Source organism: Sturnus vulgaris, chromosome 3 (genome assembly GCF_052056855.1).
Source record: "Sturnus vulgaris isolate bStuVul1 chromosome 3, bStuVul1.hap1, whole genome shotgun sequence".
Classification (NCBI taxonomy): domain Eukaryota; kingdom Metazoa; phylum Chordata; class Aves; order Passeriformes; family Sturnidae; genus Sturnus; species Sturnus vulgaris.
Genome location: NC_142245.1, coordinates 109,173,971 through 109,734,149, shown reverse-complemented (window position 1 = coordinate 109,734,149; position 560,179 = coordinate 109,173,971). Strand labels below are relative to the sequence as shown.

At 42.8% G+C, this 560,179-nt stretch overlaps 21 protein-coding genes and 4 long non-coding RNA genes across 40 annotated transcripts; 9 read left to right on the top strand and 16 right to left on the bottom strand.

The window, feature by feature from the left end:
• Window positions 1-8,728: 8,728 nt before the first annotated feature.
• On the top strand, window positions 8,729-38,427 carry LOC148224534 (uncharacterized). Of its 3 annotated transcripts, XR_015802759.1 has the most exons (6): window positions 8,729-12,317; window positions 12,816-12,887; window positions 13,016-16,488; window positions 19,270-19,403; window positions 33,992-34,232; window positions 37,355-38,427. It is a non-coding gene; the product is annotated as an uncharacterized LOC148224534 (long non-coding RNA). The 3 variants fall into 3 exon arrangements; XR_015802758.1 differs by having other exon boundaries at window positions 8,729-12,887; window positions 16,388-16,488; XR_015802757.1 differs by having other exon boundaries at window positions 8,729-12,887.
• A 66,869-nt stretch (window positions 38,428-105,296) lies between these two features.
• On the bottom strand, window positions 105,297-187,626 carry CLIC5 (CLIC family member 5). Of its 2 annotated transcripts, none has more exons than XM_088162512.1 (6): window positions 187,487-187,626; window positions 137,879-137,988; window positions 137,403-137,528; window positions 135,987-136,093; window positions 116,899-117,080; window positions 105,297-114,662 (listed from the first exon to the last, which is right to left on the bottom strand). In XM_088162512.1, the coding sequence occupies exons 2-6, from the start codon at window positions 137,932-137,934 to the stop codon at window positions 114,495-114,497; spliced, it is 639 nt and encodes a 212-aa protein (XP_088018638.1). In that variant the 5' UTR covers window positions 137,935-137,988; window positions 187,487-187,626; the 3' UTR covers window positions 105,297-114,494. The 2 variants fall into 2 exon arrangements, with proteins under 2 accessions (XP_088018638.1, XP_014728415.1); XM_014872929.2 differs by lacking the exon at window positions 187,487-187,626 and adding an exon at window positions 164,089-164,463.
• Window positions 187,627-191,429: 3,803 nt separating this feature from the next.
• ENPP4 (ectonucleotide pyrophosphatase/phosphodiesterase 4) lies at window positions 191,430-199,470 on the top strand. 2 transcript variants are annotated; one of them, XM_014872934.2, is made up of 4 exons: window positions 191,430-191,644; window positions 193,308-194,163; window positions 195,103-195,273; window positions 197,647-199,470. In XM_014872934.2, the coding sequence occupies exons 2-4, from the start codon at window positions 193,350-193,352 to the stop codon at window positions 198,009-198,011; spliced, it is 1,350 nt and encodes a 449-aa protein (XP_014728420.2). In that variant the 5' UTR covers window positions 191,430-191,644; window positions 193,308-193,349; the 3' UTR covers window positions 198,012-199,470. The 2 variants fall into 2 exon arrangements, with proteins under 2 accessions (XP_014728420.2, XP_088018636.1); XM_088162510.1 differs by having other exon boundaries at window positions 191,465-191,594.
• Window positions 199,471-202,047: 2,577 nt separating this feature from the next.
• ENPP5 (ectonucleotide pyrophosphatase/phosphodiesterase family member 5) lies at window positions 202,048-212,833 on the bottom strand. Its single transcript, XM_014872931.2, has 4 exons — window positions 212,705-212,833; window positions 209,988-210,857; window positions 206,815-206,991; window positions 202,048-205,491 (listed from the first exon to the last, which is right to left on the bottom strand). The coding sequence occupies exons 2-4, from the start codon at window positions 210,850-210,852 to the stop codon at window positions 205,121-205,123; spliced, it is 1,413 nt and encodes a 470-aa protein (XP_014728417.1). The 5' UTR covers window positions 210,853-210,857; window positions 212,705-212,833; the 3' UTR covers window positions 202,048-205,120.
• Window positions 212,834-214,856: 2,023 nt separating this feature from the next.
• On the bottom strand, window positions 214,857-298,306 carry RCAN2 (regulator of calcineurin 2). 3 transcript variants are annotated; one of them, XM_014872939.2, is made up of 5 exons: window positions 298,224-298,306; window positions 290,390-290,616; window positions 231,459-231,632; window positions 228,658-228,829; window positions 214,857-221,259 (listed from the first exon to the last, which is right to left on the bottom strand). In XM_014872939.2, the coding sequence occupies exons 2-5, from the start codon at window positions 290,612-290,614 to the stop codon at window positions 221,099-221,101; spliced, it is 732 nt and encodes a 243-aa protein (XP_014728425.2). In that variant the 5' UTR covers window positions 290,615-290,616; window positions 298,224-298,306; the 3' UTR covers window positions 214,857-221,098. The 3 variants fall into 3 exon arrangements, with proteins under 3 accessions (XP_014728425.2, XP_014728423.2, XP_014728427.1); XM_014872937.2 differs by lacking the exon at window positions 298,224-298,306 and having other exon boundaries at window positions 290,390-290,626; XM_014872941.2 differs by lacking the exons at window positions 290,390-290,616; window positions 298,224-298,306 and adding an exon at window positions 256,966-257,344.
• Window positions 231,510-233,967, top strand: LOC148224533 (uncharacterized). The gene is made up of 2 exons (XR_015802756.1): window positions 231,510-232,684; window positions 233,505-233,967. It is a non-coding gene; the product is annotated as an uncharacterized LOC148224533 (long non-coding RNA).
• Window positions 298,307-302,109: 3,803 nt separating the features above from the next.
• Window positions 302,110-305,460, top strand: LOC148224532 (uncharacterized). Its single transcript, XR_015802755.1, has 3 exons — window positions 302,110-302,231; window positions 304,296-304,362; window positions 305,342-305,460. It is a non-coding gene; the product is annotated as an uncharacterized LOC148224532 (long non-coding RNA).
• A 4,030-nt stretch (window positions 305,461-309,490) lies between these two features.
• On the bottom strand, window positions 309,491-333,014 carry CYP39A1 (cytochrome P450 family 39 subfamily A member 1). 3 transcript variants are annotated; one of them, XM_088162508.1, is made up of 12 exons: window positions 332,533-333,014; window positions 325,813-325,948; window positions 324,877-325,051; window positions 322,499-322,648; window positions 321,568-321,661; window positions 320,000-320,098; window positions 318,043-318,133; window positions 316,886-317,019; window positions 315,966-316,061; window positions 314,016-314,117; window positions 311,038-311,125; window positions 309,491-310,355 (listed from the first exon to the last, which is right to left on the bottom strand). In XM_088162508.1, the coding sequence occupies exons 1-11, from the start codon at window positions 332,707-332,709 to the stop codon at window positions 311,069-311,071; spliced, it is 1,311 nt and encodes a 436-aa protein (XP_088018634.1). In that variant the 5' UTR covers window positions 332,710-333,014; the 3' UTR covers window positions 309,491-310,355; window positions 311,038-311,068. The 3 variants fall into 3 exon arrangements, with proteins under 3 accessions (XP_088018634.1, XP_088018633.1, XP_088018635.1); XM_088162507.1 differs by having other exon boundaries at window positions 314,016-314,104; XM_088162509.1 differs by lacking the exon at window positions 314,016-314,117.
• A 542-nt stretch (window positions 333,015-333,556) lies between these two features.
• On the bottom strand, window positions 333,557-337,253 carry LOC148224531 (uncharacterized). Its single transcript, XR_015802754.1, has 4 exons — window positions 337,028-337,253; window positions 336,612-336,884; window positions 334,339-334,426; window positions 333,557-333,658 (listed from the first exon to the last, which is right to left on the bottom strand). It is a non-coding gene; the product is annotated as an uncharacterized LOC148224531 (long non-coding RNA).
• On the top strand, window positions 336,722-344,920 carry SLC25A27 (solute carrier family 25 member 27). Its single transcript, XM_014872936.2, has 9 exons — window positions 336,722-336,980; window positions 338,271-338,462; window positions 339,276-339,360; window positions 339,977-340,099; window positions 340,800-340,912; window positions 341,568-341,652; window positions 342,249-342,341; window positions 342,671-342,773; window positions 343,181-344,920. Exons 1-9 carry the CDS (start codon window positions 336,878-336,880, stop codon window positions 343,250-343,252), a joined length of 969 nt encoding a protein of 322 aa, XP_014728422.1. The 5' UTR covers window positions 336,722-336,877; the 3' UTR covers window positions 343,253-344,920.
• Window positions 344,921-347,512: 2,592 nt separating this feature from the next.
• On the top strand, window positions 347,513-360,041 carry TDRD6 (tudor domain containing 6). The gene is made up of 5 exons (XM_088162500.1): window positions 347,513-354,113; window positions 354,537-354,655; window positions 355,703-355,792; window positions 356,211-356,268; window positions 357,690-360,041. Exons 1-5 carry the CDS (start codon window positions 347,513-347,515, stop codon window positions 357,749-357,751), a joined length of 6,930 nt encoding a protein of 2,309 aa, XP_088018626.1. The 3' UTR covers window positions 357,752-360,041.
• On the bottom strand, window positions 358,834-375,405 carry PLA2G7 (phospholipase A2 group VII). 2 transcript variants are annotated; one of them, XM_088162505.1, is made up of 11 exons: window positions 374,936-375,405; window positions 368,331-368,458; window positions 366,194-366,344; window positions 365,494-365,587; window positions 364,792-364,860; window positions 364,197-364,344; window positions 362,671-362,784; window positions 362,299-362,390; window positions 361,704-361,877; window positions 360,569-360,717; window positions 358,834-360,216 (listed from the first exon to the last, which is right to left on the bottom strand). In XM_088162505.1, the coding sequence occupies exons 1-11, from the start codon at window positions 375,279-375,281 to the stop codon at window positions 360,113-360,115; spliced, it is 1,569 nt and encodes a 522-aa protein (XP_088018631.1). In that variant the 5' UTR covers window positions 375,282-375,405; the 3' UTR covers window positions 358,834-360,112. The 2 variants fall into 2 exon arrangements, with proteins under 2 accessions (XP_088018631.1, XP_014728428.2); XM_014872942.2 differs by lacking the exon at window positions 374,936-375,405 and adding an exon at window positions 368,629-369,160.
• Window positions 369,199-370,822, top strand: IMP3 (IMP U3 small nucleolar ribonucleoprotein 3). Its single transcript, XM_014872944.2, has one exon. The coding sequence runs from the start codon at window positions 369,265-369,267 to the stop codon at window positions 369,820-369,822; it is 558 nt and encodes a 185-aa protein (XP_014728430.1). The 5' UTR covers window positions 369,199-369,264; the 3' UTR covers window positions 369,823-370,822.
• ANKRD66 (ankyrin repeat domain 66) lies at window positions 375,073-425,750 on the top strand. The gene is made up of 5 exons (XM_088162506.1): window positions 375,073-375,442; window positions 376,794-376,954; window positions 378,274-378,502; window positions 382,758-383,583; window positions 416,979-425,750. Exons 1-4 carry the CDS (start codon window positions 375,366-375,368, stop codon window positions 382,936-382,938), a joined length of 648 nt encoding a protein of 215 aa, XP_088018632.1. The 5' UTR covers window positions 375,073-375,365; the 3' UTR covers window positions 382,939-383,583; window positions 416,979-425,750.
• Window positions 385,457-386,419, bottom strand: LOC106851132 (taste receptor type 2 member 2-like). The gene has a single exon (XM_014872887.2). It carries the CDS (start codon window positions 386,417-386,419, stop codon window positions 385,457-385,459), a length of 963 nt encoding a protein of 320 aa, XP_014728373.2.
• LOC106851133 (taste receptor type 2 member 7-like) lies at window positions 391,547-392,500 on the bottom strand. Its single transcript, XM_014872888.2, has one exon. The coding sequence runs from the start codon at window positions 392,498-392,500 to the stop codon at window positions 391,547-391,549; it is 954 nt and encodes a 317-aa protein (XP_014728374.2).
• Window positions 396,955-397,908, bottom strand: LOC148224530 (taste receptor type 2 member 2-like). Its single transcript, XM_088162848.1, has one exon. The coding sequence runs from the start codon at window positions 397,906-397,908 to the stop codon at window positions 396,955-396,957; it is 954 nt and encodes a 317-aa protein (XP_088018974.1).
• Window positions 401,875-402,828, bottom strand: LOC148224529 (taste receptor type 2 member 7-like). The gene has a single exon (XM_088162498.1). It carries the CDS (start codon window positions 402,826-402,828, stop codon window positions 401,875-401,877), a length of 954 nt encoding a protein of 317 aa, XP_088018624.1.
• Window positions 407,854-408,807, bottom strand: LOC148224528 (taste receptor type 2 member 2-like). Its single transcript, XM_088162499.1, has one exon. The coding sequence runs from the start codon at window positions 408,805-408,807 to the stop codon at window positions 407,854-407,856; it is 954 nt and encodes a 317-aa protein (XP_088018625.1).
• LOC148224527 (taste receptor type 2 member 116-like) lies at window positions 412,774-413,727 on the bottom strand. The gene has a single exon (XM_088162847.1). It carries the CDS (start codon window positions 413,725-413,727, stop codon window positions 412,774-412,776), a length of 954 nt encoding a protein of 317 aa, XP_088018973.1.
• On the bottom strand, window positions 418,675-419,628 carry LOC106851134 (taste receptor type 2 member 116-like). Its single transcript, XM_014872889.2, has one exon. It carries the CDS (start codon window positions 419,626-419,628, stop codon window positions 418,675-418,677), a length of 954 nt encoding a protein of 317 aa, XP_014728375.2.
• On the bottom strand, window positions 424,061-425,058 carry LOC106851138 (taste receptor type 2 member 7-like). The gene has a single exon (XM_014872894.2). The coding sequence runs from the start codon at window positions 425,056-425,058 to the stop codon at window positions 424,105-424,107; it is 954 nt and encodes a 317-aa protein (XP_014728380.2). The 3' UTR covers window positions 424,061-424,104.
• Window positions 425,230-441,713, top strand: MEP1A (meprin A subunit alpha). 3 transcript variants are annotated; one of them, XM_088162503.1, is made up of 14 exons: window positions 425,232-428,275; window positions 428,359-428,383; window positions 428,475-428,522; window positions 429,159-429,199; window positions 429,306-429,384; window positions 429,720-429,837; window positions 430,988-431,167; window positions 432,791-433,008; window positions 433,922-434,071; window positions 436,655-436,870; window positions 437,763-438,218; window positions 439,516-439,686; window positions 440,208-440,415; window positions 440,751-441,713. In XM_088162503.1, exons 1-14 carry the CDS (start codon window positions 428,207-428,209, stop codon window positions 440,896-440,898), a joined length of 2,127 nt encoding a protein of 708 aa, XP_088018629.1. In that variant the 5' UTR covers window positions 425,232-428,206; the 3' UTR covers window positions 440,899-441,713. The 3 variants fall into 3 exon arrangements, with proteins under 3 accessions (XP_088018630.1, XP_088018629.1, XP_014728434.2); XM_014872948.2 differs by having other exon boundaries at window positions 425,240-428,275; window positions 430,988-431,163; window positions 432,787-433,008; XM_088162504.1 differs by lacking the exon at window positions 432,791-433,008 and having other exon boundaries at window positions 425,230-428,275; window positions 430,988-431,163.
• ADGRF5 (adhesion G protein-coupled receptor F5) lies at window positions 441,712-483,206 on the bottom strand. Of its 2 annotated transcripts, none has more exons than XM_014872945.2 (22): window positions 482,768-483,206; window positions 466,366-466,506; window positions 464,924-465,051; window positions 462,754-462,814; window positions 462,023-462,184; window positions 460,475-460,654; window positions 459,970-460,097; window positions 459,467-459,525; window positions 458,650-458,792; window positions 457,610-457,816; window positions 455,739-455,972; window positions 454,209-454,373; window positions 453,862-454,077; window positions 453,393-453,611; window positions 451,486-451,638; window positions 450,151-450,347; window positions 449,390-449,569; window positions 446,603-447,976; window positions 445,612-445,653; window positions 445,454-445,513; window positions 443,513-443,597; window positions 441,712-442,686 (listed from the first exon to the last, which is right to left on the bottom strand). In XM_014872945.2, the coding sequence occupies exons 3-22, from the start codon at window positions 465,023-465,025 to the stop codon at window positions 442,607-442,609; spliced, it is 4,047 nt and encodes a 1,348-aa protein (XP_014728431.2). In that variant the 5' UTR covers window positions 465,026-465,051; window positions 466,366-466,506; window positions 482,768-483,206; the 3' UTR covers window positions 441,712-442,606. The 2 variants fall into 2 exon arrangements, with proteins under 2 accessions (XP_014728431.2, XP_088018627.1); XM_088162501.1 differs by having other exon boundaries at window positions 466,403-466,506.
• Window positions 483,207-515,363: 32,157 nt separating this feature from the next.
• Window positions 515,364-550,261, bottom strand: TNFRSF21 (TNF receptor superfamily member 21). 4 transcript variants are annotated; one of them, XM_088162495.1, is made up of 7 exons: window positions 549,976-550,261; window positions 543,648-544,302; window positions 541,470-541,967; window positions 526,881-527,146; window positions 520,447-520,500; window positions 517,690-517,909; window positions 515,364-516,811 (listed from the first exon to the last, which is right to left on the bottom strand). In XM_088162495.1, the coding sequence occupies exons 1-7, from the start codon at window positions 550,027-550,029 to the stop codon at window positions 516,582-516,584; spliced, it is 1,977 nt and encodes a 658-aa protein (XP_088018621.1). In that variant the 5' UTR covers window positions 550,030-550,261; the 3' UTR covers window positions 515,364-516,581. The 4 variants fall into 4 exon arrangements, with proteins under 4 accessions (XP_088018621.1, XP_014728435.2, XP_088018622.1 ...); XM_014872949.2 differs by lacking the exon at window positions 549,976-550,261 and adding an exon at window positions 548,957-549,341; XM_088162496.1 differs by lacking the exon at window positions 549,976-550,261 and adding an exon at window positions 548,971-549,033.
• Window positions 550,262-560,179: the final 9,918 nt, after the last annotated feature.

Sequence of the window (560,179 nt, the reverse complement as noted above, 5' to 3'; positions counted from 1 at the left end):
AGTGGTGCCCAGGGTTCTTCAAGGGCATACAACAATTAGCCAGGCACACGTGGATAAATCCTGACTTTTCACAATCTTTCCCTATTGCCAAGGTGCAGCAGCTTGCCTAAAGGTGGCATTGAAGGTGTGAAACCTTAAACAATCCTCTTTTTCTTGGGAGAAAAACCTCTTGGACATCAATCCAGGATTTGCTCCTCCCTGATGTGTGACCTGTAGAGCAGCTGGTGAGGCACCAGAACTGGGAGATGAAGACTGGGATGTGCTTGGAGCTCTGGAAGAGCCCCTGCAAAGAGAACTAACAGCTCTTGCAGAGCTGTTTTGTGCATCTCAGCCACGGTCTGCCCATAGTGCAAACAACCAGACCAGGCTGTCCAGGTCCACCGTGTCTCTGATCTTTAAGGTCCCTTCCAACCCAAATCATTCTGTGATTTTATGAACCATCAGTCAAAATATCTTTTCCCAAAGGTGGGCCAAGCACAGTCCTGGTGGCAGCTGAGCCAGGCTGTGCTGCTGCTCTGCCTTTCATCCCAGTGGATTAAAACAAAATACATGCTCATGGCAAACAGAAGAAAATAAAGGTCTCTGTGTAGCCATGTATGATCTTGCTGTAATTTAGCTACAGAGCCCTCAGATATCAGGATCTGAGACCATCTCTAGGAAAATCCCAGACAAACAGGCAGATCACTAGATAAGATTAAAGAGGAAGTATTCTGTCTATTTGCAAATATTTCTGTTACAGATGAGCCTAAGCCACAGAGATTGAATCAATATACAAACTTCCCCAAAGCTCAGGTGTATTTGAACTTGAGGTTTTGGTTACTGCATATGTATTTATATATAAACCTATCCATATTTTTTGAGTCTGTGCCTGAAAGACAAAGGAATTTTCCTGCTCAATCATGTTTTTTTTCTAGTCTGATCAGAGTTTTTTCCTCCACTGTGTTTAGCAAAAAAAACCCCCAGCCATTTCATAGATGTCCTACACTACTTTTTAAGTCTGTGTTTAAATATGTGTTTTAACTAAAGGAGATAAAAGGAGTATCTTTAAAACATTCTGTCTTTTTATTTGTCCGTTGCAGTTTCCTTAGACTAAAAAAGCAAAAATAAAGGAAGTTTATCACTTTCCCTCCTTTCATTATGAAATATAGAAAGAAAGGGGGTCTATGATTAAAAAAATTAAAATAAATAATTGTCATTTTTACCATCTTTCCCTCTTTCATCTTAGCATAAGTAGTAAATAAATAGCATATTCTCTCACTGTTGATAGTTTTGCTTGATTGATCCTGCTGTTTTCCAGTAGTAGCATTTCATGGCCTAATGTTGATGAAAATATCACTGGAGTTTTCTAGATCTGTGCAAGGCATGCAGCCAAAAGTTCAGAAAGTCTTTCTGTGCATCTACTGATGCTTTACCAACTAAGGTTAGACCTGACTTCATTTAGGTGTCTAAAGGAGTTGGGAACAGTTTCCATGGCACACAAATCCAGAAAAAGCAAAAAATAGTTGCTTATATTCAGCTATGAAGGCAGTGTTCTTCATTCTCAAAGATGTTATGAGTATAGGAAGGGAAAAGTGCTATTCCTGAGCCTCTTCCTAATGGAACAAGATTTCTGTGATGTCACAGCCAAGGATATTAGATGCTGAACACCTTTCCAGTCTGGATTCTGAGCTGTCTGCAGCATCATGACAACAAAGCAGGACCAGAGCCTGTAGCCAGAAGCAGCAGTTTTGGATTGGCTTGGTAGCCACTGCTGGCCCTCACAGGGCACAGCAACTGGCTATGGGGCCAGTGGGGCAGACAGAGGCTGTGTGTGGGCAGGGGCAGTCACTGCACTCTGAGCCAGCATGAGCCTGGCCAGGACTCTTCCAATGCCACAAGCCTCATCTGCAGAGTCTTCTGCAGGGTTTGTGCCTGGCCTGTGAGAGTTAAAACCTAGCTCATGTGCATCTGGGCAGCCCCATCATGGCACAAAAGGGCCATGCTGGGGGGGGTCCTGCCCTCAGGCTCCTCATTCAGTAAAGTGCATTATTCTCTAGTCAGTGTGTTCAACACTCATGTCCCTTGGGAATTACTCCCTCAACTTCATTAAACCACTTAAACACTGCAAGAAACAAGTGCTTGTTCTGACTGTGTTGCTTTGCTGGCAAAAGTCTGACTCTGTCTCAGGTTTTGTTTGCTCTTCTTGGCTTTCACCTGTCCCCATCCCCATCCAGCTTGGTGCTCCCAGCCCTGCTGCTGCTCTGTGTGCTCATCAGTTTTACTGGCACTGCTGAGCTGCTGCTCCACATGTGCTGTGCTGCCAGGCAAAAGCTGGAATGCAGCGTGCAACAAAAAAGTCTCCTAAAGCCCCTGAAAATGGCAGCAGAATGGCTGAAGAAAGACAGAAACCCCAGTAGAGCTGGCACTGTGTCCCCACAGTTCCCCAGCACCTGTGGAAATGACAAGTCCAGGTTCCTCCAACGTGACAGAGCCACACAACCCATGGCAAAGAGTTCAAGAGACTTTCTTCTTTAAATTATTCATTTCAATTCAGCTCAAAGCGTGAGGGGCTGAAAGTTACAGTGCCTTGGTGAGTGTTCAAAGTCTTGTGTAGAAATAACCTCATCATCTCACACTCCAGGGGCTGTTAAAATATTAAAAATCCCCTGCTGGCTTTCTCTCTCTTGTGACATCTTCTGTTGCTCCTTCTTCCTCTTCCCCAGCCTTGTTATTTTCCAAGGCAGGAATTTATAGGGAAAGATTTATTTTAAAATTGACAGATGCTGCTTTTCTTTTCTACTAAAAAGCCCTGAAATACTCTGCATGAGAAAATGTAAAGGCTGGAGGCCAGGTTGTTAAAGTCAGCATTGTGATCAACACAATCCCTTGTGGCCTCCCTATCAAAATCCCAAACACACCGATCTCATCTTTCACAGTTTCTTTCTGAACAAATATTGAAGGTGGGCTTCAAGTCACTACACCTGAATTATCTAAACTTTGGGTTTGTAATTCCTCTATAGCCATGGGCTTTCAGTGTGCTGTTCATCTCTACCTAAAAAAAGGTATTTAAAATACGTAGGAAGTCATTTGACTTCTGGCAATGCCCATGGCTCTCCCCAGACTACAGATGACTCGTGTAAGCCAGATGCTTGCCTTCTAGGTGGCTGCAAGTAAATGAAATAAATCCTCTGTTGGTAATTGCAGTTCATTTTAAACCAGTGAAACATTAATATATCACTTTTATTTGAATCACAATAGAAGTGTGAGGAACAGGAAGAAGGGAAATGGGAGCTCAGGAGAATAGGACTGACAGTAAAATTGGAAGCCCCTCCAAAATATCCAGCTCCATGCCAGGAGTTATCCTGTGCCAGGAGAGCACCCAGAGGAACATCCAGGTCATTCCATTCTCCCAGAGAATTAACTCCTCAGGATGTGGAACTGAAAGCTAAACAACTTCATGGGGTTTGAGTGACGTACTCAGTGTCTGCTACTCCAGCAGGAATTATTTAAGGAGGCAGCAGGCTGTACAATATTGTATTAGACTGCAACTCAAGAAGGTGGGAGAAATCACAGGTTTACCCAGGAGAAATAGGAAGCCGGGTGGTTTTTCACTTTGTTTTCTCTAGCACACATTGTTCTTCCAATATTTGTACACACATTGACTGTAACAACACTCAAATCTCCCAGTAAAAATAATTTATAAAGAAGCATTGCTGGGGAGTGCATTCCTTCCCATTAGCCCAGCTGTGAGCTGGCAGCTCAGAGCCTGGGAGTGAGCTCTCTCCTCCAGACAAGAGGGTTTTCCATCACAGCTCTGTCTGGGAAGCACAAAGCAGGTACCCTCTGCCAGATGCCCCTGTGGACACCCATCTCTGCCCATAAAGCCATAGGGTCTGTGCCTCCAGCTTCCTCCTAGACTTTTCATTACAGCATTTTGAAGATTTCTTTGGGTTTCTGTTCAATTTGATTCAGTCTGTGAGCAACAAACCAGGACACGTGTGCCAGGGACTGGCAGCACCCATAACCACAGGGCTTTATCCTGAGCCCACAGCTGCCAGCCTGGTGAGAGATCCTCTTTGGATGCCACGGGCAGAAGGTGCTGCACCACCAGTGTGGGCAAGGATGTCGTGGGGCCCTGACTGGCCCTGTCCTGGGCTGTGTGTGCAGTGGTTGTGCTGGTGCATGGCTGTGCTTGGGAGGGGACAGCTAAGTCACCCAGCCAGGGACCAAGGCTATGTATTCCATACTCATCCCATGGGCTGGGGAGCCTCTGCTCACATCACCCAAGGATGCAAAAGAAATGCAGGGCCTGCCCAGCCCCAGCTGGCTGTGGAGCCTCCTGTGCCAGAGGAACACTGAGGCAGGCAGCACTGCTCCCAAAGTGCACAGGACCTGAGTAAACCTGGACAAAGGTCTTTCCAAACCATGGCTGAGCTGGGAGACTGATTTTGAAAGTTGAAAAGCACCATATTTTGTGCTTGTTCGTGTGTTTCTGGTCATCTCCCACATGGAATTTTTCGTCCTCTTGATAGGCACTGAAATCCTGCTCTTGGCTAAGCCATAAAGAGTTAGGCTGTAGGACACGAGGAAATTAGTACTGGTCTTACAGGAAAGAAAGGTGACATACTGTGGGCTTTCAGTTGTCATAGAATCACAGACTGGTTTGTCTTGGAAGGGACCTTAAAGATCCAGTTCCAGTTCTCTGTTGTGGGCAGGGACACCTTCCATGAGATCAGGTTGCTCAGAGCCCCATCCAGCCTGGCATGAAAGGATGAGGTTTTGTCCTTTCTTCTGGGTGTGCCAGGACTGCAGCACTGGGCAAAGGTGTCCATCTGCTCCTCTGTAACACTGATGGCTCTCTGTCCTTCCCCCCCTATTTTACACCTATCCTGTACATTTTCAGAGCAAGGACTAGGTTTTTGTTCTGCGATCATGCAAATCTTAGCATGGAAAGGGATTTTAAACACTGTAACAGAACAAGGTAATTATTAATAACAAGCAATATCATGGAACTGAAATCTTCCTCTCAACAAAGAGGAATTCAGTTATGTAGAAGTTGAAGACAGAAGTGCACCACAACCCCTTGCCAGGTTCTGCTGCAGCCTCTCTAAAATAAGCCAGGCTGAAACAGTAACTTCTCACTACTGCTTTTTCTTGTGGAAGTGGTTCCCAGACAATTGCTGTACATCGTGTAATGTCAACATCTGATTTGATCCACATCATTCCCATCTACTACTCAGCCTGGCTTCCCATTTATCTTGAACTTTGGCTGAAATCTCATTTTATTCAGAGACAGGTCTTACTGGAACAGCCCTCTTGAAGAGCTTACTACTTATAACTGTAATTCAAAACATATTTTGAACAGAAAATTGTGGATTTCTACAAGCTGAAACACTTGGTGATTCATGGTAATGGCAACAAATTGTTTTTGTCACAAAACAAAAATAAGAGGCTCCTGAAAATGCATGAAAAATGCCAAAGACTCTTTCTATTTCTAAATATTTATTAAAGATATCAAGCCACAGCAGTAGTTCAAGAAAAAATTGAAGCATTTTGCTTCCTCTGCATTGCTACTTTACCCATTTCCTCAAAATTTTGTGACAATATTTATTTTGGGTGGATAGAAAATGACATTTCGTCTCCCTGTCAGCAGAATCAAAACATCAGATACTCATATGGCTCTGCTAGAAGAGTACAGTGGATTCTTAGCTTAACTTGGCTATCTGTGAGTGGAAATCCAAACCCCATAGTTTTTCCCAAATTCTTCAAAGTAGTGGAAGTGTTGGTGACACCAGTCTGGTGTCCCATGGTCCATGACATATGCCACCAATGAGGTAGTAAAGGGCTCTATTCCCAGCCTTGATTGGGAAGGGAGCTCACAGGCCTTTGGGTGATATAAATTTCCATGGGATTTGAGCTTGGATTGACCAGCCAGGGCAGTTTGATCTGTTCCAGGTGGGACCTGGCTCCATGTGTTTTAGTAAATGGAGGTAGACATTGGACTTTTCAAGCCATGCCAACGGACACCTGATTAAAGCTTCCAGGGGTTTATTCATTTCTTCCGTATAAAATAAGGCAATTTGCACATTTAATGTTAATTCTGTGTTGACTATCACTCTTGGGAGGTAAGGATGTCATTATTTTTTAAGCACACAGGGCTTTACTCAATCAGACTCATTTGTTTCCTCTGATGGAAGAAAAGGGCCTGAGGTGGAGAGAAGTTAAGAGCTGACTAGGAGGTTTTAACTGAAGTAGTGGGATGAACGTGAGCCAAGGAAAATTTAGGCTGCACATCAGGAAAATTTTCCTAACAACGAGGTCTATTACTACGTGGAATGGTACCCCCAGGGAAAAGGGGGAAGCTGACTAGACAAAGCAATGAAGAACACATTGCAGGGGGCAACCTTTAAGCAGCTGGGGAATGGACCAAGTGACCTAAGTGTATTTTCCATCCCTAGTTTCTCTGACTCAATCATTGCACGGGTACAGTGTAGAGTATATGACTCCTGTTCTCTGCCACATCAGGGCTGCTTGGGAACACTCCCCACACAGCCAGTCCTCAGGATGCAAAGACAGCAGAGCTCTGACCTCCAGGCCACTTCACTGAGGTCTGCCAGGCACAGGCTGCTCTTCCTTTGGCTACCCAGGGACCACAGGGTGCAGGGACTCAGGTCATTTTTAACTGGACTTCTTCATTCTTCAGTTTTCTCTGCCTTTTTTCCCCCCGATTTCCTCTTCTTATATGACAAAGCTTTTCATGCTCAGAAATCACCAAGTTGCTTCAGAGACAAGCTCAAGCCACACAGGAACTTGACACAGGGGTGGGTTTTCTGAGCACCTGGTGATGCCCATGTGACAGCTGTCACAGTAGCAGACACCCAGGACCAAACCAGGAGACTTCAGAGCAAAAAGCTGAACTTCAGATGACAAACCAGCTTATGATGCAACTCTCAGGTCCTCATTTTCCCAACTGATTTGGATTGGATGAGCCAAGGAATACCTGAATGCTATGAAAGGGTTTACTTTGGCCAAAGCAAATGTGACTCCTAGTAATGAGGAATAATTATTTTTCTTATCCTAGAATCCTGTATGTTTAAATATCAATGGTCTTCTGGTAGAGTTCTTCAAAGTTTTTGTATAAATCTTCTTTAAAAAAAAAGTTGATTCACAGACAACCATAAATTTCTGCTGGAAGGGCCAGTTTCATTACAAGTTCACCCAAAGCTCCAAATGGCATCTCTTGTCATTTTTTAAAATGAAGTGTCATAAGCAGGTTGTCTTTTTCAAATTCTAACTAATTAGAGTAAATTGAAAAGAGCTCTTGCTCTAATTCAGGGAGTTGATGTTTATTTCTTCTTAGAAGAATGGTTTAATATGCCCAAACTGCAGTGACCTTTGTGTCTGAGTATTTTTATCTCCTGAAAAAGTTCAAAATATCAACATTTCCATAGAAGAGAAAAATACCTCCCTCTTTGGCTTATTGTTTGAGCAGGAATTTGTTGAAAGTATAGGAAAGGTAATGAAAGGCCTTTTTTTTCTGTGCCTTTGCTGGAAAAACCTGTACTTATTCTTAGTTTAAATATGGCCCTGAAAACACATGTTTTGAAAAAATAATAGTCCTGTTACAAGACAATTTCAGTGTACCATGAATGAAGCCGGAGGAGCTGTGTAACTTTCTGACACAGACTTCATTTGTGCAAACTGGATTTAGTTTTTCTTTGCATCAGCATTAGCAGTTTTTATCTCTGCAGTCTCAGTTCACATCTATTTCCTCTCTGTGCGAGGTGTGTGCATGAATGCAGGGACATCTAACAATGAAAGAGCAGCTTCAGGCAAGAGAGGAGCAAACCAGCTCTGTATTCACTGTGAGATGGCTGCAGAGCATAAAAATAGATATGAAAATGCAAAGAAGAAAGGGCTGAAAAAAGCTTCTAGACAAAGTGATTACTTCTACATATTAAAAAAAAAGCAGAGCCAGAATTAATGAGTTTAGAAAATGCACTGGGACAAGACAGGACAAATATCATTTACAGGAGAAAAAACCTGTCCATGTCAGTAACACCTCTATCAACATCACTTTCGTTTTACCAGTTCCTGTCTAGCCAGGAACTAATTTCTTTACAGTTACTGAAGCAGAGTAACCACAAATCAAACAGTAGGAAAATGATAACCTGCTGAACTCTGTAGAGGCCTCTTGGCTGGGTTTGGTGACATCTGAACTATGCTTAGACAGTTGTGAAATGTCTAATGTGGGGCAGTCAATCAGGCTTTGCCCCTGAACTTGTCATTTTGTCAGGCAAAGTGGGAATAAAAAAAAAATAAAACCCACAAATATTTAGAAAAGTCAAAACTGCTAAAAATTATTTATGAGCAAAAGTTGGATATTTCTTGGAAGGTGACACTAGAATCCTTTAATATATTATGAGAATATAAAGCATCAGAGGGAGTATAAAATACAGGGAGAGACCATGTTTGCAGGAGTTTTTCAAAGTTATGTTCTGTTGGCTCAGGCTGCACCTCACTGAAATGAAACTTAACAGGCCAATAAATACAGCACTGCTGAGCAAAAAGAAGAAATCGTACTAAACTCTGATTATGCTGACATCAGCTGGCCTATAAATTATCTCCCAATAAAAACTATCAAGATGTGAACAAAAATATCCCAGATATGCATTCTGGAAAGAAAAAACAGTTTGGATATATTCCAGCATAATAATTCATACACACACACATATACATATATATATATATAGTATTGTGTTCATGTAAAAATCTATTTCATCAGCTTCATCTTTAGCTTTTTATACACTCACTCTTCTGCAATGAACAGGGAGATCTTAACCCAGACCAGGTTGCTCAGAGCCCTGTCCAACCTGACCTTCAGTGTTTCCAGGAACAGGGCCTCCACCACCTCTCTGGGCAACCTGTTCAGTGTTTCACCACCTTCCTCATAAAAATAGTTTCTTTCTTATATCTAATTTGGATCTGCCCTCTTTTATTTTAAAGCCATTACCCCTTGTATTGCTACTGCCCCCATCTTTCTTTAAAGCCTCCTTTAAGTATTGAAAGGCCCTTAATGGAATAAAAGGGCAGGAGAAAAGACAAGTTTCAATTTGATCTCCTTCTTGTAAGAGATCTCAACAAGGCTCTGAAGGGTATATCTTTAGTTTTCCATTATTGTGTGTATATATATGCAAATAATCATGATACAGAGTAGGGGCCTCCTGAATAGAAAGGAATATCTGGATATCTGTGAACAGCTTTCCCAGAGCGATGGTAGATGTCTTGTGCCTGGAAACCTTCAAGATCAGAGTGAAAAGGACTCTGAGCAACCTGATCTAGTTGCAGATATTTACAAGGGCATGTCGTGAGAGTACAAGGGGAAATGGCTTTAAACTTAGAGAGTTTTTAGAATAGATTTAGGGAGAAATTCTTTACTGTGATAGAAGACACTGGAATATATTTCCCAGAGAAGCTGTGGTTGCTCCATCCCTGGAAGTGCCGAAGGCCAGGTTGGACAGGGATAGTGGAAGGTGTCCCTGCCCAGCACGGGGGACATGGCAGGGTTGTGGAAAGAGGTGATCTTTAAGGACCTGTCTCACAGGACCCTTCCAACCCAAACCATCCTGTGATTCTGGGATGTTCACAGTGTAGCCTGGTAGACTCCTGTAGCTAAACTTGATTTTGTTAGTGATCTGCTAAGTCTAGAAAGCCTCAGTTCCCAAAATTAACAGTAAAATAAGATGAAAAATCATAATGAGAGGAAAACAGACCATGAGAACTCAGGTTACTATCTGTCTCCCGTGTCTGAAAGATGCTATCTTTACCTCTCAACCTCTCCTATTGTCAGTTGAGGTGATGACTGGAAGTGGCACCAGCTCAGATGGAGAGTGTGCCACCCACTGAGTCACTGGTACTGCTTCCTGTTGGCACAGCCCTCCTGGCAGGAGCTGTTCTTCTGCTGAACCTCCCTCCTTCTTCTTACAAACAGAAAGCAGAAGTGATGGGAGTACCCTCAAAGACCACCTGCTAAATTCTTCTCCTGTGGTCTTGAGCCAGATGCCACCTGCTAATAATGAATGTAGATAGAGGTCTTCAGGACATTTCTCAGAATCAGACACTCTTCAGGATTAATTTCCTAAGGAAAAGAAATAAGTAGCAAAAATATGAGTGCCCACTTCTCAGGAGTCCCAATATTCTGAAATTTATTCCCTTCACAGATGCCTAACCACTGCTGTTACTCACCTCTAGTGAAATAAAATCTATTTTAAGGAAAAACCATATATTAATTTTTTTTTTGTTCAAACGAGTTAAATAACTTTCAAATTCATCTTTAATAATGTGTATTCAGGTACATTTTCTGTCTTATATAAGACCCTCCCAAACTCAGCAGTCTAAGTACATCCAGTGGAAGACTGGCTTCCATCTCCAGTGTCACTCTTACTCCTTTATTTATATCCTGAATTATTTGATGAAGCAATGACTGAAACCATGAAATTGTGACAGCCTGCACACTTGGAAAAGACAGCTGCCATAGCATCAGCAGTTGGTAATTTGCATTTGTCCAATATTCTTATAGTTGTAACTTCTAACTAAAGATTCACAAAGAAAATACTCATCTCTTCTCCACTGCCACAGCCCCTGCAACGTGGGTCTGTTGAGCTGAAGTGCCCCCACATCTCTGGGACTTATGAGTGAACCTGGAATTTTTGTAGAAATAGTAATCTGAGAGAAAGCAAGAAGAAAAGTCGCTTTCATCTTTTATACTCATCAAGTCTGGGACAGCTTCCAAATCAATGAGTACATGCACTCAGTTTTGTCTTGCTTTTTGAGTTACAACCATGAAATAACCAACTGAGACCCATAGATTTTAACAAACCAGTGCAAAAAACAATGTGGTCTTTGAAATTGCTTTCAAATCTGTCTATGGGTTAAACACTCAGAGGTTTTTTGCCTTTGAAAATCCTTAAGCAAAGACTCCTTAGCCTCTGAGGAATGACATTTTATTGATGTGCATGCTTGTGTATGTTAGTGTGTGCATGAATATATGAATAAAAGTATAGACAACTATTATACAAATGCTTCTTATAAAGACATAAGTTTATGGAATCAAAAACAGTAGCCTCAGTGTTCTATCTCTGAACATATGTCAGTATTTAGTTGATGTGTACCATTCAAGAGCATATTTATCACCCAAAAGCATTCCTTGTTTTACACTCTTACTTCCTGTACATTATTTCAGGCAGTCATAATTCCACAGGCATTTATTTTTGACGTGTTTTTTAAGTGGTAGAAGAAAGAAAAGAATCAGGATATAATGGCAGGCCAAACCCTGATGTCTTTACTTAGATCTTACTCAGATAAAACTGCTCAGGACTTCTACCTGCAGAAAGACCACAGGAATTAGCCCTACAAATGGCTTCCCCCCTTCCAAGAAGTAAATATATATCTCTGTCCTTTTATCTGTTTGTTGCCAGGGTGACAGGCTTATGCAGTTTGAGAATACAACAGTAGGGCCTTAGGGTGTCACTTTAAGATAACCACACACTCAGATTTCTGTTTAGCTTCATTATTTTATTTTTAGTTTTATTCATAACAATGTGCTGCTGAAAAATGCCTATTGTCAGCTCCAGGTGTGTTTGCCAACATTAAAAAGTATAATCACAATAAAAGAAAAGCCAGGAGCTATTCCACCTCCCACATGCCAAAATTAACAAACCATAGCAAAAATTAAAATCAACAATATTTTACTTCCCTCCCTCCCTTTCTTCTTCTCTCTATTCTCTACTCCCTCCTTCCCACAAACTACCAGGATTTCTTTCCAAATGCTTGGATAAATGTATAACATGCAGTATGGATGTTCAGTTGATGCTGCAAATCCATAATTTTGGACCTGTTTTCATACCTTGTGTCCAAGGCAGATTCCCTTTTTCATATTAATAATTCTCTTTTTCATGCTATTGAAGTGCATAACTATACAGAAGACTTCTACATAACTTCTGTATAGTCATCTGACAGCCCAAAACCCAAGATTTCCCTTTTCCATAGACTTTGGAGACATGTAATCTGTAATTATCTCTACATGCCATAATGACCCTCGAGTTTTTAGTCATCCTTTTAATTCAGACATGTATTTGAGGTAAGGATTTTCTTTGAAAATAATAATACTCAAATCTTGATTTCCCAGTGAAGAAGTTTCATCACAGGTCCTAAAAGCTAATCACATGTCATGTATGATTCTTTCTTGAAATTCTATTTCACTGTGGAAGGCTGGAGACCAAATTCAGACATAAAAAGCCAAAGCAACCTGCAAGGTTTCTACCATGTTTTGAATCACAGTGAGTACACTTTCCATTATTACACACAATTTTCTCATTTAAATCCAAGCTCTGAGTCTGTTCTTTGTGTTGCATCATGGTTAGCTCATGTTCAGATGTTTCTCTGATTTCCAGACCTTATGTGGAAGCAATGCCTGCTAAGACAGATCTATCCATGTTTTATGATGTTTATATTCTTTGGGTAGGATTGGGTTGGTTTAAATCCCAGCCACAGTAAGACTTAGATATCTAAATTCCAATTTCAGACCAAGCTAGCATCCTATCTGCTTGGTTTTTTTACTCCTTCTACTGTCCACACCTTTTTAGCCCAAAATTTCCTTGGATTTTAAATGCAGCTACTCAGATATTCATGTTCTCAAGACCTGTCTCTGGCTGGGTGTCAGTGAAAACTCAGTTATGTGCACAGGCCTCTAGCCTTCATGTAATCCCCCAGAGAATCTTTGAAAGCTGTTTTTATTTAAATAAATAAAAGGTAATCTTTCACCCTTTTGTTTGCAGAAAATGATGGCCCATCCTTCACTCTTTGTCCCACCAACTGATGGTGTGTGAGCTACATGAGCAGTGACTTGGGTAAGTGAGTTGAACTTTCAGTGGTGAATTTGGTCCCACAATTATTGCAGTTGCCTTGGCATCTCAAAACAACTCTACAGATTCATCACATACCTAAAGGTTTCAACTTGTCTTCCTCTTTTCTGCAGAGAACTGCTGTAAGGCTGGTGGATGAAGCCAGGGAAAGCCACAGGACCAAGCAGCAGGGTCCTGTGGCTAACTGTAAATGGAAAAGGAAACTAAGAAAGCCTACATTTAAATCTATGCTGGGCTGCACAGGGTTCTTGTCCTATGGAAATTGTTCCTGTTCAGCATTGCTTGGCTAAACCCACAGCAGGGTCCACACATTGACAGAAAGAGATGGATTTGCATTACCAGAGAAGGTGGGACAGCAGTTGTAATTCCAACAGCTTTTCAAGCGTATTTAAGTCACCTGAATTATGAGCCCATGTGGTAAAAGGCAGTTTGGCCTGGGCAGTGTTAGGATGAGTGGATTCAGTGAGTTTTCTCAGTAACCTATTATCATTATGGACCGCCTGGAGCGCTGGGACACCAACCCTGGCTGCTGCACATCCAAAGGAAGAACTTTCCAAACTGATTCCCCTCTGCCTAGCAAACTGTTGAGCTGAAGCACGAAGGTATGAAGAGAATTCAGTAGAGATGGACAAATCCCATGAGGCCCCAAAAATGTCTTTATCTGAGGAAGCTGAGATTTTCCCCATGTCCTGCTGGCGCCCAGCCACCTGTGGTGAGCCAAGACAGGTGGTCTGCTGGGCTGGGAGACACACTGAGACAGTCTGGTCAGCCTGGCATGAGGGGTTCAGTGAATGGGACTCTTCTCCTTGCACATGAACCAGTCCAGTGCAGTACAATGGGGTACTGTGCTGCTGAAGAAGTTGTTCTTCGGGTGAGACATTACACTCATAAAACTCAGTGGAGGTCCTGACCACTTTGTGGGCATTAGTGATCCCATGACTTCTAGCAATGACTTTGGTGTCCTGGCCATGCTCCAACTTGGAACGCTTTGTCTCGTTGGACTCCCTATACAGCTCCTATTCAGAAATGTTGTCTTCACAGTCTACATTTAGATGAGCTCATGTTAAGCTGCCGTTTCAAAGTTGATGCCAAAATGGAAAAAGAATTGCAAAAACAATTAGCGATGATTACTGATAATTACCTACACATGGTTGGTGTACCAGACTCAGAGAAATACCTCAGAATGAAAAATGTCATGTAAATATAGGGTGTTACTAAGTCTCTGGCTGGGGTTTTCAAAGACTCAGAACTGTACGCAAGGAGTTACATATATTTTTTATCAGAACAAGAAGTGCTGTCTTGGTGCTTAAGATCTTTAATTCAGATTGTGTGCTGGGTAAATTACCAGTAATGCTTGAAAAGATATGAGATCCTTAGAGAAAAGTCCATCCACAAATTCAAAAGTGGGACTTGAAGCAGCTTCCTTTGACAAATGGAGCTTTGAATGACATTAATCACTGTAAGAGGAGGTGCCCACCAAACTTCCCCTCACCATTTAGAAGAGCAGGCCAGACACTGACAAAACCAGGCCACTAAGTCTGCTAGAGGCAATTTCAATACAACGCATCAAGATAACATTTGCTTTAAGCTTTTCGTTTTCACAGTCTTACTCAGTGAGACTGGCTTATGAAGTCTCCCATTTAAAGCCTGATTTGTGATTTATAGCGATTTATAACAACACTAAAACCTCCCACAAAAGACAAATTAATACTCAGATGCTTTTTCAGCACCTCCTTTGAGAAAAGGAGTTTTGAGCCAGTGCCAAGGAGTGGGAGGCAAGTACTTCTACTGAAACACAAATGGGTGGCAAACTCTGGAATAACATTTTGGCATGAAATACATGTTAAATTTTTGGAGTCTTTTCTCTTTAAAATGTCTCAGCATTTCAATTTAACAAATTAAACTTTCCCTAATAAAATGAGTTGGTCAAGGAGAAAAGAAGGAATTCAAGTTAAGTCTACTTAAATGTTTTTTGCACATTTGTGTTTAAAGCCTGCTGCCTGGTCTGCCTCTCAGTTCATGGCAGCCCCAAAATACTGAGTACTTGTTTTGGCTCTAGGCTTACTATTATATTGCCATTAAAATTCCAACTAAATCCTCCAGGTTTGTAATTAGAACTATGGAGAGACCCAGGAGTTAAACACAAAGGATGCTGAACTTCAGCAGAGGAAATTACAGCACAATTTGATGCGAGACGTGTTGGATGAAATTGAACGGAACAAATCAGTGAAGCAGATAGGGAAGGAGAGCATATCCAAAGATCAATTAATGCATGTCTGAGTGTTACGAGCACTGCTAAGCAGCAGTGCATTAAGGCTAAGCTGGGACTCTTAAAAAATGCAAAAGAAAGTGCAAAAAATCTTAGGAAGGACAAAGCAAGGCTGATGGATTCATTCTGTAGACGAGGAGTTAAAAAACAGTAGGATTATTTCATGACCAGTTAGAGGGGAAAGGTAATAAAATGTCATGCTTCAAGGTATAAGCTGGTAACCACAGGAGTCTGTAAGTAACTTTTTCCTTCTCTGGAACATTGCAAAATTGGTTGACAGGGTCTTTACGATTGCTCTTTATCTCCCTCTCCTTTAGTCTTCTGGCTTTGATTGAAACATTGGGTGTGTGCCAGTCTCAGACCTAAACAAAGGCTTTAGCTGAAATGGTCAACTACAGTGAATTTTATTTTCTGTCAAAAGGAGTGAAAATCAAAACACAATAAGAGATGAACCTGAACAAAATAAGATTCCAGTTCAGTCTTCCTTATTCCTGAGGGTTATATAATGCCTTTGGTGGGAATTCTGCCCCAGCATGGACTGTAGGATTGACTTTTTACTGATGACAGATGAGATTTGCTGTATGTGTTACCAGCCTGCCAGGTGTTGTTGGCAGCAATGACGGCCAGGGTAAGTATCTAATTTTTTTTCTTAAAATTACGACATCAAATTGCTCAGAAAAAACAGCCAGAAAAAAATCACCCCAAGACACCCAGAAACCTTAAGAAACCAAACACTTTCCACAGATCCCTAGCCAGTATTTGCCATTCATAAACATCAAATCTAATAATTAAATGGCATTCATTCAGGAAAAAAAACAACCTACTAGTCATGAGTTGATAAAGAAAACACCAGATTTCCCACTATCTTGGCCAGGAGACCTCAGAATGGATCCAAAGATCTCCAGAGGACAAATGTCTCCACAGAATGCTACTTGCCCTTTTTCTTTACTCCTCCCCATCTTGGCTTATTGTTGTTATCACACATTTTGCTGCTTTCACTCTACCTGTAAGCCAGGCACAAAAGGCAGCATGATCCATATGGCTCCATCTGAGTTAACTGCCTATACTAACCATCAATGGACAATAAAACAGATCTTTCTAGATCGTGGTTGATTTAAAGTAAATAGAAAGGTTCAGGGAATGGGCATAAGCCTTGCCATGTGACTTTTCAGACTGATAAATTGTTAGTGTATAACACAGAATTACTTCTGTCCAGGCCATCTAGCATCATGCCAAGGAGCATTCAGGTCTGGTTCTTGGTGGGGATCAAGGATGTGTCCCAACAGACTGTATGGATGTGTCCACCCTGCTCTGGAGGTGAGTTGAACTGTGTCATTGTGCCATCTTCCACTGGACTTGAGTCCTGCCCTGTTTTATTTATTCATACAGCAGCTGTGGAGACTTCACTCAATAATTTTAGATCTTCTTCTGCATTTTTTTCATCACAGAACATGGACAATAACATCTTGGTAATGCTCGTGAAGTTAATATCAGCTACAAGCTAAAGCATTCCTGTGAACACACATCTTATCACAAGTGATAATGAAGCTTGCTCATTTTGTTTTAAATTTTATCAAAAAATGATGGAATGGAATGGAATGGAATGGAATGGAATGGAATGGAATGGAATGGAATGGAATGGAATGGAATAGAATAGAATAGAATAGAATAGAATAGAATAGAATAGAATAGAATAGAATAGAATAGAATAGAATAGAATAGAATAGAATAGAATACTCACTTAGAAGGGCTCTACAGCAATCCTCTAATCCAACTGCCTGACAGAGGCATGTTCTTACTAGATCCCCAGACTGCAGATTTATCCAAGAAAAGGTCAGCTAAAGTAAGATAAAGTGGATAATGAAACAAAGCCACTCGTGATAGTGTCATATTTTTGATCATCTCCAAGCAAGATCAGTAGAAATAATGTTGTTGGCATGCTGTATAGTTCATTCAGCTTGATGCAGAGCTGATTAAAGGATCTACAACTGGTCCTAAATCAGGTCTGTGTCATTATGAATCTAGTCCTATTTTAACAAGAGGAAAGTGGTGCCAATGGCAAATAAACCATTCAAAGCTCTTCCCTTGATACTCACAAAGGAGAAGGATAAATATGGAACCATGGAATAAGGGGACTTGCCATAAGAGAAAACAAAATCTGAAGACCCCTCACCTGAAAATCCAGGACCAAGTGACATTTATTTCCAAATTCAATCAGAAATGGCATGAAGGACCATTTTAATGATATTCACAGGCTATTTTAATGATGTTCAAATTCCTTGGTAAAACCATTTAAGGTGCTTAACTGGTGGTAGGAAGAAAGAACCATACTTCACACTTCAGGTGGTAGCACAGATGGTCTAGGAAACCTCAGCTAATCCACTTATCCCAGGAGATTTTACCATCACTGCTTTACACTCATCAGTAGCATAAAATTGGTGTGCATTGAAAGCAGAGTTCAGCTTCACATTTAAGAAGGGACTTGGGAAAGATTAGCAAATTCTACACTTGTGAACATGGTTTCAGGAGCTGGTAAAATAACTGGAAGACAGCCATACACATGGCAGGGAAATAACCACAATACCATCATTGATGAAAGGATGGCTTGATAAGAGGAAGCTGCAGACATCATCATCATTAATTAAACACTGAAACTGGAAAGAGGAGGGTTTTGTGGTTAAAATATTGGACTCAAACTCAAGAGATCTGGGTTGCACTGCTGGCAGAATAAACGTGGACAAGTGCTTTAACATCTTCTTTTACTAGGTCTCCATCTGTAAAATGGGAGCAAACCATGCTCCTTTCCTTTGCTGATTTAGAGAGGGATTTTTGCCCCTGGATTAGCCTGCAGCAGGCAGCAATACACAATCCTCAGCATAGATGAAGGCTCCAGGTGCTAAAGCCATTCAAACCAATAATAAGAAATTACAGTACTGCTGATAGAAAGCTTTGCTTCCTTGAAAATTAGTTTTCAATTCATTTCTCCTAAGGAAGAAATTCTATATTTTTACAGGCCAGAAGCCTTTTTTTTTTTCCCCCCTATTTTAGTGCTCACAATGTGGGAGGTGAAAATAGAGTTCATAATGAGAACTTGATTCTGCGGGCTCCCAATGGGAGCATGCAAGTTGCAGGGTAAGTGTCCTGCCTTATAACAACTTTTCCTGCTACCACAGCTGTAACTAAACTGGTAGAACAGAAATAAGAACATACAAAATAGGTAACAAGGCTATGGCTTTTTTTTTTTAAGGCCTCTGCTGAATGGATGAGAGAATAACATGTTTGCATGAATTGCATCTCATACAATACATGTGTCAAATGAAGATGAGACACTGTGGATTTCATGCATGGATTTCATGGAAAAGCTTTATTCCACATATTTTCTGGAACATCTTAATCAAAGATTATTTTTCCCCTAGTGCCCTCCCTTCAGGGCAATTTCATCTCTTTCTCAAACACCTCAAGCATTGAGAGATTAATTTTTGCCATCCCAGGAAGCATGTTTCCCCTTCCTTTACAAACCTCCTCTCTTTTCCACATTTTCACACCTGGCCACTAAAGCAGAGCTTTGGTTGTTTGTGACCTTGATTCATTTTATTGACCCCAAATATCTGGAGATAGTTCCTCAGCTGTAGAACCACATCTGTGTAATGCCTCCCTCTACTGGATTTATGGAGATGGCTAAGGCAGCTAATAAATGGTTGTGGGTCACTGATGGATTTGGGAGAAGATGCATTTCTGTGTACATTCAGAACTGATAGCTTTCTTTGCCTTGATTTTACAAGGATTAAAAGAATGTCGTGTATGCAGCTTGGCTAAACAAGAGCTGAGGGAGATGTGATAACTATCTACAGAAATCTGTGAGCATTCTGGAGTTTGCAGTTTACCAGAGTTTAAGTGATTAAATTAGGAAGGGCTGAACTTTGCAGAGTCTAAGGCAAGGGAAAAAAACATTTTTTTGAGCGAGTGGGGGATTTGGGAGAGTGGTTCACAGCACTGGCCTCACTTTGAAAACTCTTCTTTTTCCACTTGTAATTTAAACCTTTGCTGGTTCCTTCCCCACTTTGAACTCAATTAGAGGAACATGTGTTTTTGCTGCAGACAAATCCGTGATGTACAGTGAGGAGGGAAGAAAGACCCATTTAAAATCTGTGCAGTCTCTTCACTGTGATATCGACTGTCCTGTTTGCCACAAGTGGTAAAAACTCTGGCATAAGACATGGATCACTGCAGCTGTGAGTCAGAACTGATGGCATGCTTCTGGTCCACCTGTATGCAACAGCATGAATCTGATTCCTACTGAAACTCCATGCCATACCATGATATTAACACTTCCTAATCTTTCCACTTCCCCTCTCCCAATGTTTTATTTTTAATCATACAATTATGACAACTCCATTTCACTTTTTAAAAATTCCTCTTTATTTAGACCATCTGTCAATGTATCAGCAAAGCTTTGAACACCCTGAACAGTCAGTGGGACTGAGTTCCTCAAACCATGCATGTGCCAGGGAGGATTTTCCAGCCAGGTTTGGCCAGCATCTCTAGGGCATGCCTGAAGGGAACTGGGAATGCCATCAAAATCAGAGCAGGATATCTACTGAGTACAATGGAGGCATTCTTGTACATGATGACTCTTCATAGCAGAATTGTCCTTCTCAAATGCAGAGGTGTTATTTAGTCCTGGTTTAATCACTAGATAATGTTGAACTTAGCAACAGCTATATCAACAGAGAGATCACAGGGAAATTACACTTTGTGTGGAGCCAAATTATCCAGGATGCATCTGGTTGCATTAGTAATCTAAAGTGAGATCATAGCGAAAAAGAAATGTGGGGAAGAAGAAGGAATATCATTTAGTGAGAGAGCTTAATAAAACTTACACTTAATCAAGAAAATACCTCTGTATGTGATGATGCCCACAAAATACAAAATGACTCCCATGTGAAAGGCCTTTGTTAAAATCCTTTAAAAAAACTTTTCAGGAGTTTGAGCAGATAGGATTGCAACAAACAGAAAAACAAACTGGCGAGGGCTGCTGGTTACTGTGTTGGATTGGTAAAACAGAGCATTGGCTCCCGGCAGCCACAATTCCCCCATGTCTTACAACTTGCAGAGAGCAAAGGGCTGCAGAAGTCAAAACCGTGGCAGGTCTGGGATCTTGCTCTTGTTTTTCTCATTTGTGGGTGTGAACCATGTGCCCAAACAAAACAAACTCAACACTTCAGAAAGTCTGGCCAGTCCAGCCTGTGTAATTTTTCAGGTCACTTTGAGACACTGGTTGATCATTTATCATAACACATAAATAGTTTGAACTACAAGGAAGAAAAAAACCTTAAATGAGTAAATGAAGTATTATAAAATATTCCCAAACCATCTACTAAGATGTCTTCCTTTGATTGCAGTCTGGCAATTTCAGGGAAGAGCCAGGGAGCCTGTGGGGGTATCCTTTTCCCTGCCTTACATAACTTCCTTGCTTCAATCCCTTCAAAACACGTTCACACCCTCATTGGATCTATCCTTCGTGCTGCAGGAGGAAGTGTCTCTGAAGGACTACTGTCTTTGAAATACCTTTAGGGCCCATCTTCCCTTTTATAAACTAAGAGGATCTAGGAAGTTAAAATAATGTTAACAAAAGCAGCCTTGTTTACAGGGGCCTGCTTTGCCAAGAGAAGTCATTGCTATCTGTGTCCCACTGTCAGAAAGATGCTGTGATTTGAGCACCATCCAGTGAGATCCGCTGGGGTGGAGCTGGAGCAGACAGTGAGGTGAGGATGTGGATGAGAAGCAAAAAGAGAACACACTGAGAGTTTATTTCTGTGTTTATGAGAGGCAACTTCCTTAGATCAAATTTATAAAATGCTTGCTTTGTCTAAATTTGTGAGCAAAAGTTATCCTAATAAAAATCACAGCTGAAGAAATCATCTTCAACTTCTACAGGAAGGTCTTTGGCTTTCTCTCTGACGTAACCTCCTCATCTTACCAAAGCAGCTGCAGATGACAGCAACATCCAGGCTTCCACTGACACTGTTTCCCAGGCTGCCTCTTTGCTTTGACCTTATTCCCAGCCCTGGTATATCAAAATACCCTACTCTGCAGAGCTGAAGGCCTCCTAAAATCTCAGAAAATGCTGCCTGCCCTTACCTCGGTCATGCAAAAATAGCGTTAATTCCAGTTTCTTCACAAATTAAGAGTAAAACACACATTCAGGGTGTCAAAAGTTATTACCCACTGTCCTTTTTCCCTGTACACTTCCCATAATGTACATTCATGGTAGACACCCTATTTTGGACCATGACTTGTCAGGGGAAAGAACTGCATTTTTAGTGATTTCGATGAAGTACATGCTACATAGTAGCAACAGAAATCTTTTATCATGGGCCTGGCTCTCAATGACAAATTCCTTCACTGACACCTGAAACCAGATGTGCTCTGCGCATCTGAACCGTTCATATCTCCATTTCAGCTGCCTTTTACATGAACCAACTGAGAATACAGATGGTTCAGATGAACTGAGATATTAAAACAGGCTTCAGGAAGCCTAGATAGAGCAGAGACATGTGCTTCCATGGACGTTGCATACTGATTATTGGCATCATGGTTCCATGTAAAGAACTCTAGAATAAGACAGCTAGGCACAGAGACAAGACTGGTTTTAGCACTGAGAACTGAGGCAAGAACTTGCAAATTGTGTTTAAATTGTTAAATGTTAATGAATAACCCTGTGACTCCCATAATTAAAAAAATTCATTCTGTCTGAAAAGAAAGGTAGATGGAAAATGTCTTTTTGCATTATAAACCTTCTTCAAAAGCATGTAAATGTGATAACAAGACAGATATTGATGTGCTTTTGGGGTGTGTGTATTTGTTTTTGTCTAACTCCCTGCCATCTAGAGCTGAGCAAACAGTGGAGTTGGTACAGTGCATTGCAGGGTTTTTCCTTGTGCAAATAACAATCATTTACTGGCAATGTCTGATGCATTATCTCATGTTTGCTGAAGTGGGCGAAACCAAGAGGAAACTAAGATGAATTGCTGGGAGAGCTCAGTGCTCCCTCATGACGCCAGGTACTGGCATCCTGGCTGTATCCAGATAACTCTGCTGCTTTCTCTGGAAGTGTCCAAGCCCAGGTTGGATAGGGGCCTGAGCAACCTGCTCTAGTGGAAGCTGTCCCTGCCCATGGCAGAGGGTTGGAACAAGATGGTCTTTAAGGTCCCTTTCAACTCAAACCATTCTATGACTCTCCTACACAAAGGGCATCAACTTCATGGCTCTGATTTAGGAACTTAAATTCTCATTGGGCAATGCACAAGGCAGAGTTTGCCTCAGTTTACATTCCCAGGATCATGTTCATTCTGTAATAAATGCAACAATAAAGGTTTCTTTATCATCAATACAATTTAAACATTCAAAAGAGGCCACAAGGATGGTGAAGACTCTGGAGGGGAAGCTGGATGAGGAGCAGCTGAGGTCAGCTGGTGTGTTCTCAGCCTGGAGAAGAGAACACTGGTGGGACACCTCACTGGGATCTTCAGCATCCTCAGACGGGGCAGTGGAGGGACAGGCACCGATCCCTTCGCTCTGATGACTTGAGGAAATGCCTGGTGCTGAGTCAGGAGAGGTTTAGGTTGGGTATTAGGAGGAGGTTCTTCACCTTGAGGGTGGCTGGGCACTGGAACAGGCTCCCCAGGGAAGTGGTCATAGCTCCAACCCTGAAAGAGTTCAAGAGATGTTTGGACTATTCTCTCAGGTACATGGTGTGACTCTTGAGGTGTCCTGTGTGGGACAAGGAGTTGGACTCAATGATCTTGATGGATCCCTTCCAACTCAGCATACTCTGTGATTCTGTTAATTTAACAGCTAGATAGGGATCACTGTGCTGGCACAATGGCAGGGATGCAGATACATTGACCTTAAAGGTATCACCTTTCCATAAAAACTATTAAAAATTGAATTTGGATAGTACCTTCCCATTGACTCTGGGACTTCAGGAACCCACTCTGCAATCCCTTTTTTGATTGCAGACATCCTTTAGTCTGCGTTTGCTCTGCTTGGCAGTGATTGGTAATGTGATTATAATGTATATTTACACACACACCCTCTCAGCACTAACTGCCTGGCCACACTAGAAAACAATGATGAAATAATAAAAGCAGTCAATCCCCTTCCTTCTTGAAGTTCAATGTTGTGTGGTGAGTGAAAGACTCTTAAAAATTGTTTTATTAAGGGAGTAAATGGGAACCAGGGGGTGTCTAAATGTCAGTCACTTCACACAAACAAACAAACAAAACCCAAACAAACCAAAAACCTAGTTATTGCCTTATTTTCTTTTTTTCTCCTTTAGAAAAAAATCCCTGTTAAGAACAGTCTTCCTCCTAGGAAAACAGATAAATGAATCTTCTCTTATCACTGCTCAGGCAATAACTTTTTGGTAATCAAGAACTAAGATGTCAGATGGAGGTCGGGAAAGATGAAGATATAATGAGGAGAGGAGAGGAGAGGAGAGGAGAGGAGAGGAGAGGAGAGGAGAGGAGAGGAGAGGAGAGGAGAGGAGAGGAGAGGAGAGGAGAGGAGAGGAGAGGAGAGGAGAGGAGAGGAGAGGAGAGGAGAGGAGAGGAGAGGAGAGGAGAGGAGAGGAGAGGAGAGGAGAGGAGAGGAGAGGAGAGGAGAGGAGAGGAGAGGAGAGGAGAGGAGAGGAGAGGAGAGGAGAGGAGAGGAGAGGATTAAATGAAGCAGGCAGATGCTATGTGGGCGTGGATGTGTATTTCTGGGATATATGGGGCTCACAAAGTCTTTGGTCCATGGTTTGCAGAACTTTATCTTTTCCTTTGGTGATGTCATTTGTATTAGTGAGGAAACGAACACCCAGAACTTTTCCAATATTACTGCTCCTTGGCTCAGCAGGCAGAAGCTCAAATCCATGTCAGGGCAGTTTCGAAGTAAGACCTGGAGTGGAAAGGTCATCAAAGACAGAGAGGTGCTAGACTGACTCAGGCTCGGGAAACAGAGCTTTTGTACCATGGGGTTAATTCTGGGCCCAGCAGTAGTGGAAGCCACTGTTTGTCTTTTGTGATTATGCAAGGACAGGTCGCTGGTAAGGGTGACATCCAGTGAGCTCTGTTCAGTCTCTCAGTATGCCACAGGTACCTCCACAGCAGAGCCAGATTATAGGCAGGCAGCTCTGCAAAAGTGAGGAAATGATCACTGGGCTTTGAAACATCACCCAAATGGTCTTGACTCATCATTTCCTCAGTTTTCAGCAGGAATTAGTACTTAAATCTTCCTCACGAAATGTTTCACTACCCCTAAAATATGCCCAGTGTGTTTCTGGGCTAGAGCCAGGCCATCTAAATTAAGGGATATAAATTAGCATAGTAGCTCTAGGTCAGCTTTAGAAGGCAGTGAGGTCTTGGTGGCCTCCTAGGTGCTGACTGCAGGCCATGTCTGGTTCATTTAGACTCATCTGCCACCTAAGCTGCACATGCCAAGCGAGGCAGGAAGAGCCTGGACCTCCTTTTCTTTGGAATAACATCACTCCACCTTCTAAAGGCACAATTATCTACAAGATGAAGTCCTGGAGGGGTGGAGAGAGAACAAGCACACGAGCTGAAATCACTGTTTAGGACTGAGTTGGCTGAGCTCATTTTTCATCATCTCCTAAGATGCCTGGTATGTCCCTGAATCAGCACCCTCAGGGCTCTTTGGCATGGATGGGGCCCTTGGTGCTTGGTGACACTGCAGGGCTCTCTGTGGCTCTTTGCACGACCCAGCTGCTGAGTTCTGGCTGCGGTGGGGACGAGGATTACGGATTTAATACACCCTCATGTTTATCCCCGTGTAAATCAGAAGCAACTCCACTGATTTCTTTGGCATCCAGCCCACCCAGCTCCTAATGGAGCCATTCATAAGAATCCCACTAAGTTTCCATGGGGGAGTGTGGATATGGCCCTTGCCTTGGGAGGTCGCAGTCAGCCCAGTGGGGTTATCCTGTGAACGGGAGGGAAGAATCAGCCCTCAGGCTTTTCCTTTCTAATTCTGAGCATGCTGCCAGGCTTAACTGTGTTAATAATTAACCCACAAGCCTGGAATTCCCTTCTCCTTCTAGTCTGTGTGGCAGCCACCACTAAGAAAAAAAAAAAGCAGCAAAAATGTAGGAGACCTGAGCTGGCTGCCCAGGAGTACACCTCACAATCTGTGGGATCTAAACAAAGGGGGAGGCTAATTTCCTGTAGAAAACTGCAGGAAATCTTCTCCTCAGCACAAATCTTTTGTTGCAGGTGAGAAAAATGGGAAGTTTGCAAAACAACTGCATATTTGGATTTTATACCCTGCACACAAATTAACCTCTTTGAATAGGGTCACTCCGTTATTATTATTATTTTTAGATACGTAGTTAAAGTTATGGTTAGCTTTATCCCCTCCTGTGTTATTGTTGTTATACCACATATTAATGTAGTGCTTCTGTAGCTGGGAGAACTATGGTTGAATTACAGTAACACGCTACAAGCAGGAGGAAAGAGCTGTGGTTTGGCTGGTCCACTACTAGATATACACCAGCACATCTGGACAGGAGATCATGTGACAAGTAGGAAAGCCAGAAACATATCCTGGATACTATAAAAAATGGGTTCTGTTAAATTAAAAAGGCTTTAAATATTGGCTCAGCTGGTTTCTGTATAGCGTTTTTAGTAGTTTTGGAATGTGTTGCAAGATTTGTGATCATCAAGAATTTGATTAAATATTACAAATCCATTGTGCTGCTAGTTTGTTCTCATGGGCTCCATGTTTCTTGCCAGTTCTCCTGTACTTTTGTAACACAAGCCATGACTTCTGATTCTGGATGAGAACTTTGTGTCCTCAGAACAACTTCTGTGCAAAAAAAAGAAAAAGAGAAGAAATCAAACACACAGAGCACCACCAAAAAAGTCACTGCTTTTGCATAACATTTTGGATACTTACAAGGCTACAGTAGGTTTTCAACTCCTGCAGGATGCTAGACATGACTGCCTCTGGTTAAAAGCCAGCCTGTTGACTCATAGAAATTTTAATCCTCAGCCAGACCAGTTGCTAAATTTCACTCATGTCGATTCATGACCTGCTATGAAGTGCTGTTCTGCAAACACAGCTTTGTGGCTGAATGTGCCATCCTACCTTCTTCCTAAATGACCTGAAAATCCTGGATAGTCTTCGGTTTCAGGTCTGGACAAAGGTCATGTTCTTCTTCCTTTCTTACGCATAGAAGCAACAGTCTCACTGGAACAGATTGTGGCTCTCCAAGGAGAAATGTTCCAGCAATATTAATAAATTATTGCTATGGCATCACAAAGAAAAACGCCATATAATCATGTAAATAAAGGGCTGGAAGGGATCACAGAACCATGAATCACAGAATGGTTTGGATTGGAAGGGATCTTTAAAGGTCATTTACCCCAATACCCCTGCCACAAGGGGGTCACCTTCCACTAGACCAGGTTGCTCTGACCCCTTCCTAACCTGACCTTTAATATTTCCAGGGATGGGGCATCCACCAACTCCAACACCGTGCCAATGTTTCCTGAATCTCTTTGAAAAAAAATTCTTCCTTATACCTAATCTAAATCAACTTTCCTTCAGGGTAAAATCATTACCCTTTGTCCCGTCACAACAGGCCCTGGTACAAAGTTTGTCCCCAGCTTTCTAAAAAGCCCACTTTAAGTACTGCAAGGTCACAAAAAGTCTCCCTGCTCCAGGCTGATCAACCCTAGCTCTCTCAACCTGTCCTCTCAGGAGATCTTAAGGTGTCATTGTGTCCAAGCTTATGTTCTGATATTATCTCTTAACCTCTGCAAGGCAAAAACAGGAAGAGCAGGAGGCTGCTTGGCTAAAGCATGAGCCCTTGGAATCTCAAGCACAAGAAGTGGGAGTAGACACAGGGGGCAGATTACCAGGATGAGTGTATGGGAAGAGCAGAAATGTGTGAGGGAATAAACTCAGAGAAGCCAAAACACAAAATAGGATTAAAGTTTCAATAAACATACAGTGTATGAAGAAATCATTCTACAGATTCATCAGCAGTAAGAAGAGAAGCAAGGAGAGCTGGCCTATTTCCAGCAGAGGAAGAACTATTGTCAGATGAAGCTGACACAAGGATGCATTTAACACCTTTTTCAATAAGTTTCCATTTAAAGGCCTGAAATGATCAACATCATGAACAATGAATAGTTCCATGATTTATTTGCTCTCAGATTGGTTGAGACTGATGAACTCTGGTCTAGGGTGCTGAGAGTGCAGCTCCACATCCCTTGAGTTTGGTTGGGGAATGCACTTTTATAGAAGATCTCCTAATTGTGTCTGTTTAATGTGCTCTGGTTTTCTTTCCAGACAGGCTTAGACTTCAGAATAAAACTAAACAGGAAGACACACTTTGGGAGTGTTAATTGGTAGCTGCTAACAGGCATGAAGTCTCTGGGACCAAACTAGAGCCAGTCTGAGGAAAAAAACAAACAAGCAGAGTGTGGTCACTGAGAGTAAAGGTTTCTTACGACTGATCCACTGCTTTTGCAGCACAATGCTTGCACAAACAGACAGCCTGGAAGAACAGGGCAAAGCAGACTTACAAGTGTTAGCAATTATCTTTGACAAGCCTTTGGCGGAAAGGTGAAAAACTGGAACTGGAAACAGTGTCCATTATAAAAAGAGGCAGGAAAAGAAGCCAAGGAACCATAGGCCAGTAAGTTTATATTTTAGCCCCAGAAAAACTCTGGAATGAACGAGTGAACAAATTATTACACCTGGAAAATACTAAGGACAGGAGTAGCAGCCAGTAAGAATTTGCCAAGAATAAACCAATCTAGTATTCTTTCAAAAGAGGAAAACAGGTCTTTATGTTTGGGGAAAGTTGAAGGGTTTCACAAGTGATGCTTTTTCACTCACCGTTCTCATAAGCAAACTAAAGACACAGTTCAGGTGGAATTAGCTTAGGTGAAAAACTGACCAAATTATTATATACATTGAGTAGGTAGGAATCTGCCAAAATCAGATGATATAACTTGTCAAGAAGTTTTCACAGAGGTCAGTCCATGAAGCAGAGAGTAGATATATTAAATTTGCAGAGGGCACGAGGCTGGAAGAGACCACATAAACTTCTTGAACTAATTATCATTCAGCACTACCATGGCATTGTCCTTCTAGTCCTCTACTGTGAATGACCACCCCAGGAAATACTGGGGGACCAATTTTCTATTTTATCCCACTACGCTTATTTAGCACAGTGTAGAGAATCAAGGAGCCTTGTTTTTCTCCAGCCTCAGGATGGTGCATACAGAAGACCTCAGATCCCACAGGTGACTGCCAAGAGAGTAATGATTTAATCATCCTGAAATCTCAACTCCATCCACACGAGCACTTATGTCACTCAGTCAATAAACTTACATGGTTGGTATTTTTTCTGATTCAGCCCTGCTCTCACTTAATCATTGACAGAACTCCTGAGGGCTGTGAACGTCCAAGGTGCCAGCTGAACAAAACAAGGACTGGTGATGCTCTGCTTTATTTCTAGATGGTCTTGTTTGAAAAGCAATGAGTAGGGCAGGGAAGGACACGTTGCACAGCACATCCATCAAGAGATTGCTACACGCCATGTCTGAGATATTATGCTTACATGCTCCTTTGGAGAACCATCTCACACAGTGTGTACGTTATGGTTTCTTTTAGGGGAGCTTATGGGAATCATTGAGCTCCATGTATTAGTCACAAAATGATTAATAAGGACCCAAAGGTTCACATGCACATACTTCCATGTTAATGAAGCCCTCATGCTTTATGCATGAAGCAGAACACAAAGCTCCGGAAATAGTTCTCTTCAACGTTCTTTCCAATGTTCCCATTTTTTATGCTATAATAGACATTGATTTATTTGAAATCAGCATAAAATATGTACCAGCTCAATAAACCCCAAAGAGGTTCTCAGACTTTCTTGAGTGTCCTCATCAGGCAATAAATCACAGAAGCAATAAAGTAAGTTAAATAGCTTAACCAATCATGAAGTGCAGAGCCATCAAATGACTCATTTAAATACTTGTAGGACATTAACCAAGTAAGAGATACTGGAGCCTTTAAACACATATTTCTTTCTCACACTTTCACAAAAAGTATGGAGATAGGGCAGTGGAATTCTGGGCCATACATAAAAAAATTAAAACAAAAAAATCTTTTTCTTATCTTTGTAAATGAGAACTGCTATAGATTCTATTTACTTAGCATACATCTAGTTAAATTATTTTGTGGTGAACTACAGTATGTGAAAGCTTAAAAATCTTTGCTATATTTATCTTTGCCATATCCTTTAGAAAAAAGGAAGTAACCTTGTCACCTTCTTAAAATAGGGGAATTTCAGAGAGACAGAAAGGACAGAAAGCATTAGATATATAAATGAGCCACCACTGGCATTTTTTTGAGTCTCCAAAACAAAATCTAGATTCTTGAGTGTCTTACTGTAAATCTAATGTTAGAAAGATATATATTCCCTTCAGAAATGTAGATTCTCACTGTCACAGGAAGCCAGGATGGGAGGCAGTTTGCAGGTTAAGACACCCAAATCTGGTCAGCTTAATCAGTGTAAAGATCTCGCTAACTGCCAGCTAGAACTTCATGAACTACACCTGGAGCTTAGAAAGCAGCTTGCAGGTATTCATCTTCATTTACATGTCATATTCTGAACCTTTACCACACCCTGGCAGACATCTTACCTTCTAGAATCTTCTAGAACACCTAAAAGTCTTTGGGCAATGAACTGCATTCATGTGGCAGCCTAAAACTTGACTCTCACCAGCTGAGTGATTCCCTCCCTCTGGCTTTATGGAGACCTTTGAAGTTTGAGTCAGGTCAGTGTGGGAGAAGGAAGTAAGGCTGAAATTCTGCCTCACAGTGTGGCTGTTTAGGGTCTATTTCAGTTTTAGTTACATTTTACATAGCCTCTAATGAGAATCCAAAGCTGACCCACCTCCTTTTGATGCAGGAAAGGTCTCTAAGATATTCAGACAGAATTTCCCACTCTTGCCCTCCCTCAGGTTTATTACTATTCTCATTAGACATATACTTAAGAAATAATATATAACACAAATATTTCTCATGTTTATGTTATATGAGTGTGTATTACAGGAAAATAAAACTATATCTATTCCTGTCTATACATGGGGCAGAACTGGCAGTAGGTGTTTCAAATGCATGTGCTAACAACTAGACAAGATCATCTCCCACCTACTTTCCTGCTCCTGGATTCCTGAATTTGCTCTGCCTGGTGAGCCAGTTAGCTCAGTGAAGATGAGAGAAAATGATTTTAACATGGGCACTGATGATCAGAGAGTTCAGGGTTCTGCACAGGCTTGAGACATGAGCCAACACGATGGTGCAGAGCACTCAGGGAGGAGGATGGGTCAGCAGATATGTAGCACTCATCAGGAAGAAAAAATAAAGGTCTGGGTTGAAAGCCAAGGAGAGGATTCAAATGTGGGGCTTTCCATATGAACCCTGAATGCACCAACCCAGGCATAATTATATTTAAGGAGATCCTCCCTTGAAATTTCTGTGATAGAGTAATGGCAAAGCTCATGATAAGCAGGTGAATAGGGGCAGTTTTCATAGTGTGCCCACTCATTGTCCCACAGACTGTTCAGCAAAGGGTTTTTTTGAGGCTAGAAGATACAGTCTATTCACTAGTACACCTATTATTAATCCTGGATTTTTGAATCTCACCTTAAGCTTATTCACGCTTCTGGCTTCTGTACAAGTCTGCAACAATGAGTTCCTCTGCATAATGACATTTTTTATTTTAAAAATACTTATTTTTGATCTAAACCTGCAGACTGATGCTGGTGTTCTCCACTTCCTATCTTCTACAAAATGGAAAGCAAATGTTTCTGTTAACTTTATCCATAACCTTCTATTTCTACAAGCCTCTGCCAGCTGTCCCTTTTTCAACTTCCCTTTTTGCAGATACCATATCGTACATACATCTGATCATCACTGAGCACTGTTCTCTTCACCATTTCTGATCCCATGCTGTGTGCAGATCTGCACAATTTTCAAGAAATGAGCTCAAGAGAGATGCGTATAATTAAAATGTGATTTTTCTGATTTATAGTTTAGTCTTTGCTAACTAATTGTCTATCTCTATTTACATTTTAGACTGCTGACCTATGCTCGTGTTTTCAAAGAGTGACTCCAGGAGCTTTATCCTGAATTGACAATAGCCTGTTTAGAGCCTCTTATTGTTTATGAACACTAAGAACTGCTTTATTTTTCACCAGATGCATGTGTGAAAATAATATATTCAGATATAAAACTTAACCCTCTTTCTTAAAAACTAATTTATTTTCTTGTTGCAGAATCAAGGTGCTTGGTTGGAAGCATACCTGAGCAGAGGTGTCCACTTGTCCATTTTGTATCCTATGAGCATTGGTAGGAGTTCTGTGTTGGCAATAAGAGATCTGTGACACCAACCTGGAACTAACCTGTGTTAGAAAGCTGCATAATGAGTACAAAGTGTGCTCATCTGACTCGAGGATATGCTGGCACATGGGATGGGAGGGGTAGTAATGTGTGAGAGAATGGAGACATGTTGGGGTAGAGTCAGGGATCACAAAATATCTCGAGTTGGAACAGTCCCATATGGATTAATTGCAGGAATAGCAGCAGCATATCTTGAGCACAAATTCAAGTTTGATTAAAAATGCTCAGGAAGAAAGATGAAGGGAGGAAATGTGGTGAATCTCTGGTCTCTTCTTTATCTTGTACTCATCCCTGTTGCCTTGTGAAACTGTGCTTCTTGTGTTTCTTTCCCCACAAACAAACCCCCTGCCCTTTCAGAGCCTCCCACAGGCAGCTGCATTGTTACTCCCTGCCAACCCTCACCATAAACGACCCTCATCTAAATCCCTCACCTTCCCTTCCCCTTTAAACTTGAAGAGGTGTTTTACTATAGGATCTGATCAAAATTAAGTACACCCATGCTTCGTTTGTGTGGGGTTGGTTGCCACATCCACTCCAATCCTCTTGCCCATCAACACTTTTCCACAGACCCTCTGGCCTCAGTCAGTTCCTTCCCAGCCTGCTGCTGATTCAGAACTGCTGCTGCACTTCTTGCTGGGCTTGAATTCATGTCCTCTATCCCAAACTCTCAATGTCCCTTTCTCCTCATCCCAGGCCCTAAGGCACCATGACTGATGAAGCCATATCTCTTGCCCTGGCTCTCTCCATAGAAATAAATCCCTCTTCTGCTCATTGTGATGGCTTGGAAAGCTTGGGCATGACTGCTTTTATGAATAATCCTTCTGGAAAAGATAGAGGTGGGGGGGGGGGGGGAAGGAAAGTGCCTGAAATTAAGTCTACAGGAGCATCAGGATCAATCCCTTGGTTCCCTTTGCATCATCTGATGAGACCAATGATGAAGTCTCACAGTTCAACACAAAAAAATCTTGGGCCTGAGACTCTGCTCATGACTACTCCCCAAATCACAGTAGACCTTAGGCCAAACTCCCTGGGCTGTAGGTGGGCTGACCTAAACTTAGGAGTAGGTACCTACTAAAGGTCTTGACTGTTGGACTAAATAATCATTGTAGACCCCTTCCAACTGAATTATTCTATTCTATTCTATTCTATTCTATTCTATTCTATTCTATTCTATTCTATTCTATTCTATTCTATTCCATTCCATTCCATTCCATTCCATTCCATTCCATTCTAAATGTTCCATTGAAAGCTTGATTCAAATCAGTCATCACTTCACCCTCAATTCTTGTCATGTTAGCAAACTTTAACAGGCAAGGCAATATTACTAATTCTTAGCTTGGGGAACATTTTCTTGGCACTTGGCATTCTCCTGTCCTTCCAAATGTCTCTGAAATTTTGGCTGAAGAATTATTTTCTTCCAGACATGGTTTTCTCTTTGAGTGTGTGAGCATCCATGCTTGTGTGTGTAGGAAACAAGATGAGTTGTTGTGGTTTGATTTCTTAGCCAGATCACCAGCTCCATTTGCACAATCACTGTACATGTTTCCACAAGATTATACAATACAGTGGCCATTCCAACTCGGCTGCAATATTTGGCATGTTGATGGTTGACTCCTCCTTTTCCCCAAACATCCCAGAGCCTGGCTTCACTCCACTGAAGCCAGTGGAATCACAAGAAAATAAAAAACAGTGTTGTGGAGCAGAAGAATCAAGCCCATCTGATGATATTTCTTTAACAATCCACTCACTTGGTAGAGTTCAGGTTCTGGCAAGTGACAACTCGTAGGTGGCTCATTACTACCACAACATGACAAGTCAATACCCACTTCTCAGTAGCAGCAATGGGACTTGGCATGTACCTGTGGAATTTTTTTATTTGCTTTATCTAGTTTTGTGTGATAACAAGCTCAGAAGAGGAAAAAAAAAACTAAACAAACCTAGTTAACCTAAATATTATGTTAGAGATAAAATACAGCTTTACATGCACTCTAAATGTAAAAGCCAAAGCCTGTTCAAACCACCATGTTGCAGAGTAGATTTACCACCTACTGAAACCTCTGGGCATGAAAAAGAGCACAGAAGAACCCATTCCAAGCTGGGGGAGTGTTGGGCTCCTGCCTCGTCTCCACACAGCCCTCATCTGATGATGAGGAAGAAAATGAGTGTAATAGTACAGAAGGGGTTTAGCTGAGCAAACAAGCAGCACTTTAGCATGGCTTTGTTGTGTTTACCCGTGCCAGGGCAATTTTCAAAAGCACTTCAAAACAGTAGGATGAGCCTCGGGTCAATGCAGCTGATTTCTGATAGATAACTTTTATGTCTCTCCCCTTTCCAGGGGCGGAGCTGCAGAGGGAGCCAGTGACAAGGAGCCAAAGTCTGCAAGGTTTTTCCAAGAGCATGTAACAAATGTAGGAAAACATGAAGGAGAAGACTATAAATCTGGATCCAAAAGGATGCACTGTCCACGGCAGCAGCTCTGAACCTTCAACAAGACATTTTTCGAGCAAGGTTTTGGAATTTTGGTGGGCTCTGACCTGCAGTTTTCACTTCCAAAATAACTTGACTTTTCTAAAGTGGTAATTTCATTTTCATGATAATGCTAAACTCAAGCCACATGTGCTTTAATTTAAAGCAGGACTCAGGCAGTGGACCCTGCCAAGAAACAGTAGAGAAACATGCTTATTCTACTAGTTTGCTTGAGGCATTCAGCATTTTTGAATGCCTAGGCAGAAATATAGTTTTTAAACAAGCCAATCCCAGAGAGAGAGAGAGAGAGAGAGAAAGAGAGAGGAAGAGTGAGAGCAGAAGAGGGAGGGAGGAAGGGATAGGAGATTGCAGTACATGTTTGAATTAAACTTTCATTGCATTGGCTAGTTAAATAAGAACTGATGAGCTGGCAACAGAGGAAATATTATTACCTTCACTGGCTTTTTTTTTTTTTTTTTTGACAGCAAAGGTGTTGTCCAAGCCCTTTCTCTTTTTCAGTCAAAAACTGGCTTGTTAAACTTCATCATGGCACTGGCTATTAGATTGCTTTAAATACACTTTTGGTGGTTGCACAGCTCTTTCTACTAGTTAAATCCTAGGGAGAGATATGTTTACAGCCCTTCTGGTGACATTTTTGGATTATTTTAAAGTCTCCTGTGAGGTTCAGGAAAGCAACCTTGTCTTTTATTTAGTAAGAGGAAAAGAAAGAAAGAAAAAAGAAAAAAAGAGACAAGAATGAGTGGACAGGGAGGGTGAGAATTTCCACACTCCCCTCCTCCTCCAGAAAGCCAGATGACTGAGCTCTTGGATTTGGGGGCACTATGTGTGGGTTAGAAGCCAGCTTCTTCCCCTCATTAAAGTGCCTCCTGACTCTTTTATTTGTCAGTAGAAAAAAAATTCCCCAGATCTCCAACTGCATCACCAAGGCAAGAAAGTGTTAATTTCCTGGTAGAGAAAATTATACAGACCTGGGTGGATAAAGTCAAAGGTTGTCAGGTCAGATCGTGAATGTTAGTGACTTCTGCTGGATCCTTTTCTTTGTCAGGCTGCCCTAATTTTAGGTGTTCACAAAAAAGATGTAGGTGCTTGACATGAGGCACCAATGGTTGCAAAAAACCACCAATCCTCCCCCCAAACAAATTGATTGACTACTGGAAAAACGTTTCATTTTTCACACTTACACTAGAGATGCTCTTGACTTGTGCCTCTTGGAGATTTTCTTCATCAAAATGTGCACAGTTAATAATTGCAGGAGTTGGGAATGGCAATGAGCACTGCTGTGCTACTGCCCCAGCTGTCTGTGTCTACCCCATAGTGGTTTGGAACTGTGCAGACAACACAGAGCACACCATACAGGGATGGCAATTGGACACCTGTGCTAGCAGATATTGCCCATACATGCTCATTTTAAGCAGTTTCATTCTGGTGGCCTTGACCTGACCCTTCCCTTCTGTGACACAAGTAGGGCTTTAATCCTTCAGTCAGGGTTTCCTCCTCTGCTTCCCCCAGCCCTGTCCCCACATGTCCTCAGTGGTTAAATCCTGAGCTTTCTGATCCATGTTACAGTCCCTGTAGGTGTCCCTAAACTGGCACCCAGCTATTTCCAGCCAAGGAATCTCCCCAGCAGGCCAGCTTCACAGTGTAGCATCAATTTTCTGTTCCCATAGAGTCCAACCACGTCTGAAGTGGAAGTGGGGTCATGACAGATGTAGCTGGGTTCAGGTAAAAGCCCTGACAGACTCCAGGTGCCTGCTGTAATTATTAAAATAAACCCCACCCTCACAGGTAAAACCCCAGTGATCCACACTTGTCTATTCAGGACAAGTTTTTTAAATCCCTTGAAATAATAACCAATGTTCTCAAACAAAGTGCAGTTTTGATCTTAAAGAAAATAAAAGGTGTCCTAACAAAGAATTTCTAATTTTGAAAGGCTGAAAGTTGCTTTTCAAACAATTCTTCCCTGGCCCTGGAACGGGTAGCCCTAAGACTCCTTGTTTTATGGTGAAATATCCTCAGTAAGAAGTATTTAGAAAAGGAACCACAATGCCTCAAGACAGACATGATTCAATGATTTCCCAAAACAGGGATTTTAAATAAATATTGCATTACATCTTTCTGGTTTTGTTTTGTTTTTATAAGCCATCAGTAACATACATGTAGCAGCTTCCAGGAAGGATGTGCAGGTAGTGAATTATCCATAAGAAATGACCAGGGGCTGAAAGCTCAAAGCTTCCCTCTTTCCTTGAATTACCTGGCTGGCAGGCTATAACAAACATACATGCCACCCACACACCGTTTTAAAAGAGCATTATTAAGGTTGCAAATCAATTCTTAACTCAAAAATGAACCTTAAATCATTTTTCTTGTGTGTATGAATTATATAATTCTTTAATTAAATGAACAGCTTGTATGTTTTCCACCACCTCATTCAGAGTGGATGGTGCTCTCCTAATTCAATATTTTGTTCTCTGCTTATTATCTGAGGTGTGACCCCAGGCCTTATTTACAGTAAAAATCTCATTCTGAAGACAGAATTATTAATTTCCTTGTGGCTTCTCCTGTGGGGCTCATCACCACAGGATCCAAGGGACTCACAAACATTTACTCATCTCTTCCCAAAACAGAGGAGGGGATGCAGTTGTCCTTGCTGGCCTGTCAAAGAAGAAAAGCATAGGGGGGTAGAAATTGGGATTTAGGGGGACACAGTATGAGACATATGCCCTGATCTTGGCTGCAGCTGGGAATGACAGCTACTGCTGCAAGTCAGAATCCATGATCTTATCAGATACCTGGAAGATGAGAAATGCAAAGTTAATGACTTGTAAGAAGAGTTTGGCTTCAGTGACCAAAGATGGGTTAAACAAACACCAGGATAAAAGTGAATCCAACTCAACCGATTTAACCAAGAGACCATCCATACTTGTCTTGCAGCCTTTGTTTTCTAGTCTTCTTTCCCCCTTTTGGTGCTTTGAAAGCACTGAGAGCAGGACTGAAAATGTCTCTTTCATTCAGGATGTCAGGTCCCAGAGCAGACCTTCCTTGCACTGAGTGAGGCAGAGGGCAGTGAGAAATGCAGGGACGAGCCAATAAAACTGCATGAACACCACTTAGAACCAAGAAACCAAACTGAAGTTGCACAAACCTATTAAAATTCAGTGATTCCTAATCTTTGCATCATCCTGCAGTTAACATTTATTGCTTTATTTCCTAGGTTTTTAAGAATCCAGTCTGAAAAAATTGACTTGGCCAAAGGAATTATGATCCTGGCACCCACAAGGGCCATCAGCAAGGCTGGAGCCTCTCTAGCACCCTCTTGGACTTCTTCACTTGAGATAACAGAAGAATTGGGCAGATGAAGACTTTGGGGAGGTTGCTTAATGTCTTTAAAACTGTGTGAATTGTGGTTTTTCAAAAGCCTGAAACTTTGCCAATTCTGGGCAGATTCTCACAGGGAATGCAAAAGACTCATCTCAACCATAGCAGGCAGCCAGCTGTAAAAGTTGAGATTCCCATTAGAAATCAAAGGCAATTGTGTCCAGAATTTAATGCCAGAAAATAATTTAGTCTTCTTGCAAATGGCTATTTCACCCTAAATTTCTCCAAAAGAGGAAAAAAAAATAAAATATAACAACCAAAATGGAAATTTTTTGGTCTCAACACAGAATCTTGGGCAAGACACAAATAATTGGAAATTAGAGTGCTTTAATAGTATTTGTTATGCAATTCCAAAAGTTGTTGTGACAGAGAATGTTTATAAGTTTTTCTTTCATCTGGAACGAGTACATAACCTGAGAGATTATATATCACATATTTTACCTGTGGATGATATATCACATATTTTGCCTGTGCTTTGTTTACTTGAAGCAATGCAGATGAATCAGAAAATGTGATCCACTTATCAGGTGGTTCAGTATCTCTGCTTGACTTTGTAGTGCTTTGACTTCTCTGGTTAAAATGTTGAGAGGAGTATGTATATGCAAGAAAAACCTCAGATTGTTACTATATCTATTCCCACTCCCACTCCTGGATAAGACCTCCAGTCAGCCAATTTCTTTATGGTTTTCTAGTAATTGGTTTAATTTTCAGAGGTGTGAAAAGATTACAATTCCCTCACATTTGACTAGCACGACTAGAGAATTATTCATCTTTGCTGCTCAAATAGGAGCTGAGTTGCTGAACTGGAAACTCTGTGACTGAAAATGCTCAACCTTGTTTTTGAGATGTTCAAGGCATTATCTCGTCTACACTGTGCACAAGCCAATAAAAAATTTAGGTACTGTTTGATGCCTGGCCAGGTAGCTCTATGGTAGGTCAGGGGCTCATTTGTTGTGGGTTGTTGCCACTTCTAAAGAGCAAATGTCACCTGCTGTAGGACACGGAGCGAGGATCAGTCCTCGCACGCCCAGGTGTGGCACCTCCCTTATCCCGCCAGCCCCTGCCAAAATCACCATAAAAATGAGACCTGCCCTGCTCCCAGCAGACAGAGCAGGGAGCAGAGGAGTGCCAGGAGGTTTCTGCAGGTGGAAAAGGTTAACATCTCCCTGTGGGGTCCTGTTGCTTGTTTCTGAACACGCTGCTCAATCCCAGGCCAGGCTGGGGTGCCTCTGCTGGGTTTCCCTGCAGCCAGAGGGGTGGCTTTCCCAAACCTGTGTGCAGTGCTTCCATGGAAGTCACCTGGGAATGGCATTGGAGTGAGTGGCTGGAGAGCTCCAGGTTGACAACTTGGGTATTATTTTCACTTACATTCTTCTCATATGCCAGCTGATTATTATTGGATGTGTAAAGCATGTTGTTGGCTGCAGCTGGCTGGTAATTGGGTGGGGTTAGAGAGCATTTTTTAAAGAAATCGTTTTGGTGTTTTCTGACAGAAATTAAAATTTGTTACAAAATCCCTTTTTTTTTATCTTGGTGAAAATAAAACACTCCCAAATTCAGATTAAACACATAAAGCATTCTGAATATTTTCCCCATGATGCAGTTTGTCAAAGCATTTGAATTTTGAGCAGTAATGGGTTTTTTTCCCCTCACATTTTCAACTTGAAGCCAAGTAAAAAAAAATTGATTTTGCCCAGTACTAGCTGGGAGATCATTTAGATAGATGCTCTGTCAACAACATCCATAGAATTTATCCCCTATGGTGTTATGCCTGTGTTTCTCAAGCTCTACTATATCATAGCTTGCAATATCCTTTGGAAAAACCATAGGTAGACCACTGAATTAATCAGGTTTACTTGATTTTTGCTCACTGGAACTGGAATAAACAAAACAAATACTAATGTCTAAACCAGAACAACTGCATGTCTCTCTGATGAATTAAGAAATCCAAGAAGTATGGTTTTTTAAAGCACGAACAATGGAGAGCTGACATTGCAAAAGGCCTGATAAATGATACTATATTGTTTTCTTTTCATTGCTTTCCACCATTGCCCACTTGCTTCAAGCCCTAAAGACCAGCTCCAGAAAAGGAAATCTTGATGTTAGTGAATGCAACATCTCCAGTGGAGCTCCATGATTTATTTAGTTGCTCTGTAATTAAAACCCCTCAATCTGGATGCCACGTTCTGTGAAGAGCCTTACTAGACTGCTAGATTATTTGTGAAGAGAATCATTCATGGTATTAAAGAGCAAACTTGTGCTAACAGTGGAATATGTAAGTCATCTAGACACCCAACAATTTGTTTCCCAGTCATCCAAATTGAATCTGCCAGGATGTGCTCCTGAAAAGTAATGGAATAAAAAAAAGACCCCACTGTTTTAATACATGGTCATAAGCAACCAATAAAATAGTCAATTTTCCCTGCCTCTGAAACACTTGCAAGTTTAGCTCTGTAAAGGTTAAATAATTGGTTTAACCTGATCCCTCTATGACTCTCCTCTACCTTGTGGGAAAACTCCTGTAAGCTTATTGTAAACATAATTATGCTGTGTGGGCTTTTCATTAATCTACCAAAAACCACAAGATGACATGCATCAGACTGGTTTTTTTTCTCTTTCTGGAACTTGCCTCTACTTGCAGTTGCAGCAAGATGCTTATTTGTATAGTCTGAGATTTTTTGCAAATGTACCATGAACTAAATCTTTGGTTTTTTACATTCTGAGAATTAAACAGGAGTCATCCCAGGGTTACTAATAATAAGTTTAATGCAGACCCACCTCTGTAGCTGTTACACGATGGGCAGAAACCTCTCACTTGGGCTTTGTTGGCAAGTCAAGCAGCAATATATGAGGTGAGAATATGAAATACAAAGAGTGGAAGTTACTTTCAGCAATAATGCTGAGTGAGGAGACACACTGCACAGTGTCTTGGTGGCAGGGTAGCCTCCTGATTTACATACAGTTTGCAAGCTCCCAAGTGAGGATCCTCTACCTTGCATGTGGCAGGCAGCTGCCTTCCTACCCTGATGCCAAGAGACCCAAAATTACTACCCATGAGCTATCGGAGCACCCAGTCATGGTAATTCTGCAGGGAAGCAACTGGGACATTTGGGAGCCATTGGCTTCTCCACCTCCTAAGGACTTTTGGAAAGCACTTTCTGCTTTCTAAAGTATGTGATAAATATCTGGTGGCTCTTTGGGGATTTTGGGTAAAGATATTTGGAAAGGAATGGCTTATTGTACTGGGTTTGTGGTGGGTAACATGGACTTCTAGAGCGTGTTCCTTAAATATAGGTTAAATCCAAGAATATTCCAGTTTGCACATATCTACAGGCTAGTTGGGCTTTCTCTGCTTTCTCCTTTTCCTTTAAACTATGCAGGGTTATTCCAATAGCTCTGTCTCTCCCACATTCCAATAGTTGCCTGTTGTAGAGTAACTGACAAAAGATCAGAGCTGGAAATCACCCTGCAACTTAAGACCTATTTCCCTTCACTGTCTTCATTTATTAGGGAAAAAAACATAAAGATTGTAGCACTTGTTTGGTTGTCTAAAAGGATGTTTGGAATACAAAAGGATAACAGTGGAAAAAGAGCTTTAAATAGACCTGTTACATATGGCTTTAAACTGAAAGATTGTAAATTTAGATGGGCTCTTAGGAAAAAATTCTTTTTTGTCAGAGTTGTGAGCTACTGGCACAAGTTGGGCAGAGAAGCTGTGGATGGCCCATCCCTGGGAGTGTTCAAGACCAGGTTGGATGGAGCTTTGAGTGGAAGGTGTCTCTGCCCAGGACAAGTGGTTGGAACGAGATGAGCTTTAAGGTCCCTTCCATGTCAAACCGTTCTAGAATTCTATGGTTCTATAATGTACAGAAACAATGGGTACAAATCCTTTTTCGTCCCAAAGAGAAGGTGCAGTCAGTGCTAGAATATGCATTACAAAGTGAGTTTGTCAGCATGGCCTTTCACAGACAGCAGGACTCCAGAGTGGTTGTGCCTGAAGCAGCTCTGATCCCAAAGCAGCAAGGGGCTCTCTGAGGGCAGCCCAGTGCTCTCAGAACACTTAGGGACCTAAAAAAGGCACTTGGCTTTCAAATCTGAGCTGGCTCCTCTCCAGCTGAGCCACTGCAGCTCTGCCTGCAGAGGCCAGGGCAGAAACCCCCACAGCTGGTGCTCCTGGGGTGGGAGCCACCTTGTACACAGCATCCAACAAGATGCACAATCCAGGTCAGCTGCTGGGGCTACAATAGCACAGATGCTGCTTCCAACCCTAGATTACTGAGTTCTAGCTGAAAAGCAGAAAATAAACTCTAAAAATACTCTATTTTTAATCCCACATTTGGGATTCAGACACTGGGCTGCAGTTGATATTGAAACAACATCATATCATCATCAGAAAACAAATAAGAATACAAAGGTTTCCAGTTTGCCAACACTGCTATAGCCTAGGTGGATAAGGTGGGGACAGGGAACTGTGCACTTCACGATCTTCCTCTGCAAATCAAGGTATTTAGGTCTCCCATCACATCCTAAAATCACGTAACTCTGTGGGCCAGAGTTGTTAAGTGGGAATTACAGTGCTTGTGAAACAGCATGAGAGGAAAAATTGCTGTTGTGGATTTTTTTTAGAAGAAATCCTGCCAAACCAAACTAAACATTTTCTGGCACAGCAACAGACCTTTTGGATAAGGGAGAAGCATAGATGTTTTATCTTGCCTCTAATAAGCTTTTGATATTGTTTTAAACACTATTCTTTGGATCAAGTCAAAGGGATAATAAATGGGAGAGGAGAAATTGCTGAGAAACTAAAGGCTGCCAATACTACACTCTCTACCAAGAAATATGTCAAGAGCAGTAGTCTCCTGTGGTAATATTCAATCCTCTCATGAATTAATTGGTGATAGAAGAGAGAGAAAACTCATTAAGTACAAGGCTGATAAATTATGCAGGCATTCAAAAGTGAATTCTGAAAGTATATTCAAGGACCAGAGTAGAATTAAAATTTTCACAAAATAAAGAAATGACTGGTAAAAAATAGAATGGTATTTGACAAGGACAGTAGGGAATATTATTAATAAAATATTATATACTCCTGCTCTACTTGGTTTGGCTAAATTGAAATTGAATTACTCTGTTCAATTTAAGAGAGATGTAGTCCAGTGGCAGAAGACACACAAAAGTCCAACAAGAACAATAAAATGCTAGGAGACGTGACATATAAGTGGAAGGAATTAGGATTATGTAGACTTTTCTTTAGAGAATATTGCAGATATTGTTCTTCACATATATGAAATTACGAGTAAAGAGGAAGGGAACAAAATATCCTCACATCCTAGTGCAGGTAGAACAAGAAGTAATTGCAACAAGAAAGATTTAGGATAGCCTGTGGGAAAAAATGTAAACATAAATGTAATTAAGTACTGAGATGGATTGTTTTGCAAGGCTGTGGAATCTCCAGCACAGGAGGTGTTTGAGAACAGGTAAAACAAGCATTTGTTGGGAGTAATAGAGCTATCACTTACCTAAGGATGGATTCCCACAACAGACTAGATGGCTTTCCAAAGCTCCTTCCATCCTTTTACCATTTTGAGAGGGGAATAAGCTGTAATGTGTTAACTACAGCACTGTAAATATGGAGCAGAGCTCTAAGAATATCCTTATCTCTACTCCTAACGTGTGACTTGATTAAAATATTCCTTTTTCCACAATAGTCTTCCTTAACTTTTAATTGCTTATCCTCTAAGTTATGGTATTGTACTTCTAAGTATCTTTGATTCAAAAATTTCTTCTGTGCAGGTTTTCATAACGCCAATTATATGGGTCAGTAAGATATCAACTAAAATAACATGAGGGGGTTAGGAGAAGATGATCACCATTTGTTAAAATTCCCACTATCCTGAATAACAATTTTATACAAAGACTATGGACTTCTGCTTTTCCTTCCCCTTTAATACAGCTTTTCCATTAAAATATTCCAGCTGAGAAGAATAGCTTTAGCTCCTGGACAATACTGTTCATGTCTTAAATTGCATTTCTTAGTCCTTCATTCTCTTTTCTTGAAAATTCAACTTATTACATAGGGAACACTTGAAAATTTCATTGTGCTGAAGCAGCAAAGTGAATATGGTAAGTACAAAGAAGATTCCACAAGCCAGGACAAAACTATGACAGAGTACCCCAGGATTTTTGCAGACCTTGGCAGAAGTATAGAATGAAAAAGACAATGCATTTTTATAATATTAAACGAGATGTGACTTTAGTACAGTACATATATATATATATATCTGCAGATATGCCTTGGTTGAACGTTGGTATCTGACAATGTTCCTTGGATAAACTGAATATGGTTCTTCTCTGTGTGACCTGGAGCTCGTGCCATAAATGAAATTCCTCTCCTCTTGAGGACTGCTTGCATATTTGAGGGAGTGATTCCTGTGCAAACAGAAAGAGATGTCCTGCCCTGAGCAGTTATGAGGAGTGACTCTGAGGAGCAGGGTGGATGCCAAACACGTTGCTCTGAAGATCTTCTTGCTGCTTTCTTTTCATTTTGGATGCAGTACTGGTACATTATACTTAGAATATATTTTGAAACTAATTAAGTTTGACTGTTTATTATGTATCTAAAAAGGCAAATGTCTAATTTCCACATTTTAATATTTCGATTTCATATTTTCCTTAGCAGATTGCTAGTGAAAGCACTTTAATTGGAAAGACTATGACACATCATCTCAAGAAATAAAGATAAGGGTGATTTTTTTCCCCTACATTTGCAGAAATTTTTTCCAATACTTCTTTGGATTGAAAAGCCTCATCTTTGGGACGCATACCACAAAGCAGAAGGATAAACCAAAATCTTCCTTGGCTTTTATTGCAGCATGTTGCAGGAATCCCCTATATCCTTCGGGACAGAGCAGAAAGCATTGAAACAACATTGCAAAGGAAATAAATCGTGCAGAATGTACTACCCCAAAATGAGCCTCACCTAGAGTGGCTCCCTAGACCTTAGAGGTGTTCAGTTGCTGATTTTCATAAGCACCACTTTGATGCCCCCTGTTTTGCCTTAGGTATTGGCTGTAGATCCTGCTGGCTTTGGGATTGTACTTTTAAGTCAGTGCAGGCATTTTCCACTGACTTCATTGGTCATGGGATCAGGCCCTATAAGAACATATCCAGCTTTGTGAGAGTTTCATTAGACCAATGCACAGGGTCCAGACCATCTCACCTGACTCTCAAGCCTGCAAAGGTGAGGTACGTGGGTAGTTAGATCAGGCTCCCTGATGCTGTCAGTTTTATGTCTCTTTTATAGATGGTTTAGGAAACATTGAAGGAGAAAACCTACATTCAACACATCACAGAGGTAGGATGAACATACCCATAATTCCTATGCAACTGAAAACCCAACTAGGAGCTGAGAGACATGGAATCACAGAATGGTTTGGGTTGGAAGGACCGTGTCCCAACCCTTACCATGGGCAGGGACACCTTCCACTAGACCAGGCTGCTCAAAGGTCCATCCGTGGCCTGGAACTCTTCCAGGGATGGGGCAGCAATCACTGCAGATGCTACTGTCTCTCTGAAGTAGACCTAGAGGAATTCTCTGGAGGAACTTGTAATGCTTTTGCTAGTCATGCAGTATTTTATCATAGAAGGAAATTTTTCCCTAGTGCTGAATGCCTTTAAGATATGACAGCCCCTGTGATTTGTTAATATTTATTATTTTGATTAGTTTAATACTTTAACAGATACAAGGAAGACCAAGGGGGAAAATTACATCCAACCGTGGCCAGAGATGAAAGATGCTGTAATTTAAAATAAGAAATAGCATCTCAGACCCATTGCCTTTAGCTTCTGTATTGCCTCTAAAGGCTTATCCTTTTGCAAAACGCTTGTCATAAATTAAATGCCTTCTCCGCAAACTGTAAGAAGGAAAGGATGATTTTGAAAGCTGTTCTCCACCAGAAGTCATAGAGAAAATGTGTATTCAAGCTGGACACAAGGTTGTGTAGGATGGGGACCAGAAGCCAGGTGCTTTGGGGCTGCAATATCTTGATGCTGGTCTTGTCATCTCTGTAATACATTGAACATTTTGAGCTAGAGAAAGGCAGCCTCTCTTTTTTAAAATGCATATGCTATAAAAATTAATTCTCATTTATAATACTGACCCAGCACAGTTTTCTGATTAATAAAAAAGTCCTGTCTTCCTCCAACATATTGATTGCTCTCAAGAGTAAAACAATTTAATACTCCCTTATCATCAGGAGTGAAGTCATCTAAATTTTGCTTAAGGATGCTCATACTATTTGCATCTAGATCCTTTGAACCAAAATCCTTCCTGCCTATTTATTCTTTGTCTAAAACAATGCCTCCTTCAATTCTTATGCTGATGTCATCTGAGGCATTCAGGATGTGCTTACAAACTGATGGTTTAAACCTCACAATGACCCTGGAAAACAGAGAATTATTATATTTCTGACTTGGTAGAGTGGGGAATTGAGATGGAGCAAAAAAAATCTCTTTACCCAAAAGACAGCTACACATAGTCTTAGCAGTGGAAGGGCTTAGCAAACAGAGTCATTATTTGTTCTCTGGACTTCATGTCCATTTTCTAGCAGTAATACAACACTTTCCCTCCCCTATGTAATACTTTCCCCTCTTCTTCAGACATCTGTCCTTGAACCTCCTGCCTCGTGTAAATGCACTATAATCCTTAGTTTCAATATTTCATTCAAGTCATCCCATAAACAGACACTTTCAAAAGTAAATAATTCCATTTTGAATCACCCCCTTTTGTATGTGAGTCATTCTTCCCATGGATCATATTTGCAGTCAGATGCTTTGTGCTTTCCAGCTGAAAAGTACCTCTTGTCTCTGTAATTATTTAGGAATCAGTATCTGATTTCTATATATTAGTGAGGGAAAGCTTCCAAATATTCTCAGAAGCTTTCTTGCATTTTCATCACAGCCAATTCAATGGCAAATCTGATTTTTATTCATATAGAATAAGCATGTCAAGTTTTGAATCCCAGTACAGTCTTTACTGCAACTCTATATTATGTATTCAGTTTACCCCATGTTTCCATTGTCTTCAAAAAGCACTGGATCAGGGAGGGATGGAGCTGAGATTTTGGAACAGGTTTTCATTGGCATAGATAGAGTGAGGTGCCTAACCTGAGGCAGTTTGCATGCACAAGTATCACAGCTGTTCAAAGCCTTTGGGGATTTAAAAGTCTTTTCCCAATGCCCAGTGCAGTAAAACAATCAGATCCACACCTACTTTATGGGAAGTGTGTCTGGATGGGATGGCAGTGCAAAAGGGAGTGTATGCTGTAAACTCACACCTGAATTTGCTTCAGAGCAGCTGTCCTGTGTAGAGAAGCCTCTGAATTTATAGCAAGGGCAAATAAATTTTGTTCACCACTCTGCTGTCTGCTATGATCATATTAGATTGGACATTGGAATTCAAAATTAAGGTCTTGCCATGCTGTTGGCAACATCTGGGTATAAATATATTTCCAGTGTCTATGTGAAACATCTTGGTCCATGCAATATTCTGTGAAATTTTTGTCCCATGTCACATCTCTGTCCTGAAGCTTGAAGTTTTGGAAAAAGAATAAGGAATGATAAAATTCAGCAAGTAACAGGACGCCTTTCCTGTAACCTGAAAGTTTATGTGGAATTTTGACAGCTAGAGGGAAAATAATTTCTCTTTTCTTTTAAACCTCTTTCTGATCTCTGGGATTGAAGTTTGAAGGCTTTGGGCAGGCAAATGATGTCAGAGTCTATTCCAGGAGTATCCTGCAGTGACTGAAAGGACACTTGGCACACTCATATCTCCTTCCCCATCCAAGTAATGGAGGATCCCCAGCTCAGCTTGGCCTTGGTCACTCAGCCCAGAAAACCCCCATCATTATAGTCACATGTATAGGGAAGGCTGACTGATTAAATCATTCTTCTACACCATTTTCCAGGTCCTTTTCGAAAAATGAAACAAAAAGAAGCTCCAAGTATGCCTGAATTAAGAAGAACAGGGTTCAGTACTTGGTACCCATTTGGAGGGAAGGGAAAGTGAAACAAGGTAGCAGAGGCAGATATGCAAAAAATTGCCTTTGGCATCAGGGATAATAAAATGTAGCTTGGAAGAAATGTGGGCAGAGGGAATTTGCTTTAACTTATAACTGGGATTAATTTTTGTTGTGGTGGCGTTCACACATCTGAGCCCACCTGATAGAAGTCTACATCTCTCCATGCCTCAGTAGAAACTACACAGTGTCCTGTAAATGTAGATGTCTAAGAAAGGTTATAATGGTCCAGCTGGTGTTTCCAGAGCCTGTTGTTATTTTGTTATGTGTTTAGTAACTGGAGTTGGTACCACCTTAGTTCAGGTGAGACAAGCACAGTGTAGGCTGGATCAGGAAGTCAGTCCTTTCCCCACTGCCAAGCAGAGATTATATCAAGGATTTGACTGATCAGCTGCAATTTTTGGTTGATCCCTTTTCAGCAAGTATCTTTTCCATCAGCAAAAATGCCCCAAAATTCAAGTGCTTTGCAGAAGTGTATCCCTTTTGATCACAACTAGGTGAAAGCAACTGATATCTGTCCAATGCTCACAGCTAGGCCTGAGCTGTGCAAAACTGTGCTGAAATCCATGCTCTTCCCACTTCACAATTAAGATTTGGACCAGCACTTTACTATTTCTCTGGAAAGTTTAGCTGTTTAATTGCTTTTTTTTTTTTTTTTACTGTATCTGCCTAGCTCGAGTTAGTGCCCTGCTGTTTAAGTACCTGTGTACATGTTAGTCCTCCTACAACAAGAGCTGCTCACATGGCCGGTAGGAAACAAAAAAAAAAAACCTTAAGCACAAAAAAATAAAAGCTTGAAGGATTTCATAAAAGTGACCCAATGAACTGTATGAATAAAGGCAGGTTCTAGTCACTTCTTTAAGGTCTGGAGGAGAATTGAAATCTGCAGAAGAAACTCTCATGACAGCTGGGATCTCCCTGCAGATGGAGCGAAGGTGCAGGGTATGGATCTCATCAAAGACAGGCACGGGAGCCTCTTTGGTTTGAGTTCATTCATGCCTTGCCAGTTCTGCTCACTTTGATGATAAAATTCCTTCTTGCTGCAATTTCAAGGAAATGGGGAGAAAACACACAAAATACTTTGGAAAATGTCATTAAGGCTTTTAGAACAATTTTCTGTTAAGGAGGCAATGTTTTGTCTCTAAGGGGGATTTGCAATGTTTCAACCAATACTAAATAGGAAACTAAACCGACCTGTCACTAAAAGTAAAACGTTGACTCATGTTGACATCTGAGCCAAAACTAGTAACAGGCCTTGGGAAGAACAGCTATGATCTCCTGCATCTGCTTCCTATCTGGAGGTAGAGGTTATTAACTTTGCTTTACTTTTGTCTATGATAAAAAAAAAGATGAATTAGCACCAAAAATATGAACTTGAGTTAAAAAAACAAGTCTCCTCATATTTATAGTACCTCTCACAGAGAAGTAAACTGTTGATAAAACTGTCAATATTTCCATACAATCACAATGCTCATTCTTTAAAACTTTATTAATCCCATTCAGAGAAACAAAGAATTCAAAGTATTCTTAGTGTTAAGTCTGGTGAAGTGAGGGAATGCTAAGAATTCTGCTCCAGTAATATTCATTGTTTGCAACAGTTAAAATAAGAACACCCAAACTCATGGACAAATCTGACATGGAGACAATTTTCCTGGCCCTGTAACTGATGATGCAGGGGACTGCAAGATCTGAGAGCTGCAGACGATGCACATCAGCTGTGTTGAGGAGACAATCTAGGAATATTAAAACCTGAACAACACATAACAAGTGAGAAGCTAATCAGTCTTCTATAAAAGTTAATACAGCTCCCTAAGGAAGAGTTCCAGTTTTTAGGAAAACATCTCTCTAAGATATGTCAGGGAAAAAAATGAAGAACATTTCCACCAGATTTTTGAAGGTTAGAAAATACAGGACATCTACTAAATCCTGGAATACGTGACCACACAATGGTAACAAACTGTCAGTCTCAGAGACTTAGTTTCCCAAACTCTGTTGGAGGTGACTGAGACTCATTTCCAAAGCTTTCAGCTGGGATGTTTTATTTAATGGGTTTTGTTGTGTGGGAACTGATTAAGACCAGCGATATGATAAGGTCTGCCCCTTAATTGGGAAATGGTTTGACTTAATGAATTTGAGCTCAGCCACTGCCAAGTGCTATCAGAGGGTGAAATCAATGTACCAAAAAGCCCCACCAAAAGCTGTATTATGGAAATAGGTGGCTGGATCAGATTCTGATGGACCTAATGTGAGAATCACATGGTGAGATTTTGTGGTTGGCATTATGCAGAGAGTCAATCCAGGTGATCTGAATGGAGCCTCCTGGCCCCAGCAGATATTAAACTAAGGGATGTTTTGATCTCTGTGTTGCTTAAAACTTACTTCTTGTGTCTGTTTTCATGCTATAAGTGCAAGACATCTACTTGCACTCATATTTGTGAGCTCTTAGCTGCTCTAATCAAGATCCTGCAAATGTCTTTGGGAATGGGGCTAAATATATTCAAAAATGTTTGCAGGAGCAGGCATTAATCAGAGCAACTCTTTCTGAAAGGACTGCATTTAATTAAATTAATTATGTTTCTTTGTGTTTAATTAATTCCATGCTTCAGGGTTTCTACTGGAGCCCTAGAGAGGCCAGGAAGATTTTTTTTCCCACCTTTGATGAACAACTTGGCTGCTGATTTTTGGTGTTTATTTTTTCCCTATTTTAATCAGATTCATCACAGATTGGTGGCACTCTGACATGGGACATCAGGTCAGGGGCACTGCCGCTTCCCTCTTGATTTCTTTTTGCTCCTGTGCTCAGGTTTAAGCAACTCATCAATTATAGGGCCAGGAAAATCTTCTCCATATCAGATTTGCAACAATTTTGTGCATTGGGTGGATTCCTTGGGCATTTTCACCTAGCCATTGTCCTGCAATTCAAAGTGCCAAAATCAATGGTGATGACTTGAGTCTGTTCTGTTCTCATCATGTGCAGTACTATAGTTTTAAGGTTGTTTTGCCTTCTTCCGCTATAGATCTAATTTTAAACTTTTTTTATTTTCTGAGTGTTGGGCAATGTAGCCAATGATGTTTGGATTTGTGCAGAGAAAAGACTCCTGGGGGAGCTCCCAGGCTTAAGCATCTGCTCCATCTTTGCTCACAGAAGAGTAAATTCTGTTACACAGGTGATGCTCTCCAGTCTGGCATCCCTGAGATAGCTGAGCCTGAAATCAGAGCTTTAAAATTGCTTTATGCTTATAATTCTTGGGGAAAATGCATTTAACAAAAGGCAAACTGCACAAGTGACAGCTAGCCACAAATTTAAAGAGATTCTAATGCTGAGCTCAATAAAGATATGTGATACATTTAAGAAATTGCAGGCTCCCATTACAGCTTATAGCAGCCAGCATCTTGTTAAGGGCTTTAACACTGATCCATGGGTCAGAGCTGTCCCTGGCTGCAGAGGGAGAATTCAGAGCAGAGCTGAGGCTGGAGGGTGGGATCTCCTCATGGCTGGCATGAAAACCAGCAGGAGACCATTTCTTGTCCTCCTTCCATGTGACAGGGCTGCATCTGAGTGCTCAGCTTGGAAGAAAACCATGTGATGAAAGGTGGGACGACAAGATCTCCAGGTATGGATAGGGATTTGTGTGACTATAATTAATTAGGACTATGACAAACTACTTTGTTCAGAAGGCACCCAAAAGCCTGTTTGGCTGTGGAACTAATATACAGGTAACAAAACATGGCTTTATTTTTTTTTTTTAATGAATAAAGCATGTTATTGATCAAAGGGTTTAAATGTGGGTTTTCTACTTTGCCTTCAATTTGGATTTTTGTTTTGTTTTTTTATTTGATGTGCATCAGCACAGAGACACATCCTTCAGAAAGTCCCAGAGGAAAGGTCAACATCCAAGACTACCTTGGATGTGAATAACACAGGGATGGAATTGCAAAAATGCCTTAAAATCATTCAGTGTCTGTACAGAACAAAGTTTGGTGCCCACTGGGACAACTGAGACTAAACCAGTGCCCTTAGGCTGAGGAGCAGGGAGTACTGGAGCCTCGGGGCCCTGGTTGTCCATGTAAAAGATGTAAGGAGAGAGCAGCAAAGCTCCTCAACAGTCCATCTTGCTGGGTTCTACCCTGTGAAAAACTTAATTTATCAGGCAGGTCTTGCTTTGAGTTAAGCCTGGGACCAATGCCACTAATTCTTCCTTCTCAAAATCCTCCTGCCTTCAGGTAGAGAGGATGACAGAAATGTTCTGACACACGTGCTCTGTGGTTCAGCTCACAAACTGGGTTGGGATTGTAAAAGCTGTGATGAGGCTCAATGTAGAGTGTTCCAGGGCTTGCTTGAGATCAAAGGCTGTGTCATTTTTCTGCCAGAAATACTGGTCTATGAGGGAAGGAAAATTATTGGTGTTAGTGCATCCTGTCAGGTGTGACTTGCAGACTCTTTGTGTTCTTAGGGTTTCCCTACCCAAAAAAACAACTTTCCTGGCTCAAGTGAATTTTCTGCAATGAGGGTAAAGAGAAAGATTTCTTACTTCCTGGGCTGAATTGTGGAATGAATTTCCCCAGGAATCAATGAATATCACAAGACTCACTGTCCTCTGGTGAAACACAAGACATCTACCTCTGTGGTACCTCCGCTGATGTGGCACCTGAAAATATTCCTTGGGAAAGCAAAATCCGCTATTGCACACCCATGTCTGCTGGGGAAGGAGTGACACAGAGCAGATGACAAATGCCAGTCACATCTCTTGGTAGGCTCCTGGAAGGTGGTCATGCATTGTGGTGAGGAGCCCAACACAAAAACATTCAAATATACCACCCCAGCCTCATACCAAAGCCACAAGGGGATTCTGCCTCAGTACCAGGATGCCTCTTACTCACAGCCTCAGCATTTGTTGCTCTAAGTCTCTTGAAGTTTTTGTTTGGTTGTTGCATTTTACTTTTTCCAATAAGTTTTATAGGAAAAAAAATATACAAGAAATTCCTTCCCTTTAACAAAGCTGTCTCCTTTTTTTAGATTTGCAGCTGAGGAAGGGTGTGTTCGAGGAGGAGGATTCCAGTTTATTAGGAAACTTTCATTTAACAACAAAACCAATCAAACACCAACCAAAACAAAAGTCAACAAACTCACAGATAAACAGTCCAACACAACAAATCAGAAACTAAATAGTTTGTCAGTCAAACCAAGAGATTATCATTCTTAAGTAAATGCTACAGATAGAGCAAGCCAGATGCCAAACTGATTTTATTATTCCTCTACTTTAGCATAAATAGGCAAATGTCAAAATACAGCATCTTGTCATTCGCCAAAGTGAAATTCTACTAAATTGAATCAAGTGGAACAGAGAGACGACTGTAGCTCAGACAGGCACTCCCTCCCCTCCTGACACTGTGGGCCTGCTTGGCAGAATGCTCAGGTTTCAAATGAAAGAAATGTGTTGGAATAGAGCAAGTGATGAAAAAAATGTCCTTAACAGAAACTTCATTAATTAAAACCCAAGAGGTTGACAAGCTTTGAGCTAATATCGTGCAGTGTTGGGGTAAAGGGTATATATGACTCAGATATACAAGCCAGGTTTATCCCCTGCCCCTATTATCAGGTCTGGTGGAGGTTTCTACTGTAATTTAAACAGTATTCACTGTTGGAAAAGAAAAGAAAAGGAACACAACATCAATAAAACTGAGCATGTTGTACTTCTGCTAACCTTAGGGCAGTGTGCAGCTCTCATCATTTATAAAAGTCTGGCTATCAGTGTGAGGGTGTTATGCTGGGGCACATCACCAGGGTATCTCTCCAAGTACCTAAAGTAGATTAGCCCCTAAAGCAGATTAGCCCCAGACTGGCTTCATAGCTGTTGTCATGGACTTGGACAGGATTGTGTCTCAGTTTGTCAGTGAGTTCTGAGTTTCTCTTAGTTTTCTACAGCTTGATTGGACTTTAGGCTGGCCAAGAAGGTAGCTGGAGGGGATCACCCTGGGGCTTTTCAAGCATGTTTCTGGCAATAGCAGAAGAGATGTTAAGGAAGAAGGAATACAGCATTTCCTGAAGATCACAGAATCAACTAGGTTGGAAAAGACCTTTGAGATCATCAAGTCCAATCTTTGACTGAACACCCCCTTGTCAACTACTGTCAGATGTACCTCATCTTCCATAAGACCTATAAAGCAGATTTTAACCTCTGGTTTGTAGAGTTGTTCTGCCTGCCATAATGCTGCAAAGTATTATTCATCATAAGATCCTGTGTAAATATTCCGTTTGTTCCTGAATATTTATCAGAACTTTTTCCAGGACACTCATTGCCCTTCTAACTGGATTTCTCTGGAAGTGTAATAAAAATATTTGAACCCCTTGCCAGTACAGAGCACAGAAAAAATATTTACTCCTGTCAAGCAAGACAAGGAGAGAGTGACTGGAGGGGAGTTTAGACCAGACAAGAACCTTGACAAGTCTGATGAAAAATAAAACCAAGGACAATTAAAATAAGAACTCTGGGGTGAAATGTTTCAGGCTGTGTCCTGATGGAACCTGAAAAAGAAAGATAGACTGATGGAAAAATCACATTCCTGGGCATTATGGACTTGCATGAACCAGGCTTCCTCATGTCTCCTTCTGCAAACTTTGTCATTTTTAGTAAAATTTCAGCATGTGGTGATAAGGAATTTTTGTCATAATGAAGCAGGAACAGCCGTATTTTCAATCAGGGATTAAAAAAAATTCATTTAATGGAGTTCCTGTCCTGTTCCCTGACAGAAACTGATCCAAAAGCAGGGAAATACCATTGGGAAACATGAAATGGACATTTTTCACTGAAGACAATGGAAAGGAAAGAGCTGGAATTAGGCACCTCACTCACTGTGCACTTCTTTGCAGCAAGGCAAATGAAAGGATCAGTAGACCTTATGAGTCTCCCATTGCACAGAGCATCTGTGGGATTAGAGTGAGGCGGAGAAAGATGAAAAAATTAAAATTGTGATATTGCAAAGGAGATCATAAAAGAAACTGGTTTCTATATTTCCTTTCTGACTTTTGTTTTAAATTTAATGTAAATTTGACACATAGGAGGGAGCATATTTTTAAACTACACCTACATCACTTCAAAATTTCGTTTTTTCATCATGAAATAACAGACCTTCTTTCCTTTCCTTCTGCTGGTCAGTCCCAGCACAAAACCCAGAGTCCAAAACCCATGCTCAGTAAAGTATATGGAATAAAACAATGCATGTTAGAGTACCAAACAACTGGTAACAATCAGGCTATTGAAATCAGGGGAGTAAAAGAAAAAGAGTTGGGCCCATTTGTCAAAGAAAAAGGAAAACATACCCAAAGCTATTGTAAAAAGAAGAAAAAATGGCAATGAGAAAAAATTTATTTCTCTAAACAGAAATTGCTTACTAATATAAAGGTCTCCTCAGGGCAGAGGAAATAGGCAGATGCCTCACTCAGGCTGGCAGCAGTTAGACATATTTATCTCATTGACTTTCACCTCCAGCTCTGTGGCAGCTCCAGAAACCTCAGAGGAGGTGGACCAGCCATCAGATCATTCCAAGTAAGTTCTCCATCCATTATTTTAGGCCATACGAATATTTTTATCCAAATCTAAACATAGCTTATAGCCTATGCCTATTTCTATTTAAAACTTCCCTTGACAGTAGAGAGCAAAACAGATTTATTTTTCTATTACTATTATTAGAAACAAGATAAGATTCCAGCTTCGTCTGACAGGTGAAGTTAAAGATTTTAGCATGGGATTAGATCACAAGATTCTGGAATATTTCCTACATGAGTTCCTAGTGACTTCATATTTAATGAAGTTTTGAAAAATTGGAAGGCAACTCTAAAATTATTAGAAATGGCTTTCAGTGAGAAATTCAATCTCAGTGAAAATTCTTCAGTCCATGCAGTTTATCAGAAGGATAATTGAGCAGTGATGCAACTAGATTCTGTGAGAATGCTCTTCCTGTGGAAGGCCTCAGCATGCAATTGATCTTTAATCAATCAGAGAAAGGGATAATGGAAATGGAAGCCCTAAAAATTACAAATAGAAATATGACAATGGAGGTCATTATTCATAATTATACACTACAAGGAAAGCAATGATATATTAATCTGAGGAACTTTCCAACAGGCTATAAAATTGCCAAAGATATATTTTAACTAATGCAATATTATGGCTTTGTCGAACAAAAATTATTGGAGTATTTAGCCAGGCTAGTTTGGACAATCTGATAGAAGCACTTCTATATTAAATGTCTTTTCATCACCTTTCTGGTCTTAAATCTGTTGGCTAAATTAGTGGTGTCCCCAGTTCCAGCCTTGAACATCTATGGAGCCACAGACCTAATCTAATGTGCAGAACAAGCACATTGGCAGAGCTAAGGGCAGTGAGGCACTGGAATAAGTTTGTCAGAGAAGTTTTGGAGATGCCCCATCCCTGGAAGTGCTGAAGGCCAGGCTGAACAGGGCTTGGAGCAACCTGGTCTAGTGGAAGGTCCCTGCCTGTGACAAGGGGCTGGAAATAAATGGTCTTTAACATTCCTCTTGATCCAAAACATTCTCTGATTCTATGATTATGGTCTTAAAATTTGAAGTAAGCTGCATGGTTCTAGTTTAAAAGTTGATGCAGGATTCATACAGCTCTTGTATGTGATACCCCAAATGAGGTGAAAGGGGTTTCAGCTGCTGGAGAAGGCTGTCAGCCTGTGCAGATCTTCCCTCTGAACAGAAACATGCAGAGCAAACTGCCATTTATCAGCATAAAAGAACTGCCAAGGGAGAAATTAAGATCTTCCCAGTCTCTCACATGGAGCCTTTGAATTCAGTCTGTCTTCATAGTAGGAATATTAAGCGATCCAAGGAGACTGCCTTACAGTCATTCCCAGGCTTCTTTGTGGAGTAGCTGGCAGAAAAGATGGGAGTGAAACAGCAGAGAAAGGTGAAAGATAAAAGGAAAAGCTTGAAGTGAAGTGTTCCACTTATTTAACTGACTAAAGTTCACCATCTGTGTAGAGCTGTGTTGAGAGCCAAGGAATTTGCATGTTACAGTGAACCATTTATGAAATACACAAATACGCATATAAATATAGTAAATTTTTTGTAGATGGGCTTTTTTACCATTAAAAGACCCTATTTACACTAATGTCCATTACTTTACATTAATCACTTGCTATAAGGAATCAACAAGTTTCTAAAAATTCTGAGGATTTCATAGAAAGTTTCTCAGGATTACATCTAACATAGTCTTAAGCACTTACTTAAGTTTTCATTTCACTTCCAAAATAGAGTGCTTTTTTCTCCTCTACTCCCACTATCACTTTTAGGAGCCTGGTTCTAATTTTTTTTTTTTAATTGGATGATAGAGTGTGTATTAGGATCAAACCAGGAAGAATAATGCAGGTGAAAATTTTCCACTTTATTACACAAAGTGACCCCCCCCAGATCCTTTCTGACATATAAATAAGAAAAATCCTCACTAGGACCAGGTCACACGTGGCATCTCTGTGAGTTTGCATGAAGAAATTCAGTTTCCAGCTTAACTTTGTCTATGTGAAAGGCTGCAGATTTGCAACACTGAAGAATCTGGAGGCTCAGCTGCTATAATCTAGTAGATCTCGGCACAAAATGAAGTTCTGAACCCATCTGGTCATGTAATGGCAATGTGTGTGGGTAGAGAGAGAAACAAGAGAAGATTCCCAGAGCTATCTTGCTCTTGTGTATTCTCTTGCAGTACTTGTCAGTCCAGCAGCATGTACAATTATTCTAAATTATTCTGCACCTTCAACATCCTCTCAGTCTTCAGCTAAGTTCTCTGCACTTCTTTAAGGAAATCATGATGGTTGTTCAGTGCTGTTGGACTCAGCAATTCTTCTACCTTTGCCATCAAAATCGAGGTTTAGGTAGATAAAACTTACAGAGGGGTCTGCCCTGGTCTTGCACTTTCAGTATGGAATGGATTTGGATCAGGATGAACTGAATAAACTGGAGAAATGAAAGAACAAATAGCAGCACATGCAAAATTCCAGATTGAAGGACGAATATTCAGCTGTACAAATACAAGATGAGGACTGAAAGTTTTATTGAAAAGTGTCAAAGTGTTACAGTGCATCAGAGGCTGAGTGAAGGTGCATTAATGCTGTCATGCTATGGAGGAAAAAAAAAGACAAACACAAGACCATGAAGCCCCTCCTGCTCTCTTCAGCATCAGTATGTCCCCAGCGGATTACAGCACCCAGTTCTGACACATCTGTCAGGGAAGAGCATACCCTGGCCAGGACAGCAGAGAAACTCACCTGAGGATGGGAGAATGACTAGAATACCTGGTCTGGGAGCAAAAATGAAAGGATTTTTAAGAAGACAATAAACCTGCAGCAGGTCCTGAAGGTAACTTCCACATATTCCTGTTTACATGCCATGTCCATGGAACATATTTACTTTCCTATTTAGCCACCACATATGAACACATTTCCCTCTGCTCCCATAAGTAAAAACTCACAGGGATCCATAGAGTCCTGTGCCTCCTCACTCAGCCTCCTCCAAATTTGGCTTTGTCCTCCTCATCTCAAGCCTTTAGACAGCTCCAAACCTGTCAGCCAGCAGGTCAGGGCTTTCCCCAGCCTTGCAGCTTCTGGATGAGGAGTTGGCTGGGCCCTGCCTGCTGTGTACAAAATAATCTGGGTTTAGGCATCAACATGTATGTGATTTCTTCCCCCAGTAGAGCAGTGTCTTCCCAGCTAAATTACAAGAGCTCTTATTTGGTAAGATAGTAGGAAAGCAGTCAGCTACGAGCTATAAATGAAGATCCATTGCCTATTCAGCTCCACAAAATAGCAACTGCTCATCTTTAGGGCCATAAAATTAACTATAATAAAACATATACTTTCCTAAAAGGGCTGTGATTCAGTGAAGCTGAAAAAGCTTCTGCCTCAATAGAAAATAGAACAGATATTAGGATCCAGCCTCTTCCATAGGTGTAGCATTTGAGCTACACCAGATTTGATGCTCCCTGGCCATGGAAAAATCTGTGATTTATTGAATTTCTTCTGCACTGGGCAGGGTAAAACTAGTCAAGGTTGCAGGAGCATGTGCACTGCCATTACAACACTTACTGTTGTGCTAAGAAAAGGCATTAATCATAGCAGAAAAAAAACCCCAAACCCTAAACTGCTCAAAAATCCCTACAGATACATTTTCAAAGCAGAATATTTGATGTCGGAAAAGGTGTACAAATATATGCAAACGGATGTAGTGGACTGGGTAAATTGTGGACACACCCATTGAAAAACCTGGCCATGACTGACCTGTGAGTTCAGAATAATTTGCAAAAATTGTTTAATAAGTAATCATTAATATGGAATAATTCCAAGGGAATCATGGAAGCTAAAAAAAAATTAGATAGGACTTATTGGTTACATATTTTTGTGAATTATTAGCCTGCAGTCTGCACATAGTACATATATCTTATTAAAGAAACTAATTTTCCTAGAAAAGAAGTCTTAGGATAGACCTGAACTGTTGTGAATATTCCAGCTGTTCAAACTGATTTTATCTCTGTGAAAACAATTCAAGCCTCTATTTATTTCTTCAGCTATGCTGTTGCTACTGAATAAGAGAGCTGTGACTCCACGTGTTACTTATGTGCACCCATTCAACAATCAGATTATTGACATTCCAGTCCCCTTAGTCCTTAGGCAGTATCTCCAATGGAAAACTTCCCTGTGAGGTGATGGAATGTTAGATCAGACCTTGTGGTCATGATCAATCCATGAAACGAAGCCAAACAGAAAGGAATTGTTTTTAAACATATATTGAATAAATCATGGGAGGATATTGAAAACACTGAACAAAGGTGCAATTTGGAGAAGAAAATAAACTGTTCTGCCTCAAATGTATCAAGCAGATCCACGAGCCCACCTTATGGGTACATGTGTGCACCTACACACAATCTGTGCATGGATTCACAGAGCCAGGTACATGCACACACATATCCATGTGCATATAAATAATTTTATGGCAGGTGCCTCCAAATGGCAGTGTTCCCACAGAATCCCCAGTTCTGTTTCTTGGCATGGAAACAGACTTCCCTGCCATGTAAAGACATGCTGTTACGCTCTTATGAGTTTTAATTTTCTGGCTAATTGTTGACAGAAGATCATGAAATCTCAGGGCACTCAGTCAACCCTGAGACTGCAAGGGAAAGTGAGGAGCCCAGACACACTTAGCAGCTCTTAATAACTTGTTGAATCTGAACTTCTGTCAACTCTGGCCTTTATTCTTTCCCTAAATCTGCGCTTGGAGCTGTTTTCTGTGTTGAGACATCTTGGGAGCCAACAACCAGCATGAAAGGAAGGATTGCTCTGCCCATCCTTGTAATCCCCTCTCTACGGGAGAGGTGCAGACATCTAAATAAAGAAAATTGCACTTTGTATGTCACCAGGCTCCTCATCCATCATGCTGCTCAGCCAAAATGTGTGCATATATGCCTCCAGTGAGCTATCTATGGGGGAACAGAAGAGAGAGCAGGAAGGTTTGCTATGTCTGCCTGGTTTCTAAGAAGCAATGGACTCCCAGCCCAGGGAAAAAAAAGTGTTCTGATTAGAACACCACAGCCCTTTCTGATTCATTGTCTTGGAGAAGTGAGAGCAGCTTTGGCATATACCCCTGCTATTGTGTGCCAGCTTTGAGAGAAGCCACACTGAGAAGCCTGGGGCCATACACCATAAGCAAAAAAATAATCCACCGCAGTAATTGCTTCTTGTTAGTGCAGCTCAAACCCACAGACTGCAAAAGGTTAAGCTTTTTGTATAAAACCTAAATAGAGTCTGTCATGTTGTTCCCTCATAAATACAGTACTGTTCTGTTTAGTTTGTTGCTTAAATCCTAATCTTGCCAATGCCTGGACCTTCTGCAGAAGTCTGAACATGAGAGAATATTTCTGGTGTCAAATTCATTTTGAGAGTAGACATTTATTTTGTTTTGTTGAGAGTTTTTTGGTGGTGGGGTTGTTCTGTTTTATTATTGATTTTTTAATTAATATTCTTACTCTCTTCATTGGCATCAGCCTTCTACATGTGACATGCAGAAACACACAGGCATGCATATGATCACGAAACAATATTGTGGCCACGTGCCAAGGAGAAGGTCAGGTCCTCAGGCCATGAGCCTGTGGGTCTACATGTGAACCCCTTCACTGTGTTGAAGGTTCCAACACCTCAAAGGGTTGGAACAGGGCTCCAGGCTCTCTCTAGGCAAGCCGTGGAGGAGCCACAAGCCCCTTGCCGGGGCGTGGAAGAGAAAGCAGATTTCTCACCCATGGCTAGCACTGTCCCAAAAGCCTCCACACAAAATTATTGGGGAACTCACCACCACTAGACAGAATTGAAACCAAGGTGGCAGTGCTATTCAAAATATGGCTGCTGAAGCACACCACAGAAACATCCAGAAGTACCTTAGCCTGCATAAAAATATGTGCATAGGGAAAGCAGCAGTGAATTTACATTCCTAACAGGCAAATTTCTGCGGTCTTCACTCATTAACAAATTGCCTTAAAAGGCAGTGAAATAGTTAACCAAAGCGACATCTCCCTGCAGAAACTGTGCATAAAAATGTACAAATGTTGTTTTCCTTCTCTGTATCAGCTTGTGTCCCAATGAACTGCTATAAATTATTCTGCAATACAGATTCCGAGTAGTACAGTTAAGCTCATCCCAGATAAGAAAGGTTTGTTGTTTGCAAAGATGTCATGGTTTTACCCACAGTAATAATGTATCCCTAGACACAGGAATCTCAGCCTGCTCGTGTGAATCCTCATGACTTGCTACAGTGGGAAAATATCAGAGTTAAAGATGGGTCAGAAGATGTCGAGTGAGTGATCAGCAATTCAGTCTCCTGAACTAACCTCTGGAAGCCTTTGTACCAAGTTCAGTGGTGAAGTAAATGTTCATCTTGAGCCATTTCAGCACGACCTAAACTGTGCTGTTCAAGCTGTACAGACAGCAGGAAAGCATTTCATAGCAATTTCTCTAATTAAAAAAGTATTTTTATTTAACAGACTTCAAACAGATTCCATTTTCCAATGACAATTTTTGTGAAGCAACTCATTTAAGCACTTATCAGTATGACAAACAGGATATAAAACCAACTTGAGAATGAATGCGATTTTTAAAAGCAATTATTTTGCTAATGGTTAAGACAAGAATTTTCATAATACTTTTAATTAAATGTATGTTGTAAATAGTCAAATAAAACTAATAATATTGGCAATAGTGCACACACAAAAATTTATCAGACAATTTGCCCTTCTTTAAAGAAAGCAATTTAAAGACATTTGTTCACCTGCTCCATTCTTTTGCTTGAAGCTATTAAACATTCAGTTACACTGATCTGAGATTGCAATCGTGTCTGGTGTGATGAAATGTGTTAAATTAGATTTACTGACTGGGGAGCCTGGATCACAACTGCTTCCTATTCACTTCAGAATGAATCTGAAATTATTCTTTTAAAAATCATTTTATGAACCTCAAACCTAATTCAAGTCTCATTTCTGGGGCGTTTTACAAAAACATATCTCAATGTCTAACCTCTGTCCTGACATCCTTTGTCAGATTCCTGCTCCACCAGAGCTGTCCATTAGATTGTGCTCCTCAAGCATGGTCCATGCTCTCCTGATCATCTCTGTTGCTGGTCTCTGATTTGGTGTTGATTGGTTCTGCCCCAATTTCCTCACTTTTACCCTTCCTTTTGGTGTCTCCTCAGCTGCTTCTCTATCAGCCCTGTTAGGTACAGAGACTCCTAGGGAGCTCAGAATTTGGCTGATTTCCCTCTTACCCAGTATATCTGCCTGTAATTTTGCTAGTCTTCTAACTAAATTTTTTAGCTGTTTCCAGACAACTCTACATCATAATATTACCAAACCCTTCAGTGCAGATTTCCTCTGCCTCACTTTTGCCTCATCATCTCCACTTTGGAACTCCTTTCTTTCTGAACTTTCACTAAGTCAGGTCTCACCAGTGCTTTCAAAGTTGCAGCATCACCTTCCTCTGGTTTTTGGTGCCATTTCTTTTTCTCTCTTTCTGTCTCAGAGCACTCTGCTTCCCTCTTTCTGATACAAACAGGGACATGTGTGCTCTTTCTTTAGCACTGGTAGTCCTACCTCACATGTCCTTCTTACATCCAAATTTTTCACTTTTCATTTTTACTGCATTTCATACCCTTCCTTAAATCATTGTTCTCCCACTGCACGTCCAGAGACACTGGTCAGGATTTAGGGTGCCAGCACATTTTGACTGCTGATTGTCACACTGACCAGCAGTTGTCACCTTACCCCACAATTGCTGTTCACAGCCACCTCTTGTTCCTTGCCCCACACCTACAAGACCTTGTTCCCAACACTTGGAGAGCCACCAGGACCCACTGAGTTGCCAGGAGGGCCAGTGTGTGAGCCATTAGCCCTTGGCAAACATGGTGTAAGGCATCTTAAGTGGGAATTTTATTAACACAGGGGCTGTATTTATGCAGCTCCTAGTTGGGGACCTGACCTCAGAGTTCAGGTTCCCCAGGGGCTGAGGCACAATGACTAATAATAACACTAATCCCACAAATATCAGCAAGGGAATGTTTTTGATTACAATACAGATGCTGATGTTTGAACACAGGGTTTCAAAATCTGCTTGCATTGTAATTTAAAAGAAATGGTTATGCTGTGGAAGGCCCTTTGACCTGTCTATACCTGCTCCCAAAGTGATGTGAAATTCATCCCCTGCAGAAAGGCAGAACAATGAGCCAATTAGACCCCCAAGACCCACAAAGGGTGAGTTATGTCCATAGAGCACCTTCATGTTATGAAAGCATATTGCTGAAGAAAGTACCCTAACTCTGTAACAGTCTCTTTGAACACAATATAAATGCTACTGTGGACCACAGGGGTTAATCCATTACAACAAGGCAATTAGATTTAGTGACTGTTTGGAAGATAAAAGCAGCGAGTCATAATCAATCCTGAGAACCAAGACATGATAAATTTCCATAATTTCCTCTTACTTCATAGATCTGAGCATGACAAAGCGAGTTAGGGTGGAGTGGTTACAGTCCCATGTCAGAAACGCAAGAGGAATTTTATTTTTATTAAACAAGTTACATGTGAAAAGGAGTCTTTCTCTCACTCTCTTTCAGGCAGTCCCATTCCAGATGGTGATACGTTTAGCCCTCAAATATTTTTACAATGCTTCTTGCTTAGCTTTGAATGTCAGTTTCTGGAGGAAGACAAGAACAAAAGGGGCTTCTTTCCTGGTTCTGCTACAGCCAGGGCACTTAAAATTGAAGGTCCTATTCACCATCTTCTGGTTAAATCCTGAGCAGGATAGCTATGCTCTGCTTGCAGCTTTTTTCAGCCACCATGGCACGTGGGAAAGCGTATTTCCAGTCTTGTTTAGAGGTGGGGCATAGTGTTATGCACACCCAGGTTCTTCCCAAGCCACACTTGGACCACATAATTCCTGCAGCTGAGAGTGGCAAATCCCCCAGTCCTTAAGTAGTGGGCTGTCCACAGAGCCAAAACCTCAGGCCACTGTGAAAGAATGGCTCAAAGGAAAACCACCCTGGCACTTTGAGTTCTGCAGCCATCAGTCCACTCTGCAGCACAGGTCAGCTAACCCAGCTGCAGGAGATCCTGCCTCCCTGACCATGTCCTCCAGCACTCTCTGTGTTGGCCCAAATTTGGTAGCCAAGGCTGGATGCCTGCTTGGTGTAACCCCACTGACCTCACTGCACTGTGATATGCCTGCAAAGGAAAAGATTTTGTTTTCACTGGATAAGGTATCAGCCCTTGGAATGCTGATGTGCAGTCACTGCTCAGACTTTCTCTGGAGACTTGGGCTAGAGGAACAGGACTGCAAGTGCAAGGCTCTGCCACACTGCAGGGCACAGCTCCTCCCAGCAATACTGCCTGGGGCTGGGGAGCAGCTGGGGAGCTGGGATTTGATCACAGGCTGTGGGATTCATCTGAGTTTTGGCTCTGAAAAAAATCAGTGACCTTACCTAGGGAAGCCATTGAGACTCCTCCTGAATTCAGGAGGAAAAATCAGAGGAGGATTAGAATCATAGAGGCATCAGGTTGGGAAAGACCTTTAAGATCAGGAGTAGGCAAAGGTTACTGAGGGATAAAATCCCTAAATAGGGGGAATTCATGAATTATGAAGGTGCCAACCATACAATACAATAAACTTGTTTAGAAAAGAAATCTAACGTTTAAAGAGCTAAACTGAGATAAATGCAACTCTTTTAATCTCTAGCAAGCTAAAAGAAAGAAATTAGATAAGATACTTGAAATTGTTTGATACCTCCAACAGCTAGATAGCATCCTACTCACCTTTTTCCTTTTTCCTAAAAGAAAGCCCCAAACTAAGCAGGTTGGGCAGAACCCGGGCATTGTCCTGGCCCTTTGTAGAGATGTAACTTCAGAAATACTGCACAGGAATTCTCAGGGAGAAAAGCTGTCCCTAGTGGGACAACTCTATTTTTTCCTAGAATATCAGAGTTGTCTTTTTCAGTGACCCCCCAGCTCAGCATCACAGGAGCTGCCAACCAAAAAGGTGGCAGAGCTCTGAGAGTAAATAAGCAGCCTCCCCCTCCTCTCCCCACTAACCCATCATTGTGTATCTGCTGGCAGTGTTTGGTTTAGGAGAACTGGGATGAGCTGCCTCACTGTCTGTGCTGTTACCCAGTGCTTTCAGTGACACAAAATCCCCTGTTTGACAACTGGCCTGCATGTCTGTGGTGATGTGACCAGCTAATAACAGTTCAAGCATTCCTCTACTGTGTGTAGCTTATTAGGAGGCCTTTCAACATTTTTTCTTATTAATATAAAAATATGTGAGGAGGAAGAACATGGTAGCAATTAAGTACAGCCATTAATTTTATGAACATCATGCTGGAAACCACATTAATGACTTCATCAAGACTAAGTGCACACATCAGCCCGGTGAAATTTACTTCTTAAAATAAATGTAGAGCTCAGGAAAGACTCCCAGCTGACAGCCTTGAGGACCAAAGCACCCTCCCAGACACAGAAAAGACACAGTGAAAGCAGCAATGGGATGTATCTCACTGCATTGCCATGCACATGTGGGCCCCAAGCTTGTTGCAGAAGGGTCACGTCTAGACTAGCAGAATAATTCAATTTTACATCCTTTGCTGCTTATCCACACTTGGAAGAGGTTCCTGTTTATGCCAGCAGTAAGAGGATCTTTAGTGCTACAGTGACCAGAGCCTGGATTCTCCTCTGAACTGCAGCAAAACAAATCAAATTGCAGTCCTCCAAGAGTCAGCATCATTTCAATGCTGCTCTTTGCCTGGTAGAATGTAGAGGCTCTGAGCTGCCTATGAATTTAATCTTTGTTGTCTATTTGCTATTTTTTCCTAATATATTCACACCTCTTTTCCCCTTGAGTTTGGAAGAAATTTACCAAAAATACCCTAAACGTTGCTTATTTTCATTACTGTGGTTCCCTTCTTAAACATCTCCTTTGCCACACTGTCTAAAGATAACCAACTTGAAAAAAAAATCTTATCCCAGTCCTTATCATACTGACCCTCAATGTCTCAGTGACTTTTACTGCAGGGCTACCTGTTGGGTTATTCTCATCCAGTGGGTGGCCAATGGTCAGCTCTATCCCCCTGGCTGAGTTATTCCAGCTCCAGACACCAGACACTCCCACTGCACTGGTACACCTCAGGAGTGAACAGTCTCAGACTATGCTGATGAATGGTTGGCTTTTGAATCCAGAAAAGTGGAGGGTTTTTAAAAGACTTTTGGCTTTTTAATAGAAGAAACCACTTTTAAGCCAGTTTGTGCAGAGAGAACAGTGAGGTCCAGGTCTCCTGCAACAACAACAACAAATATTTCAGTCAGCCCCAACCACAAAATTCATATCCAGGTCAGGATTTAAACATCCATAAACTTTGTTCTTGGTTGTGAAATTCAGCTCAGATTCTCATGGCAAATCATTTCTAAGGCCAGCGTCATAACTGGACCCAGGCCATTCTCTGCTAGGAACTGAATCACTGTGCACAAAAAAACTGGAAAATTGTCAAGTGAAGAGAAATATACTGAAAACAATGCTAATGGACAACCCCTTCAGCAAAGGCTGTTACCTGGATACTCCATGCATAACTCTTTAGGCTCCTTCACCCTATTTTCTTCCACTTTTATTCCAGTGGTAGTGAAATTTATCACATCTTGGTTTTGCACAGGTACTGTTTCATGAGAGGATATTTGAGATAGAAAAAAAACTAGGTTTTGCTATGTATTCTTCCTCATAGTGAATGAACTAAAAGAATAAAGGAAATGGAAACAAAGTTTTTCTAAACACATGAGAGGAAAGAACTCTTTAACAAACTGAATGATGAACCTGTGAAATTCACTACTTTTAAGTAAAATTACTAAATACACCTGAGGACCTAAAACAAATAATTGATTTTAAAGTCATCTTATGTAAGAGAAGAGCAGATTTATTCTGGAACAAAAGCCATCATTTAATTTCTCTATAAACTTTTATGGGTTTTAATGAAGTTAAGCAAATGAGGAAATCATTCTTCAGATAAATCCAAGTAATTGTGTCCTCTTCAACAGAATTGCAAAATCACAGAACTGCTGGGTCTGGAAGGCACCTCTGAAGATTGCCCAATCCAAGCCCTGGCTCAGAGCAGGGTCACCTGCAGTGGTTTGCCCCAGACTCTTTCCAGGTGGATTTTGGATATGTCCTGGGATGAAGACTCCACAACCTCCCTGGAAAACTTATTCCTGTGCATGGCCACTCACCCAGCAGAAAAGGCTTCTCTTATGTTTAAGTGGAATTTGCTGTGTTTCAGTTTGTGCTCACTGTCTTTTCTTCATTTACTGAGCTCCATGAGATGAGACTTGCTCTGCTTTCTTTCCCCCTATCCCCTTCAACCAAGCGTTTATACACATTGGTACTTTTATTTTTCTGACCTAAATTTTGTACCACACAATCCTGCAAACAGATATGTATATATATATATACATAGAAAGAGAGATATAAGAATATAAATATTAACAGTTATATGGCTGGCTTTAAAACTGCACATAGTCCTGATCATTTTGTAGTTGCTCTTGTGTGCAAGTCTGCACAGGATCAGAACATTTAAAATAACCAATCTGGATCCCAACATGAAATATGCATCTGACCTTAAGATGCCAGGCATCTCACAAACATAGCTAAGAATTATGTATGTCAGGAAACTTATGTGGAGAAAGATTAGAAATGGAAACTATGAATATTTAAGTGTCTTCTTGGGTTTTTTAATGTAAATTTCACGGAGGCCAATCTCTTCAGTCCATGTTTTTTTAAAACATTTCCATACCTCTCAAAGTATCTAAGGTATGTTAATAGCCATCTTTTATGCAACACAAGCAAAACGACACCATTTCAACTTATCAGAGTTCCTGCTTAGTAAAAATGTCACCTTTACACGGTTTTCACTTATTTTTGTTGAGAAGTAAGGTCTCTTCCTGCACCTTTTCTGAATTAAAAAAGGAAGGGCAAAGGTGGGTGATGAAACGTGCTGTGAAACACAGTTATATATGAGGAACCAGGCATGTAATGTGTATTTTCATAACGTTCCCAGCAGCAGCCAAACTTCCACTTCAGAAGAGCTAGCCTTTCACATTTCTTTTTTTCTATGGGAGGGAAGATTTCCAGCCCTGTGTTTAGTTTCCATATCACGCTTTTGCTGGAAATGTCCTCTTTCCATACAGTACCTCTGAGTCACGGCTCAACGGGAACGCTGACTATAATCTCCTCTTCACATTAAGATGTTGCTGAGCGACCAGAGGATATTTCAAGCAGTGGAATTCATGTTCAGCCACATGTTTGGGCTGACGACCAGTTAAACCTTGCTAGAGCAATATTTTTCTATGCCGTTAGTTTTTATACCAAACAAGGTCTGTAGTAACTGGATGCCCCAATTGAGCAAAGCTGTTTACAAGAAATAAATCACTCCTGGCATTAAGAAAACACAAGGCTCATGACTCTCAAGCACAGCATCATTCAGATCTTTATTTCTCATAAACCCAACCATGCACCCAACCATGTCCATTCTCCTACACAGTGACTTAGAGCTGTGGTCAGTGCATTTCCATAATCCTTTATTACCATGCTTACCTAATCTTACTTAGCTGCAACTGCATACGCCACAGCTTTGCTTCTCAAAAAAGGTAAAAAAATGCAGGTGAAGACCTGACATGAGGTAGAAATTTTATTTGCTTAGTAAACCAAACCTTAATTCCCATGCAAAACCCCTAGCGATGCATGAGGACCAAAATTTGGTGCTGAGAACCGTGTGTGGCTGGTGCAAGCCCCCGAGTTTCAGGTCCTCTTTCCACCAACCCGCAGAGGATATGAGTTATTACAACTCCTGCCGTGGCTTTCCGCTCTGGAGGCTCCGGAGTCGCGCCCTGACGTGTCAGGTGAGCAGGACCCATCTGACACTTGTGAGCCTCAGGCCTCTGCTGCAGACAAGCTTCCTCCGAGTGCAATCCCTGGTGAAGTGAAGCTCAGCTCTCAGACAGATCTCAGACCAGAAGGTGGTTGTTCCGTTCCATTTCTGGAGCAGCACTCTCGGTTTTACAAGCCCCAGGGAGCAGCTGCTGCCAGCAGGGAGCACTGAGCAAACGCTTGGAAGGAGAAAAGGAAACAGATCCCAGCACGCTGCTTGCTCCCCTCTCCATCACAGGAAGGTGAAAGCAGAGTGCTGGACCAGAACTGGAAGTCAACCTCAAACCCACAAGATGTCAACTCTGCTTGTGGCCTTTGATTTTTGCATCAAAGTGTCAGTGACTGGGCACAACCACAAGGTCACCTCCATCCCTCTGCCTTCCAGGGCACGATCAGATCATACCCAAGAGGCTACAGAGGCTGATGCTCCTTGGAATAGATTTATTTTCAAGCTGGAAGTTTCTCATCTGAGATAAAATTGATATTCAACCTCTGCGTGATAGATGTAGCTGTTAGTTCCCCTTTTACAATGTCAGGAAAACAGTACTTGTATTTTAGTGCCCGTAATCTCATCTCTCCAGGCAGTTATCTTTCAGCATCAGAACCTGATTCTTCCTCTCTTTCTGTACAACACGTACCATGAGAAGACCTTGATTTTTGACTCAGATCTCTCATTTCCTCACCATGGAAAAGGAAAAAAAATATTTTGAGACCTAAAAGAAGTTCCCACGCAACAGAATCTCACTTATATTGGTAGTAAAATGGTACCAAATGCAAATAGCTACTGCTCAAACATAAAGTATTTTACCTAAATTATATATATTTTATGATTAATTATTTTATGTGCACTGCCTTTGTCTTGAAACATTTTGTCATATGTCCTGGGGGATCTCAGACTGTTTTACTCACCCTTTAAGATCAAGTCCAACCATTAACCCAACAAAATCAAGTGCACCCCTAAATAATGTCCCTAAGCACCACATCTATAATAAAAATTATAAAAGCTCTCATTATTTAATGAGAGAAATTAACAAAAATATTTGTCACTCAATCTCAAGAGCATGTGTGCAGAAATTTTGGTTACTGTAGGAAAGATGATTGACTAGATATTAATGATGATACTTCTAGTTCTAAATGCATGTCTTGCATCCATGTGAGAGACAATTCTCTGTATTGTTTTCAGGTAGTCTGGTAATTTTAAACCATTTGCTAATTTTCCCATCCTGGAAATGGCTTTTTTAAGATGTACATTACAAGAGAGGTCAAAGGATCCTGCTCAGAACAGCTACATTTATTAAATTCTAATAATAAAGGTCAAGCCCCTTTCTCTGGTTCTAAGAGCAGATGGCACAGCATAGATCATATCCATAGGTTCTCCTTCATTCCCAAAAGTTCCAGTGTGTCATTTCCTAGTGCTTCTCAGGAGCACTATGAAGCAGCCAGCATAGACCAGGTGAGTGACCAGGTGAGTACCTGGCACAGGCTGAGTTTCAGTGCAGAAGTTTAGCAAAGGTCAGTTTTTCAGCTTCTTGGGGATTTGCTTTTTTACATTATTGAATAAAATATAATCTTAGACTGATAATCCAGAGAGCCTCCTTTTTCACACTTCAGCTATGGACAATCCCCTGTCCATCTCTGCACAGATGCAGAAAATTGCATTTTTGAGCCAATTGATGGGAGCAGAGGTGAAAGTTCCTGTCCCAGGCTCACTCCCATAAATGCAGGAGCTGGGCTCCCTGTGTGGGCACAGGTTAAAGCTCAGTGGGCAGATTTCCAGGCTCGGTGGCAAGTGCAGCAGGTAGGTCTCCTGAGACCTATGACAGGAAACTCTATGGCTGTGAAGTGCTTTAAGATGCCTTTGAAGTCTCAGCTGTGAATAATCATAACATTTCCACAAAATTGACATAAATTCTATGGTGATTATACTGAGTTCACGTTAACTGTGGAGCCAGAGGTATAAAGCTGTGGCACCAAGTGGCAAGCGTGCTCATGAAATTGGATAGCCCACACTGTAATTTGTAAAACTGGAGTGTGTGTTTGGCCGTTGAATAAAATTGGAACAGCTTAACTTTGTGTCATCAGTCCTAATAATATTAATAACACTTTTTTCCTAGATGGTAATTTTGGCCAATATTCCTCCAAATATTTTACAAAGTGACAAGTAAAATTAACTCCAGTTTATAGGATAATAATTCGAGGCACAGAGAGGTGAAATTCCTGGCATTAGGACTCACAGTCAAAGATCTGAACCCTGCACACCAGACTGCCTTCATGGTGGTGCTAAATCCACAGTTTGGATCAGCAGAGTCTAAATTCATGTCTTTAAATACCCCAATGCCCTTTCAATGCTCTATGTATGGTACTTGTAGGCATTTATCTTATATGTGTGATATAAAGGATTCAAGTTAGTTGTGCTAAGGAGGAAACAATTAGTTGTTATTGGAATATTGTTTTGTGCCCAAAGCTGTGTGAGAGAAAAAAAGCAGGTAAAAAGAAAGCAGGCTAGGTTTTTAAATGGAGCAGTATCATTTATGAGGGCAATTTGCCTTTTCTAAACTGCTTAACCATCCCAAGAACAGTTGTTCTTCAGAGATAGTGAAATAGAGCAGCACAACGCCTTGGCACAAACAATTTAGACAGATAAATTAATAAAAGCAATTAGCAGGTAGGAAACATTCAACCATCTCTACTTGTCTTCTAAGCCCAAGTGTTGCCTTCACTCTCTCACACAGCAGTAAATAGGAAAAGAGCCAGACACTCTGGGTTTAAAGGTTCAAACACTTCCTCCTCCCTTGCCCAACAAAGAGGAGAGATGTCCAAAATATTTCCAAAGCAAATTATGATGGAGCCAGCCACAAGAATGTCCTGCCACTTCACAGTGGCTTGTGCCAAGCCAGTCTTGCTGTTTTCCCGGTGGAGAGGGGTAGAAGAGTCGACCTCAGCCCTGTCAGCCTTTTCCAGCCTCAGGAATCTCTGCATAATTGATGCCCAGCTGGCCTCTGTGGCTATCTAGGTGATTAGCAGTGTACTTGCTGAAGGGTGAGAGCTGTGCACTCTGGATCACCCTCCATCACACATCCCCTGTCGTGCTCAGTGCCAAGATTGAGGATGGACTTGTCATCTGCATGGTACTGCTCCACCATGAAACACACCACTGGAAATCCGGGAGGACAACACCATTCTTTCTTGCTTTCTGACAGCTTGCATTCTCTAGAGTTTTTCTAGACCTTTATCTTGGCTTTCTTAAGAGTGGTTTCCAGTTCAAATATCCCATTTCTAAAGGGGTCTTATTAAAAAGAGGGAAAGAAGCTTTTTACAGAAGCAGATAGTGACAGGAAATGGGGAGATAGTTTTGAACTAAAGGAGGAGAGATTTCGATTAGATATAAGGACAAAATTCTTCCCTGTGAGAGTGGTGACATCCTGGCTCAGGTAGCCCAGAAGAGCTCTGGATTCCCCATCCCTGGCAGTGCTCAAGGCTAGGTTGGAGAGGGCTTGGAGCAACGTGGTCTAATGGAAGTATCTACGACCATGGCAGGGAGATGGGAACTGGAGAGTGGGATGATTTTTAGGGTCAATTCCAAACCCAAACCATTCTGTGATTCTGTGATCTTTTACAATATTCTTCACTGCACAGTTGTTGGGGCCAAGAGCCACAAAAAATCTTGTGTGCTTAACTTGTCCTAATTATCCTTCTAAGATCCAGATCCCTGAATTACCTCCCACCTAACTTTGGAGGTGCCTCCAAGGCAGCATCAGCTGTATTCCCTACATTTGCCACAAATCCTCCCTCCTGGCACTGCTAAAAAGCAAACAGTTTAACGTGTGTCATTTCTAAATGCTGCCAATCTCCTTTTAAGGGTACAGCTCTATCTATGCAGGAATCTACTTAACAGTGGGGAGGACAGGTGAACAAGGAAACTCCAGCCCTCCTTTAACACCACTTGGCGTGGGATATGCCCTCCTTGACAGCGCTGGGAAGAAGCTGGCAGGAGCACAGCCCTCTGCAGAACTGCATGAGACCTTAACTCCATACCATGTTTCAGACAAGGCTGTCCTGTATGTGGCTTTTATGCCATTATGACACTCCTTTTATACATCTTCATAACTTTGTGAACTTAACCATTCGGGCTGAAATTTTACAAATGCGGTTCACCTGTTTCCAAAACAGAGCACAAGGAAAAAAAGTTCCATTGTCTCGTAGTATAGAACTCAACAGAAACCATATAGGTGTTTCATTAAAAAATTCTCCTATCCCTCTTCTCCGGAGCAGGGATTTGGAATTCAGCAAGGGGCTTACCCTACTGTCAGAGACATGCCTTTTCCTGCGAAAACCTTCTCCAGTGAAATTACCCGGTGAAATTATCCTATGAAATGAGCCTTTGGGAACTCTGAGGTCGCACACACTCCACAGAGACTTTTTTTTTCAAGTTTAACAGCTTTGGAGTTTCCTCCAGCCCTGAGCCAAATACGAGTTTCTAGATAATTTGCTGCTCTTGGCCGTGGAAGGGGTGCTGGTAATGCTGGGGGAGCACGGAGACGGGGGATGCTTCTCGTGTGCTCCCATTGCTCCTCCTGCTGGAGTTGAGCAGCATGAGGGAGGCTGCTGGGGAGACAGATGGGTGAAGCACCAGCTGAGTGAGTATAAGTAGGGCAAGGGAAAAGGGTTGTCCATTAAGGCTTTTCCCACAGCTACTGAGGCTGGCAATTTATATGGTTTTTAAAGGAAAAAATGTACTTTCTGTGCAAGCTTTTTTATGCTGTCAGCTGAACGAAGAGAAGTAATTCTAATTGCATGGGGAGATGTAAGCACAAGTGTTCCCAGCACCAAGAGCAGGGATCCCAGCAAGAAAGCAGATTACACCTCTCTTTTCAGTCCCTGTAGTCCCTTACTCCATTTCCCCACATCCTCACAAGGGTTATTGTACTGCCACATGGCATCGCCTGGATCTTGGGACTTCCAAGATGGTTTGGAAGAGATATAATGTGATAATTTCATTATTGAGTCACAGAATAGGTTGTAAAAAACCTCAAAGAACCTTGAATTCAACGACTAACCCAGCACTGCCAAGCCCACCGCTAAACCGTGTCACCAAGTCTACACAGCTTTTAAATGTTTTAAATCTGAAATACCTCCATAGATCTTCTGCACATGGAAACAAAACTGAGACTGCAAAAGCCACCTAAACTGTGGCTTTTCCTAATTTCTTGCTGGCCTTTGTGACCTAAAGCTCTTGAAGAATAGAAGGGGGTATGCATGTGCTTGAATGTAATATCCATTTTTCCTTGCTAATTTGTGTCTGGAATAGCACAGACACCAGACCATCCAGTGTGAAAATACACAATATCCTAGGTAAAAATGCTGTTAAAATTGGCATTTGGCTATGGGCTGCAAAGCTGAGAGACACCACAAATAGGAAAACAAGAAGAGTTTCATGAATCCAGTTGCTCAATAACCTAATGCAGTTTTTCAAAGCCTCAGTGCTGGATTCCTGTCTCCAGGCTCTCTTGTGGTCAAGGAAGTGTGAGGAGCCACAAATGACAGCATGTTCTTGGCAGCAGCATGCCAGCCTTGCAAGTCTTGCAGGACTCTGGTTCTTCAAGTCTTCAGGTTTTCATTCACCACAGAAATAAAAAGGGCATGCACATGATTTTCTAAATTTTCTTTCCATCTCCTGTACTTCATGCACATCCTCTGGTTCATATGTGAGTCTGAGAATGAAAGAGGAAACTGACGGATTTATCTATTTCACATCACTTTTCAGTAATGTTATTAGATGGAAAATGAAAAAAAAAAGAAAACCCATCAAGCAGTGAAAAAGCATTTTTAGAAATGGAGACAGTAAACAGAAATGAAAAAAACTGCTTGAAATGTCATAAAATTTTATATGGACATAATTGAGATGTCTCAACAAATCTGGAAGGAAACACATTTATTATATGTAGTTGTGACACAGGGTGGCAGACAGTTGGATTCTCTTTGAATTTCACTATAGTGGTTTCCTAGGTAAGTACCTCTTACCACTAGAAGGCACAATGTCTGAAGTCCTTTCCAGTTGTAAAGGTAAAAGGTTTTTATGTTGGACACCATGTGAGATAGACTTGCCTATTGAGATCCCCAGTGAAAGGAGGTGTTCAAAAATCACTCCTGGTAATTGGGAGAGGAATAAAGCACCATTCCCTCACTTCAAGAGCAACTCCTCACCAGGCTGTGCAGGGCTGCCCTTTGAGTTACTGAGTAAGACAAGTTCTTCCACAGCTGGAGAATACCAAAACTTCCTCTAGAGCTTCAATGAATAAAACCAGGTTGAAACGAAATAATATTCAAAGTGAAAATCCCATTCCTTTAAACCATGTCTTCCTAGACAGGGATATGTGACTGAAGTGAAAACTTTCTTTGGGAGACAGAGAAATTCAAAACTTTGCTTTGGACAGTTCAGAATTTTTATGAGCTTGGACATACAAGGTGCAGACAAGGTGCCAGGAAGGATAAACAAGAAGCAATAAGCTTGAAAATCAACATGAAAAATTTAGATTTGACTAGAGAATAAGCTTTTTAAAGCTAAGTATATCACTTAGGAATTTGAGTTTGTCATTACAGGCTGTTTTTTAGAGCATGCAAAAATGTCAAGAACAACATAGATGATGTTCATGTCTTCAACATCTTCATGAAGACTTTTCCAGACTTCCTGACTTAATATTCCTCTAATTCTGATATGTCACATGCACAGATGTAAAACTACATTAAAACACACCAATAAGGTTACAAAGCAGGCTTCAAAATGTTCACAGAAATTAGACTTCATGCTTTTCCTATTTTTGCCCCTGCACAGATGTGTGATGAGACAGCCAGCAGCATAATCATTGCCTGACTGCCATTTTCATTAGGAGCAGTGGCACTGGGGTTGGATTGTACAGGCATGGGGACTAAATACCAGGTCTCTTTCTACTCCAGACCTAAGTGATAATCAAAGGGTAAACTGACCTTTTCAGTGCATTACCAACAACTGTTCTGGGTGTGCTGCCAAATCAGCCTTGTTCTGATGGATGTTACAGTGGGATGGACTGAAGACCAGTTTTGGAGTTGGTACGAGTGAAATTGTGCTGCACCTCCTTGCTGATAATGGTAAGACCAGAGGTGTTTAATGTTGTAAAGATATCCAAGAGATGATGTAGTCTTTTTGCTTAGGTAATCTTTGATTTGGGTCTCCTTCAGCAGAGCTTAGGCAGAGATCACCAGTTCTACCATGGGTGTGCTTGCTTTGGGACAGGTCAAGAAGACCACAATGTCCATAACTTGTATGTGTAAGAACACAGATTTGCTCCACTGCCTGTAATAAAATTACTCCAAAAGTAGAACTTCTAATTTATTCTTTTTTTCTACTAGCAAGAGAGGAATGAATGAGATTTACAGAAACTTGAAGTACTTACCAGTTTACTAGGCAAAATCTTTGAAAGGTTTAATCATATATTAGTATTGTTTTGGTCAAAACAGTAAAGGTACAATAGCAATTCTGGTACATCTCTATAAATCTTCTAAATTTGAATGTCTGTGAAGATTGCATTTATGGTTTCACAACCAGCTAGAATCTGTAATGCCTCAGAGGAACCACTTTGTCAAAGTGATGACTACTCAGATGGTTGGTTATAATCTGAGTCAACACTTCCCCAGATACAGAGATTAAGAATACATCATAATAATTGTCAATAATTTATGATCTCAGAATTAGTGGTTTAACTCCCCTTCTGCAACTATTAGCTCCTTTTTTTTGCAACTCCACTTCTGCACTCTGCTTCATTTGATGCAAACTTAATAAGCAAAGCCTCAATTTCTTTTTCTGCTCCTTAATGTTACATGTGCATTACTAGAAACAGGAGCCTTGAGGAAAAGAATGCATATGATTAGATAACTGAAGACTATCATAATTTACAGTGCCAGAAGGCAACATTTGGAACTTGATTGACACCCTTAATTCTGGCATTTATCAGCTTTTAAGTGCTTGATTCTACAACTATAAAATTTTCTTTCAGGTTGGTTGGATTATTTATTTATTTATTTATTTATTTAGAAAATTAATATCTTAGGTATAAAAAAAAAAAAAAAAAAAAAAAAAAAAAAAAACATTTTCCCTTTCCCTGCATCAGATGCCACCATGCCAACATTCACGTGGGAAGGACTGGGCAATATTGACACAGACTGTGGACCAAACTCTATTAAAGATAAAAGAGAAAGCAGCAGTGAGAGTAAACTGTCTTCTTCTACCAGAGTCTTGTGGAGGTGAGAAAACTTCACCAGCAATTTTCACAGACATTTACTGACTTCAAAGGAATAATGAGCAACAGAAATGCTGGGAGTCATCCAGACTGCAGCGAGCACAAAACCAGGGCTCATTCCTTCTTCCCCTTCCTCTCTTACTTTTCCCAGTCTCCTTCCTACTTATGAGTACACCTAATCCCGTCCTTCTAAGTTAGGCAGACTTAAATACAGCTGCTCAACTCACAGCAGAAAAATATCAGGAGTCAAATTAAGCATGTGGGCATTTAATGATTCCCTGGATGGACAGACTGATGAACAGAAAGACAGACAAACAAATAGATAAAAACTCGTAAATATGTAGACTAGCACAAGCAGAGGTATGATATCTGATCTCAGGTTTTATATTCTCCCTGCATCCAAAAACTGCATTAAAAGTATTTAGGGACACATTATACAATATTTACAAAATCTGGAGTCAGCACTTGTTCACACACATGAAAGCCCTGTATAAACACGGGCACATCTGACTCCATTGTACAGATGCTAATGATTTTTTTTCTGTAGAGGTTTACTTTTTGGTCACTCATGTGGTGGGGAAGATAATTTTCAAGAAGCCCAGTAAGTAAATTCAGTAAGGCCCAAGGAAGTGGATATTGTCATCTGTTAACTACCATGTTGAGCTTTGAAGTCAGGAGAAGCCACAGTGTTCACCACATGGCCATGGTTAATTTTGAGTGGTAATGTCTTCCTCCAGATGACATTATGTCAACCACTGTAATAATGTGCTCTCTCTAGCTTTGAAGGGTTTTTTTCTGATCAGTGCCTAGGATTTTATCGGAAGAGTCATGGACCTTAGGGGAACAATTGCCAAAAACTCATTGTGAAATTTTGCAGGATCAGATTACTGTGGTGGAGAGAGGGTGAGACTCCAAGACAACTTTAAACAAATCTGCCTAACTCCATTTATTTAATACAGGTTGTACAATTGCACAAAACCTTATTTCCCTGTCAATAAGAAAATAATGTTGCTTAATAAGAAAATTATATGGCATTATTCCAGCTCAACAGAATGAATCTTGTAGCAAAATCTTTTTTTGCCTTAAGATAGTATATTTCTATTAATATGAAAGAATAGTGTAAAAAATGTTTGTAAGAAAGATGTTTTATAAATGACTAAACATTCATCAACTCTTTATTACTCAGGTATCATGTACTGACAAGACTTGTGCTCTAATACTTTCTATTCTTTACCTCTTTATCCTTTGAGTAACTCTTTTTCAGTGCAAAGAAATTCTCTTTCAGGTCTGTAATGGTTGTGAAATTAAATTAGCTGACTTAGATCCTCATTATCTCAATTAAAATATGATCCAGAGCTAGTCAAACCCCCTGTGTAGCATACATTACTGTATTACTCTTACAGTGCTACTTACCCATGATCAAACAGCAAAACCATGAGATGACCAGAAACTGAATTTATGCCTCCAATATCCAAGTCCAATGCCTTGACCACAACATCATCATTCTCTTAAATCAGTCACATTTGGTTTTGGTTATCCCAAATCTCATCAATGAGGTTTTGCATAAGCAGAAAAGCATCAGCACTGGGCTAAAAGTAGCAGCCAGTGGGAGTGTTCCAATCCTAATGGCTTCTGTGGGCTTGGATTGCTATAAATGAGGGCAGGACTTGCCCTTCTGCTACTTGGCCCACAAAAGGATTTCAGAATGCAGTATTTGAGAGGTAGGGATAACAGGAAAAAGATGGTCAGGATATGGATTTGTGCACCAGTTACTTGGTCTTTTTGTGCAGTTCTTTTTCTGGGAGTTTGATCTCATGGTCAGTCATTCCTCAAACATTCTGATCTCACAGCACCCTCACTGCTGTAAGAAGTGTTGCATATTGTTAAGAGTGACTCGTGTCTCCTGTTAAGACTCACATGTTTCAGCCAAGGCCTGTGTGAGTCCAGCATACAGAGATTCTCCTGGAGCTCAGGTGCCTGTGGTTTGTGGGTGGGGAGAGTGTTTGGATTCCAGCCTAACTCCCTTCGAGACACATGCTCTGGCAATCTGAGGAATTAATGATTTTTAATTCAACAGATCTTGGTAACTTGCACCTTAAAACTTCCTAAGAGAGATTTTGGTGTGTTCATACTTATTTTTAATAACCACAGAAACTCAGAATTCCTGAAGTTCAAAATCCATGTGCAAGTTTTTCGAGGCAGAAAAGTGAGATGATGCAGATAGCTGACTGAGGTGGCTTAATTCATGGCAAAATTAAAGGAATGTAGTAAAGTGATTCAATAAGCAAAGAATTTAGAAATAACATGTAATTGAGGCGACTCAGTAATTTCAAATTAACCTGATTCGCTTTTGAACCAACACATTTGGTCTATAAAAATATCTTCTGAGATATATGAGGTACATAGGTTCTTGCAAGGTCAGTTGGGTGTGTCATCATTCTCCTGCAACCATGAACTTTGCACAGTCTCAACAGCACAGAAATAAAATGAATTAAGAAATTATTAGCTAAGAGATGTCAGAAATAGGAATGTCAACAGGAAATTAGTTTTTAGTATGGTACACCCCCCAGGCTCCTACAGGGATTGGTATTGTGTCATGTCATCCAGTGCTTTGATCATTGTTCTGAGAACAAGTATAAATATTGCTCTTCATAAAGTTTTCAAATTGCACAAAGTTTTCCAGGTGGCTAAATAACAAATGAAGACTAAGCCTCAATACCAAATGAATTGGATCAGTCAGTAACCTCATCCCAATTAAACAAGAGATGTTTTGGCAGGTACAAATGGAAGTATAGCTCGAAAAATAAGTGGTTCAAACAGTGTAAAATATCTCCAGACCAGCAGTGGATACTTTTCCAGAAAATACAGATTTTTACATTAAAGTTATGATTTGTCCAGGCAAAATGTGAGTCAGATCACATTATTTCCAAATTTTCTTGTTTAGATTGCAAGAACTAAGTTAATTTGACCACAGGTATACACTTCTGCATAGAAGTAGTCACTCTGGACTCTATAATCACAGAGTCATAGAACCATGTTGTGGTTTGGGTTGGAAAAGGCCTTCAAAGATCATCCAGACCAGCATCCTTTCCCTGGGCTGGGATGTCTTCCACTAGAATAGATTGCTCAAAGCCCCATCCAGCCTGGCCATGAATACCTCCAGTGATGGAACATCCACAGATTCTCTGGGCAAGTCATTTCAGATTGTGACCACCTTCATCACAAAAAAGTTCTTCCTTATGTCCAGTCTAAATCTCCCTTCTTCCAATTTAAAACCATTGACCCTTGTGGACACACTGCAGGCACTGGTAATAAGTCTTTCTCCACTATTCTTATTAGCCCTCTTTAGATACTAAAAAGTGACAGTAAGTTGGAGCCTTCTCTTTTCCCAGCTGAACCACCTCAGCTCTCTCAGGGGGAGATGCATTTTAAACCCATGATGTATCTCTTCCAAATACAGATAATAAAAACAGACTAGATTAAGCAATCCCCAAGGGATCCTATTTCTTTCCTTTGCTTATAGTAGATGCCTGGGTTAGCATCCTCAATGCAGCTTTCTAAAGTTATACAAGATAAATCTCACCTCAAGTGAGAACAAAGGAAACAATTCCCTCCAAGTCATGAGACATTAACATATCTTTTACTAAATTATACCTTCAGAACAGCATAAATCAGGAATAGCTCAATTCACTGTTAAAAAAATGACAACTTATATTGGAAGATAGTCTGAGAAATGATGAAAGGGTCCAGTTTTCAAAAACAGTTTCCCAGAATCACAGACTGTGTACCCCTCATATTTCATTTGTATCATGATATTGCAGATTGAGTGAAATGGTGTTTTTGTGGTAGTAATGCCATTAGTTTTCTCTTAGAATCCATTCGTCAAAGTAAATTTCAACAGTAACATCATTGTTTTCTGATTGGTGGAGAGTTCAGTGTGTCTTTATCACAAACTCAACCACATTTGTCCTTCAAGCCAGTCTACTGACATTTCCAATGACGAGGAAGGGAGAATGGCAGGCCTGCTCACCCCTACGTGTCTGGCTTGCCTCCCTGACGTGACATCATTGCTCATGCCCTACTCCAGCATAATCGAGCAGGTCAGTGGTTATTCCAAGCTTCACCCATTCCAGATTCCACCCTTAACCCTCCAAAATGAGTCTTTTATAGTTAAATGATTCACTTATTAGGTAAAATAAACACGAAAATAATGTCAAATTAAAATAAAGCGAAGTAGCATGAAGTTAAATTCAGACTGACACTGAGCAAACAGTCTGGCTGGAATCATTATACCCTTTGGAAACAGGCACGGATATCGGAGCATGGATCCAATTAGTTTCAATTGGGAGGACCCTTCCTGTTCCTGGCTCCCTGAGCTTAAATCTCACCATTTCAATGTTATTTTAGAGCCAGGGACAACTGTCCTGCAGTTGCCATCTACAGGAACTCATGAAACCAGAAAACTCTGTTCTGGGCTCAAGACAACAAAGTACTGAAACAAAGCACGTCATTTATCATTTGCAAAGATCTTTAAGACCTTCAAGAGGCCTTGGCTTCTATGAAAACTTGGAGAGAGAACAAACCCAGGCCAGGTTCAGCAAGTGCAAGCACCGGTCTTCGTGTCTGGAGCCAAGAGAGGGGCCAACACACACAGATGAAGAACGATGGGAAAGAGATGTGCAAGGGATGCTCTGCAACTGCCTCAGAGAAACGCTGTACCACTCTTTCAGTATGGCTTTTATTAATTGTGATCCACAAGTGATTTATGTAGATGCACTACCAGACCACCTGCAGCTGCTTGTTGGCTTTTCTGGTACTGCCCCTTACCTCAGCCCAGCAGAGGCAAAATGACACAAAGTGATATGAAAGAGCAAGTCAGCAGCACTGGAGCAAGGCCCTGGCTGTAGGCAGCTGTCTGTCTTTCAGACTTAGCTCCCTTGTTGAAGTTGTGGTATCACATAGGGAAAACACAAAACCACAAAATTAACTTGGTGGTGCCAAGTGAAAGTCAGAGAGGAACTTTTTACAAGGATAGGTAGTGATAGGGCAAGGGGGAATGGCTTTAAACAGAAAGAGGGAAGGGTTAGATTGGATATTAAGAAGAAATTCTTTACATGAGGGTGGTGAGGCCCTGGCACAGGTTGCCCAGAGAAGCTGTGGCTGCACCATTCCTGGAAATGTTCAAGGCTGGGTTGGATGTAGCTTGGAGCAACCTGGTCTAGTGGAAGGTATCCCTGCCCATGGCAGGAGGGTTGGATGGTATGACAGGATCTTTAAGTTCTCTTTTGACCCAAACCATTCTGTGATTCTGATTCCAGGCCAGCTCAGGATATGTTGGACACAGGATTCTTTACTGAGTATGGCTGCTGTTGGTACCACTCAAATACAAACCCCAGAAAAGGAAGGAAGTGCATTTCCCAGGTGAGCTAAGCTTGCTTGGACTCAGTGGAAAGACATTTTTCAGTCCCATATGGGAGAAAAATTCCCAGCAGCACCTGAAGATTTTACACCACTATGGAAACCATGCCCAGGGTGTGTATGGTGCAAGGTTCATCCCCACTTGTTTGCAAACATTCCACCACCCTGAGAACTGGCAGCTCTCCCCAGCCATGTCACAAGAGGTGACATTTTAATATCCTCACCCAGCAGAACCCAGGAACACCTCAGCAGCTACCTGTCACAAGGCAGCTGTGAGCACCACAGATTTGTACAGTTCCTGATTTTGCATGCAGTAGGAATAAAAAAGAGTGTCAGGATGTAGTTTGAAATACCTAGATCTGTATTTATATTAGGAGGAAAATTGATTTATTTAAATTTAGGAGAAAATATGGACATTGAACACCCTTTATTTTATTCCATTTCTTTGTAAAATTTGAAAGCAAATGCAGCCCACAGTATTTCTGCTGGTACACCCATACTTTTCTTCTGATTTCTGTGTATTTTGTGGCAAGCAGTTCTCATCTCTCTCTATCTGCTACACCTGGAATTACCAATGCATATAAGTGTATTATCTACACACCGAAATTCCCTTTCAACCCAATAGAAAACATACGTGTATTTTTAATTAATACAGTGTTGAATTTGAAAGTTGGGAAACAGGGATTTAAAAATAAAAATCAAAGCTGATATTACCATCTCTGCCAAGTCAGAATGATCCAAACAAAACTTGGCATAATCAAGTGGTATGGATGCTTCCAAACATTCAGTACAATCTTTAAAACAATCATTCCTTCAAAAAGCTGATACAGCATCAGTCATCACTCCCAGGAAGCATTAACAAAAGAGGTATAAGAAAAGGCAAAAGCAAGAAGTCCTTATTAAAAATCATGCAAAAGGGGCAAGAAAAATCTTAACTTTGTTTTTGCACTACTTGCCTTTCAAATATGGCAGCTGATCTTGTTTACCTAGGCTTGTGTAGGTTCAGTATTCTCTGGATGGGGACATCAGCTTTTCAGCAGGACACTTTACATCCTGGCAGTGTGTCACAGGGCTCTGGCCACACAAATAAAAGCTGTGTCTAGACAATTCTTGAGAAATAAAACCAGTAAGATGGCATTGCTGTAGAATTTCTCCCTCTCTGTCCCTGGAGAAGCTGATGATGTCTCTCAGCATTTGGCAGCTTCAGGTCACAACTACAAGCACAAATGAAAGAAGCTAGGAGATAAGTTTGGCTGGGGAAAGAAAAAAGGCATGAAGATATTACTATTTGTAGATGTCACCAGTTACTATTTCATGTAATACAGCATTTCATCTCTTATTACTAAGAATGTCTTAGAAACAAATATTTGAGACTTATTTTCAGTGTCATCACACCGTGAGCAAGCTGAGCAGACACTATGGCAGTAAATGTGTTCCTGTTGACCTCACAGATATCAGAGACTAAAAATAAATTCTTCTGGAAGAACCATCTTGAAAACATCCATAAAAAAAAATTGCTCATCTTGTTCCCAGTAATGCATTTTTTACATTTGTTGCCCAGAGAAGCTGTGGCTGCCCCATCCACGGAAGTGTCCAAGGCCAGGTTGGATGGGGCTTGGAGCAACCTGGGATAGTGGGAGGTGTCCCTGCCACGGCAGGAGATTGGGACAAGACGATCTTTAAAGTCTTCTCCAACCCAAACCATCCTGTGATTCCATGATTCTAAGATTTCCACAGTCTTCCCTGGCACAAGGTGAAGTGCAGAAATGGGAATCCCTCCTGATATCTGCTTTGCAGCAAGAGATTGTGCCCATTCTGGCCTTTTGAATTTTATAAACTGTGTAGTCTCAGTACACTGGCTACTGTTTTGTATATTAAATTGTTGGGGGGGTGGTATCAATAAACAGCTGCATGGTCAAATTAGTACTGTTTACTGTCAAATTAACAAGGAAAGTGATACTTTCTGCTCTTTGTTTATAACCCTGCACAGTTGGCCCTGGCATCAGAAAGACTAAATGAAAATGGACAGCTCCCGATGGTAGATGGTCTCTGAGATCAAGCAGAAGGGAAATTTTGTTTGTCTTATAAGCTAAACAGTATCTTTTCAGGTTCATGTGCTCAGAATAGCAGCTATTCAGCTGCACCAGCTGTTTTGTATTTCACTGCTAATTGTGTGTCTCATTCCTTGCAGGTCATTGTTTGATTGTTGATGTTCACTCAGGGAAAGGGAACAGGAGTCCAGAGCACATGTGTGTGCATGAGGTAGAGGAGTGGGGAGATGTTTAAATTCCTGGATGAAAGTTGTGTACAGCTGTAGGTTTTTGTTGCACTGAGCTTTAGAAGATAGGCCCTGGGCTTTCAGCACACTCTCTGAGCTCTGCTTTTGGAAAGACGGTGTAAAAGCAATGTCAAACACTTCCAACAGCTACGTGATACTGCACCCACACTCAGGGTGTTTTACCCCAAAAAAAGCCTCAAAAAATCTACAAACAGACTTTGAGTCTAAAGAAATCTGAGCTCTTCAGTCAAAATATCAATTTTGAACAGAACTGAATCATTGCTTTTATTAAAATATCTACTTTAATAGGGGAAACTAATTTATTCCAGCTGACCCTCTCTTTAGGTGTGGTCTAGACTATTTGAGACATGAAGATGTTACCTCTGCACACTGCTTCTTGCCATTCACTCACTCTTCTGCCTTTTCTTCCTTCACCTCGCCAGTTACTAAAATTTCTCTTATAATAGTTTATTTTCTAAACTCTCTCCACTCAGACAGAAATATAGAAAGGCTGTCATAGCAAAGTAAAAATAATTGGCCATGAAAAACAGGCGAAAACTTTGTTTATAATAGATTCCCCCTAATTTTACACGATTTGCCTTATTGTCACTTCAAGACAGATTTTTGCAAGATACTTGGTCTTGGTGTACTCTTCTCTTTAATCCAATAATAATTCTACCATGTATTTACAAGAGTATAGTTATGAGAGCTGTGTGGACAGATATCTAGAGCAGCATTTCTTGTCAGAGGAGACAAAACTTGGAGACAATAAATATCCAGACTGTTTGCATCCTTCTGTTAAATACTCAGGAACTATTTGAATGAGGGTGGCATAAAATGCTTGGATGCATTAAACCCAAAATGCAGCTCTTCTCTGTCTCCAGTTAAAAGGTTTTTGCGGTTATATCATGTTGATAAGAACTTTGAAATGCTATAAATAGGTAGATAGGATCTCTAAAGAATGTGTTTGAGGTCATTCTAACTCATCCATCTCAAGAAAAAAATTCACTGCAGGCAACTTTTGCAGATCACATAACATTTGGCAAACAGCTAAAACAGTAAGAGGGTCATTGCTTCAGAGTGACACAGATCAGTACCACAGTTAGGCATGAAGGGCAAGATGAATCACATCCAAAGTACTTTCAGAGCACAGTTAGACCTGTGCTGGGCATCTGACCTGTGATTTAATCATTGGAGGTTTCATCCCAACAGTCAGTGAGGTTCATCTGGCTGTAGACACCCACATCTGATCAAAAGTTCGTTGCCCTAAGTTCCACTAACCAGAGCAATAAGGCTTTGACTGTAGTGGGAGTCAAGACAAATAGTTCACTGGTGATATTGACACCTGAAATTATGAGTGAAGGTGGCATCTAAGTAACATCCCTATGTTCCTTGTGTAGGAGATGGAGAGGAGTGTCCCTCTTTCCACCCTAAGAGGAAAATAACAGGTAGGATGTCATACTCCACTAAATTCTAAGGAAATCTACTTGAGTGATTTAAACTATCCACAGAGCTTTAGAGGACACAGATTCAATGAGATGAGAGAGAGAGAATGGGTGGAGAGAGGAAAAAAGGGAAGGAAGGAAGGAAGGAAGGAAGGAAGGAAGGAAGGAAGGAAGGAAGGAAGGAAGGAAGGAAGGAAGGAAGGAAGGAAGGAAGGAAGGAAGGAAGGAAGGAAGGAAGGAAGGAAGGAAGGAAGGAAGGAAGGAAGGAAGGAAGGAAGGAAGGAAGGAAGGAAGGAAGGAAGGAAGGAAGGAAGGAAGGAAGGAAGGAAGGAAGGAAGGAAGATCTCTTTTTTATTAGAAAACAGCATCATATATTAATAAACTATATGGTGATCTTTGCTGGAATTTTTAGAGAATAAATCATAATGTGCTATAAAGCAAGACATCAAATCAGGATCCTATAAGTTGAATTTTTTCCTGTGCTTTCATCTGGATGTTTAATATACTTCTGAACCCAAAGCCTTTGTAATATTATTCCTTCAGTATAACACTTCACAAATGACTAAATTTCAGAGATAAATGAAGCTATTTCTGAACATTTCTGGACATTTTTAGCCTGACGAAAATGTGGAAACACAACAGCAAGAGGTGCCCAAATAATATACAACATACCTCTGTTCAACCTTGAACATGGTGTCTACTTTATTTAACTCTAACAGCATTTCTGTTATGTGATGCCAACTAATGCAGGGCAACTGTAAAGTCAAAGAGGATAAAGGAAATCATTTTTTCAAATCTGTGCCAGACTCTTTCAAAAGACAACTAGGAATGTAGCAAAAGTGATCAAAGGCAAAAGAGCCTGCCAGGCTTTATTTACTCTCTACTCTCTGTCTGTTGGGGATTGACATTTTTTATATTTTTGTTTCTTTTTTAAAAACAATAGTTTAGACAAATGTGTCTAGACTGATGGTAGAGCAAATGTGACATTAATTATGGATTCTTACACAGTGGCTCAGCTTATGTGGGCAGTAGCCAGTTCCCAGGGAAACAAGAATTGCCAGGCTGCCAAACTGGAAATAGCTGCTCATCTTACCATGGCCCAGTCTCAGAGTGTGCCTGGTATCAGATGTTTCAGAAGGGGCTGCTGGCACATGGACCTGGGCAGCTGCAGGGCAGCAGAACCAGAAATGTGCTGCCATATCTCCAGGTGTTAATGCAGAGGAGCCTACAAGGAGATTTGTTTTCACAGCTCTGCAGGAGGTACTTCAGATCCTATCATGTGCCAGGTGAAAGCCAATTTGGCTTGGAGAAGATTTTTTGTGCAACAATGTCGTGAGGCTTTGTTTGCACCCCAACCAGGTCCATTTAGTGAAATCCCTGATCTCACAAGGTTGGCTTGCTCAGGCTTGACCACACAACAACAGGGACCCAGGCATTAGGCAACATTGCAGATATTTTGCAACAGTGGAAAACATCTTCCTTGCTGGGAACATCTTCCACTTTGGGAAGACTTTTATGGTATTCTGATTCCATTCCATTGGTGGCTCTGAATAATTGGGCTGTCAGCTAATAAACTAATACCTCTCACGTTACAGTTGGTTCCATGCGATGGCTCTGATATTAAAGCAAAAATTCTCATTAATAACTCTGAAGTGAAATCCTTGTATTTTGCTCTGCTGAAAATCATACTATTTCTGCTTTTCTCACCCTCAGGACATCAGATCTCCCTGCACGATAACCCTTCTCTTGGCAACATCAGTAAAATATAGAATCATGGAATCCTAAAAGGGTTTGGGCTGAAAGGAACTTCGAGACCATTCAGCTCTGAGCCCCTGCCATGGGCCAGCCTTCCACTAGGTCAGATTGCTCCAAGCCTCACCCAACCAGGCCTTGAACAGCTCCAGGGATGGGACATTTAGAGCCTTTCTAAGAACCTCTTCCAGAGCCTCACCACACTCTGAATTTCTTCCTGATATCTAATCCAAACATACTCTTCTTCAGCTTAAAGTAATTTCCCCTTTTCCTCTCTTTCTATGCCCTTGTGCAAAGTCCCTCTCCAGATCCCTTGCAGGCTCCTTTAGGTATTGGAGGAGGCTTTAATGTCTCTGTGGAGCTTTCCCTTCTCCAGGCTGGACAGCCTCAAGCTCTCTCAGCTTGTCTTCATGGAAGAGGTGCTCCAGCCCTGTGATCAGATTAATGGCTTCATCTGAACTCATTCCAAGATGTTCCAGCTCCTCTTGTGTTGAGGGCTCCAGAACTGGATGCAGCACTTCGGGTAGAGTCTCACAAGAGCAGACTGGGAGATCAACAGGATTTTATGCTAAAATGTGCTCGTTCATATGAAATGGTTAGTGACAAGCATAATTCTTGAAAAAAAATCTGATCCAGCAGCCTTCTTCCATCCAAAATCACAACTTTTCTCATGGCATTCAATATTTCTTTCTATTGAGCTGATTCCTCACAGATCTTCCAGCTAATTCATATTTGATCACTGGTGAGCCACCACATATATTCTGATTTCTCGTGGAGTTTTTGGAGCACACAGCAAGATATAAATACATTTTAATAGCAGGACAATGTCATTTAGTGTGGAACATATTGCTGACAATACTCAGTTTATGCATAAAAGTCTGCGTTGTAATAGTGTCCCAGACAAGGTTGTCAGCTTCTATACAAGTTTATAGGTAATGTGTCATCAAGAAAAGTATTTTTTAATATTTGAACCCATGAATTAATCTTAAAAACAAATATAATATTAAAAAAAAAGAAAGAAAACTATAAGCAAATTGTTCTGCCTTTTAACAAAGATTCAGCATAATAATTTTTAGAACTTGCCAGTGATACAACCCCTTATTGGTTTGCCCATATTAAAAACTTCCTGGCTTTATATTTAATCAAAAATAGCTCCGACTGGCAGAAGTGCTGAAGACTGTAACCTTCTGGTTATCCACAGAACTAGAATAACAAGGGCAGCAGGGCAACCTCTCCTCACCCTGCCTCTTCACGCTGTCTCTGCTCTCCCAGAGGGTCCAACTCTTCCCACTCAGTCTAGGGCTGTTTTGCTGAGTCTGACACCAAAACTGTGCAACTGAGTTTCCTGTAGGGATGCCAGGGATGAAACCAGAGTCAATGTGTAGCCACAAAGAATCCCTTAAAACTTAAGACTCAGAAAAATGACTCAGACTGGCTGAGGAAGCCAATTCATACAGATAAGTACTCTGTGCAGCACTCAGGCTAGGGTGAAAGAGGTGGGTGAAAACTCCTGCCCTGTTATTAAAAAAGCAATTTCCCTGAATTCTCCCTGAATTGAATTCTCCATTGCCTTAAGTGATCTGCTGGTGAAAGTGCAGCAGTCAGCTCCTCTGGTGCCAGAACCACAGGCGCTGGGCATCGCAGAGCGCCGCGCGCTCTCTGCAGGCAACGCGCTTCCCAAAACTCTTCATTCCATGCTTTTGTGAGAGGTGTCAATAGGAGGCCGCTGAAAATAGACTGGGTGGGGATGGACCATGCTGCTCCCTCCTGTGTGTGTTCAACATGGAGAAGCAAAGGCTATGGGGAGATCCCGTTGGAGTTTTCTGTCCTTAAAGGGAGCTGAAAAAAAGAGGGAGACTGGCTTTTTAATTGGAGAGGTAGCAAGAGGACAAGGGGGAATGGCTTTAAACTAAAATAAAAGAGATTTAGATTAGATGTTAGGAAGATGATCTTTACTGTGAGGGTGGTGAGGCCCTGGCACAGGTTGCCCAGAGAAGCTGTGGATGCCCCATCCCTGGAAGTGTCCAAGGCCAGGTTGGACAGGGCATGGAACAACCTGGGATAGTGGAAGGTGTCTCTGCTACCTCATCTTTAATATCTGTTGATGCTCTTGCTGAACATCGACTCATAGTTCTTTTTTCCCTAACACACACATAAAATTAGGATGCACAAAAGGAGGATGGAGGATCCATAGTGCAAAGGCACTAAGCCCATTAAAAGCATTTATTTCATAAAAATAACAGGCTAGTGCCTGGTGTGGAAGGAACTATCAAGAAGGATAGGAAGAAAGAAGGACCCCCTGGTTAGAGCAAGACATACCAAATGACAGTAAAAGACTCTGAAGGACATTTTGAACTTCCTAAGTAACCAAATTCCCCTAAGTCCATATTTGGACTGACATTGTTCCACCTTTCAATTTATTTTTTATTTTTTTTTTATTTCTAGGAGAATATTAATTTTTCATTAAATCTTGGACAAAGAAAAATACCTTTTTCAGCTGAATGCATAAGTAACAACATCACATGGATTATGGAAATGAAATAACTGCCATGATGTTCCCACTGTGCACAGTTGTATTCATTTATTTGAACTTGTTCAGCTTCTGCCAGGAGTCAAATACTCACCTTGAGTGCACTAGAGGAGAATTGTGACTTTCCATCTACATCCATTAACAAGATATTTCCTTAAACATGTAAATTGAAGTAGGTGGTGTTGTCCTATGGATATTTCATCAGTGAAGAAACTGGAGATATATTCTAGATATTCTGTATTTAAGTGCTTGTTTTGTTGTTTCTCTGTGCTTTAGGTCCTTTATTCTAAGCACTAATATATCCTGAAGTGTTATCAACACAAGGTAGTACATTAAAATTAACTAGCTCTGTTTATTTAGCAAATTCTAAAACAGAAATTATATTCAACATTAGTAAATATGCGTGTAAGTCTAATTTGAATTTTCAAGAATGCCCTAAGGGACTAAAACACTGCAAAATTGTGAACTGGCTGTTGTTTGAAAGGCAATTAAGAAAATAATTTTTCTCTTTTCCCTTTGATTTCAGACCATCTTTTTACAGGCTTTTGGAAGTTTCTAGTAATTTCCCTGGTTTTGTTCATTCCTACTTTTTTGTGTTGAATAAGGCCTATGCGTGGGTTGACTTATTTGGTTTTTCCCCTTCCAGTATTTTTTCATCAAATTGGTCACTTGTCATGGAAAGTGTTTATCTTTCCCTATCCTCACTGTGATAAGAAATGACTATGAGACAGCAGACAATAGGTATTTTTCCTACCTTTTTTTTTATATAATTGGACTTTTGGAATAGAAAATCCCTTAAAATACATAGAATGCCACCTCAGAATAGGGTTTTTTTTTTTTACTTTATGAAAACTTGTTTTTTTCATGAGGGTGAATCTGAGGCTGTTGCTACGAATTATACACTCCCAGCACCCAAAGATTTGGAACACTCACTGCCAACTGCCAGAATTCACCGTTAATATCTTTTGACTACTCCCTGCCCCATAAATGACTGTTCATGACACAGAATAGCTCATACTTGGCATGAGCAATACACGTGCAAGACTGAACACTCATGTAAAAGACTGAACACTCATGGAATACACAAGTTCCCTGTGAAAACATGGGCAAAGACACAACAGGGAACAGAAGGGGGATGGGAATATTACATTATGTGAGTTGTGAGAGGGAAGAGAGGAGCCAAAACACAACAAAAGGAACCTCTTGGATGGCGAGTCCCAGGTGAGGAAGGTGTGTAAGCCTGAGTGTGGGACCTCACCAGCATCAATGGGATGATGACCCACACTCAAGCCCCACTGAGACCCTTGGAAATCCCTCCTGTACTGGATCCCTGCCCTCTCTCCTTGATCCCCAGCCTTGTAGCTCTTGCCTCAGGACTTCTTTGCTGACTTTTTGTTCTGCTCATTAAAGTAACAAAAGATATCTCCAAAAAAGAAAGTGTGGAAATTTGCCATTTCCTGCCATTTTACAGCAGTAGCTCAGCTCACACAGACGTTGGATATGCAGTGGAGCCACCCAAGGAAAGGTGCAGGACTGCAGGACCCTGGTGCTTAGTTGTCCCATGGATTCCCACCCCACTACCTACAAAAATCTGACAATAATTGTTTGTGATGGATATATGGTTAAATATTTTACTTTATTTCGAACACAAGCACACCGATGGCACCTATACTAAATACAGGTTATATATAAACATGGGAGCAATGCTTCCCTGGATGTCCATGTCCACACTGCTAAATTCTCCCCAACAGTGGGAAGCTACATCTGAACAGCTACTGGGAACAGTCTGAACTCTCTGTTAACTCCCAGCTCACATGTGAGCCCTGCTGGGATCAGGCCAGAAGCATATTGGGGAAAATTCAGGCAATTCAACAAAGGCACTGCACATGGAATGCTCCTTGGCACTGTTTAATTTGTCAAAATAGGTGAAAACACTGTCTGTCTTAAAAATAAAATAAAATAAAATAAAATAAACAAACCAAAAAAACAAACCAAAGCAATAGGATCAGCAGCATTAAAATATGGATCAACCAAACCCACTACTGCTTCCCAAGACATTGTGGTCTCCATCCACATTCTGCTTTCAGAACCCCTCCTAACAGGATGCCTTGAGTCCACAAGGTATTTACTCATTAATTTGTTCTATATTTATCCCACGGTTGAGTGACCAATCTTGTATTGATTTCCTGCCCCTCATGAGAGTTTTGTTCCATCTCTCCATCTCCTCTTTGTATCAGACTACCCTGCCATATAAACATTTCCCAAACACTCCCAGCATGTGCACCATAAGTTGTCATTTCTTGAGTGCAGAGCTCAGGACTTATTTTTAATGCATATTCAAGGTGTGGGGGAAGGAGAGAAAAGGGAAAATGTACAGAGTGAATTTATTTCTTTCTTTGCACTATAACTAGTCCATATTAATTCCAGTTGTGCTGATGAAAGAAAAACTTGCCTTGGTGCTGCCCAGGAGGCTCTTGTAGACTACAGAGTATTTCCCTTCTTGGTTGTAGACCAACACAACCTACAGAACACAGAGCTCTCTCTTCACAGCTTTCATCTGGCTCAGCCCTGATTTTCAGAAACGTCAATAAGAGCTTTTCTCCAGGCTCCAATGAGGGATGTCTAGAGGTCTGCTTCCTACTCTCCACATTTTGCTGGCAGCTGCCTCTGCCATTGGAAGGACAAATGTGTTCTCAGTTATCTCCTAATCCCCAGCCTATGGCACTGCAATGAGAGGGGCTCCTGGGGGGCTGGAGCAGAATTTGTGACTTTCAGAGGGGTTTTTCAGTCAGTGGAAGCACAGATATTCCTGGGGGTTGGCTGTAGCAGCTGCTGGCTGCCCAATTCAGCAAAGTGTGCAAGCCCAGTACTTCAGGTCAACCCTACCCCCATTTGTGTGCACATGGGAAAACTCTCACTTGACTTCATCCATCATAAAGCTAAGTGTGCAGTCTGAGATGATCTTCTGGAAAAAAGCAGTGTCCCTTCCATCCTAGGGGGATGTGTCTACAGCAACAAAGGCAAACAGCTTTGTGGAGCTGCTCATCTCACATCACTGATGGCAGATACCCCTTGGTCTGAGGTAGCCAACTTGAGATGAGGACAAGGCCACTCCAGGGTTTTGGTGTGAGCCCTCATCTCACAGGGTCACAACAAGGTGCACTGGGCTTTGCAGAGACCACACACAGCCCTTGCTGATATGGTATTTCCTAAAGATAAATACAAATCTCAGTTCCTCTCCTGCTTCACATGTCCCTTAACTAAGTCATTCTTATGATTCATAGAATCATGGAATCATTCCATTTGGAAAAGACCTCTAAGATCATTAAATCCAACTATTAACCCAGCACTGCCAAACCACGTCTATCAGCACCACACCTACATGCCTTTTAAACCCCTCCAGGGCTGGTGACTCCACCACTTCCCTAGCCAGGCTGTTCCAGGGCTTGATAACAAAGTAATACAAATAAATTAGCAGACTGGTGACTCACAGGTGCCAAGTTTCTAAGAGAAATTAACGTCTTTCTGATTGAAGTTTTTTGCAGACTGGGTTACTGTCCTGGTGAGAGACATTCAGCACTGCTGGCTGAATTAATTGGAAAATCTGTCCCAGTCTGTAGATACCAAATGGCAAGAAATTTAGCTCCTGGATATTTAGAAACCCAGGCCCTTGCATTTCAGCTTCTTGTTTACCTCCTCCATAGCTGTCACATCTTGAAGTGATGCTACAGGGAGCAGAAGCAATTCAGTGCTAGAAAGTAGTAAATAAAGAAATACAGAGAATTGCAAAGAAAGGGTGAGCAGAGAAGTGCAAACACAGGACCAGCAGGCCTTATTTTCAGAGCTCATCTTCACTGGTACTGCAGGCATGGCATGAATTTGCATGAGACCCAACACTTGCTTATTCACAAAGTTGGGTAACCACCTGTTCTTCTCAACCACTGCATGTGTGTAACCTACACAGCCAAGAGGTTTTTACTACAAGAAGCAGCAGCTCCTGGTTTGTACCACTCCAGGCTGCCCTTCTGGGAGAAGCCACACAGCTCCTCAGGATGCCCCTGATGGCAAACACCAGGAAGGGGCTGACCACCCAGCTTCACCCAGGTGGGGCTGTGGGGTCAGTCCAGTCTGAACCAGGACCTGGGTTTCTCCCTGCCTAGAGAGCATGTGGGCATGCACCACATTATTTAAACAAGAGGAGAATGCATTGAAACTGGCATCTCCACCACTGCCTTCGGTGCCCACAACTATGTTTGCACAAATATATGAGGGGTATCAAGAATTTTATAATGATACTCCCTCACCCATGGTTCCAGTTAAACCACTGTAATAAACAAAACATACAGAGTACATCACTGGCACCAGAGGCTATAATTTTCTCTGAGCAGAAATATTACCAAAAAGAAAAAGAAAAAAAGAAAAAAGGCAGGATTTCATCCAATTTAGGAAGAAATCTATGAAGACCTTTCATTAAACTTCTCAACCATTATTAAAGGAAAGTCAGTAGCCAAAAATTCTTTGATGATGACATTGAATGATTTGATGACAGAGTATTTTTGGGAAAGGCTACAAATGCAGATCAATGGTAAAAACCTTAAGTCCCAGGAATTATAATCTTTCAAATGTCACAATACTTTCTCTTTTGTGGGGGAAAACTTTTAAGCCTCTTTTACAAGTGAGCTCTACATTTTTCTCTGAAATCCTTTGGTTTTGCAGCTATGAGAAAAAGAATATGCGACATATTTACTTCTGAAGCTGCAGAAGATCTTTACTGATAGCAAAGAGAAAGCAAGTACCAAACAAGAACTCTTGGTACTGCAGGATATGAAACATGTAACTCTCAAGCATACTGGGAGCAGAGGTGTTTACTTTCTTATTTTCCTGCTTAAGACATTTCATAAAACCACAAGGAAAACATGGGCTACATAGTGAAAAATTGATCACCACGTGACTCCTCATTATTCAAAATTCTGTTATCTACATATCTTTATGTTTCAAAAGATTTATTTTTCACTAATTTTTAGCACCCAACTGTGGGCACTATAAAGAAACTACTTGTGAAGGTGCTGGTCAGTGCTGTTCAGAAGATGAAGTTATCTGAAGGTGCTTCTCTTGCTGTGTCACTCCTGTCCAGTGACATTGACCTTTTATGTGATCTTGTCTTGTTTTTTTTTTCCATTTGTATGAACCTCTCTCTCTAAATTCTGTGGAAATGCTCCTATTAGGTAAACCAAATTAGCACCTCTTCAAGCACATGTTAAACTCTATCCCAGCTCGAGAGACCATGTAACCCCTTGACTTCAATAATGGATTTAAGGATAAGTATGTGCTCACGCATTTTTTCAGGTGGGAGTCAAAGAAACAAAGGAAGTGATCCAAGCTGCATCAGGCCAGCTTTGATCACCTGCAAAACAAAGCTTTGGGCTACCTGTGCCCTCTGAGACCAAAACACTGATCATTTACTACAAGGTCACAGAATAAGTGTTTGTGTTGGAAAAGACCTCCTAGGTCATCGAGTCCAACCATTAACCCAACACTGCCAAGGCCACCACTAAACCCGTTCCCAAGTGCCACACCTACACGACTTCTAAATACCTCCAGGAATGGTTATTCCATCACTGTCCTGGGAAGCCTGTTTCAATGTTTCACAACCCTTTTCATGAAGAAAATTTTCCTAATATCCAATCTAAACTGCCCCTGAAACAACTTTCCTTATCTTCTTGCTTGTTATTTGGGTGAAGAGACCAACACCCACCTCTCCACACTCTCTTTTCACATGACTATAGAGAGTAAGAAGGTTCTCCTCAAGCCTCCTTTTCTCCAGGCTGAGCCCCTCCAGTTCCCTCAGCTGCTCCCTTGTGTTCCAGACCCTTCCCCAGCTGCTTTCCCTTCCCTGGACATGCTCCAGCCCCTCAATGCCTTTCTTGCCATGGGGAGCCCAGAACTGAGCCCAGGATCTGAGGTGTGGTCTCACCACTGCCCAGCACAGAGGGACAGTCACTTTCCTGGTCCTGCTGGACAAACACTTGCTGAGACACAAATGAAGATGTTCACCCAGTCCACATGCCAGAGAACAGCAAATGACTAAAGCAAGCAGGTGACAATGATTATCAACCAAACATAGCCCGTTTTGGTACCCTGGAAGGAACAATTCCTTTTGAGTGCTATTTCATTTAAAAATGCAATTTAATTTCCAAATGCTGAATTTCAACGAGATATTTAACTTTGGTATTCTGGTTAGTAAATGAAGATTAACTGTTTTGGTGAGGTTTTGAGTGTGCATCCAAACCAGAAATTTTATTTGGAAAATTTTGACAGGATTACATTTTTTCATGAGAATTTCCTTTGGGCTGAAAAATAGTTTTTGTCTGGGATGCACATAGCTCAGAATATCCCTTAACTGAGAGCCATACACAGAAGATCTATGAGCTGTGCATTCAAATTTTTGGAAAGTCATGATAGCATTTAACTGTTCCCTGGGAGCTCAAGTAATAGATGTAGCAAGAGGTTCCGGACTAGGTCTCTGCAGGTGAGGAACCACACTTAGGGAAGACATCAGGAGTTCCCTGGAGTGGATAAAAGCAGGAGAGGAGCAGACCTGTGATGTCCATCCCTTTGGCTGTGTGTTGGTTTGGGATGGGATAGAGTTAGTTTTCTTCACAGTAGCTGGGATGGGGCTGTGTTTTGGGTTTGGCCTGGAAACAGTGCTGACAACATGGGGTTGTTTTTGTTATTGCTGGGCAGGATCTACACAAAACCAAGGCCTTTTCTGCTCTTCATCCCATCCCACCAGTGAGGAGACTGGGGATGCATAAAGACTTGTGAGGGGATACAACTGGTACAGCTGACCCAAGGGATATCCCAGATCATAAGGCACCCTGTTTCAGAAGAAAGAAGGAAGGGGGGATGTTGGGAATGATGGCATTTGTCCTCTCAAGTCACTGTTACATGTGATGGAGTTGCTTTCCTGGGATGTCTGAACACCTGCCTGCCCATGGGAAGTGGTTAATGAAATCCTTGGTTTGTTTTGTTTCTGTGCAGGGGTTTTGCTATATCAATTAAACTGTTTTTTTCTTAACCCACAAGTTTTCTCACTTTTACCCTTCTGATTCTCCCCCCTACTCCACTAGGGGATTGAGCAAATGCCTGCTGCAGTGGTGGTGACACTGAGGGGATAAGGGCTTCTTGGTCAGTATTATTTATCAATTGCATTAATTATCCCCAATGCATGATGAACCTCAGCCCTCTGCACGAGATGGGATGCCAAGAGCTAAAAGGGAACATGGCACAAGGAACATGGCAAGCAGCAGGAAGGAAGAAATGGTAATGAGATTATCATGTTGATTCAATGTCTGGTGTCCTACATGTCCCCAGAAATAATGGAGCATTTGGGGACTCAGAGAGGAGCTTTTCAGAGCATGGTCTGGCTATTTTTTCCTGTAGAACCAGCAGATGGCAAAAAGGCCCTAAGGAAACATCATTCTCTTTGGGTCTGACTATGTTTCCCTAACCCACTGCCCCTGGGTTTGCCTTGCCACAGCCACTACTTGTTCCTCTCCTCTTCCTTTCTGTGGAGGAGAAAACTCTCCTGTGGGCCAGGAATGGGAAGGGATTGATGGTCCTATTCTTCATATGATGTCTGGGAGAGAAACAATTAACCTGACCATTTGAGTGATGAGTGAACATCTCTGGACAATCCTCTCTCTGCAAATGGAGGCTCCAGTATGAAATTATTTCATTTGGATTTCAAATTCAAGGGAGTAGCACAATGGCTTCAAGAACTTACTATATTATTTTCATATACTGTCATATATTTTCATTATTTTATGGCTATAACTATGACAGGATGTCAGGCTGTGTGGAAAACCTATTTTAAAGCTTGCTGGCATTACCTGTTGATGATTTGTCACCATCCCTTATGCTTCCCTGTAGTTTTTTTCAGAGGAAGGGATTAACCAAATGCTCTGCTATCACCTCCTGTCAGAGCCAGGCAGGTTGTCACTGCTCATCCAAACTACTCTGGATAAACACCATCACTGAATTAAGGAGTGCTCAGGCAACTCCTTACCCGTGGAGAGAGTTGTGGAAGTTGTAACAAATACCTGGGGCAAGGACATTTTCCAGCAGCTCAGTATTTGCTTAGCCAACCAACATCCAGAGTGTTGGTCACAGGTAAAACAAGAGCAATGCACTGGGCAGAGAAAGGAGGGTTTGTGAGGGAGGATCTCTGCCCTCTGCACTGCCCAGAGGGATTAGTCCCACTGAGCTCCCACCTGGCCACTGAGACTTGTGGCACTGGGAACTGCAGTCAATTTAATTCAGGTTGTCTCTCCCAAAAAAGCAAATCGTAAAAGTACATTAAAATGTGATTTGTTGAATGGCAACCAACATAACAAGCCACCCCAGACAGCTGCTTTTGCCAAGCCTTCCCTTCCTGACAGGCAGCTGGAACTGATAAAACCATAATTGTCCCTTCCACTTCAGAGAGCATCATGGGGAGGGGTGGAGAGAAAGCAGCCTCTGTTCTACCTGGTGGGCACAGGACTCTCATGCAAAGCAGATCTTTGGGTGGAGCTGGTGCAAGAGTATAGAGAAAACTTGTATTCTAATCAACAACTATCACAGATATTTATAATACCTGTAAATACCGTGGTCCCTCTACTCTTCCCAGCCCTGGTCCTGCTGGTCTGTCAGGTGCTGGTGGAGAAGATGGAGCAGAGCTCCATGTTGCTCCTCCATGGCACAGATGAGCAGTCAGTGGTTTGGCTGTCAGAGGAGCCCGGAATCAGGCTGGTCTCCTAGGAAACAATGGCATTGTTGCCACTGGAATAAACATCCTGGTGGGCCATTTGTGTTTATCTGGTATTTCCATTCTCTGCTGATTAACCCAGCCAAGTGAGGTCTTCATGTGGTAATTACAGCACAGCTCATTTGTGTGTGTTTTACAATGGTGTTGATATAATCCCACTAGAGCACCCCAAGCATGTGCAAGGAGTTCCCACCAGAAATCCAAATAACGCCCCAGCACTGCTGACAGCTTAATAACATGACAAAGTTCAGTCTCGCTGGATGTCAGGGACAGGAATGCAGCTCAGGCTGCTCTGACCTGGAGCTTTCAAAATACTGTACAGTTGAGGCTGAGTGTTTGACAAATAACCTTTTCTTTGCCTGCTCATATCCATCAGACGCTACCAGGTGCCATGGAGAGGCCACATGCCACTGTTAAAATGTTAAATTGAGTGGCACAGCCATCGAAAGCTCTGAGGAGGGACATTTATCTTTATTATTATTGTTATTAATAATGCAGATATTGCTGTGCATTGCATTCCAAGGTATTTTTGCAGCACTAAATCATCCAAACGCCCATCGACGGCCCTGATAAATCACACAATAAACCAAAATTCAATACAGCTGTCAGCCCAGACCCCAAGCAAAATCTCAGCGAGCTTAATTATAAAGTTCAGGAGGAGACTGAGCCTGCTTGTGAGGAGACTGAGCCTGGCACTGAGATGAGGGGCAGGCTGGCATTGCCAGGAGGAGCTCGGGAAAGGCTGCATCAGCCCTCTCCTCCCACTCCATAGCATCCCAGCACTGCCACGAGCAGCTAGGTGGGGATAGCAGCTCACGACAACACCTCTCATTGTTTCCCTCTTCCTGCTATTTCCACTCTGCTTTGCTTCTTCTGATTTATTTTAAGCTGTTTCTCTCTCTTTGTATTATTTTTACATTTCCTTTTGCTCCTCTCCTCCCATCCCTTCTCTCTCCACCATCACTTGCCTTCTGTCTCATCATCCCTTTCTTGCTTTCTCCCTCTTCTTCCCCTCCCGACCCCCCCATCAAAGTGAGGAAACCGTAACCCAAAGGAAGAATAAGAGTTGAACCTGTGCCAACACAATGGGCCAAGAGGCTACATATGGAACCAGCAAATCACAGAGCTATGAAGGATGTTAGTGATTTAAAGTTATGTATATTGAAGTCTGGATCTTAAAATGAATCCATAATAGTAGAGGTAACTAATGGAGAGACTTAACTGACAGCAAGCAGAGTTTTTTCTTTAACATTGTTATGTTCCCACAAACTCCTGTCTTCCTGTCCCCACCCTTCCCCTGCTCCCCTTTCTGATTAGTTCAACATCCACGCTGACAATGAAAAGCTAAAGCTGCTGCTTTGTGAATAAAGATTTTACCATATACACCATAAATATGAGTGCTGGTGGCAGAGCAAGGCATCCAACTGGCTCCAGCATCTGTGGGGCTCTCCCTGTGGAATCATGCCAGTGGCAAGGGATGGGGAATATTCCCAGCAGAGCAGGCAGGGAGCACATCTCTGGCTGTGGTGTGACAAATAACCTTCTGAGGACCTGGGACTCAGCAGAGATGTGGTGCCAAAGCCAGTGGCAGCTGACAGCTCAAACCCCAGCTGCACTGATTTTCTGCCATCGTTAAGGATGATAAGGGAAAACTCAGAGCTAAAATGCTGCTCAGAGGGAAGGATGTCACTGCACATGTGTGCATGTGCATGTATAGATAGATATGCATATGTGTACAAAATATTATACAAAGCAAAACTACAGTAAAACATTACTATAACTGCAAAGTCACTCCAGAGTCAGGAAAGATCAAATACTGCTCATCCGCCCCAAATTTGCTACTTTTTATAAGCAAGCTTCATGGTAGCACTGGGACTTGAGGCAACAGCTGAGGAGCTTCTGAGCAGCCACAGCTGCACTTGGTACCTTAACCCAAATACCTGCCTTTACTACTTAGTGGATATATGTATACAAATTTATACGTTTTTACATATAAATATATAAATATGCATGTGTATCTTGGCTCAGGCCATCTAGTACCCTCCCAAACTAACCTTTGAAATCAGCTGGAAGCTCATTTGCCCAGGGGGTGTTTCTAACATGCCATTTGCAGGCAGCTATTCAGTTGAGGAGGGTAAACCAGTGTGGACAGAAGCCAGTTAGTGCCAGTTTGTCCCAGAGGTTGGGAGTATATCCCAACACTGAGTTTATTGGTACAGCAGTTCCCTGAAATCACAGCACAGTGCAAAAATCACATCTTTAATAGGTGAAACGGAGCATCTGAAGTGAAAACGCATCTCTGAAGTTTTGAGTCTTGGTTCCCACACTGTGAAAGATCATCCTGTGCCCCTTGGGGACACAAGAAGTGATCTGATGAATGTTTGTGAAGCAGTCACAAGCAACGCTGCTGCAGAAAGCACATGATACCGTGACTGTTTTAGAGAGTTTCCTAACAGGCTGAGCAATAAGGAATAAAGAAGGCCCAGCACCACTCTGTGCCAAGAAAACAACTTGCATCAACCATTCAGAGCCCCAACAGGGCAGGAGCTGTGCAGGATGTGGTGCATGAGCTGATGAAAGCTGGTACCACAACCCATCCACACCAGGACTTGGATGAAGTTTACACGGGTGACCTGAACTCCAGCAGGTTCTTCAAAGTCCTTCCCTTGGCACCAATAATGTTCTTTTTAATGTTGTTTTAACAAAGGATTGAGGGAAGAGAGGCTTCTTGCAACAAATTCTTTCTCACAGTTTCCAAGGAATGTGCTTCCATCCAGCTTTTCCCAAAACCTGTGGGTTTCAGTGCAAGGGAACCAGAAGAAATCCCCTCTATTATCTCTGCTCTAAAATTCAGGAGCATAAGGGTTACAAGGCTTACGTATACACTAAAGAAAACACCCTTTATTCTTTTTTTTGACAGTTTAGACTTTTCAAACTGCTGCACCTTCTTCCCCATGGCATTAAATTCCCCTTTGCATTCTGCAATGCTGATTTAGGGGGAAGTTTAAACAGATTGAAGTCCCTGGGGTGTACACACAACACCCAAGAGAGAAGGGTTGCCTTTGCCTCTAGCTTCTGAACAGCAGGGCGGGTTGGAAATTGGCCACCAGCCACTGGCATGGCCATGCTGGGCTCTGGGGTGGTGGAGGAGCCAGTTCCATCCTGCTGAGGAGTGACTAGACTGCGGGTTTTCCTTTTCCTCCAGGCTCCTCCAGAGAAAGGCTAGATCCTGTCAGCGGTGGCTGAATATTGGCCAGATTATGGGGCATGTGGGTATAGCCTATATTTATTTTTTTTAAGTATATATTTGTTTGATGTTTTGCAAGCATCTGCTTAAGATTTCTGTGCTTATCTAATGGGAGGAAAGAGGCCATTCTTCCCAAAGCCAACTCAGTGCAAGAAAATGTCATAACACTGCTGGGCCCCTTCGTTTCATCCTTCGCCAGAGGGACTCCATAGTTCCTCTGCTGCTCCTTGGAAAGCCAAGAAGTGAAGGCTGGCAATTAAAGGCATCTGCTGGGCTCATGAAAGGAAAGGCATGCACGAGATATGAAGGATGGATGACACCTGAAATGCCTAAATTCTTGCCTGGCGCAGACTGGACTGATTGCAGCGTGTCAAGCAGGACGTGTGGAGTGTTACATCAGGTATTCAGATAAAAAAGAAAACCCAAACTAAACCCTCCTTGACAAAGCTTCCCCCCACCCCATTGCTGAAGGAAGAGGTGCCAGCAGCTCTGTGGAGCCCATCAAGGGCTCTATTTTTTACATGGCAAGCAGGGAGAGACAGCAGTACAAATCCCCGTCAGAGAGAGCGATTACCTGGGTAGAAGTGAATTTTCAGAGACTGAATGACCAAAAAAATGACCAGCAGCAGTGAGACATTGCTGTGGAAAGGGGAAAGCTTTGGGTTTTCTCAGAGAAAATGCATAAGGAATGATAAAATGAAGACAGGAAAAGTGATAAGTGATCCAGGTTGTTACTCACCCCATTTTTCATCATTCAGATCTGCAATCACAATCACTTATGCACAGAAACCACTTATTTTACACAGCACTAGTGGATCTGAGGCACTCAGTTTTACCACTGTCAGACATCACCTAGGCCAGTGTCCACAAAGCCTGAGATCAGTGCTAGATTTGTTTCTACAATGAGAAGGGACAGAGCTATAGGGAATCATTTTTAATTAAATAAACACTAAGAAACCACCAGTGTTAAACACTAAGAAACCACGAGTGTTGAACACTTTGTGTAGGGTCAGTAGGTCAAACCTCAAGGGCTGGGGCTCCTGGCAGCCCTCTCACTGTCAGAGATGCTCATCAGGATGGAGCAGTCTCATACCTGTGATTCTGGCACGACAGTGACATGATGGAGTGGTGCAAGGTGTGTGTTTCTACAAGAATATGCACAGCAGTGTCGCCCATCAGCCACAGCAGTGCATAGCAACCCTCAGCAGCTGAGAGACTGAACAGCAAAGATGAACTTACATTCAGGACTGGATATAAATTAAGGGGGAAAAAAAAAGACATTTATTAATTTTTTGGTAAGTCTGATGGTGAGTTTTTCAGATTCCCTGGTTTTCTTTCATGCTTCCATGACTGGAGAGAAAGGGAAAGATCACATCTGCTATGAAGGTGCACCTGGGTGTTTGCACATTTCAGTCTTTGTCCAAAAGCAATCAGCCAAGGTCCTGGATTTGTACAGTGCTGGACAAGTGAAATGGTATTTCAGCACTAGTTTGAGCAGAAACGTTAGCAGAAACTTACCATCTTGGGTTTGGAGAAATTGAAACAGATGCCCATTTTTATATCACACACAACATCAAAAGAGATGTGGTACCAGAACAAAGCAGGACTAGAGAGATGTGACCCATTGGGTACAATCTTTGGGACCAGAAAAGAAGGTTATATGTAAATTCAGAGAAATCTTGCTTGTTCCTCTCTAGCTGCAGCTGTTGAATGATGAACTCTTGTTGTTTCAGATGGAATGTGATTCCTTGTCATTTGCTATGAGAGGGATTCTGAGCCTCTGTATCTAAAGCATCTCTGGAATTGGTTTGCTTTGGGGAAGCTAAATTCAAAGTTCTGTGCTGGAATTCAATTTACAATACTTCACATTTGTGTATTGTAATCCCAGAAAGGACATCCTGGAGCCAAGGCACCCAGCCCTCCCGTGGCTGTGTCTAATCTCTCACAGCAGAAACAATATAAGAAATGAGACAAATGGAAACCTACTTCCTCATGGACTTTCTCTCAGCCCTGGCATTTTGAGACTTCTTGACTTGGACATTGCTTCCATAATTTTGTGTTTAACAACATTTAAGGATCTGTTCTTCAGGAAGTTGAACCCCATACTCATTTTGATCTGCACAGCATTATCCAGTAAAGGGCTCCAAAGTTTAATTACACACTGTGTGAAAAGGCTTTTCTTTTTGATTGCTTGTTTATGTCATTAGGAACACATAACCTCTGATATGAGAAATAGTGAATGGTCACACCCTATTTCACCCCCTCCATTATTTTATAGATGTGTATTATAACCCCACCAGTTCTCATATCCCAATCTTAGAGTAAGGGATGACTATAGCTGTATCCAAGCTCTGAGCACACTTTTGGTTTTTTGTAGGCAAGTAAAAGTTGCCTGATTAAAAAAAAAAAGAGCTATTAACAAAATTAAACAAAAGTCCAGCAATAACCCAATGAGAAAATAAACCACTTTTATTCAAATTATAAGGTGTTAATCACTCTTGGAATATAATTCTAAACAGCTCCAATTCAGGAAGGTGGGTTTCTCCATTTAACACATACTTATTTGAAGGATACAAAAGAAGTATTTGCTTATATATTCAAAAGCCTAAAATGAAACAATAAACAGATATTTTTTTGTGTTTAAAAATTAAATTTAACTCTTTCTTCAATAATAAAATATACTACCTATTATACAAAAAGAACATTATTTTATTCACAGTTGACAGAGTACAGTCTCACAATCATAATATTAAAGGTAAACTGCAATGACATTTTAATTATATTTTTCCTATTATTACAGATTATGAGGGTTAGAGCAGCACAAAAAGGCCCTAATCAGGGTCCTGTCATGTAAAGAGCTGCACATGCAGAGAACAAATACATAGTTCCTACCCCAAAAGGTTGCAATCTAATCTAAAATTGTACATTAAGAGAGGATATTCCTTGACTGAAAATCACAAGTACACAAAGGGATCCTGGTTTGCTTTCTTATCTGATGGAGACCTCTGGATATACAGTTACTTTTCACTGTCAGACACTATAAAATAATTGTTTACAAATAAATTGCTTTTCTTCGAAGCATACCAGATCTGAATTTAAAGGTAATTCCTGCTTTTTCCATATGAGTTTCTGATCATGCTTTTAGCCCAGCACTTCAGGTGGGAGCCTTGAAGCCATTAGCCATTTCTGGGATCAATGACATTTTGGAGGAGAAAATCCAGTCATGTAAACTCAGATCTTGACCACTAGCTAAAACTTTTAGTGTCCTTTCAAATGAGCTCTTTTTTGTCTGTATAATGCCCTGAAGAGGTACCATGTCTGATCATCATGTCATGGTTCACTGCCCAGATTTTGCCTTTGAATATCAGTGCAGGTTTTAAGCAACTGTGGGTCCACTGGGGCCATGCAGGTCTCTGCACAGGTTGCTCACACACTGATAGGAAACTGATCCACATACTTCTTAAGACTTCCAGACTGGGTCCTGCTATCCTCTCTCAGAGGGCTCCCCTTCCTCTCTTTCAACCTCATACCTCCTCAAAGTCACCAGAATTGTGCTCCAAATGAGTAAAGATTTGAAAACGAATAGGTTTGGGAGGGCAAAAAAAGCACTTCTGCTCACCCTCCAATCTTATTATGCAACTTGGTTTTGATCTTCAGGCTTTAGAACTGGAAACAGGTTACAAAAATAAATGCATTGATCACAAGATCATAATTTTCTAGGAAATACACAGCAGGAGCCTTCATAAAAAAAAAAAAGAAAGAAAGAAAGAAAGAAAGAAAGAAAGAAAGAAAGAAAGAAAGAAAGAAAGAAAGAAAGAAAGAAAGAAAGAAAGAAAGAAAGAAAGAAAGAAAGAAAGAAAGAAAGAAAGAAAGAAAGAAAGAAAGAAAGAAAGAAAGAAAGAAAGAAAGAAAGGAGAAAAAGAGCAAAGGGGGGTTACCATCATAGCTCTAAGTGTTATCATAGATGAGGACCTGTTCTCCAGGAACCGAACTGAGCAGCTGTTGGGAATTTGTTCATAGCCTCTGAAAACACAGTCAGGAATAAAAACTGTCACGTTTGCACCAGGACTGTCAGGTTTGCACCAGGAAAGAGGGTTGGGCTGGGGAGTGGGGAGTTTCACCCCAAATTCTTACAGTTAATAATGCCCAGCAACTTCCATCACTAAACAACACAACGTACTCCTGGTTTCTTTGAAACACAAGGCTTAGAAACAGAACAGCATTGGAAATCAGAAGTGAGGCAGCAGCAGGGCAGCTCGGTGCACTGAAGGGAACATTTTTAAGCCATTTAGCAGGAGTTTATTGCTCCAGCACTGGAGGCTTTGAGCATTCAAGCACGACAGGGTGTGCATTGTAGTGCCAGAGCTGCCCACCCTGGGTGTGTGTGGTGTGGGGCAAGGGGCCAAGGGCTGTGTTTAAACGCACCCGCACGAGAAATGCGATTTAGGCAGAACAAAGCACACTCCTGTTGTGCCTCCCCGTGATTATAAAATAGATCTGTGTCATTATAAATAGAAAATGACTGGTGACAAAGATGCTGCTTTGACTCACTTCTGAGGCCAAGCTCCTTCGCTGCGGTTCCTGATGTCAGACCAATTTAGCGGCTGCGCTGCAGGCGAGTGTGTCTGGTTTGGGGTTAGCCAGTCCACATCTCATGATGGCTTAATCTCATTTTAAAGCAGCAGGGGATTCACTGGGGTCCTTTGCAGGCATCATTCCCTCGCCCAAGGATAGCTGTGAACGCCTTCAAAACACGCTGTGCCCACTGCAAGGCTCGGGTTGCTAAACAGCAAATTACCTTGCCCTCCAAGGGACTGCCAAACTTTCGGGGTCTGTGAAGTGGAGATCCTGCTTCCACCCAACTAATGGTGTGGTTCTTGTTTATTCCAGTGGGAACCAAATCAAAGACACAGAAATAATAGTGCTGTTTCAAAAGTGTAAGTTTTCCTCTTTATGCCACTTTCCATCCCAACAAACTTCACAGCATTATTGAATTAAATAATGCAGATAAATACTCTGAATATATATATGTGTGTATGTATATATAGAGATTTTATGTTGTACAATAGGTAATTTAAAAAAAAAAAAAGAAACAAACCAAAAAAACAAACACAAACCCCAAAAACCCAAACCAGAAACTAGAACTGAAGCCCCTAGTGCAGTATCTGGAATATTCTGTTCATTTACTCCTAAGCATGCTCCTTAAAACAAACTGCAATCTTTCTGCTCCAATAATTAAATCAGAATCCCACTTACATTTGTATTTTATACCACATTTTATTCCCAAAGCTGAGGATAACCTCTCATTTCCTGAAAGCCCTTAAAAACTTTCTTAATGAAAGAGTAGAGAAATCTGCTGTTTGCAAATTCTACTTACTTATTGCTTACTTCCAAACTAAAGTAGTTAATTTAATGAAGGAGAAAAAAAAAGGAGTGAAAAACAAGAAGACTAATTTGGTGCCCGTAGCCATTTCCCAAATTCTTCAGAGTTTATAGACCTAGAGAGACAGGGAAAGAGCAACTTCTCAGCAGTGCAGCAGAATAGGCTAAAATGACCCTGTGAAACCCAAGCAATTCTGGGAATTAAAGGATGTTCACTCCTGTTATGGTTCCACACTGCAAACTGCTTTTAGGGCTCCCAGTAGTACCCATTAGCAAGAGCCAAGCTTTTCTGTTTTAATTTAATTTAATTTAATTTCCACCAACAAATTCCACCCTGTGGTGAGAATTGACAGTATCATGTTGAGAACCATTAGAGCATATTTGGATTGTTTTTACTCCATGTATACATAAAAAAAAAATTCCCCCACCCTTCTTTATACTTCTTATTATGAAGTGGCTTTTCTTTACACAAGCCACTTCATAATAAGAGTGAGGCAGACACAATGGAGGCATCGTTGTGCTGTGGGATACCACCATAGGGAGTGTGGTTGGAGATACAGCAGAACATGCCTTGGCATTGCACTGCCAGCATAGCCTGGTCCCTGCTCACTCTGAAGCCCCAAAGGGACCAGAACAGAGCCTGGCAGCACTGCTCGTGTCCCTGCAGTCACCACCCAGTGTCCTTCTTCTACACTGAGAACCTTTACACCACTGCTGCTTCCTTTTCTCCATGAGTTCTCTCTGCACTCGAAACATCTTCATGCTTATGCCACCTTTGGCTTTACTGAGAATTCCTATTGGGAATTCCCCCACTGGGAATTCTGCCACCAGATTTCAAAGGGAAGAGAATAATAATGCCCTTCATTAATATAGGCTTTTCTGTCATGGCTTTTAGGCCCCTCTCCAGGCAGGCAGGCAAGTAAGCACATGTTTAACATTAAGCACATCAGTAGTCCCTACTCACACGCTGCAAGCTAGAAATGCTCATTAGTGCTGGATCATGGCTCCAGCTGAGCTCTAACACCAGCCAGGGAGCCAGGCAGGAGGAAAGGTGGCCCTCAAACCTTTCATCATGGTTGTACCATCACTGGTGGAGCAGTTTCAGCTCCTCCAGTGGGTGGTGGGTCCCCTTGGCAGCAGAGGCACAACCCGCTGAGCTGTGACAATGCCACCATTCAGAGCTGCTTAGCTGATGAGCACAGCTCAAACACACCACATTCAAATCCATCCTAGGGAGTGTTTTCAGGATTAGCTTCTCTCCAGTGAATGCTGAAAGGGGAATGATTTGGGGCAACAGGGGAATAAAATTATTGCTGCAGTCTCTGAGAGGCTGCTGAGTCCTGCGTGGGGAGTTACACAGGATTCTTTGTGTTTTTATGTCACTTGTTAAAAAATGGACATATCAAACTTTGGCAAACAGCTTTGGATAGGGGTTCTGGGCTTTTGTGGGGCCGAATGTTGTTTGGAATGTGGGACAAGGAAATAAAGCAGCTTAAGGCTCTCTGCTTTCCCTGCACATGAGCTGGAAGGGGAGAAAAGGGAACAGGACTCCCCTTTTCACTGCTGAGCACTGACTGGGCTGTCCTAGTTCAGTGTCCAAACCAGCACAGCCCTCCTGAAAGGAGGAGATGGGAAATTTGTGACTCAGAGGGAACATGCCTTCTACCTGAGACAAACCCCTAGGCAAAGCCACCTTCAACATGCTGCCTGGCACATGCCTGTGCCGAAATTCACAGTGCAGACTAAACAGCCTATCAAACTTGGTTAAAGTATCCCAGATGAAAAGATACAATTTTAAAAATTATTTTAATGCTGTTTTCTGAAAAAAAATAAAAATAAAAATCATTACCTCCTTCAACTTCTCAACAAGTATAAACCTCACCGCTTTCCTGCCTCCTCTGGAATTACTAAGTCATTGCAGACATCAAAATTAATGAAGAGATGAAAGATTCAGCAGAGGCAAAATCTTACTGGAAAAATATTTCTTAATATTAAAAACAATTCAAGAATAATGAATACATTTAGAAAAGTAATTAAAAAAGGCAAATTTCCTGATGCTTAAAAGAATATACATGAAGTAGGACACAAGACTTAGGGTTGATTATTTTTTTTCTTCAAAACACCGATTCATTGTTTTAAAAGATAATGCTTCCATGTGCTTCTGGTTTTACAGGAGTGTGATTTCCACTGGCTATATTTTTCCATACTTTCAACTCAGCTAATTAGCCAGACTCAGGTGATGCAGACAGGGGGCTTCATTCCACCAGATGCAAGGGCTACACTAAAACACAGCTTCCCCTGTGCCCATCCATGAGAACCCTGCTACTTATCACTGAGAAAATGGTTATGGCTAACTTGGAGCTGAATTTGAGCACAGACAAGAGCGGGAGAAAGGTGTTTAGGGGTTAAAATAAAATAAATATATATTTAAAATTAGTGCTACATGCAATTTAGCTGAACTTTCTTGTAGGAAAAAAAGTTATCTATTTTCTTTGTGCTATAGACTGTCATTCGCCCTGGCAGTGGCTTTCCAGCTGATGCAACCAGAGGAGTAACCTGTAGTTCTATATTCCACACTAGACCTGATAAAGCAATATCATTATGTGATTTCTATAGGAAAAAATGTTTCTCACAAGGCTTGCTTTAAATAGACTTTAAACAGATACTCTTTAGTCCTACCTGTGCTGCAAAATGACCTCTTGGCAATTCAAACAGTTTTAACAGAGAATAAAGGTAACTAATCTGTGGGATCCTCAAGACTCCCATACCACTGCTAATAGAAGAAAAATCAATATTCATTCCAATATGAATGGAGTGTTGGATTGACTGAGCAGGGAGCTTTGAAATAAATATCTAAGAAATGTTTGGATGAAATGGACATCTTCACAGACATTTGGTCTGCATTTCTGAAATGTAGATGATTAAATCCACATTGTTGGCTTCTTCCCTCTCTGCACTATGTCTTTCTTTACATCTTGCAAAAAAAATTTATGAACAAAGTTATTGTAAATCTGCAATGTCTGTCTTGTCACTTAGATTCTTTTCAGAAATGCTGCCTTGCCAATGTAGATATACAATCCCGTATGATTAATATTTATTACTTATAATTCTAAATACAATGGAAGGTCACCAAAAATACTCTGCCTAAAAGAGTCTGGAGCCCTTTAAAATCTCATTGGTGATGGATCCTGAGCCTTGAGAACTGAGCTCAAAATCTTAGCAAAACACTTTTCTATGTAGGATTTCCAGTATTTCCTGCTTCTGGCAATGGATAAAGCCAAGAAGCACAAAGGTGAGTGAAAGTCACAGATCTGAAAACATGAGCTTGGATTTCAAACCCAAACAAAGGTCAGGGAATGCCTGAACCTGTCCATGATCTTGGATCAGCCTATAATAGTGTTATGAGTAAAATGCAAGGTTAGGATGCAGAGTGAAACTTGAATTCAGACAGAACTGGCACCATAGCTGAAAACTGCTCCATTTTCCTCTAATTTGTCACATCCATCATTATATTTTATTTGGATATTTTGGAATACTGTATGAAAAATGAAGATATTTAAGGAATTTTTTTTTCAATTAATTGAAAGGAAATTAGCCTACGGACTTTTAGATTTTATTATGAAATCTTAAAAAAATTTAAGAACATGCAGATCATCTTAAAAAAAGTTCACTGCATTTATAGATTATTTTCTTTTTAATATAAGCCTAACCATTTTTAAACATAACTTTTTTTAAAAAATAGATGCAATTTGATGTCACTACAATCAACTGACGGTGATTTGTCCCTCTTCTATGAAAAATAGATACAAACATACAAGAGAATTTCAGAACTATGAGATTCAGCAAAATGGTGAAGATTCTGAGATGGAAATCAGGGCAGACCCTGGTTCACCTGCCTGAGATCTGCTGCATGCTTGTACAGTCTTCTTCTAGGACATAAATATAATAAGCAGAGAGCAAGAATCTGCATCTGCTTCTGCAAAGTTGTCTTTTATTCAAATATTCACAGCAATTGTGACAAAGGAAAGCTACTGACTGAAGTGCAAACCTGGGAAAAGGCAACTGAGAAAAATGTAGTTTCTGTTGATTGACAGGATCATACTGAGAACAAAAAATCCCCAGGACCATTGATCAGGTGGAAGACTCTTCTTGAGGAACAAAATTGCAGAGCTTTGCTAATAACACTTTTCTAAACTGACCAAGCCATCCTTACCCAAATGTTGAGTGAAAACAAAAACCAGAAAGATGGGAAGAAAGGATCGAGTCAATTAAGATAAATAAATAAATAAATAATTGAAAAGAAGAAAAAAATATCACAGTAATTCCAATCTCATGAAGAAATGTTTTTAACAAGCCACATGTGCTTGTGCAGATACTTCTAATCTCATCAGATTTTTCTGGCTGCTACTAGTGTTCTCTGAGCCAGCTGATTTCTCAGCAATATTTTAGAATGCAAGCCTTTGCCCTCCAGTCAAGCTGCTGCTAAAATAGCCCACTCTCGGAGAAGACTTAGGAGTTAATGGATTTTCTTCTAAGGTTTTGAAAGTTCAGAACAAATTGACCATTGCATGTGAAACAATAGTCAACCACAAACTCTCTTCAGTCAATGACCAACATTCTGCTCCCAGCTGGGTTAGTATGAAAAGTGGAATTATCCCACTACAGCAAAAGGATGGTTTCAGATTGTCATCAGCATCACACGGCAGAGCCTGGCTTTCCAGGTTGTTCCACTTTCCCAGTTCTCTGGCTGCAAACAAGTGTGCTGTGAGGTTCCCCTTGGTCACAGCTCACCAGCTCGGGGTTCCCCTCAAATCAGTGCAGCTTTGGCAGCTCTGATCAGAAGGGGAGCCATATCAGGTTACAGCTCAGCTTTATCTTTCAAAACAGCAATAAATCCACCCTACACTGAGACCCGTGAACCATGTGCTCTCCTGTACTCCACAGAGCACATGAGTTTCAAGTGAAAGAGCTGTCATTCTGAATTTGCAGAAGAAACGTGCAAATAACCACCAGTGTACAGCAGACGTGCCAGGAAAGCACTGCAGACAGAGCAAAATAATCTCTTTTAGAAAAAGGAAAGCCTAATTCAGAATTGTGGAACCTGCATGGGTAAAGCCTGGATGAGTGGGATTGAGGCACCATGCATGGATTTTCTGCTAGCACACTTGCTGAATTCCTGGCTGGAAATGTGTGTCTCACTGTGCCAGCCTGCCCTCTTTGAGGCTCTCACAGCAAACCCCTCCTGGGGTGAGATGATGAGTGCTTGAAAATGACCCATCTGGAGCCCAAGGCAACGAAAACGCTTCCCCTGCCTGGAATCCGTGTGCAGTGACAGCTTCCCACTGCTGATCCAAGTTTCCCAAGATAGCAATTAGAAAGGAACTGGCAACCATACAGTCAAGATGACAATATCCTACATGGTTTGGTTTGCTGTGCCAATTCCCTCTGTGGATGCTGGAGTCAATCTGCTGCCCCTGTTATTGCTGTGTCTGTCTGTCTCTACCAACCACCAGATCCACTGGGCATTTTGGCACAGGCCCTGCTCTTCCAAGGGCTGCCTGCTCAATTGCTCTTTCAGTCTCTTTTGCTTTAAACGTTCAGATGCGACAACACCATGCAAATTTTATGCAGAGTAGCATCTGCAAGTCTGACATATTCACTCAGGCTTCCCCCTCTTGCGCCAAGTCAAAAATAAATACCCTATAAACTCCTGGGCCTGCTAAGACAGAAGATGCATTCAGAGAGTTTATTTATATATAACTGCTAAGAGCATTTCTGCTTTAGGGTCAAACTCCGATTTTTCCCCTCTCTCTCTCTAGTATTTTGTTCATGCCTCAAGGATCTTAATAGAACTGAGGGGGAAAGCGTCCCTGAAATAACCTAGAGAGGAACTGGTTCTATGTGTTCCTAACTCTCTTACCTGAAATTTCAGCTTTTTCTAAAACTCTAAAGAATACAGGTCATTATGTACCCCCAACATAGAACAAGAAACCAGTCAAGTGGACTCATTTCCAATACTGATTGCAAATAATACTAGTTGAGCCAGATCTTGGGTTAGACTTCAAATGGCGTCCATCCCCCCCCCACCCCCTACTACTTCTCTTTTCTCCAGGGAGAGGCAGATTTGTCCCTGCCCAATACGCTCAGAATAGGTGAAGTCATAAAGATGCCAACCAGACAGCATAAGGATAAAGTACATCTTAAGGCAACAAGGAGCAGAGTCTGTAAAAGGGAACACTGAGCCATGGCTGGGGGGCAGTTAGGACTTGCTGAGCCTCTTGGCCACGTCTGCGTAGGCTTGCTCGATTTCCTTGTCTGCTGCACAGGTGTTGGTGAACTCATCCCTGGCGTAGGCGTTCTTCAGGTACCGCCACAGCCCCGTCATCTCCGCCGGGAACTCGAAGTTGCGGTATTTCTTTGCAACAATCTAAAGCAAAGATAAAACACGTGAGAAAGCATCTCACAAGGGATGTATCTCCTTCTTAGGGAGCTTCTTGCTCTCTCTGTCATATAATTAACAGCAAATTAGAGGAATGTCTGGAGAATCAGGGACTTATAATAGAAAAGTCTGAGAAGTGGCTGCCGGTTGTCTCCTATCCTGCAAGGCTGCTGCTTGGCCTAAGGACACTCTAAAGCTATGACCTGGCTACTGTCACCAAATTTCAAATTTATGGTACTTGAAGTTCATTGATTTTACCCAATTGGGGTTTTGGGGGTTTTTTAACAAGTCTTAAGTACATCACTTAAAGCTGAGACACCACATAAGAAGGGTCCGAATCATAAAAAGCAAGACAGATTTAAGAGAAAGGCATTAGGAATGATTATAACATATTTTCATATTAATTATTATATTTAACATTATTTGATATATATACGGTATTATATTTTTAATATATGTAATATATTTTGTCTGGCAAATGGTGTCAGGGATATAACCACCTACAGCTGTTGGAAGGCTGTATCCATATTCATGAAAAGGAGAAATTCAGGGTGGTATGGGTACCATGATTAGGAAACCAAGGATGATTTAGGATATATTAGAAACAGGAGCATTGGGATAAACTGAGAGAGAAAATGGTTCTTTCAAGACTTGTTAGACTAGGAAATTGTCTATCAAGGCAAATTTTCTATTTCTAAAAACACTCAGGCCCTTACTCAGGAAAATTGTTAAGTGCATACTTAATTTTAAGTACCTGTACAGTCCCATTGAAGTCAATGGGATTAATCTGTACTTAAAGCTAGTTGGTTGGTTAAGTATCTTGCTGGATTGGGATATTTCAGTTTCCCTGTAGGAATATACCATATAGAATAAGCCTGTGGTGACAGAGTGAACTATCTGATAGGAAGGGATGGATTAGCTAATTTAATGAGTGCTTCCAATCTCTAATTTTTCTGACAGTATAAAATTGTTCCTGGGCATAAATTACATACATATGTGCCACAGAGTTCGCCTTTATTTTTAAAGCACATGGTAGAGCTGTTTTCCATCTCAGATTTCTTAGGACAGTCATGTTCTCAGAAATGACTGTGATTTGTTTTTATTACCAGGATCCACTTGGTATATGCAAGTCCAAATCCTGTCCTAAACTGCATTTAATTAAGCATTCCTGCCTTCCATGACGCTTCACACGCATATGGGGAAGATAAAACCTGCTGGGGAACTTAAGTCAACATTTTCAAAATTTCCAGCACACATCTTCCATCAAGTGAAAAAATAATTTACCCTTTTCTTCTATCTGTTAAATGCTTTTCAGGCAATATCCTATGACTATGCTTGTCCGAGAAAAATTTTAATTCTCTTTTTACATCTTTCATTTCATCCCTAGGAGACAAAAACCAGTGAGGGGCCACACATTCATTTTGCATTGTCTGACTCCAACGTTGCCAATGAAGACAAGCCAGAATAAACGCTAAACCTGTGAGGATATTATCACATTTCTTACCTGGTGACTTATGTTCTTTTTAAGTTATTTTTTTTCTTTTTGCATGTGTGCAGTCAGCTCCCAGGCTCAGTTTATGTTTTGGCTCACAGAGCCAAATTAGATGCATGACTTGGCTTTAATTCTTAGCTCGCTTGCTTGCCAAGGTCTGCCAGGTACTTGCGTTATTCTAAAGCAACATGTCATCTGATAAATTAAATAAATGCAACATTTAGAAGTCAAGATGATGTACATAATTTGCACTATACCAGCAACCATAGTACATCTTAAATCCTGGACCTCAGCAATGACTTTGATTTGTTAACTTCTCTGTGTGAAATACCAGATGGAATAAATATTCCCCAAAGAGATAGGCTGCTGCTCTTAAGTTACAAATGGGTGGGAACTGACTAAAGTTTTGACATGTTTCTTAAGGGCATTAAGAACTAATTAATACAAAAGAATGCTGCTACTTGCAGCAGGGTAAAAATAAAGAGACAAGACACCTAGAACTTAGTACTGTCTTCACCACTAGGAAGTGATGGGACAGTTTTCCCATGAACTAAATATAAAGTACCTTTATTTAACCTGTAGGAAACACTGAAGAGCAAAAGTGTGTTTCAAACTGTTCTTCTAGGCCTTAAGAACTCTGCTGAAATACACATTGGCTTTGGCACTCAGCTGTCAGAGCAAGGCACATCAAGTCAGATAAGGCTTCTTTGACTATCTCATCACATCTTTTACCTTGACAACATGGAGTTTGGGCAGAAGGTTGCAGTCAGCAAGTGACAGGTCATCTCCATCCAGAAACTTGCGTTTAGACACTTTCTCCTCTTCAGTGCTGTTTGCATCAATCTCCTCTGGCAGGGGAGTTCTCAGGTAATCATCCAGTTTCTTCAGAGCCTTCACCAAGCCTCTTTCAAGTGCTTTGCCAAAGAAAGCAAAGAATAAGTGATTAGGGCAGGGTAAGAATTGTTTATAAATGCTCATTGTCAATAGCTATGGTAGTGTCTAGAAAAAAAGCCAAGAACCAATTTCTTTGTTGTTAATTTGTGCTCCAAAGCTGACACAATCCAATGGCAAAGTAGCCCAGCAAAGTACACCTGCTTGAGGATAAAGCTCATCCTGCAGTGGGAAAAGGAACACAGGGGACCTCATTGTACCAAACAACAAATATCAGCCAAAGTGATCCCAGAAGGAAAAGGCAGCTTGTCAAGATGATACACCAAAAAAACAGATATTGCCTATGATATTCTTCTGGTCTGTTGAAAGCTATCACACAGGAACTGGAGCCCTATACACTGCTCCTTCATTTTCCTAACCAGCCACACAGGACTGCAATGAAGCTGCAATGAATTGTCTAGCATTACTTCAGCTCTATCAAGCCTTAGTTTTACTTCTTTCAACACCCTTGCAGAGTAATTAAAGGCAATAGCAATAATTGCAAAGATGCTAACCAGAGCTCCATAGAGCTGAAAGATATGCTACAAATGAGATGAGATATTAGCCAGTGTTAAAATTCCCATTTAACTCAGGTTCAACTTGAGTGCAAATGCTCTTTTTGAGAGATCTCAGTCTCTCAATGGAGAGGAGATTCCAGACCTCTTAGTTCAGTTACTGAAGATCCTGTCCCACACTGCTGCTGTCTCCAACAAATTCCAGTCTTCAAATGCCACCTAGACCTTTACAACAGATGCAGATTTTGCACCCAGGCAAGGAATTTGTGTCCTTATGCTTCACTGTCAGGACAATAGAAAAGCTTGGTTGCAATAATGCACTTACAAAAAGCTGTTCAGGTTTGTGCATTACTTAAACTGCAAACACTCAGGGCAAAGAAGGGTCCTTCACGTTTCTGTTTCAAGGGTGAAAAGCATGATGGAGTCCTAGTCCCCCACAAGTGCCCTAAAGTGCTAAAGCAACATAAATAAGAAACAGCAAGAATTTACAATGTGAAAAAATAACAACATGACTCATGGGCTTAAGGCCAGAATTTCAGCTGGTGAAAATTACCTGCAGTGATTTATACCTGCTGCAGATGTGGCCTGGAGTCAGTATTAATGGCCTAATGTTGTAAAATCTTATATCTCTGAGTAACTTACTGCCACTGAACTTAGAGGAGAATTACTCAGGTGGTATAGCACTACAAGGCCTACGGAGATAAAGTACAAGGAACAATGGGTTCAAACTGAAATAGGGGAAATTTCGTTAATTATATGCAAGAAATTCTTTACTGTGAAATAGTGAGGCACTGTCACGGGTTGCCCAGAGAAGCTGTGGCCCCATCCCTGGCAGTGCTCACGGCCAGGGTGGACAGGGCTTGGAGCAACCTGGGACAGTGGGACATATCCATGGCAGGGGGTTTGCAACTTTAAGGTCTTTTCCTACCCAAAATATTCTATGATTCTATGGTCCTAAATATATTTACAGACCACAGCAGGCACTCGAAAAGGCTGCAGCAATCACCCTTTACAGACAGTCTTGCTGGCACAGGTAACTCCACAGGCTCTGTTGTCAGCTGCCCCAGTGCTTCTGGCACAGGGAGAAAGGCAGCATGTCCAGGGCCACTGAGAGAGCAAAAGCTGAGCACCACAGAACATGACTTCCCTGCTGCCCTAACATCCATTAAACCTGTGCCAGCAGTGGAAGTCAGATTAAGCCACTTGATGCCTTGCTCCCACTGAAGTCTCTTGGCCCAGCCCCAGGGAACCATACCAGCTCTTTTGTGGCTGACTCTGAGACACAGTGGCAAACCCTGGCTTAATTGATTGACTGGAGAAATGACTCCAATCCAACTGAAAACACCCCCACAAACATAGCAGGGAGAGAAGGAATTTTATTTCTGAAAGCAGAGCATCTAAAGCGACTGAAGTGCTGCCATCCATAAAACAAAAGTGTTGTCATCCCTTATTTAATCAATTCAAATTGAATTTTGACACTGACATTCTGCTGTCAGATGCTGGCAGTGGTGCCTTTAATCGCCTGCAGCTGTCCTGCCTCACAACTTCCACGGGAGGATAGGAACTGTGAAGTGTGGCAGCACCGACAGGATTTAGCCATCTCTTTTTGGTTTGACCTGTAACACCTGTTGAAAAGACAGTTCTGCTTCTCTTGGTCAGCCTCAGACGGTGTCCTCTTACAGTGTGCTCATATAGAGACAATGGACTCGAATTACTGTGATTTTATTCAATTTTGTTCATCTGGGTCTAAGAGAACTGGCTGAACACTGGCAACTTTCCAGTATTCCCTTCACCCAGTAGGACTATTGGTTCTCCAAGTCATCTGAGCAATATTCCAGTGTCAGGAGGATGTTTGATGCTTTGTGCTGGCCCATGGGGTCAGTCAGGTGTGTGCACAGAGACAGCAGGAGCAGGTCAGGTGTGTTTATGTAACGTTTCTGGATCTTATTAGGTTTGGGGTTTTTTTTTTTTGCTCTCATTGCTCTATCAAAGTGCGTCATGGCTGTCCCAAAAACAATGCCTGGAGTGAAGCCTGTTTGTGACAGCAAGAAAAGCAACTATCCAAATTCATTCTTGGCGCTTGCATACAGCAGCTTTAGGCCAGAAATAAGCGTATGTTCAGGGTTCAATACATCTGTGACCTAATTCACAGGCTCTGCTGGAGCCCACAGGATGCTGACATCTCACAATGAAATCACCACACAGTCAGGACCATCTCATATCCTGATAGGCAAGAACTGAACAACTACTGACACCAATGTGACACCAATGACCCCATTTTTTAAATCAAAACTCTTCTTAGTAAACTAGATCTTAGATCCTAGTAAATTTCTCAGAACAGCCTGGGAAATAGAAAAATAGTGAGTAAGAGAAAACTACTCTCCTTCCAATTAAATTGTGAAAAAAATTTGAAAACTAAGAGAATTAAAATCCAAAAGTTGCCACATCAAATGGATTTTAGGTGCACAGGGCCAGATTTTGAAAGCCTGTCAATGGTTTCCAAGGCATTTTTTGAAATCCATATGCAAATATCCATGTTGCAAATTCTACTTTCTAGGTGCCCTAACATACGCAGATTTATCTGTATGATTTGAATTCTTCATGTTCCTTGAGAAGGTACTTAGAGAAATCCCTGCTCAAAGTAGGAGAATGTGTAAAATAAGCTAATTTTCTTTCTTACCTGGTAGGTATTTAAGCATTATGTGAAAGGTGAATAATTGTGAATGGAGACCAGGAAATTACCTCTTCAGAACAGCCTACAGCTCTGAATGTTCTGGGACTCTTCCTGAGGAAAGAACTGACCAAACTCAGCTTGGATCAATTCCTTAAACTTGGATTTAATTCCAAACTTCCCATACGGTGGCTATTTCAAGAAAATCTGGATGACTCTCTACATTGTCTCCACTGAGAACAGAGGGGAGAAGATGCACTCACCAAGGCAGGGGCCATGTGAACACCAGTCAGCACCAGACTGGATGAAGACATTTAAGAAGATGTGAAGATCTAAAAAGTTACTAATTCCCCATTTGAGAGAGTACCACCCACAGCGTGAACTTCAGAAGTAGCTAAGCACCTAATAATTCCCTTGGCAGCTTGTCCTCTGGGAAACATCATTAAATAACTAAATAGGTTTGCTGATAACAGCTAATGGGTGGGATAAATCGTCCCTGAAGTGAGGAAAATTAAAAGCATAGGTTTGAATTAAGCACCCTGAAAGCTTCCTCTCTGTTCAGTGGAGTTTTCTCTTCTACACTTGGTTTTGGTGACCCCTAAATGAGCTATGGGGAGAAATTTTCCTGAAGTGTCAAATCACACCCTTGCATTGTCTTGGTAATGTCAGGGTGGAGGATTCAATATTACAAGTAGAGCCAGGCCTGAGTATGTGGCTCTGTGCTGCTTTTGAAATTTCTACCTCCAACTGCTTCCCCATCCTGCAGACTTTCAGTAGGAACTTAGAGATCCCAAACGTGATGAGCTCTGAGAGAGGAGCCCAGTCATCAGCTTATCCATGCCACAGCTGAAATGTCTGACCTCCTGGAGACCATTTTTCTGGACAGTAGAATCACCAAGCACAAAGGCACCAGCATCATACTGCCTTCACTGGGATATATTTTATATAATCTCCAATTCCAATAAATTCTACCCATGTATAGACAAAAACCATGGTGGAACCATCTCTCTCAGCCTTCTCTACTTCATTCTGGGCTACTCATGCAGCCAAAGACAACTTCCAGCAATCACAGTCCTGCCCTGTCATCCCACCAATAGTAAACAATAATATTAATAAAAAACCTCATGAGCTTTTTATGATTTTTATTCTCCCTTCAAGACTAGGATTTTAAACAACTTTACTCAAGAATTCTGAGTTAGAAGCCAGAAAAATTGCACTTTCCAACCTCAAAGCAACCACAGAACACTTAATGAATGTATTACCATCTGTCAAATGCACAGGGTGAGGTTCAATTTAGCTGATGATACCTAATTCACAATGACGTTCTGTTTCAGTAGAAGGTTACTTGATGTTGAACAATGAGATTAACAAATTCTGACATGCACAGAAATACAAATAATGTAACAAAAGTTAATAATTGGCAAAACTGTGCTCTCAGTTACACTGACATAAAAGAGAAGTAACTGCATTGTCAACAAGCTATTCCATATTTACTCCAACCAAGAACAGACTTTGGCTCTGTTACTCAACTCTTCAAGCAAAAACTTCCTTAAACTATTAGCCTGTGCAACTATTTCCAGGGGATGGAGAGAAACTCTTGTGCCTTGAAGTACTTACACTACATCTGAACAAAACATTGGAAAATGTAATGCATGGAGCAATCCTGCAAGTCAAGCAGAGGGCCAGATGACAAAGATTCATTAATAGGTACTCAGGGTGAAATTTTGGCCATCCTGAAGCTCATGGAAGCTTTGCTGTTGACTTCAGAGGGATTAGGATTTCTCCAGAAGCTTTTAAAGCCAAAAGAGACTATTTTAATCAGTTAATCTGACCCCTGAAATAATACCAGCCATAAAACTTCCAGCGTCATCGCTCGTTTCCATCTCTGTTTTCTGTGGGTCAAATAAGGCTGAAGCAAAATGGAAAGTAACTAGAAAGTAGTAAAAGAAAAATGGTTTGGAAAAAGTAAAACTGATTCAGGCTGCCCACACCCACAGCATTTGCAGAGGTCAGGCGAGGACTCCTTTTCCCCTTCCTTGAACTTTAAATATTTCCTTCCTTGTTTAATGTTGGACAAGGAAAAATAGGAAAGCAGACAAAGCACATAAACACCAATCTCTGTGGCCTGAATGAGCCACTGGAAGGCAAATCATTCCATCCTAAAATAGTAGCCTAGGAAAAGCTGAATTACCACCAGAGAAGCCTCAATCTCACTTTCTGTATCTGTCTCACTCTCTTTCATAGGCAGACTGGCTGCCTAAATTTAAAATAGCTAAAATGAGGTGAGATGACTCCTTTTTTATGTGCTACTGTGGAACCTCTTGCAGGATAAGGATTTCACTTGATTATGCTATTATGGAAAGAGATTCAAAGAATAGAGGGCAGAATCAGAGTACTAAGAACAACAGATTTTTTAAGCAAATTGAACATAAAAACTATTTGATTTGTGTGAAAACAGAGAAAAATAGTTAATTTTTAAACAAATTTTAAGCAAAATAATGCAAGATTTCTAAACAAACATGGAAACAAGAAAGTCATGTTTGGGGATAGTTGGTTAAGTAAGTCTTGCCTAGACATCCAATCATTTTCACATCACTTTTTAAATTTTGGTAGTCTTCAAAATTAACATATCATTTCCAAATTAAAAGGAGAATAACATTCTGTTTCAAACAGTTTGACAGAAAATACTTCTATTTTCCAAAGCAAGTTATTATTCACAAAATTCCACCCACATTTGCCAATAAATCAGGTTACTCACACCACTCATGGCATTTTTATTAAATAAACGTTTTTGTCACAAAACATTTTCTCCAAGTCAAGGGCAAATATATGTGGCCCTCTTTCTTCGTGATTATCCTGTGACAACAAGGCTTCGAAGTGATTGAAGCCCAGCAAGATCTTGTCTTTTGTAGCCAACATCTGAAACTACCTGAGGCTGATCTTGGCACAACTGCAAGGTTCTTAATTGTCAAGCCCAGGCAAGTACAGCAAACCATGATCCATGTACAAAAATGAACAATTCCTGCTGCTACCCTGGATCACTGATTGATGTTTTCCCTTTTTACTGCTTTCTTCCACTGCCCTCCTGTAAGATTTATCCTGCAACACACACAAATTAACTTGGTGAAATACACAATGAGGGAAAAGGGGGAACAGTACATAAATATTCACAGTCTCAATCAAACCATCTGAGATTTATTTTTCCTTTAAAAAAACAAACCACCTTTCCTGATCACTTCCAGATTCACAGTTTGATATTATATGAGACCCAACACTGTTTTCTAGTAGGAGAGAGGAACAATCTAAGAAACAGCAACTTAAGAAAATAATATTGTTCCACTAGTCTGACAGTCTGATTAAAAACCAGGGATTCATATTTTCACTCTCTTTTTTCTCCATCCTGCCTTTTTCTTTTTTTTTTTCCTTTTTTTTCAGGGTGGCTCAACCGAGCATTGTAACTTTAATCTGTATAGATTAATTCTTCTCCGTGGAGGAGCTGGGACTGCAGTACACTTGACTCTCCATATTGAACAGTTTCTCTTCCCCCCTGTGATTTCAATAAAACCTTTGGGATCTGAGTGCTGCCTTGACTTCTTCTGTTCAGCCATTTAAGGGTTGGGTGCTCTGTCTAAGCTGGTTCTGTAGGTTCCCTCTCTGCTCAGAGGGGCTGAGCATCTCCAGAGGGTAATTCCATTCAACTGCCTGAGACACCTGATTCAGACCAGCATGACTCACTGCACACATGCCCTTCCTGCTGCATGAATTACAGATGAAACCTAAAGGACTAGCTCAGACTAGACACCTCACTTTCAGGGAGGTGAAGTCAGGCGAGATGAATCCTACCCTTTGAATATAATTTCAGAGTTCACCCAAGTGATCTAGGATAATACCTCCAATTTTTTCAAAAGTTACTTAAATATTAGGGTTTACTCCCCACAGGGCAAATACATTGGCCATTTGAGCATTATTGCAGCATCCTTTCCAGGCATGTTTCTGCCTCATAAAATCCCCAGCTCTGAGCAGCAAATGAGTGGGAGGTCACTGAGAGAGCCATTGGAAATGCAGAGGAGGATGAAGGTTGTGTGCTCCCATGCATCCAAGGCATTTAGATGCCTAAGTCTGGGCCAAAGGGAGTTTCTGGGGTGATTCAGCTCTCCTATTAAAGATGTTCCACTCCAGATAAATAATTCAATATTCACTGGAAAAAAGACTTGTGCATGTTCCCACAATAAAGGTGAATGCCCACACAACCATGTGGAAAAGCTGTGATCTGTCTGTCTCTGCCCACTTAATGAATCAACAAATACCTGCTTGTGTACACAGAAGAAAAATAAATTAGTGTTTCTTATTCCTCAACTACACTCTTTCCCGGTTCGGGGTTGTTTTAGGGGACAGGGGCTCATATTCATCCTCCAGACAAGTCAGAGCTGGGACTTGAAAAGGGTTTTTTATTCCCAGTCAGTGTTGGGGTGAACAAACACCAGGAATGGGGTGAGTCACAAAAACGCAGGGGCAAACATGGAAACAACCACACAACTCTGGTCATAAACCACCTTTCAGACATGGTCTGAGCCAGGCATAAACATGGACATATTTTCCATACATGTAGGCAAATATAAGTTGTTCTATGTATGTGCAGTGAGAGAAATGGAGGTGCTAAGCCTCAGGAACACTTCATCCAACTCAGAGGAACATGGAGCTGACAGAGCTGAGGGATACCCCAGCACCTTCAGAAACCTGGACATATTAAAAATCTGTTTATTTGCTTATAAGTAAGATTCCCCTTGCTTAACTTCAGCCATCTAATTGTTAGGTAATTAGTCTGACCTAATTGTTCAAGTATCTTAAAGGTAACAACGAAAGAAAGGCACCTCCAAAGGAAATTTTCCCAACTTTAGACTCATATTTTAAGAAAAATCAAAATGCCTTTTAGAAATTGAATGATATCTCTCTCCATTGATCAGAAATAAACCAGGACTTTTGAATGACTAATATAAAACTTTTAGACAGATTTAGGTGAGAGGATCCCACCCTTATCATCTCTCTTCCCTTCCCTTCTCACCCCATCTACAGACTGATGGTGTGGATTGATTGACTGATTGATTGATTAGAGCTTCACCTAAAAAGTTTGGGATATTTTGACAGATGTGTCTCAAAATCTCCATAGAAGGAATGACAAAGACTGAAAGCTCAACTCCCAGATACCTTTTCTTAAGACAGAGAAAAATGATCCAAGGATTAAAAGGTTATCTGGATTTAGGAGACACGAGTATCTTCTTCTCAAGATTTTTTATATGGCCTTGTAAAAAGAATTTAAATCATTTGCCTTGCAACCTCCTATATACAAAATAAAAATACTCTTTGGCCACAAACTTTGGCCAAAAGTTTTACATTAGTAAAGCAGTAATGCACCAGCTGTGGAAATATGTCTCAGGTTAGACGTGAAAAACAGTAAATATAACAAAAAGAAGAGGTATCTTGGCATCTTTCTGTTTTTGTGATACCATCTATCCTACTCCCAAAGTCGACCTAGCAAAGCAGGTGAATCAATAATGCCTTAAACAGTAAATGAGACATGTTTTTCAAGCACTTAGAAAGAATGTTTTGACTTGTTTCTATTTTTTTTACAGAAAACTCAGGTTTCCTCCATCCCTTTTCTTATCCATTTTTACAGTGGAGGCAAGAAATAAATGCCATGTAACATTATCATGAAGAATGCAGTCAGAGCACCTTCAAATGCTGGTTTTTAAGAAGAAAACCCAGGTGTTCAAATGACACCAAAGGAAAGCTTCATTCTCAAGTCTCTCAGGAGTCCAAGTGACCCTGAGGGCAGGAAGCAAGTGAATGTAAAACTAGTGGCCTACAAGTGCCTCAGGAAAACAGCACTGAACCTGCATTTCACAAATCATTGTGACCCCGCAGCAGCACACAAGTGACAAGCATCATTTCTAGGGCACGTCCCCAAGGGCCTAATCCTGACCTCTGCCACGTTATTCTTGTGCAGGTGTCCCTAAAGCAACTGCAGACAAGCAGCAGCTGATTTGCATCAGGAACTTGGGGGGGAAAAAGATGAAATAAATGAAATCGAACCCTGCAGATTATAAACACACATTATTTATAGTATCAGGTTATCGCTCTGCTATCTCAATTTTTAAGTGTGTTCACTTGGAGTTTAAACTTTTGTTTTACTACTAAAGAGCAAATAAAATGATTCTGGGACTAACAAAGGAAAACTAACTTCATGTGTCTGCATTCAAGTAAGAGTAAAGTGAGATTCTGGTAGCGAGTGCAGCTGGGCTTTAGCAGCAGTGCTGTGGGGACCCCTTGTGTTCCAAGATTTAAAAATTTAAGAAATTTGTTCCTGTACAGACTGTTGGTGCTTGAATCTCTAATTTTAATTTCTTACAATTCTAGGCACGTAGAAGAATAAAGTCTGCTTCTGTTTACACCAGGATAATCCCAATTGCATTCCACTGTTTTCAACTCTGTTATTTAATTCCAGCATCAGTGAAGACACATGAGAGGGAGATAGAGCAATGCCTAACTAGCAGCACCTGAGGATGAAATTCTAAAGCTATTAAGTTCCCAAATCACTCAGTTCACTTGGAAAAATCCCAATCTCAAATCGATTTATTTAATATTTCCAGAATTTTCTGTCTTTTGTGTTCAAAAACTGTTACTGAGACACAAAAAGCCATGAGACTATGAGATTTACCAATGAGTCATATCTTAATTCTTTCCCATTGTTTCTCTGCTTTTGAGTTTTTTTTTGTTTCAAGCCCCTTGAAATGACTTAGGGATCATCGTGATAATGCCTCAACCTCCCTGAACGGAGCAGAAGCAAGATCAGTTATAATTAAGTCTGGATGTATGAAAATAATCCAAGAATTAGTAGGGAGGTCAGATTGCCTCTCTTTCAACTGAGCTGTTGGGACAAGCATTAAAAACATTTTTCCCAGTTCTGGTGCTCCCAGTTAAAAAAAGGGGAAAGGCATTGGGAATTGCAGCAAGAGGTCAAAGGAAAACAGTAAGACAGTGCTCAAGGACTGGAAAAAAGCCTGAAAGACCAAAGACACTTCAGTGCACCAAGAACAGTTTCTCCTGTTCTCTGCTCAATCAAACCAAATCCTTTTAAGGATGGAACATTAACATGTTTGCTGAATGGGGAAAACTCACTGGGATGTGATTTGTAGGAGATCACAGTAAATAACACAAAGATCCTTCTGGCCTCAAAGTCCATGAAATTTGGATTACTTTTTTCCACAATCAGAAAAACCAGGATATTTTTAAAAGAACTATTTCTCTAATTCCCATTTTGTCACCTCATTTCTAGCACTGTTTTCAAGCTGAAACTCCATGACTTAAGATACATTGAATAAAGAAACTTAGCAACATTGATTTTCATTTACATCACATTCTTATTTTCCCTGTGATTTTATGAAGAACATTTGCGTGCCTTAAAAAATTTTAAAAAAATATCTGTTTAGGGAAAAACAGATCTGGGGCCAATTCTTTTCCCTTTGAAGTCATCAACAGTTTTGCAAACTGACTTCCAGGAGTCAGTCACTGGGCTTTCTACCATGTGATAGCTTGCAATGGCTAAATATAAGCCTGTGAACAATCCTGTCAGGACATCAAGTCCAGTTGTGTGTTCAAATCTAATCATTTGGTTATATAAGATTTGGACACTGAACTGAGCAAGGCCATAACTTCACCTAAGTCCTTGCTGTGGGGAACACACTTAAGACACACCAAGCCTATCACAAGGAAAGGAGTTACCCATCAGGGCAAAACCGTAGAGCAATGAAGTTAAAACTCAATTCTAAATAATAATGTAATTTAGGCCTCCCATTCCAGCAGCAAGGCGCTTAATTCCTCCCAGGACTGCTGCTGCCAGATTGCTCTAATCCACTTCCAGCTGTGCTACTGCTCCTCTGTGCGAGCATGGGAGCTCGGCTGGGAAACAGAACAAAGCATCCCAGTAAAGCCAGCAGCACTTGGAGGAATATTCAAACACACAGGGGAAATAATTCCCTCTTAAAGGAGCGTGTCTGCCAACTACTGTTCCCATTGCAAGTGTTTTACTCTAGTCCTGGCCATGCATATAGGCCCTGACTCAGCAAAGGCTTGAGAAAGTGCCTTAATTCAATCATGTCATTAACAGTGTTGACTTCAGCATGTTCTAAAACTTTAAATTATATAAATAGATATATTCTTTCCTTTTTTTTTCTCTCTCTTCCTCCCTATGGTATTCTATGCCTTCAAAGTTGCTTCAGCACAGATGTATCAAAAAATTGTGTGTTACTAAATTTACTGCAAATATTTACTACTCCCGGAATGGCTGCATCGAAGTCTGTTAACCAGGCATAACAAGTCCCTGCCTTGGAGAGCCTGCAGTCTGATCACGTCTGGACTTACAGAAAATGTTCCTTTTGTGTTGTTTTCAAATAGTGTTTTTCACATTTCCATCAGGAAATCTTCTTTCCCCAGTTAGCAAGGTCTTAGAAGATGGAAAGTTCAGAAATATTCCCTTCTAAGGTGCGTATTTCTCAGATTAAGGTGATGATGTGTTATCATTTTAGAAAACTGAAAACCTGTTCCTTTTAATGGCATAACATTTCAGTTCTCAGTTTTGGAGGGTCAAAAGATATTGGTCCTTAAAACTGTCACTGGTACCAGACAGAATATTGATGGCTCTGGGCCTCCAGCCAGCACGATTTTGAGGAGAACTTTCAAAAACCTATTTCTCAAGAAAACTTATTTTGCAAACTGCTATTCCTGGGCATTTTAGTCTTTGATTACTGGGCAGAAAGCAGATAAAGCAATTTGGGACAGATGATAAATGCAACTTGCAGCACTTCTTAACAAGTTAGCACAAAGCTACACCACAGTTTTAGTGGTCTTTATATGTGTGTTTTTATAAGGAGACAGAGTGAACAGTTTTATTAACATATCATGAGTGAGTTATGTGGGTCATCCCAAATGAATGGCAATAAAAGCTTTATATCACACTCACCAACATGTATTTGGTACTTTATGTGCCACAAATGTTGCAGAAAAGCTATTTTACATATGTTTTAAAGACTGGGTATTTTTTATATTAGGGCTGGTTTTGTAAAGCTGCCAAGCACTTTAGCTACCATGAGCCCAACATTATTCAGCTCAGGGGGAGTAATAAAAACTTGTTTAAAATGTTCTGAAATAGCTTTGCTTCTTTTTTTTTTTTGCGCTTCAAAAGGCCAAAATTAAAGAATCATGAAATCAGCATGGAATCATGGAATATCCTGGGTTGGAAGGGACCTTAAAAGTCATCTATTTCCAACCTCCCTGCCAGGGGCAGGAACACCTTCCACTAGAAGAACTGTCATCCTGACATGTTATATCGTGAAATAAGTCCTTATCTCAAAATGAATTTTAAAAGCTCTTTCTAGTCCTTCCTGGTTGTATGACAGAGAAAATTTGGTACTATCACATTACAGGACAAATTATGGCTTGTGCTGGGCCTTGCAATGATGTGGGGTTTGCAGTGGAAAATGGAAATTCTTCAGCTAGAGAGAAAGAATTTAAAAATGTAATGGCAAGTTGATACACAGACATCACACACATATTTATACTTTTACCTATATATTTATATGGCACCTTGAAAATCTGTTAAAAAAGCATAAAGCATTAATGTTGGTCTCAAATTAGAGTCTGACCCAATATCCCTGTCATAGGAAACTTTCCATCAATACAAGAGCATTCAGACAAATTTTTAAACTTGCTCTGGCAAACTCAAGAGAAGCTTTGCCAGGAACTTTCCTGGGCACAGGGTGAAGCCTTAAGCATGGAACAGGTCAGAAGGACCAAAGAGGCAGGAGAAGCCATGTCGGAGTTACAGTTATAACACGAGCCCTTTAGCTGAGAGAAGCCAGGCTGGAAGAAAGGGAGGTGACTCCGTGCCCTTCCCCGCCATGGGTGGAGATATTTTGGGGACAGATGTTTCGCTCTCCTGCTGCTGGAGCCAGACCACACCACGTTTGTCAAGATGTCCCAGGCTGCCCTACCACATCAAGAAGCTCCTACCCCTGGCTCAGGTGCCACAGAGGGTCTGACCATGCAGCTGGTATTACTCTGAATATTCTAAGACAGAGTTTGGAGTGAACAGATTTTCTGCTTATTACAAGAGGCATGGGATGGCTTCCAGGAAGGATCAGTGTGCACAATTCAGCCTGTGCACATACCTGTGCCATGGGTCTGACCCTCTGCTTAGCAGGAGTAACTCCACAGTGTAAAACTGATGTAGGGCAGTTTTAATTCCAGTCCTGTACGTGTGTGTGCATTTCTACTGCACGTGTACATACACAGCACACTGAGAGAGACATTTCCCACCTCATGCACCAAACCACAAAGTGTGATGGAGCTACTGAAAGAGGTGAACGGCATTTAATCACATGTGAGTTAATGATTTAAATGCGCTTTTATTTTTGGCCTCTTGATGTAAATCCAAACCAGACAAGTAGAGTCCTCTGGTCAGACGGCTGGAAATTCCTCTGCATGAAATCATGTTGGTGGTCTCCCAGCTCAGCGCCTTCTGAGGAGCCCTACAGTGAAATATCCTTCCGTGCCACTAATGAATGCGCCCACCCACACTGGAGCTGGTGCCCCCTAAGAATTCAGTTCAAGAACAACTTTTTAAACTCCTACATGAAATCAAAGGGCTCATTCTACGAGCCAAAGAACTCCCAATTTTAGGCGGGACAGTTAATGGGTGGTTACCCCAGGTTGTCCCCTTGGTTTGCAGTACACAGTCTCGCAAGTAAAAATAAAAAGCAGGATGCTGACTATGTACACAACATTCCAGTTAAGTAGATTTCCTCCTCCTCCAATGAATACATAAATTGTTGCTTCCCTGGTGACTGTACAGAGCATGAGTGACTTGCTCAGCATCAACCAGAGGAACCAAACACACAAGATCTCAGTTTACTTTCCTGGGCTCAGACAAGACCTCCTTCTCAGTATTAAACAATCACTAAGCAACCAAAAACTCTCAAATTGGCAGTGAAAACTTGAGCAAGAGCACCCAGGAAATAATTTTCAAGACTACTGCACTGAACCCTCCCAAGGACTCCTGTCCATGTGTGAATGAGCACTTGTCATTTCAGGCACAAGGGGTGAAGCCTTGTGACAACAGACAAAGAATGGAATAATCCAGTGGTGCTACTGAGACACAGATCTAATCCCACAATGAGGAGATGACTCCTTCAAGCAGGCCTGTTATAAAATTATCAAGTGGCACAGGGGGTGGAAGGAATCAAGTTCTGATTGAACTGACTTGAAATAATAAATGCACACACTTTGTTTAAACACAGCTTGCCACATCCTGAGAATCTGGAATCAATTCCTTCCCTTTCAAGAAGCTTAAAAGTGGTGGGACTTTGATATGGCATGAGCATGTTTGCTTCTGGGCTTACAGCCCTCGCCAGCCCTTTCCAAAACTTTCAACGTTTTTATATTATAAGAGAGAAAAGTTAGGAAAACAAAGATGGAAAAAAAAAGAATTAGAAATTCAGGGAACTATTAAATCAGGGCAGCCTCGCTGCCAAATACCTTTGGTAAGTAAATGAATCATGATCAATAACATATTGCCATTCAGACTTACAGGAGAAGGTTATCACCTGCTTCTGTGCCAGGCATAAAACAAAACGGTGTGTGGCTAATGAAGTACTGCACGAATTCAGGAAAAAAAAAATCACTATTTTTCTCTGTAATGTTACAGCATTTTTACTTCAAAGTAAATTTAGCTCATCCAGAAAAAACATAATTTTTCCATGAAAACTTTGTCAAAATTGATAGGTTACTATGGAACATTTCTCTTTTGACAACGTTACATTTGTAAGAGGAAACTGTCTTGACAGAAAGAACCCTGTTTCGTTAAGGGGATGTTTCCACCCTGATAATAAAGCTGCTTGTGCAAAGCTCCTTTATACATTCATGTATTTGCCAGCAGAGGGTGTCACAATCTTAGAAACAAACCTACAAGTGTATCCTTGAGTCTTCACTCACACAGGAGGGCTCAGACACACACTAAAACAAGGATTTACCAATCTCTTATTGTCCTCACTGACTTTTCCACTCCCAGGGAAAAAAAACCCAAACATTTAGCTACGTAAAGGATGTAGTAGCAGTGCCATGCTGCCAGTGCTCTCAGGACAGAAATACCGCAGGGACACAGCCAGCAGTGCCATCATCTGAAGTGTGACATTCCTCCGTGCGCCTGCCTGCAAACTCCACTCAGAGGGACAGCACCTTGGACCTTGCTTTGGTGTGCGTTAGACTCTCCTCAGTTCTCACATCCAGGACCCTCATGCTGCATAAATATCATTAATTATCCCAACCACTTTGTGCCACTTTTCTGCAGAGCTCTAAGAGCCCCAGGCTGAGGTGAGAGCTCACACTGCACACACCATGAGACCCGTCCTAAACCAGCACCCTACAAGGAATGGTCACACATAATTACACCTAACCCACACTTCTCACAGCCACACACAGGCTGATGCTACAGATTCCCAGCCTGATATCCCACATGTTACTGAATACATTTCCCTCAGTCCTGAGTTAAGAGAACATAATTTAAACAACTTGATGTTTGGTGTTTTAGCCACCTTGCTATCCTCTATCCTCTACACCCCCCACCTCTACTGCCAATTAAAAGAAATTAAAATTATTTTTTATATAATGATCTGAGTTCTATAATCTACTTTTAATTTACTAACAACTCTTCTTCTATTTGTGTTTTGATCACGTGCAACTGATGTTCCAGTCCCTGGAGCAGCTTTCAGATTAACTAGACACTGGAATCAGCTGGAGCTAGGAACAGATACAGAGGATGACTATGAGACACATATTACCATTATCTCAGAGCTGGGAGCTACAGAAACCATTTATGATAACCACAAGCAGAAATCTCTGTTCCTTTTGGATCTCACCTGCTCGTGTGGAGACACAGAAAGGGACTTCACCTAGGTAATTACATTTTATGTTTATAAAATGCTTTTTTTTTGTCACAGAACTATATACAAGTATGTCTGCTGTTACACAGGAAAAATAAAAATATAATAACATAATATAAATATACAGTACAAATATAATATTGCAATATATAAAAATAAATGTATAAAATGTATTTAACATATAAATACAATAGACTATAATATTAATACAATATAAAAAATATTTACTTCAATAGACAGCCTCAAGCTGTACTAGGGGAAAGCCAGGCTGGACATCATGAAGAATTTAGTCACTGAATGGGTTGTTAAGCACTGGAATGGTCTTTCCAGAGAGATGGTGGAGTCACCATCCCTGGAACTATTCAAGAAGTGACTGGACGTGGCACCCAGCTCTATGGTTTAATTGACAGGCCTGTGATCAAAGGTTGGACTTGATGATTTCAAGGTCTTTTCCAGCTTTTGGGATTCTGTTATTCTATTCTATTATTTTGAATAATGCAGCAGGACCTATTGTAAAACGATATGCACCAGATCAGGGCTAGAGCCCCAGATCCCTTTTGAATCAGTGTTGCAATTTTACAAAAAATTACTAAATACCAATAAAAAATAAATAGATTCATTAGGAATATGTACACAGTGTTGCTGCCCTTTCCTCTTTGCACACAGTCTTTCACTGCTCAAGAAATTTAACACAACTACTTTTTGACTAACTTATTCTCCTCCATCCAAATCAGCCTTCAGAAAAACTGCTGGTGTTCAGATCAACTGGACAGAAGGTGAGTAAAACAGCCCTGGGACTGGGGAGAAACTATTCTTCCTTAGCCCTTGAAAACTGACAATTACTCTGCTGAAGTTGAGATCTGCACTGAGAGTCCCAGGGACCTTATTCATTGATAGAAAGAACATAGTTATAGACAGAAAGATCCAGATCTAGTCTGCCTATCTTTTCTTTATTCTCCCTGCAGTGCAGCACTCTAGCTGTAATAAAATTAAGCTAAAAGCTTTTCTCTACTTTGAAGAGGAAAGTTGAGCATCTACATTCAGAGACTGCAGTGTCTGGATAAGACAGGAGCAGGAACCAGCTAACAAAAATGGACTGAGGATGTTTGCAGGGTGCAAAGATTGTGTCTCTCCTGCAGCTTAACAGCTTTTGTCTCTGCAACTTTGGTGTGCTTAATTGTCATTTACAAGAGTACCTAAACCAAGAGTTTGTTATGCAAAACTAGGGAAAGCTCTCTCTGATCATATTGCAGCTGTGAAAATGTGGAGTGCTTTGCAGGTTTAGATTATTTATCTCACCATACTGGATGTCAGACCTTGAATTCCAGCTCTGCTTATGGCCAGATGCAGACACCTCTAGGACTAGCATTTATTCCTGGCTGCAGATGCCAGCCCTTGTGAGCCCATGGATTTGAATACTGCAGTCACTGAGAAGCAAGAGCTGGGACTGTGCGTGTGGGGGAGCACAGCTGAAGATTTACAGTTTCACAGCAGACCATAAAACTTCCTTGTAAATGGCCAAGATATTTTACTTCCATTGTTACATCTATTTAGTCTCTTAATTTATCTTCCTTTTACAACTTCCTGTAAAGGTTAGCTCAGCATCCCATTAGCATTAGACAAAAAAAAACCCAAGCTTTTAGCATCACTGAGAAGCGAAGCACTGTAATTATTTCCTTCTGTTAACAACAAAAAATATTATAGAGGAGATTGTTATCTGACATAAATCATCATTTACCCACTTTTATCTCATGGGTCAGCCCCGGGCAATGAAATATAATTGCATGGATGAAATGTGTGGCAGAGCTGGAACCTGCAAAATCCATAGTGTTTTCTGAATGATATAAGCTCATGGTATTCAACATGCCTTAGGTCTCTGTCTGTGAAAGCAGTAATATAAAGGAGGAGGTCCATCAGTGAATGACTGCAAATATTCTACTAGGTCATCTCAAGGGACAGGGATGTGTAAATCCCCAGCTTTATGGAGCAACAGGAGCTCAGACTCACTGAAGTCTTGCCTCTCCGAGGGGAAAGGAATGTGCAGAACAGCAATTTTATTAAGAAGACAGTGTGGGATGTATATAAATATGAATGGCATCTGGCTTCTGGGGGACTCTTTTCATAAACAAATGTGAAGGAAAATCTGGAGCTTACAGAGTGCAATTACATTTCTTAAATTCACTTTTTTCTTTTAATTACTTTTATATGGAATGTTTCGATATAACTCAGTTTATATGAGCAAATTAGCTATAGCAGCATAATATAATCAAAAGATAAGAGGGTCAAGAGCCTGATGGCAACATCTAACACAGCATGAGTTGCTCTCCCAGGTTTGGGTCCAGTCAACACAAACTCTTCTAAGCAGTGCTGGGGCAGAGGAGGAAGTAGCACAGGCCACCAGTCTCTTCCAGTAAGCAGACAAGGATCCTGTTCTGGTGAGGAAACTGGGCTGTGTGGACAGGAGTCATACCATGGCTGTTGGTAAAGAGGCTACCAAACACTCTGTGGCTCTTCTAATCACCACTACAGATGTAGTTAATTCAACTGTGGATATGTGAGTTGAGTCCACCTAACCAACCCCGTCAAGTTGTTGAGCAGCAGTACCTGATGTCATCTGAACAAAGTTTATGGTAAAATGATGAGAGAATGGCAGAATTCTTCCACTTCTAAGCGTACAAATTCCCTGGTACATTTGGCAATGGTCATACTCACCAGCATTATCCTGCTGCTTGGTGTTTTTGATGTATGCAGAAAATTTGGAAAAGATATCAATTCCAGCAGTGTTTGATTCTCGGTGCTTAGCAGCCAGCTTGGGGTACCTGAACAGGCAAAAGCAGGGAGGAGAGTAACATCGTGTTACCAGCATTGCAGTGATGGCTACAAATATAATTTACACAGAGAAAGAAAAACCTCCTGTGTGAAGAACTGTAATTAACACTCATTATCTCAGAACTACAGTTTGGCAAGACCTTCTTAACCGTACCTGTTATCTGTCTGTCAGGGCAGGCACGTGGGGAGTTACATAGGGATGGTGTCAAGACAAAGGTAATTGCACTTGTGCTTTATGTAACCACAATCCAAAATTAGCCTTAAATCAGAAGGAAACATACATTTCCAGAAAGGTGCAGGGGAGCTTGGCAGTCGTGTCTAATCCTCTACTCTGAAAATGTACTCAAGGATGGAATAGCAAGGGGTGTTAGGATTAACCAGGTGAAGGAACATAAATGTTCCAGTGTCTGCATTGCTTTTTATAGACATTTGGTGAAAAGGGATATATTGATTTGAAAGATAAACACAAACTAATGACTCGGACTGACTTCAGTGGTCATGGAGCAGAGTATAGAAAATTTAAATGCCTGATTTCTTGCCTCAGGACTGGCCTGTAGCTGCTGATTCACTAGGAGGTAAAATGCTCCATAAGGAACCAAGCCAAATTTGATGGATTCATAGCTTCTAAGGTCCAACTCACAAGCCAACTATTTCTTTTTTCCATTATCTTTGTATTAAGTCCAAAATGTTTGACTAAGTAAGGCATATCTGGTAAATCTAAACCTTTCATTAGTAGTTTTTTCATATTGAAAAAATCTGGGCCTTATTTCTAATCTGAATCAGTTTAGTTATAACTTCCAGTTATGGGCTCTTGTCATTTCTTGACTAGAATAATCAGCACTTTTCTGCCTCCAGAGCCTCTCGTCCTCTGTAATCAGTTCCCTTTCCAACCTTCCTAACACACCATACAGCTCAGAAACCTCTAGTTTTTCACTGTAAAATGCTTTTCCTGGCACAGATATTTTGTGTGGCAATTCTCAGCATCTACTCCAAGTTATTTTTAGCTTTGCAAAATGTGGCCACCAGACCCCTACAAATTTTTTCTAGTACTGGTCTCCTTAATTCTGCATACAAGGGCATCCTGAAATGTGTGCAGAGAAAACATTCTGCAGTTATTAGTCACATAAGTAACCTTCACACATGGAAGTCATCTCACTGAAGCCAGAAGGTTTAATAAATAAATATTACTCCTGTAAGTAAAGGTTATAGGAAGGAGTGCTTTTTAGGAACTCTTCTTAGGACATCTTTCATTCCTAGGAAATGGAATATTGACTTAAAAAAAAAATCTGAAGGTCTTACTTTGGAGGTGCAAGAATCTCTTCCAAGAATTCCTCAATCTTGTTAACATCTGTCTTGACTTCTCCATTGAATGTTAGGAAAGGTGGGTGGGTCCCAGGAGCCAGATTGTGCAGGTCAGCTGGCTTTCTGCAAGCAGGGAAGAAGTCATGAAATCACTAATCTTTATGGTCGGGTAGTTGCACAGATATTTATAGCTCCTACAAAATCAGTCTGTGTTGTTTTTTTTTTTTTCTTTCCTGTAATTTGTGGTTGGAAGACTTTGAAACTACCCCAAGCACCCTGTTTAATATAAAAACATTCCACAAGTGAGAAAAAAAAAAGAAAAAAAACAACAACCAAACCTGAATCCCAACTATTTTGTTGTGTACCACTGGGTCTCTAGGCCAGATAAAAACCTGATTTAACTTGGAGGGGTCTTTCTATAGTTCAAACACTGGGTCATAGACCTATTTTCAATTAAACTGAACGTTTTTTACCTTTTCAGATCAACAGTGGTGACATTGAACACAACTCCTTTGAGCCACAGGATCATGAAGAGTCGCTGGGAGAATGGGCAGTTCCCAATGCTTTCTCCATCTATACCAGCCTGGGGGAGAGGAAGAGAGGAAAAATGGATTTCAGACTTGTTACTCATTTACCTCCCTCAAGACGGAAAATTGGATGGTGAAAGAAAAATAAGCGTTTTAAAAATAACCAGCAATGCTTGTTATTTAATATAGTTTCTCATCAACACAAGAATGGAGTTACTGCAGGATTCAGCCTTTTTCAGGAGCTCAAGGATGCAACACGGACTCTCTCCTGAGGATATCTCTAAGGAGATGTGTCCCGTGATGATGGCAAGCAACATCCAGGGTGTTCTTTCAACTGCTCTCATCCCTACAGGACTGTCTGCTTCATGGACAGGGGGGACAAACTCAAGACCTGATTTATGCTTTATTTAAGTCTGTAGACTGAGTTTATATCAACTCAGTATCTGCTTCACTATTTTATTATTTAAAACATGTACTTTAGATGTAAACCTAAAAACTCTGGACATTGACTCTTTCTAGTTCACATCAACAACTGCCTCAGACACAAATTGCCAGGTCCAGACAGAAATCTCTATTTGAATCCTTCCAAGGTTAAAGGCAGGTTTCAGCCACCACATTCAGTCTATTCCTATCTCTAGTATCTAATGAGCTGCCTACAAACCACTGCACAACAATACAAAACTGCTAGTGTTAGCATTGAGGAACAGTCTATTTTTTCCTCTAAAAATTTATGGTCCTTAGCCATGCAAATTCTAACTTTAAGCCATGGAGGGATACAAATAACATCAGCTGAACTGAGCCAAAGCTGCGGCCAAGGACAACATCCTTTTACAATAATTATGCTTGTGGCCAAAGCTTTCAGGATGATAATTGTTTTGATAGATTTCCATTTTAATTTGTGGTACCATTGTTTTTTAAAGATTCTTATAATCCTGGTGAAGCAACTAACCTTCCTTTGTTGACCCACATGGATTGCATAACTGTATTTTAAGCACAGTGTGTGTCCGAAAACGGCTGATGAAAGAGCTAAGCAAATAAATGCCCTTTTCCTTTGGAGACAATATTGTATTACTCTGTTGGCTCTCATAAATTTTCTCTTATTAATATTCAAGCTGTGAGGTAGCGTTTATCTCTTAAAGAACGAAACTCTTCTAATTACTGCAGCTCTGTGAAACATCCCCAGCATGACTTGAAACTCTTTGAGATATGTCCAGTTGGTACAAATTCAGGCCCTGCCTGTGAAATGTTCAGCCAAAAGATTTTCTGGTGGGCATCAAGAATCTTTCTCATGTCTTGAACGCAACTTTTGATGATTCCGGGTTTAAAAAAAAATTCCACATTTCCTGCCACCAAATTATGGGGAGTGTGTGAATTCAAGGCTTGGAGACAACCTGTTGTAAAGTTCAGAGCTGTGTAAAGAGTTTTGATCTGGGTTCAGATTTGACTTCAAGCACTTAGACTCTAGAGGTACTTGGGTATAGGGGGGAACAGTCTGGCTGCAGTTTTACTTGAAATTATGGATCTGCAATATGTCTGGCACATGGCATATGCAAGGATCAACAAACAATGTGGGTGAAAGAGTGGTAGGTCATGAGGATGAGCAAGAGAGGGTGCATTTCCCATCTACCTGAGGTGTGAGTAGCCTGATTTTGCAAAATTTCATGGATTTAATCATTAGCTCTGTTCTGCAAATTTCATGGCAACAGCAACAATGTCACCATGGGAATACCAGGCACCACCATAGTGCATGCCATCATTACTGCAAAGACATATTTTCTGATTTGGATTTAGCTTTTTAAACCATTGCCAAGAGCTTTTGACTTCTTACCCTTCCTGAAAAGAGTCAAAAGCTTTGGGAGGAAACAGTGATATGACACCAAACTTCCCCTTGATTTTTTCACCACCTTAGTCATAAATCATAATTTCATCTTTTTCAGAAAAGATACAAGTCCCTGCTCTCTCCATTTGTTTATTCTCATGCAAAAATTAAGGGTTACCCAGACCTGCATCTTCTTACATGTTCTCTGTCCCTCAAGGGAATGGTGTAAAACCATCTCCAGACCAGAGGACTAAAGGAGGGACAGAGCAGAATGAATCACACAATCATAAAATCAGCTGAATCACGCAATCAGCTGACTCAGAATCACTGAATCAGTGGAATCACTGAATCACAGAATCTGCTGAGTTGGAAAGATCATTGAGTCTAACTCAGCAAAGGACACCCCAAAGAGTTACACCATGTGCCTGGAAGAATGGAAATGACAAGGAAGAAAGAGAAGAGATGGATTGTGTGGGGCTAAGGGATGTAGAAATCATAGGGAAAAGGAAGAAGATGTGAAATCTAGAAGAAATAAGATTGACTTGGTGATCAAAAATAAAATTAATTGTGTAGGCCAAACAAGGCCTCCAACAGTCCCAAATGGTCAAAATTCCTTCTCAACACTTCCAAAGCAATGGGAAAAACTTATTGCTAGAGACACATTGGGAATAGGCAGAGAAAATTCCAAAAACAAAAGATAAACTAAAGAAAAAGCACGGTATGATCTCTGTTCAAAGCTCTGGGATCTGGAAGCCAGGCTCATGATTTGGGTTGAGACCAACTCATGGGTTTTGATCTCATGTGACTGGCATAACTAAAAATGCTACCACAAATCACAAGGCAAACTGGTGACAGAGGAGGGAACAAAATCAAAATCTCCCCAGCAACACAATTTATCCATTATATTCAACTCTTTTTCTGTGGAAATTATAGGCAAGGCTCTGTCGGTTTTGTGAATCCTTTCTCATTGCTTCTAACAGCAGTCAGTAATTCAATGTTCAGCACTCAGAAAGAGCAAAACCTTAGTAGGTAACAACTTCAAAGGCTTATCAGAGTGTTCTGAGATCTGAAGTCTATTAACTACCAGGAGGAGATGAGAAAGAAGACAAAACTTCCCAAGCTTAGTCACTCTGAGCTTCAAAGTAAAATAGCTTTCTTAAAGCACCCCAGTAGTGCCTAAATACAAACCTGTTATATATCCATCCAAGGGTAAGGGCTCAGAAAGGCAGGAATTAAATAATACCTTCATCAAGATCAAGAATTCAAGCAGTGAATGGTAAGAAAAGAACAAATAATTGACAAAATGGAGAACCACCATTTATTCCTGCTGTTTTTCACAAAAGCTTACTCATGCAGCTTTCCTGAAACACCGTAAAAGTGATGAAGCACTTACAAAACCGAGCAAGTTGGTGACATTTGCACTCTCCCTGCTAGTAATATTGTATATTTCTGATATAATGATTGTAACTAGGGACAGTACTGACAGTTCTGAATAAAAGATTGCAGCTAGGGACAGACTTGAGGCTTTGTGGGCACTAGGATAAAGGAGATAGAGTTGTTTAAGTGCACTCTCAACTGAGAAGAGCCTCACTCAAAAAGGCAAATTCCCATAGTGACTGTGAAAAAGTATAATGGATTTGAGGATTTGCTGGGCAAGACTCTTTGGCGAATCACTCCTCAGCCCACTGAAGTTTAACTCAGGTGCCCAAGGGAAGGTCTCCTGCATGGGCAAGGCCAAGATGCAGATCTGAAAGATGAGTCTGTTCACGTTTCACTTTGACTGAATCCACTGAGTGTCTTTGTTTGAAGTGGGATGAACGTGGACCCCAGCAATAGAAAAGCCTGAAGTTTGTGGAGACAGAATTTCTAGGGACTTAAGTTTCTCTGTCTTGGAAACAGCACTTTCTGCTCCCATTGCTTCCCAGAAACATAATTTTATTAGTTTACCTACTCAAAAAGCATTCTTTTCTCCTTAGTCTCTAGCTGTTTCTGTCCTTCACACCAAGCAATGCAAGGTCCTGCCCTCAAACTCAGCATAATCACATCAGGAAAAGCCTACTGTCAGAGCAGCTGCTTCCCTCTGTCTGAGTAATGGCAAGAATGAACAACATGTTCTCCTTTATTAATTATAAGGTGCTCCTCCTTAAATAGTTCAGCTATTTTTAGTTAATTAATTAAACCATAGCAACATTTGTGTGCATGTGTGGGGGAACATGTGCGAACACATTATCAATTAATAAAATTTAGGTGGTTTTGGAAGGGAGAAGAAACATCTCGGTGATTTTTTGAACTTATGTCAAGGATTTTTGTGAAGTCATGGCAGTATTAAAAGCCTCCAACCACTGCAAAGCACAGCTGAACGATGTGAACAAGGAGCTCTTCCCAAGTTCAAGCTAATACTTTGCTATAAATGAAATAACTGGAATAAATTTCCTCACATATTCCAAAAATATTCCAACTGGTACATGCACAGGGACTGCAATACACACAGACAACTGTATATTATTTTAACTAACCTTAAGGGAGGAAAAAAAGACAAGTTCCAATTTGTCCCAAAATACAGAACTTTAAAGAAATCATTAATAGTGACTAAGCATCTAGCTTTAAAATGGCAGCACTGGAAAGAATTGCATATGGCAAAGCACTGTGGTTTTTCCAGGCAAATAATGTATTTGGGTTTACCTATCCTCCTTCTCACTGCACTGAGGTCACTCTGCACGTGGGCCAGGGGTCTGTTAGACTGTGGGATAAAGCAAGGAGATATTTTTGATGACATTAAAACACATTTCTTTTTCAAAAGGATTTTAATAGATTAGCAAAAACAAGCAGGCTAATTCACCTCAGTGTTTCCCAGTAAGGATTAAGGAAGGATTTTATTTCATCATCCCTACAATCAAACTCAAGGCTCACATTACACATGGTTACACCCTCTCTGTTTTAAAACTGGGAAAGCTCTTGCCTTTTGACACTTACTCTCCTTACACTCAGAACCCAAAGGGGAAGTGAAAATCCTACTGGAAACGCAAAGCAGGCCAGGAAATATCCTATTTATTGTGCTATTAAGAAAAAAAATCTGTCTTAGTAATTATACCACACACACAATAGCACAAATCTCCATTGTAGGGAAAAACCATGGGTTGCAACATGAGATCAGACATGCCAAGGTATTGCTTTAGTAAGGGTTATTTTTTTTTCCATTTTCTTGTGTTCTTTTCTTTCCCAGCTTCTCATCCAAATGCAAAAGCCAGCGAGCTTTTTGGAGTGCCACCAACCAAGAGGCAAGCTAAGAACTTTACATTCATAGAGCAGCACTGGTGGGTCTTAAGTAAGAAGTAAATCTCGTCTCACAAGCCCTGTGTATCACAGGACACTCTTGTTGACTGTGGCTCTGGTTCAGGAAAGCATTTAAGCATGTGCTGAAATACATCCCAATTCAGAGGAAGTATATGCTTGACTTTAAGCATGTTCTTAAGTCCTGTTGATTTCAACAGGACTTAAGCACATACTTAAGTACTTTTCTGAGCAGGAGCCTATAAAAACAATAATAAATTTGCTGTGCAGCATTTCAACTTCATTGGACTTTTCCTGAGATTTCATTTTGCTAGGAGAAGCTGTGAGCAGCAGCCTTCCAAGGGAGGGCAAGATAGAGCAGGAATATATTCCTAAGCACACACACATGGAAATGGACCATGTGCATATATGTCAAATAAAAATAGAGCATTTGCCTGAAGGACTGTCAGGGTAGTAACAAAACAAAAAGGAAGTGGTGAGACTCTTTAGCCAGCTCTCCAAAAGCCAGCCAAAATGCTGTCCAAGTTTGGCATTACATACAAGCATATATTTTAGATGCACATAAGCTGAACTGGTGTGTGCTGCTGGCCAATTTGAGGGGAGCTGGCTTCTCACACTGGTTCCAACCAGCTGAGCAGCATGTCAGCAGGGCTGAGGATCTCCAAGGAGCTGTCACTGCACTCTCGCATCTCTGCAGCTTTGGAAGACATGCATTTGTACTCTTGAGACATTCAGGACTTTCAGGAGATAGAACTGCAGGTTGGACACCCCATGGGCATCATGCTGTTAGGACATGACAATTATCTGTATGGTTGCTAAATCATGATTTTTCAACTTTTTATATCCACACGAGGGGCAGCATGGGCTCAGGAAGGGATTAGTCCTATAGGTTGGCTTCTTCCAGAGAATCCTTTCATGGTGGCTTAGGATATTCACAGTAAAAAATCAGATTTATCTTCCACGTCAGCTGAGGTCCTGGTAGCAGAACAGTTGCATGCACAGGTCTCAGTTACCTCAAGGGCTTTTCTGGAGCCACTGGCCACTGTATTTGCTCTTGTATTAAATAAGTTTTGCTCTGAAATAAACCTTGTGATGTCTGAAAACTCCAGTAAGTCATGTGCAGTTTAGATTTAGAAAACTACAGACTAGACATGGGTGAATGGGTGAGTGGTCTGATCACATGGAAAGGATTCCATGCTATTCCATCATCTCTTCTGCTTTATTCTAAAGTTCCATGACTTGACAACTATCAGTAGAGTAGAAGAGCACAGACTGGTCTGACACCCTAGAACATGGTATTATTTTCATTTTATTTATGTTTGTATATGTTACTTTGCTATGCATGTGGTCAAATTAATGAGTATTTAATATTAGATAATCAGAGGTAGTGAGAAATATAACAAAACTTCCTATAACAAATATATATATATATATATGTATATATAAAAAGTTTGGTAAAAAAATTTTTTTCCAAGAGACCATATTCCAGCCTGCTCTGCTGTGAAGAACTTCTGAACACCAAGACTGACTTTCACAGGGTGATGTATAAGAGGAAAGCCCCCAGAAGAGTGAGAGTCATTAAGTAACACCAGCAGTACTGTAGACAGAAATCACATAGAGCATGTATTTATATTCTTTTAATGTCAGCACAATATAAGCTAAAGGATGGGTGCTAAATGCAGGCTGACATTTTCAGAGTGGCTAACAGTTTTAGATCTTGTGAGACAATTTGAAGGCAGCTGACTTCTCACAAGCATCAACTCTCTACACTTGGCAAATCATGCCACAAGCCACCCAAAATGAAAAGCTGATTTTAAGAGCCTCAGTAAGAGGGAATTATCACTGACTGTGAGTTTCTTGAGCAACTAGACAGAAAATTCAGAGTGCTCAAAAATAAAATCTCTTTATGAAATAAAATATTCTTTGAGGAGCTCTCATGGAATTTGACAAATACCTGATGGAGATGCATGAAAGCTTTGGCCATATCACCTTGGGGAATACACCTGGAGTTGTGGTCTTTGGCCAGCCCCCAAGGACAGGCAGGGAGCTGGGACCACACAAACCTGGGGGGTCACAGCACACAGCGCTGCAGGACTCACAGGGCTCCTGGCTGCCCAGCAGCCTACCCAAAAATTCCCTTTTAAAATTACTATTGTAGTTTCCCTCCTCACAGAAAACACACCACAGCCTCTCTTCAGTAATGCTATGAATGTTTTAAAATTGGTTTTTAGACTTGGCACAATTTAGAGCAAAATCTTGAAATTCTTCATAACCAAAAATTGCTATTCTCATCATAGCTCTTGACAGCAGACTGTTCACAAAGTTCTGGAGCATAGTGGACTGAAAATACATTCTTGTCTTGATGGACAATTAAGAATCATCCTTTACACTTCTTCCTGAGCCTTTTCCAATCTAACAAAGCAACCGTGCTTCCATCACTCACCAGGACCCTGGGTACCCACATCAGCCAGTGGATGCAACCTCAGAAAACAGCTTTTAAAAGCTTTGCTTTTTGGGGACTCATCAATAATTCACTGTGAGTAAGACACCAAGGAACATGAAAAGAACTCAAGAAATGTCAGAGATATAAGTTTAACATACAGAAAGATAGCAGAACAAATGAGTAACAGTAACTCACAAGTGAATGTGGAAGTTGATAAGAAAAGACAATATGGACATATCAGGAACAAACAACATGAATTAACCCAAGTAAATTTTGTTCTCTGCCAGGTTACCTAGCACTTTAGGTAGGAAAGAAGCAGCAGGTACCGAGAGCTGACCTCTGTAAGGCTTATGACATCAGATCCAGACCATATTTTCATTAACAAAATAGGGAAACAAGACCTGCATGAAACCTCTGCAAAGTGCTTGTAGGAGTAGTTGAAAAAATACTTAACAGAACAGCAATAATCAAGTTTTCTGTTAGCACATAAACACAATAAATAGAGGCACCACAAAGGTGTGTGACAAGATGAGTCATATTTAATGCCTCCATTAGAAAAATGGAGGAAGGAACAGACAGAACCTTACAAAATTTCCTGACAACAAGAAACATAGAGAGGTTACTGGGATTTCCCAGGAGAGGAGTAGACTCAAAGTGATGCTAAGAAGTTGGAACGAAGTGTCTGAAATCACTTAAATGAAATTCAGCAAAATAAACCTCAAGGTGTAAGATGTGAGAAAAACAAAATGTAACGTACAAAATGCAGGATGGGGAATAGCTGGTGAGGGCAAAGCGAAGGAGTTTTTACGTAAATCACAATGTGAATCATCAGTGTGTGCTTCTACAGGAAACAGCAACCAGATAATGAGATGTACACGTGTTGTTCTACTACAACATAACAGTCCTCAAGCATGTACAAGACTGCTTCACAAAGAGGATGATGATCCATTGTTGTTCGTGCCCACAGAGGATGAGATTAAGGATTTTGCTCAATTCGCAACAATAAAGATTTAGGAGGGAAAAAAGAACAGTGTAATTATAGGACTAATGAAACACAAAGCAGGCTTTCTAAGGAGGTTGTGTAATCTGCATCTAGTGGAGGCTTTGAAGAAATCCAAAGAAGCTGGTAAAACTGGTCTTGATTTATTTCATCCTGATGCTGAGCAGAGAGGGGGCATAGAATGTTTTAAAAATCCTTTTTAACAGTATATATTAGCGACTCTAACAATAAAGCTGCTCCTGCTGCCAGTGCTGGATGCTTTGGTGGCACAGACTTTTGCTTCCCTCCCACCTGCACAGGATGAAGTCTGGCCCCAGTGAAATCAAAGGTAATTTTGCCTGTGACTTTGACAGGACCAGAATTTCACTCAGAAGTTTCATGGCCAGAGGGGACAATTATCATAATCCTTCCTGACCTTTTGCATCACACAAACATAGATTTTGCTCAGCCTGTAGCCAACATCTTGTGGCTGAACTAGAACATATGTTTTGGAAGGGTTTTTGGGAGAGGCACATGCCTCACATAGAGTGGTAGTAAAATCCCCTCTAGCGTTGCCTGTTTGCATTGCAGGGAGCAGCTCGAGCTCCCAGGGAAGTCAACATCCCATTTCTGGGGTTTTCCAAAAGGTACCTAACTTGTCACATCACTCATATATGCAATCTTTTTTTCTTCTCCCTCAGTTGCATTTATGCACATGGGTTCAAGTGCTGGAAGGAACCTTAGTGACAGGATTTGGGGAGTCAATATTTAGAGCAATATTTACAAAATTGTCACAATTTTAGTAAAATTTAATAGAGATGCTGAAGCATCAGCTACTGTTGGTTGTTTTGGATACAATGGTGTATCTCATAGGAAGAAGTAAGGACTTTGAACAAGAAAGTAAAAAATCCTTTTATTAAGGCAAATAAACTTAGAATCATAGGGGTTCTGTTGGAAGGGACCTTAAAGGCCATCCAGTTCCAATCTCCCTGCCATGGGCAGGGACACCTTCCACCAGACCAGGTTGCTCCAAGCCCTGTCCAACCTGGCCTTGGACACTTCCAGGGATGGGGCAGCCACAGCTTCTGTGGGCAATCTGTGCCAGGGCCTCACCACCCTCACCAGAGAGAATTTCTTCCTAATATCCAATTTAAACCTGCTCTCTTTCAGTTTGAAGCCATTCCCCCTCGCCCTGTAACTCCACATTCTTGTACATAGTCTCTCTCCATCTTTCTCGTTGGCTCCCTTCAGATACTGGAAGGATCTTGTCCTGCAAGATATTGATACCACAGTGCCTGTTCATGCTCTGCATATCCATAATGCAGCTCCTTCATTCTGGAAGCTTAAGCCTGCAGGATCTTATCAGGGTTTTTGCCTTTAGGTGCCACACCTATTAATGTGGTATATTCTAATGGAGTAGGTGGTGGATGCCCCATCTCTGGAAATGTTCAAGGTCAGGCTGGACAAGGCTCTCAGCAAACGGATCTAGTTAAAGATGTTCCTGATTACTGCAGGGGAATCAGACTAGACGACCTTTAAAATGTCCCTTCCAACTCAGAATATTCTGTGATTCAGTGATAATGTACCTTATCTAATTCCATAACAGTCAGTACTTACACAAAGTATTCCCACTAAATTTTCCACTGACTTCAGTGAAAGCAGAGTCATACTTTGGATTCACTAGTTACTTCCTAATAAATGATTAAAACCACAAGTGCTCTGAAGAAATAATTTGTGAATAACTCTTATTTAGCTATCCACAGAACACCAATTTTAATATTTTCAGATACTGATGATTCTATATCCTGAAAGCTATTTAGATACCAAAAAAAAAAAAATCATTTCCCCCTGGGGAAGCTGCAGAAAATAAAAAAAATAAAATGAGAGCTAGATCAGTGTCAAAAGGTGTCATAGGCAATGCAAATTCCAGCCAAATTATTCTGTTTCTAGTGGAGATCAGGTGCAAATACAGAAGTTGTTTCTCCAAAACAAGATCTGTGCAGAGTTCCCATTACAGTACCAGAATCCTGCATCCATTTCTTGTAAGAATTAAATCTGGCACATCTGGAATTTCGATGTCCATTAAAAATCTCTGAGCTGGGGGTAGTAATCTGGCCACACAGCATATTCTGCAAATGTTGGAGAACAGCAGCCAAATTTCCATGCCTCTAAGCAGCCTATCAGACTAACAAATAATAACAGCAGCCAGGTGCTGAAAGTCAACGCTGAACCTGAAATAAGATCCAGGGCTGAATTATTTATTGAAATTCCATGACTTTATTTGCAGTCTTAGAAAAGAGAGTCACTTGCAGGCACTGCAAATAAAGGTCTGGATGGTGAGTGTTGCTGGTAAGGGCATTTACCATATCAGCTGATCCCATAAAGTGTCCTCGGGGGTCTTTGTACCTTATTAACATCACAAAAATACTGTTCCTCAGTCACTGGGAATGAGTTAAAAGAGCAATTGGAAGCCCTCAGGAGGTGTCCCAGAGTGGGGAGGACCTGGCCCTCCTCTCTCCTTCTGCATCCCCAAAGTTCACAGCCCTGCACAGGGCAGGGGGAGGCTCCATTCTGAAATAAGATGAGCGTTTCTGACTTCCACTGAAAACAGACCAAGCTGTGCTGCAAAAGACCAGCAAACCACAGGGCAAACCAATCTTTGGTTTGATGTTTGCACCTTGTGCAACCCACAATCACTCCAATAAATTAATTGTCAATACAATATTACAATATATGGTATTTGGACCAAGCCTTAATGCCCTGAGAATAAAAATACCTTATAAATAAATTTTCTGGTTTACAGCTACTCACAGAGAAATAATTACAGAGTTCAGTATTGAGGGGATTTTTTTTAACTTTTAATATTTTCTTCCTTGCTGTATTTGATCATCTACACAGACACGCAGTCATATTTAGCCATTAGAGGGGTGTTGCACTACAAGGCAGTCTTTTCTGGTGCCACTCCCTCTGGATATTTCATTAAACAAGACACAGAGAGTAAGTTCTGAGTTTATTAATGGAAATACCTGCAGTGAAAGCAAGAGTCTAAGACATACACACAAACAGCAAATAAATGTTCCTTGGGACTCACATAAAAGCAAAACAATTTGTGTGTTCAGTATCAAATTATGGAGAAAATAAACAGTGATCCTTCCCAAAAGCTACTGAGAAATTTTGAATAAGTGTGTGTATTAGTAAAAGTAGAAATTACAAATCATATTTTTTGCAGTATGGGCTTCTGAATTTAATATATGATCAATATTATAAGCAGAAAAAAACAGATCCATGAGAGGAGTCTGGAACACATTTCTTGTTTGCTCAGTATCCCAGGGCAGGATGATTTCTTAAATTCCTTTGTCTGTACTGTTTGAAATGCTTTAAAAACTTTCCATAGGAAATGGTTTTGATAATTTTCTCAAAACAAATTTTGACCTGATGCTCAGACTAAATTTCCTCTGATTTCACTTTATCCTGTTATACAGAATGAAAAAAAAAAATCCAAGCCCAAAACCAAAGCTTAATTAAGATTAATTCAATGCTATTAATTAAAATAATCAATTGCACTTTCCCTAGCACCTCTTCACCTCTTACTGTCCTTTTGCTTCTGGAATCCTTGATCATGCTGTCAATTCAAAATATAATCTTTTTTTTTTTTTTTTAAATTCTTATCACTCCTAAGTCCCTCGTGCTCCAAGTGTAGCACCCTCCAAAAAGACCAGCAGTGACTCCAGCATGGCTGCCCAGCAAAACTCTTCTCCAGCCTGTTCTTTCCTCTCACAGCTTTCTCAGAAGCAATCAGCAGCCTCCTCTTGCTCACACTCTTCCCCCCACAAGAAAAGAATCCCTTTGTTGATTTAATTTCATTTCATGCTCCTCACCTTTCAGCCATACTCCCCATTCCCTGGCTTCAGCACTGATTTGGTGACAGCAACCCTGAGATGTGTCCCCAGCTCCCACCCTTTCCTCTGGCTCTCCACTCTGCTTCTCTGACATTGTCACCAGCTGCTTTATTCAAATTAAACAAATCCTTTCCGATATGGTGGAAATGCAGTGTGACACAAGGGTCATGCCCTCTAAATCTCCTCACCCATTTATTGTTAAGTTCACAAGAAGGTGCCACCTTCTCTGGAGACAATGCAGGTTAATCAGGCAATTGAGAAACCAGCATTTGGCAAGAGAATTTCTGAACATTTTCTATACACTTGCATACAGCTGGGCCTAATTCCCTCAAATACCTGAATAAGAGCTGAAAAATAAGGGGTTTTTTTTAATCTTTACTTACAATTCTCTCTAAAATGGAGATTTTTTTTTTTCCTATTATTGCAAAATGTCAAGTGCACAGGGGTGGTCTTCCAAAAATAAAAAGTAAGAGAAATCGTATGATTTCACACTTCCAATGAAAAGCTAAAGATCTGTTAGGACAGAATCCTTCTTTCTGGCAGCATGGCACAAGGTGATTAGTACTAACACTGCACTCACTTTCAAGGATCTTGGATATGGCTTTAAATTAATGTTAAATAAATATTCAAATATTTTTAATCAGTTAAAAAATTAATAATCTTTGTTGCTCAGATTGAAAGAGATGTCATGGGACTAACTATAACTTTTTAAAGTTTATAAAGTTTATATAACTTTATAAATATACATATAACTTTATTAAAAAGTTGTTATATAACTTCTCCAAATTTCCTATCTCGGCCACATCCTTCCCCAGCTCTTTGAGAAGCTGTCTACAGTCAGCATTTTTAAGATTTATTATTATTGCTGTATCATCTCTTTTGAGATAAACTCTGAATCATTAAACCATCAAGCAGAGATTTTGCTCAGTAAGAGAACAAGGTGTTCCCACAAGCACAGGTCATAGGGCTGCTGGTGCCATAGAGCCAGGATGGGCAGTGGATACTTCCCACATCCATGTTCACCTGCCTTTATTAGACACTGAATAGCAAGAAGACTTCCTGAGTGTTTAGAGAAACATGTAACTGAAGATTTGTAAATATGGATTGAAATATGTAATAGAAGATAATGTTCATGCACTCTGAGGAGCTCCTTGTGGCTCCATCTTGGACCAGGCTAAGTACAGAGTGCTTAATACAGAGAAAACATAATTTTTGAACCTCAAGGAAGACCCAGCCCTAGGACTGGATCTAGAGCTTAACTGCGAAACTCAGATATTGTTTTAAAAAAGAAAACAAAACAAAAAATTCAGATTTACTGCATCTTGGTACAAGAAAGGGCAAAATACAATTCCTTGTCAAACTGCATGGGTGAGTCAACACTCAGAATGAAAAGTTAATTAAAATAAATCAAACCAATTGAAGACTGAAATATACTTAACAATTAAGGGTATTTTTGTACTGGATTCTCTTGGCATGTCCTGGGCATTTAAAAGAACTAAGCACAGAAAAACAACCAAAGCTGCCCTTCTGAGAGAACCTAGAACCTGCAAGAATATTCCATGATTCAATCCCTCTTCATTCAGGAAGAGCTTTTTTAAAAAATACTATAAATAAAATAAACAAGCAAAACAGGTCTCCAGTTGTACACTGAATCAGCAGCAATGGCTCATCACAAAACACAGGGCAGTGAAAGAAAATAATTTCCCCCCATGATATCCATTTGCATCTGTTTGAAGTTGCCCATTCAGCAGCTAAAAGCAAAAGGAAAGCAGTAACACAACGTGCCTGTTGACCCACACAAATTGAGTCACAATCTAGAAAAACTCCAGCAACAATAGCAATGATCTATCAGGGCTGGTTTCTCTGATGTCCACTTGTTTGGAACAATATACAGGTACAGGCACGCACCAGCATGCAGAACAACAATAGCTACATGCCCTGGATGTCAAGGTTGAGGGTGTTTATTTGGGTGTTAAAATGTCATGAAGAGGGCAAGCTTGGCAATCCATACAGAGGAAGCACCAGCCCAACCTGAAAATTAATTCAGTATTTTATCAGGAGTTAATCCATGATGATTGAGTAGCTTTTACAGTCACTCATCTCTATAAAGAGAAAAGAGGGAAAATTTTATCTGGATATGCTACTGGACTACAGAGATATGACAATGGATGTTAGGGTAAACGTTTTGTAGGGAATGAAGCTAAGGCACAGAACTGTGATGTGACTTAGTCAATGACAGAAAGGGAATTCTGCTCTTGTATCTCTCAGTTTAGCTCTTCCTCATCTCATATTCAAGGTCAGACCTGTACTGACACAGCACTCATCTGCCCAGCCTTTGGAGGCCCTTCCAAAGTCTGGCCCTTGCATAACCAGGTATGACAAGCATATAAGATAAGCAATCTCATATTTAACCACCACCTGAATTAATCACATTCCATTATCACACCCAGGACACGTAAGCAGCGTCTCAGCACCATTTCTGTCAGACTGGCCTCAACCAAATTCATATTGCTGTTCAGAGAAACAGGAAGCAAAGATTCCTTCTGTGCTTCAACCAAACCCTGTTCTGGCTTGTCAAAACCTCCTCCATAGCAATGCCCTGCTGGTTTGCAGATTTTCTGGCATTTTTATTCCTTTATTGTCCCTAACTACATGTGTCTCATTACAGCATATCTAGTCTTGATCTGAACCAGAGGCAGACAGGGTATGACTTCTTTGGTGCTTCATTCCAACAGGTAATCATCTTTACAATTACGCCTACTCCTGATCTGACTATATTTGACCTTAACTATTAATATGTTGCACAAAGAAGTTGTGAATTCTCCATCCCTGGAAGGGATCAAGGTCAGACTGGATGGGGCTTGGAGCAACCTGGACTAGTGGAAGGTGTCACTGTCCATTGCAGAGGGATTAGAAGTCTATAATTCCATTCCAACTCAAACCATTCTATGATTCTCTGTCTTGTTATACTTCTTACCACTGTACTAAAAAGACCCCACAGATACATTTAACATTGCAGTCAAGTGATGTTTGCTCTTTTAATTAAAGGAGAAAGGTTGCCTTCTCAATGGCAATCTTAAGTAATTTTTCAGCCTGAAAATCATTCTTCTCTACTTCTTTTCCAATGTCCTAACACACATAAACTCTGTGTATTGTTTAAAACAGCCAGTCAAAAGATAATCTAAATCTTGACCCCTCCCTACTAATAGCAGTGGCAAAAAGAGAAAGTAAAAAAAGTGTAGCTGTGATTAGTGTGATTTGTGTGTTTGTTATTGGGCTATTTACTGTGAATTACTAAGCCTGAGTGCACATGAACACTAAATCAGTCATGCTAAGTGCTGTACAAAGAGCTATGACTAAAGGACACAGCACAGGACCAAGGTGAAATCCTTCCTGGCCTTCCTTGCACAAGGCCATGGCTTCTCAGCTTCTGCACCTGTAAAGTATTGACCATGACTGCACACTGCCTTGGAAATGCTATAAAAAGGCATCTATATTTATTTTTTACCTGACGAAATGGGTTTTGCAAAGAGAATCATGTTCAGAGGTGGCTGCCAAAGCACAGAGCAGCCTGCAAAGCTTCCTTTGCAGAACTGGGATCTAAGGATGCTTAATTGTTATCAGCATCTAGGAAGTTTGGAGAAGAAGTTTGAAGAAAGAGAATTTCTAGTATCACTCGGTGTTTTACTACTAAGAGTTAAAAATAAAAAACCCAACACTTTCACAAAAAAAAATCTATCTTCTGAGCATTTAAAACTGATGCTAAACAGTCTTTTCTGAACACAGTTGCTGAATTCAGCTGTCAGATGATTTCTGAGATGGAGCATACAAGGATTAGCTCATCATACTTTGAACTCCACTGTGAGCCTGCAGCAGCACAGTCTCTTTGGAGGTGATGAGCCCTTTTCCAAGAAGCAGAGCATTACACTTACATGTCTTTGCCAGCTGCAGAAGTTAAAAAAAAAAATGTCTGCTTTGGCATCTTCTTGGTTAAAAGAAACAGAAATTAAATTCATACCAAAATCAAGCAAATTTCGTCTGTGCATAAACCCCATTCCCAGAATTATGAACAGGTTTTAACACCTGAGATAATGGTGAATGGTGAATTGAGTCATGACATGTTTTTCTTAGACCAGAGGAAACAAAAAAATTGGCCAGAGAAGTTGTGGATGCTCCATTCCTGGAAGTATTAAAGGTTAGGCTGGATGAGACTCTGAGTAACCTGGTCTAGTAGAAGATGTACTCACTCATGTCAGGTCCCTTCCAACCCAAACCAATCTGTTATTCTATGAAATGCAAGAGAAGCAACAGAAATAGTTAAGAAATGGCTTCTTTACAGCAGGATTTACATAAGGAAGGGAGGGGAAATTACTATTCCCATATAATATCCTTGCAAGTTTTATAGAATTTAAAGTAAATGAAAATCCGTTTCAGCCTTGAATATTAGGCCTGAAGCATTTTAATTGCCTTTTGCAGCAAGCACATACAGGTGAATACAATGGGCTTCTGTCATCTGCACTGCACACAAAATTAGCATTTACCAACGTGAGGATTTAGAAGAGCAAATTGTCACTATCTGAGCACCTTTATTCTTAATATAATGTCCTTTACACTAGAGTAGCTATAGCAGGGACAGTTCCAACTCTTACTGTCCTACAGATGCATTAATACAACACAACCCTGCTGAAATGCATTTCAATTAGTGCTTTATTTCAGTTTTATGAAGGATTACGAAAAATGCATAAAAAGGAGCTATTTTAGTGTCTTTTGGAAATCAGGTGCATAGGGGAAAAAATAGGAGAAGCCCTTGAGCTCCAGATATACAATACCTCTTAAGAAATAACCAGGCTACTTTGGGGACCAACAGAGAAATCATGGGGATTACAAGACTGGTATATCAGTCTGTGTGTGAGAACAAGCAGGAAAAGCACAGAAGTTGGTCCTACAGAAGATACAACATATGCACAAACTTGGCACCAGAGAAGGACTGGTATCAGCATTTTATCAAGGTGAGACATCCTGAAAAACTTGCCTTGGGTCACTGAAGGAGGCAGAAAAGCACAAAAAGTAAATAAATCCTGTGAAGAATTTGAGTCAAAACCTGGGAATACTACTGAGCTTAACATGTAAAATTTGCATGGCAGGACCTTTTCACAGTTTGAATAGATAAAAGAATGAAAATCAGAGGGTTTCAATGGTGGGAGCTGTGCTGTTGCTTTTTATTAAGATAATGTGCTGAAGTGCTCATTTGTTCATAGAATGGAAAGTCAAGGAAAAGTTGATTTGGATTTTTACAACACTGGGGCCATTTTAACATGGCAAAGCTTTGTAATCAAATCTCTTTTTTGAGCACATCTCCTCTTATGACACTTTACCCATTAAATTTGTGGGGTGCATCAGAGCCACTGAATCAAAGAATATGTGTTAAATCATGGAAGATCACTTCAGGCAGTGAACACCACTATTAATAAAATATAGATACATACAGAAGAGGAAAATCATAAACACTTTAAAAAATAAGTCATGAAATTATTCTTGAGAGGGACATAATAATACTCATTTACAAAGCATCTTTAAATTTAAGGAAGTCAGAGAAAAAAATTCTATGGACTCATCATTCTACATTTACGTATGTACTGGCAATCAAGTTATGTAACAAACAGCAATGACATGTTGTAAATGCAGTTAGTTAGACTAAGTTCTACCCTTAGGTATCATTAGATAAAATTACTGGCTTTGGAACTGCAAAGCACAGCTGGATACAGTTTGAATTACTTCTGTTCCACTGTAATAATTTCCAAGTCTTAAGTTTAATATAAAAAGATCATGCCAGGAATACATGATGCTGATGAAACTCCTCAGATGTATAAAAAACAGATTTTTTTAACTCATAGTTTCAGATGTACATATATATGCTTCCCCATCTAGATGAGTTTTACTGCATGTCAGCAACACAGAAGTGCAAAAAATTTCTGTGAGTAGTTCTGGGAGAACAAGAGACAAGGAAGGAAAGGGAATAAGGAAATTTCCACATGAAATGTTAAAAAATGTGTCAAACAAATCACTTCAAGCTATTTACAAAGTACCTACTACAGCACTTTAGGTACCTGCTCTGATTTCCTACATCATGTAAGATTTATAGATTGAATCCAGCACAAAACCAAACCCTTCCTTATCCCAACTGATTCTCCCTGACTTTAAGTCAACCTTAGCTAAAAGAAAAGTTTATCACTGAAACCTTCTATTATTCATGTATAAAACTAACGCATAAAGTCACAGCTCTGTAATATCTGCCTGACTCTGTTAAAAAAGAGTAATTTAAAAAAATATACCAAAGCTCCCAGCTGAAAAATGGAAATACTACTAACAAAATAACGTTTCTGTTACCTTTTTGCAGCACACTGGGATTATTTTGTTTGTATCTGCCACATTTTGAAGAATTATGTGCCACACAAGAATTCAGTGATATTGTTGCTGTGATGATCAATGTGTTGTAAACAATCCTTACGCAGCCTTCCATTAAACTATTTGACATAGGCAGGTGGATTGATACCAACATTAAATCCTGGAGCAGGGGCAGACGTACTTCCTGCTGGCTGTCTTGGAAAGGGTCCCTGTATATTTTTGGGATGTTATGTCAAACGATCCCAGTGACATTTGCCATTCTGGATTAGCCTCAGCAGAGCCATGTATTGCCAATAAAAGTTTCCTGAGGACACTGGAGCTTCACTGTCATCGCTGAACCACGACACGACAACCTGTGAGCCTGATGAGATGGGAGCTGCCAGAGATGGAAAAAGAGCAACCTGCAGCTAAACATAGAGCACCCAGAGCACACTGGTGGCTATTTCTAACTACCAGTGACAATAATTATGAATATCACCAGTTCTTCATGGTAAGATTAAAACATAGTTTTTACCCAGTTTGACTGTACGGCTCAGGAAAGCTGTAAAAGAGGAAGGAGCTAGCCGGTGGAGTTTAAACAAGATCTCAAATACACTTAGGCAGGTCTAATTCTGCTGCCACTGAATTCAGCAGTACAAAACTGACTTGCTTTTGTGGTCATGACCCAAGCTGAATGTTTCTGAATTCTTTCTAATTAGAATGGAACCCATTTGCAAAGACATGTAAAGAAGGTATGCATATTCAACAAAGCATTGGCATATATTTCATTTTAGATATTTTGATCACAACTAATTTGTATATCAATAGCATCAAGTTGAATAAAAAGGAAGTAGTCACAGCTGTTTATAGAGGAAAACCCCCAAACTGTGGCAGATCAGGGCATCATTCACCTTTAACCATAATCTAAGGATGAGACTGTGAATTTAGGCAGGAGACATGGCTGGAAAGCCCTTCTTAACTTGAGAACCAGTTTGCCAGGCAATCCTAGAAACATTCCAGACTAGGCTCAAGGTGGCAGGGATAGTGAATATATCTCTGTCAAGTCACTTTATAAACTTGGCCTGCTTAAACAATTTACTGCCTGTCTCTAATAGTCCCACCAACGAGGCCCTTGTCTTGACGCAAAACAAAACCTGCAAATGTTCAGAGACAAAACAGACTCACAGAAACTGGGCTGGACAACTCAAGCTAAAGTTCCTTTAAAGTATTGTTTTTCTTCATCACAAGGAAAAATAAGCCACTTGTAATTCTAAAAGATTTGATAGGTGGTTATATGGCAATTTATTGAATATTTTTTTAAGTTGTAATTTTAAGGCAAAGTTAATTCTTGCCAAGACTGATGTTTTTCCTCTATTTTTGTCATTATTTTATTGAAAATGCTTAATAAAAAAAAAAAACAGAGAAGAAACAATCAGTCCAAACAGCATTTCCTTGATTTAAGTGAGTCAGAAGAGGAGTTGTTCCTGATTTGTCACTCTGGCCATTCCTGATTTGACAAAATCTTAGCAGAACCACTACACTAAAATATTTGATCTCCCTGCATGGAACTTTCAAAACTCATTTACAGATGTTTAAACTAAAATTATTTCCCTCCCTGGTCTCCAGGCTACTGGTAAACCTTGTAAATTTTGTAACCTTAATACGAAAGCACAAGGCCAGGATGCTGGAAGAGGAGACTCAGGCTGCTGATCATGCCCTGCCTCACCAAAAGCAGATTGAAGAGACACAAGCCATGATGCCCATCTGCTTAGCAGCTCCAAAAGGGAAGAGTTCAAGATGTACAGTAAACCCTGTGCTCCCACCACTCCCAGGGTGACAGCTGAAAAGTGTCAGAGATTGCACACACTGTACACATCTGCTTGGTAGGGTGGTTGTGGCTCCTTCAAAATATGAAAGGCTTGGCAACAAAAAAATGTTTTCATCATTCTTGGAGCACCAGACAGGTCGGACCAGATGTTTCAGTATCGTTATTGTTCCTTGAGCTTTTTTTATCTTTGTTATTTCCGCTTTATCTAGAAAGTTTAGCTAAACATAGGAATGATTTTGTATGAAAGGCAAGCTGAGCTCATAATACCCCAAAAATATCCATATTTCTCATGAAACAGAAATGAACTTAGAGCTCTCCAGATCTGATTCTGATTTCTAATCATTAGTAAAAAAAAAACTTTTTGAGGGCAGTCTATGAATCGAATACACTGCAGAGCCTATCTTGTTATAAAGGGTTAAAATGTTCCTATCAAGTTATCTCTCCCTGTTTGCAAAGCCAGTACTGGTTGTGATAACCCTGAAATTCTGAAACTGAAATCAGTTTTCTTATCAGAGTGACTCTCTTATATTAAAACCACAAAAGCCTTAACAGTGGGGAATGATTGTTTGTAACAGGTGTAACACTTTTATCTTCCTTTAAGACTGTGTGACAACACTTCACCAAAATCCAAACTAAGGTTGGTTTGAAATCACCTTTCAGCAGAAATAACTTTTTTAAAAAATCCAGAAAATGCACCAAAAAAAAAAAAAATAAAAATAAAAATTAAAAATAAATAAATAAATAAATAAATAAACAAGCAAACAAACAAAAAACACTAAATAACCCCACCAAAACAAAACACACCAACCCACAAAACAAAAAAACCTCCAACTTGCTCCTCCCTGAGATAATTTCTGGGATAATTGTGTCCACAAGAGGGGCAGCAATACCTTCCTGAGAGCAGCAGCTCCTGGAACTTTGATGGAGCACACTGTTGCTGATGACTGCTCTGTCCTGGCAGCCAGGCTCTCTGACTCACTCATTCGTTCAGAACAGTAAGTTTTTCTTGCCATCATTTTTAGACATAATCCTAATGGGCCCAGTCAGCTGGCAGATGGGGACATGTTAAATGTCTGAAGTACTTCCACTGAAGTGGAATTTCAAGGCCTCTGAGGTCTCTTTTGATTTGTAAAATTGCAGCACCTTCACATTTTCCCAAGAAGGGTGTTCAGTGTGACTGTGGGTGAACACTTTGAGAAGTAACACTTTGCACCTTTTAAGCAAAAGTTCTTGCTCACCTAATCCTAGAATGGCTTGGGTTGCAAGGGGCCTTAAGGATCGTGTCATTCCAACTCCCCTGCCAAGGGCAGGGACACCTTCCACAACACCATCCTCAGAGCTCCATCCAGCCTGGTCTTGGAAACTGTCAGGGATTCACAACTTCAGACAATCTGTCCCGGGACCTCACCACTCTTACATACAGAATTTCTTCCTAACATCTAATATAAACCTGTCCTCTTTTAGCTTAAAGCCATCCTCTTTGATCCTATATGCTCTTGTGGAAGGTCCCTCTCTAGACCCCTTCAGGAACTGGAAAGTTCTCTAAGGTTTTCCTGGAGCTTTCTCTTCTCCAAGCTGCTTTCATAGCAGAGGTGTTCCAGCCCTGTGATCAACTCAGTGGCCTCGCCTGGACTCATTCCTGTGGGTTCACATTTCCTTCTGCTGAGGAGACCAGAGCTGGATGCAGCAGTGCAGGTGGGGTCTCAGAAGAGTGGATTAGAGGGGCAGAATCACTTCCATTGATCAACTGGTCCCTCTGATTTTGGTGCAGCCCAGGACATCAATGCAAGTACCCCTAGTATTAATCCATCAGTGCCACAATGATTCCTTCTAGAAGTAGGTGCCTGCCAGCTTATTACACATTCTCCCACCACTATGATATCACCATCTTTCCACTATCAGAAATATAGATTGAGATATATCTTGTTATAGAGTGTTTCTAAAGCAGGAAGATTTTAAAAATGAAATGTACTTTGGTCCATTTGTGGGGTTTGTTTGCTTTCTAGACTGCATTCTGAGCAATGCAGTCTTCTTTGCATCATGTTTTTGTTTTCCGTGGGTACAATGTATCTCCCTTATAATTAACTTTCAGTATTAGGTACTACTCTAATACTGAAAGGCAAGGACTGTAAATCTCAACACGTGTTTCCATTGCAAACAGAAATAAGCCCCAAAAGTCCTGTGGTCCTCCCTTTTATGGAGTTTAATTGTATTACTTCATGCAAAAGGACCACTATTTCAGTTTTGTCATTATTTTCATGCACACAGGTGCAAGACTGCCAGGTAAAGCTAAATATATCTTCCATCAGTGTATCATTGCCAGTTATACAGAAGCACTTTCCTTCTCCAGCACACAGAGGATTGAAATTAGCCTGAGTTACAGCAAGCTGGATTAAGCACAGAGCCAGCACAACCTCCCGATGCTCCCTTCCCCACGCTGCCACCGCCACTGTCTCACAACAACACGCATCAAACCTTTCTCTCTGGCAGCCTCCTCCAATTCCCTGCCAAACAAGTTTAGAGAGAGAATTGCTGCAGAGTTTCAGCGTTCAGCAAAGGCCTGCTCACACAAGCTGCACATCTGATCAAGGCAGCACCACCTCCCTGGCAGAGCTCCCCGCTCCCACCATCACTCTCCTGGTGTCCTGCCCCAGATTTCGGGGGGTTGCTCTCAAACACACACCTTGCAAGAACAAACCCTTGTTCACGAAAAATCAGCTCACAGATCCAGCTTAGGGCACCGTTAGAAAACAAGCGAAATCAATGGGGATGATAACAAGTAGGTGTGATAACCACTTAACCTGTCCCTGCCACAGCAGCTCAGCTGTGTCCTGGTGGTGCCCAGCCTGTCTGTGCAGCTTAGCAGATCCTGAGCCAACCTGCATTAGGTTACAGAGCAGCTCTGTTGGTTACAGCCCCGCTCCCTGCTTGTCTGCTTGAGGCTCCTGCGCTCCTGGTTGACAAACAGCAAAGGGAAATAGAGCAATTGTGTAACACCTTTCTTTTTTTAACCTGAGACACAAAATGCTTTTATTAGGGACACCGTGGCTGGTGAAAAACAGCCCTTTCTGGTTTTTTGGGCTTGTGGGAGATACAGTTTCTACCAGGCCACATCTACTGCCCTACATTTTCTCACTTATCACTGTATTTGCTGTGTGCTCCTTCAAGGATGCAGGACAGAACTCTTTTCCTTGGGTAAAGTATCACCTCTATAAAAATCAAATGAGATATTGTTGCATTGATCCCAACATCCTCTGCTGCTGTTTGAACTTGCCTCAAGTGTGGTCCAGTATATTTACATTTGCCACTTGTCCCAGTATCTCACAGTCCTCCAGAAGTTACCACTTTTCTATTCTTTCCAGCCTTAAAACAGACAGAATAAGTATCTTCTCCTTTGTAGAGAGATCTCCTGGATCAGCCTTTCTGTTTACCTCCCCTTACTAATATCCTATTCTTTGCAGTCACCTTCCAGAAAAGTTTTCACCTGTTCATGATTCTCTTACATTCTCATATTTTTCAGCTTTCAGCTTGTCTCTCCTTTGGATGTTTTTCTCTTTTTATTTTTGAATTTCTGAGGTGTATAATCTAATACTCTGGTCACATGCTTTACTATAGAACCTTTTAAACTTTTAATTAAATTAATGGCACCTTTCCAGAACTTCAAGAGTTGCAATTTTTCAACCAAAATGGAAAGTCTCCAGGAAGATACCAATTAATTCTTCTATTCCAGCTCTGAGTTTTATGTGAGTCTCTATGCAATTCTGTAATATGCATTATGCAGGAAGTCACATTACTAAAAATGTTCTTTCTGGAGTTATAAATCTTCAAGTGGTGTCATGGCTTAGTTTAACGCAGTGCTCATTTTCCCCAGTATCTTATGGATCCAGAGCTTCACACAATGAATCTGGGCAATGACCTTCACTTTAACAGCTGATGCAGTCAAAGAACCACATATCACAAACATCCATGTCAGCCTCAGTGAAATAGTGTGAGCACTAAAACAAATCAGTAGCTACAGATTTCCATTCCAGCACACATTTGACTGATGACAGAGTGCGAGACAACATCACAAACCTATTTTTTAGCCCATAAACATCTCCATTAAATGCAATTTGTTAGAAACTTGTAATAGGTGAGGTGTCTGTCTGTATGGACTCATGCTGGTCCATTTTAGTACATTAAGCTCTCTGTGAAAAGGATCTACAGGGCTCTTATGAACCTGAAATTCTTGTCAAATCTGTTGGCTGTGGAAAAAGACCTCACTGCTGGCTCAGTCACAGCACCTGCACCTGAACTGACTGGTTTTGGAAGATGTGTGAAGAGGCCGTGTATACATATCATGGATGTGGCTGACATTTCAACTTACAGCCCAAAATATCCATCAGGGAGTACAAAGCAATTACATACCCTCATCTTGACAGAAGGGAGGGGTTGGAATTTGCTTTCCTAATCATTCAGGGCTCTGTTTGCTAAGGGTCTGAGGTAACTCCCATGTATTAATTATAATCCAATGGATTTGCAGGAATGGACTAGGCTCAGAGAGAACAAACACCTGCAAGTGTTCCAGGCCAGGCTGGACAAGATTTTAAGCAACCTGGTCTAGTGGAAGATGCCCCTGCCCATGGCAGGGGGATTGGAACAAGATGATCTTTAAGATCCCTTCCAAACCAAGCCATTCCATAATTTTACACAGGCATACTTCAACGTGTGTAGAGGCTTTAAAACACTCTGAACATCAAAAAATCCGAGCTCTCCACTGAGGCAGAGTTTGCACAAAGTTTGCTATTAATATGGTTGTATATGTCATGGGTTTCAACTGTGCCACTGATTTTAATGGTAAGGTTTTCACAGTCCAAGACCAACAGTCATACACAACTCAAAACATTTTGAAACCTTACCATGTAACAAGTATAGTCATTTTTCTATACTTTCATTAAATTGCTTTCTGTTCTCAGTTACCCTTCTACAAAATCAGAATGAGCTTCAGACTGAGGAAACCGACAATAAAAACTGATTTAGTTTTTATTGGTTTAGAAAAAAAGGAAGTATTGCGGTAAATAATCAGAAGACCGACAGCTTATCTCAATCCTTACTGTTTTACAGTCCATCATATTGTTTATGGTCCTGACAGTTTCTGTTGAGCAGAATCCTGGTGCCCCCCAGCTCTTCCCAAAAATGGAAAAGAAAGTCAGGATTCATAGAGCAAAACCTGAAGCCTACAGGCTCAAGTCTAAAGTTAGGACACAGTACATTGCAGGCAGCAGGCTAAGAATAACAGAACAAACTCATGAGAAGAGAATTAACAATAAAACACAGGAACTCTGACTCTCCCTCCACAACATTACCTAATTCTAATGTCACGAAGAAGAAAGCAGAGTGAGCGTGTGTACAAGAGATAACAGGCTGTCACAGCACCGCTTCCGCTCAGCGCCAGAAAATTAAAGTTTGATTATTCAGTAGAAGCTGAGCCGATCTGAGAGTCACACCAGTGTCCAGTTCACAGCGCAACTTACCTTCACAAAGAGCTCAATTTCAGGGTCCTTTCCTTCCCCATTAGCAGCAACAGAGTCTGTCATTTTTCACCCCCAAGGCTACCAGCTGATCTCTTGAAATTAAGTGGCAAAAGGAGGTTTCAACTTCACAGCGTGTGAGTTTCCCTTCTGAACCACGCTAACTAAGCTCTTAAAATATCATTTGTAATGATAAAGCTCGAAAGCATTAGAATAAACAAGTTTGCAGGTTATTAAATTAATAATTAAGAAAAGGCAGGCAGCAGAGGAGCAGTCCCTGTTACGGTAGTTCTTCAGAGCAACAAGTGCTGCTGTGCTCTGGTACAGTATCCTCATCTGTCAGAGCTGCAGCCCTCGCTGCCTGCCCAAAATAGCCCGGAGCATAAAAAAACAGAGGGTGGGGTTAAACTCACAGGGGAGGAGACAAGCTCCTGGTACCTAGGCAGGATCAGTCTCTGAGCAAATAATTCTGCTCTTCCCTGTTTTCAACGTTTCTGTTGTTCCCTCCCTCATTCTACAGCTGGGAGCACCAGGGACAGGGAAGAAGGAAGTCCTGCAGCTGAGCTAGTTTCGTTGCTTTAAGCAACAGTGATGTTTTTTTCTGTTTTTTTGAAGGGTGTTTGTCCTGCCTGTAGCTTTTCAAAATCCAAATATTGCTATTGCTAAGAAAGGTAAAAGAAAAAGAGCCTGTGCACTGGCTGTTGGCTCAATCAAGAAATGGGAAGAAAAGCAGAGCTTTGCCTCAGCACCCCCCACCATGTGTGTGGTACAGACTGGTACAGAAGCCAAAACTGAATACTCAGGTGAGAGAAGCACCTATGATGTGACCACTGCTGATGGAGCTCAGGAGCAGAGGAATGGGAATGTTTGGGTCCCATAACTATTTCTCAGCATGTCCCTTGGGGTGCTGCTTGTAGAGGGGGGACAAGAGAACCATGATTTGCTGGGTGGAGCATGGGAGAACAGCCTGCTGTTGATCTGCTGCTGTCATCCCTTTCCTTCACCCTGCATTCCTTGCATGACTCAGAGGGCACCGCACAGCAGCCCTGAGCATGAGGTGACACCTATAGAAAGTCCTGACACAGCCAAAAGGCATGAAGGGAGGGAGTGCTGGCACAGGAGGGGACACCAGGCAGCGGTGAAAGGGTCAATGGCACCTCCTCCTCATCCCCATCCCTGCCTAGAGGGACTTGGTGTCCTCCTGCCCTTGGGAAGGCTCTTCCTCCACTTCTGCCCCCGATCCTGCTTCAGGACTGCCAAAAGTCTGGCTAACAGGTTGTTGGCAGCTCGAACTTCCAGACATGAGCAGTTTTACCTTCTTCTGACACAGAGAGGCCTTTTGGGGAGAGTTTTGACATGATCAAACGCCCGCCTTTCCTGAAGTGCTCTTAGCTGTGCTTCTGTTCTCCAATTCTCTCTGTGACCTCTAGGCATTTGACACAGCTCCAGAGCAGTCACAGCCAACACCTCCATGGCCCTTTGGATAAGTTCTATGGGAATTTTCCCACAACAACTGCTTCATGTGCACTACATGAAGGACTGAAATGGTTAACAAGTAAATCTCATTATGCTATTGCAACTGTAATTACAACATAATCATCATTATAATTACTGTAAAAGTATGCTTATGGTTTTTAGATCTAATTAGCACTCATTCAAATAACTGGAAGGTTAACTTTAAGAGAATTAAGTGTTATTACTCCTTTGATTTCAAATTTTTACATGTAATTTTTGGACTAGGCACATTAATTACCAAACATTTAGAGTACAATTATTCTTAGGCCTATCGGCAAGTTTCCAAGGACATAGGTTAAGTGTACTTACATGTGGCAGAAAGAATCATTGCATTGTAATTATGCATTACAGTTACAAAACTCTGCCAAAAACTTAAGTGTAATCACTGTATCTCTAAAATGCATCCCTAAATAATGCATTATTAACTATACAATTATAAGCTTTTGGGTTTTGCTGAAAAATTGTTTTGCTCTAGCACCTTGTGGTGACATAATTTCCCTTTAATGAAGGTTCCTGGGAACAATGGGAAATGGATCATCTTCAGTGAGGTTACCTGTAGCTCTAGCCTCACTGAAAACATTGTTTTGATATAGGCAAGTGGTTTGAACAAGTTATATCACAGGACCATTGGCTCTGGAAGAGAAGATACTGCCAGCTATGAGCATAGTAATGAGGTAATGCTGCTAATGCTAAACCAAAGGGTAGAAATAAAATCAGCTTTCAAAATATCAGCACTTACAAGTTGTGATGTATTTAGATGTGACCTATTTAGATGTCTATTTTAGAATGAAAAAGTATGCCCTAGAAGTGTCTAATTTTTTCCACTGAGTCCAGGGTAATGAGATAAACATGTAATGGTCAGACAAATCCTGCAGTAATTTTTAAGTAAAAGAAATCTATGGCTTCAGTCCAGATTCCTGTGCCTCACTCCAGAAGTTGTGCGTGCCTTGCTCTTCTGAAAGTCAAACTCTAGATGTAGCAATTTCAGTAGAGACTCATTGTGTCAAAACATTCAAATCCTTCCCTCTCAATTACTGTCTGGGTTTAGTGGTGTGTTATAATTAATTTGCAGATGAAGATTATCATGCTGAGGCTCAGCAAAGCAGAAGGGAAACTTTGCAATACAAAGGGAGCAAAGGTGCCCTGCAGCCATTTCCATCCTAACCCAGATATAAACGACTGCAGGAACGGGCCAGATCCCACCTGGCTCAGGATGTTTCTGGGCAGTGCTGCCACTGGAAGTTGCCGTCCTCATTTGCTTCCACCTCACTCCCTACCCCAGGACCTGATATGGGGTGTTCAGATGCAACAGAAGTTGAAGAGTGAATACCACACATCTGGTATTCCAACTGTGCTTTTAGGTATCCATGGAAAGAATAAGCCAGCCCACCTCAAAAAAAAACCCCTCTGCTACACAAAAATACCCCCATGGAATCCCAGAAGAGACCAAACATAACAGACAACACAATTTGTTCAAATAATGCTGTTTTTTTAAAAAAGAGATTCTGAAAGCTGAATTTAGGATAAACATTGTAGAAGGCAGTGAGTAGGAGGAAATATATATAGATGGATATATAAACATATATATGTATATATGCACTGCTTTAGGAATCTATTCATGCATTTTCTGCTTTTCTGTCATATAAAACTGACTTATCACTTACATCTGGGTGGAACCTTTCTGACTATAATGGTTTTTAGTGTCTACACAGCTCTTTTGTGTGTTATGAAATCAGCTCTTTCTTCAGCCAAATTAAGGGTAAGACACTGATAAATAATTAGTACACTCTCATTTTACTGCAAAGAATGAGTCACTTAGTTTGGCCTATCATTTTCTCACAAGTCAGAAGTAGCAGAGGCTTTGAGTTACAAGCAAGAACACTAGACACTGAATTATGAACTCCTCATAAGCCAAGTCATTATAGTTAGAGGTTTATGAGATATAGAAATGAATATGAGCACAATATATCCCATTAATAAAATAAGAGGACAGCTTCAGAAAAGGAATGGCCACATCCCCACGTAAGACCTCTATTGTAGGTGAACCCTGATGCACTATCAACTTTCACAGGCCAGATCCAAGCTTCACTTCCAGCAAAGATTTGTCCCGAGGGGGTGAAGCAGAGGCCAAGCATCCAGAATGTAACTCTATCGTGCAGCTCTCCAGCACACTGCTACGTTACCAAGAAGGATCAGAGCACAGAGCACATCCATCCCCCGGTGCTTCCACCCAGCTCCCTTCATCAGAGCAGGTATTGCAAGTTTCATACGACACAGGCGAAGTTTTTCATTGTTGTGATGAAAAGAAGTAAAAACTTGGTGCAGCTGCAGTAAATGGTATTTGGGGCTATGATTTTACCAGAGAATTATTTAACTGCTTAGTTGCCAAAAAACCCCACACCTAAGCAGCAGCCAGGGTGGTTTGAACGGGTTATGGAAACATCTTTTCCAGAGACAGTTCTGAATCACTGGCAATTTGCAACTGTATTTATTGGATGCTTGTAATTTTGATACCCAACACACTTAACAAGTTAACAACTGCAAGGAATCAATCCAGTACTTTTTATTTTCTTTTGAGTGACAATGTGTCTATTGATTTGTTGCTATTGATTTCTTGTCTGAATTTCAGAAAAATCAAAAGATTTGTCTCAGATATTTGGGGCCAGAACAGCAGGTTCCCCTCTTGAAATGTACATGGCATACAAGCTCTTCTCAAGGCATACAAAGCTCTTCTCATCAGCCCCATGCCAACACTGGGTCATAAGATACTTTCCCTCGACTCTAAAGATGTACAGTACCTCAAAATATGTTGGTTTGATGGAAGAACTGTGATTTTGTTCCTTTTTGTAACTTTTCCCACATTCAAGGTAATGGAAGAAAAGACATCAAGAGATACAAAAACAGCTGTGCAGCCTGAATGTCCCAGTAAATGGGATGGGATGGAAAAGCATAGACTAGAAAACTTAGCACTCCATTAACTGACAATTTGAAATAATCCACTCTGTACTCACCCCCAGATATTATGAATCCATCACAGCCATGAGCTACTGCAGCTCTCCTTTATCCTTTTATTAAAAAGCATTATTTTAGCTCTAAAATTGTATTGCTGAAATTCTTCTATTTAGCAGAATGAATCAGTTCAGACTGGAGTTTAGCAAAATTCTAGTCCAAAACCATGGAATTATTTTTTTATATAATTATGTTTTCACATGGATGCAGCATCAAACTTTGCTGTAACATTAATAAGCATTAACACCTTCAAGAGAAAACCTGCTGCTGTTCAGTGTGAAGAGGGATTTCATTATAGATAATGATCTCAGTGCTCATATTGAGACACCCTCAGGTACCCATTTGTAAGGATGTGGCTCTGAAAGGGTACAAAATAATCTCCTAATGCTGCATTCAGTACAGAAACTTCTAGAGGGCAGGAGTTTATTTCACTATCATTTCAAAAGTGACATTTCAATTAAAAACAAAAGATACTTCCAACCAGGACTGAGACTGCTCTGGAAAGTGGTATTGTAGGAGATACAATGGAGAGCATGACAGATTGTCCCCAACTGTGGCCTATATGGGTAATGCAGCTGATGAAAGGAGAAATGCAGAAATCCTCAGCCCTTGCTTTTCAAAATGAATCCTCCATGCTATCAAGTGTGCTGAAGAAAAACAGCACCAGGTTAAGTGTGATGTACCCATTGTTGTTGACTCACTACTGTCATAGAATGAAAATTACATGATTTTACTTCCAAGTCTGCAACAGAGTAAGTAATGCCTCTTCCTGTCTTATTTTACAGGAGTTCATCGTGCAAGTCCCTATTTAGATTATTTCTGTTCACTTCTTTGTATGCTTCTTAACATAAATTAAGGCTAAATTAATTAAGATTTGAAGTATGAACATGCAAACCAGGATTAAATCCCCCCCAAAGAAAAGACCAGTACACAACACACTACTTTAATCCTGATTTATGAATTATTATTTACAGGAAGCGTTCAAAGTGGCATGTACAACTCATGCACATCTCAGGCTAGGCTTCAATTCCCCCCAGTAAATAAGGCTCAAAGAATGCACAGTTGCTGCTGATTTCATTGGACACATTTGTTTTTCACACTATGGTTTAGCAAACAATTTGGCTGAAAGCTGAAATTACTTTCTGTGTTCTGATGCACATTATTTCTAAAAAAGTTGAAGCCTTCAGCAGCTCAGTTTGAAATTACTTATGACTCAGGCTAGTCTCTATGGGTTCACACGCTGGCGTCACTACCTGCACGGCAGGTTATGTGCATGGATCTGCACCGTGGATTTCAGAATTCTCTGCAGTGTATGTATTGTTTGGCTTAAGAAAAGAACCTCTGGATTTTTCCTCCCTGATAAACTCACACTGGATCAGTGTGGAATAGCAGGGCTCAACATCCTTACATCCCTCTGTGGCAGCCAAGTTTAACCTCTGCAATGGTGATGCCTCTGGTCAATGGAAGTGCTGCTCACCTGGGTTAATGCAGCTGGCTGACCTTGAGCCTCACAGTGAACTGAAGAACTCTTCCATTCTCCTTAATAAATTGCCTTCATTCATTTTTCATTTCACCTTTTGGTACTTCTGTGATAAAGTTTCCACAGTTTGCCAGCTCACTTGCCTTAGTGCATCACCTCAAGCTGTTATGAACAGTGGGTTCTTTGTTCATTTTTACCTTCCTAAGAACTTCAAAGTAGGAGTTCTTGCAGTGCCTAAAGTTGGCTTGGTGATAACTCCATTTTAGTTTTTTTTTGCTTGAGGACCCTTTTCACTGCAGAGTTAATGCAACCAACCATGATGAATTGAAGCAAGGTGGCGAGTTAAGCACAGATGTGAACTTCTCTTCTGCGAATACATTTACATGAGCAGATTTTTTGCTGGTAACCATCACATTAACAGATTCTTGCTGGTGACCAGCAAACCCAACATATTAGGACTTCAAAGAACATGTCCCACATCCTTAAGTGAAAGGTAGTGGTGGTAATTCTTAAAAAGGTGGTTGGCTTAAGACCAAAAGTAAATTTTTGGTGAAATTCAGCACCGAGCACAGTCTAAATAACAGTGATGCCCTGTTTTACTCTGTCAGAAGTGGGAATACTGGGTAGTCTAACTAGAAAGACATGAGGGAGTTTTTTGTCTCTTAAGTGGAAGATTTTCCAAAAGTTTTCCATCTTTTGCCAAAATCACAAATTTTCACAGAGCATGTAGCACGTATCACTTCTATAAGAAAGGTGTGGACCCTTGGCCACTGGCTGCAATACCTGGGAGCAACCCCACAGACCACCAAAATGTCAAAGCCCAGTTTGTCTTTGCAGTCTTACTGCTTTGACTTTGGCGACAGCTCTGATGCAATTCTGTAGAAAAAGAACTAGGTTTTCCTGTGAGACCTCTATCAGTTGGAAAAGTTCTAATGAGATATGGACCCCTTTACTCATTAGAAACTTCTACCCATTTCTAACCAAGCAGCAAGTCAGAGTTGACACCAGACTACTTAATAAATATATATAAAGCTATCTGATGATGTTGAGAGAAAACTAAATTCCTCTGCAGAGGATGGCAGCAAACAGAGGCTCTTCAGTTAAGTCTTGACTACAGGTTCATGCAGAAAATTGACCTTCAGAGAGAAAAAGCAGAGTTCAAAAGGGTGAAGTTGTGTGTGTTGTGAGGTTTGACTCCTCTCAACTCTGCATCTTGACGAGGTGGAAGTCGCTGTGAGGGAGTTTCTACCATCTCTGACCATGCTGGGTCTCCTGACCAGAACAAAATGAATTTAGGCTACAGAATTATCAAACCAGCACACTGCAATTATTTTGTATGCCATGGGAGATCTAGCAACAACAAATTAAAGGTTATTGATAGCCCTTTTCAGATAACTAGGTATATAGAATCAAAACTGAAAGCAACTTAACCAGGTCATCTATCACTCTCCCACGATACTAGAAACCTTGCACTGTACTATTGTAAACCAAAAAAAGAAAATTAAAATGCTGTAATGAAAATGAAGGGCAATCCACACACACAAACTTCATAGTGCAAAGCTTCATAAAATCAAAGAGGACTCGGAGCCACTGGAACTAATACATGTGGGAATAGTTTACTATTGATAGGGCTGATAGTGCCACTGATTTTTAGTGCTTCCTAATTCTTTCCCTGTTTACATCCTATTTTCAAGTCATTGTAGCTTCTGCCAGACTTTAAAAAGAGAGCGCTTTTCAATACTGGTGTCTTCTTTATTCATCCAAAGGACTTCAGACCCCCAAAGATTTATCTTGCAATGCACTCAGCCACTGAACTCACTGATTCCCCAGGCTACATCTTAAAACAAAAGCTTGAAAGTGAACAAAAATGCAAGGAAATGACCCAATTTCCCCAGAATCAACAGCAGGCTAAAAATAGACTCCTGAACTCCTCAATGTCAGCTTAGTCCAACTATTGTCAAATGAAAACACATTTGTTTTCCCAAGTGATCAGAACACCATTGTCATGGAGCACACTCTCCGTACAGGTGATTATGTGAATATATATACAACATTCTTGTACACAGTATTCTACAGGCACGCTTCCAAAGACATTCCACCAGCCCACCTGTCACGCTCTGATTGGAAAATCTGCTTGGAAAATCTGGCCTTCAGCCTTCAGTTTCTTTTTTTTTATTATTATTATTTTTTTAATATAAAATGTGCTTGGTTACCATCCCCATGAGTCACACAGTCCAGTCTTGTCAAGTTAATTGTTAAGTGGGATTAGGCAGCAGAGCGCTCTTTGGCCACATCCTTGCAGGGGCTTGGGGAGCTCGGTCTCCTCCCTGGCTGGCAGTCGCCGAGGGAATGCCAGGGTGGCGGAGCTGCTGGCCAGGCTTTTATAGCGGGGCTATTTTTAGCTGTTATCAGCCGCGGGTGCGGGGCCAATCCCCGCCCGGGGCCGCGCACAAACTCCGCTCCGGCCAAACTTCACTCGCAGCAATCGCACAGGGAGGAGCCAAGTGACTGAATTTGCTGCTTTGAGCTTGGGCTGTTCCTTATACGGGCTCCTGCGAGGCGCCAGCACAGCAAGGACACGCGTTAGGACCATGAGGAAGTTACTGATTCAATAGATAAGCATCCTTGCCTATATTTGGTGAAAATTAGTGAATTTAAGGTGCTTCATGAAGTCCAATAAGTGATGCAATCATTCAGTATGATATACATATAACTTAGTTTCTGGTGTTTTTACAAAGGTGGTGTTTTTTATCTCACCGTGTAACTGTGTACTGTGTAACTGGAAACTACTTACTGTGATTATTTACAAATCCATGTGCTCACCAAAGAAAGGGAAAGACTGCCTCTTCAAAACAGGCTACGTGGTGTATAACAGATTTTTGACAGTGGACCTTTGTTCAGTATATTCTTTTAGTAAGTTTTCGTGGAAATATGACCTTGTAGTAACTTTAGGTTTTGAGAAACTAATTTGATTGTGAGAAAAACGTGTATTAAAATTAGGAAGAATTTCTGATGACATTAAGAAAAGTAAAAACTTTATAAGTTTAAATTATTTTTCATAGTATTTCTGTTTACTGAGGACTTGCTAGTATTATTTTGGCACCTCACTGGCCATTTCTGGCTAACAGAGACCCTCTTGCAGTGAGGGGCCACCCAAAGTATCAATGTTACAGCTAAGGATGAACATATTTATAGACCAAGTATAAATGTGGGCAAATATAAAACACTTCTGCTGGTCAGATTTTTAATCAAATAGGTTTTAAATTAATCCAAAAAAGGTACAAATAAATGTGGGCAGAGGTCTGAAGAGTGATAAAATACCTATATTTTCAAATGCACAGCTTCCACTCCTTCCATTTGCTTCTCAACCAGCCCTCAAGCTTCAGGGGCACAGTGCTGAGATTTCCCAAAGCACAGCAACAGACATTTCACCTCAAATAGAACTGGTTTACTCAAACAATCATAGGTATCTTAAAACAGGAGGTTATTAGAAGAATCTTTCTGCTGCTTGTTTAGTTTAGCTATAAAAGCAGAAACAACCTGAGACAAGATGCAGCTGTGAAAAAAAAAAAAAAAGCACCTTTGTGGAAAGAAAATATGTGCAGAAGGGGATTACTATGACAACTGGCAGAAATGGAGACAAAAAGGATTGGCTGGTTTAGCCCCAAAGCATCTGAGGTTGTCTAAGCCTAAACTGATTTTTAAAAGAGCTAAATGCATGAATGAATGCTAATGGACCATGCTGGCACAAGAGCAAGGATGATTTAGCTGCACATAAATAAAGGTAATTTGGAAATTAAAGTGTCAAACCTTTAGAGCAGTGACATTCTGAAACAGATTTCCAAAATGAATAATAATACTAATAGTTTCTAAATAGACCTTGACCACTTTATGAATGAAGTATTACATGATGAGGCTGTCTGTAACAGAGTACTCAATTTCATGTCCCAAAAAGTCACATCCAGTCCTATGAATTTCTTTTTCAGATTACCTAGAATCCCCAAAGAAACCATCTTGGTCAGTGTACAGATTTCTACCTTTCTGTGCCTCATCTTTTATAAACATATAAGCAGGAAGATAATGGTTTTCTCTCAGAAGATGTGTTCTCGAGTTTTACTTCATTAACACCTGCATGGCAGCTCCAACAGAAAATCAATTAACTTGGAATCAAAATCCTGAGTTTGAACACTGCTGGATGTACTGAAACCAGACCTGTGCGCTGACAAATTCACTTCCCATCTATCCCTGAGCACGTCATTGTAACGTCATGAATGTCACTGACATCTTACATTATCAGTAGACGTACCAACAGTAAAAATTTACCTATAATTGTTTCATTAATTGATATGAAAAAATCATCTAAATATAAAAAACATACCTGCAGATGACAAATAAATTACTAATTTTGGTTAATTTAGACTGTAAAGTGAACAGCAGAAGTGTCCAACATCGCACTGTTTGATCATTATTGCACTTCAGTTGTTGCTGTGTGTGGACACTGAAACAAAAAGGGAAATTAAATAGCCTGAAAAAAGAAATTAATCAATCCAAAGTTTATTTCCAGATGTCCATTACCAGAATACACTTCTAGTCTAATCTAGTCATCCAAGATTTGTTTTTAAACAGTCACTGGTGGTATTCAGTTTATTTAACTTCAGAGGACCATGCCATTGTTTTCAGTGAAAATTTATGTCTTGATGCAGTTGCCTAAGCCTAGATATCCAGCAGCATTTGATAGGATAGCTGAGGAAATCCACAAACATACATGAGACAGGATCTGTGGGACACCCACAGCCTGCAGAGGCAGCAGAGGCCAGGAAAGAAGCCTTTCGATTTCTAAACCAGCAGGGGATGCCCGTGGTTGGAAAACTCAGGCCCCGCTCCATACAATGAACACAGTCTACCTAACAAGAAATCTCCCTCTACAGGTGGTGCTTGCACTTGGCCACGGGAATTAACATCTCATCATGCTATTCCAGATAGCTTTTTATTGCAAAAAGAGCCTAGACATCCTGCAGAGGTGTACTTAATGGCTTACAGACACCTTCAGTTGGATGAGCAAAATCCAACTCTTGATATCTAAAGAAAACCAAGAGCAGAGCAGAAATGCTGTTTTCCTCTTGCAGACTCCAAAATAATTGGCATATGTCATCACCAGTTGCTCTACAGGGTTTATGCATTATTTTGTGTTTGTAGAATATTAGTCTCAGTAGATCTGCTCTTTAAGTACTTCTGAAATAACCAGTTTGAAATAATACAAATTGCTCAGTTTTGGACAGGATCCATTTAAACAGGTGACAGTACTGCTACACAGATATGTTTTCAAGGCCAGTAAGGAAGCAATCAATCCACAAATCCAAACATTTTTCTCTCCAAAAATGTAGGTGCTGAGATGTTTTAAAAGAAAAAAACAATCCATGCTGGGATAAGAGCCCTGTTTTCATAACTTTAAAGAGGGTATCACAAGATGAAATATATATGAGGAAAAATAAATGAGTAAATAAATCCTGTTTTAACTTTCTCTCGGTGTGACCTACATTATTTACATTGTGTTTGCCATTGCTGCAATCACTGTGCAGGGACAATTTCCTAGATAATACAGGTCTGTATTTTGAAGCTGTTGCTACGCTACTGCGCTGTGCCCGAACACTGCTGTGGCTGCAGCCACTGAGGGGGGCACGGGAGTGCCAGCTCAAAATTGATTCACCGACCTTCCTGCAGGTGCCTGAGTGAGGTACAGACTCAGCAAGGGTTAGTTTACCCTTTGTATCCAAAAGATTAAGCAAACTGCTCTGCCCTGCTGCTGAAACACATGTTCTGCTCATAACTGATAGCCGGGGACTGGGTGTTATCAGTAACAGAATGGCCGTCACTAATCTTTTCACACACACACATAAATTCAAATAGGCATAAATCCAGCTGTGAAGAGACCCATAGCACAGTTTTCCTCCTCAGAAATAAGGGTTAGTAGCTATTAGGTTTATATGTGAAGACAAGAGATTACCAGTCTGCTGTACATGGCAGGGTGGAGGAGGGAGCCATAGAGCCTCGCTGGGTTGGCACCGTGGTGTGGATGTGTTAGAGGTGTATCCCTATTATCTGAGTTAGCAGAGCAAAGCATTGGTGAGGGTGTCCTTCACGTTGGATTTATGTCAGAGCAGTTCTCTGACTCCAAAACCATGCTGTTTTCAGTGAGGGGTGATCAGAATCTGATCACACCATTAAGAAAAACCTAAATTCTCACAGAAGAGAAACCTAACGCTCTGTAAGTCAAATGGCAGCTGCAAACTGTGCAGTACTACTGTATTACACCTGCTTGCAAATGGGTAAGTAACAAATGGTTGAGACTGTCACTAAAGCATTTATTAGGAAAACACCAGGGCTGGAGAAACTAAATAAATGTTAAAAGATTCACAAATATGTTAAAATACAGCAGATAAAGTGTTCTGCCTAGAGAGTTGGATAAATGATGAATTAAATAGGCGCTTGCTGTAGTAATTTTTATTGGCTCTGCTATTTGCACTACCTGTACCTCCAAACTGGAGCTTAAGAATTATATAAATTAACTGGGGAAAGACTGAAAAATGTGATAAAAAACACCCCTAAAAGAAAAAAAAACAAACCACAACACACCAAACCACTCAACATTTAGAAATAATGACTCAAGGTTGAAGGCAAGCTGAAGGATTTGTTTAGTTCAAGAAAGCAAGGACTGAAGGAAATTTGATCTGTGTCCTCTATATACATAAAGGTCTTGTCTATTAAAAAGAAAAATAGCATAATTTAGAGCAACAAAATTTTACTAAAGGAAAATATTTTCTCAGGACAGTGATTAAGCACTGACAGAGACTAATTGGTATAGATGCTGAATGGGCATCACTGAATGTTCCTAAAGAAGTATCTGTTAGGGATAATATAGATAAGACTGAGAGCAGGAGGACATATCACTTGGTATTCTAGACTTGTATTTCTATACTTAATTGTACTTGTAAGCTATCTCAAGACTATTTGCAGGAGCAAACAACCATTAATTTCATTTTAATTATGAAAACAGGTATCAAGTTGGCTCCCCATGAGTCATTTCCTGCTGTGTACATGTCAGCTTCAGCATCTTGGTCTGTAAATCTGCCAAGACTGGAAAACTCTGAAAATAGTTCTTGGATCTTTTCCCTGCTCAGGTTGCTCAGTTAACATTATTTAAATGGTGGATTATGAATCACTCAACCTTTTTCTAAGCTTATTCATAAGACCAAAATAATATTTGCTTACTTCCATTAGATTTACTATTTATAATATTTTTGAAGGCTAAAATGTCATCAAAAGCCAAACTACCATAATTTTGTGTACATATGGATAGTTACACCTGCCACCTGTCTTCAGTCTGAATTTACCTTACTACCTGCAAACCTTGGTGGAGAAGATACGGCTTAACACCAGCCTTATGTGCTGTATTGGAGTCAGTTAAACACTAACTGGTTTCCATTGCTAGGAGGTATCTGGATGCCCAATTATGCTTACAAATATCTAACAGCCCAAAACTGCAAATACAGTTGTTTTCCAATGTAGATTATGAGTATAATAAGAAATGCTCAGTTCTTCTCAGCAAAACACCCGTTTAACCACCAACTTCTGACTGGACATCCATGTGGTTCTGCTCTCTTCAAATTATACATGCTTAAAATTGGATTTGTCCTGTGTCTTCATATTCTGAACCATTAATACAAATTCCTAAACAGAATTTTCTCAACAGAAACCAGAATGCTTCATAAAACAAGAGAAAAGCCAACTCATTAGAAAGAAGCGTGATTTTCCCAGAGGCACAATGATGAGTTCCACTGTCCCTGTGAAGAACATGGTCTGTCATTCACAACGGTTCAGCTCAACTTGGGTAGTCAGTAAAGAACTAGCACAGAGTTTAGTTGTGCCACCAAGGTGGATTCTCAGATATTCCTGGCTTGGAAATCAGAGAACAACAGAATCACAAAACTGGTAAGGTTGGAAAAGATGTTTAAGATCATCAAGTCCAACTGTCAACCTGGCACCACCACCATGTTTACCATTAAACCAGGTCCTCAAGTGCCACATCTACACATTTCTGGATGTCCAGGGATGGTGACTCCACTTCCCTGAGTGGCTGTTCCAGTGCCTGACAAACATCTCCATGAAAAAATGTTCTAATATCTGATCTAAACCTCCATTGGCACAACTTGAGGAATTTTCTCTCATCCTGTCACTTGTTACCTGGGAGCAGAGCCCGACCCCCACCTGGCCCCACCTTCCTTTCAGGGAGTTGGGGAAGCAAGAGCCCCCCAGCTCCCTCAGCTGCTCCTCATCATTCCTGTGCTCCAGACCCTTCCCCAGCTCTGTTCCCTTCTCTGGACACACTCCAGACCCTCCATTTCTTTTTTGTCATGAGGGGCCCAGAACTGAACCCAGGATTTGAGGTGTAGCCTCAGCTATGCCCAGCACAGGGGGACAGTCACTGCCCTGGCCTTGCTGGCCACAGTATGGCTGGTGAAAGCCAGCTGCCATTGGCCTTCTTGCCCACCTGGGCACACCTGGCTCATGTTCAACTGCTATTGACTGACACCGCCAGATCCTTTTCCAGCTTTCCAGCCACTCTTCTCACAGCCTGCAGCACTGCAGGAGTTTGACTTGTACAAGTCCAAGTACAGGACTCAGCACTTCAAATGAGGGAGTGGGAAACATCTTGTGGGAAAAACAACAATGTCCTTTTCCAGCTCCTGACTTAACTAATTTTACAAAAGGACACCATAATTCCAAACAGAAACTGCTAAATGCTTAGGTTCTGATTCTTAAATGTAAGTATTGGTGTGCACTAAAAGGACAGGAGGCAACAAGCACAGATTGAGATACACAAAATTCTATTTAAAATATAGTTCTACCATGAGGGTAGGACATTAGAATGATTGCACAGAGAACCTATGGTTTCTTCATCTTTGGAAATATTGAAAACCAAGCATGACCTTGAGTAAGCTGTTATAGGTGATCCTGCTCTGAGGAAGGAGTTGGATCAGGTGATCTCCAGAGATGCTCTCCAGCATCCATAACTCTGTTACTCCAGTGCAGTGATCCAACAGGTGCAGGTTGATGATGCTAAACCACTGTATAATGTCGGTATTTTTGCCTAACACAATGTTTATTGCTTAGAGTAAAGAATTACCTTCCTTCTTTTTGGGAACTGTGTTCCTATGGCACAAATGAGTACAGAGAGGCTATAATCTGCAGTCAATCTCAGGTCATCAAAAAAACCAGAAAGGCAATAATTTTCTTCTGAAAAGAAAATTGGAGGACTAGTCTTTAAATAACAACTCAGGCTTCAGGAAAAAAAAAAAAGTTAAAATTTTCAAAGAAACCTAAACCTTCAGCACAAACATTCTGCTCAATAGAAAAATACAGTGTACAGGTGAGAAGGCTGAACCTTGGAGCTGTGATTGGGTCAGGCTGTCCTGTGCACTCAGTAACACAGCCTGCATGCCAGTCATATTTCTGTTCAAATTGCAAAGGCTTTTGTTTGAAGAAATTACAGCGTTATTGAAAGGGCATTAAGGTGGCTGTGATAAGCCCAGACATGCTGGATTCACACAAACAGATTCATGTTGTTACATGCTGCATTCTGCTGTTAAAGGCACAGGCAATTCCTTTTTTACCTTATGGCACATCCTGAAATAATCCACTGACATGACATAGTTACCAAGAACTGATAATCAGTGAAAAACGAGTTAAAGGGATGTAAACATTTTCTTGGTGTCTAATGAATGGACTACTGTAAACATCATCCATCCAGCTGCACTGTGAGTTACATTATTTAATCTTCCCACTTTCTCTGGTGTTCACATTTCCAGATATTCACAGAGATTTATAGGGCTACAAGCAAAGGGAGGAATAAATAATGGCAGGACTGTCATGATCACTACTGTCCCACAGGACAAGGTCCTGCTGTCACTGTTAGTGTTTGCAGAAAAGTGCAAACCCAGATGAACCCAGATTCAGAGCAACCCTAGCCTCAGGTGGACTAGAGACCGTGTGAGAAGGGAACTACATATGAGTAATATTTATTGACACAACTGAGATATTAGTTCCATGTGCAAGAATCCACAGCCCTCAGCGATTTCACTACTCTTGTTATATATTATTCTGTGACCTTCCAATTTACAGGCTGACTTTTGCTATCTAGGTAATTAAAGAGAGCAAAGCTGGATCTGCACTCCATGGACTGCTTTATTACCTTGATACCAGAAAGGCAAAAAAACAAAAAGCAAACATCATCATGTTCTCAAGGAGTAAAATACTGTAACAGGAGTTCAGTTCAGCCACCTACCCAGGATTACCCAGTGCCCTGACACTGGGATCCCAGAATGGATCACCTGAGAGCCTCCTGTCTCAACCTTTGAGCCGGGTAGGGACATCTTGGGGCTCAAGGACATTTCAAAGACACCAGGCCCTTGTTTGGCACTTGAAGAGAGCACACTTTGCCTTTCACTCTGGACTAGCTGATAAGGACCTTTATGGGATAATCAGGTTCTCTGCACAACAAAAGCAAGGAAAAGGACTTCCTCAGACCTTGCCCATGACAGTTACATTCAAATTGCCTCTCTTCTCACTTTTTCAAATTAACCCAAACAACTCTGCTTGAACGGGAACATCTGCACACATTTCTTACATTATCCATAGAAAAATAAGACGTTATTTTGAAATTAGAGGAATGTGAAAGAATAAGGAAATTAAAGAGATTATTTTAAAGTCAAAATTCAGCTCTCAGGTTGCTAACACCATGTAGTTGCTAACAAACAAAATATACTCAATTGCTGCAACCTTTAACACATACACAGGACTACATGGAGAAATATAAAATAGAACTAATGCCACAGCTCTTACTTTGACATATAATCAATATATTTTTAGCAATGACCATGATTCAGTCACAGAAATAGGACAGATGCTGTTTCAGGGAGTCATTTAACCAAATAATGACTGCTGAAAACACTTCTCATTATGTGTGGTGACAAAATCTCTTCTCCTGCTTCCAAAGCCCCCATGGAACAGAGAAACAGATTTTGTTAATATTATTTATGTTGAAAAGTTATGTTGACAAACTTAACGAGGCTTCTCTTGAAATAACAGAATATTATAATAATGATGTATTGTTGAACTATTCAAGGTACTCAAGAGCTTGAACATTCTTATACAGTTTAAAAAAAAGGAACTGTCAGGCTGTGTTTCAGCTGAATAAATGCTGAGAAAAGTTAAATACAAGTGCTTTTACGAAGGGAATCACAGTGTTTATTCAAGAACACAGGTGTTTACAGTTTTGAAATCTAAGTAATCCTTTATAAGGTGAGAAAAGGTGTGAAACCGTCCTCAGTAATTTATACCTAGCAATTAATGAAAATAAATGTTGCAATTGTCAGAGAAACACCTAAATCTAAATATCAAAGGAAATAAAAGAAAAACTTCTTTCAGAGACGGGCATTATTTAAACTATATATTCAGTTTTCTTCATAGCATTCATAGCTATGACTTTGGAGCTCTCAGTTACTAGATAGTGACGTGCAGGGATATGTGAACCAGCTCAACTAAATAGTAGCAGCCTAGCTGTAACAACAGGGAGATTTCCCAGAATAAATGAATTGCAGCAACAATCAGAATACCTGCACCATACTTCCACTTGAATGAAGAAATCCCAGAAATTCCACACAACACAAATCACCTCTTTCTCTGCTTAAAGATGCAAGAGGGAAGTGAAGAGATTGGCTCCCTGCAGCAGAGTTGGGAGCAAAGCAGTGGGTAGCTGTATTTCACTGATTTGGAGGACACACACATTGATTTGGGGTCTAAAATTAGGGTATGCTTAGGAGCACCCAGGTTCTTACCTTTACAAAAATGCAAATCTCAAAATCTTCCTGCAAGTTCTCAGTTTCTCCAGCGTTATTGTTAAGGGGAAACTTGAGGGAAGTTGAAGAGTTGGTAAAAGTGCTCTGTCTCTGACGAAACTGGAAATCCGGAGGAAAATGCAGGTTTCTCTCAAACATTGTGCCCTCTGCATCTTTATCTTTCAGAGTTGGGCTCATCAGATCTGTCTGCTGCTGTGGGTGGTCTTCTTCAGCACCATGGTGAGATGAAGAGTCATCTTCTCCATCACTTCCATATTGAGAGGCCACAGAAGTATTACAACTATGTTCTGAGTTCTCTTTACTACCATCCGTGTTTTCTGGGATATTAGTGAAGGAAAAAGGGGATGCTGACTCTTCAGGGACATGATCAGAAAGATCACCCCCTTTATTTTCCTCAGAATCTGAAACCTCAGAGACAGTGATATCATTAGCATTTTGATTGATGTCAGTAAAGCCTGGATCTTCCATGGCTGCTGGCTGGTGAGTTTTGCCTGCCTGCTGGTACCTACAGACTACAATTAAAGTGAGATGTTGACAGACAAGGCTCCTTAGGAGGAAGCAGAGTCTGTGGTGTACTTTCTGAATGCTCAGCTACACATGGCAGATCTCCAACAATCATTTACTTAGAGCCTTGAATCAACAACTGCACTTCCACCGAAGTAAAAGGCTGTCTCACTTTTAACCCCTTTGTCGATCTGGCCCTGTAAACTGTATCTCAGGAGCTGCAATAAAGTGTTCCTCCAGCTGTTGCCTGGATAAGTATAACAAAAAAAAAGCTGAAGAACCTAGCGCTACTAGAAAGCTACAGTAAAAAAATAAATATTCTCACATAGGAAGTTGAATAGAGTTCTACTGGAAATCTTATTTATGTAAAGAGGTAGAAATGCAGACTTCACCCACTTACTCATATTTTTAACACACAAAAACTTCAAGGAAAAGCGAGGCAAAGCTGCCTCAACAATACAAGCAATCATCTGCAACATTTTAGTGGTTACTTACAAATCATCAACAACTAATGATCATTTACAAAAAAACACTACAAAAAATTATAAAGAGGTAAATTTTAACTCTTTCGAACATTGCCACTCATTCACTTTGGGGGCGAGACATTTCACATTTGACATTGTCATCCTCTTAACAATAAACTAGGGCCAAAACTGTAAAAGCTCTTATGAGCTCTTATGAGCTGCCCTGGGAATACAGGAAAAGAGAGCAATGAAGAAGTATTAACCATGATTACATATACATAATGTATCCATTAATTATAATCACATTTAGGTTATGTATCTCCAGGTGGTAAGACATACACTGTAGAAATGTAATTTGCCACCTTGTATATCCAGTTCCTTTTCTCTAATGAATGGAGAGACACAACAAACTGCACAGAACCTAAAGTGGGTGAATACTGCCAGCTTTAGCATAGAATTAACTACCCTCCTGGAGACAGATACACATTCCAGAGCAACTGAATTCAACAGAGCTGAAACTCCTGGAAAATCCAAACCTGCATTTATCAAATTATTATGAAGTTACCAATTTACCAAAGTCATGAGACCTTCCGGCCTTATTGACTAAAGACTTTTTATCCCCATGTTTACTGCACCTGGACTACATAGATTATTACAAGAATTCTTATAACCTAATTATATTTAATCTTTTGGGGTTGAGTCAAAAGGAAAATGAAGGTTTTTTCCTCCTGACCAATCCTTGTAACTTCCTGAGAGGTAACTGCCATAGCCAGGTTAGAGCCAGAAAAGGAAAAGAGAAAGATGGTAATTCAAGCCATTCCAGACAGAACCAGAAGGGAACACAAGCTGTTACTACAAAAGTAGCAGGTGCTGCCTGCCTGGGATTTATGATTGTAGTTAACTGCCATTACTCCTATGTTAAGAAGTTTAGACTACTACTAAAATTAAATATCAAAAGCAAACCAATATTTCATCTTAATTAAACTTAGGGCTCCTCGATAACCTGAAAAGTGCCAAGATCGTGGTCACAACCAAGTTTAAACACTGTGATTGTACAGTACAATCACAGGTAAATATCAGAGATCAGTGAGATCTCTTAGCTCACGAGGGCATTTCCGGCCTGATCCAACTCAAGGACTTCAAGGATATATTACCCATTACCAAGGCCTAATTTCAACTCTTACTTCCCCCACATTCCTGCCTGGCACAAGTGGTCCATCACCAAACAGGACAGAGCACATCTCTTTACATTAGCTGCATGTAAATCAGCCACAATTCCTCATGTGGAAATCCTAACTCAGAGATTCTGAAATGTGTGCTGTGTAATCTGTCTTACAAACTTCTAGCATTCAAGACCAAGGCTAATGACAAGACTAATTTGAAATCATAAACTTAAATTACTAAAGTTCAAGAAACTTCAGAAAAGCAATAAAACAGATGGTAAGTTTTACAAATTCAATTTCTTTTAGGACTACTTTTCACTTCTAAGAAAACACTTGGATTTCTTCATATTTTGTAGAAAGACAAATGTATTTCTGCCTGGGTCTGTTCAGATTGCTCTGAGCATGACTTTGATCAGCAACTCCCACTGATCTTCAACCCCTTCTTACAGAGTGCTTGCAGGATGAAACTCGCTGGGATCATAAAAACTCCCTCCTTAATAACTCGGCTGGCAAACAGTTTTAGGAAAAAAAAAAAGAACACAGAAATATGCATGACACAAAACAAAGTCCAGTTGTAGTCCATTCCATGACTTTTTTTCCCTCCACGAAGATGACATTTGCAGGATGCAGCAGCACCTGCTGGAGGGTTTAAAATATCACAAGTAAAACAAGGAGTAAGAGCATAAGGTATTAAAAAATAAATAAATACAGTTGATGTGGATTTCTTTATTGTGAGTCACTCAAGTTCTTCTTTCCTCTGCCCCCCTCCAAGAGTAATAAAAAATATCATTAAGTGTCCAGTAAAATGGGACTTCTCTCCTGCATTGAAGTGAGAAGGAAGAGGCTGTATGAGGCAGGAGAGCAAAAAAATAAAGTCTCAGCACAACTAAAGCCCTCTGAGTAACAGTCCCACCCCAAAGCCATGTGTATGCAAGATTACAAAACAGAGGTCACCAATTTCATCCATTCCTTAAATTCCTCTGTTCCCAAATCTAGCAGGTGATGAGTTTATGTAGCAGTTAATAACACAATACTTTCTGCTGGTAATCCTGTGATCCAGGTTGTGTCACTGTCCATCTGGACCCACATGAGCCATCGGTTATGCTGGTCACCGGCTTTGCAGAAACACAAAGCACAAAAACCATAAGCAGAAAAGTTCATAAAAGGACAAAGAACATGAGCAATAGAACCCCTCATTTTCAAGAGAAGCTTATTTTTTATTTTATGACTGAATTTCTGATTTTACTTCAGCTTTATTTTTTAAAGGAAGACATACCAGAATCAACATCACTACAAGTCCAGTTAGCATACTCAGACACAAGTTACAGTTTTGTTAGTGTTCAGCAGCTGAAATAAGCAAATCACTGATTGTTTCTACAGTCCAGTGAACAGTGATCAGTACCTCAAAGTACCTCATAAAAAGAGATGGAAATAATTACATCAAAAGGAGATGAAGATGGTCTTTAATACAGCCCAGTTATCAGAGATCCCTACAATAGATGTGTTTGTTTAGACAGCAAGGCTGGTATTCATCTACATTTAGAAGCCCACAAACGGACATCAAAACTGAGGCTAGGAACCCAGAAAACTGCCTGGTTGACTCTGCAGACACACAGAGCTCAGTTCAGCACCTCAAACACACAGAGACATTTATTGGTATTTAAGTTGTTTGCTTAGAGCAACTTGATTTATCTGAAGGATAAGGGATCTGGCACACTCAGACTGCTGAAGCTACTACTGAAACTTTAGCAGTTCACCCTGAAATCCCAACACAAATCAGCATCTCCACCTTGCACTTATTTTAAATTGACAAGTAGATGATTGACTTGCAAAGAAATTCCTGCATTGCTAGAGTCAGTTATCCCTCGCCTCCAGAACGGAAGAGAAGGGTGGGAAGAATGAAGAGTAACAAGAATATCTAAGACTCCTAATCAGAATACCTCACATATTCTCAGAGGTTAAAAATCAGAGGCAAAACCCCACATTACACTATTTAGTACAGATTCACAAGACTTCTACCTGGGTACACATTTTTTTTAAGCAATAATTTGCACGTATTCTAGACATTCCATAATATTATAACATTAAATAAACTTCAACTCATCCATCAGTGCCACAAGTAGCTTCAGTGGTTCACTGCTCCATTTAGAAATAGCAAGTTGCTTCTACTGGAATTTCTCTGGTCATTTCCAGTTGGATATTCCTATAGTTGTAATGGTTAAATAAAAGAATCCTTCAGTTTTATTCGTCCTCGCAAAGAGCCTGTAAATCATTCCTCATAACCTAAAGAAACTGCTTGCTCTAAAATATCTTTTTCCAGATAGAAGAGATGCAAAAAACACCCTAAATGGTTAAAACACTCAGAGTTCTTGAAAACAGCTGAACCTGAAACTGAATGGTAAACAAACCTTACTGTTTGTTAGTTCTTAGAAACTGAGGGATCTTAGTATCACAGCAAATCAGACCCTTCGTTTGCACTTAAGTGCACTCAGTGCAAAATCATTAATGTTCCTGACCATTCAGGATATTGGTTTTACAGAAAAAAAAAATAAACTAACAACTTTTCTTCTCCAAAATTTCCAAAGCTTTGCAACATGTAGTTCAAGATCATTATCAAAACTACACTGTGGGCGCTGGGAGACAAACTGGTCAAGGTTTACAGACATATAACAAGGGACTTGTAATAAATTCATACCACTTTGTTTTCACTCCTGGCTGCACTCAATACCTGGAGGAAATCAACCACAAACAAACTTGCACCATTTCCAGCCTCAGCTTTTACTTGTGTTGTTAGCAGCACCTCATCTCTACACAGTTCATCAACTGTAATCCTCTATCCACTGCCAATCTTGCACTAAACAGCACGAGGACAAGACTTTATCCCAGATTTTGTTCCTTTATCGGTATTCTATTTGTACTGCAGTAAGGAAAACAAACACATTGAAGAATTATTTCAGAAGACAGTGGTTTGGTAAATGTTGAAGATGACACATTTCATACAGGAGGCAGCACATCCTTGAAGCAGGCATCCAGAAATCTATCAGTTGTTCTGCTAAAACTGACCTGGATTCTGCAGTCTTGAGGGGCTGGTTCACTAACCCAGGACCCCACTCTAGTAATGGTGATTCACCTTCACTCAGATTTCCTTTGCTGTTGGCTGCATAAAAAGCATATTTAATGCCAACACACCCGTAAATTTCACTGCATACGACAGACATCTCTCCACTGGGAACCAGACAAACAATAGAAAACCACTTTTCACAGGACACTCAATTCTCATGTTATCTACAGCTTTTAGTTGGTAAAAATACCAGGAGTCATTGTCAACACACATTTGAAAACCTGCTTTACCTGCTGCAGGGCCTAATTAATCCCAATTTGGATGTCTCAAAGCCCTTTATTTTTGGTCTTCCAGTCCATTTTGTAAAATTTTACTTGGTTTGGTCTTTAAGTCCATAGTCAGGAACTCCATTGGAATACATGAGAGCCTAAGAAATACCAGCTTTTTATCTGCCCAACTGCTCCAAGAAAAACATTTTTGTTTGCCCTTAAAATCTGGCATCATTTCAACAACCTTGTTTATCTCTGAAACTAAGCACTCTTGAAAAACTCAGCAACCCAGTTTCAAGCCTGTTTGCAGTGGAGACTCTGGTAACTGAAATAAAGAAGGCAGAGACACTACAGTCCTCTGTACCACCCTGTCATGCAGCCTTGGGGATCCACACAGTTTGAGAAATAGCAAGGTTAAGAGCCCTTTTTTTCTATACATAATGTCCATATACAAGCAATGCTTTGAATTAAATGGGCACTAAAAGCTTAAGGTCTAATAAAGTTTAACAGCTGTTACTCACTCAGGTCTTTTTATGGTTTCATGAAATGTCTATTTTTTTAATCTCAATTTTATAAAGATGCATCAAAACACAGTAAATGACAGATTAAAAAAATACTGAGCAAAAATGGTGACAGAGGTCTCCATCACATGGATAACATTGAGAATAAAATTGGAAATACAGGAAATATTTATTGTTCAGTATTAAATAAGGAAAATATGTGTATGCAAAACAAGTAGCTGAGCTATTCACATGCAACATCAAGTTTTCATAGAACTGCAGAATGATTTGGGTAGGAAGGGAATGTAAAGATCATCTTATTCCAATACCCTGCCATGGGTAGGGACATCTTCCACTATCCCAGGCTGCTCAAAGCCCCATCCAAGCTGGCCTTGACACTTCCAGGGATGAGGCAGCCACAGCTTCTCTGGGCAACCTGTGCCAGGACCTCAGCACCCTCACAACGAATACTTTTTTCCATAATATCCAATTTAAACTTGTACTCTTTCAGTTTGAAGCCATTCCCCCTTATCTAGTCACTCCATGCTCTTGTAAAAAGACCCTCTCCATCTTTCTTGTAGGCACCCTTCAGGTGCTGGAAGGCCACAGTTAGGTCACCCTTAAGCCTTCTCTTCTCCAGGCTGAACAATCCAAATTAAATTTGTCCAAATTTAAACCAAAATTCAATTAATCCAAATAAATTCAGTTGCTTCACCTCTACAACACTGCCAACTAGAGGGTATGGTTTCCTTTCTAGAAATTATGTGTCTTACTAAGCCTAGCAAACCCTGAGAATATTTTGAGGTTGTCTACTCTTTACTTCCTGGCATTGACAAGTGGTTTTCGAGCTGCAAATGCTCAATTGTACTCCAGCAGTAAATCTGGACAGCTCTGGCAGCACCCAGAGCTTAGAACTACAGCTTCTACAGGCAAATGTGGGCTAAAATACAACAGAGAGATCAAGGTGAAGAAAGGCAAACATCTCAGTAGTGCCCAGTTTTACTCCTCTTAATCAATGTAACATGTAACTCGCCCATTTCTTGTAGGCAAACACTATAAATGGAAACAAGAGCTGTTTTAAATACATTAGATACATATTGGCTAGACCAGCTCAGAGTTCAGAGCTGCCTGCATGATGTGTCAAACTGGGCACACACATTAGGCTGGGCTTGTGAATAAGTGAATACTGCAAATGGTTTTCAAAGCATGTGGGCAAGAGTAAACAAGAGATTACTCACACCTTATAGGACTGAATAGCTGAGTGATTATGCTGCAAAAGTAGGCTGGCGTAAGAGCCTCGATGCTTAAAAGTTGTCTGCATCTGTGCATAAAGTTTTTAACAAGAACTCAATTGTAACTTGATGAAATTGGTCAAAATACTGCACCTGCTCTGCTATGCATTCCCTGGAGCTCTAGTTCACTCTTTGTAACAAATATTTTTAAGGCACTACAACGAAGTAATTTATAAAGGACATGTCCCTCCTCCACATGATCAACTGTCATGTGCATATTCACAAAACTGAATTTGTGTAACCAAAAAGAGACTCAGAGATAAAAACACAGGAGGACCTTGACTTGAACTTGACACATAACACGTGAGTAGCTGCAAGAATTCTTATAACACGTGAGTAGCTGCAAGAATTCTTATCTAGCTCACCTGGAGATGGTTTTTTCCCTCTTTTACAGGCCTGTGTTTTGCCACACCTGCTACATTCCATAAATCAAGGTGAATCAGGGGTGTGTCACTTTATTCAGCCGATTGTACTACATTTTAGAGCCACTACACAGCTGGCACACAGAGTAGCAAAACCTGCCTAACTCATACATATGTGAAAGCCATTAGGAAGAAACAAGCTGAAATCTACACAGCCTGCAGAATAAACATCTAGCAGGGTACACAGAATGAAATTCAGATCTACTCCAGGCAGTTATAAAGCCATAAGCATGTCTTTTTCTCAGGTTTTTTGGGATGGAATTTAAAATAGTGATAATTTGTGCTCTGTGCTATTAAAGGATGCTTCATTTCTCTATTTACATAGAGCTGATCTCATTGTTTTTCAGCACCAGTAACTTAACAGGTTTTGCAGAATTACTAATCCCTTCTCATAATAAAAAGGAAAACCATGGGAATGTAAACTATTTGCCTTAATTTATGAAGCAAACTTACACTCAAAAGAGATCTCAAGTTGTACCACAGACTGCTGCAGTGGCACTCAGAGAGTATATTCAACAACATGTGACCATTTCCTACCTGTATTCTGAGTTTTAGGGTAAACAATTCTTTTTTTTTTTCCAAAAGAGACCACAAGAAGGTGATATGTGTGAAAGAATATGAACAGAGCTGTGTGACCAAAAGGGAGATGGAGTCACAGAGGAGTCATGCTGCCAAGCACCACTGCCTTAAAAAGGTGACAGCCTGGGGCTGCTGGGCACCTTCAAAGGAGACGGGAGGAAGGTTATGGACGTGCTGGGAAAATACAGGGACACTCCCAAGGACGTGTTCCATCACAGCCTGACCTCACGGTGCCCTTCTGCAACAATGGGAAGCCCAGCAAACAGCCCCAAAGTGAGGTGTATCCCAGGGGTACAACACACCCTTCACAAACCCCTGAAGTCCCTGAAAATATTGCTCTGCTTGGGAGGGCTTCATCACACAGCCCCTCATGGCTCCCCTCCGCTCTGCCCCTCCATCCCGGTGTGTGGCAGCAGGGCCGGGGCAGTGACTGTCCCCTGTGCTGGGCATAGTGAGGTCACCTCGGGGGCTGTGTCCAGTTCTGGGCCCTCAGTTCAGGAAGGACATTGAGGGGCTGGAGCGTGTCCAGAGAAGGGAATGGAGCTGGGGAAGGCTCTGGAGCACAAGGATGATGAGGAGCAGCTGAGGGAGCTAGGAAAGGGGCTCAGCCTGGAGGAGGCTCAGGGGGGACCTTGTGGCTCTGCACAACTCCCTGACAGGAGGGGACAGCCAGGTGGGGGTCCGGCTCTGCTCCCAGGGAACAAGAGGCCATAGTCTCAAGATGCACCACGGGAGGTTTTTAGTTGGACATTAAGTATACTTTCTTCACAAAAACGGTGGTTTGACATTGGAATGGGCTGCAGAAAGAAGCGGTGGAGTCACCGTCCCTGGAGATGTTTAAGGAAAGACTGGACATGGCACTAAGACACTTGGTCTAGTTGACAAAATGGTGACCGGCCATAGGCTGAACTCGATGATCTCAGAGCTCTTTTCCATCTAATTGACCGTGTGGCACTGAAAATTCCGTATTGCCCCCATGGTCCCCCTATAGCCCTCACGGCCTCCTTGCTGCCCTCACGATCCCTCTCACCGCCCGCCCTCACTTCCCTCTCCCCCGCCCCCGCACCGTTCATCCCAGCGCCACGCCCCCCGCCTCGCAGCCAATCGGATCTCCCGCCAGCGGGTCCGCAGCCAATCACAGCGGGCGGAGGCCGCGCTCACCGCCGAGCTCCCGCGCCCCCCCCCAAGGCCCGTCAGTTGTCGGTTGGGGCTGTGCGGGTGGCGGGTGCGCAGGCGCTGAGCCCCCACCCGCTCCCCGCTGCCCCCGGTCACCTCCGGTCACCTCCGGTGCCGTCCGCGCGTCCCGGCCCGAGCGGAGCCGGAGTAGGACCTCACGGTGGGGCCCTGGCAGGGACGAGGGTCCCGCGGCGGGAGGCTGTGGGGACGGTGAGCCCAGTCTGTGTGCGGGTCGGGTGAGGGACGGGCGCGGGGGAAACCGACCCGGAGCGCCCGGTTCGTCGGTGGTGCCGCGTGTGTGCGCTTTGCAGGCGGAATAACCTCCGTTCTCAGCGAGCCGAGCAACGCCAAAACCTAGCCGGGAGGTTGGGGAGCAGGTGGACTAGCGCTGGTGGTATTTCACAGCTGGCCTGTTCTGCTGGGTTTGCCTGGAGTAGAGTTAATCTTTGGTTAGAACATGCTATTTGTGTACAAAAACACCAGTGCTGAGCAGCTACGGAGCATTTCGAAGCGAGTGCTGCGGGTTTGCGTCTTCCTGCGCTGTGGAAAACTCTGGTTCTGCTTTTTAAAGCACCTGACAGCATCGAACGCATGATTCGCCGCTGCGTTGCTCTTCCCATTTATTTTCTCATTTTTCTTCTCTAAAAGACCTGTATTCTCCGAGTCCCCTGTGCTAAGAGATGCCTTCACGCTGTTTTTGACAATCCTTGTAACTTTTGTATCTTCTGCAGATATTTTAACTGTTGGAGACCGGGGCCGGGGGGGGGCTTCCCGTGCTTTGAATTCCCGTCACTGCTAAAGCTGCAGCTAACATTAAAACTCTTTAGACCTTTAAATAAACCTGCCGTTTTTAGGAGTTTAAGAGTAAAAATGTTGAGAAGACAGCTGCTGTGCCTCCTAGAATCACACTTTGCACATAAAGGAAGATAAAGGATAAAAGAAATATAAAGGGAAAATTTGCTGGAATGGGGCTCTTCTTGAGAAGCAAATATGCTACCTAACAACATTGCAGAAGGTTTTGTAAGACCTTCAGCTTCACTTCCTTTTTTTTTTTAAAGACAGAGCATAATTCTGTATCTTCCTAAACAAAGTGCTTAAGTCACACATAATACATTAAGAGGGGGTAAAAGCTTACAAATCATACCTGGCACTCATAATAGTCATTAATTCCTTGCTGAGAAATACTTACCTCATAGCTAAGGTTATTAATTTTGTGGGTTTTTTTTTAATAGAGAGAAAAGTGTGGTACATAAAAGACAGGTTTAAATGCTATTGTGGTAGATGTAGAGCAGCTTAGAAGGAAAGCAGAAGTTACTCCTGGCAGTTCTGTGTATGGAATAAGCAATGAGTAAATGGGAATGTTGAAAGGCTGAAAAATCTTCTAGCAGCCCTAGAGGGTGGAAATGGAAAAAGGAAAAGTGAGATGAAAAAGGAAAGTTACAATTATAGTAGGAAATAGACTTCTGACCTGAACAGTGATATATAATAAGAATTTAGGGCTGCAGAGGACTCTTAAACGTGGGTCTGGAACTGTTCAAGTGCCTCTGCTTAAACATGAGGAAAAAATACTGATTTTCTGTCTTGGAATGTAGAATTCTAATGGGACACACACAACAATGGAATAACTGATCAAAAGAAAACAATTCATCCTTTCATTTAGTCTGCAGTGGAAAAAATCTCACTGCTCATTTGTTTTAATATATGAAAAACTCTGACAATATGTGAGAAACCTCTGTAGTCAGTAGGGAAATCCACTGTGACTTGAGTGGTTGTTTAGACTGGATTTTGGAAATATATATAGAATATATAGCTAGTTAAACTGGTCACAGTAGAATTGTTCTGGTTACATGCCTTGTCTGTTTAAATTTTTCAGGTGCATCTGATTACGTGCTGGAAGCACTTCAAAGTCTCCACAATGAGCTCGATGTGGATGTTATATTTTGCTGGAACCCTCATCTGTTGTGCTGGTGACTCAGTACCTAGGTTGCTCCTCGTGTCCTTTGATGGCTTCAGGGCTGATTACTTGAAAACCTACAAACTTCCTCATCTCCAGGAATTCATTGAGGATGGTGTGCTTGTAAGAGAAGTCATGAATGCTTTTATCACCAAGACCTTCCCAAACCATTACACCATAGTGACAGGTTTGTATGAGGAAAGCCATGGCATTGTGGCTAATGACATGTATGATGCAGATGCCAAGAAAAGATTTTCACAGTTCAACGATTCAGATCCCTTCTGGTGGGATGATGCAGTTCCAATTTGGGTAACAAATCAACACCAAGGAAAGGGAGCAAGTGCTGCTGCAATGTGGCCCGGTAGTGATGTAAAAATCCACAACATGACCCCTCATTTCTTTATGAAGTACAACTTCTCAGTGAAGTTTGAGGAGAGAGTGGAGAGAATTGTTTCGTGGCTGAACAGCTCTGACCCAGTTGTCAATTTTGCTGTGCTCTACTGGGAAGAACCGGATGCAAGCGGGCACAAGTACGGCCCAAACAACACCGAGAGCATGCGGGGAGTGTTGGAAGAAGTGGATAAACACGTTGGCTTCCTTATGAACAAACTGAAGGCATCGGGGCTGTGGGACACTGTTAATGTCATAATAACAAGTGACCATGGAATGGCCTCCTGCTCTGCAGAGAAGCTGATTGTCCTGGATAAATGCATCGGACGCAATAACTACACCCTGATAGACAAAACTCCAGTTGCTGCAGTGCTGCCAAGGCAAAGTATGTTTGGGTTTGGTTATTTTTTAAGGCATATACTGAGAATTAAAACTTGCCTCTAAAAAGTACTAGACTTTTTAGTAACAAAAAGTTTAAAAGTACATATTTTTTTAGTACTCTAAAAAGCATGCTAGACTGTTCTAATCTTTTGCAAAACCTATGGAGCTCATGTTGCAGAACTTTGACATAATGAGTAAGCTAAAGAATGATGGTTTATATAGAAGTTTGCTTTGGTAATCAGTGGGACAAGAAGAGTTTCTTGTCAAATTGCTGTGGCTGATTAGGATGACCCTGGTGCAGGTGGTTAAGTAAGTTGGTAGGTACTTAGTTTGCCTGCTCTGCAGCTGTAATTCACAATGAGCATGAAATAAACCCATCTGTTTATTCAGAATAAAAAAATGTCACTGTAAATTTCCAAGTGAGAATCTAGTCCCAACACTGATCATTTTACCACTTCTGTTTCTGAGAGTGAAACCTAAGATTTCATACCATTAATTCCATTTTTGTATCTTGGAGTACTCCCCAGCAGGCATGTCTGAAATCATGTCATTGCTGGCTTCTCTGTAGCCAGACTAATGAACATAGTGATTCATACAGTTAAAAAAATAAATATTTGCTGCATTGGATAAAATATTGACTATTTGAGAGGATGATTGCTTCCTCTTGGTTTCTGTTTGAACTTTGCCCTTCATGCCCCGATGGTATGTTGAGTTGTAGATCCAAACCCACAATCTCGGAGGTGTCTGATTTAAAATGAAAGCAAATTTTGAAATTCACCTCAACCAATGTAGTATTTCATAAGGGACATGAAAAAATCCTTTTCTGTGTGTTTTTTAAAAAAATAATTATTTTGAAATAATGGATCTTGGGCTTTATGACAGATAATTGTAGTTAACAGGAGTTAATTTCCAGCTGCTTAATGTGCAATATTTTCCTTGGCAGACAAAGAAGTTGTGTATAACTTACTCAAAAATTGCAGCAGTCACATGAAGGTTTATCTGAAAGAAGAAATTCCAGACAGATTCCATTATCGGCATCACAAGAGAATCCAGCCCATAATTCTGGTTGCAGATGAAGGCTGGACAATCGTACAGAACGAGTCCCTTTCCAAGTGTAAGTGTGTGTTCCTCTGTGGTTTGTGTGGGTAAACTGCCTTGTTCCTATTCCAGCCAGCTGCAGGGTGGCTCTCATTTAGCAAGAGGAGTCCTGGCACTGTGCAGGTTTAGGAATAGTGCAGCATTTTCTAGAACATTCTCAGCCTGAGCCTGGTGTTCAACAGGTGAAAAGGAGATGGGGAATATTCTGTTGGCTGAAACACTTTATCATGTTGAATTTAATAGTCTGAGTTATCTTAGGCTGGTTAGCAGTCTGTCTCAAGCTTTCCCTGGAGTGTGGTTTAACTTTGTATTGTATATAAAATATATATGTAGGGGTGCATAAATTGAAGCATGCAACACCCAACATTTAATATTACAGTACATGTACTTAAATGGCAGGAAATACTAAAAATAGTAGGAACACAGCAGCATTTTGAAAGACAAAACTCAACAGGTGTCACTTCTCAGTGCCTTGCTAAGCTGTGCACTTTCTTCCTGCTAGAATGTCAAATTACACAAACACATATATATGTATGTGTGTATATATACATTTCCAGGTGTTCCACACACAGGGGTTTTTTTTTGCAGACAAGGGGCATGTATAACTTACTTAAAAAATGCAACAGTCACCTGAAAGTGTATCTCAAAGAAGAAATTCCAGATAGATTTCCTTATTGTAATAGTAGGAAAATTCAACCTGTAATTCTGGTTGCAGATGAAGGCTCTGTGTGTGCGTATGCTGTTCAGAAAGTGATTGGCCAGATTTTTATTAGGAAAACACATGAATAGAAATTAAATACAAAAGTGCCAACTTCTGGGACGTTTCTGAGCAGCCAACAGCTCGGGCTGGTTGGTAGGGTCAGGGATATCCCTCCTGGATACTTCCCTGTGTGACTGCTGGTAGTGACAGGGTGTTGAGTGGTGTAACATCCTGGTTGCACCCAGTTTGGCTCATCTTACAGTCTGCCCTTTGCAGTAGTAAGTTCAGGTTTTTTCAGTATTTGTACAGAAGTACTGCTTTTTAATGCAGGATGTGTTTATATTTTAATTTCCCCACGTATTTGCTACAATTATCTTCAATTTGGCAACATGCAGCACAGGTGCTCTCTGATCAGAGTTCTCTTTTTCTTGTTTTGGTTAGATTCAATTTCATGTACCTAAAAATAGTTAGTAAGTTAATATTTATAAGTAACAGCATTGTATCAGTTGAAGTAAATGTCTTTTCAAATCAATTTTATTTGTAACGTCTTCCCAGAATCAGGCAGGGGAGGTTTTTGCCTAAAATCCTGTTTAAGGTTTATTGTCTTCACGGACAAAGTGGCAGCACAGTGATTGCCAAGTGTACCAGTAACCACACACCAGAATCCTACTTCAGAGGTGAAAAAATGGGAATTTCTTTGGAGAGGAAGCTTCACTGGAGTAGCTCTGTTTAGAACAAACAAGTAGTAAAAGGCAGGGGAAAAAATCTAGAAACATGAGTTAAAACAAACAAGATGTGTTAACAAATAGAATAGTGGAAAACATTAAAAAAGACTAGTGGAAGCTCACTGAAGTGGTGTGTGACCTGATCAGTTGGAATCTGGGTATTTTGCATCAGAAGCTTCAGGGAGGCACCCAAGGAAACAGTCCTCAGGGATACTCCTCCACTGTTACTAAGAAATGCAGTCAAACTTAAATGCAGTCACTCAAATACCGTGCTGTGCGTGCTGTGAGAGACTTCTGGCACCTTGGACAGGTTTTTCAGGAATGCTATTAGGAAATTTGACAATGGCTGCTGTTTAGCTCTTTATAGTAGTCCACCTTAAAAACCTACCAGATGTCCAAGTACTCCTGACCTTATAGCCACAAATGTTTTGCTGTGTGCCTGCCAAAGGCACAGTGATCCTTTGTCTTTTGGTTTTGAATCTTTTGTGTCCCTTCAGCTGAAGTACCTTATCTGATAAGCATGAATTGAGGATATTTAATATGCTTGAACTGAACACTATCAAGGGAAAGGTGCCTGATTTTAATAAGTAATTAGTGTCCACTGTACAAGGAGAGATGACTTTCCAAAATCTGAGATGTAAAAATTTGCATTCTAGCTACTGACTCATTGAGGAGTGGTAACTTCCTTTTCAACTTCGGCATGAAGAATGGGAAGGGGAACACTGGAAATGTTAAGCACTGACAGGAAAAAAGATTAATGGGACAGAGAACCATGGGGGAAGACCAGTATGGGAAAAGACTTGTGGGGTTTGGGGAAGAGGGAAGGAACTCTGGCTTCCTTTTGTGGTTGATCCAACAGCTGCTTTTATGTTGTGCATTAAGCTTTGGTGGTGGGGATGGGGAGGGGAGCAGTGTCTCTGCAGCAGAGGCTGTGACAGTAACTGTGTGCTCTGCCCCTCTGCAGTGGGGGACCATGGCTATGACAACGCCCTGCCCAGCATGCACCCGTTCCTGGCCGCGCACGGTCCCGCCTTCCGGCGCGGCTACCGCCTGGGCACCGTGGCCAACGTGGACATCTACCCCATGATGTGCCACATCCTGGGGCTCGCCCCGCGGCCACACAACGGCACCTTCGCCAACACCAAGTGCCTGCTGGCTGACCAGTGGTGCCTCAGTATCCCCGAGGCCATTGGGATCGTCATCGGGGTTTTCATGGTGCTGAGCACTTTCACCTGCATCATCATCATCTCCAAGAGCAGACTGGCTCCCTCCCGGCCCTTTGCCCGGCTCCAGTTGCAGAGTGATGACGATGATCCTTTGATTGGATAGCGTGGAGGGAGCCAAGCCTCGCTTCCTACGTTGTGGTTTCAGGAAAACAGTTTCAATTTGCACTGGATGGCATTCTTTGTTTGATGCACTTTATCTGTGTAAAATACTGTACAGTCAGACCCTGCTGATCTCTGTGACTAGTGTCTTATAAAAATATTTTTGTAACCAAACGGTGAACAGGTGGCTTTTTACTGGGAGAGATGCTTAACGAAATAATGCTGCTTAGTTTTTCATTCAAGCCTCTGAACACTTTCAGAGTGTGACTAGCCAGGATAGACAAAGCAAATTTTAATATTTGTAAATGATAATTGCTTTTTTGTATTAAATTAATATTGACTACTTTTAGTGTTCTTGCACCTGTGTTGAAAAGAAAAACTTCATTGAGAGTTAGGAGTTAGTTTTGTTTCGAGAGTATATTCTGGTGTGCCCTTAAATCTGGGGAAAGAGAAAATCCAAGACTTTTGTTTCTATCCTAAATGAGCAATGTGACAAGAAATTTCTGAGAAAGAAAACAGAAGTCAGTGATTAAATAACTGGTGCATATCTCTTCTGTTTTGAGCAATAAACTATGTGGTTCAGCACTTAAAAGCCTGGGCAGGTGGCTCTGACATTTCTGGATGACTTAGATCCACAAGTCCGCTTGGGATGGCACTACTGCCTTATCTCAAGAAAGTCAGTTTAACCTGGGAGTCTTTTAATTACCCAGTTTCATCAGCTGTAGGTGTAAAATCACTGCTCCTAAACCCTGTGAAGACTTTCCAGGAGTAAATTCTGCTGAAGGTGTTTTTGAGATAAAGGTGGTTCTGCCCTGTGTACCAGCTCGTAATTGTCTCTTGAAGGTTATTGTGCTAAAAAGCAACAATTGAAAGTTTGATGTGCAAGTCGTCAAGCAAGAATTCCAAACTCATATTTTAAACTCTGGAAATTTAAAGGAAGAAGTTAGCAGGTCTTATCTCAAAAAATAAAGTCTCTATAATGTTTGAGGTACATAGATGCAAATTCCTGATGAAGACCAGAGCTAACTTTTAATTGAAACTCTTGATTCTTTGTTACTGGTCATCTAGTAACTTGCTATAAAAAAAAATAGTTTGAATGAGAAAGCCTTAAAATGGTACCTTATCTTTCAGTGAGATTGTTATTGCTAACCAAAAAGAGAACTACAGTTACCAAGTCCTTTTCCTACAAGTCTGTTGCTTTTAAAAAATAAAGTGACAGAGGTACCTGGTAGCAATGGGGTTCCTCTTTCACAACTTCAAATTCATTGCAATTTGGTGTTGGCCACAGCCTTTTGGTGATCCAACAGCGAGGGAGGAGGAACTTTGGAGGGAATGCGTTATATTGAACTGCCCACTGGAAAAAATAAACTTGAGCTTTATAAATGTGTGGAAGTTTTAATAATGTGTGTCTTCCTCTCTAGGGATTCCATTGTACTTGATTAAAAACAAAGTCCAAAACCTAAGCAGTTCTGCTTTTTTTCTTTTTCCCCCCAAACTACTAATTATTACTTACTAATGCTTTACTCTGAATTTATCTGAACTTGAAAGAGTTCCGATTAATTGAAAGGCTCAGGCCCCTTGAAAAATCTGTGCTGTTACTGACGGGGTACTGGATTTTAACCTGTTGATATTCTAGAACAGTAGCTGGACTGAACACAGAATCACTTCCTCATCTTGCTATATTTAAATTTAATTAATTACATGTACCAAGAGGTCAGGTTAATGAGTAACTACAAAAGGACTGTGTTGCAGGGTAGAACCTAAGCTTAGATATGCTGTAAAGGGGAGGATGCTGTGTTGGAGAGAGTTTTGTATTGTTCTGATAATTCTGCTAATCCAGAGTGGGATCCTCAGAGGGTCAGTCAGAGAATTACTGGAGATGTTTTGCAGCATCTATATTTGGAAAGGCTTGACTGAGTTTACCTTTCTGGCAGATATCTTGTCCTCTACCTGTGAGTTTTGGGGTTTTTTTCTAGAAGCTAAAACTGACAGTGTTTTCTTCACTCAGTTCCTTCCCCCCAGCAGCTGTCACACAGTGTAGTCAATGTGCTCTCAGTTCCTCTGTGCATCCCCTCCCAGGCAGGCAGCACCAGCGAGGCTTTGCTGCCCAGAACTGTAAATGCTGAGTGAAGCACGATGGCAGAACTCCAATCTGAAATAGGAATGTTGCTACAGTTTGGGAGATCAAGGTTTAAATGCACGTCTCCTCCTCGCTCTAGGCAGCCCTTTCTGATGAGAACTGCTACAGGCGCTGAGCTGCTGTGAAACCAGTGAGTGGCTGTGTCTGGTGGAAATGCTTATCACCCTGTTCCTCCTCCCTTTAGCGTGAAGATGGGACAGAGCTGCTGTGGAAAGGGTTTAAAGAGGAAATTTAAGTGTTAAATAGGAAAAACTATATTCCAGTTGCACTCCTGATTATTTTCATTTCCAAAGATGTGGTGTGGTCTGTAAGGGTGCTGAGTGCTCTTCCTGGCAGTAGCTCTTGTACATCCAGTTTCATATAGGTCATGTACAAATCAAGAGAATCTAGAAAAAGCATCTTTCTGTCTTTAAGACATGCAGTTGATTTATTTAAGGAGGATTATTTTTAACAAAAGAGCTTTAAACATAACAAAACATTTCCACTGCCTCATTCTAGTTTGTGTGAAGTATTTGTCATGAAATCCAGTGGCTGGTTTCCTTTTGGACAGCCAGTTCAGAACAAGAACAGCAAAGCTGTGCCTTGTGCTTCCTCAAGGCTGCAATAAAGGGACAGTCGTTTGTGAAACATTTAATGACTTGCTAAATAGACACAACTCAGCAATGGTCACACAGGGCTGGTTAATTCAGGGGAGGTTCCTAACCTTAACAGGCTTTGCAGTGTAGAGGGGAATAGGGGATATTACTGAAGGTTGATGTTTCATTACATTGACTGCCTCCATAGAGGAACTCTCCACACTGCGTGCAGCAGCCCTAAAACATCCACCCCCTCTGGGGTTCCATGCTTTTTGGGCATAGAACAGCTCCAGAATTGAGTTGCTTTCACGTGACTGCAGCTCTGAAACACTGCTTTCAGTAACTTGCTGCCTACACACTGCCTGTGAAAGTAAACCCACTTTGTGTACCTCTGTGGACCAGATTACAAGGACAGATGCTTGCTCTAACATGCATGGTAGCATCTTTTATTGCAAAAAGACAGAAATGGAGGTTTTTTAATAGGATTCAGATTAGGATTTCATTATGGAAAGGCTGATACTGCTATTGAATTTATCATTTTCATGTGCTTACAACAATTTTTGTTGTTTATTACCTAATAAATGCTTTTATCACCTTTACTGTAGGGCAAACATGCCATGGAAAGTTTGTACAGCAGCATAGATATCAACTTAGCATCCATGGCATTATTTAAGCAGGGAAAAAAACTGGGAAGTAAGCCTGTTAAATTTCCATTTTACAAAACAACAGGACCCAACCACTGCACATTTGTCCTTGACCACATGCAGGTCAAGACTGTGCTGTTCACACTTCTGACAGTGGGCAGAGGGGAAGGGGGGTTGAAATGAGCTGATCTTTAAGGTCACCTCCAACCCAAACTATTCCATGATTGTATGAAAAGTCAGTTGCACAACATTTCATTTTACAGCAGGCCTGGCAGTTCTGGATTAATGGTTGCATTGGATGATCTTAAAGGTCTTTTCCAACCTAAGAGATTTACTGAATCCAATTTCTTGTAGCAGCACTACTGCAGCTCTTGATCAAGAAAGTCTGGAAGACTTTTTTTTCAGTAAAAGAAACTGGATTTCCACTATTGGTAACCGATAGCTGTTTTTTCCATATATGGCAGCAAGTTCGGAAACAAGAAGTCTGTTACCTAAGAACTGTGACCTAAAATTCCAAAGCTCTATCACACTTCCAGTTATTTTTAACAAAGGCATACACATTGCAGAGTCCAAGGAATATCTGGGATGTGCATACAAGTTGAAACCATTCTCTCCTGGTCATCTCCCCCCAGTTCAAGTTTGTTTTCCAGAAGTGTTTTAAATGAAGCCAGCACTCCATGCTTGACAGAATTACAGCACAGATGTATTTTAACTTCAGCGTTTCCAAACAAGAAGAAACAAAGAAAACATTTGACATTTTTATGCTCCACAGGTCAGTAATGAAACACATCATGCATCATTCTTGGTTTCCAAGTTTAAGTTACAAGCAGTACACAGTGTACTCAAATTCTCTTTCCAGTAAACTTGTTTATACATCATAGAAAGTATCATATACACAGAAACCAAATCCCACGTCCCCCCCACCCAAAAAGGTGTCTGACAAAGTGTCACATCAGAGAAAATTTTTCTCCACTGGCATCATCTGTGGTTTAAATTTCATTAAGCTCACACCCAGCAACTTAAAACAGTTGGGCAAATGTCCTAACAACGAACCACCCAAGAGGTACCTGCAAATACACCTAAGAATAAAGGAAATGATTGACCCTAATCTGAAATACCCAAATGCTACAAGATTCTCTTTTATTTTTTTTTCTTTTTACAAAGTTTTATTTTGCCCTCCTCAAAGATGGGCCTCACAGTGCAATACAGAACAATGACACCAACAATTCTCACATTCGTGTCCCCAGCCTATTCTGAATATTATTGTTCCCAAACCCTTTGTTGGGGGAAACCTACTGCTCTATCCTTGTTGCATATTTGGGAAGGTAAATCTTAAGTCCCAAATCACTGATCAATACTGACAAACTTTGCCCCCTCCTTAAAATCAAGAGTCACTTTGGCTGATGATAGAACTACACTTGCCACAATTAAAGTAGGGTTTAAGGAAAAGCTCTGAGATTACAACTCAGTATTTTTTACATCTGCCACGATCACTGCTATGAAATTACTGTAATAAGAAGAATTTCTACTGAAGCAATGTGTTCCAAAGTGCAGAAGCTACAGGTGAGGGTTATGGCGTTGTTATGACAATTGTCACTGTTATTGCCTTATCGAAGCCTGCAGACCTTCCTTTAAACACACAACATGTTTGTGCTACAATTCATTTTTAAGCTGAAAATAAGCAAGAAAAGGTGGACTCAGTACATCAGTTTGCTGTGTGCCATCCACTTTTTGGAAGGTGGGTAGGGGAGGGATTAGTAACAACTCAGAGGTTGGGGTTTTGTGCTCAGACTTCCCTGGTCTCTGAAAACTGCCATGAACACGTTACTGGTGTCGTGGTTCAGCTGGAGCTCCTGCAAAACTCAGTTTTACCTGGGCCAGCAAATTCAACTTCAGGCACAGCTAATGGCCAGCTGCACCAAGAATCAAGGCTATCTTCCAACAGACCTGCATTTTTCCTGCCTTCCTAAAGCTACTATCACAGCTGAACTTTCAGCATAACCCTTAAGTTGGGCTATTTCATTGCATTCCCTCTCAAGCATTTGCTACACCCAGATGTGGCCTCTGGAAATGCCCACATCTGTCTGCAAGACACCTTGGTGCTAAGTGTCCCTGACATCACAGAGAAACACAACAGATCTTCATTAAGAGTGGAATTTAGCCCAGCAAAAGGAATTTTGTACTCCAGCTCTCCCCTTGCAGTACTGTCAGTCATGCCCTTGGTTTGGCAGAGCATATCCAAAGCCAAGGTGTTCCCATCCTTGCCCTCTGCTCGGGGCTGTGGCTACACACATAAATTGCATTTAAAAATACCCAGGTCTGCTACTTCTGCACTCATTTTGAAAGTTTCTTTCTCCTTCAGGCATTGTACTCAGCATCGAAGTGCTGAGAAATACTATCATCTCACGGGGAGAAGTCTGACAATAGATAACTTTTCTCACATCAGAATGAGAAACTTTATACAAACTTTAGTCAGCAGATTTTCACTTGCCATTTAAGTGAGCTCATAAAAAAACCCCACAACTAGCCTAGTAAGAAGATTTATTGCCACACACAAAAGAATGAAAATATGTACCTTTGTTGACACAGAATTCATATTTTTCCTTGACAGAGGTTTTCCTCTGGAAAAATAACTCCAGTCTTACACCTTTTTTTAATTATTATTAAAGTGTGCTTTTTCAGATTTAAGAACATATATGGCTTAGGATTTACACAGCTGCCCTTTAAAATGTGTAGTCCTGATCATCCCATTCCAAGGCCCACCCAGACAGAGCAGATAAAGCACAAGACACAAGTCAAACTCAGAATCATCACTAGGAGACCAGGACCAAGCCTGACAACACTCTGAAACCAGCCTGAGCATCCTTGTTTCTCAACTTATTCACCTCCTTTAGTACCACAGAAATAGAAAAGACTCCATTTGGATACAGGTGTGGTGCTCATATGTGTCTTTATCCTGCCAGCTGCATGGAACGCCTAGAAAATTTAGTGCAGTGTACAGGAAATTGAAAAAGACCTACATTTACCTGAAATCATATCTAAAGTGGTAAAAATCTACATTTACTTGAATAAATTTTTAAAACATTACGAATCAAGCAGTTTAATGCTGATTGCTAAAGGAAATACCACTTAAGATTTATATTTTGGAGCTACAGTTAGCACAGTAACTTGAAGAAATATATGTAACTCCAAACTTAGACACCTAGCTCTGCATGGCCTAGCTGAATAATAATGTTATTTCCTGCAGGATTTAAGCCATCAAGTTATCTGTAATGGTGACCCATGCACAAGCTTTCTTGGGCAGGGAATTAAAATACTAACAAAGAAGTTTAGTACCATTGAGTGACTTGTAAAAATCAAAGAGACTCAAAAAAACCCTCAAAGAATAAAACAAAAAAGAGGGTGGGAAATGAAATCACCATTTAATAGTCTGTGAATTGCACTGAAGTTGATGTTATTTCCCTAGAAATAGCCATAATAAGGTATTTGAGGCCTACTGTCACTACAGGTCTACATACACACAGAGTTTCCCAGGTTTGCCTAGGATATCCTCAAGCTCTGGAAGAGGAAGTGGCTGCAGGGTGAAACAGGAACACGCTCTCTCTCCATCCCTGGTCTGTACATGGCCCAGAGTACCAGTGGGTCAGCATCCATCTCTTTTCACTCCACATGGTCATGCTGATCCATCTCCATTGTTTATTTTCTTTGTATAGGCTTATGTTAAGCCTCAAACAGGAAATAATCCCAGGTGTTGTTAATCTTGCAGCAGTGGCTGGGCAGCTTCAGTGTGTTGGATTTGCATGGAATTTGCTTGGGCAAGGACAAAATGCTTAACAAAAACTGCAGTAAAAACCAAAACTAGCAAGCTGCCCAGGAAGACTCCTATAACAGTGGAGTAGGAATCTGCTCCACGGGCTCCAGGAACTCCCTCAACAAGTATATCCTTCACAGCATTTAAGGAACCATTGTTGGGCAGTGGTTTGATGCCAAGCAGGTGGCACAGTAAGGGGTACAAGTCTGTAGCATTCATGAATTGTTTGGTGGCATTCCTTCTGAAAGCAGGCCCAACTGCCAAAAAAATTGGATGCATTTCTGGTACAGTGTTGTCATATCCATGATTACCAACTAGAAATAAAAGACAGATAAAGGTCAATATCCCAAAGTTGCAAAACAAGCATTGAACATTTTCCTAAAATAAGCAGAATGCAGAAAAGGCACAGCCATCCTCAGAGAGGCTTAGAATTGTTTTGATTGACAGCACAAATGTCTCCTAGCAAATACCAAGTCTCAGAACTACAAAGAGAATACCTAAAAAACCCACAACAGAGAGCACAATTTAAAGAAGGGGGGGGGGAAAGTGAGCTCATATGGCAGTAACAGCATTGTCAATGGCACACTATGTACACCTAAACTTCCTTGATTTTCCTCAAATTAAAACTCCAACATTGCAACTGATCCAGATCTCTTAGAGAGAATTCAAAAAAACATGTAGAGTCAGACTGTCTGTGTGACTCCAAGGAGACACTTCGACATTTTGTCCAATTTTGTGCACCATCAACTCCTCAACAAGGAAGAAGAACTCACTGGTGGGTGTCCAGTGCCCATTCCTGACAATGGCATTAAAAACTGGGAATGTGTCAAACACACAGGCACAAGAAGATGCTCTCAGCAGCTACTGAAAATCTTGTTAATTCCTGCTGGAACCAGCAGCAAAGTTCAAAAGGTTCTCAATTAGAAATGTAAGAACTGACCATATGACATCTGTATCTTAGGTTACCAAGAAGTTACAGTTCACTGTCTCCGTGCTACCTATAATAAATCTCAAAACTGCAAGGTGAGGAACTTGAAAGTGTTGGGGGTTTTAGTCCTCCAAGTCACCTAAAATGCTTTTTTCCCCCCCCAAGGCAAATGAAAATCACCGGTGTGCAGTAACACAATATCCAAAGACTCTTTGTAGCAATAGAATGAGGTTACTCTAAGTGTAGCACCCACACAAGCTGAGAACTTTCAGAAAATATTCTTTTATTTTCCAACCCAACCCAACCCTTCTCAAGTAATAAGTAAAACATGATAAAACAACCCTATTCACCCTTTACTCAACACATTCAGTTAATTCAGTTACAACTTTCCTTTTTAATCTCTCAGGAAGTGCTTGTTGCTTTGCTATATCCTGAAAGACCTCAAGTATGGGGCCACTAAAACATGTGATTGATCTTATCTCAGTAAGTTTAATGTTTAAAAAAACGGTTAAATGCAGTTACTGCACTTGCTAGCACCTACCTAACAGTAGGGTGCTTCCCATCCCATCAAGGGAAAAAATTATAAATTTCACACACTTTCATTTTCCCTCCCAGCCTTAAAAAAAAATAATAAAGATGAACATTGGTTGTATCAATACCAGGAGAGAAAGTACCACATAAGGTCTCTGCCTTGGAAGAGAATACTTACATAGAAAACCATCAGTCTTGTTATGTACAATTTCCCATCCTTTATCAGCCACTGCTAAGATGGGCTGAATTTTTCTGTTGTGTTTGTAATGAAATCTATCTGGAATCTGCTCCTTTTTATATACAGTCATGTTGGGATGAGCGTTGGCCAAAGCTTCATATACTTCTTCCAGTTTGCCTTCAAACAAACAAAAGAGACAAAAGACAAAAATTAAACATACCAGTGTGTTTCCTGAACTCATCAGTAGTTAAAATACAGCTGAAGGAAGAGGGCAAAATGCACTTCCCCAGAAGTAAGAGGCAACAGTGAGTGCACAGAAGTTCCTGTGAGAAATGCAGAACCTCAGTCATGGTAAAATAGCCCTTAGCACCAGACTTCACAGCCTGTTCCCAAGCAATAACTGCCTTGCTAATTTTTGAAAATAAAGCCCTCATTTCACAGTCATCAGAATGTAAGCTTCTCACAGGAATGAGTTAGAAAGCATTCAGCTGTCTCCTGGAAAAGTAACCAAACCCTCCTAGCTCCGTGGAAAGTCTGAAAGCAAGAAGACAGCTCCTAAACCTGTTTGTGAGGCAATGGTTGCATTCAGTGACACTTTTCGTCTATTTTAAAGCAGTTTGATGCTTTCTTTTACTATTCAGTAACAGCCAACAGCATGAGCTACTCCTCTGTATTCCCAGTGCCTGCTCCTTTCCCTTCCCTAGTCACAGGGATCATAAACCCTCAAGAGCTCCACTAACACTGAATAAACAGGCATTTTCCACCCCCAATTCTTTATTTGCTTACTTCCAATTTCTGAGCTTGCCTTTCCAGTAAAAGCCACTGAAGAGCCACAACCAGTTGGTCAAACTGGCTGGAACACCAGTGCACAGATTGAAGGAACCAAAACAGACAGCCAGGAATATAAAAGCAAGTTCAGGAATTGACATCTGACCAAATTTCTTCCTTCCCCATCTCCACTTAAGGCCAGATTCCTGCTGAGAGCCGTGGAGTGCTCCTGTGACACACCAAATCCCTCAGCTCTGTGACTTAGGTAAGTATTTGTGTGACATGTGAAGCTGAATGCACAGTGTGTCTGCAAGCTCCTTTCAGACTGCCATTTCCAGTATCCACGGAGTTTTGAATGGCTATCAGTAAAAAGGTTTGGGAGAAAGTGGCCATTGTTTCTAAAGAAACAATCTTCCTTTTCCCCCTCACTTTCTAGAATCCAGGAGAGAAATTCTGAAGGAAAATACATTAGTGTATACATTCTGAAAGAAAAACATTAATGTTTCTTATCTCAAACTGGCACCAAAAAAAATCACTAAATTAAGAAACAAAACGAAGGTTAAGATGAGACAGCAAAAGCAAAGCTATCAGAGATAGTTACAGCAACAAGAAGAGGGACTCTAATGCAGCATTTCTAGAACTATATTAGCAATAAAGTTAATTTTGCTATGCCAGCTTTCTATATGGAATGGCAGGGAAGAGAAACCTCAAATATAGCAAATTTGATTTTATCCTAATTATTTGAATTAATATATTTATATTAAATGCAAGAAAAAGGCCAGCATCACCAGCTGTGGTACAGGTACCTTCTTTGTGAACATTTAATTAGTTCCCCATACACACTTAATACACCAGCATGGTTAAATAATAACCATTTAATCCATCTCTTGGGGAAGCAATACACAGCCAAACAGTTAAAAGAAATTTTTAAGCATTCAAACCTTTTCTCAATCTCATTAAGTTTTACCATTCCCTTGGTTTAATAAAGACAAATGGAATAACAGATGAAGAATCAGTGTTATGTACTTAAGCATATATTAGCTCATACTTGAACTGACAGTGAAACTCATTGTTTTATAATAAAAATCACATCTGGTACCAGTGAAGAAAAGAATTTTAGCTGTGCTCAAAACTAATTCTTGTTTATTGGTAGTGTAATAAATACCTGAATCTCTGGGCAAAATCAAATCCAAGCTGTTTCTGAAATCCACTGAAATGGCTTTTTTACTATTCTGTCATCTAATTGCAGCAGAGATACTGTTTCTTTACAGCATTTAGCAGACAGGAGAATCAAGTTACGCATCTTAAAGTTCTCCTTTACTGCATTGGGGAGGTTTCAGCACTGAAGTTTACTTTTACAGCTTCTTTATTTGCTAATGAGAACATCTTGGGCAACCTATTTGCCTCTATGGGGATGAAGTTCCCAAACCTGGCTCTTTTATCACCTCAGAGAGAAACAGCACCCAGCTACAGGGCACGACTGTGCTCAGGCAGCAGAGACCTCAGTCTGGGCATACTCACATTTTAGTCTGGAATATTCTTCAGATTAAAAATGACAAGACACATTTGTTCATGCACTTACAGGTCACTTAATTCTGCAAAAGATGTCCTGCTTAGGCATTAAATACAGAATGCTATCTATCTATTAGTGATGCAAATGTTATATAATTCTTTAAAAACACCTTATTAGCACGTTTTTGTGTGGGCAGGGGTGTTATTTTCCAGGTTAACACTTTTGCACCAAGTAGTTTACAGTACTTGACCATCAAAATAAAGAGCAGATGCATTAGTGACACTAAACATACACCTGACACCTCAGCAAACCTTCAGTGACTGCCACCAGATTTCAGCTTTCAATCCCAACATTGTTCTTGCCCATCTTTATCTCAATAAAAATGGTATGAATGTAACTGGCTGGCTGTTCAGCATGACAGATTAAAAAACCTCAAATGAACTACAATAGCTGGCAGCTAATCAAATAGCCAACACGGGCTTTCTTTTCATCAAATATCCCCATCTGTTCTCAGTTTACTGTTTGAGTTAGAAATATAATTCTTCCACTGTGGCTTCAGCATCTTGATGGAAGGCAAGATATGTAACATTCAGGTGTTATCTATCTAGAGCACCATTCAGCCTTGATAATGCCATTAGATTATCTTACTTCTCACAAGAACTAAAGGATCCTTGGCAATATTAGCCAACAGCAAACAGATTTGCTCACTTTTCTTTTCTGAAAGTTAATCCAGGCTTTTGACAGAGCCTGCAAAAAGAACAAAGGGATCGTGCAAGAACTCCTTGTTCAAGGCTGATACCCTACTGCCATCAGTGCTGCTACTACCAACTCAGTCTATAAAGTTTGGATACTCAAGTACCTCCTCAGGGAATGTTACTGCTGTAGCTCCTACCTTCTTTTGGCAAAATTGCTACTGTAGGGGTGTGCTCAATGATTTCATAGAGCTCTCTGCTCACGTACTGATCAAGCTCAATGAGCCTTTCTGAGGACGACTGTGACATCCCGTGATCACTTGTGACTATGACATTTATCACATCCCACAGCTTCGCTTTCTTCAGTTCAGAAATGAGATATCCCAGTTTTCTGTCAATGTCCTTGATTGTCGCTCCCATAAGTGGGCTTTCTGGGCCCAGCAAGTGGCCCATCTCATCAGGCTGCTCCCAGTACAGAAGACCAAAGTTTATGGGTTCTTCTGATGTAAACCAGTCAATGAGCTTTGCTACCCTGTCTTCAAAGGGAACAGATTCATTGTAGGGCATGTAATGTGTAGGCAAGACTCCATGTATCTTCACATCTGTCCCAGGCCACATAGCAGCACCAGATTTGTGTCCTTCCCTCTGGTTTGTCACCCATATTGGGCAGGCCTCTTCCCAGAACTTGGAGTTGTGGGTGTTCATTTTGTTCAGGGAGAAGGATTCGTTCAGGACAGGGTCGTACATCTCGTTAGCGACGATGCCGTGGCTCTCTGCATAGAGCCCAGTCACCAGCGTGTAGTGGTTGGGGTAGGTCTTGGTTATGAACACATTTGTGACCTGCCTGACGTGCACCCCGTTCTTCATGGCATAGTGGAAATTGGGAGTGGGCACTCTGTAGATGTAATCCCATCGAAACCCATCAAAAGACACCAGCAGCACTTTGGGCCGGGCTGGCTGGAGAGACAGTGCATTTTGAAGAAAGATTAAGAAAATTCCCAGGACTTTCCAATAACTGCTCATGGCTATTCTGGAAGGTATCTGTCCCCTCTTCTGAGGCATCATGGCACCTGTTGAGCAGGTACAGAAGTTGTCAAAATCATAACTTAGTTTTAAGAATGAGTGGCTAAAATATTCCTTATGTATTTATATGATCTAAGATACATTTTATGAAAGTATGCAGTGAGAGGACAAGGGGGAATGGCTTCAAACAGACAGAAGGCAGGGCTAGATTATTTATTAGAAAGAGATTATTTACTATGAGGAGGTCAGGCCCTGGAACAGGTCCAGAGAAGCTGTGGCTGCCCCATCCATGGAAGTGTCTAAGGCCAGGTTGCACAGGGCTCTGAGCAACCTGGTCTCGTGGAAGGTGTCCCTGTCCTTGGCAGGGGTTGAAGAAGATGAGCTTTAAGGTCCCTTCCAACCCAAAGCATTCTGTGATCCTAATTCTGATCACAAGACTCCAGGATTTTGACTACTCCTAGCTATGAGAGATATTCCTCATCTAACAGTCCTTATTATGCCCTTATCTGACAAAATATGACACATAATTTCACACTGTATTGGCTTGTGCTCCCCTGACCCAGTTTCTTCCTGTTCTTCTCAAGCAATTTTCTGTTTAAAACTCAGATATCTACTCAAAGATAAACCCCTGTACAAACCCCCACACAGAACTTCCCCATCTGTAACTGACCTAAAATTTCATGCTAATATTCCCCACTTTTTACTCAACAGCATCATTTAACCACAAGAGCAGATATTGCTCAACCCAATCCTGCATGTGAGCTGTACCAACATTCCTCACAGTTCCCTTTAGGTTCCCATTTTGCAGCAATCCTCTGGGACTCAACCACCAGTGAAATTCAGCTGGAAAATAGTGAATTTGCAACCAATAAATCCATTTTAATACTCAGAGTACATAAATATCCTAGTGAATATAAGAAGTTACGGTATAACAAGCACCTGAGTACCACTGCAACAATGGAATGGGATCTGTGGCTGCCCCACCCCTGGAAGTGTCCAAGGCCAGGTTGGACAGAGCTTGGAACAACCTGGGCTGGTGAAAGCTGTCCCTGTCCATGGCAGGGGGTTGGAATGAGATGACCTTTAAGGTCCCTTCTAACCCAAACCACTCTGTGATTCTAGGATTCTGTGATTTGCAGGCAGTCAAATGTTACACTGAACTTATGTGTCCCTCGAAATTAAAATCCAGGCCTTGAGTTCTGCTAAGAACAAACTGACATTCCAATGTTGTAATTCCCCTTTCAGCAAACAACACAGACCCAAAGGCTACAGATTACCACAGATCCACCTGATGGGGGATTTCTTCCAGCTCAACCTGAAGGACGAAGGGACAACACACTGTTGTGTTCATAGAACCCCAGCTGCCAAATTAGACATAGCCCATAAATTCCCCTTCTGGGGAGGGGCAAGTATGGATTGAAGCCCTCTCAAGTGAAATCAAGTCTCTATTTCTGTATTTTACACGACTAATGATCTCAGCATGATCTATAATTCTATTATTCTAATTCTTTAACTGCATGCCCTCAATAAATCATAAATGACGGGTGGTTTGGTTCTTTTCCCAAGGCCTTCTCATACTGCTTTTCCCCAGATACAGCCTAAGCACATCTACTGACCGGGGCTTCTGCAGAACTCGGCACCACAAAACTCTGGGGACCCGAGAGGCTCCGTGGGGACGAACCCACCGGAGTGCCAAGGGCAGGAGCTGCCACACGGACACACGGACGGACAAGACAGACCGAGAACCGCCCGGGGCCCCGCTCGGCGGCCACCGGAGCTCGGCACACGCGAATGCCGAGGGCAGGCCGCCATTCCCCACACGCAGATCCCGCAGCCCCAGCAGCCCCGGAGGCCGCGGGCACCCCCCGAGCCCCGGAGCCGCCGCCGCCGTTACCTGAGGGGCCGAAAGCCGCGGGTCCGGCCCGGCCCCGCCCGGGAGCGGCCCCGGCGCTGTCACTCAGCGTGCGGGGCGGGCCCGGCGGGACGGGGACACGGAATTACGGAGTCACGGCGTCTTTTGGGTGGGGAAAGAGCGCTGAGGTCACAGATGCAGCCTGTGACCGAGCACCGTCGCCTCAACCCGGGCACTCCTTGCCGTGTCCGGTCTTTCCTTAAACACCTCCGGGGACGGTGACTCCACCGCTTCTCTCGGCAGCTTATTCCAGTGTCTAGTCATCATTTATGTGAAGAAATTCTTCCTAATGTCCAGCCGAAACCTCCCTTTGCTCAGCTTGAGGCCTTTTCCTCCTGTCCTGTCGCTTGTTACCTGGGAGCAGAGCCCGATCCCCCCCCCCGGCTGTCCCCTCCTGTCAGGGAGTTGTGCAGAGCCACAAGGGCCCCCCTGAGCCTCCTTTTCTCCAGCTGAGCCCCCCCAGCTCCCTCAGCAGCTCCTGGGGCTCCAGAGCCTTCCCCAGCTCCATTCCCTTCCCTGGACACGCTCCAGCCCCTCAATGTCCTTCCTGAACTGAGGGCCCAGAACTGGACACAGCCCCCGAGGTGACCTCACCATGCCCAGCCCAGGGGACAGTCACTGCCCCGGCCCTGCTGCCACACCATGGCTGGCACAGCCCAGGTGCCTTTGGCCTCTCGCCCACCTGGGCACACCTGAGCCATGTTCAGCTGCTGTCACCAGCACTGCCAGGTCACAGGTGAGGTGACCTCGGGTGGTGTTTGGAGAAAGCTCCTTGGTACAGCCCCTGTACAGGTGTCAAGAGGGACAGGTTGTAAGGGTGTTGCTGCATGTCATACATTAAATAGAGATTAAATAGAAATAGAGCTTGGGCAGGGCTGGCTCAGCTGTCACCTGAGTGTAAAAACAAGGAGTAAAATTCATTCTCTGGATATCTGGAAGTGCTTCTTCAGTTAGAAATAATAATAATAATTGGTTTTGATTCTGCTGTTTTTCTATCAGCCTTTTTTTCTCCTCTTGTGTTCTGAGGCTCTTAAATTTTCCATCTGCTTCCCGATCTTTTGATGTCCAGACCCACAGCTATGCCCTGGAATGAAAATTCCTTTCTCCTTCCCCATCTCGCTAGAATCTAAACTGCTGAACTGGACAAAAATCCAAGCTAGGTTTCTCACCTTTCCTAGTTGAGGAAAGTCCAAAGTGCTACGTGTAAGTCCAATGTCCATGTCCCATATATGTACACAAACCCCATCCCAATTCATGGCAGTGTACAAAAACATTATTCTCTTACTGGTGCATGGGAACACAGAATCACAGAATTGTCAAAGTTGGAAGAGACCTTGAGGATCATCAAGTCTAACCATATAGAATCACAGAATCAAACATGATGCCTATTAATCAGTTTATAGCTGACATTGCCTGTCTGGTGAATATATATATATATATGTGTATACACACAAGCACTATCTAGTGAATGAATATATATATATTTGTATTTATATTTATGTTTATATTCATGTTCATATTCATATATGCGATACGTTTCTCCCCTTCACCCTACCACCAGGGACTGTACTAGGGGACAAGGCTCTTCTAATTGTTTTCTTGATGTCTTTTTTCCTCTCCTTCACTACCGCTGTCCTCTTACAGGTGTGAGGCTGAGCTAGTCCAAGCCTGGAGAATCACATTGCTGCAGTGCCTGGTAGAACGTGTGTGGATGTGGCTGTTCTGCACTTGTAGGACAAAGTTCATAATCTGATTCCTGGCTGTGAACCCCACCGGAAACTTTGGGCAAAGGGAAGAAAGGAAAAGGTTGTTACAAAACTCCACCTATGTGTATTGAAATCTCTTGCTGGTTGTCCGTCAACAGCAAAGTGCTGTCCCACGCTCTTTGTTACTCATTAGCTAGAAAAAACTGCTCACATTTACTGTTGGTTCAGATTTGATTTTGGGCTCTCTCTCGGATCCGGAGGTGTTGGGAGCTGCCTCTGCAGTGGCCGGGATCAGTCACTAGAGGGTACAGGTGCACCTGGATTTAAGGAACGACACGAATAGCTGGAAATGATATTTGCCTTGGATGCCAGAAATGGCTCAGCTGCTTAACACTCATATCAAATGAAAGTAAAGCACGGACAAGGAGTTTGCTAATTCCACCAAAATGTTTAATACCATAATAGATTTTCATTGAAGTACAGAGCTAATGTGAATATTTGTACAAAATATGTGGTTAAAAATAGTATTGATTTATAATATATACAGATATGTCACATCCGTGTCAGAAATGCAGACACTCAAATGAAACCATGAGCAATGCTTTTAAATCTACAACAACATACACGAAATATTTCTGCAGCTACCCACAGTAGGACAACTTGCCAAACTGACACTTAAGGATCCACCAGTCCTTACAGATGGCATTTCTGTCAGAAATCTGTACAAGAACTCCGCTCTAAAATGGATTCAAAACATTTACCTTCAATAACCCAACCATGAAGAGAACACATCTGTGTGACACTAATGTAGACACAACTTTCTTGCACTAGATATATGATCAGTTACAATAATTTGTTAAAAGAAGGCTGATTTCCTGGTGAGAATAATAGAGAAGTTTAATCCTTCTTTCTGGATACTCTTAATGTTGTGAGTGAGGAAGCCCCTGAATTCAAATGGGCCCTTAATACAGCTCTAGGGTACATGGATCTGAATCCTTAAGTTGTTTTAAGGTTCTGAGTATCTTCATTTTTCATTAACTTCAAGGCTGCTCACACTTCACAGCTTTCCCAGCCTTACTCCAGCAAGAATCTCCCTAACAAAGGTCCCTATTCAAGTTTTGTAACTGCGGCATCAGGACACAATCCTAAATTAAGATCACTCTTGCTGCAGCCCCAGAATCTGTGCAGTTACTGAACAAACTGACAGAAGAGGAGAGAGAATTCAGGCTGGTTTTTTTTTAAGCTTTCTGAGCATTTCTGAGCAGTAGGGGCTTTCAGGGTTCCTGCCCTTCCATCCAGAGTGCTGCTGCTGTTCTGCCTCTAACAGTGCTGGCTTCTCTCCCCTCCAAGCCAAAGCAAATATACTCCACACTTCAAACAGTCCTGTGGGAAAGAGCTTTTACAACACTTCCTCCCTTGTTCTTTAACCCTGGATGCTGCAGTCTATATGTATTCAAAAAAGAGCACAGCTACTGTTATAAAAACATCTCTTTTTAAGAGAAGCCTAGACTATTGAAAGCTGCTGTACTCCCCCGGAAGATGGGTTAAACTAGGAAAAGCAGTGTTTTGGTTTTTGCTAGTATAACTCATTATTCAAGAGCACTGCATGATGCTGAGTACTAATGAGGGTCTGACTGGGACTTTAATCCATACCTGGTTTTGCTTTTCGATAAACCAGAACTAAAAGTGATTTCTTAGGCAAAAGGGAATCAAGGAAATGCAAAGGTCTTACATTCACACTGGTATGTGAGAGAAAGCCTGAAATGGCAAAAAGTTTAGTGCTGAAGTGTTTGCCACTAAAGGAGGACCAAAAATAAATTCAGTGAATATTCTTTAGAATATTTGAAAGCGCTGTGACTGTGATCAGTCTGATCCTCTGGGACACACAGCTCTCTAGCATCCACAGCTGAAGCCCTGAAGCTCATTTCCCAGTGCTGTGTCCAGTGCCAAGCACGATGGAAGAGCCAGCATGTTGCAAATACAGCATTTCAGCTGGGTGGATGAAGAAACTCACTGTGGTGGGGGAAGCTCTTCTGGGGCTCAAAGTGAAGAACAAACTAGGCCTCCTGCCTTTCACCTCTAAAAAGAGGTGAAAAGAACCCCAGAAGTAGTTCACTATTACTAGTTTTTCTAATTAAAACACAGAGGTTAAGGCCTGTCCTTTCCAAAGGAATTAAAGAGCTGAGTTTACTTCTCCAGTGAGACTTCTTAAGTAGATCTAATTTTCATGAACAATCATCCTTTCAGGAAGGAAGTTTTTTATGCCAGGCACACAGAAAAACAAATAATTTTTTCAAATCCAGAATTTCACAGGACAGTTATCAGCAAACTCATCTCCCAGTTTCCAGTCCTTTGCAAGACTCAGCACAAACTGATGCAAGAGACAACAATCAGTTTCAATTTTTATAATAATCAATCTTAACAGAACTCTTACCCCAGCCTGGCTGGCAGCTGGATGCCATGTTCCTTGTCCAAGCACTCATGGCCACAGCATCACCCATGATTATAAAAGCACAGTGAGAGGCACATCAGGGGTCTGGGATGTGCCGAGCTTTGCTCACCAGGGACTGCACTGCAGCTTTTTTTGTGTACACCGAGCCAAATCCACAGCAAACCAGAGTAAGTTCACATGACTGTGAAACTGCAGCGGCTTAAAATGGAACATGGCATATTCTGCCAGCAAGAAGGCTGCTCTCCCCTTAATTGCTACTGATACAGTTTGGCCTATGTCACACGTTTAAGCATTTTCAGTTCTACCAGGGGTACACACCACACTACTCAGTTTATTGATATAGTTTAACTCTTTAAATGTTGCTTTTCCAAATGCCAGTGCAAGCAGAACACAAAAATACTGTTTGCCATATTTATTATTTTAAACTAAGCTCTGAATTATACAAGTGTAAAAGTGATTAATTAGCCAGTAGCTTTTTAATACTCCTATAAAATATGACTAAATAGAATATTTCAAAAGTTATGTACAATACAGTGGAAATGCTCATGGCATCTGTGACAGTGCTCAGACAATCCACTGGAATCGCATTCTGCCAGGAGTTCAGTCCATTCCTCAATACAAACAATAATCTGTATTTTTGTAAAAGCTGAAAGCTTTTACAGTGCTGCTGAATGGGACAAAAGTGGGGGAAGACCAAAATAAAACCAACCCATCCCTCTCACCTAATTTAGGATCAAATTAGTGCTACAAAATTTATGCATGGGGAGAATTTTTATAACCTAAAACACTTTACAGTAACTATGGCTGTGGTCTTGCTATGGTTGAGGAAAGGATGCTCTTGCCATATTTTCTTGGCTGAAAACAAAGTTTACTGGAGTGTATTTGTGTGTGTTAGGAAGGGGGGAATTTGCACACTTTGTCTTAATTACAAAAATCAAGGCCACAGAAATTACTTGTTTTGTTCCAAAAGAGCAGATTCCAAAATACTCTTTCTCCATGCACTGGAAATGTTTTCATGCTTTAAACTGTAGTGAGGAAGTCATTAAAATGTCAGTTTCATTTCTGAAGAGGTCAGAAAGGACAAGCAGGCAGCAGGCAACAGAAACAGCAGCTGTACTCCGCTGATTTCCTTCTTTTAATTTCCAAAGAGCAGCAGGAGCCACGTCCACCCATCAGAGGCCCCATGGCATCCCCTCCAGCCGCTCCCTCAAGCTCCTGCTTTGGGGAGGAAATTAAAAGGATGTGGGCTGTGCCACTGTGCCCCAGGAGCCACAGTGTAACACTGAGGCTCCATTCTTCCAGGGCTCCAGCAGGAGAGAACCCCTGACACCCTGTGAGAAGTGCAAGTCAGAGCAGCTGACCTCAGAAAAGCTACAGAAAATTCCCACTCAAATGAGATGGGGCTCTGCCTGTGATTTACTGAATAAGACAATTCCCCTTCCAGATAGCATTTTTTGAAATAAGTATTCTTTCCATGTCAGGCAAGAACCAGCCTTTAGTGAAATACTACCTTCTCTCAAGAGTCACAAGTGCTGATATTTGATTATAGGGACATTATTTCATAATACATGAAACACTTTTTTTTTTTTTTAATGATGACCATTATTTTATCACATACATGTGATATATAAGCTTTGACCATAGAGGCTGCTTTGAATTTCCAGGTTTGTAATTGTGTTTCTATTTCAGTGCTTCAAGCAATGAGCCATGTCTGGTGCCTCCTGGGTAGTACCACACAGCTTTACAGAGTAGTCACTGAACAGGGACTCATTTTAAATGTTTGAAAATGCACTTTGAGGAAAGAACATTTAAGGTCCAGTGCTTTAATCTGCAATGTAGTTTTACATCCTTTGAGGCCAAAGTATTTAGTTCAGAACCATGTCTCTCCAAAGTTTGAGGACATGGATACAGGGACAAGATTTGGCCTCCTACGGTCTTGCCTGTAAAAAACTCCATTAGCAATGATATCTGATCGTTTACATGTTTAAATCTTACTGTCCCTGTTTATACTGGGCTAAACTAAACCCCATGGACATCGGCACTGGGCCGAAAAAAAACAGTGGCATTACTCTTGAAATATATTTTGAGGCCTAAGAAGGTGTTTTCAACAGGATACATTCCTAGGCCTGTGAGTGACAATTTGTTTCCTTAAACCAAGTTTAAATGTATTACTCAAAAATAATTGAAGTGGCACGTCTAAGGAGTTACTTTAAGGAAACTTTACAGAGATACCACAAAGATACTAAAGCCCCTTTTTCTGTTCAGTCTCTGCTGTATTTAATGAGCAGTATTCGATCCATGTAACACGCACACAACGATGCCCATAATGCAGTAACAATTATCACAGTATAGAAATGCACTGAGTGCTGAGTAAAGAACTACATCTCATCAGGAATACCTGGGGGGGTGTGGTGCTCGGAGGCTGAATTATTTGAGAATGACAAGTCCTCATTTCCAGATGTTCTCACCATGCACTTTGGGAATGCCATCTCCTGTCCTCACTGACAGAGCAACACACCTTTGTCCTGGAAGTGCCACCAAGCCAAGACCCCTGCAAGGGGGACCTGACTCTGCTGAAGCCCTGTAGTATCACTGTTAATTAAGGGTGTGATGGAACCCTCCCTCAGAAACCAGATCATTAGGTTTTATGACAAAAATCTTGATTACAGAACCTAAGCTGACTTTTCAGATCCTAGAATAAGCTTCCAAGATGTATTTGTTTATTTTAAGCTGTAAAGGATTTTAAACCATGGAAGGCTCGCTGTGCCATTTTATAGTCACTTTGGGGAGTACAGCTGCAGCTAATTAGCTTAAAAATCCCACCATACCTTACACATACGCTCAGTTTCTGCAGTATTAATTTCAGTGGAACTACTCATGTGCATAAATTAAGCGCATGCTTAAATATATGCAAAATCTGAGCTCAAATGTCTAGAAAATATGTTCTCAAAATGACAAGTATGCATTAAAAAAATAAATCATCATGGAAGGTCTGCCAGACAGGGAATCCAGGATCTGTCTGCTGTCAGCCATGATGCAAACACAGAACAGTTTTTGTAACCCAGTATATATTGCAAGTGAAAGAAACATGCAGGATGGGGTGAAAAAAGGGGGTTTAGTTGCATGCAGTCTAATTTCAAGTGTGTAATTATGGTCCTGTTTTCTTTGGCCTAAAAAAAAGAGAAAAAAACGAAACAAAACAAAAAATTTTCAACTAACCTCTGCTCACCTCCACAAACCCAAACTGCAAACAGCTCAAAAAGGGTTTTGAAGCATAGGATGTGGGAAGGGGAAAGGGCTGAATATTAGAGATGTGCAAGTAATTACTGACAATTTCAGGGCTATTCACCACACCACTAGGAAAGCATTCAGCCTGTAATGTTACTGGAACTACAGCTATGACAGAGAGCAAGGAATCCCATCTTACATGAGCAGTCAGTCAGCTCTTCTTCCTCAGACCCAGAGAGAAGCACCACTCATCCCCTGACAGAAGATAAAATACAATCCTATTGATACTCTTGCTCCCTTCTCCCCACAGAGAAGGACTGATCAGACCCCCCAGCAGCTGCTGCCTCTCCCTTAAGCCCAGAGAGCTCCATCTCACATCCCTGCCACCATTTCAGACCACTGTTCTCTACAGCTTTTGCTGGAACAGGGTTGTTTTCTGTTGTTTCTGAAAATGTTGCAAACATAGTATTCCTTACAGAAAATTCCAGGGGGTGTAAAGGCCACCAAGTTGCTAGTGGAGTAAAAACAACACATCTACCCCCGTTAAAAAAAAGGGAAAAGAGAAAAGACTAAAGTCTGTTGGGAAGTGAGGAGGGCAGAGGAGCAGGCTGCTTCATAAAGGGCAGTAGCAATCCTGGGAGTTTGAGCCTAACATTGGCCTAATTCCCACCCGAACATCTCTCTGGTAGTGGTGTTTCAGCATGCAAATTATAGCTGTGAAAAGATCCTCAGACTGAAACCCTCCCTTGTTTCCTCAGCCTTGTTTTGTCCTTTCCAGCTAGATCTATTAGTTGGTGTGTGATATGGTTACAAGTACAAAGACCTTTTTCCTAGCCCTTTTATTACAGAAGCTTGATTACTGTGAAGGGGTTTCAATGACCTTAATGTCCCGGTGCTCAGAAGGCAAGGGCAGCCTTTCAACAGAACAAAGCAAACAAAAATCAAGAGCTGTGCTGGAGGAGAGAGAAGTGCTGCTTCTGCCGGAGAGGCTCAGTTAGATACAGGCGGCGGCACACCGGGGCGTCGAGTTTGAATGATTTTTGGCTTTGGAGAATTCTTTGGGTCCTCGTCTTCTTCCATGTCGCTGTCACAAACGTGCACTACCACACTGGGAGTGGACTCTGTTCCTGCGTGCAGCTCGTATTTCTCTCCTGGAAGCAGAGAAAAACAATCACGTCAAAAGATGGCAATCTGAGTAGCAACACAGCCCGTGGCACTCCTGGTGGACTGCAGAATACTCCACACCTGGGCAGGGAGCTGAGTGTGTGCTGCTCCTAAGTACAGGTAAGCACCAGCACGGCTGGACTCTGTCAGCTGCCACAACACATGCTGGGGATCCTGCCTGGGAGGCAGTTTGATCACAGGACTGTAAGGATAATAAAACACACACATCCTCGTGTCTATAATGAGTTTTGGCACCAATATGGGTGGCAAATAGCACTGAAATAAACCCCTCAAATTAGGCAGAGGAAGGAGAAAGAACATAGAAGTTCACGGTTAAAAAGATGAACTGGAACCCAATCTATCCAACCTTTTGTCTGAAGTCATTTCACACCTGTTGGGTTGGGGTTGATCTTTATTTTTGCTGTTGCTTTCCTTCAGTCCCATTTAAAGCCCAATTGTTGCTCTCAGACAGATTTCAATACTTAATCTAATTTCTCCACAAATAAAAAAACCTCCTATCTCTGCTCCAGATGGATTTTGAGTTTCAAAGCTCTTTAGCTGAAGCTGTAACAAATTTTGTCTCTACAGATGAGATTATAGAGCAGAATATAAATGCTATAAATAAACAGATATATAGAGCAGGCTGAGTGCCTAAATAGTACATGATATTTTCTAACTATCCACATTCCTTATTTAAGTTTCAACACAGTACACTCCTCTGAGGAAGATGAACATGGCTTTTTTTTTTTTTTTTCCCCAGCAAATACTCTGAATTGGAAAGGACCCACAAGGATCATCAAGTCCAACTCTTAAGCGAATAGCCCATATGAGCTTGAGTGGTTACCTGCAAAAGTCCACAAGCAAACAAAGGATCAGATAAAGGACTTTCAGTCCTGAATTCAGCCTGCTGGCACTACATGTATTCTGGATTATACATGAGATACAAGTAGGCATTGATTACTAAATTGCAAGGAATTAATTTAAGACTTTTAAGAAAAAAACATTGCCTGCAAAATCTTCTGAGATGAGGAAAGTGAGGCCCCAGCATACCCAGCTGGCCTCTGTTTGTGGTGCAGTGGCTCCTAAATGCTGCACCACTGGCAGAACCCAACAGTGCCAGGTGTTGTACCAGGGGAGCAAATGGCAGTCCCTGCCTCAAAACACTTGTGGCTTCCTTGTGGTACTAATCTGGAGTTTCATTTGTTAGCCACTTTGTGGCAGAGAAATTCATGTGAGGAAGGGGTTGCAGGTTTGGCCCTGCATTAGCACATGCAGCTCTGGGACTGTGCTCACATGCTGTTTGTGCTCACAAATTCCTGGTCCAAATAAGCCTGGGTGGCTTGAGACTAGAGGACACACTGTATTTCTGCCTAAAAGCAAGGAGGCAACTAGTGAATAATAGCTATAAGTGAGGCATCTTGCTGTGAGAAATATTTTACTGCTGTGATACCATTAATGTTGACATTTAACTGCTCTATTTTTGGCAACCTTTCCTCTGAATCCAAATCGAGCAAAGCATTACAGGTCTTGCTGATAGGCTAAAATATAAAAAGAGAAATAGCTTGGTTGTGCTGCATTGAGGAATTATATGGTTTTTCTTTGCCCATTTTCCCTGCGGGCCTCAGCTAATTTCTCAGCTCTGGGCTGACGTCAATGCCGCCAGGCAGCACCGAGGGCTGCATTGGTCACTGTCACCACGGGCAGCTCCGCAGCGCCGGCACACGCAGCGCCGGCCTGTCCTCCTACACCAGCACCACCCAGGAAATCACATCCACTGCCCTCCCGAAAGGTAATAATCCCAGTTCAAATGCCACATTCTTTTACTGCTCAAATCCCTCCCAGAAGGACTCTTTCCGCTGAAAAAGAACAGTGGAAAAAAGTACAGATGCAAGGAAAAATATTCAGATGCCTCTGGCACGAGTAACTGCAGCAGCAATTAATGTCACTTTGCAAACCAAAATGTAATGCACTCATACATTAGGTTTTTAAGGCATACAGTTATTTCTGAACATAAATGAGCTGCAGACTCTGTTCTGTACTCAAACAGCACAAAACCTTTTCATGGCTGAGTTAAGAACAGGACAACAATAACTCTGGGACTTTTGTACATCTCTGTCTTGTTCTAAACATAGTTGCTGTTTTGTGGAAAACACTAAGATGATAAGCACAAAATAAAAATCCGTAGATGCAGTCAGATTAGTCCTTCCCTTCTGTTGTTTGTCTATGTTTTCTTCTTTTCTCTTAAACACCACTTCCAGCATAAAAAAAAAAAATAATGAGCTAAGTCTGCAACAGTTCAGCTACTGAAGTAATGGTTGAGTCACTGGAGTTTTGTTTACAAGACCCAGGTTGTCCCAAGCTATGAGTAGCAAGTTAACATAGGTAAGACTCACCAATTTCTGTAATGTCACCAAAGCATTTGTGCAGTGACCTAATTCAGCTGTCTCTGACATGACCTCCTCTGTGTTCTCAGGCCCTACACTCATCCATGTTCCTGCTTCTCCTGCTTGCCTGGAGAATTCTTACAGGCTAGCTAAGCCAAAGGATCCTTGGGGATAGTGGTCTTTTTCCTCCAGCTGTCTTTGGCCTATCTTTATCCTGTACTAATAAATTTAAACCTTCACATAAGCTAACAGTGACAACTCACATAAATTTACTCAGAAAATGATCATCACATTTATCAAATACACTCTGCCCTTTAGGGAGGAATTCAGCTGTGGCATGTCCACTATAGAGGTTTGTCAAAAATATCTTTCTGATAAGCCCCTGGAAACAGCAGTGATGTTCCTCTCTAACCATTTACTTTGTTTAATAAAAACTAAGAATTTGAAGTTTCCTCCCTTAACAATGAGCACAGCTGCTTTTATGTCACTGGACCCAACCTTTTGTTACCACTCGACCCAGGAGTAAACCCACAGCCTTGGGTGACGCAAGAAAGATGAGTGCAGAAGCAACTTATGATATTTCAGAATTAAAAATAATGGGGTAAAATTTTCTATCCCTTTGTGAGTCAGTACTGTGACCTTTTGTTGATGCTGCAGTTCCTGTCTAACAGGGCCCTTTTGTCCAGCAAAGACCATGTTCATATACATAAAGAATAATGAACAAATGCTAATGATAACGTGTAGCTACTTCATCCCTAATTCAGACTCATGAGCAAAGGTTAATGAGTTCAGAGCTGCCCATTCCATGTAAATGTGGCATTAGCATCATGAAAATACCTTCCACTTAACAGGATGCAAATAACAGGAGGTCCTTTGTATAGGTGCATGAAGACAGAAGAGCTACAGCCCATCCCACAAAATACCACCATAAAACACCTCTACAGCACGGATCTGCCATAGCAAAGCAGAAGCTGCTCCCTGGAAGCCCATTACTGACGTTGCAGGAGCTGGGCACCCTCCTCTCCTAACCGAAGGAAACATTTTCTCCATCCAGCAGCTCTCCTTACCCTGCCCCTAGTAGAGAAATGAAGGGCAAAAGCAGCCACAGAACAGCAGAGAGAGGAAGGACAGAGATGCAAAGTTTTGTCTATCACCATTTGTTTGCCCCTCCATCCCCTTTTAATCCTCCCTAGAGTCATATGAAGTATTTAGGATTTCCTTTGAATCAGTGATGACAAACATCAGAATTTGAAAACACTTGGGCACAGAAAATCTGCCTTGTGAGATGGTTTGAAATCCCTGTGTACAGCATTTCCTGGGCAAGGTCCTGCTCTCACCTGTTGTCCCCTTCCCTAGGGAAGGGTGAGCCAAAGCCAGGGCAGAGCAGGGGCAGGTGCTCTGGAAGCCCAGCTAGAGCATGGCAGGAACAGCTACTTCTGAATTGCTCAGAAACAAAAATAGAGCCCAGACCCAACAGCCAAGTGGCACAGGCAGCAGCCAGATCTCCTCTGTGTCCCAAGAGCCACCACTGTGGACTCAAAAGCCACCATGTCTGACACTTCAGAACGGTGCTTTCATAATGTGAAAAAAGTATTGTACAAGACCTGGAGCGTAGCCTGAGGTGCAAAGCCTGCTGGAATGCTGATAAGGGACTGTGTAACACGGAGAGGAGTGCAACTGGTGCAGACTTGTCTCTGTTGACTGCTGGAGATAGTGCCTTGCACTGATTTTCCAACAGTGCCTGAAGCTGTGTAGGCAAGTGGCTACTGACAGAGTGCAAAACTGCAACAGAGAGTGCATGGAGCAAGTAAAGTGCTCAGCACCCCGACCTGTGCTGGGTGTTATTGTACAGTGCAGATCCCATCAGTGCAGCTGTGATCTGTGAATCAAACCCACGGGAGAAAAGCAATTTCTCTGGGCAACCACAGTGCAGGCAGCAGGGGTTGAGGCTGGCAAGGGGAAGTCAGGGTGGCACCTGGGATCCTGGGGAAAGGCACTCTGGAGTGGAGAGTTAGAAATGAGGGGGTACAGGACAATTGTTGTGAAGAAAGAGGCAGCGGGAAGGACAGCAGATATAGGCAGACTGGGGAGTGGATAGGGAGAGGGAGGGACTGCTTTCCAGAAAAGACAGGGCATGTTCCAGTGCCAAGAGGATAGTTTGCTAATCACGGTACTAATAAATGGCAAAGAGCTGCCCGTCCTTTGAGAAGAGCAGCTCTTCTGTAGATACAGCCTGGACCTGGAGACTCCCTCTCCCTCTACCTTGCAGATGTTTCTCATATAAAGCATGTTTGCACGGTGAGGTGGCTGTTTGCCTGTCAGGTCCAGGTTGTATCCTCACCTGGCCTAACCTGGAGCTAGCTTTTTCCAACAGTAATGCCTGCAACCTACCAAGCTGTGCTCTAGTCCAGGCCCTGATGTCTTCACATCTTCATCAGCATATCAAACTACTGGAAGTTGTCTTGACAGTGGAGATGTTTTCCATCGAACTGATTAACAACTGCACTCCTTTATTTGCAATATATTGAAAAGATTGTAGGCTGGTGGTCAGCACCAGGCACAGTCACGGTTCCTGGCTCTGACTGACCTACAGCACTCTGTTCATGCCTCATTTAAAAGCCTAATTTCTGCATCTGCAGAAAGTGAGAATATACATCAATCATCCAGGAACTTAATTAAATATGCCACGATCTTCCCTAAGGTGTAAATGCACCTTCACCAATCTCAATTCCATGTGAAGGGAGCAAAATCAGCTTCCTTTTGAGCACAGAAAGAAATCTGTTCCATTAGATCTCCAAGATGCCAGCCTGTCACTGCTGCAGCTAAAACATCTGTCCCAAAACTGCTGGCACATGGCAAATCTGTTAACTCGCTTCCAGCATATTCATTACACTCTGGAGCAAATCTCTCAACATTTTGCACCCAGGGACAGTTTTGGTCTCTGATTTTGTGGCTATGATGATTATGGCACCACACTGTGACAGGAGACGACCTGGAGTCAGGGAAAGGAGCATAGGTCTGTGTCCAACTGGTACATCTTGCATTCCCAGTGAAGTAGGACAATAAAACTCATCTTAAGCTGAGGTCATACAAAGACACTGTTTACTATTTAGAAGCGCTACTGAGTTTTCCTGGTCCTCAGATGTTGATTTCACTGCATTTAATACAGCAAAGATTCCTCTCAAGTTAGAGACATGGAAGTCAGATTCTAACATTCTCAGCTCTGTAAACAACTGTGCCAAGTGAGTATTTTACGACAGCTGATAAGCCGTAGTTACATTTTTAAATTGTGTTTTTGAATTTAAAAAATCTCTTCTCTGAGGCTACCAATGCTGTTTGACGTCCAGCAGTGTTTTAATGCTGCAATACTGAGAAACGAGTGTTAGTGGGATTTGTTTTTCAATGGAATTCTAAACATAGTAAATGTACAACTGAGAACAGCAACACTATTTTAAACCCGCCGCTGCAGTTAACTAAAATTGATCCCTCTAACAAGTGCTAAAAATAGAAAGAAGAGAGCACACAATGGCTTTTCATATTGCTCCCTGCAGGCTCCTTAAATTGACCTTCACGGAAAGCTGTCCCACAGTGTGGGACAATGAGTGATATTTCACATTCCACTGCTCCAGAACAGGAATTGATTTATTACCCAGCTAGCTCGGGAATTCGTTTACATGTTTCCATTTATAACACTGCTGCATCAAAGGGAAAACAAAGGAGGGTTTTGGTTTTTCTTTTATTCAGCATTTTAGAAGCAAAGTATCACTCCTGGAAATAATAATATGCAATACTGTATGAAGTCTTCCACCTGACTGCCTTTTTCTAAGGGCTTTCCTGCTGAAGGGGAACAAATCATAGGAATCTCCTGATATATATTCCTCTTGTGAGAGATCCCTTGTGAAAAAGATAGGAGATAATCCTGCAAACCTTGTGAATCATGAAACATCTTCTGCACCCTATGCACTCCAGCTCTGAGTTCCTTTGGTGCAGTTGCACAAAAGCCCCAATGATGTCTGCAACTGGAAGCTGTTCTCAGAGCAAGCAAGCAGCATTCCCAGTACAGCTGGGGAGAAAATAATTCTCTCATCCCACAAGAATTTCAAAAATAAACTGCTAAATTTTCATGAGCTCACCCCCACAATTGTTATTAGATTGGATCTGAAATGTTTTATTTCGGTATGAAGATAATTTAATAGGCTATTTTTTCCTTGGGGCTAATGAATGTAAATTAGATTAATTTGTAAATGATACTGCTTAGACCTGAAACTGGAACCTTTCTCATTTAGAAAGTTCTAAAACAGGATGCTTTAACAGCTTTGAAAGAAAACTATTTGTAAAGATGACTTAATTAAATCAAAAGTAACCCTCTCCTATGTAAAGTTTTGGTTTCTTCAGATGAGCATTTTCCAAGGGAAAGCATTGCTTGAAAATCCAAGGCAGAAAAAAGCCTGGATGCATTATCCATTGACATTTATTCTGTGCTAACGGAGGCTACAACTTACCCCATTCCTCCTGCATAGTTCTCAGCAGGAAATGAGCATTCCAACAGAGCAATCCCACTGGGACTGAGCAACAGTAGCCCTCTCTCAACAAATAACATGAGAGATTCTCTACTCCAGTGGAGGTGCACTTTTTCAAGTGAGAAATCTTCACCTTGGAATGCAGTACTGAGCACATGTCGTGTACAGCAAAACCTCCTCACATCCATAGCCAAACATTTGTCCAGTCCCCACCTAAACCATCAGCTGTCTCATCTAGGCACAAACCCCAGCACAATAAATGGTGTAAGCAAAGCTTTGATCAACTCTCACAAGCTGCAGATAACACACAATTCTGTGCCTACACATGGCAAAGGAAAGAACCAGGTGACATCTATCAACTGAAATCCAAATTTTAATGCAACTTCCAGTTCTATGCCAACTCCCTCTACAGTTATTATCTACACTGGTATTTCTTGTCTGCTTTTCCTGACATGTTTTCACCCAAGGACCACAAGCTTACCTGGCCCAAGCTTAGAAACTGCGTAAAGGAGGTCGTAGTTAATGACAGGTGTTGCATCATCTATTGGTTGCCACCCTACAGGTGGGGAGGCTGGAGGCGAGATGAGAAACTGTTTTGCAGGCTGTGGTGGTGCCAAATGAAGCTTGTCTCCATCTGTCTCCGAGGTCTGAATCTTTAAAGCATAACAAAGACACTGTTTAGCACAGGATAGAATCACAGAACGGTTTGGGTTGGAGGAGATCTTTAAAGGTCATCTCCTCCAACCCTCCTGCCATGCTCAGAACTCCATCCAGCCTGGCCTTGAATATTTCCAGAGATGGGGACATCCACAACTCCTCTGAGCAACCTGGGCCAGTGTTTCACCACTCCTACTGTAAAAGATTTGTTCCTTACATCCAGCCTAAAACAACCTTCTTTTGGTTTAAAACTATTTATGAATATTGTCCTATTGCAACTGGCCCTGCTAAAAGGTCCATTTCCATCTTTCTTTTAAGCCCCCTTTAAGCACTGAAAAGCCACAGTGAGGTTTCCCTGGAGCCTTCTCTTCTCCAGGCTGAACACCCCCAGCCTGTCTGCACAGCAGAGAGGCTCCAGCCCTCTGAGCACCTTTGTGGCTTCCTCTGGCCTCACTCCAACAGGTCCTTTCCTGAGGCTGAGACCCCAGTGCTGGACACAGGACCTCAGGTGGGATCTCACTGGATCAGAGTCATGTCCCTCAGCCTGCTGGTCACACTGTGGGTAAGGCAGCCCAGGATATTTGGGATGCCAGGGCACATTGCCAGTTTGTGTCCACCTTTTCATCCCCATAGGATGGCTAAATGGAATGACTGCTCAAATCATACCCTTCTCATCCCAAATGCCACCCAGGCAGGGTTTCAGCGTCAGTCTCAGAAGAGAAAGCCTGGAGATGAATTTCATCTCAGCCTTACAGATGGTGCCTCTGCAGTAAATGCACAGTGTGGGGCTGTGACATCAGCAAAGCTACAATGTCTGTGCCTCTTGTATATGTTCTCTCAGGATAAATGCAAAGCTTTGGTAGCCACAGCTGCTGGTTCAGAGATTTTTGAGGCTGTAAAGGTACTGCTGTGATCTGGTCCAAATGCCTAAATAAAAAGTGACATTACATGAGTAACTCCTGCACCAAGGCCTTGTAAGTAACTTCACAAAGGTTTCTACAGATTTTATTTCTTTAGTTGAAGTGAAAAAGGAATCTGTGATGTTCCTTAGTCATTTGCAATCAAGCGTCCTTATTTTATTTCCATCTTAAATTATCTACTTTAATTCCTGCTTTTTTCTAGTATGTTAAAGAAGCCTTGACATGAATGAATTGTAGTGCAGCCATACCTGAGCAAGGTTACAACCAGCTCGAGCACGGAAGCAATAAACTCTATTTCCATGACAGCAAACATGCCAGGGCCCTGGGATGGCACCCTGCTGTACCAGAATGGGCTTTGCAAAGTCTGAATCTCTCAACCCCATGTTCCCCAGAACTTGTAGGTCTGGAAGTGAGGCCAGACACTGCTGCTTCCACATCTTCATTCCCTGAACATGACTAATAAGCTCTTGTAAGACTATGTGTACTGGAGAGCATAGTGCAGGTACTAGAATGGTTCTGCAGGAAATCAGCTTAGATAAAGGAGATTAATCACTATTGTGCACGTTTTTCTTTTTCTTGTTATCCCAAGTTTTCAATTCGCCTCTTGAATGTACAGTTACAATGAAACCATTCTCAGATCTGCTTAACTGGAGGTTTTGAAACCTTTCAGAAAAAAATCAGAGCCAGATTTAGGAGATCAGGGCATAGAAAATGGGATTGAGGCAGATTCTTAACACGTAAATCCAGCTGTAAGATCTTCTGAGCTCATCTAACTTGTTAAGCACATTGTTTTTTTCACAGCTGTGGCTTCCCATTTTCCTGTGGTTCTGCTCCTGCCTAGGCTCAAAACAGCTCCTATTCTGACCAGAATGAAGAGGCTCATAATTTAACATTATGGGTTTGCTTGATACCTTCAAGTGAGCCAGCCCTTATCCTCAGAGCTCTGAAGGGCCAACCTGGCAGCTCAAAGCACACCTACATTGCTTATACACACTAGTGGGTATCTCATAAGCCACAGTGACCACATCAATTTATTAAACTGCATTCAGAAGAGGTGGTGGTTCAGTTCTCAACCTCCCTCAACTTTCTCTATCCTGCCTGGGGCCCAGGCTGCTGTGGGAGATCTACATTCTCTCTCCCTTGGCCAAGGAAAACTGAACCACCACCTGACAGTTCCAAGAGATGGATATAATCACCTACAGCCCCGGGCTGGGAGTGTTTTTCTTCCTCTACCTTCTTGCTTTGACTTGGACTCAATAAATTCCTTTTAGAGAATTTAGTATTTGTAATTCATGCATTCAGTAAGAAAAAAACAAAAACGGAGGAGGAAGACTGACTGTAGCTCAGGGTTGCAGCCAAATATGTAATCCAGTCCCACCTTTTTTTATTCACTTGGATGCTTTATATTAGCACTTTCTTATGGTTAGTTAAGAGAGTTACCCACAGACAACACCCAGTGTTGTAAATCACCTCTAAGACACATAAACCTGTGTATTGAATGAGCAACTTTAGTCCTAAGTGGTCTTTAAATTTACAGCAGACCCTCAGGGCAGAAACAACTCAGTCAACACAAGGAGGTTTAAGTAATCTTCTATCAGAGAGATTGGGCATAGGAGAACCCTTTATTACTTCTATTCAGTATTAGTGTATAGCTTTTATAGAAATATTGTGCAGTAACACAGAAGTAGATTCCAGATTTCGTTACCTGTGCAAAATACAACTTTAACTTCTTCCCTCTGAACTGTGTTTCATGCAGCTCTATTCTGGCACGAGCAGCTGATTTGGGACTGCTAAAATTTATCCGCACACGCCTGAAGCTTTTGAACAGCTGGAATGTCACGCAGTCATCATAGGCACGGAACAAACCTTCAAATTTCTCCTGCAGAGGAAAAAGAAATAATGCTGAAGATTAATTTCGTGCTCTGTCACATCAGTCTGAGTCAAACAACAACCTGAAACTTGACAACTGTTTAAGCAGTAGGTTTCAGCCTGTGGCCTTTGGGGGCAGGTGTCCATAGACAAATAAAGGCTCTGTGAAAAGAAATTAAGGAAAGCAGTAGTCTGGTAGTGCTGAATACTGCAAAAGGTTTAAGGGAAGAGGTCTTCAAATTGAGAACCCAGCAGCTATTGAACTTCTCAAAAAAGTTGAGCAAACCTATGACAGTGGCATACAAAATGAAGCTGAAAGGGCACATGACTGAAAACACCAGACAACAGTGGGCTCATCTGCACAGAAACAACCACTGTGCTGAATTACAGTGGAGTCAGCAGACAAAGGCTGCAGCTGAGGCGTACATCCACAGCAGCACTGCAGGGTCATTTTTATTGCATGAAATATTTTGTCATTTAAATACTTAAGAGAATACACACTTATTCTTCGAGACATCCTGCAGCATCTAGTAACAAACTGCACAACTGAAAACAGTGATCTGTCCCAAAGACAAACTTCAAAATGTTTAGCTGTAGAAACACACTCAAAAGCTCACCACAAAAATAGGGATATTTTAACATTGTAAAAGGAAGGTCTGAAGTTTACCACATCCATGGACTTGGAGATGAGCAGAAATTCAAGGCACTTTGGCAGCCTTGTAGGCTCAGACTGTGATTTCTCTGCAAGCTGTGAGTACACAGAGGACTAAGTTCCACACCATCAAATAAATCCAAAGTCCTTAAATCAATTCTGACACTTCCACAGATCTTTTCACTCACGCAAGCACTGATTCATAAAATGCCAAGGCTGAAAGAGGGCAGTTATTATTTAGTCCAGCCTTCATGTTTACTCAGATTTCAGACTGCCATCCAGTGAGTCACACGTCAAATCTGAGCATTTTAACTACTGCAATCAAGACTTGAAGTTTTGTAAGATGGAGAATCAGCCAGACCAAAGCCCCTGCTTTTAGGAATGCTTTATTCTGAAATAAAAAAACACTGGTAAGATGATTTGCCACACCATTTAATATACACTGAGGGCTCTTATGTCAGGGGTTTGTATAATTACCTTATAACATAATAATAATAACCTTATACAATATATTACTGTATAATAACCTAAAGTATATTGACAATAACCTGATGTGGATGCCCCATCCCTGGAAATGTTCAAGGCAAGGTTCGATGGGGCTTTGAACAGCCCAGTCTAGTGAAAGGTGTCCCTGCCCATGGAGGGGAATTGGAATGAGATGATCTTTAAGGTTCTTTTCAATTAAAACCATTTCAGGATTTTGTTTTCTTTGCTATTTCTGCAAGTCCTCATATTTTTACATGTTTTAAAAATACAACTTCGTTGCTTCTCATCTAGGAAAACAATTTCTTTTCCCTTACAGTGGATAACTGATAGAGGCTACAGAAGATAAAAAAGAAAATGCAATTTATGTAATCTCATCAATACTTCAGTTCTCATCTATTGAGCTTACAAGCAAAACAAAGAATTCAGAACTTCTCAGAAAAATGCATCCTGAAGCACAGTGTTGCATCAGGGAGCACTAACAGCACCGTGGGAGTAACTGCAGTCAGAGTGAGACATTTGTTATGGAGTTAATAGGGAAACATCCCAGTTCCATGGCCAGGGCTGTGACACCACAGCACATGTGCCCGATCTCCTTTCATTCACTGCCAACTCTGTGGTCTTCCTCCCCATAACTGATATTCCATCACTGGAACCCTTTCAAAGGAACCTCTCTATGGTCTATTAAGCTTTCATGATTTTCATTTCATTCTGCCTGACCTCACTCACCTCTTCCTCTCACCGCAGGAGATACTTTGGAGGAATGGAAAAAAAAAAAGAAGAAAGAAAAAAGGGAGGCAAGAGCTCTGTGGCTTGGCAGAGGGTGACTAAAGGCATACAGAAATCCCCAAAAGAGCGTGAAGTGCACCGGTTTGTACAAGCAGGTCTAGTCTTACTATCCAATGTCCAAATTGTTACATTTAACACCTCAGTTATGCTTTTTTATCTGCTTTGCTTATATTTTTGAAAAAATTACATTTTCCTGAGCAGAAGCCTACATTCTGTGGCATTTGTATAAAGGTCAGCCAAAAGCAGCAGTCATCTCAGTCCTGTCCTGACTGGAATTTTGATGCTACAACCTTCATAACAGCCAGGGAAAAAGGGCTGGGGGAAGGGAGAGAAAGGGACAGGGGCCCAGTGTCTGTGTAAAGTAGGACTCACATAGCGTTCAGAAACATAGTCCAAGTAAAAAATAAAGTGACTAATTAAAGCTTATGTCTTCACGTTGTCTTTATTACCTACTTCAGACCTCTTCAGTACATTTTTAAAATGAAGCAAACAAATTTAAATACATATTAGTGGGGGACTTGGCTGTGCTGGGTTTACAGTTAATCCTAAAGGCCTTCAACCTAAACTGTTCTATGATTCTGTGAGAGGTATAAAGGTATATGTATATACATATATATTTTTTTATATATAGGATGATCAAGATATTATAACAGAAGTCTCATAAAACAAAAATTAGCAGCAAGGTGAACATTTCCCAGCAGTAGCTCTCAGTTTCTCTATGAGTCAACAATTATATCATTCATTGTATTAAAAAAACGTTTCACCAAGAGTGGAAGGAACCATGCATGGACTTGGACTTGTCTGGACACTGGCAAGTATCTATTCCAACTGGCTATTTCTTAATAAAGAGATGCTCCCTGTCTGGATGCAGCAGTCAGGGCTGTGTGCTTGCCCTCTCTGTAACACAACTCAGAGCACAGATCTTGGTGAGGGACCCTAACACAAGATTAGGGAGGACATGACTTCAAACGTGGGTCCAAGAACAGTGAGCACAAGGAATGTGCTGGGCACACTGAGACTCACTCTGATTAGGCACTAAAAGGGATAGATGGAGAACTATAAAAATAGCTGATGAAGTCCTAGATGCCATTGCCACACTGGGAGAACTTTAAAGCACTACAGACTTTATTCTGCTTGCTTTTCAATTTGATACTGGCACAACTTTAGAGACCCAGCCTTGATTAACACTCCTGAAAATGCTGTGGGGAGGAGGGAAATCAAGCCCTCTATTTGATATTATTACAGGGCAGTCTATCCACAGTGGGAACTCTTCCCCTGCTCTGACTTAAACTGCAACTCCCATTAAAAAGATTCATACATCTGGATTTTTCTACATTTTCAGCTGACAATAATAATGACCTCAGCAGAGGTCATTAATCATCAAGTGAAGTTAATGGCCCTCAGCTGCATTTTGAGCCATCCCCACTCCTCCCAGCTTGATATAAATTCCCAGGAAACGCCTTATGCCTTAATTGCTATTGCCTGTGACTTCTAATATCTGCTGAATGCACTTATCTGGATAAAAGTCTTTCAGAGTCATTCCAATCTATAAGAAAATTTATCATATACATTTTAAAGACCTAAGCAAATTCTTTCCCTTTCAAGTTTTGTGGATAAATTATTCAAGAGTCATAATCCTCTCAATTTGAGACTTTTAAAGTGCTTTTAGGATTTGGTACTTTTAAAATGCTTTTAGAAAGTAAGTCTTTGAACTTTCAGAGCGCTTTGGAAACTTGTGGCAAAAAAAAAAGAAACCTCCAAAGTTGAGCAGCAGTGTTGCTATTCTTAAAAAGTCAAAATGTAGAAAGTCATGAGTTACGCATTTATTTCTGGGATTTTGGAGAGTCTTCATCCATCCCAAGTATGTCTCAATGAGGCCCAATTAATGCTCCGGAAAATGTGAGCAACCTTCACCAAGTTCTCACTTCTCCTTCCTGGACCTTGTGCCCTCTCTTCATCTCGTTATGCCTTTGCCCAACACTGGGCACCTTTCCCCAGTTCTCTCCTGTCACCTTCTGTCAGCTCCCATCACTCAGTGCCTCTAGCAGTTTCCAAAGTTCTTTTTTTGTTTGTTTTCTAAATTAACAAAATTAGCACAAAGTAGGACCATACTAATTAAAGCTGCTGATTACTCCAGCTTGATGGTTATCATTTAGGACAGCCAATGCTGAGAATAAACAGAGCAGCATGCAAGGAAGAAATGAGCACTGGAGTGACAGACAGGAGCTCAAAGCCTCTGAGGACAAGGGCAAACCTATACCCTCGTGGAATAAAACTATTTCTAGCACTAAATGGGAGCTCATCTGGGACCAAGACCCTGCAAGTCACATAGTAACACTGCTCAGTGAAATGCAGCTGTAGGGAGGTAAACAAGATGCTGGGTATATTTGGAAAAGTATTTCCAGTAAAACAAGGAGAGTATTAACAGCATTGTATAGAGCACTATAGCAGCTCATTAAAAATGCAGGGTTTGTTGCCTGTATCCTAAGCAGATTAATGGGAATAGATCCAGGTTAGACAAAGGTTACAGGGAGGTGCTGGAATGAGTCTAGAGGACAACAGAGCTGGGAAGGGTCTGGAGCACAAGTCTGATGAGTAGCAGCTGAGGGAGCTGGGGAGGCTCAGGGGAAATATTCTCCCTCTGCACAACTCCCTGACAGAAGGGGGCAGTCAGGTGGAGTCAGGCTCTGCTCCCAGGGAACAAGTGATAGGACAAGAGGACATGGCCTCAAGCTGAGCCAAGCGAGGTTAGGCTGGACATTAGGAACAATTTCTTTACTAAAAGGGTTGACAGGCATTGGGACAGACTGCCCAGGCAATTGGAATCACCATCCCTGGGAGTCCTCAAAAGGCAGGTGTATGTGGCACTTGGGGACATGGATTAGTGGTCATCACAGCAGTGCTGGGTTAGTGGTTGAATTCAATGATCCTAAAGGTCGTTTCCATCTTTAACCATTCTATAATTCTATGAATTAACAACTTACTAAATAAGAAATGAAAATGCTTGGCTTATTTAGCAAAACAAAGCAAATCCTGAGAGGAGATGGTACAGTCATCAGTAATTTACCAGTACTGTTCAGAGCAAGGACAAATCACACTATATGGAGTAAATCTAGAAGACCACGTTGGCATAAAACAAGTGGAAACAGTTGGCATAAACAGGTTTAGTCTAGAAGTTAAAGAAGGTTTCAAACATCAGAGTAATGATCCAGAAACAACGTTCCAATTACAGCAGCAGCAGCAAATTATTTTTTTAAGATTGAATTTGGTTAGTTCATGTGAGGGACTATGACAAAGTATCGACACAATGAGCATTGTAAAACATGACAGCTATAATTAGCAAGTGAATTGGGTTCTGACACAGCAAGTTCTTGTGATTTATTTCTAAACATTTCTTTCATGAATAGCTCCACTGGTATTGTGTTCATTCAGGACAAAAGCCAAGGCCTAATTCAAATCAATGGAAGCCTTTCCACAGACATCAGCAAGCTTTGGATTAGAGCCCTAAAACTCAGAACCCAAATTACATTTTATTATTCAGTGTGTTTACACTCATTATCACCCTTGCTACACATTTGATTTAGGAGATGGCTGTGATTTACAACTTTAGCCTAATGCTTTTCCTAGAGTTTTGCAGGCAAATAAAGAAAGCATTTTTCCTATTTTAATTTTTCCTGTCCATTCATGTAAAAGATACTCCAAGGAACTAACCACAACAGGGAAAGGGATATAATTCACAATTATAAAATCAGTTTTTCCTGAAATTAGTTCTGTACTGGATATAAATATCCCTGTAAGACATAAACTCCTACCTCAGAGTTGAATGTATTTTGTTTCCAGACAAGCTATGCTGGTTGCAACCTTACAAAGCTCTCATGAGACACAAGAAAAAATAATCTGGTGGAACTGTAGAAGCTGTGCACTGAAGAGTCTTGTAGCAAAAACAGTCTAAAAACAGATTAATTCCCTGTTTATAGAAAAGAGGATGTGAACACCAGCTACATCCAAAGGGATAAAGGAGTCACTAAGATGACACACATTTAACAAAAATGCTAGAACAGAAGCCTATAAAAGATGAGCTGGAGGGATTTCAGCATTGAGATCTGTCAATGCTCCGTGAAGGGTACTGTAATGACCTAGCCTGGATATTGTGTGTGGCTCTTCTCATCCACGACTAAGGAAGATGGAGGCAAGATGGAAGAGCAACAAAAGACTGCAAGGATGATCAGAGAAGTTGTGAACCTGTCACAGGAGGCAGAGGCAGATGACAACCATCCCTGCAAGTGTTCAAGGCCAGGCTGGACAGGGACCTGAACAACCTGGTGCAGTGGAAGGTTCCCTGCCCATGGTAGGGGCTGGAACAAGATGGCCCCTTCCAGGTCAAACTGTTCTGGGATTCTGGGATGTTGCCTTGGGAAACAGAACCCAAAGTATGAGGTGTTTCCTGCTACATATGTGTGTAAGGAAATCAATAAATAATGTGAAGGAAAAGAGATTAGCAGAATTAAAATAACCAGCAGTGTTGATATTAAACAAAGACTGCCTTTTAAAAGATTTAGTCTTAAACTGAGGCAGTTATTTAGCACTAGACCTGTAACACATCAAAATGCCACAGGCCTGATTACTTTGATGAAAAGGGTAAGAAGGAAAGCTTACAGAAGAGCACTATGCATTTCTGTGGTTCTCAAAGACAAAAGGAAAGAATAGAGGAAAAAAGGGGGGGATTCTGATTTGTTTAATGAAAACTTAAAAGAACTGGGTTCACCTGAAGTGCTTTTATCGATTATTTAATGAGCCACACAAAACAAGTAAGAAGCTTGATATAACTCACATGTGAAAATTCCTTAAAAGCAAGAACTCTCACGAATAGCCAGTGTAAGCAACAGCCTCTTCAATGATCAAATTCTCTGCTTCTAAAAAGATCAAAATCATTGGGAAATCCTGGTAGTGCATATGAAAAACCACTATTGATTCTCAGTTACAATTCCAGGAGTGCTATGAATAGAGGAAATATTTTAAACCAGCGATGATAAACAGAGAATTCCAATGGGCTTGTCCTGCTGGGCAGGAGAATAAAATACAAATTTACCATTTAGAGATCCCCTTAATGAAAAGGTCTTCAGGTTGTAGCTTTTTATTTCACGTTTCACTGTAGATAGCTGTAGCTGACAGTGTGGGATCTTCCAACTCCCTCCTTACAAGTGGGGGAGGATATTATTTGAATAAAATATGCACACTGAATATTACTGTCTGAATGATTGTTTGCAGGAAGTTTCTTCTGTTCCCAAAGGGAATCCCTCATGCAATCCACAGCTGGCAACAGCAATGGAAAAATGTGTCTTTCCACCTGTCATTCACCAGGGTACATTTTAAAAGGACATTTCTACATGTGAGACATTGTGAAAGGGGGGACAACTAGGGAACAGTAGGTATTTTGTCAGGTAATCAGAATCACAAAGTACTCTGCAATGACCTCCTGGTTACTGTATTGTCTACAACTGTGTTCCTCACAGTAGAACTCAGTGCAAAGCCCTTCTCATCTCTTCCTGAAGTTAGATTAGAGCATTGAGAAAGGGCTGGAAGGAGCTTGGGTTTATTTACATTAAACATGGCAGTAATCAGCATCTTCCAAAATTGAACAATTCTCTCAGTACATGAACAAACCAACCCGGTTTGCTATCCCAGTCCATTCAGTTTGTTGTCCTATGCTTGGCTTTCTCTTGTTTTCAAGAGGTGAAGGTCAGGTAAATTGTGAAGCAGAGATGAAAAAAACCAGTAAAGCCAAAAAAGTTTTAAGGCTGGGCTTCAAGATGGGGAGGTGTTACAAAATGAATTAAAACTTGCTCTCTCCAGTAAAATGAAGATTGATTTGCCTGCACAACTGCAATCCTGGTAAAGGGAAGCCTAATACCTTTACGCTGCACTGTGTAAAGAATGCACAGTTTGTATTCCAGAAGTGATGCTCAATGGCCTCGTTGCTCTGCAATTTGCAGTGAACCAACCCTCAACAGGAGCACACTGGTCACAAAACACAGCCCTGGTCCATGGCTCATCCTGCTGACCTATCCTTACACACTGGGGCTGTTCAGAGGCATCTGCATAGAGCTTTTAGATCCTGAAGGATGCATTGAGTGTTCTGCCCTCCACATTGCATCAAAATCATTCTGACAGCAGAAATATTTGATTACTGAAATGAAATATTAGCATAATGCTTACTGCTTACAGTGTCTTGTTCCAGAGAGGGACTTTGAGAAAGTGTAACGGACATTACACAGTGTTGTAAAGACATTTGTAACTTGTCATCTCTCAAAGAGCCCTGATGGCAAAAGTAGGTCAGGAGCTGGAAGAAGCTTGCTGGTCCCACCTCATGCTGGGACTAAGGCAGGAAGAGGCATCCATCCCTCACCAGCCCTCCTGCATTACGTGCCCACCACGGCATGACAGCACTGCAAACATCCTGGTGAACAGAACAACACAGAGTCCCTCTTGAAAAATCAGCTGAACCAAATAAATTTACCTTTGCTCTTCCAGCTCATCAGCACAACAAAAGGTAAAGAGATAATATCTGCCCCAAAGCTTAATGGAAATGCATTCACATTTCGGAAGAAGGATGACAAATGTCAGGGACACAGAATTTTGCTGCGTTGCCTTTTCTGTTTTTAACCAGCTCACATCCCTGTTTACCTCAATGTGACGCACATTCCTCCCGCTTAGCTCCACTGATCTGGAAACCAAAGGCTCCTTCAAGATGAAATAAATTGTTCCTGTGGCAATGCCAAGGGGCTGATTTAATATAGTTTGGAGAGTTCTCAATTCAATTTCACACCCACCGATTGAGCTAAAAGAAAAATCCACACTTTACATTTCTTCTTTATAGGAGCACTGTTATTTTACTGTATCATCAGCCACAGCTTTTCTGAGCACACCATATTTGAAGTACTCCAGTTCCAGATGCTCTATGAGCTCCCTGTAATGCTGGAAGTGCTCTTTCAAACCAGCTGGCGAAATGCACATTCTATGACCAGATCCATTAGTTTCAACCCCAGTGCAGGGGAGTGCTCTGTAGAGACATCATTCTTTGTTCCCTGAAAAGCTACATTTGATTCCAGTGCTGGCTACCATTATTGTGCAACATCACATAATAGTTGTCTCTTTTTTTTCCCTCTTTTGCATTGTATCTGGCAGTGGAAAAAAATATCAAAGCCTGAAGAGATTTGTGGAAGATTTAATGCGTTTTTTTCCCAAACAGCAGCCTTATATTTTGGCTTGAGAATGGTAAAAATAATGCTAAGAACAAACATGTGAAGAAAACATTCAGACTGTCCTGAAAAAACAGCCTATTTATGTTTGCTTTAAGATTTCAAACAATAACTGAGTAGATAATGTATGTAGTGAACTCCAAGGGGCTCATCTGCATTGGATTTAAGAATGTTCAATACCAGCTATCACTTTTGTCTTGTTCCTGTTGTTAAGCCCAACAATTAATTGGTAGCAAAAGGAACAAATTACTGTGTATAAAAGTTCCTATTATCTTAATTTAGCACACAAAATAAGGAAGAAAAACAACCTTAATTAGTTTTTACCAAAAGCTGCTACATCTGTGTTAATAAGAAATGTTCCAAGAGCAGATCTCTGCAGCAAAACAGTTGGTGCTGAGGACTTTCTGATCAGGTGCCACGGACTGAATGCCCATTAGCATTTGGAACATATCAGGTACACTACCAGAGTGCATCTTCTATATGAATTCCATCTGAAAGGCATCCACTTCATGAACTGCTCTGTGATGTGAACAAAAAGCACAGTTAATGAAGAGCAACAGGAAAGCTGCCTCATGAGAATGCCCAGCTCAGACTCAAAATGCTAATGCAGATACAAGCCCCTATCTCTCATAAAAATAGCTGGCACTCCAGGAGAAGCGAAAAAAAACAATTCCACAACCAAACTGAAGTGATAGAGACAATAATAAATAAGGGACTCGTGGTCAAACCTGTGCACAAAACTAGGACTGAAATTATTTACTATGAGAAGCTGTGTGAAAATTATTCATATTCATATAATTACAGAATGGTTTGGGCTGGAAGGGACCTTAAAGCTTACCCTGTTCCAAACCCCTGCCATGGGCACACCTTCCACTACCCCAGGCTATTCCAAGCCCTGTCCAACCTGGCCTTGGACACTTACAGGGATGGAGCAGCCACAGCTTCTCTGGGCAACCTGTGCCAGGGCCTCTCCATCCTCACATCAAAGAATTTCTTCCCATTAACTCTGTAAACTTTGATATTGTAAGAAAAGCTACATAAATATCCATCTTATTATGACACTATTTTTCATTGGTCTTTGGCAACTGCAATTCCATCTCCTCAAGCCTTCTGAGGCCACCCCACTGTCCTGTGCGTGTGGTGACACTGAGGCCAGGACAGACCCCACAGGCTCACAGGAAACTGTGGAAGTAGAACTAGAGTTTCCATAACTTATTTTGAATCACTTCACTTCTACACAATCCCCCATTGGAGTATAGAAACCTCAGCCTCTTAAAAATCTGTTACTGAGGCTGTGGAAGTGTCAGGGGACACCTCTGTTGCTGTGATGCACAATCAGGACGTCAGTGTGCAAAATGCTGAAGGCAAGAATGAACTACAATAGAGGCAACACCAAGAGCTGAGAAACTGTGTCTTATTTATACTCTTGGAGATGCAACGTTGTAAAACAACCATAAAACGCACACTACTTATTCCCTGACACTGTCAACCCAGTTAAACTAGAAAAATACACAAGTACAAGCCATGGGACAGTTTAAACTAATAAAATGCCTGCATTGCCCATTTGTGATTTACTGTTTTGCCTACAGTGATCAACATTTATAGCATTTCAGCTGTTCTCATCAGTCATAGGGAATGCTTTCTCCCTCTCCTCTCCTCTCTTCTAACACTGCAAACTGCACGAAGAGGACTAAAAATACAGTTTCAACTTGTCTGGATTTGGAAAGGACACTGACAGTTTTAAAAGTGACTATGAAGCAAAAAAAAACAAGTAGGAGAGCAAAACAGAATCTAATATCATGCAGCTCCAAAAATGTTACTTAACTGATGAAAAAAGGTACAAGGGAAACTCCTGACCCAGCAATGCACATCTTCTCATCATCATCCTCTCTTTACTTCCTCTGCAGCCCACAGTCAGTGACCCCCCAGTCACAACCAGCAGCACTGTGACCACTGTCTAACGCTCTGCTTGTGCTGTTTGACTGTTCCTTGCTCTTCCCAGTCTGTCCCAACCATCTGTCATTCCCTGTCTTACACTTCATTTGCAAATTACTTGAGCAGGTCTGTTGTCTGTACATCTGAGCAGCTTCTAGGAGCTGCTGCCTCTGAGACTGGAGGCTCTTTGTACAATGAAGATAAACCAAGGATGGGAACACTTTGCCTCCAGTCAAGTGGCTGAGTAGAGTCTTCAGCAAACCTACATCAACTACAAGTAAATGGTGTTTCAGAATTAATGGCATAAACAAAAGTATCAGAGATAAACATGTAAGGAAGTGATAAAAAGAAAAGTAAAGAAAAAATCATCACTGGACTGGAAGAGAAGGAAATGTCCTGTTTACAAATGTGACAAAATGGGGGATATTGATATCACATTGATATATATCATGTATGTCTTTGGCTGGGCCAAAAACGATGAGTGTAGGATGTGAGGGAGTGGATTCTGCCCCTCTACTGCACACAGCACTGGGGACTTCACTGCAAAAAGGATATGCTGTGTCCTTTTGGACACTGGACCTTCTGGACCTGATGGAGCAGATCCAGAGGAGGTCACATGCTCAGAGGAATGGAGAACATCTCCTTCTGTAGCTTGCCAGTGAAAATCCACGTTCATCATAAATTCTTTATGTGTATTTTCTTTTTAACCTAATTTGTTCCTTGTAGTTCTTTCTTCACTAATTGTTTATAAGAGAACTGCACTTGATGCATTTATTTGAACAGATTTGTCTTTAATTTTACATAGGATATAGACTTCCCCCACAACAGGAATTGTGCTAAAATGTAAAGACATCAGTGTAAATATATATATATATATATTTATATAATTTCAGTTCAAAAAAAAGGAATAACTACATGTAACAGTCTGTTCCTCCAAACTTCAATCAGCAGAACTTCCACAGACTAAAATGTTGATGTTCATACAGTTCATTGAAAGAGTTATAAAAGACTGCAACTTTCTCATTCTCCCACATCCACTGATTTGGTGCTCTCAGAGGAGGCTCAAATGAGCTATTATCTGCTGGATATAATTCCTCTTAATGCTGTTATCAGTCTGAAAAGTTTTACTGTGAATTTGATTTTGCAGATCATGGCAGAAAATGGATAGAAAGCATCAGCATAAACAGAGATGATACACTCTTCCCTCCATGATGCTTCTAGATTGTCACTGGCACCCTCAGTTCAGCACTGACCTACAAAAAAACTGAGGTTGCTTTCCAGTTTGAATAAACTTCAGTGGAATAAAAAAAAAAAAAAGTGCTTGAAAAATTTTTACACTTGGAGAGGCTGTTTTCTTCCCCATCAGAGGTCTCAGTCTTTAGAGGATGCCAGGATATCAAGCTGCACAGATGCTGAAATACCAAAGGAACACCACACAATAGGTTTACCTTTATTTTAATAAGTTTACCTGCCTATCAAAAAGTATTTCAACAGCATATTTTAATTTCCAGTATACATCACAATGTTTAATTAGCCTCTAGAACTTTATAGTGTTATAGTACCTCATGACATCGGGAATTTAGCACACATCAGAAAACTGGGCTTGTACAAGCCAGGAAAAAGGATTTGTGTGGACTTAGTAAGCAGATTCCAGCACCCAAAAAGGCTGAGATGACAGATACAGGTTCTGTACTGGGTACAGAAGGGCAGAAAAAGAAGCAGAGGTTTCCATCTGAGTCAACAGCCACTAGTACCAACCACTTCCAGACAGAACACAGGGAATTTCAGTCTTACAGTGATATAATTGTTTTATTAGGCAGATGGAAGGAACCCCAGGGTGAAAAAGCAAATATTCCTGACCAAACTGCTCCCATGTCATTTTTCAACCAACTGGAAAATTTCCAGTTGGCACGAATTCTGTTTAGAAACAAGAATTGGAAAGTAGACTAATCCTATCTTAGAGCTAAAACTAGCACTGCTCTTCATCAAAATCATTTTCATTTCCTGATGTGAAAAATATATCTGTAACAGCATGATATTAAAAAGATACTGGACAGGGATTATGAAACTGAAGCTGCTGCCCACAGATCCAGAGCAATCGGTGAGAAGGAACAAGCCCTGTGACCAGCAAGCAGAGTGGTTAACAAATGCAGATTTTCTTCTTGTTATGAACAAGTTTTTTACAAATAAGTAGGACACAAAAATAATCAATATCCCATAGTTTCTTGCCCTGTGGCATTGTTTCACACTGGCTCTGTGTTGCATTTGCCTTGCAAATGTCCTTGTGCCAGCCTGGAATGTTGGAGACAGACGTGTAGAACCAGAGAATGTCTAGAGCTGGAAGGGATCCACAAGGATGACTGAAGTCCAACTCCTGGCCCTGCAAAGGACACCCCAACATTCCCATCCTGTGCCTGACAGCATTTTCCAAGTACTTCTTGAGCTCTGTCAGCCTTGGGGCTGTGACCATTCTCTGGGAAGCCCACTCAGTGCCCAGTCACCCTCTGGGGAATCCAACCCAAGCCTCCCAATGACACAGTGCAGACTCAAGGAGTCTGGCTTTGAGGTAAAGGAGATATTTTGGTGCAAATAGATTCTAAATAGATTCAAATAGTCATTCAAAATAATGGGAAGCCACCTGTTCACTATGGAGGTTACATCTTCAGAGTTCATAGGGTGTCCCAGACCACTCAGCCTGATGCAGGGACTGTGTCTGCATCCAGCTGCACATCACTGCACTGCAGAAGCAGAATCAGTTGTAGCCCAAGAACAGAATTTACACTTTCGAATTGAAATTGAAAATTGTGTATTTAATCAGTATGGGACATTAGTATTTAATTAAGAACTAAGAATGAATATGCTCCTGCTCAGCATAGTCCAGGCTTTCTACAAGGGATACTCACACCAGAAACACAGTAGAACTGGATTTGCTACATATAAACTTCAAATTTAATGGAAAACAATAGGGGGGAATAAACCAATGAGGGTAGTACCTTCATATAAGTGGTCTCGACTGAAAGAGGTCAGGTTTAGATTGAGCATCAGGAAGAAATTCTTCCCTGTGAGGGTGGTGAGGCCCTGGCACAGGGTGCCCAGAGAAGCTGTGGCTGCCCCATCCCCGGGAGTGTTCAAGGCTAGGCTGGATGGGGCTTGGAGCAACCTGGTCTACTGAAGGTGTCCCTGCCCACGGCAGGGCATTGGACTGGGTAGTCTTTAAGGTCCCTTGCAACCCAAACCAGTCTGTGATTCTGTAATTTTATGATTCTAAAATAGAGTAGTTAAATAGGTACCAATCTGCAGCATTATCATCCACACCTCATTTTACACAAGTGTACACTCCCATTATATCATCATTTTACCATACTTATACCAACTACTTATTCCCAAAGTCAGTTCCTCTTATCCAAGACCTCTTCTTTATAGAATTGTTACTATCCTTTGCTCTGCTTCTATTTCACTATACAATACATAAACTATAAAACTGTGTAATAGTTAAAGCTTAAGCAGGAATTTTACACTGAGACAATGACATGAAAAAATATTCTATACTGTTTTCTAGGATGCAGCATGCATTGAGTAAACTCTTGTTTTGTGACTGCTACTGTACACCAAACTCCTTCCCCCATCCCAAAAAATACCACCATTTTGGGAGTTAGGATTGCAGGCAGCTTGCTTACATCACTACAGCTCTTCAACAGTGTCAGTCTAATAATTTTCTACAAAAGCATGAAGCAGATAGCTAAACATCTTTCTTCTTTATCCACTTACTTAAAAAAAAATCAGGCAAAAAAGCATCAGCTCCCAAGCCTGTAAAATTTTAAGTACACCAGTAATTTACTTCTGTCTAACATAAGCAGCATACTCATTTCTGCTATGGCCCAGCATTTGGCTTTGTTCCCAGCTGTCTTGATTAATAAGAATTTTTTTTAGCACAACAACTCTCAGATTCTGGTTCAAGGACTGGCAGCCGCCTGCAGAAAGCTGGCTGGTCACACGGCCCTGCAGTTTCTCTCATGGAATCAGCTGTTTCTAAAGATAAAGGTACTACTTTTCACACGTCAGTGGTTTCCTTCTTAGGCTCTGTAAACAAGGTAAGCAACATGAAATTTCCTTTCCAGACAAGAAAATGCGCACCTGAAAAATCTAACCAGCGTCACCAGAGACAAACAGCACAGCTGCAACAGCAAACTTGGGCTGGAGCACCTGTAGGACAGGCTCAGAGATTTGGGTTGTTCAGCATGGAGAAGAGAATGCTTTAGGAGGTCTGGGCTTTATGGCAGCTTTGGGATAGTTAAAGACCAGGGCCTGTAGTGACACACAAGGAGCAATGAGTTTAAACTAAAGAGGGCAGGTTAAGATTGGACCTAAGGTAGAAATTCTTCCCTGAAAGTGTTCAAGGCCAGGTTGGACGGGGCTTGGAGCAACCTGGGTTAGTGGAAGGTGTCCCTGCACATGGCAGGGGATGAAACCAGATGATATTTGAAGGTCCCTTCTAACCCAAACCATTCAGTGAATTGTTTGTTTTGCTTACAGAAGTGTGATACTGCTGCTCATTATCCACTGCCATTCACTAGAACTAAAGAGATTTGCATCACACAACTGTTTAGTTATGTGATTATCTTTATACAGCTGTGAATTTGATTTACTTCTTTTTGCACTAAATTTCATCCTGTTTCTTAACCAAGGGTTGTTCGGAATTTTAACCCTGCCCTACCAGCACAATGTCATTCACACTTTTTTTGAGGTTTTTCCCTTCTAACTACTGTCATTATTTTCAACCTGCTTTCAGGAAGGAACATGTGAGCTCATCTACTTAAATGGCTTCACCATTTCAGAATGAACTGGTTCTGGTTTAGACATTCTGTAAACAACTATGCACCCACCTTATGGAAATTATATCTGGAGTGTAGACTGCTTATGGAAATGACTTGAACAGTGTGAAAGCTTTAGTCAAAATATCTACACTCCACATCCTTCATCTCACTTATCCCACTGCCCTGTCAAACAAGGAAGGCACATTGATTTGACATGACGTGGTCTACACAGCCCAGGCCTAATTACTTCCAAAGTACTTCCAAACTAATTTCCAAATACAAGTCAGATAAAAACACCTGTAATTGTCCAGGTCCTTCTCCTCTCCCCCTTTTAAACACAAATGTTGTTTTGTTTAATCTCCCACCCTCAGCAGTCTCTTTGTAACCAATGAATTCTTAAGGATGATTTCAAATAGTAAAAAATTATTTCAGCTGCATCCTTAGGTAGATTTTAGCCGCTCCTGTACACTTAAGTATCTGTCTTATCTCTTCATTTTTAGCAGTTTTTCTCTGCTCTGGCCACTACCAGGGCTGTTTTTTCTATTAATTTAGGTAATTATCTGTGTTATTATATAACAAATGAAATCAGTAATACCATAACCCTCCCCACATTATGTATCTTGCTATTAATGGATTTAGACATTATTTTCCTCTTAGTTTTTATACATCACAAGACTTCCCTTGTTCTTATTTAAAACCTCTGATAATGGAAACTTATTTTGTGATTTTGCACACTTGATTTTCACATTATATATAAATCTTTAAACTGCTCTAAAGCAAAAGGAGTATCTGATCTAGCCCTAACAGTCTCTCATTGTATGTCCCATCTGTCCTTTGCATCAGGATAGATAATCTCCATTATGCATTCAAAAGTGCCTCCTCAGCTGCTAATTCTCATGTTCTTCTTGGTCTCTGAGATAATCTTCTTAGGAGACACTATTTACCAGCTCCATAAGGTCACTGAAAGTGACTTTTCAGAAAAATTATTTTCCTCTGACTTCAGACTTTATTTCAAAAGCTAACTTCAAAATATTTTTCACCAACAGTACTTGCCATTATTAATTTCTTCAATTGCTAAAATCAAAACTGAAAATCAAATAAAATTACCTACCTCCATTTGCTGAGAAAACTGCACCCAGAACAGTTTCATAATTGGATATTTGTCTTACCGTATCACCTACTGTTTGGATATTTTCAACAGTTTAAAAATTACTGTTATTTGTTTCTAACATCATCTACCACACTGAACAAAAATAACAAGGGAAAACACAAAATTCCTTTCTTGCAGGAAGATGAAGCAGAAAGACAGAGGAGGCTAAAATCAAATATATAAAGAGAATATATTTGATTTTTTTATAAGGTTTCCAAAATATTTTCTGTCCCATGTGGGCATATGTAGCTTAGTCTAGTCATGTTCAATCATTTAATTCCTTGTGAGACATTTAACAACAAAAAGTTTTGAGGAAGGAGCTGAAAGGAGAGTGGCAGCAGCCCAGAGTACCCATTCACAAAAAATTTTGTTACTTGGAGGAGGGATGGAAGCCTGTGGAAAATGCTTTCAATAAAGCAGAAAGCTGTCAAGATTAATTTAACTAAGGTTTCAGCGATGCTTAACACCTGCTTGATGAAAGCTTTGTCACAACACCCTCCTTCATTTTGGCCACATTTTGAATAATCAACTGATTTCCTTCTCCCTCAGCTCAGAACAGTTCCACCTATGATCTACCCCTTAGAGATATTTGCTTCTCTTAAAAAAAAAATGTTCTTCTCTGAGGGAGAAAGGCCACTTCTGTTGGTGGGTTGCTTTTGATTTTGTTTTTGAATCAGCAGTAGGAAATAAAACAATAATCCTCCACACAAAACAAAATATACACCACCCCAACCAACATTTCTTTTGTGGTTAAAACAAATTTCCCAGTATAGGTGTAATTATTCAGACAATTCAAAAGTTTTTATTCTTAGTTGGTTTTCTCTAAGAAATATGGACAAGTAGCCAAAACTGAATGAACCTTGTCACTGAGCACTAGGATACACAGCAAAGGATGATGAAACTTGAGGATGGTAATGTTTGAGTAAAGTTTGTACAGCAAATAAAACAATCATCTTCTTATCTCCTTCATATATGGAGTTCCTTTATTGAGAGGATTAGCAGGTGTTTTACCATTATTTGTTCATCTGTCTCACACCAGCACATCTGACCTACATGAATGAAAGGACAAGTGAGATTTCAGCAAAGTGCCTTCTCTCTGGCTATGCAGCAGAAGTCCTGCTGCATGATTCACCTCTCTGGATGCCTCCACCTTTTAATGGAAAACATATCCTCACTGCAACAGATGAAGCAGATTCTTCTGAAAGTGACAAACTGAGCTGCAGAAATTCCCCTCTCCAGCTGCTCCTGTTGCTACTGCTCGGAGCTGAACAGGTTCATTGGGTTTCTCAGCTCAGGGACTATTATTTCAACAGGTGGAACAAACTGGTGCTGCAAAACTGGAGGCTCTTCCACGCTCCTGATAAATATGAAGCCATCCTGTAAGATAAAGTCAGTCTTTCTGTGTGCCAGAATCAAATGCGGATTCTGAAAAGCAGCAAGTTTGGGCTAATTAAAAACGAAACAACAAACACCCCAAAAAAACAAATCACAAAACCCCCACCAAAACCCAAACAAAATCAGCTACTAACTCAGCAAAGTTCCTTGGTCTCTGGAAAATGCCTAGAGCTCCATGACATTTGAGACTGAACATCCACAGAATACGATTAATAAAAACAAGAATTATTAATTACACCAGCTCTGCATGCCAAATCCAGTTTCCTAATCAGAGAACTTATTTATTTCCTGGTTCCTTAGTTTTCCATCTGCAAATAAGAACACTTGGAACTTTTTACCTATAGCATCACTTTGAGGTTTTCCAGCAGCTCCAGGAGTACAGAAGAGAAGGTGCCATGGAGGTGCTGCTGCAGCATCCAGCTCAGCTCTATATGGACCCTTCCAGCTGTGTGCCCACCCTGCAAGGACTGCAGGGCTGTTTGCTCCAACACAACTGCTATGACCAAAGGCTACTCCTTGATTCAGCACCAACAGAAATTCCATGTGGAGACAGTTAAAGGCATCACAAGGACACTGATGTTGTGAGAAGGCAGTCTGTCCTTCCAGAAATGGACATGGACAAAGGAGAAATCAGCCAGAAACCTAGATGGAAAACACAGGCTGGAGCCAAACTTGATGGCTGCCTGTGCTTCTTAGAGGCAATGCCAATAAGGAAAAGAAAGGGAGAAGTCTACCCTGGGGGAACCCTTAATTCTGTTGGCCTTTAGAAGGAGAAGGTGCTTATTGAAAATCATATTAATGGGGGAAATCTTCAGGAAAAGCTCATGCACACAATGCTGGCACCACTATAAATATGTGCATGGAAAACACAGAGTCTTCCAGCAAGTGGCCACTGACCAGAGGCTTTGCTTGGCCGGTTTCTGGCCCTTGGCAGCCTGTGTGTTAGCCAAGTGTTTGACAAACTGTGGTACAATTTCCTCAGAGCTTTTTGCCAAAGAAGAATTCTCTGCTCAAGACCACACTGTCACGGTTGTTTGCACTCTAGCATATGATTAGGCAGCGTCTTCCAAAGCAAACAGGCTGTTTAGCACTTGAATGATCAAAACTGAGTAGATTATTTAAAGCCTCTGGTAGAATCCCCCTAGAAAATATTAAAGGAAGACCTCTGCAAACACAAAGTATGTACACTAGTCTATAAGCAAAAAAAAATATTATAAATTACTAAAAAATTACTAAAGATACATAAAAGATTGGTGCAGACCTCTGCCTCAGAATCTACAATGCTGCTCAGTATGAAATCTTAGTCATGCTAAGCAGCAGAAAACAGCATCAGTAAAATTTGAGACAAAAGAGAGCACACATACAGCACCTTCAGAGGAAAATGAGACCGGAGCACTACAGACCTGCAAATAATGTGTCCTTGATAATTTTGTTATTTTGAGAAGAAGAGAAAGAACTTGGGTACTTTATCTCTCTAGGTTCTTTTGAGAATTTTTATTTTTTTCTATAATTTTAATAATTTAAGTAATTATTTAATGAAAAATCAAAATCACACTTGTATCCGTATTACAAGTACATCAATCTATAGGTCCACTGATCAATTCTTCAAATCTGTTTAAGAAAATCACCATCTCTTCAGTGCTCCTCACACAGGCTGGGCCATTTGTCAGTAGAATACAAGGTCCATCTTATCTTATTACCTGCCTTGGATTAACTATGCACCTTCTACCAATGCATTCTAGTTATTATTTATTTTCATTTGAAAAATTACTCATTTTCTCTAGTTATCCTTATGAAAGGGAAATATCTTCATGTGACTTCCAACAGAAAGGAGATTCAGAGAGAATACAAAGCCCTCTGACTTGCTTTGCTGTTCCCTGTTAGCATTCAAAGGGTGAAGAAGGAGAAGCAGAGGGTTTGAGGGTTTGCCATATTCAGAGGTGTGTAAACACCTGCAGCTGCCACTGACCTCTGGTGAAACAGCAGCACCCCCTTCTTCTGAGGCAAGGGAAAAGCAAGTACAAGTAAGTGAAGATCAGTCTAAAGAGCATATTATGACCTTTAGAGGTATTACCATTCCATCATTTCTTTGGGAACTTCCCTAAAGAGTCCAGCTGCCTTCACAGCAGGTGAAGGTGTTAGAAGGACAGAGGCAAAGCCCAACCTGTGACTGGAAGTGGGAGCACCTCAGTGTGCAGCAGCACTGGCTGCACAAGCCCCAGCTTTGCTGTCAGTCTCTCTGTGCTGACCCTGAAGCCAAGAGCAGGGTCAGTGTCCTGGAAACAGCCCTGCAGCACTGGGTAAGCTCCTCTCCATTTCTTGCTCCAGATGAGCACAGACAGTAAGCAGAGCTCAAAAGACATGCACTTCTATTTCTCCTGCAGAACTCCTGGATCATGCAGATTTCACACACTCAACCATATTAGCAATTAGAAAGAACTACCAACTACAGAAAATACCAAGAGAAGTCACAGAGCAGGCCTTTCTAGCCATCAGGGTATTTTTGGCAGTCATGCTGTTGTTGGTTTCCTCCTTATAGCCCGTCTGTGAAGTCTTATGACTGTGCAACAGACTCTTCCCACGGATCAAGCTCACATGGCTGAGGAGAAGGATGTAAAGACAGAAACCCAGAAACTCTCCCAGCAAGTCATGCTTCCTGCCACTGGACAGCTGGCACCATCCAGAAGGGCAGCAACCTGGCTTTCTCCAGTTTTCTTCACTTGACTCTGACCTTAGAGCACTTAAACTTTAAACCTCAGAATATCTTTGTGAATGAGCCACTTAGACAAGTGGAGAATTGGAGAGCAAAAACCACAAGTATCTAATGTGCTTTTGCCCTTTGGACCTCAGAAGTTTAGACTGCTAAACCTCAAAGGCAACTGCAGGATAGTGACTGAACCTCCAAACCATCCATCCCAAACAACTCCTGTTAGCAGGGTGCCCACTGGAGCATCTGAACTGAGAAATGAGTTTACAGATTGACAGAGATCCTGCTGCAATGAGCATTAATCCTCCAAAGCAACAGTCCAAACAGTGAAACTATTTCTACTATTTCCCTCTGCTGCCAGGCTCATGTACACATTGGGTTTTTACCCTGTGAAAAGATAATGGTCCCATCTACATTACATTACTGTCTTCAGGATGTGATCCATCTGGATCATTAGTATTTCTTCTCTCTTACAGTAGTGCCAAGTAGCCCCAATCCTACCTTGTTTCTGAGTGTAATGGTCTGTGTGAATAAAAATGAGGAGAGAATATGTAGAATTAATCATACAAAAACACATTGCTTAGAGTAAGAAATACAAGTTTAAATTCTCTTCCACTGTTTTGGTGATGTCTGGAATTCCTCTATTAGAAAGAAACAAGATATTCATTAACTAATTGCTTATGTAACAAAGATCATTACATGAAATTATCATCTAGAGGCACTGAAAGAATCTTAATTATCCAGGTGAACTTCAAAGCAGAACTGCACTTTCTGATTTCTCTGGTTCCCTTCTCCACTCTTCTAGTTCCTGATCTACAGTTCAGTAGCATGTTGATTAGCCTGACCCAATTTTTGGATTAGAAAGGCAACTCAAAGCAGCAGCTGATCAGAAGTGAAGGGTTTGTTGGATGGGTTCATGGGTGCCAAACCCACAGTGTCAGTGCTGCCACTGCCAAGGTACCCATATAAGCCTCTGCTTATTGAAAGGATGAGCAGCTCCAAATGCAGCAAATAAAAGCTTTGCCTTCAGTACTAAATAACTGCTCCCCTGTTCCAGAAGCCAAATGGAAACAGAGTGCTTCCAAGCCTGACTGCCAGATGCTAAAAGCATAATGCCTAGAGAAGAAGGTCTCCTCCAAAGGTTGAAAAGCAGCAATAAACTGGAGAGCTCCCTCTGCTCCAAGTCCTGTGCCCAAAGCCAGCTTTGTATAAGAATTCCACAGCTCTGAGGGACCGATGCTCTTGAGGAGTGGCAACTTCCAGGAGTCCCCATGGCCACCTGCTGTGGGAACTGCTGCTCCAGAGCCCCAGCACACCAAGCTCTGCTACTGCAGTCCTGGCAGGCCCCTCACACACCCAGCCTGCAGTTGTGGCCAATCTGCAGCAAAATGCAGAGCAACGGCTCCATGTTGCCAGCATCCTTCTCCCAAACCTCTCAGGGGAGCAATGGCTCAGAAACACCAGCATCCTTCTCCCAAACCTCTCAGGAGAACAATGGCTCAGTAACACCAGCATCCTTCTCTCAAACCTCACGGGACACCAATGGCTCAGAAACACCAGCATCCTTCTCCCAAGCCTCATGTCACTTCTAAACCTAACTGAAATAAAAATGAGATATGCTGTAAGCATATCCTAAACTATGAACACAACCCTTGCTGACATCAGAGAACTATTCTACAGGACTAACGGCCTCATCTTTGCAAATCTCATCAAGCACCACACGTATTCTAAGATCTTCAGTATCTGTTCTACCACTGAGGGAACATTCCCTTCACACAGGGAGAAGCATCCCTGCAATAAAACCTTCTATCAGAGAAGGGATAATAGGCTGGACTTCATTTGTCAATGCTACCTGTACCTTAAGGCTGACCCACAGAAGGGGTGGGTGATGGGTACTCACAGGGTAGGTGAAGAAGAGGAATTCTGTGCTTGCTTTTGCTCTTCAACTTCCATACCCATCTCTTCCCAGCAATATCCTCCTTCCTTTTTAACCCTAAATCTGTTCCCCATCCTATCAAAGTCAACATAAACTTTTCTATAAACCATACCGTCATCAAAAAACCTCACTTTGAAGTGAAGCCTTTTACATACAAAAAAAAACCCCCGACAATTAATAAAATAAAAAGCCATACTGGCTTTTCCCCCCTCAATTCTCCTGGAGGTGAGCAAAGAGCAGTAAGTATCTCCAGCTTTGAATTCTCAGCAGCAGTGAAACTTTCACAAAGAGGATGCCCACACTGCAGGCTGCTGCATGAGGAGCTCGAGGAAGAGCACAGAGCTGGCCACAGCCTCCACACCAGAGTTTGGGGACAAGCCCATGGAAAGGAGCCTGCAGTGAGCTGAGAGTCACAGAGCACACGCTGCTCACAGCCTCCAAGTCAGGCAAATTCAAAGTAGACTTTGCGTTTCTAAGCTGCAGTGCAGTCTGCAGTGCAGTCCCCACTGTAAATACACCCAAAGTCTCTGCAATCAACATTTTAATTCAAACATAAGGGGGGAAAAAGCAAAACAGGGAAGTTTTAACCAAAGCAAACAAGGTACAGAAAGTCCAAGTAACACAAAAGAGTTACAATTCCTGTAATGTCTCTGTAACCCTTTTGTTCTCTTATCTCATATTCCTGGCCCACACTTCACAGACACTGCAGCTTAAATCAGGCTAATCTAAGTCTTACCTAAGTCAATAAAATGCTTTCTGCTGATTTATGTTAGTGAAAATTTTGCTTTTGCATTGATACTGACATATGAGTAGCATGAGGATACAAGAAGCTCACTACAACTTTAATTTCTTGCATGGTCTTATATCAAACATGGACCAGACACTAAAGACCCAGGTACAAGATCATATCAATGCAGGTGTAAATCCCACATGCTAAAAGAAAATGCTTTCAAGTAAAAAAAAAAAAAAAAAAGAGAAAAGAAGAAAAGAAAAAATGAATAAGCAGATAAACATTTTACTACTTGAAAATAATATAAGAAACATGTCCCGGTGCAGGCAAGACTCATCACCTGAATCATTCCTCTGAATTACTCACTTTTTCATCTCTGAATTCATTATTAAACTGTTAGGAAAAAGCTTCTTAAATTAGGAAAAAAGTCTCTTGGTGCTAACACAAAAGCATCTGTATAAAGCATAAATAATCTCACACAGCAACAAACTAACAGAAAATAAAAATAATCAGTCTCTTGCAAATCAAAGTAGTTTTATTTCCAGTGGCTTCAATGTTTGACTCAGAATCAAACAGAACAGAGGTTCAAAATTTGACCTCCAATTTGTAAATCCTTTTTATCCTGTTTCAGTCTTTCAATACTAAGAACCCTCAGATTAGAAACTAATTTTGTCTGTACCTTTGTCCTTTATAAACTGCTGAATATCACTGTATTACATATATGAGCTCTTTCAGGTATCTGTGAAAAGCATACTTAGAATTCCTCTTTCAAACTTAATTTGCAGTGATTTTCTTGCAGTAATATGCAAATAAATGAAAAAGATAATTGATTTCAACAGTAAGCAATTACACACAATGACTTTTCTACAGCAGTTGTCTAATTAAGAGACTATGAGCCCTGCATATCAAACCTTAGACTTATGCATTGTTTTTCAGGTATGCATATGATATGCAAGATGCATAACTTTTTGTGTTCTGTTACACTGAAGATGCACAAAGATACTTACTACAAACTTTTAACTCTTCGTAAAAAAATTATGCTTGCATATTTGATTTGAATGTGAAAGAAAGAAACAGCTACTGTTCAACTGAATAAAGATATCTGAAGGTTATCAACATCAATAAATAACATTTATGACAAGGCTGATTTAAAAAGTGACACTGGACTAAAAATAACTTGATAAAATTAAGAATGAAAGGTTTTTTATGAATATGAAACATGCATATGCACAGATGTCAGTTATATAACTCATTTCTTACATCATTAAAGAGTAAACACCAGGCTATTCTTTCAGCTTATCAAAACACAGCAAAAAGCAGGCACATTTCCTTTCCTATATTTCTCTCCCCAAATTAACAGATTTTTTTAACTGCGTGTCTTTTACCACCGCAGCAGAATCTCATTTGCCCCCTTATTGTCAATTGCTACACACAAATGCCTATTGCTCCCAAAGGCTTTTCTAAGAAGCAACAAAAGGATTGCAGGCGCATACCTTAACCTCTTGGCTGGCAAAAACCTCCACATCAACCCCACAGGCAACCAGAGTGGAAACATCACAGTCCATGCTACGGGCTGGCATCCCCCGCCTTTGTACACAGAGTTAGGCAAGCTCAGAGTCACAAACGACGGAAGAAAACAACAAAAGAATGGAAAAAAAAAAAAAAAGGTCTTCAGCACTGCAATTGAACAGTCCAAGATTCAGTTTCAGCGCTGGCAATGCCTGCAAGCCTCCAACACGAGCTCTGTGCACTTAAAGTGAGTTGCTGGTTGCCTGTCCCCCGTACACCCACCAACTGAGCAGGCACAGCATAGTAACAGCGCTATTCCATCTCTCATGGCAATGACATCACCACAAAGACTGACATAAGCTAAATCTATTTTTTCAACCCTTTTATCTCTAGGCAGCACAGTGGATCAAATTGAACATGATTATGTGCTAAATCTGAACTCGGACTAAATCAATTCAAGCAGCGTTCACTGTCAACTGAGTCATAGCTGTTGTTTCAGCTGAGTGCTTATGGTGGCAAAAAAAAAAAAAAAAGAAAAAGAAAAGAGATCGCCTGACACTGAAAGCTCCGCTCTGAGTGTAAATTAACCCACCATTTAAAGCCACTAAGCTCAAGGTAAGATTTGTTACTTTATTATACTTTAAAATCTACAGCAGAGCGCTAATAAAAAACACATCAAATCAACAAAACCTCAGCACTCTGCTTTTAATAGCGCTAAGTCCTCTTTTTTAATAAAGCACACCCTATAACCCCACACACGGGATTAGAGAACATCTTGTCCTGTCATCAGCAGTGATCAACACGCTGCAAATTTGATGCCAGTGCTTTGCATCCACGTTGCACTGTGACTCATCCCCAGGAAGATCAGAGGCATGTCTGTGTGTGATTTGGAAGTCAATACCCCTTCAAAGAACAGAACATTAAAATTTCCTTGAAATTAGGACTTCACACTAGGCAAGCTCTACACCATCCATCCTAAGGGTTAACCCTTCCCAAATACAACCGTGTTCAACAAAAGAAACAAGTAAAATTGAAGATGCTTTACACCTGCTGACTCAGTGATCTGTTTATTCTTTGCAAATTTTGTAATTTTTTTAATGATAGAAATAAAATATCTACATGTCTGGGACTCCTAAAGTGATCTTTATCCCAGACTGGCACCATTATTTTTCCTCTACTGTTTTATCCTTGTGATCCATAAATTACTATTAACTGTTGTAGGCTTAGAATTGGCATTTATGGCTATGTCAGATTAATAAGGAGAATTAAATATTTAACTATTGGTATGAACCTAGGAGCAGCTCATGGCTCAGTGTAAGAGACTGCTCTGCTTACCTCAACTTCACACACAAATAACTCCTAATTATACTAACATTAGGTGTTAGGAGGAAATTCTTTACTGTGAAAGGGCAGTGAGTGACATTAGATGCAAAGACAGATAAGCCAATATCTCTTATCAGAGCATTCTTTTCCAAGTTCTATTAAATAATTTTCCCACTTTTCAACTTGCATTTATAGCAAACTCCACCAGTAATCATAAACTAAGATCCACAGCCAGGACTAAAACATATACCAGCATTAAATATTTTAGAAACCTAGACTATACAGACCAAAAGAAATGGATAGGGCAGCAGAAGGCAGAAAATGAATCAATATTGTTTGTCATGATCATCAATTGCTTTGTGCACTGGTCATTTAATCACTGTCAAAATTTTTCATAAACCACAGGAAACAACATTTTAGAAATAATTTGAAGTTAACATTTTTGTGAGTGTTTATAGGACCTTTTATTCGTATATTTAAATATAATATGTATGTGGTTATAGAGAAAAAAAGCCATAAGGACCCGACTGAAGTTGTAGGCAGACAGCAATGGAAAAATCACGGCACCAGGAAAGTGAGAAGCCAGTAAGTGCTACCAAAGAGCTGGAAGGAAACACTGAAAGCAAAGATGAGTCATGGGCCTGAGTCTTATGAAAGTTTTAAGAGTGATGGACCAACAGGATGAAAACAAAAGAAGCATTTGGAAAAGGAAAGATCAACAATCAGATGATGATGGTCTCTAAGGTCCATAAAGGCATCCAGAGTCAGGGTGATGTTTGGCCTGAGAGTGGTTTCACAGCAGTGATGGAAAAAAGATCTTACATTATAGAGCTACACTGGATAGTTCTAGAATTACTTTTTTCCTTTCTTCTTCTTTAAAAACTGTCACTTATCAATTTCAATAGCCTTAATCTTCTTATGAAAACTGGAGCCTGATGTGCAAACAGACCTGTTCCACTTCATGATTAGTCCTGCATTTCCACTGATCATCTCCTTTCAAAAGGGAATCACTGCAATTTTTCCACTCCATCAGAATAAGGAAACCTTACTGAGATCACAATTACTTTCATTTCTTACTACTTCTTGCCTATTCCAAAGTATAACCTAATTTTTCTCCTTAAAAACCACTCTAGCTCACTAGGCTATTTTAGTGAGCTCTTTACAAAGATAACCTAGTTGGTTTTGCCTCCTGAAAACAAAGATTACCCAACAGAAGAACTCTACAAAGCTTTTGAGTACTCCAACTAATATCTTTCAATTTATGTCATGTTCTCTTTGTACTGCTCACTTCTCATTTGAAATCAAGGCATATTCCTATGTGAATGGTTTTTTTCAGGACACTCCACAATTCCTTATAATCTCACCTAATGTTAATAAAAAATTTATTATTAAATTGGTTAATATTGACTTAATATTGACTTATTTCTCTAGTTCAGGAGACTTGCTTTTTATTCAAATTTAAAGAAAAAGCATTTCAATTTCTTCCAAAAAATTTCTTTCTGTCTCTAGAGGGTCTTGCTAAATTCAGTTCACCAAATGCCCAAGAAAAAATGAAGCCATGTTCCATGCATATTATATATTGAATATTATAAAATATAATATTCAATAAATAGAAATTGATATAGACAGACCTGCACTTCAGCATCGTACTGATGCTCATTCAGTAGGTTCTCGAGATCACAAACTGGTACCAGTATGTAATTCTACTGCCATCCCTCACCAATTTTATATGGGGTTTAAGACCGTGATGACAAATTCTGAGAACAGAAGAGTTTTGAACAGTTTTTCAGAAGTTTCTTAATTTGTTTCAATGTTTGTCCATAGCAACAGTTGTGCATGGAATTTAAGGGGCACTACTCACTACGTGTGAATACCTCAGGGGACTGAATTTAGGAACAGTTGAGTCTCATTTGTAAAATTAGGCTGAGCATAGAAATACCAAGTTTTCACAGTTACATGCACAGGCATCAGACAGGTTCTAGAACTCAGAGCAATATTCCAGGTTATTGTTCCTTCACAAGCACCACAGTAACGCCATAGCATCACCAGACTCTCATGATTAACACTTGATGATCAGGTCTATATTTTCATCAGCTTTTATATTTTAATTTCCTCAACCAGAGGGAAAATAAAAGCCATTTCCAGCCAGCATTCTAGATCTGTACAGTTCCTGGGAAAACACAGTCTTTACTACTGTGTGTGGAGTTGTTTTCCTTCTGTAGTTCCAGCTGTGTCTCAGCTTAGCACATATGAGCAGCACCACACATTTAAGATTTTCAAGCTCAACTCTCAAGTCATTAAAACAACTACTGCAAAATCTTGACCCTCCTTTTTCAAGTAAACTATTACTGATTCAGCTTTAGGGAAACTTCACTGGCTCTGGACCTCACAGTAACATCAGCCACGTGGTAACCAAAACCAGCAGCTAAATTCAGATCCTGACTTTTTGCTCTCTGGATGAAGCTTGTGCTTGTTATCACTGGTACTAGACAGGTTATTTCTGTAGCAACTCTGCTTGCAGGTGCAAACCTTACTAAGTCAATGTACAAATCCAGAAAAATAAAAAGGAGGCTTCCATCAATGACCCTTTGAGGTCTGAATGGAATGCTGGGAATGGATTCACATTATGGCTGATTGAAGTGCTTTTAATGATGTCCATCTCTATTGATCTTGTTCAGCCTACCAGACAAGTAAACAGCATTTAAACCATGCTCCTACCTGTCAGTAGGAACATACTTTCACAAATATAATCTCATTTTTAATGGAATTATAAATGATAAATACTTTCAAAACTACATACAAATTTAGAAACTTATGAGACAGCCCTGAAAAAAAATCTAGAAAAAGAAGACAGCTCTTCCAATTTCTTTGTCTGCAGCAGAAGATAAGAAAGGCCAACCACAAGCATTCTTCAGGAGCAAAGTTAGTTCCTTCAAAGAGGTGTTTCACAAGGATATAAAGAAAATAGAACACTGAAGACTGGGCAAGGTTCAGCTCACCCAGAGGAAAAAAAAATTTTTTTTTCTCATGACAGTGAGCATTGGCTTGTCTTAAGGTCAATTAACCCCAAAAGAATGGAAGCCCCAAAAGAATAGAAGCACCAGACATCCAGCCAAAGTAACACATCAGCAAACAGAATGGCCATCAGACTGCTTGGAAATACATATTTTAAATAGAACATTTAACTATCATTTGCAGTAAACAAGAAGACTGAACTATCCAACACTTACAAACCCACTGATTTTCCCACTATGAGTCTGACCCTCAAGCTAAATTTTCTACAAATCCCAAATTGACATCAACTGTGGCAAAAAAAGGACTCAAATTCACACCTTCTCATAATAAATAATCATCCTTTTGAAGATTTTTAAAGACACAGAACCTTGACCAGACAAGAAAATTTTAATTAAACTTAGAATAATCCTAAATCATTAAGTTCCTCATACATACAGAGATTTTTGATCTTGGAAAACGCCTTGCCTGGCTTTGCTTTTAGGAAAGGTAACTTTTCTGTATTTTAAATGATATTTTGCTTTTCTGTAGGCAGTAACTTTCTGTTAGTCATGCTTCTAGGTCTCAGAACCTGAGGGTATCCAAGAAAATAAAACAAATCATCAGCATTATGAAGGATTTCTCCCTCTTTAATGCAGATAATACCAACAACTCGAAGGCCTGCACGTGATGGGAGAATACTTCAGTGACTGCACAAACAACTGTGTCAGTCAGGCAGCATCACTCTGCTGTCTCATTTAGCTACACACAAGCTGCAACTGTGAGTCAGAGCTGCTCAATTATTTTAATGTGGCTGTACCATTCATAGTCCTTCGCTTCCAAGTAAATTCTGGGAGGTGTGAGGGGGTGGGAATCTGTGCGTGTGTCTTCTGTCAACTCAGAATGGTTACAAATCCTTTTCTGTGCCAGATCCACACAGGAAAACAACTGCTATGGTCCCAAACTGCAAACCCCTCTCTCTGGTAAAATGAACTGCTGCAGTTCAGGAGTCAGGACATCACCTCCTTGATTCGCCTGGTGAACCCATGACCACCTACAGGATACATAACACACACATGAATCCCAGGCAAGAGAAGAAGATCATAACCCTGCAGTGTAAGCTGAAGTTATTTGCAGCCTAGCTACACAGGATCATTGATAAATTGCATACATTTCAAATTAAGATAACTAAACATAGATCCCCACATGCTGGTATACACATTGCCAGTATAAGCAACAGATTTGGGAATTAATTTCATGGCTCCAGCACAGATAACTAATGCAATGGGAGATGCCTAAGGGTTATCCAAAACACAATACAAGCTTGACAGATATGATCCAGGACCTCTGAAAGATCCCTCTCCTCTGAAGCATCAGCCAGAGGCCCCAAGAGGTTGTTTAAGATATTTAAATTAGCACTTATTATTTGGGCAACTGTTCAACACACTCCCTGTTCAATGCACTCCAAGGACTATTAGAGTGGGATTCTGCTGATCAATCACTTGCTGAGTAGTTTAGCACAGGCTGAATTTCTCTCCAGCCCCTGACTGCTAATGAGATTTCCAGCAACTACAACAGATATGTAAGCATCTAGCACATATGTACATATGTATAAACTGATGCTGTAATTTAAGTGCTAATTTGGACTGAATCCTACCCATAAAGTTATCACTGTGCCTCAATTTCTCCAACAGCAAGATAAGAAAGGTGATACCTGCTCTGTCAACACATTCCATACTAATGAGAACATGTAAAACTGATTTTTATTATGTTTTTAATTTTATAAAAGTGATAACGACCAAAGACTACAAAATAGGTCAAGTCCTTACATATGTTTATTAATGCAGTACTTGAAAACAGAATTAAAACCAGGTCTATAAGGACTCTGTATGAGATTCACACACACAGAGGATGCCAGGCCAGTGCTCTGACAGCTGCAGGAAACTGAAATCCCAAGCACCTCCCTTAGTTCCCAGTGGGAAGATGGAGGTGCTCAGGGGCTGTCACAGGAATAAGACACTGAAGAAATTGATTCAATTCTTCACAAGAAGTACCTCTGTGACCTTGGATGAAGAGCATGCAGGAACATACGTTCAGAATGGCTCCGAGCTTTGTGTTTTATTTAGATTTTAAGTGTAAGCTGGGCAGGACAAGGACTCTCCATTACTATTTGTTATTTAATGGATGATGCCAGTTGGAATAGGTCTGCAATGCTCCTGCCTAAAACTGTGATTTGCAGTTATCCACGAGCTCTGTTTAACAGCTTCAAAATGTATTTTTAAATCATTTCCATTTACCCTTACTCCTCTCAGACTAGCAAGGGTATTTAACATGCCTGTATGTTTTCCCTGTCATTTCAGATGCTTCATCACAGCAAAATGCCCTTGAAAGAAGAGCCTGGAATACCAATGCTCACTGCTGTGAGAGACCAACCTTATCTCTCAACTGCAGCTCTGCACAGGACACGCAGGTGAGAGATTTAATGGCTGTGCTGAGAGAAAACAGCGTTTACTGCCAAGCCAGCAAAAGCAGCCCAGTTCAAAGGGAACAAAAAGAAAAAGAAAAAAAAAGAGAGAGAGAAAAATCCACTGTCAAACAGCATGCAGTCAGACAGCAAATAATGAAGCAATGAATAATAGATTTCTTACATAATTTCTATTTTATCCTGATATTATAGGGTGGGATTTATTTTGCTGCAACACTTTAAAACAAATAGTATCTTCTGTTAATCCCCAGATTAAACTACAGACAAAAAAAAGGTGTTGATACTTAAAATTTGCCATATACAAGTATTGCTTCTTGTCTTCATTACTGATGATACTGCTGTCTATTTTGATAAATCCGCTGCTATTATTTTTTTATGTTTGAAAGACAGATGGACATTAGATACAATGAGACCTAAAAGTGAGGTATAAAGATTCCAATGGCTTTAAGTGAAATAAGTATACTGTTAAGGAAGTATTTTTCCCCCTAGAGCATGAATATGATGGCCAAAGGAAAAAAAAAAAGAAAGAAAGAAATCTGAGTAATTCTAAGATACTATGCACTTGTAATGTATTTTTTAAATGAATTTATCCTAGTTTCTCCTTACTAGACTGATTTCATGATTTCACAAACAGAAGAAAGATACCACAATGGGCCATTTAAGAGCCTGTATCTTATTTACAGACAGATCAGATTTACTTTTCCCCTTTTCCTCTCCCTAAAACCCACATTTATTTTCCTAACTAGAACTCAAGAAATAGTCTTCCATTGACCCAGCCCAGGAAAAGAGCAGAACTAGTTCCATTCCTATGTTCTGAACTCTCACTTTATTCAGTATCTCCATATTTCTTAAGAAGTGTGATACAGCTCTAAAGAGACATAAAGAAAAATAAAATTATTTTAAAAACTAGAGCAGAACTAGTTCCTATAAAGGTGTTTCATATGAGGTATCAGTGTGGTTTCAGAAGGTAAGTATTTAAAACAGCTCCAAACCATTTAGTTATTCTTATGTTGGTCCACTCTCTAACAAAAGAGCTTGACATTGCATTGTCAATATTAAATTGACAGTAATTAAATAGCAAATACATTAAAGTACAAGTGAGTGACAGAAAATTGATCTGATTTCAAAGTAACTGATCTATATTTAAACAGCTTCCTTCTGAAACATGGACAACAAACCCAAATGCATGATACTCCCCAAAGCAAAGTATCTTCAGAAGGAGAACACTGCCATACAAAAATTCCAACTCATTCTACTTTTGATAGGAGAGTAGAAAAGGAAAAAAGGTTTAGGAAAGCCAAAGGCAGAAAGGGGAGAACCCAAAAATTGGGTCAAACTAACCTACAGCAAGTTCAGCTGTTACTTTAGAACAAGATTTATTTATAGGTTGCTTGTTTGGTTGGTTTGGTTTTATTTCTTTTTATTTTAAGTAATTCAGTTTTAATCAGAAGCCCCTGTCAAAACTGGAGAAACCAGAAATAATGTTTCTATGAAGTTCTGTTAAGCTTCTTTTTTTCTTGGAAATAAGACTTTCTCATCCTCTACTTTTTTATTCTTTTATAACGTCTTATAATCTTCTCATTGCTTCACACCTAGGCAAACCCATCTTATGAACTTGTTTAGCTTTGGGAATATGCTGGTTAATTTTTTGTAGATTTCACATGAAGTGGCTACACACATTTGGGACTTAGAACTGATTCCTAAACCACACCTGCAGTTACTCCAGGTAACTAAGTCTGCCAGGAATACTCTAAGCTTTGAGAGGCAGTAGCGTGCAGCAGTCCACATCTGTGCTGGTATTGCTGGCAATGTTTAAGATCTTTTAGTTGCCTCCACTCCCAGCCACACTTTAACAATCAAAGATACTTTCTAGAGCCCAATGGACCTGTTTAAACTTTTTTTTTTCCCAAAAAACTGTATTAAAACATCCCAATTGCAAAGGTCAAAAACCCATATAATCACTGGATCTCAGCAACTGTAAAGTAAAACTTTTATGAAGTCATAACTTGAATCCCACAGCAACTGCCTTTGACTTGTGCATGTCCAGACACACAGATGCAGACCTGATAATCTGATGTGAGTTGTTTTCCATAGCCCAGTCCACCTATCACTTTGTCCAAGATAAATTTAAACATCCAAATGAGGGGAGTCTTTAACAAAACTAGTAGTTAAAATTAGCTGTTAGTACACAACGACTTTAGCAGCTACTCAGTTCTGCATTCCTAATCATGACCACTTGTTCTCCAGTTAACTCCACTCTGAGTTTTGCTCACAGCCTTATCATAGCTGCCTTCACCTCACCATCAAGCAATGAATATTTGATTATGTTTGTATTCTTCACAAGTAAGCTCATTAAATTATCTGAGAATATTTATTGGTGATTTAGCCTTAATTTGCTAATTGTTTTTGCAATCTGTTAACACAGTTTCATGGTAATATTCTATTCTGGTTACATGAATCAATTCTTGGAAGTTATGGATACAACTCCAATTAAAAGCTTATCACATAGCTATAGAGTACTTAATTTTCTCTTTAGTCACTTAAATTAGAACAGTGCAAATAAGCTATGAATGGAGAGTGCCAGCACTGAAGCACTCAAAAATTTCAACCACTAATAGTTAATCCAATAGCCACATTTTTTATACACTGCACAGTGCCTCAGTTAAGGGGGAAAAAAGTGTCTGACTAAAAAACTCCAGTCCTCTCCACCCGTGCCCTTTGATGTGAGGTGTTCCATACTAATGTTTACCACAAAATATGAATGTGTTTCAACACTTTCTTTTTCTGCAGCAAGCAGAGCTTACTGTAGAAAGCTGATTATGTCCTCATTGTTGAAAAGACAAAAATAATTTATGTATCAATTTGCATTTTATTACAAATTTTTAAAGTAGTATCTATGCATTTTAGTCATAAACTGAGATTTTACAGTCAGGACTTCATACTCATCCTTCAACTTGAGATGGACAAGCAAAATCCTACTTCGCTTCACTTGAGATGCCACCAACTATGTTACAATTTCCTCAGGCCAGAGAGATAAATTTAGGCTCAGATATTACAACACAGAGCAAGAGGCACCTTGGCTGCAACACCTGCTCTCTCAAAGGATCACTTGGAACTGCTTTGTTTCGTTCCATGGCCCTGGTTTCATCAACTTGAACAAGAAACTCATGGTCCAAAACGTGTGTAACAGGAAGGTCACAACTCTTTAAATTAGCACTTAAAAGAGTGCTAAAGAGAGTTCTAACATTGGATGATACCCAGTGATAGCAACCCCTTCCCATGGCAAGGACAAGCCCTGCAGCTGATGCAGTAATTTAGACCAGGAATGAATCTCAGTGTGTCTCAAGCATGTTTGTGCTTCTGAGACACATGGAAGCAACAGAAGACAGTCACAGACCAAGAAAAATTCCTAGAAGATAACTGAATTACAACCTGAACAAAGAATAGTGTCTTATCTTTTGAGTAGAGCAACTGAAAGAGTTACTAGTTCCTGTTCTGTCCATGTCTTTGTAAATGTTAAAATGTGATGGCAATGTCTGGCTGCCATTTACAAAGTATCTTACATACACCAACAATGCAGCCAAATTTCTGAAGGGACACAACCAGGCCACATACAGTGATGAGATTTTTAAAATAACCAATTTCCCAATAAAATAATTCCTGTGTCAAGTTGTAGATTGTCTCAGGGCAGCCTGCTATATGTTAGACTGTACTAAGAGAAGCCCACTGAAGCCTTCAAGGCATCACATTCACTATAGTGATGGACATAATATATAAAATTGGCACATAAAAAGTCCCTTGCTAAGCACCAGAGGACTCTCACCAGTCTGCCATGGCTACAAGGCAAGGGAGCACAGCCCTTGGGATGGACCAGGGGCACTGTGCAGCCACAGGGCTGAGCCCACTCAAGCAGCAACACTAACCCACAGGGGCTGAAACCACACTCACTGATAAAGACACGTCTTCTGGCATCCCTAAAGACACTCCCAACTTGCTGCCTTGTTTCTGTAAAGGTACAAAGAAAGGTGGATGACTGACAGAGAGGTTTCTATATTAACATCCACTCACACGTAGAGTTAGCTACAAAGCCATAAAATAAATGTTCAAAAGCTACTAAATATCACAGGAACATAGGAGGGACCTTTAAAGGTCATCTAGTCCAATCCCCCTGCAATGAGAAATCTGTCAAATGTGACTTTGGCTATTTCCAGGGATGGGGCATTTTGAAAGTACATGGGTTACAAAAGCTTTTCTGGAAGACAGAGTAGTCACAAAATCATGCCACAGAGAATCTCCTAGGCACTGCTAGGATTTTTTAAACATCAATTAAAGTCTAGAAAAAAATTATTTAAATTTTAATGGCCCATATCTTTGACTTTTCCTCTCATGCCTTTGAGCCATTCCCCAGTTACAACAACTGCTGTATTTCAATTTGCTAATTAAATTTTTCCGTTTATCAAGATAAACACAAAATACTTATTTTTGCTGGATTATTTACTACTATACAAACTTCTGAAGTAAAACATTTATGCAAGCTTAATGCTCAAAACCAACAGCAGATCCTCTGCCCCTAAAATGTAGGCAGAATTGCAGGTTAAGAACTATTTTAGCAATACTTCTAGAGGAAAGGGTGATGAAAAGAATACGTGTTCAAAGCAAAATTTTAAAAGGCAGAAAAAGAACCCAGAGGTATTTTTTCTATTGTTTAAAAGTCATTATTCTCAAACAGTGATTGTAAAATCCATAGGACAGCTGCATGCTGCAACCAATCGAATTTGTTTTTTTAATATGCAATCATTTTCTGTCCATAATTCTTTATATGTAATAATGGAGAATTCAGTTGTACAGAATTTACTTTGTCTGGAATTGAAGTATTACTTCCTTTGGTGAATGGGAAGCCAGAGTCACTGGTATTTACAACATGAATTTGTTAAGTAACAGAACACTGCAGAACTTACATAAATAAAAGTGACCTGAAGTCCATGTAGTTTTAAATTCAAAGGAAAGAACAAACAGATCCCAGACAGAGATTTCAGTCGTCAAAATGGCAGATAACAAAGAAGCAAACCCAAGCTCCTTTCTTTCACTATCTCAGACCTCCATTTATCAATGTACAGAATCTGCTGCAATCTGGAAAGCCTCTCAAAGTGGCTGAATTAGAAAAAGACACTCCTGTGTTCCCTCTACATCCTGTTTTTGCAGAATAAAGTTTTCTAACCATTTAACCTTGTCTCTTAAGTTACTTTTGAGATCTCATCATTTGCGTGCTTTCTCAGTTTAGTGCATTGTTTACAAATTCTAATTAAAAAATATATGAAACTTTCACCTCAAATCAAAGGCAGGGGCTTAGGTGAACCTTAAATTTTATCAATCTGGGCTTGTGTCACCAACTCATAAAACCCCATGACTGGACAAACAAACAAACAAACAGCTTTCTTAGAAACAGGGAGAAATGTGATAGGCAAGCACAAGCCTGCAAAAATTCAACAGATGTTTGGAAGGTGTTTTGAAAGAGATCATTGCAATCCATACACACGAATGCTAAAATAAAGCAGCCAAAGTTTAAAGGTGGACTCCTTTTGAAGAGAATCTTTAATAGATTTTTGTCTAGTATGGTTTATTTCAGATAAATGGATGGAGGATCACATACAATAAATAAATTCAAACCAAACATTCCTAATGCAGAGAAGGCAGGATTGGTGCAGAATAGGAGAACACTCCCTTTAGTGTCAGCAGCAGAAGTACCAATCCGTGGGAAGGCTGTATCTCCTATTGTATTGTATTATTAGCAGCAATTTTCTCTGTCACATTCATGATAACCCACGCATGACCCACGACAACTCATGCAGCAGGCCAGCACTCACAAATCCACCAACAGCTCAAAGTCTTCAAAGCATGAAAGATCAAGACTGGGACCAAAAGCTGACCAGGACCAATAACTCAGGTAAGGTAATATAATTAGCATTTGGAAAAAGCCACTGCATTCCCAGGTTCAGCAGAGAATGCTTCCAGGTAAAGAAAGACAAGTGGTTATGTCACTTCACAACACCTCAGCACAATTTAGAGAGAGAAAAGATGACAATGGCATAGGAAGTGAATAGCTCTTATCATTGAAGAACAAGTTCCAAGATGTCTGTGAATGTTAACAGGAAGGGATGATTGGCACTGCTGTGGGAAAGAAAAAGACAGCAGTGATTTGAAGGATTTTTAAGTGTGGGAGGGAATAAATGCAGAGCAAAGAAGGCGATAAATTTGAAAAGGAAATGTAAAACAGCAGCATGAATACGTAAGAGTGATCGTGTTGGAGAGGGGAAAAAAAGAATCCTAAGCACATTCCTATCTCACACCACTTCACATCTTCCAATACATCAGAATCACAGGCACAGTGATTCACAGGGAAGATGCTTAACAGCGATGCTGAATAATGAAATAGCCTGGGAGAAAGTGTGGGAGTTGTGATACCCAAGTGCGTGGTCAGCTCAGCTCAGAGGCTGCGCTGGTCAACACATTCCTGCAGCCACAGAAGCAGGGAAAGAACAGTTCTTGAAGTTTGCTGAGCACAGATAAATTTAGATTGATTGTCTGTGCCTGCCGCCTGGAACCAGGGCAGAGGTATTTGTGACACACTCAGCAACAAAGAACAAAAAAGGCATCAGAAAAGGAACAAGTGTTTGGTTGAAGTCATTCAAGTTTTTACATTGCCAGCAAAGCACACGTAAGTGAACATCAAACCAGGCCAACTGGATTTAAGCAGCCAGGTAAGAATTGGGAAGCTGAATCAACTCCAGCTTTTGTGCTGATGACTCAAGTCAGGAGAGGAAAAAAAGGAATAATCCAAGACAACTTAAAGAAGATTCCTGCCAAAAGAGCCAATGAAGCACAAACAGCAGTGGGTTATATCTATCAGTAAACTGGGAATGCAGTCTCAAATCTACATCTAGCATGAGCTTGTTGTAACCTAAACTAAGAACATACTAGAAGCTATTTTACTTCCACAGAATTTGATTTTAATTTGGGTAAAACCTTCAACAAGTGCCAGTCAAAAAAGGTGCCCAAATTTGTGTAATAAAGTCTGCAATAAAATGATTCTAAGGAGTACTAAGTCAGTATGAGCAATTGTTCATTTTAATTTAAATGGTCTCCAATGCGAGGGCAAACAGAAACCAGGAGTAGTCTGATAGCAGCACAACACTCCTGAATGTACCAAGAAAATTCTGCTTTACACAGAGCTTTTATAGGAACGTGTTGCATGAAGTTGTGACTATTTTATGAGGGAAGGAAGATAAATAAGAATCAGCTGCAGCTGAAGTGCAAGTCTGGAGATCATTTAGTCCAACTCCACCAGAGCTCAGGGTCATGCCCAGTCAGGATTCAAATATTTCCAAAGACTGAGTCCACAGTCTGTCTAGGCAACCTGTGCTAATACTTGACCATCTCACCATAAAAAGAAGGTTTTATTATAAAGCTTCTTTAATGTTTAAATTAATTTTTTTTCAGTTTGTGTCCAGTGTATTTCTTTTCACTGAATACCACTGAGAAGAGTCTGGATTCAGCTTTTTCACCTTCTACAGGAGATGCTTACACACAGCACTGGCCCTAGCAGCAACCCCAGGGGTGTACCACCAATGTCTGAACTCCAGCTGGACTTTGTGCTGTTGATCTCAACCCTTTTACCTCAGCAGCTGAGCCACTTTTCATTCCTCCTCACTGTCTACTCATCTAGTACCTACTTCAGTAGTTTGTGCATGCAGATGGTACAGGGGACAGTGCCAAGAGACCTAAAGTCAGGATAAAGATACCTACTGCTCTGCCCTCATCCATTGAGGTCATCACCACAGACCATCATCAGGTCCATCAGGCATGACTTTCCATATATTTAACATTTCACACTGTAATATAAGGAATGAACCAAACTCTACATTCAACATTTTTCCCCTCTCCAATTATTTGCCTTTCTGTTCTCTCTGCTCTTTATTCTCTCTCTCCACATCTGAAATTCAGCTAAGCACAACACATTTTCAGATGGCTGTTCAGTAGCTTCACAATACAGACATGTAAAGATCAGAATACAATCCACGGTAATGTGGTAGTCACTCGTTACCAAAAATGTGTTTTTCTTTTAAAATGATTGAGAGAGTTTATATGACTTAGGCTCATGCTACATATGGCCCCAGGAATAAGTTTTAAGTTTCCACAAGCAGGTAAGAACAATTTCAACTACCATACATTTCACATACACAACAGTATTTTAAAGGTGCAACTATATTTGCATTTAGTTCAGACCAGGATTGTGCTTTTGAAGCAAACCTCCTGACAACTCTCACCTATCACACTTTGTTTCACACCAGTGCTCAGGCTGAGTGTGCAAATTGTATTTCTTGGAACAAAATTGAAGTGGAAGAAGCATTTCAGGCATGCTCAGTCCAGACAACACAAACTAGGTTAAAAAGTAGTCTGAAACAGCACATCCACACACAAATACAACAGACCTACTCTGGCAAGATCTCAGTCCAGAGACAGCTTCCTTTAGCAGAGGTTATCAGAAAGTAAGAACTTCAACATAGGCCATTTGGCCACTATGTGGAAAAAAATAAATTTAATCAATGCAAAAAAGGTAAGGTTGGTGTCAGAATGCTGATCTAATTTCCACTTCTTCCCAGTTATGCAGGAAGGAACACTATGAAAACTTCTGATTTGTAGTAACAACAATGCACAGAAGGGCCAGGAATATGTCCAAATAAAAAGTAGGATTTTAAGAGGCCTGCAACCACCCACACTCCATCTATGGCAGGTTACACACAAGGAAATTCTACATTTGCTAATCAGACAAGAAAAAGGCTGACACCAGACTCGGTGAATCAGTTTTCTTCAGCAGATGTCAGTTTTCACATGGAAGGATTAAATGCTGTACAAAACCCTAAGAGAAACACAGCATAAAGAAATTACTGACTTTGCTGAATGACCTTCAAATGTCAAAGAACAAAAAACAGGTACCTAAACCCACATTACTTTCCAGGGTATTCCAATAAACTGCCATGTAAACATATGTCTCATAGGCCAGCAGAATAATCTACCTTGGAAGAGACCTCTGGAGGTCATCTGGTACAACCTCCTACTCAAGGCAGAGAGCTTCAAGGTCAAATCAGATTGATCAGGGTCCTGCTCAGTCAACTTCCAAGAAAATCTTCCAAGGATGGAGGTCCCTCAGCCTCCTTTAGCAGCTTGCTTCAGTGCTTATCCACTGTGAAAACTGTTTTTTCCTTGGAAGTTTTGAGGTGGGAAATTCTGACTGGGTTTGTTTGCTGCCTTCTCACACACGATGCACGTGCCAGAAAAGTCTGGCTGTCCATTCTCTACACTCACTCGGTGGCAGGGGACAATTAGGTCCCTCCAAAATCTTATTCTTCTCCTTTAGGCTGAAGAAACCCAGCCCCACATAAAGACCCTCCCCTGCTTGTCTACATCTTCTTTTTGTGTACAGAAGCCCAAAATAGGACGTGCTATCCCAGATGTTGTTTCACCAGTAAATAAAATAAATCCCTTCCTTCAGCTGCTGGCTCTGCTCCTGCTGTCGTAGCACACAATGCAGTTACCTGTGACTGAATCTGAACATATTAAAATACAGAAGCCTCATGGTGAGAAAATAGAAATGAAACACAGCTGGGAGCAGATTTACCCCTGTCTGCTGCATCCTCAGAGATAGAAGGGCTGCCCTGTGGGGAGCTTTCCATCCAGCAATAAAGTGGCTTCCTGCACTGCAGGAAACTCAACGTGTTGTCTGATTCCCTGGGAAGTCCCTTTCCAGTGTCTCTGCAGCTTGTGCTTCTGTCTTACCAAAACTCTGTTGCACTGCAGGTTTCTTCCTCTTCACCTTTCTCCTCCCCTGCTATTTCCTGCTCTGGAAGCCTGCTTCTCTCCCAGGGCTCAGCTGTTTCCAAGGAAAGAAACAATATCTCTTTGGCTGTTCAGCAGCAGTTTCAGGGTCCAGTAGCTCAGAGAAGGCAAACTGAGCTCTGTCAATCACTCTCAGACATTAAAAAAAGAACAAAACAACAAAACCCAAACCAAACCACAGACAAAAGAAATAACATACTAATACTAAGCATTCAAATATTATGCAAATATCACCTGTTTCTTAAGCACTTTAAAGAGCTTGGATTAAGATCGACTTACCTAAATTCTGACCCAACGATTTCATTTTTGAGTTGAGGAAGTATGGGCTGCATGATCAGACTGTTAAAAGGAGCTGAGAACTTGCTGAACTGACGGGCTGGAACACTAATTATCAAGTGTTCAACATCCATTTGACAAAAAATAACAGGTGAACATCACAAAGGTCAGTATCAGGGCACAGACTGCACAGTATCTCCCTAAGCACTCTGGGCAACAAGGCAAATTGCAAATGGGCTGAAAGTGCAAATGATAGTAAAATAGTAAAGAAGGGGAAAAGACTTCTGTGTAAAAAAAAAAAAAAAAAAATCACTTGAAGGGTAAAAGGGTAATACAGATGTCATCTGCCGAGAGAGGCTGTGGAGTAACATGGAGGTTTTCAAGAGCTGATGAAAAGGTCAGAGTTGATCTCAGCTACTGTGGGCAACAGTCCTAAACTTGGAGGCAGAGGCTGGACCAGATGGCCTCCAGAGATCCCTTCCAACCCATGTGTCTGTGATCCCATGAAGACACAATGCAGGAACTGAATTGCTCAGGACAGCAGTAGTAACTGAGGGAACAAACACTCCAGATGAGGACAAAGCATCCCTTAGCCTGACACGTGGATGCACCAAATAAAACACTTCCCATTCTACTCAGGCAAATGGGCACATGTTACCATTCTCAGACTCAAAAAGGAGTGTGTTGGCTTCAGACATCATTACAGGTTTTTAATTATAATGTGCATGAGGAAAAGCAGGGAGGTCTGCTTACTTGTAGATTCAAAAAACCTGAAGTAGAGAGAGAAGTTAAATTCAAAGTTAAATAATACAATACACTTTGCATTGCCAAGAGCTTAGAGAAGAGTCTCTCTTTTGTATGACAAATCTCTGTCGACTCGACTGCCACTTAAATATCACTATAAGCAATTTTAAATAACTCACTGCATTTACCCAAACTTTCAATTACAATATAACTCATCACAATGGCTTCTGAGCATACAAAGCCATTCTTTACCTAGTTGGCCTACAAGCTCTTCCACCATTGTTATACAGGGTTGAATTCCAGTTATAGAAAATTGTTTTGCAAATAAAACTGTTAGCTCTTGCTAACAGTAGCTCAATGATGAGTTGTCTCTCTATCTAAAAAATTTCTTGTGCCCAGTCTGAGTTGCCTAAACTGCTCCAGTAACTCGTTTGTTTGAAATCTAGCAAGTAGACTTCCTACTGCTGTTCTTAAAATTATTGGCTGTTCTACTAGTCCAAGAAAATCACAGTGAGCTTCCCTATCAGAATTATTTTCCTGAAGTTGCACCCACATTACATGCATCTGCAACACAGAAAAACAAACAGCAAAAAAAAAAATAATCAACTGGTAGGAAGGTTTATTATCTGCTCTTACTCAAAATACAGAAAAAAAGTAATCATCACACTCAGTTCACGCAAACATATTGTGCTAATTTTTTTCCTACACACAGCAGAAACATTTTGAGTTATTACCTTAGAGCAGGAAGTTAATAATTAAGTGTTCTGGCTTAGGATTCATTGAAAAGTCCAAGTCGCATAAATGACATGAGATTACTTAAGGTATTAGAGGGACATGAGTCATATCTACCTAAAAAAACCTGTTCCTGGCATCTCTAGTGTTACATTATTCATTTTGGTTGTCTTTATTCCTCTAGGGTCTAGGACACTGTATTATTAGGCACTGTACTAACAAGCATCACAGTCCTAACACTTAAGATAATCAATAACCACTAAGAGATCAGTCCTTCTATTCACAATGAAAATTATACTTTTTCTTTCCTTATGTTTTATGCATTTAAAACTACTGATGTATTCAAATATTTCAGGAAGCATTCTCTTCAGTTCATTCATTAACTACCTTTTCACATTAGACATTAGGCACCAATTAGCTCTGCTAAGTATTTCTGTGCATATCTGGAGGACATTCCACCTCCCCCATAAAGATAAGAATACCAAAGACTTCTCTCCACCCCTTAGCAGTCAAGTGGAGAAGGCACAAGTGATATATTCTTAAATTAGAAGATTCAAAGTTAAAAGTAGAGCTTTTTATCAAGTTATTTTTACCAAAAACAGTCTCCTTAGCAAGGCTGTGCTATGAAAAGCACAAGTACTCAATCTTCTCATTTTGCTAAAAAAAACCACTGTAAATGTATTTAAATAAGTTACTACTACATATTTTAGCTGATTCCATTCATCTAAACCAGGATGAAACTTTATCTACCTTATGCATCACCTTGCTTTCAAATAATCCTATATACTTCAGTAGGGCTTTGCCAAAAAAGACAATAAATATGCATAAACATGGATCAGATTTTAATCATCTTAATGCAACAGTACTACTCCTCCTTTACTTTGCCAAAAAGAAAAAAAAAAAAAAAAAAAAAAAAGACGAGGGGCTCCCTGTAAAAGCCAGGCTTAAGTGCCTTAGATCATTCCTGGGATACATTTGCTCTGTACAAGTGCCTGACAGAGGTGGTCTCTTCTCCTGGGTAAGAAGCAACAGGATGAGTGAAAATAGCTACAAGTTGCTCCAGAAAAGGTTTGGATTGGATATTAGGAAACATTTCTTCAGTGGAAGGGTTGCCAGGCACTGGAACAGACTGCCCAGGGAATTGGTGGAATCACCCTCCCTGGAAGTGCTCAAAAAGAGGGTGGATGTGGCATTTGGGGACGTGGATTAGTGGTGCCCATGGCAGTGCTGTGTTAATGGTTGGGCTCCATAATCACAGAGATCTTCCCCAACCTTAATTGCTCTGTGACTCCATTTATTCCCAACAACATCCAGCTACAGCAGGTGGAACTGGAATGGAGTCCTAGTCAGGAGAGAAAGATAAACCTGTACATAATTTGGGTCCCAAGTTCTAAACAGACCAACAATCATTTGGTTATGCTTCCTCTCCACAGCATGGAGAGCAAAGCTGCTCCATGACTGAGGATTAGCTGGAATCTCACATCATAGTGATGGAGCCCTTGCCAGAACAAGATTTGATTTACAGCAGCCCATGACGATGGCATTACACATGTCATATTTATTAGGATTGAATTCCTTCTCAGTAGATACCAACATTCACTTGAGTGACTCAAAGCAATAAATCTATTTTAGGTTTTAAAGAAAACTATGACTAAGAAAAAAGAGAAGCTTCCTTTAAAACCAATTTAATAAGTAGGCTCTTAACTACTCTAGGGTCCAGCTAAACTGTTCTCCTCCAGTTTGCCCCTTCTCCCAGCTTTGGTACTAAATCAGGTGTAATGTAAATAGGTGTATTTATACCACTTTACCTGGTAGTGCTGCTTGTATGGCCACAAAGGACAACAGAAGATTTTTTACCAGGTTTCCAAGCAAGCACAATATAGAAATTATTTCAGTCTGACTTCCTAGCTATATACAGGATACCATAGATGAAATAAACACATGGAATGAGGAAAGACTTCAAAAATGTTGAAGATAAAATGCTAGAAGCTGAGTTCAGGTGCTGAGCCACAATACACTGTGTAAATTAAGATCTAGGTCCACCATAAGCAAAGACACTGCAGAAAAAAATCTGATAGTAATAACAATTCCTCTGTGAAACTATTTTGCAGTGCTGAAATGAAACAAACACATTTAGGGTGAACACTTGTTCTAAATCCACAAATCTAGCAAGGATCAAAAAGTGCATTTTGTACTTAATATTCCAGTGGTGGTGTATTTAAAACTGCATTCCTTAACATGTCCTTTCCCTCTTCCAACAGCAAGTGCTGTGGGTGCAGGGAGGAGTCAGCAGATGGCACCCACGAACCAGAGCACACACACCCTGATGCCTTCAACTTACACACTGGCTGGGTTATTCACAAAAGCCTGGGATTTCTTTCTGTACCAGCCAGGATTTTCCCTTACACCGTGTAAGTGGTCTAAGAGTGTATAAATTAAGTTTACCTTCACTACCAAGGTGACCTGCTGCATGATCATCAGGGCAAGGAGACATCAGAAAGAAGTGGAACAGTGCTTTTCACTTTCACAATTTGAATCTCAAACTCCACAATATCAGTGTTTTTATCCCAGTTTTTACATCAGTTTCTGTGCAAGAATGCCAGTTGCAAATACTTTTCACCTTGCCGAACACACACCTAAGATACAACCTCAAAAAATAAAAAAGAAAAACAAAATCAACATACAGGTGACAACAGGTCAAAAACCAGAAGGCATTAGAAAGAACCTAAAATTCTCTTAAAAAATCAGTATCACAATACTGATACAACCCATGTTTTTTAGGTTTGAGGTTAACAGCAGTCATGCTACAACAATGTGGATAAAGGATAGCTCAAGGTCCCTCAATAACAACATAAGGCAGGGAGGGCATTAACTGCTAATGTAGAAGAAAAAGCAAGACATTTTTCAAGGAGATTGGACTATCCAAAAACTCTATACTGCATATTTTCATACATAAACCACCTAAAATTCTAAAAATGTCACTGTCTTCACAAGACTTTCATCTTATAAAGATTTTTCTGAAAATCAAGTGCCTGTTACTGTGCACATTCAAACTCCATCATTCCTTCTGCCCTTCAGTTATACCACTAGAAAGTAGCTGGTTTTTACACAAAAATAATTCTTATATCAAGTGAAGATCTGTGCAACACTTTTTTTTCTTCTTCCTCCTGTCAGTTAGAGAAAGAACAGCCTGGAAAAATACAAGGTTGTGCTGGGAATGGAAGACATGGAAAAATCTCATCTTCACTCAAGCTACTCATAAGGTGTACATCCATCTCCTCCTGTTTCAAGACTGACAAATATCAGATAAGGATTTTATTCTTAGACTTAAAGTAAAACACATGGAATATAGACACGTAGCTTGGACCAGCTATTTTAAGCAGTTGCTTTTGTTGTCACCACACAGCGTCAATCACATCATACATTTCAGATTAACAGAAAGACTCTGATGCAGCAGGGTTCTGAATAGATAATCAGAACTGTGCTTCAGGACGTGACAGTTCCACCAAAAAACTTCTCAAAATCTAAATACATGCACAGGACAAATTGCATGTGCTATATGTAGGTCACAAACCAACAGGGAGTCAGAAAACTTCCATTAAGAACTTTAAGAGTGATGGATTAAGACAATAAAACAATTTTTTGGGGGAAATACTTATTAAAAGGTATAAGCTTTTTTATTTAAATCATTTGAAACTGGAATATAAAACCAGGAAGACAGATTGTATTCCTAAGAAACACTTGTATACCATTTGTGCTGTGTGTTTCTCCCTCTTAACTGTGAGGCAAAGAGGAGCAATCACAAGAGGAGCTGCATCACAGAGCACACAGCAGGTGTGGAATAGACACCAGGTAAAGAAATACCTGAAAGGAAGATTTGTAGTTAAAGATGCAAAAGATAAAGGGATTTCCAGAAGGACACAGGAAGGAAGGACAACATATCAGCATTCTCTGATATATTTCCAAAGCTCCTGTTGACAGCAGAAGACTTTGAAGGAATTTGGAAATGTCTATGACCAAATCCCTCAAGTCAGACAGTTTGAAGCAGCCCTACACATTTATTCAGAGGAACAGGATCACCAGTATGTAAGAACTGAATGGGTCCAGAAGTTGCTCATTTAAGTATCTAATATTATATATCCCAAATTGGGTCTCTGCTTGTTAAGGAAACATTCCTGGGAGAATCCACACAGAAGCTTTGCAAAGACAAAAAAATGAAAGCAAGCAGGGCCAACTTGTTGATGTACATGAAAAGTGTTTGGTATCATGCAGGAGGCAGCCTCTGGGCTGTGAAGGGCTCTCAGTCTGTAAATGGCCCTGTTCCAGGAACTCAAAGAAAATCAAGTAAAAATAAGCCCAGTCCCCAAATTGGCAGAAGGCTGGTTCAGATGGCCCTGTGGTTCAATGCAACACAACCTCAGCCATGTGAAATACCCATTCCCTTCTCTTCAAGACTGCTGCTATTTCAGCCCGAGTGAACTGACTTTGCTTTCAGTCAGAGACACCACAATATCCAGCTGTTTACAAAGAAAAAATACCAAAAAACCCCACAAACAAAAGCTTTCAAGAAGAAATAGAAAAAAAAATCAGCATCCAAAAGAGTAATGAAGAATAAAAATGGAAGAGACATGTATTTGTTGACTTCATCATGTCTTTTATAAGTGAGGCCATGGTACACACCAGTCTGATATCGAGGCCTTAACACAAGGGACATCCCCCCTCCCCCCATTCAGGGCTGGAATTTCCTCAGCATCTTCTGAAGTTCCCAGCTTGTCCTTCCCTTGTAAGGCAGCCACATAGTGGAAACACAGGGATGAAACCATCAGACTTCTCCCCAATAGTGGTTCCAGTATATGAAATGGAAATTTTCTACATTCTGCATGCTACAGTCTTACAATGTCTTTCTGCTTTTTTAACTCACCACAAGGCCAGGTAAAGCCAACACACAGACTTGAGGCCACCCTGCTGCAGTGCAAGACCTGCTTTCATTACTCTCTTGCCAGAGGTACTGTATTTTTTTCCCCATTTTACTGTCAACTTCCAGCTCATTAGTCCCTGTCACATGGAAGGCTTCTCTTATCCCTCTGATACAAACACATTACATCTACCATATCTGCAATGCCTCTGCTTCTGGATTAAGTTTCAAAGCTCAGTACAAAAGTTAAATAACTTAAGTAGGGTAGAGTGTCCAGAAAATGCAATCGAATTAGGAGAAAATAACCTAAAAGTAATCACATTAAACCAAGACAATTTTTAAAAGTACATATACACACACTACACAGGAAACTGAGAATTCAAATAAAATCCTCACTGGTGGAATGGTATTAGCAGATCTTGTTGCACCAGGATAGGACCTGAGAACAAAACCATGGAGAAATCTTTGCACTTCTGCAGCAAATGCTAAAATTTGCATCAGCTGGAAAAGAATCAGGAATTCATCTGGCACAGAAGAAAACATCTTTTCAAATGCACAGAATTAATTGATAATTCATATCATCTTGATTCAATGATGGTATCTCACCTTCGTGCTCAAATCTGTTGCAGATTCTGTCTTAATTAATGTCAAAATCTTAAAGCTGCTATCTCTCCCTTCTCCACTGTATTCTCACACAACCTCCCCATATCCCGCATTTTCTAAGACAATATTCCTCTCCAAGTAGCATTTTTTACCCATCTCTATTAACCATTAGTCTACTAATTGCATTTAACTCTTGCACAGTGTTAACATACATTTTGTATGAAATATTTGAGAAATTCCCTTAAATAAAAACTTAAGGTTTTGAATGTGATTATAAGGTTGCTTCTGTAAATGTGGTGTCTTTATGCACTGCTAATGAAGGCTGACCTTCATTTAGCAGCCTTTTCCTTGGGCCAGAAAACTGATATCAGAACTTGTGGTTGGATTAGGACCTCTGATGCTATTAAAATAAAGAACAGCTGCTGCCCTAACCATATTAGAATGGCTTTACTGCACTTTTTGATTACTATCAGCTAGAAAAACAGGATTTTTGTTGACTTCAGAATGACAGTTTGCTGGAGGGAGAAGGGCAAAACTTTGTTTGATTATTAGCAGATATTTGCTGATAAGAACTACTTAGTGGAACAAACCAGAGACTTTTCTATAAATTACATAAAGGCAGCTTTTCCCTTTGGGAGCTGAAGCTCTTGCTTGTGTCAGCAGATACCAGAAGGGTTGACTTCTTCCTTTAATATGCAATGTGCCAGCATCAGTTTCAATGAGACCCAAGGAAGTTCCTGCACAGTTCATGATTGTGGCTTATTTCAAGTGTGACCTGCTATCTATCTTATCATCTTAGCTTTTATTGCTTTATAAAAAACATGCCATGCCTTAGATTTCCAGACAAGAAAAAAAAAGGGGAAAAAACCTAAACAGGAAAACACTGCTCAAGAATAGCAAGTATCACCAGTTGCAATAAATTTTATCATTCCAGAAAACAATATATTCTGCTATCATCCTGGAGAAGAAAGGCTCAATATTCTGTGTACATGCAGTCAAACTCCAGTATTTTCAAGAAGGATAATCAGAAGGAAAACTCTACCAACACCAGAACTGTCAGCAGAAGTCCCTGGCTGACCCCCTGTTCCAGCTAACCCTGGTGGAGCTCAGAGGAAAGTCACACCAGCCTCAGTGTTCCAGGCCACATCCAACTTCCTCAAAGATCAAAAGGCATTTGAGCCCGGGAATTTAGTTCAACTTATAACAGGAGACAGACAACTGCCAAGTGGAATCTTAACCTAAATTTGTACGGTGTTTAGGGATATCTAAATCAGACCTACCCACAGTTTATCCTACAGTGGCCACTGTGCTGGAGAAAGCAGTAATTAAGAGGATGATTTTTTACTGACTTACACACAAGACCTTGCAATTCCCTATGGCTCCCCGAGCCTTTATGTATGACAGAATGCCCTCATAAATCTTGGCATGGATTTCTAACACCTTTGTTAAAACATCTCATTATTCAAAAGTCTGTATTTTAGTAGAACTAGTAAGAAAATTATATTCCTGTTTAAAAAAAAAAAAAAAAAAAAAACAAATGGAAATACCCTGAATGGTCCTTTCCCAGGAAAGATTTCCCACCCACCCTGGTTTGAGATAACACGTTCCCTCTAGACTGCAGAGCAGAACAGAGCCACGGAAAGCCAACACTAGAAGAATTTTTCCATAGTTGCTCTTAAGGAAAAAAGTATGTTTCCAAATTTAAAAAGCAGACAAGTAACTGCTGTCTTGTGTGTTCTGGAAAGAACATTAATCAGGTTATTTTTGTAATTTACAAACAACTAGTATAGTTAAATGCTTTGAAGCACTACTTCAGATTTCAGCTGCAAGGAATACAAGCCTACCTTTAACCCAGTTGGTCTTTTGCCAGGCACGTTCTCCCATTGAAACAGGGGCATTTGTGCTACCAAGAACACTGTGCATGGATGGGAAAATAACCTCAAGTACTGTAACAATTATTAGACTGCATCCACATGACAGACAGTGGCCTTTCAGGCCCAAAAATACTTGCTACTAACTTTTTGGTTGGTTGAAGGGTTTTTTTGTTTAAAAGGCAAAAAACACCAGCACCACTACAAAAACAAAACCACATTTTCAGAGCAGGACTGAACATTGATGCAATTGAGGAATATTCAGAGCTGGGTAATTCCTGCATGCCAACAGCATAATCTCCAGAACAACCCAAGAGAAGATGGAAGGAATGCCTAAACTAGACTGACAACTCCTTACAGCTCCTTTGGAAATTCTGCAGATCACCTCAGAGGAAATTAACATCAAACCCTATATACATACATAAATGCAAGTTGTCTTGTTAAGAGCTACAAGAGCAGCCTTAAATCATCTCCTTATAAATATGCATTGACATTCTGAATATGCAAAACACACCAATCAAAATTAACTCATCTTCTGCCTCTGAACCAGAATGAATACTCAACAGAACTCAAAATGTCAATGAAGGTGAACTTCCCTGCTGCCTCTTCTCCAGTAAAACCTCAGTTCCTTATGGTTGCTGTGTCTTGAGACCTAGGGAGTTCCAGACACTGAGATACTTTGTGAATCTTACTGCCAGTCATGTTTAGAGAGTTCACATGCTACAGTACTTCCAACTTCATGAAGTTACTGCTTTTTTTATGAGAGCTCCTCAACAGAACTCATACCTGACCTGTGAGCAAAGCACAGGAACAACAGCTACAGGGAGGAGCTGTGACACCACATCCCATTCCATGTGCCAACACAGGGTTCAGCAGCTACACCATGGGGTACAAGAGAGGTTTATGAATGAGTATTATTTATTATAGAATCACAGAATAGTTTGGGTTGGAAGGGATCTAAAAAGATCATCTAGTTCCATTCCTGCCATGGCCAGGGATACCTTCCCCTAGACCAGATTGCTCCAAGCTCCAGGCAAGCTGGCCTTGAACACTTCCAGGCATGGGGCATTCACAGCTTCTCTGCAGATCCTGTGCCAGGGCCTCACCACCCTCACAGTAAAGAATTTCTTCTTAATAAAAAATGTCAACCTACCCTCCCTTTGGTTTAACACCATTTTAAGGCCAAATAGCAACAGCTTTTTCCAGTTGTAGAGAGAACTTGTACAATGAGGCTGAAAAAATCAGGCTTACCACTCCAGCAGTCAGATGGAATATCAGATGCAGAGCATGGAAGATCACAGGTGTTTTCAGACAAAACACTGTCTGCTCAGAGATGGTTCATAGGAAAAGTATTTGAAGTTAGTTACAGAAAAAAAATGCAATGGAAAAAGAACTTTAGATTGCATATTTCTTAAAGCAAGAACAGCCTCCTAAAGCTTTATTTTAGTGCTTCCATGATTATACAAAAAAAGCAGTGCTTGGCTGTCTGTAAACCAGCACCCAAGGGAAAAGTGCAAAATAGGATTCCCAGGGGGCAGCTGTGATTCATGAAGGACACTGCTCCTCCAGCCTCTCTTTGCAAGCTCTCTGTATTTTTATTAGATGCACAGAGTAAAGAAACACTTCCATTTCCACAGAATGCAGGGAGTAACATTGATCCCATTTATAAAGCAGAAAAAAGAAAAGTAGGTAGATTCCACAGCATGAGGCACAGTCTGCTTCAAGTGGCAGCTTCTGATAATGTTATCATATCAACCACCACCAACCTTAAAAGGTAGAAAAACTGAAAGTAAAACAAAGCAACACCAAGTGTACCAGGAAAGCAGAGTGAAGCCTGCATTCCTTTCCAGCCTTGGAGCCTGACTTCATCTTTGCTAGGGTGACCTTCCACTGGGTCCAGGCTTAAATACTAACATTAGACTAAAAAGAAGTGTGCCACCCTCTAAATATAATGATGACTCAACACCTAGAGGCTTTGGTGATGTCATATGAACAAAGAGATTCTGACTTCACAATCTAGATGCTTAAAACTCAAGTCAAAAGGAATGTATCTTTCTTCCCCTGCAGACACAAAGCCTGCCTAGAGACTCCCAGAGCATCATCTTGAATTAGCCTGTAGGAAAAGGGAACCGAAGAAACATTTCACACATGGCAGCAGACACACTGGCTCCTCTTTGTTTAAAAGGAACACTGAACAGACACATTTCAATTATCTGCTTCAGTCAAAGCATCAGCAGAAAGCTTCAGTTCCAGAATTAACATATAAAAATTAAAGACAACACAGCAGACCAGTGAGCAGTCCGGTGTCTTTCACTGAACCTTAAAAATAAAAACAGCAGCATGAAAATGGGCTTTGTTGAGAAATCTGAAGGCAAGTACAAAGGAAAAAAAGCCTTTACAAGTAAGGTTACAAAGAGCTCTTAGAGCATCACCCTTGGACAAATATTTCAGCAACCACCTGAGGGAGCCTTGTACTTTTCAGGATCCAAGTTCAATATACATCTTAAAAAAAAAAAAGTCAGAGGAAGTCTAACAGAGGCTTCTGCAGTAAGAGCAAGCAATCATTCAATATATGTAAATAAAGTTGTAATGTGAAAGAATCCCTCATGAAAATAGTAATTGTTTTCATAGTAAAGTCCTTCTATTAAAATAGGATTATCTTTTCCATTGGGTTGTTAGTTTGACTTTTCTCCTTCCTGCCCCACCCCACCTCCATTAAGCTCACAGTTCAGAAACTGCATTTTTAATCACCTTCATTCCCCAATCCTGCATTCCCACACTGCATCAGAAGCATTAGTATACACTTCAATAGACGTTCACAGAATCACGGATTGGAGGAGGTTGGATAGAACCTCTGGAGGTCATCTTTTCCAAGCCAGCCCTGGCTCAAGCAGGGCCAGCTCCACCCAGGACCATGTCCATGCAGCTTTTAGTATCTCCAAGGAAAGAGAGAGACTGCACTATCTCCCTAGGCACCCTGTGGTATCACTGCCACAGTAAAAAAGCATTTCCTGATGTTCAGAGGAAACCTCCTGTGTTTCAGTTGATGCCTGTGGCCTCTGCTCCTGGTACTTGGCATCACTGCAAAGAGCCTGGATCAGCCCTGTTTGCATCCTGTCCTCAGGGGTTCACACACACTGCTCAGATCCACCTGAGCCTTCTCCAGCTCAAGAGGCACGGCTCCCTTGGCCTTCCTTCAGAGCAGACAGGCTCCCATACCTTCATCTCTGTAACATCCATCCAGTATGTCTACATCTTCCTCATGCTGGAAATTCCACAACTGGAAACATTTGATCAGTATTTTTTCACACAGAAATAATAATAATAGTATCTCCTATTGGTTTAGACTACATTGCCAAGAAAAAGCACTTGGTGGACTTTGGCTATCACTGCCTAGGCAGCTCCACCATAACTGAAATTCTCAGAAACTGATGAATCATTCTTTATCTGAAATAAAACCGTCAAGTTTAATCGGTGCTCCTTCCAATTTAAACCACAAGAATGGTAAAAAAAGGAGCATGCAGCTTCTAAAACGCTTGAGGAAACACATCCTTCCCTCATGAAAACATCTTCTAATAATGACAGCTTTGTGTAAGCATCTCCTAAGGCACTACAGCATCTGAAGAAACCATCCTAAGAGACAAAGATGCTTCACTTTGACAGTGTGTTTACCAGTCCCAGCCTGAAGGAAGTTCGAGTCACAGAACAGAAAGGCTGGTTTTACAAAACAGTGATATGTGCTTAACAAAAGCACAACAAAAGAGTTACAAGCCAGACTTTAAGGGCCATGGGTAGCAATTAACTGCTGAAACACTCGAATACCCACCCTCAGGAGTTATCAGAGTCATGGCCTTTGGCTCACCAACACAATTGCTTTATCAAGAAAGCTAAAAGGACCAGCACCTCCCATTCAGTCACACTACCAGCCAAAAATAAATCTCAGTTTTGCCATATCTTGCTCACACATAAATAGTCCCATCAATGCAACAAAACCTGGGGTTAAGGTGTAATTTTATTTTTAGCTTCTTTACAGTAAGACTTCCACGACCCAACCAAGTCAGCACTTGAACTCCAAAACACCAAATTAATTTGCCCCTACTGTTAACAGCTTTATGGCAAAACAAATGATGAGAACACAGGACAGTGATGGGGGCACAACCGAATGTGATCCTAGCTTTGCAATAGATTATCCTGTTGGATAATCTTCTCCTCACCTTTGCTGGATTTTAGGAACTAAGAAGCTCTGTATTTCGAGAACACTGTAAAGAAGGTACAATTTCATTTTCCATAGGAAGGTGCAGGCTGTCCATGATGGGAGTGGAGACAAGCAAAGCCACCTCCCCTCAGCTGTAGCAAGCTCTATCCTTCTGAAGCTGCTAAAACATCCTGCACAAATCCTTAAATGCCCATATTATCGACTCAGTTATCTGGGGCATTCTCCTGACCCAACACACATTTCTTTCCAAGAACACAGCCTGGAAGGTAGGGAAAATATTTTTGGACCATATCCTCTGTTGCTGAAGCAAGATCAGCTGTAGGTTGCATTAATCAATATTCCCCTTTTCTTCAGTGTTTCAGGGCAGTCAGTTCCAAGCAGCTTCCTTGAAGCCTGATGGCAAACTAATCTTCAGATCCCAGAGTGCACAACTCTTCAGGCTCAGGACTGTGAGACCTCAGGGTGCCAGCCAGGAGAAAACCCAGGCCTGTGTCTTTCCCTGCAAAGGACACAGCCTTCAGGTGCCAGAATTTCTCACCTTCAGAAAATGAACACCTGAACTCAGGCTCCCTGCAGGTGCAATCATTGCTTTCGACAGGAGACAGAATCCCTTCTAAGAGGGATTGCAGACAAACAGCTCTGGTGAAAGGGTATTTCTGACATAGGACTCAGAACAAACCAAATCAGCTTATCCCCAGCCCAGGTGTATGTGCTGCCAGCAGCTGCTGCAAGTCCACATTCCAGCACAATCTGGAATTTACCGTGTATCTGATACAATGGAGTTAAATGCCTTCAAATTAAAAGCTGTCTTTAGTGAGTGCATTGCTTAGATATTAGTCTGTTTGAAGTCTGAATTTGACTTTCAGCCCCTTAGACACTTCAGATAATGTAACTTCAGAACTGACAGGGTAACTTCTTTACTTTAATGCTGTTCCATGCTAAGGCCACTCAGAACTTTCCACACCAAATCAAACCAGCCATTTACAATGAGGGGGTTCTCTGGCTTCCTTTAATAGTTAACTTGTAACTTCCAATCATACCTTCACTTTCCTCCTAAAAGTGCAGGACAAAAGTAAAAAATGCATTGCAAAAAGCTTTACTTTCTGTAGATTGAACACCTCAATTAAACAATTTTAGATATAATCATTACTGTAGTACATACTTTTTAGAAGTTTAATGTACCATTACATATACTTTGGATTAATATATAATTGAAGATATGACTGTTAGCACCATTTATGAATAGTGATCACGTGAGATTTTAAAATTTAGCTTAGAAACTTAACAATATTTTATTTTGAATTCATGTGTTCTGCATGTTGTTCCAACAACAGTTATTAATAGAAAGGATTGTGAGTATTAATCAACTGGGAACACAAGTACATGTTCTACAGGAATAATAAAAACCACAATCAACTCCCCAGGTTCTTGGATTTAATGAGAAATCTGAAGGTAATCCCATCTCGTTAAATAGAGACTTACAGGAGTAAGCACCTACCTGCAAACAGAGCTGTTCAACCCACAGCATGGACAGGGCATTTACAGACCTGCACGTGGCCCAACATCCACCTCCACAACCCAGCTGCTATTCTTAAGACACATCCTTAAGTCCTGCAAGTCTTTGGGGATTGCTATCCCACATACTTACATAATCACCCATTCCATTTTCTAACTAAGCCATCAGCTAAATACCAGAACACAGCTCTCAAAAGGGAAAGCTCAGGAGCAAGTGGGGATAGAATCTCTGCAGGGTGAGGAGAGAGATTCTCTACTTCCAGGTAGGCTTCTCTTTTCTTCCTTTAAAACTGGACTTTCAGACCCCTTCAACTTTAGTCAAGTTCACTACCAGATGGTGAGAAAATTCTGGAAAATGGCAGAATGTAAATGCAAGATACTTATTAGCAAAAGGTCTATTCAATAAAATAGGGTACTGTTTTTCAAAATTGCAATTTAGAGTGTAGAATTTGTAATATATAAATGCCCTTTTTAATGCTTATATCACAGCAGTAATCTGTATTACTCAAACATACACAAGACATTATTACAGAAGACAAAAACGCCTAAAAAACTAAACCCAAATAATTTCACTTGTGCAGTCTCACCAGACATCACTTTCAGGACCTTTAACAGGAAGCCTGTATCCTTAGAAGTCTTATTTTATTCCTCTTTTATCTGCTAATCCCCCTGCTAAAAAGTCTTTGTCCATTCTAGCCAGCTCTGGTCCTAGTGATTTTCTAGTTTTATCTGGATACCTCAGACAGTTTCAGGCAGAACCCACTGTACCACTGCCAGCTCGTTTCTGAATTGAAAATTCTGAACAAGACACTCAAGTAGCTTCAGATGTGCCTGTAACAATTAGCTCAGACTCATTTCATCAGACAATAAAGCCCCAAGCTATCAGTTTTATATTCCTGAAGTCTCAGTCAGAAAGAATACTAGACTAAGAAACAGGAATTGAATGCTTCCTGCTAGAGTCGATTTTTTGTTATTATCTCAAGACCATGTTGTTCTCAACATTGTTTTAGATTAATTGCAGAGTTCAAAATATTTTCATGAAGTTTCTCACGTCTTTTTATCTAGAAAATCTGAAGTGAATGACAGTGAGAACACAGTATTACAGATAACTTAAAGCACGCCAGACCTTATCTCTCTTCTTTACAAGTAGATGAAAGGAGGTTGGAGACAGGCAGGTGGTGGTCCCTTATCCAAATTAGCAATCAGTAGGACATAAGGAAAAGGTCTCAAGGCATGCCAGGGGAGGTTTAGCTTGGATATTAGGAAAAAATTATTCACCAAAAGGGTTGTCAAGCATTGGAACAGGCTTGAGGCTGCCCAGAGAAGGGGTTGAGTCACTAGCCCTGGAGGGGTTTAAAAGATGTGTGCATGGGGCACTTGAGGACACAGTTTAGCGGTGGGCTTGGCAGTGCTGGGCTAATGGTTGGACTCAGTCTAAGGATCTGCCAGTTTAAGGATTCTCTAATTGTGTGAGAAAATACAGAAAGGCAGCCTCCCATCTCAGTGATCTGTGATCAGCAAGCAGGAGCAGCCATCACATGTTTGACTTTGCCATTCCCACCGTCCCTGCACCCAAGGTTGCCATGAAGAAACAAACCTCCTTTTCAGTATTCTGCAAATCTCAACAAAATAAAAACATTTTTTGTTGACCTCAGCTGACAAAAAGGCTTTTAAGCTCTTGAAATAAGCGTCAAAGCAGAATGTTGTTGTCACCTTGGAAAGAAGTCATATTTGTGATCAAGTTTCTTTGCACGGGACAGATTAAACTGTTTCACTGACTGCAACAAACAGATATAAAGCACAGGTTTCTCTTACAGGGAAAACTTGGAAACAGACACTGTACCTTACTGTCCTCATCCTCAAACACAGACTGGTGAACATTACAGGCGAAGAGAGAATTTGGAAGATCGTTGAAATCAATTATTTCATTAAAATCTTCCTCTGCAAAACACCTCTTTAGGCCGTTGTCTCCGCTGATAGAGTAGAGCAGGAACTGTCCTCCATCCTCTGGGATGCAGCCATAGTGGCCAAGGCCCCGCATTCCAAAGAAGTAAGAATCTCCCCTCATCCCTGGCAGCATAGAGAAGATAACATCACACAGTTACACTACACATTAAAACATTCTACATCCACAACATAACCCAGAGATTCTTAAGTCTGGGGGCTCTGTTTGTAGAAAATAAGTTTCACGCTGTTTCAAGGCAACAGCTGGCCTCTAACACAGAGCACTAAGACCAGTCTCACCAAGGTTCAAACAGAGACTTGGCTTTAACTTCATTTATTAGCACAGAAAAGGCCTAAACATACCAGTACAAATTTTTGAACACAAGCAGAAGAGACATTCCTAAAGAGCCCCTTGCCCTATGAGAAAACACTGTCCTGTATTTAAGGGAATCATGCTTGTTACTGGGAAGGCTGCTGGTGCTTCCGAGTCTGCAGCCAGCTCAGGAAGCATAATGCCCAGGGTAATAAGAACTTTGAAAATAAATCTGAAATTTAAACCAGGCATCCAGGTAAAAAAAAAAAAAAAAAAGACCCTTATGGAAAGGAGGATGAATATGCCATCATCAAAAACCAGTACAACCAAGACACATTTCTGCTACAAAGAAAACAGCCAATTTTTCCTACAGTTTAAGTACAGAACTTATGCTGGTTTTCAAAGCCCATTAGCAATTCCTTTGCACCTTAATCACACTAGGAAATAAGTAAATTTAAGGGAAGAGTGGACTCAGGATGATTTTCAGCACTTTTAGGAAAGTCATGCTGATTTTGGAGCCTTTTTCCCAAATGCATCAGTATAAGAAGGTAATTTTAAGGCACACAAAATGATGGGCACATATAATGAGCCCACACACTAAATGGTATCACTACTGTTGGTATGAGAGAAAGCTTCATGCCAGCCAAGGGGAGTAAGTCAAGGTCCAATTAATGATCAGTGTGTTAATTAGTACAAAATCAGGTATTTAGCAGTCCTTAGTAGACATCAACCTATCACATCTACAGAGCCCCAGTAAGTTAACTAGAAGTTTACTAGATAATAATCTATTCCCTTTTATTTGTTTCTTTCAATAACAATATCAATCATTAGTTGCTTTTCCTCCTAACACAAGCATTTAGAGTTACATAAACTCAGTGTGCTCATCTGTTCTGCTCTGCCCTTGCTCTCTTGCATACTTGCTATTCTCTATAAATAGCTGTAAATATTAGCTCAAACACACTATATAGGACTGCTGTCCAAAATTAAACCATATGGGTTTATTACACTTAATCTCAGTAAAGCTAAATTATGGAGCTAATTTGCCATGGCTATGCCTTTCACATAACCTCTGCTCTGAAATGAGATTTGGCTGATGACAGAACACATCATTCCATAACATAAGGTTATGGAAATAGCAGTAATTGTTATTGCTGGAGTCTCAGGGCTAATGACAGAAGTTCTCAAGTACACAAGCTGAAGCCATGCTCAAAAGTATTGTGTTAACCTGAGGATGGGTTTTCAGGCTATCAAATACACACTTTCCTTTCAGCAGCTCAGCCCAATATCTCCAGCTAATTTCAGTTTAGAAATTAAATTCTAATTGGAAAGAAGAAGCCTGAACAAATGGCAGAAGAGATGGCTACAAGTTCAGCAGTACACATTAGTGTAGGAGAGCTCACAATCACAGCAACATTGCCTCTGGTATTTGAATCAACTCACTTAAGCTTTGTATTACTGTACATTTCATGGTACACACATCCAGGGAAATAATGTAAAGAAATCCTCACAGCAGCCAGAAACTTCCCATCAGAATGCAGTATTTTCTCAAGAAAAAAGCTTTAAAAATCATCTCCTCCAAGAACAATCATCTCTAAGCATGTTTGTCATCGTGTCATTAGGTTTATGGAAATGAACTTCAAGCCCAGTATGTTACAAAACACAATTTACATGGTGGGGCAGGTTTGTGCCAGGCTGTGGGAAGAATTTCATTCGTAACAGGCAAACAATTTGCAGCGAGGGAAGACATTGACCATCTGAGAATCACACTGGACACACTAAAGTTGTAGGAATTTGGATTATGAATGTTAAAACTAACACATTTCATACCTCCTTTCCCAAGGTATAACAAAGCTAATTGTGCAGAGAAGCAAAGAATCTCAATCTATTGACAGAACTCAGAAAAGTCTACAGGATTCCTCACTAAACAGTTGTTTATTCTTCTCTCCTGGGAGAGCCATATTATAATAAAGTACTACATAGGAAAGCTTTTAAATTAGGAATTCAGCAAAACCACTATGACAAACAACAGAACAGGGATTTTAAGTTAAAACCCCAAAGCTCAGGTTTTTAACCAATAACAAAATGAACATACCCTGCAGCAGCCAGGATGAGAAATTAATAAATATTCACATCATGTGGTAGCAGTCTTGCTCTGCTAGAGATCTTGGACAGGAAAAGCTTGATTCTTTTTTTTCCAGCCAATTATTGAGACATTTTTGCCCAGCATGACTTGGGTATTGGCCAAGTCTTTTGAAGAAAGTCACTGTCTCACAGGCCTTTTGAGCAGCTCTTTTCCCAGACTTACAGGTAGGTGTCTGTGCCTGCACAGGCATCTTCTACTCTTAAGATACACCCAGAGCTCTGATTTGTGCTCCCTCCACTAGCAAGTCAACTTATACCTGATTCTTAAATCCTCTGCCCAATTTAAGATGCAATAGTTAAAAACACCTGTAGGGAGTAACTGTTGTTTCAGATTTTCCTTTGCCATAGAAAGCACAGCATCACAGTTAAAACAGGAGCCTCACTAATAAAATACATACATGTTTCCCAGGAGAAATGAACTGCCTGTGAGCCTGGGCTCAACAGTAATCAGAGGGGACAAACATACTTGAATCAACATCATTTGTTAGCAGACTTCAATCAGAAGTTATCCTCAGGCACAAAATCAAAATCTTACATTTTTCCATATTATGAATAATGTTACACATACAAAAATTTATGTACATATATATATCTAAAATTCATAACTACATATCCTTTATTATGTCTGTCAAACCTTAAGGCTCAGGTATCTTCTTGTTCGCAGTGTTTTGTGGCTTCTTTGAAATTATTTAGCCACTTCAGGCAGTCCTCTTTCCAATTATTCAACTAATTTAGAACAAAAGAATTTATATTTCAAATCCCTTAAAACAATTAACACTAAGTCATGTATCATCCATGAACTGGATTTCCATATAAAATAAGCCAAATTACAAATAATCTCTCATGTTACAATAATACAATCACTGGATCACATTCCCATTTTTGTTAAACCTCCTTTCTAGAGCTTCTGACAAAGTAAGTCAACTTCATCCTCTTAGGATCCTTTTTATATCAAAAGAAAAAAAGAACAAAAAACCAAAACAATGACAACCAAAAAACTCCCACATAGAAGTAAACTGTACTTATCTTCCTTTTAAAATGCAGTGAGTTCAAATTGATATGCATTTACTTCTCCCCTCCCAAATCAGATTTTACAAATACTTGAGGTATCAGAATCTGCCATACAGAATTTCAAAAGAAGTAGCAATGTCATTAAAAAAAAAAAAATACACTAATATAGGCACTATCCATACCTACTGATGCTAAATTATCTTTAATCTTAACTGGGATCATGGCAGCAAACTCTGTCAGGATTGTTCCCTTGAAAAGTCTGAGACACTGAGGCAGATTTAAACCTGAGCCAAACAACTTCATGTAACCCCCAGCTAAAGCTGAGCACTTGCCACATCCATTTATTCCCTTTAATTAAAGCACATCCCAGTGTTATCTGTGTTATTTCTGAATTTGGTGTAAGGTTTGGACCCTCAACTTCCATACATCCCACAGAATGAGAACCTCAAGAGTGCTGCAATTTTAACCCTTGGAGAACCAGAGCAGCCACTTCCCCTCCCAGACCCTACACATCACTTCACTCTTTAAATTTCTCCTCCCGTGGTCCAGGTGTGCAAAGGTTTCTCATTTGGGATAGCTCTGAACATAAGGCAAACACCCTTCCCACTGGCACAGATCAGGTCATGCCAGGGTTCAGCACTGGAGATGCTGTGACCAAAATCTCTGTAGTGATTCCAAGTGGGAGCTCTGTGTTCATTCTGTTACCTCGCTATTTTTAGACACAGTACACCTCTAATTAAAATTAACAGAGGCCAGCAGAAAATCATATTCACTGGAAAACAGCAGTAGCTCACTGAAGTTTCTCTTTGAAAAATTACACTTATTTAGTGCAAAACTGAAAGGGCAAAGATGTACATCTTCTCATGAAGTCAGATCCCTGCAGAGCCAAAACCTTCAGCAGAAATTGAATTGAATGAAGACAATTTGAGTATATGAAGTGTCTGAATGGACCAATGCCTTCTATATCACTGAGCGTTTATAGATTTATCCACTGTTTTTATGAACACTAAAAAGGCATTTCCTTGGTGAACATTTCCCTGTCTTTAGAGTTTTTAAAAAGAATCCCTGAGGGACATCAAGAAACAGGCACATATCTCTTGCATTCACTAGGAAACTTTACTTTTTTTTTATTAAACACTGCTTGCCATGACAAACAACATGACTAAAAATAGAATAAAGCAAACAAAATGTTACAAATAGAAGCTTTAAATATAATCACTATAAACTAGAAGTATTATTGAGTCCTGAGTGCAAACCTGGAAACCATAACCTGCAGGAATTAAGAAAATTTGGAGAAAAAAACAAAGCAAGAAAAATTCCAGTTGCTTTTCTAGAAGGGTCCAGGAGAAGTGTAGGGATTCCATCTTGGCTCCTGCTGAATAAAAAACAACCCCAAAAAAGCAATTTTTACCATAAGTCAAAGGCAGGAGAGAGGCAGGAGGAGGGAACTCAAACCCAATGAATAAGATTTTACTGAAAGAGTAATTTTTTACTTAAAATATTCACTGACTTAACAGTAGCAGAGCCCTCAATTTCAGTGGTGTCAGCCTAGGGCTGCATTTCCTGCTGAAGCCAACTGGCTCCACACTGAAGGCTCTGTCAGAAAGAGTAACAGGGAAGGTCACAGAGTAACTTACTGGAATTTCATTCCACTCGGCACAATGAACACTGGAGATGAGCATTATTTTTAATGGTGCTAATTCTTCACTGTGGAAAGCTCCTATGGACTTAAATAGAGGCTTTTTACTTAATTAGAAAGAGCAGAACTGAACCTCACATAACAGGATTAATGAACCTTTGCAGCCTCAAAAGCAACAAGGACTACAGTGACCCCCTCTCACAGCCTTCACCCCAATCTCCCACGTGGGCAAATTCCCTTACAGGAATCAAAATTACCAGTATATGGAAGTCCACTCACATTTGAGCTCCAGTCTGGTTAGCACCACACAAAAATAGTGCCAATCTCCACTTTTCCTCCTACAAAAGTGGCAGATATGAGGAAGAGGATTTTAATTTTTTTTTTCTCTAAATGCTAACTGGTGCAAATCCCAAATGTTCTAATCCTTTCCATTGACATTCTAGCCGCATTAAATTTAGCTGAGACTTTGGAACTATTTTTGGAAGCTTTTAACATCCAAAGGGACTATTCAGTTTTATTCCTCTAAAGCAGTACTGGTCAGCTCAAGCAGTCCAAGACATGCACATCACACTGAAGGTTCAGCTGTGCCTCCCACACACCAGGGATGTATCCTGAGACCACAGAGGGACTCATCTGATGTCGCCTTGCTGAGCATCTGCATCACTGGAGAAAACAATCCAGGAAGCACTGGTGAACCCAACCAAGCCAAAATTCCAGTCCCACTGTAGAACAGGAAGGTGATACTTGAAGCAGCCAGTGCCAGGTGTGAAGATTCCCTCTACTCTTCTTAAAGACAAGAAGCTCAGCTTTGATCAATTGGGCACTACAGTAACTATGGCAACATTAAGGTATTCAAAGAACAAAAAAAAAAACCCCTCCCCAAACACAAAGAAACCAGAATAAGCCTCCTGATCACCTTCACTTGGCCTCTATGCTAATCTATTTAAAGCAAGCCAGTTTTATAAGGGGCACACAGCATTAGAGCGTCACTGGCCTTCAGCCAGAGCTGTCACCTCACACAGGGGTCAGTGGAACACTCATTCAGCAGCCCTCCAGCTTCTAACCTGAAATTCAGAACTGTTCCCCAAATCTTACCCAGAACTACCTGGAACAGGAGCCATTCACAGGGCTTAATTCCTAGAAGACACTCAGGACACAATGATGACTTGGAATAAAATTTCAGTTTCCTCCTCTAAAAGAATTTCCTGCTAGCACAATCAAGTAATTTATAAATAAATCAAAAAAATAAGGACATCAATGCAATGACAAACGTTTTCAACACAAACAATGACAAACCAAGCTACTGAATCTGAACACAAACTACAATACTTGGAAGGGGACAGACAAACTATATCACACAGCTGATAATTTCTCTGAAGTTTAAGGAGGATAGGACAGATCTTGCTGTTAAAGGTATAAATGACTAGTTAACAGAGATGAACATCTACAGAAAATCTTCCGTCCTTGTTTACTGAGATGTGCTAGCAGTTTTCTGTAATGTTTTATATTCTCACAGTATTCAGACTTTCAGACTTCCATCTGTTCAAGGATGATGGGTAACTATATCATTTAGTTTCACTGCAAGAATAATGGCAGCAGTTGCTTTACATTAATCATGTATTTTTATAAAATAGGAGTTTTCCTGTTCATCAAGGCAGCCACTCTAACTAAAAGACTAAACCATTTCCAAGGGCAAAACTTGAAAGCTGAAGACAGAAGCTGGTGTAAAGTACAACCCCTGATTAAACTACAATTCTCATTTATATTCTTTATTTCAGCTGTATAGACTTTTCATATATTTGTTTTTAGGAACTTTCCTTAAACTCCAAACTCAAGAAATAAAGGAAAACAATATTTTAAAGAGGTACAAAACAATCTAGGAGAGGTGAGAAAAAAAACAAACAAACCCAAACCAGCAAGTTTAGAGAGCTACGTATTACATAAGCATCAAATGATAAGTGGCTTGGGATCACTGAATCACAGAATGGTTTGGGTTGGAAGGGATATTAAAATCCATCTCGTTCCAACCCCCTGCCATGGGCAGGAGCACGTTCCACTATCCCAGGCTGGTCCAAGCCCCATGCAAACACTTCCCGGGATGGGGCATTCGTATCTGCTCCGGGTAACCTATGCCAGTGCCTCACCAGCCCCACAGCAAAGAACTTACTCCTAATATCCAATCTAAACCAACCCTCCTTCACTTCAAAGCCATTCCCCCTCGGCTACGGCAGCCAAGTTTAAAGCAGTCCGAGGAAAGCCTTTCTCTCAGGGCTCCCGGCGCAGCCCAGCCCGGAGCTGCCCGAGCGCCCGGTTCGGGTCCGCATCGCTGCGACCCCGACCTGCTCCCAGCGCGGCCGCAAAGCCCCTTCCCACGCCGCCATCCCTCCTCAGAGCTCCTCCGCATCCCACCGGGGCAGACACAGACCCCGACCCCAACCCCGACCCCTCCCGAGGGGCGGCCGCGGGCTCGCCGCGCATCCCCCGCGCCCCGAGAGCCGCGGGTGGAGGGAGCCCCGAGGGCAGCGCGGCGCCGGGGCAGGACCACGGGCGGTTGCATAACCCAGGTCTGCAGGACAGCGCTGCGGCCCCGGCGGGGAAGGAGCCCCTGAGGAGGCGGCGTGCCCTTACCTGCGGCTCGCTCGCCCTTCCCTGCCCGCCCGGAGTCTGCCGCGCTCCTCGCCCAACACTCCCTCAGAGCGCCCCGCACCGCGCCCGCCAAGGTGGTGGAGCGGGCGGCCCAATCAGCAACGTCTCAGCCTAAACAGACAGGAGAATCCACCAATGAAAGCGCGAAGAGTGCGTTGGTCCCGCCTCCACACCACTGGCCACGCCCCCAGCTCCCACGGCGACGCGCGGGGAAGCGGTGACCGGCCGGGGCCGTGAGGGGACGGGGGAGAGGGATTGGGCATGTACGGGGACGGGGGCCAGCGAGCCGGGCAGGGGATGTGTGGGGACAAGTGACAGGTGAGAGGCACAGGGCAGTGAGGGGACACAGGAGAACCAGGGCAGGAGCTCCCAGTACACAGGGAGCGGTAGGAAGTGTTTTGTGTTCTCGTGGCAAAGCTGCTCTCCCTCAAGGTGTCGGTGCCCCCACCCTGAGGGTGGGATGGGATGGGGTAGCTTCGGGTAGGGAAGAGGTGGGGAAAGATGGGATGGAGTAGGGACAGACAGGATGGGTTGGAATGGGAGTGAAGAGGGGTTGGATGGATGGAGTACGGTAAGGTAGGGGAGAGGAGGTGTGGGATGGAATGGGAAGGAGTGGAAAGGAATGAAATGGAATGGAAATGAGGAGAGATAGGGTAGGAGAGAGGCGGGATGGGATAGAATAGGAGTGAGAAGGGGTGATGGTTTAAGGTAAGGCAGAGGTGGAGTGGGATGCAGACAGAAGTAGAATGGAAATCCTCACAGTGCCAGGGCACCTCACCATGGTTTTAGTAACAACCCCTCAGGCCCTGCTGTGGTGATGTTGCAGGGGTCCTAATTATGCTGGAGGACGGAGCTCCCAAGACCATTTTCCCCTCTGACCACCACCACCCAAACTGTCCTTTGGAGTGAGCTCCATCTGGGACTGAGCCAGTTCTTCAGGCTAACAGGTGAATCAGGGCTGTCTCCCCACTACAGACAATGCCAGAAAAAGCCTTTGTAGGGCTCTAAAGGAACATCACGTTTACAATGGAAAAAGGCTGATGCTGGTCATGATTTTAAAAAGAAGAGAAAGCCCTCAGATGCCCCAAGGCATGTTTTATTAAAGGAAGGGCTATTTTCTCTCTTTCAGCTGCACATCCGAGGCTGCTAAACGTCAGAGGCTAACACTGATTTTCTGTGGTCTCTTCGCTTTGGAATGTAATACAAAGGGATTTAATCAATAGGGTGATACAGAGACATAAATAGGCTTTTGTAAAGATGGCTTTGAAAATCTATAGAATGTAATGAAGAACTAGAAGACTACCATGTAATTATTAAATACCCTATAAAAATCTATGTAAGGAATAATTCTCCATTAGTTAAAAATATATAAAAATATGTGTGCCATTTATAGCAGCACTTTCCAATAATAGAAGAAAATAAATGGTGTGAAGAATGAAATCAATAGTGTGTCCCACCTAATCTCTGCAGACAGCAAAGAGCAAGGCACTGGAGATTCCTGTACTTGCAACAGAAGAGTTTCTTCCTGGCCCCTTAACTAAGGACTGACTTATGCCTTGATGCATATCTGGTTTAGACCCCTTTCTGCTTCAGGGTTTGTGCTTCAGTTCTACTTTTATTTTTAAATGTATCATAGATAACTTATAATAGTAATTATTATTTTCATTGGTTTGTCCTTGTGCCTAAAATATCGATCTCTGACTATGATCTTACTGCTCTAGGCATTATGCACAAGAGTAAGTGAGCTATGGAACCAAAGATGTCACTATATAAACTAATCAGGTTTTAAATCAAATTATCTGCTTGTTGTTTTTTGTTTTGGGAATTAAAACTGGTAGGATATTTTCCTTTGTCTCCATTTATATATGTTCCCTTTGCATGATGTGTTATTTTAATATTCTGAGTAGGAAGAGCATCCACTGGGCTTTTTCTGTCCTGCGTTTTATGTTATACAATTTCCTTGTGTCTTCTTATCTCAATCCTCTTAACTGTATCTCGTGTCTCAATTTTTATTAATTTTCATATTGAGAAGAATGTTTTCATTGTGATGAAACTGCCCTAGCATATGCTTTCCTTTTGGTAAAATAGGAATCTCTGCAGTTTTGAAAGCAAGCTAACCCGTGCTCAGGAAAAATCAGGAAAGCCAAGGTCAGCACTTTGAGTTTATATGCATCCAGACACTATTGCTAAGATTAAGGGGAAAACACCCTAAAATTCCACTGATTGCAGTGAAATGCCCTTCAGAGTAGATAATTTTAAGAATGGCAGCAATTTCAGGATTTTATTATAACCTGTTACAAACATTAAAGATTTCTATTAGGAAAGGGCACAAAATAATGTATTACTTAGACATAGAAAAATGGTGTTGCCAAAATAATAGGATAAGAGCAAGTGAGAGAAGGTCCTTTGTGGAGTCCCACCCTTCACCCCAGAGCTGTTCAGGCCATGCACCCTGTGCCTCTTAAAGCTTGTGGCCATCCTCCCACAACCCAAGCAGTCGTAGAGTGCCAAAACCTGGAGGAAGCTGTAATTCTGGAAAGGATACCAAAGGAGTGATAAAACAGCTGCTACTTGCAGGATCCACAAGCAGTGCTGTGAGCTCATCCCACAGAACTGAGTGGGAGTTTGTTACTGATATCCCAGAGCACAGGCTTAGTCCGTCTCCTCCAAATCCTGAGCTGCTCATTATCTTCAGTCTGCACCTGCTTCCCATCTGCAGATTTAATCTGTAAGCAAAAGTGGCCTGTCAAGTGTGCTGAAGCACCCACAGAAAATTTCAAGACAACTGAAGCACTATAACCGAAAGATTTTGCCCTCTGACAATGTTACCTTGATTTCTCATCATCAAAATACAAACCCTGGCTAAGTCCTGCAGCTTTTGCAGACGTTTTGGTGACAAATTATCATTTTTTCGGCAGAAACAAGTAAGTAATGCCTGAAAATCTGTAGATGCTGAAGAAGTCAGTGCTTCATCTTTTACATTTCTGCTCACTGGGATAATCCCAGATTCTTTGGCCAGATATGGGTTATGATTTCTTTCAAATGGCTGAGTCTGGAGATTAGAATGGATAAAGCAAGTAAAATTAATGTTGACTCTTCAGCATTATCAGCTCGATTGTTTGTGTTACTTTTTTAGAACATAAAAACCACAGTTAGATCCATCTAGCTTTGTCTTTTGTCTCCAGCAGCCGAGGCTGGATGCTTAGTAAATCACTGTACAAATAGGCTCTATGTTCTCCTATTTTCCTAATAATTTTCCAGCAACTAGGGACATAGGGATTTCTGGATCTCATGGTTGAATCCAAGTTACTCTACTTAGAGGCTGCCAGTGGTCCTTCTCTCTAGGAGGTTTTAACTCTTTTTGAACCCATTTGTGGTTTTGCTTTCCACAATGGGCTATGACAGGATTGTTCTTCACTGTGTAAAAACAATTTCAAGTCTTATCCCTGTTCAAGTGTTCCTTTGTTATAGAGGCAGTAAATGTAGTATATTATGTTTAAACCTTCTCACCATCATTATAGGACAAGCTACATTGACTTAAGATGAAGAAAGGTGGCAGGTTTAGATTAGATATTAGGAAAAAATTCTTCCATGTGAAGCTGTAGAAACCTTGGCACAGGTTGCCCAGAGAGCCTGTGGATTCTCTATCCCTGGAAGTGTTCAAGGCCAGACTGGAGCAACCTAGTCTAGTGGAAGGTGTCCCTGCCCACGACAGGGGTTGGAGGCAAGATGATCTTTTAGGTTCCTTCCAACCCAAACTATTCTGTGATCACTTTCTAGCCTTTAATTGGATTTCCCTCCTGGTATCCCTTTTTTAATTCTATGTGGTTTTCTCTCTTTTCACAGGGAGACTTTATTACCATCCTCTCTAGCCTATGTAATTTTACAAGAAAACACTACTTTGAAACTTTGATTCTGCTAAAATGACTGTTGAATTTTGCTGGGTCTGGAATAGACAAGAGCTGTCTGGCCAAGGGACTTTGAAAAATGGTGAGCATCTGGGCTAAAGAGTCTTTTGACTCTGGAGGTCCCCTCATCATCTGTGGGGGAAGCTACTGATTCTTAAAATTCAGTTTCCCTTTTTGACCACTTCCTGGCCCCACACTTTTATTTCCAGAGGGCTTTCCTCTTCAGTCTCCAGGTCTCCTGCAGTGCTGGAACCAGTGTCTGTGTGTGTATGGTTGGGGTTATATTTTCCCCTGTGCACTGCTTTGCACTTATCACTGCTGAACTTCATCTGCCAGTTTATCACCCAGTCACTCAGGGCAGTGAGACAACATTGCCTCGACACCTCTCCAGTGTTTGTGTGTGCTCAGCAGCTGCAGAGCAGCTTAGTTGCAACATATTACACAGAAAAAAAATATGCAAAGTAAACGCTATCTCTTTTTGCTTTTTATCTACAGGGCATTTTACGTTGTTCTAGGTACAGGAATAATAATTGCACAAAGGAAAAATTCCTGCAGGAAAGGAGACTATCCTCCACCTGCTGTAAAATTTCAGTGTCTGTAGTGCCCTTGTGCTTACTCCACGGGCAGGTTAATCATGGAGAGGAGCTGTTTTCTTTGGGGGCTTGGATATGCAGGGAAGCACATGCTCCAGCTAGGATGTCTGCTCTCTCCAAATCTGGTATGTGGGAGTCAGGCAAGTGTGGAGAAGAATCTAGAGAGGGCTTCCAGCAGCTAAAGGGCTACAAGAGAGCTGGAGAGGGACTTTTATTAGGGGCATGGAGTGGTAGAAGAAGGAAAAAGACCTTAAGCTGAAGGAAGGCAGGGTTAAATTAAGTATTGGGAAGAAATTCTTCCCTGTGAGGGTGGTGAGACCCTGGGATGGGTGCCCAGAGAATCTGTAGGTGCCCCATCCCTGGACGTGCTCAAGTTTGGGTTGGATGGGACTTGGAGCAATGTTGTCTAGTGGAAGGTGTCCCTGCCCATGGGAGGGGATGGAATGGGGTGATCCTTAAGGTTCCTTCCAACCCAAACCAGTCTGTGATTCCATAAGAACCTGTGGCACTGCTCTGGAACCCCTGAGCTCCCACCTTTGCAGTGAGGCACCCCCTGAATTTGGCTCTGTTGCTTCCTAAATCCCCTCTCTGGTATATCCCTGTTGTTTCTGAGCCTCTTCAGGAGAAGACAGAGGTCAGACAAGGAGCTCGTGTCTTTTAAGGCAATGAGAACAGGAACAAAGACTCTTTCCATTTTACATCTACTTCAGAGACTGAGAGCGGTCTGAAAAAAATAAAGGGCTTTCTGATTTCACATTGCAAAAATTCCCTATCTAACATAAAGTCCCCCAAAACAGAACTTTACTATCTTACAGCTAACCCTCAGCTTTAAAGACGAAAAGAAGGCACGTCCCCATTTCTGTTGAAGGAATATTTTTAAACAAGAGATGTTTTTTCAGCCTAGATGCATGATAGATCAAGGGGGAAAACAGCTTACATTGACTTTTAAAACAACCTCCATTTCAAGAAAGAAAAACACAAACTTTTTGTTCTGTAACAAACAACATCCTTACAGTACAAGTGCAACTCTCAGATCTGAAATATTATGGCCAGATGCAAATTGTCACATTTGAATGAGGATGCTGAAATATAAGGTTTTCATTTTGTTCCTCATTGCTTTAAAATTTTGTGGTTTACTCTCTATGTCCTTTTCCAAGTGATCTCTCAGCAGAGTCCTGGACTGTTTATTTCATAATTGGTTAATTAAGGTCAAGGCCTGTACAAGCTACTGTGCAAATTCAAAAGCAATCTTGGAGGTGTAGCCACAATTCAAGAGCATGACTGATGATACCAGGCCAAATTCCTCAAGAATAAACTGTGGTTTGCTGCCATGTGTTAACAAGTAGAAGCATTTGGTTTCTGGGATTTACCCAGTCAAACTACAGGAAGCTGAAAAATCTGGCTTGTCAAAATGGTCACAAAGTTATAGAGGTGATGACAAAGATGTCAGAAAATTCAATCCAGGAAATGAGCACAGTGTAACCACAACATAAGTTCAGTCTCTAAACACGCTGTCTTACCTTTCTGATGCAATGATTTCTATCTTTTTTTAGATTTTAATTCTCCATGAATGAAATTCCATGTATTTTGAGGAAGTGCTAAACATCATGATGGTTTTTAGTAAGTAATTCTTACTACCTCTCCTGCTATTTCTTATATTTGTGATGAGAATTATTAGAAGTGACTTGCCCATTGTGACCCAAATGGAAATAAAAAAATGCAATGAGCCATAGCTATGTGACCTCAAGCCAAACGCTTCAAACTCATGTACCTAAATATAGACACCTAAATAAATGTCCTGGTTTTCAGGAGCACTGTGTGCCTCTCAGAGTTGTAGGTGCTCTGAAAAATCAAGATGCTTATTTAGGTATCTAAATACAGACTGAGCTTATGAATATATTCTTTAATTTGCTTCCAAATGTAAACAGCTAAGAAAACAAAGCTACCAGAAATCCTATTTTTATATGTGCTAATTAGAAGGCCACAGATTGTAATTCACTGCAAGACACAATTTACCCCTCTAAAGCAAATATTGTGGTAATTAATGTTTATTAATTGTTGAGAAGTAGAATTTAGAAGCCCTAGTTCTGAAGCAGTGCTAGACAGGTTTGGTGGAGAAGTCCACTGTATGAGATTTCTTTGCCTTTTATTAATCTCTATCCTTAACTATGGAGATTGACACAGGAAGGCTTTGCAAAATGTCATTTTAAGGAGCTTTGTTTATAGTGAGAGATCATTAAAAAAAAATTTAATGTTTCAGTCTCCTTAAGTGTGATCCATAATCTTCAGGCTCCTTGTGTTTTTCTTTCTTCTCTGAAATTTTCATTCATTATTCTGACAATTTTAAGTGACTACTGAAGGCATAATTGGAGTATCACGGGAAGCAGAAGGGTGTGTTTCTAGTCAGCAATCACACATACACATCCAGTTAATAGAAAATAAGCAGCTCAAGCAGGTAAGTAACAATTGAGAATCTATTTTTAAGTTTGAATTGTGCCTAGAAGTGAAAACTTAATTTTTCAACACTTCTACTAAGACATAGTTTGCTTACACACTTTATGCATGCTTCTATTTATATCATTACTTTTATGTATTTTAGCACTGATTTTCTGGAGATCTCATCAGTGACTGACAGTGGATGATGCCAGTGCCCCTGTCCTGCCAGCCCTTGTGCAAGGGGAACACTGGGGATGGCAAAATGGAAACAGTCTTGGCGACACAGATATTTTGGGCAGTCACAGCTTCCACAGCACTGAGTCACTGCAGCAGAGCAACCTCTAAGGAGTGTCCTCCTTCCACATCAGCCAGAGGGAAGGCTCTCCCCTTCCTCCTGCTCTCCCAGCAGCGTGACACAGCTCTGGAAAGGATAGCCAATCCATTCAGGAGTTATCTCCTACAGAGGCACTGATCTGCCAGGCTTACCCTTGCGGTGTTGCACTCCAAATTTAAGCTTTTCAGGTATTTGGCAGCCTGGATGTCTTAAAAACCTGAAGGAAAATGTAAGCTTGAGTTTACAGCTGAGCTGGGAAGGGGGAAAAAGAGCACTATGGAAGTTCCTAGGGAAGATGGAAACAGCAAATGGAAGATAAAAAGGAAAGGTGAAGCAGGGCCTGTAGTCTGATTGTGCCCTTTGCTCCAGGGCCACCTTGGGGAGCAGCCTGCTGTGCCATGAATGTCCTGTTCAGCCAGCCCACCAAGACATCCAGTGGTATGGCACCTTCCCAGGCTGTGACATCCAGTGGCATGGCACACTTACAGGCTGTGACATGCAGTGGTATGGCACCTTCCCAGGCTGTGAGAGCTCAGAACCCAGCAGGCAGGACAGCCCCAGCTTCCAGCTCCTTTGCCCAGCTTCCACTTTTGACCCCTGTACAAAGATGCCAATGCTGAACAACATTTATCCCTCTGGAGGGATAAATGTTCCTTCCCCGTTGCAGGTGTGGCAGCTCAGGGCAGATGTGATTGCAACAAATCACCTGGATTTGTCCTGGCTTGTGGATATGTAGAGAACTCATTTCCTACAGACCCACACGCCTGAAAGTACAAACTGTGCATGTGCACAAAACCTCTGAACCAGGCTGCAAGGCCAGAGTCTGCTGGAAAAATATAACTGGATATATTGATTAATACCCAAAGGACAGAATAAACCCATCTCCTGCTGATTCAGGCCTCTTTATTATTTGAAAGAACAATTTGATCATTGTGATGAAACTGGCTTTTAACAAAGTGGTGCTTGATTTCACTTCATGGTAAGCAAAGACCCATTGCCAAGTTTTCACATAGTAAAACATTCCTTGGTTTATTTTCTCAGAAAAAGGAACTTCAAACCTCAGCTTTAATGCCTGAAAACGCCCTAGTAATTATCGGTTTTTATCTGCGTATTATTCCAGTTCCATAAACAAGCTTAAAATAGTAAATTATAATATTAAGATTTGGGCAGAAGAGCATCAAAGGCAGTATCTTCAGCTCTAGTGAATTACTTAAACAGCAGAACTCTTTGAGTGTCTTGTACTGCTTATCCATTTTAACCTGTGAATCACATTCAAGGGCCATGTCATGATACTGGAAATAATTTGATTTTCTTCTGGTGTCAAGCAAACAAGGGCACACTTAATGGTTTTCTGAGCATTGATGGTCTTCAGAATAAAGGTCAGATAAAAGTGCAGCTAGAAATGTTAGAGTACAGCTGTAGTTCCTACTCACAGGCAGCTGCTACTCAGCCTTCTAGATAATGCTCCTCCATACAGGTTGGTTTTATGAAAGGAAGTTGTCTTTTCACTCAACAAGAAATTTGTCCATAGTCTTTAAATGCCAAGCTTTGCATTAAAAACAAAGTATTTCTGAAGACTGTGGGGTACAGCTGTTTCATCATCCTCTTTAAAACTGTGAATTAAGAGATTTAAAATATTTCTCCTGAGTGTTTTGACTGTAACTCTACAAGTAGTGTACTTTACCAGTAGCACACATCAGGAAAACATGTAGCTCATCCAAAGCCTTCCAGACAGCCATTGCTATCAATAACCAGGCAGGAGTGCTCTGATGAGTGGGAGCAACACTTGCACCTTTTAAGCCATACAGACTTTGCAGCAGTGGGTAATTGTCATTATTACCCCAGTGTGAGGAAACAGGGATGAAGTGATTCACCCAAAGAGCACAGTGAGTCAATAGGAGAGCTGGGAATAGAGTGCAGAATTCCCTGCATTATCCATTGGAGACCTCAGATAATATAATTTTATAAATGCTCTATCTTTGTAAAGACTTCAGTGCTATAATTATCCTCCCAGGACTCTCATGGAAACAAGATATTTATAACTCCATTAAGCCTTTCCTGGTAATTTTATGATCAAAGTGAAAAACCCAAATAATGCTGTGCCAATCAGTCGCATGTCCATTGTCATCCAGAATGGCCACATGATGAAAGCCTCTCCTTGGCTGTTGCAATTAAGTGCTTGCTATCTTTTGAATGCCTTTCCTGTGTCCAATTCCCCTTCTACCACATGGTGGACAGGGAGTATTTTTTGCAGTGTGATGAGCCACACAATTAGAATGTACCAAATAACTGGGAAAGATGCTTGTTGCCAACAAAGCCTACTGGTTTGGGCTATAAATGCTTCCTAAAATCCTTTCATGTGTGCCAGGTTCACCTAAAATGAGCAAAGCCACCTCAGTATTTCCACTAACCTTTGTATGTCCTTTAAATTGTAATGCAGATGCCAAGACTAACTGTAAACAACAGGTTAGGGGCTGAGGCTTTTGGACCCTGGTTCAGCAAAGCACTTTAGCCTGTGCTTAAATCAAAATCCATTCTTATTCCCCAGATCCATTTTAAGAGTTTGTTTAAGGCAAAACACATGCTTAAGTCGAGTTTTGCTTGGCACAGTGCTTAAGCCCAGAACAGAGCAAGGGCCTTAAAATTAATTTCTTTTTGAGGGGAAGTCATTATTTTTAGCCCACCTCTCAATGGCCACAGCACTATCTTTTAGTCCCCAGACAGCTATTTTGAGGAGGTGTATATGCTAAGCCTAAACTTCTGGGTTCTGTGACAATCACTGGCACAGAAAAGACAAAGACCACTTGAAATACTTGACTTGAGAGGGGCCTTTGGGGAGGCTCATTAGAGGGAAGACATGAAAGAAGTCGTGATGATTCTGGGAGGTGGCTGCTGATACTGTGGGTGATCTTTTCACTGTGCTGACTGGAGAGATTCACGTACAGGAGGTCAACAATTTTAATTCAAAATGTTTTCAAAAGTTTTATATTTCCACAGGAAATTCATTATTTCAGGGAAAATGTTTATACTTTCTTCTAAAGTATAAAAAAAATATTTGGCTGGAATGTGTTAGTTTCCTTTTTTTTCCCCTGAAACACTTCTTTGATATATAATTATTAAAGGAAAATTAATGTAACAGAGTTTGATTTCTCATTCCTTGTAACACCAGATTTCCTGTCTCATTAAGACAACTCTTACTATTGTTTCACTGATTTCAATACTGGAATTTATCAGGTAGATCTGGTCTTTGCCACATCTGGTGAAGGAACAATTACATTTTATAAAATGTTTTTTGAGGGATGCTCCACTACTTTCCCTTTAACATCCAGACTTCATACAGAAGGTAGAAATAAAAAAGGCTACTTGAAATACATTTTATTTCTCTCTGGGCTTAAAAATCTTCGGCTTCTTACAGTCTTGTGGTAATGGCATGGATAAAACCTTACTCTGACTCCTGCTACTGATATGTAGGACAGCTTTCTAACAGCAGGGAGAGTCAGGTAAGAGGACAGATCCCCCATGGAAATTTGGCACTGCTGTATTTAAAAGCAGATTGGACAAGCACTTGAAGAGGAATAATTTAGATACTCTTAATCCACTCCTGCCTAGGGTATCGTGATGACCTTTTAATGCCCGTTTAACCCTGTCTCATGGGACAGATTTCCCTCCCCCGGAAGATTCTGGATTATTTCCAGGCAGAAGACCCCTTTTAGCTCTATCACTTGACCACCACATTGCTTTACTAATCCACCTCCCTTTTTTTTTTCCACCTTGGAAAGTACAGCGAGTGCCTGGAGCTCTCATCCACAACAGGGCAGTGATGGGACCCCAGAATCAGCTTCTTCAAACAACTTTTACTAGCTATTCTTTACAGGATTAAATACTCTTATATTTGTGCAATTTGTTCTATAACTCATGTAGTAGGGAAAGCAAAAGTGTTCTAGATATTAGACAACCAGTCTTAGGAGCAGGAACAGCTTTCCTTGCAGTCACTATTTATTGGAAGCCAAACATCATGGTCAAACTTCTATTGCAAATTCATGCAAGGACCAATTCTGAATCCTGTGAAGCAAAATAAAGCTCAGTAGAAATTTTAGGTGCTCCAGTGGAACAAGATCCCAAACACTTGCAATTTTTCCATTACAAAGTCATTTTATTTGCAAGAAGTTGGCACTGGTTGTAGGCAGAGCAGGCCAGACTTTCACTTGCCCACACAGGCAGTGACACACAAGTCACCACGGTTTATCAGGATGTAGAGCTGATCCAGAGGTCTCTGCTCAGACTGTCCTGGATTTTGTGCACACCAGCATCAGGGAGCTGTTTGTTGTTACCAATGTGATTTCTTAGCATAAGGCACCATTTTGGCCTTGGTTTAAAGCACCCTGCAGGAAGCAGTGACTTGGCCCAAGGGACCTGCTTCTCCACTGGTTCTGGCACAGCTTCCACACAGGATTTCCAGACACTGCAGCTTTTTGTCCTGAATGTTTGGTTGGCGAGTTTAGTATATCAGATTTGCAAAGTCTGTGAATAACTGACCCACAAATTATGAATGCAAGAGGGGAGCTTGGATTGAAGCACTGGGAGGTGGGCAGCCAGGGGGGAGCACAGGTACAACTGCACTGGCTTGGCACAGCACAGTGTACAGCATTGAAAGCTGAAATCAAGAACTCTGCAGGCAGAGAACCTGTCTGAAGATGTGGGCTTGGGAAGCAGCTCAGTGGTTCATCCATCCAGCGTGGGCTGGCAAAGAAAGGTCAGTGCTGCACAACTTTCATTCCCGGCATTTGTACCGCACACGTAATGGTGCCATGGGTTGCTGCGTCCCCACCAAATGTAAAGGGCTCTGAAGAAAAAAGAAAATCAGAAAAAAACACTTCAATTACCATTGTACATTAACATTAAGATATAAACATTCTTGCATCTTCAGTCTTATAGAGAAGCAAGACCAAATACCAAAGTCATTGAGTAGTGCCATGGTTAATAATTATTCCAGTCACTCTGTCAGGGTGACACATAAGCTCTTAAGAAAATCTCGCAGTTTTGAATCATTTCAAAATACTGAAATAATGAAGTAGAGACTGTGCCATTCTCCCTTAAGTGTAAAACCTTCCTGTGTCACAGCTGCTCATTCAGTCTTACCCTAATCATTTACCTTCCACCCCTGAATATGTAGTGGAAGAGCACTACGGGTGTCACATGGGATTCCATATCTTGAAAGTATTAATGATCCTGTTCCATATTTGCTGTTTTTGTGAGCAACAAGTATCAAATCTCTAGTAATGTTTAGGCAATGATGAGACAAAACATTCTTGTAAGCACTTTGTTGTATGGGCAGTGCAGCCCCCACTAACTGGAATTGCTGAAATTACTCTGAATTTTCTGAATTAAAACAAAGATTAAGTTGTTACATGTTTTATAATACTCCTCTCAAACTTTATGTAGCCACAGTTGAGCATGGTTGTTCAGCTGAGCCTGATGAATGAATGGTATATGGAGAATGCTACACAAATGCATGGATCTCTTACCTCCTTTGGCACTGCATCCAACAGCACAAATTCATACTTGTGCAGGAACAGCACAACGAACAGCTGGATCTCCATGATTGCAAACCACCTGAAGAAAAAGGAGGAAAACACTGGCCCTCCAGACTGACCATCATGTCTGTGTGTTAGCATCAGGTAAGAAACAGGGTATCTTTGACACATTTTTGCACTCTGTGCTTTAGTTGTGCCTGAAAGTTTATCTTCCATAGGAAAACTGCTGTAGTTTGTTCAGGTTTGTTACTCGACAAAGAATATGAATGTGGCAGCTGCCCCTTCGTTCTAGTGAACCACTGGACTGACAGTATCCCTCTGACACCTATTTTAAACCAGCTCCTTATCATTATGGATTTTTCCACTGTATAAACATTTATGTTCTCCTAACACTTGCTGACTTGAAATAACTTCCTAGGAGTGAGAAGGCAGTCAAACACAGAAAAGGCCATATGACTAATCGTGCTATATAAAGTTATATAATGCAGCTGGGAGCCTGGTGACATCAGAGAGCAGTGACAGTGGGAGTTATTATTTAATGCGTCAGCATTAGGATGCAGTAAGAGACCCAAGGGCATGATTTCTTTTTTCTGTAATGCTCTCCCAAAGGTGTTTCTTAGGCTGGAGAAGATTTTGGATAACTGCAGGTGAAATCCTCCAGGCTATTGGTTTTTAATGCTGATGTGCACAAGAGCTTTCTGCATTCACCAGTGTGCACCTATGCAAGGTCATGGGATTACTCACTTGCAGAGTTTAGACACAGGTCTTAAACACCCAGTTAAAATAATAATACCACCTTGCTCTTCTATAGAGAAATGCTGGGAAACCTGGATAAAACAGCTATGGGGGAATTTACAAGGGAAGAGGCTGCATGACTGCACACGGAGTTGGCCTTGCAGGTGTGAAGGGAAGCTAAAAAGCCTCACAGACCCCAGGTAACTCCTGCAGAGCTACCAGGCTCTGCACATGGAGCTGCCACAGGCTCTGGAACGGGAAGATCCTTGTTTGTTTGAGCACAAAGAAGATCCTTGTTGTTCAGCTTCAGACCCAAATTATCCCTGTGATTTCACAACGGAATTGCCTGGAGCTTGTGGAGGCCTTGGCTCAGGGGAATGCAGTGCAGAGATATTTTGATAACTATTAGCCCAGCTCAGGTGGGATGTAGCCCAAGCTCCAAGCCTGCAGCACCATGCAAGGGTGGGTCCTTCCAGTCCCAGCTCTGTTTGCACAGCAGGGCCCTGGACCCCAATGCTTGAGGGAACAACACACCCATGCAAGACAAGCACAGTCACACAGGCAATAACCACCTGCTTCAACCAAAGTAGTCAAACTGACATCGAATTTTTCTTTTAGGTGAAAAATATGGCACAGAAATGGCTTTTTGGGAGCTCTTCCCACATCCGTTTATTAGAATATTGAACAGGTAAGTTATTTACTTAGCTTTCAGTTTGATTAAATTAGGTTTTAATTTTATGCTGAACTTTTGCAATGTAGAAATTAAAGGTTTCGTATATTTAATTTATAAACCTCAGTGCTGAAATAAATAAAAATGCATCTTAAACTTGAAATATTGTTTCATTCAGTCATATGAAGGAAATCTGCAACCTGCAATCCTTGATACAACCCTTGATTTAATTTTCTTTTTTTTCAAGACCTTCACATTACTCTTTTACAATTATTGCTGAAAAATCTGAAGGTGTGTGTTACCATGTGGACTGCCAAGGGGTCTGAAAGGGCTTTTATGTTTCTCAGCAAGAAAAAGATTCTCCATCTGTTGTCTGTGTAGAAATGTTATACTTTTCTTTCTAAACAAAAACTTATTTGAAAGATGTTATCAGAGTCCAGAGAACAGCCTGAACAAAGATACAGGTCAGGATATATAAACAACCAGCTTTCAGAAACATTGTTTTGTAGTTTTCCCTGTACCTGCAGATGCCTCTTGTGAATTTTTCTGTGGCCCTTGCTAGGAATGAGGCTGTGCTCAGATTTAGCTCAGGAATGTGGTACAAGCCACCAAGGTACAGCAGTGAATGAGCACTTCCCTCTGGCAAGCCTAAACAGTGAAAGCAGTTTTATTCATTTTGCTCATGTCTTTAATGCCTTCACAAAGTTAATCTGGCACTCATGTCTAGCCTGCCATAGGGTGCAGGTTCTAGAATGCAGATCCTCTGCAACACCCTCCAGATTCCTTGCTGCACATGGAACTCAAGGGAAAATGAGTTAAGGACTTGGTCTTAAGGATTCTAGGGTGACTTTTGTCTCAGAGAAGCCCAGGTTTTGAAGGCAGAGGGTTGAGCAGAGAGATGTTTGAACACAGGAACAAGGAGCAGCTGGCTCCTGGGATTTGTTCCAGGAAGAGGGACAGCAGAGAAAACAGCAGAAGGAATGCAGGAAGTACCAAGGCTGGCATTGCTGGAGGAGTGAAGTGAGACAGGATCTGCAATTTAAGCCATTATACACTGTGTGCCCTAATGCAAAGACCAGATTCAAACAGAGAGGAACCAGTTAAGATACCCGAAAATCAGCAGAGATGTCAGTGGCATCACAGACGATGGAAATAGAGTCTCAAACCTGAGAAATGTTCTGTAGGTTTGTTTAGAACTGGTTTAAGGCAACCTAAATAACTGTGTCTGTAAAATGGTGTGTTTGGAAGTGGAGCAACTCTCCCTTGATGAAAAGAAACTTCAGCAGGGGCAGAGCCAGGCTGAACGTCCTCCTCCCTGCGTGGGGGGCAATATCCCTTGATATCCTCGTCTCAGATTCTGCCTGTTCAATGTAAATTCACCTGTCATTTCCAGGAATGAAACCACTTTCAGATGAGTTTAAACAAGGTGCAGATGATGCTAAACATTAGGAGACTGACAAAGAGTGAAGCAAACACTTTATCTCCAAGAGTAAGAGAAGCTCAGTTCAAGAGAGTTGTTCTCTGCAGGGTTTGGGAAAAAATAAACCCCAGCTGTTTCACTGACCTTCCTGGACACTGATGCTTCCCTCCTCCGAATGCCACAAAGCTGTCCAAGAAAGCATTCTTCTCTAAATTTGCCTCTTTCCAACGATCCTGTGGGAAGAAACTTTTTTTTTTCCAAATCAGCCTTATATAAATAAAGCTTAACTTTATTTCTCCAAGCTAAAAATGACCTTGGACAGCTAATCCTCAATACAAAGTCACACTAATACCATTTTTTTGCATTCAACCTGTTAGTATTAGAGTCTCGATCCAAAAGTCTACACTGAATCAGGGAAAGAAATGAGGGTCCGATTTGAAACACATTTAAGTGCCTAAAAATTCTGGAGTTTTCAAAATTACCCCTAAAGCAGTTTTCATATACCTCCTTACTTCCTAAATCCTGCATCTTGAGCTATTAAAATGCAACTTTCTCTTTTTAAATCTATCTATAAATGCAAATATTCAACCAGTACTGAGGGAAGCGTCAGCCACAAAATTGTGTTATTACACACAAGTAACTCACACGCATCTTGCACAAAAGAAACATTTCTAAGACACTCTGCACAGACAAATGCAAGGTCTATGAGCTTTAAGTGGTGTAAGCCAGTGTGTGTGAATGATTCTCCACAAAAAACAGCTTGTCTGTACCCAAAGGGATTCCTGCTCCATCCTAAATTGCTTTCAGAGGAAAGGGACAACACAAGGAACAAGGCAATATGGGCTGAGGTTTTGATGGGTGACACAGAAGCAAATCTCATGATTGCTGGGTGACAAACTGTACCAGCCTCCACAAACTCAGTGCTACTCTGCCAAGTAACACCCTGTCAAGCTTCTGGTGGTGAAGTCTGAAGAAGCTGTCCTAGAGAAGACATAATCTTGCATTTATCTATCCTAAGGTTTTTTTTCAGCTAGGGTTGTTTCGAGCTTTCTGAGGAAGAAACCTGTCAGCATCAAAATCCAATAAAGAAAGAAAAAAAAGTCTCAGTGGTGATGAAGCAAGGTCATACATTTGGAATGACAATGTCCAAGGGGTACTCATCTATTTCCCTTGAAAAAAGGGAGAGTTTCTAAAAAACAGCTAACTTGCTCTTTAGAAATAAAGTTACTAAAAAAATAAGCTGCTGCATCAGAGTTTCGGCTTCAGATTTCAAAGAAGCAGGAATTGTTAAAAGGGATTTCAAATCGGGAAGAGTTTGCTAGAAGGGAAGTTTTGTTTAAATTACTCCTTGATGTATTTCTATAAAAAAGACAAACTGTTCTATATTGGATGGTGCTAAAAAGAGCAGTTACAAGCCTGCCCACACAGCCACCTGCAGTGGAATAATAATCAAGAAACTAGATTAACTACTGAATTAGCAGAGATAATACCTACGAGAAATCATCCAACAGGGAAAGAAGAATACTTGGAATCACAGAATTGGTTAGGTTGGAAAAGATGTTTAAGATCATCAAGTCCAACATTAACCCAGCACAGCCAATCCACCACTAAGCCACGCCCCCAGGTGCCACACCTACACATCTAAATTCCTCCAGGGATGGTGACCCCACCGTTTTCCTGGGCAGCCTCTTCCAGTGCCTGACTTTGGTCAGAAGCTCCTTCAGTGAAGAAATTTTCCCTAATATCCAATCTAAACCTCCCCTGGCACAATTTGAGGCTGGTTCCTCTCATCCTATCAGTTGTTACTTGAGAGAAAAGACTGACTCCCACCTGGCTGCAATCTCCTTTCAGGGAATTGCAGAGAGTGATAAGGTCAGGATCAAAGTGATATTAAATAGTACCATATTACCTGGAACATGTCACTGAATTTAAAAGTATTTTGTATTCCTACAGGCTCCTCCTTTATGTGCACATCTCTGTATTCAAGGCCATTCTCCAGCCAGATTTAAGCACGTTTGTCCATCTGCTTTTATTGTAAAATAAGTGAAGGGGAGAAAAGACAGCAAAATATCCACACTAAGAGTGACAACTTACAGGTTTGAACATTTCTGGGTCAGGAAAATATTTTGGATTCCGGTGCAACCAATATGGTGACAACATCAGCATGTCACCTGTAGGGATGATGAAATTCTGAAAAGGAGAAAAATCTCTAAGAAAAGAGCTAAAAATCTCACAAAATAGTCCCTCCTCGGTACTTCTCTTCCATCAGCAGAAGATGGTAAGAAAAGACAAGTGAAGATGATAAAGTCATGGTGGCTATATTACATGTTTGAAGTTTCTTCTTGCTGTTGCTATTTTTTCCATAAAACCTAAACAGTGGGGAAGGTGGAAAAATATTTGTATTCTAGTTTGGGGTTTTTTAGGTATCAAAAGATCAGAAGCATTATTTGTCTTTCTTGCTTCTTGATTTACCCAGTGAGCTGTTTTCTTTTTTCTAAATATTTCATTAAACACTTCCTTCAGTGCAAAGAAATTCAAATAAAGCCTTCTGTGAAAGTAGGTATTAGTCATTTGATCAGTGATCTTAAACAGTCATGAGCACTGATTCCTTAAGAGTGTGGGTTTTTTCCCAAACATTTCTTTGCCAGATTCCTGAATGCTGACACCTCCCTTCTGAATGGTAGTGATGAGGACAAAAAGGAGTGTTATCAGTTACTAAAATGTGGTTCCTTCTACTATACTTGTTGTGTCTGGTTCCTCTTTTATATGCCATCAGTATCTATTCAATTCAATTAAATTTTAAATCAATTCAAAATTGAAGGCAAGACTGTGACCTGGAGAATCCAAACCACTCGTAAATTACTGGTGATGAATAAATCTATTAAAAAGAATATCTATGTGAGGCTGGGGAATATCTCTACCACTGTAATTTTACCCAGATCTATCAAGAGGACCCTTTCCAGATAAATCACACAGCATCCTTTGGGGGAAAAAATCCCCACATCAAACCTCACCTTAATTCTAATTGGGTTTATGACTTTCTTGGTGATTGCACCTGGAGACCTCAACCGTATGGCTTCCAAAGTGCACCATTTAATGAAAGGGATCTTCTTCAGATCCTCCTCAGAGACTTCCAGTTTATCTTTACCTATTATGGCATGAGAAAGAAGATTCCACGTAAAAATTACATTTCATACTTGTTTTGATATAGGCTGGCATATCTTGCTTTAGGACTGTGGGCGAAATACTTCAAGACTTCACAGCATTGTTTACACACAAAAATTGTCTTTATATTTCAAAGTAAATAAGTGGGCCATAAATCAGTAAAATTTAAGAAAAGCCACAGAACATAATTCAATAACTCTAAGGTAGGTGTATATATAGCGTTAGATAGAAGGGGCCAAACAAAGCCATGTTGGGAGTTAAGTCTTCAGAGCTTTTCTGTGCTTTCAAAGGACACTGCATGGAAATCTGAGGGACTGTAGGCACCAAGACAAGAAGCCATGGCTGAGCTCTTTGGCTCTGTTAACATTAGCAAATGAAACAAGGGCAAGAAAAAGGCTTCATGGATTTTCTTTATTGGTTAATTACTGACATGTTTCTTGATACAGTTTTGACCCATGTCAGCAAACAGCCTTCTGTGAAAGTTTAACTCAGATCCAAGGGACTGCATATGGGAACGACTGCTCCCAATAGGTGACTGCTTTTTGAGGGAGAGAGGTTACTCATGGGAGGTGAACCATGCTGGAAAAATTTGCCTCTGATGACAGAGAAGAGAACAGTTCCTGGCCTGTTTTTCCCATGAATAGCTGTAACTCTGGTGAACAGCACACCATGAAAAGCACCTGAACTGAATGATCTCATCTGACCCTATCGTAGGTGCCTGGAAAAAACACAAGACTGGGAAATACAATGCTAAGTTTAAATGATAGGAATGAAGAAACAAACACATACTGTTCTTTTCCTAGCTTCTTTCTGCTAACATCAGAGGTGTTTTTGCTTAAAAATACGTCTTGAGCATATACTAGGTAAAGACCTGAGAGCTGGACTCTATGCTATCAGCAGCACCCTTAGCAGGAATACTCACTGCTCCAGCTACTGACCAAGTGGCTGCTGGGCCAACAGGATAAATCACTTCCAGCTTCCAGAAGGACAAAATCAGATTTATTACCTGCTTTGCCAAAAACAGAAGCCAGGTCTTCTATTACTTTCTTGTAAATGGCAGGATTAGAGAGTATAAAAGCAAGGGTCCAAAATGCAACCTAAACAGAGACAGAAATCCTTGAATTAGGGACATGGAACAGAATGACAGTATCTTTTCAGCAAATCACAGGGGCAGGTGAAAACATTTGCACTTTTTTGTATGTGCCTGTTGTAGTTCAGATGCATGGGGAGCTTCACTTCCCGGGTAAATCCGTATCTAAAAGCTGAGCTCCTGGGAGATTATGTCTAGTCATCTGCTGTGTACTTATCTTTAGTGAACGTTATATAGCTTTGGCCTTGAGCTTTGAAACACAGAATCCTTTATTTTCAAATAACTAGGTGTTAAATGAACTACTAAATCATCATGCATGATTAGTTTTAGCTGCAGGAAGGAAAAAAAGAAATAAATTCATACTACCATTTGCAGAAATGAGGTTAAGTAATTTACAGGGCATTGTCATAGTGAGTCACACTGAAATGGGCAGGAAAAGTTTTAATTAACAGCAAAACAAGGAGCAGTATATCCCCTTTAGAAATAATTTGCTAACTGATTATGCAATGAAGTTGAAAATCAAGAAATTTAGAAAAGGAGAAAATCCTCTTAAGCAGGATGAAACCAGGACTGGCAGCACTGCCAGGAGTCTCTCTCCTCTTGCTGAGCTAGCAGGAGGTGCAGCCTGCACACAGATCTGGTCGTGGGCCATCTGTGCTGGTGAGGGATGAAATTCTGACTGTTATTTCCCAAACAGACTGACATGGATGCAGCCCTCCTTCTGCAAAGCAAATCTTGTAGTTTAGCTTTCCTGTACAGCACTTGGACACTGTGGCTTCACTCCATGGGCTAAGAAGGGATAACTGAATTGTTTCAGATAAAAGGGTTTAAAGTGCTTGTAAAAAATGCCCTTGGAAGGTGAAAGGCCTTTTCTTTCGTCATTCCACTCCCCAGAACAGTGGTTGTGACTATTCTGAGAAACAGAAAAATATCTGTATGTCTATTTACAGCTGAATATTACAGAAGTAAGTGTTGTGGAAGGAATGTCAGTTATCCTGATAACAGACAGCAGGCTATGCCTCCCACTTATGCCAACACGTGAATCCACAGAAACCTCACTGAAATGGATGAATTTCCCTTAGGCTAAACTGCAGTAATATCCAATCTCCGAAAAACAGATATATCCGTTAGGGGAACATATAAAAATAACTCACTATCATGTTTTTCAAAATCACATCTGTAGTGGACATAACTGTGCTGGAAAGAGCTTAGTAGTCATGGTAAATAAAGGATGTTTTTGCTGCTATGGATTTTTCATCTGAGAAATTCCTATAAAAGTCTTTGGTCAGCCTAAGCCGTGTTAGATATATTTGGCTTGTTAGCATACTTATATCAGTATCATTAATCCAGCAAATCTTTTTCTAACACAGACAAAAATTAACAGCTCTAGGATCAAATTATTGATTTTCTTCCACTGGCATTTTTACAGCAGATCCCCCAAAAATGAGACAAAATCACTCGAGAGTTTACACACAAATGAAGTTACTCTATATTATGCTTTTGATATTCTTTACAATTGGTAACACCAGGGTATCTGAAATAGTCTTTTCTATAATATAGCCACAGTTCTTCAAAACAGAGTTAAATGCTCTTCACAGCTTAAGACTGTGATCTTAATAGCTGTGAGGCTTATGTTGCTGAAATGTTATGACAGGGGACAACATAATTTAGGAAAAATACAAGAAGAGCTTTTCTTGTCATTGCTTCTGTGACACTGCAGCCTGGGTATATTTGTAGTGATGCATGTGGGCGTGATAATCCCTTCTTTGGAATCCATGGAGTGTGTGTGACCTCTGCTTCAAAGCCTTTCCTTCCCAAATCCAGGCTTTGGGACGGGATAGAGAGAAGGTGTTTCTGTAGCTGATGTACTTACGGGCACAGCATTTGCTTGGGCAGCCCAGAGCATCAGGAGACCATAATTGGGAGCGAGATGTTTTCCCTGCAAGTTATCCAGGAGATGGTGTAGAAGTGTCTGTTAAAAATAAAAGAAAATAATCTCTATTTCCAAGAATATATTAAAATGTAGTTTGGGGCAGGGCTCACTAGAACCCAAGGACTAGTTTTTCAAAGAGAAGTAATGTTAGTCATGGCTTTTTTGGAAGGCACAATGTAAAAATGACAGCTGTTAAGAGAAAGTGAGACACATAGGCAGAGGGCCAGGAGAACTCAGTGCACCACATGAATCTCTCCTGAATACCTTCACTGCTCTCCATTCCCTTAAAGTTTTAGACGATTGGGTTCCCTCACTTCCCATTGTTCCTTTTATGTGGAAGAAAGGAAAAAAAACAGGTCTATTCTAATCCCTGCTCTACACCTCTGCTTTAAAGAACCTGAAAATGGGAATGAGCCAGTTGAATGAATGGAAATAAAGAAAATGTTCTCACTGCTCATGCCAAAAAAGTGCTTGTTATAAAGAGATGGTCTGATACATCAGCAAACTCCCTAATTTCAGGCACTTTGTTGGTGACCTAAGCAGTGACTTCAGTGGGTTGATATTATTTGAAACAATAGCAACTGTGTAACATTCTAGGATCAGCTTTTGCTTATAGTATTTCCATAAATGCAAGGCAACCACGCACTTCAGGCAAAGCTTCCTGCCTCCTTTTCAGAAGTGCAAAGGCCGACGTTGAATAAAAATGGCTGATTTTTTTCCAAATTCCCAATCTAAGACACCAAGTTTGTGCTTCCTACTTCCTGCACCTTCTTACCTCCCACCAGCTCCACTCCAGCCTTCTCTTTCTTTCTGCTAATCTGGTTTGTTTTATTAAAGAAATTGCGGTATGTAAAGCTTTTGAAGTCTAAATAAAACCTGTTTTGTTTAAATGATCAGTTCTACAACCATTGGTAGATCAAAATTCCCAGGCCAGTCTGCCGTCACGTTTGGCAGCCCTATCAGCAGAATTCCTGCCAGAGCTAAGGAGAATAACCAGGGGAACAACTTATCTCAGCTTTGACACAATGAATATTTAGGGTACTTGGCTCCCAATCCAGTAATCTGCTATTTTCTACCAGTCTAGTTGTTGAAGGATCTGCTCACTCTACACCAGGGTTTATAAATAGCACATGTAAGATTTTGAAGTTTCACAGCACAGTGCCCTCAATGAAACAACTGAAGGGTCTTTCTCTCACCTCCTTCAACTGCTCACTGCAGTGTGGTACTGCAGGCTGGGGATGGGTCATAGCTCTGAACCCCTGCCTTAAAATTCCCCAGGGGAAGATGTTAATTGTCAGAATTGCTTGAAATAAACTAAAAGGAGGAACAGGAGTCAAAGTTATGGGTCTGCCCTACTGCAGGTGACAGAAATACTGGAACATTTGGGTATAGCTATAAAAGCTGACATATTTGATTTATTTCTTCCAGTGCTGAAGTAATTCCTGCCCTCCATTGCTTCGGTCATATATACAACAAAGCCATCTTATTTCCTAGCCTCGGATGTTTACCTTGGATGCAGTCTCTGAAGGGTTGGTCCTTTCAGCATCCAACACTACTTTCTCAAATAATTTTAGAAGCCATTTTTTGGATTTAGACCAGTTCCTGTAAAGAAAAGCAACAAACAAGAAGCACTTAACTGAGGCAGCAACATTTCCTTTTCCATGAGAAGCACTCCTTGGGTTGTTTTCCAAAAGTCCCTGGGCAGCAGTCAGCTGGTGAAGAGACGAGTGTCAGTCTGACTGACAGAAATGATGACTGGCATGAGGAACAGTATGTCCAAGGCCTTCACCTTGACCAGACCTCCTCTTGCAGCCAGGACCTGGGACTGAAACACTCCTACATTTTTTTTGTTTCATTGTTGATTTGGACAGACCGCTTAGGCCGATCTTTTCAAGAATTATCCTCTTGAAGAAAACCAAGGCCATTTTTATAGAGCATCCTCAATTCTTTCTGAAGGTATTTTGAGGTGCTAAAGGTGCAGTGATGGCCCTGAGAGTACTGACAGTGTCTGGAATCACCTCCTCAGGGTTTAGGCGTCTCTACCCAAGGTCAACTCTGTGACAGTGTAGCCCTGTAACCTGGGATCGGTATTGGGAAAACAGCTGAGATGTGGAAAAGAGCAGAGACACACACCTCATTGGAGGCTCCCTGAGCTTGGGACTCACACTTAGGCTCAGGCCTTTGCCCTTTACCCCATTCTGCTGCTCCCTGACAGGTCCAAGCTGGGCTCTGCTCACCTAAGCCAGGTTGTTTCTGCTTTATACCAGGAAAATGCAAAAGACGAGGTCAGAACTTTTTTGAAGCATTTAGCTAAAAGCCTGCTTCACCTGAGGGCACACCATCAATAAAAATTGAGCATCATCCTCCAGGGGAAATGTCTCTTATGGTTGATAAATGTCTGTAGTGGGCACACCACAATCATCATCTCTGCCCCTTTACCTCAGGAAGCACTCAGGCATCTGAGAAGCATATTCAAAGTCCTCATCATACTTCTGAAAATGCTCTTCAAACTCCTTGATTTCACTCGGACTGGTTGGGCAGATGCCCCTCCCAAACAGGGTGTTCACCACCGCTGGATACATGACTTGCCTGCAAGGACAAGATGCCCAAGACTTAGGGGCCACAGGGAAGCTGTTGCAGCAGTTTTAGACAAGGATGCAGCATGCTGGATTGCCAGCCCTGGAAGCTGTGGGACTCAAAGGTCACACCAGTATGGAAGGGGTGGCACAAGGCTCACACCTCACCCACACACTTATTTCAGATTTTAAACATAGGCAGGAGATACACAGACCTCAGGATGGTCTTCTACACATGGCTGAACTTCACCAGTTAGGGTTTGTGTTGGGGAAGATGAAAATGGAAAACCTTATAAATATGATTGCCTGGCAAAAGATTTTGAGAAAATGGAAACTACAAGTGAGATTGAAATAAAAGCCATCTTTGAGATACAAAACCTTAATTACTGAACAACTAAAAAACAATAGTATGGCCAGCTGAAAATAATCCCCTCTTGATTGAAAAATCCCCTTTGCTTGCAGACAGGTCCAAGGGTCAGAGAAGACTCTACTAGCATGGCAGAGGGGGTCCAAAGAGTAGTTTTTAGGGTTTAAAGTGTAACACAGTATGGTAATGGAATGATTCTTATAGGATGTATGTAAATGCTATAGGATTTGTATCTTGTATTAGATTGGTTAGTGAAAATTAGAATATTCAACACAGAAGAAGATTTATTGTATTGTAACGGGAACCTCACTCTCTTACTTCTCTTACCTCTTACCTCCTATCTCTTATGCTCTTACACCTCGCTCTCTTACCCCTGTCTTTACTCTTGCCCTCCTGCTCTCACAGGCCTGCTCTGAGCTGTGACTGGCAGCTCCAAGCAGGGCCTTCTACCCACGCCCTTTACAATAAACCACAAGTTCCAGCACCTGGTTTTAGAAATCTCTCTGTCAGTCCCGACTGTCCAGACCACCGCCACTCCTACAGGTTTGGTCACTTCAATAGGAGCAGAAAGGCTCTGGCCACCAAGGTGCCTTACTCCCCTCTTATTTCAGGCTGACCCACATGAACCTTCTGGGCATTGCACAAACACCTCTGGACCAAACATTCTGAAACATCCTTCCTCTGGCTGCAGGTTTCCTGGGGAGATGATGCTTTTTTGGTTTCTTCTCATCTCACGTTTTTGTTCCTCTGTTATCCTGCAAACTCTGAGCTCCCTCCTCAGACCCTTTTCCTGTACTCCAAGAAACTCTTGTGCAGCCTTTGTTGTGTCCCAGATGCTGCTAAATGAGTATTTCAGGGAATAGTGCTCATTTTTCTGATTTTCTGATAATTAGGAAGAGGGGGCCATCTGGTGGCTCTATGGATTTCATTCTGAGGCAGCTAAATAACAAGTACTCAGAATGATGCATTCCAATACTTTCACTTTGCCTTGTGTAGCAAAGCAGAAGCGATCACCCCCTACCAGATTTCAAAGCCCCTGTACCCCACATTTTCCTCCAGTTAATCCAAATTGCAGAAACTGCAGTGAGAGGTGCCAAGTGATTTAACTGCAGTAACAGCTGTATCTTACTGTATTATGCAGAAAAAGGCAGCAAAAGACAATCTGAATGTGAGGTGTTAGAAACAGGTCCAAACCAAAGGCAGCATCTGTCCCCATCCCTGGGAGTCTGCAAGGCCAGGCTGGATGGGGCTCTGAGTAACCTGCTCTAGTGGAAGGTGTCCCTGCCCATGGCAAGGGATGGAATGAGTGGATCTTTAAGGTTCCTTCCAACCCAAACCATTCTGTGATTCCATGAATATTTAATTTGTAGTACAGATGGGTAGACAAGATATATGTGTTGTCCCGATAATCAGGAAAAAGAAAGAGTTAAAAGCTTTGTTGCTATCACATGAAGCAAATTCTTTATGTGAAGCTCTGGAAGCCAAGTCATTTGCAGAGGGTCTTAGTTAAGCTTCAAGTTAAGCTTGGTTCAAACACGAAAAGTTCTCAAGGTACAGAAGATTAAGCATTTTGTCTGTTCTTAAGTTCTTTATAAATATGTGAAGCTTTTATCCCATCTTTTAGGTAACAGGGTTAGTTGGAACATGCTGTGTTTTCATTTTTCTTCCAAATAGGCAATTCAGATGCTTCTCCTAACTGAGAGAAACACCTTTACATGAAACTCTGTCCACTCTCTGAGCCACCTGAAACCATGAAGCTGTGATGAGCATCCTGACAAAACTTTTGTAAGGTTGAGCTCCAGCTGCTTTCAGAAACATTTCTCTCCCACGTAGGACACCCCGGAGTTAAGAGATGTGCTGCAAAACTCCCTTACCTTACCAGGTCATTGAGGTCGCCTGTGCCCTCCATGCCCAAGTGAGCCATGTGCTCATGGAGCTCCTTACACAAAGTGCCCGAGAACATGTGCAGATTGGAGGGACTCATTTTCCCCTTCATCATGCTGTAGAGATTACCATGGTTCTGATAAAATGCTTCTGCAGGAACAGAGACTAAATACAAAATGAAACAGAAACGTTTTGCAAAGTAGATTTTTCACTGAAAGATAGAGTGAACATTTTTACACATAACTTTTGACTCTAATTTAAATGCCTTAACTCTCATTTTCCTAAAGTAAAATTCCCTGGAAGCTTTCTTGTAACCATGGGTAATGACTCTGCTTCTCCTAGTCTGTGTAACATCTTCCTGCCTCATGAAGCTTCAGTGCCAGAACCAACAATCCAGAGATTTTCCCCCCGTGAGATGTGCAGGTGCACCACAAAACTGAATGAAGTTAAAAGACCCAAGAAAAAACCAGTTTATGTCTCCATGCTGTAGTAGTACATCCTTATAAATGCCTCATCCTTTTCTAATCACTGTTGTACTACTGTGCAGCAAATAATTGTTGCTGCAAGCTGATTTTTCCAGTGAAGTGATAGGATTACCTACAATTGCACTTAACAAGCTACATGCAGGTGGGGTGTCCAGCCACAGCAAAGGACCTGATCTCAAACTTGCGTTGCTGGATGGTAAAAGTAATTATAGCCCCTGGATCAGAAACTTCTGATTCCTTGAGACTGAATCCAAATCCCTCGGCTGGTTAACAGTACTGGATCATCATGGAGAAATTTAATTTCACCATTTCATAGTATGGTCATGGATTAAAATAAGCATTTAAAGCATGATCAAAAAGCCAACAGGCTTTTAGTTGGGATTTAATGTTCCTGGGTAACTAGATTTGGTTCCATTTAAAAAAGAGACAGGTCTCAGTTACCTGCATTCTTGACAGCTTGTTGTACTGCCTGTTCAAAATTTAAGTCTTCCGATTTAAAAAATGCTTCAGTTCCTTCTTCCTCAGTCACAAAAGTGAACCGTTTTCCCAGGGCAAATATTGTGAACACAGGTCCATGCTGGAACAAACAAAGATTTCCTGTCAGTACACTGTTAACACATTTTGCAGGAGCCTCAGCATGATTTCAGTGCTGCTGAAAGGTCAGGAGGGAGGACCTGGTCATTCCTGCTCTCTGCACACCTTGGCTCAGAACTGCACAAAGATGAACATTAATTAGACCAAAATTCGCAGACTTATGACCAGGAGGGAATGTGGTATGTGCCTGCCTGACCTCTTGCAGAGTAGAAAAGATTCCTTCTCTTAAATTAACACTATATTTGAATTAGATTGCAGTTCAAATAATACAATTTACATGGATTTAGAGAATGCAAGGGATGGATTATCTACTGCATCCCTTGGCTGCCACAGCAAAGTACCAATACTGCAAAAATCCATAATCCTACTATTTCAGTCTACACTCTTTTAGCAAAAACTCCACCCTCCTATATATTTTTAATATTTCAGGTTCCCTTTCCTTTCCTTTCCTTTCCTTTCCTTTCCTTTCCTTTCCTTTCCTTTCCTTTCCTTTCCTTTCCTTTCCTTTCCTTTCCTTTCCTTTCCTTTCCTTTCCTTTCCCTTCCTTTCCTTTTCTCTTCTCTTTCCTCTTTCCTTTCTCCTAATCCCAATGATTTCTTACCTGTAGAGATTAAAATAGCTAACAAGCTTTGAGCAGAACAGATTGACTGACATTCAGGAAATGTTTTTGATGCCATAAATAATTCTTTCATCTTCCCTTAATCTAATATCCTAGAGCCCTCTTGAAACTTTCAGCAATAGGCATTCAATTCTGAGTTCTTACATTGTTAAAATGATCCCTGATATTTGTAAATAGTTTAAACTAGAAAACAAATGCGCAACATCTATTGTCTGTCATATGTAGGCATAAAAAGATCATTCTACCTTGCTCACATTGTTTATGCCATTGATTTTAACCATTTATTTTGCTGTCAATGTCTGTAGTGTAAATCCTCTTTCATCAAAAGCTCTTTAAAGCCAAGGAAAATATTCCTCCTGGCATCAGTTGAATTTTGATTGTGTCCTTCAACTGCAAATTATTAAAGAAAGACTGACAGTTCAAACTCCCTGGGTGATAATAAATTAAATATTGTTTTAATAACAAGTGTTCAAGGCCAGGTTGAACAAGGCTTTGAGCACCTGTCCACTACAATTTGTCCCTGCCCATGGCAGGAGGTGGGACGAGTTTTAAGGTCCCTTCCAACAGAAACCAATCTGTGATGCTATGACTCTATAATAGCTAAATTTCTACAACTGCTTTTTGATGTCCATGTGCTCATCATCATTCTGGATAAAAATCAGTGAATTTGTACCATGCTTAAAAATTAGATTTTTAAAATTTAAATTAACATTAAAAGGTACTTAAAATAATTTTAAAATAAAATAAAATTTTAACTAATATAAATAGTTAATTAATTTTAACTAACCTGCAATAACACTTAATTATTCAATTAAGGTCACACTCAATTAAAGATTGAACACTTTATTTTAGGTGATTATATGTGAGCAAGATGTCTGAGCTCCCATAATAGACAACAGAAATCAAGTCTGGGCAGTAAGGGGATCCTAAAAACCAATTCACCAGACCATCTCCTGCACACCTGTTTTTGGAAGGAGCTGAACTGCCCTTGGACTCCACTGACATCACTGACTACATGTCCAGTGACCATCTTGGTAACTTGTAAACACCCAACAAACAATCTGGGTTTGAATCTCATCCAACTTCCTGCTATCTATTTAGAATCATTAAAATTAGACCAATATTTAACAAAACTGAAATAAGAAAGCTTCTTCTCCAGAATAAGTCAGCCTCACAGAGCAACACTGTGATATTTAAACACAAATCTTTCAGAAAGCAGAACTTTGTGTCCAAATAAATATGACATTTGATAAATGCAATGCAAAATTAAATTACTAAAAAAGGTTTGAGAATCAAACCAATTAAGTCAATCTGCCTCCCTAACAATAAAGACTTTTCCAAGCATGCCAGATGCAGGAAGTCTCCCAGTGTGCTGCTGAGCCTGATAAATACTCAGGGTGAAAGGAAACCAACTGAGGAAGGAATCTGAGCTAGGGATTGTATCAGTGTAAGACAAGTCCCACCCTGGAGCCTTTCACTGAAAAGGATGGACTGAGATCTTGTTCTGAAGGAATTATTGAGCAGAATGGACTTAAACAAGTTCTAGGTAAAACAGTGATAAATATTTCAATTCAGAACTCTTGAGGAATTAAAATAAGAAGTTGCAGAACTCCCTACTGTGATCTGTTACCTCAGCAACAGGAGGATGGACAGGCAAACATGGTGCCAGAAGGACTTGGGAAGCCTCAAAGAGTCATTTTAGTACTCAAAAAATTACAGTAAGCATTATTAAAGATTGGGATTAGTAGTGGATAAATAGGACGTACTGAAGAAGAGGCCTGTACAGCTTTTAGGGAGACATAAGGTTGTGTGGGTTTAGAAGATTTTAATTCATTCTTTGGAAGAAGAACTAAGAGTTTATTCATGATCTGGAGTCATTTGAGAGTCTAAACAATAAGAAGACCTAGAAATGTCACATAGGAAGGCTTAGAATAATGACACTCTGAAATGACTCCAAAATCTATTATGCAAGTGCTAATAAATGGCTTTAAACTGAAAACAAGTAGGTTTGCATTAGATATTAGGGAGAAATTCTCTACTGTGAGGATGGTGAGGCCCTGGCACAGCTTGCCCACAGAAGGTATGGATGCCCCATCCCTGGAATTGATTAACAGCAGTTGGATGGGGCTCTGAGCAGCCTGGGATAGTGGAAGATGTCCCTGTCATGGCAGATGGGTTGGAATTAGATGATCTTTAAGGTTCCTTCCAACCTAAATAATTCTATAATTAATCTGGAACTCTTACCTTGCCAGAAAAGGAGAGGGAAAAGGACAACAAACATCTAAACCCATCCTGTGCCTGCATCTTCAATTTAATTTGTGTTTCTGCCCATTCCATCTTAGCAGGATATTCTGAGCTAGTCAAAGCCAAAGGGATGCACAACATGCATGAATATTTCAATAAAAGGAGATTAAGTAGACTTAGATCCCAGGAAAAGAGGAAAAGATAATAATTATTCTCAGTTTCTCATAATGTAAAAGCTAATGGGCTTGAGATTAGGAGTTAGATGGTTTAAAACCAGACAGAATACTTTATTCATATGGATCATGATTAAATTATGGATTCACAGCTGTGCATTGCTGGGAGCCAAAATTATACACAGAGCAACAAAAGAGATTAGGTCAAATCATCTGGATGTAAATTCCAGCCTAGCAAATCCCTAAACCAGTAGCTGAGAAGAAAAAGCAGGAGGCTGCATACTCTGACCTGGGTGTGCTCCTTACACACTGTTACTGAGCATCTCTTAATGGCTGCTGTCCCAGACAGACACCTGAATAACCAGACTGTTCATCTGTCAAAATGTGTAATTACATTCATGTTACACTGCAATAAAATCAGCTCCTGGAATGAGCTGTGGGGCAGTTCTGCACTTGTGTTATGGAAAGGTACCAACGGAGTGCAGACTCTGCTGCCAGCACTGCACTCAGGTTACTGCTCTGGAACAGCTTTTAAGGAAACCTCACAACATAGAGAGATATAGAAAGCAAAATAAAAATCCTCTTAGGATTTACTGCTTTCACTCATTAAAGCTAATATTTTTCCAAAGATTGGGAAACACTTCAGTGAGAGACAGATTCAAGCCTATGGAAAGTAACACTCCAGAGAAATAAAAACTTCAGAAGGATGTTCTCCAAAACCCCAAAGGAAATCAGGGAAATAGTCACATTCCCCAGGGGCACTGACAGGGAGCAACCACTCTCAGCTGAGGCAGCTGCATTGCACCACAAGCCCTGCTGGGAGCTGGGAGCTGGGAGTACTCTGTGGGTTTCCTCTCCCTTGGGTGTCCACACACAAAGGGTTAATGCCATGTCCCCTCCCTAGCTCAGGGACTGCAGCATTTTGGTCTTCTACATCTGAGACCAGTCACAGACCTTCAGTGACTTAGCTGTGGACACTGCCTATGGAAACGCTCCACCAGAAGCCTTCTCCAGCCTGCTCCCCTCCACATGTCCCTTGCAGTGTAACCCAGTGAGCCATCCCTCCCCACACACAGAAAGGCTGAGAGTCCTGCAACACGGCAACTTGTCCCAAATCAACACTCTCTCTGAGAGGGAGGTATGGATCCCACAGGTCCCTATAACAGTGCAGAACAATCTCCCGAGTTTCACTGAATTTTTCCTGTTTGTCTAATTAGCAAACTAGTGAGAAGAATTTAAAATTCCTTACTAACTCTTACCATGTTTGCAAGGCAAAGTGGCGAGCCACGTCCTTTGAACCACTCATTAAGCAGCTCACCCTGTATTTTATGTTGCATGGTAGTTCTGGTTATTCCCCCTGCCCATTCCAGACTGCTGCAAAACTCTCACCAGGCAGCTTTAGGAGGAAGAGGTGGTATCTTTTATTAGACAAGAAATTAAATATTTTATTAGAGCAGGGGAACTTTCTTTTCTTAGTCCCAGTGACGACACAAGGGGAAAAGGAGACAATTCTTCCAGCCCACGTGTTCTTCTGTGGGAGGAAAATAGAAGCAGCAAACTCCAAGCAAAGGGCAGGCTGGAAGCAGTGGAACTTTACTGTGTTACCCAGGACTTGAGAGAAAAAACAGTGAATGATACACACAAAAGGAATTAAGGAAGAAAGGAATTAAGAAAGACATGAGTGTCACTTTTGTCAGTCAGAAGGATTAATAGAGGGGAGGAACTTTCTCATTACATGAGTCTTCCCCTGAAGATAATGACCTTCCAGAGATGAAGAGGTTTCACACTGTCTAATGCCTATTTCTGCAACACCTTTTACGAGGGCAGCTTGCTCATACTAAGGACACTTAACCCTGTTCTGGCAGTATCCGGGAGCCTGGAATTATTGCAGATGTATTTTGCAAGCCCTGTAGTGCCTGTTAATGACCCCTTTGGCAGCAGCATGTGTTTTGTTTGGCTGTACTCTGCAACAGTGCCTACTCTTTTAAAAGGGAGTAGGCAAGAAAAGACTTATTTTTCCTGGCCTCAGCATAGCATACCAGTGTGGGAGGTGGGAAGGGAGGGAGCTTTCAATGCCTGAGGAGGGTTTAAGGAGAGGAAGGAGACAACAAACAAGTGGCCTTCCTCAGAGTCAGGGAGACTGTCAGGTGATGGTGCTGCGGGCAGATGGCCAACCTGGCAGGGATGGATGGAGACATCTCCCTTGGCCCAGGGGGACCACGGAGAGAGGTCACAAGGAGCTGCTGGACTAAACGTCAAAGAAAAGGTCCTTCCAGCAAACACAGTAAAGGAAGAGATGCAAGAAAGCCTTCTCTTCCTTCTTTGCTTTGAGTTTTCACCCATTGAAAATGTTTCTTGTTCTAGTTTTGGTCCCAGCAAAACCAGAGGTTTATAAAGTCCTTCATGTGTTTCTGGTGTGTGCAGATGTGTCAGCAGCTGCCACAGCATCAACCTGGAGCCTAGAGGACCTCCAGGCAAATGAGCACCATAATTAATTAACCCAGAGCCAATGAGTGTGCATTTGCACAGATGAAAGCTACAGTAATATAAAATAAAAACTGTAATATAAAATAATATAATAATGTAATATAAAATTAAAACTGGCCTGTCAAGCACAGAGAAGCCAAGAAATTCCAGATCATACCTCTGAGCTTACCCCATGATGCACCCAATGTGCTTTAATACAAGACTGACCGCTCTTGTTCTCAAAGATCAGATTCAATCCTCTGCTTTAACACCATGAGTTTATAACAATACAAAAAGAAATACAAATATGAAATCTAGCAGTTCAAAATGAGAAAGCAAATTTTAAACATCCAGTATTTATTGATGTGGGATTTCTTTTCAAATTTCAGGATGTTACAGTGGTTTCATTTTTAGCTAGTTTTTGCAAGTAGTGGGCTGTGTGATCCTTCAGCATGGAACGCTCAAGGCTGATGACATTGTAGTAGCAGGTGATACAATCCCTGAGTGAAAGTGGGAAACTGGGGTTTATGTCAATTATTATTAAATATTTAGAAATTAAGAATTTGATCTCTTTCTATCCAACAGACACAGAAAAAGAAATTCAAGTCCGGGGGTAAATCCTGACCCCTCTGTTTAGTTAAGATTTTTTAGGACAGAAAACTTTGCCTGCCAAGCACATTTCTGTGTTGCTTGAATGTTGAGGGACACCAGCTGGTGCTCAAAAATCTCACTTAAATTTAGGCATGCAAATAAGTAGTTTCCTGGTCCCAGCACTTGGCACAGGGTTTTCCACATTATCTGAAACCAAGATTAACACACAGCCAGGCTGCAAAAACGAAACGGCAGAAGTCCAATCAGTATGGTCACAGCACCAGAGATCGTGCCTGGATCAGATGCACAACTTACCAGCGCTGGTAGTATTAAGTCGATTCTTCAGCATTTAAATGTTATAGAAGGTGACAGGAAACGGCAAAACTGAACGCAGAAGTTTCTATTTGCCTTTCCCGTTGTAGGCAGGTACCCTGAGCACGCACCCACGAGTAGGCACGCCAGCAAACGCATTACCTTCTTTCTGGCTTGCTCTATGTACTCCAGAGGAGCTTTCCCGAACTGAAACGCAGCTCCAAACCAAGGGATCCAGCTCCTGATGCAAGGAGGGGAGCTCGGGTTTCTCCGCTGAAACAAAAGAGCCTTGACAATGAGGAGTCCCAGGAGCGCTGCCAAGAGCACAGCCAGCTCCATTTCGCCTCCTCGCCGCCGGTCCCAGCCCCGGCAGCTGCTCCGCCTGTCCCAGCCTCGGCATGGCCGCGCTGGCCGCGCTCCGAGTTACCAACAGAGACCTCTCTGACCGGCCCTGCCAGCCGGGCACCGGGCGGCACAGGGCACAAACCCTTGTTCTGGAAAAGGCAGACACAGTTCTGCTCTGTTCTGGGATGACGACCAACTCTGCTGCTTGCAAAACGTAGATGCTGCTGTGGCAAATCCTTGGACTTTGCACCGGTTGCTGGAAGGCCATCCGGGCAGCCAGGGACGCAGCCAGGGACACTGGCAAAGCAGTGCACAGCCTTCTTCAATTAAAAAAAAAAAAAAAAAAAAAAAAAAAAAAAAAAAAAAAAAAAAAAAAAAGGGTTGTTTGCAGTATTGAGATTACAAAGCAGGGAGCCTGTGATGTGCAAACATTTAGCTTTCAGCAAGTCAGAGATGGCAAGAAACTTCTGCAGGCATGACCTGAAGCAAAAACCTTTAGAAGGGTATCTCTCACCTGTCTGAGATATCTCGTTAACGGTTAGATGTGTGTCCAGTGTGTGAGGAGCAGAGAAATGCCTCTGAGCTTGAACTGACAACTCAAAACCTGCTGGTCACCTCTATTATATCAGTGCCATGTCAGAAGACAAGGTTTCAGAGAGGTCAGATTAGTTTCTTTGCATGTGTGAAAGTGGCACATCAAAATTACTTACAGAGTACATGAAGTATAAAAAAACCCTAGGAAGTACTGTCAGAATCTACCCCCGCACACCCACAGCAGGTTTGAAGAGAACACAAAGCCAGGAGGAGTGGCTGACAGACCAGATGAGTGTGCTGCCACTCAGGGGGACGTCAGCAGGCGGGAAAACAAGGAGATAGGGTCTTACCTCAAAATCAGAGAATAACAGCTTGGAAGGGACCTCAAGGATCTCCGGTCCTGCTTTTACTGATAAAAAACAAACAAAAAAACCAACAAAAAAAAACCAACTTCATGAAGTTCAGCAAAGGGGCAAAGGGAAATGCCAAGTTGTGCTCCTAAGCAGGAACAACACCATGCATCCATGCACCAGTACATGCTGAGGGGGCACCTGGGTGGATGGGAATTTGGGAATTTTGCAGGTTTGGGGCCCTGGTGGACACCAAGTTGAACATGAGTCTCAGATGGACTTTCACACTCAAGAGCACCCTGGGCTGCATCAGGGAAAGTGCTGCCAGCAGATTGAGGGAGGTGATCCTCTGCCAAGAGTGAGGTGCCAAAAAAGGGCAGGAGCATCTGTCATTTGAGGAGAGGCTGAGGCAGCTGGGACAGCTCAACTGCGAGAAGAGAAGGGTCAGGGGGAACTTCTCAGTATGTATGAACACCTGAAGGGAGGGTGCAAAGAGGATGGAGCCAGGCTCTTTTTGGGGTGCTCAGTGAAAGGGCAAGAGGCAGTGGGCATAAACAAATTCAGATACAGAGTTTAACTCCCTTCCTATACAGGAATAGGTGCACAAACGGGAACCTTTGTACCTGTGCAGACAGGCAGTACAGTAAAAGTAGCACAGCAGAAATACATCTGATAGTAGGAGGTTAAGAGCTGTGAAAATCCGGTGCATGTTCTTCATTAAGCAGTCATTCTGAAATACCTTATGTTACGTGTTGGTTGCTGGTACAGAAGAACAAGCTCACATATGTCAACTGTGATAAATAGGGTCCTGATCTCCATTTTGAAAACTGTATGGAACAAACAGATAAATCACTGTTAACTGTGATATTTCTACACTTCTGTGTTTAGTTATCACAGTTTTTTATATGTTTATTTCCTGGCTTTATTTTATCCATTAAATTATTTCTTTTCCTATAAAGGGATAAAGTGGTAAGAGAGCTAAAGGCCTTGTAATACCAGAGAAAATGCATATTTTCATTATATGCAGGATATATTTTCATTAACTGACTGAGTAGTGAGTTTAAAGTGATCTATGCATACAGGTAAGACAAGCCCTCAAGCCTCTGTGAAAACATTAATTAAAGGCTTTTGTGTTTATTTTGGCCTTATTTGTTTGTTTGTTTTGTCCAGGTTGGACTTTTAGGGCATGATTTAGTGAAGGACATGAGATGCAAGGCACTGTTATGAGGAGAACCCAACCAGTATGATGGTGCAACAGTCACTGCCAAGTTTTCCTCAGGCAGTGGTTAATGCTTAATGGTTTTTCCAAGTGAACTAACACAGAAGCACAGGTGAGGGCACTGGGCAGTCTGGCAGCCTTTCTCCAGCAGCACACAGCTGTCCCAGAGCCTGCTGCTGTGCTTCCACCCCATCTGAAGTCCACACTCCCTGCATATGCAGTCTTTGGTCAAACAGGCTTGGGACAGAAACCAAAAAACTCCATCTCACTGAGAACTGAAATAAATGAATAGGAAGAATCCTCTCTGCTGGTCCTGTCTGTCTCAGGATTCAGAGATATAGAAACACCAGGTGTTTGATGGATCTCCATGAGTACTGGCCCTTCTCCACACGTCACAGAGCTGTCCATGCAAGCATCCACCTCTAATCAGGCTCATTTCAAAGGTCCTGTGAGAAGAGAATATTCCTCTTCACAGCCATCCCCCAATAGTTTGGTTTTAAAAAGAACCTATTTCTTCAGACTAAAAATGGCCATGGAGAGCTGCTCCTTCCATAGGATGCTGCAATGCTATGAGATTTACTTTAAGGAGGGATCTAGTTGTTATTTTCCACTCCTTAAAGCATGATCATAGAGAAAACAGAATGAGACTGTACCAAGAAGTGTAGAGCTAAAGGATGTTTGTGAAACCCTCATCCTGGGAGGTTTTCAGGGGATCAAACAAACCTGATGTAACTTGGAAGCTCTCCCTGCTGTGACAGAGGACTGTAGGATATCTGCAGGTGAACTCTGGAGGTCCTCTCTACCCCACATTACAATCCATCAGTCGATACACAGTGTGGCTGACCCAAGCCCACAGAACAGCTGTGGAGGGAGGCACAAAGTGCCACAGCAGATTGCATGAACTGTCCAGAAACAGGCTCTGAACCACTTACACCTTCCGTGCAGCCAGGCACATTTGCATTAAATTGTAATATGCCCTCTCCCCATTTTTAACCATGGCTTTGTCAGGAGTTTGTTTTATCCCTGCATGAATTCTAATGAATTTTAACCCCAAGAAGGATCCAATTTAATACCAGTTACTGGTGACCAATGAAACAGATTCATCCAACTTCAACTGAATATTTCACCTGCAATGCTCTATTAATGTGTTTGAATTATTTTGACAGGGACCACACACCAAAGCTTTAGGCAGTCAGAGATGTGGGGAGGTGTTTGGGGATAAGCTTCTGTGACCAAAAAAATCCTCAAATCAGCACGAGGATTACTGACTAATGGCTAATGATTAACTTAGGGATTCAGTTGAGCCTTAATGATAAATGAAAAGCTTCTCTTGAACAGTCCATACCTTACTTTTTTTTTTTTTAAATGATGAGAACCTAAATAGATCTACAATACTTTAAAAGAAATTAGGACCGGCACACGACAGTCAGCATTCAACCAGGAAGAGCTTTAAACTTTTTTAGCCCTTTTTTAAGGGCTCTGAGAAGCGATCAGTTTCTGCCAAGCCAGGCTTGCCGAGATCCGTGTTCAAACTGCAGTGCTGCATGCCTAATCCGCAGCCCCAGCTCGGCACGTAGCTGTTGCTAATGCAGCTCTTACTAAACCAGATCTGGATCAATTCATCCCTCCTGGACGCAACTGCTTGACACGGGAACAGAGTTTGGGGCTCCCCAGGCGGTGCTGCCAATGACAGAACCCCGCAAAGCAAAGAGACCCCACGCGTAATCTCGAGCTCTCATTAATGATTACTCATTTAATAAAGATAATGGACAAGCCCGTGCGTGTGTCCGTACCTGCAGTGCCGGTGTCCGGGCACAGAGCAGCCTCGGTGACAGACTACATTTCCCAGGAGCCTGTTGCGCCGGAGTCTCTGGTGTCACTGCAGAAGGACCTGCCAGCTCTCGAACTGCTGCAGTTCCCGGTGCTGGCGCTGGAGGAACATGACCTTCAGCAGCTTGTCTCTTAAACCACCTCGGGCTGATCTGAGCTAGGGCCCGTTCTTGCTGCGGACACAGCCGGGCAGGGTGGCTGGTTAGCCTCGGTTCATGAGAGATGCTAGATGTCACCTGCAGAAGACGAGAGGAGCTTACCTCTTCCAGAGAGATGGCCCCGAGCCAGCAAATTCGCTCTGTCAGCCTGTGCAGCGGCTGTGGCAGAACTAGGTACTCACCGTGGCTTTCCGAGAGGGAAGGGGGTCAAATTTACTTACAGGGGGCAGGGGGAATATCAGTCCCCGGATGCCTCATTCCTCAGTGTTCCGCTCCAGCAAATCTGCATTTCACTGTGCTAGTCGTGGCTTTTCCATAATCTAAACCTTGTAAGTGTTTTATGCCACCTGTCAATGGCTGGAGGGAGGGATTTTCAGGACGAAATCTTTGCCTCCGGGACCGAAGGGCTGCAGTCATTAACTCAGTGCAGTTGTGACTAATTTAAGCTTTGTACTGGCTGGGTTTCCAGAAAAAGACTAAAGAGGCAGGCAAATCGGTTGCCTAAGTTACTAGCAAGGCCTTATTCCTTCATGAATTTCCTTTTCATAGTTAATGAAGGTTAATCAAATAAAAATCGATTTAAGTTTTGGTGACAGCGGAGATACCTATAAAAATGGAGCTGGAAAACTGCTTGCTGAAACATGGAATAGAAGCACACTAGCATCTATGTAGCACTGCTTTGTGCCCAAATAACTTACTTTGAATACTTTTCAGCATGTTCTTTATAATTTCTACAGGCTCTTACAGGCAAGTCAGTTACATTGCTCTAAGGATTTGTAACTTCTTAATCTTTGCTAATCTTTAAACATGAATACCAAACTTAATGCACAAATGGACTATAAACCTGCTGAGGCTTTGGGCAGTGACTGCCTTCCCCTGGCACCTGAGTCCTGCTTTGGAAGGACCCTGGTGTGTCACAGAGGTATTGAAACAAAGACAAGCCCTGCTCCTTGTATAAAGAAAGCAAGCATGCTTTAGGATGGTTTGTAGGACAGATATGTAGGTAAGTTTGCAGGTGAGCCAGAATGTGTGTCTGTACTATGATGGCCTCTGTGGGGTTGTTCCTTACCATAACTTGTACTGCCACTGTGCTGGACAGAATTGGAGACACTACATGATCGATTGAGATTTGTGACTGGTCTGTATTCAGGGGGAGTAACTGGAACAGGATTTTTAATCCCGAGTCCCTCAGAAGGTACTCATATTGCATAAGAAATTTGCATAACTAAATATGGGTGAAAGACTGGGTGTTCAACAGGAATGTCATTTAGTTACTTGTGCCTAGAGCCATTTTTAACAGACCTGGACGAGAATTCTTCTTTTCTCCAGGGATCTCCTGGACCCTGTTAGGCAGAGCTTTTGCTCCCTGCCGGTGCCTTCCCAGCCCCTTGGGCGCTGGCAGGGCGTTGTGGTGCCCCGCAGCCGCACTGGTATTCACGTGTGTTCCCGGCCCTTTGCCCTCAGTGACGTTTCCCCTGGATCTGACGAAAACCCGGCTGCAGATCCAAGGTGAAGCTGCGGTGCGGCGCGATGGAGCAGCGGCCGGGCAGGCGGTGCCGTACCGCGGGATGCTGCGCACGGCGGTGGGAATCGCGCAGGAGGAAGGGGTGCGGAAGCTCTGGCAAGGAGCCACGCCGGCCGTCTACCGCCACATAGGTGAATATCTGTTCGTGATGGGACACGATGAGCCCTGCCTTCCGTGGCCAAGCCTTTTGGAGCGAACTTGCCATAATTTCTTGTACTTTAAACATATTTGTGAGGATTTTTCAGTCTAGCCTGTAATCCCACTTTGAATATACGAGATTCCATATCAATAGCGTCTCTTTCTTCCTTTTCCCAGTCCTTCATGGCCTTATTCTGGCTTCTGGAAAAACACAATATAAGTTCTCGGTCATCTTTGCAGGAAGATCTTGTTCAGGAAGTCCAGACACTCAGAGTTCTCAGAACAACAAATGTCTCATATGTGAAGGAAGTGGCGACAGATTAAGAAAAAAATGATAGGAAAAAAGATGAGGTTGCAAGCACAAGGGAAAAATACAAGTGTTTAAAAGAAACACATTAGAGGTTTGACCACAAATAACAGCTTTCTGTGCTTTACTTGGAAATAGGGTGACAGCAACAAACCTCAAAAGTACTTGTGGGGGTTTTGTGCTTGGCATCAGCCCAGAAGGAGGCGATGCAATCCCATCCCCTTAGGGTGCAGGCAAAGCTGTGCTGCCTCCTGGCAGACCTGTAGCTCAGTCAGAGAGATTTCTAAATCTCCCTTTCTAGATGCTAAAACGCCCTGGCTCTCCCAGTGACACCAGGCAAACCCCTCACTTTCCCCATTCTGATCACAAACATGAGAACAATGACCAGCTGAGCCAGGCTAGCTCTGGAGTGTCATAAACCAAGGTCTTGATCTCTCTCTCAGTGTGAGCTCCAGAAAGGGCAGACCCAAGAAGTGTCTCCTGCTTTTGTTTCCCACAGTATACACTGGTGTTCGGATGGTTACTTATGAACATCTCCGTGACTCTGTGCTTGGCAGGGCGGAGGGTGAAAGCTTTCCTCTCTGGTAATGTTGCATATTCATGCATATTTATTGCTTGCTTGGGGATTGTCCTTACTGTAGGAGTCCTACAGACATATTTTAGGTCCAAAATGTATCTGGTTTTAGAATGGGATTGATAAAATCTACTACAAAGTACTTGTCATGCCCAATGCTACAGGAAGGGGGACCTATGAGTAATACCGAAATTTCTGATTTTACTAAAATAAATAGACCCATAAAATTTACACAACTCATCTAGTAGCAGTGGGAGAGAAAGAAAAGTTTTATATATCAGCAAACAGTTTGGAATTTCAGGTGGGCATTCATTTATAATACATGGAGCATCATCCTTTACTTGTGTACTTTGCCATCCGGTTTTAAACCTTAAGCAAAGAGCATAATGTAACCTTGTTGGTTTTTTCCCAAGGTAAGTTTTAACCCTTTTTGAAAATTTACAGAAATATTACTGGCTACTTTAATAACCTGTAGCCACCACATTATTAGCTTCACTTTGTTAATATATGGAATAACCATTGACATTTGTTCACCTGGATTGTGCTGCTGAACTGTTCAGCTCGAGCACTGTGACTTGTGAAGATTTTCAGAGTATTCTGGAGCACAATTTTTCTCCATTTGACAGGAAAGCTGTGGTTGGAGGCATGACTGCAGGTGCCATCGGACAGTTTTTTGCCAGTCCAACTGATCTGGTGAAGGTGCAGATGCAGATGGAGGGGAAAAGGAAGTTGGAAGGAAAACCGTTACGGTTGGTCCCTCTCAGAGCTGGTGGCTTTTTCCCTGTTACTGATCCCTCTTTGGCCCAGTGTGTGGTTCTCTGTTTCCTGTCACCCCTTCTCCCCAGCTGCTCTGTGCCCTTTTATAGGGAGAGCACCCAATGTTTCTGTGCAGTGAAGGGGAGGGGATTCAAGACCTCCTCATTCCATTTATAGTCATATTCTTTATTGTGATTTGTTGGTCCCAGGGACCACAAATCCGTCCTCTGTGCTGCAGCACATCCGTGCCACCACTGTACCATGGGGAGGGAAGGATGCTTTCTGAAGATGGAAGAAAGCACGATGGAAATGGCTCATGCAGGATGCGCAGGCACAGGGAAGGCTGGCACACAGCAGGGCTTGAGACTCTCCTGCAAATACCAGGATATGCTGCTCTTTGCATCCCAAACTGCTGCCATTATTTGGTGTCATGTGCATTTAGAATTGCAACCCTGTGTGAGATCTAAGGCTTGTCTGCTCTTAGGCACCAGATCACTGCTTTGCAAGGCAACCGGTATCTCTGGTAAAATATTGTGGCATGAAAGTCAGAGACAGATCCAAAAATGCATCTGGAGGGCCTGATCCTTGCAGGTATAAATTCCTAATCTTACATGAGGATCCGATGCAGCAAAGTACTGAAACAAGCAAAGATTTCATTAGGCTGTCTACCCACAAGTTGCATCTTGATTTCAGGTTTCGGGGCGTGCATCATGCATTTCTGAAGATCCTGGCTGAAGGAGGAGTAAGGGGACTTTGGGCTGGATGGGTACCAAATGTCCAGAGAGCTGCTCTGGTGAATATGGGAGGTAAATGGAATAACTTGGCCTGCAGCACTTGAGGCCTCACCAAAGCTTTAAGAAAGAGGAGTTCAGCTGCTCCTTTGTCTTAAGCGTTGTGATTGCATACACTGGAGCACTGTTTGGAGCACCCTGCAGGTGACCTCTGCCTTGTGCACCTGTGTTTTGGTCCTGTGGAAATCAAATGGCTTAAAAGTAACAGTTTTTACCTGAGTTTAAGGAAAAGTAAGCCAGGAGCTGAAGGGTCCCACAGCCAGCAAAGCAAGGACCTCACCAGCCACAACCCAATGCCCAAGTGAGGTGAGCAGGGCAGAGCCAGCAAAGGCAGCCAGGCTTCACCAAGACCCAGATCCATAGGGAAGTGTGTGGTGATGAGGCAGGAGGTCTAAGGCCAAGTCAGGAAGCTGAGCCAGAACAGGGCTGGTGAGGGTCACCCAGATACAGCTCAGCATCATCTGTCAGGTAAATCAGAGCAGATGGGAGCAGAAAGGAGAATGTACTCACATGTCTATAGGCAGGACTCATGTATCACAGCCCTCATTAGAAACTGGGGGCAGAGTGCCAAAGGCAGGAGCTGCAATGGAAATGAACATCCTGTGCTGTGAACAGCACAGACTCCATTCACTCCTGACAGTGCTGTTTTTTCTCATTATCCTCTTTACAGATCTGACCACTTATGACTCAGTGAAACACTTTTTGCTTCTGAACACGACACTTGTGGACAATAGTGTGACTCACAGTGTTAGCAGGTGCCGTATTCTCCAATTACCCCTTTTCCACTTTGGAGCCTTTCCAGCCTTGCTGTCTTCATCTGCCTCTCTGTGCTAGCAGAAGACCCCATTCTTTGATTTTGATATTGCTGATGAAATGCAACTTTAGAATTATCTTTTTCCTGAGAGAACATCACTTTATGCAAGACACAAGAGAAAGGAGGCAACCATTGCTACAAAATTACCCTCACTAGAAGTACCTAGTCAGCGCATTTAAATACATTTGCTCTAATCTGTGGGAGCGCAGTGATACAACTTCTGCAGAACATCCTCTTTTACTCTCTTAAGTGATGAAAAGATCTACTTTATGTAAACAATATTATGAATTGCCTGCTGTGGGTCCTTCATCCCTGACTCAGAACTGCACACAGAGGTGAGGGCAGCTGGCACTGGGAGGGCATATGAGCAAGAGCAGTACTAGCAAGCCTCCTAAACCAAGTTTATGTTATGAATTATTACTCATGATTTGATGATAATGGCTTTAATATATCCTGATTATAAGAACTGGAATCACGATGCTGAAATTTTTATGATACGGCTTGGTTTCTTCCTTAAGTATCTGTTGCTGTTGGCAGTGTCTGCTCTGGGCTGGTAGCAGCTGTTCTGGGAACTCCAGCTGATGTGGTCAAAACCCGGATAATGAACCAGCCAAGAGATAAGCAGGGAAGGTATGGACACTTCAGAGACCAACTTTTCAGCAGCACATTGAAACCATGGGTGTCACTGATTTCACTGGGAGTGAAGTGCTAAGTTGATAATTTGCTCTTCATCTTTCTAGTGATGATTTTACTGATTTAGTAAATGTCTGGGGGGTGTTGTGGTGGCCACCTAAGCATAACCAGTGGACTTCAGTTCTGGATTAGACTCCAAGGAGCTTACAAAAGTGCTTTGGCTTACAGAAAAATATCAGCTACAAATTATTTTTATGAGGGGGATAGGTTTTTTTAATTGTATATTTGTAATCCTAACACTGTTTGTTCTCCTTGCACATTGCTAGAGGTCTGCTCTATAAATCTTCTATGGACTGCTTGATTCAAACTGTCCAGGGTGAAGGGTTTATGTCTCTGTACAAAGGCTTTATACCAACCTGGATGCGAATGGTACGTGCTTTTTAGCTCTTGTTACAAGAACAATTAGCATTAAAATGTGAGGAGTGTGGATGCAGCACTAACCCTATGTAATATTACAACTTTTGTATTAAATACATCATCATAGGACTATAGAATGCTAGGGACTTTAAAGATCAGCTCGTTCCAAACCTTCTGCCGTGGGCAGGGACACCTTCCAGTTGCTCAGAGCCCTGTCCAACCTGGCCTTGAACACTTGCAGGGATGGGGAGTTCACAGCCTCTCTGAGCAGACAGAGGCTTGGGAACCTCTCTGGGAACCACAGCAATATAAGACTGAACTTAAGAGTGTGATTTTAAGAAGAGACAGTTTAAACTAATGGGCTTATTTATTGGGTTAATTTTGTTTTAAGCCTCTAACTTCCATGTTTGCTTTCACAGGCACCTTGGTCACTGGTATTCTGGCTGACATATGAACAAATCAGAAAGATGTGTGGAGTTACTTCTTTTTAAAACCTTCGATATTCACATAAGAGAGAAGAGTCAAAAAGCAAAATTCTCATTCCACAAGGTAGTAGGATCATATATATAGCTTGTTGCTCCAAGTCCAGTCCTTACTGGTTGGTAAAAGCCATGACTTAAGGATACTGTGTGATTGTCAGACTACTACGTGAAATTTATATTATCCACAGGATAAAATTGTCACAATAATACTTCAGCTAGCAGCCAGCATCAGCTTTATGAACCAGCAAACAGGAATTAAAAAAAATTCTACCAAGCAAATAGAACATAATACTGTCCATTTGTTTGATAATGGAGATGGTTTCTGTCCTTAAAGACAAGAGCAGGTTGATCAATGCACTGAACAAGTTCTGTGGCTAAGCATCTGTAAGGGTCGGTCTGAAGTTTCCCTTGTTTTTTGCCTCTCGACCATCACAAGGAGACCTCGAGGACCCCCACCCAGGCTGACTCCAAACAATGGTTTCCTGGCCTGGCCAAGATGGATGCTTGTCAAGTGACTGTGTGCTGGTGTATTGTGTTCACTGGACTGTGCTGTTGTGGCACCAACCAGAGATCGTGTTGTATCAACTGGAGACTGCATGTACTGCACGACCGCACCTGTCTCCTGCAGCACCACACAATGGTCCATAAATCTTCCCACTTTTTGGCCAGAGGCCCCTTGCTTTGGAGAAGAACTATAAAAGAGCGACCCTCTGGAGAAGACCCTTGAGATCTCCCCACGGATGAAGACTTGTCTATTGGCTGGCCCATGAGGACATCTGTCTCATCTCGTTGGTAGCTATTTTCCCATTCCCCTCTTTTTCTCTCTATACTTTGCTTCCTATATCTCTCCCCTCTATCACAACTGAGTTGTTGGCATTTGATAAAAATGCATTGCTGTTGTTGAATAAACTGATTTTGTCCCCTGCTATTTGCCTGTTCGCACCTCTGAGATCAAACGAACCATCACAACCCCCGCTCTGTATTAATAGCGGATCGTGACAGCATCTATAAAATTATTTGGGAATTTTTGTTGTTAATTGCATTTGCACACAGATAAAGAACTACCTCTTGTTAGTTTGATGTGTCAGTAAACCAAACCTGTAGTGCTAGGTATTGAAAAAAATAAAAGCAGTTTACCTGATTCCAAATCGGCTTTGCACAAGAAGTGGAAGGGTTTGTGTTCCTCTTCCTTCCCAGAGACTGCCTGACCTCTCCACTCAACTATTTGAGTAAGATCATTATTGAAATGCAGTCCTGTTCCCAGAAAATCAAAAGCCTAGTTTGCTCTGCAATGCTTGAAGGACTGATGATACTCCATAGGACCAAGCTGAACTACTTGTCCCGTGACAATCCTGGTGCTGATGTGGGTCATTTTCCATGGAAATGTGCACTCTACCCATTTTAAATCTCGATGGAAATACAATGTTATCTTCAATAATGCAAAATGTTTGAACAGGAGTGATTTATTTATTTTTAAACCTAAACCCTTCCAGATTTCATACAGACTGAGACTGGTGCTGTTTGTCAGTAGATTCACCTTTGGCAATCAAGAGTTAAAAATGCAGTATTAAAAGCAGCCATGAGTAGATAAAACAAAGCTGGCTTTGATTTAATAATATCTAGTAATTGAATTAATGTAGAAAATTTGGCTCTTTGAATAAATTTCTTATTCCAGGATTTCTTCTAGTCTTTGCAACCAATGTCTCCAATGTGCTGTTTTCTCATTGAACACAGTCTGGGTGTCTTCTTGGCTTGCATTTGTACTTTCTGATTGTATTGTAGTTCAGTTGTGGCTGTATGCATTTGGGGGCGTGCTTCCAGCTTGGAAAAAATTCATCTCACCATTATTAAGGAGTCACAGAATCACAGAATGGATTGGAAGGTTGGAAGGGACCATCAGTGGCTCATCTGGTCCCACCTCCCTGCTCAAGCAGGGTCAATCCAGAGCACAGGGCACAGGATTTCACAGATAGTTCTGGAATATCTCCAGGGAGGGAGACTCCACAGCCTCTCTGGACAATCCATTCCAGGCCTCGGTCACTGCACAGTAAAGTTTTTCCTCACATGCAAGTAGAAACTCCTGTGCATCAGTCCAAAGATTTTGTTCAGAAATCCTGGTATATTTCTAGCTGTCATCCTGAGAAACTAATCCCAAGTTCTTTCCATCTTGTACTCCAGCACCAGCAAAGCTGCTGCTTCAGTTACATCCCAAGCACTCCTGCCTGCCATCCCATTATCCCAATAACCTGGTGATGGATACACAGCTTAACCTTTCTCGTGAGACAGAATAAGAACTTTTATCATACAATCATAGAAGGGTTTGGGTTGAAAGGAACCTCAAAGATCATTTCCAACCCCCTGCCACGGGCAGGGACACCTTCCACTATCCCAGGTTGCTCCAAGCTCCATCCAGCCTGGCCTTGGACACTGCCAGGGATTGGGAATCCACAGCTTCTCGTGGCAGCCTGTTCCTATGTCTCACCACCCTCACAGTAAAGAATTTCTTCCCAATATCCAATCTAAACCTGCTCTCTTTCAGTTTGAAGCCATTCTCCCTTATCCTGTCAGTCAAGGCTCCTGTAAAAAGTCCCTCTCCATCTTTCTTGTCAGCTCTCTTCAGGTACTATAAGGCCACAATTAGGTCACCCTGAAGCTTCTCTTCTCCAGGCTGAACAATCCCAACTCTCTAAGCCTTATCCACGAAGGACAATTGCTCAACCTCTCTGATCATCATAACCAGTGTATTAATTATAAGCAGTGTTTTAGCCTGTATTTATCAAAGCTGTCATAAGCTAGTTTTATGGGCACACAGCTCGGGAAAATCACTGAAATTTTAACCTTGATACACTTCAATTAACAAAGCCTGAAAGAAGAGAGCTCTATTGTTGAAACTGGATACAAGGAGTATACAATTTATGGACCACAAGGTCATTTTGCAGAAAACAGCAGACAAAAGAGACTAACAAAGACTCAGAATGTGTGCTGGAAAGTCCCTACCTGGGAAAAAGATCATAAAAGGACTGAAAAATACAAACTAATTTGCATGAGAAGTGAGAAGTCAATATCCAATAGAAGACAGAATACTAATTAATGAAAGAGGGCTGTAATTTAGAATCAGCGAATATTAATTTGTTTGTTAAAAATACATCTGTAAATAAATGTTAAAGTTCGGTATCTGCATCTGTGTAGGGGCCAGGATTTTGTCACCCACAAAACCCCCTCCTGGCCAAGAGTAAAGTAATGCCTGACTCGCTAACACTAAAAAGACAGCGTTAGAGGGTCTTATTTATCCTAATGATTTCAGAGGATAACAACAGCATCACTGAGCTTGGTGTCACTTGCAACTTGCCGAGGGTGCACTCCAACCCTTCACCTATGCAATTAATGAAGATAGTAAAAAACACTGGCCCCAATACGACCCTTGAGGCACAGCTCAAAATAAAGATAATAAAAAAAAAAAACCTTGTAAAAATCTTGTATTGAAAACTTTAAGTCTTATCTCCCTCTTTGGGTGTGAATGTTTAGCGATTCCTGAGTGGTGTCTAGTGCGAGGCCGCCGCCCTCACGCCGCGGCCGCCGCCCTCACGCCGCGGCCGCCGCCCTCACGCCGCGGCCGCCGCCCTCACGCCGCGGCCGCCGCCCTCACGCCGCGGCCGCCGCCCTCACGCCGCGGCCGCCGCCCTCACGCCGCGGCCGCCGCCCTCACGCCGCGGCCGCCGCCCTCACGCCGCGGCCGCCGCCCTCACGCCGCGGCCGCCGCCCTCACGCCGCGGCCGCCGCCCTCACGCCGCGGCCGCCCAATAGTCGCCAAGCTCCGCATGCATGTCCCGCCCCCGGCGCTGCTCTGACCAATGGGAGCTAAGCGGGCTCGGCGCTCTCTTCCCCTCACTCCGCCGTCCCGCCGGGACCCATCCTGTGTGGAGCCCTCCACCGTGGGCGAGGGTAGCTCTGCCGGGCTCTGTCCTGAGCCCCGCGGGGCCCGGCCATAATTCCATGATTCTCTTCTTCGTGGCGCCTCCACCCAGTGTTAGCGTAGCAGGAGCGGCCCCATGTATCAGCTCGCTTCACCTCTCCTTTTTCCCCTTTCCTTTCGTGTCGCTCTCCACCCCACCGAGAGGATCGTAATGGATTCGGCCACTGGGGCAGCCGCTAACGGCTCCCCGTGGGTCACGTGGCAGCGCGTGCTCTATATGAGGCCGAGGAGCGGAGGGTGGGGCGTTCATTCGCCTCGTGCAGGGAGCGGGGTGGGAGGTGTCAGGTGGCTTCACGATGAGCTCCGGGTCGGGGTCCCTCGGCCGCGGCGATACCGTCACTCTGCGGGTCCGCGGCGTGGGGCTGTACCCCGAGGTGCCCATCCTGCGGCTGTGGGGACTGCTAGGTGAACGTAAGGCTGACTATGCCGTCCTCTACCGCGAGATCCAGGCGGCGGCGGGGCCGCGCCTGGCGGCCCGCCCAGACCCCAGCGGGCCGGAGGCCGGCGGGACCAGGCTGTGCCCAAGAGAGCTGGCGCTGGTCGAGCTCTTGGGCGTGTGGTACCGCTGCTGCGTGGTGAGCTGTAGTGCCCAGGGGTACCGTGTCTTCCTGCTGGACGAGGGGTACATGGTGACTGCATCCGCCTATTACCTGGCACGGGGCTGCTCAGAGCTGTTCCAGCTGCCCCCAGAGGTGGTGGGCTGTGTCGTGGCCGATGTCATGCCCTCCCACTGTCAGGAGGGGACAGCAAGTGGGGATTCACCGGTGTCCAAGTGGACTGTGGAGGCAATGGAATTCCTTAGCTTCCTGCAAGGCAAGGAGGTGTCTGGTGTGGTGCAAGAGGTGATAACGCCGCAGCTCATCGTGCTTGAGCTGCCCCAGCTCGTGGCTCAGATGTGGCAGCTGGGCCTGGCCAAACGCGTCTCTCCCAGCTGGTTCTGCGAGGTGCTCAGGCGCTGCCTGCCTTTTGGCCAGTTAAAGAAGCAGCTCTGTCAGCAGCCTCCAGAGTGTTACCTTGGAGCTTTTGAGGTTCCGCAGCTTGTCCAAATGTTGCTCTCATACCGGCCTCTGTCACCTGCCTTGGATTACTACTACCCTCAGCTTCAGTTGGGTGTGACAGAGCCTGTCCTAGTGACCCACGTCTCTGACCCACACCACGTTTACTGCCAGTTGCAGTGCCTGTCACAGGAGATCTCTTGCCTTTCTGATACCATGTGCTGTGCTTATGACCGGTGGGAGCAGGACTTACTACCCAAAGTGGGCTCACCCTGTGCTGCCCGTGGGATGGATGGCCAGTGGTACCGTGCCATTCTGCTGGAGCTCATTGCTGGGGAGCAGGACCAGCATGCAGCTCTCGTGCTCTTTGTGGATTATGGCAAGAAGGAGACTGTGACCAGAGCTAACCTGCGCCATTTGCCTGCCGAGTGTTTTCGCATGCCTGTGGTCACTTACATGTGTGCTCTTCAGGGTGTTTCGGATGGGGGTTGTGGCTGGTCCTCGTTTCAGGTCAATTTGCTGAAAGCATTGGTGCTCGGCAGAGGAGTGAGTGCTCACATCAAAGCCTTTAACTCCTTTGAGCATCTCTATTATGTGACCCTCTATGGGGAAAATGGTGTCGATTTGAACCATCTTTTTGGGTCTCAGGCTTGCTGCCTGGTCAGCAGTCATGTGAGCCAAACTGAGGCTCATGAGCAGCTGGAAGTAGAGGAATCCTTAGCTGCAGAATTGGAATTGCCGCCAGAAGCACCTCCTGTTATAACACATGGAGATTTGGCTTCTACTGCTGTAGCTGGTGTGTATCTGAAGACGTGGACGTTGTACAGTGCACGGGTCTCCCACCTCCGAGACCCATCTGAGTTCTGGCTGCAGCTCCGTGGGTATTACCAGCTCTTCAGTCAGCTGAGGCAGTGTATGTGGAACTTTTATTCCCATTCCACAAAGCTGGATGGTGCTGGGTGGGACCCACAGCCTGGATCCCTTTGTTGTGCCAGTGGGAACGAGGGCGGCTTTTATCGAGCGGTGGTCACTAGGGTTCTGGACACTGGTGTGGAAATACATCTGCTGGACAAAGGCAGTACAGAAACTGTGGATCTGTTTGCTGTGAAGGAGCTGCTCCCTCGATTCAGGAAACTGCCTGCTTTAGCTCTGAAGTGTTGTTTGGCAGGTGTCTCCCCTCCAGGAGGGAGTTGGAGTGAAGCTTCTGTGTTTGCATTCAGGGAGATGGTACTGAACAAGGAACTGAAGGTTTGGTTTTTGAATGTGCAGGGTGACAAATACATGGTTGAAATTTTTGACCGGTTGCAGTTAGGAGAGGGAAGAGTAAGTAAACTCATGGCCCAGGGGGGTTATGCTAAATACCAGAGGTATGAAATACCCAAGACTTTCCAGAAATCAGATAAGTCTATGACAAAGGCCTCTTCACTAGTGTGTGCTGCAGAGGAAAGCCAAATAAATGCAGAGAAGAGGCTCAGAGAAGAATGTGGTCTAAAGAGCAGTGATAGAATACTTGATTCTCACGTGGGTGTGATGGTCAGAGAGAGCCCTGTTGCAGCCATTCTCAATTCTAAAAGTAGTGAATCTCTTACTTCTCAAGACTATGAGGGTAAGCAAAATCTGCACACCTCTCTGAGACAGAACTATGTGGAAATTAAGCCAGGCTCCTCTTGTGGAGGCCACTTAGAAGTGGGAAGTACAGTTAATGTTATTTTGTCATATGTTGAGAATCCTAGTTGTTTTTGGTGTCAGTTAAGTAGAAATTGCCATGACCTTGAGGTACTAATGGATGAAATTCAGGAGCATTGCAAGATTTCTTCTCAGCCACATGTTTGGCCAAATCTTGTATGTTTAGCCCAGTACTCAGAGGATAAAAAATGGTACAGGGCCTTAATAGTTAGTGAAGGAGTTTGTGCAGAAAAAGTAGAAGTCATATATGTTGACTATGGCAACAGAGAGCAGGTGTGTCTAACGAAGCTCCGTGCAATTAATGAACACTTCCTTAGGTTAGAGGCTCAGGCATTCAGGTGCAGCCTTTACAACTTAATCCAACCCAATGGTCAGAATCCTTTTGCTTGGGATGAAGAAGCAATTCAGGCTTTTCGTCAGTTTGTTGTTGAGTCATCGTCTGACCTTGACCTGAAGTGTACAATCTTTGCCTTGGCTTCAATAAATAGGGACCTGTTTAACATTGTAGATTTAATCACACCTTTTCAGAGTGCTTGCCAGTTTCTCACTGAGAGAGGTGTAGCCAGACCTTTATTTCCTCAAAAGCACCTGGAATCTTTGGTCCAGCTTCACTCTTTCTATTATTCTAGTCACGGTATCAAAATTGGGAGTGAGGAAGACGTTTATATTACACATGTTGAGAATCCGTGGACGTTTTACTGCCAACTTGAAAGGTGTGCAGATACCTTGGCACAGCTGGCTGATAACATCAGTTGCCTGAGTGAGAGATTGACCAGCACAGGAACCTTGGGGAAGTCTGGGACCTTGTGTCTGGCAAGGTACTCTGACAGTCAGTGGTATAGGGGAGTAATTATGGAAAGACAGCCTAAGGCTAAAGTCTTCTTTGTGGACTTCGGGAACACAGAGTCAATAGAGACAGATGATCTGCTTATTTTACCCAATGATGCTTCTGATATTTTGCTTGTGCCAATGCAGGCCATAAAATGTTCTGTGTCTGATATATCATCTGTTTCCAAAGAAGCTGCAACATGGTTTAAGGAGGCTGTCCTAGAAAGGAGATTAAAAGCAATAGTGGTAGCAAAGGACTCTGATAATACACTGCTGGTTGAGTTGTTTGATAGAAATACTCAAATTAATACAAAACTGAAGGAGCTAAGCCTAAACAGTGCAGGACTGTTTAGTCATGTACACAATGAGACTTTGTGTTCTAGAAATAGAGATGTGAATGAGAGGCATGAGGCTGCAGAGTCCCCTTTAAATTCAGGTAGGCCTCTTGAAAGAAAAAAATTTCAACCTGAAGCCCAGCAAGAAAAAGGGAGCAAAAGACACTTCAAAGAAGTGGTAAACCTTTTCCAGCACTCTGTGAAGGGAGATGTGGCAGCTGGATTACTAGAACCTGATGAGATGCTTAGCAGTAAGAAGGATGCTGTTTTGTTGAATAAAGGAGGGGAGGAGTCTCTGCTCTTTTCCCAGATGGATACACTGTCAGATACTAAATCTAATGCTGAAGGCAGGTGTATAATGCTTAAAAATGCTTCTGATCTACCACCACAGAAGATAGTGCCAGCTCTTAAAACCTTAGTGTATGTGTCTTATGTCAGTGACCCGCAGGATTTTTATGTTCAACTAGGGAGTGATGAGGTTCAGCTTAACAACATTTTGGAAAGTTTAAACAATGGGAAATCAGTGAAGGACCCTTGTGGACAGCTTTTCCAAGCAGGAGATTTAATCAGTGCTGTTTATTCAGAAGATAGGCTGTGGTATCGAGCTGTAATTAAAGAGAAGACTTCTGACAATTTGATAAGGGTACATTATATTGATTATGGTGATACTTCTGTGATTAGTGTTGATCAAGCACGCAGGCTCCCTAAGAACTTGTCGTCTATTCCAGCAATGAGCATCCACTGCTTCCTAGGTGGACTCAAATGCAAAAAAAAAGCAGACTGGACAGAGAAAGCAGTGTTTTACTTCACCAAGAGAACAAGTGAAATCCTGCTGTCATGTGAATTTGTAAAGAAGGTTGAGGATAAATGGGAAGTTATTCTCAGTGACCATCAAGGTATAATAACAGTGGATTTTGCTGATAAAGATCTTGCAAGTAGAGAAAGACTTTTCTCAAGAAAAAAAATTGATAGAAGAGAGAACCGTGACATCACTGTCTGTGAACCTTTGCCTCCTCAGGTACAAAATGAGATTTCCTGTGTAAATGATTGTAAATCGTTTATCTGGAAATTTCCAGAGGCAGGCCAGACTTTAAAAATTTATGTCACAGTGGTAAATAGTCCAGGATACTTCTGGTGTCACCGTGCTGATACCAAAGATGTGAGCTACATTGAGAAAAAAATAGAAGAAGCTGAAAAGCTTGGACTAAGCTCTCTGACTGATGGCAAGTCTTGTATTAAAAGTGGTGATACGTGTCTAGCAAAATACAGTCAAGATGGGTGGTTCTACAGAGCTCAGATCAGCAGTGTGAATGATGACAGTGTCGTTGTTAGACATGTGGATTACGGAAGTGAGGAGAGGGTCAGCCTGGAGATGATCCGACAGATGCCATGTGAACTGCTCAGAGTACCTGGGCAAGCATTTGCTTGCTGTCTGTCAGGTTTCAGTCCCTCAGATGGCTCATGGCTTAGTGAAGCAAATAAGAAGTTTTATGATATGACTGAAAACCTTGTATTAAAAGCTGAAGTAGTAGAAATTCAGGAAAAGAAAGATTCTGAAGTCCCTCTGTGTGTTGTCAAGCTGGAAGCTTCTGGCAATAGTATTAATGAAGGGATGAAGCATTTTTGGAAGGCTAATAAAGAAACTGGTGACAATGCTTTCTCAAACCTTTGCAACCCCCTAAAGGAAAACAGAAGTTCAAACAGCAATTTGGGTCTTTGTCTCAACAAAGAAACTACTGCTGTTTGTGGATTAGCTCAGGAAGAGAGTGAAAGTGCTTTATTTTGTTCTGATCCTTTTCTGGGTGTAACTTCTGACTGCTTAGAAACTTCAGAAGCAAATGTGTCAGTGGGAGCTGCCAATGGGAAAGCTGATGATGGAGAGCGTGATAACAGTTTTGATAAAGAGATACCTCTGTCTGAAGGTGACAGTGATAACAATATGCTACTAGAACCAATGAGAAGCTGCAGCCCTCATATTGTGGGGAATGGAATGAAAACTGCAGAACAAGACATGTCTGAAATACTGTTTGGAGAGGAGGTTGAACTGAAAACAGAAGTGACAGGCAGTGCTCCAGCAGCCAGCCTTTTCCTGGGAAAAGAACAAGAACTGCAGAGATTGCCAGTGCTCCAGGCACAGCCATCTGCAAGCAATGGCACTAAGACTTCAGGAGAACTGGATCCATTAGGAATGCACTTACCGTGTGATGGTCTAAACGAGCTCCTACAGGTGCTGGACGGACTTTTGGAAAAGCCCTCCTTTGATGAAGGAACAAAGGAAGCACTGGAAGCAAAATCTCTTGAAATGCAGGCAGCGTCAGGCAGTGAAGCAAGAGAGACAGTGTTGGAGCAGGAATTGCTGGAACTGCCAGATGTGAGGGAAGAGACAGGGCAGTTGACAGCTCTGAACTGTCTTGAAGTTTTACCATTACTTAACGAGAAAGAAAACCTGGTGCCTTCAGTTAGTGACAGAGAAAAGTCAGTAGAGCTGATTGCATCTGATGTTCAGCCTTCTTTGGAAGAGAAAACCAAGAAACTGCAAGCGAATTTGTCTGGAATTCATGAAGCAGAAGCTATACTAGATGATTGGATGGAAGCAGACTCTCCTTCCCTAAGGCTGTCCTCATCTGGTGGTAAACCTGAGAAAGAACTGCACCAGAAGATGTGTGACAAGCAGTCAATGCTAGGAGCCACATTTGAGCCCTTTCTGGAACTGGTGCTTCCTGATGTTCAGCCCCCTCAGGAAGACAGGGAGGAGGACTTGTTAAGGCTGGAACATGCTGTGCTGCAGAGTTCTGTAAATAGTGGAAGTCAGTTTTCGTTTCTTTCAAAGGACTCAGTGAATCAAAGGCCCGTTTTCACTGTGAAATCATGTGACTGTAAAGTCGAGAAACATAAGGGATGGCAGAAGAAGAAAGATGACTGTGTGGAAGAATGGATGGAACAAGACTTGACTGACTCATTTAAAGAGAGTGGAAATATGCGTGTTCAGTCTTTAGGGTGTAAGCCTGGGGAAGAAGAAAAGCAGAATGAGAATTTGGCTGACTGCAGTGCAGGTAAAGTTTCTGATTTTAAAGAGTTAAATAATCGAAATGTTGTGCACATTCAAACATGAGAATAGCTCTCTTGTAAAAAACCTATCTTTTATTCCCTAATATGATAATGTATTAGTGTTAATGCTTTGATGGGTTAAGGACAGCTGACCAAGGGTAGTATCTCATGTGTAATGTGTAACAGCAACTAGTCTTATTTGGGAAGAGTAATGATTTTGAGTGGAAATCCATTTCTGAACATGAAGTGCATTTGCAAGACTGTTTGGGATAATAAATTTTTAACTTTCAAATATCAAGTACTTTGGAAGTGGTGGGGCAGCAGTGTTTGAGGCATCTGAATTTTTTTGACCGTTGATTTTTGTGGGGTTTTGTGAGTTTGGTTTTTTTTTTTTCCCTCCTTCATCAGTAAATTACTGTTTCTTGTAGGACACCATGACTATCCTTGTAGTCTGAAGGGCTTTGCTGTTGGTTCCAAATGTGTGGTTTGGACTTCTCTCAAATGGTGTGATGCTCGCATTTTGGAGGTATCTGAGAAGGGTACCAAGGTAAGTGTGGTTTGAATACTCTTTCTGCATTCTTAAGATCTCATCCTACTTTGGTCCTTCTCTAAACTCTAAATAAATATTTTTTTAAAGACTGATTCTGAATTTATGGACTAGAGAGAAACAGCAATGTCTCAAATTGAGTTGATACATGTCAACACTTGATGTTCCCTTCACATCTTATTCTTTTATTGACTAGGAATATTGAAGAATCTGGCTCCAGTTTCAGACACACACGAGTGTGGTTCTGTCTGGCCTGCAAATTAGTGTTCTGCAGTGGAGCTGTATTACCATTAAACACTCATGAAACTTGACATTATTGTTCTGTATTTTGAGAAGTTAGTGCTAGAGCAGTAGAAACTTGGGAAGAAACTTAAACTGTACTGCAAGTAATAATGAATCTACAACTATTCCTGCTTTAATGAAATGTGTATTGCATTAGCAGTTGGTGGGAGTTAACAGCAGAGAATAATGCAGTGCGCTGCCCTGTTCTATTGCTGTTTATGCTGGGGGAAGAATGTGACATCTTCCTTCAGTCCAGGGGGAGTGTGTGTCAGTGTACACACTTGCACAGACATTATCCTTACATAAAATGACCTCTAAGTTATAACTTAAGATTGCAAGTCCAAAAGATCTTTACATAAAAACATCCTTTTGAAAGATGGAATGTCTGAGATAGTGGAAGCCAGATCTTGTGCTGGTAGATCCTGATGTCTAAAACAAATCTCAGCTGCATTCAGATGAGAGGCAATGTCAGGGCTTATGATGCAATGATATCCCTATTCATCAACTTCCTTCTGGTTCTGATCTAGTAGGTGTTTTGCAGCCTTTTTCTCACTATGCTTGGGTTAGGAGCCTAGAAGAGCCTTGAGCAGCCTCAGTCACTACATTCAGTTTTAGTAGAGATCAGCTTGTTCTTCTTTGCAAGATCCAGACTTCTCAACACCTTCTCAGAGGCGCAGAGTCCTTAACGGTGTTTTCCTACTGTTGTGTCTTACTTATTGAATGCATTGCTGCTGTGCTAGATGCACTTTGGCTCTGTCTGTACAGGTCTTGAACCTCTGCAGTGGCAATGAGGAGATTGTGAATCCTGAGAATGTCTGGAATGGAATTCCTGATGGGGCTTGCAGATCATCTGAGGTATGGCAGTGTGGACTGGGCAGGACAGTACTGGTTTTTAGAAAGACTGCTAACTAACTGCTAAATAATGAAAAACATTATGGAATAATTAGGAAGGAATAGTGAGGTTTTCACAGTGTTCTTCATGAAGTACCTACCAGTAGATAAAAAACTCATGTCTGGAACCCAAAGCTCAGGTCATGAGCCATGCTGCTTGTGATAACAGCATGAATTTCCAGTTTGTTCTTCACATGCAGCCTTTGTATCACAGTGTAAAGTGGGCAGAAAACTAATGTACTGAGTTGTAAGGGGGGGAAAACAGTGGTAAATAGGAGTCCAGTAGTGCTGATGTAAGAAGTTAACCTAGAATTAAAGGAAGCACCTCAATGGAAGTCTTGGCAATAGTGCCAGCTTCCTAACAGGATCCCTTTTCGTGTAGGCATTAACCCCTGCAACAGAAAACTTGCAGTCCTTACCAGAGGAGTCCTTACTTCAAGGTAAGTCTACTTTAAGCCCCCCCACATGGCTTATGTACTCTGTGTTTGAATGGTTTCTAATTTTCTAGGAAATGCTTTCTTTTAGAACATACAATTAAAACACTAATTTGACCTTATGTAGTTGATACTGTCGTTGGGATTTTCTTGATAGCATTAGCTTGTGTACTGTCAGTTTAAGGGTGACTACATGCAATGAAAGCTGTGTCTAGATTACAAACCAATTAAGTATTTATTCATCTAATGGATTGAGCCTCTTGGATGAGCTGGGGTGGTTCACCCAAGTTACAGATTTTGCCAGGATTTTGAGCATTGCATCAGCATGCTCTTCTTGCTCATGTTTCTGAGGCAAGGTGAGCAACTGCTAGGCAGACTCTACTAATGTTTAGCTAATAGCTAATCATTTAGTTTAGCATTTGAGTGCCCCAGTCCCATAATCTATAAATCTAAATCCATAATACCATTTCAGTTGTTGTAAGGATAGTTTGTGAATAGTACATGTATGTCTTTATTGCTGTTTAAAAATTTTGAAGTGTTACTGGTAAACACCTCTTCAGTGTACCAATAAATAGTACCAGGTTCTTTTTGTTTATATGCTATATTTATAATTATGAAATTGTAGAGCAGTTCTGGTTGAAATAGGCCTTTCCTGCTGGTGAAAGCAGGGCCAACTAGATCAGGTTGCTAAGGACCTTACTGCAAGTTCTGGAATCTCTCCAAGAATGGAGACTCCAAAACCTGTCTGGGCAATTTGTTTCTGTGGTTGCCTGATGAAGACTACACTGAGTTGAAGTGGGGATAGCATTTGTGCTTTCAGGGATTAATTGGTAGTTGTATTTCAGTATAACTGTTGATTTATGGGTAACAAATAAGGAAGCCTGCTACAGAGATCAGGTTGCCTGTTGAGCTAGAAAAAGGGTAGTTAAAAGAATTTGATAAAAGGTTAAAATGGTCAATCTACAAATTTTCCCTCAATTGCATCACTCAGATGCAGAATTACTCTTGATTTTGTGGATTTTTTTTCTGTTCTTGAGCACTTTGCATGGAGTTAGTGTGTGCACTCTCAGCACCAGCACAGGAAAGGTGAGTCAGGGTCACGCACCACGTGTCACAGAGCTGGAACCTGCTGCACACACTGCCACTGCTTGGAAAGGCAGTTTGAGTAGGAGGTGCTCAGGGTGCAAAAACTCCTGCAGTGGTTTATGCCAAACCCACTGAGAGATGGAGTAACTTGAACTCATAACTGAAATCTGGGAGCATTTCTGCTGTTTTCTGTTTGTATAAGAAGTGTAGTCTTTTAGCATGGTTCAATATGTCAGTAGTATTTAGTCTGAAGCCCTGTGGAGCTGACTTTTGATCTTAATGCCCTTATACACATTTAGAGAAACATCTTGTTGGGTCTAATCTGTGTTTATTCCCTATAGAAAAGCAAACTGGCTGCAGTAGCAATTTAGCTGAAGATCCTCATGTCCTCCAGCAGTGCTGAAACCAAGCGACACATTGACCACGTGAAACTGAACAAGTGCCTGAAGTGTATGAAATATTCCCATGAAAGTGTGTTTGTGGCAACAAAAATACCAGCAGGGCACTGAGTGGCTTATTTTTTCTAACTGTCCAAATACCTGTCACTGCTGAACTTTCCTGTAAAGGAATAGTGTTGGCATACTGTTTTTTTTCAGCTTGTTTTCTTACAGCTGTTGTTGCTAGACTGTTATTGTTAGCTTGTTTCTTATAGCTGTAATTTCCTAAATAAGACTTTGACTCTTCTCTGGCAATTTTACTGACTGGGGGTGTGCTGACTTGTGGAGTTCTTGGTGGGTGGTTCTTCAACAAAAGTTTCTTGTTTCTGTATATGCTACTGTGTTGTACAGCAGTGCTTTCTGATGTTTGCTTTTGGAAAAGTTGCATTGTTAAGTGTTTTTTGGGGTTTTTTTTCTCAAAAAAATAAAAAGCTGAGGGTATTTTAGGGGGGTAGGGGTGGGGAGGTTTTTTGTTCTCCATAGGGGAACATAGTTGTTTTGGGTTGAAGTCTTGTATTTGATGCTGTTCTAAAGCAAGGGAAGAAGCTGGAATAAAGCTTTGGCTGGCATATACTGGTTTGTTAATGTGTTTTGATGACTTGTGTCTGTTCCTGTGCAGAAGCCCAGATGCTGTGTGTGAGCTGTTTTGCTGTCACTGGTTATGTTTTGACCCTAACCAGCTCTCTAGAGCATTGTGAGCTATGGTGAATGTTTTGAAACATTCATTTCACTTAATTAATTGAACTTGCTGCAATTGTACTAATGAAAGGTGAAGCTTTTCCTATAAATATGAAGAAGACCCAATGGAATAGTTTTGCTGCCACATGTGTGCAGTGTGTTAAGGACATGACCTGCAGCTGTTTTAACGAGATCTCACCTTTTACTCTCCTCCTCAGGTGTTGAAAAAGGGAAGCTATTTTGTTAGTGGTGTTCCATGCTTCTGTATAGCACAGCTGCTCCTCCTCTTCAGAAACTGTGGAATTTCGTGATGAAACACGGGCTTAGGAACCCAAGCTGGCTAATAGTGAATCTCACAGGAGCTCTCAAGTGTTAGTGCTGACTCAGTAAGACAAACACATTTATTTGCCTAATAGAGACAATACATGGCACTAGGCTGGGGAGAATTAAATTAAATTCTGAAAGACAGGTCTTAGGTGTTATTGCAATCTCATGTTAAAATCACAGATTATATAAAATACTTCATTACACTGTTAAATTCTTAATTTGTTTTTTTTAGTGGTTTTGTTTGTAACCTGATTTTGAAATTAACAGAATTTAGAAGACACCCTCACACCCTCCCATGGGGCAGCTTCAGTTCTGATCCAAAAAGGAGAACCTTCAAGAACGCCACCCAGGTGGATAGTCTTGGTCCAGGCACTACCACTGGTGTCTGTATCTGTAAGTGGGAGCCACCTGTGTCACCTGGAGCCCATTGTGAGTACCTGGAGAAAGCTGTCTGGGAAGTGTTTACTACCTGAAGAGACCTCAGGAGCTGAAGCAGTGCTAACAAGGACTGTGTAAAGGGAGCTGTAGAGGTGCCACGTCTGTATTTCCCCTGCAGTCTGACTGTGATAGTGGAAACACAGACAAGGGAGGAGCTGCTGGAGCTTTGCCCAAGGGCAATTACAGTTGCTACAAGTGACCCATTGAAAAGCTTTTGAGATATAAACATCATCCTCTAGGTATGGCACTAAACACATATTTAAAAGGATTAAGCTCCAGTGAAGAGTCCTGTGTCTGGATTTTCTCTGCTGTCAGCTGAACTCATTCCTGTAGCTTTTACTGTGATTTATTTTAATAAGACACAGTTTTGAAGACAACCCTCCACAGGCACCTCTTAACTCCTAACTGTTGTCAGAGCACAGCTGAAATACTTAGTATCTAAGCAGGAAAGTGGTGGTTTGGGGTTTTGTTTTGTTTCTTTTTCCCCCTTACCCTGCAGTAAAGGCTTCCTGGATGCAAACTGACATAAAGCTTGGTAAACCGACCTGTACCTGAACTCCTTGGAGCTCAATCTGGCTCTCTGCAAACTTAAGTCAAAACCAGAAAGAGCATTTAAATTATTACCAAGTGATTTCTCCCAAGCTGCCTACAAAGCAGAAGTTACCCTGTTGCAGTATTTCAGAGCATCCCACTAACTCATTTGAACAGAAACCTCTGTTTTTATGCTTATATAACTTAATGCCTTGTCTTTTTTTTTTTTTTTTTTTTTTGGTTCCACACCCCAGAAGCTTTGTAGGTGTTTAATGCCACCACGTGTCTGAGCAATGTCTGACCAATATTAGTGTCCTGATGTCCACGGCATTTTCAGTACTTCTTTGAATTCCCTATTCAGGTTCAGCTGGAGACGTGTCAATATTGGTTCCAGGAATAACATTGGGTCCTATGCCATCCACAAGAGAATCCCACTGATCAAAATCCTTCTTAAGACCTATAAGATGGGGAAAAGAAAACCCAAGTGACCATGAGTTAAGTAACCAGCTTTTTGTCAAACTACACTGAATAATGAAATCAACTTGGCAAAGTAGGGAAGGAGAAATGTTTTAGGGAGAAAAAAAATTATACTTCAGATTTTTTGTATCAGAAGAAAACGTCAGTGATTTTCCTCTTAGTTGCTAAGATTACAAAAGTAACTGAAAAACCTCTAGAAGAAGTCCGACTTATTTTTTCCACTGACACACTTGTTTTAATCTTGTTTTAATCTTGTTTTAAACAATGATTATATAAAAAGCTTCACAGGAATTAAGTATTAGTCAACTCCATACTTTGCTGTAAATACTTACTCAGATGTTTCTGTAGGAAGGCTAATGAAGCATGATTGCTGATATCAATAGCTTCATTTGGATCTATTTCTCCTTTTAATTTGAAAAACCTTGCAATGATTCCTCCACTCACAAAGGTGAAGTCAGGAAAGCTCTGATGTACTGACCCCCTGCAAAGAGAAAAATTATCAACAGTCTTGTAAGAATACATGAAATTGCCTGCTTAAAAGATGCACAAACTTCAGTCATGTCTTGTGCTGTCTTTAGGAGAAGATAAAAAGGTTAATCTCACAAACGTGCAAGATGAGCAGGAAATTCTGCCCTAACCACAGAAGGGAGGAAGGTTTGTACATGCTTGCTGTAAGTCATTGTAACTGCAACAGCAATAAAGAGCTGGCTTGGCAAAGCATCAAAATCAAGTTGTCTCCCTGCAGTGGTGCAGGATAGAGGCATCCCTTCCCTGGCTGCAGAACTGCCCCCAGAAGGCTGTTTCAAGTGTTCAAATGCAGGTGATGCACAAGGCTCAGCACAAAGCTTGTGCCCCAGGGCAGGAATGCACACCTTGGAGTGTCTTAAACTTGGGGTTCCTGGCTGCTTGGAGAGGTTTCTGTCCCTGCTGTAGGGGATGTATGGCTAATTTAAACATACAATGAAAACTTGGGCCATGAGGAGAGACAGTCACTTAGGCTGGAAAAGACTTTTAAGATTATTAAATCCAACTCTTAACCCAGCACTGCCATTCCACCTCTAAATCTCAGTGCCACATCTACATGTTTTCTAAACACTTCAGGGATGGTGACTCCCCAACTTCCCTGAGCAGCCTGGTCCAATGCCTAACAACTGTTTAAATGAAGAAATATTTCCTAATATCCAATCTGAACTGCCCCTGGTATGACTTGAGGCCATTTCTTCTTCCATGGGAGAAGAGCGTGACCCCCCCCCCCACACCTGGTTCCACCCTCCTGTCAGAGAGTTGTAGAGTGAGGTCCCCCTGAGCCTCCTTTTCTCCAGGCTAAACATCCCCAGCTCCCACAGCTTCCTCTCCTCCTCAGACTTGTGCTCTAGGGACTGTCTGTCTGTCTGCAGTTACCTGTAATTGCACAGCTCCAGCAAGAGCTTCAACCACAGATGGAAGTGATAGCTCCTGAGCACTTACTTGATAGTGATCATTTTCTTGTTTGTGTCATTGGAGATGAGCTTCTTAATCTTTAAGATGTTCTCAGCCCACTGAAATTTCTCAGAGTTGATGAAAAGCAGTGGTTGCTGGACACTGTTTTGATAAATGTCGTCACCTACAGGAAGCATCCATACATCCAGGGCAATACCACACCTGCCAAAAACATCTGGATATTGGCACAGAAGCAGAAAGCTTGGAAGTTCTGAACATGCTCTGAGTTGCAAGAGACGTGGGAAAGAGAAAGTCTCCCTGATACTGAACAAGTAAATGAATAATTTTGTTTCAGAATTATCTCTACTCTGGGGGAAGAGAATTAGTCCATTCTTGCCATATGTTGGTCTCCACTGCCAGGTGCAGCTGGACTGCAGGGTCCCACAGTATCATGATAAAATAAGATGCAGCCATGTGTTCCACCATATCGCCACACTTGGAAGAAGCATGGCTGGAGAAAGCAAGACATGCCAAACAACACTCTTTTTCAGGAGCTAATTAGTAGTTGGGGGATCCTAGGTAAGGTGCCCTGCTCCAGGCCTGGAAAGTGCCAAATGTCACTGGCCTTGTTTTGCATACTTACCTGAATCTTATTTCTTTGCTGAGACTTTCAATAACTGTAGCACCACCAAAAGAGTGTCCCATCACAGCTATTCTGCTAGTATCAACAGAATCCTGTCAAAAAAATCCAGGTGCTGTAAGAGACTTTCTTTCCCAAACTTACTTTTTTAAAGGGAATAATTTTTTTAGGTATTAGATCCTACTGAAGGAGGAGGAGCATCATTTCAGCTCCATTACTCTCTATCTAGCTTTGGATGACCTGAGAATATTTTCATAAGTCTACAGAGTGATCTTCAGAATACTTTACATGAACCAGTTTAGAAATGGAATGGGGAAACCAGAAGCATTATTAGGTGTTCAAAATACAAAATACAGGAGGGCACCTTCCACTCACCTTTAGGCTATTCCAGTCAAAGTCTGAATGTAGTACATTCGTTACTTCCTCTCCTGAATTGATTTTAAGAATGAGATTGAGAGCTTTGATACACTCCTGTGCTCTTTGCTGCACCTGGGGAGAAAGAGAGGTTGGGACAGAGCCATGGAAGGAATCATCGACAGCCCCTTGGACACAGGACTTACTTTGATAGTGTTTGCCCCTAAGTGTCTGATACGGTACTAACTATTCTGAAATACAGAATGGAGCCATCTGACAAACAACAAAATTGGGTTTTGGTGGTGTAAAGAGCTGAAGCTCTTTTGTAGAACCTCTGCACACAGGGGAATTTATTCCTGTAACATGCCCCAGAGGCCTTAAACTCCTTTGTCTTGCCACTGCTTAAGAAAAGGGGTTGTTGGAATGTGCAAAAAGTTACACACCTCTAAGAAAGGCTGACTCACTGATGCTTTTCAGGCTCACTTGGATGAGCAAATGTCATTCTATCACTTGCCCCATCACACAACAGCCTTGAAACTGTCTTTACATTGGATAAACCAAACTAAGAAACAGTGAAGCCCATCCCATTTTTATATATACTCATCTTTGAAAACTGTAGTGAAGCTGTTCAAAACACACTTTTCATTGCTCCATATAAGAACAGTTTTTAACTGGTATGTCAGTAAAAGAAAAGCTTCAAGAAGAATCAAGGAATAGCAGTGATCTTGGGAACCACAGTGTGTAGGCAGCCAACAAGATGTGTATGCATCACTAAATTACAAATAAATCCCAATCTCCTGACTTCTCTACTGGTGAAATTTGCAGACAATGGCTTCTGGAGGTTATTTCCAAGGTCAGACACTGCACTTTGACACTCACAAGTAGGACATTGTAGTCATACAGGAAATTACTCTTGTACTATTGTCTGTATGGCCCAGTTTGATAAAGAGAAGCACTTCCCTAGCTGAGTTTTCATTAGCTGGAAAAACCACTCCTGTATTTTAAAGGTCAAGTGTATGCTTGGAAGAGCTTGTCAGTATGGCCACATTACATCCAGCTTGGATACTGCTTATAATAAATTGGAAATCTGCACTGTTTACATTGCTAAAAACAACCTTCAAGTGTGGTAAAGACTATAAAGCAAACAACCCACTCAGAGCAGCCATGATTCATCATGCTGTGGAACAGTAAAGGAAAGCTAATGCAAGCCTAAGACCACACAAACATTTGAGCTCAACTCTGTGTCACTTTTAGGCTGGGCTGTAAAATTGTGAAGAGATAGAGAAGAAACAGAAAGTTGACTGGAACCAGAAGAGAAACAGATGACTCAGCCCAAGTGCAACTTCAAGAAAAAGCTTTGTTGAGGGAGCAGTTTATGCTCTGAATAAAGCTGTTGTTGGTTGTTCCACCTTCCACAGGACTCAATCCATTTTTATATCTCCCCGAGCCATGGCAGAAGACTGCTCCCCTGGCCAAAGGGAGACTCTGCTAGGCCTAAACACAGCATTCCTGCCACACTTCCCAGAGCACAGAGCCAGCCCAGGCACCTGCTTATGGCGCAAGCAACGCTCCTCCTCTCCAGTTTTCAGTTTCCTGTAGTAGATCCACTCCTTCTCCATGTTAGGTGTGGACTCTTCCTGTGACTCAGAAACGGACCTTCTCTTACAATAATATGTAGCTGAAGCAGATTCGTCTCTGTAATACCAAGAGGAGGTTATTTCTGGGTATGCATTCCATTTGGTTTGAGATTAAGTCAGCACAAGTTTTAGACTTCACTCATCTGAAGACATCCAGCTATCAATCAGTGCTGCTGCACTTGCAACCCAGTGTACACAGACTTTCTAAATAGTGCCACAACCCCACCAAAACTCCCACCTCCTCTAAATTCTTCACCTACTTTATATTCTAACAGTAAGAGAGGGACAAATTATATCTACCCCAAGACTTTTCATTCTAGGGCTTATCTAAACAAAATTCCCTTTGTTTGGAGAAGAGTTGAGCTATGGGCAGGGCTGAAAAACAGATGTTCTTTTTTCTTTAAAAAAAAAAAAATCCAGAAGTTCTTCTTTAGAATAAATAAAATTCTGTTCAATTTGAGAAAGTTGCTTTCTATCAGAACACCAAAATGTGCAGCACACTCACCTGTGCTCCACAGCAGCCACGATAAAGCCCTGAGAAGCCATCTCTATGCAAATAGCAGAATAGATTGTCCTGCAATAAAAACCACACTCTGGTGAGATGTCATTGTTTAAATTCCATTGCTCTTTAAATGCTGACCACACTAGGTATGCATTATTCCCCACTCAATATTTCTTCTCTTTGAACTTACTGTCCAGCAGAGCTAGACAGATTTTGTATACCAGGCACCAAAGCCTGTTCACAAAACCTTGGTACTGTTTTACTGTATTCAGAAAGGAAAATGCCACTGATTTTTAATAAGTAGCACACACAGCACTTTGCATCTTCAAAGAGCTGTCCAAAAATCAACCAGCTAATCTTCACATTCTTATGAGCTGGTAAGTATCTTAACCTTCATCACACAAAGGGAAAACATAAATGGAGCTCTGAGCAACCTGGTCTAGTGGAAGGTGTCCCTGCCCACAGCAGAGATGATCTTTAAAGGCCCCTTCCAACCCAAGCTGTTCTATTATTCTGTGACCAACCATACACCAACCCTGCTGTTGTTTCAGTGGAGGCATAATGACACACGACAGCCTGTTCTTCAAATATGTTTCAGCTCCACAAGGATCTCACCCTCCTACTGAAAATCTGTTCAAAACCACCCTTGGAGACTGCTGTCTCCATAGACAACAAAACCAGTTTGTCAACAAACTACAAAATTACCGAAAAGCTCCAAGTCCATGGGAAAAAACAATAAGTGGGTATTTTTCTCCTGGTTTAAAAGCAGCGTTTGACTTTGCAGGACAGGTCACTGAACCTAAATAAAAATGGAAGTGTATGTCATTATTATTGGAATAGGAGAAAGCATTTGTTCCTGTGGGAGAGATCCCAAGAATGTAGAGACCACTGGTATCAGAGCGTCACCACTGACATCACCTAAAGATAAGGTACCAAGACTCATCTTTAAAATAGAAGGCAAATATGGATCTGATTCTGAAAATACTTTCTACTTGGCAGAAGATACTTGTCTTCTCCTGCTCCCATCCACAGCCTGGCACAAGGTCTACATGTCTCTCAAACTTTCATAGTCAGGCATCCAGGTCTCGCTGATATTCAGACCTTAGGATGTCTCTGACTTTGTTATCTTTTCCATTTTTCCATATCCACATTTCCTTGTGGGATTTAAAGCACAACACACAGGTGCAGCTTTCCTAGAACAAACTCCCCAGACACTCCTATCCACAGCAGTCAGGGACTGCCTGAAAGCTGGGGTCACATTCAGCAGTCTCACTATTACACAAACTCATCCCACAAAAACACACTTCTTTGCTAAAAACTCTTTTTCAGCCCTGCAGCAATAACACCCTGCTCAGGGAGCACGGAGGCAGCAACAGGCAAGGAATAAAACCAGAACAAGTCTTACCAACATAGTAATGGAAAAGCCTTTCTCCTACAACTCGGTACATATTAAGGAAGTCAGAGAGTCCCTGATAGTATTCTTTGTCTGGAATCCATCGTGCCTCTTCAATATCTGTGGCATCATATGCTGGATAATACAGGCGCAAAAAGCTTCCCTGGGATCAGAAAAAAAAATTTAAAAAGGAATATTGGTATTTATTTGTATACGGCAGAGAAAATGGAAGATTAAAACATTTATAGAAAAGATTTCAGTTGCAAGAATGCAAGAAAGCTCAAGAGAATTATGACAATCTCATGAGAAAATTACTATCATATACAGGCTTTAATGCCAATCCTATGTCACAATCTTCCTGTGCATACAACGAATTTAAAGTACCAAGAGATACAGATCATCGCAAAGTTAATTATTACAAACACTCACTACTTATTTGCTCGATCCAGCATCTTGTTGGATCTTTTCTTCCGTCTTCTTCACTGGGAATGGTTTTGATGATGCATTTTGGTAAATTTTATAGGGCTGATTTTTAAAGGGGTGACTGAAGATGACCTGAGAGCTGGAGCACCTCTCTGAGCATAACAGGCTGAGAGAGCTGGGTCTGTTCAGCCTGGAGAAGTTAAGGGTCTCAAACGTGGCTGTAGTGTTCCTGCCTAAACTGAGCAGAGGCTGTCAGCAAAGCTCTTGGGCAGCTGCACAGCAAGGAGAACAATACATCACTCTTCCTCCTCATCAAGATGTTCACAAGTCTCTTGTGATCCATCCTTCTAAACACAACTTTGTTAGCCTGTTTTTCATCTGCCTCTGTTTCTTACCACCAGTTCAAATCTCTTACTGTCTGCACTCCAGGTATCCCAGGAAAACATCCAAGCTTTCCACACTCCCAGGGACCTTTCATATCCCCTTGTCAGTCTTTTCCCTTCACACACAGCAGCAATGTACCAATGCACACTGTAAAACAGACTTCCCAACAGATGAACTCTTTGCAATTTGCATTCTTATTTGCTGGCTTGCAAGGGAATTTGCAACACCCCATTCAAATTCACTGTCTTGCTCCAGCACTACTTTTGGTTCAGCAAGTTACAATCGGGGCCAAAATAAACATGAGCTTTGAAATAAAGCCTGATTTCTTGAACACTAATTTATCCATTTACCAGAAGTTTGTTTAATGAAGCTTGTTTCTATTCACTTATCAAACTTAAATCAACCTTTGACACAGAGACCATTATGGAAGAATTTTCCTCCACACTCCTAGTGATATTAACTTGATCTCAGATTAGTCCCAGTGAACCTACCCAGTGACTAACTGATTACCAGAATGGGGAAGATGTTCATTTTTTATGCCCGAGAGAACTGCAATTGTTCGTAATGCTTAACACACATGGGCTGACTGCAAAGAGAAACTCATCACTTCCCTGTACTGATATAAAGTAAGCTCAGTAAAGGAAAACATATGAACCATCACAAACTGATCACAAGTTCCACTACACCTGGCTACTCTCAGGAGTAAAACCACAGTGTAAATGCAGGTGTATTCTCTCAAAGGCAAGAAGATTTGAAATGGAAACTCACAAGCAAGCTCATTATTTGCCTGGTTACTATCCCTATCTTATTATTGTGACTTCTTACTGTGGTAACCTCTTGCAAAATTGACATCCTGTTCGTCTTCAGTGAGATAAAATCTCAAGAAGTCATCTCATCTTTGATGAACACTGCATAGGCTCATCTCCCAACCCTGTCAAATCTTGTTGGGATCTTTGTGATGAGTGCAGCCACAGTCACACAGAGACTGCGTGTGGAGTCTCCTCAGGAGCCCAGGGCAGGAGGGAGCAGTGGGGTGGGTGGGAAGAACCCCCTGGGTCCCAGGAGGACACAGTTTCTCTGCAGTATCTTGTGTAGGAGAGTCAGAAAGGCAAACACATTGGGACGAGGGAGGAACTGGCCATGGGAAAGGCTTGCAGGTTACATCCATCTGGTAAATGCCCAGTACACATCCTACACCAGGATGGAGAGCATAGAAAGCTCAGCTGTGTCAGCATGGAGCCCACATGCAAGACCTTCTGCTTGATTTACCTATAAAATTGCAGCCAGTTGTTTCACTAACATTGTGGCTTAAATCCAAAGGAGAAAGAGTCGAGAGCTTTACCTCAACTGCATCTTCTGTCATCAGGTCTGTACATCCAACCGAGTGTGGTCCCTTTCCTTCAGGGATCTTGTAAAATCTCTCAGTGCTGCTGGTGCTCCACATTTCCATTGGTGCCTTCACCGACAAACCTGAGAAAAAACACAAAGCAAATCAAGATACCATCATGGCCTTTGTGACCAGATTACCCACACTGAATCAAACCCAGCACGCTGAAAATCCAGAATTAGGAAAATCAAAATTGAGCCAATATAGAAATCTGCTCGTGAGAAACAAAGAAATCCCAAATTGTCAACCTGACCTGTTCTACTGGGGATTTTCCTTGTTGTATCCTGAATCCCAAGGAGCAGACAGCACCGTGCACTTACAGAAAAGTGGGATGAAACCCTTGGCTGGCGAGTACGCAGCGGCACTCGGGGGACCTGCGGTGCTACGAGACGCACAGAGGGAGGATTCTGCTGTTCCTCAAGGAAATCCGGGCTGTGCATCACGGGGAGCGGAATATCACGGAGAAACACAACGCCGCTGCCATTTTTCCAGGAGGTATGACGAATCCCGGGCTCGGCCCCTGGCGAGAGAAGGTCGGGCTGCCCGTGCCGGAGCGGTTGTCGGGGCGATATGGCCGTACCTGGGGTGACCCCTCGGCGCCGGGCTGGCCCCGGCGATGCGCAGAGCGCGGAGGGGAGCAGCCGCATCCCAGGCTGGGATCTAGCTGCCGCCTTCTCCTTGGAGGAGACACGGAGCCATCCTTGCCCCCGTACCCAGCCGCCTGGCCGGGCTCCCCCGGGGCGGGCCTGCCGGGGAGGCACTCCCGGGGCGGGGCTCCCGGTGTGATGTCACGGCGGCTCCTCCCCGGAAGAGCCGCGGGGTCGGCGGCTGCTCCGCCCCGGAAAAGTCCCTCTCTGGCGGCGGCGCTGCGGATCCCGGTCCCGCGAAGATGGTGCGGAAACTGAAATACCACGAGCAGAAGCTGCTGCGGCGGCTGGACCTGGTGAACTGGGAAGCATCGGGCGGGAACTTGGCGGAGGTGCGGGCGCTGCGGCGGTACCGGGTGGGCCGGCGGGAGGACTACGTGCAGTACAAGTTGCTGGCCCGCGCCGTGCGCGCCCTGGCCCGGCGGCTCCGCGACCTGGGCCCGGCCAGCGCCGCCTTCCGCGCCCGCTGCGCCGCCGCGCTGCTGGAAAAGCTGCACGGGCTGGGGCTGGTGAACAGCCGGCAGTCACTGGCCGTGTGCGAGAGCCTCTCGGCCGCCGCCTTCTGCCGCCGGCGCCTGCCCTGCCTGCTGGTGAAGCTGCGCATGGCGCAGAACCTGCGCCACGCCGTCACCTTCGTGGAGCAGGGGCACGTCCGAGTGGGGCCCGAGGTGGTGACGGACCCCGCGCTCCTCGTGCCCCGCGCCGTCGAGGACTTCATCACCTGGGTGGACGCCTCACGCCTGCGGCAGAAGGTGCTCGACTACAACCAGGAGCGCGACGACTTCGACCTGGCCGCGTAGGGCTGCCCTGCTGCCCTGCTCATAGGACACACACCGGTAAAACCACAGCGGTGCCTCCGCGGAATATTCACACATCTGCAAAGGGAGCCAGAAGGCAACTGTGCGCTTCCAGTTTCGTATTGACCTGCTCCTGGCTCCCTTTTGCAGCTAATGGTTCCATTCATCCATGCAGAGGAACATCCTTTACACATCCACTGCTTCGAGAATATGTCCAGTGGCCCAGCTCCATCATTGTCCCTAGCGTGCCCAGCTCCATCATCATCATCCCTGGCACTCCCAGCTTCACTGTCAGCCCAGCAGCTCAGCTCCATCATCGTACCGAGCTCCATCATCCTTAAAATTGTGTCTCCATCATCCTTACACCCCATAAAAATGTCTGGAAAAGTATCTGCCCAATCGCAGGAGAGAATTTTGGTCAAGCTTAAGTGCTTGGCAGCTTAATAGCTGCTGGAAGGGGTTTTAAGCCAAGCCAAGTGGATGTTTCAAGACTGAGTTTAGCAGCTTTGCTGCTCTTTTTCCAAGAAAAAGATTCCTCCTTCAGCTGTTGAATGCACAGGAATGAGAGTTACTTCTGGAAGAATTTTCCAATGATATCAAGGAACAAGGACGGAATGCAGGGATTTCTGGTGGTCAGCAGTAAACAAGAAGGCCAAATACCATGTTTCTGGAACTATTAAAGTTTTAGCCAAAACCAGGATTTAAAAAAAAAACAAAACCAAAAAACGTTATTGTCATGTGAAATTGTAAAGGGAAGTTTGATGCTCTGAGTTCAGTGTCTTTGCTGTGTGAGGTTCCACATGACCGTCAGGCATCATTTACGGAACAGGATCTAACTGGGGAGGTGTTGGAGCAAAAGCTGATCTAACCATAACTGCAGATTTGGAGGAACTTTTGCACTGAGCACATTAGCCAGGGGCTGTTGGTAACTTTGTTCTTTTTTGATAGAAAAAGCAGAAAAACAAAAATAAAACCGTTGCATTTTGTTTTGTTGGTGAAGAAACGTGTGGTCTGCTTTCTGATATAGTTTCTCTGAGTTTATTCTGATTTTTAAATGTTCCAGTAAGCCCTGTTTCCCACCTTTCAGAACTTTTTTAAAATTTTTTTATATAACTTATGTAAGTCTGGTTTTATTTTAATAGCTAGAAGGCTACTGAGTTCTAACCTGTTTATGCTAGGAATGCTCTCTTTCCCTTACCCAGGGCTGTGAAAGAATTTGGCAGTAGGTTTAGGAGCAGAGCTGTGACTGTCCATCCCAAATCCAAAGAGCTGGAGTTCAGCTGCTGTCTAAGGTCTGATTTGGATGCCTTAGTGTGGCTTTTTTGAACAGAAGAAGTGTTCAGGTGAGGTATGTTTTTACATGACCACAATCTGTCACCAAATATTATGTCAGGTTTTTCAAAGGTAAACGGAATGTTTACATTTCTTCCCAATCTCATAAGCAGCTGTATTAAGCAGAACAATTATTAAAGCAATAACAGATACACTAAACAGGTAGATAAACTCTTTGCCTACTACTGCTGTTTGTACTTGAATTTATTTCAGTAAACATAAACTCAACATCTTAACCTTTGTCTTAGAGTGTGAACCTTGCTTATGGCAAGAAATGCAAATTGAAAAAAAGATTTCACACCTGAAGCCTGACTTTTAAACACCTTTCCAGCTTCCCTCTCCTCTAGAACAATGCCATTATTTCTTGGGAAATTCAGAAGGTGCCTTATTCAGGTGCAAGTAAAAACAGTGCTTTTGCTGTGCTTTACTCTTTTGGTGCAATTTAAGTAACAGCACGCTGACTGTGGAGGGCATTTTACTACTGAGATGTTAAACTCCTGCTTTGCCCAGTATGTCCAGCCCTTGGAGGAACTGCACAAAAGGAAATATCAAACCTCTACCCTGTCAGCCTCTGCAGTTTACTTTTTGTATTAAAACAACTTTTTATCATCTGTGCACCTTCAGCATCTGTAGCAGAAGAGAAATGACCCCTGTAGGGTGTTAAGCAGTGGGAATTGATTTCCTAGAAATATGTGGGATAACAGCATCCATCACCCCTGCTCTGCTCCTGTGATACTGGAAATCAAATTATTATGTTCTCTGAGAAACTGGACTGTGTGTTTATATGTCTGTGTGCTTTAAGTCTGGAATTTCTTAACTGTGCTGGTTGTACAGCAGCTGAGACCTGAGATGGGTGTCCTGCTCCTCAGTTTGTGGTAGCTGGAGTCCTTGCACACCACTGCCCAGCGCTGGATCTGCTTCAAGTACGATAAACAGATAAAATGGAAGTTCCAGCAGCACAGCCGCATTCTTGCTGGTGATTACAACCAGGGAAATGATGGCTTCCTCGTGTTCCATTGTGGTTTTGCCTTTAGTTCCTGGGTTTGGGTTTGTTTTCCAGAGCTGATGTGCTGTGGCCACTGCTGGGTGGTTCCCACAGCAGTTTCCAGAGCTGGGGATTGAAAGGATACAGGAAGTAGCTCTGACAGCCTTTCCCAACACTTGGATAAACATGGAGGCTTTTGTTAAATTCCAAGGCTGATCCAACGTCAGTATAAATTGGCACAGTTTTCATAGGCCTGTGTGAACTGACATGAGGATACAATCCAACATTGCCCTTTTTTGAGCCAGGTCCTTCAAACTCTTCTCTCTAGTGCTCCGGGGACTTGCAGTAGGAGAACTTATGCATGTGAGAGTAACAGGATGGGGTCCTGGGTGTCACTGTGCTTCTTCCCTGTACCTTCTGAAGTGGGCTTGATGTTCCTCAGGTACCCCAGCATTTCCACAAGTCTTGTGGGAAGTTGCTGCTACAGGACAGAGGATGGTGGTGCTGGTGATGGGGCAAACTCTCTCCATGCCTGACAGAACTTGGCCACTGCCACCTCCGTATGTGCCTGTCCCAGGAGCTGGGGACTGCAAGGGTATCAGCTTCTCCAGAAAGGGAGAACAGGGCTGCAGGGGGGTCTGGGAAATGCAAAAGTCATTGACAAACAGCAGGCATATTCCAGGCAGGAGCTCTCGATTGGATAGTGGGCAGCAGGAAAGTAGGTTTTCAGGGCCTATTTTTTCTCTTTTTGTTTTTCCCTTTTATTTTTTTTCCTTTTATTTTTTCCCTTTTTTTTTTTTCTCTTGACCTTGGCTTTCCCTTTATTTGAAGGCTGCCAAAGCAGAGAAGCTGAAGCTGAGGAATGTGGGGGAGCTGAAGCAAAGAATCCTTCACACTGATGCCTTTTGTGCTGCAGTGTGTAAAAGGCTGAGGCTGTCACTGAAATGCAAATGTGTGGTTTTTCACTGATCTGAGCTCCATTTTTTTCCCAGTAAACAAGCATGCTCTATGTTTTAAAGGCTGCTTCCATCCGACATTTTAGTGTGGCTTAGTGCCAACCTCAGTCAATCACTGACAGCACATCACCATGAGCCTACGGGCTGAGGAAGGATGGTACATCCCCCTTCTCAAGATGGTAAATGGAGACTGAGAGAAGAAAAGGTGGAATTGGGCAATTTCCAGGTTTTTGGGTGATGGTCCTACATCCTGGGCTAGGTCAGGGCCTCCCTTCCCCATGCTCATCACTGCAGCACTCCCCAGTAAGAAACCTCATAGCAGATGGAAGTGTCACTGTCCCGTTTTGATCTCTGAATAATGTTTTATATAATCCCCTGACAGATCTGACCCTGGAGATTGAAACAAAGAGCCATTTCTCATCACCAGGGCATGGGATCACTTAGTCCCTACCCCAGAAGCCAAAACATTTCAATATTCACTGTGTCTAGAGGATTTTTATCTTAAAAGTTATGTCATCATTTACTTGAGAGCCCCAGCTCTTGTCACTGGTTTTAAACCATTTTAAGCAGTGAAGCATCTTTTCTGACCCACTGCTTGCTGGTTTGGACCTACAGCAGGACTTTGTAGTGGGAAACCTGCTTGCTGGGAACCATCCCCTCTCACTTCTCTGCAAGCACAACAGTCTCTTCCTTCCTCACATCAGCTGATTATGAAGAAAGAAAGTCTTTCACTCCCAGCAGGCAGAGAAAGGGGAGGCCACCCATCAATGACAGATGGAGATCTCCGCATGTCCCATTCCTCCTGGAGCTGCTCTTAGGGGGATCCCACCTGTCCCCAGCAGTAAGTCATCACAGTTTGATCCCACCTGTCCCCAGCAAGGTGTCAGCACAGTTTGATCCCACCTGTCCCCAGCAGTAAGTCATCACAGTCTCTGGGCTGCTGTGAACACGTCAGTGGGGTTGGAGAGTGCACGCCCAGGCAGCAACACCACCCCCGATCCCTACCCAAAGGAGCCACCACCTGCAGCTCCTGAGAGGCTGGGATTGTGTCACAGGGTAAAGTACAGGCAGGCTGTCCCTATCTCGGCGGGTCCGTGTGGCTGACATGGCAGTCCTCGACTTGTCCCTTGTACTGAGCTTGGGCTTGAAACACATCAGGGGAGCCACATCCAAAAACTACCTTCTCTCCCCACCAGCAGCAGGGCCACAGGGTCCCGTGCACATATCAGGATGCTGGGTTTGGAGGAGGTGAATGCTGCCTGGCAGAGCACTCAAACCTCCTCCTCTTTGCCCTCTCAGCCTCCCAGAAGAATTTAGGTGGGGAAGGACTGCTGGAAGTCACCTTGTCCAAACACTTGCTCAAAGCATGGGGCTGCGTCAGGTCTGCATGTCTCAGTGCTGGGCACTTGAAGCAGAGTTTAATCACCCTTGCTGTGAGTTTTATGTTCCCTTTCCATCTCGTCGGAGTTTTCTCTGCTGCAGCCTGGGGCTGCTGCTTCCCATTCCCACAGCCTGTCGGGAAGTGGGTTCTATCTCCCTGAATGCTGTCCACACATGGACAGGCGAAGGGACATATCCTCCCTTACCCCTCTCAACTTATCCGGAGTGAATCCCACCATTCCGCAGGGTCGCACAGGGATTTGGGGCCGGATAAGGGGCTGGAAAGAAGGAAGGTGAGGAGCGCGATCCCTCGAGGGTTGGGGACAAGCAGTGGGAGCAGTGAAGCTGCGTGAGGTGCTGCGCGGAAATAACTCAGCTCCTTAAAATCCCCCTCACGTCATCGTTGCTCCTCCCCGCGCTCCCCCCCAGACCCTTTTTTTGCCCTTTGCAGGACCTCACGTACCTGTAGTGCGGTGTCCTGGCTGTGGCCTGCTCCCCTCCCGCTGTCCCGAGGAGCTGGACGTCCCCTCTGGCCACCCACGGCCCTCAGGAGCCGGCCGAGCAGCGGCTGCTCCCACAGGAGGCCGCCTCTGTCGCAGGCACAGCGACTGCCCGGCTCTCCCCGAAGGGGAGGGACCAAACTTCGCCTTACTTTTCAGCTGAGACAATCTTCCTGGGGGAAATCTTCCCTGGGCCTGGAAAACAAGTTTCTGGCATGGAGCCATGCCCAACAAAGCCTGCGCGTCGCAGCGGAGCCCGCGGCCGCCGAGGTGCTGGGCCGTGCCCCGGTATGGCAGGGACAGGGTCATGTGTGGGTTCCTTGTGTGTGAATTCTGGATCTCCCGGCTGGGGCTGGGTCAAGCAGCAGGAACCCCACGAGGAAATTCCCCCGGATGAGTTGCAACACCCCGTGGAGGAGCCGCAATGCCTGTGGCCGGGCGAACGGCGGGGGACGGCGCTTTGGCTCAAGGTTGTGCTGTAAAAATACAGATCTTTTCCTCTGTCCTTATGAGAAGGGGATAATCACAAGTCTAGGGAGGCAGATCTCATTTTCGGGTACAACATCTGGAGTGGCTGAAAGTGGATTTAGCACAGGTCCCTACTTGTGGGGCAGATCTGTGCTCACCCCCCCTTTGCACAGCCCTGGTGTTTGCCCCCTCAGTAATGCTGAATTCAGGGAATTCACCTGAAAAACAGCACCCGTAATGAAAGATTAATTTTGTGAGAGATCAGCAACTGTGAAATGCCCCTATAAGGTTCAAGGCTAGCAAAAGGAGGTAGAATTTGGCTTAGCTTAAATTGCTTTTGAAGTTGTCCCTGTGGACTGTGTCCTTGGAGAGCTGCTTTGGAATCAGCAGCCTCCCTTCCCTCTGGGTTAATGTGTGGGGGTGTGATATGAAGCTGGAAAAGAATAAGAAAGTTGTATGAAAAGGCCCAGTTTTTATTTTTCCCTGTACTATTGTCCATTCATTTCAGTGATGGGCTAGATGCATTAAAGTTTGACATTTTTGGGATAGATTTGATGCTGCTGAAGGATGCTGGAGAATAAGTCAGATCTCTTTTTAATCTAAAAGAACAGGTTCTTTAAGGTTAGTGAGAGACAATGAGGTACACAGGTGGTTAGAGTAGCAGAGATCCCATGATACTTCTTTGGCCCACTAGGAGCTACAAAATTTAATTTTCCTTTTAATATATTCAGATTTTCCCAGATGTGCAGGAGTGAAACTCAGTACAAGACAAGTATGGGTCTTTCTTTTGAAAAGATCTTACCTACAGTCCAACCACCCAGGCGTGAAACAGGTTATGAATCTTAAATTAAGACCATTCCTCCTTGCCCTATCATCTCTTTTCTTATTAATTAGCTTAATTATAATTATCCCTTTTTATAATTTTCACCAAAGAACATCAGAGGATGCTTGCATAGATGTTTCTGTCATTGCAATAAAATGCTAGCAGTAAGAGACCTGCAGCACTGGCGAGGGAGGAGCTGGTTCCCATGGCTAGTGAGCACAACAAACCCATGGCAAATGTTCAGTGTGGCTTTAGCTGCAAGTCCTTTATACTAAGGACTGTCTTTTGCTGCAGATTTCTGTGTCTGCAGACCAAAAGTCAGCATTAGTCTGTCATCACTGGTTTGAAGATAAATTATAACTTTTTTCTTTTTGCCCCCGTCATTCCTTTTTCCTTATTTTTGGACAAATCTTGGTTTCTCACAGTGCCTGTCTTGTTTTTAATCCGAGTGCTGCTTGACCTATTAAATCTGCTGAGAGGAGCTGATACATCAGTGAACACCCACTAAACGACCATCCCTCTGTTACCAGGCTCCTTCCTGAAGAGTACAGCATGACAGAGCTTCATGAAGCCGTGGCTGTGGGCGACTATGATCTGGTGAAAAAGATTTTGAAGGCAGGGCACTGTGACCCAAACCAGAAGGATGCTGACTGGCATGACAGGACCCCCCTGCATTGGGCTGCTGCCAAAGGTAAGGGCACCCCCAGCTCTGTTACCTCTGTGGACATCATAAAAGGTGATGCTGATCACCTGTAATTGTATCTAGGCTGGCAAAGTCTGAGCTTGTATCTGGGAATTTTGTCCCTAATGTGCAAAAAAAGGTTAAATATCCGTTTAAATGGGAACTTTGCCTACAAAATAGTTTATGAGACTGCTGTTGAAGTGGGTTTTAGCTTTTTATCTTCCATCACGCAACAATTTGCAATTTACATGATGTGCACATAGGGAATGGCTGCTTTTCCCCCTTATTTTTCCAAGAGATGACTTTCTGAGTTTATTTCTCAAGCACACCTGTGGGAAAGAGCAAGAAGTCAAACCCACTGTATTTACACCAGGTATTTATCAAACCCAATAGAACAAAATAATAACTGTGTTTTACTTTGCTCTCCCTTTATATCCCAGCTGCCTGAATGAACAATGCAGGACCAGAGCTGTTTGCAGCTCCCATTTGGTCCTTCACCTTCAAAAGTGTCTGGTAAAGTCAAATATCCCTTTGCAGTCCAAAAAAGAGGTGATGCAACAATATATAATGTATAATTGTACACACTGTAAAATGGGAAACTGGACCTCTACTCCTCTATGCTACAGTGTTTGTTGGGATCTCATGTCATTGCATTTGTCTTTGCTCAAAAATCAAGTGTGTGATTTCCTGTTTTACACTTAAGACCATGTTTTTCTTTTGTCCTGATTATTATTAGGCATTTAAACATCAGCAAAGGGGACTGAGCTACTTAACAAAAATGATAGTGAGAAGCTGACAGAGCCTAGATGTGATTTGAAATAGGCTAGCTCAGTCAAGGCAGTGTGAAGTGGTGTAGAAATAATTTTTTTGCTTCTTTAAGAAATTCCACTGGTTAGAAAAATGTGAAGGTGAATGAAAAATGAGTAGTTTCTCTACCTGCTATCCAAAAAACCTTAGTTTTAGTAAAGCTGTTCACAGGTTTTCCCATTCTCAATGTTTAAATTTTATTTGGCAATTGAACTGAAAACCAAAATGAAGCAATGAAATAGCCAATTGCTCAATGACTAATTGAGATGTGCTGTTCAGAAATTAGAAAGCTTTTTGATTTGGTTGTTGTTTTTGTTGTAAATTTCTTCTGGAAACAGTCTAGTTTGGGAGAAAATAGCCAGCATTTCCTATTCACTATCATTTATATGATGAACCAAATAGTCAGGTGGGTGAAATCCGTGGCTGAGGGAATGATGACCAGCCGTGTGTGATCGCCTTCTGCATCCTGAAGGTATAAATTCTAAAGCGTGTTCTCTCGTGGTTTTGCTGCCCGTTGCCAGGGCGGTCGGACCTGGTCAGGCTCCTGGTGGATCACGGTGCCCGGCCCTGCCTGCGGAGCGACGTGGGCTGGACCGCGGCTCACTTCGCTGCCGAGGCGGGCAAGCTGCGGGTGCTCCGCGCCCTCCACTCCCTGCACGCTGCTATGGATGCCGCCGACCTCTTCGGAGACACTCCCCGGAGGCTCGCGGAGATCTACGGACACCAGGAGTGCTCCAAGTTCTTGGAAAAGTGAGTAGTGGTGGCAGGTCCCGCTGCGGCTGCAGTGAAAATTAACTCCACTGCTCCATAGAGGACCAGAACAAACACAGCGTGTTACTTATCTTCCCACCCTAAGCCTGCTAAAGCCCTGACGCACAAGCTGTAGTGGATGAGCAAACACTGGCCTGTCACGGGGAAGCCGTGAGAAGATATTCTTTTATTCCCTTGCCTCCTGCGGTTTCCCTTGGTATGTTTTCAAAATCGTTACGGCTTCCTGACATCATTGTTTTTGTAAGGATGTTGCAGAGCCGTTATTGAGAAACAGAAATGAAAGCAACAGCTGACAAGTGTTAACCCCTTACAGTGGTGAATAGCAAATACACAGGTTGAGTTGTGTAGGAACAGCCCTCAGCAGTTTATATATATATTTAATCATTTGGCTTTTCTTACAGTAAAGAAAAAAGCGAACCTATTTTTTACGTAATCATTGAAAATTAGACCACTTAATAGGATGGTCACGTATTACTTCCAAATTTTGGGAAAATCCTTGTTGTCTTAATTGCTTACTGTTAACACTGTGGCAGCATATGCCATGAGAAATATGCTTTTTAATGGTTCCCTATTACCATTCCTGTTCTTCAGCCATTGGCTCAGCTCATGGGTATTTTCATCCTTGCAGAAGTGTTTCCCTGGATCAGGATGCTTTACTGCAGAGTTTTGAGCTGTGTCCCATCTTGCATCTCTCTAAAGCAGTGGGACAGATCACCAGAGGACCAACTAGCTTGTTCAGTGCAAGCCACAGTCCCAACACTACTTTACTTAAATACACTGCCCATGAAAGCTATACATGCCAGACTGGAGTGCTGAGAGCTCCCAAAAGTGTTTTCTCTTTGGGTTTTTCTGTGACTTTACAGTCCCACCATCATCCTTCACTGGTGTCTATTTTACCACTTCCACATTCTCAAGACTACTTTGATAATATATATCCCATAAATTTTTATAGGTATTTATCCAACTCAAAGTCTCCAGCTTGCCAGTGCAGCATGTGAGCTGCCAAAATCAGGCATGGTGACAGGCAAATATCTGAGGAGGCCAGTGCCTTACGAATGCCACTTTTCATTAATTCATATAAACCCTTCTGTAGGTATTGCTGCCCTTTTGCTGTGCTCCTACAGCTTGTTGGTACCTGCTGAAATGCCCCATGCCCACCTCTGATCTTCACACAGCATGAGAGTCTTTCCATAGGAAAAGACAATCAAACTCTGCAAAATGTCTCTATACAGAGCCCAGAAAACTTTTTAGGGGAGCCACATGCTCTGTTTTCCAAGCTCTGGCTATTATGGAAGCTGCTGATAGCTTTGCATTTTACCTGCCCACACAACACAGAATCACAGAATGACTGGAAGGGGCCTTAAAGTTCATCTCATTCCAACCCCTTGTCATGGACAGGGACCCTTTCCACTAGACCGGGTTGCTCAAAGCCCCATCTGGTGTGATGGAGCTAAACACTGCCAGAATGGGACATCCAGACCATCTTAGAGCTGAAGTCTTTCTGATTTTGGAGCTGACATGCTGTAATCCCTCACTATTCACCACTTTTCTTCCACACAGATGTATCAGCCCTTCTTACCTTCAGACCTTCAGTTAAAAGGCATTTAGGCAATCAGCAGCTCATAATGAAGCTTTGCAAATTAGATTTCTTTGACTGAAGTAGTAAAAGCTCAAGTTGCCAGACCTTTGAGAATGGGGCACTGTCTTCCAGTGGGGATTATCTTTATACTGTTCTCAGCTCTTGGCATATTTAGTTTCTGTACCAGAGCAGGTAAATATTGTCTAACCTAGAGGGTGAAAGTCTGCAGACTTCTGTCCTTGGATGAATAATTTATAGCAATTATTTGCCAGTAATTCCTGCCAAGTCTGTAGCATCTGCTGTGCCCTTGGATGTGCTCCAGAACCATGGGAGTGACCTGACAGTAGGGGTAGGGGAATTGCCTGGATGATGCCAAAGGGCAATGCCCTTGGCAGGCAGAGGTGCCTGGGAGAATGATTGACATCCTGGTCTGAGACACCTTAGTAACAGTCTATGGTGACTCAGGTCAGCTGATGAAGGGCTTTCTGAGGTGAATGTCTCATTTAAGGTGGGAAACTTGTCTTTCAGAACCACATACTGGCCTGACTCACCCCACAGCTGCATGGCTCAGCATGGCTGGGAGATCTAATGACTAGGAAGATGCTTCAAATGGCCAGTCCAGAACATTTTATAAGACACACAAAGCCTGTATGAGCACCTCACGGCCATACCCCAGCCTGTGGGCAGCCAAGAGTTTATCACTGAGACTCAGGAATACTTTTTAAGCCCAGCCACTATAATTTATGACCACAATGGATGCTTTCACCCTCACACACTGGCCTCACTGCCTCACATCAGAAAACTTGGGGTAAACTTGGAGGAATGGTTGTCACTTGTAGTGTCATTTCAATTACTGTCTGCTCCTTCAGATGTGCAGAAGGTTCCAGAGGTGATGTCCAGGGTCAGGCAGTTCCAAAGGGAACTGGGCAGTACTGTGTGTGCTCTCCACCAGACAGAGAATTAAGAGTGTGCTTGCACAAAATGCTGCACAGAGCAGCTCTGCCGTCCACTCAGCAGTGTGTGGGATATAAATATGAGGAACATTTTGTTACACAGCATTCCTGTCAGCTTTGGATATTTGCCTGTCATGCAAAAAGAGAGAAAAGGCAATTTTTAAAACCATCTGAGGGTCTGTACCAAATGCAGCACTGATGTGCATATCTACACAGGCCTATGAGGATCCAGATTCAGCCCCCTCTAGCGCCACCATGACCCTTGCACACTGTTGGTCCCCAGGTGTTGCCAGCTGCATGAACTACCTGCCTACCTGGGCTGGACCACTGAATCGTTCTGAGGACTGCATCCGCATGGAAATATTACATGTATCAACATGGAAATATTATTGACATGCAAATATTAGGAATATTCTGCTGCCAAGTATCAGTACCACTCACTGAGGTTTGCATGAACATGCAAAAGTTAGGAAACAGCTGCTTTCAAAACAGCTGCTTCTGAATAGCAAATGCATATTTTGCATCAGATTTGGTTTGCATGAGAAGGGCTCTGGATGCTGGGAGAGCTGCCAAGAATGGCACAGGGACCCTCAGCCCATGTCTGCTGCCAGCCTCTCTGCAAAGTGCCAGCTCTTGAAACTGTACCAAAGAATCCTGCTATCTAAGGCCAGGGCATATATATACTCATGTGTAAATAAATAAATAAATATGTATGTTTATATTCAAAAGTCTATAGAAAGATATTTCTTGCCCTTGGTAGCAGATACTTAACAGAAGACAATAGGGTAGTTCAGTTGGAGTGACCTACTACTAGTCCTATGGTCTGACCACTTCAGGACTGACCAGAAGTTCAAGCAACTTATGAAGAGCATTTTCCAAATGCCTCTTAAACAGCAGCCATGGGACATCAACCACCACTTTCAAACATAGGCCCTGTGGAGACCTTAAAGCATCTTTCAGTACTTGAAGAGAGCTCACAAGAGAGGGATTTTGGACAAGAGCATGGACAAGGGGGAATGGCTTAGGTAGGTAGGATTACATATATTAGGGATAAATTCTTGACTGTGAGGGTGGTGAGGCTCTGACAAGCTGTGGCTGCACCATCCCTTTAAGTGTTCAAAGCCAAGCTAGGTGAGGCTTTGAGCAACCTGGTCTAGGGGAAGGTGTCCCTGTCCATGGCAGGGAGGTGTGGAATGAGATGATGTCTAGGGTCCCTTCCAACCCAAACCATTCCGTGACTGTATGGTATAGAAAGCCCATGTGATGAGATCCATCAACATGGAACTGCTGGCTTTGCTCCCTGCTCTCAGCTGGAACAGCATTGCACTCATGTGAAAGAAATGCTCTATTACAGAAAAAAAGAATTTTTCCTGATATGGGATAGTGTTTCTGACAGAGATTCTCGAATCCTGAGTGCCTACAAAATCAGAGCCCTGCAGAAGGAGGAAAGGATTTGCCTTCTCTTGAGCAAGATTTACACTTGGAATGTCCATGTCTGGATGCAGGCAGTGCTGGGGCCCAGGGGGGTGTCCCTGTGAGGAGAGGTTGGGGCTGCACGAGGCTGGACACACTGTGGAGTTTTCTCAAGTGTTGCTGGCAGCAGGGTTTTGTGCAGAGCAAGACAAGAACTTCTGACCCTGTATATTGGCCCCTGTGAATGGAGATGTGTGTGTGCTGTGCTCACTCTTGGTTTCTCTCCCAGAGCAGAGGTGGAGAGTAGGAACTACCGCAGGAGAGCTGCACTGAGAAAAATCCCCTTAGACCAGAGAGATGAAGACTGGGAACTCAAGAAAGAAGAACTTCAGAAAAATCCACCATGTTTCTGGGAGAAGTGCACGGCCTCTATTCAAAAGAAAAACAGGAAAAAAAAGGGGAAGCAGTAGTGTGCCCTGCCTGTTTGGTGCCTCCTAGCGCTTGCAAAAGCACTGGCATACCTCAGGTGGATCTGCAGTGTGATATTTAGGTGAATGGAAGAAGCAGATGGCTACAAGAGTGCATCCTTAGAGATATACTGTAAACAATTTCCTTAAGAGCTAGGAGTTCTTCAGCCTCTCTCTGTGTTTCTATATATCTGATCTCAAATTAAAAATAAAAACAACTGAAGAATATGTTTAAATATACCAATACTCTAAATCACTGCAATGTTTAAAGTTACTGCGATGGCAGCAATTACCCATATTCAGGGTAATTACACACGTCAGAGAAAAAAATAGTCTTGATCCTACCTGATTCACAAAAGCATCTTGCACTGTGGTTCTGCTTGCTCTACTGATGTCTGTGGACCTTTGCGTCTTTGCTTCTGTCACTGAGTCAACAAGGAAGCTCTACATGGACTTGCAGCCTCTGGTGATGTCAGTCTCTTTTCTTGGAAGTGGGATATAGTTGCTTCTTCTGGAGGAAGATGAGATGTTAATGTTGATCTTTCACTGGACACATGGGTCCAACAGCCTGAATCTCCCATTCCTGGCTCAGGGAAAGAGAAGATGTGCTCCCTCCTTGCTCCTTTCAGACAGCTGTGATTGCCACGGGTATTGGAGCACTGCCTTTTTTTTAGCATTGCCCCCAGCCATTTTTATGTCTCTGCATATAGGAATGTTCTGCAACGGGTCCTGAGCTATGCTTCTGCTTATCAACACTTTCCACGGTGAAAGCATTTTTTACACTTTCACTTCTAAGTTATAAAATTTGGAATGTGACCCAGAGCAGTTTTCCATACCGTGCCAGCACATTCCCATTGAAATCTGACATCTCCCATGCGTCAGTTTCTCCAAACCAGGCACATCCTGCATCTGTCCCCATGGCCTGGGCAGTGGGGCTGTGCTGATGGACACCCTGTCCCCTGCAGTGCCCCTGAGTGGGGCTGGTGCACAGGGTAGTGACACTAAGCTGGGTGTCACATTCTCAGGGATTTCACAGCAATGGAAGAAGGGATGTGCAGTGTGGTTTGCTGGGGCTGTGGTGGTTTGTGTGGCAACACATGCAAGGTGCTGGGTTTTGCCTGCTGAGTCTTGTGGCATGTGAGGTTGTCAGGGATGATGTTGCAGTGGATGTAGGGAATAAGATGGATTTTCCAGGACTTTGCTGTGAAAGTGGTCAGGACTGTCAGGTACAAGGACAAAGCTCATGAGCAGCAGCAGCAGGGGTAGAAGGGAGGTGTGGCTGTTCCTGTCCTTTCAAGGCCTTTCAGTGGGGAGTTGTGTCCAGAAGAGATGCTTAAGATCTGCCTCTGGACCTGAGCTGGTGACAGAAGTGACCAGCTGAGGTTCTGCTGTGTTCGTGCTGGAACTCTTTCATGTTTCACCTGCTGTGGTGGGTTGACCTTAGGGAGCAGCCAGACACCAACCCAGTGTTCCTTCTGTCTCACACACAGGCAAGGCAGGGGTGAAAGACCGGATGGAAAAACTCAGGGATCGAGACAAAGGCAGGGACATCACTCACCCATTACTGTCGTAGACAAAACAGAGTTGACATGGGGAAAAGAAATATAATTTATTGCCTATTGAAAGTACAGTAGGATGATGAGAAACAAACAAAAAACTAGAACCTGCTGTCTCCACCATCCTTTCATCCAAGGCGCAACTTCACTTTTTCATCCCCAGCTCCTCCAATTTCACCCGCACAGCAGCTCAGGGGAAAGGAAATTGCAGGTGTAGTCAGTTCATAGTGAGTTGTGTCCTCCACTCTCTTCTCATGCGGTTTTCCTCATCCAGAAAAAAATCTGGGTGTTTTCCTGAGCCAGAGTGCACTGGGCTAATCCAGTCTCCTCACCAGGTCAAAGCAGGGCAGGAGAGCCGTCCCACAGAGCAGGGAATCCTGTCCTTGCAGGCAGTGGGGCAGAGAGGACACGCAGGGCTGGCGTGGGAAGGGGGCTCTGCACGCCCTGAGCTCCCCAGGGCTGTTCCTGCCTTGCTGTTTGTGCATCAGTGACCACCTCTGGTGAGTGCCAGGGGTCAGCATGTTCACACAGAGCTCTTGGCCACTGCCAGACAGTGATACAGCCCATAATAGATCACACAGCACAGGGCCACAGCAGAAAGAAAGGTAAACCAAAATAGAGATTAAAACCTGCAGTTAATTTCAGTTGTTTCAATCAGAAATTGCCAGTGCATTTGTGGCAGGTTTGCAGTATTGTTATTACCCTTTTACATGCAGCTCTTGTACCAGGTGAAAATAAATTTGTTATTGACAATAATTAAAATCAAAAAATTACCTAAATGTAATTATAATTGAAAATATTAGTCACATTAATTGAGTTCATAGTATTGGAATGATATATTCTGATCTCAGTGATGACAACATTTGTATCTACAGTTCTTGGAGAGTTGCAGTAGAGATTAAACGACTTATTTTCTAGAATGAAATATTACCATTTTGCATGGGGTCCAGATTTTATTACAGCTCCTAACTCATGCAAACCTTGTGCCTCAGACTTCTTTCTAAGGAAAGAATCCTTAGCAGTGCCTTTTCCAGTTTAGGATTGCTGAAAATCAGAATAAGGGAGTGAAGACCTGGAAAAATGAACTGAAATACTACAATGAGGAATGTCATATGACTGATCTTCTGTGTGACATAAACCATTTCTAAGACCAAACATACAAAGTTAATGCTGTACATCACTAAGAAGGAGAGAATAGATTTCATGGCTCTGATGTGGGCTTCCATGCTGAGGTCCTTCATGGAGTTTGTCTGCATCTTACGCTTGTGTTTCCAGAGAGAAAAGAGAAGGAAAACAGCAGAAAAGATGACTGCCATGAATGAAGCAGCATATCCACAGCCAGCAAAAAAAAAAGAAGGGAAAAAATGTTTATCCATTTTGATATTTGCTTTCCCAAAATTGCCCGGTCTGGTAGAATTGTGGTTGTTGCAGTGCGGTTTATCAGCGATGTTGTAGGCAACGATGCCAATAGCCAAAGCTAAAATCCCTGACCCCAACAAGAGCCACATCACCATTCTGTCAATTTTTACTTTCAGGTAGATGAAGAAGCTGTTCCTGAAATTGGCTATTTTTATGCAATAAAAAACACAAAGACAGGCAGAAAACCACAAATTGCAATGATTAAAAAAGGCTTGAAAAAATACAGCTAGTTGAAGTACGGTATGAACATAAAGGTAATTTGGATAAATTCTTGAGAGAAATGAATATGCCCATGAGATGCACAAAGAGCAAAACCTGGAGCATCCCAGCAGCAGCAAGATCTTCTCATTAGAGTTCAGGGTTTTCTTCTTGACCCAGCCAATGCAAAGCACACAAACCATGAAAGCATTTATCCACATGCCAGCAAATGCCTCCAGGCTGATGATGGCCACAGTTGCGGCCCCAGATGAAGTGACATTGTATTTCTGTGGAGAGTGACAAGCTTCCATGCTGCGAGCTGGGGAGCAGAGCTGTGCTGGCCAAGGGGGCTGTGGCAGCAGTGCCTGAGGCAGGTCGGTGGCTGCTGTTGTTGGAGTGTCAGGGATGACAAGAGGAGCTTTATAGAGCTGCTGCTGGTGCTGCTGCTGCTGCTGCTGCTGGTGCTGGGGGGGGGATTTTGGTGCCTCTGCTGCTGGGAGCAGGGCAGGTGCAGGGATGTAAATGTGCTGGGTATCCCCTTACCCGGGGCCAGTGTCACTCCTGACTATTTGAATGTTGCTTCAGGGGGGCTGTGTTGGGTGACACAAACAGTGGAGATGTTTTTCTGTGGTGGAGAGTGTTGTGCTTTTGAGACTGAGCCCTGTTTCATCAGTGTCAGGCTTTAGGACATGGGTTCTTCTGTCCTTTGGCCATCTAGAATAATTATGCAGAGCCCTGGCTGTGCTCAGTGGAGAATAGTCAGGGCAGTCACTGTCTCTTTTAATTTCAGATTCTGGGAGCTGCAAAGTTCAACCCGGGTGCAAGGAAACTAGGTAATTTTGACCCTTCACAGGCATTGAAATCCATGTTAGTTTTACCAATGTCATTGCCTTAAGAGTAAGTGAAGAGCCACATAGTGGGGCAGGTGATGGAAGAGATGGAAAGTAAAGCTGTAATTTTTTTCAGGGATATGGTGAAGTATATGGAGGAAAAAGGGAAACAATCGGGACAAGTCTCTGTGCCAAGTTTCCGATCTCATCTTCTGAGAAAGCAAAGGCTTTTAAGGATGGCACCATGCTAAGGTTCTTGCCTACTGCAATGCCCTAAAACTTCCAAGTTAATTTACATCCTGAAAGCTGTGAGGTTTTTAACAGGTAAGTTGAGTAAAGCTCTGTAGGGCATGGGCTGCCCATGCACTTTGGGTAAGTGCAGGAGCTGTCCCATTTGGCCTTGCACATCAGAACCACTGTAACCAAGGAGATCCCATCTGATGCTGTGGTGGAACCAGGAAAAATGGAAGTCCAACAAACAGTTCTATGGCTACAGGAAATGAACCACCAGCATTTTCACTCGTCAGAATGATGATAGCCAGGCTTTGTGTGGGATGTAAGTGCCAGCAGTATGTTACGTGAATATTCTTATCACATCCACCTAATTGCATTTTTTTTTTGGCAATCCTAAAGACTTGGAATGTGACCCAGAGCAGTTTTCCATACTGTGCCAGAACTGGGCAGCCATTCCCATTGAAATCTGACATCTCCCATGCATCAGTTTCTCCAAGCCAGGCACATCCTGAAATCCTGCATCTGTCCCCATGGCCTGGGCAGTGGGGCTATGCTGATGGACACCCTGTCCCCTGCAGTGCCCCTGAGTGGGGCTGGTGCACAGGGTAGTGACACTAAGCTGGGTGTCACATTCTCAGGGATTTCACAGCAATGGAAGAAGGGATGTGCAGTGTGGTTTGCTGGGGCTGTGGTGGTTTGTGTGGTAACACATGCAAGGTGCTGGGTTTTGCCTGCTGAGTCTTGTGGCATGTGAGGTTGTCAGGGATGATGTTGCAGTGGATGTAGGGAATAAGATGGATTTTCCAGGACTTTGCTGTGAAAGTGGTCAGGACTGTCAGGTACAAGGACAAAGCTCATGAGCAGCAGCAGCAGGGGTAGAAGGGAGGTGTGGTTGTTCCTGTCCTTTCAAGGCCTTTCAGTGGGGAGTTGGGTCCAGAAGAGATGCATAAGATCTGCCTCTGGATCTGAGCTGGTGACAGAAGTGACCAGCTGAGGTTCTGCTGTGTTCGTGCTGGAACTATTTCATGTTTCACCTGCTGTGGTGGGTTGACCTTAGGGAGCAGCCAGACACCAACCCAGTGTTCCTTCTGTCTCACACACAGGCAAGGCAGGGGTGAAAGACCGGATGGAAAAACTCAGGGATCGAGATAAAGGCAGGGACATCACTCACCCATTACTGTCGTAGACAAAACAGAGTTGACATGGGGAAAAGAAATATAATTTATTGCCTATTGAAAGTACAGTAGGATGATGAGAAACAAACAAAAAACTAGAACCTGCTGCCTCCACCATCCTTTCATCCCAGACTCCACATCGCTACTTGTCTTGATTTAATTTAATTTCCCCCCCCCAAAATGCCTTCATTTAATTTGAATTTTCTGACCAACGCGCCAAATAATGTCAAGGTTTTGATTTGCCAATTTAAATATATTCATTTTCTGTTGTGAGACAGAACCATGAGCAGAAGCAAGGCAGGCCTAAAACTTAAAAGGGTATAAAAAAGAAATTCATGAACTTAACAGAGAAAAAAAAAAAAAAAAACCCAACAAATTTAGAATAAGATTTTCAGACCACTCCTTCCTTCCCTCTCTCAACCTTCATAACAACAATACAAACATACAAAAAACTACTTCAGTCAGTTCCTGACTCAAATAGTCCTTTTTCAGTTCACTTCGGAGAGAGAAGTTTCCTCTTGTGAGGCTATAGGGATTTTTCTCCACAAGGAGGGGAAAAAGCCAGTCCTCTTGTGGTTTCATTTTCACAATTTGCATCTGCAATCGTGGCACTCCTCCCAACTCCACAGCCTTCCCAAAACTGTACATGTGGCCCATGTCTGTCTCATGGGGTATTACTTTTAAGAATGAAATGTTCCAAAGCAAAGGTTCTCTTCATCTCTTTTCTCTCTGTTCATGCTTCATCCTCAGAAAACAGAGATCCCCTTCTTTCCTCGGGACAAAAGATTCTCAACAGAGGTGGTTTTTGGTGAAATGATCTATCAAATGGAACATCTCCAACCTCCCATGTCTTTCTCCATGGTTTATAGGAATATTCAGTACATCAGTTCATCCCTACAATCTTACAAATGGACATTTCAGCCATCTTCATAGCATCTCCTCATTCTCCTTCCATCTAAAAAAATTAGCTCTTCCTTCACTGACTTCAGAATATCTCCTTTTTCCCTTTCACTCTGGGGAGGATTGAAAAGTCTGCAGGTCTTATCTGAGAATTGAAAGTGTTAAGATTTTGAACAGGAAAAAGAAAAAAAACAAGGCTACAATGTTGGAGCTTTGCCAGGATCTCTGAACCCGGCCACACTGGAAAAGGGGGCGGAAAAAGCGGCTGGGATTGTAAATTAGCCTGAGTCTCCCTGGCCACTGTCCATGGCCACCCCTCCTCTCTGCCGGGCCATGCCAGCTCCCCAGACAGTGGACCCGGCTCTGCCCTGCCAGGCCTGCAGCCCTGCAGTGGGACCAGGCCGGGCCCTGTCACCTGCACTGCCGCCCGAAAGAAAAGAAGACTCAGTTCCAGGTTACCTCCTTCAAAATGTGTGTTCACGGAGCGAACTAACTTTCTCTAATTGGCTGTTGAGGCTGTCAATAACTAAACCAGCCCTCAATTTGGTCCCAATCAATCCACAGAGGAAGCCCCCAAAGAGAGAACTTCTCTCTGAGTTTCTTCTTCACAGGTGAAACCAGCACAATCCTACATCCCCAGCTCCTCCAATTCCACTCCCATAGCAGCACAAGGGGAAGTAGAATAGGGGTTGCAGTCACCTCTTAACAAGTTGTCTTTTCCATTTCTTCCTCCTAATCTGTTTTCCTGATGGAGAGCAAAGCCTGTTACCTGGATGTTTTCCTGAGCTAGAGTGCACTGGGCTAATCCAATCTCCTCACCAGGTCAAAGCAGGCCAGGAGAGCAGTCCCACAGAGCAGGGAATCCTGTCCTTGCAGGCAGTGGGGCAGAGAGGACACGCAGGGCTGGCGTGGGAAGGGGGCTCTGCACGCCCTGAGCTCCCCAGGGCTGTTCCTGCCTTGCTGTTTGTGCATCAGTGACCACCTCTGGTGAGTGCCAGGGGTCAGCATGTTCACACAGAGCTCTTGGCCACTGCCAGACAGTGATACAGCCCATAATAGATCACACAGCACAGGGCCACAGCAGAAAGAAGGGCAAACCAACACAGAGATAAACCTGTTGTTTCATTCAGTCAATTCAATCAGTGAAAATCAAAACGTTTGAGGCAGGTTTGCAGTATTGCTATTCCTTCCTTTGCACCCAGTGTGTGTACCAGTGTTGCATATTTTTCTCTTACATTAAGAGAATAGAAATTTGGCAGAAAATAAAGCCCTTGCTGGTCCTCAGAGATCAAAGAGTCTTGGTGCAGCTCAGCTTGATTTCAGATTATTGCAAATTCATCATGTAAGTCTTGTCATGTTCAATAAGATCTCTGAAATCACAGAATCACAGACTCACAGAATCAAAAAGTCACACAGAATGCATTTTATTGTAGAAATACAAATTTGGAATTGCCACTAATAAATACACTCACTGGATTATCTCTAAATGTATGCAAAAAAAAAAAGCACTGAGTAGTTCAGTAAGCTCAACTTTACCATTGGTTAGACCTATAAACAGAATTTCACCAGGGTACAATATGAAATAATCAAAGAAAAAGTCCTAAAAAACATGTGTACCCTGCTTTGTGGAGGGGAGCAAAGCAATCCTGATGCCCTGTCTGCACATTGGGGTCATATTCTCGTCCACTGCCAGGGAGGATTTCAAATGCCAAATCTATACTTTTGCGAGAAATGCAGCTGAGGCTGCAGTTCCAAATCCCCTATTGCTGCCAAGGTAAATGGTGGTGGGCAGACAGCTGATCTGAAAATAAGGGATACCAAGGGATCTGATTGCAAAGGCTATGAGTCTTGGGCAGGGACTGAACACTTAATTAGCATCACTCCCTCTTCCACTGGGCTCAGGCAGAGCTAAAGGGGTTATCTGCCTCATAATCCATCATCCCACCAGCAGACTCCCATGCCCACATTAAACCCTTCACCATGCAAGGAGGTTAGGGACCATAGTTACAATCCTACAATTATTATTAACAAAGTCATTTAGCCCTACAATCAGGGCTAAATGACTTTGTAAATAACAAAAATATATCTCAAAGATATAGCTAAATCCAAATACAGTAATAATGTATTTAACCCACAAGTATTTAGCACAGTAGATTGAGTGACATTTTCTTAACTTAGATGTTAAGAGTCAACATCAGTATCATCTACACTGCCTGAAGAGCTGCATTAGAAATTAAATTACTTTCTTTCTACAGTGAAAGATCAACAATTTGCATGGCTCCAGGTTTTATCACAGTTCCTACTTCATGAGAAACTCACACTTCACACAGGAGAGAATCTTTAACAGTGCCTTTTCCAGCTTGGGATTGCTGAAAATCAGAATAAGGGAATGAACACCTGGATAAATATACAGATATAAGGATATAAAAAGTGTCACGATATTGTTATTCGTCATTATATAAATTATTGTCAAGACCAGACAGGCAAAGTTGATGCTGTACATCACTAAGAAGGAGAGAATAGATTTCATGGCTTTGATGTGGGCTTCCATGCTGAGGTCCTTCATGGAGTTTGTCTGCATTGTACATTTGTGTCTCCAGAGAGAAAAGAGAAGGGAAACAGCAGAAAAGATGACTGCCATGAATGAAGCAGCATATCCAAAGCCAATGAGAAAAAAAGAGGCCGAAAAATGTTTATCCATTCTGATACTTGCTTCCCAAAAATTTCCGAGGCAGGTGAAATTGAGGTCCTTAGACTGCACAGTACTGTAGAGGTCATAGGTAACGATGCCAATAGCCAAGGCTAAAATCCCAGACCCCAACAAGAGCCAAGGCACAATCCTGTCAATTTTTGCTTTCAGGTAAATGAAGAAGCTGTTCCTGAAATTGGCAATTTTTATGCAATAAAAAAAACAAAGACAGGCTGAAACCCACAAGTTAGAATAATTAAAAACGGCTGCAAAAGATGCAAGCAATGTTATTATGGCATGAACATAAAGGTAATCGGGATAAATTATATGAAGGAAGCTGTATACCCATGAGAAGCACAAAAAGGAAATCCTGGAGCATCCCAGCAGCAGCAAGATCTTCTCATTAGAGTTCAGGGTTTTCTTCTTGACCCAGCCAATGCAAAGCACACAAACCATGAAAGCATTTATCCACATGCCAGCAAATGCCTCCAGGCTGATGATGGCCAAAATTGTGGCCCCAGATGGAGTGATATTGGGTTGCTGTGGAGAGTGACAAGCTTTCATGCTGCGAGCTGGGGAGCAGAGCTGTGCTGGCCAAGGGGGCTGTGGCAGCAGTGCCTGAGGCAGGTCAGTGGCTGCTGTTGGTGGAGTGAGTGTCAGGGATGGCAAGAGGAGCTTTATAGAGCTGCTGCTGCTGCTGCTGCTGCTGGTGCTGCTGGTGCTGGTGCTGGGGGGGGATTTTGGTGCCGCTGTTGCTGGGAGCAGGGCAGGTGCAGGGATGTAAATGTGCTGGGTATCCCCTTACCCGGGGCCAGTGTCACTCCTGACTATTTGAATGTTGCTTCAGGGGGGCTGTGTTGGGTGACACAAACAGTGGAGATGTTTTTCTGCGGTGGAGAGTGTTGTCCTTTTGAGACTGAGCCCTGTTTGATCAGTGTCAGGTTTTCAGGATTTGGGTGCTTGTATCCCTTGGTCACATAAAATGACTTGTTAGTTTTGGATGTATTCACTAGAAACTGTTACTTGTTGTGCTAATTTGTGATATTGGTGGAGGACAGAGGACTTAATGAAGAAAGTTTTCATTTCCTGATATTCTTGTTCTCTGCCTTATGCTTTGATGGGATTTTCCTCTGGTTTTCCTGACTGAAGGGATGACATGGTTTAGGATTGTATTTGTTTTCTTGTCTCTTCTTCTCTCCCTGTTGGGAGAATTGGAAATTATTTCTATTACAACAGGTCTGAAGATGAATCGTCTGTGCTGGGTCTGTACTTGTACAGGGGCCTGATTTGAAAATTTTATTTCAGCAGGACCATACTGTGCCTGGAGTTTGGGCTCAGCACAACGTGAGGAATCAGGTGCCTTAAAAAAAGGTATAAAATCAGGATCTGCAATGCAGGGGTTTAAATCAGAGTGTGGATAAGGTACTTGATATATGGGTCTGCTCCTGCTTCCTATCAATCCCCTCCAGCATCTCAAGAAGTACCAGACTGTATCTATCAGCCCATGTGCATATTTCAGATGCCCTTGTGTCACTCAGGTGGCCGCAGACCCTGGCATTTATGCATCTGGATGGACACACAGCTGTATTGGGATCTGAGTCCCACTGCACACAGACTGAACTGTTTCTATCAGAGCTTGATTAAGGCCAAGATTCTTCTATCTCCATCATCTGTTTCCTTCTCCTTTTATGACATGGGGAGTCCTAAATGATACATGAAGCTGACAGAGTGCAGCAGCTCATCTGTGTGAAACTGCTGGCTTTGCTCCCTGCTCTCAGCTGGAACAGCATTGCACTGATGGGACAGAGCTACTGTATTTAAAAAAAAAAAAAAAAACAAAAAAACCCAACAACAACAACAACAACAAAAAAAAACAAAAAAAAAAAACCCCAAAAAACAAACAAACAAAAAAAACCAAAAAAACCAACCAACCAACAAACAAACAAACAAAAAACCAAAAAACAAAAAACAAAACCAAAAAAACCCCAAATCCTGATACTGGATGGTGCTTCTGACAGAGATTCCTGAATCCTGAGTGCCTACAAAATCAGAGCCGTGTGGGAGGAGAAAAGGGTTTGCCTTCTCTTGGGCAAGATTTACACTTGGAATGTCCATGTCTGGATGCAGGCAGTGCTGGGGCCCAGAGGGGTCCCTGTGAGGAGAGGTTGGGGCTGCACGAGGCTGGACACACTGTGGAGTTTCCTCAAGTGTTGCTGGCAGCAGGGTTTTGGGCAGGCCAAGACAAAAACCTCTGACCTGTAGATGGGCCCCTGTGAGTGCAGCTGTGTGTGTGCTGGACTGTGCTATTGAGGTGGAGAGCAGGAACTGGCACAGGACAGTCCCAGTGAGAAGAATGCTCTTAGACCAGAGAGATGAGGATTGGGAACTCCAGAAGGAAGAGCTTGAGAGAAACCTGCTGTGTTTTCTGGAGAACAGCACAAGCTCTGCTCAGAAGAGAAATGGAACACAAAGGGGAAGCAGTAGTGTGTCGTGTGTCTTTGGTAGCCTCTGGTGGTGCCTCTGTCTGTTTTTGGCAGTGGGGTTGTGGTGGTGCTTCCCCCTCCCCTTTCCAGGCTGTGATTTGAGAAATTCTCCTTAGGCCTCGGCCTTGATGAGCAGCACGTGGGCCCGGCTCCTCTTGAGCTTTTCAGAGCTATCAGAACAGCACAAGTGTCTGCTCCCAGGAACTGCTGCTACCTAATGGCATCCTGGGCTTTCTATGAACAACCTAAAAATTACTTTTTTTTTTTTTTTTCTTTTTTTGCCTGAATGGCTTAACATTCTGGTTCTCACACTTTGAAGGAAAGAGTGTGGAACTGAAGTGCAGCCAGGATGAAACGTTGTTGTGATTAAAGCCCAGTTTCTTGCGGCCCTCTAAACAAAAATGAGGGTCCAAAATGAGACCCTTTGAGCTCTCCTGGACCCTAGCAGGCTGTGACCAGTGGGGCCTGTCACAGCTGGGAGCTCTCAAGTTTGCTGTACTCAGAGAATCCCCAAAGAAGAACCCATCCAGGGCCAATCCCCCCACTCCTCGAGGCTCAAGCCTTGACCTGGTGATGAGAGGAAAAGGCATCCAAAGGGAATATTTCACTGCCTTTGAAGGGAATTTTTCACAGGTCCCTTGCACTGACTCTTTCTGTCTGTGTGCATACACATGTAATTATGCTTTGGCTAATATGGGAAAAATGCTGCTCTCTTAGGTGTTTAAGTATCTTAGATATTTAAGTAAGTTAGGCCTGTAAATAAGTTTAATATAAGGCTAAAAGCCAAGTGAAATGCTGTTAAGTGATATTCCTTTGCTAAATTGTTTCGTTTAAGATGTAAGTTAAGGTTTCTTGATTTCTGTTAAGCTTTGAGGCCGTATTCCTTTTTATCTTTTCCCTTTCTGTCATTTTGTCACACGTACCTAAACACGCATGCACACACACACACACAGACAGTCCTTGGTTCATTTCTGTTTTGATTGATGGTTTTTTTTTTTCAGGTTTTTTATCTCTTGATGTGCCTTTACTATCTAGTAAGTAGCAGAGTGAATCTTGCCAACAAAAGTCGTCATGTACATGCTTAGTATTAAATATGTTTTTTAGTGACACACTTGCCAGTGATTTTTGAAGTGAGCTCAAACACTAATTTGTAACAAGGCTGTAGCTGTTTCTTCTGCCTGAAGGGGAGATGTTGATGTTGGACTTTCTCTGGACACGTGGGTCTAACAGGCTCTAACTCCCATTCCTGCTCCAGCAGAAGGGAACAGGTGCTCATCACTTTTTTCATGTCTCTGTGACTTCCAGGAGTGTTGGAGCTCTGCCTTGCTTTCAGAGGTGTCCCCAGCCCCTTTTTTGTCTGTGCTCAGGGGAATGCTGTCTCCAGAAAATCTTGAGCATTAGCTGCTCCCTCATCTGAGAGAGGCATCAGATGTTTGGACTCCACCCCTGGCAGATTATTTTCCTCCTGGGAGAAGAGCAGACCAAGCAAACCCTGCCAAGAATGGATGGAAAATGCACCATTGGCACAAGGCATAGTGTAAGATGTCCCTGTGTGCCTGAGCTGGTGACAGAAATGAACAAATCAGTTCTGCTCTGGTTCATGTTGGAATTATTTCATGTTCAGAGAATGGGCTGTGGTTTGTTGTGCTTGGGCAAGTGCCATGACCAAACCCAGCTGCTCCTTCATTCCTGCTCCACAATAGGCCAGTGGTGGAATAGAAGGTGTTACTGTCATGGAGAAAACAGACTCAAGTTGAGAATAATGAATTTTGTTTATTAGCTATTGATATTGGAGTAGCATAATGTGGAACACACACAAAATTAGAACCCTTTGCCTTCCCCTCTTCATCTTCACAAATCAGAATTTACTCTTTTTTTTCCAGGCTTTTCCACCTCCTCTGCCACAGTGGCATGGAGAGATGGGCAATGAAGGTTACAGTCAGTCCATAACAAGTTGTCTCTTCCAGTCCATCCTTTTCAGGCTCTCTTCCCTGCTCAAGTGTGGATCCCATCCATGGGCTGCAATCCTTTAGGATCAGGCAGCTCCGCCATGGGGTCTCCATAGGCTTCAGTCTTTCAAGTTGTACCCACCCCACCCAGTGTTACAAGTGATAATATTGCAAAAAACAGAGACACAGCAGAAAGAAATGTAAATCCCAAATACAAATGAACCTTAGGCTGAGTTCAGTCATTTTTCAATCAGCAAATGCCAAAGCATTTGAGGAAGGTTTGCAGTACTGTTATTGCCTATTAGCATCCAGCTGATGTACCAGGTCTAAATGAAATTGATATTGACAAGAATTGAAGTCAAAGAATTACCTAAATGAATTATCTAAATTACCTAAATGAACTGTTCAAAATAATCTAGGTCCTACTGATTTGGTTCAAAGAACTTGAAAAATTTTTTCTTAACTTCAGCGGTAAAGAGAGAATATCTGCATCATCTACCTGGAGATTTCCATTAGATATGAATTGACTTATGTCTTCTAATGAAATAGCAATATTTTTCCGGGGCTCCAGCTTTTATTAGAGTTCCTACCTCATGCAAACCTTGCACTTGACACAGGATAGAATCCTTATGAGTGCCTGTTCCAGCTTAGGATTGCTAAAAATCAGAATAAGGGAATGAACTCCTGGAAAAGCATACAGGAACACAAAAATTAGAAAAGCCACGTGATTTTCCTTCTTCCTTGCATAAATCAGTGTCAAAATAAAAAATACAAAGTTGATGCTGTACATCACTAAGAAGGAGAGAATAGATTTCATGGCTTTGATGTGGGCATCCATGCTGAGGTCCTTCATGGAGTTTGTCTGCATCTTGCATTTGTGTTTCCAGAGAGAAAAGAGAAGGAAGACAGCAGAAAAGACAACTGCTGTGAATGAAGTGGAATACACAAATCCTATGACAAAAACAATAGGCAGTAAATGTTCATCCACTCTGATAATGTGTTTCAGATAATATCCTTGACTGCTGTAATTGCGATTGTTACACTGTGTTTCATTAGAGATGTGGTAGACAAGAATGCTGAAAATAAAGGCCAAAAGCAGAGATCCTAACAGGAGCCATGGCACAATCTTGTCAATTTTTACTTTCAGGTAGATGAAGAAGCTGTTCCTGAAATTGGCAATTTTTATACAGTAAAAACTACAAAGACAGGCTGACATCCATATGTGTGAACAATCGAAAAAGCTTTGAATAGCTGCAAGAGATTCAAGTAGGAGAGGAACACAAAAGCAATAGGGATGTATGATTAAAAGAAAAGAATATACCCATGAGATGCCTAAATACCAAAACCTGGAGCATCCCAGCAACAGCAAGATCTTCTCATTAGAGTTCAGGGTTTTCTTCTTGACCCAGCCAATGCAAAGCACACAAACCATGAAAGCATTTATCCACATGCCAGCAAATACCTCCAGGCTGATGATGGCCACAGTTGTGTCCCCATATGTAGTGACATTGGACTGCTGTGGAGAGTGACAAGCTTCCATGCTGCGAGCTGGGGAGCAGAGCTGTGCTGGCCAAGGGGGCTGTGGCAGCAGTGCCTGAGGCAGGTCAGTGGCTGCTGTTGGTGGAGTGTCAGGGATGGCAAGAGGAGCTTTATAGAGCTGCTGCTGCTGGTGCTGCTGCTGGTGCTGCTGCTGGTGCTGGTGCTGGGGGGGATTTTGGTGCCGCTGTTGCTGGGAGCAGGGCAGGTGCAGGGATGTAAATGTGCTGGGTATCCCCTTACCCGGGGCCAGTGTCACTCCTGACTATTTGAATGTTGCTTCAGGGGGGCTGTGTTGGGTGACACAAACAGTGGAGATGTTTTTCTGTGGTGGAGAGTGTTGTGCTTTTGAGACTGAGCCCTGTTTGATCAGTGTCAGGCTTTAGGACATGGGTGCTTGTGGCCCTTGGTCACCTACAATGACTTGTTAGATTTGGATACGATAATTAATAATAGTATTTATTTTTCTAATTTTTGATATTGATGGTGGGCAGAGCATTGCCTTGAGAGAATTTTAATTTCCTGACATTCCTGTTCTCTGCTTTATGCTTTGATGTGAGTTTTCTCCTCACTGGTTTTGCTGACAGAACAGAAAACACTGTGTAGATTTCGCTGGGGTTTTTCCCTTTTTATTTTTTTTTTTTATTATTTTTTTTGTATTTCTCTTTTATTTCTTTGTCTCTCCATATGCTTGTGAGAAAATTGGGAGTGATTTCTCTTACAACAGGTCTGAAGATGTATTGTCTGTGCTGAGTCTGTACTTGTACAGAGGCATTAAATGAATATTTGTTGTGGCTTCAGTATGGTCCTCGCCAGTTCTGTGCCCCCACTTTGAATCTCCAAACCACATTGCCACTCTCTTTCACTCCCCTTTATTCCACCTTCCTTCTCCTCTTTGGAGAGGAGAATTCGAGGAACAAAAAGCAAAGATCAGGGCTTAAGATAAGAACAATTTACTGGAAACAACAATGAAATAAGAAAATGAACAGTAACAGCAACACTACTGATGTCAGAGGGTATAAGAGAAGAAATTATTCACATGGTAATAACTCCCTAATAATAGACAATATCAGAAGGAACCCCTTTTCCCCTGGTCAATGAGGTGGTAGAGAATAACCCCTGGGTACTGGCCCTGCCCTCTCCTGGCTGCTGCAGAAATTAACCCTGTCCTGCTCAGAACCCGGACAAAATGTTAGCATAGCAGGACTACACCATGGCCATGGCTTCCAATCAGCTCGTGTGGGGAAGCTGGTACCTTAAAACAAATAAAGGTGTATATAAATCAGAGTCTCCAGAAGATATGGATCAGGTGTTTGAAAGACAGGACTCTGCTTTTTGTTCCAATCTATCCCCTCTGGCAGGACTCAACAAGGAGAAGGATTCTCCAGGACGTTGTATCTACCAAGTTATTTTGGGCCCTTGTGCATGTCAAAATGCATCAGACCTCTGATTTTATGCATATGCAGGGCCACACAGCTGTACTGGGATCTGAGAGACATCACACATGGACTGCAATGCTTCCATCTGAGCTTTGTTAGGCTGAATATCTTCCCTCTCTGGAATCCTGGTCTTCCTTCTTTATTATAGGAAATCCCAGATGATGAGCCTTGATTAGCTAACCTGTATCAGTGGCCCATTTTCTTCTGAGCAAATCCATTCCATCCATAATTGAACTTCAATGTGAAGAAGGGCACAATTGTTCAGGATACAATCCTGGAAAAGAAAATGCAATCTCCTCAGGGCAGGTGATATGCTTGTTATGGAAATATTAATTCAGCTCCAAATCCTTCTTAGGTACAGAAGGTGGATTGGTGTGTTATAAAGTGGCATTAATTATTTGTTTGGTTGTTTCTGGGCAGTTGCTCTTGAAGGAGAGTTGGGTAGTTTGGTGAGGTGGCCTGCTAGAATGTGTGGTCTTTGGAAAAAGAGATATTGCAGTGGTTGAGAGGTTGCTCTGGCCTAAATGGTTGTATCTCTCAATTCAGAAGCAGGAAGGAAGCTTTTTGAAGGGGAGGGGAGAATTGCACAGCTGGCACTGGACATGAGGTAAAACGACCCTCTGAGCCTGAGCTGGTAAAATAAATGAGCAGTTTGGGTTCTGCTCTGTTCATGCTGGTGTGAAGGGAGCAGTCCTGTCTCAGCACCCAGGAGGCTCTGTGACAGTCACACCCCACCACCAGAGACTGTCCCTGCTGGGACCAAAGCCCCCTCAGAGTGGGCAGCTGCCCCACCCCATGCCCTGGACACACCACACTCAGAGCCAGGCCAAGTTTCCTTCCCAGCTTGGCACTGGGTTTGCCATAGAAAAGTCTCAGGCCTCTGGATCTTTAAAGCAGTTTCCTTCTGGCACATAACACAGAAGCTGCTCAAGCTGTGTGCCCCTGAGGAGGTAACCCCAACAATTGGATCCGTGGGATTTTGTGTCCTTCCAGTCCATGCCCATGATGATTGGAGTGTCTTAAGGGTCCAGTCACTTGGCTGATGCCACAGGTCTCTGTAGCCTTTGCTGTGCAAGGCTTGGCACCATGTTTAGGACTCCCAGCACTTCCCCACAACCTGCAGCTGACATTGCAGCTGCTCCCTGAGCTGTGTGCACTGAAAGTGTGCCTTCACACTGGAACTGTTTGCCATTTGCAGGCCCTGTCATGGTGAGTTGGCCTTGGGCAGCTCTCAGAGGCCCACTCAGTCACTCCTTCAGTGTCACTCTGCAGCAGGGCAGGGAGGCAAATAAGATGGAACTGCTCATGAGTCAAGATACAGACAGGGAAATCACTCACCAATTATTCTCAGAGACAAAACAGACATGACACAGGGAAAATCAGTTTAATTTATTTCCCATTGAAAACAGAGAAGGATGATGTAGAACATGCATAAAACTAGCCTATTTTATCTTCATCCTCCACCAATCTGAGGCTCATTGTAACTCACTCTGAGATTCTCTACCACCTCCTCTCCTCAGCAGCACAGGAGGACAGGGAATGGGGGTTGTAGTCAATTCATAAAACGTTGTCTCCTGCACACTTGCCCTGCTCCAGCGTGGCTCCCTCCCATGGCCTGCAGTCCTTCAGGACTTCTCTTTTCCCAGTGGAGCCACAACAGTCACTGATGAGATGAGCAGTGTCTTGTGTTGAGTCCCTTGGAGTGCATGGAACTGGCTTTTCCCAGCATGGGACAGCCTTGACTGAGTCCCCAGAGGACCTCAGCTGCAGCACCTGGCCCAGGCACCCCATGTATCAGTTCATCAGTCATTGTGAGATGATATTGGGACATTATTCTGCGCTGCACCTCGCAGAAAAACCAACGTTCTTAGAGATTTAACTGAGCCAGAGTGCAGTGGGCTAATCCAATCTCCTCACCAGGTCAAAGCAGGCCAGGAGAGCAGTCCCACAGAGCAGGGAATCCTGTCCTTGCAGGCAGTGGGGCAGAGAGGACACGCAGGGCTGGCGTGGGAAGGGGGCTCTGCACGCCCTGAGCTCCCCAGGGCTGTTCCTGCCTTGCTGTTTGTGCATCAGTGACCACCTCTGGTGAGTGCCAGGGGTCAGCATGTTCACACAGAGCTCTTGGCCACTGCCAGACAGTGATACAGCCCATAATAGATCACACAGCACAGGGCCACAGCAGAAAGAAAGGTAAACCAAAATAGAGATAAACCTGTTGTTTCATTCAGTCAATTCAATTAGTCAGTATCAAGACGATTGTGGCAGGTTTGCAGTATGATTATTGTCCTTTTGCATCCAGCCCCTGTACAAGGTCTAAATGACTTTGCTATTGACAATAAGTTAACTCTAAGAGCTAGTTTAATTAAATGCAAATAATAATCTATTAACCTCCTAATGATATAGGTTGAATTTGCAATATATATAGCTGAACATGTCTACGATCTCTACAGCCTGGAGGGTTGCAATGAAAATTAATTGAACCTGTTTTCTCTAAAGTTATTCTATATGAGCTCCAGCTTTTGTTACAGTTTCTACCTCATGCAAACCTTGCACTTCACACAGGAAGGAATCCTAAGCAGTGCTTTTTCCAGCTTGGGACTGCTGAAAATCAGAATAAGGGAATGAACACCTGGGTAAGCATAGAGATATATGGATATAAGAAGTATCTTGATATATTCATTCGTCATTATATAAATTATTGTCAAGACCAAACATACAAAGTTGATGCTGTACATTATGAAGAAGGAGAGAATAGATTTCATGGCTTTGATGTGGGCATCTATGCTGAGGTCCTTCATGGAGTTTGTCTGCATGTTACATTTGTGCCTCCAGAGAGAAAAGAGGAGGAAAACAGAGGAAAAGATGACTGCCATGAATGAAGTCGTATATAACAAGCCGGTGAGAAAAAAAAGAGGATAAAAATGTTCCTCTGTTCTGATACTTTCTTTCCAAAGTCTTCCTTGGCATGTGAAATTGAGGTTTTTACAGAGAGCTTTATCAGTAGTGTTGTAGACGAGAATTCCAATAATCAGGGAGAAAATCATAGACCCCAACAAAAGCCATGGCACCATCCTGTCAATTTTTACTTTCAGGTAGATGAAGAAGCTGTTCCTGAAATTGGCTATTTTTATACAATAAAAACTACAAAGACAGGCTGAAAACCACAAGTTAGAACAATTACAAAAACTATAAGCACCTCCAAGTAGTTGAAATGTGGAATGAACCAGAAGGCAGTCGGGGTAAATGTTTGAGAGAAAGCTATATATCCATGAGAAGCACAAAGACCAAAACCTGGAGCATCCCAGCAGCAGCAAGATCTTCTCATTAGAGTTCAGGGTTTTCTTCTTGACCCAGCCAATGCAAAGCACACAAACCATGAAAGCATTTATCCACATGCCAGCAAATACCTCCAGGCTGATGATGGCCACAGTTGTGTCCCCATATGTAGTGACATTGGACTGCTGTGGAGAGTGACAAGCTTCCATGCTGCGAGCTGGGGAGCAGAGCTGTGCTGGCCAAGGGGGCTGTGGCAGCAGTGCCTGAGGCAGGTCAGTGGCTGCTGTTGTTGGAGTGTCAGGGATGGCAAGAGGAGCTTTATAGAGCTGCTGCTGCTGCTGCTGCTGCTGGTGCTGGGGGGGATTTTGGTGCCGCTGGTGCTGGGAGCAGGGCAGGTGCAGGGATGTAAATGTGCTGGGTATCCCCTTACCCGGGGCCAGTGTCACTCCTGACTATTTGAATGTTGCTTCAGGGGGGCTGTGTTGGGTGACACAAACAGTGGAGATGTTTTTCTGTGGTGGAGAGTGTTGTGCTTTTGAGACTGAGCCCTGTTTGATCAGTGTCAGGCTTTAGGACCTGAGTGCTTGTGTCCCCTGGTCACCTACAATGACTTGTTAGTTTTGGATATACTCACTCAAAACTATTATTTGTTGTGCTAATTTTCATGACTGATGGAGGACAGAGAAGATTTTCCTGAAGAAAATTATAACTTCCTGATATTCTTGTTCTCTGCCTTATGTTTTAAAGTGATTTTCCTCTGCTTTTGCTGACAGAAGAGATAACATGGTTGAGGATTGTTGGTGTTTGTTTATGTCTTTCTTTCTTCTCTCCATATGCTTGTGACAAAAATGGAAGTTATTTCTGTTGTAACAAGTGTGGACATGAAGTGTCTGTGCAGAGTTTGTGGTTGTACAGGGGCCCAAAATGAAAATGTTACTCCACCAGGATCATATTGTGGCTGGGATTTGGGCTCAGCTCGACGTGAGGAATCTGGTGCCTTAAAAAAACAACGGTATAAAATCAGTATCTGCGATGCAGGGTTTTTAAATCAGAGTGTGGATCCGGTACTTGATATATGTGTCTGCTCCTGCTTCCTATCAATCCCCTCCAGCATCTCAAGAAAAACAAGTTTGTATCAATATGCGGAAAAGACTCTCTAACTGGTGAGAAATGAGAGTTATAAAGTAGGTATGCATTTTTTCAGCGCTGAGGTGTATGGGGGATAGGTCCTCCCAAAGCATGCACGCCAAAACTTCAAACTACTGCTCTATTCATTCCCTAGAAGCCTAAGATTGCACAATACGCCTAATACATATTCATGTCCTAGCCCCGCCTACCGTCGCTTCGTATTCAAATGAACCAAAAGTCCTCTTGCGCTTGTGTCTCCCCAATTCAGAGGTCATGGAGGGTCTCTGATGAAGGCTTCCAAACTCTTCATCGCACTTGAACTTTTCAACTTTGTCTCTGGAGCATGAAGCTTAGCCATTTGGGCACATTCCAGATCTTGAGATTAGTTCTTGCTGGTTTAGGGTTTTGGATTCATCACTTATCACTGGTAGCATTGCAATCCTTCATCCTATTTGCAAGTCCTGGCTCCATTTATCACAAAGCAGTCTGCCTTTCCTCCTGATTTTTGCAAACATAGTAAACGTCAGGCATTCCTCATTGTCTTGCTTTTTGATTAACTATTCCTTACTGTTCAATTCCCTGTCTCAGTATCTAACAGCCCCATGTGCATATTTCAGATGCCCTTGTGTCACTCAGGTGGCTGCAGACCCTGGCATTTATGCATCTGGATGGACACACAGCTGTATTGGGATCTGAGTCCCACTGCACACAGACTGAACTGTTTCTATCAGAGCTTGATTAAGGCCAAGATTCTTCTATCTCCATCATCTGTTTCCTTCTCCTTTTATGACATGGGGAGTCCTAAATGATACATGAAGCTGACAGAGTGCAGCAGCTCATCTGTGTGAAACTGCTGGCTTTGCTCCCTGCTCTCAGCTGGAACAGCATTGCACTGATGGGACAGAGCTACTGTATTTAAAAAAAAAAAAAAAAAAAAAAAAACCCAACAACAACAACAACAAAAAAACCAAAAAACCCCCCAAAAAACAAAACAAAACCAAAACAAAACAAAAAAAACCCCCAAAAAACAAAAAACAAAAAAAAAACAAAAAAAAACAAAAAACAAAACCAAAAAAACCCCAAATCCTGATACTGGATGGTGCTTCTGACAGAGATTCCCGAATCCTGAGTGCCTACAAAATCAGAGCCGTGTGGGAGGAGAAAAGGGTTTGCCTTCTCTTGGGCAAGATTTACACTTGGAATGTCCATGTCTGGATGCAGGCAGTGCTGGGGCCCAGGGGGTCCCTGTGAGGAGAGGTTGGGGCTGCACGAGGCTGGACACACTGTGGAGTTTCCTCAAGTGTTGCTGGCAGCAGGGTTTTGGGCAGGCCAAGACAAAAACCTCTGACCTGTAGATGGGCCCCTGTGAGTGCAGCTGTGTGTGTGCTGGACTGTGCTATTGAGGTGGAGAGCAGGAACTGGCACAGGACAGTCCCAGTGAGAAGAATGCTCTTAGACCAGAGAGATGAGGATTGGGAACTCCAGAAGGAAGAGCTTGAGAGAAACCTGCTGTGTTTTCTGGAGAACAGCACAAGCTCTGCTCAGAAGAGAAATGGAACACAAAGGGGAAGCAGTAGTGTGTCGTGTGTCTTTGGTAGCCTCTGGTGGTGCCTCTGTCTGTTTTTGGCAGTGGGGTTGTGGTGGTGCTTCCCCCTCCCCTTTCCAGGCTGTGATTTGAGAAATTCTCCTTAGGCCTCGGCCTTGATGAGCAGCACGTGGGCCCGGCTCCTCTTGAGCTTTTCAGAGCTATCAGAACAGCACAAGTGTCTGCTCCCAGGAACTGCTGCTACCTAATGGCATCCTGGGCTTTCTATGAACAACCTAAAAATTACTTTTTTTTTTTTTTTTCTTTTTTTGCCTGAATGGCTTAACATTCTGGTTCTCACACTTTGAAGGAAAGAGTGTGGAACTGAAGTGCAGCCAGGATGAAACGTTGTTGTGATTAAAGCCCAGTTTCTTGCGGCCCTCTAAACAAAAATGAGGGTCCAAAATGAGACCCTTTGAGCTCTCCTGGACCCTAGCAGGCTGTGACCAGTGGGGCCTGTCACAGCTGGGAGCTCTCAAGTTTGCTGTACTCAGAGAATCCCCAAAGAAGAACCCATCCAGGGCCAATCCCCCCACTCCTCGAGGCTCAAGCCTTGACCTGGTGATGAGAGGAAAAGGCATCCAAAGGGAATATTTCACTGCCTTTGAAGGGAATTTTTCACAGGTCCCTTGCACTGACTCTTTCTGTCTGTGTGCATACACATGTAATTATGCTTTGGCTAATATGGGAAAAATGCTGCTCTCTTAGGTGTTTAAGTATCTTAGATATTTAAGTAAGTTAGGCCTGTAAATAAGTTTAATATAAGGCTAAAAGCCAAGTGAAATGCTGTTAAGTGATATTCCTTTGCTAAATTGTTTCGTTTAAGATGTAAGTTAAGGTTTCTTGATTTCTGTTAAGCTTTGAGGCCGTATTCCTTTTTATCTTTTCCCTTTCTGTCATTTTGTCACACGTACCTAAACACGCATGCACACACACACACACAGACAGTCCTTGGTTCATTTCTGTTTTGATTGATGGTTTTTTTTTTCAGGTTTTTTATCCTATGGTGTGCCTTTACTATCTAGTAAGTAGCAGAGTGAATCTTGCCAACAAAAGTCATCATGCTCTTGATTATTATGCTCTTGCTTAGTATTAAATATGATTTTTAGTGACACACTTGCCAGTGATTTTTGAAGTGAGCTCAAACACTAATTTGTAACAAGGCTGTAGCTGTTTCTTCTGCCTGAAGGGGAGATGTTGATGTTGGACTTTCTCTGGACACGTGGGTCTAACAGGCTCTAACTCCCATTCCTGCTCCAGTAGAATTTTTTCATGTCTCTGTGACTTCCAAGAGTGTTGGAGCTCTGCCTTGCTTTCAGAGGTGTCCCCAGCCCCTTTTTTGTCTGTGCTCAGGGGAATGCTGTCTCCAGAAAATCTTGAGCATTAGCTGCTCCCTCATCTGAGAGAGGCATCAGATGTTTGGACTCCACCCCTGGCAGATTATTTTCCTCCTGGGAGAAGAGCAGACCAAGCAAACCCTGCCAAGAATGGATGGAAAATGCACCATTGGCACAAGGCATAGTGTAAGATGTCCCTGTGTGCCTGAGCTGGTGACAGAAATGAACAAATCAGTTCTGCTCTGGTTCATGTTGGAATTATTTCATGTTCAGAGAATGGGCTGTGGTTTGTTGTGCTTGGGCAAGTGCCATGACCAAACCCAGCTGCTCCTTCATTCCTGCTCCACAATAGGCCAGTGGTGGAATAGAAGGTGTTACTGTCATGGAGAAAACAGACTCAAGTTGAGAATAATGAATTTTGTTTATTAGCTATTGATATTGGAGTAGCATAATGTGGAACACACACAAAATTAGAACCCTTTGCCTTCCCCTCTTCATCTTCACAAATCAGAATTCACTCTTTTTTTTTCCAGGCTTTTCCACCTCCTCTGCCACAGTGGCATGGAGAGATGGGCAATGAGGGTTACAGTCAGTCCATAACAAGTTGTCTCTTCCAGTCCATCCTTTTCAGGCTCTCTTCCCTGCTCAAGTGTGGATCCCATCCATGGGCTGCAATCCTTTAGGATCAGGCAGCTCCGCCATGGGGTCTCCATAGGCTTCAGTCTTTCAAGTTGTACCCACCCCACCCAGTGTTACAAGTGATAATATTGCAAAAAACAGAGACACAGCAGAAAGAAATATAAATCCCAAACACAAATGAACCTTAGGCTGAGTTCAGTCATTTTTCAATCAGCAAATGCCAAAGCATTTGAGGAAGGTTTGCAGTACTGTTATTGCCTATTAGCATCCAGCTGATGTACCAGGTCTAAATGAAATTGATATTGACAAGAATTAAGTCAAAGAATTACCTGAATGAATTATCTAAATTACCTAAATGAACCGTTCAAAATAATCTAGGTCCTACTGATTTGGTTCAAAGAACTTGAAAAATTTTTTCTTAACTTCAGCGGTAAAGAGAGAATATCTGCATCATCTACCTGGAGATTTCCATTAGATATGAATTGACTTATGTCTTCTAATGAAATAGCAATATTTTTCCGGGGCTCCAGCTTTTATTAGAGTTCCTACCTCATGCAAACCTTGCACTTGACACAGGATAGAATCCTTATGAGTGCCTGTTCCAGCTTAGGATTGCTAAAAATCAGAATAAGGGAATGAACTCCTGGAAAAGCATACAGGAACACAAAAATTAGAAAAGCCACGTGATTTTCCTTCTTCCTTGCATAAATCAGTGTCAAAATAAAAAATACAAAGTTGATGCTGTACATCACTAAGAAGGAGAGAATAGATTTCATGGCTTTGATGTGGGCATCCATGCTGAGGTCCTTCATGGAGTTTGTCTGCATCTTGCATTTGTGTTTCCAGAGAGAAAAGAGAAGGAAGACAGCAGAAAAGACAACTGCTGTGAATGAAGTGGAATACACAAATCCTATGACAAAAACAATAGGCAGTAAATGTTCATCCACTCTGATAATGTGTTTCAGATAATATCCTTGACTGCTGTAATTGCGATTGTTACACTGTGTTTCATTAGAGATGTGGTAGACAAGAATGCTGAAAATAAAGGCCAAAAGCAGAGATCCTAACAGGAGCCATGGCACAATCTTGTCAATTTTTACTTTCAGGTAGATGAAGAAGCTGTTCCTGAAATTGGCAATTTTTATACAGTAAAAACTACAAAGACAGGCTGACATCCATATGTGTGAACAATCGAAAAAGCTTTGAATAGCTGCAAGAGATTCAAGTAGGAGAGGAACACAAAAGCAATAGGGATGTATGATTAAAAGAAAAGAATATACCCATGAGATGCCTAAATACCAAAACCTGGAGCATCCCAGCAACAGCAAGATCTTCTCATTAGAGTTCAGGGTTTTCTTCTTGACCCAGCCAATGCAAAGCACACAAACCATGAAAGCATTTATCCACATGCCAGCAAATACCTCCAGGCTGATGATGGCCACAGTTGTGTCCCCATATGTAGTGACATTGGACTGCTGTGGAGAGTGACAAGCTTCCATGCTGCGAGCTGGGGAGCAGAGCTGTGCTGGCCAAGGGGGCTGTGGCAGCAGTGCCTGAGGCAGGTCAGTGGCTGCTGTTGGTGGAGTGTCAGGGATGGCAAGAGGAGCTTTATAGAGCTGTGCTGCTGCGGCTGCTGGTGCTGCTGGTGCTGGTGCTGGGGGGGATTTTGGTGCCGCTGGTGCTGGGAGCAGGGCAGGTGCAGGGATGTAAATGTGCTGGGTATCCCCTTACCCGGGGCCAGTGTCACTCCTGACTATTTGAATGTTGCTTCAGGGGGGCTGTGTTGGGTGACACAAACAGTGGAGATGTTTTTCTGTGGTGGAGAGTGTTGTGCTTTTGAGACTGAGCCCTGTTTGATCAGTGTCAGGCTTTAGGACATGGGTGCTTGTGGCCCTTGGTCACCTACAATGACTTGTTAGTTTTGGATACGATAATTAATAATAGTATTTATTTTTCTATTTTTTGATATTGATGGTGGGCAGAGCATTGCCTTGAGAGAATTTTAATTTCCTGACATTCCTGTTCTCTGCTTTATGCTTTGATGTGAGTTTTCTCCTCACTGGTTTTGCTGACAGAACAGAAAACACTGTGTAGATTTCGCTGGGGTTTTTCTCTTTTTATTTATTTTTTTTTTAATTTTTTTTTGTATTTCTCTTTTATTTCTTTGTCTCTCCATATGCTTGTGAGAAAATTGGGAGTGATTTCTCTTACAACAGGTCTGAAGATGTATTGTCTGTGCTGAGTCTGTACTTGTACAGAGGCATTAAATGAATATTTGTTGTGGCTTCAGTATGGTCCTCACCAGTTCTGTGCCCCCACTTTGAATCTCTAAACCACATTGCCACTCTCTTTCACTCCCCTTTATTCCACCTTCCTTCTCCTCTTTGGAGAGGAGAATTCGAGGAACAAAAAGCAAAGATCAGGGCTTAAGATAAGAACAATTTACTGGAAACAACGAAATAAGAAAATGAACAGTAACAGCAACACTACTGATGTCAGAGGGTATAAGAGAAGAAATTTTCCACATGGTAATAACTCCCTAATAATAGACAATATCAGAAGGAACCCCTTTTCCCCTGGTCAATGAGGTGGTAGAGAATAACCCCTGGGTACTGGCCCTGCCCTCTCCTGGCTGCTGCAGAAATTAACTCTGTCCTGCTCAGAACCTGGACAAAATGTTAGAATAGCAGGACTACACCATGGCCATGGCTTCCAATCAGCTCGTGTGGGGAAGCTGGTACCTTAAAACAAATAAAGGTGTATATAAATCAGAGTCTCCAGAAGATATGGATCAGGTGTTTGAAAGACAGTACTCTGCTTTTTGTTCCAATCCATCCCCTCTGGCAGGACTCAAGAAGGAGAAGGATTCTCTAGGACGTTGTATCTACCAAGTTATGTGGATTTTTGGATGCCCTTGTGCATGTCAAAATGCATCAGACCTCTGATTTTATGCATATGCAGGGCCACACAGCTGTACTGGGATCTGAGAGACATCACACATGGACTGCAATGCTTCCATCTGAGCTTTGTTAGGCTGAATATCTTCCCTCTCTGGAATCCTGGTCTTCCTTCTTTATTATAGGAAATCCCAGATGATGAGCCTTGATTAGCTAACCTGTATCAGTGGCCCATTTTCTTCTGAGCAAATCCATTCCATCCATAATTGAACTTCAATGTGAAGAAGGGCACAATTGTTCAGGATACAATCCTGGAAAAGAAAATGCAATCTCCTCAGGGCAGGTGATATGCTTGTTATGGAAATATTAATTCAGCTCCAAATCCTTCTTAGGTACAGAAGGTGGATTGGTGTGTTATAAAGTGGCATTAATTATTTGTTTGGTTGTTTCTGGGCAGTTGCTCTTGAAGGAGAGTTGGGTAGTTTGGTGAGGTGGCCTGCTAGAATGTGTGGTCTTTGGAAAAAGAGATATTGCAGTGGTTGAGAGGTTGCTCTGGCCTAAATGGTTGTATCTCTCAATTCAGAAGCAGGAAGGAAGCTTTTTGAAGGGGAGGGGAGAATTGCACAGCTGGCACTGGACATGAGGTAAAACGACCCTCTGAGCCTGAGCTGGTAAAATAAATGAGCAGTTTGGGTTCTGCTCTGTTCATGCTGGTGTGAAGGGAGCAGTCCTGTCTCAGCACCCAGGAGGCTCTGTGACAGTCACACCCCACCACCAGAGACTGTCCCTGCTGGGACCAAAGCCCCCTCAGAGTGGGCAGCTGCCCCACCCCATGCCCTGGACACACCACACTCAGAGCCAGGCCAAGTTTCCTTCCCAGCTTGGCACTGGGTTTGCCATAGAAAAGTCTCAGGCCTCTGGATCTTTAAAGCAGTTTCCTTCTGGCACATAACACAGAAGCTGCTCAAGCTGTGTGCCCCTGAGGAGGTAACCCCAACAATTGGATCCGTGGGATTTTGTGTCCTTCCAGTCCATGCCCATGATGATTGGAGTGTCTTAAGGGTCCAGTCACTTGGCTGATGCCACAGGTCTCTGTAGCCTTTGCTGTGCAAGGCTTGGCACCATGTTTAGGACTCCCAGCACTTCCCCACAACCTGCAGCTGACATTGCAGCTGCTCCCTGAGCTGTGTGCACTGAAAGTGTGCCTTCACACTGGAACTGTTTGCCATTTGCAGGCCCTGTCATGGTGAGTTGGCCTTGGGCAGCTCTCAGAGGCCCACTCAGTCACTCCTTCAGTGTCACTCTGCAGCAGGGCAGGGAGGCAAATAAGATGGAACTGCTCATGAGTCAAGATACAGACAGGGAAATCACTCACCAATTATTCTCAGAGACAAAACAGACATGACACAGGGAAAATCAGTTTAATTTATTTCCCATTGAAAACAGAGAAGGATGATGTAGAACATGCATAAAACTAGCCTATTTTATCTTCATCCTCCACCAATCTGAGGCTCATTGTAACTCACTCTGAGATTCTCTACCACCTCCTCTCCTCAGCAGCACAGGAGGACAGGGAATGGGGGTTGTAGTCAATTCATAAAACGTTGTCTCCTGCACACTTGCCCTGCTCCAGCGTGGCTCCCTCCCATGGCCTGCAGTCCTTCAGGACTTCTCTTTTCCCAGTGGAGCCACAACAGTCACTGATGAGATGAGCAGTGTCTTGTGTTGAGTCCCTTGGAGTGCATGGAACTGGCTTTTCCCAGCATGGGACAGCCTTGACTGAGTCCCCAGAGGACCTCAGCTGCAGCACCTGGCCCAGGCACCCCATGTATCAGTTCATCAGTCATTGTGAGATGATATTGGGACATTATTCTGCGCTGCACCTCGCAGAAAAACCAACGTTCTTAGAGATTTAACTGAGCCAGAGTGCAGTGGGCTAATCCAATCTCCTCACCAGGTCAAAGCAGGCCAGGAGAGCAGTCCCACAGAGCAGGGAATCCTGTCCTTGCAGGCAGTGGGGCAGAGAGGACACGCAGGGCTGGCGTGGGAAGGGGGCTCTGCACGCCCTGAGCTCCCCAGGGCTGTTCCTGCCTTGCTGTTTGTGCATCAGTGACCACCTCTGGTGAGTGCCAGGGGTCAGCATGTTCACACAGAGCTCTTGGCCACTGCCAGACAGTGATACAGCCCATAATAGATCACACAGCACAGGGCCACAGCAGAAAGAAAGGTAAACCAAAATAGAGATAAACCTCTTGTTTCATTCAGTCAATTCAATTAGTCAGTATCAAGACGATTGTGGCAGGTTTGCAGTATGATTATTGTCCTTTTGCATCCAGCCCCTGTACAAGGTCTAAATGACTTTGCTATTGACAATAAGTTAACTCTAAGAGCTAGTTTAATTAAATGCAAATAATAATCTATTAACCTCCTAATGATATAGGTTGAATTTGCAATATATATAGCTGAACATGTCTACGATCTCTACAGCCTGGAGGGTTGCAATGAAAATTAATTGAACCTGTTTTCTCTAAAGTTATTCTATATGAGCTCCAGCTTTTGTTACAGTTTCTACCTCATGCAAACCTTGCACTTCACACAGGAAGGAATCCTAAGCAGTGCTTTTTCCAGCTTGGGACTGCTGAAAATCAGAATAAGGGAGTGAAGACCTGGATAAGCATGTTGAATTAAGTAAACAAAAAGTATTGCTTGATTTTGAAAGTCCATCGCATAAATTAGAGTCAACATCAAGGACAGAAAGTTGATGCTGTACATTATGAAGAAGGAGAGAATAGATTTCATGGCTTTGATGTGGGCATCTATGCTGAGGTCCTTCATGGAGTTTGTCTGCATGTTACATTTGTGCCTCCAGAGAGAAAAGAGGAGGAAAACAGAGGAAAAGATGACTGCCATGAATGAAGTCGTATATAACAAGCCGGTGAGAAAAAAAAGAGGATAAAAATGTTCCTCTATTCTGATACTTTCTTTGCAAAGTCTTTCTTGGCATGTGAAATTGAAGTTTTTACAGAGAGCTGTATCAATAGTGTTGTAGACGAGAATTCCAATAATCAGGGAGAAAATCATAGACCCCAACAAAAGCCAGGGCACAATCTTGTCAATTTTTACTTTCAGGTAGATGAAGAAGCTGTTCCTGAAATTGGCTATTTTTATGCAATAAAAAACACAAAGACTGGCTGAAAACCACAAGTTAGAACAATTACAAAAGCTATAAGAACCTTCAAGTAGTTGAAGTATGGAATGAACCAGAAGAAAGTTGGGGTAAATGTTTGAGAGAAAGCTATGTATCCATGAGAAGCACAAAGACCAAAACCTGGAGCATCCCAGCAGCAGCAAGATCTTCTCATTAGAGTTCAGGGTTTTCTTCTTGACCCAGCCAATGCAAAGCACACAAACCATGAAAGCATTTATCCACATGCCAGCAAATGCTTCCAGGCTGATGACAGCCAAAATTGTGGTCCCAGATGAAGTGACATTGTATTTCCGTGGAGAGTGACAAGCTTCCATGCTGCGAGCTGGGGAGCAGAGCTGTGCTGGCCAAGGGGGCTGTGGCAGCAGTGCCTGAGGCAGGTCAGTGGCTGCTGTTGGTGGAGTGAGTGTCAGGGATGGCAAGAGGAGCTTTATAGAGCTGCTGGTGCTGGGGGGGATTTTGGTGCCGCTGTTGCTGGGAGCAGGGCAGGTGCAGGGATGTAAATGTGCTGGGTATCCCCTTACCCGGGGCCAGTGTCACTCCTGACTATTTGAATGTTGCTTCAGGGGGACTGTGTTGGGTGACACAAACAGTGGAGATGTTTTTCTGTGGTGGAGAGTGTTGTGCTTTTGAGACTGAGCCCTGTTTCATCAGTGTCAGGCTTTAGGACATGGGTTTTTATGTCCTTTGGCCATCTAGAATGATTATGCAGAGCCCTGGCTGTGCACAGCAGAGAACAGTCAGGGCAGTCACTGTCTCTTTTAATTTCCGATTCTGGGATCTGCAAAGTTCAACCCGGGTGCAAGGAAACTAGGTAATTTTGACCCTTCACAGGCTTTGAAATCCATATTAGTTTTACCAATGGCATTGCCTTAATAATAAGTGAAGAGTCACATAGTGGGGCAGGTGATGGAAGAGATGGAAAGTAAAGCTGTAATTTTTTTCAGGGATATGGTGAAGTATATGGAGGAAAAAGGGAAACAATCGGGACAAGTCTCTGTGCCAAGTTTCCAATCTCATCTTCTGAGAAAGCAAAGGCTTTTAAGGATGGCACCATGCTAAGGTTCTTACCTACTGCACTGCCCTAAAGCTTCCAAGTTAATTTGCAACCTGAAAGCTGTTAGATTTTTAACAGGTAAGTTGAGTAAAGCTCTGTAGGGCATGGGCTGCCCATGCACTTTGGGTAAGTGCAGGAGCTGTCCCATTTGGCCTTGCACATCAGAACCACTGTAACCAAGGAGATCACATCTGATGCTGTGGTGAAACCAGGAAAAATGGAAGTCCAACAAACAGTTCTATGGCTACAGGAAATGAACCACCAGCATTTTCACTCGTCAGAATGATAATAGCCAGGCTTTGTGTGGGATGTAAGTGCCAGCAGTATGTTACAGGAATATTCTTATCACATCCACCTAATTGCATTTTTTTTGGCAATCCTAAAGACTTGGAATGTGACCCAGAGAATTTCCATACCATGCCAGCACTGGGCAGCCATTCCCATTGAAATCTGACATCTCCCATGCATCAGTTTCTCCAAGCCAGGCACATCCTGAAATCCTGCATCTGTCCCCATGGCCTGGGCAGTGGGGCTGTGCTGATGGACACCCTGTCCCCTGCAGTGCCCCTGAGTGGGGCTGGTGCACAGGGTAGTGACACTGAGCTGGGTGTCACATTCTCAGGGATTTCACAGCAATGGAAGAAGGGATGTGCAGTGTGGTTTGCTGGGGCTGTGGTGGTTTGTGTGGTAACACATGCAAGGTGCTGGGTTTTGCCTGCTGAGTCTTGTGGCATGTGAGGTTGTCAGGGATGATGTTGCAGTGGATGTAGGGAATAAGATGGATTTTCCAGGACTTTGCTGTGAAAGTGGTCAGGACTGTCAGGTACAAGGACAAAGCTCATGAGCAGCAGCAGCAGGGGTAGAAGGGAGGTGTGGTTGTTCCTGTCCTTTCAAGGCCTTTCACTGGGGAGTTGTGTCCAGAAGAGATGCTTAAGATCTGCCTGTGGACCTGAGCTGGTGACAGAAGTGACCAGTTGAGGTTCTGCTGTGTTCATGCTGGAACTCTTTCATGTTTCACCCGCTGTGGTGGGTTGACCTTAGGGAGCAGCCAGACACCAACCCAGCGTTCCTTCTGTCTCACACACAGGCAAGGCAGGGGTGAAAGACCAGATGGAAAAACTCAGGGATCGAGGCAAAATCAGAGAGATCACTCACCCGTTACTGTCGTAGACAAAACAGAGTTGACATGGGGCAAAGGAATCTAATTTGTTGCCTATTGAAAGTACAGTAGGATGATGAGAAACAAACACAAACTAGTACCTGTTGCATCCACCATCTTTTCATTCAAGGCTCAACCTCACTATTTTTTCCCCATCTCCTCCAATTCCACTCCCACAGCAGCACAAGGGGAAGTAGAATAGGGGTTGCAGTCACCTCTTAACAAGTTGTCTCCTCCATTTCTTCCTCCTCACGATGTTCCCCTTATCCAGAGCAAAGCCTGTTACCTGGGTATTTTCCTGAGTCAGTGTGCAGTGGGCTAATCCAATCTCCTCACCAGGTCAAAGCAGGCCAGGAGAGCAGTCCCACAGAGCGGGGAATCCTGTCCTTGCAGGCAGTGGGGCAGAGAGGACACACAGGGCTGGCGTGGGAAGGGGGCTCTGCACGCCCTGAGCTCCCCAGGGCTGTTCCTGCCTTGCTGTTTGTGCATCAGTGACCACCTCTGGTGAGTGCCAGGGGTCAGCATGTTCACACAGAGCTCTTGGCCACTGCCAGACAGTGATACAGCCCATAATAGATCACACAGCACAGGGCCACAGCAGAAAGAAAGTGTTATTATTTTGATTTGCCAATTTAAATATACTCATTTTCTATTGTGAGACAGAACCAGGAGCAAAAGCAAGACAGGCCTAAAACTTAAAATGGTATAAAAAGAAATTAACTACACAAAGAAAAAGATAACAATAAATTCAGAATATGATCTTCAGACCACTCCCTCCTCCCATTCCTTCTTAACAACAACATACAAAGACACTTCAGTCAGTTCCCCACTTAAATAATCCTATTCAATTCACTTCAGAGAGAGAAGCTTCCTCTTGTTTGGCTATAGGGATTCCTTTCCCAACATGGGAAGGAAACAGTTTTCTTTTGACTTCACTTTCACGAATAGGACCCACCTGAGAATCTGCAACCATGGCACTCCTCCCAGCTTCACAGCCTTCCCAAAGCTATGCTTGTGGGCCATGTCAAACTCATGAGGTATTACTTTTAGGAATGAACTGTTCCAAAGTAAACGTTCTCTTCATCTCTTTTCTCTCTGTTGATTCTTCATCCTCAGAAAACCGAGATCCTCTTCTTTCCTCGGGGCAAAAGATTTTCAACACAGGTGCTTTTGGTCAAATGATCTATCAAATGGAACACTCCAAACCCTCCCTGTCTTTTTCCATGGTTTATAGGAATTTTCAGTTCATCCCTACAGCTTGCAAAAGGTTTTTCAGCCAACCTTCATAGCATCTTCTCATTCTCCTTCCATCTAAATAAACTTAGCTCTTCTATTTTTCCCTTCTCACTCAGGGGAGAATTGAAAAGTCTGCAAGTCTTATCTGAGCATTGAAAGAGTTAAGATTTCGCACGGGGAATGGAAGGCTGCAATGCTGGAGCTGTGCCAGGATCTCAGGAGACTCAGGTCGTGCTGGAAAGGAGGAGGAGGGGGAATGGCCGGAACGTCCCTCAGCCTCCCTGGGTCTCGGTTACAGCACCCACTGCCCATGGCCACCGCTCCTCCCTGCCGGGCCATGCCAGCTCCCCAGACAGGGGACCCGGCTCTGCCTCACCAGGCCTGCAGGGGAGACAGGCCCGGGCCCAGTTACCTGCACTGCTGCTGGAAAAGAAAGAGGGCTTTTTTTCTGGTTTACCCCCTTCAATATGTGTTTTCGTGGAGCAAATTAACTTTCTCCAATTGGTTTCTCAGGCTGTCAATAACCCAACCAGCCTCCAAGTGGTCCCATCAACTCACAGAGGAAGTTCTCATAGAGGAAAAACCTCTCTGACTCAGCCCTCCCCCAGGTGTAACCAGCACAGAAAGGTAAATCACAATAGAGATAAACCTGTTGTTTCATTCAGTCAATTCAATCAGTGAAAATCAAAACATTTGTGGCAGGTTTGCAGTATTGTTATTCCTTTCTTTGCACCCCGTTTGTGTACCAGTGTTGCATATTTTTCTCTTACATTAAGAGAATACAAATTTGGCAGAAAATAAAGCCCTTGCTGGTCATCAGAGATAAAAGGGTCTGGGTGCAGCTGAGCTTGAATTTGGACTATTGCAAATTCATCATGTAAGTCTTGTCATATTCAATAAAGTCCTTTGCAGTCAGAGAATCAGACTTACAGAATCAAAAAAATCAAAAATCGCATTTTATTGTAGAAATACAAATTTGGAATTACCACTAATAAATACACTAACCGGATTAGTTCTAAACATATGTAAACAAAACAACAACAACAACAACAATGAAAAATCAATGGGTAATTCATTAAGCTCAACTTTACCATCATTTCAACCTATAAACAGAATTTCACCAAGGTACAATCTGACACGGTCAAAGAGAAAGTCTTAGCACAGAAGTGTTCCCTGCATTGGGGAGGGGAGCAAAGCAATCCTGATGCCCTGTCTGCACATTGGGGTCATATTCTCCTCGGCCAGGGAGGATTTCAAATGCCAAATCTATACTTTTGCGAGAAATGCAGCTGAGGCTGCAGTTCCAAATCCTTTATTGCTGCCAAGGTAAATGGTGGTGGGCAGACAGCTGATCTGGAAACGAGGGATACCAAGGGATCTGATTGCAAAGGTTGTAAATCTTGGGCAGGGGCTGAACACTTAATTAGCATCACTCCCTCTTCCACTGGGCTCAGGCAGAGCTAAAGGGGTTATCTGCCTCATAATCCATCACCCCATCAATACTCTCATGCCCACATTAATCCCTTCACCACACAGCAGGTTAGGCATCATTCCTACAATCAGGGCTAAATGACTTTGTAAATAACAAAAATATATCTCAAAGATATAGCTAAATCTAAATACAATAATAATGTATTTAACTCACAGTCATTTAACTCAGTAGATATGAATGACATTTTTCTTAACATAGATGTTGAAGAGTCAACATCACTATGATCTACACAGCCTGGAGAGCTGCATTAGAAATTAAATTACTTGTTTTCTAAAGTGAAAGATCAACAATATGCATGGCTCCAGGTTTTATCACAGTTCCTACTTCATGAGAAACTCACACTTCACACAGGAGAGAATCTTTAGCAGTGCCTTTTCCAGCTTGGGATTGCTGAAAATCAGAATAAGGGAATGAACACCTGGGTAAGCATACAGATATATGGATACAAGATGTGTCATGGTAATTTCATTCATCATTATATAAATTATTGACAAGACCAAACATACAAAGTTGATGCTGTACATCACTAAGAAGGAGAGAATAGATTTCATGGCTTTGATGTGGGCTTCCATGCTGAGGTCCTTCATGGAGTTTGTCTGCATCGTACATTTGTGTCTCCAGAGAGAAAAGAGGAGGAAAACAGCAGAAAAGATGACTGCCATGAATGAAGCAACATATCCAAAGCAAAAGAGAAAAAGAGAAGATAAAAAATGTTTATCCATTCTGATACTTGCTTCCCAAAAATGTCCAAGGCAGGTGAAATTGAGGTTGTTACTCTTCAAAATTTCACTGATGTCATAGGTAACGATGCCAATAGACAAGGCAAAAACCCCAGACGCCAACAAGAGCCAAGGCACAATCCTGTCAATTTTTACTTTCAGGTAGATGAAGAATCTGTTCCTGAAATTGGCAATTTTTATGCAATAAAAAACACAAAGACAGGCAGAAATACACAAGTTGGAATAATTAAAAAAAGTTTGAAAAGATGCAAGTAGTTGAAGTGTGATGTGAACATGAAGGTAATCGAGATAAACTATTGAAAGGAAGCTGTATACCCATGAGAAGCACAAAAAGGAAATCCTGGAGCATCCCAGCAGCAGCAAGATCTTCTCATTAGAGTTCAGGGTTTTCTTCTTGACCCAGCCAATGCAAAGCACACAAACCATGAAAGCATTTATCCACATGCCAGCAAATGCCTCCAGGCTGATGATGGCCAAAATTGTGGTCCCAGATGAAGTGACATTGTATTTCTGTGGAGAGTGACAAGCTTCCATGCTGCGAGCTGGGGAGCAGAGCTGTGCTGGCCAAGGGGGCTGTGGCAGCAGTGCCTGAGGCAGGTCAGTGGCTGCTGTTGGTGGAGTGAGTGTCAGGGATGGCAAGAGGAGCTTTATAGAGCTGCTGCTGCTGGTGCTGCTGGTGCTGGTGCTGGGGGGGATTTTGGTGCCGCTGTTGCTGGGAGCAGGGCAGGTGCAGGGATGTAAATGTGCTGGGTATCCCCTTACCCGGGGCCAGTGTCACTCCTGACTATTTGAATGTTGCTTCAGGGGGGCTGTGTTGGGTGGCACAAACAGTGGAGATGTTTTTCTGTGGTGGAGAGTTTGATCAGTGTCAGGTTTCAGGACTTGGATGCTTGTGTCCTTTGGTCACCTACAATGACCAAATTCGTTTTGGATATACTCACTTAAAACTATTATTTGTTGTGCTAATTTTTTATGATTGATGGAGGACAGACTTCATGAAGAAAGTTTTAATTTCCTGGTATTTTTGTTCTCTGCTTTATGTCTTGATGTAACTTTCCTCTGATTTTGCTGACATTGCTTAGGATTGTTGCTGTTTGTTTACTTCTTCCTTCTCCTCTCCATATGCTTGTGAGAAAAATGGAAGTTTTTTCTGTTACAAACAGTCTAAGTGTCTGTGCAGAGTCTTGGTTCTACAGGGGTCCAAAATGAAAATGTTACTCCAGCAGGACCATATTGTGCCTGGGGTTTGGGCTCAGCACAACGTGAGGAATCTGGTGCCTTAAAAAAACCAACAGTATAAAATCAGGATCTCAAGAGGATGTGCATCAGGTACTTGAAGCATATGTCTGCTCCTGCTTCCAATCAATCCTGTACAGCATCTCAAGAAGTACCAGATTGTATCTAACAGCCCATGTGCATATTTCAGGTGCCCTTGTGTCACTCAGGTGGCTGTAGACCCTGGCATTTATGCATCTGGATGGACACACAGCTGTATTGGGATCTGAGTCCCACTGCACACAGACTGAACTGTTTCCATCAGAGCTTGATTAAGGCCAAGATTCTTCTCTCTCCATCATCTGTTTCCTTCTCCTTTTATGACATGGGGAATCCTAAATGGTGCATGAAGGTGACAGGGTGCAGCAGCTCATCTGTGTGAAACTGCTGGCTTTGCTCCCTGCTCTCAGCTGGAACAGCATTGCACTGATGGGACAGAGCTACTGTATTTATTAAAAAAAAAAAAAAAAAGAAAAAAGAGTTTTTCTGATACTGCATGGTGCTTCTGACAGAGATTCCTGAATCCTGAGTGCCTACAAAATCAGAGCCGTGCAGGAGGAGAAAAGGGTTTGCCTTCTCTTGGGCAAGATTTACACTTGGAATGTCCATGTCTGGATGCAGGCAGTGCTGGGGCCCAGGGGGTCCCTGTGAGGAGAGGTTGGGGCTGCACGAGGCTGGACACACTGTGGAGTTTCCTCAAGTGTTGCTGGCAGCAGGGTTTTGGGCAGGCCAAGACAAAAACCTCTGACCCTGTAGATGGGCCCCTGTGAGTGCAGCTGTGTGTGTGCTGGACTGTGCTGTTGAGGTGGAGAGCAGGAACTGGCACAGGACAGTCCCAGTGAGAAGAATGCTCTTAGACCAGAGAGATGAGGATTGGGAACTCCAGAAGGAAGAGCTTGAGAGAAACCTGCTGTGTTTTCTGGAGAACAGCACAAGCTCTGCTCAGAAGAGAAATGGAACACAAAGGGGAAGCAGTAGTGTGTCGTGTGTCTTTGGTAGCCTCTGGTGGTGCCTCTGTCATTTCTTGGTTGTGGGCTGTAGTTAGTTCTTCTGGAAGGGGAGATGTTGATGTTGGGCTTTCTCTGGACACGTGGGTCTAACAGGCTCTAACTCCCATTCCTGGCCCAGCAAAAGGGAACAGGTGCTTGAGACAGGGAATTGAACAATAAGGAATAGTTAATCAAAAACCAAGGCAATGAGGAATGCCTGACATTTACTATGCTTGAAAAAATCGGGAGGAGATGCAGACTGCTTTGTGTAAATGGAGCCAGAACTTGCTCCTCCAAGAGGGTGAGGGGTCTAGCAAGGCTACCAATGATAAGTGATAAATCCAAAACTCAATATTATCAAGAACTAATTTCAAGGTCTGGAATGTGCCCAAATGGCTAAGCTTCATGCTCCAGAGACAAAGTTGAAAAGTTCAAGTGCAATGAAGAGTTTGGAACCCTTCGTCAGAGACCCTCCATGACCTCTGAATTGGGGAGACACAAGCGCAAGAGGACTTTTGGTTCATTTGAATACGAAGCGACGGTAGGCGGGGCTAGGACATGAATATGTATTAGGCGTATTGTGCAATCTTAGGCTTTTAGGGAATAAATAAAGCAGTAGTTTGAAGTTTTGGCGTGCATGCTTTGGGAGGAATTATCCCCGTGCACCTCAGCACTGAATAACTGCATACCTACTTTATAACTCTCATTTCCTACGAGTTATAGTGTCTTTTCATGCTCATCACTTCTTTCATGTCTCTGTGACTTCTAAGAGTGTTAGAGTTCTGCCTTGCTTTCAGCAGTGCTCCCAGCCCCCTTTTTGTCTGTGCTCACGGGAATGCTGTCTCCAGAAGATCCTGTGCTTTAGCTCCACCTCCATATCACTGTCACTTATACTCCAGGACTTGTCAGGAAAGGCCAGAAAAGAGTGAAAGCCTAGTTAGAGAACCACTAAATTGTTTGAGCTGAATGAAGCCTTAAAGATCATCTCATTCCAGGCCTATGCCATAGGCAGCATCAACTTTCACTATCCCAGTTTTTTCAAAGCCCCATCGAGTTCAAGACCACTTGCAATTGCTTATGAATCCTTCCCTTTTCATTTTTTTGTGGGAATAGAGAAAGAGGGAAGATAATGGCCATGGAAATGCAACCCTTTAAGGAAAAGCCTCACCCACCAAGCTTTTTCACCTTCAGCTCATCTTTTCAAATTAGCATTCTGGTGCCACTTGTACTTCCAGAGCAGAAAATCATCCTCTGTGTCAACTTCTGAAAGAGAGAGTGCAGGGAAACTCTGGCATCTTTGCACAGTTGCCCTACAAGATGGACCTCGGCTTTATTGGGGGAAAAAGGTTTGAGAAGCCCTCTGCTCGCAGACGTGCATGGAAGATTTTTCTCAAAATGCAGCAGAGATGTTGCTCACAGATTCTTATGGAAAGAACCCATGTCCAGAAGGCCTGAGCTACATGTAAGGTGATGCCCTGGAGAGTATTTTGGTACTTCTGAATTCTGCAGAGCTTCAAGAGGCCTCTGAGGTTTTGGCTCCACACCTGGCACTCTCCTCTCCTCTCCTCTCCTCTCCTCTCCTCTCCTCTCCTCTCCTCTCCTCTCCTCTCCTCTCCTCTCCTCTCCTCTCCTCTCCTCTCCTCTCCTCTCCTCTCCTCTGGGAGAACAGGAAGCCAAACAAATGTTCTGAGATGCATTGAAAACACACCCTTGGCACCTTGGCCCCTTGGCATGGGGTCAGACATCCCTCTGTGCCCGAGCTGGTGACAGAAATGAACAAACCATTCTTTTCTGTTCATGCTCCAATTATTTCATGTTCAGAGAACCTGCTGTGGTTGGTTGGCCTTGGGTAGATGCTGGGTCCCCACTGAACTGCTCGTTTACTCTCATTGCACAACAGGGCAGGAGTGGAAAAGAAGGTGGAACAGCTCATGTGTTGAGATAAAGACAATGATATCTCTCACCAGTTACTGTCATGGAGAAAACAGACTCGAATGTGGGAAAATTAATTTAATTTATTGGCTATTGATACTGGAGTAGAGTGACTAGAACAAAACTAGAACCCCTTCCCTTCACCCCTTCTTCTCCACAGAACAAAATTCACTCCTTCATTCCTGGCTTCTCCACCTCATTCTCCACAGCAGGACAGAAGGACAGGCAATGAGGGTTGCAATCAGTTCATAACAAATTGTCTCTTTCACTCCCTCCTCCTCACGCTCTCTTCCCTGTTCAAGTGTGGATCCCATCCGTGGCCTGCAGGATCCTTTGGGATCAGATGTGTCCAATATGGAGGCTCCTCAGACTGCAGTTCTTCGAGGTGCAGCCACCCCACCCAGTGTTACAAGTGATAATATTACAAAAAGCAGGGACACAGCAGAAAGAAATGTAAACCCAAACACAAATAAACCTGAGTTCAGACATTTTTCAATCAGCAAATGCCAAAGTATTTGAGGGAGGCTTGCAGTACTGTTACTGCCCATTTGCACCCAGCCCATGTACCAAGTCTAAATGAATTTGTTATTGGCAAGAATTGAACTCACAAAATTACCTGAATGAAATACTAGCAAAATCTAATACATACTAATTGGGTTCAAAGGATTAGAATGATTTATTCTTAACTTTACTGATAAAGTGAAAACATTTGTATCATCTACACTGCCCAGAGAGTTGCATTAAAGATAAATTGACTTTTATCTTATAGTGAAATATCAAGATTTTGTGTGGGCTCCAGCATCTATTACAGTTCCTACCTCATGCAAACCTTGCACTTGACACAGAATAGGATCCTTCTCAGTGTCTTTTCCAGCTTAGGATTGCTGAAAATCAGAATAAGGGAATGAACACCTGGAAAAGCATACAGATACAGTAAACTAAGAAATACAACATAATTTACCTCCTTTGTTGAAGGAATTAGTGACAGTATCAGAAATATAAAGTTAATGCTATATATTATAAAAAAGGAGAGAATGGATTTCATGGCTTTGATGTGGGCATCCATGCTGACACTGTTCATGGAGTTTGTCTGCATCTTGCATTTGTGTCTCCAGAGAGAAAAGAGAAGGAGAAGGGCAGAACACATGACTGCTGTGAAAGATGTGACAAATCCAAAGCCATAGATAAAATATGTCTGGAAAACATTTTCATCCATTTGGCTACTCACTTTTGAAAAATTTCCTTGCCTGGTGGAATTACAGTTGCTACCGAGGTTTGTATCAGCCAGGTCATAGGCAATGATGCCAATGGCCAAGGCTGAAAGCACTGATGCCAACAAAAGCCAGGGCACAATCTTGTCAATTTTTACTTTCAGGTAAATGAAGAATCTGTTCCTGAAATTGGCAATTTTTATGCAATAAAAAACACAAAGACAGGCAGAAAACCACAAGTTGGAACAATTAGAAGAGGCTTGAAAAAATGCAATTAGTTGAAATGTAGTTTGAACATAAAGGTAATTGGGATAAATTATTGAAAGGAAGCTGTATACCCATGAGAAACACAAATAACAAATCCTGGAGCATCCCAGCAACAGCAAGATCTTCTCATTAGAGTTCAGGGTTTTCTTCTTGACCCAGCCAATGCAAAGCACACAAACCATGAAAGCATTTATCCACATGCCAGCAAATGCCTCCAGGCTGATGATGGCCACCGTTGTGTCCCGATATGTAGTGACATTGTATTTCTGTGGAGAGTGACAAGCTTCCATGCTGCGAGCTGGGGAGCAGAGCTGTGCTGGCCAAGGGGGCTGTGGCAGCAGTGCCTGAGGCAGGTCAGTGGCTGCTGTTGTTGGAGTGTCAGGGATGGCAAGAGGAGCTTTATAGAGCTGCTGCTGCTGCTGCTGCTGGTGCTGCTGGTGCTGGGGGGGATTTTGGTGCCGCTGTTGCTGGGAGCAGGGCAGGTGCAGGGATGTAAATGTGCTGGGTATCCCCTTACCCGGGGCCAGTGTCACTCCTGACTATTTGAATGTTGCTTCAGGGGGGCTGTGTTGGGTGACACAAACAGTGGAGATGTTTTTCTGTGGTGGAGAGTGTTGTGCTTTTGAGACTGAGCCCTGTTTGATCAGTGTCAGGCTTTAGGACCTGGGTTCTTCTGTCTCTTTGTCACCGATGAAGGTCACTCAGAGTGGGGTTTGCACTCAGCAAAGCACAGCCAGGGCAGCGAGTTGAGGAATCAAGTCAGGGAATCCTAATCTGGAAAACATTCTGATTGATCTGCTCTACCGTTTGTGTCGTGTCTCTTCCTACCAATTCCAGCTCAGTACAGGCTGAGAGGATAGACAGATATTTTCTAAGTAAAGTATTTCAGAGCATTATCCTTGTTGGCATCTGATTTTAGACAGTATTTGAAGTTTTCAATAATACAGGAGGAAAAATAAATAGTAAATTGCTTTTAAAATAATATGTATCTTTCCTATATCTCTTTTTACTGGCCCTGACCTCTATGTTGATGACATTTCAGATCACATTATAACATGCAATAAAATTTTCCGGTGGAACCTGAACAATGCTCTGGATGTCCAAAAGCCTGCTTGGTTGTCTCAGCCCTATCAGTTTATCCAATAAAATATTATCTCTCTATGACCTTTGCCAAAATTACTCCAGTCAGAGAATGTTGCTAACAGCCTCTTGCTCTTTCATCAAGACAGATATTTTTATATATGCTCCTACTTCTAATTTACACTTACTCATTCTTTCTGTGAAGAATTATAGATATTTATAATACTTTAAAAACAGAGCAAGAACTGTTGTTATCTTCTGCTATGTATTTCAGATCTGAAGTCTGAAATTGTTAACCTGGAGGTATTTGACCAGTTCAGTCCTGTGTTATTTCAAGCCCTGCAAAGAGAAACAGAATTACCTAAAAATTGGGAAGCTGACTGAGTAATTTTTTATTAAAAATATGGTTGGTGCCACTTTGAAAAACTCTGGAGTTTTTCCAGCTCAGAAGACATTTGTTTTTATTCTTGCTTTTACGAAGGACATAAATTTCAGCCACATTTCTGTCTCTGAGTTTATCTGTTTTACAGTGGTGTTAAAGCTAGTGCAAGCAGATTAACGAAAGGAATTATCTACATCGAGTGACAGCAGGTAGTGCCTGTGTCTAGGAATCCTGGGTGGATTTGCCCTTGGATGTGGGAATACTGATGCACAGGAATTTTGGGCATTGCATACAATGTGGTGTAAGATACCAAAAGGTACCTGCTGTACTACCCAGAGTGGAAAAACAACAGCTTTTCCCATCATCAAGTTTTTTACAGAACTGCAGCCAATGGAATAATGTGCATGGACTGCCCTCCAGGGAGGACAAAATGAAACTGGTGCTGGAGCCCCTCTCCTGTGGAGACAATCTGAGAGCTGGAGCTGTTCAGCCTTGAGAAGAGAAGGCTCCAGGACCTTAGAGCCTAGTCCAGTGCCTAAAAGGAGTCCAAGATACACCATATATATCTAAGAAAACAGATATATGCCCTCAGAATTACTTTAGACATCCTCTTCAGGTGCTTGAGTTATTTTAAAGTTAACACTAAAAAAAAGTGGTTTTCAGACAGCTCTGCTTTTCCTTCCAACTTTTTGCTTCCTTTCTCACATCCACTGCCAAACATCTAGAAATGTGGTCTCGGTGCTGTGTTTTGACTCTCTTTGCTCACCTGTGAAAACAACCCTCACATGATGTGTCTTGGGACATGCTTATTTTACTAGTAGTGCGTCCTGTTCAGCTTAGGTGTCAGAAACAATAATTCCTAAAAGAAACTGTTAAAGAACATTCATTTATGTTAGGTGAAAGATTAGTGCTCCGGGGCCCTTCTTCTCCAAATGAGAAAAGATCTCTATATATTTTCCTCTGCAATGTTATCTCTTATGGATAGCTTCCTACTTTGATTTGTTTAGAGAAAATATGTTGCTTAGGTTGAAGGACTGACTCCTTTCTAGGACAGGACCATTTCCTACTCAAAACCAACTTACTCAAGCTCTCTGCCTTGTGCTGTGGGTAGTGGTGTCATGGCACAAGCTCTTTCCTGTCTAATTGCTGAACATAGAGGTGGACATCCTCACTTCCGCGACTTGTAATTTCAGATGTGAAATGAAGGAGCAGGATTCCACGCCTAAGCTAAAGGCATTCAGGCACTCCAGGACAAACGGGAGCTGTGGGAATGCTGATACACAGCAAACTAGAGATTTATGGAGCCCTTCCTGACCCTGACATGTCCCTGAGAAAGAAGATAGCAAGATGCAGGACAAGAGTTAGTGATGTCTGAAACCCACCTGGAAGGCCAAGGATTACTGCTATGAGTGACTGCTTCTGGAGGCAGAGAATGGCAGGTTGTGCATGGAGTATCAGTTCTGAGATGGGAACAGCTGAGGAAAAACACTGTCAGGGAATTCATAATCATATCTCTCTTACTTCTAATCTTTACAATGTGATGTTAATTATTAATTGAAAGCAGCACTGAGCCTTTAGGCGCTGCAGTGCTATTAACCTGGAATAATTCTGCTTAAGAGTATGGCTTTTCTCATGGGGAGATCACAATGCTGACAGATAGCAAACACAGGGGAAGGAGTCAGCAGCTTTGGGCCAGATGGACAGGCTGTTATGTGAAGTCTGGGTGGGTCTCTCACCAGCTGCACTGAAGATATGAAGTTACCACATTCCTCTCAGCAATGTTCCTCCAAGTGAACTTAGGTAGCTGATAAGAGCAATGCCATCAGGTGCCATACAGGAAGAAATCCCAATCGTATAGTAATGTTTCAAAGGTGGAGAGTCTGATGCTGGTTGGCTGATGCACCATGGAAATCTCAGCAACGTGCCCTATATATTGCCAGAGATGAGGAGGACCAGCTTCTGTTCCCACTGCAAAAATGGGCTCCAGCATCTTCCCACTCTGCCTGACACTTGTGCTATGTTCTGTCTATGGTTCTCCAGTCTCTGTAAGTAAAACTGATTTCTACAGGCTTCTCTCAGTCCAGAGGCATCTCATGCCTTATACTGGTTGTATTCCATTCTCTTCCAGGTGGGACACCTCTCCAATGAAGCAGGTAAGTGCTATGTGAGCTGGTTTGAGTTTTGAAGCATTTCCTTCTACTTGCTGTGAGCCACCACATCCGAACACTATATTTTGTCTTGCAGATGCTGGAGCTGGTGAGATATTCAAAGACATTCCCCAGATCAACTTGGGTGAGTTATTGTCATGACACCTGAAGAGTTGTGGACATAATGCTGAATTTTCAGTATTGTAAAGGAGACTGATAGTCAGGTAGCTCATGGTAACAAGGGAATTAAAATCAAGTGAGCTCAGAATTACCATCCTCTCTCTGTGACACCTGAATATTTCCAGGACTGTAACTCTGTGTAAACAAGGGATGCAGATGTCTTTTGTTTCTGAAGTTTGGACAAACCCATGGTGCTAAGGCAGGAAAACACTGTATGATTCGGAAGGACTCTGAAGTCCCAACTAAATTTTCTGCCCATCTCTATTTTTATAAAGTTTTGTGAACATGGAAAACAACTTAGATGTTTACTGATCACTGTCCCATTGTCACTGCCTGAGAGCAAGCAGAGCTCATCAAAGGTGACCATGGATAATGGTGCCACCACAAAGGCAGACATCTCCAAGAAGTAAATATTGAGGAGAAACTAGAAACTGCTGTTACTTTTATTATTGCCTATATCTCAGTGTATAGAGGCTGGTCCTTATTTATTTTCTGTAGATACCCAAGGACATGAACTTTGTGTATGCAGGTTCAATGTGGTTTATGAAAGGAAATAAATTTGAAATTCATTTACACTATCTTTGATTAAATTGCATTTCAGCTGCTGGACTGGACCTCTTTCAGGGTGATATCTTGCTCCCTGTAAGTAATTAAAAGCTTTTTGTTGCTTGTCCTAATTGTATTTTTGCTACAAATCAGTTCATCTCCCTACAGTAGATGCATCACCAGCTGTTAATTCCCTTTTCAGAAAAATCAGCGAAATGCCTTAAGAAATGAGACCTACAGGTGGAAGTTCCCCGTTCCTTATATTCTGGGTGATGACCTAGGTAATGCAGACACTTTATTCAGATTTTAACTCCAATCCTTATTTGCACTGCAGTCACTGTGATTTAAAAATTGCTTTTTTCAGAACTATTTCAAATTAAAAATGTTAAACTTCACTAATAACTACTACTACTACTACAAGACTACTATCATAGTCTTGTTTATATAAATTTTTTTTTTCTTCTACAGCTAACATAGCAAACCACAATTTAATCAAATTGAGTAATTTCTCTTTTCAGTCATTTTTCCTTTGGTTCCACATGTGTATCTGTACATATCTTACCTCTCCAAGGTGACCAAAGTGCAATGTATTGAAGGTTCTGTCCTTGTTTTCCAGACCTGAATGCCAAAGGAGTCATTCTCCAGGCATTTGAAATGTTCCGCCTGAAGTCCTGCATTGATTTCAAGCCATATGAAGGAGAAAGAACCTACATTTTCTTTAGCAAACAAAGCGGGTAAGGGTAATATCAATTTCTGTTCAGTTTTGCTGTGTAGAATCAGCTGGGAACTCATTCTATTTGACTTCAGCAATCTAAAGGTTTGCTGTCAGCAGAGAAATAAAGGCCACCAGGAAAACAACACATCTTACATTCTTAGACAAAGAGCTTGCAAGCAGCTGCTCCCTCTGCTGACTTATTTAGAGGATGAGCTCTGAAGGTGAATCCCAGCATCTCTGAGTTTTCATCAACTACTTCCACTTTTCCATCTAGGCTTGTTTTCCATTTTGATGAAGACCCCTATATACATTCTTTTAACTTACCAAGAATGTGAATGTGAATAGCTAGAATTTAAGTCTGGAAATTTTTGGGAAACAGACCAAAAAAAAAGGCGGTGGAAAGACACTCTATTTAATATTTCTATTGTTTTGACATGACTCTTCTTTAATGAATGGTTTCTCAAAATCTGAAAGGGTTTTATGCACAGAGATTCAAGTTTTCAAGTACAGAAGGGATTTATTTCCTACAGTTAAGTATGTTTTGAAAGAAAATGTAGAAAAGCACAAAAACCTTCTCACTATATCAGCTGTGAATATTTCTTGTTTTCCCAGAAGTTCATGTTTCTGCCTTCAGCTCTTCCTTGAGTTTCCCACAACATTTTCTTAAAAGTTTACAATCACCATGATTTTTGACAAGTCAGTGCTGAAGATCTTAATACTGGAAATGTACTTTCACACCTCAGGCCATTGCAAAACATGATTGCTGTTTAAAAGGACCAAATGTTGCTGTTCTAAATACTCCTGGGTATTTTCTCTAGCCCAAGTTATTGCAAAAATGCTCAGCCTTTTTGATGAATTTACTGTTTCCGTGTATGTTGTATGCTTTTTGTTTCTTGGCCAAATGGGAGCTGATGCTGGACGAAACTTCTGTGGCTTTCAAAAATGCAGGGTGAGCTTCTCTGACACAGAGGATAAGTAATGAAGTGATAGTTTCTAGGGATTAGTCTGCTTTCAGGCTAGAGTATTTTTAGGATATCAAGACACATGGTCAGCATCTAAATAATGATTTATGTGACTCCTTTCTTACTGTAAATCCAATGAGCAAATTGAAAAGTTAAGTACAGAGAAGAAAACTACTAAACAGAGATTAAGCTCTCCCTCTTTCTCAGGTGTTGGTCCATGGTGGGGGACCTGCAGACTGGACAGAACCTCTCAATTGGGTCAGGGTGTGACTACAGAGCAATTGTGGAACATGAGATCCTGCATGCTTTAGGATTTTACCATGAGCAGTCGAGGACGGACCGGGATGACTATGTGAATATCTGGTGGGATGAAATTCTTGAAGGTGGGTTTAAATGTTCAAGTTAGGTTTTGCAAAGTGTAGATTTATCAATATCCCATTTTCACTTCTACCTTTAAAGACCTTCCTAAAGACAGAATTTTAGAAACAGTCGGCCATACCTGAGATCACTGTAAATTAAGAAATTTTGGTGCAGCTTCTCTGGTCAAACCCGGACAAGGCCAGAAGAGAGAGGCCCTGCTTGGAAATCAGGGCTTTTATTTCCCCTTGCTCTTGGACTACTCTGCTCTCTTATTTTAAACAAATTACTTTTCCCCTCTGAATCTGTTTCCTTTTACCAAGTAATGCAAATTGTAAACTTATTTAGATGATGAATTTTGAGGTAGCTCTTCTGTAGGCAAAGATCCTTTCAAAATCCTTTCAAAGGTTTTTATATTCAGAGATTCAGGCTTTTCTGAAACTGAAAATATTCACTTTGCACATGAAAAAATCCTTAAAATTATTAGATTGGGTGGGAAATATGAAATAGGGCTCTGTCCTGCTCTCTCCTATCCAAGTGTATCTTTGCAGGTACTTGCCTTTGGGTTTAGTATCACCACACTCAGGAGCTTTATGAGTTTCAGCAAACTCTTCACAGTCTCCCTGATATCTAGGCAGTTTTTCCTGTTGTCTGCTGTGAGATCCAATTCTGTATTACATAACAATTATTTATTTGTAAAGGAGTGACTAGAAGAGGTTTCATTGGGTGTTTTTTTTTATAAAAAGTGCAATTCAAGTCTCTGTAAGAAAACTATTCCAAGCTCTTAAATCATCTCAAGCCTTGAACTGAAGACCTTTGTGATTTGGAGAAGGGAAGGGCAGTTGTTAAGCAGAGAAAGTGTAATTACCCACTAGCACACTCATGTGCTGCTTTGTCTTTGAAAAAGAATTCCAGAAAACATTATTTGCAGTCATAAAATGCTGGCAAGCTCTTTTTACTTCTTTATCAAAGCATGTGAAATGGATCCCTCTCTTTGCCTTAGCAGACACCTTCATAATGAAAGTTTTTCACTTTCACTAAGGGCAACTTACTTCACCAAGAAACCATGAGAAACATGTTTCCAAAAGCCATTCTAATAGAAATATCATATCAGTACTGTAAGTCTACGGCAGATATCTTTCTTTTTTCCCCAATGATTGCTAGGGCATTATTTATTTCAAAGAAGAACAGAACCTGAAGACACTTCAGGGCTGTCATATTTGTCTCCTTTATGAGTTTCAGGGCCTCTCTCCATATGTGATCTAATACACTGGGAAATGTTTGCATTAATATTCACAGATTCTGAAACTGACTAAATGAATCCTTACACTTAATCCTTCAGGATCATTACTATTAAACCATTCCTATTAATTCTAATCTAACCTCCTATGTATCTCTTTCTCTACAGCTCATTGATATTCATTTTTGAATTTACTGAAGTCACCTGTGAGAGCACAGAACTGCAAATCCAAAGGCCTTGTTGTCCAAATGATAAACACAGATCTTGCTAAGTTTTAGTATTTTGTTGTGAAGTAATTGCTTTTGGGTGTATAATTTGTGCCTTAGAAAACTGTATCCAAGATGACATACTGATGCCATTTCCTTTCCATTTTCCCTAAAGAGGAAGTACTTTTCTGTTCTTTCACCAGGCAGAGAACACAATTTTGCAAAGTATGATGACACCTATATCACTGATCTGAACACCCCCTATGACTACGAATCATTGATGCACTATGAACCATTTTCATTTAACAAAAATGCAAGTGTCCCCACAATCACAGCAAAGATACCAGCGTTTGATGACATAATTGGACAGCGTCTAGACCTCAGTGCCATTGACCTGGAAAGACTAAATCGCATGTACAACTGCAGTAAGTCAGAATTTAACCATGGCAAACAGTTTCTTTGGTTATACTTGAGCCAGGCTTGTTCACATCCCTTATGTCTCTAAACTCACAAGAACTCTTCTCAAATGTGCTTGAAGAGGTATGGGACAGGACCTGTGGTGTGCACATAAACATAATCAGTTTATCCCCTTCTCGGCTCTTCGCACTGTCATTATTTTTGTAAAAATTAATCAAGAAATCAAACCATTCACACTTTTTCTTCCATGCTGCTCCCAGGAGTTCAGACCTGTGGTTGAGTTTTCTGCCTGTGGTGTGTGGGCAGACTTGTTCTGCTTTTCTGAGGTGAATGCAACTGCACTTTGTCCTCTTTTTCTGACATTTGGACTGAATCAGAATATTTTTGGACCTGAGATTGGCTAGGTCTAGAGTCCCACACTCTCTAGATTTTTGCTGAGCTGGTTGAAGATGTTATCACTGATCATGGTTGTTACCAAGAAGTTATTGTCCCCTCGGTGCTGCCAGCAGAAGCATCACCTTGCAGGCAGCTGAACCAGCCCAAGGTAACTGGGTGGACTTTGCTTGGAGTGGAAGGACAGAGCTCCATGAGAGAACTGCCATGAATAACAAAAACCTCAGCCGAGGAATGGTTAAATACACCAAGGCAAAGAGGCACAAAGACAGTCACCCTCTGTCACTGCCACATGGGGCTAATTAACCTTCTGCAAAGAGGTCAAAGATTGTTGTTTTTATCCAGGGGAATCCCTTCAGGAATCAAATGTTTTCTCTTTTGAGTCATTTGGCTCACATCTGGTAATGTAAGGGTTGTCTTCTCTACAGGATGTTTATGCTACTGTAAAAAAACCCCAGCAAATTAGAGAAGAATTTTTAATGAGCTAGTAGCTCACTCTGAGGTGACCATGTGTGTATTTTTTTCCAGCTTCAACTCACACCTTTTTGGACCAGTGTTCTTTTGAGCTTGAAAACATCTGTGGTATGATCCAGGGCACCAACCATGACCAAGACTGGGTCCACCAACAGGGCAGCATGACGGGGCAGGAGGACCACACATTTTCTGGGCAGTGTAGAGGTAAAATAAAGGAACAAAACACTTTCTGAGCTGGGTTTTCTCCAGGATTGACTACAATGATTAGTTCAGAGAATTTGTTGAAGACTCTAGACAATATTTGCATTTCCTCTCTCACTGAACTTTTTCAATTTAGTGGAATGTTGTCCACACCAGCAAGATCAAAGGAGACAAAAAACAATCTTAACTAGAAGTCTTTTAAATATAACCTGGAAAATTATTTACTGCAACTTCAAAAGTCTGTGTAAGAGTTATATTACCTCATAATAAGAATCAAACAGCACTTGTAGCCCCTCATAAATGTTGTGTTTGCAATGCAAGTGGGAAGTTAAGCTTGTGGAATTCTAGTTCTGGAAGTAGAAGAAAGTTGCAAAGATTTTATGATAGGAGTTCAGGGATAATTTTTATTTTGACATGGTAATTTCACCATTTTTCAAAGGAAGACATTCTCAAAAATAGAGCAGTGAGCCCCAGTCACAGTCACAGAGTGCTAGTTTACAGCTGAGAATAAAGATTAAATCCCAACAGGCAGTTCTTAAAAGCAAGAGCCTAATTTGTCAATGTTTAAACAGGGTAAACTACCACACAGTTCGAAGATAAAAGTGACTTCTGTGGTAAATTTTGCCTCAGTAGAGGGGGAAGGACTTCTGACTTAAAGCACATTCACCTGTGCTTTGTTACCCTTCTACTTGCTGCACTCAGGAGTAGTTTATTCCCCTCAAGTGACCGCTGGAAAGAACAGATGTCCAACCTTTTATAATGCTGGTAGTTATTGATCAGGCCCAAGAATCTAACTCAAGAAAACCACCTGAAATTCTAGAAATACATGTTTCTAACCCTCAATTGATTCTTAATTCTTTCTCTCCTCTTTCTCACTGTGTACAGTACTATTGTAACTGGCAAAGATAATTTATCTGAGCTTTTGAGTTCATCACATAAAATCCAATCTGCCTGAACTGGGCACTTAATGTGCACTTAGGTTTTAACATCCAGTGACTCAGTACAAAATAAGTATCAATGTTTTTTGAAGATTTAATGGAGAGGGTGGGTGCCTCTTGAGTATCTCCAGAGTGCAATTCTGAAATGAATTGCATGAATAGGAAGTGTCTCTCCTTTTGGCACCTCCAAAGGGTAATTGACTCTATCAGAAATTTCTGACATTTTTTGAGAACTGGTTCTGCAGTCATTTCAAGTGGAGGCAAATTCTGAGTTTCTATCATAGATGGATCCTGTTTTCCTCAGGCAGTTTTGATATTCTGTGTTTTTGACTTATTGCCAGCTAAACTGAAAGAGAGAAAGCACAGCTTAATATTTAGGGAGTCTGCTGAAGTCTGCCAAGGCCATATTCTAATTGCCATAGGTACTTAATGTTGCCTTTATTTCTTATCAAAAAAGAGGTAGAGTCTAGATAATTTGGGGGTTTGTTACTATAAAAATTGCAACAACAGGCTCACAGCCCGGCTTCTCACTCGGAGCAAGAGTGATCATACTTGGATTTAATACACTTAAAACTCAAATAAGTTTAACTGATGGTCAAATGTCATACATTGCATACAGCAGCCTCTGGCAAGCTTTCTGTGGATATGAGTTCAAGTATTGCTACCATGTGGAAGGGAATGAAGATAATTCCCCTGACTGATTAGAGAGAACCTGATGAACAGCTCAAGACTTCATTAACCCTGCAGGAAGCTGCACTGCCTTTATGCAGCTGCAGGTATAACTGTTGGAACAAGATGATCTTTAAGGTTCTTTTCAACCCAAACCATTCTGTGATTCTAAGATATGTTATCTTGGGCAAGAGTCCTTGGAACTTTCATACAGCAGCTAAAAAAATTAACTTATTAATTTAATCATTGACTAAATTGGGTAACTGAAAAGCCAGACAATACAGATAAGACATGACAACTTTGTGTGATACCAAGATATGATAGGTGCACAAATGGCAAGTCCTTGTAAATATGAGGATAAAAATAGATACTTCAAAACTAAAGTAAAGAACACTTCAAAAATGTTAATGAGAAATAGAGGAGACGGAAATTAAGTAATTTTCTTATGGTGAATCATTGAGTTTTGAAGTGTTTGGGCAAGCTGTAAAAAAAGACCATCTGCATGTTCAAGGTCAGGACAGTGTTTTGTGTCCAACCCATGTTTATTATCTTTATTGCTGATAAGAAATTATCTTATTCTTTACAAGGTAATATAGCACATGACCTCTAAGGCCTCATTTTTAGATTATCTTCAGTATAAATCAAGTAAAAAAATATATCTACTAATTGCTGTGGTCAACACTGAATTCTCTGCCTCATATATCTCTGACATTCCTGAGGAATACAAATTCCAATTAGACCAACTAATGCAAAACTGACATGAGCTGACAACAGGGAGTTCTATATATATGCTGAACTGCTATTCCTGTTCTTATCCTAGTCTGCCTTGGATGGTTGTCACATGTCATTTCCTTTATTGTTCATGTTAAGTACTATTCTTCTGTTTGCTAAAAGAGTGCAGATGAAATGATGAATTTACTCCATGCAGCTTTGCAGGAAATGTGTGAACAGGCAGTGACAGACTACCCTTTCTTCCCAGATGCTGGCTACTTCATGCACTTCAACACCAACTCTGGGCAGGCAGGTGAGGTGGCAATCCTGGAGTCCCGAATCCTTTATCCAAAGAGAACTCAGCAGTGCCTCCAGTTCTTCTACAGGACCACTGGAAGCCCTTCTGACAAGCTGATCATCTGGCTTAAAGAGGATGATGGCACTGGGAACATTCGCAAGATGAGGAAAATTCAAACCTTTCAAGGTAATTCTGGAAATACGATGAATATTTGGGTAGAGAGGAGAAGTTGCTTTACTGTGCCCATGAATTGAGAAGACTGGCTCGGAAACAAAAAGATTTTTCTGAAGTTACCAGAATATCTTGCAATACAGCTATAAGAATTTTGGTATTACATAGGCACATTTAGCAGAGAAACTGTGGGTTGTAATAATGTAATTTTGGTGCTTCACAGCAGAAGTCACAACATTCCTAATATTATGTTACACTCAGTAATTGAGAGGGACCCCAAGTCATGCTGGAGATGAATTGACTGTGTCTCCACTGGCTGCTATACGATCTAAGAGTGAGCTGTTCAGGTTTAAAATACCTGTGCTCCTCTGCAGTCAATAAGAACCCCAGACTGATTTTTAGACAGTTGGAAATATAAAAGCATATGCAGTTTTGGAAATGTCAACTGGATTCCTACTTTGGGTGATTTGCTAAATAGGATCAATTCAGCCACTGAGGCTCCATGTGATTTGTGTTGTCAAAACACAAGACCTGTCATAACTTGTCAACATCAGGCTGCAGCAGTCTGCAGTGAAGGATGAATCCATGAAAAGGTGTCAGGAGCACACTGGGTCATTGATTCCTGTCCTCCTGTTTAATCTTAGCCCTTAGGCTGTTGCCCTTTACACTGGAGGCTGTCATTCCCTAACATGTGAAGAATTCCTTGTGCAACATGTCCAAAGCATTTAGATGACAAAACAATGTGAATATATTATAGTAACCATGTGAACTTAAGATCTCTGGCCTTCAGGAATCTGTGAGGGATGCAGTTGTATAAAGGTGCAGCTGGGATGGATGGCTAGGGGTAAATTGCTTTATAAATCTCTAATCACACTGATGGTAATGTTATTCTTCCCTTTTACCAAAGCGGACAGTGACTCCAACTGGAAAATTGCCCACGTAACCCTCAATGCTCAGAAGAAGTTCCGTTACCTCTTCCAAGGACTGAAGGGCAACCCCAGCTCCTCCTTGGGTGGGATTGCTATTGATGATGTGACTCTGACAGAGATGCCCTGTCCCACAGCTGTGTGGGTCATTCGCAACTTCAGCAAAATCCTTGAGAACTCATCCATCAGCCTTATTGAAAGCCCTCGGTTTTACAGCCCTGAGGGTTATGGGTTTGGCATCAGCGTGTTGCCCAACTACCGAAACAGTGGCTATGCTCGTGTTGCCTTCCACCTGTGCAGTGGAGAGAACGATGCAGTCCTGGAGTGGCCGGCTCTGAACCGCCAGGCCACACTCACAGTGCTGGACCAGGACCCCGACGTGCTGAAAAGGATGTCCTCGAGCAAAAGCTTCACCACAAGCAAGGACCATGTCACAGGTAAGCAGTGTCTGCCTGGAGGAATGCTGACAATGACAGCCAAGGAATCTGAGTAAGAGGACTGAGTGTAGGACTCAGAGCTGAGAAACTTTGGCCGAATTTCCCAACTTGGGACACTTTTCTATGTATATCTTCACTGTGTGTGACTCAGAATTCCTGCCTGTGGAAGATTATATAACATGAAAAGTGACACGTATAAGGTTGATGTTATTATGAACAACCCTTGGGATATCTGAGCTTGACTCTAAATATAGATATTTCCCAAGAGCTTGTAATTCCCTTTCTACCTGTGGCTTGTCCACTGTGATAGGTGACATATCACCACAGGTTGATGGAATGCCAGCAGGGTGCAGTATTCTGTCACTAAACAATAATTTAAGTTGAAACTGCATTTTGGAGGTTCAGTCAACTTCAACATACTCAGTGAACCTCAGCCTACATGGTCTGAATGCACAACATTCACCCTTTCTCACGGATGTGTTCATTCAAAATGTTCAGCCTGCAGAAGAGAAGGCTGAACAATCGGGGGGACATAATTGTTGCCTTCCAGTACCTGAAGGGAACCTGCAAGAAAAAATTGAGAGAGACTATTTACAAAAGCATGGATAAAATGGAATTATCTTCAAACTGAAAGACAGCAGGTTTAGATTGGATATTAGGAAGAAATTCTTTACTGTGAGGATGGTGGGGCACAGGCTGCCCAGAAAGGCTGTGGCTGCCCCATCCCTGGAAGGATTGAAGGCCAGGTTAGACAGGGCTTGGAGCAACCTGGTCTAGTGGAAGGTGTCCCTGCTCATGGCAGGGGGTTGGAACAAGATGATCTTTTAGGTCCATTCCTGTCCAAACTTTCTTCATCCCTTTCTACTTTTTCTAGTGGAAGTTAAGTACATATTTTTACAGTAGGAGCTTTTAAATATGAATATGTTTAACAAAATCATAGTAATGACCAAAAATCAACTAAATTCTAAATCATAGGTACTTAGAAACTGGTCGGGGAGTGTCCTTACTCAGGAGGGAACTCATAGCTGGTAACAGTGAGGAAGCAATTTGTGTTTAGTTCTCAGTGAAAGAGGAGTTGTGGAATTTCAATGGCCTCACATAGACTAAGAAGCCTCATGCAGACCTAACCTGAAGATCACCTGGCACCTTTATTTTGTCAGTGCTCTGAGATTTGTTTGGGAATTTCAGGCCTGAACTTGATTTTACTGCATAAATCCCCTTTAACACACTAATGCAGGAAAAAGTAATGTCGTACTTTGAGCTGCACAATTTTGTGATTCTCATTTTCTCTTTGCAGATAATGCAACTATAATATGGGATAAACCATCAATTGCTGGAAGATTTGATGAGTCATGCAATTGCAACAGAAGTGTAGCCTGGGGGTGGAGTAACTTCATATCCCACAGCCAGCTGAGACGGAGAAGCTTCCTGAAAAATGATGACCTGATTATTTTTGCAGAATTTAATGGTAAGGATCCCTTTTCTGATTCTCCTTTCAAAATAGGAGATTCTTTCTATTTTCATGCATTCAAATATCTCTTGACACCTGTCTCCAAGATCTCTTCTAATGGGGATCAACTTTAAAAAGCATTTCTGTGACCTAGTGTCAGGTAGGTGAGGTTGACTAAAAGTGATTGTGAGTTGAGGGATCTAAATGGCAGTGAGTATTGAGATGCGAACTTCTTAGACACCTTTAAGCACCCTGAGCAGTAGCTATGTCCATTTCTAAGCACCAAACATACTAAAGGCCATCCCCACTGTGTTTATTTTCAAATAGAACAGCCTCACAGAACATCACAGATTTACCTAACTAGTTTCTGTAATTTTACTATTATATTCTATCTTGTGCTTTAAATACACAGAACTTGTGGTACAGCAAGAGCTCTGTAAAGGGAAAATGGACAAGGAGCACCCTGTGAGTCCCTGATGTGAAGCATGCTACAGATAGCAATATTCACTGATTCTGATGTCCTTGTCCTTTTTTAAAAGATATAATTCACCTCAATAACACTGAAGTTCCTGTTGAACCTGTGCAATCTGCTCGCATGGAAGGCCTCATTCTGGAAAGGCAGAAGAGAGCAGCCCAGGACATGGAGCCCATTCAGGACCGGCTGCCTTATCTGCCAGACCCATGTGACCCAAACCCTTGTCAGAATGATGGAGTCTGTGTGAATGTGAAAGGAAAAGCAAGCTGCAGGTACAACAGACTTCCTCCCTCCTTGCCCTGGCTTTCTTCTTCAAGTGATGCAGTTAAAAAGTATTCAGAGCTACAGACCTCAGAGGTCTAAGCCACCAGATTTTCAAGGAATAGTAGAAACAAAATACTTTATCACAGTTACTAGTTCCTACCAGCAGCCAGGAGGGCATTCTGTGGTGCTTCCAGGGTGTTAAAGAGCCTCCTAACAAGGTGGGAATGTTGAGACATGAACCCCTCCAATGGGAACTGCTCATTTGGAATAGTGACTGTGAGGACCTTGGGGTGAGGGCATGACAAGGCTCCTGATCCAGTAAATCTGTGCTTTGTTTTCCCAGGTGCTCATCAGGACAAGCCTTCTTCTTCACTGGTGAGAGGTGTCAGTCAAGGCAGGTCCACGGGAGCATCCTGGGAATGTCGATTGGTGGAATTGCTGGAACTATTGTCTTAACTATCGTCCTCATTTCCATGATGGCTAGAAAATAAAAAACTGCATGGGGGACAAATTTCAACCTGGTTCATAAGATACGCATTTTCAGTGAAAAATTATGTATATAACTTGGAGAAAAGCAGTCATCATATGGATGAACAGCTCTGCCAACAGCTTGGCAGCAATCTGTTTTTTTTCTGAGGGATGTGGCAGTTAAAGTGTGTCATGTAGAGCTGTTGAAAATTCATACGTTGCCTTTTCTTACATGTTTTTTGAAAGTTTGGTTTCTTCATCCCATAGCAAGCAGCAGTACTGAGAGCCTATGCATTTATCCTCAGCCATGGTTCAAACTTAGATTAAATAACTGGTTGAACCTCTCAAAACACTGTTAAAATCACCTCAAAAACACATGTATTAAGATTCTGGAAATGTTCCTACAAAAATTGCTCAAGAATTCTAAAGGGTACAGATACTTATGTCAGTACATCATCACTCACTTTCCCTGGGGTTGTGCTGGCTTACTTACACTAATTAGCTGTTAGACAGAATTCATAAACTCTTGCCCATACCACCTTGCTCATACCAAACCATCATAAGTGCTTCTAACTACTGAGAACAGTTTCCCATCCTGATTCACCCCAAAGTTCCAGGAACAGGTTCACCATTGGCAAACACAGGCCTGACTCCCTGACAGTCAAATGGAACTGTACCACCTGGTGTTGCCCTCAAATCTAAATCTTCATGATTCAACCTATTGTACATAAATTTTGTAACATTTGTGTGTATTATAAATACTTTTCAGGTTCTTCTCAAGACAGGAGTCCTGCCTTAAAAGGTGTACAGGCTTGAAATAAATGCTTCCACAAATGTAGTATCAGAGCAATAATTTATATAAAACCATTCATCCTGCTTGGCACATGGTGATTTATATTCACTACAGAGCTTATTCTCTGTGTCCTTCAAGTGTGTTTCTCCTCTGAGAGAAGACCCAAACATACAGACTTTACACAAGGCACTCCTTGCATTCTTAACACTATTATGCATTAAAAAAATGCAGTCCCCTCTGTGGCAGAGGGCAGCAATCATCTCTGTCTTACCACATTACATATCAAGGGAAAAAAATATTTTTAAGGGCATAAAGCTTCCTTTTCTTCAAAAAAGTGCCACATGGAGCTTTCAGTCTTTCCATCTGAAAGAAGACCACGCAGGAATCATCACGGTCTTCATTTTATGTAAGTCAAAAGTGAAGATCTGGAATGGGCCTTCTCAGCTGGGAATTTTTGGTTCCAGAAAGTCTTAAATTGAAAGTGGAAATCACTATGGCCTTTCCAGACTCTAATACAAGGGCAGGAGAGAAGCTGTGAGGTACTTGTGTATCTACACAGGCCTTTGGGATCATTCCCACAGTTGATAGTTGGCTGGAAATACCAAATCCACTGGACAACAACTGTGTGAAGCACTGCAGTTCATGTCTCAGTACTGCACAGTGCTAAGCAGCCACTTAAGGGCTGAGAATTCTTCACTGCCAATGTCCATTCTTGCACGTGAAGGCATTCAAATCCTTGTTACCTCTTCTGGGATTGGCAGACCTTGTAAAATTCCACCTCTCTCAGCTTCCCTGCCTTACACATTAACCAGAAATGATTATTCCAGAAGAGTTCATGAAGGCACAGTTTGGTCAAAATGAAGCAGTCCACTTCCTGGTGACTGCCAGGTACTTTCAGAGGTCCTTTCAGAGTTACATGATTTAGCATTGGCAGTGCTTCAGTTAAGCAAGGAATATGCCTTGGAAGTATTTTCAGTGGAAGAGGTGGATGGCTCTGAAGAAGATACTTTGTATTTGCCTGCAAAACAAAGCACAGGGGTTAGACAAGGACAGAGAGCCTGGGACGTTGTCACTGCAAAGTAAGGACGGTGACATCTGTGCTGGTGGCCAAGGTGGCTCTGCCTTGCCCTGCAGCCCTGGCACTCCCTGGGTTACAGCAAGAGCAGCAACCACAGAGCTCAACGTGCTTGGTGGCACTGCCAGGATGTGTCAGCTTCAATTGCCATCCGTGCCACAGGGCAATGATTTTCTCACACAAATGGAGGCACTTAGTGCTTCTCCTGGAGCATGGGGACACATCCAGAACACAACACATCCACAGGCTCCTGACTGAATCCCAGCTCCCTCTGTCTTACAAGGCTCTAAACTAAGATCCAAGTTCACTGTCTTCTATGAACAATGTGTGGTTACAAAGGCTGGACACTTAGAAATTAAATGTTATTTCCAGAAATGCTTTTTGCAAGATAAAGTCATAACTGAAATGGTGATGTCCACAAAATGACAGCCAGAGAACCTTTGAAGAAATGCATTCCAAGGTAGTGTAGAGTACATGGATAATGGATGAACTCTGCCGTGATCTCATTAAACTCAAAACAAAGCTCACTTAGTGGGGTTTAGAATTCATGAAACATCCAATAATTGTTTTAGAGATAGAAAATGTTGCTGCTAGCATATGCTACAATTGACTTGTTGCAGTTCCTTTGCATTATAAGGTTGAAAACTATCTATGGATGATGCATGGAGAGACAAATAGTTTGAAGGATATCAGCATAGACAGACCCTGAGAGCAAGAATAAAGGCCAACCCTTGTCTGTGCTTCAGTAAGGGGATCTGTGGTCACATACCTGTTTTCCCACATAAGTTGTTAAAGGTCCTTGAAAATGGGTAGCTCATAGCAAGCATTGGTGTCACCAGGATCAGGGAGGATGACTGAAAGAGAGAAAATTGCTTTTTGTCAAAAGAACTTTTTCTGTAGCCCCATTTTAGGGAGAAAATAATAATGAAAAAAGGGTTCCAATAAACTTTGTTTCAGTAGTATGAGCAAACAATCCACAGAAGGCAAAGCTAGATGTTTGTGAGGTATCAAGTTCATACATTTGCATGTTTATGGTGGTGATGAAGGAGATCAACTCTAAAAGAAACTACAGGGCACAAAGTGCTTGTCTCTAACTCTTGGCCGGGGGGATGGCTTAGGCTCCAGAGTCCGTCCTAACAGGCAGTATGAGATCCTGTTCTCTTTTTTGTGCCAATATGGCCATTAAGATTTATGTGAATGGGGATTGCTCTTGACAGCCAACCGCCTGAGATAATCCGAGGCAAATTTAACTTGACACGCTAGAGGGCATTGGAACACAACTCTGCAGTCCAGATGCCAAGGAAGGAGGGAACTTTTTGCTGCTAAAATGAAGTTTCTTTTTTGATTATGGAATTGTTTGAGAATTTAATGGGATTCCTCCAAAGATGTATTTTTAAAAGGTATGAAAAACACATATTTTTCTTTTCAGTCCTTCGTCATCAGTTAGTTGTACTTTGGTGAGGGAAATTAGGCAGTGTTGTGTATTGTCACCTATATCACAAAGTGGTGGAGATAGAAGATAAATGAATCACATATAAAAAGCTTAATCAACGACTTTAATGTTGCTTTATTTTCTCATTCTCAGACCTCAACAGGTTGGAGAAATGGAATGACAGGAATCTTATGAAGTTCAGAAAAGGGAAGTGCAAAGTCCTCCTGTCCCTGAGGAGGAATAAATGCAATGCTAGGACATACTCGAGGCTGTCTGACTAGGACAGGGTAAAGACAGAGCCAGACTTTTCTCCTTGGTGACCAGTGGAAGCACAAGAGGCTTTGAGAACAAATAGAAATACAGGAAATCCCACTTAAGATGAAACTTTTTCACTGTGAGGGTGGTCAAACACAGGAAAAGGGTGCACATAGAGATTGTGATGTCTCCTTCCTTGGAGCTACTCAAACCCAACTGGACACAGGTCTGAGCTCTAGCTGACCATGCTCTGATGGGAATGTGGTGCAAGAAGATCTCTGAGGGGACTTTCCAATTTCAGAAATTCCTGTGGGAACTGGAGTGATTTGATCCAATGCTGCTCTTCTGAACTGACTGTTCGACCTTAATGGATTCCTTAATTCCTTTGAGCCTGTGCTCTCATCTTCTCAATTATCCTTGCTTTTAAGTCGACTTCCTAGTTCTTTAGCAATACCTGTACACGCTCTTCTGAATGAACCCTGTTCAGATACCAATATAAAATCAAGCTTTATTGTCATGTAAGGATGATGCCAGCACCATTGGCAGCTCAAGAAGAGGGGCAGGTGGGTGTTGGAATTAGATGATCTTGAAGGTCCCTTTCAACCCAAACCACTCTAAGTTTATTACATATCCTGGCATTTTTTTGGCAAGGTGTTAAAAATGCAGAAGTGTAAGTTGAAACAATAATGCCCCAAGAAGTCCCCATTGCATTTCTCTCAGATTGTGAATAAATAATAGTACCAAAAAAGTTATATGTTTTCTAACTAAAAGTTTCAGTTACATTTTCTAGTTTCTTTCTTGTGGAGTTTAGAGCAAATGTCCACTAACCACCTTCTCATTTTTTACCAATTATAGTGAAAATAATGAACTTTGAAAAAGGTGATATAATCATATTTAAGTTGTTAGTGTCGTCTCTGACTTGGTCTAATAAATAATCCAGAATTTAAAGTGCACTGAACAATGTTATACTACTCAGCAGTAACTGAAATAGTAAGAAATACATTCTTAGGTCAAGGTTCTAACCTTTGATTGCTGTGAACTCCATTTGGATGATGAATTCCTCTTCAACAGGGCTTCTTGTATCTATTTGTTAAAAAAATTAGTCAATCAGTAAATACAGAAATTCTGCTCAGATTCCAACAGTATTTTGACATAATGTAAGAAATAGTTGGAATCCTTACCTTCTTATCCCAGAGAGTCCCAGACACCAAAATGAATAATCCCTAGGAGACAGATAATTACATGCATTTTGATGACACCAATCTTTAATTGCAGTATCTCATAAGTGTCTCCAGCATTGTCCATGGTACTATTTAAACTTTTAACTCTTTGATAGAGGGAATCTCTCTAACTGCATGTCATATAGTGGACTGCTCATTTGGCAGTTCCCCATGCCTAGTCTATTTAAATTCTGTGTTGATCTGGTCTACAAACTGACACAGATAGTTTGGTAGCACTAAATGTATTTGCAAGAAGGAATGTTTGTGTATGGAAGACGTCCTACCTATGCTCTCCAGGCAAACTAGTAGGTTCCAAGAAAAATCCAGTGAGTTTGGTGTGAAGAACACAGTTTTGATGCCATTCTGAACAATGGCAAATCTTAAGAATTCTCTTTAAAGAGAGAGTACACATAACTATTTTGTCCTTAAGAAATCTCCTTGTATTGGCATCCTACTGGCCACCTAAATACAACACAAAAGTCATACTGAAAACTCTCAATCGTGTATTTTTGTCAGTTCTTCTCTTTATCATTAGTACTTCTCAGCTGATCTTTGTGACTTTCTTGTGGTTTCTACTGGATCTCACAAAAGCATAACAGGATGCCTCCAGTTGCATTATAAATGGAAACAGGAATGCTCAAGTTTGCCCACCTGAACATAACAGGGCTGTTTTCCTGGTCTTCAGGAGTGAAGCTGATCCCAAAACTACTGGCAAAGTAGGGAGTTATCTTTAGGTCAGCTTTATCTATACGACATCTCTGCTAAGGAAGCTGAGAATATCAAATACTGCTGAATTCCTGGAATGGCTTTGCCAAAGAGCCCTTTTGGAATAAGGATGTGTAAGGCAAATTTAAGCTTTTCCCTTCTGTTCTTATGCTCTGCCAAGCACAGCACAGCAATAGTGTCTCTATGTTAAATCATGAGAGAGGAAACAAAAATATGTGCAACTCACCTGAAAAGCATTGAGCACACTAAAGAGGATGTGGAAAGCTCGATTACTGTTTTTGATGGCAGTGGCAAGGCCGAAACCCCAGGTGAGGCCTAACAGTGGTGTCAGGATGGCCACACTTTTGCCAATCTGAAACAGATACTTCCTCTCCTGCCCACTTGACCTATCCCCAATAGTTGGCCTCAATATTTTTATTATAACAACTGCGGCAATGAACAAGTTGGTGGCCACGATGATCAAGGCAGGTATGATGAAAGCCAGGAGAGCTTTGCTGTCCGTCCAGTTGAGCCAGCAGACATCATTTCTGATGTAACTTTTTTTTGGCAGGGTGACAGCGATGGTGGTGACTGCAATGACAAAGGGGCACACGTATCCCACGCAGAATGCCACTGCCTTCTGAGTGGTCTTACTCGTGTTGTGCAAGATGAACACCAGTCTGTAGAAAAGGATGAGACCCAGGCTCAGCATCCAGAACAAGACACACAGGTAGAAAAAATGGATGAAGAAAGCGGCCATGATACAGATGTCTCTGCTCATCTGCTGCTTTTGATCAGTGATGGAGGCAGTGACAATGAACCAAACATCAGCAATCAGCAGGGATGTAGCAATGTTGAGAATACAGACGTGGCGCATGTAGGAGGTTGTGTTGTTTGTCACGTACTTCCAGACCAAGGATTCAATTATGATGCAGACCATCAAGCTCACGATTGAAATGGCCAGGCCAATGTAGGAAATATAATCTTCAAAGGTTAGATCGGAGGGGGATCCATCAGGTGACATCAGGATGGAGAATGATGTCAAGTGATTGCAGGAGCAAATGACGTAATCTTCTGACTCTGTGGGTGTGCAGCCATGATTATCCCAGTTCCCCCTTTGGTTGTTGAGTGTGAAGTTCCAAAAAACACACCTGGGCATTTTCAGAGACGAGTTTTTCTTCGCAAATGTCATATTAACTTCAAACTTCTGGCTTCTGCTGCTGCTCAAAGTTGTTGTTATCAATAAACCGTTCACATATTCAGACGTATCCCGTGGCAAAATATGTCCAAGTTTTGAGTACATCACACTGACAATGGTTGAATTTCGGGTTAGAGTCTGGATTTCAGTTTCACTAATGAGCACGCTGACTGTGAGGTTTTCTGAACTGCTGAATTCCTTGTTATAATCTGTGTTGTTATTTTCCTTGACGACTATCCCTTGGAGCTGAATGGTGTTGGCAGAGACAGAAGGAATGGTGTTATTAACTGGTTGGAGGTTCTGGGAAAAATTTTCTACTGACTGCAGTAACAAAGAACTTTGTCGTGTCTTCTCTTTATTCATGTCTTCCCAAACTTTAGTTGTGGAATTATCAACAATTAAGTCCACTGTGGATAGGAAATTCTGGAACAACAACAGAATAATATAGTTATTGAAATCCCACACAATTAATTTTTGTTTCTGATGGTAATTTATGTGTGGTCCTAGAAGTGCCTTATGGAAAAGCCCAGCATTTTCTTATTTTGCTCAGTCCATGAAGTCTTCAGTTGTTAACCCTCTGCATACTCTGTTTGCAAGTTAAGGTTTCCAAAAGCAGAGCTGTGTGACTATTTTTTAATATATTATTTGGTATTTTTACATCTCCAGCCTTCTTTCCTTTCTTTCTTGTCTTTGATTTCTTGGTGTTTCATGTAGGGCTCTCTATCTACAAGTCATCAAGCCTTTTTGCACTTTTCTGTTCAGAAGAGCAGTGATTTTCCTCTGGACCTCACAATCAAAGTTCCCAATTATTTCTAAGGTTTCTTTTGTTATTCATTCGTTGTTACATCCAACTTATTTTCCTTGCTTGATCATGGTTCCTGGAATTTACTCTCTCTATTCCTATTTCAACCTTTTTTTCTACACCTACTTATACTCATGGAATCATAGAATGATTTTGACATTTAAAGGTCATCCAGTCCAACCTCCCTTCCAGGGGGCAGGGACATCCAGCTTGATCTTGGACATTTCCAGGGTGTGGTGCATCCACAGCTTCTCTGGTAAATCTACTGCAGTGCCTTACTGCCCTCACAGCAAACAGTTTATTCCTAATACATAATCTAATCCTGCCATCTTTCAGTTTAACCATATTTCCTTGTCCTGTCACTACAGGCCCTGATAAAAAGTCTTCTTACAAATCCCCTTTAAGTATTGAAAATCTGCACTAAGTTCTTCCCTGAGCCTTCTCTTCTCAAGGTTGGACAACCCCAACTCTCTCAGCCTGTCCTCATAGGAGACCTGCTCCATCCCTCTGACCATTTCTGTGACCCTCCTGTGGACCCACTCCAGCATGTCCACTTCCTTCTTGCCCTGGGGAATCCAGAAGCAGATGGAATGCTCGAGGTTGGGATCTCACCAGAGCAGAACAGAGGGACAGAATCACCTCCCTTGACCTGCTGGTCACACTCCTTGTTAAGCAGCAGGACATGTTTGGGTGTCTGGGCTTCAAGAGCATGTTGCTGGCCCATGTCTAATTTTTTATCCATCATCCTTTGTCCTTTCCTGTCTTAGAATGCTGGAGATATCCATCTTTTCCTAGAATATTTCTAGTTGTTAAGCTTACAGCTGCTTCTCTTTCATGCATAGACTTCTTATTATCATTTTGAATTTTCATAAACTCCTCTGTATCTTTGCTGTCACTTCATCTCATTCCCTTAACACTTTACTGATTTTGATCCTAAGCAAGTGTGAAACTTCTTCAGGGAGAACATCACCCCCTGTGACAAAAGGGGTCAAAGGGCTTGGTAGGTGTAGATAAGACTTCAAATAAAACCTTACCTGCATAGTTTGCTCCTCTGCCTCTGCTGGGATAGAGGAGACCATATCCAGGATGGTAACAATTGCACCTATGTTTGCTGAGGAATTGTTTATTGTGGTTAGCTCCTTTTTTGTCTGTTCCTTAAGGTGTGCAAGGTAGGAGGGTAGTTGTGCTTTTGCCTCGGGGCTGTTGACCAAGGACTGGAACAGAAGATAACAGCAGATCACATGTATGAAATTCTCTAACCTCACTGAGAGAAAAGTGATTCTGGATGGTTTGTGGGTGGGAATAGCACTGTGAGATGATACCAAGGCTGAAAATCAAGGCCTGGCACCCATCTGTCAAGTGCAGTGACCAAGGGTATGGGCGCTGTAGGAAGGGCCAGGGGATGAGGCTGGGCAGTGGCCTGGAGTTGTTCCTATTGTTGTTCCCACACTGTTGCTGTGCTCTGTAACTCGCTCTGGGCTTGTGCCTGAGCACAGTTCAGGGAACGCTCCAGGCCAGCAACTGCTCCTTATGGATGCCATGGACAAGGTCACCTTGCCTGGTAGACAGAGCGTTCATGTGTATGGACATTATGGACATTATCCCTGCAGTGCCTCAGGCCTCTGGGCTCTTTTGCTGGCTGCTCTAAGTAGAGCCAAACATTCTTCATATCTTTTAAAAGAAACTTTTAAATGCTTCATTTATTTTAGATTGTGATAAGGAAAAATCATGCAATCAACATATTTGCTCTTTCTCCCCACCCAGCTCCCAACCTCCACCAACCCACGAGGGTTACCTCAGCACTACTCAGCAGGTCATTTACTGGCACAGACAGACAGTCATTCCTTACAACCTTCCATGACCCGTGGCTGCACTTGTAAGTCACATTGCCTCGAGTAAAACCTTTTGCATTTTTTACATCAGAGCATGGCTTTATTAATGTGGCTCCTTCTGTTCCAATGCCCAAGCTGTCTGAGCAGGAAATTTTCTTCTCTGTACAGAGAGGAGAAGAGATAGAAAATAAGAAACAGGTAGATGAATGAATTGTCCTCGCAAAACTTGTGATCTGCTCAAAGATCTTGAAATTAGGATTTCAGCTTACTGTCTTCATTAATTATGAACTTTCAGGATGTATATGTCTCACATTCGTAATTTTTATGAATCAGGAAATTAAAAACGAAATCTAATAAAGCTCTAATTTTTGAGTACTGAATCAAATCAACAAACCAACACTCAAAGACTTAGATTTATCTGTTAGATTACAGGGTTAGACAGAGCTGGAGTGGGATTATATTGACCATTAAGCAAACAATAATTCATCCAAACTTTATTCTGTTAAGGTACTCAATACTGCTGTAGCACTAACAGGAAATTCATTAAGACCTTGATAGTGAGGCCTCAACACCTTTTTGATGAACAGTGAGCTTTGCTAATTGTCTTTGATTGGCTTAGTCATATCAGTAAGTATCTGCTGATTAAAGTGATTAAAGTAATTAAAGTGTCTGCATATTTATTGCCTAAGAGAGTGAAATCTGGCAGGTACAGTGATTCAACTGTAGGTACCACTGCTGTGAAAAAAAGGAAATTTCTGCATCAGGGGAATGTCCAATACTTCTTCCTGTCCAATTTAGAATAAAAGAGCTGAAATATCCAAAGCTGACTGGAAGCTGCCCTGGTCTCTGCAGCACCTCATAGAGGTTGCCTTTCTTGTCTTCAAAGTGGAAATGCTCTCCCACAGGCTGCCCTCCTGAGCCAGATGAGGCACCACAGTCTGATCCTTGTTAAATTGTTGGTGCAAGCTGGGGGCTGCATGACCACATTTCAACGCAGGGGATGAAGCTTGGTGGTGCAGCCTGCAGTAGTGACTAAACTGTCACTGCTTTGGAACATACTGGGACCACTCAAGTACAGCAAAGACAATGCATTTTGTAATTTTATTTTTTTGAATGACATTCAAACCGATGTTTTCCTCTGTGTATAAAAATTTCCCATCAGAAAAGGAGACAAAAGTTCTTGGATAACAAAAAGCTGTTCCTGTTAGATGTCACTGGTGATGAATTTGTGGCACCTGATTTAACAAAGATACTGGGATGTCCTATATACAGCTATAAAGAGTAACTTGTTTCCTTACCAGGTATCAACTGCAGTCTTATACGTTCACTGTCAACGCCCGCTCCGATGTGGTTGATAAACTTGCAATATGCCATGAACTCTTTATCTTCGTTACATTCTTTTTGCGTGTGATTGTACATGTAGCAAATCAAATTGTCTTTTTCCTTTTTCTCTGTATGGATAGATGAAGACAAGTTAACACAGATTTGGGGTAAGTCAACTAAAACCAGCAGAAAGCATTGGCAAAACTTTATTTTCTGTGGGTACTAGAAAAAAAACAACTTTGCTTTGTGAAAAAACTCTGTATGCTGATCTCTGTCTTACTCCCTCTGTAATAAATCTGCATGCTGCTGCATGATCAATTCCTTTTCATTTACTGCTGTGTGAGCAAATCCTCCCCAAACCCTCTTAATTGTCCAGTAACTGAAATTTACTTTGAAAATAATTTTTGAGAATACTCGTCCTGTGGAGGGAGCAGAAAACATTCCCAAAGCAGAAAACCTCTCTGTGCCCCTGGAACAGACCCCATGGAAGACGATACCTTAAAGATAAGAAACTGCTTGCTTAGTGACAAATACCAAAAGGCATTCAACCCCCTTGGTAGAGCCCTGTGTTATCTTCCTGTAATATTAGTGGTTCATTTTCCTTTTGTATCTACAGGCTAGTTTTGAATCTAAAGTCCTTCGTGGATTGGTTAGCATTTAGAACTCCCTTAGTAATTGGTGCAAAATGTAAGACCCCCAAAACATATAAAGGACCCTTTAGAAACCCCAGCCGTTGAATATGCTAGACTGGATACCTTCACAGAATAAACTATGGAATTGTGCCTCTCTTCCTACCCGGATCTCTTCACTCTGCTGGCTTGGGGGCATGCTGCAAGCCAGATTCTATCCGGGCAAGGCTTGGAAAAGTCTCCTGTGGCTGAGGACTGCTGGGGCAGCTGGGGGTCTCATGGAGACCCCCAACCCACCAGTGACATCGTCCTGCCTTTACCACTGCCTTTACCTTTGTTTCATTTAGGCTGGGATACTGTTTCGCTGTTCTTCTATGGTTCTTTTGAACTCAGGGTCTGTGACACACTCCCAACTGCTTTTCAGAATGACTGTGCCTGAAGGTGAGAATCCAGCTGCAGTCTCTTCCAACAACATCCTTGCCTTTTTCTTAGCTACTGAAAGCCTCCTCAGTCTCCACCTGCTTTACTCCTCAGCCTGTTGTTTTTGCACTCCTGTATGTTTCCTGAGTTATCTTTGGTAGATAGTATTTGCTTTTTTTTTTTTTTCAAATTAACTGTTTTGTAACTCACTTGAAAAATTCTAGTATATAAAAAAGAACTCACCTGAAAACTTACAGCATATAAAAACATGTCAGGGAAATTGCAGAATTGCCCTAAATTTGAAGACATAGAAGCATAGGCTTTTGTATTGTTAAAGATGTGTCCCCTGTATCCTTGAAGAAAATTGAGTAGTTTTTTGAATTGCATTCTTAATGGATTACTCAACATTTTTCATTAATTAATAGATTTTCTTAAGTAACGTTTTCTCAATTCTCATTTTAAAAAGTGGCAGAATGGAAGATACAAGCAAATAAAAGGAGTTCAGTGATTTCCAATCTGAAGAAGGGTCAGGATGCTCACTTCTCCCTGCCTGGCAAGTCAAACCAAACATTGAGTTTACCTATTATATTACGTATTTATCACTATAGCAGTGACTTCAGTTCAGTATTAATCCCATCCATGTTCCCCAGGCACGCTCACCATCCTAAAAAGAGTCCATTTCCCTTTTTTTGCACCCTTAGAAGTGCTCCTGGGTTGTAATGAAAGTAGTAAGTATGACTTGTTTACACAGATCTAACTGAAAACAAGAAACCCAGAGACTAGGTTGTGACACAGAGTGAAACTAATTATTCTGCAAGTGTATTGTGTCTTACCAACTTGAAATTCATTTTGTTGAACCCAAAATGTAACGCTGTAGTTTTTCATGGTCTCTGCACGTATGCAGCACTGGAGGGCACGTGGCACTTGGCACTGTATTGATGTTACAATGGGGTCTATCAGGATGTTCTGCTTCAGGGGCAAGGAAATCACCTCGATGGTCACATTGGCAGAACTGTCCAGGTTTTTCTGGGAGAATGTGCAGATGTAGGTGCCTAAAAGAAGTGATACAAAACCATGTCTCAGTTGACAGAAGAAGTTTTGCATGGTCATGAATGCTAAACAAGTACAGTGCTGTTGGCAACATCAAGCCTTGCTGTCCTCCAACACATATAGTTTTAACTGTGGGGGCTTTTTATTTACTGTGGCCAGGCTGCACAGTGATTTGCAGGGCTAGGGATGTTGTAAATTATCTTTTGCAGAGATTTCATTGCCTTTGTAGCCCATGAGACCGTATTCACTCACCTCCCCAGTCCTGTGAGGCAGACTTCACTGTGAGCACAGACGTGGCTGGGAAAATGTAATTTTTGATGCACATAACACAGTCTACTGTTTTTGTGTAACTTCCAGACTGGATTTTCCAACTGATGCTGTCATAATTGCTCACATCACTTTCACATGTTACATTGAACTCGTATCCCTCAGAAACTCTTGTGCTTGTTGAAGATATTATTACGTGGGCTGAGACAACAAAGGACAAAAGTCACATTAGTGAGAGTTACTTCTAATTGTTTTCTTGCAAATTCTTGTGTGCCACAGAGGCCATCTCTGCATTAAAGAGCTGTTGTTCTGTCACAAGTCCCTGCCCTCACCTTTCCGCAGGTACGTGATTCTGATGCTCCGAGCGCGCCTGGCTCCGTGTCCAGTCTCCAGCTCACACGTGTATGTGGTCACTGCACCTGACATCTCAGCTGGGCACAGGGACTCGTTGATGCTGAGCTGGTATTCAGTGCAGTTTCCATTCAATATGGATACTCCTAGAGAGAAATAAGCATTGTTTGAAGGGCTATGGATGTCCAAAAATACCTCTGGAAAACACAAGCAATTACTCCAGCTATGGAAACCCTCGTGGGTTTGTATGTAATTGACATCATGGCGCTTTTAATTCATTATTGCTGAAGTTCAGTCACATCTTTTACTCTGGCAACACTCACAGAATGGCAGCACTCAGCTCTGTGCTGAGATTCCTCCTACCAAAACCAATCGGAATGCAACAGCACTGCTTGGAAATCTCAGGGTCCACCAAAATGAAGAGTATTCTGGTTAAGCCTAACCTCATTATCTGTGATATTTAGGGTGAGTAAAGGTAAGTAAAACAGGAGTAAACACTGCAGATTTTAATGTTGTCTAATTTTGAAATAAAAATATGGAGGCACTTGACAGGCATTCAACTTAAAATCTGAAGAGTGCTGGTTTAGCTGTGAGCACTAAAGTTGTCCCACACTCCAGCTGACAGCACAACTGACATGAGAGCAGAGCAGAGTTCCTGGGGAAGCCTGGCCATAGGGAATTGGGGTAAAAGAGCCCACTGCAGTAGGCCTGGATCCCCTCTCCCTGCAAGCACTGCTGCATTCTGTCCTCTGTAGAAGTGACTGCGTGCATGAGTTTTGAAGATTTTTTCTCATTTTACTGTCCTGCTTTCTGCTAAGTTTCATTTATGGCCAATAGTTAACAATCAACAGTTACATCATGCTCATAAAATATTAAGAGGGCAATAGACTGTTTAGCACAAGGGATCATAGACATTTATGAGCATTTCTGTTCATGTTACTTTGTAGGTCTTTATAGCACATTTACCTGGTGCCTTATTTACTCTTTATATTGGAAAGCCTTATGAGATGCCTCTGATTCAGTTGGTATGTGATGTGTCACACCTACAGGTGGAGAGGCAAACAAATATTTACCTGTACTGCAGCTGTTTCACAGCGCAGCACGTGCACCAACCGACTGCCAAATCTCAGTATATGGTACATGAAAGACCTTTGTACCCTAAGAGTGATCCCAGAGATAGCAGAACAGACTGATGCATTCATCCTTGCTCTCAAAATCAGACCATGCAGAAATAAGCTTTTTGGAAGAAGCTGGTATGCTGCTGGTCCAGGCATTGCAGGACGGCAATGTTTAAGGCATCAGTGTATGGGGATGCCTGAAACCCCACTGGCACCTGCACAGCACATACAGAGTCTATCCCTCCCCCTGCTACCCACACCTTTGGAGCATACCCTGTATCCATCCTAGGACTTTGGGACAGCCACTTAGGAGGAGACCTTTGAGTGCCCTCATAGTGCATTTGAGCAATGAACAAACCTAGCAGGTGAAAGACAACCTTTTGTTAATCTTACCTGTAATGTTGATTGTTCCATTGACTTTCCAGGAAACCTTAAGAGATGTCAAGTGTCTGTCAATGCAACAGGACAACAGAGGACCCTTTGCTTGCACTTCAGGACTGTTACATGTGACATCGATGTCCTCGAAGTTTGGAGTGACTTGTAGCGGAAAGATAGATATTGTTTCTGTGGCGTTGTGTATCTCTGTGTGATATGGACTGCTCATTATGAACACACAACTATAGGAACCTGTGAAGTATAAATAACAGTTTTTGCTGAGTTTGCCTCTGTTTTGGAATTAGGAGCTGCTTCCACATCTGGTTTTCATATGTCCCTGCTCCGCAGTGGCTCTGCTACTTGCTGATCAATATGTACCCTCAGGTCACCTGCAGAATGCTTTCTACAGACTCCTGGTGCCAAATGCATCTAGATTAGAACTCACTGTTGATGGGTACTTGAGGCCAGTGTTCTCAGACCGAAATACTTCAAATCTGACTAAGTAGGTGCTTTTGGGATCTGTATATTGCCTATAGTCCTTCTGGGAGCAGCATGTCATGGTAAAAAGATTCCTACACAGAATGAGTGACAGAGAGGTGCCCAGGGTAGACTCCACCAGAACTGGCCTCAGTGGAGGCTCTTAAGCTGCTCAGAAGACATTGCCAAGCAGAGCAGAGTTGGAAGAGACCTACCAGGATCATTGAGCTCAACTCTTGGCCCTGCACAGGACCCTCCAAGAGTCACACCATGCCCCTGGGAGCATTGTTCAAACACTTCTTGAACTCTCAGGCTTTCCTTTTTTTCTTTTTTCTCCCCCCTCATATGGTTTCCCCTTCAGGCCCTTCACTATCCTTGTGGTCTCCTTTGGACTCTCTCCAATAGCTTGATGCCTTTTTGGTATTTTGGTGGCCAAATCTGCCCCCAGGACTTGAAGTGAGGCCTCCCCAGCCCAGAGCAGAGCAGGACAATCCCCTCCCTTACACAGCTGGTGATGCTGTGCCTGTTGCACCCCAGGACAGGGCTGTCCCTCCTGGCTGCCAGGGCACTGCTGGCTCACATTCAATTTGCATCGAGCAGGACCAACAGATCCCTTTCTCTTTATCAGCCACTCTCTCAGGCATGAGAGAGTCAGGCTTGGTTTTGATATCAGCAATAGGAACTTCAAATTTCTCACATATTTTAAGTATGTGGGTTTCCCTTCCCCCCGGGGATAGCCAAGTGAGCAGACCACTTACATAGGAGTGGAGACATCAAGGTTCAGGGCATCCTTACTCTGAGGAATTTCGGATCCACTATCCCTACCTCACATATGTGTGCCCAAATGCCTGGTCACAAGCTACCCTTTTTGAAGTTGAATGTAGAATTCATGGTCCAAAGACAAGAACTGAGTGGGAGCTTGAATCCAAATTCTGATAATACATAATAATTCCCCTGATAGTTCCTCCCAGAAAAATGCCACCAGTTTACCTGTTTCTGATTTTCAAAAATGCCTAAACATGCAAAACTGTAACTCTGAGCTCTGATTAGTTAGGTCGTGTGTGTGCAGGGGGTAAGAGCATTAGGGACAAATTCAACCACAGCCTCCAGTTACCACACCAAAAGGGTGGGAAGGCCTCACAGCCATGCAGTCATCACCATCTCCCCTGGTATGATAATGAAGCCTGGAACTTGGAACACCCAGTCACGTTCAATCACTTCAGCCAGTTCACATCTTACTGGCAATGCCAGTCAATGTGTAAATCATTAATGAAAACAACAGGAAAATTATGATGGGCTGTATAATTTTCACATTTCCTCTAGAAAATGCAGCCCCTGCATTCATTTTGCTTTTTATAGAGCTAGCCACAGTAAAGATTTACATCTGCTGTTTCAACAATGGAAAATCATACCAGAATCCTTCATTGTGACGTCGGAAATTTTAAGAATTGACCTTCTGGTTGCTAAAACTGTTTCTATTGAATATCGGGAGCTGTTTGAGATGGTCTGGTCAAAGTGATACCAGGTCACATTGGTGAATGTTGAATTTATCTCACAGGTCAGTCTTACTGTGTCCCCTTCAAAAATGCTCCAGGGTTTCACGGTGAAGTTTGTCTCATCTGGGAAGACAGAGAACAACATCCTGCATTACTGTCACTTCAGCTCACATTCTTTATGGTGTCTTTCATCTTATAGGGGGTCCCAGGTGCTTCATGTCAGCTGCAGGACACCACCTCTGATACAGGCCATGGGATTTCCCCCTCAACATATCCTTTTAGTTTCTCAGCTAAAAATTCCAGAAGGTTTTATGCAAAGAGTTAGAAATATTATTATCACCACCACTACTTTCTAATTAGATAAGCTGGGAGGAGAAGCAACCAGGTTGAAGTAATCCTCTGAGACAGACAGTCCAGCACTCAGTGCACTGAGAGCAACACAACCCCAGGGCACTTGATCAGCAGCTGAGTTGTAACACACTGCCCAGGAGCAGCAAGGAAAATGTGCCAAGGAAGCCAAGGGGAAGGTGTTGTCATGTAAACTGCAAGAATTTTATGTTTTGCTTTAAAGAGTAGGAAGTGCTGACAGCCTGACATTCTTAGAGCTGTCTCAGTTCTGGAGGTGAATTAAGGGTGTTCACTCTCTGTCCCCTGGGCAGACCACATCAGGGAACATATAGAATAATTTAGGCTGGAAAAGACCCCTAAAATAATCAAGTCCAACCAATAACTGATCAGTGGAGTAGCTGGAAGTCTTTGGCTTTTCACGGGAGGTACTGCATGCATGGTCCTCTCATGAAGGTCCTAAGCCTTGGTGACACAGGATAAAATGAAACAGCCAAGGAATAAATGTTTTTTGAAAGTCCAGTACCAAATCATCAACAGTACAGGGCAGTTACATGATTCAGGCTAAAAATACTAAAGTAAAGATTGAAGACTGAGAGCTTTCAACTTACTAGTGATTACTCTTGTGAAGGTAAATGGGTTTAGCTGGTACAATGAATCCAGAAAATGCTGTACAGCTCTGTTGGAATCTCCAAGCTGAGTGAAGCTTGCTGCTCCTGTTCTTACTTCATAGTTCACAAAAACACTTCCAGGGCTAAACAGATACAAGAATGAGAGGGGCACCAGAATTAAATATCCTTGAATATTAGTTTGTATTTAGTTAATATTGGTTTTCTATGTTGTGGGGACCCATCTTGCATGGATGGCAAGGCCTCACAGGACTGCCCTGTGGAGACTCCTCTTGAGACTCAAGACTTGCTCTGTTACATAAGAAAGTTGTGCTACAGCTCTTCCCTGAGAAGGAACACCTTTATGTGACACCCGCTTTGTCTGATGTTTATTTCTAGTAAACTTTCCTAAGAAACCTAAAATACAGCTGCATTTAAATATATGTGGACAGCAGCAATATGTCTTTTATCCAAGGCTGTATCCAGAATCAATGTACTATTTATCTTCCCCATGGCGTGGAAATGATGTTAGGTTTATTTGCATCCTTTTCCCCTTTGGGTGGAGCTCAGTCTTTTCCATAAAAAGCTTTGATCCAGATGGAGAATGATTATGTTTCTTGTACTTTTGCACAGTGATGAATTCTACCCACAATCCCATTCCATGTTCATAGTTGGGCTTTGCTTTGCAGTGATTATTCTGTATGTGAATGCTGGGAGTGGGTTCTAGGCAGAGTGAATGTAAGCTTTGCTAACTTGTGTCACCTTGAAACTGGACGGAAAGATTTGTGTCTTCCAGGAAAAAATGAAATTATTTACTTACCTGAAACTTTTTACTGTTGCTGATACAAAGCCGGGTAAACATCTGTAGCTGTCATAAAACTGTTAAACAAAGACAGGTTACATGGTGTGAGTGCTCTGTGTATTACTGCAGTGTTCTCAAATAGGAAACTCTCCATTCCTGACATGAGTAAGGACATGTAGCATATCTGATACAACAGCCCTGGTGTTCTGGTGTCATAGAATACATTTCTGTTCATGGTTTCATTCCATGTGTACCCCCATGGATTTGAGCTAGGACCAATAATAGGATTTTTTTTCATGCTTTATATACAAAAGATTCCTAAATACTTTCCATTGTATTAAAATGAATGGGAATATTTTCATTGCAGTCAATGGAGCCAGCTTTGGCCCAGTGTAGCTCCCACTGCTGCACACTTCCCAGCTCCCCACAGAGACTCTGACAGGCCACCCAGGCACTTGGGGTTAACACCATATTTCTTAGGGGGCTCTCGACCTCCAGAGATGAAAACCTGAAGTCATTACCGCTTTTTCAAGGTCCACTTTGTATTTTTGGTATAACACAGAGGAAGAATTCTTGAGATCATCCTGGAAGTCTGAGTCAAGTCTGACTGACATATTCATTACAATGGGCTCTCCCATACCACATGACTCTGTAAGGAAAGACATTAAAAAAAATGCAAAATTATAAAAAACAATGTTTATGAGGTGAACATAACATCTGCTGAAAATCTGATGGGATTAAACTTTCTTTGCTCAGCAAAAGCTGAAAGTCCCAAAGAGGCATGGGAGTGACTCCAAGAGTTAGAGCTCCAAATGCAACTAAATATCTGCAAGTGTTTGGGTCAAGGTGGGTCCATATCACAAGGAGAGGAGCTTTAGACCATCTTTGCAGGCTTTCCATGCTCACAGGCTGTGTGGTAGCCAGCTCAGTCCTGATGTGCTTTTTTACCACACCTATTATCACTATTCTGACCTCTAAGCAGTACATGAGCTGCACAGCAATGAAGTTCTGCCCTATGCCCCTTACCTTCAGTCTGGGGCTCACAGTAGGGTCCATAGAAAGGCATTTCCTGCATGTAGCCACAGGGCAGGGCTGGTTCCAGGCTCAGAGAAGGGCAGGGCATCACATCACTGCACACCGTGCTTGGCCAGGCATATCCATTTTCACAGAAACAGCAGCTGCTATTCTCACCACTGGGCTGGCAGACTGGAGTCAGACAGACAGAGAAACATCATGAGAATGGCAAATGGGGCATAGTTATTGCAAGATAAATATTCACCTTTCTGTGTCTTCATGACAGGGATCTCAAAATGTTGCCTTTCATGTGAGTTCACTTGAATGATTCTGAAATGATGATGTGACACCTTGAAAATTTTACTCTAATTGTAAATGACCAACCAGAAATGGGAACCAGACTGGCACGGGGAAAACTCCAATCAATTACTTTAAAATAACTGAATGGAGATATGAAGTCTGATCCTAAAAATTTACCTGGCATACTGGCCAGGGTCCCATTATACTTTTCAGACTGGATATTTTTATGTCACCTGAGCTGAAAGCAAGTGTACAGGTTTTCAAAATTGTAAGAGCAAGATCATTCAGAGTTCCGGTGGCTAATGAGGTGTCTGGCAAATGCTATGTGAGAGAAGGTAACACTGTCACTAAGTTCTTTAAAGCACTAAAAAAAAAGAAAGCACCACCACCCACAAAAAAACCCACAAACAAACAAAATAAAAAACAAAAAAACCCAAATCCAAACCAAAAGAAAACCAAAATGTCCCCAAAACCAAAAACCACCCCACAACCTCCCCTCAAAAAAAAAAAAAAAAAAGCGAAGCAGAGCACATCACTGTAACGTTTTCTGCTCTTCATGTGTCAATGACAAAATAAGTTATTAACAAATTGATTTTCACACATTACACATGAGCCCGAAGGCCTTTTTAAGATGCATTTGCATGTTTCGGGAACTGTTGAACACTTTTGCTAGTTTATGGCTCAGCGATAAGAAGGTATCAAATCTCCTCTGCTGTTGTAAATGCTTGGTGTGATGGTGTATGCTCTGCTGTATAACTCAGATGTGATGTTGCACAACCACAGCTTGTGCAATAAAACCTGTCTGATATCTTGCCGTGTAAGAATAGATTAGGTGAACTCTGTCTCATGCAGAGTACAGCCTCTTACAACTGTCTATGTCCAGATACAGGAGGAGGGAAATAAACAGTCTGATAACTGCTCTCACAGCTTCCTGAAACTTGAAAGTAACTCAGACTGCTTGTTAGCCAAACTGGAGCAAAATCCTTTGGCTCAGGCTTCCTCCGGCTTTGTCCCTTCCTTAGGAAAAAAAAGCATTCAGAGCTATTCCTAGGGCCAACATTATATAAAGAGGAGTAGTGAGAGACAGATAACAAATATGCTGTTGTGTGCTACAGCTTCAGCCTTGCTGCGTCTTTCAGCAGGAGCAGGGATGGTTCAGTTTTGCTGATTCTGAAGCATGATGGGTGGTAAAAGTGGGAGACATCAAATACTGACAAAACCCCACATTATCCATAATAAACAAATCAATAACCAACTCACCTGTTGTAATGCTGATGTTTGAAACTGTTGTTTGTACATTTGAAATATTAATTGGAAGACTGTTTCTGAAATAGTCTTTAATTTGCTCCAGATAAGATGAATCCTGTAGGCTTATTTCAATGTCCACAGTGTACTCCGGAAGGGGGAGGTCAAGAATAAGCACTGAAAGGAGAAACAGAATGAGACTGCAAAGCTGTGTTTGAGGGTAGATCACAAACTGATGGCCTCTAGTTTAATATTTGGGGTCTTTTTTGCTGTTTAATGGTGGCTTCGTGTGGTATTCTGCTTAGGGAATCTCCTTGCTTCCCACTCAGCAGATATTCTGCTTCTGTTCTATCTGCTGCTTGTCTGACAAAAGCCAGATTTCTTCGGTGTCAGAGCACAGGAAGCTGATACAAATTACATAATATATTCATAGAATAGCTGTCTCATCCATTTCCTCTGTAGAATCAGTAAATTGATGGGTTGCCAACCACAGACTGAGCCATATAGGATTCTCTTGGCTTTATCTCATCCCATGAATTTTCTCACTTTATCCTTCTGATTCTGCTCCCCATTGCATTTGGGGAGAGTGAATGAGTGGCACTGTGGTGCTTGACTGGGGTTAAACCACAACCACACCTCGTCCTTGATGTTCCCAATTCAGTACATCAAGAGATGCTGTCCCTAACAGGAATTTCACCCTTGGCCTACCAGGAGCCTGCTCTGTCACCATACATTTGTGTACGTACTGTTTCGCTTCTGCCTTTGCATCTCTGGGTAGAAGCTTTCATGTCCTAGCGTGCTGTCAATCTGTGGGGAAAAAAAACAGGTGAAGCTCTGTGACAATAACAAAGTGAAACTTTAGCTGCTGTTGTTGGCAAAAGAAATTAGTGAAGAAAATACTGACATAGATATTTTTTCCCACTTATCTTGGCCTCACCTCTCCAACCTTCCAGCCCATCTTTCTCTTTAAATATAAAATTTCTATCTTCCAAGCAGGGAGGGGTTAAGCACCAGTTGAGGGATGTACTAAGTTTGCAGACGCCTCTTTGCATAGCTGTGCAAGCCAACTCTCCCAGCTCTGGAGGATTTTTGTGTCTGAGCCTCAAGGCCTCTTCAGAGCTCACACAGTGCACTTAGTCCTGGGCCAGCCTTGCAAACTGCTTGGGAAACGTGGCCACTTGGCCTTTAAATCCAGAAACTGGACTCTGATCACCTTTTGCTTTCCTCTGTGCTCTGAGCTCCCATCCCTGCAGCAGCAGAGCCAGCCTGAGCAGAGGCAGAAGGGGATTGAAAAGCCTTGGCTGCAGCTCAGTTGCCAGGTCAGCTATTTTGGGGCCATCAGTAACACACAGCTGACCAGGGCAGGGGTGGCACCATTTCACTATGGCTGGGTTTACACAGGCTGCAGCCAAGTGAGATTCAGACCATCTTATCTTTTTTTAATTGTGCCCTAAAAATACATTGGCACCACCGTTAGCAAGAAAGGCTAAAAACAAGCAAAGACGCAGGCAGGAAATTTGCAGCTTTGCCAGTTTCTTGGTTCCTACTAAAACCTTTATTTACAGAAGGGGTGAATAGCTTGGCAACTCTTGAGTCATCTCTTTACATAGAGGAACCATCTGGTGTGTGATTAGAGCTGAGTTTTGTATCACAGCTGTGCTGGGGTGACGATCCCAAGGCGTGCTGGCACTTTTTGCACTGCTGGGATGGTTCCTTTGTGTTGGAGGTTTGGCAGCAGGAGTCACTGAAAGTGCACTGTGACCCAAGTCTTCCTCCAGGTTTGGATTCAGTGGTTTCATTTTTCAGTTATTCTCCCAAACAACCACAGGGTATTGCTAGGTTGCTAAATACTTCACATATTTCACATTATTAAGTAATGACTCATCTGCAGGCTGTCCCATCATCAGTGGAGCTAAAAAAGAGGTGTTGCTTTTTTCATGAAAACTCCTAAGTGCTGAGATGAAGACAGCTTGAAAAACAGACCAAATGAGATATTTGGCCACTGTTAGACATGTGCTGAAGCACAGATGAGGCTGCTGCAACCAGCCATATCTTGGTTTGCCAAAGCAGTGTAGTGGTAGAAAGAGCTTAAGGAGTTCCCACCTTCCTCTTCACATTTCCTTTCCTTTTTTTCAACTTTCTCAAAGAAGGAGGTTCTCCATTTGCTTACAATGGAGAAGATAAAATAAGTATTGTCCAGTTGGTCTAATAATAATTGTGATGACCGAGAGTTGGTAGATTTGTAGACTAATTTTCTTTACCAGATCATATTGACTTCAATTTGGTTAGACCCCTGGTTTCTCTGTTACTCTTTTGTCTCTCTTGTTAGGGAAAATCTGTGCAGAAACTGTCTGTTAGCAAATGCATGTACAGGATGAAGCACAGAATGGCTTTCCATAATTCACACTGTTGGTAAAACAGAAGGGATCTGTGAGGATTATTGAAAAAGTGGGAAACTGAAGTAAAATCTCAGTTCATGGGCAGCATCTAAACACAAATTTAGTGGAGTTTTGGTCATGTGCACTTGTTCTGCTATTGAGACAGTCCTGTCACATACCTGCAAACATGCTACTTCTAGATATATTTGGTTCCTCTCTCATAGGATGGGTGAATCCCATCCACAAGCAGTGCCTATGTAACTGTAATGCAGACTTATCTCCAGGGACAGCAACTGAAGTCCCTTGCAGACCAACAGAGTGAGAAACAAGATGTGTTTGTGCCTTCTGTGCTTTAAGACTGGGAAACATAAAAAGCACAGTTTCTGGATTTTTCCATCTCTTTTACACACTCTGGGTTCAGATTACCCCCCAGTCTTATTCTGACTTCTTCCAAGGTTTTGTGTGTGTAAAGGAGAACATCAGAATGCTACAAGCAGAGACACAATGAAAACCGATGGAGCTGGAGAAGGATACTCACTACATAGGAGAGTGGATAGAAGTTTGAGCCGTGTGATGTCTGGCAGCAGGCTAAGACCATCAGGAAGAGGCAGTGGAGACCTGTAGTGCTTGGGGATGGCATTTTGCCTGGTGACTTTGCTGTGCAGCCTGAAAAGACAATGAAGCAAAAGGATCAGGAAATTTTCATCTGACTCACACAGTAGGAAATACCAGCCCACTCCACAAAAACAGTGTGTCCTGCCTCCTTCAGCAACTCTGCCTGTTCAGTCCATGCAACAGAACGAAGCCTGTAATTATTCCTGTGTGCTGCCATTATACTGTTTCCCCTATCTTTCCTTTTCCTCATATCAGCTGTACCTGCTCAAAATATGAGAAAGAAATTATTTGGAGAAAGCAGAGTCCTGAGCAGATTTCTAACAGGGACAAAGGAGGTGCTGAAATCTGCCAAGAGAAAGTTGACTTTGGATCTTCAAATATCCCTCTTGATGATACTTGGGAAATGCACAGCCAGGAGATGAGGGATCAGTTATGGATATTGCTATAAGTGAGGGCCTACCCTGTTGCAGCAGGGAGAGCTCTGCTATCAGCTGTATCCCACTCTGGAGAGAGTTATAGCATGACCAAGGGCTCAGCTACAGATGTCTGTGTGTTTGTTACCCCTTGGCTAGCAACGGACACAACGAAGAGTGGCATCTCCTGGAAATAATCTGTGTTATCTTGAGGTTTTTAGCACACTTCTCCATAATTGCATTTAAGTTAACAAATAAGTAAACTAGAATCTAAGGACCATGACACACAAGAATATAACGTAGTGTTTGAAATCACACACCCACACCCCCACATCCCAATAACATTATCTACCTCATTAATACCTGAGCTAATTTACTCACACAGCAGACTGGATGATGAAACATAAAGGGAGAGGTAAAACATTCATGGACCCTCATAACAAGTGCTGAGACATTTATACAACCAAAGGGAATAAAGAAAGGGAGCTGAAGAATACATAAAATATATATATATTGCTACAAATATGTATTTTCTGGTTATTCCCAACAAAGCACTTTCTTAGCTCCAGAATTAACAACTAGTAGAGAGCTACAGAAAAAAACAGAACCCAAGAGGATTGTGAAAATCATTTTAAGCATTGAGGCAAGACTCTAAGCATAGTACTAAACAGCATCTGAATGATGACATCAGCCTGATTAAAATCATGAACTCTTGTAAAATGACAATCTTTTTGCATTGAAAAGGCTGTTCATCCAAATTCAAGTTTTGCAAGGCAGTGAGTCACTAAGAGGAAAAGAGAAATTCAGCATCTCCTGAGATCAGTGGCTGCATATTGCAACCATCATTTACCAGAACTAATGCTCCCAGGCAGGCTGGGGCTTTGCTGGCACTTTCCTGCTCAGAGGAGTCCATGACAGAAAATGGCAATTTGAACATGATCTGTGGTCTCACCTCATGAATTGGAAGGAGTTTATAGTCAAGCATGTACCTGATGTCACCAAGGTGGGTGCCCAGCAGAGGTCTGTGACTTTTCTCACCAAATGTGCTTCTTAAAGAGATCCATCTGGAGTGAGACTTCACCTGGATACTGACCTGGTTAAAAGACAGGATGCAAAAGTAGGAATAAATGATTTTCTTTTCCAATACAGAGATGTTATCGCCAGAGCTCTGCAGGAGTGAGGTGGAAGCCTGTACCTTACTCTCTGTTCTCAAGTGAAAAGGCAGTGATCAGTGATGCAGCACCATGGAAAACTTTACATGGTTGAGACTAACAAAAGCAAAGTCTACCTGTGAAGATCTGCATTGGGATCACAGGAGACTGAGTGACTTGATCATGAAATTCAGAACTGATAAGTGTAAGGTAGAGAGAAATGATCCTGACATCATATATTCTGTGATGGACTCAGAACTGACAATTGCCACTCAGAAACGGGGTATGAAGAAAATGCCGACTGAATTCTGAGATGCAACTAAAGAAGGAAAAGTAATTTTAAAATGTTTTAGAATAGCAGTGGAGGGGAAAAACCAAAACCAAACCAAACAAACAAAAAACCCCCAAACCCTCCAAACTAACATAAACAAAACAAAAGTAAATCAAAACAAAACAAAATAAACAAAGAAAGAAAGAAAGCAAGCAAACTTTTATCTAGACATCTGAGCTAACACAGTATAGGTGCTCTTATTCTCCTATACAGTGTCAGAATAACCAGAAAGAAGGACATCACAGTGATTCAGAGTACCTTCCCACCACACTCCAAAATCAATTAAAATAAAAGAGTGTTACAGGCTTTTTTTAATACAATCAACGAATGGCTAACAGAATTGAGGGGAAAAAATGTAAGGACATTTTTTTCTGTTTCCTGAGCTTGTCTGTCACTATATCCAGAATTCTACAAAAGAGACCATTTTCCTATTTTGAAGACATCATCCACTTGTAACAAACTCAAGACTTCCATGGATCTGGCTGATCTTAAGATCACGATTGATTGAAGTGGATCATGAGAGAAACATTATAAGCTGTGACACAAGTTCCTGAGATAGTGACATGACTTAATAATTGAAGCATTAACTAAACAAAGGTTTCTGGCAGCTTTGTATATTCAGCATATTCTCACAACATATGGTAAAAAAAATTAATCTGCACAAAGAGTTTGTGTTACATGGGTAACAGGTTGATGAAACAGATAATAGAAGGGCAAAAAGGTCATTAAACAAAATTTATGATGAAGGTAAATGACATCTGGCACAGTTTTGCATTTATCTTTTGCCCTGCTCCCCAACTTGCCTTCATATTCAAATGTTGTGGGCCAGCCTCTATTTTCAAACACATCTTTTGTGTGACTTTATGTAGCTGACAGCAAACACCCTGTTAATTGTACATGTAAGACACCGTATAGAGGACAACTCATGTAAATGAGAGCTGGGATGCTACTCAGGCTTTGGTAGCTATTTAAAGCTCCAAAACATCCCAAGCCAGTATCCTGGAAGCCAGAAAACCAACAAATTGCAAATGGGAAAAGTATTAAAAGTTCTCAAGCAATGTGGCTATTCCCCTCATTCATTTAATTTCTCAATGAAAAAAGAACTGCTGTAAACTTTTTAGCAAGCAAATTCTCAAGTATCTGTCTGCCTTCAGTGGGCAAAGCACATGTGCAGACACATTCCTCATTTGTCATACAAACTGTCTCCTGGGAAACAATAAATATCTTCAACTTATAAAGACCTAGAGAGATAAAGAAGTCCAGATCTGCTACAAAATGCTTGTTCTCCACAGCATTCAAGGTGGAAAATATTGTTTAAAGTTAATTCTAAAAGGCAGAGGATTCCTAGCAGTAAATAACAAAGTCTCATTTTAACCCAGGACATAAGGGAGCTATATGACCTTTTTAATATTTTTCTAAACATCTTTTTTACATAAATGTTGTAAAGTAATTACACCTTCTCTTGCAAATACACCCAGCACAATAGTCACCATCACACATGTTTTAGAAAATAAAGACAACACTACAACAATAAAGAGATTTAATATGATTTACCTTCTCAGATGGTTCAAAGAGAAGATCTAATTAGTTTTATCCTAAACATCATCTGCCTTCTACCATAGCCCAGGATGCTCTCTCAAAGAGAAATTAAACCACAGGAACTTTTATAATTAGTTGAACAAGCTATTACTGCCCAGAAAAGCAGTTGCCTCTAGAGCCTGCACTCAAATTTCAAGTGTGAGGCTGAGCAGATATGCCACTGCAGAAAACCCACAAGGCATTTTAAGAGGAGATATTTCCTGATACCATTCATCAGATTATACTCATTATTTCCTCCTGCACTGATCTGAGTCCCTCCGTGTCTTATCTGCAGATTAGTGGATTAACTTGTTCTGCTGTTACTCACCTTCTTTGTTTTAACAAAAGAGGGTGTTGAGGAATGAAAGCAGCAAAATCATGTTTTGTAGCTATGGAAAAATGTCTGTGGGCTTTGATTAAACTATAAAGGAGGAAACCTCTAAAATTTTCCTACCTGAGCTGGAAGCACCTCACTGTGGGCTGGGTCTGGAAGGCTCTGTGGAGAAAAATTTATGCCCCTGGGGAAGCTGCACAGAGATGCAGACCTGTGGCTCTGATGGCCATGGGAATTCCCAGAAATCAGGGGAAATTCTGATGTGTTATGTGTGTTTCTACCTTGAACAAGATCTGGAGCCAAGAACACACTGGGCAAATAGGGGACATCTGTCCAAGTAACAGTGGAGCCCTTGTCCCTACAGTGTTTGATAACAGTTGGTTTATCAATGGAATTTGTTTCCACAGCACTGTGAGGCAGTGACTGACTGAGCTCTGTGGAAACCCCTGGGATTAAGCTCGTATTGTGGGGGAATTAATTTTTAAACACTGATTAATTCCAGAGACAGGTCTGTTCACTTTTCTGCAAACCTGATCACCTGCTGCTCCCTGCAATGTAGTGAGTCAGACCTCAGCCTTTTGCAGCAGTTTTAAGGTGATTAAATGGGCATGACTGATGCCTTTGTTGCCCTTACAGCATGTCTTTGTCTTTACTGTTGTGGTGGCATTGGTCTGATTTATTTCCCACCTCAGCTGGTTCAGGAATCTGAACAAGCAGAAGAGCAAGGCTACGTCTACAGCACTTAATGCCAGCACCTCTGTCTCTCTGCAGATTTGTTTTATTGGTGGCTCATGCTGGTGCCTTCCAGATTCTTACTCAGTTTAACTCCCTGTCCCTGCAGAAAACTAAAGCAGCAATAAGGTGTCCAACTCAGTCTCATCAGAGTCTGATCAGCTTAGAGAAAGTCCCAGTCAGTGCCAGGGCCAGAGCAAGGAGAGGAACAGCTAAATGGCCCCAAGCAGGGAAGGGAGATGGAACAAGGGCTGGCAGACAGGGCAGGAAGGTAAGGACAAGGAGGACCTCCTCCTTTCTGCCCTGGCAAGCTGTTCAACACAAATTCATGGTCTATCCCTACAGAAAAAACTGATTTTTTTCTCCCAAAATTGCTCCCTTGGCTGACTGCTTGCATGTTTGAATGAAAAGCAGTGCCAGTGCAGAGGCTGAGATGAAGACAAGGCAGAATTGTGGTGGAGCCACACTTTCCACATTGCCAGGCCTCGACTGGAAAACTGGTCTGTGTTAAGCCCTCTTTCCTCAGACCCCCTCTTTTTTTATTTGCTTTTATGTTTTTGTTTTTTCTTTGGGTTTTTGGTTGGTTGGTTGGTTTTTTGTTTGTTTGTTTTTGGGTTTTTGTTTGTTTTGGGGTTTTTTTTGCTGTGTTTTCCAAGAATTTTAAGGAAAAGCATCCTGGGGTGTGAGAATGGGAAAGAACGTCAGCAAGGGTTTCTTAAAAGAGGGTTTCTGCTCGAGGCTTATCATCAAACAGCAGCCTAAAGGAATGAGAAATCTTGGTTTACTTTGCAGGAGAATGTGAAAATTATACAATATCAGAGCATTAGGTATGTAATCAACTTGGTATGCGAGCACAGGGGATGTCCTGATCATCCTGATGTTTTTTCCTGTACTCATTCATCATGTACTGTCACGTCACCAGAAACTGTGAACTTCCTGGATTCTAAAGATTTAAAGTTTCAACTCCAGAATATTTTTTATTTAAATATTTGAGTCTGCAATTGGCCTTCACAGGCTCAAGAAAGCAAGCAAGAGGTGTATTAGAGGACATCTGCTCTGAACCAGAAGTGCTCATCCAAACCAAGGCAGAGCTACAGGGATCCTGTGATTCACTGGAAATGTGCTGTTGCAAAAGCAAGTGAACACATTTCATCTGTCATGAAAGACAGACCAGGGTAAGGTTCCCACATAGCTGCACCCTGAGAGATACTGTTCAAAAAGAAAGCAAATGTGGAAACAACTTAGAAATGAAGCTGTTGTGGCTCTCTTGACTCACCCATCCTCATTCCAGTCCTGGACATTCACACTTCAGTCTCATCTCTAGAAATTAATTTCAGCAATTTGTGTAATCAAACCCCACTATAAATTGTATCCAAATGCAGAAAAAGATGCCAGAATCTCACAGAAACTGGACACAACACTGCAGATTCTTACACCATCTGCTATTCTTGAGTTTGAATTTTTAAAAGCCCAAAGTTGGGTTTTTAACATGTGAGGACAGTAACTCCCAAGCATATTGGAGCTAATAGGTAGATTACTTTGAGATAACAGGTTTTGACAATGCCTGGGGCTTCATGTATTATCTCTATCACACGACTTTAAATAGTTTTGCCCACCTCGGTCTTGCAGAAATTATTCTGGAGGGAGTCCTAAGAAACAGCTACTTAAATTCACTCAGTGTAACAATGTTGAAATATCATTATTATTTTTTTTTAGCAAATATTTTTAATTGAAGACCCGGGAGGTAACAAAAGTGCACTGTGTGATGCTGTTGATGTTTTGGCTGGAGCTCTGTGTCGGATATTGCTGTATTGGAGAACATCCAAAGGAGAGCCGTGGGAATGCTAAGACAAGAGCATTGTATAACCTCAGTGACAAGAGCAATAACCTCATGAAAAGGCTGAAGGTTGTTCAGATTAGATAGGACAAGACTCAGGTATGGACACAATAACAGTTTGTCCCTTGTGAAAGGACTGGCATGGACGTTCACAGCTACAGTTGGCTGAAGGATGTTGTGAAGTCACACAATCTGAAGCAATAGTAAATACGCTGGTGATTTTGGAAAATATGTAATTGTGACATTTAGGAGCACAAAATTAGGCTACCCGGGGTGGCTGCAAAGTTTCCTTCAGTGGAGGTTTTTAAGAACAAGCTATACAATTGCTGACATGGAGGAGGGCCTTTGATTCTGCTTCCATGTAGGTTTGTGGCAGTAGGGTGATGGGTAGATTGTTTGCTGTTCTCTTCCAATTACCTATGTTCTCTACACTTCTTTCATTTGTGCAATGAATGAATTCAAAGGGATTCAGAGGTGATGTGCAAGAGCACAGATCTGTGTTCTCAGAGCTGTGTTTGGACTGACCAGGGCAATGATTGTTCTCCTGTGCTTGGCACAGGTGAGACATCAAAAATCTTGTGTTCTGTTTGGGGCCCCTCATGACAGGAAGTCCACTGAGGTGCTGGAGCATGTCCAGAAAAGTACAACAGAGCTGGGGAAGGGTCTGGAGAACAAGCCTGGTGAGGAGCAGCTGAGGGGGCTGGGGGAGATCAGCCTGGAGAAAAGGAGGCTCAGGGGGGACCTTCTTACCCTCTACAACTCCCTGACAGGAGGATGGAGTCTGGTGGGAGTAGGCTCTGCTCCCAAGTAACAAACACCAGGACAAGAGGAAATGGGCTCAAATTGCTCCAGGAGAGGTTTAGATCCAACATTTAGAAAACTTTCTTCAAGGAAGTGGCAGTCAAGCACTGAAACAGGCTGCCCAGCTCAGTGTTGGAGTCATCATCCCTGGAGGAATTTAGAAGATGTGTACATGTGGACTCGAGGGACATGGTTTAGTGGTGGATTGGCAGTGTTGGGTTAATGGCTGGACTCAGTGATCTTAGAGTTCTTTTCCAATCTGTGATTCTACCTTAGACAAGTTTAGGAATTCCTTTCTGGATCTTTGCAGCACAATATTCTCATTGGTTTAAGGACAGAGGAGGTAAACTGTATCTACAGCCTTATCAAGGGTTTCCCCAAAACAATATTTCCAGAGAAGGGTTATGGGTCACACCTTTTTCTACATCAGTTCACATTTTCCATCTTTGTTCAAGCAGTATTTATCTTTCCTTTTGACCTATGATTATGACTTCAGATTCCTCTATTCCCCTGTCAGCCTTCCCGAAAACTGTTGATGACCTTTGTACGTACCCAAATAATCTACATGGAAAATGAAAATAATTTAGACCCAGTTATCTAAGGGTCAGGCTCAAATCATACCATGGCCACGCAGGACTTTCTGCAAGGAGAGAACAACTCTCTAGGACTCATGATTTCAGGGCACAGTAGCTGAAATAGCAACCATTTAGCTGGATGACTGAGAGCACAGAAAACACTGCCCAGCTGAATGTCCAAATTATCACATACTCCAGGCATTCCTAATACTCTGAGAGCAGACAAAAGTTTCTGTGAGTGTTTTTAACACATTCTGGACAGTGCCAGCCAGCCCTGCAATGTTTTCCTAGCCCTCTCAGCACAGTTCACAGTTGGATTTACTGTTTGTCACTGGAAAACAGCAATCTGACAGATCAATGAGGGTATTCTTGCATGAATAAACATCAATGGGCACAGTTACTGGCTAAGCACTATCTCAGGGAAGGAGGAAGGTGAGAAACAGTCTGGCACATTTGGAGAGGTATGAACACTGTCCTGGTTGCTGACCAGTTGTACAGCTCACCCCTCTGGGAAGGTATCACCCCAAAGCTGGACCTCTGGCCAGCCTCTCCCATGGGGCTGGGTGACAATACACCTGCACTGACAGCCACATCACTGTGTTAGGACAGGAAGGGCATCTTTGGCAGGGAGGTGATGCCCACAAGATCCTTGGGCATGGTCCTGTGCACAGCCAGGAGCTGGACTCAATGATCATTGTGGGTCCCTTCCAACTCGGCATATTCTGTGATAGCTCATGGCTGCTGTGACCTTGGCAGTGTAGGGTGATACAGACACCTGGGCTCTACCAGAGCCAGAAATAACATGCTGTAGGCATTCTGTATAATCCCTTGCAGCAGGTCTGTTTCTATAGACATTCTCTCAGATCTGTGGCTCCTTACTTGGGTTCCTTGGCTCAGGTAACCTCTGTTCACCCAGAGGGACTTGGCCTATTCCACATTATCCTCCTGTCTGACTCACCAACTCTGTCTCTTACAGGCAGACACACTTATAAGCCCTTCTTGTCCTGCCAGTCATGTCTTCTTTCTAGAATCTTTCTGACAATATTTCTCATTTGATGTTAGGACTTACGGAAAAGATTTCCCGATTTTGGATGCATCTTAAGCACAATGTCCAGCTCCTAAGCTCCCCAATACAAGAGAGACACACTGGAATGAGCCCAGCAAAGGGCCATGAAGATGACTAAGGAATTGGAGCACTTTTCATACCAGGAGAGGATGAAAGAACTGCTTAGCCTGGAAAAGGAAAGGCACAGGGGCATCTTGTCAACATCCAAAAATAACTAATGAGGGGATCTAAAGATACACCCACCCTGTGTGGCTTCTTTAGTAAGCCACTCTTTACCAAAGCCACTTCTTTGGTAAGAGGTTATAAATGCAGAAGTGGAAACAAGCAGTTCTGTTTTAGAAGACACAGAGTTATCCATCCCCATGCAGCCATGCCACATACAAGTATTTTATTCCTGTTGGCTGTAACCTTTCTACATGCTGTTTCTGGGAAATTGGCCCCTCTTGTGCTGAAATGGAGAGGAATACACCTTTGGCATCAGCAGGAAGAAGAAAATAAACAACCTTGCAGGCACAATACATCGTCAACCAGCTGTTCTTTGTGAGGTGGGTGTTAGTCCACAGTCTCAGTTATTGGCCCTCTGCTCTGTCTGTGAGACACGTCCTGGGTCACTGAGGCCAAGAGCTCCCAAGAGCCATATTCTGCTTTAAAGCCTCACTGTAAAAGCCTTCAATTCTGTGCTTTTTATTCCTTTGTTCACACTGAGAGACCATTCTCCATCCTTTCTAATGGGCTCTGGTTGCTTAATGTCATGAACAGATCTGCCCTTAGTTGGATCCAAAGATTCTCTAGCCCAGTTGGTTCTTATCCAACAAGGGCTATAGCAGAGGCCCTTGGGAAGAGTTTTACAAAAAAGAAGTAAGTTTGCAGCAGCTCATCTTCAGAATGTTCTTTCCACTTCTGGCTATCGGAGCTACAGGGATTTCTGGAGGCACAGACAGGTAATTGGTGTTTAAAGCCCCAATGGCCTATTAAGCTGACACAAATGAAGTCAATTAGAAGAAAACCTATGAGAGTGTGCAGAATACATAATTTGCAGAAGCATGGAGATCTGAATTCCTTTACTTGCTTTAAATCTACCACTCATTAGGGTCAGGTGTGATCCTTAATTGTCAAACCAGATAGCACAAATATTTCCATGGCCTTGTACCCCATACCTCACCTTTACATTCCCTGTCATCTGTCAAGGATGAAGAGTCCTATGCCATTTTAGCACAGCTCTCCTCTTGCCTCTTTGGTACTTGCTCTACATCTTTCCACTTTGGCCGTATCTTTTTTGTAACACAGTTAAGCTCAGTTACCCCCATGCCAGCATTTTCCTGTAGCTTAAACAACTCTGCCTCCCTCTTTAATTTTGGATTAAAGATCTATGGTGCTGAGATCTGTGGAGGTGAAGAATGCCTGGAGAGAGGAACCAGAAACTAGTACAGGTTATAAAGGTGTGAAGGGAGAGATCTGTGGCTGGCCCAGGACAGTTTGGCTCCATGGCTGCCCAGTAGCCTGTAGCAGCTGAACCTTGGTTACCATTTGCAAACAACTATGGAACATTTTCCCAGAGTCTTGAACTCTGGGGCTAAAGCCTTGTTTTCAGTGCCTGTCCAGTTTGTTATTCCTCAGCTACAACAGAAGAGCTTTCCTTTCTCTGCATAAAGCATGACCTTTGGGTAGTGCGTAATAAGTTGGATGATCAGACAATGTTTGTTTCAGACAGAAAACACACAATGACTTTAAGAAACACACACCCAGGCACAACAATATTTCATGGGAGAGTTGGCTGAAAGGGAAAGGGGGGACAGGGGAAGTTGCACTGACCTTAGATAACACATCTGAATAAGAACAAAAATAAAATAAACATAAATTAATCAAGGACACAAAACTGAACTGCTTGGTGATAAGGATTCAAACAGGCAGTAAACAAGCCATGGCATGCTTTCTCTGTGATGTTTGTGGAACTGTGTTATTCCAGCTCTGTGGCTAGCGTGGTGCAGGGGGCTGAGTTTGATGGGATGCTCAAGGATATCTCAGACATGAGCAGAGGTTTTGTTTCCTGGGGGAAGAGAGGGGTAATTCTTATTTTTATTGTTTTTATGCAAACAGATGTCATGGCACTCAAAAGTAAAGGCATGAGTGTTCTCCATGCCACATGGTGTGTTAATGTGCCAGACTGAAAACAGTGATAGCTGCAATCACAGTGAAATGGCATTTAAATCACCACTTTACTGGAAAAATAAAACCCTGCCTAATTCTTGTCATCTCCTTGGCAGTTCTTTCTCACTTCCACTCAGGATTTTCTCTATTCCAGCTAAGGCCTTCTCCTCGACCTTCATATAGGAGTTTTGTAGAGAAGGAACAAAGGAAAAAATAGTTCTAGTCAATTAATTCCACCCTCCTATTTCAGCCCTTTGGATGCAGCTGGGTACCACACGTTTGGAAAGACTGTGGAAAAGCACACACCAGCTCACCTCTGATGACTGGGATGGAAGAAGGGATGTACCCATGAACCTTCTCTTCTTCTGCTTGTGCTTTTTGAAGCATCTGCAGTGGGGTATGTGCCTAATTCGCAGTGAGAAGTAACACTACAAGATATTTGAAGCTCAGCACTGCGGGAGTATTGGGGAAGAAGAAACTTGCCAGGTACTCCCATATCAATGTAGTGAAGAGTAAAACAATATCCATTTCAGTGGAATTTCCATGGGCTACAGTGAGTTTTGGATTGGGTCCCTGAGTCAGGCCAGACATGGGTTACTTCTATAGACTAAAGTACTAGAAAGTCTGATGACTGCATGCTTCCTGCTCGTTTCTTTTTATTAACCTCTTGATTTTTTTCCTGTTATTACTGCAGCTGGCCATGTAGGAAGCTCCTGTAAGCTGTGTAGGTGTCAGACTTTTGGAGTTTGTACAATCCTGCTCTGGACAGAGGGGTTTCCTGTCTGAGGGCCTGGCTTGTCACACCTAGCAACAAAATATGGAAGTACAAAATAGCATCCACCTTTTGTGCACAGAATCATATAAATGGAGGGAAATCCCTCAAACCACTGAAGGCAGGTCTCTGTTGTCCATATCTCTTAATTGACTTCTCTAATAATAAAGCCCGAGAGAAAAAAATAATTGTTTCTATTTTGTTCCACTGATTCGACTTCCAGCCTTACTATTTTTGTACTGATCTATCTTCCAGAGCACAGGAGAACTCAGAAAGGCTAAAATAGTGCTACTATTGAACTTCTTGGAAGGCTGCGCCTGTCTATAATATTTTCAAAATTATCAGAACTGTTATACCTTCATCATTGGCATCAGGTATGAGATCAAGCCACAGTATCATCAACACAGATGGGACTAGTCTGTTTTACTAGTGTTCAGAAGACTTTAAGGAATAGTAAACTTTAGACATGCTTATCCTCAGACTGAGACCAGGGATGATCCAGACTTGTGAATCCCTGTGGTGCTTGCTGGGTTCACATGGCATAAAAACACAGCAATGCAAAGACAAGTTACACCTGATGGCAGGTTTGCTCATGAGATACAACACCAAGGAATGGCATTTCTCCAGCCACAGGGTGCCTTTGGAGAGCTTAAAGAAACACCTGCCATGAGATGTAAGACCTGAGTAAATGAGCTGATGTCTCTTTGCCTTGTTTTAGGAGGCCTAGTCCATAGTCACCATGTTCCCTGTCTCAGACAATGCTAATGCCAGGACTCACAGGAATCCTTCAGAGAACAGTGTGGGCCAGGGGCTGTTCCCAGCCAGCAGCACAGCCCGGGCTCCTTGTTTAGGGAAAAAGGAGAGTTCAGGCCCATGGAGGGGAGCCGTGTCCTGACTGACGGTCCCAGGGTTACCACACCCTGCCCTGGTGCTGTGACACTGCTTCTGCTAATTCAGCATGGCCTAAAATAAAACACATTTCAAGTACGGGAAGGTTCTCTCACTCCCTTCCAGCTCTCCCATCCCCAGCTCAATGGGATGAAGCTGGGGCTGAGCTTTGGTGGTATCTCCCACCAAAGAAGAATTTTCAGAGGCCTTTGTGTTTCTCTCTGCTGCCTCTACAAGCAATCTAGGCCTCACTTCACCTCTTCTGCTTCAACACCCTCAAAAGCACCTGCACTTCCATTAGGGACAAGGGAAGCTTCCATTAAGTGCTGTCAGATGGATCCAGCACTTGCCAAGTTTGGTGCTATGATGCTGGAACAACCATTGCAAGGCTGTCCAGAAACAAGGCATTTAGGAAAAGGGCAAGCAGCTTTTAAAGCAGATTTTCAATAATAACACAAAGTATCTCCCCTGTAAGGACAGGCTGAGAGATCTGGTGCTGCTCAGCCTCAAGAAGAGAAGGCTCCAGGGAGGCCTTAGAGCTCCTTCCAGTGCCTAAAGGGCCTCCACAAGGGCTGGAGTGACAGGGCAAGGGGGGGATGGCTTTAAACTAACAGAGGACAGGTTTAGGTTAATTATTAGGAAGAAATTCTTCCCTGTGAGGGTGGTGGGGCCCTGGCACAGGTTGCCCAGAGAAGCTGTGGCTGCACCATTCCTGGCTGTGTCCAAGGCCAGGCTGGATGAGGCTTGGAGCAACCTGGGACAGTGGAAGGTGCCCCTGCCCATGGGACGGGATTGGAATGAGATGATCTTTAGCATCCTTTCCAACCCAAAGAATGCTGTGATTCTATGATTTTACATGCTGTGTTTCCTAACTGCAATAAGGGACAGTGTTTATGAACAGCAGTTGAACCTTTTAAGCCATAGACTTGAACCAGGATGGATAACAAGAGGAAGGAAGGAAGGAAGTGCCATCAGTCCTGTTCTATTGCCAGAGACACTTGAGGCATGCACAGTCTCTATCCGGAATCTCAGGCCCAGGATCAGCCAACACAAATTTTAAGGACAATGTGCAGGGATTTAAAGAATTTCTCTCCCAGGGATGCTCAGTAAAACAATTTCAGGAGGAAGGGGCATTCTGTGAATAGCCTGTCATAAGGCACGTAGGGACATCTTTGGAATGAAGATGGCTTTCACACACTCAGCCTAATGGTCATGGAGGGCCAAGCCTGTGCTCAAGGGCTGAGCTGAAGCAGGAACTCTAGTAGAGCTTTTCCTCTGTGCAGGAACAATTGGGGGAAGCTCTGTCGTTTTGAGGAATTTCCGAGGACAGTAAATTACATACTCGATCACAGCTCTATTATGTTTTGAGGGAAGGCATTTGGAAATTAATATTTCATATTAAGATTTAAATAGGGCATGCATACAGCTCTGCTGCTCACAAGCACCCTCAAACCTGGCTGCCACAGCATTCTCCATCCTGTTGAGGTGAGTTTAAGCAGACTCTGAGTTGGCAACAGCCAACCTTGTAAGCAGACCCTGGCTATCTGTGTGCCTCAGTTCTCTGCTGCCAAACAAGGAAGATATGTGCTGTTTCTGCTTCACAGAGTGCTTAGAGAGACCCTGGGGCAGGAAAAACCCATCAGTGATTGCACTAATGATCTGATAAAGCAAGACTTCTGGAAGCACCTAGAAGGCAAATGAGATGTGGCTCCCTTTTCATCCAGAATGAAGGAATTCAATGCCAGGAGTAGGATATTAGATGAACTTTGAGGTCTTCCTGAAACAAGTATTACATTGTGTAAATCAGTCAATAGAGACGACACAAGGGAGTTTAAAGGGTTTTTTCTAGGGCTGGGAAAAAACTTCTGTTTATTCAAAAGTGTTCCATTGGAAGGTGTCTGAAGGGTGTGCTAGATCCCATGTTGTCGTGGACTGACCCTGGTCTGAAGCTGACCACCCACACAGCCACTCACTTACTGCCCATATGTCAGAGGGATGGAGGAGAGAATAGGATGAGAAAAAGTGCAAAAAACTTAGCAGATTGAGACAAATAAAGGTTAATAGGGAAATAAAGAGGAAAGGAAAAAAAAAAAGGTAATGTGAAGGCAATCCTTCACTACCTCCCACAAGCAGATGTATATTCAGAAAAATGTCCAAGCAATGGCTGGTTTGAAAGACAACCCTAAATTGCACCACTATTTTTTTGTTGCTAAACATGCTATTATATGGTTTGAAACATCCTTTTTGTGAATTCAAGTCAGATTTCCTTGTTGTAATCCCTCCCAACCCTCATTCCACTCACTACAGAGTCAGTGGGAAGAAAGGGAAAACCTTGATGCTTTGCAATCACTGTTCAGCAATAGCCCAAACATTGGTATGGTATCAACACTGTTTCAGCCACAAATCCGAAAGAAAGAACTTTATGAGGAAAGTGAATTCAATTCCAGCACACCCATCTTGTTTGGATTGCTCAAATGGGAATTATGGTGGAGAGGAGAGGGTTTTGGGGCAGAATTCATTTCAGGCTTCCACAGGAATAAACTGAAGTTTGTAGAAAACATATAAACTGTGTGTAGACATGATGGATTAAGGCTACAACATTCATGTCATGTCATGGGATGGCTGTGAGAGGGAAACTTCTTCCAGTCCACCATCAACAGCAGATAAGCCCTTGGAATAGGCTGCAAATGTAGTCAAAAACTTCTTAACAAAGTCCACTGATGCAGCATTATAACATGCAAATATAGCAGTGTAATTACTAGACAACCTGCTACAGTGAATTATCTGTTCTGCAGGAGCTCATATTTTCTAAAAAAACCCCCAACCAAACAAATGAGGAATCGATCATTTGTCCATCAGAGAGAAACAAGCCATTGCAAATCTTTTGCTAACTCTTTCCAATTTTACCTGTTCCTGCACGCCCACCTCGTGCATTCCATCTCATTCACATTCTTAATACAACCAGTTCAGGGCCACTATCACAGCCCCACAGTTCTTGCCCTCACCCAGTGCTGGCTCAGTCCTCTCAGGATGCTGCCCAGCACAGATAAGGGGGACAAGCTGCTGCTCCTTACCAGCAGGGCAGGTGCAGGATCAGATTAACCCATGGGTGGTAACTGCCCCCATGCAGGATCATTGGAGAAATAAACTCTGTATAAACATGCAGCTGGGGTGGATTTGCTCATGAACGTCAATTGAATCCCTTTTGAAGATCACAGTCCTAAGAAACTATTTCATGGAAAACTGGAAATGGTTTTATGCAAGGAGTTTGGTTTTACTTTAGATTCATCCCATTTGATGTTAAAAAGCCATGATTCTTGCACAAGATTGAGATTAATTCCAGCAGCAAACCATTTCAGTTTCAAGCACAATAGAACCCCAAAATAATGATGTCCTCATGGATGATGTAATTCACTTCCATGCTTGTCTGCTATCTTCTGACAAACTGAATCACAGCCCTGAGCAGGTAGGTTTCTTGGTCAAGATGAATGGGTTAAAAAAAGGAACTCTAGTAAAGGCTGCACTGGTCTTTTGTGTTATAACAATGAGAGGAAGCTCTGCCTAGTTTGAGGAATTTCCCACGTCTAGAATTCAGAGGTTGGAGACCTGCTTTATTAAGCCTGCCTAAAAGGTGTTAAAAAAATAAAAATAACCAAGAAGATCAGGACAAAGATATCTTCCCAGTGCCTACGCATGTTCTCTTTGTTTGTTTTTTAAACCTGGATCACCGGAGGCAAACTCAGACGAATTTAGGGAAGTTAAATAGTGACAGATGCCAAATAGTCACAGCAGGTTCCTGCTGAGCTGGCTGGCCCATCACTGATTTAAGTGTCACTGCCACCCAGGTGCTAAAGATTTGCCCCTAAATTTCTTTAAATATCACTTCATTCTGTAATGTTGCCAGACATTACTGGACAGGTTAAATGACAGAAATAGATAAGGAATTTTCTGGGTGAGAGGAAAGTCTATGGTTTGCGAAATATCATTTTCATCATGCAACAGCAAGTGATGGAAGCAGGAGAAATGGAGCCTCAGGCTTTCAAATTCATAACATCCTTTGCCTTGCTATTCCCTTGCTTGTCACAAGCTCATTGCTTCCTAAAACTCTCACTGAATGTGTGAGTTACAGCACTCAAACAGTAACACCTTTCTCCCCCAAATCCAAAAGCTCCTCATGCACGTAGGTGAGCATCACTTTCCCATGATGGGGAGAGAGAAATGAGGTTGTACAGGGTCACACCAGAGAGCTGCTTTTTTTCTGAATCATGACCACTTAAGCCAAATGCATACTGCACCAGAGATGTTTGGAAGTGGAGCAGAACTTTTGGGGATATAGACATCAATGGAAGTGAAAGCATCAGAAAGCTTCCCTGTATCCCGCCTGACACTGAACACTGGCAGCAGCACTCCAGCACAACACCATAAAATTTTCTTTCATTTAAGCAGCTGAAAACACAGATAGAAAAGAATGGAAACAAGATAAATGTGATGTTCAAAGGCATTATACAGCAGTTTCTCAGCCTGTGGCCATGGGTGCCCCAAGTCCCTCTCCCCTGTCAGAAAGTTTTACCTAATATGAAACTGAAAGGAGATTGCTCTTAAAAGAAACAAACCCACCGTTCTATACAGCTAACAAAATACAGTGCCTGCATCTGTGTTGCAAATTCCAACAACCGTAAATACAAAACAAAGTGGAAAAAATCTAAATGCTGTTGCAGTTGACTTTTTTTCTCTGAAACTCCGCAGCACAACTTAGGAGGTAATAAATGCAATGAGGATTAGCACAGCATTTCCGTGTATGTCCCTCTTTACCTCTGTAACCCCAAGCTTAAACTAAAGCAATCATAACTTCTATTGGCATTCACTAGCCAAGTGAACAGGCAGTAGCACTTTGTCAGGAGCTTGAATGGCTTAATTCACACACTGAGCAGCCAAAAGCATCCCACAAAAAACTCCCAGCTAATCACCACAAAAAGAAACCTGTGCCGATTGCAGTTCCCGGGCAGAAACCTGTGGCAAGTTTACTGGTGATTCAAAGCTTGCACCACACTGCCAGAATCCAGACCCAAAAATTCCTTCAAGCCACCCTGCCTGCCCCAAAGTGTTAAAGCAATACCACATTTCACACACAGCATCCATACCTGTCGGGCAAAAAGTGCTGGTCCTGTCCGAGTCTCTTCCAAACTTGTCCTCTTGTGCTGGGATGGAAACTTCCCGTCCAAGTGTCACCTCCTGTCTCAGTTCTGCCCTTTGTTTTCCCTGTTTTCCCAGATCTTGAGACACACCTGCTTTTCCCTGTGTGCTGTTTCTTCTTGGGCTTGGGGTTTGCTTTTTTTTTGTTTTGCTTTTCTTTAGGAACAAATTAAACAGCCTGCAAGCAATTCTCAGTGAGTGAGAGAAAGAACCTTTTGGCTTGTGGTGATTTAATCAAGCAAACCCCGTGACCTCCCTTTCCTGCGATCAGTGGGAACTGATCCCTTCTCCACCAGTGCAGGGTGGAGTTGCAGCTAAAAAGCACAAGCTTGAAAGCTGGAGGGGCAGGACAGGTCTTCCTTCTCCGTTTGTTGTGTCAGAGAACATGGTGATTCCTGCTGCTCTGAAACACGGAGGTGACCTCTGGCCAGGAAGGAACCTGGAAATATTTTCTAAGTGATTTCCTGCTGTTGGGGGGGAAAGTGGATGTAAGGGACACTTGGGCGGGGGTGCTAACAGAGCTTCTGGGGAGTGTGATTTCAAGATGATCAGAACACTTTCTTGGTCACCAGGGGTGTGGAAGTAAAAGAAATTACTTTTTTTTTTGTTTTTTTTTTAACCCAGGGTAAACTGTTCTGAGAGTCTCAATTTTCACTATGCAGAATAATCTGCACCCTACAGCTGCTCCTCAGACTTTCAGCTATGGTGCCTTTCATTCCAAGAGGTGCTGAGATATTCTGCAAAGTAATAATGGAGAGCCATTCCATATGGAGCTTGTGTTCAGCAGCACCCCAGCAATACAGCTGTGCCACAAGGGCTCCTTGTCAAGGTGCAGAAGAAATCTGAGCAGGCTCATGCATCAAGAAGAACAACTTTTCCTGGAGCAGCCCATAAATTGTGCTGTGCAGGTCCTTTTGCCTCCAGCTGGGGCTCTTAGAGTGGATTTTTCAAGCATTAGCCAAATGACTGCACCCCTGGGAGATGGTGAAGGTGCCCCACAGTTCAGTCCTGGTTATGCTGATTAATGAAGGACACTCTAATGGCTTCCTTAGAATCACAGAATCATAAAAGGGTTTTGGTTGGACAAGACCTCTAAGATCATGGAGTCCAACCATTAATGCTGCCAAGTCCAGTGCTAAACCATGTACCTAAGCACCACATCCATATCTTTTAAGTCCCTCCACCACTTTCCTGGAAGATGTGTTCTTCGTTGTTGTCTCTCCTGGCTTTGCATCATCTCTGATGTTCTTGCAAGGTAACTGCAGTCCCATGGCCCAACATCAACCCATCAGATGGCCCATGGCATCTCTCATCTCTGATGAGAGGTATCAGCTTCTTCCTCTTGACTGTACAAGTAGCTGAGAACAGCTTGTCCCTCTGTGTTTCAGGGTCTGACTGGGGTGTGTGTGGACCATATTTCTGAGGGTGTCTTAAGATGGAAAATTGCACCCAGAACTCCAGATTCTACATATAATAGCACCCTTCTTTCTGCACACAGCAAGGATTTATTTTAGCAACCTGGTGTCTCCACTCAGGATCACTTTTAAGTTACTCCACCTGATCCAGGTCATACTGCAAAATCAAGAATGGACATTTGGACATTTCACTGCTGAATACACCTCACCCACATGCTCACTGACATATACTTTTTCTAGCAACAGAGGAGAGAAAGAGAGAGAGAGGAAGCCTGGGCAACACACCCCATCTTTATGCGCTTTTGATTAATGAGTGTGATCTATATTTCCTTCTATTTAACAGCAACCTCAGTATCTGGGCATTGCACTACCTATATCAATGGAAATCATTCTTACCATGGGTCACTAGAAAGAAGAAAGCAGGTATTTTACTTTATCACAAACTTGTCCTGTCATCAAGGAATGTCATGGCTAGCAATGCTCTAATGTGCACGTGGACAATAAAGGGATATTTCAATTGATTTCAATTGTCCTCGTGATCCTGGCAGATAGCAAAGAATTTACCTTTGCTCATACCAGGGGGAGCAAATCCTGACTCATTTTGCTGTAAAGTGCTGAGAAGGAAGGAAGTAATGAAATGTCTCATTATACATCTGACCTGAGGAATATATTTAGAACTGACTCTAGTGCTGAAGGCTGCATAGTCTCACACCAAAAGGAGCAACATGCCCTGCACTGTCTCCCTGCAGCCAGTGGTCAACTGAGACTACTTATGTTCGTAAATAACGTCTCTGAAGATGACTTTTTTTCCTGAAGCACCAGGAATTCATTGCAGTGACAGAACAACCAATTTGGGTATTCAGAGTACTTCAGTTGTACACTGCCATCACTCATCTTTATGGGTTTCTTTTAGGTTGAAGTGATTTGGGTTTATAATGAGGATTTTTTTAGGCTAATTACCACGCTTGTATGAATTTCATCATAGCAGGATGATCACTACAATAATATGTAATGTAACCATCTAGTTGTAAATGGCCAAGAAGATAAATGGATATTTTATCTTCTAGGGGGAAAAAAAAAAGCACAGACAAAGAATATGTGGGAAACTGAAGCTGAGAAATTTAATTTAAAGCAAAGATCCATATTTTTCATAATCCCAGCAATCAATTATGCATATAAACCTCCATGTGATTCACTAATACTTGTCATCTTTGTATGAAAGCTGGCTGCTTTCCTTAATTTTTCTTCATTTTTTGGCTAAGATAGAGATACAACTACCTGACATCCTTAATAAAGGACCTACTCTTTCAGCCTTTAGACTTACTGAGTTCTTTTATTATTAAATTAGGGCTCTGGCTGCCTCAGTGGTCTGTGGTTTTAACAACATGTTTTGTCTGAGGTTATGTAAAGCTTCATCTGCTAAAAGCAGTTATTGACAATAGGCAACCAAGGGCCTTCGTAGCTGATCGGAAATCCCAGTGCACAGACCCAGGCCAAAGCAGGGACTTGTGGAGAATGATGGAGAACTCATTGAGCTTCTGTGAAAGCCAATCAAGGAAGTGGAAAACGCCTGTTACTGGTAGCCTTTGTGCTCGTGCGATTGTTGGATTTCCCTAGCAGAATACATGCGGTAATTCCTCCAGGGAGTTCTGAGTCCCTTCCCACAAAGCACAACCCACCCATCCCTTTCTGAAACTTCAAGCAGCTTCCTCTGGGTTAGCTGGGCCCTGTTTAAAATGGATGGGTGCAGGCAATGGCCTGTTTTCCCATCGTTTCATCTGACAATGGACAATGAAGGAATTGTTTTTTTTAATGGTGCACTACCAAGCAGAAGTGATCATCACCCTAGAGGCTTGGGTGTGGAGAGCTCTGCAAAGCTGTATCCTACATAACATGGGGCTTCAAGACTCCATAAAATGTAATGTGCTGTGGCATTTCCACTTATAATTATCTGCTCATAAAAGTAATTAATGGAATTAATAGTAACAACACAGAGAAACCCAGCTGTCAGGAGGGTACCTTTGTGTTGAAGGTATACAGACCCCAAGCTCCAAGAGAATGGGGCAAGTAGTAGCTGAAAATACACAGATGGGACAGGATGTGTTCACAAGGAATGGTCCTGGTCCTGACATGTCAAAGGGACAATGCTCAGGCTAGACATGATGGGTGCAAGAGCAGACATCAGCAGAAGGAGGTGGAAGAATGTTGTCATCATCCAGAAGGTGCCACCAGTGAGATGGACAGAACCCATGGAGATGGAGGGTAGAGGGTATCTCCTGGTGCTGGAGGCAAGCAGAACCTGCAGGATTCAGGCAGGGAATCCCTTGAAGTGTTAAGCTTCAGTGATGCACAGACTTTGGTATGGGAGCATCTCACACACATGAAGAACTTATCTGGGATTGCTTTCAGGGCCAAGACCTCCCTTTTGGAGTCTGATGGATGTGGCCATAGTCCAACATGGTGGGGAAGTTCATGTGATTGACTGTCATTCAAAAAAAGGGTGCTCCTCTCCTGGGGCAAAGGGTGGGAGGGTATAGGGAGGGAGTTCCAGGAACTCTTCTTCTCATCTTGTCTCCATGACAGGGACAAAACTGGGGAGATAGATTATGTGTATACTGTCTTTCCTTGTGTTCTCACGTCCTTTCACTCAATACTCAATTTACCCAGTACTGATTTATTTACAGGAGAGAGGAAGCCTTGCATAGGTAAGTGTTGGGAAAGTAAACTTGGCTAGGAAAACATACCTTTAAAATCCTTGCTCTGACAGCAAATGTAATCTATGAGATTTAGGTACAATACCTTGGGCAGGTCCCCAAAGTGTTTTCCAAGCTTAGAAGGTGAAGAAGAAGGAAGTGGGTATCTGTGAGAGACTCCAAGATGAAAGAACACAGGCTGTGCAGCCACATCTGATTCCATCACACTAACTGAAGTCCACATCAGGGCATTGTGTATATATTTAGATTTTCATATCCTTTCCAGTGAAAAGAGACTCTTTGACTCAGTCAGAACATCTTTGTGGATCGTGTTGGTTAAGAGCATTCTGGTCATACAGCTGCTTTCCAGTCACCCCTCTGCCCCAAATGTCCACCACACCAAATGTCCATGGGAGCTTTGGAGGCACACGGATGACTAGAGGTAATTGAGCACAAAGAATGGCAGATTCAGAAAGGATTTATGAATTCCAGCTTGCAGAGAATCCATATGTATAAAAATAAATAGTCCATTGATTCATCAAGGCAATAATTCTTTTGCACAGAAAATGTCTAAGCAAAGCACAAACCTCTGGCTATACAGAAACCTTTGCATTTGGTACAATTCCATATGAAAGGCATTTATTTTGTGTGAATCTGATCTTTTTTCTCCTTTGCAGACATGTTGTGATCATCACATGTTCCTTCTGACACATAAGTCCAGGACCTAGACCTACCTTTTCATTAAATCAAATTCTTCTTTGCTGTCCCTCCTTGCTCTGGGACAAGAAGCACTCTTTCTGCTGTCAAAAAGAAGACAGCAATGCCACAAAGATCCCTTGGCCACACATCCTTTGCACTCATAAGAGACAATCTCATGTATTGGGAGAGGAAAACTGATTTTTAGCTTTGTGTATTGTGACATTTCTTAATTTCTTAATTTCTTCTATAACATTTTTAGGCTGATCTCACAGTTTCTCTGGAGGGCAGAGTGTGGCAAATGAGTGTTTTAAGGTCTGTTAAAGAATCACCACCAAAGGTATTGGCAAAAGCAGTTTTAATAAAACAGTAAAAGTGCAACAAAGTTTATTGGCAAGGTTCACTGTCCTACTTAACTGGACAGTTAAAACACACAGAGAAAAAGCAAACTAAAACCAAAAATCAATCAACCTAAACCTGAAATTAATCCCAAAATTATCTATATGGAGGCTGATGGAGAATCTGTGTGGGGGAAAAGGGTAAGGATATAAAGGACTAAGGGAAGACCTTCCCATTGAGTCACAAAGTTCAGAGTAGATCCCCTTTCTAAACTAAGCCCCAGACTTGACCAACAGTTTAGGCCTAAAAGGTTTAGCAACACTGAAATTTAGCAGCACCTAGTCTATAGTTCAGTTTAAAAAATTTAACAAAATATTCAAATAGAATTTCCTACAGACACAACAGTAACTCACTTATAGGCCTAACGTATGTACAAATCTGCAGTGCTTAAACATCTGAAAGAGCAACATTCATAGTGTTTGCATATTCACACTCTCAAATACACAGACCTAAAGGAGGGAGTACAAGGATACCTGTGAAAACTCCCTGAATTCAGGGAAATACTGATTCCAGATGCCTTTGCACCTGCTCAACGGGTGAAGGGTTGAATCTCAAGGAGTGAGGATCTCAGCTCAGGATCTGTCACTGTCACTCAGCTGTGGTCCCCCAGGTATATCCAGCCTGGGAGTTGTGTGGCTCAGAGAGGCCCCACTCAGAGGGAAGTGCTGATCTCAGCCCGCTGCAGTCTGGAGAGCTCAGAGGGTCTCACTTTGGACACTGTTCAGAGAGTCACAACAGAGCTGGTTTTGGTCACAGTAGTTTTCCATCTTGGCCGCAATTCAGGTCGGTAACTTTCTTTGAAAGTTCAAAATCAAAAATGTTCCACCTGGGTGGTTATTCAGGTAAGAAAAATAAGTTCCCAGAGGGCTCCTTAGTCAGCACAAGCTCCTGAGAGCAAACAGTGTTTCAGACGAGCTCAGAGGAGCTCAGCCCAGGGGCTGTTCATCAAGGCCGATTTTTAATGAGCATTTCTGAGACCATGATGAACTCCAAGAGGGAGTGGGGGATGGACCACCACACAGACATATTCCAATTCTTGTAATCTCAAAGTTAATAAATACCTGCATGCTTCTTCTCAGGGAGGGGCTAAAGAACAAATACCTAAGGACAAATACGTTTCATTTGGCTGCTTAGCAGTCTGTAAAGCTGTCCAGATAGTCAAACACAGCAAAGTGGTTGACAAGTACAAGGTGAAGACAGTTGTCAGGCCAGCAGCCAGACAGAGCCAGGCAGGAGTCATGGGGTTTGAGTGATGGTGTTAGGAAGGAATGGAAAGTACAGAAATGAATTGGAGGCACCATTGGGAAATAGGTCTGTTGGAAATGCAAGAAAGAATTGGGAACAGAGCCTTAGAGAGGACACAGAAAAACTAGAGCAGAGTCTAGGGAAGGTGAGGAGGCTTGACTTGCTATGGTGAGTATTATAGGAAATTTGCAGTAGAAGGTGTTGGATAGAAAGCTGGGGGAAAATTCCTTACCTCTATGGTTCATAAAACAACTTTTTCTTTTTACAGTTCTAGGCTAAGCAGGTGGAGATTGCTGAAGAGTCCCAAATGCTCCTGCACCCTAAGGACTCTGGAGAGAGACACCCAGGCCAGCAACCAGAATATGGGGCACAGCAATGAGCCCGGAGCCAGAGCAGCACATAAAGGCACCCTGGCTCCACTGGAGGAGCATTTAAGCAGATTTTTATCTGCGTACTGGAGGTGAAGAGGCAGTTCACCTGAATTCTCATCTTCTAACAGATTTCCTTGTTTGCTTAAAGCCCTATGAAATGAGGAAACTCTGCCGTGTAAGAGCAATAAGGAAGGGTAAAGTTTATTTTCTTCATAGAGTGGAAGGAATCTGGTACAATTTAACCACTTATCAAGAAAATGCTGACAAGAGCCACTCCCCCCAAGAGGGGACCACCTGCTAGAATTTTTGCACTGGCAAGTTTCTGTTAGATAAACTTTCACCAAGAGGCTTTGTTTTGCACTGGATCCGTGATGTTCATGAATCTCTTTGCCGATTTTTACTCAAATAGATGAGCCATAAGAAACTGAATTCTACTGCAGATCAGAACCATCAAGCTTTCCATGGGCATGGAATCTCCAGCACATCTCCTGGTTGACTTGCAACAGCATATTCCCAAGGAAGTTTTAACTGACAAATTCCCAGACAAACCAATGAAAAGGCATATTCTGACAGATCTAGAACTTGGATTTACAGCTGCCTGTGAAGAGGCTTAACCTATAGGGGAAGGAGAGACCCAGGGAGCAGAGGCTGGCTGCTCCTTATGTGAGCTCACTGATGGGCACAGCCCCGGGGCACCCAGGCAAGGAAAGCAGAGCAGCTCTGCTGACCAGGTTAGTCCTGGCCAGTCCCACCAAATGAGCCCAGAGCAAAGCTGCAGGTCCAAGGTGAAGCCAGAGGTCACTTCAGTATGTCCCTGTTGGGATCAGCAGGGTATAAGGCTGGGCACATGTAGACATACAATGTGGCTTGGCCAAGGACCGAGGGAAAGCATAAATGTGGCTCCAGTCCAAAGCAGGTTTTCCAGTGAGGTGTCTCCCAGCTCTTCCTCACACCTTGGCTGTCTTCCCAGCAGTGTGATCCCTGGTTACACAGCTGTACCATTGCAGAGCTGACCTTGGGCAGAGGGAAGCCTCAGAGGAACAAAGAGCTTCCAAAATTGGTGTCAGAGCCACAACAGTTGTCTTTAAACATCTGAATCTATAGGAATTTACTACTGGGGGTATTTCAGTGTGTAGAGATGCAGTTACATGGCAAAACTCAAAGTTACCTAAACCAAACATCTCAAGAGGCAGCACCTAATATCTGAGCATCTGTCCTACTATAACACTTTGCCCTCAGTTCTGTGTCCTGTCTTGCCATTACACACAACAGGGACTGGTTGCCTTGGGGCTCAGATCCAGCTGAAATAAGAACAAAGTGCAATAGACCAGGTATTTGAGTACCAAATCACTTACTAGGCCTTGGTAGATACAGGATCTTCTCTCAGCAGCACCACTTGGAGGCTTTTGCCCTGGTGGGGGCCTCGATTGCACTGATGGCTTTAGTTTGCCATGCCTTCTGTGATGAAAAAGAAAGAAAAAAAAGGAAAGGGACCAATAGGGAAAGACAGATCAGAACAGTGAAAAAATCTCGTTTATTATCAAGGAAAATACTCATCTCAGTGTGAGGGTACAAAGGAGTAATTGCTAAAGGGATGAAATGCCACTCACAATCCTGATTTGCAACTCAGTTTCCCAAATCTGAGACCAAAGTTTGGCTTTTGTTTGGCTCTTCTCTCATTTGCCAGCACCAAAAACACCTCTGTGGTATGGAGTCACACCAGTCTGATCCCTTAGGCTAAGCTTGGCATCTCTTCCACCCATGCAGAGCTGATGTAGGGGTTGCTGAAAAGGAACCTAAAAGGGTTTGGCCAGATAAGGATGGTGGTACAGACTCACATCTCTTGGATCTGCTGGGACTGCACTGTGTTGGTATTTCTGAGGTAAAACAGGTATGGGGGTAAGGTGCAGCAGTTTTGGCTGGAATGTACTTGTGCTTTAAAAAAAATCCCAATTCTCTGGCCAAAACTACGTTTCTGTAGGGATGTCAGTACTTAATTGTCACTTCAGGTGCCAAGTTCCGTGTCCCATATCAATGATGCCACTCTTAATTTCTCTGAAAGTCCTTATCAGCCATTGCCCAAGCCTATAGACACCTCTGCCTGCTGAGTACTTTTTTGGATAAATCCATGTTCAGCTTTACAGATTCTTAGAGAGTCCCTTCCTGAGGAGCTCCATCTGAACCAGATGTTATCCATGCAGGGAGGCATTTATGTGGATTACAGACTGATCCTGGTCAAGTCAAATACCTTGGGCTGCACTTTCCAGACTTGTTTTCCCCCAATAGCCTTTCAGAGCTCACTTCTAGAAATGACTGGGAAGCCTGTGGGATTGTGGCTCAGTACAGAACCGATCTGGACAGAAAACTCTCACTGTTCATCCCAAAAAACCCTCCAAGAGAAAAAGAGGAACACAAGACAGGGCAATACCAAACAATCAGGTAAACACATCCCAAAAATGCTGTTTATGGATTTAAAAGGTCTCTGTGTTTATTAACCAACACACCTGGCTCTTTTCTTAGTGCAACACAAAGGTGGTTCTTTCTGAATGGTTGGCACACAAATGGATTAAAAATATCAACAGTGGACTGTGTATATGAAAATAAACCTCAATCTTAGCTTACAGAGGGCATTCAGCAAACTCAGCTGACATTGGGCATAGGTTTGACCTTCTTACTGGTCCCAGTTGAACAGAAAGGACAGAAATATTTAGCTTGAATTTTCTCTCACTCCACTTTTGTGCTAACATAACTTCGTTGGAGCCAGAAGAAATCCTTTGTTGACAAGGGTGGATGGAGAGGACTATTACACCTGTGCACTGGCAGGTGGAGCTCCTCCTCTGGGACTCTTCCTCCTCAATCCCACATCCCTGAACATGCTGATCCTTACAGAAGGGCTGATACCTCACAGGCTCCCTCTCAGCCCAGTTTTTGGAGTATCTAATCTGTCCAAAGGACTGGGGAGTGGAGACTGAAGATAGTTGAGATTAGAGGTGGCTGAATGCTGGATTTTGCCTCCAACTGAAATTCATCACATATTGTAAAACATATATCCTGCTCTGGGACCTTAAATGAGAATCTCTAATAGGATCTCTAAGAGAAGGAAATATAAGGAAAATATTTTGAAATAAAAAAACACTTTAATTTTCTCATAAATGATACTGAGACCGAGGCAGAGCCTTATCCAGGGGTGTGGATGATTTATATCATCTTTTCCAGCTGGCTTCTAGCATGTGTAATGCTGTCAGTGTTCCATCCATAGATCTGTGGAGTCAGGCACATTTCCACAGCACTCCATTTGTGACAAACTAACATTTCTCAGCTAAAAAACGTCCATGAGTCACGAAGAAGACTCACAAGCTCCCAGCACTGGTTTTTCTCCTTGTTCCCATCTGCACACAAGGCTGATCCAGAGCAAACCTTCTACCTTTGTCTGGGTCAGTTGCACATTTCCTGCATTTATTGTTTGCCCGCTATCCTTCCTGTTACGAAAGGGAAGCTGGCAAGATAAATTCATTGGGACTGGTCTGCACTTGAAAGCACTGTCCCTGTCCTAACCCCAGTGAGGAATGAGGATGTGTTCTGTCCCCTGACACCCCTCAGAAGGGTCTCTCAGGGGTGAAGCTGTGCTGGTGGCAGCAGGTGAAGGGGATGTGGATTAGGGGGACATGGTTGGGTGGATGTGGCACAGTCCCTACTCTCTCTCCTTTCCCCAGATCCTTTCCACAGCATCTAGTTCAGCACACTCAGGCTCAGAGCAGAGCCCCTCGCTGCTGCTGGGCTTTAGTTCTGCCAAGGGCTACACAGCATTATCAGCCAATGATTATTTATCTGGGCAGCACCAATCTGTGCACACATGGCCACAATGTCCACTCCCACGGCCAAAAATCAAGGTCAGGTGGGACAGACACCAATCTCCCCATACCTTGGTGTGACGAGCAGCTTTTGCTTCCTCCTTCTGCTCTGAAGCTTTACAGTTAGCTGCTCATGTGGAGCACAGCCTAGCTTTCACTTCAATTCTGCTTAAAAATCCACATCAATGCAGCTCAAAAAATCTGACCAGCCTGAGCTGCGTGCTCCTTTTGGTTGCAGGTTGTCTAGTTTCATCTACAAAGGATGCTTGTAGGATGTATCTGAGAGGCTTCAGATGAGCAAAGTCTGTTTGTCTTGTCTTGAGTAAACAGGTGATACTCTCTGATAAGCAGACAGGATAGCAGCAGGAAGGAAAACCTGAGGTATGGGTGTCCAGCAGCATTGCTGGCTGAGCGAGAAAATAAATCTTGCCTATTTTTTGTGGTAGGGAGAGTCAGGGAAGCCTTTCATCCAGCCTGCTTGTTTTAAAGGGAAATGTTTCCAAGAACGGAATATTTACTTAATACTAAACTGCAATCTTTGCCAAGCATTGAAAATTATAGGTTTAGATGTAGTTGTCTAGCAAGAGCCTGTCTGACTACTTTTATATTAGAACTGCTGAAGAAATTCAGAGATTTTTGTACCAGACTCAAAATTTGCCAGACAACTCTAGCCATCTTTTCTAACTGGGAGAACTAAGACATTGGGAACAGTAAATTACCAACAATATTCAAAGTTCTTAAGAGACACAGTTCTTCCGAACAGGGCAATCATTGCTCAGTCCTTCCTGGATCCCTGTCCCAGGTTTAAACTGAGCTTTTAGCTGGTCTAAGCCGCATCAGGACTGCATGGCATGCTCCAGACAAGCTGCCCTAGCAGGTCATGACTGCTATAAGTGAGCCTGGCTGCTCTTGCTCCCTTTGTTCTCCCCTTTCCTTGCACCCAGAGGATTCAGCCCATGGAGCTGGCAGGCAACCTTGGGGATGTTTTCTGAGTTGGCTTTTGTAGCCTCTGTGTCAGGATGAGGCAAAGTGGCAGATGGAGGAACTGGTTGAGATGCCACTGGTCAGGGACAAGAAAGGGACATGGTTAAGAGTATGAGAGTATCAGTTCCATTCAACCCCATGTGTCACACAGAGGAGAGGAAATAAAGTCTAGTGAACTCACCCACATTAATTTTCCTGTTTTGATTGGTTTCAGCAGAAAATTTGTATCGTCCCATTTAAATATTATATTTAGAGAGGAATTTTGCCCAGTGCTACCAAGAAATCCTTGTTTTATTCAGACAAGCAAGATGTTTGCATAGATACTTCTCATGGGACCTCAGGCACAGCTCCAATGACTTTCTTTAGATGTGAAGGGCAAATCCTTTTAAATCAGTTCATTCCTCCCTTTGGGAGATGTGCAATTCCATTTTGCTTCCTAAGCAAATGAGGAAGCACTCCATGCTGTCAACCCAGGGGACTGCCTTGCACTGCAAATGAGTTTTCCATCAAGAAGGACCCTCTAACTCCCTGTGCATATGGGAAATTTTGAGGGAATTAATGAACATCTTTTTGTGCCAGTCTCTGAGCGATGCTTGCTCTCTGCTCCATGTGCCCTGCACTATCTGCAGTGAGCAAGCAGCAGCTCTGGATGTGCCTTCAGGTCTCATCCTGATCCTGGGAAGCTGCATGCAGCTCTTCTATTCCCAAAGTGAGCAGGAACTGGAGTTTTCCTGGTGCTGCAAGTCCACGAGCACCTTTAGGATCCTGGGGACAGACAAGGTGCCCGTGGGAGCCGGGTGAGCTGATTTGTGTTTATGCAGCAGCACAGCTGTGCAGGGACTCTTGTTTTCGGGAGCAAAGTTCTCATTAATTTTATGAGCACAGCAGCTCTTGGAATGCAAGAGCTAAAATTCCCTATGCACTCACAGGGAGGGTGAGTTGCCCAGGCTTTAGGGTAGACAGTGGTTAATAGGATTTAATAGGTACCCACCAGACGTGGGCTCAGATGGGGTGGGTCACTAGGAAACCACCCATCTTGAGTCATCCCAGCCAAAAACCTGGGAGAAGGAAACCAAACTGGGCACTGGTGCCCTGGCAAAGGATGAATCGGTTGATTTTACAAACAGTGGGTTTTCAAAGGAAGAAAAGGAAAATGTTAACAGGAAGATAATGAGTTACACAGGATACCGAATCACTTCTGCAAAGCTTGATCTGAACTGGTGACTGTCCTTATCTCAGTGTCCCCAGGGAGGCAGCTGTGAGATCAAAAGCTCTGGAAGTTGGGAAGGTGGGTTTCGAGTGCGATGAGCTGCGCAGGTCTCTGAGGATCACAGGGAGTGCAGGGCTGGAGGTGCAGCCGAGGAAGGACAGACCCAGCACAGCCAAAATCTGCAGATTCTCCTCCCACAGGGGGGTGTGTGGGGAAGGCAACCCCTGCAAGCAGCACACATCAGTTCTCCGTCGGCTTCTGCCTCTGCTGCCCGCCCTGACTCTGCAGCTGCCAGCCAGGGATGGGCTTGGTCCGGTGTGTTTGTTCTAGCCTGCTTAAAGCAATTCGCGGTATTTATGGCTGATGCAGGGCCAAAAATATGTCCAACACACAGTCAGCTGGCTTCACTCTGAACTACACAAATCAAATCAGCCCTTAATTGAATTCCCCTCTGTTGAGGCAAACTGGAGCTCTCGAGCACTGGGATTTCCTTGGATTGTTCCCTCCGGTGAAGCTTTTGTGATATTTCACTCATGTGCCTGGCACCTCCTAAGGACCTCACATAGAGCTCTATGCAAATCGACTTAATGAGCTGGGGATGCTCTGGGCTGGCAAGAGGGAGGAGGAGGAGGATCAAGCCATGAGTGCGGTGTGTTCAGGTGCCAGCACCGGTGTCAAAGGCAGAACTCTGCTCTGCTACTGCCAGGGGATGTGAGACTCGCTGGATTAGACTGCTCTTTCCACAGTCCCACCGTGCTTGCACTCCTTGCAATAGAATCTAAATCTCCCTTGAATAAACTGCAGGACGAGCAGCCCCACGAGCCATGGGAAGCTTCTGCTTCTCTGGGAGCTCCGTGTTCCATGTGGGCATGTTCCTGCTCCAGTGCCTGCAGGGACTGGCCAGGGTAACACCGGGGTAACAGCCTGACCCTCGTTTCTCCCCTGCCAAAATGTCTGGTGCAGGTTTGAAGACAGTGGCCATGTTCAGCCAAGAGTCCCAGTCCTCAGGCGAGGTGAGGTGATGAGGCAGGTCCGAGGTCAAGCTGCAAAGTCAGTTTGCAGGGCGGGGGCAGGGTCAGAGTCAGGATCAGGGTCAAGGCAATCAGACTTAGTGATCTTAGAGGTCTTTTCCAACCTTAACGATGTCATGGATTTGTCTGGTGACCACTGGGCTGTTCCTAAGTCCAACCATTAACCCAGCACTGCCACCATTGACTGCCACTAAACCACGTCCCTAAGCACCACATCCTCATGCCTTTTGAACATTTCCAGGGATGCTGATTCCACCACTTCCCTGTGCAGCCTGTTCCAATGCTTGACCACCCTTCCTCTGCAGAAATTTTTTTCCAGATAACCAATCTAAATCTCCATTGGTGTAACTTGGGGCTGTTTCCTCTTGTGCTATTGGACACCCCTATGTGTGAGGCAGTTCCAGATATTGGGATCAGCTCTTGACTGTGCCAGCTCCAGTCTGACCCCAAGCCCTGGGAGACAAACCACTAAAGTGGGCAAGCTGAGGGTGCTGTCAGTACCTAATTTCCAGGCAGCATCCTACCATCTCCATGGACAGTGGGCACCCTTCCCTCAGTCATCCTCCTCCCAAGCTGGAGGTGATTTTAGGCAAGATCTTTTCACATATTTTCACTTTTTTTCACAGTAAGTGGTCATTCACCTCATACTCCTCCCCCTAAGACATTCCAAGACCCACAGGAACCTTTGCCCTTTCTCTCTCCTCTGAGAGGTGACAAGAAGAAGCTGAGCTCCCGTGTCACCACCTTTCTGCGGTGACAAGGGGCCATTTCTGGCATTTCAGCTGCCTTGGCTGCTCCCCATCTCGGGGCCAGCCTGCCACCTCGTGTTCAAAGCTGGGGATTTTCAGAGCGGTTTTGCATAGGACATTCAAAATGCCTCAGGCATTACTTAATTGATTTGTGTTTAGGATTCCTAAAGCCCAGAGGAGATAAAGAAAACCTTGAGGAGCTTCACTCTGTGGGGGAGCCAGGGTGCAACAGCAACTACCCCAATGTCCCCAGTGCTGGCTTTGGTGGCACAGCTTATTTCAGGTAGGTTCTTGCCTGGTATTTCACTGCTTAAGCAAGGGTGAGCACTCCTGGATCCCCAGCAGCTGTTTTATTTAGATTGTCCTTGCTACAGTGCAAGATTTGGGTCCGTTCTTGTTGTGGCATTCCCTGACCTGGACGTGATCCTTTTTGCCTTGAGCCTGGCCCATGATTTGCAGCACCCATACAGAAAAGCCCATGGAAGCTCTGTTGCTTTGTTTTACTGAAGCTCTCAAGGGTAATTGAGATGCTCATGGGCATCAGAGACAGAGAAATGAGCTCCAGGTTCCACCTGTGGGGCATCAGCAACCACCAAGTGGTGGCTGGGGGCCTGGACAGATGCCCAGGGTACCTTGCACAGCCCTAAATACCTGTTTGAGCCAAGGACTCCAGGTCCTCACACACCTCAGAGGCTTCATCTGAAACTGGAGCCTGCTCGCTTCCCACTTGGCTCCTTTAATTTCCATCACTCTTAACAAGCATTAAGTGTTCATTAGAAAGGATAGATGTTTATAGGGTGTAAGATTTTTTCCAGATTATTTTTTGATTTTCCTAAATACTCCTGAGAGTGTGACAAATCCTTTTCATAAATCCTATTAGTGGTTAATGAGCCCAGAGGGACATGTGCCATCATCTTGTTGAGCTCTGCTGTAGCTTTCTACAGAGATTCTCTTTTATTGCTCCCATCTTTCATAGCTTCTTTCTTATTTCCCTTTTCTTCACCATCACCCTTTCTACCCTTGGTATGCCATTTTCCTCCTGTCCCTGTTCTTTCTCAAGTAGTGGGATGTGCTCTATGTGCCCCACTCATGGGTCTGACCAACAGCACATTTGTGATGTATAGAGACTGCTGGATGGCAGGTAGGGCTGAAATATTCACAAAAAATTGCATTTGCTCAACTGTATTGACTTTTGCAGCTCCCAGCCAGGGAGTGATGGCAGCTGGGGCAGCTGTTCCCTGCTTTTGGCAGGGGAGTTGGAACTAGGTGTTCTTTAAGGTCCCTTCCAATTCAAACCACTCTAGAATCCCATGATCCCAGGAAGGCAGCAGTGGTGGATACATTGGGACAGCTGTAAAGGGTGATAGGTCAGAGACAGCTTAGATATGGGGGAAAATATTTTTTTGTCTTCTTGGTTTTGGATTTAATTTCTCACATAGGCCTAATTCCTCTTCTTCTTCCAGCATGACCATGCCAAAAGTCATTTTCTGGGGCTGAGTAGAGGCATCAGCTTCTTCCTGAAATGTGCTGGACATCACGTGGCATGTCCGTGTCTGGTGTAATCCACAGATGTCACGCTGAGATGGTGCAATTCTGCCTCTTGAGCCACCATGGGCTGAGCAAGGCAGAGTTGTGCTGCTGTGTCTGAAGTGAGCTTCCCTTTCCTTCTCCTGTGCCTGGGCCAGCTGGGAATTAGCCTGCAGGATCAGCTGTCTGTGTGTGCTGAGATGAATCAAAGGAGAGCTCGATGGTGATGATTTTTCCCCATTAGCAGCGGGCTGCAGACACAGTCTGGCACAGTGGCACCCATTGAATTCTGCCTGGGTATTGAAGAGCCTCTTGGCAGCCTGGCTGGAGGATGACTTATGGGTTTGTTTACTTGCTGGGCTTCCAACTCATGTTCAGTGCAGGCAAGGCTGAGTCAAATGTTCACATTTTGCTAATATGACATGTGCACATCAGGCATGAGGAAACACGCTGGAGCTGCAGAGACCCAGCCATGTGTGTGCACTCCTTGGGTTCCTTGCTCCTGCATACCAGTGCTGCTCGAGGCAGGAGGTAAGGCCACAGCAGACCCTGTTATTGACTCGAGCCTTGGCTGCTGACCTGCTTATCCAAGTGCAAAATGGTGTGTAAGATGATTAAATCATCTTCCAAAGAAGGCCTGGAATCCTGGCTTTTCCAGTAAACAACCAGGTAACTGTTTACTGGAACAATGTGAACCCTGGCCAAGAAATTGTGCAGAGCACTAAAAACATTGGAAATGACCCTATATGTCCTCACAGCAGCAAGTCCTTTAATAAGATGAAGAACAAGCACAAGGCAGATTTCCAATTACTTTAACATGCATAAAAAATCAGGTTGTGCCTGGTCATGGCTCTGTGATCTTACAGTGGAATTGCTATTTGGTACTGACTTGCTCTTGCATCTTTATTGCTTATTTAAAATGTGCCACTGCTTGGACTGGAGTTTTGTAATAGAGGCACTTTAGGCTTCCACGTCTCTTGCCTCAGAAAACATCACATTAAAACTTGCTCAGCTGTACAAATCCCAGCCCTGCAGACAGAATGCAAAACATCACTGGCGCCTTCCTGGGCTCCCTGCAAAGCACTGGCAAAGCTGACCCCAAATCTGCAGCAGTGATCACACCCCTGTGACTGTCCCCGCTCACCACGGGCTGTGACAATGCCCCTGCTGGCTTCTGCTTCGATGTGACAACCTCAGCAACACCAGATGGACCCCAGCACTGGAATGCACCTCCACTCCTCCACCAAAGTGTGTTTACCTCTGTTCTAGAGCACAATTTAAGATTATTAAGCAATTTCCTGCCTCCAGGAGCTGGGAATGGTGTTTCTGGCATGAGGAGGTGCTGGGCTGCACAGGTACTGCAACAAACTGATGTTGTCTTGCTCTTGATGTTGTTTGTGGTACCCAGAACTGCTGGGGTTTTGTGACAAGTGTCTCCTGTCCCAGCTTTGTCCCACTGTGTCCCGTTGTGGGGTGACATGTCCTCTTTTGCTAAAATCTAACTTGGTTCATGGACACAATATAATAGCCTTGAAAATAGAGGAGAATCTTCTCTCAGCTCACTCCTACAACCACTACCTCACCCAGGGAGCAAACCTGCCAAAATTGCCCTCAAATTCCCTAAGATGGGAATCAGGACAGAGCAACCCCAAGAATGCACATCAGGATATGGGCTTGCTTTTTCATTGAGACAGAGGGAGCTGCAAGTTAATTTTTTCTTTTGATTAGCCTTGTAGAATGCTTTATCCCAAGTTCAGACCTATCCAAGCATTGGAAGACTCTCTCTTGGACATTGAAGAACATCTTGTCAAGTCCTATAGGAAGACTCAGAGTCCTGAACTCTTGGCTGTGTGGGCTCAGGTGCTGAGGGACCAAGAAAAAACAAAGCCTGTTGAGCTGGGCCCTGCACAGGCTTGCTGGTGCTGCCCCCAGGGAGCCAAGGTGGCTGGTATGGGCCTGGACAGTGATGAGCTCTTGGCCCAGAGCAGCCTGTGGATAACTCAGTGACCTGTGGACCTTGTACTGGCAGCAGTGCAGAACTTCAACCAGCTCAGAAAAGGGAAGTTACATTAGTCTCGTGGAGAAGTTAATTGCCAACCCAAGCCTGGTCTGCAGGACTGGATAGTTGCCACTGGACAAACCTTTGTGACTGGATCAAGGACCAAGAATGTGGACAATCCCATCTAGGTTTTCCTTATGATCCCCTTCCTGTCTGGACCTTGTTTTCTCACAATCTTTGGTTTTCTCTTTGGAAAAGGTGTGTGCCTTTCCCTTCAGCAACCTTGTGGGTTGGAGCTGACCCCATGCAGAAGGGGTGAATGCTGCTGAGGTGGAGGCACCTTGTCAAGATTGGGAATTAAGATGAGCAGGGTTAGAGGGTGCTGCTTCATGGTGCTGCACACCTCTCCCAGCCATGGGTGGTGGCAGAGAACTGTGACATATTGGTGGAATATGGGAACTTTCTGAGCTCTTGATGTGTACAGATCATAGGTGGGCATTTCATTCTTACAGGTGAACAGACAGAAGGTGTCAGGACCAAAGGGCAAAAGCTTCTGAGGCTGTGGAAATCTGATAATCATTGGTACCCCTCACATCTGTTAGGTGCTTTGTGTTATAGAATTATAGAATGGTTTAGGTTGGAAGGTCGGAAGGGACATTTAAAGGTCCCTGCAATGAGCAGGAGTATCTTCAACTAAATCAGTTTTCTCAGAGCCCTGTCCCACCTGGCCTTGAACACCTCCAGGGATGGGGCATCTACAACTTCTTTGGGCAATCTGTTCCACCATAACCATTGTAAAGCACTTCTATCTAATTTAAATCAATCCTCCTACAGTTTCAAACCATCACCTGTGTACTATTCCAACACACACAGCTAAAAGGTTTGTCCTCCCATAATGCTCTAGACAAAAAGATCCTGTCTAAAAATATGTTTAACAGCATCATTCCTATATAGGCTCCTAACATGTGCCAGCACCCTTGGGAATTCCTATCTCTGGTAGGAGCTAGGTGCTAGCTATTGTTCACACATCTGGCTTCCAGCTGATTTTTTGGCAGAAGTGCAGGGACCTGGACTGGCTCGAAGAGAGCAAACACAAAATACAGGGTGTCCTGCATGGGAACAGGGTTGGGAGGGAATGTTCTGTGTCTGTGCCTCCAGCTCACTGAATCACATCACCCATGCCTGGAGTGCAGCCTCCACAGGGCGTGTTCCTGGCTCTGAGCCTCCATGCACAGCCTCCCTCTGTTCTCCTGGCACTCGTGGGGCTGAGCTGTCCCCAGCTCCACAGAGGATATAAAGAGGCTGACAAGAAGATTCCATAGGAACATGAGGAGTTTATCACAGTCTTCAGGGAGCTGGGATGAAGTCCTGGCAGAAATACACAGGGAAATAAAATATGACAGATAAGTAAATATGGCTAAACCAAGCCTAGTGCAAAAGAAGCCTGATGTTTTCAGTGTCACCTTCTTGCCCCTTCCAGTGCCTAAAGAGGGCTCATGGAAAAGAGGGAGAGTGATTTTTTAGAGGGGCAGATAGTGATAGGGAAAGGAGAGATGGTTTTAAAATAAAAGAGAAGAAATTTAGATTGATTATTGGGAAGAAATTCTTCCCAGTGAGAGTGGTGAGGCCCTAACACAGGTTACCCAGAGAAGCTGTGGCTGCCCCTGGATCCCTGGAAGTGTGCAAGGCCAGGTTGGATGGGGCTTGGAGCAACCTGGGATAGTGGAAGGTGTCCCTGCCCATGGCAGGGAGGTTGGAACAAGATGATCTTTAAGGTCCCTTCCAGCCAGACCATTCTGTGATTCTGCTATTGCCATGAGTCTGTGCCCAGATTTTCAGTACAAACACTTTGGAGCTCACCAGCTCTTTGCATATTTATTCTGATGGGGGCTGCATTTCTGCAAATGTAAGGTTTGAGCCTTTTTTCTCTTTAAATTTTGCATTTGATTTGCTAATGTCAGCCTCCAGAGGGCGAAAACCCTTCGGAGAGACGCTGGGAATCGCTCCAGCCAAATTGGAAGTGATCTGCTTGTAAAATTGTCATAAAGAATTCCCCTCCTCAAAATCCTACGTTTTCTGACTAATTTCTGTGACGTCTCTGGCTCTCAAGCCTGACCACTGCTGGGCCAGGGTGGGGTGAGGGAAGGGGAACATGAATTTCTGAGTCGAGGTTTCCTGGAAAGCTTTAGGGATGATGAAACTGGCTGGTGCGTTCTGTCATGTGGGAAGTTTTTTTGGTGGCTTGTCCCAAAAGGTGCTTCACAAACCGGAAACCACGGGTGATGCAGAAAAAATCCTAATGCTGATGATGCAGAAGTTATTTATTTCCAAATATCCTTGTAAAGTGCTGTGGGGAAAAAGGGGATCTGCCACTTGCCACAAAATCCTGCCAGATCAGCACATCCTGGCACTCTAACCCTAACCCAGACACCAAAGCCATGAAGAAACATACCCCAGAACACCCAGTTCTGGAACATATTAAAAGTTTGTTATGGCAAGGGTGGGATGCTTTTAAAACAACACACACATTGCTGCTTGTTCAAGACACCCAGTTCCTGGAAGTGCTGAGTTCTTGCTCTGAAAGAAAACCAAAACCAATCCAGATCTTTTGTGTATGTCTACAGAGAAACTGGAAAAAGTAGGAACTGGTGGCAATATCATAACCTTGGACAGTGATGCTATTGTTGAAAAAAAAGTGTTCTAAGACAGTATGGAGATAAGTTGGAATGAGACAGGAGCAGTTTGGGAGTGAGAAGGGAAATGGTGCTGAGGAAGAAGACTGAAGAAATGGGATTGCTGGAGCCCTTAGTGTAAGGTATAATTCAGTGTATATGTGCACACACATAGCTATACCTCTAATAAACCCAGTCTAAATAGTGTAATTCACTTCTGGAGTTTATTTATGGTGAGATGGGAGGTCACAAGCCACAGGCTTGCCCCAGGCATGCTGCTGAGCTACGGGAGGATGTTGCTATCAGCAGCAGTGACACAGCACCACTGCATCCATCCTAGCACCATCACTGAAACAGGCTGAGTAATTAAATCATTTACTGCTACATTTCTGTCAGATCTCATTACACAGCACCTGAGTTATTTTTCCAGTTGAGTGGTTGCCTGGATCCTACCGTGGTGATGCTAAATATCCCATCCCTGATGAAAACTCTGGCAGTATCCTCAGAGGGTATATTTGGTCAGGGCTGGCATTTTTTTCTGCAGCAATAATGCTGTCAGGATATAATCCTGATGTGGAAGTGGCCCTGCCTCATCCATCATCAGCTCACCATGGGCAGAAGAGGAGAAGTTCAAAGAAGGGATGCAGGGAAGATCAAACATGAGTAGGTCAGGACTTCTTGTCCTCAAAAAAGAGGTGGGTGGAAACATGGTGAGGCTGTTCAGTGCTTCAGCCAATGACAAATAAAAATAAATAAATAGATCGATGGATAAGGGCATCAGCTGGGGTTTCCAGGCTCAAAACAGACAAGTCAGTCAGTGTTTGGTACAAGGTGTGACACAGAAAGCTTTGGATGGCAAAGGCTTGTCCTGTTTTCTCCAAAGAATACTGGGTGGTCACAGGAGAGAAACCCACAGAGGGTCACCCAGCACCCAGAGAGCCCAGGAGCTGCAGACTTTCCCCAAACCACAAGCAGACTGAGACAGGAGGGTTTGCAGAGGAAATTACATCACCTGTGATTATGCATTTCCCAGAAATCTGCTTCTGGAGCCAGCGACAGAACCATGGGAAACTGGGACATGGTGCAGCCTGGTACATCAGCCCTGTCCCATTCCTATAACCCTCAGGCTGATGTAAAACAACTGCAGCAGGGACAGCCTTGGCAGAGCCCTTGCAGCTCACCTCAGCTGCACTGTTTCTCACCTTGCTTTTGTGGCACAGGTGCGGGAGGTTTGTGCCAGCACAGATGGTGTCCTGATGCCAGTGCAGTTAGAGAAACACCTGGAAACACATTCCCCATGTTCATCCATCTGTGATATGCCCAGCTAAGGGGTCTTCCCTATGCCTCAGCTGTCTCCTGTATCCAACAAAACCTGAACCGTTTTTTGCACAGTCCAGCATTAACAGCACAGATGGAGCAACTATACTGGCATATGCATGGCTTTTAGTCAAAAGGAATAAATTATAATGGGCACAGGGGCCATTTCTATGGCTAGGAGTGGCATAAATATCTCTTACCCCCCCAAAAAAAACCACCAACCAAAACCCAACCAAAAAAACCTCCTTCTCCCCTTGTCTGCTTTCCCATCTGAAATAATCACTCTGGCCAAAAGCCTGTGCATATCTGGCTTGGACTCACAAAAAAGCTCCATCTTTTGGTTTTCAATTTGCATGTATCTGACATCAGAGGGGTTAAACATGAGTACAGCAAAGCTCATGTGATTTTTCTCATTGCCACTTTTCAGAGCATTACTGTGTTTTGAAGTGGTTTGTACTGAAGAAGTGTCAAACACAGGGAGCAAAACAAGGCTGTTGTCAGTGCAAACCCACCTTCACAGCATTTCCCAAACATTTTGCCTATGTTCTGCATTTTGTGTCAGTGTTCTACATGCTCCTTTCATTTCCTTTTCTCTTCCTTATTTTTTCTCAGGAAAAAATAAACCAGACAAGGTTTGAAGGCAGACAACATGCCGAGTGCTTTGGAGAGCTTTTCTGGTGAAGCTTGTCATGTCCTTCTGGAGCTGCTCGGCTTGACAGCCTGTGAACTCTCATTTCTTTAACCAAAGCCCTGAAAACACGATATTCTACTTAAACTACCCTAACCCTTTAAACTACTCTAACCCTTTATAGCTGTTTAAGCTGCTTAAGAGTCAGCTACGGTTCAGATCAATTCAGATGCTGAAGCGTGACAGAGTAGCCGAATGCTATAAACTCTCCTGGCTTTGAAATGATCTCAAAATTGAAAATTGTTCAGCTGGTAGTATTTAAATATTCATTACTTTAAATCTAAGAAAATTTGTTTTTAAATAGGATTGAACTATGAGCCTCAAAGAGATTTGCAGCACAAAGCCCCATTTGCAGGGAGCCTGAGTAGCAGTTTTAAAGTTATTAACTTGTGCAGTTAGGAAATTCCTCCTTAAGTGGCATCTTTAACAAATCCTTCACTAAATTGCCTTTCGATCAAAAAATACAGATGCAATTAATTTGAGTTTTAAACCTCACTGGCATCAACAAAACGAGCTGTATTTTATCTCCCTGGCTCCCAAGCTGAGTGCAAAACCTGACATAAAATCAGTATGGCTCGATGTGCTCGTTTCCTCAGATTCATTAAACCAGTTGTGGTGGGGATGTGCAGTCACACACGTGGACAGGCACAAACCCAAACCTGTCCCTGTGGTGAGATGGAGTGAGCCCAATCCCAGGCACAGGGTGAGTTGTTTTGAAGTTCTGAGCACCATGAGGGCCACCCTTTGAAACTGCAGCAGCCTGGGCAGTTGTGTGCATCAATACCAGAGCCCATAGGTTGGTGACAGTTTTTGGCCCTTCGTTGTAGGGGTCAGGGGAGGTGACACAGGCCTGGGTGAGGAGCAGATGCCTCCATGTACAACATGATGAGATGTGTTTGTGGCCATGTGTTTTTCCAGCTAAAAGAACAGGATGTGATTTTCCAGGCTGAACCAGGGCGAGACCTTGTTGAGTCACCTCTCCAGCCTCTGCTGACTGCGGAAGCGAGTTAAACATCAAACTCTCCAGCAGAACCCATTAACCAGCTCCATCACTGCCAAGAGCCTCTGGGAAGCAGTGGGAAGGGATGTGGTGATGTGGTGATGTGTGGGCATTGAGCTCCTTTGAAATGCCCAGGAAAAACCCGTGGGGGCCCAGGTCTCAAGCTGGAGGATGCTGGGGAGCCTCCCCAGCATCCCCTCCCTGCTCACTGCAGCAATGGGCATGGATGTCCTCCAAAACACCACATGTCCCACGTGGGGCTTGATAGGACCCCCCTGCACCTTTATCCCAACTGAGAGCAAGTGCAGGTCCTTGGCTTGGAACTTGAGCACCTACATCCACAAGGAGATCCTGCAAGCCCCACTCAGCCCTTTCAGAGATGACAAAAATCATAGAATGGTTTGGATTGGAAGGGATCTTTAAAGGTCATCTAGTCCAACTCCCTGAGCAGGATCTTCAACAAGACCAGGTTGCTCAAAGTCCCACCCAACATGGCCTTGGTTTTCCAGGGATGGAGCATCCACCAGCTCTCTGGTCAACCTATTCCAGTGTTTAACCACCCTCATTGTAAAAAGAGGGGTGGTCTAAATCGACCCTCTTTTAGTTTTAAAATATTACCCTTTGTTCTATGACAACAGGACCTTCTAAAAAGGACCACTTAACTGTCTCAGACTCCAGCCTGGGGCTGGTGCCCAGGCTGGTAGTGTTGGGAATGTGTTGGGTACATGGCAGTGTTGGGACACAGGGACTGTCCCTGGCCTTGAGTGAGGAATTTCAGGTGCTTTAGTGTCCCTGGCCATGCAGCTTTTCTAGAGCCTAAGGGTGGGGAGTCTGTAGAGCAGCTTTAATGTGGTAACACCAGCTTGCCAGATGCTCCAAAAAACAAGAAGTGCAGGAAAATAACTCCTTACTCTGGTCAAAATACATATTTCTTTCTATTTTCAGAGAAAGTCTCCTTTGGAAGGAAATGGCTGCACATTCAGACATGGGAGGTGTAAGATGCCAGCATTTCAGTGCTGAAAATAACATCTTCTACTATTTATCTGGGCCCCAGGAAAAAAAGTGAATTAATGACACAGAGGATGGGTGCTGCAAACCTTAATGTCACACTGTCACCCCTTCCCTCCCTCCTGCTGGAGCTTCCAGTGGAGAGCATCTGGCCTTCCTCCAAAAACTACCTGCAGTTTATTGCTCCAGCATTAAAGGCTGGACTGTGAGCCCAAACCACCCTTGGAGCAGCAGGGTGTAAATCCATGAAGCAGCAGGGTGTAACACACTGACCACGGGACCACCACCGTGGTGGGGCAGCTCTTGGTGGCATCCTGCTGTCACCTCCAGCCTGGAGGAGGTCTGGGGGAGCCCAGCAGCTCTCATACCTCACCTAAGAGATGTTAATTGTGCTGTGCTTGCTTGAGCCCCAGCTCTATAATTAACAGCGCTGCATCAGCAGGTGCTGACGCCACAGTGATGATCGTGCAGATCATTTTCCAGGAGCTGCTGGGACTCCAGACAAATGAGGGGTTATTTCAGGTGACTTGCCTGCCATGGAGTGTCCCTGGATCCGTCCATCCTCTCTGAGTGCAGGTTGCCATGTAATGGCAGTGTGGATTTTTTATGACAACTAACCAATGAGTCTGGTTGGGAAATGCTCCTGGAGTTTGAAACACAGTCCTGTGGGTTTTGTATGGAGACCCCAGGGGGTGACACTTGAGAAGGGAGATAGGACCTGGCCTGGGGACACCACCCCAGGGCAGCACTGAGTACAGAATCACAGAATTGTCAGGGTTTGGAGGGACCTCTGGGGATCACCCAGTCCAACCCCCCTGCCAAGGCAGGGTCACCTGCAGCAGCTGACACAGGAATGCATCCAGGTGGGTTTGGAATGTCTCCAGAGGGAGATGCCATGAGCTCCCTGGGCAGCTCTGGGCAGTGTTGGAGGTGCTAACCCCAAAAGGAGGGTTTGCTGCCTTAGGGAAGATGTTTTTACATCTTCAAACACCCAAACCCCAACCTGGAGGGTCAAGCCCTCAGCGGTTTTTGTAGGTTTTTATGCCAAAAGAGCTCTTTTAGGATGCACACCAGGTGCTGTATCACTGCCTCTTCCACTGATACACATCTCTGCCTTTAAAATCCGGCATGCCATCCTATTTTGGTTCCTTCAGAAGGGTCTGGAATGGGACAGAACACCTGTGGCTCCGGGTGTCAAGCTCAGTCCAAGACCCACAAGGCCATCCATGGCAGCAAGGCACTGCTGGCAGCATTCTTCCATGGGGATCATGTACAAGAGTGCATCACCTTGGGGGTGGATGCAGGAAAACAGCTCCCCCAGCCCTTCCCACACCTCATCCTTCCACTCTGAGATCCTCAGGGTTGTAGCTGTAGGACACAGAGCAGGGGAAAGCAGAGCAAGACAAAGGGAGTGGGAAACAAAAGTAATGACTTGAGGGTCTTTCAGTACGAGGTGCACAAAACCCAGGTTACTTTTAATTCTGCCATCAAAACAGCTTTTTTTAACCCCAGCAGGGAATTGTTCAGGTGTTCTAGGGACACAGTAAGCTTCTTCCACAGCATGTGCCCATGCTCATGAATTCAAAGGTTGTGTCTGCCAGGGGCCTGCAGAATTTGGTTCTTGCCAGACCAGCTTTTATTTCCCTGCCAGGTCCAGAAAATCTCGTTGATTCAACTCTTTGCCTCCTCATCCCTCACACTCATGGCATGACTGTGAGCTGCATTTGCCGAGAAAGTGTCACCCCCAATTTGTGTCACTGCAGGAGGGAGAAGAGCCAGGGCTATTACGTTTTTATTATATTAATGTCCCTATTTCTAGGATAACAGCAAGACTAAGGGGTATTTTGCAGAAGCCTGTGCACTTTATACCAGGCAACAACTCCTCTTTCAGCCTGTTACATAAATTATTTATCACAATCACAGAAAGTTAGAGGAGGGGAAGGCTGGATTAGTCCAGACAAGGTGGTTGATGGAGGCGCAGTGAAAGCAAACCCACAGCAAGGAAGGCTCCCGATTTCAAAAGGGCAAAGCTCACAAACTCAGCATCACCAGAGCCTGGCTGTAAATGCCACCAGTGTGAGGACAATCAGGGCTTTCTCAGCCCGGAGAAGAGAAGGCTCCAGGGAAACCTCACTGTGACCTCTGGTGTTTAAAGGGGGTTTATAATAAAGAGGGAGAGTGACTTTTTACAAGGGCAGATAATGATAGGACAAAGGAGGATGGTTTTAAACTAAAAGAACAGACATTTAGATTAATTATTAAGAAAAAGTTCTTTCCTGTGAGGGTGGTGAGGCCCTGGCACAGGGTGCCCAGAGAAGCTGTGGCTGCCCCATCCCTGGAATTGTCCAAGGTCAGGCTGGATGGGGCTTGGAGCAGCCTGGGATAGTGGAAGGTGTCCCTGCCCATAGCAGGAGGTGGGATGAGATGAGCTTTAAGGTCCCTTCCAACCTAAACCATTCTGTGTTTTTCTGATTCTGCAAGATCCAGGGTTAGTGCAGAGGTGGATGTTATTTCAGCTTTTAACACTGCCATGTGCTGATGGCATGTAGCTGTCTCCATGCGTTGGATGTACTAAGGAGGACCGAGGTCCACAGCAGCAGCAGCAAAATGGGAACCTTTTAAATGCCCAGGCATGACACAAAACCCTGAGAAAACCTGACCTGAGCCCAGAGAAATTAAAAACAAGCTAGGGAATGGGATCACAGTCTTCAAATACCTCCAGGAAGGAGCCAAGGGGCAGCCAGGGGAGGATAAATATCAGGAAGAGAAAATATTTAGTTTAGCTAAAGGACCATATTGACACTTGAGCAAAACAGGATTATCTGTCCACAGATACATTTAATTAAAGGAAACTTCCCATGTATTCAAGCAGAAGAAAGCAGAGGTGAGAGGTGAAAAAAAGGAAAAAGAAAAAAAGGAGGAAAACCATTTTCAACTTTAAATGTCATTTTTAAAAAGGAAATTTTATAAGACGGCAACAGCAGAGGAAAGGGTTGATGTCCCATTGTTGCACCTCCTTAGGGGATGTGACTAATATGGGTGGGTTAATTCATCCTTACTGTCCAGACTGTTGAAATTTTGGGTGGTTCTCAAGCCTGATTTCAGCTCAGGACAACTCACAGGCTGCCAGCCTGCATGCAGAGCCCATCCGGGGAGCAGAGGGCAGGTGGGTGCTCCCTGCCCACAGAGCAATTTGGAGATGCCACCTGTCCTGGAGGTTGGCAGAGCATCAGTGCATCCTCTTCACATCCAATCCCTGCTCCACCATCTTCCTGTGACAGAAATGATGGCCAGGTGCAGGGGAAGGTCCTTGGGAAAGGAAGAAAAGGAGAAAAAACACCAAAGGAGGAAAAAATTGGATTTTCACCACTTGTGGACAGCTGTGATTTTCAGGTGGGAGTTCCCTGGCCCCGTGGAGTTGTTTTGCTTTACAAAGTCAAATTGCTCCATGCCCAAATTTTGTCTTTCTTCCATCGGTGTTATGGGCATCACTGCCATGTCCCTTGCACAGGGCAGAGAGAAGGAGCATCCCTGCTCTGGGGAGACAGGACAGGCTGGGGGGAAAGGCAAGGAGTGGTTTTCTCTGGGAGGGACAGGCACTGAAGACAGAGGACAGGCCTGTGTGTGTGCTCTGGAGCTGGACCTTCCTCCCAGCTGCACTTGCTGAGATGGGAAAGAGGAAGGCAGAAGATCTAACCAGGGAGCCAGCATGGCCATAGATTTATTCCCAGCTCAAAAATCTCATTTAAAGGGCAAATTAATTAATGGAAAGCATGGTTTGGGAACATTGTCTCCGTCCCTCCCCTTTTGCTGGGGCTCATTATACCCCAAATCTCACTCATACACTCCTGAAGTCAGGCTGGTATGGGAGCTATTGGGGCACGACTTTTCTCTGAATTTCACCCTGAATTTTCTTCTGATCAGTTTGCTTATGGCAAGTTTGATCTCTGTCCTCCAAGTTTCCTCATTTGCAAAATGACAGTAACACTGCCAGCCTCAGTAGAAAAGCACCTGGAACTCTGCTCACTGGGGAGAGTGGTAAGACAGCTTGTTATTCTTAAAATAAATTATCAGTAAGAGAAGAAGCCACATAAAGCATTCATCAGCTATTGAAGGACCCTGGAAGATCAATGGCTTAGTTAATATCATTCTTGCCAAGTATTAGCCTGGAAAGATCAGAGCTGCCAGAAACAAAATCAGGCAGATTTACATCCTGACCCAGTCCCAGTTTCCCTGACAGGTCCTGGCAAAAGCTCCTCAGCCCAGAAATGTATTTTGAGACCAGCATGCTTATAGATTATTCTCTTCAAATCAAAGCCAGGCGAAGTTAATCTCATCCACAGAGGGCAGAGAGCAGACAGGTGAAGCTGGTGCAGCAGCCAAGGGGCTCCCCTGAGGGGACTGGAGCAGAAATTGGGGAGCAGGAGCAGAGCATACATTGACTACAAGGGGCACGGTGCAACAACTGTGAGCTGCCAGAAACACCCACGGCTTCCACAATAGGCAGGTCCCTCCATTATCCACCCAGCTCCCTCCACCCCAGAAAGTAAAGAAAATTAAATTAGAGTATCCCAAAAGAAACTATAAAGCTCATGGATGCTCACACAGAGAAGCAGCAGCTGCATCCTAAATGGTGTGATAAACACCTCAGGGGTTGCCATCAGGCAGGTACTTAATGAGTACACAAATGATAGTTCTTATTTCTCCTCCATCTTCCCATTTCCTAACAGTTGCCCTGGAAACTTCCCCCTCGAGGCATTCACAGGAGCAAAGTCCAAGAGGAGAAAAAAAAACAGCTGCAAACGCTTTGTGGTGTAAAGCTTGTGGCCCAGCGATGCCAGGGGAGGATTTTGGGGTGAGCTGTGCCTGTACCAACCTGCCTCCCTCCCACACACTGCACAGCTCAGCCCTGTGGCCCCAGTGATGGGCACAGACCCCCAGATATCCCCCACATCCCACAATATCCCCACATCCCACACTGAGCCCGCAGGACATCCTCAGCATCTCCTCTGATCTCCCCACAAGTTGTTCACACAAAGGCTGCACAGATCATCCCTCTTACACAGACACTGCTGCAATCCACAGAGAATTGGCTGAAACACAAGGAGCAAGAGGAGTGAATGACCTCCCAGAAAACCCCGGGGTGCTTTTCCAACCGGGATGTAAGCAGCCACACCCAGAGGGTTGCAATTAATTCCCCATTAGGATAAACTCCAATTTGGCTACGGTAGGAGGAAAGTGCACAAGAGGTCTTGTTCTTCTGCAGAGAGCACCTGCAATTCAAGGTGGGAAAAAAAAGAAAGAAAAGAGAATTTAAAAATACAACCAAATGCTCATTTGCACTGGAGGAATTAAAAAGCCCTAATCAGCAGAGCCAGCCAATCCTGAGGATGCCAGGCCATGCTGGAGGCACCTCTGGAGGGATTTGTCCCAGCAAACACTGTCACCCTAAGGGCAAATGTGATGTCCACACCTCATATCCCAGCCCCAGCAAGCAGGGCTGGGGCAGCAAATGTTTTGTGCAGCCCACACCAGGAATTTCGGTCTCTGCTCTGAAGCAAGATGCTCACAGCAGGCAGAGGAGGCTGTGCCCTCATCATGCTTCCTTGTGCCCTCTGATTTCACAGGCTCTACCACCCAGGACTGCCACCCCAGCACCAAAATCCCACCCCTCAAACACCCTGATTGAGCAAGGCCAAGAAAGGGGCCAACCCCACCTCTCATCTCACCCACAATACTCTCAAGTACATTTTCAGTGCACATTTTGTATAAAATGCACTTTTATGCATATTACATATATTTATATAGATCTTTATATTCACACCTTCATCTTTTTAGCCAAAGATTTCACCCATTCGAGCTGCACATCACAGTTTGTGCATTGCCCACGATGCCTTGAATAAGACAAAGATGAGAACAAGGACAATCTCTGCTCCCGGGGAGTTATGCCTCCAGGTCATGAACCCATTGATCCCACCTGCCTGGTTTATTTTCTTAAGGCTTAAGAGAGCTGGCTCATAGGAAGGGTGGGGGCACGGGGCTTGTGGCTCCTCACACCACCCACGCTGGCAGGAAATACCCTGCCTGTACGTGGGGCTCAGCTGCTCTCAGATATTTTTCCCTACACACCCCCAGAGACAGAAGATATTTATATACTATACACCTATAAAAATACACCGCAATAATATAGGAAAATATGTAAATATAGAAATAGCACAATATATTAAAATATTTACGTAGTATAGCTAAATATATAATGTATAAATATATAATAAATCAATATATTGTACACATATGCATACAACAAAAAGTTGGAAATCTGAAATGACAGAGCCAGGGAAAAGGTCAATATCCAGGTGCAATCAAAGAAAGGAACCATGCTGGAAGTGTGCACAGCACAGAGAGCCAAGGGTTGCCCAAGTCTTGGCCTGTTCCACAACCTGCCATCAAGATCCCAACAACCCAGGGACCAAACAGCTTCCTTGTGCTTCCTCAGCAGCTCCAGGACAAGGCACCTCCACAACATGCCTGCTTTGTGGTGTCTCTTCAGCTGGCTAAATCCTCTTTCCAGGAGTGTTATTCTCTTTGCTTTACCTTCAAAACCCATCAGAAAATGTGAGTGGCTGCCAGGACAGGAAGTGCAGCTGCAGGGTGGGGTTGGTGGTTCCCTGGGAGGGTGGCATGATGGCTGTAGTGCTTACAACCCATATGTTTACCTGGGTGAACCTGGACCACCAGAAAAGGACAATTTTTAACTTCTCAGCTGGACTTGCTCCAAGAACCTGCTAAGGATAATTTAAAGCCAACTATTGATTGAGCCCAGAATTGCATACCTTCCCTCCCCTTACCAATTCCTGCCCAGGTGGATCAACCACCACTGGTCCCAACACCTCTTGCCAATAGGCTGATACTGGATTCCACCTCAGAACTGCATGCACCAAGAGCTAAATGTTTAATTGCCACTGAGGGAAAACTCCCACCCCAGAGCTCCCAATAAAGGCTCTTGTTATTTTTCACTGTATTTCATCTGTGCATGTGTTGAAAAGTTTTAATCATGTACCTATGTATAGTTCTGCACCAGCAATTTCCAGTGCCAGCCAGAAGGAAAACACAGCACCCTGGGTAACAGAAATCACTCTGGAGCCAAGTAAACAAAATGACGGTCTTATAAACCAGAAGCATTTGTCCCATTAAGGATTCAATTTGTAGACAGAATAACAAGAGATGAGTTATTTGGAAGGGTAGACTTTAAGGACATGGGTAATGTAACAGTGACAGAAACGCTGTGACTGCAAGACCTTGGCTCAGGAGTGACTCAGCACAGCAGCTGCTTCCTGGAAAATTAATACTTCAGCCTTCCCAAAATGCCTGCAAAGCCTTTGAGAGTTTGCAAAAACCAAGCCTGGAAGCCCCCTCAGCCATCTGATCTGTCACTGCTATGGGGATTAGCACAGGTTCCCCCACTCCAGCACAGGGTGGGGACATGCAGGGAGCTCCAGCAGCGACTGTGGGGACTCAAGGCAGTGCTACCAACAGAAAGCAACCACGTTTTGGTTTCAAATTTACCTCCCCACACCCCTCAAACTCCAAAATCCCCCTCATCACCACAGACACCCCAAGCACACCCCTACCCCAACCCAGGTGTCCCCGAGCAGGGGCAGCATTTAAGGAGGTTAACACAGAATCATGTCAAGTAACAAACACCTAGTTTATTAATAAATTAGTACACCGGAAGGCAATTTTTCAATTCATTCCCCTCTTCCCCCCCTCCCACCCCTTCCCACGGGGCAGCTCATGCCACCCCCATACCATTATTTTTTCAAATTGAGCGTAGTACAGACTGTTCGTTATGGGAGCATAATAATTGCAAATATAATCAGACAGACTTCTTACGATGCAGCTTTTTGTCCCCCACACCCCCCACCCCCGACCTCTTTTAATAAAAAGTGAAGTGTGATTTGAAGAGACTATTGAGACCACATAAGGTCTTTGGAGAACTTATCGGCCACGTCTGTATAAAAAACAAGAGACACGAGTGTAAAAGCATAGCTTGGTTTAAGTCTTACAGCACGAGGAGAGCGGCACCACCGGCGGCCTTCGCCTCCCCACGTCCAGCACCGGCTCCCTTTGGAGCCCCACCATCCCACACGTGGCAAGGCAGGATAACTCCTTACATTCGACTGGAGGCAAAGGATCTTTCCACTGCCTCCAAGGTTGGTGGGGCTTGACCCTTTTCTTTGTGGTTTAAGCGCTTCTGCTGTAGCGTATTAGGAGCGCGATGCGTTGTCCAGGTGAAAACCATACAATAAATAACCGTGCTAGTAAAATCTCAGCAATGGATATGAGCCAAACAAGAGTACATTAAAAAAAAGAAGTCAGCTCGGGTGGGAAGCTTAGCTGCATTAAGAGACAGTAACCAGCAATAATTGGGGTGGGATTTTTGCGTGATTTTGCCATTTACTGCCCCAAGGCAAAGGGAGGTGGTGGGAGACGGTCACTCCGAGCGACAGCTTTGACAGCAGAAGGGGGTTACAGAGCAATCCCCAGTTTGATGTGTTAGATTACACCAGATGTGTGGTGTTTTAGTTCATTAACTGCGGGTTTGGATTTTTTTGTTTGTTTTCTTTTTTTTTTTTTTAAAGTGCATCGGCTGATCTGATTGGAATGAGAACAGAGAGAAGAGAGGCTCGGGGAGGGGGCAGAGGGTGCAAAGACTTGGAGTGAGCGATAGTTACGGTGGAGGGGTGCAAGGCTGGCAAACTGCACCCCCTCCAAAAACCAAGGACACCTCAACGAAAATACTGGCCGTATATTCTACAACAAATCCCGCCTGCGTATTGTTGGTCATCTTAACAAGTGCCAAGCTAGCTCTAGCAGATATTCGGAGAGCGTGCGGTGACCCAGTGCCTACAGTAAATCGGGAAGGTGGCTATAGACAGAGTCCAGGAGGGTCTGGCTGGCTTCCTGGCTCTTGACTCCAGCGATCTCAAATAGCCTGTCCAGCTTGTCTTCGGCCTGTGGGATCTCCTCGATCACGTGGAGCTCCTCGGGGTTGAGGATGTGCAGCATGTCGTCAAAGATGGGCTGCAGGTCGCACGGGTCCAAGCGCACCTGGCGCAGGACGGTGTCCTTCTTTTCTGTAGGAGAAGAGAGGATTGTCAAGAAACTCCTCAAGAAATCTCTGCTAACCAGGCCTTGTTCTCAGTCCATTCCCTGATGCCACCTCTGGAGAGGGGCATGCCACAAGAACTGAGGGAAAAGGTGGAGGGTGACAAGTGATGGGGAGAGAGAGAAGATGCAGAAAGCTGCCAAGGCACCAGCCAGGATCCTGGAAGAGCAAACACAGCATTTGTAAATGCTGAATGGCCAGTTTGGAAAAGCGAGGGCAGGAGGCAAGCCAAAAAAGCTAAATTCTGCTCTTTTAAGTTGTTTTCGTTGGGTCAGCTTTATTTTCACACTCAAGTATAAATTAGGTAGATTGACTGAGCTCAGTGGTTCACCTTCATCAGAAGTTAAAAGACAATTAAATGCAGCAAGTTAAATGCAGTAAATTAAAGCCCCCAAAACAAAGGAGGGTGACTTATGGTACTTTATGTCTGCAGCAAAGGGGATCAAGAGTGAGAAAAAATTTTAAAAAACCCAAAACAAAAATTATTCTGGAAATTACATTCTCTGGTTTCATCTCATGCAGAAATGCACAGGCCAACGCAAGAGCCAAAAGTCAAGAGAAATATCCCCCCAAACAGCCAGGGATGCTACAACTTCACTGGCAGAACTTCAAAGAGTTAAAAGCCTTTAAAGATGATTTTCTGTCTCAAATCTTTATCATCTTCGCTAACAGGATATTCTGGTAGGGAATGAGGATGTGATAAGCATATCCTGGAGAGCCAGTTTTCCCAGTTATTTACATTAATGATATCGTGCACTGGGCAGCTCTACCACGTGAGCTGACCCCATGGGACATGCCATGGTGTCCCTTCTGTCCTCCCACTCTGCCCTGGGCTGGCTTTGGTACCTTTGGTAATAAAAGAGCCTGTCCGGCTGAGCGCGGAGGAGCCGCTGGAGGTGGAGTCGCAGCGCAGGAGAGGCTCGGCTTCGTCCACAAAGAAGCATTTCTTCTCGGAAGGGGACGGCTCCACGGTGAGCACGGCTGCCTCGGGGGGCTTGGGGCTGGGCGTGGGCGCCGGGCTCACCGGGCTGGGGCTCACCGGCAGCGCCAGCTTGTCACCTTCCAGCTGTGGGGGAGGAAAGAGAGGGAGAATTAACTGGGGGGACACTAGGCAACGGGTAACACCTGAACCCAACCTGCATCCGGATTTCAAAACATTCCAGCCCACCCACAGCAAGGGGTGACCTGTTCTGCTGGCCCACAACAGGCACAGGAGATGACCCAGCGTGGACATCAGCACTGGCAGGAGCAGTAACACAACCCACTCCCTTGGGACACCCGGTAAGAGCAACCACTGCACCAGGATGGCACGGGCAACCTCAGCACAGCATTTTAGCTGTGTTTTCCTTCTCATTCAGTTTATTAAAACTTCATGCACAGCTCTTGGGGGTAAGAAGTGATGATGCCCAAAACCTGCTCCACACTTACTGTTTGCTAGAAGCAAAGCACAGCCTGGCTCCACAGCTCCAACCAGTGCCAAGGCATCAGGGCGAGGGCTGTGAGACCCTTCAGTGATCTCCAGTGCAGAACATAGCTCTGACCAGCCCTACTGACCAGCTCCACATCAAATTAATGATTTGTTTGCCCCATCTCACCCTTGCTCCCGTGAACATCCCATTAAAGCCTGATGGAAAAGTCCATCCCACCAGACTCCAAGTTCAGAGCAAGGAAGGACAGGCAGGAGCTGGCACTGACCACAGTGTTACCCAAGTGCCTTTGCTTTTTCCTGTCCTGATGTGAGCCAAGGGCAAAGGTTCAGCTCCACAGATCTGAAGACATCAGGAACAGCAAGCACTGCTGGGAAGCACTGCACTGGAAAGCAGCACCATTTGACAAGTGACAGGTGACAAAGTGACAGGACAAGATGAAATGGCCTCAAGTTGTGCCAGGGGAGGTTTAGATTGGATATTAGGAAAAATTTATTCACTAGAAGAGTGGTCAGGAATTATAAGTGGTAAAATCATCATCCCTGGAGGCATTAAAAAAAATGTGTTGATGTGGCAGTTGGGGACATGGTTTAGTGGTGGACTTGGCAGCGTTGGATTAAGGACTGGACTCTATGATCTTAAATGTTATTTCCAACCTTAACAATGCTACAATTCTATGAATTTGAGTGCTGGTGTGAACCTGCTTCCTAATTTGACTGTACTCTGCATGTTTCTTCTTGGAACTCCTTCCTACCTCCAAGACAGCAGCCAACATTATCTACCCTCCTCCGCCTCTCAACATCCTCTCAGGGTGCAAATCTCAAGCAGAGCATTTCTAGTTCCCAGTCCCTGCAGGGATGAGATGCCTGGGCCAGCATCCTCGCATCCCTGGCTGGCAGCTTGGGCACTTCTGCAGCTCACCAGGTCCCTCTAAACAGGTTATTTTAAGGTCTACCCAGTATTTAACCTTTTCCCCCAACCCTGAATCCCTGCTTGACCTGCCAGGGAAAAGAATTGCAAGCCCTGTCCCCATGCAATTCCCTCTCCCAACAGCATTGCACAACTCTGTTTTCTCCCACAGTGGGAAGGTCAGGCTATTGCTGCTAACAGGCTTTTGCCTACAACCCAGTGATAAAATGCAAAATTGGGATTAAAGGCTGTGGGAAAGGGTGCTGCTGAGCCACCTCCGCGCCAGCATGGATGTGCCTGAACATTCCTCATCCGTGTCGAGGAATTCGCCGCCCACAAATCACATGGCTGCTGGGACGCCCATTAGTTCACATTAAATTAACATTGAAGCCTGTTCCTGGTAGAATAAAAGGTTTTTTTTCTCTCCCCTCATTGAAAATAAACAGGGGAGGATTTGTTCTAGCTCAGTGCATTACGCAATAAGCATGTTAAAAATAAAAGTCCGCTTTAATTTTTAATTAAAAGAATCTGCCTTCTCCTCTGAAACTCCCTTTCCAGTACAGCTCATCATGGAGAATCAGCTATGGCCATTAAGGGGGAATATAAAGGGAAGGACCAGGACAGCAGCTGGCTACTTTCCAAATTGTAATATGCTCTGATATCCCCTTTAAAAATAACACAGACTTTAGGGGCTAGTTTTCCCTTGTACAGCTCATCTACCTAATATCCAACCACAAACCCACCTACCAATTCCCAAAAAGGAGCCTGATGACCGAGCAACAATTGGCCAAGGGAGGGCAGGGAGCAGACAGCTGCCACAGTTCTGTCTTCCCAGAATCAACTCATTTGGAGTTTAATTAAACAGCTGCTAAAACACGCTAAGGAAGACAAAATCACCCAAGGTTATTTGACTGTAGCCGTCCAGGGAACCCAAGCTTTCCAAATAGCTGAACGGCTGCAAGCTTGAGGCAAAGCAAACAGGATGCTTGGATGTGTGTTAATGTTTAAACCACAGGAAGAAAGCAACTGGGAACGAGGGCTTTGAAAGACCAGGGAATGCAAAAGGTTGCTGTGAGGTGAAGCCTGTGGAATAGGTGTAAAAACACACTATTCATAGCCTGTGACTCACTGCCTTGAAACCATCTTGGCCATTCCTATTTTTATGAACGGCGGTGATTGAGTGAAACCAAGCTCTGGCTGGGAAAAAAACCCCACAAAAAACCCTCTTGCAACCCTTTTGCCTTTTCAGAGCCATGGGACTTCTCACCTTTATGTCCTCGTTGCTTGGCTCCTGTGCTTGCCACTGGGGCTGCATCTGCACCTGCAAAAAGAGACACGTGGGGACATTGTTAGATGCACGGTCCAGCATTGAAACCAAAGGCACTGCAGTTGCTTTGTCACATCAGCAGCCTCCTACAACCCATCAGAAGTGCTCTGCCAGGCATATTTTTAGTTTTTTTTCTTTTTTTGAGCACTGCACCAAGAGCTTTTCAATGCCAAAAAATATTAATAAAAAAAATCCTAAAAGCTCCTGTGTACTTTCAGCCCTTTAGACTGCAGTTCAAGCACCAGCATCCTCTTGGATCCAAATGCATCTGGGAGGATGCCCTAAGCAGCTCAGGATGTCTGAAGGCCCTTCCTAAAAGGAAGAAAAGGGGACAGAAGGGGATAGGGGCAGGAGAAGACATAGGCTTGGTTTTGTTTTCTTTCACCGCTGCTCTCACCAGCTCTGTTTGAATGGGTTGGTCCCATTTGCTGCCTCCGTTTTACAGTACTGCAATAAAAGCTTAGCTCAGACAAACAGAAACTGCAGCTGCTGTGCTAATATTAGGAAGGAGCAGCAGCGGGCACTAAAATCCACCCTTCCCTCAGGCGATGCTTCCCAGCAATTCCTCCTGCCACAAGCAGGCGGGAACAAAAGCGGGTGGCAGGCTGGCTGCTGCTGAGGGTGGCTGAGCACCCTCTGGGATGTGGAGGGGATAAATTTAGCACCGAGGCAGCCACTTCCCAGATTCCCTGCCAGGAGATGACACCCGACTGACACCAGCCCTTATTCCCAGGTCTGCTGTGCCCCCGTAGGGAATGCGGCAGGACAAAGCCCGGCACGTGGAGCGGGGTGGGCTGGGCAGCAGCCCGGCTCAGGTGATGCTGCAGTGCAAAGCTCCTGCTCTGCACCCCACAGGGATAAGGAGGATCCCTGTGGATCAGCAGCTTCATGGTGCACAGGGTGTTTGGGGACCCACCCTGGGGCAGGTTCAACACCACTGGCAGGACCATGAGGTGTCAGGGAAGGGCAGTGATGGTAGAGCAGGAGGAATTGTCCCCTGCCAGCATGGGAAGACCATGAGGGTGCTGGGGTGGGAATGCCCAAACTTCCACTCTGTGCCCTTCACCTCACCCGTGTGGTTTCAGGAGAATGCCCGACCCATCTCTGTGGTGGAGCCTCTTCCCTCAGCACAAGGCAGCCCTGGGGAAGAGCTGCTCAAGTCAAGCCTCACCCGACTCAGGATGTGGAGGGTTTAGATGCCACAACCAAAACTGCAGCCACCCACAGAGGAAACAGCTCTTCCCCATCAGCCCTGCCCTGGCTGTCTGTGGGCCGAGTGCTTCTCAAGCAGATGATGTCTCCAGGAGAGCCTCTGGTGACTTCTCCTTTCTGTGGATTTGCCCACTCACTTTTTCAACTCGAACCATAATGAAGAGGTGATGAAACCCTGATGAAGAGGTTCCAAACCCAATTACAGGCTGAGTTAGTCGATACTGAGTTTGGCTAGCAGAAGAAACCATCTTCTAGTTTCCTCTTATGCTCCCAAACCCATTACACTGCAAACAGAGACCTCAGGAGATGTGGCCACCACAGCAAGGAAACCTCAGTATCACTGCATATATGTTTATATTTTTGTTTATGTTATTTCTCTTTGCAGTACTTTATGAATTATTACATTTTGTTTATTGCACATTCTCCAGCATAGCTCAAACCCAACCTCAGTTTGCTGAAAATCAAGTCATGGCTTAGAGCAAACCTGGAGTGATGCCCACTCCAGCAAAACCCAGCCAGCCCTACGCCTTCCCCAGGGCTCTGGCCACTTCACCTTACAGCTTTGTGCCTCACATAAAGCCTGATGCAAGTCCAGAAGGCAATTTGGTTCTTTTCCTGGCTGCCTGGGCACTTCCCAGACCACAGGCCCCTCTGGCTGGGAAATCCATCCAGCAGCTTTACTCTCACTGCACTGCTGGCACGTGAACACAGCACAAACTCAATTCCTAATTATTGAGCCCAGCCCAGTCCTGCTCTGAAGAAGAGGAAGTGAAGGGGATGGGTGGGAGCTGACAGGGGCAGAGTTTGAGGAACTGCTGCTCCAGGCTCTTGACTACCCCTCAGGGTTTTGACTTGTGGAAGAGCAAGAAAGGGAGCCACAAGGCACTGCCACAGCCACGTGCCTAGACATGGGGTTTGCTTTCACATCCTCTTCTCCTCTGAAATACCCCAAAATCACACAGCTTAACCTCACAGCAGCCCCAGCCTTGACACATCTGCTGACTCATGGGATTACACGCAGCATGAAATTAGCCACAAAACTAAACCTTGCTGGGCTTGGAGCTGCAGCCTTCCCCTCTCCACTTTCAACGTCTCCCTTATTCATGGTTTGGGTTTGTTTTTCAGCTTTGCTGAGGCTGTTTGCTTCCCTTCCATCCAACCCCTGAAATATTCCAGCCAAGGCCAGCAGAGCCATAAATAAAACGATAAGAGCTTAAAGCACTGCTCACAGCAGGACACTCAGGGGAGCCAATACGGCCTGGCTGTGCCAGCTCCACCCCAGGCCAGCCCAGGTGAGCACAGATCCCCTTGGTACCTGCAAAATGCTGTTAAGCACCACACCAAAAAAATCTCATTACCCAGTGGATACTGGTAAAAATCAGTTTTTCTGATTTTAACCCCAAAAATGGAGAATTGCAGTTTGCTGGGTTGGTGGGGAGAAACCCCTCCCTTCTTCCCCCTCACTCTTTTCCCTAATTTTGTTGTCAGCACCACTAATTTGGGATGTGCCTGTGCTTGCTAAGCAGTGCCCAGGCTTGCCACTGTCAGGCAAATCAGCCTGCAAGGGGATAGATTTTGCAAACCTTGAATCCAACAAACATTCATGGCCAGGGCGAGGCTTTAACAGGAGCCCTGGGAGTTAAATGCACCCCTAAAAACCTTCCCACAGCTTCTGCACTCACTGTATTTTCTGGCTCAGCTGCAAAAAAATCCGAGTAAAATGATTCAGAGGGCTAATCTCGGTTTAACCTAAATTCATCCAGTGCCACGCAAAACCAGCATAATCTCCCACAGCTGAAAAAGCAGGCAAGTCTGCAGTGGAGCTGTTCCTTGCCTGAAGGAAAATATTCCTGCCTCATACTGTAACACTCCAGAGACTCCCATTAATTCCCCTATTCCGATCAGGGGTTGTAAATATTTGGATTTCGGAGCACAAAAGGCTGCTGAGGGAACAGGGAGCTACAGGAGAGAGCAGCTTTGCCTTCATAGGTTTTACAAGTTCAAGGCAGACACCAGATAAAGAATTTAAGAGAAGGATGCAATAGTAGGTGGGATTAAATGCATTTTTAGGGTACTGATTTGCCATCTGAAAACTACAGCATTCAATAACAATTTTTACCCATTGCTTTGGGGTGTCAGTGCTTTCTTACCACACAGGGATCATGTAGAGAGATGGGGAAACTCTGTTTTGCACCCAGGGATGCTGGGCAGAGCCAAAGGCATCCCAAAGAGCACAGCCATCCATGCATCCACCCGTCCTGGGCTCATGTAGGACACACCAGCACACATTGGCTGCTGGCCCAGGCAACCCTAAGGGCATCGTGCTGTTACTTGGACTCACAAAATGGTTTGGGCTGGAAGGGATCTTAAAGCTCATTTTGTTCCAACACCCTGCCAGGGGCAGGGAGGGACACCTTCCTCTAGACCAGGTTGTTCCAAGCCCTGTCCAACCTGGCCTTGAACATTTACAGGGATGGAACATCTACAACCTCTCTGGGCGACTTAGACACAGGGAGGATGCATGCATTTGCACTGCTTATGAGAGTCCTCACTCCCCTGCAGCATCAAAAAAAAATTATTTTTTTTCCTGTTTTGGGCTTTTTTTATTTTTGCAAGATTCCTTCTGCAGGGCTGGAGAGCACAGCACCCTCTCTTGCCACCAATAGGGTGACTTGTTCCTCTGGATCAAACCACTCTGGTTCAGAAAAAAGTTGCCTCGATTTATCTGTGTTTGGATAGACAAATTACCAGAGTCAAACCTCAATTAGCTCTAATTAAAGGCTTTCCAACCAGCAGATTTTAAAAACCCCAAAGATCGACCTCCACACCCGCTCCTGGCACCAAGCTCTTGGCTTCCTGGACTTCTGTGATGATGATGAGCCACCAGCACAATTCTCCAGGGATTTGGTCTCCCATGTACAAATTGCTTCCCACACTCCCTGCAGGGCTGTTGTATCACCACCCACATCGATAGCACAGGAGCCAGCTCAGGGACAGAAGGCAGACAGGTTCCAGCAGGCAGCACCTCACAGAAACACAATGTGCTGCTGTGCTGGATCTGTGCCCCGGGGTGCTGCCAGGCTGTGACATCCCACACACAGCTCCTCCAGGGCAGGGCAATGGCCAGCTCCTAAGGTTTATCATGAAGGATGCTCATCTGAAAAAGCCCAATCAGATGAACAGGGAAAGACTGATGTGACAGCTTGGGTGAATTTGTTAAAAAACAACTCCTTTGCTGAAATAAGCAAAATTTCTCATGTGGACTCGAGCCACCTGCTCAAAAGATCACCAACCCAATTTTACTCATTTCTAGAAAAACAAGGGAAACTGATGGGGAACCACCCAAGGGTCCAGGTGTGCTGAACACTGGAAAAGACAACACACTGTTTTAAAAACAAAAGGTACAAAGAAGAAGGCTGTTTGGGAAGTCCAGGAGACTTGAATACAGTTATCCTTGAGATTTGGGTTTGCTCATTCTCTGGAACATCTGCTTCCTGGATTTTCAGAGTTGTGGGCACAGCTTGTGGTTACTCTACCATTGGGAATCCTCCACCCTGACAGGTCACTCCATACACCCTGCTCCTGGAGCCACCACCTGCAATCTGTATTGTTTGATAAGCACAATCTGATGGTCTTGGCCAGAAGAGCCAGGGGCAATCAGCGGTGCTCAGCCCAAGTCTGTTAATTACACGTTGTGCTGAGCAACAAGCCCCGTGTTTTATCCAATGTCCTTGCCCAGAGCTTTATCACAGTATTCAAGGTCAAAGAAGTAACTATAAGGACACAGGTTACTGCCTGCTCCCGGAGAGCAAGAGGACAACATATCCCTCTGGGACACTGCACATGCCGGAAACTTTAATTCATAGGTGCAAAATGGCAATTTTCTCTGCCTCTCTTCTTTTCCTAAACATAGCTTTGTCTTGGGTTTTTTAATTTTACTTTTTCCAGCAATGAGAAGGACACATGCTGCTTAGTTACCAGGAACTGAAATGAAAAAAACAGCAACTGAGCAGGAGAGATCAGGCAGCTGGCAAAGCCAACCTATCCAAGATTTGGGCAGGATGTTCAGCACACTCAGGGTCTCTCTGAAACACAAGACCAGGGCTCCTGCCAACATATCTCAACTTCTGATTTCACACAATAGTCACAAGGGAACAAGGTGTTTCATACACTAAACAAAATTATTTATGTGGCACAGTGAAGGGATCAAACAAAATTTAAGATATGCAACACAGTGAAGGGATTACAGTACCTCATATAGGGGAAAGTTTGTGATATTCAAAGCAGGATTTGGGAATCCTCTGCCCTGACAAATGCTCTGCTTCAGAAGCTCTACCATGAGTGAAGGTCCACCTTGCCAGGTCCCCACCAAGAGTCCAGAGAGATCTGCAAGCACCCACCTGCTCCCCTTTGAGACTGGGTCAGTGCTAACGCAATTGGAAATGTTTCACCATCCAGTTTAGGGAGAAGATCCATGCCTCAACCACCCCCCATCTCCATCTATGTGTTGTCCCCCTGGCTTCCATATTCAGAAAACGCCCCACTTTACAATCACCTTTACAAACACTTCTAGCAGACCACTAAGTTATCAGAGCCAGAAAAAAAATGAAAGAAGGCAGCAGTGGCCAAAACAAAACTGCAAAGGTGACTGAAGCACTTCCTGATTACTTATACCCAGCTGAGAACCAGCAGGATTTTCTGCAGCAATTTATTTATTCCCCCAAATTATGGGACAGTTTAAGGCCAGAGCTGCCAAAGAAAAGCAACAACTCTGGAGGACTGCATGGCCTCCTCCATGCCACGAGTCACCATTTTGGAGGAAGTAATACTTAGTGGTCAAGGGTATTTGGCCCTTCTCACAAATCCACAGCATTTGAGATCAAATTTAAAGGGGCATGCTTTTTCCTCCATGTCCCTGGCACGAGGGCTCAGGTACCAAATCCTCCTGGCCACCTTCAAAACCATATGCAAAACACGTGGGACTCCAGAGCCCATCAAAACTTTCACTGGGATTTGAGCAAACACTGGCAAAGCCTTGCTCAAAAGCAAGGCACAGCTTCAACACAAGGAGCTCCGTGAAGAGAGGGAGCTCCTTGGCCGCGAGGCCGCAGCCACCACATCCCACGAGGCGTGACGAGCGCCACAGCCCAGCCCGGCCTTACCGGCGTGGTGTCCTCCATGAGGCCGCGGATCTTCTCCACCACGTCGTTGCGGCGGTGCTGGCGCAGCGCGCTGATGAGCTGGGCCAGGCTGGCCTCGGGCCCGCGGATGGTCCAGTGCTGCAGGGCGGCGTAGGCGCGCTCGTGGTCGGCCGCGTAGCCGTTGGAGAAAGCCGCCACCTCCCGCTCGCTGGCGTTGCACAGGAACTGGTAGATGTCCTTCCACTGGCTCCCCACCTGCGCCGCCACCAGCTTGAGGATGTCGATGCCTGCGGGGCAGAGAAGCCACAGGTGAGGCATGGTGGGGGGGTCTGCAGGCAATTCTCTCGTCCCCAAACGACCGTGCTTTGCTTTTCTTGGGTACGCCTTTAAGATTTTGTTGTAATTGTTATTATTGTTTTAACACCTTTTATGAGTTCAGGCTTCAGAGAAGCAGCACCCATGACACGCTCAACAGCTGCTAAGCATGCTATGATATGCATGATAGACCCATCAGTTAATCCAATACATTCTAAAAGCAATAATTTAACTGTAAAATCTCCTGCACTCTTCGGCACAGGAAGACCCTGGGTACTCAGCCACCACAGGGCTGCAGGAACAGGGCACAAGAGCACACGCTCACCTACACGCCTGCACTGCAGCCACTGCCTTGAGAGCTGGATTAAGAGGTGAGTCACCAAAGCTTCTCTATAAAGATGAGTATTTCCATAACAAGCACATACAGCAGCAAGGATTGCATTCAGAGCCATTTCCAGTGCAGACAGATGGGATGACTCAGTCATGGGGTGGGAGATGCTGCACCAGGTGAGCATTGGGTGAATGGAAGATCTGGTAGGAAACCAGAGAGAAAAAAGGCAGAGTTTCCCCCAGAAAAGCATTTGAGACATCCTGGCTCAAGACAGTGAGGGTTTTTGCCGTGTAGGCCAGGGAACAACGCAAACAGCACACTTATCCTTGAGTCTACTACAGGTCAGGAGTTGAAGATTGAAATAAAGCCATATCTCCTCCAAAATAACTAATTAACCCTGTTTTATCAAGCTGAGCAACACCTTGTTTCAAACAGCAACATGAAGGGTCAGCAACTGTGAACTGCAAAGAGAAACTCACTTTTTCCAGAGAGATAACCACACCTTGGGTTTCCTCCCAAGCCAGTATGCCCCCCCTGGCTACAGAGAGCACTTCTCTTTCCCTCTGCAGGCACAACAGCAAAAATAGCTGCTTAGAGAAGAATATCATAGCTGGGGTTTTTCCAGCTGGCCTAAAATTTAATACTCTCTAATGCAGTTTAGATCAAACCTCCCAACTGCACCTTCAGTTCACAGCTCTGATATAGCCAAATATATATGTACACAAAAAAAAATCTAGAAACTATACAGACTGATATAGGTATCCTTTTTTATACATGTGCATGTGTATATACACACACAGATATATGGTACACAGTTTTGTATCTCTCTATGTATTACACAGATATTTTATAAATATGCGTGTACATATACGTATACAGCCTGGACAGCAAGTGCCCAAAGCTGTTCTATACCTGCCCTCATCAGCAGGCGATAGAAAATATAACAAGATATGAGAAAAGGCTCATGGGTTGAGATACAGGCAGGGAGAGATCCCTCACCAGTGACTGTCACTGGCAAACCAGACTCAGCTAGGGGAAATTAGTTTAACTTTTCGCTAATCAGAGCAGAATAGGGTAATGTGAAATAAAAACTAAATCACTTCCCAGCCACCTCTGCCTTTTTTCTCAGGTTTAACTTCATTCCTGAATTCTCTTTTTTCCTCCCCTCAGCAGTGCAGGGGGACAGAGAATGGGATCTGTGGTCAGTCCATCACATGTTGTCTCTGTTGCTCCTTTCTCTCTAGGGGGATGAATCCTCACACTCCTCCCTTGCTTCAGCATGGGTCCCTTCCACAGGTCCTACCAGCAAACCTGCTCCAGCGTGTCCTCCTCTCTCCCCCTCCTTCTTCACTGACCCTGGTGTCTGCAGAGCTGTTGCTCTCACATGTTCTCACTCCTCTCTCTACTGGCTGAAGATATCAGCTTTTTTTTTTTTGCCCTTCTTTTAAAATCTATTGTCCCAGAGGTGCTCCCACCATTCCAGATGGGCTCTCCTTGGACAGTGGTGGGTCCATCCTGGAGCTGGCTGGCTTTGGCTCCCTTGGACATGGATGAAGCTTCTGGCAGCTTCTTGCAGGACCCACCCCTGTAGCCCCCTGCTACCAAAATCTGACCATACAAACCAAATATAATTTACACACACATCTCTATCTATATCACTGTATATATTACACATATATACAGTCTGTATATCTCTTTATATAACATAGGTATATATGTACATATGTACATATATATGATTATATAAAAAGAAGTATATAAAAAGCTATAAAGCTTCACAAAGATATTTTTGACCAAACCTCTTCTCACTTAAGGAAAGCTTATCAAACCTGCTATATATAGACTTTAGTTTTCACTTCCAAACTAGATAACACAGCCATGAGCCCATAGTTCTTGGAGCATCCACAGACGGTGCTAAACCTGCTCTAAATCAGGAACACCGAAGTGCAAACCACATTTGGTACTTCCCTGCCCTCCTCCCACCACAACCACCGCACCTCCCTCCCCAGCTGTTTACAGACACGTGTTTGTACCAGCTCACATGGAGCTGTGAGAGCTGGGGCTTCTCCCACCAGAAAAGCCAACCACAGGGCTTGGTTCTAACTATGGGGAAAAGGCTGTGAACATGCTACTGGGATTTATTGTGGGGTTACTGATGTGACTCAGCTCCTTAGATACTGGTGCACATTGCAATCCAACAGAGCAGCAGGAATCCAGCCTGGTGTTGTTAATGCTTCCCATTACTCAGATGAAGACCCAGTGGCCCTCAGTTCAAGGGGCTGAGCTGCCAGGCAAATCCCAAATTCCAAAAATCCAAATTCCCCTCCCTCCATGACTCTGCATCCAGGCTGGCTGTGCAGAAGCACAGGAAGCCCAGACCACACTGGCAGCCAAGCCCTCCTGCTTTCTGATATCACAAACCCGGGCTGGTAAGAAGCCCAAAAGACAACCCAGGTTTGGAGTCTGGTCCTTTAAAGCAGAGAACCCAACTGCTTTTTGCATAAAAGCAGCAAAATGCCTGATTTATGCAGTGCTGCTTGATTTTATCACTCAATCCAAGGGATAAAAGAAGTAAAAACCCATGAATACAAGGGTAGGGAAAGCTCTGCAAGACTTGTGCACCAGGGAAATGACAGCAATGCAAAGAAGAATGAGCATGTGTGGTGCTGCCTATCCATATATAGATATATATAGATAACGATTTATGCACTGAGATAGATATATATATATATCTATAGGTATATATAGAGAGAGTATTTTAATCGTTATCTCACCATATAAATCTTGCAAAGCTTCTTTACTTTCATATTCAGCAATTATTTTTTGCTAGGTTGATATATATATGTATATACAGAGAGAGAGAGAGAATGCTGCCCATTTTTTAATGTACATACACACATCAAGCGAGCAGCATCCCTGCCAGTGCTGCCCTGCAGTGAGACAATGAATTATGGCTGGGTGGGAACTTTGCCCACACCCACTCCCATGCACATCAAACACACAGCAGTATTAAAACATAATCTGCCAGTTTATGACCCCCATGTGGCACATCTAGTCAGCCCAGAAAAGGAAAAACCCATATACTACCTGCTCCCATGTACGTATTTAATGCTGACAAATCCCAGTGTTTACAACTGCTGTACTGGTGAGAGAAGTTTTCAGCTGCTCACAACTTGATTTGCACCGGTTTTATGTGGCAGCACGACATTTATGTCCAAATGTTCTCACTCAGGATTTATGACAAAGCACTCAAGCTTCTACTGACATTTTCAAGCTTAGTATATTTAATCTCACTGTTCAATAAATTGGGCCCATAAACATGTTTATATCCTTTGGCAATAACATCCCTGGGCACGAGAACACACCAGGCAGCAGAGGACTTAATGGTGCGTAATAATCTTTGGAGAACAAATGTTCCATTAAAAATGAATTTGGAAATGTCTACCTTAATACTATAAGAACCTTAAACTCATTTTCTTGCAACTATTAAATGAATTTAAGGCCCATATGTTCGCTACATCCACTACAATATTGTGCAAACAAAACCCAGAGAGATATGAAGAGACACAGACAAGAGTGCAGATTTGGCTCCAGTCAGGAACAAAAACATTGCTCCCTCTGTTCTTAAAAAATAAGATTAAAACCACTACATGACAAGCTGCGGCTGCACCCTGCCAAGTATTACTGCTCACACTAAAATAAAACGGTAATGCTTATAATAAGCTTATCATCTTACTACTTCCATATTTCCAGAAGTCCTACAAGTTACTCTGCAGAGTACTAAAAGTGCTGGAACATCCTGTTGAGTTGGGAAGGTGCCTACCACGGTGTGTGCAGCAAAAATCCCAGCTCCACCACAGGTCCTGGATCTTCTCCTTCTCCCTGAACCACGTGGACCTTCTCCCACCATGCCTATCTGCACACCAGGGAAGGAGATGGTGCTCAAAGACCTCCAGACCACAGCAATCCCAAATAAAATGGCCAAGCTCAGCAGAGATGGTGCTTTAACCCACACATTTCATGCTTCCATGTGAGGCTGGTCACTGCCATGTTGGTGCTATGCTAAAGCTGCTCCAGGCTTGCCATAGCCTGAGTCGTCCCCCCTTTTTATCACAGGCCACAAGATCAGCCTGGAAGAGTTGTCACCATCCTGCTGCTAAAGTGGGAGACAGCTCCACCCCTCTTCATCATCATGCCAGGAACCAATACCACTGATCCCAGCTTTGCTCATGCCTCAGACAATGGAATTAAAGAGGAACATCATGGCTGCATCTGGCTGAGTTGTGTTTTGAAGTTGTGTTTTCCATGGTCAGCCCAGAACAGGCAAGGACAGATCTGAAGGATCCAGGACATCTGTATGTGTCTTAGGTACCTGAGCAGCTGGCATTGCAAGTGCCATCATCTTAACACTGCAAGTCTCTAAATGCTGTACTGGGCTAATATTTTAAGGTGGTGATAGCCCCATCTTCAAGCCAGGACAAGGCCAAGATGTTGGTACAGGCCAGTGAGAAGCCCAAGGGAACACATACACACATGGGAGCACAGGCACAATCAGGCAAACTGGGACAAATGGAGACAAGTCTGCAAATGGACAAATTCCTCCAGATTGGCACAAGCAAACACGAGTCCTGCCTCTCCAGACAGGTCCTCCTATTCAGCTCATCTACAAAGATGCTGAGCTGAAGGGAAGACTTTCCTGGAGAAGCAGGGCCTCCATTTCTCTACAGCCTCCTGTCAGGTAGCTGTAGAGAATAATAAGGTTCCCCTGAGCCTCCTCTTCTCCAGGCTAAACACTCTCATCTCCCTCAGCCTCTCCTCCTCAGACTTGTGCTCCAGCCCCTTCACACCTGCTCCATTGCCCTTCTCTGGACACTGCTCACCTCTGTCTCATCCTCCCCATAAACATGATTTCAGTTTATTCAGTGACTTCCACTTGCTTGTTTTGAATCTGGTTCAAGATTTTTCCCATCCACTTCCGGCTCCTTTAGATGTGTCCCGCCTCACTGCGGTGTGGTTTGATGCAGACAGAGCCATCAGTCCTTCCACGTCACCAAGGTGATCATCAAACACGCACTTGGGACGTGGCTGAGCTTTAGCTGTGCTATTTGCAGGTTGGACACAGACCCAGCTCTTCAGCATCATTTGGCCTCAAGCAGGGCAAGGAGCCAGTGCGGTGTGGGGCTGTGACCAGCAGTGCTGGCACATTCATATACAGCACCTGCATTTCTCTTCCCTGCCATTATTTTTTCACATCTTCAAGCAGACTTGAGAGCAGAGGAGGAGCTGCTCCACACCCAGCAGCAGATGCAGCAAAGTCAAACCACAGCCACAGAGGTGCTGAGGCTCCTTCCTCTCCCCACCCTCTCACAATGTCATTTGTTTCCATTCTCAGAGTTCAAGTCAAAAACATTTTTCACAAGAGTGCTCCCCAAGAAAACGCCACCTTTAAGGGGAAACCTCATGCTCAGAGCCCCTCCAAGCCACGTGTCCTTTCACCCCACTAATGAAGGGACAAAGTGCACAGAAAAGCATTAACACAACATCAATTCAAGTTTTATAGGTGCCTTATACGGCTGGGAAGGAAAGTTTAGGAGATCTTCCAGGACCTCTGGCATACACAGTCCCATGGAGGGAGCAACTCAGCAGCCCAGGGTTCCAGAGAGAGCTTTATGACAGGCTGGATTTCAGGAAACTCCACGCTCCAGCCCTTCATCACCAGGGACGAGGTCCCACCAGTTCACCCACGACACTGGGGGAAACTGACCTCCACCATCCCAGTACCAATTTGAGCTTCCACCACTTACGCACAGAGGTATTCCAGAGATGGGCAGTACTAATCTGTGCACCACATGCTGTGACAAATCCTGACTGTGACAGGCAGGCTGGATGAAGCATCACAGATAAGAGAGCACAGCCCAAGGGCACACACTAGACAGACAGAAAAAACAGTGATGCAGCCCAACCCTCCCCTACACCCAGATAAAAGCTCCAAATCACTGCAAAGCCAGCTCTACTCCTGAGCTCAGCCCACCTCCCTCCTCCAAATATCCTCCTGACTCATGTGAAACACAGCCACAGCAGCCTATTTTTATGTCTGAGCACACACTGAGAGCCTGTACAAGAGAGCCAGGACGTGGCACATCCACACTCCAGCTGACAAGATACCACAGCTCAACCAAACCAGGACTTAGAAATCTCAAGTGTGCAGCACAAATACTGTTCCAAAACGCAAAAATTTCACCAACTGCTGCCAAAAAGGGGAAGTTATTGGAAACTCAATTCCTCCCCATGCCACTAAAAATATACTTCAGGTCCTAAGAGAGGAAGCTTGAAGATTGTTCTAACCCAGGTGGGTCAGGACAATCACCAGCATTGGCACAGGCTGGAGGATGAAGGGGCTGAGAGCAGCTCTGCCAAGGACTTGGGAGGTGCTGGTGTGCTGTGTCCAGCTCTGGGGTCCCCAGCATAAAAAGGATGTGGACCTGTTAAATCAGGTCCAGAGAAGGCCACAAAAATGGTCAAGGGGCTGAAGCATCTCTCATAAGAAGACAGTTTGTTCAGTCTAGAGAAGAAAAGGCTCCAGGGTGACTTTACTGCAGCCTGCCAATACCTAAAGGGGCTGCAAGAGATCTGGAGAGGGGCTTTGAACAAGGACACGGGGGAAAGAAGGAATGGCCTTAAACTGAGAGAGGGCAGGGTTAGATTGGACATAAGGAGGAAATTCTTCTCTATGAGGGTGGTGAAGCCCTGGAACAGGCAGCTCAGGAAGGCTGTGGCTGCTCCATCCCTGGAAGCGTTCAAGGCCAGGTTGGACAAGGTCTGAACAATCTGGTCTAGTGGGTGGCATCCCTGTTCACAGTAGTGGGGTAGAAACTAGATGATCTCTAGGTTTTATGTCAGACAGTTGGAAAGGACACACTCTTGAAGACTTGTTAGTGACAGAAGAGTTTTCCCAGCCATGGAGGACAGTGTTGCCATCAGACCCTCCCAGGACCCAGTGACTCATATCCTTAGCAAGAACTGTTTGGGCAACAAACCATGAAATGATATGTTTAGAGTTTGTTGGGTTTTTTAAAAGACAACACTAAAAATCTTGCAAGGCAGAAAGGGACTTCTAACAATTCCCACAAGTTTTCTGGAAAATAACCAAATCAGACAGTGGAAAGAGGTCTGTTATCAGCCACATGCAGTTATGGACATGTTTATGACCTGAGAATCATCATGAGATATGACCTCTTTTCCCAATACATTATGTGGAAGTCACCTCTCTAATAGCCCCTTGGTCCAACCCTCCTGGGACCCATCTGAACTCCTGCCCACCATCACAGGATGCTACACCAGGGACCTGCTGAGTGGACTTGCTCTTGCTTTAGTTTGCATGAGAATGACTAGCATAAGTATTTTATGTAATTATTAAATTTTAAACAGCTTTTATGGAGTTAATCTTCATTATAACCCTCTGGGACAGCTGGTAACCCTGAGCACACACACTACCACATCCAGAGCCATATAAATATCCAGACACCCACAGATGCCAACCCGAGGATTAAATTCACCTCCTGCATTTTTTTTTCTCCCAGTCTTGGAGAGAGAGGAAAAAACCAAAAAACTCCAACCTTGTTATTCGAGGAGTGATATTTGAGAGCCTAACTGATGTGAGAAATCACAGCCCTCCCGGTGCTGAAACTGCTGTCGAGTTTTGGCAAAAACACCCTGGGCTCAGACTGGTTTTCTACAAGGACAATCCTCCTCTCCTGCAGAGCTGCCCTGCCTCCCACACTCGGCCCTACACCTTAATGGGCAGGCACAAATCCCAATCCCTCATTAAATTAATACAAGGGCCACCCATGAATGTTGACCATGGCATAATTTGGGTTTTCTTTTCTGAAGCAGATTTGGGAGCAAATGTTCCAGCTTCCAAGAGGAGCTCCTCTCAGCCTTGCACACCCTGCAGATAGATGGCTCATGTAGCAACACACATTAAAAGTGATCAAGCACCAGTCTTTGGTGCTAATGCAATAAGGCTGAGGAACAGGAGATGATAAAACCTGCACATGATTAGGTTTCTTCCTCTCTAAGCAGAACATCAGCCTCCCACGTTTGCACTTTCCAAGGCTCCCTTTCATCATGAAGCCCTGGTCAGCTCTTGCATACACCCTTTGGAAATCACATAGCTTCCCAAAAGGACAAAAAGATTTTTGGGCAAACCTGAGCAACGTTTTACATTGGGTGGTTTGAGGAAGATGGTGTTCTGAACTTGTCAGATGTCACTGCAACACTCCCCTGGCAGAGGTCTGTGCTGTAGATGAAGAGTTGCTCCATCCCATCTAAAGCAAAGCACTGTGCCCGTATAGGAGCAAACACAGCACAAAATGCAGCAGAACAAGCTCCAGTAAGGGAGCATCCATACTCCTTGTGGTGCCCAGCACATTCCTGCTTCTTCTAATTTAACCACCTCTCCTTCTGCATGGGTCTCTCCCTGCAGAGGTGGACAGGCTGTCATCAGAGGACCAGCAGCCATCTGCACATCACCAAGCTGCAGGTGCCAGAGGAGAGACTGCTCCGGAAAACAAAAACAAACACAACACCTTCTGCCTCTCCTTTTGGCAGGTGGACAGACATCAATCCCTCATCTCATGCTCTGCCTGCCAGAGCTGAATTAGGCTTTGCACACAAGCCCAGGGCTGCTCCTCTCCAGGCGTAGCTGCAATTACCGAATTATGTCAGCAGCAATGGGCACACCTGCACTCCTGAGATGCTCTGGGCATCTCTGCCCCTGCTGTGGCCTGGGCACAAAACCTCGAGGCCACCATAGCTTGAGGCTGGTGAAGCTTTAGTGCTTGAAAGGATTGTTTGTTTACCCAGCTCTTTCCACAGCAGCTCCTCCATCCTTACCCTGCCTCCCAGCGTGATCCTCTTGCCACCAGCTGGGACCTGTTCAGGAGCTGATCACAGGAAAAACTACCTCTACCAAACAAAACCTCTGCACTGTGGCTTTCATCTAATTTACCCACACAAGCACTAAGGAGGGATCCTAAAGTAACATTCAGTGTCATCCCAGACCTGTGAGTGCCAAGCCCGCAGCAGTTTCCTTGTTCAGAGTAGCAGTTAAATAGGCCTGAGGAATAACATCCTCATCTGACTGTTTCCATGCACTTGCTTCCCTTCATTAGGTGATGGATCTCTAGAAGAAACTGACTTTAAAAGCCCACACATAACCTTAACGTGCTGTCTCTTGCAAAGAATTGTGTAATTTTACTTCCAACTAACCATAAATGAGTACCTGATTCCATCTGAGAACCAGCCTGCAATGACCCTGCTCCCCACACCCCCACTGGTTATATTCACATGAGAATGCTTTGGAGCTGCAGCACAGCACCAGGCTACCCAAGGTACAAGATGTGATGCCCCTTCAACACTCTCAGTGACTTCCCTGGGAGCAGACCAAGCCCAAGCCTAGCCCTGGTCCCTCAGCAACCAGCATGCAATCCAAGGACTCCCCCCTACACATCACCAACCGAGAAGATCCTGGCCCTCAATGTGCTGACAACTGACCAACCAAGACCCCCAAATCCCAACAGCCCCCATCTCTCCAGTATCACATCTCAACTCCCCACTTTGATTTTGAGCCATTTTAAGCACATGCTCTTCTACACGCAGTCAAGTCTCATCTCCACCCCAGCTGCAAATAGCTTCTGCAGAACAGTTAATTTCTCTGATTATTTAACCAGAGGCTTCCTGGCTTTGCTCTCACCACCCACTGCAATAATGTGCAATTACAAGACTTGAAGAAAAATAAAAGGGAAGTGGCATGTCATGCCAGGCCAGTGCTGCCAAGATCTGTTCTTCAGTCTTTCAACTCTAAAAAACAAAAATCACCAAAATCTTTTCTTGCCTCATGGCATATCACTTCAGACAGCTGCTTCTACACACAGGTTTTAACCTAACATTTTGCAGTCTTTGTCTTTCATCTGCTGCTAAATGGATGAAAGCCAAAGGCAACACTATCAGCAATTTCTGCAGAAAGAATTCAAGCCCATCTTCATGTTTGGCATGATGGCAAATCTGGCATTTCAAAGGCATTAGAGAGACAAGCTCCAACACTCAGTTTTTACTGAAAGGTTTCTGCAAGCCCATTCTCTCACCTCTGGAAACGTCTGAAGAAAGGAAATGGGTATTTGCTAAAATAAAGGCATGAACCCAGTGTGTAGGCTGTTCTTTATCGTCTAAAATAAAGAAGTCACACAAGGTTAAACCACAGAGCCCTATCAACCCTGTACCCACGCCACTCAGGCACCATGTGGATAATTTCTCAGGAAAACTTTGACAAACTGTCAACTGTTGGATTTCTATCTGCAGGGCTGCAAAGCAAGAGCCAGCTGAGGCAGGAGGAGGTCCAGCTTCTCCAACCACAGCTACGCTGTTCTACCTCCTCCATCTCTCTCTGGACAGCCCCTGTTGTGAGGATGGAAACAAGGACAGACATGGAGGTAGGCTGCCTGCTAACTCAGGCCATTAGTCATTGCAAGCTCTTCCCAGACCTCTGAACCATTTAATCCAGTGAGAAGTACTGGCATTTGCTGCCTTGGCTGAAACACATCCATGCTGAGGACACAGGTCTAGTTCTAACACCAGCCTCCCAAGCTACTTCTATTTTTATGTTTGGGCTGTTATTTAAGGCATGTATTATGACCAGAGAGAGGACAGGGCACAGATACCAGCTCACGGGGACATGAGATCAAGTGAACCTTCTTCTGACAACTGCTGATCAGGATCACACACCCATCCCAATTATTTAAGCAATTCAGGAAATCAGTCCCTTCAGGAACTGAGCAAGAGTTCGAGCCCCTGCTTCCCCCCAAACTCCTCCTCTTTTGGTAAGGAACCCAACCACAGTGCCATGTCTTTGCTCCAGCACTGAGCAAACTACATTCAGCACCCACGGCCTTGGAGAAATCAATAATAAAATCCTCCAAACAGGCAAAGCCTTGGATGCCCACCTGGTGCCATGGGAGGCTCAGGGGGTTGCCAGTGTGAGGGCAGGAGCCCAAGGAGAAGCTCCTCTGAGCAGAGGCTCCAGTGCCTACGTCAGACCCGGACTTTCCTTTCAAAGGTTAAAGATGTTTACTGAAAGGATTATGAGGGAGGAGATTACTAGGAACAAATGGGGGTAGACTGTTTGCAAGAGCTGTGTCAACAGGCAATAAACACACCCCAGCCCCTTGCTGGTGTGCCAGCCAACCTCTGGATGGAGGTCATACAGATGTGGGTGCACTGCCAGCACCCAGCCCACAGGCTTCACCCCAGCCACAAAGATGGTTTACACTCTGATTGCTCTCTACATGCCCTGTGCAACCACAAAGCAGGCTGGCAAGTGAACCTGGGGAGCAGCTGTGGTCCTCACATCTCAGGAGCTTTGCTCTGGTTGCCTACCATGGAGGGATCCACACAACAGCACAGGAGGGGAAAGATTTCCCCTCTGCAACAGCCTGAAGTTTGCTTCTGGCTAAACTCACCCCTGTCTGAAATGCTGCTTCAGGATGAAGCATGATTTAGGAACAAACACTGGAGCAGGAGAAAGCTAAGCCATGACATGGCAGCTTTACAGCCAGTTACTGAATAAAAGGTCAATTCCTTTATGGCACTACACCTCTCCTTTCAAGTAAACAGTCTTAAGAGCCAGACATTTCAACAGGAAAGGCAGAGAGGGATTTATGCACCACCGCAGAGGAGAACAATTTCCATATCTGACAAGACAGAGAAGCACCACCAAGTAAGAGCTAATGAGCAAGGCCCTTCCAGCTAAGGCAACACAATTTGCTTTGCACTAAAAGCAAGACAAAGCATTAATTGGTTTGTGCCTGTTTGCCTGCCTTGATTGCACAAAGTTCATCTGAGGACATTTGTGACTGGGAGTAACGGAGCCATTCACCTCCAAATTGGAGAGGTTCAATCACACCAAGCTGGTTTATCACCTAAGTGTGGTTTTGCTGTTACACCCAGCTTATTTCCCAAGACAAAGGGAAAACTTAGCAAGGACCTTGCGAAATTTATGCAGCTGTTCATGTGACAAAGAAAGCTGGAACAACTCACCCTAGGAAGCACAGGCTGACCTGTGAATGATGCCACCCCCAAAGGATGACAAGATCTGGGAGGTGAGGTTTTATCTAAATGGGTTAAAACAGGTCATCACTCTCCAAGTGATTCTTCTCTTACCTGCATGGTTTCTTTAACCTGAAATATGATTATGGCCCAAAACACAGCAGTGCCCACAAAGGCAGCTCTAAGGCGGCTTCCAGAAGGATCAGCTGCAATGTGGCACTTCAGCATTGCCTGAAACACCAGGATAGAATCCAGAGCTGCACCCATTCAAAGCAGCATGGTCTGGTCCCTGCACTTGAGCATTCCCTGTCCAGTATAAACTGCCCTGATCTGAAGGGCAAGAAACAGGAAAGCATCAAAAATTCAACCAACTGGTAATTAAGGTCTTGGGGAGAAGGGTTACTGCAAGTTAGCAACAACCACTCGTTTTTGACCTATGAATCACGGCCAAACCCATGTAGTCCCATAAACAAAGTAGTGCCCACAAACAAGGATGTCTAATAATGTTCTGTAATTCCACTGCAGATCACTCATCACAGTCTCACAGACCATGATTTGGGTGCCACAGATTTTAGGGGCAATGGAGCACAGGGGTTATGGGAAAAAGTTATCAAAAACAGAAAAAAGTTTAAGAAACTGCAACCCAAGAACACAAAAGAGTTAAAAGGAAACTGATAAGCAACACAAACACAAGAGAAGGCAGAAAACCAATTCCAACAAGATCTTACTGGTTGTTTAAATGAATTAATGAAGGCAAACAAAGTGTAGGTCTATAAATCGGCAGGAAGGTGAAGAGAGTACATGACAGAAGACGCCCTATTCAAAACTTTCTTTGCTTTGTACTTGAGCACTCAAGGATGACTTTCATCAAGGACTGATCTCTCTTAAACCTTCCAATCTTTGTTCAACCCATTCTTTGTTTGCCACCCCCCCTTGTTAAATGTGCTTTTCTAAAGGTTAACTGTGAACGGATGTTTAAGGTTGAGCAACGTCAACCCAAAGTAAGTAAAGACTCGTCAGTCTGCACCAGATAAGGGAAGGTCAAAATTACCACGGGAGCTTTGCAGAGGAAGAACTGTGCATCCCACTAGGGAGATCATGGCTGCTTAGTGCTCACAGTCATGCCACCATTAGTTTACCACTGATTTTTACAAATTTCAAATTGAAGATCATAACATGTCATCTTTAAAGTCTCATCAGAAAGCTGACAGCAAATCATCCATTAAATGAACAGAAAACACTACCAAAAAGAGAGTCCAGGCAGACTTGACAACACTTGTGGAACTGTACACATCCAAGATTCAGCCTTTAAGGATAACCTTTCTGGCTCCAGTCTGGGCAAAGGGCTTGGGACACAAGCCAGCACTTGGGATTCAGGGCTAAGAACTGAAATTGAGGCAGTGCCAAGAGGTGGGAGATGACTCAGCCTCCCAGAAACAGACAGGGATGAGGGGATAAAGGACAACACGAAAGACAATGAGATCCATGCCTGAGTCACCGAGAAAATAAGGACCACATGAAACAGAAGAACAGTGGGAAGGGAAGGAAACGGGGTTAAAAAAAGGTGCCTTCATTCTACCAATGGAAGAAGGGGAGAAGCTGGAGAAACTGGGTGAGAAGAAGAGAAGCTGGAGTAAGCAGGTGACACTCCATTAACCCTTCCTTCAGGAACAGGGACACACCATGGGAACTGGAAGGAGGAGAAGTCAAGGATGAAGAAACTTCTGAGGAACCACGATGGGCTTTGCTCTCACTACAAGACCCATCAAATGAGGAAAGCCACAGGTCACTGACTATGGTGGTGGCCCCTCCACAGCTCTGGGTTGGAGTGGGGAGGACACCACACGGTCACTACTGCTCACCGTGCCCGTTGCAGTAATAGATCCACTTCTCCCTGTTCTGTGTGGGGGTGGTGGATTTTTTCATAATAGCTTTTTCCACGATGGCACTGGGATCTTGCCGGGGTCCCTTCTTCAGAGTCCGTGAGCTCTTTCTGACGCTGCAGACCACGATCACCACCAGGACCAGCAGCAGGAACAGGACGATCATCCACGGCAGGTGCTCGTTGATGTCGAAGTGCTGGTGGACGTTCTGCGAGCCTCGCCGGGGGGGCCTGTACGGGGCGCTGGGCTTCTCGCCCCCCATCATCTCCAGGGATGGCTGCTTCTCCAGCGCTTGGCTGGGCTGCTTGTGCCGGTAGCTCTGGGCCTGGCTGGTGGTGCCCGAGCCCACGAGGGTGGCGCCGACGCCGTCCGTCTCGTTGGCCGAGGTTTCGTTGTAGAACCGTGCCCGTCCCGCCATGCTGCTGGAGGCGCGCGGCGCCGGAGAGGGCACAAAATCGGGAACTGAAGAGTTCAGACCTGCGGGAGGAGAGGAGAGTTGAGTGTCACGGCCCCGGAGATGCGATATGGCATCACATCACGGGCTAAGACCTGCCTGAGCATCGGCTTGGCCAGCAGACAGAAACCCAACGCCAGGCAGCGAGAAAGAGTAGAGGTGAAGTTGAGGTTTGCCTCTGGGAACAGATGGGTACGGTTACAGAGGGAGCTTCAAGGTAAAACTGACCCTTGCTGGTTAAGGCTAGAGGCAGCTTATTACAAAAAGTGAGTTACTAAAGGCATGCTGTCAGCCTGTGTTTGTCCCAAATTCAGCATTTCCCAGAAAACCAATAACTTTGAGTTAGTTGGTTTTTCTTTTTAGGTTTATGAACATTAATTTTAGCTCATTTGTGGAATTTCACATTCGGACTAAAAATACAAAAATACATGACAATTTGTAGACTTAGCGTCTCTCCACTGGGTTTGTTAAGGAAGCAAAATATTTTTTTTTTATCAGCCCTGCAAGCAGCTGCAGATGAATCAACTACAGAATAGGTCCCTGAAGCAACCAAATTTCCCCCTAAGAGCTACCTTCCATTTTTATTGAGTGTCCTTATCAACTAACACCTCTCAGGTCCCAGCCAGATGCAAAATGTGAGCCAAAGCCTGGCGAGAAGAGGAAGAAGGGCTATTGTGGCAAAAACTACAGATTATTTTGGAACGTCATCTTTTGCAGATTGTGTCTCATCCCAGCTGAGACGAGTGGGTGGATTCATATGTACCTGGTTTTGCCTGCAGCTTAGTTACCCAAAACACCCTAATCAGGACATAAACAGGGAAAATGCTTCAACTTCTACGTAACTGTCAACAATTGATTTCAAAGTTCACTGTACACTCCCAATGATACACCAACGTCAGGGCAAGCGTTAAGACCTAACAAAGGTGGAAGCCTACCACTGTCAACACTTTCATGCTATTATATTTACTAACTCAGCCATTGAGGTCATCAAAAGTTGCATTTTTTAATTAAAATGCCTCATCTGAGACACTGTAGGGAAGCTGCTTTCCAGGGAGTGCAGAATACCTTCTTAAGTGGAGTCATACAGCACCCCTGAAACCAGCCACAGCTAAGACAGCACCATAAAGGCTGTGAGCATGAGCCACTTCCAATTAAGTGAGAGAAACAGGAATTCCAAATAGTAATCTTAAGAGACTGTAGGGAAAAAAAAAGTTACAAGACAGCACAGGCTCCTGCAGGGCTGTTTCAGCAAGGGTTCCCATTCAACCAGTACTGTGACACAGTACAGAGTGAAATGCAGCAAGGAAAGCACAGGTACAAAAGCAGTGAATCCATCAGAGGAGGACTCTCCCTGCTGCAGGGAGACTGCAGGGGTTTTCCTGCTGCATCCCAACCCAGGTTCACCACAACTGCACAAAGACCTGTGCCAGCACATCAAAGAGACAGGAAAAGAGGCTGGGGAAAGTCATGTCCTTTCAGCCCAAACAGCAGGACAGCCAGAAGTCCGATCAGGACTGCAGTCTCAGTGAAAACATTATTAAATGTGATTTAATACAGCTGAGGGCAACCCGATGCCATGAAGCAGAAGCACCACCCAGGATTCACACCAGGTTGTTTTTTAACAGCCTAAAAACAACCCTGACCAAGACAGGAACACAATCCCTCAGTCAAAACCACACCTGTGTTTCAGGGGTGGACATTACCTTTGGGAAGATCAGCGGTTGGTGGAACTTCATAGGGCTGCTCACCCACTTCGGTGCTGGATGAAGTCAAAGCCATGTTCGGAAGGGACGCCGGAGAACCACAGACATTGTCACTCTCCTTCGTCCCCGGCTTGATGACCACCATGTTTTTCCCAAAGCAGTCAGTGTAGGGTTTGCACTTCATCACACTAGAAGGCACATCAGAAAAGGTACCACGAGGGCACGGCTTGCACCTGACGTCTTCGGTCTCGGTTCCTTTCTTGCGGACGCCCCAGCCGACCGGGCACACCGTGTAAGGGACGCAGGTATCGTTTGTCTGGAACGTACCAGACAGGCAAGTGCACTCGCGGTCAGTCAAGGCAGTACAATGAGTTTTCTCGATCATTGGCAGTTCACAGGGTTTCCTACAAGAGTGGCACCGCTCTATGCCGTTCTCATGCTTGGTAAAGGTCCCGTCTGGACAAGGGCTGCACTCTCTTAAGGTACTCTTCGTACAGTGCTTAGACACGTAGGTTCCTGCAGGACATTTGTCACAGGTCAGCTCTTCGTTGGTGGCACGGTCGAGGTGGCGATACTTGCCAGGGGAGAGGCTGATGGCATTCTGCTCAGAGGTCAGCTTCGACTGACCATCAGCAGTGCCAAGGAGCACGAGCAGCTGGAAAACAAACAGGAGGTATCAGCCAACAGCAGCGTGCAAATGGAGCCCTCTCAGTCAACCACCCCCTGTAGGATCACAAGGGATGTCCCAGAGCTGTGGGACCATGGACAAGTTACTGTGCCCATGGGAGGGACCTCAGTGAGGCTGGAGTGGAATGGAACCGATGCAGGTGGCAGCACGCTCTCCAGACACATCCCCAGCTACGATTATAATTGCTTAAATTTGACACCACACTTCTCGGTGAAAGTAAGCATCATTTACACTGCAACCCTGCCAGGGTGGTAAATACTGCTAATTGTGTTTCAGCAGTACGTGCTACCTGGCCACCCCAGGAGAATTCAGACCAGCTTTGCATTTCAAGGCTGAGAGGCTCCAGCACGAGGCAGGCGCTCACTGACAAGACAAAAAAACACATGCAGATGGCAGCTCTGACCTGAAAAACTTTCCTTCTCTATTTGCTAATCTGCACTTGTTCAAATAGTTACCTTTCTGAGTAACACAAACCAGGATGAAATCCAGGCTAGCGGCTCTTTCTGGGCTATTTCTCAGCTCCTCTGCCTTTCCATGATTTTTTACGACCCAGAGCAAATGTTGGGTTTGGCGAGACCGCAAGGGATGTTCTGCTTTGAACATCCAACCACATCTGAACCCACTCTAAACCAGCTGCAGTAGCAACAGGAGAAAAAACCTGGTGCTATTTTTACACTCTTCAAGAAACTCTGCTGTAACTCAGCTCCTCATTGCATCAGACACAGGTAAAAGGACACCAGTTTTTAGACATTGAACTGGAAACAACTGGGCTTTGCGATAAATCCGTCTATCTCTACTGACTTCCAATCCCAAAGCTTTATACCCTTCATTCCTTTGCAACGATGCTTCCCCAAGAGAAGCTCTATCTACCAAGAAGTATCTCTGCTTCCTCTAGAAGACCTCTGGTCTGTGGATTTAATGTCAGTTATGGCAGTGGAGGTAAGTCACCAATAACAAAAGGCATATCAAAAGAAAGGCAGAGACAACCTCACTCAGCGTGCAAAGCAATAGGAAACACGTTTCCAAACAGCCACAGGCTAAGTTCAGAGGGAGAGAGGGAACAAGTCAGTGTTACCTCGAATTTTCAAACATTTTCTACATGGAAGGTAAAAAGGACCACAGACCCTAACTCTGGTCAGCTGCAGAGCCAAGCACATAAATCACTTTGGCTGCATTATATAATCTCTCGCCTCTTGCTCTGCTACCTATTCTGGGATATCAGCCAACAAGAATATATTCAGAAGGGGAAAAAAAAAAAAAAAAAAAGGGCTCCTAACAACATGACTCTGCAGAAGGCACATCGCGGCAGAGCTGCAAGCTGCGCCGCATCCTTTTTGGTGCAGTCTCTAGCTTCCTGGAAACACACAGCACATTTCTGTTTCACCTATTAAATCATTTACAGCTTGGGATTTGTACAAAACACTTTACATTTTTATTTTTTTGTTTAGTTAGTTTTCTCCCCCTGAAGCAGCAATTACAGAGCAGGCAGAAGCAGGCAAGCCCGCAGGAGCTGACGAGGATCCTGCAGCAGCTAGACTAATTACAGCACGTCAAATTAAAAAGCGGGGCTGCCCTGGCAGGCAGCAAAGGCTTACAGGATGCATTTTACTTTTCCCCTCCCCTAAGACATGATTTAACAAAGCGCTTAGCTGGCTCTAAGGAAGCCTGCCACCCTCCCCTGTAATCTCCACGACGCATCCCTGAATTAGCAAACTGGCCTCTTCAGGTGGCAGAAGGGGTCACCTGTGTTACTCACCCTGCTCCCGTGCCAGCGCCGAGCAGGACAGGGTGACAGGAGAGGCAGGACAGGCAGTGGCTCTCCTGCCTCACCAGGAGTGAGCTGTGTGCTGCTGTCTCAGATCGTGATTTCTCACGCTGCATCAAGCTAGACCTTGGGAAACTCATGGACAACCCCTCTACAAGCATGTGCCATGGGTTCCCTCCTGTTCTTCCCCTTCCAGCATCTTCCCATCCTTCACATGGGTAATCAAAGCCTGTAATAGCACTAGGTTTGAGTTGGCTTTTTTGACGGTTTTTTTTTAAACCTTATCTCAAGAAAAGCGGTGCTGGTATTTTTGAACATCTCAAGATCTTCAGCTGCACATGCACTTCCATGCAGGGAGAACAGCAAGTTCCAGTGGGGGATGGCTAAGCAGCATTGAGCATCTGCTATTTATTCAGACTGGCATTTCTGCTCCCTAAAATCATCCAACTGCTCAGGTTTTGCAGCACTCAGATCTCTGAAAACAAAGGCCAGGAGTGGGAGGACATCTCCAGCAAAAAGGAGTGTCTGCTGGTTTGGTCTCTCACCCTCAGGGCTGCCCAGCAGCACGAAGATCTGGACCTTTTCTGGCTGACACTTCCAGTTTCAGTGGAAAAAGCAACCAAGTAATAAAGTAAGCTCTGCTAAACCACTGCACTTCATTACTCTGGTACCAAAGGAAGCATACAGGGTAACAAAAAACACAGAAAAAAGACAGAGTTGATGCAAGACAACACTAAAGAGCAGACTTGGTTTCAGCAATGCTCTCCGTGCCCAATGTAGAAACAAAGAAGGGTTTTTAATGGGGCAGGGTCCCTTTCCAAAGGAGTCAAGCAGGACAGGATGGCCACAAGCCCAAAGAGCATCCCCAGCTCAGCACCAACACCCTGCACCACACAAGCAAAGGCATTTCCCAGCCACCCTTAACTATTTCAGCATATAAAGGCTTTACGATGTGAGGAAATCAGATCAGGCTGGGGGACACCATCATTCTGACCTCCCCACACCAGGAAACATTCAGACAAGGGGACCTTCACATTCAGCTGCAAACAAACCCTCGAGGCAGCAGCATCCCACAGCTGGTGTGGGCACGACCCACCTCAGCACCACCCAGCCCGATGACTCCATCTCAGAGGGAGCCTTTGTGCCTTGCTCCCATCACCCTTTTTCAATAACTGTGCTGCAGGGAGACCTGCAATCTGCACAGGAAACAGGTCTTAGGGGGCCACGAGCTGCCTTGGCATGTGCACAGAGAATGCAGCTGCAAACACCTGAGAAACCTGGTCCAGTGGCTGGCATACCTGCCTGTGGCAGGGGTGTTGGGTCTAGATGAACTTTAAGGTACCATCCAACCCAAAGCCATTCTATGATTCAATGGATACAGCGCCTCATTAAGGGACCCAAACCTTCACAGTGAGTCAAAACACCAGAAGAAAGTTGGTGAATCAACTTTCTGTCCTGAAATTTGTGTTCTAAAATGCTGCAACACTGAGATTGTCATAATCTCAGGTTGTGTACAGTGCTGCCCTGCTGCCAGACTTGTGGGGACAAAGAAATAAACCTACAACTAAAGTAAAAATTTTTTTAAATTAAAATAAAAAAACCCCCAAAATATGAACAGCAGCTAAACACATGGCACTTGATCCTGGCAGAGAAGAACAGGGGCAGAGACCTGCAAGTGAGCACGGACCAACAGTGCTAAACTGATACTCTGGGAATGGTTTCCAAGCAAAACCAGCAGAATTTGGTGGAAATGGCAGCTGGCTCTGTGGCAATGCCTTGGCACAGGTTGGGGATGAGCTGCACTGCCTGCCGCCCTTCCCAGAGGCCAGCTGTACCCTTCACCAACACTACTGGGAAAGTGCTTGCAACATTAAAGTAAAAGAAATAAACACATAAAAACACCAGAAAGACAAATAAACTGGTCTGGAAGTTTTACGGTAACTTGGCAAACAGGAGGAGCCAACGTCCTGCCCCGATCACTGTAAAAAGGATCAAATTACTCAGTCCGAAAAAAGTTGCCTGTGATGAGTGCTGAAGAGCAAGGCAAGTTTCTGCTTCTTGCAACATGACCAGCTATTTCAGCTGGTTTGGGGTTTGTGAAATGAGAGTCTGGGACTCACTGCTCAGCAGTTCCTTTACTCCATCTCAAGAGCAAAACACAGGGAGTGGAGCGAGCCAGAACAGCAGCACCACAACATCTGGTCCCCATGAAGGAAAACCCAGCAGGCAACCCTGCAGCCAGCGCAGACCAGAGCTCGGAAGCATCCCTGCCAGCCACGGTTTTGCTCCAAACAGTTGAAATCCCCAGCCTTCCAAAAGCCCCAAGCTGAAGTGAGGTGATGTCGTGCCGGTTCCAGGCAAGGGCAGTGGGGGAGATGGTGGAAACTACCTTGCAGCAGTAGGATCCCAAAAAATCCACCAAGCAAATGAAATCACAGGCAACACCAGCCCCACACAACCACTGCCAAGCTGCTACTGCTCCAAAACCCAGCAGCCAGGCAGACTTGGGGTTGTTGTACTAATAAAGGACCCACCAGCTATCTATCTGAACACGCTTCCCTTGAAAATACTTCCTTCAGACAGGAGTAACATGAACTCCTTCAGTGACCAAAGGGAGATGCCCGAAATGTTGAAGGTGTCGGATGAAAACCCAGGGAGAATCCTGCCAGCCCACAGGCAAACGGGAATTTTACCTCGCTTGCTTATACGATCACACACACAGAGGTGTGAGAGCACACATGCACAAGTAACATACATGTGTATTTACTCAGAGTCTTGCTTCGTGCCCCAAAATTGCCGTTGTATTTCCCCACACCTTTATATCACTTTTTTCTCACCTCTTCCCTCTATACCCACCATTCCCAACCGACCTCCAGGATCCCAGCGGGAGCCGCATATCTCAAACTCCCCATCAGCATCTCATCTTCCAGACGTGCAGCAGCCCCGGCTTCTCCCGGCTCGCTTCTCCCAGCGGGAATCCAGCACTCGGGAGCGCCCAGCCTGCACCGAGCACGGACCCGTCTGCTCTGCCACTGTGCCAAGTTCCCCTTCGCCTCCAGAGCAACGAGGCTGTTTCCCGGCTAATGCCCTTCCAGCTTTAGATTATTTGTTGTTTACTCGGATTCCTGTCGAGCCAGCGCCAGCTTGCTCAGATCCACCTTGAGTTCAAGAGCAAGTGCTCTCCTCGGTTACACAACCCAGCCGCAGCAGCTGCGGCGTCTGCCTGACACACCGAATTACTGTCTCTCCCCAAAGAGATGTAGGGATGGAGCCCTAAAGCGCCGATTGGGAAGTGCCCTACCCAGGAAGGTAAACGGGTAGATAACGCTGCCGGAAAACATTTCTGCGATAAGTCAGGGCAGCTGCCTACCATTCGCAGCGGGGAGTTTTACTGCCTGGCCAAAGGGTGGCAAGAAAAGCGGCTGCGGGGGGGAAGGATGGATGGAAGGATGGATGGAAGGATGGATGGAAGGATGGATGGATCCCTGTCCAGCGCCGAGCTCCTGGAGCAGCGCAGAGAGCAGAGCAAGGATCCGCTCAGCTCTGGCTGTGCGGCACAGCCCTGGCTGGGGGATGCCGCCGCCTGCGCTAACACAGGGATGGGGAGGATGGATATCGCAGGGAACATCGCACCCAGCCGGTGTCCGCTGCCGGGACCCGGGGCTGGGGCGGGCAGCAGCCCCGGGGAGGGCGCAGCGGAGTCCCCGACACGCGGAGCGGGGCCAGCAGGACACCCCAACACCTCCCAGGCTGCCCAGGCGGGGCAGCCCCGCACTGCAGCACATCCCCACCCACGCCGCGGACACGCGGATGCCGCGCGGGCGGCGCCGGCAGGGACCGATCCCCTCGCCCCGCACGCACAGGCGCGCACTCACCGCGAGGATGCCGGCGAACCCGGCGGAGCTCCGGCTGGCCGCGGCGGCCCCCATGGTGGCGGGGCCGCGGCTTGCGGGCGAGGCGCTGCCCGTGCGGCCGCGCTGCCTTAGGCGGCGGGGCGCGGGGCCGGCGGCGGCCGGGCGCCCATGGCGGGGGCCGGGCCGGGCCGGGCCGAGCCGGGGCCGAGGCCGGGGCCGGGCCGGGGCCGGGGCCGGGCCGGGCGGGGCGGGGGCCCAGCCGCGCTCCCACCTGCCCTGCCCTGCCCTGCTGCGGGGCCGCCGCGCGCGCTCTGCCGCGGGGGCGGCGCGCACGTGGAGGCGGCGCGCGGGGCGGGGCGGGGCCCGGCGGTGGCGTCACCCGCCCGCGCGCCAGGGCGCCCCCCCGCGGCGGGACAGCGCGGGGACAGGAGGGGACAGGAGGGGGCAGGAGGGGGCAGGAGGGGGCAGGAGGAACAGCAGGGATAGGGGGGGACAGGAAGAAACAGGATGGGACAGCGGGGGACAGGAGGCGACAGGAGGGGACGGGAGGGGGAGCGGGGCGGACAGGAGGGCACAGGAGGGGACGAGGGGACAGCGCGGGGACAGGAGGGACGGGGGAGGGACAGAGGGGACAGCGCGAGGACAGGAGAGACAGCAGGGGACAGCGCGGGGACAGGAGGGAGACAGTGCAGGGACAGGACGGGACAAGAGGGGACGGGGGGGAACAGGGGGGGACAGCAGGGGACAGGAGGGACGCGAGTGCCACATCAGGCACCGAACCCGATCCCTCCTGGGTTGGGTTGGGTTGGGTGCGGCTCAGGCGTCCCATCGCAGCGGGGTGAGTGTCCAGCACCGTGAAATCTTCCCGAGGGGCGATTTTTGTTTCTTTTATTTTTCGTGTTCTCTAATGTCAGACGTACAGGGAAGAATTTTTTCAGAAAAGGGGTAGTGAGACACTGGCACAGGTTGTCCAGAGAAGCTGTGGCAGCCCCATCCCTGCCTCGTCCTTCATCCCAAGCCCAGCTTGGACAGGTCGCTGAGCAGCCTGGTCTAGGGTGGCATCCGTGCTGTTGGAATGGAGGTTGGAACTAGACAGCCTTTAAATGTCCATTCCAACCCAGACTCCATGAACATGTAGCACATTCCCTGTGGTGGAGGAATTAATCAGGGAGCAGACACATCCCTCCGTGGAGGGTTGGATTAGCTGGATGCTGAGCGTGGTCACAGCATAGACAGTGCCCTCACTGCCCGTCTTGCAGCATCTGAGCCGGCTGGGCAGAGCAGGGTGGCAGTCACAGTGTCCATCCACAGCTGTGGCAAGTGATGGAAACAGGTCCAGGGAGTCAGAGGAAACAGGAGATGGGGCCAGAGTCAGGACTGGAAAGGATGCAACGTGCATCCAAGGTCCTTACAGCAAATGGGAACTGAGGTGAGACTTCAACATTGTTCCAAAGTCCAACCAGGAGACCAGGGAACCCCCAAGTATGGTTTATCAGGGCCTTCAAGGTTTATGAGTGCAGCAAATAAAGGTTATTTATGACTCTCTACATTGTCTATTGAGAAAAACATTCAAATACCTGATCGGCAGAGCCTGCAGAAATCCTGGTGACCAACAGTCACCTTCTGGAGATGCCCTGAAGGCAGATGTACCAAGGGAGAATTTCAATGCCACGCCAAAGGAAACAGCACAGACTTATAAAATCCCAGCTAAAAAAGGGGAAGGATGGGGGGAAATGTGGTGCTATTGCTCTGAAGAGTGGATTTCATCCAAGCTCTTCTGAAGCTCACAAGAAGCCTCATTCTGATTCCAGAGAGTTTTGAGTCCAACTAGAAGGCTGCTCTCCCAGAAAAAGTGGAGTTTTTCTCCCCACACTTTCTCCATCTCTAATTCTGGAAGGGAGCTGGAGAGGAGTAATGACCCTTGGGAGCCTGGGAATGAGTCTGGAGAGCTTCCCTCCCAGAGCTGGGGTGGCAGTGGCAGGACTGCTGTTCCCAGCGGGGAATGAGACCAAGTGTGTCACATGAGCAGAGAGAAGATGTTCCTGTTGCTCCACATCTGGCTGGGCTGCTGTGCAAGTGCTGCAGAGCCCTGTTCTGCTTCCCTCGGGGCCCCCAAACCCGGGAACAACGTGCTCTTCCCAGGAGGTCAGCAAAGGGGAGCCTCATCCCAAAGAGAGATCAAAATGCAAAACAAGACAGTAAGGTTGTTAGAAAGAAATGAGATACCCATTGCTGCTTTTAATTCAAAATAAATTGGGCAAATAATAGGCAATAAACACAACTGGGTTAACACCAGGCTTGTGGATGGTGAATTTTAAGTTCAAAAATGCATAGCTTTCTGATGAAATGCAGGGCAGATCTTGGTGCAGAACTGAGTGGCCTGGTTGTGTCAGGGCTAGAAGAGGGTTTGAAATGCCCCAACATCACCAGCCCACTCTGGGTCCATCAGCACTGTGAAGGGCAGTGTTCAGATTGTATTAGGGAAAAGCAGAAAAATAATTATCTGGAGGATGGGGTGACTCAAGGGATTGGCAATAAGATGGATCATGTTACTGCTTTGGAATAGAGTCCAATGAGTTGCATCCGCTTTCAATTATTATTATTTATACAGAACTAAAGGCAGTCCACAGATTATCCAAAAACGCACGGGCTGATCTGTAAATCCCCCATCCCTCCCCCCTCACAATGCAATGACAAACCCCAGTCATGCTGCCTGGACTGGTTCATCCTGGCTGAGACATAAATTGCTTATTAGTGACCAGCTTGCTGCTTCTCCACTTTTGTCACTCTTCGAAAGGGAAATAGGGAACGGGTGACTGAGGTCCGAGTTTCGTGCTAAGTGTTTTTGTTGGAAGCAGCAGCAGCTCAAGAAGTTCCTCCTCGCCTCCCTGCATCCGGTTCCTTTTTCCCCCTTGTGCCACCCCGTGAGTCATGCAAATACACCCAGGTCAGTGAACTGGTAACTTTGAAAAACAAGGAGGGCTTTTTCAATCAGAGTAGGTGAAACTCACTGCTCATGTTGACCAAAGACTGTTGGGTCTTCACTAAGCTGGTGGTAGGAGTCCAAGTAGGCATCCACTGACCTCGTTTGCCACCAGAAATTATCATCTCTTGTATTGTGAGGAAAGCCAGTGCTCCTGCTTAGTCACCTGAGGCTTATTCATTAAATGGGAGGACTTGTTTCACCAAAAGAAGCTATTTGGGAAATTTTGAATAATATGCTACAGGACCATGGAATTACAGAATGGTTTGGGTTGGAAGGGACCTTAAAAATCATCTCATTCCAACCCCCTGCCATGGGCAAGAACAGCTTTCACTAGACCAGATTGCTCAGGACCCTATCCAGCCAGGCTTGGAACACTTCCAGGGATGGGGCACCATCACATGTTTCACCCTGTAGTAGCCAGAAACATTCCAGGGAGTGATTGCTCATCCCTGACTTGCACTAAAAGACGCCAGGCTAATGGGGCAGACATTTCCTTTCAGACTCTCTCATTCTCTGTACATGGACCATTGCTTCCACTTCTCCCATAGAAACGGAACATTTCTGTGTTGGTGTTGTTGTTATGGGAAAGTAGCTGCTGCATGGGAAAATTTGTGACTCCAGTTCATATAGAAACCGCAATTTTAACTTGAATTAACATGAATTAGGAAGTTAAATCAACAAAGCCCATAGAGTTCCCTGGGCGAGGGAAAGGAGAGTTTGGGTGGGCGTTCTCACCCTTCTGACCCTCCCTATGATCTCCAGGAAACTGGGAAGGGAAATGTCTACCGAGAGCAGATGTTCCCAGCAGGAATATATAGATATATACACAGACATATACATAAACACAGTCATTTCAAGCCAGGTGTGTTATCACTGATGGGTTTCCTGCCTCAAGAACCCCATGAGATTTCAGGGCCAGCAGCCAGGGAGCCAGGGGTGGCAGATGGGAAGTGAAGTGTGGCACTGTTGGATGCAGGTTTGGTTGCCACCACACCTGTGCTGATCTCTCTTCTGGAAATGGTGGATGCACAGCTGGAGAGCCTGTTTTCCCAGAGGACTTTAAGAAAGGAGAAGGAGCATCTGATGGCCAGGCTAAGTGCATGAACACCACCTTAGCCCTGGTGGCAGGGCTGTGAAATAAGCAGCAGGTGGGATGGGGAGGTGAGGCTGCAGGTGAAGTGCAGGCAGCCCTGCATCTTCTCTCCTGGTGAGATCAGGGAGTGAGGCTCCTGAGGCTGGCATCTCACACCCTTCCCGGGTCAGTGACCCACTGTGAAGAAGTTTCCTTCCTGCCCCCCCAAGTCATGTAAGTGCTGCCAAGCAGGACAACTTTTATCTGACTGAAAGCCCCAGCTTGCCTGTGCACGCCTGTTTTGGTGCACGTGGAACAAGCCCAGCAGTCAAATCTGCACCTCTCCAAGTTAAAATAACAGATGCATTTAAAGCTTGGTGTTTTGGGGTTTTATCCCTTTGGAGTCTTGTTTTGCAGGAGGTCCTTTGGCTCAGCGGCAGAGTGAGGTCTGGGCACAGAAGCCTGAATGCTCATCTTAACCTCAGCAAAAGCACTGGGACTCTGGGCACCTCACCCAGTGCCTCATTCACCTCCCTCCTCCCTTCCCTCATCCCTTTCCTTCTCCTTGGTGCAAGTGCTCTGGGGCTGAGGCTTGAACAGTGCCTAACAAAGCCTAGCCTTGCTCTCAGCTGGAGTATCTTGATGGTCATGAAGCTGAAATGAAAAATGAAGCTGGAAATGCAAAACGATGAAGAGCATTTTTATGGATGAATCTGAAAGCCTTGCAATGTCCCTGGGTTTACACAGGAGGAAGTGAAGCAGAGGATTAGGTGGTGTTTCCATGAGCAGAGCATTGGCAGCAGAGCTCAGAGCTTCATGCTAAGCAGAGGATTACGTGTTGTCTTGCTCCTCTATGGCCAGCATGGCCTAAGTGGGACAGGGAGGTGACAAGGTGACAGGATGGTTTGCAGAGCCTGCTGAGAGCACTGCAGAGCTCAGTATGAGTTTCCCAAAGCAAATTGCTTTCCAGGAAGGACTGTGCACTCTTGCAGGTTCAACATCAAATACAGATACCAAACAATCCCCCCTGCAAATCTGTTATTTATGTCAGCTGTGGGTGCAAGATCCCTTCTGTGTCAGATTACCCAGCACATGTGATCCTGCCAGCTCTGTGCCTTGTGTCACCTGCAGGAGTGGCACGGGCAGCCACAGCCTAATCCAGCCTCCATCCTCCTGGTACGGAGGGGAAGCAGCAAATAACTCTCACCACCTCTAACCCAGCAGGCTTCACTGCACTCAGCACAGCACACTTTGCTCGAGTGGGAGATCAAGGGCAGCTATGCAGCCTTGGGGTTTCATTTGGAGCCCTGGGAGAATGTCACTTCCCGAGTGACAGCTGCACCCAGCAGGGCAGATCTCATTGCTGAGTGGTCACAGACAATCTTAGTCACAGTTTAAGGTCTTTTCCTACTCCTCTGCTGTAAGGGGGACCCCACAGCTCTGTTGCTCCAAGGCTGAGGGCACACAGGGCTGTGCCAAAGGAATCACAGCTATCAGGTTGTGCTGTTCATGGGGGAGGATGGTCAGGGTGAGAAGTAGCTCACTGGGGCTCTACTGTCCCTGCACATCATATTTGATGTATATTGGATACAGAGTTATTCAGGGCAGTTAAGGATGACAGCAAAGAGCTTAAAATAGTGCCTGACCAGGCGATAAAAGCACACGTAAAACTCAAGTGTCCTTGAAAAGGGGCAAGGGCTACCTTCGTGTGGGTTAGTGCTTCCCCAAACCGAGACCCAGAGCCTTTCAGAGACTCCCAGGTGTATCAGGTGACAGCACAGAGGGGGAGAGGAAGGCAAAGCCTCCCCTGCATCCGTGAGGATGATGAGGGGGACAGAGGAGACCTGGATGGGGGCATCTCAGGAGGCAAGCAGCACGGCAGAATCCGCGGCTGAAGTCCCAGATGGCACAGAGAAAACCATCGGGGAATTCAGCCTGAGCGTGGGTAGGTGACGGAGCCTGGGAACATGCCGGGGCTCTGAATCACCGGGATTTGTGCAACCTCGGTCCCGGCAGCGCTGGGTGTTCCCCGCCTCGTCAGCCGAGCCTTTTCTGCGGAAAATGTGCAAGGAGCAGCCTGGGGTGACTGCGGGCAGTGCCTGGGTGTCCCCAGCTCCGAGGGGAGCAGGGAAAAGTGCCCTGGAGTGACTTGGAGGTAGCACAAAATGACCCGGAGGTACCGAGGTGTTCTGATCCCCCTGGGCTCCTGCAGTCCAGCACAGCTCTTTGAAAGCCTCGCCCAAGCTTGGCTGATTTCAATCACTCCAGGCCATTTAATCATCACATCAGCAGACAGAGCTTAAGGACTAATTTATAGACTTTACACTGGTTAGAGTAACCCCGTGGTTTGTACAGAGCTGGTTATGCCATGATGAGCTTTCAGTGCAGGTGAAGACCCAGGGAGCAAGACTTCCAGCAGAGAGCTCCAGCCTTGCATTGCACACCAGTTTAGGAGGCAAGGGAAGCCTGCAGGAAGCTCCCTGCAGTCTGGCACTCTCCTGCCTTCACACATTTTACTACTTGCAAATCCTCCTCCAGGAAACTGAGAACTAGCCCCGGTGCTAAATGACTTTGGAAGAGAGGATCCTTAGCGGGGATTCTTGCTGGAAAGAATAACAGGGCTGGATGTGTAAAGCAGTGCAGAGCTCACAGGCCGGCTCCTGGGAAGGACACATCCCTCCCATCTCACCAGCCTCCAGGTCCTTCCTATAAACTGGGCAGTTTTGCTGTTCCCTTGGCAGCTTTTCAGACCCTCTCTGCAATCATTTCTGCTCTGTTTGCCACCAGTTATACTCCAGCTGGATGTGAGGGAGAAGGAAGGATAAATCCCACACCCTGAGCTCAAATCACGTTCAGCCATTATTTAAACACATCAGTTTGAACCAGCCTAAGTGCTTGCCAACACAGAGATCTCATTCCTGTCCTTTCTCTTGCAGCTGCAGGCTACCAGCCCATCCTCCCTTTATCTTAGCCCTTGTGCTGGGTAACTCGGCCCTGGCTTAGCAGAAACCTGTTCCCTTTTTTCACTCAGTTATTTTTGTGCCAGATTAGTAGTCTGGGTGTGTGGAGGCTGCGCAACACCAAAGCTGATGCAAGGGAGGGCGAAGGGGGTGAGGGATGGTTCCAGGCAGCCGTGGGTGAAAGACAATATGGACACAAGTGCTGCAGCAGAGCTGATTACAAGGTCACATGGGGTCAGAGGAGAAGCAGAGATGTCATTTGGGGTTACAATGACAGCTGGGGTTAAAGGCCTGAGACTGAGGGGCAAGGCTGCTGAGAGGTTCCTGGGACAACCCCAGTAGCAGTTTGGGAATGGATGCTGTGACATGGTGATGGCTGGGAAGTGCCTTGGGAGCATTGTGGTTGCACCAGGCCTTCCTTGCAGCTGATTCCACACTGAATCATTCCCTGCCCCATCCCTGCAGGCACTTGCTGGCTGAGTGGCAGTGGGATGGTGGGGTCCCAGTGCCATGGCTATGGGATGAGCCTGGTTAGAGGTAGCAGAGGGCTGGACATGTAGCTACCGTGCTCCTGCTCTAAGCACAGTTTTTTCCATTTCACCTTTGGAAACACTCTCTTCAAGTCCTGAAGTGTCTATGGAGCAAATTGTCCTTGAAAATGAGTCAGGACACAGCCCTAAAAGTTCTGGATGCTGCAACCAAGGTAATTCTGTAATAAATGTAACCTTTCTGGCAGCACAAGAGAGCAATTAAGAAACCCTTAGTTTTTAAGGGTCCTCAAAAACACGTCACTAATTTCTAGCCAGAGCCATTGGAAAATTTAGTCAAACCAGCCTGGATACTCAAGGGACTCTCCTGCTCTACAAGCCTTCCACATCTGCCTCTGCCCTCCTTCCCTTACACCGTGCCTCAGCATCCTTCCCCTGCTTCCCTCCCCAGCTATCCTTCCCCACTTGTGAACAAAGAAACTTAGTAAAACAGTGCTCCACTGGAGGGAAGGGAGGCAAGGGAAACAGGAAAGTAGATAATATAACAACAAACAACAACCCCATCCAAAGTACACAGAGGCATGTTCATCTTTCCCTTTCTCTTTGCTTTTCCATGGCCCCTAGGAAAACTGGCTACTGCTTCCATCCTGCAGTCTCCCTGCCAGTTCACTGGACTCAAGCTGCAGACTATGCATTTCTCCCAGGCATCAGCTATTCTTCCTTCCATCCATCCATCCATCCATCCATCCATCCATCCATCCATCCCCATTAGCTACTACCCATCAGTCATGCCCTTAGCAGGAACCCCATATTGTCCTCTCTCAGAATAAGACTCACTAAATAGTCAAAACCCAAGGACAGCCATTTTTTATGCACAATTTCTGATACTGGTTGTGCTAAGGCCAGATCTAAAGGTCACGGAATGAGAGGAGTTTGACCCAGGAATTGGTAGACCTTCAGTTTCCATCACCTTGTGCTCAAGCAGGAGTGGAAGAGAAGTGACTCAGATTAACAGAATCAGTTGGGTTGGAAAAGACCTCTGAGCTCATCGAGTCCAACTCATGGCCAAACACCACATTGTCAACCAGACCATGGCACTCAGTGCCATGTCCCATCTTTCCTTAAACACCTCCTCCCTGGGCAATCCATTCCGATGTTTAACAGCCCTTTCCATGAAGAATTTCCTCCTGATGTCCAAACTGCACCTCCCCTGGTGCAGCTTGAGGCTAAGCCTCTTGTTAGTTACCTGGGAGAAGAGGCTGACCTCACCTTGCTGCAGCCTTTGCAGGGAGCTGCAGAGAGCATGGATGAGGATCAGAAGCATGGATGAGGATCAGGAGAATGGATGAGGATCAGGAACATGGGGAGGTGTGCTCTGGCTGCACATCACTGGTGAGTGATGTGATGCCAGGCGAGGACAAGCTGTTCCCTGGCTCGTTATTGTTACCAGATGAGGGGGGGACTTTGATGATCGCTGGGTTTGGATAATCAAATTCTGCTTGGGACAGAGGAAGGAGAGCTGCCCTCCTCTTCCCTCCTGCACCCCACACCAGGCACTCAGCCCCTGCCCTCCCGCAGGGCTTTGTTCCTGGGGGTGACGTGCAGCAGCCCGGACGTGACTGTGGATCCCACACCCCCACGACGCCCTGCTCTGTCTGGGGTTATTGTGTGATGCCCAGAACAATGTGCTGTGGTTAGGGATGCCTGGGAGAGCGCCGGGAGGCTCCCTGCTCCCCCTCTCCCTGCTAGTGCTGGAGGAGGCAGCTTTTGGCCATCTGGTAGCTGTGGGTTTGGTGGAGGTCCCGCAGCAGGGGAGGAGATGCAGTCACCAGTGCTGTTCCTAGAGAGGAAAGCCAGTGTTTGGCACTGCTGAGCCACAGATGCACTGTGTGTCTTGGGCATGGGATGGCCTTGGGCACTGTAGGATGACAGGATAACTCATGTGGGAAGGGACTGCAGGAGGTCTCTGGCCCAACCTCTTCGTCCTGCCAGCTCTGGGGTCAGACCAGGTTGCTCAGAGCTTTAGTGAGTTGGGTCTTGGAAACCTCCAAGGCTGGAGGCAGCACAGCCTTTCTGGACATTCTGTACCAGGGCTGAACTGCCCTTCTCATAGTGGGAACATTTCTTCTCATATCCAGTCTGAACCTCCCTGGCTTCAGCTTATGCCCATTGTCTGTTGTGTTCCACTTGTGCACCTCTGTGTTCAGCTTGACTTCATCATCTCCATATCCTCTTTGCAGGTACACCAGAGCTTCTCTTCTCCAGCCCTGCAGGCTCAGTCTCCCCTCCCAGGCTGTGTGAACCCACAGGGCTGTGTGAGCTCTGACTCTTGATAGCCTTTCCCTGGACTTTTTCCCATGTGTCCCCATCTGTCTTGTACTGGAGGCTGTTGCAATATCCGGTCATGGTGTCGGCAGGGCTGAGCAGAGGGGTGGAATTGCCTTCCTTGACCTGTTGGGAATGCTCTGCCTAATGCAGCCTGAGGGCTGTTTGCCTTCTTTGCTGTGATGATGCATTGCTGACTCAATGTCCTTCCTGCACAGCTGCCCCTCCACCAGTCACCCCCAGCCTGTGTTGTAGCCTGGGAGCTATTCATTCCGAGACACTGGACTTGGCATTTGCCCTGGTTGAAGTCCATAAATATCCTTGCAGTATCAAGTCAAAGAGAGTGAGGAGCCAGCAAGTGTCTTGTGGACTTGCCTGAGTCACAGGGACTTTC

What these genes read in the sequence shown, in the direction of transcription:
- CLIC5 (XM_014872929.2), bottom strand. Translation starts at nt 164,151, where the DNA reads ATGACAGACTCTGTTGCTGCTAATGGGGAAGGAAAGGACCCTGAAATT. An exon ending in GAGATTCTTGCACCTCCAAA is followed by an intron (nt 136,094 to 137,402) that starts GTAAGACCTTCA and finishes TTGCCTGTTCAG; the next exon opens with GTACCCCAAGCTGGCTGCTA. An exon ending in CAAGCAGCAGGATAATGCTG is followed by an intron (nt 117,081 to 135,986) that starts GTGAGTATGACC and finishes TCTTTGGCAAAG; the next exon opens with CACTTGAAAGAGGCTTGGTG.
- ENPP4 (XM_014872934.2), top strand. Translation starts at nt 193,350, where the DNA reads ATGAGCTCGATGTGGATGTTATATTTTGCTGGAACCCTCATCTGTTGT. An exon ending in TGCAGTGCTGCCAAGGCAAA is followed by an intron (nt 194,164 to 195,102) that starts GTATGTTTGGGT and finishes TTTCCTTGGCAG; the next exon opens with ACAAAGAAGTTGTGTATAAC. An exon ending in GAACGAGTCCCTTTCCAAGT is followed by an intron (nt 195,274 to 197,646) that starts GTAAGTGTGTGT and finishes GCCCCTCTGCAG; the next exon opens with TGGGGGACCATGGCTATGAC.
- ENPP5 (XM_014872931.2), bottom strand. Translation starts at nt 210,852, where the DNA reads ATGATGCCTCAGAAGAGGGGACAGATACCTTCCAGAATAGCCATGAGC. An exon ending in AGCAATTTTGCCAAAAGAAG is followed by an intron (nt 206,992 to 209,987) that starts GTAGGAGCTACA and finishes GTTTGTTTGAAG; the next exon opens with GCAAACTGGAAGAAGTATAT. An exon ending in CAAGACTGATGGTTTTCTAT is followed by an intron (nt 205,492 to 206,814) that starts GTAAGTATTCTC and finishes TTTTATTTCTAG; the next exon opens with TTGGTAATCATGGATATGAC.
- RCAN2 (XM_014872937.2), bottom strand. Translation starts at nt 290,626, where the DNA reads ATGCTGCCAGGGATGAGGGGAGATTCTTACTTCTTTGGAATGCGGGGC. An exon ending in TAAAGTTGTATTTTGCACAG is followed by an intron (nt 228,830 to 231,458) that starts GTAACGAAATCT and finishes TATGCTTTAAAG; the next exon opens with ATTCAGACCTCGGAGACAGA. An exon ending in AGTTTCTAAGCTTGGGCCAG is followed by an intron (nt 221,260 to 228,657) that starts GTAAGCTTGTGG and finishes CTCTGCTTCCAG; the next exon opens with GAGAGAAATACGAGCTGCAC.
- CYP39A1 (XM_088162507.1), bottom strand. Translation starts at nt 332,709, where the DNA reads ATGGAGCTGGCTGTGCTCTTGGCAGCGCTCCTGGGACTCCTCATTGTC. An exon ending in TAAACCCAATTAGAATTAAG is followed by an intron (nt 316,062 to 316,885) that starts GTGAGGTTTGAT and finishes TCTCCTTTTCAG; the next exon opens with AATTTCATCATCCCTACAGG. An exon ending in ACCCAGAAATGTTCAAACCT is followed by an intron (nt 314,105 to 315,965) that starts GTAAGTTGTCAC and finishes TTCTTCCCACAG; the next exon opens with GATCGTTGGAAAGAGGCAAA.
- SLC25A27 (XM_014872936.2), top strand. Translation starts at nt 336,878, where the DNA reads ATGTCACCTGCAGAAGACGAGAGGAGCTTACCTCTTCCAGAGAGATGG. An exon ending in TTGGAAGGAAAACCGTTACG is followed by an intron (nt 340,100 to 340,799) that starts GTTGGTCCCTCT and finishes TCTTGATTTCAG; the next exon opens with GTTTCGGGGCGTGCATCATG. An exon ending in TACCAACCTGGATGCGAATG is followed by an intron (nt 342,774 to 343,180) that starts GTACGTGCTTTT and finishes TTGCTTTCACAG; the next exon opens with GCACCTTGGTCACTGGTATT.
- TDRD6 (XM_088162500.1), top strand. Translation starts at nt 347,513, where the DNA reads ATGAGCTCCGGGTCGGGGTCCCTCGGCCGCGGCGATACCGTCACTCTG. An exon ending in TTTGGCTGACTGCAGTGCAG is followed by an intron (nt 354,114 to 354,536) that starts GTAAAGTTTCTG and finishes TGTTTCTTGTAG; the next exon opens with GACACCATGACTATCCTTGT. An exon ending in AGAGGAGTCCTTACTTCAAG is followed by an intron (nt 356,269 to 357,689) that starts GTAAGTCTACTT and finishes TATTCCCTATAG; the next exon opens with AAAAGCAAACTGGCTGCAGT.
- PLA2G7 (XM_014872942.2), bottom strand. Translation starts at nt 369,022, where the DNA reads ATGCGGCTGCTCCCCTCCGCGCTCTGCGCATCGCCGGGGCCAGCCCGG. An exon ending in GAAAATCCCCAGTAGAACAG is followed by an intron (nt 368,459 to 368,628) that starts GTCAGGTTGACA and finishes GTTTTTTCTCAG; the next exon opens with GTTTGTCGGTGAAGGCACCA. An exon ending in TGACAGAAGATGCAGTTGAG is followed by an intron (nt 366,345 to 368,330) that starts GTAAAGCTCTCG and finishes TTCTGATCCCAG; the next exon opens with GGAAGCTTTTTGCGCCTGTA.
- IMP3 (XM_014872944.2), top strand. Translation starts at nt 369,265, where the DNA reads ATGGTGCGGAAACTGAAATACCACGAGCAGAAGCTGCTGCGGCGGCTG.
- ANKRD66 (XM_088162506.1), top strand. Translation starts at nt 375,366, where the DNA reads ATGAGTTGCAACACCCCGTGGAGGAGCCGCAATGCCTGTGGCCGGGCG. An exon ending in GGACGGCGCTTTGGCTCAAG is followed by an intron (nt 375,443 to 376,793) that starts GTTGTGCTGTAA and finishes CTCTGTTACCAG; the next exon opens with GCTCCTTCCTGAAGAGTACA. An exon ending in GCATTGGGCTGCTGCCAAAG is followed by an intron (nt 376,955 to 378,273) that starts GTAAGGGCACCC and finishes GCCCGTTGCCAG; the next exon opens with GGCGGTCGGACCTGGTCAGG.
- LOC106851132 (XM_014872887.2), bottom strand. Translation starts at nt 386,419, where the DNA reads ATGGAAGCTTGTCACTCTCCACAGAAATACAATGTCACTTCATCTGGG.
- LOC106851133 (XM_014872888.2), bottom strand. Translation starts at nt 392,500, where the DNA reads ATGAAAGCTTGTCACTCTCCACAGCAACCCAATATCACTCCATCTGGG.
- LOC148224530 (XM_088162848.1), bottom strand. Translation starts at nt 397,908, where the DNA reads ATGGAAGCTTGTCACTCTCCACAGCAGTCCAATGTCACTACATATGGG.
- LOC148224529 (XM_088162498.1), bottom strand. Translation starts at nt 402,828, where the DNA reads ATGGAAGCTTGTCACTCTCCACAGCAGTCCAATGTCACTACATATGGG.
- LOC148224528 (XM_088162499.1), bottom strand. Translation starts at nt 408,807, where the DNA reads ATGGAAGCTTGTCACTCTCCACAGCAGTCCAATGTCACTACATATGGG.
- LOC148224527 (XM_088162847.1), bottom strand. Translation starts at nt 413,727, where the DNA reads ATGGAAGCTTGTCACTCTCCACGGAAATACAATGTCACTTCATCTGGG.
- LOC106851134 (XM_014872889.2), bottom strand. Translation starts at nt 419,628, where the DNA reads ATGGAAGCTTGTCACTCTCCACAGAAATACAATGTCACTTCATCTGGG.
- LOC106851138 (XM_014872894.2), bottom strand. Translation starts at nt 425,058, where the DNA reads ATGGAAGCTTGTCACTCTCCACAGAAATACAATGTCACTACATATCGG.
- MEP1A (XM_088162503.1), top strand. Translation starts at nt 428,207, where the DNA reads ATGGGCTCCAGCATCTTCCCACTCTGCCTGACACTTGTGCTATGTTCT. An exon ending in ACACCTCTCCAATGAAGCAG is followed by an intron (nt 428,384 to 428,474) that starts GTAAGTGCTATG and finishes TTTGTCTTGCAG; the next exon opens with ATGCTGGAGCTGGTGAGATA. An exon ending in TTCTTTAGCAAACAAAGCGG is followed by an intron (nt 429,838 to 430,987) that starts GTAAGGGTAATA and finishes CCTCTTTCTCAG; the next exon opens with GTGTTGGTCCATGGTGGGGG.
- ADGRF5 (XM_014872945.2), bottom strand. Translation starts at nt 465,025, where the DNA reads ATGCCATCCCCAAGCACTACAGGTCTCCACTGCCTCTTCCTGATGGTC. An exon ending in AAGTGGACCTTGAAAAAGCG is followed by an intron (nt 459,526 to 459,969) that starts GTAATGACTTCA and finishes TTTGTTTAACAG; the next exon opens with TTTTATGACAGCTACAGATG. An exon ending in TGCCTCACAGGACTGGGGAG is followed by an intron (nt 453,612 to 453,861) that starts GTGAGTGAATAC and finishes CACTTCTTTTAG; the next exon opens with GCACCTACATCTGCACATTC.
- TNFRSF21 (XM_088162495.1), bottom strand. Translation starts at nt 550,029, where the DNA reads ATGGGGGCCGCCGCGGCCAGCCGGAGCTCCGCCGGGTTCGCCGGCATC. An exon ending in GGTTCGCCGGCATCCTCGCG is followed by an intron (nt 544,303 to 549,975) that starts GTGAGTGCGCGC and finishes TTTGTTTTCCAG; the next exon opens with CTGCTCGTGCTCCTTGGCAC. An exon ending in CTATTACTGCAACGGGCACG is followed by an intron (nt 527,147 to 541,469) that starts GTGAGCAGTAGT and finishes TCTGCCCCGCAG; the next exon opens with GCATCGACATCCTCAAGCTG.